The sequence below is a fragment of the Phaseolus vulgaris genome, chromosome 7 (assembly GCF_051622355.1).
Source record: "Phaseolus vulgaris cultivar YP4 chromosome 7, ASM5162235v1, whole genome shotgun sequence".
Taxonomy (NCBI): Eukaryota; Viridiplantae; Streptophyta; class Magnoliopsida; order Fabales; family Fabaceae; genus Phaseolus; species Phaseolus vulgaris.
Genome location: NC_143504.1, coordinates 17,485,960 through 18,062,675, shown reverse-complemented (window position 1 = coordinate 18,062,675; position 576,716 = coordinate 17,485,960).

The following is a 576,716-nucleotide window of genomic DNA, read 5'->3' as shown; positions in this document are numbered from 1 at the left end:
TGGTTTTTGAAAGGTATCCATTAATAGACCTTAGATTGTAAAAAATATATTAAACACATGAAAACACAATTTTAAACACATGAAATTGTTTTTCAAAGATATTCATAAATGTTTCAATCAATTAATAGACTAAGATTGTAAAAGAAATATTAAACATATCAAAACACAATTTTACACACATGAAATTGGTTTTCAAAGATATCATAAGTGTTTTCAATCAATTAATAGCGAAAAGAACAAGTTGCAAACATTTAGTTCAGTAATACGCTTGTTTTCAATAGTTAAGATACTTTTAAACTATTATTATACAGAACATTCATTTTCTTATAGTTTCCAAGGTTATAAAACCTTAGATTGTAAATGAAAGAAGTATTAAACTTATCAAAACACAATTTTAACAAATTAAATTTTTTTTCAAAGATATCATAAGTGTTTCAATCAATTAATAGACCTTAGATTGTAAAAGAAGTATTGAACATATCAAAATATAATTTGAACACATGAAATGGTTTTTCAAAAAGATATCATAAGTGTTTCAATCAATTAATAGACCTTAGATTGTAAAAGAAGTATTGAACATATCAAAATACAATTTGAACACATGAAATGGTTTTTCAATGATATTCATAAGTGTTTGAATCAATTAATAGACCTTAGATTGTAAAAAATATATTAAACATATGAAAACACAATTTTAAACACATGAAATTGTTTTTCAAATATATTCATAAATGTTTCAATCAATTAATAGACTAAGATTGTAAAAGAAATATTAAACATATCAAAACACAATTTTACACACATGAAATTGGTTTTCAAAGATATCATAAGTGTTTTCAATCAATTAATAGCGAAAAGAACAAGTTGCAAACATTTAGTTCAGTAATACGCTTGTTTTCAATAGTTAAGATACTTTTAAACTATTATTATACAGAACATTCACTTTCTTATAGTTTCCAAGGTTATAAAACCTTAGATTGTAAATGAAAGAAGTATTAAACTTATCAAAACACAATTTTAACAAATTAAATTTTTTTTCAAAGATATCATAAGTGTTTCAATCAATTAATAGACCTTAGATTGTAAAAGAAGTATTGAACATATCAAAATATAATTTGAACACATGAAATGGTTTTTCAAAGGTATCATAAGTGTTTGAATCAATTAATAGACCTTAGATTGTAAAAAATATATTAAACATATGAAAACACAATTTTAAACACATGAAATTGTTTTTCAAAGATATTCATAAGTGTTTCAATAAATTAATAGACTAAGATTGCAAAAGAAATATTAAACATATCAAAACACAATTTTAACACATGAAATTGTTTTTCAAAGATATCATAAGTGTTTCAATCAATTAATAGACCTTAGATTGTAAAAGAAGTATTGAACATATCAAAATATAATTTGAACACATGAAATGGTTTTTCAAAGGTATCCATTAATAGACCTTAGATTGTAAAAAATATATTAAACACATGAAAACACAATTTTAAACACATGAAATTGTTTTTCAAAGATATTCATAAATGTTTCAATCAATTAATAGACTAAGATTGTAAAAGAAATATTAAACATATCAAAACACAATTTTACACACATGAAATTGGTTTTCAAAGATATCATAAGTGTTTTCAATCAATTAATAGCGAAAAGAACAAGTTGCAAACATTTAGTTCAGTAATACGCTTGTTTTCAATAGTTAAGATACTTTTAAACTATTATTATACAGAACATTCATTTTCTTATAGTTTCCAAGGTTATAAAACCTTAGATTGTAAATGAAAGAAGTATTAAACTTATCAAAACACAATTTTAACAAATTAAATTTTTTTTCAAAGATATCATAAGTGTTTCAATCAATTAATGGACCTTAGATTGTAAAAGAAGTATTGAACATATCAAAATATAATTTGAACACATGAAATGGTTTTTCAAAAAGATATCATAAGTGTTTCAATCAATTAATAGACCTTAGATTGTAAAAGAAGTATTGAACATATCAAAATACAATTTGAACACATGAAATGGTTTTTCAATGATATTCATAAGTGTTTGAATCAATTAATAGACCTTAGATTGTAAAAAATATATTAAACATATGAAAACACAATTTTAAACACATGAAATTGTTTTTCAAATATATTCATAAATGTTTCAATCAATTAATAGACTAAGATTGTAAAAGAAATATTAAACATATCAAAACACAATTTTACACACATGAAATTGGTTTTCAAAGATATCATAAGTGTTTTCAATCAATTAATAGCGAAAAGAACAAGTTGCAAACATTTAGTTCAGTAATACGCTTGTTTTCAATAGTTAAGATACTTTTAAACTATTATTATACAGAACATTCACTTTCTTATAGTTTCCAAGGTTATAAAACCTTAGATTGTAAATGAAAGAAGTATTAAACTTATCAAAACACAATTTTAACAAATTAAATTTTTTTTCAAAGATATCATAAGTGTTTCAATCAATTAATAGACCTTAGATTGTAAAAGAAGTATTGAACATATCAAAATATAATTTGAACACATGAAATGGTTTTTCAAAGGTATCATAAGTGTTTGAATCAATTAATAGACCTTAGATTGTAAAAAATATATTAAACATATGAAAACACAATTTTAAACACATGAAATTGTTTTTCAAAGATATTCATTATTGTTTCAATCATTTAATAGACTAAGATTGTAAAAGAAATGTTAAACATATCAAATCAAAATTTTACACGCATGAAATTGGTTTTCAGAGATATCATAAGTGTTTTTAATCAAGTAATAGCGAAAAGAACAAGTTACAAACATTTAGTTAAGTAATACGCTTGTTTACAATAGTTAAGATACTTTTAAACTATTATTATTATACAGAACATTCACTTTGTTATAGTTTCCTACGTTATAAAACTTTAGATTATAAATGAAAGAAGTATTAAACTTATCAAAACACAATTTTAACACATGAAATTGTTTTTCAAAGATATCATAAGTGTTTCAATCAATTAATAAACCTTAGATTGTAAAAGAAGTATTGAACATATCAAAATATAATTTGAACACATGAAATGGTTTTTCAAAGGTATCATAAGTGTTTGAATCAATTAATAGACCTTAGATTGTAAAAAATATATTAAACATATGAAAACACAATTTTAAACACATGAAATTGTTTTTCAAAGATATTCATAAGTGTTTCAATAAATTAATAGACTAAGATTGCAAAAGAAATATTAAACATATCAAAACACAATTTTAACACATGAAATTGTTTTTCAAAGATATCATAAGTGTTTCAATCAATTAATAGACCTTAGATTGTAAAAGAAGTATTGAACATATCAAAATATAATTTGAACACATGAAATGGTTTTTGAAAGGTATCCATTAATAGACCTTAGATTGTAAAAAATATATTAAACACATGAAAACACAATTTTAAACACATGAAATTGTTTTTCAAAGATATTCATAAATGTTTCAATCAATTAATAGACTAAGATTGTAAAAGAAATATTAAACATATCAAAACACAATTTTACACACATGAAATTGGTTTTCAAAGATATCATAAGTGTTTTCAATCAATTAATAGCGAAAAGAACAAGTTGCAAACATTTAGTTCAGTAATACGCTTGTTTTCAATAGTTAAGATACTTTTAAACTATTATTATACAGAACATTCATTTTCTTATAGTTTCCAAGGTTATAAAACCTTAGATTGTAAATGAAAGAAGTATTAAACTTATCAAAACACAATTTTAACAAATTAAATTTTTTTTCAAAGATATCATAAGTGTTTCAATCAATTAATGGACCTTAGATTGTAAAAGAAGTATTGAACATATCAAAATATAATTTGAACACATGAAATGGTTTTTCAAAAAGATATCATAAGTGTTTCAATCAATTAATAGACCTTAGATTGTAAAAGAAGTATTGAACATATCAAAATACAATTTGAACACATGAAATGGTTTTTCAATGATATTCATAAGTGTTTGAATCAATTAATAGACCTTAGATTGTAAAAAATATATTAAACATATGAAAACACAATTTTAAACACATGAAATTGTTTTTCAAATATATTCATAAATGTTTCAATCAATTAATAGACTAAGATTGTAAAAGAAATATTAAACATATCAAAACACAATTTTACACACATGAAATTGGTTTTCAAAGATATCATAAGTGTTTTCAATCAATTAATAGCGAAAAGAACAAGTTGCAAACATTTAGTTCAGTAATACGCTTGTTTTCAATAGTTAAGATACTTTTAAACTATTATTATACAGAACATTCACTTTCTTATAGTTTCCAAGGTTATAAAACCTTAGATTGTAAATGAAAGAAGTATTAAACTTATCAAAACACAATTTTAACAAATTAAATTTTTTTTCAAAGATATCATAAGTGTTTCAATCAATTAATAGACCTTAGATTGTAAAAGAAGTATTGAACATATCAAAATATAATTTGAACACATGAAATGGTTTTTCAAAGGTATCATAAGTGTTTGAATCAATTAATAGACCTTAGATTGTAAAAAATATATTAAACATATGAAAACACAATTTTAAACACATGAAATTGTTTTTCAAAGATATTCATTATTGTTTCAATCATTTAATAGACTAAGATTGTAAAAGAAATGTTAAACATATCAAATCAAAATTTTACACGCATGAAATTGGTTTTCAGAGATATCATAAGTGTTTTTAATCAAGTAATAGCGAAAAGAACAAGTTACAAACATTTAGTTAAGTAATACGCTTGTTTACAATAGTTAAGATACTTTTAAACTATTATTATTATACAGAACATTCACTTTGTTATAGTTTCCTACGTTATAAAACTTTAGATTATAAATGAAAGAAGTATTAAACTTATCAAAACACAATTTTAACACATGAAATTGTTTTTCAAAGATATCATAAGTGTTTCAATCAATTAATAAACCTTAGATTGTAAAAGAAGTATTGAACATATCAAAATATAATTTGAACACATGAAATGGTTTTTCAAAGGTATCATAAGTGTTTGAATCAATTAATAGACCTTAGATTGTAAAAAATATATTAAACATATGAAAACACAATTTTAAACACATGAAATTGTTTTTCAAAGATATTCATAAGTGTTTCAATAAATTAATAGACTAAGATTGCAAAAGAAATATTAAACATATCAAAACACAATTTTAACACATGAAATTGTTTTTCAAAGATATCATAAGTGTTTCAATCAATTAATAGACCTTAGATTGTAAAAGAAGTATTGAACATATCAAAATATAATTTGAACACATGAAATGGTTTTTGAAAGGTATCCATTAATAGACCTTAGATTGTAAAAAATATATTAAACACATGAAAACACAATTTTAAACACATGAAATTGTTTTCCAAAGATATTCATAAATGTTTCAATCAATTAATAGACTAAGATTGTAAAAGAAATATTAAACATATCAAAACACAATTTTACACACATGAAATTGGTTTTCAAAGATATCATAAGTGTTTTCAATCAATTAATAGCGAAAAGAACAAGTTGCAAACATTTAGTTCAGTAATACGCTTGTTTTCAATAGTTAAGATACTTTTAAACTATTATTATACAGAACATTCATTTTCTTATAGTTTCCAAGGTTATAAAACCTTAGATTGTAAATGAAAGAAGTATTAAACTTATCAAAACACAATTTTAACAAATTAAATTTTTTTTCAAAGATATCATAAGTGTTTCAATCAATTAATGGACCTTAGATTGTAAAAGAAGTATTGAACATATCAAAATATAATTTGAACACATGAAATGGTTTTTCAAAAAGATATCATAAGTGTTTCAATCAATTAATAGACCTTAGATTGTAAAAGAAGTATTGAACATATCAAAATACAATTTGAACACATGAAATGGTTTTTCAATGATATTCATAAGTGTTTGAATCAATTAATAGACCTTAGATTGTAAAAAATATATTAAACATATGAAAACACAATTTTAAACACATGAAATTGTTTTTCAAATATATTCATAAATGTTTCAATCAATTAATAGACTAAGATTGTAAAAGAAATATTAAACATATCAAAACACAATTTTACACACATGAAATTGGTTTTCAAAGATATCATAAGTGTTTTCAATCAATTAATAGCGAAAAGAACAAGTTGCAAACATTTAGTTCAGTAATACGCTTGTTTTCAATAGTTAAGATACTTTTAAACTATTATTATACAGAACATTCACTTTCTTATAGTTTCCAAGGTTATAAAACCTTAGATTGTAAATGAAAGAAGTATTAAACTTATCAAAACACAATTTTAACAAATTAAATTTTTTTTCAAAGATATCATAAGTGTTTCAATCAATTAATAGACCTTAGATTGTAAAAGAAGTATTGAACATATCAAAATATAATTTGAACACATGAAATGGTTTTTCAAAGGTATCATAAGTGTTTGAATCAATTAATAGACCTTAGATTGTAAAAAATATATTAAACATATGAAAACACAATTTTAAACACATGAAATTGTTTATCAAAGATATTCATTATTGTTTCAATCATTTAATAGACTAAGATTGTAAAAGAAATGTTAAACATATCAAATCAAAATTTTACACGCATGAAATTGGTTTTCAGAGATATCATAAGTGTTTTTAATCAAGTAATAGCGAAAAGAACAAGTTACAAACATTTAGTTAAGTAATACGCTTGTTTACAATAGTTAAGATACTTTTAAACTATTATTATTATACAGAACATTCACTTTGTTATAGTTTCCTACGTTATAAAACTTTAGATTATAAATGAAAGAAGTATTAAACTTATCAAAACACAATTTTAACACATGAAATTGTTTTTCAAAGATATCATAAGTGTTTCAATCAATTAATAAACCTTAGATTGTAAAAGAAGTATTGAACATATCAAAATATAATTTGAACACATGAAATGGTTTTTCAAAGGTATCATAAGTGTTTGAATCAATTAATAGACCTTAGATTGTAAAAAATATATTAAACATATGAAAACACAATTTTAAACACATGAAATTGTTTTTCAAAGATATTCATAAGTGTTTCAATAAATTAATAGACTAAGATTGCAAAAGAAATATTAAACATATCAAAACACAATTTTAACACATGAAATTGTTTTTCAAAGATATCATAAGTGTTTCAATCAATTAATAGACCTTAGATTGTAAAAGAAGTATTGAACATATCAAAATATAATTTGAACACATGAAATGGTTTTTGAAAGGTATCCATTAATAGACCTTAGATTGTAAAAAATATATTAAACATATGAAAACACAATTTTAAACACATGAAATTGTTTTTCAAAGATATTCATTAATGTTTCAATCAATTAATAGACTAAGATTGTAAAAGAAATATTAAACATATCAAAACACAATTTTACACACATGAAATTGGTTTTCAAAGATATCATAAGTGTTTTCAATCAATTAATAGCGAAAAGAACAAGTTGCAAACATTTAGTTCAGTAATACGCTTGTTTTCAATAGTTAAGATACTTTTAAACTATTATTATACAGAACATTCACTTTCTTATAGTTTCCAAGGTTATAAAACCTTAGATTGTAAATGAAAGAAGTATTAAACTTATCAAAACACAATTTTACACACATGAAATTGGTTTTCAAAGATATCATAAGTGTTTTCAATCAATTAATAGCGAAAAGAACAAGTTGCAAACATTTAGTTCAGTAATACGCTTGTTTTCAATAGTTAAGATACTTTTAAACTATTATTATACAGAACATTCACTTTCTTATAGTTTCCAAGGTTATAAAACCTTAGATTGTAAATGAAAGAAGTATTAAACTTATCAAAACACAATTTTACACACATGAAATTGGTTTTCAAAGATATCATAAGTGTTTTCAATCAATTAATAGCGAAAAGAACAAGTTGCAAACATTTAGTTCAGTAATACGCTTGTTTTCAATAGTTAAGATACTTTTAAACTATTATTATACAGAACATTCACTTTCTTATAGTTTCCAAGGTTATAAAACCTTAGATTGTAAATGAAAGAAGTATTAAGCTTATCAAAACACAATTTTAACAAATTAATTTTTTTTTCAAAGATATCATAAGTGTTTCAATCAATTAATAGACCTTAGATTGTAAAAGAAGTATTGAACATATCAAAATATAATTTGAACACATGAAATGGTTTTTCAAAGGTATCATAAGTGTTTGGATCCATTAATAGACCTTAGATTGTAAAAAATATATTAAACAAATGAAAACACAATTTTAAACACATGCAATTGTTTTTCAAAGATATTCATAAGTGTTTTAATCAATTAATAGACTAAGATTGTAAAAGAAATATTAAACATATCAAAACACAATTTTACACACATGAAATTGGTTTCAAAGATATCATAAGTGTTTTTAATCAATTAATAGCGAAAAGAACAAGTTGCAAACATTTAGTTCAGTAATATGCTTGTTTTCAACAGTTAAGATACTTTTAAACTGTTATTATACAGAACATTCACTTTCTTATAGTTTCCAAGGTTATAAAACCTTAGATTGTAAATGAAAGAAGTATTAAAATATGAAAACACAATTTTAACAAATTAAATTGTTTTTCAAAGATATCATAAGTGTTTCAATCAATTAATAGACCTTAGATTGTAAAAGAAGTATTGAACATATCAAAATATAATTTGAACACATGAAATGGTTTTTCAAAGGTATCATAAGTGTTTGAATCCATTAATAGACCTTAGATTGTAAAAAATATATTAAACATATGAAAACACAATTTTAAACACATGAAATTGTTTTTCAAAGATATTCATAAGTGTTTGAATCAATTAATAGACTAAGATTGTAAAAGAAATATTAAACATATCAAAACACAATTTTACACACATGAAATTTGTTTTCAAAGATATTCATAAGTGTTTCAATCAATTAATAGACTAAAATTGTAAAAGAAATATTAAACATATCAAAACACAATTTTACACACATGAAATTGGTTTTCAAAGATATCATAAGTGTTTTTAATCAATTAATAGCGAAAAGAACAAGTTGCAAACATTTAGTTCAGTAATATGCTTGTTTTCAACAGTTAAGATACTTTTAAACTGTTATTATACAGAACATTCACTTTCTTATAGTTTCCAAGGTTATAAAACCTTAGATTGTAACTGAAAGAAGTATTAAACATATGAAAACACAATTTTAACATATGAAATTGTTTTTCAAAGATATCATAAGTGTTTCAATCAATTAATTGAATTTAGATTGCAAAAGAAGTATTGAACATATCAAATTATAATTTGAACACATGAAATGGTTTTTCAAAGGTATCATAAGTGTTTGAATCCATTAATAGACCTTAGATTGTAAAAAATATATTAAACATATGAAAACACAATTTTAAACACATGAAATTGTTGTTCAAAGATATTCATAAGTGTTTCAATCAATTAATAAACTAAGATTGTAAAAGAAATATTAAACATATCAAAACACAATTTTACACACATGAAATTGGTTTTCAAAGATATTCATAAATGTTTCAATCAATTAATAGACTAAGATTGTAAAAGAAATATTAAACATATCAAAACACAATTTTACACACATGAAATTGGCTTTCAAAGATATCATAAGTGTTTTCAATCAATTAATAGCGAAAAGAACAAGTTGCAAACATTTAGTTCAGTAATACGCTTGTTTTCAATAGTTAAGATACTTTTAAACTATTATTATACAGAACATTCACTTTCTTATAGTTTCCAAGGTTATAAAACCTTAGATTGTAAATGAAAGAAGTATTAAACTTATCAAAACACAATTTTAACAAATTAAATTTTTTTTCAAAGATATCATAAGTGTTTCAATCAATTAATAGATCTTAGATTGTAAAAGAAGTATTGAACATATCAAAATATAATTTGAACACATGAAATGGTTTTTCAAAGGTATCATAAGTGTTTGGATCCATTAATAGACCTTAGATTGTAAAAAATATATTAAACAAATGAAAACACAATTTTAAACACATGCAATTGTTTTTCAAAGATATTCATAAGTGTTTTAATCAATTAATAGACTAAGATTGTAAAAGAAATATTAAACATATCAAAACACAATTTTACACACATGAAATTGGTTTCAAAGATATCATAAGTGTTTTTAATCAATTAATAGCGAAAAGAACAAGTTGCAAACATTTAGTTCAGTAATATGCTTGTTTTCAACAGTTAAGATACTTTTAAACTGTTATTATACAGAACATTCACTTTCTTATAGTTTCCAAGGTTATAAAACCTTAGATTGTAAATGAAAGAAGTATTAAAATATGAAAACACAATTTTAACAAATTAAATTGTTTTTCAAAGATATCATAAGTGTTTCAATCAATTAATAGACCTTAGATTGTAAAAGAAGTATTGAACATATCAAAATATAATTTGAACACATGAAATGGTTTTTCAAAGGTATCATAAGTGTTTGAATCCATTAATAGACCTTAGATTGTAAAAAATATATTAAACATATGAAAACACAATTTTAAACACATGAAATTGTTTTTCAAAGATATTCATAAGTGTTTCAATCAATTAATAGACTAAGATTGTAAAAGAAATATTAAACATATCAAAACACAATTTTACACAAATGAAATTTGTTTTCAAAGATATTCATAAGTGTTTCAATCAATTAATAGACTAAGATTGTAAAAGAAATATTAAACATATCAAAACACAATTTTACACACATGAAATTGGTTTTCAAAGATATCATAAGTGTTTTTAATCAATTAATAGCGAAAAGAACAAGTTGCAAACATTTAGTTCAGTAATATGCTTGTTTTCAACAGTTAAGATACTTTTAAACTGTTATTATACACAACATTCACTTTCTTATAGTTTCCAAGGTTATAAAACCTTAGATTGTAACTGAAAGAAGTATTAAACATATGAAAACACAATTTTAACATATGAAATTGTTTTTCAAAGATATCATAAGTGTTTCAATCAATTAATAGACCTTAGATTGTAAAAGAAGTATTGAACATATCAAAATATAATTTGAACACATGAAATGGTTTTTCAAAGGTATCATAAGTGTTTGAATCCATTAATAGACCTTAGATTGTAAAAAATATATTAAACATATGAAAACAAAATTTTAAACACATGAAATTGTTTTTAAAAGATATTCATAAGTGTTTCAATCAATTAATAGACTAAGACTCTAAAAGAAATATTAAACATATCAAAACACAATTTTACACACATGAAATTGGTTTTCAAAGATATCCTAAGTGTTTTCAATCAATTAATAGCGAAAAGAACAAGTTGCAAACATTTAGTTCAGTAATACGCTTGTTTTCAACAGTTAAGATACTTTTAAACTGTTATTATACAGAACATTCACTTTGTTGTAGTTTCCAAGGTTATAAAACCTTAGATTGTAAATGAAAGAAGTATTAAACATACCAAAACACAATTTTAACACATGAAATTGTTTTTCAAAGATATCATAAGTGTTTCAATCAATTAATAGACCTTAGATTGTAAAAGAAGTATTGAACATATCAAAATATAATTTGAACACATGAAATGGTTTTTCAAAGGTATCATAAGTGTTTGAATCCATTAATAGACCTTAGATTTTAAAAAATATATTAAACATATGAAAACAAAATTTTAAACACATGAAATTGTTTTTCAAAGATATTCGTAAGTGTTTCAATCAATTAATAGACTAAGATTGTAAAAGAAATATGAAACATATCAAAACACAATTTTACACACATGAAATTGGTTTTCAAAGATATCATAAGTGTTTTCAATCAATTCATAGCGAAAAGAACAAGTTGCAAACATTTAGTTCAGTAATACGCTTGTTTTCAAAAGTTAAGATAATTTTAAACTATTATTATACAGAACATTCACTTTCTTATAGTTTCCAAGGTTATAAAACCTTAGATTGTAAATGAAAGAAATATTAAACATATCAAAACACAATTTTAACACATGAAATTGTTTTTCAAAGATATCATAAGTGTTTCAATCAACTAATAGACCTTAGATTGTAAAAGAAGTATTGAACATATCAAAATATAATTTGAACACATGAAATGGTTTTTCAAAGGTATCATAAGTGTTTGAATCCATTAATAGACCTTAGATTGTAAAAAATATATTAAACATATGAAAACACAATTTTAAACACATGAAATTGTTGTTCAAAGATATTCATAAGTGTTTCAATCAATTAATAAACTAAGATTGTAAAAGAAATATTAAACATATCAAAACACAATTTTAACACATGAAATTGTTTTTCAAAGATATCATAAGTGTTTCAATCAATTAATAGACCTTAGATTGTAAAAGAAGTATTGAACATATCAAAATATAATTTGAACACATGAAATGGTTTTTGAAAGGTATCCATTAATAGACCTTAGATTGTAAAAAATATATTAAACACATGAAAACACAATTTTAAACACATGAAATTGTTTTTCAAAGATATTCATAAATGTTTCAATCAATTAATAGACTAAGATTGTAAAAGAAATATTAAACATATCAAAACACAATTTTACACACATGAAATTGGTTTTCAAAGATATCATAAGTGTTTTTAATCAATTAATAGCGAAAAGAACAAGTTGCAAACATTTAGTTCAGTAATATGCTTGTTTTCAACAGTTAAGATACTTTTAAACTGTTATTATACAGAACATTCACTTTCTTATAGTTTCCAAGGTTATAAAACCTTAGATTGTAACTGAAAGAAGTATTAAACATATGAAAACACAATTTTAACATATGAAATTGTTTTTCAAAGATATCATAAGTGTTTCAATCAATTAATTGAATTTAGATTGCAAAAGAAGTATTGAACATATCAAATTATAATTTGAACACATGAAATGGTTTTTCAAAGGTATCATAAGTGTTTGAATCCATTAATAGACCTTAGATTGTAAAAAATATATTAAACATATGAAAACACAATTTTAAACACATGAAATTGTTGTTCAAAGATATTCATAAGTGTTTCAATCAATTAATAAACTAAGATTGTAAAAGAAATATTAAACATATCAAAACACAATTTTACACACATGAAATTGGTTTTCAAAGATATTCATAAATGTTTCAATCAATTAATAGACTAAGATTGTAAAAGAAATATTAAACATATCAAAACACAATTTTACACACATGAAATTGGCTTTCAAAGATATCATAAGTGTTTTCAATCAATTAATAGCGAAAAGAACAAGTTGCAAACATTTAGTTCAGTAATACGCTTGTTTTCAATAGTTAAGATACTTTTAAACTATTATTAAACAGAACATTCACTTTCATATAGTTTCCAAGGTTATAAAACCTTAGATTGTAAATGAAAGAAGTATTAAACTTATCAAAACACAATTTTAACAAATTAAATTTTTTTTCAAAGATATCATAAGTGTTTCAATCAATTAATATACCTTAGATTGTAAAAGAAGTATTGAACATATCAAAATATAATTTGAACACATGAAATGGTTTTTCAAAGGTATCATAAGTGTTTGAATCCATTAATAGACCTTAGATTGTAAAAAATATATTAAACATATGAAAACACAATTTTAAACACATGGAATTGTTTTTCAAAGATATTCATAAGTGTTTTAATCAATTAATAGACTAAGATTGTAAAAGAAATATTAAACATATCAAAACACAATTTTACACACATGAAATTGGTTTTCAAAGATATCATAAGTGTTTTTAATCAATTAATAGCGAAAAGAAAAAGTTGCAAACATTTAGTTCAGTAATATGCTTGTTTTCAAAAGTTAAGATACTTTTAAACTGTTATTATACAGAACATTCACTATTGTTATACAGAACATTCACTTTCTTATAGTTTCCAAGGTTATAAAACCTTTGATTGTAAATGAAAGAAATATTAAACATATCAAAACATAATTTTAACACATGAAATTGTTTTTCAAAGATATCATAAGTGTTTCAATCAACTAATAGACCTTAGATTGTAAAAGAAGTATTGAACATATCAAAATATAATTTGAACACATGAAATGGTTTTTCAAAGGTATCATAAGTGTTTGAATCCATTCATAGACCTTAGATTGTAAAAAATATATTAAACATATGAAAACACAATTTTAAACACATGAAATTGTTTTTCAAAGATATTCATAAATGTTTCAATGAATTAATAGACTAAGATTGTAAAAGAGATATTAAACATATCAAAACACAATTTTACACACATAAAATTGGTTTTCAAAGATATCATAAGTGTATTCAATCAATTAATAGCGAAAAGAACAAGTTGCAAACATTTAGTTAAGTAATACGCTTGTTTTCAATAGTTTAGGATACTTTTAAACTATTATTATACAGAACATTCACTTTGTTATAGTTTCCTAGGTTATAAAACCTTAGAATGTAAATGAAAGAAATATTAAACATATCAAAACACAATTTTAACACATGAAATTGTTTTTCAAAGATATCATAAGTGTTTCAATCAATTAATAGACCTTAGATTGTAAAAGAAGTATTGAACATATCAAAATATAATTTGAACACATGAAATGGTTTTTCAAAGGTATCATAAGTGTTTGAATCCATTAATAGACCTTAGATTTTAAAAAATATATTAAACATATGAAAACAAAATTTTAAACACATGAAATTGTTTTTCAAAGATATTCGTAAGTGTTTCAATCAATTAATAGACTAAGATTGTAAAAGAAATATGAAACATATCAAAACACAATTTTACACACATGAAATTGATTTTCAAAGATATCATAAGTGTTTTCAATCAATTCATAGCGAAAAGAACAAGTTGCAAACATTTAGTTCAGTAATACGCTTGTTTTCAAAAGTTAAGATAATTTTAAACTATTATTATACAGAACATTCACTTTCTTATAGTTTCCAAGGTTATAAAACCTTAGATTGTAAATGAAAGAAATATTAAACATATCAAAACACAATTTTAACACATGAAATTGTTTTTCAAAGATATCATAAGTGTTTCAATCAACTAATAGACCTTAGATTGTAAAAGAAGTATTGAACATATCAAAATATAATTTGAACACATGAAATGGTTTTTCAAAGGTATCATAAGTGTTTGAATCCATTAATAGACCTTAGATTGTAAAAAATATATTAAACATATGAAAACACAATTTTAAACACATGAAATTGTTTTTCAAAGATATTCATAAGTGTTTCAATCAATTAATAGACTAAGATTGTAAAAGAAATATTAAACATATCAAAACACAATTTTACACAAATGAAATTTGTTTTCAAAGATATTCATAAGTGTTTCAATCAATTAATAGACTAAGATTGTAAAAGAAATATTAAACATATCAAAACACAATTTTACACACATGAAATTGGTTTTCAAAGATATCATAAGTGTTTTTAATCAATTAATAGCGAAAAGAACAAGTTGCAAACATTTAGTTCAGTAATATGCTTGTTTTCAACAGTTAAGATACTTTTAAACTGTTATTATACAGAACATTCACTTTCTTATAGTTTCCAAGGTTATAAAACCTTAGATTGTAACTGAAAGAAGTATTAAACATATGAAAACACAATTTTAACATATGAAATTGTTTTTCAAAGATATCATAAGTGTTTCAATCAATTAATTGAATTTAGATTGCAAAAGAAGTATTGAACATATCAAATTATAATTTGAACACATGAAATGGTTTTTCAAAGGTATCATAAGTGTTTGAATCCATTAATAGACCTTAGATTGTAAAAAATATATTAAACATATGAAAACACAATTTTAAACACATGAAATTGTTGTTCAAAGATATTCATAAGTGTTTCAATCAATTAATAAACTAAGATTGTAAAAGAAATATTAAACATATCAAAACACAATTTTACACACATGAAATTGGTTTTCAAAGATATTCATAAATGTTTCAATCAATTAATAGACTAAGATTGTAAAAGAAATATTAAACATATCAAAACACAATTTTACACACATGAAATTGGCTTTCAAAGATATCATAAGTGTTTTCAATCAATTAATAGCGAAAAGAACAAGTTGCAAACATTTAGTTCAGTAATACGCTTGTTTTCAATAGTTAAGATACTTTTAAACTATTATTAAACAGAACATTCACTTTCATATAGTTTCCAAGGTTATAAAACCTTAGATTGTAAATGAAAGAAGTATTAAACTTATCAAAACACAATTTTAACAAATTAAATTTTTTTTCAAAGATATCATAAGTGTTTCAATCAATTAATATACCTTAGATTGTAAAAGAAGTATTGAACATATCAAAATATAATTTGAACACATGAAATGGTTTTTCAAAGGTATCATAAGTGTTTGAATCCATTAATAGACCTTAGATTGTAAAAAATATATTAAACATATGAAAACACAATTTTAAACACATGGAATTGTTTTTCAAAGATATTCATAAATGTTTCAATCAATTAATAGACTAAGATTGTAAAAGAAATATTAAACATATCAAAACACAATTTTACACACATAAAATTGGTTTTCAAAGATATCATAAGTGTATTCAATCAATTAATAGACTAAGATTGTAAAAGAAATATTAAACATATCAAAACACAATTTTACACACATGAAATTGGTTTTCAAAGATATCATAAGTGTTTTTAATCAATTAATAGCGAAAAGAACAAGTTGCAAACATTTAGTTCAGTAATACGCTTGTTTTCAAAAGTTAAGATAATTATAAACTATTGTTATACAAAACATTCACTTTCTTATAGTTTCCAAGGTTATAAAACCTTAGATTGTAAATGAAAGAAATATTAAACATATCAAAACACAATTTTAACACATGAAATTGTTTTTCAAAGATATTCATAAATGTTTCAATCAATTAATAGACTAAGATTGTAAAAGAAATATTAAACATATGAAAACACAATTTTACTCACATAAAATTGGTTTTCAAAGATATCATAAGTGTATTCAATCAATTAATATCGAAAAGAACAAGTTGCAAACATTTAGTTAAGTAATACGCTTGTTTTCAATAGTTTAGGATACTTTTAAACTATTATTATACAGAACATTCACTTTGTTATAGTTTCCTAGGTTATAAAACCTTAGAATGTAAATGAAAGAAATATTAAACATATCAAAGCACAATTTTAACACATGAAATTGTTTTTCAAAGATATCATAAGTGTTTCAATCAATTAATAGACCTTAGATTGTAAAAGAAGTATTGAACATATCAAAATATAATTTGAACACATGAAATGGTTTTTCAAAGGTATCATAAGTGTTTGAATCCATTAATAGACCTTAGATTGTAAAAAATATATTAAACATATGAAAACAAAATTTTAAACACATGAAATTGTTTTTCAAAGATATTCATAAGTGTTTCAATCAATTAATAGACTAAGATTGTAAAAGAAATATTAAACATATCAAAACACAATTTTACACACATGAAATTGGTTTTCAAAGATATCATAAGTGTTTTCAATCAATTCATAGCGAAAAGAACAAGTTGCAAACATTTAGTTCAGTAATACGCTTGTTTTCAAAAGTTAAGATAATTTTAAACTATTATTATACAGAACATTCACTTTCTTATAGTTTCCAAAGTTATAAAACCTTAGATTGTAAATGAAAGAAGTATTACACATATGAAAACACAATTTTAACAAATTAAATTGTTTTTCAAAGATATCATAAGTGTTTCAATCAATTAATAGACCTTAGATTGTAAAAGAAGTATTGAACATATCAAAAAATAATTTGAACACATGAAATGGTTTTTCAAAGGTATCATAAGTGTTTGAATCCATTAATAGACCTTAGATTGTAAAAAATATATTAAACATATGAAAACACAATTTTAAACACATGAAATTGTTTTTCAAAGATATTCATAAGTGTTTCAATCAATTAATAGACTAAGATTGTAAAAGAAATATTAAACATATCAAAACACAATTTTACACAAATGAAATTTGTTTTCAAAGATATTCATAAGTGTTTCAATCAATTAATAGACTAAGATTGTAAAAGAAATATTAAACATATCAAAACACAATTTTACACACATGAAATTGGTTTTCAAAGATATCATAAGTGTTTTTAATCAATTAATAGCGAAAAGAACAAGTTGCAAACATTTAGTTCAGTAATATGCTTGTTTTCAACAGTTAAGATACTTTTAAACTGTTATTATACACAACATTCACTTTCTTATAGTTTCCAAGGTTATAAAACCTTAGATTGTAACTGAAAGAAGTATTAAACATATGAAAACACAATTTTAACATATGAAATTGTTTTTCAAAGATATCAAAAGTGTTTCAATCAATTAATAGAATTTAGATTGTAAAAAGAAGTATTGAACATATCAAATTATAATTTGAACACATGAAATGGTTTTTCAAAGGTATCATAAGTGTTTGAATCCATGAATAGACCTTAGATTGTAAAAAATATATTAAATATATGAAAACAAAATTTTAAACACATGAAATTGTTTTTCAAAGATATTCATAAGTGTTTCAATCAATTAAAAGACTAAGATTGTAAAAGAAATATTAAACATATCAAAACACAATTTTACACACATGAAATTGGTTTTCAAAGATATTCATAAATGTTTCAATCAATTAATAGACTAAGATTGTAAAAGAAATATTAAACATATCAAAACACAATTTTACACACATGAAATTGGTTTCCAAAGATATCATAAGTGTTTTCAATCAATTCTTAGCGAAAAGAACAAGTTGCAAACATTTAGTTCAGTAATACGCTTGTTTTCAAAAGTTAAGATAATTTTAAACTATTATTATACAAAACATTCACTTTCTTATAGTTTCCAAGGTTATAAAACATTAGATTGTAAATGAAAGAAGTATTAAACATATGAAAACACAATTTTAACAAATTAAATTGTTTTTCAAAGATATCATAAGTGGTTCAATCAATTAATAGACCTTAGATTGTAAAAGAAGTATTGAACATATCAAAGTATAATTTGAACACATGAAATGGTTTTTCAAAGGTATCATAAGTGTTTGAATCCATTAATAGACCTTAGATTGTAAAAAATATATTAAACATATGAAAACAAAATTTTAAACACATGAAATTGTTTTTCAAAGATATTCATAAGTGTTTCAATCAATTAATAGACTAAGATTGTAAAAGAAATATTAAACATATCAAAACACAATTTTACACACATGAAATTGGTTTTCAAAGATATCATAAGTGTTTTCAATCAATTCATAGCGAAAAGAACAAGTTGCAAACATTTAGATCAGTAATACGCTTGTTTTCAAAAGTTAAGATAATTTTAAACTATTATTATACAGAACATTCACTTTCTTATAGTTTCCAAGGTTATAAAACATTAGATTGTAAATGAAAGAAGTATTAAACATATGAAAACACAATTTTAACAAATTAAATTGTTTTTCAAAGATATCATAAGTGGTTCAATCAATTAATAGACCTTAGATTGTAAGAGAAGTATTGAACATATCAAAATATAATTTCAACACATGAAATGGTTTTTCAAAGGTATCATAAGTGTTTGAATCCATTAATAGACCTTAGATTGTAAAAAATATATTAAAGATATGAAAACACAATTTTAAACACATGAAATTGTTTTTCAAAGATATTCATAAGTGTTTCAATCAATTAATAGACTAAGATTGTAAAAGAAATATTAAACATATCAAAACACAATTTTACACACATGAAATTGGTTAGTGTTTTCAATCAATTCATAGCGAAAAGAACAAGTTGCAAACATTTAGTTCAGTAATACGCTTGTTTTCAAAAGTTAAGATACTTTTAAACTATTATTATACAGAACATTCACTTTGTTATAGTTTCCTAGGTTATAAAACCTTAGAATGTAAATGAAAGAAATATTAAACATATCAAAACACAATTTTAACACATGAAATTGTTTTTCAAAGATATCATAAGTGTTTCAATCAATTAATAGACCTTAGATTGTAAAAGAAGTATTGAACATATCAAAATATAATTTGAACACATGAAATGGTTTTTCAAAGGTATCATAAGTGTTTGAATCCATTAATAGACCTTAGATTGTAAAAAATATATTAAACATATGAAAACAAAATTTTAAACACATGAAATTGTTTTTCAAAGATATTCATAAGTGTTTCAATCAATTAATAGACTAAGATTGTAAAAGAAATATTAAACATATCAAAACACAATTTTACACACATGAAATTGGTTTTCAAAGATATCATAAGTGTTTTCAATCAATTCATAGCGAAAAGAACAAGTTGCAAACATTTAGTTCAGTAATACGCTTGTTTTAAAAGTTAATATAATTTTAAACTATTATTATACAAAACATTCACTTTCTCATAGTTGCCAAGGTTATAAAACCTTAGATTGTAAATGAAAGAAGTATTAAACATATGAAAACACAATTTTAACAAATTCAATTGTTTTTCAAAGATATCATAAGTGGTTCAATCAATTAATAGACCTTAGATTGTAAAAGAAGTATTGAACATATCAAATTATAATTTGAACACATGAAATGGTTTTTCAAATGTATCATAAGTGTTTGAATCCATTAATAGACCTTAGATTGTAAAAAATATATTAAACATATGAAAACAAAATTTTAAACACATGAAATTGTTTTTCAAAGATATTCATAAGTGTTTCAATCAATTAATAGACTAAGATTGTAAAAGAAATATTAAACATATCAAAACACAATTTTACACACATGAAATTGGTTTTCAAAGATATCATAAGTGTTTTCAATCAATTCATAGCGAAAAGAACAAGTTGCAAACATTTAGTTCAGTAATACGCTTGTTTTCAATAGTTTAGGATACTTTTAAACTATTATTATACAGAACATTCGATTTGTTATAGTTTCCTAGGTTATAAAACCTTAGAATGTAAATGAAAGAAATATTAAACATATCAAAGCACAATTTTAACACATGAAATTGTTTTTCAAAGATATCATAAGTGTTTCAATCAATTAGTAGACCTTAGATTGTAAAAGAAGTATTGAACATATCAAAATATAATTTGAACACATGAAATGGTTTTTCAAAGGTATCATAAGTGTTTGAATCCATTAATAGACCTTAGATTGTAAAAAATATATTAAACAAATGAAAACACAATTTTAAACACATGAAATTGTTTTTCAAAGATATTCATAAGTGTTTTAATCAATTAATAGACTAAGATTGTAAAAGAAATATTAAAAATATCAAAACACAATTTTACACACATGAAATTGGTTTTAAAAGATATCATAAGTGTTTTTAATCAATTAATAGCGAAAAGAACAAGTTGCAAACATTTAGTTCAGTAATATGCTTGTTTTCAACAGTTAAGATACTTTTAAACTGTTATTATACAGAACATTCACTTTCTAATAGTTTCCAAGGTTATAAAACCTTAGATTGTAAATGAAAGAAGTATTAAACATATGAAAACACAATTTTAACAAATTAAATTGTTTTTCAAAGATATCATAAGTGTTTCAATCAATTAATAGACCTTAGATTGTAAAAGACGTATTGAACATATCAAAATATAATTTGAACACATGAAATGGTTTTTCAAAGGTATCATAAGTGTTTGAATCCATTAATAGACCTTAGATTGTAAAAAATATATTAAACATATGAAAACACAATTTTAAACACATGAAATTGTTTTTCAAAGATATTCATAAGTATTTCAATCAATTAATAGACTAAGATTGTAAAAGAAATATTAAACATATCAAAACACAATTTTACACACATAAAATTGGTTTTCAAAGATATCATAAGTGTATTCAATCAATTAATAGCGAAAAGAACAAGTTGTAAACATTTAGTTAAGTAATACGCTTGTTTTTAATAGTTTAGGATACTTTTAAACTATTATTATACAGAACATTCACTTTGTTATAGTTTCCTAGGTTATAAAACCTTAGAATGTAAATGAAAGATGTATTAAACATATCAAAACACAATTTTAACACATGAAATTGTTTTTCAAAGATATCATAAGTGTTTCAATCAATTAATACACCTTAGATTGTAAAAGAAGTATTGAACATATCAAAATATAATTTGAACACATGAAATGGTTTTTCAAAGGTATCATAAGTGTTTGAATAAATTAATAGACCTTAGATTGTAAAAAGTATATTAAACATATGAAAACACAATTTTAAACACATGAAATTGTTTTTCAAAGATATTCATAAGTGTTTCAATCACTTAATAGACGAAGATTGTAAAAGAAATATTAAACATATCAAAACACAATTTTACACACATAAAATTGGTTTTCAAAGATCTCATAAGTGTATTCAATCAATTAATAGCGAAAAGAACAAGTTGCAAACATTTAGTTAAGTAATACGCTTGTTTTCAATAGTTTAGGATACTTTTAAACTATATTATTATACAGAACATTCACTTTGTTATAGTTTCCTAGGTTATAAAACCTTAGAATGTAAATGAAAGAAGTATTAAACATATCAAAACACAATTTTATCACATGAAATTGTTTTTCAAAGATATCATAAGTGTTTCAATCAATTAATAGACCTTAGATTGTAAAAGAAGTATTGAACATATCAAAATATAATTTGAACACATGAAATGCTTTTTCAAAGGTATCATAAGTGTATGAATCAATTAATAGACCTTAGATTGTAAAAAATATATTAAACATATGAAAACACAATTTTAAACACATGAAATTGTTTTTCAAAGATATTCATAAGTGTTTCAATCAATTAATAGACTAAGATTGTAAAAGAATTCAAACACAATTTTAACACATGAAATTGGTTTTCAAAGATATCATAAGTGTTTCAATCAATTAATAGACGAAGATTGTAAAAGAAATATTAAACATATCAAAACACAATTTTACACACATAATATTGGTTTTCAAAGATATCATAAGTGTATTCAATCAATTAATAGCGAAAAGAACAAGTTGCAAACATTTAGTTAAGTAATACGCTTGTTTTCAATAGTTTAGGATAGTTTTAAACTATTATTATACAGAACATTCACTTTGTTATAGTTTCCTAGGTTATAAAACCTTAGAATGTAAATGAAAGATGTATTCAACATATCAAAACACAATTTTAACACATGAAATTGTTTTTCAAAGATATCATAAGTTTTTCAATTAATTAATAGACCTTAGATTGTAAAAGAAGTATTGAACATATCAAAATATAATTTGAACACATGAAATGTTTTTTCAAAGGTATCATAAGTGTTTGAATCCATTAATAGACCTTAGATTATAAAAAATATATTAAACATATGAAAACACAATTTTAAACACATAAAATTGTTTTTCAAAGATATTCATAAGTGTTTCAATCAATTAATAGACTAAGACTGTAAAAGAAATCAAAACACAATTTTAACACATGAAATTGGTTTTGAAAGATATCATTTGTGTTTTCAATCAATTAATAGTGAAAACAACAAGTTGCAAACATTTAGTTAAGTAATACGCTTGTTTTCAACAGTCAAGATACTTTTAAACTATTATTATACAGAACATTCACTTTCTTATAGTTTCGAAGGTTATAAACATTAGATTGTAAATATAAGAAGTATTAAACATATCAAAACACAATTTTAACACATGAAATTGTTTTTCAAAGATATCATAAGTGTTTCAATCAATTAATAGACCTTAGATTGTAAAAGAAGTATTGAACATATCAAAATATAATTTGAACACATGAAATGGTTTTTCAAAGGTATCATAGGTGTTTGAATCAATTAATAGACCTTAGATTGTAAAAAATATATTAAACCTATGAAAACACAATTTTAAACAAATGAAATTGTTTATCAAAGATATTCATCAGTGTTTCAATCAATTAATAGACTAAGATTGTAAAAGAAATCAAAACACAATTTTACACACATGAAATTGGTTTTCATAGACATCATAAGTGTTTTCAATCAATTAATAGCGAAAAGAACAAGTTGCAAACATTTAGTACTACGCGTGTTTTCAATAGTTAAGATACTTTTAAACTATTATTATACAGAACATTCACTTTGTTATAGTTTCCTAGGTTATAAAACCTTAGATTGTAAATGAAAGAAGTATTAAACATATCAAAACACAATTTTAACACATGAAATTGGTTTTCAAAGATATCATAAGTGTTTCAATCAATTAATAGACCTTAGATTGTAAAAGAAGTATTGAACATATCAAAATATAATTTGAACACATGAAATGGTTTTGCAAAGGTATCATAAGTGTATGAATCAATTAATAGACCTTAGATTGTAAAAAATATATTAAACATATGAAAACACAATTTTAAACACATGAAATTGTTTTTCAAAGATATTCATAAGTGTTTCAATCAATTAATAGACTAAGATTGTAAAAGAATTCAAACACAATTTTAACACATGAAATTGGTTTTCAAAGATATCATAAGTGTTTTCAATCAATTAATAGCGAAAAGAACAAGTTGAAAACATTTAGTTAAGTAATACGCTTGTTTTCAATAGTTAAGATTCTTTTAAACTATTTTTATATAGAACATTCACTTTCTTCTAGTTTCCAGGTTATAAAACCTTAGATTGTAAATGAAAGAAGTATTAAACTTATCAAAACACAATTTTGACACATGAAACTGTTTTTGAAAGATATCATAAGTGTTTCAATCTATTAATAGACCTTAGATTGTAAAAAATATATTAAACATATGAAAACACAATTTTAAACACATGAAATTGTTTTTCAAAGATATTCATAAGTGTTTCAATCAACTAATAGACTAAGATTGTAAAAGAAATCAAAACACAATTTTAATACATGAAATTGGTTTTCAAAGATATCATAAGTGTTTTCAATCAATTAATAGCGAAAAGAACAAGTTGCAAACATTTAGTTAAGTAATACACTTGTTTTCAATAGTTAAGACACTTTTAAACTATTATTATACAGAACATTCACTTTGTTATAGTTTTCTAGGTTATAAGACCTTAGATTGTAAATGAAAGAAGTATTAAACATATCAAAACACAATTTTAAGACATGAAATTGTTTTTCAACGATATCGTAAGTGTTTCAATCAATTAATAGACCTTAGAATGTAAAAGAAATATTGAACATATCAAAATACAATTTGAACACATGAAATGGTTTTTCAAAGGTATCATAAGTGTTTGAATCAATTAATAGACCTTATATTGTAAAAAATATATTAAACATATGAAAACACAATTTTAAACACATGAAATTGTTTTTCAAGATATTCATAAATGTTTCAATCAATTAATAGACTATGATTGTAAAAGAAATATTAAACATATCAAAACACAATTTCACACACATGAAATTGGTTTTCAAAGATATCATAAGTGTTTTCAATCAATTAATAGCGAAAAGAACAAGTTGCAAACATTTAGTTCAGTAATACGCTTGTTTTCAATAGTTAAGATACTTTTAAATTATTATTATTCAGAACATTCACTTTGTTAGAGTTTCCTAGGTTATAAAACCTTAGATTGTAAATGAAAGAAGTATTAAACTTATCAAAACACAATTTTAACACATTAAATTGTTTTTCAAAGATATCATAAGTGTTTCAATCAATTAATAGACCTTAGATTGAAAAAGAAGTATTGAACATATCAAAATATAATTTGAACACATGAAATGGTTTTTCAAAGGTATCATAAGTGTTTTCAATCAATAAATAGACTAAGACTGTAAAAGAAATCAAAACACAATTTTAACACATGAAATTGGTTTTGAAAGATATCATTTGTGTTTTCAATCAATTAATGGCGAAAACAACAAGTTGCAAACATTTAGTTAAGTAATACGCTTGTTTTCAACAGTCAAGATACTTTTAAACTATTATTATACAGAACATTCACTTTCTTATAGTTTCGAAGGTTATAAACATTAGATTGTAAATATAAGAAGTATTAAACATATCAAAATACAATTTTAACACATGAAATTGTTTTTCAAAGATATCATAAGTGTTTCAATCAATTAATACACCTTAGATTGTAAAAGAAGTATTGAACATATCAAAATATAATTTGAACACATGAAATGGTTTTTCAAAGGTATCATAAGTGTTTGAATAAATTAATAGACCTTAGATTGTAAAAAGTATATTAAACATATGAAAACACAATTTTAAACACATGAAATTGTTTTTCAAAGATATTCATAAGTGTTTGAATCAATTAATAGACGAAGATTGTAAAAGAAATATTAAACATATCAAAACACAATTTTACACACATAAAATTGGTTTTCGAAGATATCATAAGTGTATTCAATCAATTAATAGCGAAAAGAACAAGTTGCAAACATTTAGTTACGTAATACGCTTGTTTTCAATAGTTTAGGATACTTTTAAACTATTATTATACAGAACATTCACTTTGTTATAGTTTCCTAGGTTATAAAACCTTAGAATGTAAATGAAAGAAGTATTAAACATATCAAAACACAATTTTAACACATGAAATTGTTTTTCAAAGATATCATAAGTTTTTCAATTAATTAATAGACCTTAGATTGTAAAAGAAGTATTGAACATATCAAAATATAATTTGAACACATGAAATGGTTTTTCAAAGGTATCATAAGTGTTTGAATCCATTAATAGACCTTAGAATATAAAAAATATATTAAACATATGAAAACACAATTTTAAACACATGAAATTGTTTTTCAAAGATATTCATAAGTGTTTCAATCAATTAATAGACTAAGACTGTAAAAGAAATCAAAACACAATTTTAACACATGAAATTGGTTTTGAAAGATATCATTTGTGTTTTCAATCAATTAATAGCGAAAACAACAAGTTGCAAACATTTAGTTAAGTAATACGCTTGTTTTCAACAGTCAAGATACTTTTAAACTATTATTATACAGAACATTCACTTTCTTATAGTTTCGAAGGTTATAAACATTAGATTGTAAATATAAGAAGTATTAAACATATCAAAACACAATTTTAACACATGAAATTGTTTTTCAAAGATATCATAAGTGTTTCAATCAATTAATACACCTTAGATTGTAAAAGAAGTATTGAACATATCAAAATATAATTTGAACACATGAAATGGTTTTTCAAAGGTATCATAGGTGTTTGAATCAATTAATAGACCTTAGATTGTAAAAAATATATTAAACATATGAAAACACAATTTTAAACACATGAAATTGTTTATCAAAGATATTCATCAGTGTTTCAATCAATTAATAGACTAAGATTGTAAAAGAAATCAAAACACAATATTACACACATGAAATTGGTTTTCATAGACATCATAAGTGTTTTCAATCAATTAATAGCGAAAAGAACAAGTTGCAAACATTTAGTACTACGCGTGTTTTCAATAGTTAAGATACTTTTAAACTATTATTATACAGAACATTCACTTTGTTATTGTTTCCTAGGTTATAAAACCTTAGATTGTAAATGAAAGAATTATTAAACATATCAAAACACAATTTTAACACATGAAATTGTTTTTCAAAGATATCATAAGTTTTTCAATTAATTAATAGACCTTAGATTGTAAAAGAAGTATTGAACATATCAAAATATAATTTGAACACATGAAATGGTTTTTCAAAGGTATCATAAGTGTTTGAATCCATTAATAGACCTTAGATTATAAAAAATATATTAAACATATGAAAACACAATTTTAAACACATGAAATTGTTTTTCAAAGATATTCATAAGTTTTTCAATCAATTAATAGACTAAGACTGTAAAAGAAATCAAAACACAATTTTAACACATGAAATTGGTTTTGAAAGATATCATTTGTGTTTTCAATCAATTAATAGCGAAAACAACAAGTTGCAAACATTTAGTTAAGTAATACGCTTGTTTTCAACAGTCAAGATACTTTTAAACTATTATTATACAGAACATTCACTTTCTTATAGTTTCGAAGGTTATAAACATTAGATTGTAAATATAAGAAGTATTAAACATATCAAAACACAATTTTAACACATGAAATTGTTTTTCAAAGATATCATAAGTGTTTCAATCAATTAATACACCTTAGATTGTAAAAGAAGTATTGAACATATCAAAATATAATTTGAACACATGAAATGGTTTTTCAAAGGTATCATAGGTGTTTGAATCAATTAATAGACCTTAGATTGTAAAAAATATATTAAACATATGAAAACACAATTTTAAACACATGAAATTGTTTATCAAAGATATTCATCAGTGTTTCAATCAATTAATAGACTAAGATTGTAAAAGAAATCAAAACACAATTTTACACACATGAAATTGGTTTTCATAGACATCATAAGTGTTTTCAATCAATTAATAGCGAAAAGAACAAGTTGCAAACATTTAGTACTACGCGTGTTTTCAATAGTTAAGATACTTTTAAACTATTATTATACAGAACATTCACTTTGTTATAGTTTCCTAGGTTATAAAACCTTAGATTGTAAATGAAAGAATTATTAAACATATCAAAACACAATTTTAACACATGAAATTGGTTTTCAAAGATATCATAAGTGTTTCAATCAATTAATAGACCTGAGATTGTAAAAGAAGTATTGAACATATCAAAATATAATTTGAACACATGAAATGGTTTTGCAAAGGTATCATAAGTGTATGAATCAATTAATAGACCTTAGATTGTAAAAAATATATTAAACATATGAAAACACAATTTTAAACACATGAAATTGTTTTTCAAAGATATTCATAAGTGTTTCAATCAATTAATAGACTAAGACTGTAAAAGAAATCAAAACACAATTTTAACACATGAAATTGGTTTTGAAAGATATCATTTGTGTTTTCAATCAATTAATAGCGAAAACAACAAGTTGAAAACATTTAGTTAAGTAATACGCTTGTTTTCAACAGTCAAGATACTTTTAAACTATTATTATACAGAACATTCACTTTCTTATAGTTTCGAAGGTTATAAACATTAGATTGTAAATATAAGAAGTATTAAACATATCAAAACACAATTTTAACACATGAAATTGTTTTTCAAAGATATCATAAGTGTTTCAATCAATTAATACACCTTAGATTGTAAAAGAAGTATTGAACATATCAAAATATAATTTGAACACATGAAATGGTTTTTCAAAGGTATCATAGGTGTTTGAATCAATTAATAGACCTTAGATTGTAAAAAATATATTAAACATATGAAAACACAATTTTAAACACATGAAATTGTTTATCAAAGATATTCATCAGTGTTTCAATCAATTAATAGACTAAGATTGTAAAAGAAATCAAAACACAATTTTACACACATGAAATTGGTTTTCATAGACATCATAAGTGTTTTCAATCAATTAATAGCGAAAAGAACAAGTTGCAAACATTTAGTACTACGCGTGTTTTCAATAGTTAAGATACTTTTAAACTATTATTATACAGAACATTCACTTTGTTATAGTTTCCTAGGTTATAAAACCTTAGATTGTAAATGAAAGAATTATTAAACATATCAAAACACAATTTTAACACATGAAATTGGTTTTCAAAGATATCATAAGTGTTTCAATCAATTAATAGACCTGAGATTGTAAAAGAAGTATTGAACATATCAAAATATAATTTGAACACATGAAATGGTTTTGCAAAGGTATCATAAGTGTATGAATCAATTAATAGACCTTAGATTGTAAAAAATATATTAAACATATGAAAACACAATTTTAAACACATGAAATTGTTTTTCAAAGATATTCATAAGTGTTTCAATCAATTAATAGACTAAGACTGTAAAAGAAATCAAAACACAATTTTAACACATGAAATTGGTTTTGAAAGATATCATTTGTGTTTTCAATCAATTAATAGCGAAAACTACAAGTTGAAAACATTTAGTTAAGTAATACGCTTGTTTTCAACAGTCAAGATACTTTTAAACTATTATTATACAGAACATTCACTTTCTTATAGTTTCGAAGGTTATAAACATTAGATTGTAAATATAAGAAGTATTAAACATATCAAAACACAATTTTAACACATGAAATTGTTTTTCAAAGATATCATAAGTGTTTCAATCAATTAATACACCTTAGATTGTAAAAGAAGTATTGAACATATGAAAATATAATTTGAACACATGAAATGGTTTTTCAAAGGTATCATAGGTGTTTGAATCAATTAATAGACCTTAGATTGTAAAAAATATATTAAACATATGAAAACACAATTTTAAACACATGAAATTGTTTATCAAAGATATTCATCAGTGTTTCAATCAATTAATAGACTAAGATTGTAAAAGAAATCAAAACACAATTTTACACACATGAAATTGGTTTTCATAGACATCATAAGTGTTTTCAATCAATTAATAGCGAAAAGAACAAGTTGCAAACATTTAGTACTACGCGTGTTTTCAATAGTTAAGATACTTTTAAACTATTATTATACAGAACATTCACTTTGTTATAGTTTCCTAGGTTATAAAACCTTAGATTGTAAATGAAAGAATTATTAAACATATCAAAACACAATTTTAACACATGAAATTGGTTTTCAAAGATATCATAAGTGTTTCAATCAATTAATAGACCTGAGATTGTAAAAGAAGTATTGAACATATCAAAATATAATTTGAACACATGAAATGGTTTTGCAAAGGTATCATAAGTGTATGAATCAATTAATAGACCTTAGATTGTAAAAAATATATTAAACATATGAAAACACAATTTTAAACACATGAAATTGTTTTTCAAAGATATTCATAAGTGTTTCAATCAATTAATAGACTAAGATTGTAAAAGAATTCAAACACAATTTTAACACATGAAATTGGTTTTCAAAGATATCATAAGTGTTTTCAATCAATTAATAGCGAAAAGAACAAGTTGAAAACATTTAGTTAAGTAATACGCTTGTTTTCAATAGTTAAGATACTTTTAAACTATTTTTATATAGAACATTCACTTTCTTCTAGTTTCCAGGTTATAAAACCTTAGATTGTAAATGAAAGAAGTATTAAACTTATCAAAACACAATTTTGACACATGAAATTGTTTTTGAAAGATATCATAAGTGTTTCAATCTATTAATAGACCTTAGATTGTAAAAAATATATTAAACATATGAAAACACAATTTTAAACACATGAAATTGTTTTTCAAAGATATTCATAAGTGTTTCAATCAACTAATAGACTAAGATTGTAAAAGAAATCAAAACACAATTTTAATACATGAAATTGGTTTTCAAAGATATCATAAGTGTTTTCAATCAATTAATAGCGAAAAGAACAAGTTGCAAACATTTAGTTAAGTAATACGCTTGTTTTCAATAGTTAAGACACTTTTAAACTATTATTATACAGAACATTCACTTTGTTATAGTTTTCTAGGTTATAAGACCTTAGATTGTAAATGAAAGAAGTATTAAACATATCAAAACACAATTTTAAGACATGAAATTGTTTTTCAACGATATCGTAAGTGTTTCAATCAATTAATAGACCTTAGAATGTAAAAGAAATATTGAACATATCAAAATACAATTTGAACACATGAAATGGTTTTTCAAAGGTATCATAAGTGTTTGAATCAATTAATAGACCTTATATTGTAAAAAATATATTAAACATATGAAAACACAATTTTAAACACATGAAATTGTTTTTCAAGATATTCATAAATGTTTCAATCAATTAATAGACTATGATTGTAAAAGAAATATTAAACATATCAAAACACAATTTCACACACATGAAATTGGTTTTCAAAGATATCATAAGTGTTTTCAATCAATTAATAGCGAAAAGAACAAGTTGCAAACATTTAGTTCAGTAATACGCTTGTTTTCAATAGTTAAGATACTTTTAAATTATTATTATTCAGAACATTCACTTTGTTAGAGTTTCCTAGGTTATAAAACCTTAGATTGTAAATGAAAGAAGTATTAAACTTATCAAAACACAATTTTAACACATTAAATTGTTTTTCAAAGATATCATAAGTGTTTCAATCAATTAATAGACCTTAGATTGAAAAAGAAGTATTGAACATATCAAAATATAATTTGAACACATGAAATGGTTTTTCAAAGGTATCATAAGTGTTTTCAATCAATAAATAGACTAAGACTGTAAAAGAAATCAAAACACAATTTTAACACATGAAATTGGTTTTGAAAGATATCATTTGTGTTTTCAATCAATTAATAGCGAAAACAACAAGTTGCAAACATTTAGTTAAGTAATACGCTTGTTTTCAACAGTCAAGATACTTTTAAACTATTATTATACAGAACATTCACTTTCTTATAGTTTCGAAGGTTATAAACATTAGATTGTAAATATAAGAAGTATTAAACATATCAAAATACAATTTTAACACATGAAATTGTTTTTCAAAGATATCATAAGTGTTTCAATCAATTAATACACCTTAGATTGTAAAAGAAGTATTGAACATATCAAAATATAATTTGAACACATGAAATGGTTTTTCAAAGGTATCATAAGTGTTTGAATAAATTAATAGACCTTAGATTGTAAAAAGTATATTAAACATATGAAAACACAATTTTAAACACATGAAATTGTTTTTCAAAGATATTCATAAGTGTTTGAATCAATTAATAGACGAAGATTGTAAAAGAAATATTAAACATATCAAAACACAATTTTACACACATAAAATTGGTTTTCGAAGATATCATAAGTGTATTCAATCAATTAATAGCGAAAAGAACAAGTTGCAAACATTTAGTTACGTAATACGCTTGTTTTCAATAGTTTAGGATACTTTTAAACTATTATTATACAGAACATTCACTTTGTTATAGTTTCCTAGGTTATAAAACCTTAGAATGTAAATGAAAGAAGTATTAAACATATCAAAACACAATTTTAACACATGAAATTGTTTTTCAAAGATATCATAAGTTTTTCAATTAATTAATAGACCTTAGATTGTAAAAGAAGTATTGAACATATCAAAATATAATTTGAACACATGAAATGGTTTTTCAAAGGTATCATAAGTGTTTGAATCCATTAATAGACCTTAGATTATAAAAAATATATTAAACATATGAAAACACAATTTTAAACACATGAAATTGTTTTTCAAAGATATTCATAAGTGTTTCAATCAATTAATAGACTAAGACTGTAAAAGAAATCAAAACACAATTTTAACACATGAAATTGGTTTTGAAAGATATCATTTGTGTTTTCAATCAATTAATAGCGAAAACAACAAGTTGCAAACATTTAGTTAAGTAATACGCTTGTTTTCAACAGTCAAGATACTTTTAAACTATTATTATACAGAACATTCACTTTCTTATAGTTTCGAAGGTTATAAACATTAGATTGTAAATATAAGAAGTATTAAACATATCAAAACACAATTTTAACACATGAAATTGTTTTTCAAAGATATCATAAGTGTTTCAATCAATTAATACACCTTAGATTGTAAAAGAAGTATTGAACATATCAAAATATAATTTGAACACATGAAATGGTTTTTCAAAGGTATCATAGGTGTTTGAATCAATTAATAGACCTTAGATTGTAAAAAATATATTAAACATATGAAAACACAATTTTAAACACATGAAATTGTTTATCAAAGATATTCATCAGTGTTTCAATCAATTAATAGACTAAGATTGTAAAAGAAATCAAAACACAATTTTACACACATGAAATTGGTTTTCATAGACATCATAAGTGTTTTCAATCAATTAATAGCGAAAAGAACAAGTTGCAAACATTTAGCACTACGCGTGTTTTCAATAGTTAAGATACTTTTAAACTATTATTATACAGAACATTCACTTTGTTATAGTTTCCTAGGTTATAAAACCTTAGATTGTAAATGAAAGAAGTATTAAACATATCAAAACACAATTTTAACACATGAAATTGGTTTTCAAAGATATCATAAGTGTTTCAATCAATTAATAGACCTGAGATTGTAAAAGAAGTATTGAACATATCAAAATATAATTTGAACACATGAAATGGTTTTGCAAAGGTATCATAAGTGTATGAATCAATTAATAGACCTTAGATTGTAAAAAATATATTAAACATATGAAAACACAATTTTAAACACATGAAATTGTTTTTCAAAGATATTCATAAGTGTTTCAATCAATTAATAGACTAAGATTGTAAAAGAATTCAAACACAATTTTAACACATGAAATTGGTTTTCAAAGATATCATAAGTGTTTTCAATCAATTAATAGCGAAAAGAACAAGTTGAAAACATTTAGTTAAGTAATACGCTTGTTTTCAATAGTTAAGATACTTTTAAACTATTTTTATATAGAACATTCACTTTCTTCTAGTTTCCAGGTTATAAAACCTTAGATTGTAAATGAAAGAAGTATTAAACTTATCAAAACACAATTTTGACACATGAAATTGTTTTTGAAAGATATCATAAGTGTTTCAATCTATTAATAGACCTTAGATTGTAAAAAATATATTAAACATATGAAAACACAATTTTAAACACATGAAATTGTTTTTCAAAGATATTCATAAGTGTTTCAATCAACTAATAGACTAAGATTGTAAAAGAAATCAAAACACAATTTTAATACATGAAATTGGTTTTCAAAGATATCATAAGTGTTTTCAATCAATTAATAGCGAAAAGAACAAGTTGCAAACATTTAGTTAAGTAATACGCTTGTTTTCAATAGTTAAGACACTTTTAAACTATTATTATACAGAACATTCACTTTGTTATAGTTTTCTAGGTTATAAGACCTTAGATTGTAAATGAAAGAAGTATTAAACATATCAAAACACAATTTTAACACATGAAATTGTTTTTCAACGATATCGTAAGTGTTTCAATCAATTAATAGACCTTAGAATGTAAAAGAAATATTGAACATATCAAAATACAATTTGAACACATGAAATGGTTTTTCAAAGGTATCATAAGTGTTTGAATCAATTAATAGACCTTATATTGTAAAAAATATATTAAACATATGAAAACACAATTTTAAACACATGAAATTGTTTTTCAAGATATTCATAAATGTTTCAATCAATTAATAGACTATGATTGTAAAAGAAATATTAAACATATCAAAACACAATTTCACACACATGAAATTGGTTTTCAAAGATATCATAAGTGTTTTCAATCAATTAATAGCGAAAAGAACAAGTTGCAAACATTTAGTTCAGTAATACGCTTGTTTTCAATAGTTAAGATACTTTTAAATTATTATTATTCAGAACATTCACTTTGTTAGAGTTTCCTAGGTTATAAAACCTTAGATTGTAAATGAAAGAAGTATTAAACTTATCAAAACACAATTTTAACACATTAAATTGTTTTTCCAAGATATCATAAGTGTTTCAATCAATTAATAGACCTTAGATTGAAAAAGAAGTATTGAACATATCAAAATATAATTTGAACACATGAAATGGTTTTTCAAAGGTATCATAAGTGTTTTCAATCAATAAATAGACTAAGACTGTAAAAGAAATCAAAACACAATTTTAACACATGAAATTGGTTTTGAAAGATATCATTTGTGTTTTCAATCAATTAATAGCGAAAACAACAAGTTGCAAACATTTAGTTAAGTAATACGCTTGTTTTCAACAGTCAAGATACTTTTAAACTAGTATTATACAGAACATTCACTTTCTTATAGTTTCGAAGGTTATAAACATTAGATTGTAAATATAAGAAGTATTAAACATATCAAAATACAATTTTAACACATGAAATTGTTTTTCAAAGATATCATAAGTGTTTCAATCAATTAATACACCTTAGATTGTAAAAGAAGTATTGAACATATCAAAATATAATTTGAACACATGAAATGGTTTTTCAAAGGTATCATAAGTGTTTGAATAAATTAATAGACCTTAGATTGTAAAAAGTATATTAAACATATGAAAACACAATTTTAAACACATGAAATTGTTTTTCAAAGATATTCATAAGTGTTTGAATCAATTAATAGACGAAGATTGTAAAAGAAATATTAAACATATCAAAACACAATTTTACACACATAAAATTGGTTGTCGAAGATATCATAAGTGTATTCAATCAATTAATAGCGAAAAGAACAAGTTGCAAACATTTAGTTACGTAATACGCTTGTTTTCAATAGTTTAGGATACTTTTAAACTATTATTATACAGAACATTCACTTTGTTATAGTTTCCTAGGTTATAAAACCTTAGAATGTAAATGAAAGAAGTATTAAACATATCAAAACACAATTTTAACACATGAAATTGTTTTTCAAAGATATCATAAGTTTTTCAATTAATTAATAGACCTTAGATTGTAAAAGAAGTATTGAACATATCAAAATATAATTTGAACACATGAAATGGTTTTTCAAAGGTATCATAAGTGTTTGAATCCATTAATAGACCTTAGATTATAAAAAATATATTAAACATATGAAAACACAATTTTAAACACATGAAATTGTTTTTCAAAGATATTCATAAGTGTTTCAATCAATTAATAGACTAAGACTGTAAAAGAAATCAAAACACAATTTTAACACATGAAATTGGTTTTGAAAGATATCATTTGTGTTTTCAATCAATTAATAGCGAAAACAACAAGTTGCAAACATTTAGTTAAGTAATACGCTTGTTTTCAACAGTCAAGATACTTTTAAACTATTATTATACAGAACATTCACTTTCTTATAGTTTCGAAGGTTATAAACATTAGATTGTAAATATAAGAAGTATTAAACATATCAAAACACAATTTTAACACATGAAATTGTTTTTCAAAGATATCATAAGTGTTTCAATCAATTAATACACCTTAGATTGTAAAAGAAGTATTGAACATATCAAAATATAATTTGAACACATGAAATGGTTTTTCAAAGGTATCATAGGTGTTTGAATCAATTAATAGACCTTAGATTGTAAAAAATATATTAAACATATGAAAACACAATTTTAAACACATGAAATTGTTTATCAAAGATATTCATCAGTGTTTCAATCAATTAATAGACTAAGATTGTAAAAGAAATCAAAACACAATTTTACACACATGAAATTGGTTTTCATAGACATCATAAGTGTTTTCAATCAATTAATAGCGAAAAGAACAAGTTGCAAACATTTAGCACTACGCGTGTTTTCAATAGTTAAGATACTTTTAAACTATTATTATACAGAACATTCACTTTGTTATAGTTTCCTAGGTTATAAAACCTTAGATTGTAAATGAAAGAAGTATTAAACATATCAAAACACAATTTTAACACATGAAATTGGTTTTCAAAGATATCATAAGTGTTTCAATCAATTAATAGACCTGAGATTGTAAAAGAAGTATTGAACATATCAAAATATAATTTGAACACATGAAATGGTTTTGCAAAGGTATCATAAGTGTATGAATCAATTAATAGACCTTAGATTGTAAAAAATATATTAAACATATGAAAACACAATTTTAAACACATGAAATTGTTTTTCAAAGATATTCATAAGTGTTTCAATCAATTAATAGACTAAGATTGTAAAAGAATTCAAACACAATTTTAACACATGAAATTGGTTTTCAAAGATATCATAAGTGTTTTCAATCAATTAATAGCGAAAAGAACAAGTTGAAAACATTTAGTTAAGTAATACGCTTGTTTTCAATAGTTAAGATACTTTTAAACTATTTTTATATAGAACATTCACTTTCTTCTAGTTTCCAGGTTATAAAACCTTAGATTGTAAATGAAAGAAGTATTAAACTTATCAAAACACAATTTTGACACATGAAATTGTTTTTGAAAGATATCATAAGTGTTTCAATCTATTAATAGACCTTAGATTGTAAAAAATATATTAAACATATGAAAACACAATTTTAAACACATGAAATTGTTTTTCAAAGATATTCATAAGTGTTTCAATCAACTAATAGACTAAGATTGTAAAAGAAATCAAAACACAATTTTAATACATGAAATTGGTTTTCAAAGATATCATAAGTGTTTTCAATCAATTAATAGCGAAAAGAACAAGTTGCAAACATTTAGTTAAGTAATACGCTTGTTTTCAATAGTTAAGACACTTTTAAACTATTATTATACAGAACATTCACTTTGTTATAGTTTTCTAGGTTATAAGACCTTAGATTGTAAATGAAAGAAGTATTAAACATATCAAAACACAATTTTAACACATGAAATTGTTTTTCAACGATATCGTAAGTGTTTCAATCAATTAATAGACCTTAGAATGTAAAAGAAATATTGAACATATCAAAATACAATTTGAACACATGAAATGGTTTTTCAAAGGTATCATAAGTGTTTGAATCAATTAATAGACCTTATATTGTAAAAAATATATTAAACATATGAAAACACAATTTTAAACACATGAAATTGTTTTTCAAGATATTCATAAATGTTTCAATCAATTAATAGACTATGATTGTAAAAGAAATATTAAACATATCAAAACACAATTTCACACACATGAAATTGGTTTTCAAAGATATCATAAGTGTTTTCAATCAATTAATAGCGAAAAGAACAAGTTGCAAACATTTAGTTCAGTAATACGCTTGTTTTCAATAGTTAAGATACTTTTAAATTATTATTATTCAGAACATTCACTTTGTTAGAGTTTCCTAGGTTATAAAACCTTAGATTGTAAATGAAAGAAGTATTAAACTTATCAAAACACAATTTTAACACATTAAATTGTTTTTCAAAGATATCATAAGTGTTTCAATCAATTAATAGACCTTAGATTGAAAAAGAAGTATTGAACATATCAAAATATAATTTGAACACATGAAATGGTTTTTCAAAGGTATCATAAGTGTTTTCAATCAATAAATAGACTAAGACTGTAAAAGAAATCAAAACACAATTTTAACACATGAAATTGGTTTTGAAAGATATCATTTGTGTTTTCAATCAATTAATAGCGAAAACAACAAGTTGCAAACATTTAGTTAAGTAATACGCTTGTTTTCAACAGTCAAGATACTTTTAAACTATTATTATACAGAACATTCACTTTCTTATAGTTTCGAAGGTTATAAACATTAGATTGTAAATATAAGAAGTATTAAACATATCAAAATACAATTTTAACACATGAAATTGTTTTTCAAAGATATCATAAGTGTTTCAATCAATTAATACACCTTAGATTGTAAAAGAAGTATTGAACATATCAAAATATAATTTGAACACATGAAATGGTTTTTCAAAGGTATCATAAGTGTTTGAATAAATTAATAGACCTTAGATTGTAAAAAGTATATTAAACATATGAAAACACAATTTTAAACACATGAAATTGTTTTTCAAAGATATTCATAAGTGTTTGAATCAATTAATAGACGAAGATTGTAAAAGAAATATTAAACATATCAAAACACAATTTTACACACATAAAATTGGTTTTCGAAGATATCATAAGTGTATTCAATCAATTAATAGCGAAAAGAACAAGTTGCAAACATTTAGTTACGTAATACGCTTGTTTTCAATAGTTTAGGATACTTTTAAACTATTATTATACAGAACATTCACTTTGTTATAGTTTCCTAGGTTATAAAACCTTAGAATGTAAATGAAAGAAGTATTAAACATATCAAAACACAATTTTAACACATGAAATTGTTTTTCAAAGATATCATAAGTTTTTCAATTAATTAATAGACCTTAGATTGTAAAAGAAGTATTGAACATATCAAAATATAATTTGAACACATGAAATGGTTTTTCAAAGGTATCATAAGTGTTTGAATCCATTAATAGACCTTAGATTATAAAAAATATATTAAACATATGAAAACACAATTTTAAACACATGAAATTGTTTTTCAAAGATATTCATAAGTGTTTCAATCAATTAATAGACTAAGACTGTAAAAGAAATCAAAACACAATTTTAACACATGAAATTGGTTTTGAAAGATATCATTTGTGTTTTCAATCAATTAATAGCGAAAACAACAAGTTGCAAACATTTAGTTAAGTAATACGCTTGTTTTCAACAGTCAAGATACTTTTAAACTATTATTATACAGAACATTCACTTTCTTATAGTTTCGAAGGTTATAAACATTAGATTGTAAATATAAGAAGTATTAAACATATCAAAACACAATTTTAACACATGAAATTGTTTTTCAAAGATATCATAAGTGTTTCAATCAATTAATACACCTTAGATTGTAAAAGAAGTATTGAACATATCAAAATATAATTTGAACACATGAAATGGTTTTTCAAAGGTATCATAGGTGTTTGAATCAATTAATAGACCTTAGATTGTAAAAAATATATTAAACATATGAAAACACAATTTTAAACACATGAAATTGTTTATCAAAGATATTCATCAGTGTTTCAATCAATTAATAAACTAAGATTGTAAAAGAAATCAAAACACAATTTTACACACATGAAATTGGTTTTCAAAGACATCATAAGTGTTTTCAATCAATTAATAGCGAAAAGAACAAGTTGCAAACATTTAGTACTACACGTGTTTTCAATAGTTAAGATACTTTTAAACTATTATTATACAGAACATTCACTTTCTTATAGTTTCCAAGGATATAAAACCTTAGATTGTAAATGAAAGAAGTATTAAACATAACAAAACACAATTTTAACACATGAAAGTGTTGTTCAAAGATATCATAAGTGTTTCAATCAATTATACCTTAGATTGTAAAAGAAGTATTGAACAAATCAAAATATAATTTGAATAAATAAAATGGTTTTTCAAAGGTATCATAAGTGTTTTCAATCAATTAATAGCGAAATGAACAAGTTGCAAACATTTAGTTAAGTAATACGCTTGTTTTCAATAGTTAAGATACTTTTAAACTATTATTATACAGAACATTCACTTTCTTATAGTTTCCAAAGTTATAAAACCTTAGATTGTAAATGAAAGAAGTATTAAACATATCAAAACACAATTTTAACACATGAAATTATTTTTCAAAGATATCATAAGTGCTTCAATCAATTAATAGACTAAGATTGGAAAAGAAATATTAAACATATCAAAACACAATTTTACACACATGAAATTGGTTTTCAAAGATATCATAAGTGTTTGCAATCAATTAATAGCGAAAAGAACAAGTTGCAAACATTTAGTTAAGTAATACGCTTGTTTTCAATAGTTACGATACTTTTAAACTATTATTATACAGAACATTCACTTTGTTATAGTTTCGTAGGTTATAAAACCTTAGATTGTAAATGAAAGAAGTATTAAACATATCAAAACACAATTTTAACACATGAAATTGTTTTTCAAAGATATCATAAGTGTTTCAATCAATTAATAGCGAAAAGAACAAGTTGCAAACATTTAGTTAAGTAATACGCTTGTTTTCAATAGTTAAGATATTTTTAAACCATTATTATATAGAACATTCACTTTCTTATAGTTTCCAAGGTTATAAAACCTTAGATTGTAAATGAAAGAAGTATTAAACATATCAAAACACAATTTTAACACATGAAATTGTTTTTCAAAGATATCATAAGTGTTTCAATCAACTAATAGACCTTAGATTGTAAAAGAAGTATTGAACATATCATAATATAATTTGAACACATGAAATGGTTTTTCAAAGGTATCATAAGTGTTTGAATCCGTTAATAGACCTTAGATTGTAAAAAATATATTAAACATATGAAAACACAATTTTAAATACATGAAATTGTTTTTCAAAGATATCCATAAGCGTTTCAATCAATTAATAGACTAAGATTGTAAATGAAATCAAAACACAATTTTAACACATGAAATTGGTTTTTACAGATATCATAAGTGTTTTCAATCAATTAATAGCGAAAAGAACAAGTTGCAAACATTTAGTTAAGTAGTACGCTTGTTTTCAATAGTTAAGATACTTTTAAACTATTATTATACAGAACATTCACTTTGTTATAGTTTCCTAGGTTATAAAACCTTAGATTGTAAATTGAAGAAGTATTAAACTTATCAAAACACAATTTTAACACATTAAATTGTTTTTCAAAGATATTATAAGTGTTTCAATCAATTAATAGTCCTTAGATTGTAAAAGAGGTATTGAACATATCAAAATACAATTTGAACACATGAAATGGTTTTTCAAAGGTATCATAAGTGTTTGAATCAATTAATAGACCTTAGATTGTATAAAATATATTAAACATATGAAAACACAATTTTAAACACATGAAATTGTTTTTCAAAGATATTCATATGTGTTTCAATCAATTAATAGACGAAGATTGTAAAAGAAATATTAAACATATCAAAACACAATTTTACACACATGAAATTGGTTTTCAAAGATATCATAAGTGTACCGACCCGGTAGTCGGGAGTGATGACGTGGCAGCAAGCGAAAATATAGGCGTGTTGAACGGAACACCTGGCTGACAGAAGGGAAGGACATCGGGAAGTCTGTGTAGTCGCCAATCGTTAAGTTGGCGTGCTTCGATCTCTAGCATATCTAAACCGGCGGTCACCAGGCTTGTGTTGTAGTCGTCGTCTGCGGGCTTAGACGACCAAGTGGTCAGAGATCGCCGAGAGGGGACATCGCCGAAAGATCAGGAAAGCTTGTTCAAGGCTTTCAAAGGGCACAAGTACGAAGGATGATGTTATCAGATGATCATTCCCTAGCCAGAGGTTGAGGCCAGGGAACAGTTTACCAGAACATGCACGATGAGCAAGTAATGCAGATCGTGATAGCGGCAGGCGAGACCACAAAGAAGGTGTGCATGGTGACACCCCGTGCCCGCCATTAGAAGAGATCGCGCTCCAAGGCAGCTATGCCCCAAGTTGCTCCTCACCTGAGTAACTTAGTCGAACAGCCTGAAGAGTAGAAGTGGCGCTCAAGCAGAAGACGTTCCAGATGGTGACAGGTGTACAGCTGGATGCGAGCCACGTATCCAGAGGTGTAACCGTCAGGAGAGAGAAAATGCACAGGTATATAAGGAACTCTTAACAGATTTTGAGGTACGCGCGTTTAGAACACTTCTTTACGCTTTGAGAACACTTGAGTACGCTAAGAGAGATTTTGCACGGTTCCTTGAGTTTTAGCTTTTCTCTCTTAGAGGTTTGGTGATCCTGTCACTGACTTGAGCGTCGGAGCGCGATCGGCCGCAGCGGCGCCACTCTGTCTTTTTCAGGTTCTTGAGGAGAATCGAGGTGTGAAGGACGAAAGCCAGCATGGTGCAAAGCCGATCCAGAGGGAGATACCTTTGACGTGGCAAGATTCTTGCATTTTGGTCAACCGGTAGGATCATCTGGCGCCCACCGTGGGGCCGTGTAAAACCTGTCCCCATCCACAGCGTGAGTTCTTGGAGTTTCTGTAGTTTCTGTGTGGTTGTGTGCTGGTGCAACCATTTTCCACCGTTCGTTCGAGCTTTTAATCGGTGAATTCGAGTTTTCCGCCGTTCGTTTGGGTTTTAATCGATAGTTTGAAGTTTTCCACCGTTCGTTCAAGCTTTCGATCGGTTTCTTGAAGTTTCTTGTTGTTTGCTCGGTTTTCAATCGGTTGATTCGAGGTTTTACAGTTCGCTCGCGTTTCTGATCGGTAAATCGGGAGTTTTGCTGGAGAAGCAGTAGGTTCGTGGTGAGATTGCAGGTTTTTGTGAAGGTATCGACGTCCGAATCTGTCGGCGTGCTGTTGTGGTCGCGTTCTTGGAAGTTGTTGGGAGTTCGAGAGTTTTTGGCCGATTGATTGCTGGATCGATCGTTTACTGGTGAAGGTCTTGTTCGCTGAAGTTTTCATGAGAAAGATGAGAAGCAACCGTTCAAGTCCCGTTGTGCCAGTCGCTATAGAAGGTGCCATGACCATGGCGCAGATGATGGAGATCATGCGTGCGCTGCAGGCGAATGTGGAGGCATCGCGCATAGAGCAAGCGAAGATGCATGAAGACCTGATCGCCTCTCAGGCCAGGAATGAAGAGCTCAGCAAAGTAACTGAGGAGTTGCGTCAAGCTCTTCAGGAGCAGAGAGGACGCCCAGTTGTTGAAGAGGTCGCGTCGTCGTCGCCACTGCGCGTTTTCCCAATGCCGTTTGCTCAGGCGATCACAGACACGCCTATCCCTGCGAGCGTGGTACATGTGAAAGCTTCTTTCACTGGTGTGGAGGACCCTGAGGCACATCTCACTACGTTCCACACGCAGATGATGCTGTCAGTAGGCAAGATGTTTGTGAGCACGCTCCAGGGAACAGCGCTGGAATGGTTTGTGAGCTTGCCTACATGTCACATAACCAATTTCCAGCAGTTTTCGAAGCTTTTCATCGAGCAGTACATTGCGAACAAGGCGCCACCTAGGGTGTCTTATGACCTGTTCGACATAAGGCAGTACCAGGCAGAGTCCCTCAGGGACTATCTGAATCGTTTTGGAGCACAGATGGTCCGCTCACCTGCTAAAGACGAGGAGATGTTGGTATACGCCTTCAAAAAGGGCGTGCTGCCGGGACCTTTCTGTGAGGCACTGATCAGGGCTCACCCCGCCACGTTTGCTGAAGTTAGGCGACTTGCGGTGGCCCACATCGTCGACGAGAGTGAGGTCACCGAGAAGAGAGAGAGCGTGGCCCCTGCTAGGCCACGTGCCCAGACTAGAATCCAACCGCATAGGGTGCTGGAGACGATGGCGGCCAAGAAGGATCAAAGGACTCGCCATCCTTATGATCCAAGGAAGAGCAAGGGAAGGGGCCCAGGACGCCCCAGGGAGTATAATCGCCCACCAAAGTACAAGTTTGTCATGGGGCTGGCGGATCTTATCGCCATTCCCAACATAGCAGCCAGGCTTAAGGCGCCTGAAAAAGTGGGCGACAAGGGAACAAAACCAAACGCCTGGTGTGAGTTCCACCAGAGTTTTGGTCACACTGTTGATTCGTGTTTGGCCCTGGGATACCAGCTCGACGACCTGGTCAAGAGCGGCTTCTTGAACGATTACCTGCTGGACAAGAGGACGGGAGGTGTGTCGAGCTCCCAGCCAGCGAGTGGTGAGGCTCAGCAGCATGAGATGCCCACTCATGGCGAAATCCACACCATCGCTGGAGGATTCTCGGGTGGTGGATGCACTGCATCACAGAGGAAGAAATACGCAAGGTCTGTGACGACGGTGGATATGTTCGAGGATCACTCGCCAGATGTGGACATCACGTTCACAAAGGAGGATCTTAGGGACGTTGTGCCTCACGACAACAATCCCATAGTCATCTCGCTTGTCACGGCGAGAAAGAAAGTCCACCGGGTACTGGTGGACCAAGGAAGCTCGGCGGATGTAATGTTTTGGCCGACTTTCACGCAGTTGCAACTACCCCTTGACCAGCTAAGACCCTATGGAGGGTGCTTGTATGGGTTCGCTGGCGATCAGGTGGAGGTCAGGGGGTACATCGAGCTAAGAACAATGTTCACGAATGAGGTGGCCTCGAGGACGGAGAAAATCAAGTACCTCGTTGTGAATGCCCCCTCAGCATATAACATTCTGTTGGGGAGACCAACCCTCAACAGAATAGGAGTTGTGCCCTCAACTAGGCACATGAAGGTTAAGTTACCATCGATGGAGGGGGTGGTGATCACCATCAGATCTGACCAAAAGGAGGCGAAGAAGTGCTATGAGAATAGCCTCAAGAATAAGAGGTCAGTAAGTTACATCACCACGCCGCCGCCTCCCGGTGTGAAGCCCAGGCCAGCAGAATGGCGAGTTGTTGATGCGGCGATGGAAGTGGCCGCCGGAGGCGATGTCACCATGATGGATGCTGAGGTTGAGGGAGAGAGCGCCAGACGGGAAGAAGAAGCGAGGAACCGCCCAGAGGAAGCGAGGGAATCGGGAATCGCCAGGGAAACCAGACCCAAACCCGTCGAGGAGTGGCTCGAAAGGGAGATCGGGGGAAAGGTCTTCAAGCTGGGAAGATCTTTGGAAGTTGAGCTCCAAGACCAGATCGCCAAGGTGATAGAACGACATCTGGATGCTTTTGCATGGTCTGCTTCAGACATGCCGGGAATTGACCCCGATTTCTTGTGTCACCATTTGGCAATGGACACACAAGTTAGACCAGTGCAGCAGAGAAGAAGGAAGTTCAATGAGGAGAGGAGACAGGCGATTAGGGATGAAACGCAGAAGCTCCTCACCGCAGGCCATATCAGGGAGGTCCAGTACCCTGAGTGGTTGGCTAATGTCGTGCTGGTGAAGAAAAGTAACGGGAAGTGGCGCATGTGCGTCGGCTTCACTGACCTGAACAAGGCTTATCCAAAGGATTCATATCCTTTGCCAAGCATAGATGCCCTGGTCGACAGTGCAGCAGGGTGCAAGTTGTTGAGTTTTCTGGACGCCTTCTCGGGGTATAACCAGATAAAGATGCATCCTATGGATGAAGAGAAAACTGCCTTCATGACCGAGAGGTCGTGCTACTGTTACAAGGTGATGCCCTTTGGGCTGAAGAATGCGGGGGCCACGTACCAAAGATTGATGGATAAGGTACTTGCACTAATGCTGGGAAGGAATGTGCAAGCGTACGTAGATGATATGGTCGTGACCTCGCCAGAAAAGAGCAAGCACGTCTCGGATCTGGAGGAGTTGTTCACCACAATCGCCAAGTTCAGATTAAAGCTGAACCCTGAGAAGTGCATTTTCGGCGTGGAGGCAGGGAAATTCTTGGGTTTCCTTTTGACTGAAAGAGGAATAGAGGCAAATCCTGATTAATGTGCTGCCATATTGGCGATGAGGAGCCCGGCTACCATGAAGGAGGTGCAGCAACTTACAGGTTGGATGGCTGCCCTGTCTCGTTTCGTATCAGCTAGCGGAGAGAAAGGCCATTCGTACTTCCAATGTTTAAGGCGAAACAAGAAGTTTGTCTGGTCGAAGGAGTGTGAAGAAGCCTTCGTGAAACTTAAAAAGTACTTGGCGAGCCCGCCGGTTTTGTGCAAACCCTTAGTAGGAACCCCTCTCAGGTTGTATTTTGCTGTGACTGCGAGGGCGGTGAGTGCGGTGCTCGCCCAAGATCAAGACCAGGCTCAGAAGCCTATTTATTTCGTCAGCAAGGTATTGCAACGTCCGGAGGTGAGGTATCAGGCCTTGGAGAAAGCTGCACTAGCTGTAGTATTTTCGGCGAGGAGGTTGCGCCACTATTTTCACAATTTTACAGTGCTGGTGATGACCGACTTGCCCATCCAGAAAGTCCTGAAGAAGTCTGATGTAGCTAGGAGAATGGTGAAGTGGGCAGTGGAGCTGTCGGAGTTCGACATCAAGTATGAGCCCCGAGGACCGATCAAAGGGCAGATTTTCGCTGATTTTGTGGTCGAGCTCTCGTCAGAAGCGGCACGAGTTGAAGGGGATGATTTTCGTTGGGTGCTCTTGGTGGACGGATCGTCAAACCAGCAGGGTAGCGGTGCTGGAGTCATTCTAGAAGGGCCCAACGGCGTGCTGATAGAATAGTCCTTGAGGTTTGCCTTCAAAGCCAACAACAATGAAGCGTTGATCGCCGGAATCTTGTTGGCCAAGGAGATGGGGGCTAGGGTGCTTATGGCTAAGAGTGACTCGTTATTAGTCACGGGACAAGTAACAGGCGAGTTCCAGGCCAAAGATCCACAAATGGCGGCTTACTTGGAGTATGTGCAGGAGTTGAAGAGTTCATTTGTCTCATTTGAAGTGGTGCATGTGCCCAAAGAGTAGAATGCCCGAGCAGACTTGCTAGCAAAGCTCGCCAGTTCGGGCAAGGGGGTTAGGCAGAGGACAGTGATCCAAGAAACCCTGAAGACGCCTAGAGCATTTGTGGCAGACCACCTGGTTCTTCAGATAAGCAAGTCGACGGAAAAAGCGGCGAGGAGTCACAGGTCCTTGACTCAGGAGACCTTGAGATCGCCGAGAATAAGAGCATGTCGGGGGGAGAGGGTGAACATGACGCAGGTCTGCGCCACGCATGAGCCAGACACATGGATAACACAGTACCAGCGCTGCCTGACAGATGGCCTTCTCCCGCTGGATCTGACGGAGGCTAGGAAGATAAAGAAGAACTCCAGCAAGTTCACCATGATAGATGGCGAGCTGTATAGGTTTGGGTTTACACACCCACTCCTAGAATGTGTGCACGGAGAAAAATGCACTAGAATTATGGCCGAGCTCCATGAAGGAAGTCACGTCGGGGGTCGAGCTCTGGCTGCAAGAACCCTCCGTGCAGGGTATTACTAGCCAACGATGAGGGAGGACTGCAAGAAGTATGCACAGTGTTACAAGCAATGTCAGCAACACGCCGATTGGCACAAGGCGCCTCCAGAAGAGTTAAAGTCGATTTACATCCCTTGGCCGTTTCATACGTGGGGAATTGACATTCTGGGACCTTTCCCATTGGCGATCATGCAGATGAAGTACTTGGTGGTGGCGATTGAATACTTCACCAAGTGGATCAAAGCAGAACCAGTAGCCCAGATCACCGCACACAAGATCGAGAGTTTCGTATGGAAGAACATCGTGTGCCGGTTTCGTGTGCCTAAGCGCCTGGTGTCAGACAATGGGACTCAGTTTGCAAGTCACCTATTGAAGAAGCTGTGCGAAGAGGTGGGAATACAACAGGTGTGTGCATCCGTCGAGCACCCTCAGACTAATGGCCAAGTAGAGTCAGCCAATCGGGTGTTGCTAAGAGGTTTGAAGAGAAGACTAGAGAAAGCCAAGGGATCGTGGGCTGAAGAGGTACCCCGTATAGTTTGGGCGTACCACACCACCGAGCAGTCAGGAACCCACGAGACCCCGTTCAACTTGGTCTATGGATGTGAAGCAATGATTCCAGTGGAAATCCAGGAGAGTTCGCCAGGATTCCAGAATTTTGTGGCGGAAGACTCGAACGAAGAAAGAAGGTTGAATCTGGATTTGCTGGATGAGGTCCGGGAGGAGGCAAGGGTAAAGGCTGAGGCAGTGAAAAGGAGGATTGAGCGAAGGTATAACTCGAAGGTGATGCCAAGGCAGTTTAGAGAGGGCGACCTGGTGATGAGGAAGGCCCACCAGTACGAGATGGAAAACAAGTTATCGCCTAAGTGGACAGGACCGTTCAGAATAACCGAGGCGCTCGGGAACGGCACCTACCGCTTAGAGACGTTGGAAGGAGGGGCGATTCCTCGCACCTGGAACGCCACACACCTCAAATTATATTACAGTTAAATCTTTGTAAGTAAAAATGAACATGAAGAGATTAGCAATCTTTCTGTTAAAACAGTTTGAAGGGGGCACTCTTTTTTCCCTAAGGAGGGTTTTTAATGAGGCCACCCAATAAAGAAGAGTTTTCAAAGAGTTTAAAGCTTCTAAGATTGCATGCTTGTTGTGTCGAAAGTTTTAGAAAAAAGACCTTATCACTCGTATGTGATTCAAGGCAAGTTTAAAGTTATGTTGCATGCTTTCTAAGTAAAAGTTTTAAAATCCCCATCGTTTTTCAGCGATTGGCGGCATCAGTTAAAGTTTTAAAGTCCTCATCGTCCTTCGGCGATCGGAGGCACCAGTGATGACTAAAGACCTCAGCGCTCTCGTGCGTTTGGAGGCAAGAAGAGTAAAAGACCTCCTCGCCCTCAAGCGAGTGCAGGCGAGAAAGAGTAAAAGACCTCCTCGCCCTCGAGCGAGTGCAGGCGAGAAAGAGTAAAAGACCTCCTCGCCCTCGAGCGAGTGCAGGCGAGAAAGAGAAAAAGTCCTCAGTGCATCCAGGGGGGAGGAGATGTACACCCTGGGCAAGTTAAGGCACCAGAAAAAGACCTTCTCGTCGTTGAGCGAGTTCAGGCGAGAAAAAGACCTTCTCGCCCTCGAGCGAGTGCAGGCGAGAAAGAGTAAAAGACCTCCTCGCCCTCGAGCGAGTGTAGGCGAGAAAGAGTAAAAGACCTCCTCGCCCTCGAGCGAGTGCAGGCGAGAAAGAGAAAAAGTCCTCAGTGCATCCAGGGGGGAGGAGATGTACACCCTGGGCAAGTTAAGGCACCAGAAAAAGACCTTCTCGTCGTTGAGCGAGTTCAGGCGAGAAAAAGACCTTCTCGCCGTTGAGCGAGTTTAGGCCAGAGAAAGTCCTTCTTGCCGTTGAGCGAGTTTAGGCAAGATAAAGTCCTTCTCGCCGTTGAGCGAGTTCAGGCGAGAAAAAGTCCTCCTCACCTCAGAGTGAGTTCAGGCAAGATGAACTGAAAAGTCAGAGGTGTTTGTGACCTTAAACGGCGGGAAGGGAAGGAAAACACCTCTCCCCCTTTAAGTGAAACATCAATATTGACTTAGTAAGACTAGAGAAAGCTTCCAAGTTTGTAGGCGGTGTGAAGACAGATAAAATCCTTCTCGTCTTGAACGAGTTCAGGTATGGCGTGAAGGGTGAGAAAAGTTTAAAAGATGGCTAAGGTAAGTTCAAAGAGAACACCTCGCTGTCCAGCTTATTTTTCTGAAACTCAGGGAGGTAGAGAAGGATCCGAAAGGCGCCTCTACCCCCCAGATGAGGGATCAATAGCCATGTTATGAAGGCAAAGAAAGCTTACATCGCCAGAACTCTATGGCGATCAGAAGAATTCCAAGCGATGACAGGAGTAAAGGCTAACCTGCCGGGCAGATCAGGTAAACTGTATTGTGGTACCAGTTTAAGTTAAAACCTGCTGCCAAGTAAGTGGATTATGTTGAGGTTTATTGCCTTAAGTATGTAAGTTGTATTAAAAGTCATCGTTTGAGAGTTAATAGTTGCTCAAATTTTACTTCGAGTTAACAGTTTGATAAATTGTTATAAGATTAACAGTTTGCTCGAATTCAAAGCAGTGAGTGAACGGTTAAGCCCGAGGAATTGCTAAGTTAATTTGTTTAGGCGAGTTCTACCGGTTATGTTGGTTAATCACACAGCGAGTAAGAGGCGTTTGAGGCACGATATTAGAAAACAACATCTTAATCAGAAGGAGTTATATAAAGCAATGTCAGTTCAAGTACATACGAATAAGAATTACATAAAAGTTCTTACAAACAGAAATGAGCACCAAGTTTCAAAAAACAAAATGATGGAGGGAGGCAATTAATCTTCAAAGGGCACGATCTTCTCATCCACCACTTCGTTGCAGATTGACACCATGGAGAGATCGAGCTCGGGATATTGGCACGAGACTTGTTCCAAAGCGGCGTCGAACCCGGTGGAAAGGACTTGGGTGGAGCTTTGCTCGAGCTCTTGAGTTTGTTTCTTCAGCTCGTCGGTTTGCTTCTTCAGCCCTTCAGTTTCTTCACAAGCCCGAGCAAGCTCTTCAGCAACCTTTTGTTTTCCTCCCGAACCTGGGCCAGCTCTGCAGCAATCTTTGCGTTTTCCTCTTGAGTTTTGGCGAGCTCAGCCTTGGTGTCGTCCCTCTCCTTCTCGACCTTCCCAAGGAGGACCTCCCGATCTGCCGACCTCTTTTCAAGGTTTTCCACCTTGGCCGCATCTGCTTTCATTGCAGCCTCCAAGTTGGCCACCTTGAGCCTGTAAGGTACAAGCTTACTCTCCAGCTCGATTTTCTCTTAAGCCTGGAGGTGCAGTTTTTGGCGCAGATCGGAGGCCTCCTTGCACGCGCCTCTTAGTTCAGCATCCATGGCGTCCTCCAGCCTTGAATGGTCAATTTCCGCCATCATCAGGTTGCAAGAAAGCTTCTCTGCCTCCATCCTTATCAGGCGGTTTAACTCCTTGAGCGCCGCATTCTCATCTTGAAGCTTCTTGCTCGTGTTCTTCACAGCCTTCGTTATAATCGAGGGGAGATCCTCTGCCATCATCTTCAGTTTGGCTGTGAAGGGTCCCCAGATCTCTTCGATGGAGGGGGGAAAGTTCAAAGTTGTTGCTGGTGGAGGTGCTGGAGGAGCTTGGTGCTGACTTTCACCACCACCCTCTTGAGTTTGAAGGGCGAGGGGGGTTTCCTGGCGTGGTGGTGAAGTCGGAGACTTAGTTATCAAGATTGGCGAGTTATGGCCACCTTCATCTCCTCCTGGTGCAGCCCCAGCGATAGAGATGGTTGAAGGAGGACCCTCTCCAGCAGATACAAATGGTGTGGAGGCGCTTGGAGGATTCTCAATGAAGTTGGGGTCGCTGCTTTCAACCACAGGGGGCGCGACAGCCAAGGGTGTTGCTTGGACTGGCGGTGTTGGAGCTGGAGGTGAAGGCGGTGTTGGAGCTGGGGGGTGAAGGCGGTGTTAGAGTTGGGAGTGCAGGTGGCGAAGAGGGAGCCACCCTTGTCCTCTTGGTAACGAGGCCATCCTCGGTGGTCTCTTCATCCTCTTCATCCTCTTGTACCACTTGGGGAGTTTTTCTTTTTGGCTTCCTCAAGATCAGTTTTTTTCATTGATGGGCGGGTAGTACCCCGGAAGAGGTTGCACCTCGGGGGGGAGTTTTGCCCTGAGCAACGGCGATCTCCACCACTGAGTTGGGCACGGTTTGGGAGCCCGCCGCCAACTTGTGAGATCGGGCGATCGCCCTCAGTTCAGCCAGTTTGCCTTTTCCAAACATGAGGTCTGCACAGGGTAGAAAACAGATGAGTAGGCCCCAAAGCAGAAATAGGTTATACAAGTATATGCACGCAGAAATAACGCAAGCAAGTAGCACATGGATTAAAAATCAAGGCCAGTACACAACAAACAGAACGCCAAATGATAGATGGTAGAAATGCAAAGTCAATTCCAACACGAAGCGAAGGCCTTGGTGTCAAGATAAGGGCTAACCTATGTGAGCTTCAAGTTGGCCCTCGAGGAACTCGAAGGAGATTATTGAGGCGGTAGGGAAACTGATGTTGGCGGCTGCTATGCTCTTCCAGAAAAGGCAGAGATCCTTGTCCAACTCCCCCATGTTGTCGAGGCTCCTTGGCCTCCTGAAGCTTTCTTTGGAGTCTTTGTTCCCCTTGTGTACCCAGTACAAGGGGAAGCCGTCGAGCAGGGAAGGGTCTTGCTCGTTTGGGCGCACCTTGACGAACTTTCCTTTCCAGTCTTTGTAAGATTGCTGGAAGATCGAGAGGATTGACCTCCCAGCAATCCCGTTTAAGCTAACCCAGAGGCAATCTCCGGGATTCTTAGCCTCGAACAGAAACAGGAAGACGTCAACTGAAGCTGGCAGCCCCAAGTGGGCACACATGATTTGGAACGCCCTCACGAACACCCAGCTGTTGGGATGAAGCTGGGCAGGGGCGATGTTAAGCTTTGTTAGTAGCTCTCTCTCGAAGCGGGTAAAAGGAAGCTTGAGCTTCACTTTCTTGAAGAAGGTGGCGTAGATAAAAAGCAGAACGACTCGCCGTTGTTCCCTTTATCATCCGCGCAAATCGGTTCACCCGGGAAGCAGGGCAGCACGGCTACTTTGTTGTCGTGCTCCTTATGGAATGTGAGCTCGTATTGGTCCCATTTCCTTAATCGGTGCACGCCCAACTCCGTGTTTATTGAAGAAGTTTCTTTTAACAAAGTTGAGGTGGCCCAAGGGTAGAGTTTCTTGTAGTCTTTTGGAGGTAGGGAGGCCCCTCCGGCGACCGGCGGAGTTGCCTGAGCGGGGTTGGCGTGAGAAGTTGCTGGCCTCTCAACCTGGTTAGAAGAAGCATCAGAGGCTCGTGGTGGATTGTGCGCTGGTGGAGGATTTGCCCCAGGAGCAACCCTACGCGCTTGGGGTGGAGGGTTTCGCGACGAAGAAGGAGGGTTCGCGGTGGATTTTGTGTGAGCCATCGCAGGAACTACAAAGGAAAATGAAAGGGATGAAACAAAGCCAACAGACTCGATTGAGAACGAAGAAGACAGAGCGAACGAACAAGAGTTCGCTGGGATGAACGTGATGAAGAACAAAGCCCTAAGCTACGAGAGAAGGAGAAAAGAAAAAAAAAATAGCCCACAACGTATGCCCCAGACAGATAATGGATGATGCGAATCGGTTAAAATGCAGCAAATATCAACAGAAGAAGTAAAAGAGGTACCTTTTTGTGATCGGATGAGCGTTGAAGAGAGTTGGAGTTTGAGAGAGTTGAGAAGCTTCGTGGGTTCGCAGAGAAAAACTTAGAACGTTTGAGAGTGTAGAAAGATGATAGAACAGTGGAAGTGTAAGGGGTTTAAGGGTTTTTCGAACGTTTTCGGAAACGCATACGACAGCTGAAGATGACCGTTGATGAAGCCACGTGTCGAGCGATTAGAAAAAGGGGTTTGGTGGAGCGTCAGGAAAGAAGAGGGTACGGACGTTCGGAATTCCGCGCCAGCGCCACGTAGATCGACAGTGATGTGACCTCTTAGTCTTTTCGCTGGACAAGTCTTCGCTTAAGACTGGGGGGCTTGTGTACCGACTCGGTAGTCAGGAATGATGACGTGGCAACAAGCGAAAATATAGGCGTGCTGAACGGAACACCTGGCTGACAGAAGGGAAGGACATTGGGAAGTCTGTGTAGTCGCCAATCGTTAAGTTGGCGTGCTCCGATCTCTAGCATATCTAAATCGGCGGTCACTAGGCTTGTGTCGTAGTTGTCGTCTGCGGGCTTAGACGACCAAGTGGTCAGAGATCGCCGAGAGGGACATCGCCGAAAGATCAGGAAAGCTTGTTCAAGGCTTTCAAAGGGCACGAGTACGAAGGATGAAGTTATCAGATGATCATTCCCTAGCCAGAGGTTGAGGCTAGGGAACAGTTTACCAAAACATGCACGATGAGCAAGTAATGCAGATCGTGATAGCGGCTGGCGAGACCACAGAGAAGGTGTGCATGGTGACACCCCGTGCCCGCCATTAGAAGAGATCGCGCTCCAAGGCAGCTATGCCCCGAGTTGCTCCTCACTTGAGTAACTTAGTCGAACAGCCTGAAGAGTAGAAGTGGCGCTCAAGCAGAAGACGTTCCAGATGGTGACATGTGTACAGCTGGATGCGAGTCACGTATCCAGAGGTGTAACTGTCAGGAGAGAGAAAATGCACAGGTATATAAGGAACTCTTAACAGATTTTGAGGTACGCGCGTTTAGAACACTTCTTTACGCTTTGTGAACACTTGAGTACGCTGAGAGAGATTTTGCACGGTTCCTTGAGTTTTAGCTTTTCTCTCTTAGAGTTTTGGTGATTCTGTCACTGACTTGAGCGTCGGAGCGCGATCGGCCGTAGCGGCCCCACTCTGTCTTTTTCAGGTTCCTGAGGCGAATCGAGATGTGAAGGACGGAAGCCAACGTGGTGCAAAGCCGATCCAGAGGGAGATACCTTTGACGTGGCAAGATTCTTGCGTTTTGGTCAACCGGCAGGATCAATAAGTGTTTTCAATCAATTAATAGCGAAAAGAACAAGTTGCAAACATTTAGGTAAGTAATACGCTTGTTTTCAATAGTTAAGATACTTTTAAACTATAATTATTCAGAACATTCACTTTGTTAGAGTTTCCTAGGTTATAAAACCTTAGATTGTAAATTAAAGAAGTATTAAACTTATCAAAACACAATTTTAAAACATTAAATTGTTTTTCAAAGATATCATAAGTGTTTAAATCAATTACTAGACCTTAGATTGTAAAAGAAGTATTGAACATATCAAAATATAATTTGAACACATGAAATGGTTTTTCAAAGGTATCATAAGTGTTTGAATCAATTATTAGACCTTAGATTGTAAAAAATATATTAAACATATGAAAACACAATTTTAAACACATGAAATTGTTTTTCAAAGATATTCATAAGTGTTTGACTCAATTAATAGACTAAGATTGTAAAAGAAATCAAAACACAATTTTACACAATTGAAATTGGTTTTCAAAGATATCATAAGTGTTTTCAATCAATTAATAGCGAAAAGAACAAGTTGCCAACATTTAGTTAAGTAATACTCTTGTTTTCAATAGTTAAGATACTTTTAAACTATTATTATTCAGAACATTCACTTTGTTAGAGTTTCCTAGGATATAAAACCTTAGATTGTAAATGAAAGAAGTATTAAACTTATCAAAACACAATTTTACCTCATGAAATTGGTTTTCAAAGATATCATAAGTGTTTTCAATCAATTAATAGCGAAAAGAAAAAGTTGCAAACATTTAGTTAAGTAATACGCTTGTTTTCAATAGTTAAGATACTTTTAAATTATTATTATTCAGAACATTCACTTTGTTAGAGTTTCCTAGGTTATAAAACCTTAGATTGTAAATGAAAGAAGTATTAAACTTATCAAAACACAATTTTAACACATTAAATTGTTTTTAAAAGATATCATAAGTGTTTCAATCAATTAATAGACCTTAGATTGTAAAAGAAGTATTGAACATATCAAAATATAATTTGAACACATGAAATGGTTTTTCAAAGGTATCATAAGTGTTTTCAATCAATTAATAGACCTTAGATTGTAAAAGAAGTATTGAACATATCAAAATATAATTTGAACACATGAAAAGGTTTTTCAAAGGTATCATAAGTGTTTTCAATCAATTAATAGACCTTAGATTGTAAAAGAAGTATTGAACATATCAAAATGTAATTTGAACACATGAAAAGGTTTTTCAAAGGTATCATCAGTGTTTGAATCAATTCATAGACCTTAGATTGTGAAAAATATATTAAACATAGGAAAACACAATTTTAAACACATGAAATTGTTTTTCAAAGATATTCATAAATGTTTCAAGCAATTAATAGACTAAGATTGTAAAACAAATCAAAACACAATTTCACACACAAGAAATTGGTTTTCAAAGATATCATAAGTGTTTTCAATCAATTAATAGCGAAAAGAACAAGTTGCCAACATTTAGTTAAGTAATACGCTTGTTTTCAATAGTTAAGATACTTTTAAACTATTATTATTCAGAACATTCACTTTATTAGAGTTTCCTAGGATATAAAACATTAGATTGTAAATGAAAGAAGTATTAAACTTATCAAAACACAATTTTAGCTCATGAAATTGGTTTTCAAAGATATCATAAGTGTTTTCAATCAATTAATAGTGAAAAGAACAAGTTGCAAACATTTAGTTAAGTAATACGCTTGTTTTCAATAGTTAAGATACTTTTAAATTATTATTATTCAGAACATTCACTTTGTTAGAGTTTCCTAGGTTATAAAACCTTAGATTATAAATGAAAGAAGTATTAAACTTATCAAAACACAATTTTAACACATTAAATTGTTTTTCAAAGATATCATAAGTGTTTCAATCAATTAATAGACCTTAGATTGTAAAAGAAGTATTGAACATATCAAAATATAATTTGAACACATGAAATGGTTTTTCAAAGGTATCATAACTGTTTTCAATCAATTAATAGACCTTAGATTGTAAAAGAAGTATTGAACATATCAAAATATAATTTGAACACATGAAAAGGTTTTTCAAAGGTATCATAAGTGTTTGAATCAATTCATAGACCTTAGATTGTGAAAAATATATTAAACATATGAAAACACAATTTTAAACACATGAAATTGTTTTTCAAAGATATTCATAAATGTTTCAAGCAATTAATAGACTAAGATTGTAAAAGAAATCAAAACACAATTTCACACACATGAAATTGGTTTTCAAAGATATCATAAGTGTTTTCAATCAATTAATAGCGAAAAGAACAAGTTGCCAACATTTAGTTAAGTAATACGCTTGTTTTCAATAGTTAAGATACTTTTAAACTATTATTATTCAGAACATTCATTTTGTTAGAGTTTCCTAGGTTATAAAACCTGAGATTGTAAATGAAAGAAGTATTAAACTTATCAAAACAGAATTTTAACTCATGAAATTGGTTTTCAAAGATATCATAAGTGTTTTCAATCAATTAATAGCGAAAAGAACAAGTTGCAAACATTTAGTTAAGTAATACGCTTGTTTTCAATAGTTAAGATACTTTTATATTATTCAGAAGATTCATTTTGTTAGAGTTTCCTAGGTTATAAAACCTTAGATTGTAAATAAAAGAAGTATTAAACTTATCAAAACACAATTTTAACACATGGAATTGTTTTTCAAAGATATCATAAGTGTTTCTATCAATTAATAGCGAAAAGAACAAGTTGCAAACATTTAGGTAAGTAATACGCTTGTTTTCAATAGTTAAGATACTTTTAAACTATTATTATTCAGAACATTCACTTTGTTAGAGTTTCCTAGGTTATAAAACCTTAGATTGTAAATGAAAGAAGTATTAAACTTATCAAAACACAATTTTAAAACATTAAATTGTTTTTCAAAGATATCATAAGTGTTTAAATCAATTAATAGTCCTTAGATTGTAAAAGAAGTATTGAACATATCAAAATATAATTTGAACACATGAAATGGTTTTTCAAAGGTATCATAAGTGTTTGAATCAATTAATAGACCTTAGACTGTAAAAAATATATTAAACATATGAAAACACAATTTTAAACACATGAAATTGTTTTTCAAAGATATTCATTATAGTTTCAATCAATTAATACACTATGATTGTAAAAGAAATGTTAAACATATCAAATCAAAATTTTACACACATGAAATTGGTTTTCAGATATAGCATAAGTGTTTTCTATCAATTAATAGCGAAAAGGACAAGTTGCAAACAATTAGTTAAGTAATCCGCTTGTTTTCAATAGTTAAGATACTTTTAATCTATTATTATACCGAACATTCACTTTGTTAGAGTTTCCAAGGTTATAAAACCTTAGATTGTAAATGAAAGAAGTATTAAACTTATCAAAACACAATTTTAACAAATTAAATTGTTTTTCAAAGATATCATAAGTGTTTCAATCAATTAATAGACCTTAGATTGTAAAAGAAATATAGAACATATCAAAATATAATTTGAATACATGAAATGGTTTTTCAAAGGTATCATAAGTGTTTGAATCCATTAATAGACCTTAGATTGTAAAAAATATATTAAACATATGAAAACACAATTTTAAACACATGAAATTGTTTTTCAAAGATATTCATAAGTGTTTCAATCAATTAATAGACTAAGATTGGAAAAGAAATATTAAACATATCAAAACACAATTTTACACACATGAAATTGGTTTTCAAAGATATCATAAGTGTTTTCAATCAATTAATAGCGAAAAGAACAAGTTGCAAACATTTAGTTCAGTAATACGCTTGTTTTCAATAGTTAAGATACTTTTAAACTGTTATTATACAGAACATTCACTTTCTTATAGTTTCCAAGGTTATAAAACCTTAGATTGTAAATGAAAGAAGTATTAAACATATCAAAACACAATTTTAACACATGAAATTGTTTTTCAAAGATATCATAAGTGTTTCAATCAATTAATAGACCTTAGATTGTAAAAGAAGTATTGAACATATCAAAATATAATTTGAACACATGAAATGGTTTTTCAAAGTTATCATAAGTGTTTGAATCCATTAATAGACCTTAGATTGGAAAAAATATATTAAACATATGAAAACACAATTTTAAACACATGAAATTGTTTTTCAAAGATATTCATTATAGTTTCAATCAATTAATAGACTAAGATTGTAAAAGAAATGTTAAACATATCAAATCAAAATTTTACACGCATGAAATTGGTTTTCAGAGATATCATAAGTGTTTTCTATCAATTAATAGCGAAAAGAACATGTTGCAAACATTTAGTTAAGTAATCCGCTTGTTTTCAATATTTAAGATACTTTTAAACTATTATTATACTGAACATTCACTTTGTTAGAGTGTCCAAGGTTATAAAACCTTAGATTGTAAATGAAAGAAGTATTAAACTTATCAAAACACAATTTTAACAAATTAAATTGTTTTTCAAAGATATCATAAGTGTTTCAATCAATTAATAGACCTTAGATTGTAAAAGTAGTTTTGAACATATCAAAATATAATTTGAACACATGAAATGGTTTTTCAAAGGTATCATAAGTGTTTGAATCCATTAATAGACCTTAGATTGTAAAAAATATATTAAACATATGAAAACACAATTTTAAACACATGAAATTGTTTTTCAAAGAAATTCATTGTTTCAATCAATTAATAGACTAAGATTCTAAAAGAAATATTAAACATATCAAAACACAATTTTACACACATGAAATTGGTTTTCAAAGATATCATAAGTGTTTTCAATCAATTAATAGCGAAAAGAACAAGTTGCAAACATATAGTTAAGTAATACGCTTGTTTTCAATAGTTAAGACACTTTTAAACTATTATTATACAGAACATTCACTTTGTTATAGTTTTCTAGGTTATAAGACCTTAGATTGTAAATGAAAGAAGTATTAAACATATCAAAACAATATTTTAACACATGAAATTGTTTTTCAACGATATCGTAAGTGTTTTAATCAATTAATAGACCTTAGAATGTAAAAGAAGTATTGAACATATCAAAATACAATTTGAACACATGAAATGGTTTTTCAAAGGTATCATAAGTGTTTGAATCAATTAATAGACCTTATATTGTAAAAAATATATTAAACATATGAAAACACAATTTTAAACACATGAAATTGTTTTTCAAAGATATTCATAAGTGTTTCAATCAATTAATAGACTAAGATTGTAAAAGAAATATTAAACATATCAAAACACAATTTTACACACATGAAATTGGTTTTCAAAGATATCATAAGTGTTTTCAATCAATTAATAGCGAAAAAAACAAGTTGCAAACATTTAGTTCAGTAATTCGCTTGTTTTCAATAGTTAAGATACTTTTAAACTGTTATTATATAGAACATTCACTTTCTTATAGTTTCCAAGGTTATAAAACCTTAGATTGTAAATGAAAGAAGTATTAAACATATCAAAACACAATTTTAACACATGAAATTGTTTTTCAAAGATATCATAAGTGTTTCAATCAATTAATAGACCTTAGATTGTAAAAGAAGTATTGAACATATCAAAATATAATTTGAACACATGAAATGGATTTCCAAAGGTATCATAAGTGTTTGAACCAATTAATAGACCTTAGATTGTAAAAAATATATTAAACATATGAAAACACAATTTTGAACATACGAAATTGTTTTTCAAAGATATTCATAAATGTTTCAATCAATTAATAGACTAAGATTGTAAAAGAAATATTAAACATATCAAAACACAATTTTACACACAAGAAATTGGTTTTCAAAGATATCATAACTGTTTTCAATCAATTAATAGCGAAAAGAACAAGTTGCAAACATTTAGTTCAGTAATACGCTTGTTTTCAATAGTTAAGATACTTTTAAACTATTATTATACAGAACATTCACTTTCATATAGTTTCCAAAGTTATAAAACCTTAGATTGTAAATGAAAGAAGTATTAAACATATCAAAACACAATTTTAACACATGAAATTGTTTTTCAAAGATATCATAAGTGTTTCAATTAATTAATAGACCTTAGATTGTAAAAGAAGTATTGAACATATCAAAATATAATTTGAACACATGAAATGGTTTTTCAAAGGTATCATAGGTGTTTCAATCCATTAATAGACCTTAGATTGTCAAAAATATATTAAGCATATGAAAACACAATTTTAAATATACGAAATTGTTTTTCAAAGATATTCATAAGTGTTTCAATCAATTAACAGACTAAGATTCTAAAAGAAATATTAAACATATCAAAACACAATTTTACACACATGAAATTGGTTTTCAAAGATATCATAAGTGTTTTCAATCAATTAATAGCGAAAAGAACAAGTTGCAAACATTTAGTTCAGTAATTCGCTTGTTTTCAATAGTTAAGATACTTTTAAACTGTTATTATATAGAACATTCACTTTCTTATAGTTTCCAAGGTTATAAAACCTTTGATTGTAAATGAAAGAAGTATTGAGCATATCAAAATATAATTTGAACACATGAAATTGTTTTTCAAAAGTATCATAGGTGTTTGAATCAATTAATAGACCTTAGATTGTAAAAAATATATTAAACATATGAAAACACAATTTTAAACACATGAAATTGTTTTTCAAAGATATTCATAAGTGTTTCAATAAATTAAAAGACTAAGCTTGTAAAAGAAATCAAAACACAATTTTAACACATGAAATTGGTTTTCAAAGATATGATAAGTGTTTTCAATCAATTAATAGCGAAAAGAACAAGTTGCAAACATTTAGTTAAGTAATACGCTTGTTTCCAATAGTTAAGATACTTTTAAACTATTATTATACAGAACATTCACTTTGTTATAGTTTCCTTGGTTATAAAACCTTAGATTGTAAATGAAAGAAGTATGAAACATATCAAAACACAATTTTAACACATGAAATTGTTTCTCAAAGATATCATAAGTGTTTCAATCAATTAATACACCTTAGATTGTAAAAGAAGTATTGAACATATCAAAATATAATTTAAACACGTGAAATGGTTTTCCAAAGGTATCATAAGCGTTTGAATCAATTAATAGACCTTAGATTGTAAAAAATATATTAAACATATGAAAACACAATTTTAAACACATGAAATTGTTTTTCAAAGATATTCATAAGTGTTTCAATCAATTAATAGACTAAGATTGTAAAAGAAATCAAAACACAATTTTAACACATGAAATTGGTTTTCAAAGATATCATAAGTGTTTTCAATCAATTAATAGCGAAAAGAACAAGTTGCAAACATTTAGTTAAGTAATACGCTTGTTTTCAATAGTTAAGATACTTTTAAACTATTATTATACAGAACATTCACTTTCTTATAGTTTCCTAGGTTATAAAACCTTAGATTGTAAATGAAAGAAGTATTAAACTTATCAAAACACAATTTAAACACATGAAATTGTTTTTCAAAGATATCATAAGTGTTTCAATCAATTAAAAGACCTTAGATTGTATAAGAAGTATTGAACATATCAAAATATAATTTGAACACATGAAATGGTTTTTCGAAGGTATCATAAGTGTTTGAATCAATTAATAGACCTTAGATTGTAAAAAATATATTAAACATATGAAAACACAATTTTAAACACATGAAATTGTTTTTCAAAGATATTCATAAGTGTTTCAATCAATTAATAGACTAAGCTTGTAAAAGAAATCAAAACACAATTTTAACACATGAAATTGGTTTTCAAAGATATCATAAGTGTTTTCAATCAATTAATAGCGAAAAGAACAAGTTGCAAACATTTAGTTAAGTAATACGCTTGTTTTCAATAGTTAAGATACTTTTAAACTATTATTATACAGAACATTCACTTTCTTATAGTTTCCAAGGTTATAAAACCTTAGATTGTAAATGAAAGAAGTATGAAACATATCAAAACACAATTTTAACACATGAAATTGTTTCTCAAAGATATCATAAGTGTTTCAATCAATTAATACACCTTAGATTGTAAAAGAAGTATTGAACATATCAAAATATAATTTAAACACGTGAAATGGTTTTCCAAAGGTATCATAAGCGTTTGAATCAATTAATAGACCTTAGATTGTAAAAAATATATTAAACATATGAAAACACAATTTTAAACACATGAAATTGTTTTTCAAAGATATTCATAAGTGTTTCAATCAATTAATAGACTAAGATTGTAAAAGAAATCAAAACACAATTTTAACACATGAAATTGGTTTTCAAAGATATCATAAGTGTTTTCAATCAATTAATAGCGAAAAGAACAAGTTGCAAACATTTAGTTAAGTAATACGCTTGTTTTCAATAGTTAAGATACTTTTAAACTATTATTATACAGAACATTCACTTTCTTATAGTTTCCAAGGTTATAAAACCTTAGATTGTAAATGAAAGAAGTATTAAACTTATCAAAACACAATTTAAACACATGAAATTGTTTTTCAAAGATATCATAAGTGTTTCAATCAATTAAAAGACCTTAGATTGTATAAGAAGTATTGAACATATCAAAATATAATTTGAACACATGAAATGGTTTTTCGAAGGTATCATAAGTGTTTGAATCAATTAATAGACCTTAGATTGTAAAAAATATATTAAACATATGAAAACACAATTTTAAACACATGAAATTGTTTTTCAAAGATATTCATAAGTGTTTCAATCAATTAATAGACTAAGCTTGTAAAAGAAATCAAAACACAATTTTAACACATGAAATTGGTTTTCAAAGATATCATAAGTGTTTTCAATCAATTAATAGCGAAAAGAACAAGTTGCAAACATTTAGTTAAGTAATACGCTTGTTTTCAATAGTTAAGATACTTTTAAACTATTATTATACAGAACATTCACTTTCTTATAGTTTCCAAGGTTATAAAACCTTAGATTGTAAATGAAAGAAGTATTAAACTTATCAAAACACAATATAAACACATGAAATTGTTTTTCAAAGATATCATAAGTGTTTCAATCAATTAAAAGACCTTAGATTGTATAAGAAGTATTGAACATATCAAAATATAATTTGAACACATGAAATGGTTTTTCGAAGGTATCATAAGTGTTTGAATCAATTAATAGACCTTAGATTGTAAAAAATATATTAAACATATGAAAACACAATTTTAAACACATGAAATTGTTTTTCAAAGATATTCATAAGTGTTTCAATCAATTAATAGACTAAGCTTGTAAAAGAAATCAAAACACAATTTTAACACATGAAATTGGTTTTCAAAGATATCATAAGTGTTTTCAATCAATTAATAGCGAAAAGAACAAGTTGCAAACATTTAGTTAAGTAATACGCTTGTTTTCAATAGTTAAGATACTTTTAAACTATTATTATACAGAACATTCACTTTCTTATAGTTTCCAAGGTTATAAAACCTTAGATTGTAAATGAAAGAAGTATTAAACATATCAAAACACAATTCAAAGATATCATAAGTGTTTCAATCAATTAAAAGACCTTAGATTGTAAAAGAAGTATTGAACATATCAAAATATAATTTGAACACATGAAATGGTTTTTCGAAGGTATCATAAGTGTATGAATCAATTAATAGACCTTAGATTGTAAAAAATATATTAAACATATGAAAACACAATTTTATACACATGAAATTGTTTTTCAAAGATATTCATAAGTGTTTCAATCAATTAATAGACTAAGCTTGTAAAAGAAATCAAAACACAATTTTAACACATGAAATTGGTTTTCAAAGATATCATAAGTGTTTTCAATCAATTAATAGCGAAAAGAACAAGTTGCAAACATTTAGTTAAGTAATACGCTTGTTTTCAATAGTTAAGATACTTTTAAACTATTATTATACAGAACATTCACTTTGTTGTAGTTTCTAGGTTATAAAACTTTATATTGTAAATGAAAGAAGTATTAAACTTATCAAAACACAATTTTAACACATTAAATTGTTTTTCAAAGATATCATAAGTGTTTCAATCAATTAATAGACCTTAGATTGTAAAAGAAGTATTGAACATATCAAAATATAATTTGAACACATGAAATTGTTTTTCAAAAGTATCATAGGTGTTTGAATCAATTAATAGACCTTAGATTGTAAAAAATATATTAAACATATGAAAACACAATTTTAAACACATGAAATTGTTTTTCAAAGATATTCATAAGTGTTTCAATAAATTAAAAGACTAAGCTTGTAAAAGAAATCAAAACACAATTTTAACACATGAAATTGGTTTTCAAAGATATGATAAGTGTTTTCAATCAATTAATAGCGAAAAGAACAAGTTGCAAACATTTAGTTAAGTAATACGCTTGTTTCCAATAGTTAAGATACTTTTAAACTATTATTATACAGAACATTCACTTTGTTATAGTTTCCTTGGTTATAAAACCTTAGATTGTAAATGAAAGAAGTATGAAACATATCAAAACACAATTTTAACACATGAAATTGTTTCTCAAAGATATCATAAGTGTTTCAATCAATTAAAACACCTTAGATTGTAAAAGAAGTATTGAACATATCAAAATATAATTTAAACACGTGAAATGGTTTTCCAAAGGTATCATAAGCGTTTGAATCAATTAATAGACCTAAGATTGTAAAAAATATATTAAACATATGAAAACACAATTTTAAACACATGAAATTGTTTTTCAAAGATATTCATAAGTGTTTCAATCAATTAATAGACTAAGATTGTAAAAGAAATCAAAACACAATTTTAACACATGAAATTGGTTTTCAAAGATATCATAAGTGTTTTCAATCAATTAATAGCGAAAAGAACAAGTTGCAAACATTTAGTTAAGTAATACGCTTGTTTTCAATAGTTAAGATACTTTTAAACTATTATTATACAGAACATTCACTTTCTTATAGTTTCCAAGGTTATAAAACCTTAGATTGTAAATGAAAGAAGTATTAAACTTATCAAAACACAATTTAAACACATGAAATTGTTTTTCAAAGATATCATAAGTGTTTCAATCAATTAAAAGACCTTAGATTGTATAAGAAGTATTGAACATATCAAAATATAATTTGAACACATGAAATGGTTTTTCGAAGGTATCATAAGTGTTTGAATCAATTAATAGACCTTAGATTGTAAAAAATATATTAAACATATGAAAACACAATTTTAAACACATGAAATTGTTTTTCAAAGATATTCATAAGTGTTTCAATAAATTAATAGACTAAGCTTGTAAAAGAAATCAAAACACAATTTTAACACATGAAATTGGTTTTCAAAGATATCATAAGTGTTTTCAATCAATTAATAGCGAAAAGAACAAGTTGCAAACATTTAGTTAAGTAATACGCTTGTTTTCAATAGTGAAGATACTTTTAAACTATTATTATACAAAACATTCACTTTGTTATAGTTTCCTAGGTTATAAAACCTTAGATTGTAAATGAAAGAAGTATTAAACATATCAAAACACAATTTTAACACATGAAATTGTTTTTCAAAGATATCATAAGTGTTTCAATCAATTAAAAGACCTTAGATTGTATAAGAAGTATTGAACATATCAAAATATAATTTGAACACATGAAATGGTTTTTCGAAGGTATCATAAGTGTTTGAATCAATTAATAGACCTTAGATTGTAAAAAATATATTAAACATATGAAAACACAATTTTAAACACATGAAATTGTTTTTCAAAGATATTCATAAGTGTTTCAATCAATTAATAGACTAAGATTGTAAAAGAAATCAAAACACAATTTTAACACATGAAATTGGTTTTCAAAGATATCATAAGTGTTTTCAATCAATTAATAGCGAAAAGAACAAGTTGCAAACATTTAGTTAAGTAATACGCTTGTTTTCAATAGTTAAGATACTTTTAAACTATTATTATACAGAACATTCACTTTCTTATAGTTTCCTAGGTTATAAAACCTTAGATTGTAAATGAAAGAAGTATTAAACTTATCAAAACACAATTTAAACACATGAAATTGTTTTTCAAAGATATCATAAGTGTTTCAATCAATTAAAAGACCTTAGATTGTATAAGAAGTATTGAACATATCAAAATATAATTTGAACACATGAAATGGTTTTTCGAAGGTATCATAAGTGTTTGAATCAATTAATAGACCTTAGATTGTAAAAAATATATTAAACATATGAAAACACAATTTTAAACACATGAAATTGTTTTTCAAAGATATTCATAAGTGTTTCAATCAATTAATAGACTAAGCTTGTAAAAGAAATCAAAACACAATTTTAACACATGAAATTGGTTTTCAAAGATATCATAAGTGTTTTCAATCAATTAATAGCGAAAAGAACAAGTTGCAAACATTTAGTTAAGTAATACGCTTGTTTTCAATAGTTAAGATACTTTTAAACTATTATTATACAGAACATTCACTTTCTTATAGTTTCCAAGGTTATAAAACCTTAGATTGTAAATGAAAGAAGTATTAAACTTATCAAAACACAATATAAACACATGAAATTGTTTTTCAAAGATATCATAAGTGTTTCAATCAATTAAAAGACCTTAGATTGTATAAGAAGTATTGAACATATCAAAATATAATTTGAACACATGAAATGGTTTTTCGAAGGTATCATAAGTGTTTGAATCAATTAATAGACCTTAGATTGTAAAAAATATATTAAACATATGAAAACACAATTTTAAACACATGAAATTGTTTTTCAAAGATATTCATAAGTGTTTCAATCAATTAATAGACTAAGCTTGTAAAAGAAATCAAAACACAATTTTAACACATGAAATTGGTTTTCAAAGATATCATAAGTGTTTTCAATCAATTAATAGCGAAAAGAACAAGTTGCAAACATTTAGTTAAGTAATACGCTTGTTTTCAATAGTTAAGATACTTTTAAACTATTATTATACAGAACATTCACTTTCTTATAGTTTCCAAGGTTATAAAACCTTAGATTGTAAATGAAAGAAGTATTAAACATATCAAAACACAATTTAAACACATGAAATTGTTTTTCAAAGATATCATAAGTGTTTCAATCAATTAAAAGACCTTAGATTGTAAAAGAAGTATTGAACATATCAAAATATAATTTGAACACATGAAATGGTTTTTCGAAGGTATCATAAGTGTATGAATCAATTAATAGACCTTAGATTGTAAAAAATATATTAAACATATGAAAACACAATTTTAAACACATGAAATTGTTTTTCAAAGATATTCATAAGTGTTTCAATCAATTAATAGACTAAGCTTGTAAAAGAAATCAAAACACAATTTTAACACATGAAATTGGTTTTCAAAGATATCATAAGTGTTTTCAATCAATTAATAGCGAAAAGAACAAGTTGCAAACATTTAGTTAAGTAATACGCTTGTTTTCAATAGTTAAGATACTTTTAAACTATTATTATACAGAACATTCACTTTGTTGTAGTTTCTAGGTTATAAAACTTTATATTGTAAATGAAAGAAGTATTAAACTTATCAAAACACAATTTTAACACATTAAATTGTTTTTCAAAGATATCATAAGTGTTTCAATCAATTAATAGACCTTAGATTGTAAAAGAAGTATTGAACATATCAAAATATAATTTGAACACATGAAATTGTTTTTCAAAAGTATCATAGGTGTTTGAATCAATTAATAGACCTTAGATTGTAAAAAATATATTAAACATATGAAAACACAATTTTAAACACATGAAATTGTTTTTCAAAGATATTCATAAGTGTTTCAATAAATTAAAAGACTAAGCTTGTAAAAGAAATCAAAACACAATTTTAACACATGAAATTGGTTTTCAAAGATATGATAAGTGTTTTCAATCAATTAATAGCGAAAAGAACAAGTTGCAAACATTTAGTTAAGTAATACGCTTGTTTCCAATAGTTAAGATACTTTTAAACTATTATTATACAGAACATTCACTTTGTTATAGTTTCCTTGGTTATAAAACCTTAGATTGTAAATGAAAGAAGTATGAAACATATCAAAACACAATTTTAACACATGAAATTGTTTCTCAAAGATATCATAAGTGTTTCAATCAATTAATACACCTTAGATTGTAAAAGAAGTATTGAACATATCAAAATATAATTTAAACACGTGAAATGGTTTTCCAAAGGTATCATAAGCGTTTGAATCAATTAATAGACCTTAGATTGTAAAAAATATATTAAACATATGAAAACACAATTTTAAACACATGAAATTGTTTTTCAAAGATATTCATAAGTGTTTTAATCAATTAATAGACTAAGATTGTAAAAGAAATCAAAACACAATTTTAACACATGAAATTGGTTTTCAAAGATATCATAAGTGTTTTCAATCAATTAATAGCGAAAAGAACAAGTTGCAAACATTTAGTTAAGTAATACGCTTGTTTTCAATAGTTAAGATACTTTTAAACTATTATTATACAGAACATTCACTTTCTTATAGTTTCCAAGGTTATAAAACCTTAGATTGTAAATGAAAGAAGTATTAAACTTATCAAAACACAATTTAAACACATGAAATTGTTTTTCAAAGATATCATAAGTGTTTCAATCAATTAAAAGACCTTAGATTGTATAAGAAGTATTGAACATATCAAAATATAATTTGAACACATGAAATGGTTTTTCGAAGGTATCATAAGTGTTTGAATCAATTAATAGACCTTAGATTGTAAAAAATATATTAAACATATGAAAACACAATTTTAAACACATGAAATTGTTTTTCAAAGATATTCATAAGTGTTTCAATCAATTAATAGACTAAGCTTGTAAAAGAAATCAAAACACAATTTTAACACATGAAATTGGTTTTCAAAGATATCATAAGTGTTTTCAATCAATTAATAGCGAAAAGAACAAGTTGCAAACATTTAGTTAAGTAATACGCTTGTTTTCAATAGTTAAGATACTTTTAAACTATTATTATACAGAACATTCACTTTCTTATAGTTTCCAAGGTTATAAAACCTTAGATTGTAAATGAAAGAAGTATTAAACATATCAAAACACAATTTAAACACATGAAATTGTTTTTCAAAGATATCATAAGTGTTTCAATTAATTAAAAGACCTTAGATTGTAAAAGAAGTATTGAACATATCAAAATATAATTTGAACACATGAAATGGTTTTTCGAAGGTATCATACGTGTTTGAATCAATTAATAGACCTTAGATTGTAAAAAATATATTAAACATATGAAAACACAATTTTAAACACATGAAATTATTTTTCAAAGATATTCATAAGTGTTTCAATCAATTAATAGACTAAGCTTGTAAAAGAAATCAAAACACAATTTTAACACATGAAATTGGTTTTCAAAGATATCATAAGTGTTTTCAATCAATTAATAGCGAAAAGAACAAGTTGCAAACATTTTAGTTAAGTAATACGCTTGTTTTCAATAGTTAAGATACTTTTAAACTATTATTATACAGAACATTCACTTTGTTATAGTTTCTAGGTTATAAAACTTTATATTGTAAATGAAAGAAGTATTAAACTAATCAAAACACAATTTTAACACATGAAATTGTTTTTCAAAGATATCATAAGTGTTTCAATCAATTAAAAGACCTTAGATTGTAAAAGAAGTATTGAACATATCAAAATATAATTTGAACACATGAAATGGTTTTTCGAAGGTATCATAAGTGTTTGAATCAATTAATAGACCTTAGATTGTAAAAAATATATTAAACATATGAAAACACAATTTTAAACACATGAAATTGTTTTTCAAAGATATTCATAAGTGTTTCAATCAATTAATAGACTAAGCTTGTAAAAGAAATCAAAACACAATTTTAACACATGAAATTGGTTTTCAAAGATATCATAAGTGTTTTCAATCAATTAATAGCGAAAAGAACAAGTTGCAAACATTTAGTTAAGTAATACGCTTGTTTTTAATAGTTAAGATACTTTTAAACTATTATTATACAGAACATTCTCTTTGTTGTAGTTTCTAGGTTATAAAACTTTAGATTGTAAATGAAAGAAGTATTAAACTTATCAAAACACAATTTTAACACATTAAAATGTTTTTCAAATATATCATAAGTGTTTCAATCAATTAATAGACCTTAGATTGTGAAAGAAGTATTGAACATATCAAAATATAGTTTGAACACATGAAATTGTTTTTCGAAGGTATCATAGGTGTTTGAATCAATTAATAGACCTTAGATTGTAAAAAATATATTAAACATATGAAAACACAATTTTAAACACATGAAATTGTTTTTCAAAGATATTCATAAGTGTTTCAATAAATTAATAGACTAAGCTTGTAAAAGAAATCAAAACACAATTTTAACACATGAAATTGGTTTTCAAAGATATCATAAGTGTTTTCAATCAATTAATAGCGAAAAGAACAAGTTGCAAACATTTAGTTAAGTAATACGCTTGTTTTCAATAGTTAAGATACTTTTAAACTATTATTATACAGAACATTCACTTTCTTATAGTTTCCAAGGTTATAAAACCTTAGATTGTAAATGAAAGAAGTATTAAACATATCAAAACACAATTTAAACACATGAAATTGTTTTTCAAAGATATCATAAGTGTTTCAATCAATTAAAAGACCTTAGATTGTAAAAGAAGTATTCAACATATCAAAATATAATTTGAACACATGAAATGGTTTTTCGAAGGTATCATAAGTGTTTGAATCAATTAATACACCTTAGATTGTCAAAAATATATTAAACATATGAAAACACAATTTTAAACACATGAAATTGTTTTTCAAAGATATTCATAAGTGTTTCAATCAATTAATAGACTAAGCTTGTAAAAGAAATCAAAACACAATTTTAACACATGAAATTGGTTTTCAAAGATATCATAAGTGTTTTCAATCAATTAATAGCGAAAAGAACAAGTTGCAAACATTTAGTTAAGTAATACGCTTGTTTTCAATAGTTAAGATACTTTTAAACTATTATTATACAGAACATTCTCTTTGTTGTAGTTTCTAGGTTATAAAACTTTAGATTGTAAATGAAAGAAGTATTAAACTTATCAAAACACAATTTTAACACATTAAAATGTTTTTCAAATATATCATAAGTGTTTCAATCAATTAATAGACCTTAGATTGTGAAAGAAGTATTGAACATATCAAAATATAGTTTGAACACATGAAATTGTTTTTCGAAGGTATCATAGGTGTTTGAATCAATTAATAGACCTTAGATTGTAAAAAATATATTAAACATATGAAAACACAATTTTAAACACATGAAATTGTTTTTCAAAGATATTCATAAGTGTTTCAATAAATTAATAGACTAAGCTTGTAAAAGAAATCAAAACACAATTTTAACACATGAAATTGGTTTTCAAAGATATCATAAGTGTTTTCAATCAATTAATAGCGAAAAGAACAAGTTGCAAACATTTAGTTAAGTAATACGCTTGTTTTCAATAGTTAAGATACTTTTAAACTATTATTATACAGAACATTCACTTTCTTATAGTTTCCAAGGTTATAAAACCTTAGATTGTAAATGAAAGAAGTATTAAACATATCAAAACACAATTTAAACACATGAAATTGTTTTTCAAAGATATCATAAGTGTTTCAATCAATTAAAAGACCTTAGATTGTAAAAGAAGTATTGAACATATCAAAATATAATTTGAACACATGAAATGGTTTTTCGAAGGTATCATAAGTGTTTGAATCAATTAATACACCTTAGATTGTCAAAAATATATTAAACATATGAAAACACAATTTTAAACACATGAAATTGTTTTTCAAAGATATTCATAAGTGTTTCAATCAATTAATAGACTAAGCTTGTAAAAGAAATCAAAACACAATTTTAACACATGAAATTGGTTTTCAAAGATATCATAAGTGTTTTCAATCAATTAATAGCGAAAAGAACAAGTTGCAAACATTTAGTTAAGTAATACGCTTGTTTTTAATAGTTAAGATACTTTTAAACTATTATTATACAGAACATTCTCTTTGTTGTAGTTTCTAGGTTATAAAACTTTAGATTGTAAATGAAAGAAGTATTAAACTTATCAAAACACAATTTTAACACATTAAAATGTTTTTCAAATATATCATAAGTGTTTCAATCAATTAATAGACCTTAGATTGTGAAAGAAGTATTGAACATATCAAAATATAGTTTGAACACATGAAATTGTTTTTCGAAGGTATCATAGGTGTTTGAATCAATTAATAGACCTTAGATTGTAAAAAATATATTAAACATATGAAAACACAATTTTAAACACATGAAATTGTTTTTCAAAGATATTCATAAGTGTTTCAATAAATTAAAAGACTAAGCTTGTAAAAGAAATCAAAACACAATTTTAACACATGAAATTGGTTTTCAAAGATATCATAAGTGTTTTCAATCAATTAATAGCGAAAAGAACAAGTTGCAAACATTTAGTTAAGTAATACGCTTGTTTTCAATAGTTAAGATACTTTTAAACTATTATTATACAGAACATTCACTTTCTTATAGTTTCCAAGGTTATAAAACCTTAGATTGTAAATGAAAGAAGTATTAAACTTATCAAAACACAATATAAACACATGAAATTGTTTTTCAAAGATATCATAAGTGTTTCAATCAATTAAAAGACCTTAGATTGTATAAGAAGTATTGAACATATCAAAATATAATTTGAACACATGAAATGGTTTTTCGAAGGTATCATAAGTGTTTGAATCAATTAATAGAGCTTAGATTGTAAAAAATATATTAAACATATGAAAACACAATTTTAAACACATGAAATTGTTTTTCAAAGATATTCATAAGTGTTTCAATCAATTAATAGACTAAGCTTGTAAAAGAAATCAAAACACAATTTTAACACATGAAATTGGTTTTCAAAGATATCATAAGTGTTTTCAATCAATTAATAGCGAAAAGAACAAGTTGCAAACATTTAGTTAAGTAATACGCTTGTTTTCAATAGTTAAGATACTTTTAAACTATTATTATACAGAACATTCACTTTCTTATAGTTTCCAAGGTTATAAAACCTTAGATTGTAAATGAAAGAAGTATTAAACATATCAAAACACAATTTAAACACATGAAATTGTTTTTCAAAGATATCATAAGTGTTTCAATCAATTAAAAGACCTTAGATTGTAAAAGAAGTATTGAACATATCAAAATATAATTTGAACACATGAAATGGTTTTTCGAAGGTATCATAAGTGTATGAATCAATTAATAGACCTTAGATTGTAAAAAATATATTAAACATATGAAAACACAATTTTAAACACATGAAATTGTTTTTCAAAGATATTCATAAGTGTTTCAATCAATTAATAGACTAAGCTTGTAAAAGAAATCAAAACACAATTTTAACACATGAAATTGGTTTTCAAAGATATGATAAGTGTTTTCAATCAATTAATAGCGAAAAGAACAAGTTGCAAACATTTAGTTAAGTAATACGCTTGTTTCCAATAGTTAAGATACTTTTAAACTATTATTATACAGAACATTCACTTTGTTGTAGTTTCTAGGTTATAAAACTTTATATTGTAAATGAAAGAAGTATTAAACTTATCAAAACACAATTTTAACACATTAAATTGTTTTTCAAAGATATCATAAGTGTTTCAATCAATTAATAGACCTTAGATTGTAAAAGAAGTATTGAACATATCAAAATATAATTTGAACACATGAAATTGTTTTTCAAAAGTATCATAGGTGTTTGAATCAATTAATAGACCTTAGATTGTAAAAAATATATTAAACATATGAAAACACAATTTTAAACACATGAAATTGTTTTTCAAAGATATTCATAAGTGTTTCAATAAATTAAAAGACTAAGCTTGTAAAAGAAATCAAAACACAATTTTAACACATGAAATTGGTTTTCAAAGATATGATAAGTGTTTTCAATCAATTAATAGCGAAAAGAACAAGTTGCAAACATTTAGTTAAGTAATACGCTTGTTTCCAATAGTTAAGATACTTTTAAACTATTATTATACAGAACATTCACTTTGTTATAGTTTCCTTGGTTATAAAACCTTAGATTGTAAATGAAAGAAGTATGAAACATATCAAAACACAATTTTAACACATGAAATTGTTTCTCAAAGATATCATAAGTGTTTCAATCAATTAATACACCTTAGATTGTAAAAGAAGTATTGAACATATCTAAATATAATTTAAACACGTGAAATGGTTTTCCAAAGGTATCATAAGCGTTTGAATCAATTAATAGACCTTAGATTGTAAAAAATATATTAAACATATGAAAACACAATTTTAAACACATGAAATTGTTTTTCAAAGATATTCATAAGTGTTTCAATAAATTAAAAGACTAAGCTTGTAAAAGAAATCAAAACACAATTTTAACACATGAAATTGGTTTTCAAAGATATGATAAGTGTTTTCAATCAATTAATAGCGAAAAGAACAAGTTGCAAACATTTAGTTAAGTAATACGCTTGTTTCCAATAGTTAAGATACTTTTAAACTATTATTATACAGAACATTCACTTTGTTATAGTTTCCTTGGTTATAAAACCTTAGATTGTAAATGAAAGAAGTATGAAACATATCAAAACACAATTTTAACACATGAAATTGTTTCTCAAAGATATCATAAGTGTTTCAATCAATTAATACACCTTAGATTGTAAAAGAAGTATTGAACATATCTAAATATAATTTAAACACGTGAAATGGTTTTCCAAAGGTATCATAAGCGTTTGAATCAATTAATAGACCTTAGATTGTAAAAAATATATTAAACATATGAAAACATAATTTTAAACACATGAAATTGTTTTTCAAAGATATTCATAAGTGTTTTAATCAATTAATAGACTAAGATTGTAAAAGAAATCAAAACACAATTTTAACACATGAAATTGGTTTTCAAAGATATCATAAGTGTTTTCAATCAATTAATAGCGAAAAGAACAAGTTGCAAACATTTAGTTAAGTAATACGCTTGTTTTCAATAGTTAAGATACTTTTAAACTATTATTATACAGAACATTCACTTTCTTATAGTTTCCAAGGTTATAAAACCTTAGATTGTAAATGAAAGAAGTATTAAACTTATCAAAACACAATTTAAACACATGAAATTGTTTTTCAAAGATATCATAAGTGTTTCAATCAATTAAAAGACCTTAGATTGTATAAGAAGTATTGAACATATCAAAATATAATTTGAACACATGAAATGGTTTTTCGAAGGTATCATAAGTGTTTGAATCAATTAATAGACCTTAGATTGTAAAAAATATATTAAACATATGAAAACACAATTTTAAACACATGAAATTGTTTTTCAAAGATATTCATAAGTGTTTCAATCAATTAATAGACTAAGCTTGTAAAAGAAATCAAAACACAATTTTAACACATGAAATTGGTTTTCAAAGATATCATAAGTGTTTTCAATCAATTAATAGCGAAAAGAACAAGTTGCAAACATTTAGTTAAGTAATACGCTTGTTTTCAATAGTTAAGATACTTTTAAACTATTATTATACAGAACATTCACTTTCTTATAGTTTCCAAGGTTATAAAACCTTAGATTGTAAATGAAAGAAGTATTAAACATATCAAAACACAATTTAAACACATGAAATTGTTTTTCAAAGATATCATAAGTGTTTCAATTAATTAAAAGACCTTAGATTGTAAAAGAAGTATTGAACATATCAAAATATAATTTGAACACATGAAATGGTTTTTCGAAGGTATCATACGTGTTTGAATCAATTAATAGACCTTAGATTGTAAAAAATATATTAAACATATGAAAACACAATTTTAAACACATGAAATTATTTTTCAAAGATATTCATAAGTGTTTCAATCAATTAATAGACTAAGCTTGTAAAAGAAATCAAAACACAATTTTAACACATGAAATTGGTTTTCAAAGATATCATAAGTGTTTTCAATCAATTAATAGCGAAAAGAACAAGTTGCAAACATTTAGTTAAGTAATACGCTTGTTTTCAATAGTTAAGATACTTTTAAACTATTATTATACAGAACATTCACTTTGTTATAGTTTCTAGGTTATAAAACTTTATATTGTAAATGAAAGAAGTATTAAACTAATCAAAACACAATTTTAACACATGAAATTGTTTTTCAAAGATATCATAAGTGTTTCAATCAATTAAAAGACCTTAGATTGTAAAAGAAGTATTGAACATATCAAAATATAATTTGAACACATGAAATGGTTTTTCGAAGGTATCATAAGTGTTTGAATCAATTAATAGACCTTAGATTGTAAAAAATATATTAAACATATGAAAACACAATTTTAAACACATGAAATTGTTTTTCAAAGATATTCATAAGTGTTTCAATCAATTAATAGACTAAGCTTGTAAAAGAAATCAAAACACAATTTTAACACATGAAATTGGTTTTCAAAGATATCATAAGTGTTTTCAATCAATTAATAGCGAAAAGAACAAGTTGCAAACATTTAGTTAAGTAATACGCTTGTTTTTAATAGTTAAGATACTTTTAAACTATTATTATACAGAACATTCTCTTTGTTGTAGTTTCTAGGTTATAAAACTTTAGATTGTAAATGAAAGAAGTATTAAACTTATCAAAACACAATTTTAACACATTAAAATGTTTTTCAAATATATCATAAGTGTTTCAATCAATTAATAGACCTTAGATTGTGAAAGAAGTATTGAACATATCAAAATATAGTTTGAACACATGAAATTGTTTTTCGAAGGTATCATAGGTGTTTGAATCAATTAATAGACCTTAGATTGTAAAAAATATATTAAACATATGAAAACACAATTTTAAACACATGAAATTGTTTTTCAAAAATATTCATAAGTGTTTCAATAAATTAATAGACTAAGCTTGTAAAAGAAATCAAAACACAATTTTAACACATGAAATTGGTTTTCAAAGATATCATAAGTGTTTTCAATCAATTAATAGCGAAAAGAACAAGTTGCAAACATTTAGTTAAGTAATACGCTTGTTTTCAATAGTTAAGATACTTTTAAACTATTATTATACAGAACATTCACTTTCTTATAGTTTCCAAGGTTATAAAACCTTAGATTGTAAATGAAAGAAGTATTAAACATATCAAAACACAATTTAAACACATGAAATTGTTTTTCAAAGATATCATAAGTGTTTCAATCAATTAAAAGACCTTAGATTGTAAAAGAAGTATTCAACATATCAAAATATAATTTGAACACATGAAATGGTTTTTCGAAGGTATCATAAGTGTTTGAATCAATTAATACACCTTAGATTGTCAAAAATATATTAAACATATGAAAACACAATTTTAAACACATGAAATTGTTTTTCAAAGATATTCATAAGTGTTTCAATCAATTAATAGACTAAGCTTGTAAAAGAAATCAAAACACAATTTTAACACATGAAATTGGTTTTCAAAGATATCATAAGTGTTTTCAATCAATTAATAGCGAAAAGAACAAGTTGCAAACATTTAGTTAAGTAATACGCTTGTTTTCAATAGTTAAGATACTTTTAAACTATTATTATACAGAACATTCTCTTTGTTGTAGTTTCTAGGTTATAAAACTTTAGATTGTAAATGAAAGAAGTATTAAACTTATCAAAACACAATTTTAACACATTAAAATGTTTTTCAAATATATCATAAGTGTTTCAATCAATTAATAGACCTTAGATTGTGAAAGAAGTATTGAACATATCAAAATATAGTTTGAACACATGAAATTGTTTTTCGAAGGTATCATAGGTGTTTGAATCAATTAATAGACCTTAGATTGTAAAAAATATATTAAACATATGAAAACACAATTTTAAACACATGAAATTGTTTTTCAAAGATATTCATAAGTGTTTCAATAAATTAATAGACTAAGCTTGTAAAAGAAATCAAAACACAATTTTAACACATGAAATTGGTTTTCAAAGATATCATAAGTGTTTTCAATCAATTAATAGCGAAAAGAACAAGTTGCAAACATTTAGTTAAGTAATACGCTTGTTTTCAATAGTTAAGATACTTTTAAACTATTATTATACAGAACATTCACTTTCTTATAGTTTCCAAGGTTATAAAACCTTAGATTGTAAATGAAAGAAGTATTAAACATATCAAAACACAATTTAAACACATGAAATTGTTTTTCAAAGATATCATAAGTGTTTCAATCAATTAAAAGACCTTAGATTGTAAAAGAAGTATTCAACATATCAAAATATAATTTGAACACATGAAATGGTTTTTCGAAGGTATCATAAGTGTTTGAATCAATTAATACACCTTAGATTGTCAAAAATATATTAAACATATGAAAACACAATTTTAAACACATGAAATTGTTTTTCAAAGATATTCATAAGTGTTTCAATCAATTAATAGACTAAGCTTGTAAAAGAAATCAAAACACAATTTTAACACATGAAATTGGTTTTCAAAGATATCATAAGTGTTTTCAATCAATTAATAGCGAAAAGAACAAGTTGCAAACATTTAGTTAAGTAATACGCTTGTTTTCAATAGTTAAGATACTTTTAAACTATTATTATACAGAACATTCTCTTTGTTGTAGTTTCTAGGTTATAAAACTTTAGATTGTAAATGAAAGAAGTATTAAACTTATCAAAACACAATTTTAACACATTAAAATGTTTTTCAAATATATCATAAGTGTTTCAATCAATTAATAGACCTTAGATTGTGAAAGAAGTATTGAACATATCAAAATATAGTTTGAACACATGAAATTGTTTTTCGAAGGTATCATAGGTGTTTGAATCAATTAATAGACCTTAGATTGTAAAAAATATATTAAACATATGAAAACACAATTTTAAACACATGAAATTGTTTTTCAAAGATATTCATAAGTGTTTCAATAAATTAATAGACTAAGCTTGTAAAAGAAATCAAAACACAATTTTAACACATGAAATTGGTTTTCAAAGATATCATAAGTGTTTTCAATCAATTAATAGCGAAAAGAACAAGTTGCAAACATTTAGTTAAGTAATACGCTTGTTTTCAATAGTTAAGATACTTTTAAACTATTATTATACAGAACATTCACTTTCTTATAGTTTCCAAGGTTATAAAACCTTAGATTGTAAATGAAAGAAGTATTAAACATATCAAAACACAATTTAAACACATGAAATTGTTTTTCAAAGATATCATAAGTGTTTCAATCAATTAAAAGACCTTAGATTGTAAAAGAAGTATTCAACATATCAAAATATAATTTGAACACATGAAATGGTTTTTCGAAGGTATCATAAGTGTTTGAATCAATTAATACACCTTAGATTGTCAAAAATATATTAAACATATGAAAACACAATTTTAAACACATGAAATTGTTTTTCAAAGATATTCATAAGTGTTTCAATCAATTAATAGACTAAGCTTGTAAAAGAAATCAAAACACAATTTTAACACATGAAATTGGTTTTCAAAGATATCATAAGTGTTTTCAATCAATTAATAGCGAAAAGAACAAGTTGCAAACATTTAGTTAAGTAATACGCTTGTTTTCAATAGTTAAGATACTTTTAAACTATTATTATACAGAACATTCACTTTGTTGTAGTTTCTAGGTTATAAAACTTTATATTGTAAATGAAAGAAGTATTAAACTTATCAAAACACAATTTGAACACATTAAATTGTTTTTCAAAGATATCATAAGTGTTTCAATCAATTAATAGACCTTAGATTGTAAAAGAAGTATTGAACATATCAAAATATAATTTGAACACATGAAATTGTTTTTCAAAAGTATCATAGGTGTTTGAATCAATTAATAGACCTTAGATTGTAAAAAATATATTAAACATATGAAAACACAATTTTAAACACATGAAATTGTTTTTCAAAGATATTCATAAGTGTTTCAATAAATTAAAAGACTAAGCTTGTAAAAGAAATCAAAACACAATTTTAACACATGAAATTGGTTTTCAAAGATATGATAAGTGTTTTCAATCAATTAATAGCGAAAAGAACAAGTTGCAAACATTTAGTTAAGTAATACGCTTGTTTCCAATAGTTAAGATACTTTTAAACTATTATTATACAGAACATTCACTTTGTTATAGTTTCCTTGGTTATAAAACCTTAGATTGTAAATGAAAGAAGTATGAAACATATCAAAACACAATTTTAACACATGAAATTGTTTCTCAAAGATATCATAAGTGTTTCAATCAATTAATACACCTTAGATTGTAAAAGAAGTATTGAACATATCAAAATATAATTTAAACACGTGAAATGGTTTTCCAAAGGTATCATAAGCGTTTGAATCAATTAATAGACCTTAGATTGTAAAAAATATATTAAACATATGAAAACACAATTTTAAACACATGAAATTGTTTTTCAAAGATATTCATAAGTGTTTCAATCAATTAATAGACTAAGATTGTAAAAGAAATCAAAACACAATTTTAACACATGAAATTGGTTTTCAAAGATATCATAAGTGTTTTCAATCAATTAATAGCGAAAAGAACAAGTTGCAAACATTTAGTTAAGTAATACGCTTGTTTTCAATAGTTAAGATACTTTTAAACTATTATTATACAGAACATTCACTTTCTTATAGTTTCCAAGGTTATAAAACCTTAGATTGTAAATGAAAGAAGTATTAAACTTATCAAAACACAATTTAAACACATGAAATTGTTTTTCAAAGATATCATAAGTGTTTCAATTAATTAAAAGACCTTAGATTGTAAAAGAAGTATTGAACATATCAAAATATAATTTGAACACATGAAATGGTTTTTCGAAGGTATCATACGTGTTTGAATCAATTAATAGACCTTAGATTGTAAAAAATATATTAAACATATGAAAACACAATTTTAAACACATGAAATTGTTTTTCAAAGATATTCATAAGTGTTTCAATAAATTAATAGACTAAGCTTGTAAAAGAAATCAAAACACAATTTTAACACATGAAATTGGTTTTCAAAGATATCATAAGTGTTTTCAATCAATTAATAGCGAAAAGAACAAGTTGCAAACATTTAGTTAAGTAATACGCTTGTTTTCAATAGTTAAGATACTTTTAAACTATTATTATACAGAACATTCACTTTCTTATAGTTTCCAAGGTTATAAAACCTTAGATTGTAAATGAAAGAAGTATTAAACATATCAAAACACAATTTAAACACATGAAATTGTTTTTCAAAGATATCATAAGTGTTTCAATCAATTAAAAGACCTTAGATTGTAAAAGAAGTATTCAACATATCAAAATATAATTTGAACACATGAAATGGTTTTTCGAAGGTATCATAAGTGTTTGAATCAATTAATACACCTTAGATTGTCAAAAATATATTAAACATATGAAAACACAATTTTAAACACATGAAATTGTTTTTCAAAGATATTCATAAGTGTTTCAATCAATTAATAAACTAAGCTTGTAAAAGAAATCAAAACACAATTTTAACACATGAAATTGGTTTTCAAAGATATCATAAGTGTTTTCAATCAATTAATAGCGAAAAGAACAAGTTGCAAACATTTAGTTAAGTAATACGCTTGTTTTCAATAGTTAAGATACTTTTAAACTATTATTATACAGAACATTCTCTTTGTTGTAGTTTCTAGGTTATAAAACTTTAGATTGTAAATGAAAGAAGTATTAAACTTATCAAAACACAATTTTAACACATTAAAATGTTTTTCAAATATATCATAAGTGTTTCAATCAATTAATAGACCTTAGATTGTGAAAGAAGTATTGAACATATCAAAATATAGTTTGAACACATGAAATTGTTTTTCGAAGGTATCATAGGTGTTTGAATCAATTAATAGACCTTAGATTGTAAAAAATATATTAAACATATGAAAACACAATTTTAAACACATGAAATTGTTTTTCAAAGATATTCATAAGTGTTTCAATAAATTAATAGACTAAGCTTGTAAAAGAAATCAAAACACAATTTTAACACATGAAATTGGTTTTCAAAGATATCATAAGTGTTTTCAATCAATTAATAGCGAAAAGAACAAGTTGCAAACATTTAGTTAAGTAATACGCTTGTTTTCAATAGTTAAGATACTTTTAAACTATTATTATACAGAACATTCACTTTCTTATAGTTTCCAAGGTTATAAAACCTTAGATTGTAAATGAAAGAAGTATTAAACATATCAAAACACAATTTAAACACATGAAATTGTTTTTCAAAGATATCATAAGTGTTTCAATCAATTAAAAGACCTTAGATTGTAAAAGAAGTATTGAACATATCAAAATATAATTTGAACACATGAAATGGTTTTTCGAAGGTATCATAAGTGTTTGAATCAATTAATACACCTTAGATTGTCAAAAATATATTAAACATATGAAAACACAATTTTAAACACATGAAATTGTTTTTCAAAGATATTCATAAGTGTTTCAATCAATTAATAGACTAAGCTTGTAAAAGAAATCAAAACACAATTTTAACACATGAAATTGGTTTTCAAAGATATCATAAGTGTTTTCAATCAATTAATAGCGAAAAGAACAAGTTGCAAACATTTAGTTAAGTAATACGCTTGTTTTCAATAGTTAAGATACTTTTAAACTATTATTATACAGAACATTCTCTTTGTTGTAGTTTCCTAGGTTATAAAACCTTAGATTGTAAATGAAAGAAGTATTAAACATATCAAAACACAATTTTAACACATGAAATTGTTTCTCAAAGATATCATAAGTGTTTCAATCAATTAATACACCTTAGATTGTAAAAGAAGTATTGAACATATCAAAATATAATTTGAACACATGAAATTGTTTTTCAAAAGTATCATAGGTGTTTGAATCAATTAATAGACCTTACATTGTAAAAAATATATTAAACATATGAAAACACAATTTGAAACACATGAAATTGTTTTTCAAAGATATTCATAAGTGTTTCAATCAATTAATAGACTAAGATTGTAAAAGAAATCAAAACACAATTTTAACACATGAAATTGGTTTTCAAAGATATCATAAGTGTTTTCAATCAATTAATAGCGAAAAGAACAAGTTGCAAACATTTAGTTAAGTAATACGCTTGTTTTCAATAGTTAAGATACTTTTAAACTATTATTATACAGAACATTCTCTTTGTTGTAGTTTCTAGGTTATAAAACTTTAGATTGTAAATGAAAGAAGTATTAAACTTATCAAAACACAATTTTAACACATTAAAATGTTTTTCAAAGATATCATAAGTGTTTCAATCAATTAATAGACCTTAGATTGTGAAAGAAGTATTGAACATATCAAAATATAGTTTGAACACATGAAATTGTTTTTCGAAGGTATCATAGGTGTTTGAATCAATTAATAGACCTTAGATTGTAAAAAATATATTAAACATATGAAAACACAATTTTAAACACATGAAATTGTTTTTCAAAGATATTCATAAGTGTTTCAATAAATTAATAGACTAAGCTTGTAAAAGAAATCAAAACACAATTTTAACACATGAAATTGGTTTTCAAAGATATCATAAGTGTTTTCAATCAATTAATAGCGAAAAGAACAAGTTGCAAACATTTAGTTAAGTAATACGCTTGTTTCCAATAGTTAAGATACTTTTAAACTATTATTATACAGAACATTCACTTTCTTATAGTTTCCAAGGTTATAAAACCTTAGATTGTAAATGAAAGAAGTATTAAACATATCAAAACACAATTTAAACACATGAAATTGTTTTTCAAAGATATCATAAGTGTTTCAATCAATTAAAAGACCTTAGATTGTAAAAGAAGTATTGAACATATCAAAATATAATATGAACACATGAAATGGTTTTTCGAAGGTATCATAAGTGTTTGAATCAATTAATACACCTTAGATTGTAAAAAATATATTAAACATATGAAAACACAATTTTAAACACATGAAATTGTTTTTCAAAGATATTCATAAGTGTTTCAATCAATTAATAGACTAAGCTTGTAAAAGAAATCAAAACACAATTTTAACACATGAAATTGGTTTTCAAAGATATCATAAGTGTTTTCAATCAATTAATAGCGAAAAGAACAAGTTGCAAACATTTAGTTAAGTAATACGCTTGTTTTCAATAGTTAAGATACTTTTAAACTATTATTATACAGAACATTCTCTTTGTTGTAGTTTCTAGGTTATAAAACTTTAGATTGTAAATGAAAGAAGTATTAAACTTATCAAAACACAATTTTAACACATTAAAATGTTTTTCAAATATATCATAAGTGTTTCAATCAATTAATAGACCTTAGATTGTGAAAGAAGTATTGAACATATCAAAATATAGTTTGAACACATGAAATTGTTTTTCGAAGGTATCATAGGTGTTTGAATCAATTAATAGACCTTAGATTGTAAAAAATATATTAAACATATGAAAACACAATTTTAAACACATGAAATTGTTTTTCAAAGATATTCATAAGTGTTTCAATAAATTAATAGACTAAGCTTGTAAAAGAAATCAAAACACAATTTTAACACATGAAATTGGTTTTCAAAGATATCATAAGTGTTTTCAATCAATTAATAGCGAAAAGAACAAGTTGCAAACATTTAGTTAAGTAATACGCTTGTTTCCAATAGTTAAGATACTTTTAAACTATTATTATACAGAACATTCACTTTCTTATAGTTTCCAAGGTTATAAAACCTTAGATTGTAAATGAAAGAAGTATTAAACATATCAAAACACAATTTAAACACATGAAATTGTTTTTCAAAGATATCATAAGTGTTTCAATCAATTAAAAGACCTTAGATTGTAAAAGAAGTATTGAACATATCAAAATATAATTTGAACACATGAAATGGTTTTTCGAAGGTATCATAAGTGTTTGAATCAATTAATACACCTTAGATTGTCAAAAATATATTAAACATATGAAAACACAATTTTAAACACATGAAATTGTTTTTCAAAGATATTCATAAGTGTTTCAATCAATTAATAGACTAAGCTTGTAAAAGAAATCAAAACACAATTTTAACACATGAAATTGGTTTTCAAAGATATCATAAGTGTTTTCAATCAATTAATAGCGAAAAGAACAAGTTGCAAACATTTAGTTAAGTAATACGCTTGTTTTCAATAGTTAAGATACTTTTAAACTATTATTATACAGAACATTCTCTTTGTTGTAGTTTCTAGGTTATAAAACTTTAGATTGTAAATGAAAGAAGTATTAAACTTATCAAAACACAATTTTAACACATTAAAATGTTTTTCAAATATATCATAAGTGTTTCAATCAATTAATAGACCTTAGATTGTGAAAGAAGTATTGAACATATCAAAATATAGTTTGAACACATGAAATTGTTTTTCGAAGGTATCATAGGTGTTTGAATCAATTAATAGACCTTAGATTGTAAAAAATATATTAAACATATGAAAACACAATTTTAAACACATGAAATTGTTTTTCAAAGATATTCATAAGTGTTTCAATAAATTAATAGACTAAGCTTGTAAAAGAAATCAAAACACAATTTTAACACATGAAATTGGTTTTCAAAGATATCATAAGTGTTTTCAATCAATTAATAGCGAAAAGAACAAGTTGCAAACATTTAGTTAAGTAATACGCTTGTTTTCAATAGTTAAGATACTTTTAAACTATTATTATACAGAACATTCACTTTCTTATAGTTTCCAAGGTTATAAAACCTTAGATTGTAAATGAAAGAAGTATTAAACATATCAAAACACAATTTAAACACATGAAATTGTTTTTCAAAGATATCATAAGTGTTTCAATCAATTAAAAGACCTTAGATTGTAAAAGAAGTATTGAACATATCAAAATATAATTTGAACACATGAAATGGTTTTTCGAAGGTATCATAAGTGTTTGAATCAATTAATAGACCTTAGATTGTCAAAAATATATTAAACATATGAAAACACAATTTTAAACACATGAAATTGTTTTTCAAAGATATTCATAAGTGTTTCAATCAATTAATAGACTAAGCTTGTAAAAGAAATCAAAACACAATTTTAACACATGAAATTGGTTTTCAAAGATATCATAAGTGTTTTCAATCAATTAATAGCGAAAAGAACAAGTTGCAAACATTTAGTTAAGTAATACGCTTGTTTTCAGTAGTTAAGATACTTTTAAACTATTATTATACAGAACATTCTCTTTGTTGTAGTTTCTAGGTTATAAAACTTTAGATTGTAAATGAAAGAAGTATTAAACTTATCAAAACACAATTTTAACACATTAAAATGTTTTTCAAATATATCATAAGTGTTTCAATCAATTAATAGACCTTAGATTGTGAAAGAAGTATTGAACATATCAAAATATAGTTTGAACACATGAAATTGTTTTTCGAAGGTATCATAGGTGTTTGAATCAATTAATAGACCTTAGATTGTAAAAAATATATTAAACATATGAAAACACAATTTTAAACACATGAAATTGTTTTTCAAAGATATTCATAAGTGTTTCAATAAATTAATAGACTAAGCTTGTAAAAGAAATCAAAACACAATTTTAACACATGAAATTGGTTTTCAAAGATATCATAAGTGTTTTCAATCAATTAATAGCGAAAAGAACAAGTTGCAAACATTTAGTTAAGTAATACGCTTGTTTTCAATAGTTAAGATACTTTTAAACTATTATTATACAGAACATTCACTTTCTTATAGTTTCCAAGGTTATAAAACCTTAGATTGTAAATGAAAGAAGTATTAAACATATCAAAACACAATTTAAACACATGAAATTGTTTTTCAAAGATATCATAAGTGTTTCAATCAATTAAAAGACCTTAGATTGTAAAAGAAGTATTGAACATATCAAAATATAATTTGAACACATGAAATGGTTTTTCGAAGGTATCATAAGTGTTTGAATCAATTAATAGACCTTAGATTGTCAAAAATATATTAAACATATGAAAACACAATTTTAAACACATGAAATTGTTTTTCAAAGATATTCATAAGTGTTTCAATCAATTAATAGACTAAGCTTGTAAAAGAAATCAAAACACAATTTTAACACATGAAATTGGTTTTCAAAGATATCATAAGTGTTTTCAATCAATTAATAGCGAAAAGAACAAGTTGCAAACATTTAGTTAAGTAATACGCTTGTTTTCAATAGTTAAGATACTTTTAAACTATTATTATACAGAACATTCTCTTTGTTGTAGTTTCTAGGTTATAAAACTTTAGATTGTAAATGAAAGAAGTATTAAACTTATCAAAACACAATTTTAACACATTAAAATGTTTTTCAAATATATCATAAGTGTTTCAATCAATTAATAGACCTTAGATTGTGAAAGAAGTATTGAACATATCAAAATATAGTTTGAACACATGAAATTGTTTTTCGAAGGTATCATAGGTGTTTGAATCAATTAATAGACCTTAGATTGTAAAAAATATATTAAACATATGAAAACACAATTTTAAACACATGAAATTGTTTTTCAAAGATATTCATAAGTGTTTCAATAAATTAATAGACTAAGCTTGTAAAAGAAATCAAAACACAATTTTAACACATGAAATTGGTTTTCAAAGATATCATAAGTGTTTTCAATCAATTAATAGCGAAAAGAACAAGTTGCAAACATTTAGTTAAGTAATACGCTTGTTTTCAATAGTTAAGATACTTTTAAACTATTATTATACAGAACATTCACTTTCTTATAGTTTCCAAGGTTATAAAACCTTAGATTGTAAATGAAAGAAGTATTAAACATATCAAAACACAATTTAAACACATGAAATTGTTTTTCAAAGATATCATAAGTGTTTCAATCAATTAAAAGACCTTAGATTGTAAAAGAAGTATTGAACATATCAAAATATAATTTGAACACATGAAATGGTTTTTCGAAGGTATCATAAGTGTTTGAATCAATTAATAGACCTTAGATTGTCAAAAATATATTAAACATATGAAAACACAATTTTAAACACATGAAATTGTTTTTCAAAGATATTCATAAGTGTTTCAATCAATTAATAGACTAAGCTTGTAAAAGAAATCAAAACACAATTTTAACACATGAAATTGGTTTTCAAAGATATCATAAGTGTTTTCAATCAATTAATAGCGAAAAGAACAAGTTGCAAACATTTAGTTAAGTAATACGCTTGTTTTCAATAGTTAAGATACTTTTAAACTATTATTATACAGAACATTCTCTTTGTTGTAGTTTCTAGGTTATAAAACTTTAGATTGTAAATGAAAGAAGTATTAAACTTATCAAAACACAATTTTAACACATTAAAATGTTTTTCAAATATATCATAAGTGTTTCAATCAATTAATAGACCTTAGATTGTGAAAGAAGTATTGAACATATCAAAATATAGTTTGAACACATGAAATTGTTTTTCGAAGGTATCATAGGTGTTTGAATCAATTAATAGACCTTAGATTGTAAAAAATATATTAAACATATGAAAACACAATTTTAAACACATGAAATTGTTTTTCAAAGATATTCATAAGTGTTTCAATAAATTAATAGACTAAGCTTGTAAAAGAAATCAAAACACAATTTTAACACATGAAATTGGTTTTCAAAGATATCATAAGTGTTTTCAATCAATTAATAGCGAAAAGAACAAGTTGCAAACATTTAGTTAAGTAATACGCTTGTTTTCAATAGTTAAGATACTTTTAAACTATTATTATACAGAACATTCACTTTCTTATAGTTTCCAAGGTTATAAAACCTTAGATTGTAAATGAAAGAAGTATTAAACATATCAAAACACAATTTAAACACATGAAATTGTTTTTCAAAGATATCATAAGTGTTTCAATCAATTAAAAGACCTTAGATTGTAAAAGAAGTATTGAACATATCAAAATATAATTTGAACACATGAAATGGTTTTTCGAAGGTATCATAAGTGTTTGAATCAATTAATACACCTTAGATTGTCAAAAATATATTAAACATATGAAAACACAATTTTAAACACATGAAATTGTTTTTCAAAGATATTCATAAGTGTTTCAATCAATTAATAGACTAAGCTTGTAAAAGAAATCAAAACACAATTTTAACACATGAAATTGGTTTTCAAAGATATCATAAGTGTTTTCAATCAATTAATAGCGAAAAGAACAAGTTGCAAACATTTAGTTAAGTAATACGCTTGTTTTCAATAGTTAAGATACTTTTAAACTATTATTATACAGAACATTCTCTTTGTTGTAGTTTCCTAGGTTATAAAACCTTAGATTGTAAATGAAAGAAGTATTAAACATATCAAAACACAATTTTAACACATGAAATTGTTTCTCAAAGATATCATAAGTGTTTCAATCAATTAATACACCTTAGATTGTAAAAGAAGTATTGAACATATCAAAATATAATTTGAACACATGAAATTGTTTTTCAAAAGTATCATAGGTGTTTGAATCAATTAATAGACCTTACATTGTAAAAAATATATTAAACATATGAAAACACAATTTGAAACACATGAAATTGTTTTTCAAAGATATTCATAAGTGTTTCAATCAATTAATAGACTAAGATTGTAAAAGAAATCAAAACACAATTTTAACACATGAAATTGGTTTTCAAAGATATCATAAGTGTTTTCAATCAATTAATAGCGAAAAGAACAAGTTGCAAACATTTAGTTAAGTAATACGCTTGTTTTCAATAGTTAAGATACTTTTAAACTATTATTATACAGAACATTCTCTTTGTTGTAGTTTCTAGGTTATAAAACTTTAGATTGTAAATGAAAGAAGTATTAAACTTATCAAAACACAATTTTAACACATTAAAATGTTTTTCAAAGATATCATAAGTGTTTCAATCAATTAATAGACCTTAGATTGTGAAAGAAGTATTGAACATATCAAAATATAGTTTGAACACATGAAATTGTTTTTCGAAGGTATCATAGGTGTTTGAATCAATTAATACACCTTAGATTGTCAAAAATATATTAAACATATGAAAACACAATTTTAAACACATGAAATTGTTTTTCAAAGATATTCATAAGTGTTTCAATCAATTAATAGACTAAGCTTGTAAAAGAAATCAAAACACAATTTTAACACATGAAATTGGTTTTCAAAGATATCATAAGTGTTTTCAATCAATTAATAGCGAAAAGAACAAGTTGCAAACATTTAGTTAAGTAATACGCTTGTTTTCAATAGTTAAGATACTTTTAAACTATTATTATACAGAACATTCTCTTTGTTGTAGTTTCCTAGGTTATAAAACCTTAGATTGTAAATGAAAGAAGTATTAAACATATCAAAACACAATTTTAACACATGAAATTGTTTCTCAAAGATATCATAAGTGTTTCAATCAATTAATACACCTTAGATTGTAAAAGAAGTATTGAACATATCAAAATATAATTTGAACACATGAAATTGTTTTTCAAAAGTATCATAGGTGTTTGAATCAATTAATAGACCTTACATTGTAAAAAATATATTAAACATATGAAAACACAATTTGAAACACATGAAATTGTTTTTCAAAGATATTCATAAGTGTTTCAATCAATTAATAGACTAAGATTGTAAAAGAAATCAAAACACAATTTTAACACATGAAATTGGTTTTCAAAGATATCATAAGTGTTTTCAATCAATTAATAGCGAAAAGAACAAGTTGCAAACATTTAGTTAAGTAATACGCTTGTTTTCAATAGTTAAGATACTTTTAAACTATTATTATACAGAACATTCTCTTTGTTGTAGTTTCTAGGTTATAAAACTTTAGATTGTAAATGAAAGAAGTATTAAACTTATCAAAACACAATTTTAACACATTAAAATGTTTTTCAAAGATATCATAAGTGTTTCAATCAATTAATAGACCTTAGATTGTGAAAGAAGTATTGAACATATCAAAATATAGTTTGAACACATGAAATTGTTTTTCGAAGGTATCATAGGTGTTTGAATCAATTAATAGACCTTAGATTGTAAAAAATATATTAAACATATGAAAACACAATTTTAAACACATGAAATTGTTTTTCAAAGATATTCATAAGTGTTTCAATAAATTAATAGACTAAGCTTGTAAAAGAAATCAAAACACAATTTTAACACATGAAATTGGTTTTCAAAGATATCATAAGTGTTTTCAATCAATTAATAGCGAAAAGAACAAGTTGCAAACATTTAGTTAAGTAATACGCTTGTTTTCAATAGTTAAGATACTTTTAAACTATTATTATACAGAACATTCACTTTGTTATAGTTTCTAGGTTATAAAACTTTATATTGTAAATGAAAGAAGTATTAAACTAATCAAAACACAATTTTAACACATTAAATTGTTTTTCAAAGATATCATAAGTGTCTCAATCAATTAATAGACCTTAGATTGTAAAAGAAGTATTGAACATATCAAAATATAATTTGAACACATGAAATTGTTTTTCAAAAGTATCATAGGTGTTTGAATCAATTAATAGACCTTAGATTGTTAAAAATATATTAAACATATGAAAACACAATTTTAAACACATGAAATTGTTTTTCAAAGATATTCATAAGTGTTTCAATAAATTAATAGACTAAGCTTGTAAAAGAAATCAAAACACAATTTTAACACATGAAATTGGTTTTCAAAGATATCATAAGTGTTTTCAATCAATTAATAGCGAAAAGAACAAGTTGCAAACATTTAGTTAAGTAATACGCTTGTTTCCAATAGTTAAGATACTTTTAAACTATTATTATACAGAACATTCACTTTGTTCTAGTTTCCTAGGTTTTAAAACCTTAGATTGTAAATGAAAGAAGTATTAAACATATCAAAACACAATTTTAACACATGAAATTGTTTTTCAAAGATATCATAAGTGTTTCAATCAATTAATACACCTTAGATTGTAAAAGAAGTATTGAACATATCAAAATATAATTTGAACACATGAAATGGTTTTTCAAAGGTATCATAAGTGTATGAATCAATTAATAGACCTTAGATTGTAAAAAATATATTAAACATATGAAAACACAATTTTAAACACATGAAATTGTTTTTCAAAGATATTCATAAGTGTTTCAATCAATTAATAGACTAAGATTGTAAAAGAAATCAAAACACAATTTTAACACATGAAATTGGTTTTCAAAGATATCATAAGTGTTTTCAATCAATTAACAGCGAAAAGAACAAGTTGCAAACATTTAGTTAAGTAATACGCTTGTTTTCAATAGTTAAGATACTTTTAAACTATTATTATACAGAACATTCTCTTTGTTGTACTTTCTAGGTTATAAAACTTTAGATTGTAAATGAAAGAAGTATTAAACTTATCAAAACACAATTTTAACACATGAAATTGTTTTTCAAAGATATCATAAGTGTTTCAATCAATTAAAAGACCTTAGATTGTAAAAGAAGTATTGAACATATCAAAATATAATTTGAACACATGAAATGGTTTTTCGAAGGTATCATAAGTGTTTGAATCAATTAATAGACCTTAGATTGTAAAAAATATATTAAACATATGAAAACACAATTTTAAACACATGAAATTGTTTTTCAAAGATATTCATAAGTGTTTCAATCAATTAATAGACTAAGCTTGTAAAAGAAATCAAAACACAATTTTAACACATGAAATTGGTTTTCAAAGATATCATAAGTGTTTTCAATCAATTAATAGCGAAAAGAACAAGTTGCAAACATTTAGTTAAGTAATACGCTTGTTTTCAATAGTTAAGATACTTTTAAACTATTATTATACAGAACATTCTCTTTGTTGTAGTTTCTAGGTTATAAAACTTTAGATTGTAAATGAAAGAAGTATTAAACTTATCAAAACACAATTTTAACACATTAAAATGTTTTTCAAATATATCATAAGTGTTTCAATCAATTAATAGACCTTAGATTGTGAAAGAAGTATTGAACATATCAAAATATAGTTTGAACACATGAAATTGTTTTTCGAAGGTATCATAGGTGTTTGAATCAATTAATAGACCTTAGATTGTAAAAAATATATTAAACATATGAAAACACAATTTTAAACACATGAAATTGTTTTTCAAAGATATTCATAAGTGTTTCAATAAATTAATAGACTAAGCTTGTAAAAGAAATCAAAACACAATTTTAACACATGAAATTGGTTTTCAAAGATATCATAAGTGTTTTCAATCAATTAATAGCGAAAAGAACAAGTTGCAAACATTTAGTTAAGTAATACGCTTGTTTTCAATAGTTAAGATACTTTTAAACTATTATTATACAGAACATTCACTTTCTTATAGTTTCCAAGGTTATAAAACCTTAGATTGTAAATGAAAGAAGTATTAAACATATCAAAACACAATTTAAACACATGAAATTGTTTTTCAAAGATATCATAAGTGTTTCAATCAATTAAAAGACCTTAGATTGTAAAAGAAGTATTGAACATATCAAAATATAATTTGAACACATGAAATGGTTTTTCGAAGGTATCATAAGTGTTTGAATCAATTAATACACCTTAGATTGTAAAAAATATATTAAACATATGAAAACACAATTTTAAACACATGAAATTGTTTTTCAAAGATATTCATAAGTGTTTCAATAAATTAATAGACTAAGCTTGTAAAAGAAATCAAAACACAATTTTAACACATGAAATTGGTTTTCAAAGATATCATAAGTGTTTTCAATCAATTAATAGCGAAAAGAACAAGTTGCAAACATTTAGTTAAGTAATACGCTTGTTTTCAATAGTTAAGATACTTTTAAACTATTATTATACAGAACATTCACTTTCTTATAGTTTCCAAGGTTATAAAACCTTAGATTGTAAATGAAAGAAGTATTAAACATATCAAAACACAATTTAAACACATGAAATTGTTTTTCAAAGATATCATAAGTGTTTCAATCAATTAAAAGACCTTAGATTGTAAAAGAAGTATTGAACATATCAAAATATAATTTGAACACATGAAATGGTTTTTCGAAGGTATCATAAGTGTTTGAATCAATTAATACACCTTAGATTGTAAAAAATATATTAAACATATGAAAACACAATTTTAAACACATGAAATTGTTTTTCAAAGATATTCATAAGTGTTTCAATCAATTAATAGACTAAGCTTGTAAAAGAAATCAAAACACAATTTTAACACATGAAATTGGTTTTCAAAGATATCATAAGTGTTTTCAATCAATTAATAGCGAAAAGAACAAGTTGCAAACATTTAGTTAAGTAATACGCTTGTTTTCAATAGTTAAGATACTTTTAAACTATTATTATACAGAACATTCACTTTCTTATAGTTTCCAAGGTTATAAAACCTTAGATTGTAAATGAAAGAAGTATTAAACATATTAAAACACAATTTTAACACATGAAATTGTTTTTTAAAGATATCATAAGTGTTTCAATCAATTAATAGACCTTAGATTGTAAAAGAAGTATTGAACATATCAAAATATAATTTGAACACATGAAATTGTTTTTCAAAAGTATCATAGGTGTTTGAATCAATTAATAGACCTTAGATTGTAAAAAATATATTAAACATATGAAAACACAATTTTAAACACATGAAACTGTTTTTCAAAGATATTCATAAGTGTTTCAATCAATTAATAGACTAAGCTTGTAAAAGAAATCAAAACACAATTTTAACACATGAAATTGGTTTTCAAAGATATCATAAGTGTTTTCAATCAATTAATAGCGAAAAGAACAAGTTGCAAACATTTAGTTAAGTAATACGCTTGTTTTCAATAGTTAAGATACTTTTAAACTATTATTATACAGAACATTCTCTTTGTTGTAGTTTCTAGGTTATAAAACTTTAGATTGTAAATGAAAGAAGTATTAAACTTATCAAAACACAATTTTAACACATTAAAATGTTTTTCAAATATATCATAAGTGTTTCAATCAATTAATAGACCTTAGATTTTGAAAGAAGTATTGAACATATCAAAATATAGTTTGAACACATGAAATTGTTTTTCGAAGGTATCATAGGTGTTTGAATCAATTAATAGACCTTAGATTGTAAAAAATATATTAAACATATGAAAACACAATTTTAAACACATGAAATTGTTTTTCAAAGATATTCATAAGTGTTTCAATAAATTAATAGACTAAGCTTGTAAAAGAAATCAAAACACAATTTTAACACATGAAATTGGTTTTCAAAGATATCATAAGTGTTTTCAATCAATTAATAGCGAAAAGAACAAGTTGCAAACATTTAGTTAAGTAATACGCTTGTTTTCAATAGTTAAGATACTTTTAAACTATTATTATACAGAACATTCACTTTCTTATAGTTTCCAAGGTTATAAAACCTTAGATTGTAAATGAAAGAAGTATTAAACATATCAAAACACAATTTAAACACATGAAATTGTTTTTCAAAGATATCATAAGTGTTTCAATCAATTAAAAGACCTTAGATTGTAAAAGAAGTATTGAACATATCAAAATATAATTTGAACACATGAAATGGTTTTTCGAAGGTATCATAAGTGTTTGAATCAATTAATACACCTTAGATTGTCAAAAATATATTAAACATACGAAAACACAATTTTAAACACATGAAATTGTTTTTCAAAGATATTCATAAGTGTTTCAATCAATTAATAGACTAACCTTGTAAAAGAAATCAAAACACAATTTTAACACATGAAATTGGTTTTCAAAGATATCATAAGTGTTTTCAATCAATTAATAGCGAAAAGAACAAGTTGCAAACATTTAGTTAAGTAATACGCTTGTTTTCAATAGTTAAGATACTTTTAAACTATTATTATACAGAACATTCACTTTGTTATAGTTTCTAGGTTATAAAACTTTATATTGTAAATGAAAGAAGTATTAAACTAATCAAAACACAATTTTAACACATTAAATTGTTTTTCAAAGATATCATAAGTGTTTCAATCAATTAATAGCCCTTAGATTGTAAAAGAAGTATTGAACATATCAAAATATAATTTGAACACATGAAATTGTTTTTCAAAGGTATCATAGGTGTTTGAATCAATTAATAGACCTTAGATTGTAAAAAATATATTAAACATATGAAAACACAATTTTAAACACATGAAATTGTTTTTCAAAGATATTCATAAGTGTTTCAATAAATTAATAGACTAAGCTTGTAAAAGAAATCAAAACACAATTTTAACACATGAAATTGGTTTTCAAAGATATCATAAGTGTTTTCAATCAATTAATAGCGAAAAGAACAAGTTGCAAACATTTAGTTAAGTAATACGCTTGTTTTCAATAGTTAAGATACTTTTAAACTATTATTATACAGAACATTCACTTTCTTATAGTTTCCAAGGTTATAAAACCTTAGATTGTAAATGAAAGAAGTATTAAACATATCAAAACACAATTTAAACACATGAAATTGTTTTTCAAAGATATCATAAGCGTTTCAATCAATTAAAAGACCTTAGATTGTAAAAGAAGTATTGAACATATCAAAATATAATTTGAACACATGAAATGGTTTTTCGAAGGTATCATACGTGTTTGAATCAATTAATAGACCTTAGATTGTAAAAAATATATTAAACATATGAAAACACAATTTTAAACACATGAAATTGTTTTTCAAAGATATTCATAAGTGTTTCAATCAATTAATAGACTAAGCTTGTAAAAGAAATCAAAACACAATTTTAACACATGAAATTGGTTTTCAAAGATATCATAAGTGTTTTCAATCAATTAATAGCGAAAAGAACAAGTTGCAAACATTTAGTTAAGTAATACGCTTGTTTTCAATAGTTAAGATACTTTTAAACTATTATTATACAGAACATTCACTTTCTTATAGTTTCCAAGGTTATAAAACCTTAGATTGTAAATGAAAGAAGTATTAAACATATCAAAACACAATTTAAACACATGAAATTGTTTTTCAAAGATATCATAAGTGTTTCAATCAATTAAAAGACCTTAGATTGTAAAAGAAGTATTGAACATATCAAAATATAATTTGAACACATGAAATGGTTTTTCGAAGGTATCATAAGTGTTTGAATCAATTAATACACCTTAGATTGTCAAAAATATATTAAACATACGAAAACACAATTTTAAACACATGAAATTGTTTTTCAAAGATATTCATAAGTGTTTCAATCAATTAATAGACTAACCTTGTAAAAGAAATCAAAACACAATTTTAACACATGAAATTGGTTTTCAAAGATATCATAAGTGTTTTCAATCAATTAATAGCGAAAAGAACAAGTTGCAAACATTTAGTTAAGTAATACGCTTGTTTTCAATAGTTAAGATACTTTTAAACTATTATTATACAGAACATTCACTTTGTTATAGTTTCTAGGTTATAAAACTTTATATTGTAAATGAAAGAAGTATTAAACTAATCAAAACACAATTTTAACACATTAAATTGTTTTTCAAAGATATCATAAGTGTTTCAATCAATTAATAGCCCTTAGATTGTAAAAGAAGTATTGAACATATCAAAATATAATTTGAACACATGAAATTGTTTTTCAAAGGTATCATAGGTGTTTGAATCAATTAATAGACCTTAGATTGTAAAAAATATATTAAACATATGAAAACACAATTTTAAACACATGAAATTGTTTTTCAAAGATATTCATAAGTGTTTCAATAAATTAATAGACTAAGCTTGTAAAAGAAATCAAAACACAATTTTAACACATGAAATTGGTTTTCAAAGATATCATAAGTGTTTTCAATCAATTAATAGCGAAAAGAACAAGTTGCAAACATTTAGTTAAGTAATACGCTTGTTTTCAATAGTTAAGATACTTTTAAACTATTATTATACAGAACATTCACTTTCTTATAGTTTCCAAGGTTATAAAACCTTAGATTGTAAATGAAAGAAGTATTAAACATATCAAAACACAATTTAAACACATGAAATTGTTTTTCAAAGATATCATAAGTGTTTCAATCAATTAAAAGACCTTAGATTGTAAAAGAAGTATTGAACATATCAAAATATAATTTGAACACATGAAATGGTTTTTCGAAGGTATCATACGTGTTTGAATCAATTAATAGACCTTAGATTGTAAAAAATATATTAAACATATGAAAACACAATTTTAAACACATGAAATTGTTTTTCAAAGATATTCATAAGTGTTTCAATCAATTAATAGACTAAGCTTGTAAAAGAAATCAAAACACAATTTTAACACATGAAATTGGTTTTCAAAGATATCATAAGTGTTTTCAATCAATTAATAGCGAAAAGAACAAGTTGCAAACATTTAGTTAAGTAATACGCTTGTTTTCAATAGTTAAGATACTTTTAAACTATTATTATACAGAACATTCACTTTCTTATAGTTTCCAAGGTTATAAAACCTTAGATTGTAAATGAAAGAAGTATTAAACATATCAAAACACAATTTAAACACATGAAATTGTTTTTCAAAGATATCATAAGTGTTTCAATCAATTAAAAGACCTTAGATTGTAAAAGAAGTATTGAACATATCAAAATATAATTTGAACACATGAAATGGTTTTTCGAAGGTATCATACGTGTTTGAATCAATTAATAGACCTTAGATTGTAAAAAATATATTAAACATATGAAAACACAATTTTAAACACATGAAATTGTTTTTCAAAGATATTCATAAGTGTTTCAATCAATTAATAGACTAAGCTTGTAAAAGAAATCAAAACACAATTTTAACACATGAAATTGGTTTTCAAAGATATCATAAGTGTTTTCAATCAATTAATAGCGAAAAGAACAAGTTGCAAACATTTAGTTAAGTAATACGCTTGTTTTCAATAGTTAAGATACTTTTAAACTATTATTATACAGAACATTCACTTTCTTATAGTTTCCAAGGTTATAAAACCTTAGATTGTAAATGAAAGAAGTATTAAACATATCAAAACACAATTTAAACACATGAAATTGTTTTTCAAAGATATCATAAGTGTTTCAATCAATTAAAAGACCTTAGATTGTAAAAGAAGTATTGAACATATCAAAATATAATTTGAACACATGAAATGGTTTTTCGAAGGTATCATACGTGTTTGAATCAATTAATAGACCTTAGATTGTAAAAAATATATTAAACATATGAAAACACAATTTTAAACACATGAAATTGTTTTTCAAAGATATTCATAAGTGTTTCAATCAATTAATAGACTAAGCTTGTAAAAGAAATCAAAACACAATTTTAACACATGAAATTGGTTTTCAAAGATATCATAAGTGTTTTCAATCAATTAATAGCGAAAAGAACAAGTTGCAAACATTTAGTTAAGTAATACGCTTGTTTTCAATAGTTAAGATACTTTTAAACTATTATTATACAGAACATTCACTTTCTTATAGTTTCCAAGGTTATAAAACCTTAGATTGTAAATGAAAGAAGTATTAAACTAATCAAAACACAATTTAAACACATGAAATTGTTTTTCAAAGATATCATAAGTGTTTCAATCAATTAAAAGACCTTAGATTGTAAAAGAAGTATTGAACATATCAAAATATAATTTGAACACATGAAATGGTTTTTCGAAGGTATCATAAGTGTTTGAATCAATTAATAGACCTTAGATTGTAAAAAATATATTAAACATATGAAAACACAATTTTAAACACATGAAATTGTTTTTCAAAGATATTCATAAGTGTTTCAATCAATTAATAGACTAAGCTTGTAAAAGAAATCAAAACACAATTTTAACACATGAAATTGGTTTTCAAAGATATCATAAGTGTTTTCAATCAATTAATAGCGAAAAGAACAAGTTGCAAACATTTATTTAAGTAATACGCTTGTTTTCAATAGTTAAGATACTTTTAAACTATTATTATACAGAACATTCACTTTCTTATAGTTTCCAAGGTTATAAAACCTTAGATTGTAAATGAAAGAAGTATTAAACATATCAAAACACAATTTAAACACATGAAATTGTTTTTCAAAGATATCATAAGTGTTTCAATCAATTAAAAGACCTTAGATTGTAAAAGAAGTGTTGAACATATCAAAATATAATTTGAACACATGAAATGGTTTTTCGAAGGTATCATACGTGTTTGAATCAATTAATAGACCTTAGATTGTAAAAAATATATTAAACATATGAAAACACAATTTTAAACACATGAAATTGTTTTTCAAAGATATTCATAAGTGTTTCAATCAATTAATAGACTAAGCTTGTAAAAGAAATCAAAACACAATTTTAACACATGAAATTGGTTTTCAAAGATATCATAAGTGTTTTCAATCAATTAATAGCGAAAAGAACAAGTTGCAAACATTTAGTTAAGTAATACGCTTGTTTTCAATAGTTAAGATACTTTTAAACTATTATTATACAGAACATTCACTTTCTTATAGTTTCCAAGGTTATAAAACCTTAGATTGTAAATGAAAGAAGTATTAAACATATCAAAACACAATTTAAACACATGAAATTGTTTTTCAAAGATATCATAAGTGTTTCAATCAATTAAAAGACCTTAGATTGTAAAAGAAGTGTTGAACATATCAAAATATAATTTGAACACATGAAATGGTTTTTCGAAGGTATCATACGTGTTTGAATCAATTAATAGACCTTAGATTGTAAAAAATATATTAAACATATGAAAACACAATTTTAAACACATGAAATTGTTTTTCAAAGATATTCATAAGTGTTTCAATCAATTAATAGACTAAGCTTGTAAAAGAAATCAAAACACAATTTTAACACATGAAATTGGTTTTCAAAGATATCATAAGTGTTTTCAATCAATTAATAGCGAAAAGAACAAGTTGCAAACATTTAGTTAAGTAATACGCTTGTTTTCAATAGTTAAGATACTTTTAAACTATTATTATACAGAACATTCACTTTCTTATAGTTTCCAAGGTTATAAAACCTTAGATTGTAAATGAAAGAAGTATTAAACATATCAAAACACAATTTAAACACATGAAATTGTTTTTCAAAGATATCATAAGTGTTTCAATCAATTAAAAGACCTTAGATTGTAAAAGAAGTGTTGAACATATCAAAATATAATTTGAACACATGAAATGGTTTTTCGAAGGTATCATACGTGTTTGAATCAATTAATAGACCTTAGATTGTAAAAAATATATTAAACATATGAAAACACAATTTTAAACACATGAAATTGTTTTTCAAAGATATTCATAAGTGTTTCAATCAATTAATAGACTAAGCTTGTAAAAGAAATCAAAACACAATTTTAACACATGAAATTGGTTTTCAAAGATATCATAAGTGTTTTCAATCAATTAATAGCGAAAAGAACAAGTTGCAAACATTTAGTTAAGTAATACGCTTGTTTTCAATAGTTAAGATACTTTTAAACTATTATTATACAGAACATTCACTTTCTTATAGTTTCCAAGGTTATAAAACCTTAGATTGTAAATGAAAGAAGTATTAAACATATCAAAACACAATTTAAACACATGAAATTGTTTTTCAAAGATATCATAAGTGTTTCAATCAATTAAAAGACCTTAGATTGTAAAAGAAGTGTTGAACATATCAAAATATAATTTGAACACATGAAATGGTTTTTCGAAGGTATCATACGTGTTTGAATCAATTAATAGACCTTAGATTGTAAAAAATATATTAAACATATGAAAACACAATTTTAAACACATGAAATTGTTTTTCAAAGATATTCATAAGTGTTTCAATAAATTAATAGACTAAGCTTGTAAAAGAAATCAAAACACAATTTTAACACATGAAATTGGTTTTCAAAGATATCATAAGTGTTTTCAATCAATTAATAGCGAAAAGAACAAGTTGCAAACATTTAGTTAAGTAATACGCTTTTTTTCAATAGTTAAGATAATTTTAAACTATTATTATACAGAACATTCACTTTGTTATAGTTTCTAGGTTATAAAACTTTATATTGTAAATGAAAGAAGTATTAAACTAATCAAAACACAATTTTAACACATTAAATTGTTTTTCAAAGATATCATAAGTGTTTCAATCAATTAATAGCCCTTAGATTGTAAAAGAAGTATTGAACATATCAAAATATAATTTGAACACATGAAATGGTTTTTCGAAGGTATCATAGGTGTTTGAATCAATTAATAGACCTTAGATTGTAAAAAATATATTAAACATATGAAAACACAATTTTAAACACATGAAATTGTTTTTCAAAGATATTCATAAGTGTTTCAATAAATTAATAGACTAAGCTTGTAAAAGAAATCAAAACACAATTTTAACACATGAAATTGGTTTTCAAAGATATCATAAGTGTTTTCAATCAATTAATAGCGAAAAGAACAAGTTGCAAACATTTAGTTAAGTAATACGCTTGTTTTCAATAGTTAAGATACTTTTAAACTATTATTATACAGAACATTCACTTTCTTATAGTTTCCAAGGTTATAAAACCTTAGATTGTAAATGAAAGAAGTATTAAACATATCAAAACACAATTTAAACACATGAAATTGTTTTTCAAAGATATCATAAGTGTTTCAATCAATTAAAAGACCTTAGATTGTAAAAGAAGTGTTGAACATATCAAAATATAATTTGAACACATGAAATGGTTTTTCGAAGGTATCATACGTGTTTGAATCAATTAATAGACCTTAGATTGTAAAAAATATATTAAACATATGAAAACACAATTTTAAACACATGAAATTGTTTTTCAAAGATATTCATAAGTGTTTCAATAAATTAATAGACTAAGCTTGTAAAAGAAATCAAAACACAATTTTAACACATGAAATTGGTTTTCAAAGATATCATAAGTGTTTTCAATCAATTAATAGCGAAAAGAACAAGTTGCAAACATTTAGTTAAGTAATACGCTTTTTTTCAATAGTTAAGATAATTTTAAACTATTATTATACAGAACATTCACTTTGTTATAGTTTCTAGGTTATAAAACTTTATATTGTAAATGAAAGAAGTATTAAACTAATCAAAACACAATTTTAACACATTAAATTGTTTTTCAAAGATATCATAAGTGTTTCAATCAATTAATAGCCCTTAGATTGTAAAAGAAGTATTGAACATATCAAAATATAATTTGAACACATGAAATGGTTTTTCGAAGGTATCATAGGTGTTTGAATCAATTAATAGACCTTAGATTGTAAAAAATATATTAAACATATGAAAACACAATTTTAAACACATGAAATTGTTTTTCAAAGATATTCATAAGTGTTTCAATAAATTAATAGACTAAGCTTGTAAAAGAAATCAAAACACAATTTTAACACATGAAATTGGTTTTCAAAGATATCATAAGTGTTTTCAATCAATTAATAGCGAAAAGAACAAGTTGCAAACATTTAGTTAAGTAATACGCTTGTTTTCAATAGTTAAGATACTTTTAAACTATTATTATACAGAACATTCACTTTCTTATAGTTTCCAAGGTTATAAAACCTTAGATTGTAAATGAAAGAAGTATTAAACATATCAAAACACAATTTAAACACATGAAATTGTTTTTCAAAGATATCATAAGTGTTTCAATCAATTAAAAGACCTTAGATTGTAAAAGAAGTGTTGAACATATCAAAATATAATTTGAACACATGAAATGGTTTTTCGAAGGTATCATACGTGTTTGAATCAATTAATAGACCTTAGATTGTAAAAAATATATTAAACATATGAAAACACAATTTTAAACACATGAAATTGTTTTTCAAAGATATTCATAAGTGTTTCAATAAATTAATAGACTAAGCTTGTAAAAGAAATCAAAACACAATTTTAACACATGAAATTGGTTTTCAAAGATATCATAAGTGTTTTCAATCAATTAATAGCGAAAAGAACAAGTTGCAAACATTTAGTTAAGTAATACGCTTTTTTTCAATAGTTAAGATAATTTTAAACTATTATTATACAGAACATTCACTTTGTTATAGTTTCTAGGTTATAAAACTTTATATTGTAAATGAAAGAAGTATTAAACTAATCAAAACACAATTTTAACACATTAAATTGTTTTTCAAAGATATCATAAGTGTTTCAATCAATTAATAGCCCTTAGATTGTAAAAGAAGTATTGAACATATCAAAATATAATTTGAACACATGAAATGGTTTTTCGAAGGTATCATAGGTGTTTGAATCAATTAATAGACCTTAGATTGTAAAAAATATATTAAACATATGAAAACACAATTTTAAACACATGAAATTGTTTTTCAAAGATATTCATAAGTGTTTCAATAAATTAATAGACTAAGCTTGTAAAAGAAATCAAAACACAATTTTAACACATGAAATTGGTTTTCAAAGATATCATAAGTGTTTTCAATCAATTAATAGCGAAAAGAACAAGTTGCAAACATTTAGTTAAGTAATACGCTTGTTTTCAATAGTTAAGATACTTTTAAACTATTATTATACAGAACATTCACTTTCTTATAGTTTCCAAGGTTATAAAACCTTAGATTGTAAATGAAAGAAGTATTAAACATATCAAAACACAATTTAAACACATGAAATTGTTTTTCAAAGATATCATAAGTGTTTCAATCAATTAAAAGACCTTAGATTGTAAAAGAAGTATTGAACATATCAAAATATAATTTGAACACATGAAATGGTTTTTCGAAGGTATCATACGTGTTTGAATCAATTAATAGACCTTAGATTGTAAAAAATATATTAAACATATGAAAACACAATTTTAAACACATGAAATTGTTTTTCAAAGATATTCATAAGTGTTTCAATCAATTAATAGACTAAGCTTGTAAAAGAAATCAAAACACAATTTTAACACATGAAATTGGTTTTCAAAGATATCATAAGTGTTTTCAATCAATTAATAGCGAAAAGAACAAGTTGCAAACATTTAGTTAAGTAATACGCTTGTTTTCAATAGTTAAGATACTTTTAAACTATTATTATACAGAACATTCACTTTCTTATAGTTTCCAAGGTTATAAAACCTTAGATTGTAAATGAAAGAAGTATTAAACATATCAAAACACAATTTAAACACATGAAATTGTTTTTCAAAGATATCATAAGTGTTTCAATCAATTAAAAGACCTTAGATTGTAAAAGAAGTATTGAACATATCAAAATATAATTTGAACACATGAAATGGTTTTTCGAAGGTATCATACGTGTTTGAATCAATTAATAGACCTTAGATTGTAAAAAATATATTAAACATATGAAAACACAATTTTAAACACATGAAATTGTTTTTCAAAGATATTCATAAGTGTTTCAATCAATTAATAGACTAAGCTTGTAAAAGAAATCAAAACACAATTTTAACACATGAAATTGGTTTTCAAAGATATCATAAGTGTTTTCAATCAATTAATAGCGAAAAGAACAAGTTGCAAACATTTAGTTAAGTAATACGCTTGTTTTCAATAGTTAAGATACTATTAAACTATTATTATACAGAACATTCACTTTCTTATAGTTTCCAAGGTTATAAAACCTTAGATTGTAAATGAAAGAAGTATTAAACATATCAAAACACAATTTAAACACATGAAATTGTTTTTCAAAGATATCATAAGTGTTTCAATCAATTAAAAGACCTTAGATTGTAAAAGAAGTATTGAACATATCAAAATATAATTTGAACACATGAAATGGTTTTTCGAAGGTATCATAAGTGTTTGAATCAATTAATAGACCTTAGATTGTAAAAAATATATTAAACATATGAAAACACAATTTTAAACACATGAAATTGTTTTTCAAAGATATTCATAAGTGTTTCAATCAATTAATAGACTAAGCTTGTAAAAGAAATCAAAACACAATTTTAACACATGAAATTGGTTTTCAAAGATATCATAAGTGTTTTCAATCAATTAATAGCGAAAAGAACAAGTTGCAAACATTTAGTTAAGTAATACGCTTGTTTTCAATAGTTAAGATACTTTTAAACTATTATTATACAGAACATTCACTTTCTTATAGTTTCCAAGGTTATAAAACCTTAGATTGTAAATGAAAGAAGTATTAAACTAATCAAAACACAATTTAAACACATGAAATTGTTTTTCAAAGATATCATAAGTGTTTCAATCAATTAAAAGACCTTAGATTGTAAAAGAAGTATTGAACATATCAAAATATAATTTGAACACATGAAATGGTTTTTCGAAGGTATCATACGTGTTTGAATCAATTAATAGACCTTAGATTGTAAAAAATATATTAAACATATGAAAACACAATTTTAAACACATGAAATTGTTTTTCAAAGATATTCATAAGTGTTTCAATCAATTAATAGACTAAGCTTGTAAAAGAAATCAAAACACAATTTTAACACATGAAATTGGTTTTCAAAGATATCATAAGTGTTTTCAATCAATTAATAGCGAAAAGAACAAGTTGCAAACATTTAGTTAAGTAATACGCTTGTTTTCAATAGTTAAGATACTTTTAAACTATTATTATACAGAACATTCACTTTCTTATAGTTTCCAAGGTTATAAAACCTTAGATTGTAAATGAAAGAAGTATTAAACTAATCAAAACACAATTTAAACACATTTTGAAATTGTTTTTCAAAGATATCATAAGTGTTTCAATCAATTAAAAGACCTTAGATTGTAAAAGAAGTATTGAACATATCAAAATATAATTTGAACACATGAAATGGTTTTTCGAAGGTATCATAAGTGTTTGAATCAATTAATAGACCTTAGATTGTAAAAAATATATTAAACATATGAAAACACAATATTAAACACATGAAATTGTTTTTCAAAGATATTCATAAGTGTTTCAATCAATTAATAGACTAAGCTTGTAAAAGAAATCAAAACACAATTTTAACACATGAAATTGGTTTTCAAAGATATCATAAGTGTTTTCAATCAATTAATAGCGAAAAGAACAAGTTGCAAACATTTAGTTAAGTAATACGCTTGTTTTCAATAGTTAAGATACTTTTAAACTATTATTATACAGAACATTCACTTTCTTATAGTTTCCAAGGTTATAAAACCTTAGATTGTAAATGAAAGAAGTATTAAACATATCAAAACACAATTTAAACACATGAAATTGTTTTTCAAAGATATCATAAGTGTTTCAATCAATTAAAAGACCTTAGATTGTAAAAGAAGTGTTGAACATATCAAAATATAATTTGAACACATGAAATGGTTTTTCGAAGGTATCATACGTGTTTGAATCAATTAATAGACCTTAGATTGTAAAAAATATATTAAACATATGAAAACACAATTTTAAACACATGAAATTGTTTTTCAAAGATATTCATAAGTGTTTCAATCAATTAATAGACTAAGCTTGTAAAAGAAATCAAAACACAATTTTAACACATGAAATTGGTTTTCAAAGATATCATAAGTGTTTTCAATCAATTAATAGCGAAAAGAACAAGTTGCAAACATTTAGTTAAGTAATACGCTTGTTTTCAATAGTTAAGATACTTTTAAACTATTATTATACAGAACATTCACTTTCTTATAGTTTCCAAGGTTATAAAACCTTAGATTGTAAATGAAAGAAGTATTAAACATATCAAAACACAATTTAAACACATGAAATTGTTTTTCAAAGATATCATAAGTGTTTCAATCAATTAAAAGACCTTAGATTGTAAAAGAAGTGTTGAACATATCAAAATATAATTTGAACACATGAAATGGTTTTTCGAAGGTATCATACGTGTTTGAATCAATTAATAGACCTTAGATTGTAAAAAATATATTAAACATATGAAAACACAATTTTAAACACATGAAATTGTTTTTCAAAGATATTCATAAGTGTTTCAATAAATTAATAGACTAAGCTTGTAAAAGAAATCAAAACACAATTTTAACACATGAAATTGGTTTTCAAAGATATCATAAGTGTTTTCAATCAATTAATAGCGAAAAGAACAAGTTGCAAACATTTAGTTAAGTAATACGCTTTTTTTCAATAGTTAAGATAATTTTAAACTATTATTATACAGAACATTCACTTTGTTATAGTTTCTAGGTTATAAAACTTTATATTGTAAATGAAAGAAGTATTAAACTAATCAAAACACAATTTTAACACATTAAATTGTTTTTCAAAGATATCATAAGTGTTTCAATCAATTAATAGCCCTTAGATTGTAAAAGAAGTATTGAACATATCAAAATATAATTTGAACACATGAAATGGTTTTTCGAAGGTATCATACGTGTTTGAATCAATTAATAGACCTTAGATTGTAAAAAATATATTAAACATATGAAAACACAATTTTAAACACATGAAATTGTTTTTCAAAGATATTCATAAGTGTTTCAATAAATTAATAGACTAAGCTTGTAAAAGAAATCAAAACACAATTTTAACACATGAAATTGGTTTTCAAAGATATCATAAGTGTTTTCAATCAATTAATAGCGAAAAGAACAAGTTGCAAACATTTAGTTAAGTAATACGCTTGTTTTCAATAGTTAAGATACTTTTAAACTATTATTATACAGAACATTCACTTTGTTATAGTTTCCAAGGTTATAAAACCTTAGATTGTAAATGAAAGAAGTATTAAACATATCAAAACACAATTTAAACACATGAAATTGTTTTTCAAAGATATCATAAGTGTTTCAATCAATTAAAAGACCTTAGATTGTAAAAGAAGTGTTGAACATATCAAAATATAATTTGAACACATGAAATGGTTTTTCGAAGGTATCATACGTGTTTGAATCAATTAATAGACCTTAGATTGTAAAAAATATATTAAACATATGAAAACACAATTTTAAACACATGAAATTGTTTTTCAAAGATATTCATAAGTGTTTCAATAAATTAATAGACTAAGCTTGTAAAAGAAATCAAAACACAATTTTAACACATGAAATTGGTTTTCAAAGATATCATAAGTGTTTTCAATCAATTAATAGCGAAAAGAACAAGTTGCAAACATTTAGTTAAGTAATACGCTTGTTTTCAATAGTTAAGATACTTTTAAACTATTATTATACAGAACATTCACTTTGTTATAGTTTCTAGGTTATAAAACTTTATATTGTAAATGAAAGAAGTATTAAACTAATCAAAACACAATTTTAACACATTAAATTGTTTTTCAAAGATATCATAAGTGTTTCAATCAATTAATAGCCCTTAGATTGTAAAAGAAGTATTGAACATATCAAAATATAATTTGAACACATGAAATGGTTTTTCGAAGGTATCATACGTGTTTGAATCAATTAATAGACCTTAGATTGTAAAAAATATATTAAACATATGAAAACACAATTTTAAACACATGAAATTGTTTTTCAAAGATATTCATAAGTGTTTCAATAAATTAATAGACTAAGCTTGTAAAAGAAATCAAAACACAATTTTAACACATGAAATTGGTTTTCAAAGATATCATAAGTGTTTTCAATCAATTAATAGCGAAAAGAACAAGTTGCAAACATTTAGTTAAGTAATACGCTTGTTTTCAATAGTTAAGATACTTTTAAACTATTATTATACAGAACATTCACTTTCTTATAGTTTCCAAGGTTATAAAACCTTAGATTGTAAATGAAAGAAGTATTAAACATATCAAAACACAATTTAAACACATGAAATTGTTTTTCAAAGATATCATAAGTGTTTCAATCAATTAAAAGACCTTAGATTGTAAAAGAAGTATTGAACATATCAAAATATAATTTGAACACATGAAATGGTTTTTCGAAGGTATCATACGTGTTTGAATCAATTAATAGACCTTAGATTGTAAAAAATATATTAAACATATGAAAACACAATTTTAAACACATGAAATTGTTTTTCAAAGATATTCATAAGTGTTTCAATAAATTAATAGACTAAGCTTGTAAAAGAAATCAAAACACAATTTTAACACATGAAATTGGTTTTCAAAGATATCATAAGTGTTTTCAATCAATTAATAGCGAAAAGAACAAGTTGCAAACATTTAGTTAAGTAATACGCTTGTTTTCAATAGTTAAGATACTTTTAAACTATTATTATACAGAACATTCACTTTCTTATAGTTTCCAAGGTTATAAAACCTTAGATTGTAAATGAAAGAAGTATTAAACATATCAAAACACAATTTAAACACATGAAATTGTTTTTCAAAGATATCATAAGTGTTTCAATCAATTAAAAGACCTTAGATTGTAAAAGAAGTATTGAACATATCAAAATATAATTTGAACACATGAAATGGTTTTTCGAAGGTATCATACGTGTTTGAATCAATTAATAGACCTTAGATTGTAAAAAATATATTAAACATATGAAAACACAATTTTAAACACATGAAATTGTTTTTCAAAGATATTCATAAGTGTTTCAATCAATTAATAGACTAAGCTTGTAAAAGAAATCAAAACACAATTTTAACACATGAAATTGGTTTTCAAAGATATCATAAGTGTTTTCAATCAATTAATAGCGAAAAGAACAAGTTGCAAACATTTAGTTAAGTAATACGCTTGTTTTCAATAGTTAAGATACTTTTAAACTATTATTATACAGAACATTCACTTTCTTATAGTTTCCAAGGTTATAAAACCTTAGATTGTAAATGAAAGAAGTATTAAACATATCAAAACACAATTTAAACACATGAAATTGTTTTTCAAAGATATCATAAGTGTTTCAATCAATTAAAAGACCTTAGATTGTAAAAGAAGTATTGAACATATCAAAATATAATTTGAACACATGAAATGGTTTTTCGAAGGTATCATACGTGTTTGAATCAATTAATAGACCTTAGATTGTAAAAAATATATTAAACATATGAAAACACAATTTTAAACACATGAAATTGTTTTTCAAAGATATTCATAAGTGTTTCAATCAATTAATAGACTAAGCTTGTAAAAGAAATCAAAACACAATTTTAACACATGAAATTGGTTTTCAAAGATATCATAAGTGTTTTCAATCAATTAATAGCGAAAAGAACAAGTTGCAAACATTTAGTTAAGTAATACGCTTGTTTTCAATAGTTAAGATACTTTTAAACTATTATTATACAGAACATTCACTTTCTTATAGTTTCCAAGGTTATAAAACCTTAGATTGTAAATGAAAGAAGTATTAAACATATCAAAACACAATTTAAACACATGAAATTGTTTTTCAAAGATATCATAAGTGTTTCAATCAATTAAAAGACCTTAGATTGTAAAAGAAGTATTGAACATATCAAAATATAATTTGAACACATGAAATGGTTTTTCGAAGGTATCATACGTGTTTGAATCAATTAATAGACCTTAGATTGTAAAAAATATATTAAACATATGAAAACACAATTTTAAACACATGAAATTGTTTTTCAAAGATATTCATAAGTGTTTCAATCAATTAATAGACTAAGCTTGTAAAAGAAATCAAAACACAATTTTAACACATGAAATTGGTTTTCAAAGATATCATAAGTGTTTTCAATCAATTAATAGCGAAAAGAACAAGTTGCAAACATTTAGTTAAGTAATACGCTTGTTTTCAATAGTTAAGATACTTTTAAACTATTATTATACAGAACATTCACTTTCTTATAGTTTCCAAGGTTATAAAACCTTAGATTGTAAATGAAAGAAGTATTAAACATATCAAAACACAATTTAAACACATGAAATTGTTTTTCAAAGATATCATAAGTGTTTCAATCAATTAAAAGACCTTAGATTGTAAAAGAAGTATTGAACATATCAAAATATAATTTGAACACATGAAATGGTTTTTCGAAGGTATCATACGTGTTTGAATCAATTAATAGACCTTAGATTGTAAAAAATATATTAAACATATGAAAACACAATTTTAAACACATGAAATTGTTTTTCAAAGATATTCATAAGTGTTTCAATCAATTAATAGACTAAGCTTGTAAAAGAAATCAAAACACAATTTTAACACATGAAATTGGTTTTCAAAGATATCATAAGTGTTTTCAATCAATTAATAGCGAAAAGAACAAGTTGCAAACATTTAGTTAAGTAATACGCTTGTTTTCAATAGTTAAGATACTTTTAAACTATTATTATACAGAACATTCACTTTCTTATAGTTTCCAAGGTTATAAAACCTTAGATTGTAAATGAAAGAAGTATTAAACATATCAAAACACAATTTAAACACATGAAATTGTTTTTCAAAGATATCATAAGTGTTTCAATCAATTAAAAGACCTTAGATTGTAAAAGAAGTATTGAACATATCAAAATATAATTTGAACACATGAAATGGTTTTTCGAAGGTATCATACGTGTTTGAATCAATTAATAGACCTTAGATTGTAAAAAATATATTAAACATATGAAAACACAATTTTAAACACATGAAATTGTTTTTCAAAGATATTCATAAGTGTTTCAATCAATTAATAGACTAAGCTTGTAAAAGAAATCAAAACACAATTTTAACACATGAAATTGGTTTTCAAAGATATCATAAGTGTTTTCAATCAATTAATAGCGAAAAGAACAAGTTGCAAACATTTAGTTAAGTAATACGCTTGTTTTCAATAGTTAAGATACTTTTAAACTATTATTATACAGAACATTCACTTTCTTATAGTTTCCAAGGTTATAAAACCTTAGATTGTAAATGAAAGAAGTATTAAACATATCAAAACACAATTTAAACACATGAAATTGTTTTTCAAAGATATCATAAGTGTTTCAATCAATTAAAAGACCTTAGATTGTAAAAGAAGTATTGAACATATCAAAATATAATTTGAACACATGAAATGGTTTTTCGAAGGTATCATACGTGTTTGAATCAATTAATAGACCTTAGATTGTAAAAAATATATTAAACATATGAAAACACAATTTTAAACACATGAAATTGTTTTTCAAAGATATTCATAAGTGTTTCAATCAATTAATAGACTAAGCTTGTAAAAGAAATCAAAACACAATTTTAACACATGAAATTGGTTTTCAAAGATATCATAAGTGTTTTCAATCAATTAATAGCGAAAAGAACAAGTTGCAAACATTTAGTTAAGTAATACGCTTGTTTTCAATAGTTAAGATACTTTTAAACTATTATTATACAGAACATTCACTTTCTTATAGTTTCCAAGGTTATAAAACCTTAGATTGTAAATGAAAGAAGTATTAAACATATCAAAACACAATTTAAACACATGAAATTGTTTTTCAAAGATATCATAAGTGTTTCAATCAATTAAAAGACCTTAGATTGTAAAAGAAGTATTGAACATATCAAAATATAATTTGAACACATGAAATGGTTTTTCGAAGGTATCATACGTGTTTGAATCAATTAATAGACCTTAGATTGTAAAAAATATATTAAACATATGAAAACACAATTTTAAACACATGAAATTGTTTTTCAAAGATATTCATAAGTGTTTCAATCAATTAATAGACTAAGCTTGTAAAAGAAATCAAAACACAATTTTAACACATGAAATTGGTTTTCAAAGATATCATAAGTGTTTTCAATCAATTAATAGCGAAAAGAACAAGTTGCAAACATTTAGTTAAGTAATACGCTTGTTTTCAATAGTTAAGATACTTTTAAACTATTATTATACAGAACATTCACTTTCTTATAGTTTCCAAGGTTATAAAACCTTAGATTGTAAATGAAAGAAGTATTAAACATATCAAAACACAATTTAAACACATGAAATTGTTTTTCAAAGATATCATAAGTGTTTCAATCAATTAAAAGACCTTAGATTGTAAAAGAAGTATTGAACATATCAAAATATAATTTGAACACATGAAATGGTTTTTCGAAGGTATCATACGTGTTTGAATCAATTAATAGACCTTAGATTGTAAAAAATATATTAAACATATGAAAACACAATTTTAAACACATGAAATTGTTTTTCAAAGATATTCATAAGTGTTTCAATCAATTAATAGACTAAGCTTGTAAAAGAAATCAAAACACAATTTTAACACATGAAATTGGTTTTCAAAGATATCATAAGTGTTTTCAATCAATTAATAGCGAAAAGAACAAGTTGCAAACATTTAGTTAAGTAATACGCTTGTTTTCAATAGTTAAGATACTTTTAAACTATTATTATACAGAACATTCACTTTCTTATAGTTTCCAAGGTTATAAAACCTTAGATTGTAAATGAAAGAAGTATTAAACATATCAAAACACAATTTAAACACATGAAATTGTTTTTCAAAGATATCATAAGTGTTTCAATCAATTAAAAGACCTTAGATTGTAAAAGAAGTATTGAACATATCAAAATATAATTTGAACACATGAAATGGTTTTTCGAAGGTATCATACGTGTTTGAATCAATTAATAGACCTTAGATTGTAAAAAATATATTAAACATATGAAAACACAATTTTAAACACATGAAATTGTTTTTCAAAGATATTCATAAGTGTTTCAATCAATTAATAGACTAAGCTTGTAAAAGAAATCAAAACACAATTTTAACACATGAAATTGGTTTTCAAAGATATCATAAGTGTTTTCAATCAATTAATAGCGAAAAGAACAAGTTGCAAACATTTAGTTAAGTAATACGCTTGTTTTCAATAGTTAAGATACTTTTAAACTATTATTATACAGAACATTCACTTTCTTATAGTTTCCAAGGTTATAAAACCTTAGATTGTAAATGAAAGAAGTATTAAACATATCAAAACACAATTTAAACACATGAAATTGTTTTTCAAAGATATCATAAGTGTTTCAATCAATTAAAAGACCTTAGATTGTAAAAGAAGTATTGAACATATCAAAATATAATTTGAACACATGAAATGGTTTTTCGAAGGTATCATACGTGTTTGAATCAATTAATAGACCTTAGATTGTAAAAAATATATTAAACATATGAAAACACAATTTTAAACACATGAAATTGTTTTTCAAAGATATTCATAAGTGTTTCAATCAATTAATAGACTAAGCTTGTAAAAGAAATCAAAACACAATTTTAACACATGAAATTGGTTTTCAAAGATATCATAAGTGTTTTCAATCAATTAATAGCGAAAAGAACAAGTTGCAAACATTTAGTTAAGTAATACGCTTGTTTTCAATAGTTAAGATACTTTTAAACTATTATTATACAGAACATTCACTTTCTTATAGTTTCCAAGGTTATAAAACCTTAGATTGTAAATGAAAGAAGTATTAAACATATCAAAACACAATTTAAACACATGAAATTGTTTTTCAAAGATATCATAAGTGTTTCAATCAATTAAAAGACCTTAGATTGTAAAAGAAGTATTGAACATATCAAAATATAATTTGAACACATGAAATGGTTTTTCGAAGGTATCATACGTGTTTGAATCAATTAATAGACCTTAGATTGTAAAAAATATATTAAACATATGAAAACACAATTTTAAACACATGAAATTGTTTTTCAAAGATATTCATAAGTGTTTCAATCAATTAATAGACTAAGCTTGTAAAAGAAATCAAAACACAATTTTAACACATGAAATTGGTTTTCAAAGATATCATAAGTGTTTTCAATCAATTAATAGCGAAAAGAACAAGTTGCAAACATTTAGTTAAGTAATACGCTTGTTTTCAATAGTTAAGATACTTTTAAACTATTATTATACAGAACATTCACTTTCTTATAGTTTCCAAGGTTATAAAACCTTAGATTGTAAATGAAAGAAGTATTAAACATATCAAAACACAATTTAAACACATGAAATTGTTTTTCAAAGATATCATAAGTGTTTCAATCAATTAAAAGACCTTAGATTGTAAAAGAAGTATTGAACATATCAAAATATAATTTGAACACATGAAATGGTTTTTCGAAGGTATCATACGTGTTTGAATCAATTAATAGACCTTAGATTGTAAAAAATATATTAAACATATGAAAACACAATTTTAAACACATGAAATTGTTTTTCAAAGATATTCATAAGTGTTTCAATCAATTAATAGACTAAGCTTGTAAAAGAAATCAAAACACAATTTTAACACATGAAATTGGTTTTCAAAGATATCATAAGTGTTTTCAATCAATTAATAGCGAAAAGAACAAGTTGCAAACATTTAGTTAAGTAATACGCTTGTTTTCAATAGTTAAGATACTTTTAAACTATTATTATACAGAACATTCACTTTCTTATAGTTTCCAAGGTTATAAAACCTTAGATTGTAAATGAAAGAAGTATTAAACATATCAAAACACAATTTAAACACATGAAATTGTTTTTCAAAGATATCATAAGTGTTTCAATCAATTAAAAGACCTTAGATTGTAAAAGAAGTATTGAACATATCAAAATATAATTTGAACACATGAAATGGTTTTTCGAAGGTATCATACGTGTTTGAATCAATTAATAGACCTTAGATTGTAAAAAATATATTAAACATATGAAAACACAATTTTAAACACATGAAATTGTTTTTCAAAGATATTCATAAGTGTTTCAATCAATTAATAGACTAAGCTTGTAAAAGAAATCAAAACACAATTTTAACACATGAAATTGGTTTTCAAAGATATCATAAGTGTTTTCAATCAATTAATAGCGAAAAGAACAAGTTGCAAACATTTAGTTAAGTAATACGCTTGTTTTCAATAGTTAAGATACTTTTAAACTATTATTATACAGAACATTCACTTTCTTATAGTTTCCAAGGTTATAAAACCTTAGATTGTAAATGAAAGAAGTATTAAACATATCAAAACACAATTTAAACACATGAAATTGTTTTTCAAAGATATCATAAGTGTTTCAATCAATTAAAAGACCTTAGATTGTAAAAGAAGTATTGAACATATCAAAATATAATTTGAACACATGAAATGGTTTTTCGAAGGTATCATACGTGTTTGAATCAATTAATAGACCTTAGATTGTAAAAAATATATTAAACATATGAAAACACAATTTTAAACACATGAAATTGTTTTTCAAAGATATTCATAAGTGTTTCAATCAATTAATAGACTAAGCTTGTAAAAGAAATCAAAACACAATTTTAACACATGAAATTGGTTTTCAAAGATATCATAAGTGTTTTCAATCAATTAATAGCGAAAAGAACAAGTTGCAAACATTTAGTTAAGTAATACGCTTGTTTTCAATAGTTAAGATACTTTTAAACTATTATTATACAGAACATTCACTTTCTTATAGTTTCCAAGGTTATAAAACCTTAGATTGTAAATGAAAGAAGTATTAAACATATCAAAACACAATTTAAACACATGAAATTGTTTTTCAAAGATATCATAAGTGTTTCAATCAATTAAAAGACCTTAGATTGTAAAAGAAGTATTGAACATATCAAAATATAATTTGAACACATGAAATGGTTTTTCGAAGGTATCATACGTGTTTGAATCAATTAATAGACCTTAGATTGTAAAAAATATATTAAACATATGAAAACACAATTTTAAACACATGAAATTGTTTTTCAAAGATATTCATAAGTGTTTCAATCAATTAATAGACTAAGCTTGTAAAAGAAATCAAAACACAATTTTAACACATGAAATTGGTTTTCAAAGATATCATAAGTGTTTTCAATCAATTAATAGCGAAAAGAACAAGTTGCAAACATTTAGTTAAGTAATACGCTTGTTTTCAATAGTTAAGATACTTTTAAACTATTATTATACAGAACATTCACTTTCTTATAGTTTCCAAGGTTATAAAACCTTAGATTGTAAATGAAAGAAGTATTAAACATATCAAAACACAATTTAAACACATGAAATTGTTTTTCAAAGATATCATAAGTGTTTCAATCAATTAAAAGACCTTAGATTGTAAAAGAAGTATTGAACATATCAAAATATAATTTGAACACATGAAATGGTTTTTCGAAGGTATCATACGTGTTTGAATCAATTAATAGACCTTAGATTGTAAAAAATATATTAAACATATGAAAACACAATTTTAAACACATGAAATTGTTTTTCAAAGATATTCATAAGTGTTTCAATCAATTAATAGACTAAGCTTGTAAAAGAAATCAAAACACAATTTTAACACATGAAATTGGTTTTCAAAGATATCATAAGTGTTTTCAATCAATTAATAGCGAAAAGAACAAGTTGCAAACATTTAGTTAAGTAATACGCTTGTTTTCAATAGTTAAGATACTTTTAAACTATTATTATACAGAACATTCACTTTCTTATAGTTTCCAAGGTTATAAAACCTTAGATTGTAAATGAAAGAAGTATTAAACATATCAAAACACAATTTAAACACATGAAATTGTTTTTCAAAGATATCATAAGTGTTTCAATCAATTAAAAGACCTTAGATTGTAAAAGAAGTATTGAACATATCAAAATATAATTTGAACACATGAAATGGTTTTTCGAAGGTATCATACGTGTTTGAATCAATTAATAGACCTTAGATTGTAAAAAATATATTAAACATATGAAAACACAATTTTAAACACATGAAATTGTTTTTCAAAGATATTCATAAGTGTTTCAATCAATTAATAGACTAAGCTTGTAAAAGAAATCAAAACACAATTTTAACACATGAAATTGGTTTTCAAAGATATCATAAGTGTTTTCAATCAATTAATAGCGAAAAGAACAAGTTGCAAACATTTAGTTAAGTAATACGCTTGTTTTCAATAGTTAAGATACTTTTAAACTATTATTATACAGAACATTCACTTTCTTATAGTTTCCAAGGTTATAAAACCTTAGATTGTAAATGAAAGAAGTATTAAACATATCAAAACACAATTTAAACACATGAAATTGTTTTTCAAAGATATCATAAGTGTTTCAATCAATTAAAAGACCTTAGATTGTAAAAGAAGTATTGAACATATCAAAATATAATTTGAACACATGAAATGGTTTTTCGAAGGTATCATACGTGTTTGAATCAATTAATAGACCTTAGATTGTAAAAAATATATTAAACATATGAAAACACAATTTTAAACACATGAAATTGTTTTTCAAAGATATTCATAAGTGTTTCAATCAATTAATAGACTAAGCTTGTAAAAGAAATCAAAACACAATTTTAACACATGAAATTGGTTTTCAAAGATATCATAAGTGTTTTCAATCAATTAATAGCGAAAAGAACAAGTTGCAAACATTTAGTTAAGTAATACGCTTGTTTTCAATAGTTAAGATACTTTTAAACTATTATTATACAGAACATTCACTTTCTTATAGTTTCCAAGGTTATAAAACCTTAGATTGTAAATGAAAGAAGTATTAAACATATCAAAACACAATTTAAACACATGAAATTGTTTTTCAAAGATATCATAAGTGTTTCAATCAATTAAAAGACCTTAGATTGTAAAAGAAGTATTGAACATATCAAAATATAATTTGAACACATGAAATGGTTTTTCGAAGGTATCATACGTGTTTGAATCAATTAATAGACCTTAGATTGTAAAAAATATATTAAACATATGAAAACACAATTTTAAACACATGAAATTGTTTTTCAAAGATATTCATAAGTGTTTCAATCAATTAATAGACTAAGCTTGTAAAAGAAATCAAAACACAATTTTAACACATGAAATTGGTTTTCAAAGATATCATAAGTGTTTTCAATCAATTAATAGCGAAAAGAACAAGTTGCAAACATTTAGTGAAGTAATACGCTTGTTTTCAATAGTTAAGATACTTTTAAACTATTATTATACAGAACATTCACTTTCTTATAGTTTCCAAGGTTATAAAACCTTAGATTGTAAATGAAAGAAGTATTAAACATATCAAAACACAATTTAAACACATGAAATTGTTTTTCAAAGATATCATAAGTGTTTCAATCAATTAAAAGACCTTAGATTGTAAAAGAAGTATTGAACATATCAAAATATAATTTGAACACATGAAATGGTTTTTCGAAGGTATCATACGTGTTTGAATCAATTAATAGACCTTAGATTGTAAAAAATATATTAAACATATGAAAACACAATTTTAAACACATGAAATTGTTTTTCAAAGATATTCATAAGTGTTTCAATCAATTAATAGACTAAGCTTGTAAAAGAAATCAAAACACAATTTTAACACATGAAATTGGTTTTCAAAGATATCATAAGTGTTTTCAATCAATTAATAGCGAAAAGAACAAGTTGCAAACATTTAGTTAAGTAATACGCTTGTTTTCAATAGTTAAGATACTTTTAAACTATTATTATACAGAACATTCACTTTCTTATAGTTTCCAAGGTTATAAAACCTTAGATTGTAAATGAAAGAAGTATTAAACATATCAAAACACAATTTAAACACATGAAATTGTTTTTCAAAGATATCATAAGTGTTTCAATCAATTAAAAGACCTTAGATTGTAAAAGAAGTATTGAACATATCAAAATATAATTTGAACACATGAAATGGTTTTTCGAAGGTATCATACGTGTTTGAATCAATTAATAGACCTTAGATTGTAAAAAATATATTAAACATATGAAAACACAATTTTAAACACATGAAATTGTTTTTCAAAGATATTCATAAGTGTTTCAATCAATTAATAGACTAAGCTTGTAAAAGAAATCAAAACACAATTTTAACACATGAAATTGGTTTTCAAAGATATCATAAGTGTTTTCAATCAATTAATAGCGAAAAGAACAAGTTGCAAACATTTAGTTAAGTAATACGCTTGTTTTCAATAGTTAAGATACTTTTAAACTATTATTATACAGAACATTCACTTTCTTATAGTTTCCAAGGTTATAAAACCTTAGATTGTAAATGAAAGAAGTATTAAACATATCAAAACACAATTTAAACACATGAAATTGTTTTTCAAAGATATCATAAGTGTTTCAATCAATTAAAAGACCTTAGATTGTAAAAGAAGTATTGAACATATCAAAATATAATTTGAACACATGAAATGGTTTTTCGAAGGTATCATACGTGTTTGAATCAATTAATAGACCTTAGATTGTAAAAAATATATTAAACATATGAAAACACAATTTTAAACACATGAAATTGTTTTTCAAAGATATTCATAAGTGTTTCAATCAATTAATAGACTAAGCTTGTAAAAGAAATCAAAACACAATTTTAACACATGAAATTGGTTTTCAAAGATATCATAAGTGTTTTCAATCAATTAATAGCGAAAAGAACAAGTTGCAAACATTTAGTTAAGTAATACGCTTGTTTTCAATAGTTAAGATACTTTTAAACTATTATTATACAGAACATTCACTTTCTTATAGTTTCCAAGGTTATAAAACCTTAGATTGTAAATGAAAGAAGTATTAAACATATCAAAACACAATTTAAACACATGAAATTGTTTTTCAAAGATATCATAAGTGTTTCAATCAATTAAAAGACCTTAGATTGTAAAAGAAGTATTGAACATATCAAAATATAATTTGAACACATGAAATGGTTTTTCGAAGGTATCATACGTGTTTGAATCAATTAATAGACCTTAGATTGTAAAAAATATATTAAACATATGAAAACACAATTTTAAACACATGAAATTGTTTTTCAAAGATATTCATAAGTGTTTCAATCAATTAATAGACTAAGCTTGTAAAAGAAATCAAAACACAATTTTAACACATGAAATTGGTTTTCAAAGATATCATAAGTGTTTTCAATCAATTAATAGCGAAAAGAACAAGTTGCAAACATTTAGTTAAGTAATACGCTTGTTTTCAATAGTTAAGATACTTTTAAACTATTATTATACAGAACATTCACTTTCTTATAGTTTCCAAGGTTATAAAACCTTAGATTGTAAATGAAAGAAGTATTAAACATATCAAAACACAATTTAAACACATGAAATTGTTTTTCAAAGATATCATAAGTGTTTCAATCAATTAAAAGACCTTAGATTGTAAAAGAAGTATTGAACATATCAAAATATAATTTGAACACATGAAATGGTTTTTCGAAGGTATCATACGTGTTTGAATCAATTAATAGACCTTAGATTGTAAAAAATATATTAAACATATGAAAACACAATTTTAAACACATGAAATTGTTTTTCAAAGATATTCATAAGTGTTTCAATCAATTAATAGACTAAGCTTGTAAAAGAAATCAAAACACAATTTTAACACATGAAATTGGTTTTCAAAGATATCATAAGTGTTTTCAATCAATTAATAGCGAAAAGAACAAGTTGCAAACATTTAGTTAAGTAATACGCTTGTTTTCAATAGTTAAGATACTTTTAAACTATTATTATACAGAACATTCACTTTCTTATAGTTTCCAAGGTTATAAAACCTTAGATTGTAAATGAAAGAAGTATTAAACATATCAAAACACAATTTAAACACATGAAATTGTTTTTCAAAGATATCATAAGTGTTTCAATCAATTAAAAGACCTTAGATTGTAAAAGAAGTATTGAACATATCAAAATATAATTTGAACACATGAAATGGTTTTTCGAAGGTATCATACGTGTTTGAATCAATTAATAGACCTTAGATTGTAAAAAATATATTAAACATATGAAAACACAATTTTAAACACATGAAATTGTTTTTCAAAGATATTCATAAGTGTTTCAATCAATTAATAGACTAAGCTTGTAAAAGAAATCAAAACACAATTTTAACACATGAAATTGGTTTTCAAAGATATCATAAGTGTTTTCAATCAATTAATAGCGAAAAGAACAAGTTGCAAACATTTAGTGAAGTAATACGCTTGTTTTCAATAGTTAAGATACTTTTAAACTATTATTATACAGAACATTCACTTTCTTATAGTTTCCAAGGTTATAAAACCTTAGATTGTAAATGAAAGAAGTATTAAACATATCAAAACACAATTTAAACACATGAAATTGTTTTTCAAAGATATCATAAGTGTTTCAATCAATTAAAAGACCTTAGATTGTAAAAGAAGTATTGAACATATCAAAATATAATTTGAACACATGAAATGGTTTTTCGAAGGTATCATACGTGTTTGAATCAATTAATAGACCTTAGATTGTAAAAAATATATTAAACATATGAAAACACAATTTTAAACACATGAAATTGTTTTTCAAAGATATTCATAAGTGTTTCAATCAATTAATAGACTAAGCTTGTAAAAGAAATCAAAACACAATTTTAACACATGAAATTGGTTTTCAAAGATATCATAAGTGTTTTCAATCAATTAATAGCGAAAAGAACAAGTTGCAAACATTTAGTTAAGTAATACGCTTGTTTTCAATAGTTAAGATACTTTTAAACTATTATTATACAGAACATTCACTTTCTTATAGTTTCCAAGGTTATAAAACCTTAGATTGTAAATGAAAGAAGTATTAAACATATCAAAACACAATTTAAACACATGAAATTGTTTTTCAAAGATATCATAAGTGTTTCAATCAATTAAAAGACCTTAGATTGTAAAAGAAGTATTGAACATATCAAAATATAATTTGAACACATGAAATGGTTTTTCGAAGGTATCATACGTGTTTGAATCAATTAATAGACCTTAGATTGTAAAAAATATATTAAACATATGAAAACACAATTTTAAACACATGAAATTGTTTTTCAAAGATATTCATAAGTGTTTCAATCAATTAATAGACTAAGCTTGTAAAAGAAATCAAAACACAATTTTAACACATGAAATTGGTTTTCAAAGATATCATAAGTGTTTTCAATCAATTAATAGCGAAAAGAACAAGTTGCAAACATTTAGTTAAGTAATACGCTTGTTTTCAATAGTTAAGATACTTTTAAACTATTATTATACAGAACATTCACTTTCTTATAGTTTCCAAGGTTATAAAACCTTAGATTGTAAATGAAAGAAGTATTAAACATATCAAAACACAATTTAAACACATGAAATTGTTTTTCAAAGATATCATAAGTGTTTCAATCAATTAAAAGACCTTAGATTGTAAAAGAAGTATTGAACATATCAAAATATAATTTGAACACATGAAATGGTTTTTCGAAGGTATCATACGTGTTTGAATCAATTAATAGACCTTAGATTGTAAAAAATATATTAAACATATGAAAACACAATTTTAAACACATGAAATTGTTTTTCAAAGATATTCATAAGTGTTTCAATCAATTAATAGACTAAGCTTGTAAAAGAAATCAAAACACAATTTTAACACATGAAATTGGTTTTCAAAGATATCATAAGTGTTTTCAATCAATTAATAGCGAAAAGAACAAGTTGCAAACATTTAGTTAAGTAATACGCTTGTTTTCAATAGTTAAGATACTTTTAAACTATTATTATACAGAACATTCACTTTCTTATAGTTTCCAAGGTTATAAAACCTTAGATTGTAAATGAAAGAAGTATTAAACATATCAAAACACAATTTAAACACATGAAATTGTTTTTCAAAGATATCATAAGTGTTTCAATCAATTAAAAGACCTTAGATTGTAAAAGAAGTATTGAACATATCAAAATATAATTTGAACACATGAAATGGTTTTTCGAAGGTATCATACGTGTTTGAATCAATTAATAGACCTTAGATTGTAAAAAATATATTAAACATATGAAAACACAATTTTAAACACATGAAATTGTTTTTCAAAGATATTCATAAGTGTTTCAATCAATTAATAGACTAAGCTTGTAAAAGAAATCAAAACACAATTTTAACACATGAAATTGGTTTTCAAAGATATCATAAGTGTTTTCAATCAATTAATAGCGAAAAGAACAAGTTGCAAACATTTAGTTAAGTAATACGCTTGTTTTCAATAGTTAAGATACTTTTAAACTATTATTATACAGAACATTCACTTTCTTATAGTTTCCAAGGTTATAAAACCTTAGATTGTAAATGAAAGAAGTATTAAACATATCAAAACACAATTTAAACACATGAAATTGTTTTTCAAAGATATCATAAGTGTTTCAATCAATTAAAAGACCTTAGATTGTAAAAGAAGTATTGAACATATCAAAATATAATTTGAACACATGAAATGGTTTTTCGAAGGTATCATACGTGTTTGAATCAATTAATAGACCTTAGATTGTAAAAAATATATTAAACATATGAAAACACAATTTTAAACACATGAAATTGTTTTTCAAAGATATTCATAAGTGTTTCAATCAATTAATAGACTAAGCTTGTAAAAGAAATCAAAACACAATTTTAACACATGAAATTGGTTTTCAAAGATATCATAAGTGTTTTCAATCAATTAATAGCGAAAAGAACAAGTTGCAAACATTTAGTTAAGTAATACGCTTGTTTTCAATAGTTAAGATACTTTTAAACTATTATTATACAGAACATTCACTTTCTTATAGTTTCCAAGGTTATAAAACCTTAGATTGTAAATGAAAGAAGTATTAAACATATCAAAACACAATTTAAACACATGAAATTGTTTTTCAAAGATATCATAAGTGTTTCAATCAATTAAAAGACCTTAGATTGTAAAAGAAGTATTGAACATATCAAAATATAATTTGAACACATGAAATGGTTTTTCGAAGGTATCATACGTGTTTGAATCAATTAATAGACCTTAGATTGTAAAAAATATATTAAACATATGAAAACACAATTTTAAACACATGAAATTGTTTTTCAAAGATATTCATAAGTGTTTCAATCAATTAATAGACTAAGCTTGTAAAAGAAATCAAAACACAATTTTAACACATGAAATTGGTTTTCAAAGATATCATAAGTGTTTTCAATCAATTAATAGCGAAAAGAACAAGTTGCAAACATTTAGTTAAGTAATACGCTTGTTTTCAATAGTTAAGATACTTTTAAACTATTATTATACAGAACATTCACTTTGTTATAGTTTCTAGGTTATAAAACTTTATATTGTAAATGAAAGAAGTATTAAACTAATCAAAACACAATTTTAACACATGAAATTGTTTTTCAAAGATATCATAAGTGTTTCAATCAATTAATAGCCCTTAGATTGTAAAAGAAGTATTGAACATATCAAAATATAATTTGAACACATGAAATGGTTTTTCGAAGGTATCATACGTGTTTGAATCAATTAATAGACCTTAGATTGTAAAAAATATATTAAACATATGAAAACACAATTTTAAACACATGAAATTGTTTTTCAAAGATATTCATAAGTGTTTCAATCAATTAATAGACTAAGCTTGTAAAAGAAATCAAAACACAATTTTAACACATGAAATTGGTTTTCAAAGATATCATAAGTGTTTTCAATCAATTAATAGCGAAAAGAACAAGTTGCAAACATTTAGTTAAGTAATACGCTTGTTTTCAATAGTTAAGATACTTTTAAACTATTATTATACAGAACATTCACTTTCTTATAGTTTCCAAGGTTATAAAACCTTAGATTGTAAATGAAAGAAGTATTAAACATATCAAAACACAATTTAAACACATGAAATTGTTTTTCAAAGATATCATAAGTGTTTCAATCAATTAAAAGACCTTAGATTGTAAAAGAAGTATTGAACATATCAAAATATAATTTGAACACATGAAATGGTTTTTCGAAGGTATCATACGTGTTTGAATCAATTAATAGACCTTAGATTGTAAAAAATATATTAAACATATGAAAACACAATTTTAAACACATGAAATTGTTTTTCAAAGATATTCATAAGTGTTTCAATCAATTAATAGACTAAGCTTGTAAAAGAAATCAAAACACAATTTTAACACATGAAATTGGTTTTCAAAGATATCATAAGTGTTTTCAATCAATTAATAGCGAAAAGAACAAGTTGCAAACATTTAGTTAAGTAATACGCTTGTTTTCAATAGTTAAGATACTTTTAAACTATTATTATACAGAACATTCACTTTGTTATAGTTTCTAGGTTATAAAACTTTATATTGTAAATGAAAGAAGTATTAAACTAATCAAAACACAATTTAAACACATGAAATTGTTTTTCAAAGATATCATAAGTGTTTCAATCAATTAATAGCCCTTAGATTGTAAAAGAAGTATTGAACATATCAAAATATAATTTGAACACATGAAATGGTTTTTCGAAGGTATCATAGGTGGTTGAATCAATTAATAGACCTTAGATTGTAAAAAATATATTAAACATATGAAAACACAATTTTAAACACATGAAATTGTTTTTCAAAGATATTCATAAGTGTTTCAATAAATTAATAGACTAAGCTTGTAAAAGAAATCAAAACACAATTTTAACACATGAAATTGGTTTTCAAAGATATCATAAGTGTTTTCAATCAATTAATAGCGAAAAGAACAAGTTGCAAACATTTAGTTAAGTAATACGCTTGTTTTCAATAGTTAAGATACTTTTAAACTATTATTATACAGAACATTCACTTTGTTATAGTTTCCAAGGTTATAAAACCTTAGATTGTAAATGAAAGAAGTATTAAACATATCAAAACACAATTTAAACACATGAAATTGTTTTTCAAAGATATCATAAGTGTTTCAATCAATTAATAGCCCTTAGATTGTAAAAGAAGTATTGAACATATCAAAATATAATTTGAACACATGAAATGGTTTTTCGAAGGTATCATACGTGTTTGAATCAATTAATAGACCTTAGATTGTAAAAAATATATTAAACATATGAAAACACAATTTTAAACACATGAAATTGTTTTTCAAAGATATTCATAAGTGTTTCAATAAATTAATAGACTAAGTTTGTAAAAGAAATCAAAACACAATTTTAACACATGAAATTGGTTTTCAAAGATATCATAAGTGTTTTCAATCAATTAATAGCGAAAAGAACAAGTTGCAAACATTTAGTTAAGTAATACGCTTGTTTTCAATAGTTAAGATACTTTTAAACTATTATTATACAGAACATTCACTTTCTTATAGTTTCCAAGGTTATAAAACCTTAGATTGTAAATGAAAGAAGTATTAAACATATCAAAACACAATTTAAACACATGAAATTGTTTTTCAAAGATATCATAAGTGTTTCAATCAATTAAAAGACCTTAGATTGTAAAAGAAGTATTGAACATATCAAAATATAATTTGAACACATGAAATGGTTTTTCGAAGGTATCATACGTGTTTGAATCAATTAATAGACCTTAGATTGTAAAAAATATATTAAACATATGAAAACACAATTTTAAACACATGAAATTGTTTTTCAAAGATATTCATAAGTGTTTCAATAAATTAATAGACTAAGTTTGTAAAAGAAATCAAAACACAATTTTAACACATGAAATTGGTTTTCAAAGATATCATAAGTGTTTTCAATCAATTAATAGCGAAAAGAACAAGTTGCAAACATTTAGTTAAGTAATACGCTTGTTTTCAATAGTTAAGATACTTTTAAACTATTATTATACAGAACATTCACTTTCTTATAGTTTCCAAGGTTATAAAACCTTAGATTGTAAATGAAAGAAGTATTAAACATATCAAAACACAATTTAAACACATGAAATTGTTTTTCAAAGATATCATAAGTGTTTCAATCAATTAAAAGACCTTAGATTGTAAAAGAAGTATTGAACATATCAAAATATAATTTGAACACATGAAATGGTTTTTCGAAGGTATCATACGTGTTTGAATCAATTAATAGACCTTAGATTGTAAAAAATATATTAAACATATGAAAACACAATTTTAAACACATGAAATTGTTTTTCAAAGATATTCATAAGTGTTTCAATCAATTAATAGACTAAGCTTGTAAAAGAAATCAAAACACAATTTTAACACATGAAATTGGTTTTCAAAGATATCATAAGTGTTTTCAATCAATTAATAGCGAAAAGAACAAGTTGCAAACATTTAGTTAAGTAATACGCTTGTTTTCAATAGTTAAGATACTTTTAAACTATTATTATACAGAACATTCACTTTCTTATAGTTTCCAAGGTTATAAAACCTTAGATTGTAAATGAAAGAAGTATTAAACATATCAAAACACAATTTAAACACATGAAATTGTTTTTCAAAGATATCATAAGTGTTTCAATCAATTAAAAGACCTTAGATTGTAAAAGAAGTATTGAACATATCAAAATATAATTTGAACACATGAAATGGTTTTTCGAAGGTATCATACGTGTTTGAATCAATTAATAGACCTTAGATTGTAAAAAATATATTAAACATATGAAAACACAATTTTAAACACATGAAATTGTTTTTCAAAGATATTCATAAGTGTTTCAATCAATTAATAGACTAAGCTTGTAAAAGAAATCAAAACACAATTTTAACACATGAAATTGGTTTTCAAAGATATCATAAGTGTTTTCAATCAATTAATAGCGAAAAGAACAAGTTGCAAACATTTAGTTAAGTAATACGCTTGTTTTCAATAGTTAAGATACTTTTAAACTATTATTATACAGAACATTCACTTTCTTATAGTTTCCAAGGTTATAAAACCTTAGATTGTAAATGAAAGAAGTATTAAACATATCAAAACACAATTTAAACACATGAAATTGTTTTTCAAAGATATCATAAGTGTTTCAATCAATTAAAAGACCTTAGATTGTAAAAGAAGTATTGAACATATCAAAATATAATTTGAACACATGAAATGGTTTTTCGAAGGTATCATACGTGTTTGAATCAATTAATAGACCTTAGATTGTAAAAAATATATTAAACATATGAAAACACAATTTTAAACACATGAAATTGTTTTTCAAAGATATTCATAAGTGTTTCAATCAATTAATAGACTAAGCTTGTAAAAGAAATCAAAACACAATTTTAACACATGAAATTGGTTTTCAAAGATATCATAAGTGTTTTCAATCAATTAATAGCGAAAAGAACAAGTTGCAAACATTTAGTTAAGTAATACGCTTGTTTTCAATAGTTAAGATACTTTTAAACTATTATTATACAGAACATTCACTTTGTTATAGTTTCTAGGTTATAAAACTTTATATTGTAAATGAAAGAAGTATTAAACTAATCAAAACACAATTTAAACACATGAAATTGTTTTTCAAAGATATCATAAGTGTTTCAATCAATTAATAGCCCTTAGATTGTAAAAGAAGTATTGAACATATCAAAATATAATTTGAACACATGAAATGGTTTTTCGAAGGTATCATAGGTGGTTGAATCAATTAATAGACCTTAGATTGTAAAAAATATATTAAACATATGAAAACACAATTTTAAACACATGAAATTGTTTTTCAAAGATATTCATAAGTGTTTCAATAAATTAATAGACTAAGCTTGTAAAAGAAGTCAAAACACAATTTTAACACATGAAATTGGTTTTCAAAGATATCATAAGTGTTTTCAATCAATTAATAGCGAAAAGAACAAGTTGCAAACATTTAGTTAAGTAATACGCTTGTTTTCAATAGTTAAGATACTTTTAAACTATTATTATACAGAACATTCACTTTCTTATAGTTTCCAAGGTTATAAAACCTTAGATTGTAAATGAAAGAAGTATTAAACATATCAAAACACAATTTAAACACATGAAATTGTTTTTCAAAGATATCATAAGTGTTTCAATCAATTAAAAGACCTTAGATTGTAAAAGAAGTATTGAACATATCAAAATATAATTTGAACACATGAAATGGTTTTTCGAAGGTATCATACGTGTTTGAATCAATTAATAGACCTTAGATTGTAAAAAATATATTAAACATATGAAAACACAATTTTAAACACATGAAATTGTTTTTCAAAGATATTCATAAGTGTTTCAATCAATTAATAGACTAAGCTTGTAAAAGAAATCAAAACACAATTTTAACACATGAAATTGGTTTTCAAAGATATCATAAGTGTTTTCAATCAATTAATAGCGAAAAGAACAAGTTGCAAACATTTAGTTAAGTAATACTCTTGTTTTCAATAGTTAAGATACTTTTAAACTATTATTATACAGAACATTCACTTTCTTATAGTTTCCAAGGTTATAAAACCTTAGATTGTAAATGAAAGAAGTATTAAACATATCAAAACACAATTTAAACACATGAAATTGTTTTTCAAAGATATCATAAGTGTTTCAATCAATTAAAAGACCTTAGATTGTAAAAGAAGTATTGAACATATCAAAATATAATTTGAACACATGAAATGGTTTTTCGAAGGTATCATACGTGTTTGAATCAATTAATAGACCTTAGATTGTAAAAAATATATTAAACATATGAAAACACAATTTTAAACACATGAAATTGTTTTTCAAAGATATTCATAAGTGTTTCAATCAATTAATAGACTAAGCTTGTAAAAGAAATCAAAACACAATTTTAACACATGAAATTGGTTTTCAAAGATATCATAAGTGTTTTCAATCAATTAATAGCGAAAAGAACAAGTTGCAAACATTTAGTTAAGTAATACGCTTGTTTTCAATAGTTAAGATACTTTTAAACTATTATTATACAGAACATTCACTTTCTTATAGTTTCCAAGGTTATAAAACCTTAGATTGTAAATGAAAGAAGTATTAAACATATCAAAACACAATTTAAACACATGAAATTGTTTTTCAAAGATATCATAAGTGTTTCAATCAATTAAAAGACCTTAGATTGTAAAAGAAGTATTGAACATATCAAAATATAATTTGAACACATGAAATGGTTTTTCGAAGGTATCATACGTGTTTGAATCAATTAATAGACCTTAGATTGTAAAAAATATATTAAACATATGAAAACACAATTTTAAACACATGAAATTGTTTTTCAAAGATATTCATAAGTGTTTCAATCAATTAATAGACTAAGCTTGTAAAAGAAATCAAAACACAATTTTAACACATGAAATTGGTTTTCAAAGATATCATAAGTGTTTTCAATCAATTAATAGCGAAAAGAACAAGTTGCAAACATTTAGTTAAGTAATACGCTTGTTTTCAATAGTTAAGATACTTTTAAACTATTATTATACAGAACATTCACTTTCTTATAGTTTCCAAGGTTATAAAACCTTAGATTGTAAATGAAAGAAGTATTAAACATATCAAAACACAATTTAAACACATGAAATTGTTTTTCAAAGATATCATAAGTGTTTCAATCAATTAAAAGACCTTAGATTGTAAAAGAAGTATTGAACATATCAAAATATAATTTGAACACATGAAATGGTTTTTCGAAGGTATCATACGTGTTTGAATCAATTAATAGACCTTAGATTGTAAAAAATATATTAAACATATGAAAACACAATTTTAAACACATGAAATTGTTTTTCAAAGATATTCATAAGTGTTTCAATCAATTAATAGACTAAGCTTGTAAAAGAAATCAAAACACAATTTTAACACATGAAATTGGTTTTCAAAGATATCATAAGTGTTTTCAATCAATTAATAGCGAAAAGAACAAGTTGCAAACATTTAGTTAAGTAATACGCTTGTTTTCAATAGTTAAGATACTTTTAAACTATTATTATACAGAACATTCACTTTGTTATAGTTTCTAGGTTATAAAACTTTATATTGTAAATGAAAGAAGTATTAAACTAATCAAAACACAATTTTAACACATTAAATTGTTTTTCAAAGATATCATAAGTGTTTCAATCAATTAATAGCCCTTAGATTGTAAAAGAAGTATTGAACATATCAAAATATAATTTGAACACATGAAATTGTTTTTCGAAGGTATCATAGGTGTTTGAATCAATTAATAGACCTTAGATTGTAAAAAATATATTAAACATATGAAAACACAATTTTAAACACATGAAATTGTTTTTCAAAGATATTCATAAGTGTTTCAATAAATTAATAGACTAAGCTTGTAAAAGAAATCAAAACACAATTTTAACACATGAAATTGGTTTTCAAAGATATCATAAGTGTTTTCAATCAATTAATAGCGAAAAGAACAAGTTGCAAACATTTAGTTAAGTAATACGCTTGTTTTCAATAGTTAAGATACTTTTAAACTATTATTATACAGAACATTCACTTTCTTATAGTTTCCAAGGTTATAAAACCTTAGATTGTAAATGAAAGAAGTATTAAACATATCAAAACACAATTTAAACACATGAAATTGTTTTTCAAAGATATCATAAGTGTTTCAATCAATTAAAAGACCTTAGATTGTAAAAGAAGTATTGAACATATCAAAATATAATTTGAACACATGAAATGGTTTTTCGAAGGTATCATACGTGTTTGAATCAATTAATAGACCTTAGATTGTAAAAAATATATTAAACATATGAAAACACAATTTTAAACACATGAAATTGTTTTTCAAAGATATTCATAAGTGTTTCAATCAATTAATAGACTAAGCTTGTAAAAGAAATCAAAACACAATTTTAACACATGAAATTGGTTTTCAAAGATATCATAAGTGTTTTCAATCAATTAATAGCGAAAAGAACAAGTTGCAAACATTTAGTTAAGTAATACGCTTGTTTTCAATAGTTAAGATACTTTTAAACTATTATTATACAGAACATTCACTTTCTTATAGTTTCCAAGGTTATAAAACCTTAGATTGTAAATGAAAGAAGTATTAAACATATCAAAACACAATTTAAACACATGAAATTGTTTTTCAAAGATATCATAAGTGTTTCAATCAATTAAAAGACCTTAGATTGTAAAAGAAGTATTGAACATATCAAAATATAATTTGAACACATGAAATGGTTTTTCGAAGGTATCATACGTGTTTGAATCAATTAATAGACCTTAGATTGTAAAAAATATATTAAACATATGAAAACACAATTTTAAACACATGAAATTGTTTTTCAAAGATATTCATAAGTGTTTCAATCAATTAATAGACTAAGCTTGTAAAAGAAATCAAAACACAATTTTAACACATGAAATTGGTTTTCAAAGATATCATAAGTGTTTTCAATCAATTAATAGCGAAAAGAACAAGTTGCAAACATTTAGTTAAGTAATACGCTTGTTTTCAATAGTTAAGATACTTTTAAACTATTATTATACAGAACATTCACTTTCTTATAGTTTCCAAGGTTATAAAACCTTAGATTGTAAATGAAAGAAGTATTAAACATATCAAAACACAATTTAAACACATGAAATTGTTTTTCAAAGATATCATAAGTGTTTCAATCAATTAAAAGACCTTAGATTGTAAAAGAAGTATTGAACATATCAAAATATAATTTGAACACATGAAATGGTTTTTCGAAGGTATCATACGTGTTTGAATCAATTAATAGACCTTAGATTGTAAAAAATATATTAAACATATGAAAACACAATTTTAAACACATGAAATTGTTTTTCAAAGATATTCATAAGTGTTTCAATCAATTAATAGACTAAGCTTGTAAAAGAAATCAAAACACAATTTTAACACATGAAATTGGTTTTCAAAGATATCATAAGTGTTTTCAATCAATTAATAGCGAAAAGAACAAGTTGCAAACATTTAGTTAAGTAATACGCTTGTTTTCAATAGTTAAGATACTTTTAAACTATTATTATACAGAACATTCACTTTCTTATAGTTTCCTAGGTTATAAAACCTTAGATTGTAAATGAAAGAAGTATTAAACATATCAAAACACAATTTTAACACATGAAATTGTTTTTCAAAGATATCATAAGTGTTTCAATCAATTAAAAGACCTTAGATTGTAAAAGAAGTATTGAACATATCAAAATATAATTTGAACACATGAAATGGTTTTTCGAAGGTATCATACGTCTTTGAATCAATTAATAGACCTTAGATTGTAAAAAATATATTAAACATATGAAAACACAATTTTAAACACATGAAATTGTTTTTCAAAGATATTCATAAGTGTTTCAATCAATTAATAGACTAAGCTTGTAAAAGAAATCAAAACACAATTTTAACACATGAAATTGGTTTTCAAAGATATGATAAGTGTTTTCAATCAATTAATAGCGAAAAGAACAAGTTGCAAACATTTAGTTAAGTAATACGCTTGTTTTCAATAGTTAAGATACTTTTAAACTATTATTATACAGAACATTCACTTTGTTATAGTTTCCAAGGTTATAAAACTTTATATTGTAAATGAAAGAAGTATTAAACATATCAAAACACAATTTAAACACATGAAATTGTTTTTCAAAGATATCATAAGTGTTTCAATCAATTAAAAGACCTTAGATTGTAAAAGAAGTATTGAACATATCAAAATATAATTTGAACACATGAAATGGTTTTTCGAAGGTATCATACGTGTTTGAATCAATTAATAGACCTTAGATTGTAAAAAATATATTAAACATATGAAAACACAATTTTAAACACATGAAATTGTTTTTCAAAGATATTCATAAGTGTTTCAATCAATTAATAGACTAAGCTTGTAAAAGAAATCAAAACACAATTTTAACACATGAAATTGGTTTTCAAAGATATCATAAGTGTTTTCAATCAATTAATAGCGAAAAGAACAAGTTGCAAACATTTAGTTAAGTAATACGCTTGTTTTCAATAGTTAAGATACTTTTAAACTATTATTATACAGAACATTCACTTTCTTATAGTTTCCTAGGTTATAAAACCTTAGATTGTAAATGAAAGAAGTATTAAACATATCAAAACACAATTTTAACACATGAAATTGTTTCTCAAAGATATCATAAGTGTTTCAATCAATTAATACACCTTAGATTGTAAAAGAAGTATTGAACATATCAAAATATAATTTGAACACATGAAATGGTTTTTCGAAGGTATCATAAGTGTTTTGAATCAATTAATAGACCTTAGATTGTAAAAAATATATTAAACATATGAAAACACAATTTTAAACACATGAAATTGTTTTTCAAAGATATTCATAAGTGTTTCAATCAATTAATAGACTAAGCTTGTAAAAGAAATCAAAACACAATTTTAACACATGAAATTGGTTTTCAAAGATATCATAAGTGTTTTCAATCAATTAATTGCGAAAAGAACAAGTTGCAAACATTTAGTTAAGTAATACGCTTGTTTTCAATAGTTAAGATACTTTTAAACTATTATTATACAGAACATTCACTTTGTTATAGTTTCTAGGTTATAAAACTTTATATTGTAAATGAAAGAAGTATTAAACTTATCAAAACACAATTTTAACACATTAAATTGTTTTTCAAAGATATCATAAGTGTTGCAATCAATTAATAGACCTTAGATTGTAAAAGAAGTATTGAACATATCAAAATATAATTTGAACACATGAAATTGTTTTTCAAAAGTATCATAGGTGTTTGAATCAATTAATAGACCTTAGATTGTAAAAAATATATTAAACATATGAAAACACAATTTTAAACACATGAAATTGTTTTTCAAAGATATTCATAAGTGTTTCAATAAATTAATAGACTAAGCTTGTAAAAGAAATCAAAACACAATTTTAACACATGAAAATGGTTTTCAAAGATATGATAAGTGTTTTCAATCAATTAATAGCGAAAAGAACAAGTTGCAAACATTTAGTTAAGTAATACGCTTGTTAAGTAATACGCTTGTATTTTGATATGTTTAATACTTCTTTCATTTACAATCTAAGGTTTTATAACCTTGGAAACTATAAGAATGTGAATGTTATGTATAATAATAGTTTAAAAGTATCTTAACTATTGAAAACAAGCGTATTACTTAACTAAATGTTTGCAACTTGTTCTTTTCCCTATTAATTGATTGAAAACACTTATGATATCTTTGAAAATCAATTCCATGTGTTAAAATTGTGTTTTGATTCCTTTTACAATCTTAGTCTATTATTTGATTGAAACACTTATGATATCTTTGAAAAACAATTTCATGTGTTAAAATTGTGTTTTGATTCCTTTTACAATCTTAGTCTATTAATTGATTGAAGCACTTATGAATATCTTTGAAAAACAATTTCATGTTTTTAAAATTGTGATTTCATATGTTTAATATATTTTTAACAATATAGGGTCTATATTAATTGATTCAAACACTTTTGATACCATTGAAAAACCATTTCATGTGTTCAAATTATATTTTGATATGTTCAATAATTTTTCTTGCAATTTAAGGTCTATTAATTGATTGAAACACTTATGAATATCTTTGAAAAACAATTTAATGGGTTAAAATGGTGTTTTGATATGTTTAATACTTCTTTCATTTACAATCTAAGGTTTTATAACCTTGGAAACTATAAGAATGTGAATGTTATGTATAATAATAGTTTAAAAGTATCTTAACTATTGAAAACAAGCGTATTACTTAACTAAATGTTTGCAACTTGTTCTTTTCGCTATTAATTGATTGAAAACACTTATGATATCTTTGAAAATCAATTTCATGTGTTAAAATTGTGTTTTGATTCCTTTTACAATCTTAGTCTATTATTTGATTGAAACACTTATGAATATCTTTGAAAAACAATTTCATGTGTTTATTAAAATTGTGTTTTCATATGTTTAGTATATTTTTTACAATCTAAGGTCTATTAAATGATTCAAACACTTATGATACCTTTGAAAAACCATTTCATGTGTTCAAATTATATTTTGATATGTTCAATACTTCTTTTACAATCTAAGATCTATTAATTGATTGAAACACTGATGATATCTTTGAAAAACAATTTAATGGGTTAAAATGGTGTTTTGATATGTTTAATACATCTTTCATTTGCAATCTAAGGTTTTATAACCTAGGAAACTATAACAAAGTGAATGTTCTCTATAATAATAGTTTAAAAGTATCCTAACTATTGAAAACAATTGTATTACTTAACTAGATGTTTGCAACTTGTTCTTTTCGCTATTAATTGATTGAAAACACTTATGATATCTTTGAAAACCAATTTCATGTGTTAAAATTGTGTTTTGATTCCTTTTACAATCTTAATCTATTAATTGATTGAAACACTTATGAATATCTTTGAAAAACAATTTCATGTGTTAAAATTGTGTTTTGATTCCTTTTACAATCTTAGTCTATTAATTGATTGAAGCACTTATGAATATCTTTGAAAAACAATTTCATGTTTTTAAAATTGTGATTTCATATGTTTAATATATTTTTAACAATATAAGGTCTATTAATTGATTCAAACACTTTTGATACCATTGAAAAACCATTTCATGTGTTCAAATTATATTTTGATATGTTCAATACTTTTTCTTGCAATTTAAGGCCTATTAATTGATTGAAACACTTATGATATCTTTGAAAAACAATTTCATGTGTTAAAGTTGTGTTTTGATATGTTTAATACTTCTTTCATTTACAATCTAAGGTTTTATAACCTAGGAAACTATAAGAAAGTGCTTGTTATGTATAATAATAGTTTAAAAGTATTTTAACTATTGAAAACAAGAGTATTACTTAACTAGATGTTTGAAACTTGTTCTTTTCGCTAATAATTGATTGAAAACACTTATGATATCTTTGAAAACCAATTTCCTGTGTTAAAATTGTGTTTTGATTCCTTTTACAATCTTAGTCTATTATTTGATTGAAACACTTATGAATATCTTTGAAAAACAATTTCATGTGTTTATTAAAATTGTGTTTTCATATGTTTAGTATATTTTTTACAATCTAAGGTCTATTAAATGATTCAAACACTTATGATACCTTTGAAAAACCATTTCATGTGTTCAAATTATATTTTGATATGTTCAATACTTCTTTTACAATCTAAGATCTATTAATTGATTGAAACACTGATGATATCTTTGAAAAACAATTTAATGGGTTAAAATTGTGTTTTGATATGTTTAATACATCTTTCATTTGCAATCTAAGGTTTTATAACCTAGGAAACTATAACAAAGTGAATGTTCTCTATAATAATAGTTTAAAAGTATCTTAACTATTGAAAACAAGCGTATTACTTAACTAAATGTTTGCAACTTGTTCTTTTCGCTATTAATTGATTGAAAACACTTATGATATCTTTGAAAATCAATTTCATGTGTTAAAATTGTGTTTTGATTCCTTTTACAATCTTAGTCTATTATTTGATTGAAACACTTATGAATATCTTTGAAAAACAATTTCATGTGTTTATTAAAATTGTGTTTTCATATGTTTAGTATATTTTTTACAATCTAAGGTCTATTAAATGATTCAAACACTTATGATACCTTTGAAAAACCATTTCATGTGTTCAAATTATATTTTGATATGTTCAATACTTCTTTTACAATCTAAGATCTATTAATTGATTGAAACACTGATGATATCTTTGAAAAACAATTTAATGGGTTAAAATTGTGTTTTGATATGTTTAATACATCTTTCATTTGCAATCTAAGGTTTTATAACCTAGGAAACTATAACAAAGTGAATGTTCTCTATAATAATAGTTTAAAAGTATCCTAACTATTGAAAACAATTGTATTACTTAACTAGATGTTTGCAACTTGTTCTTTTCGCTATTAATTGATTGAAAACACTTATGATATCTTTGAAAACCAATTTCATGTGTTAAAATTGTGTTTTGATTCCTTTTACAATCTTAATCTATTAATTGATTGAAACACTTATGAATATCTTTGAAAAACAATTTCATGTGTTAAAATTGTGTTTTGATTCCTTTTACAATCTTAGTCTATTAATTGATTGAAGCACTTATGAATATCTTTGAAAAACAATTTCATGTTTTTAAAATTGTGATTTCATATGTTTAATATATTTTTAACAATATAAGGTCTATTAATTGATTCAAACACTTTTGATACCATTGAAAAACCATTTCATGTGTTCAAATTATATTTTGATATGTTCAATACTTCTTTTACAATGTAAGGTCTATTAAGTGATTGAAACACTTATGATATCTTTGAAAAACAATTTCATGTGTTAAAATTGTGTTTTGATTCCTTTTACAATCTTAGTCTATTAATTGATTGAAGCACTTATGAATATCTTTGAAAAACAATTTCATGTTTTTAAAATTGTGATTTCATATGTTTAATATATTTTTAACAATATAAGGTCTATTAATTGATTCAAACACTTTTGATACCATTGAAAAACCATTTCATGTGTTCAAATTATATTTTGATATGTTCAATAATTTTTCTTGCAATTTAATGTCTATTAATTGATTGAAACACTTATGATATCTTTGAAAAACAATTTCATGTGTTAAAGTTGTGTTTTGATATGTTTAGTATATTTTTTACAATCTAAGGTCTATTAAATTATTCAAACACTTATGATACCTTTGAAAAACCATTTCATGTGTTCAAATTATATTTTGATATGTTCAATACTTCTTTTACAATCTAAGATCTATTAATTGATTGAAACACTGATGATATCTTTGAAAAACAATTTAATGGGTTAAAATGGTGTTTTGATATGTTTAATACATCTTTCATTTGCAATCTAAGGTTTTATAACCTAGGAAACTATAACAAAGTGAATGTTCTCTATAATAATAGTTTAAAAGTATCCTAACTATTGAAAACAATTGTATTACTTAACTAGATGTTTGCAACTTGTTCTTTTCGCTATTAATTGATTGAAAACACTTATGATATCTTTGAAAACCAATTTCATGTGTTAAAATTGTGTTTTGATTCCTTTTACAATCTTAATCTATTAATTGATTGAAACACTTATGAATATCTTTGAAAAACAATTTCATGTGTTAAAATTGTGTTTTGATTCCTTTTACAATCTTAGTCTATTAAATGATTGAAGCACTTATGAATATCTTTGAAAAACAATTTCATGTTTTTAAAATTGTGATTTCATATGTTTAATATATTTTTAACAATATAAGGTCTATTAATTGATTCAAACACTTTTGATACCATTGAAAAACCATTTCATGTGTTCAAATTATATTTTGATATGTTCAATACTTTTTCTTGCAATTTAAGGTCTATTAATTGATTGAAACACTTATGATATCTTTGAAAAACAATTTCATGTGTTAAAGTTGTGTTTTGATATGTTTAATACTTCTTTCATTTACAATCTAAGGTTTTATAACCTAGGAAACTATAAGAAAGTGCTTGTTATGTATAATAATAGTTTAAAAGTATTTTAACTATTGAAAACAAGAGTATTACTTAACTAGATGTTTGAAACTTGTTCTTTTCGCTAATAATTGATTGAAAACACTTATGATATCTTTGAAAACCAATTTCCTGTGTTAAAATTGTGTTTTGATTCCTTTTACAATCTTAGTCTATTATTTGATTGAAACACTTATGAATATCTTTGAAAAACAATTTCATGTGTTTATTAAAATTGTGTTTTCATTTGTTTAGTATATTTTTTACAATCTAAGGTCTATTAAATGATTCAAACACTTATGATACCTTTGAAAAACCATTTCATGTGTTCAAATTATATTTTGATACGTTCAATACTTTCTTTTACAATCTAAGGTCTATTAATTGATTGAAACACTGATGATATCTTTGAAAAACAATTGCATGTGTTAAAATTGTATTTTGATATGTTTAATACTTCTTTCATTTACAATCTAAGGTTTTATAACCTTGGAAACTATAAGAATGTGAATGTTATGTATAATAATAGTTTAAAAGTATCTTAACTATTGAAAACAAGCGTATTACTTAACTAAATGTTTGCAACTTGTTCTTTTCGCTATTAATTGATTGAAAACACTTATGATATCTTTGAAAATCAATTTCATGTGTTAAAATTGTGTTTTGATTCCTTTTACAATCTTAGTCTATTATTTGATTGAAACACTTATGAATATCTTTGAAAAACAATTTCATGTGTTTATTAAAATTGTGTTTTCATATGTTTAGTATATTTTTTACAATCTAAGGTCTATTAAATGATTCAAACACTTATGATACCTTTGAAAAACCAATTTCATGTGTGTAAAATTGTGTTTTGATATGTTTAATATTTCTTTTACAATCTTAGTCTATTAATTGATTGAAACACTTATGAATATCTTTGAAAAACAATTTCTTGTGTTTAAAATTTTGTTTTCATATGTTTAGTATATTTTTTACAATCTAAGGTCTATTAAATTATTCAAACACTTATGATACCTTTGAAAAACCATTTCATGTGTTCAAATTATATTTTGATATGTTCAATACTTCTTTTACAATCTAAGATCTATTAATTGATTGAAACACTGATGATATCTTTGAAAAACAATTTAATGGGTTAAAATGGTGTTTTGATATGTTTAATACATCTTTCATTTGCAATCTAAGGTTTTATAACCTAGGAAACTATAACAAAGTGAATGTTCTCTATAATAATAGTTTAAAAGTATCCTAACTATTGAAAACAATTGTATTACTTAACTAGATGTTTGCAACTTGTTCTTTTCGCTATTAATTGATTGAAAACACTTATGATATCTTTGAAAACCAATTTCATGTGTTAAAATTGTGTTTTGATTCCTTTTAAAATCTTAGTCTATTAATTGATTGAAACACTTATGAATGTCTTTGAAAAACAATTTCATGTGTTTAAAATTGTATTTTCATATGTTTAATATATTTTTTACAATCTAAGGTCTATTAATTGATTCAAACACTTATGATACCTTTGAAAATCCATTTCATGTGTTCAAATTATATTTTGATATGTTCAATACTTCTTTTACAATCTAAGGTCTATTAATTGATTGAAACACTTATGATATCTTTGAAAAACAATTTAATGTGTTAAAATTGTGTTTTGATATGTTTAATACTTCTTTCATTTACAATCTAAGGTTTTATAACCTAGGAAACTATAACAAAGTGAATGTTCTCTATAATAATAGTTTAAAAGTATCCTAACTATTGAAAAAAATCGTATTACTTAACTAAATGTTTGCAACTTGTTCTTTTCGCTATTAATTGATTGAAAACACTTATGATATCTTTGAAAACCAATTTCATTTGTTAAAATTGTGTTTTTATTTCTTTTACAATCTTAGTGTATTATTTGATTGAAACACTTATGAATATCTTTGAAAAACAATTTCATGTGTTTAAAATTGTGTTTTCATATGTTTAATATATTTTTTACAATCTAAGGTCTATTAATTGATTCAAACACTTATGATACCTTTGAAAAACCATTTCATGTGTTCAAATTATATTTTGATATGTTCAATACTTCTTTTACAATGTAAGGTCTATTAAGTGATTGAAACACTTATGATATCTTTGAAAAACAATTTCATATGTTAAAATTGTGTTTTGATTCCTTTTACAATCTTAGTCTATTAATTGATTGAAGCACTTATGAATATCTTTGAAAAACAATTTCATGTTTTTAAAATTGTGATTTCATATGTTTAATATATTTTTAACAATATAAGGTCTATTAATTGAAAAACCATTTCATGTGTTCAAATTATATTTTGATATGTTCAATACTTTTTCTTGCAATTTAAGGTTTATTAATTGATTGAAACACTTATGATATCTTTGAAAAACAATTTCATGTGTTAAAGTTGTGTTTTGATATGTTTAATACTTCTTTCATTTACAATCTAAGGTTTTATAACCTAGGAAACTATAAGAAAGTGATTGTTATGTATAATAATAGTTTAAAAGTATTTTAACTATTGAAAACAAGAGTATTACTTAACTAGATGTTTGAAACTTGTTCTTTTCGCTATTAATTGATTGAAAACACTTATGATATCTTTGAAAACCAATTTCCTGTGTTAAAATTGTGTTTTGATTCCTTTTACAATCTTAGTCTATTATTTGATTGAAACACTTATGAATATCTTTGAAAACCAATTTCATGTGTTTAAAATTGTGTTTTCATATGTTTAATATATTTTTTATAATCTAAGGTCTATTAAGTGATTCAAACACTTATGATACCTTTGAAAAACCATATCATGTGTTCAAATTATATTTTGATATGTTCAATACTTCTTTTACAATCTAAGGTCTATTAATTGATTGAAACACTTATGATATCTTTGAAAAACAATTTAATGTGTTAAAATTGTGTTTTGATATGTTAAATACTTCTTTCATTTACAATCTAAGGTTTTATAACCTAGGAAACTATAACAAAGTGAATGTTCTCTATAATAATAGTTTAAAAGTATCCTAACTATTGAAAACAGGAGTATTACTTTACTAGATGTTTGCAACTTGTTCTTTTCGCTATTAATTGATTGAAAACACTTATGATATCTCTGAAAACCAATTTCATGTGTTAAAATTGTGTTTTGATTCCTTTTACAATCTTAGTCTATTAATTGATTGAAACACTTATGAATATCTTTGAAAAACAATTTCATGTGTTTAAAATTGTGTTTTCATATGTTTAATATATTTTTTACAATCTAAGGTCTATTAATTGATTCAAACACTTATGATACCTTTGAAAAACCATTTCATGTGTTCAAATTATATTTTGATATGTTCCATACTTCTTTTACAATCTAAGGTCTATTAATTGATTGAAACACTTATGATATCTTTGAAAAACAATTTAATGTGTTAAAATTGTGTTTTGATATGTTTATTACTTCTTTCATTTACAATCTAAGGTTTTATAACCTATGAAACTATAACAAAGTGAATGTTCTGTATAATAATAGTTTAAAAGTATTTTGACTATTGAAAACAAGAGTATTACTTAACTAGATGTTTGCAACTTGTTCTTTTCGCTAATAATTGATTGAAAACACTTATGATATCTTTGAAAACCAATTTCATGTGTTAAAATTGTGTTTTGATTCCTTTTACAATCTTAGTCTATTAATTGATTGAAACACTTATGAATATCTTTAAAAACAATTTCATGTGTTTAAAATTGTGTTTTCATATGTTTAATATATTTTTTACAATCTAAGGTCTATTAATTGATTCAAACACTTATGATACCTTTCAAAAACCATTTCATGTGTTCAAATTATATTTTGATATGTTCAATACTTCTTTTACAATCTAAGGTCTATTAATTGATTGAAACACTTATGATATCTTTGAAAAACAATTTAATGTGTTAAAATTGTGTTTTGATATGTTTAATACTTCTTTCATTTACAATCTAAGGTTTTATAACCTATGAAACTATAACAAAGTGAATGTTCTGTATAATAATAGTTTAAAAGTATTTTGACTATTGAAAACAAGAGTATTACTTAATTAGATGTTTGCAACTTGTTCTTTTCGCTAATAATTGATTGAAAACACTTATGATATCTTTGAAAACCAATTTCATGTGTTAAAATTGTGTTTTGATTCCTTTTACAATCTTAGTCTATTAATTGATTGAAACACTTACGAATATCTTTGAAAAACAATTTCATGTGTTTAAAATTGTGTTTTCATATGTTTAATATATTTTTTACAATCTAAGGTCTATTAATTGATTCAAACACTTATGATACCTTTGAAAAACCATTTCATGTGTTCAAATTATATTTTGATATGTTCCATACTTCTTTTACAATCTAAGGTCTATTAATTGATTGAAACACTTATGATATCTTTGAAAAACAATTTAATGTGTTAAAATTGTGTTTTCATATGTTTAATACTTCTTTCATTTACAATCTAAGGTTTTATAACCTAGGAAACTATAACAAAGTGAATGTTCTGTATAATAATAGTTTAAAAGTATCCTAACTATTGAAAACAAGAGTATTACTTAACTAGATGTTTGCAACTTGTTCTTTTCGCTATTAATTGATTGAAAACTCTTATGATATCTTTGAAAACCAATTTCATGTGTTAAAATTGTGTTTTGATTCCTTTTACAATCTTAGTCTATTAATTGATTGAAACACTTATGAATATCTTTGAAAAACAATTTCATGTGTTTAAAATTGTGTTTTCATATGTTTAATATATTTTTTACAATCTAAGGTCTAGTAATTGATTCAAACACTTATGATACCTTTGAAAAACCATTTCATGTGTTCAAATTATATTTTGATATGTTCCATACTTCTTTTACAATCTAAGGTCTATTAATTGATTGAAACACTTATGATATCTTTGAAAAACAATTTAATGTGTTAAAATTGTGTTTTGATATGTTTAATACTTCTTTCATTTACAATCTAAGGTTTTATAACCTATGAAACTATAACAAAGTGAATGTTCTGTATAATAATAGTTTAAAAGTATTTTGACTATTGAAAACAAGAGTATTACTTAACTAGATGTTTGCAACTTGTTCTTTTCGCTAATAATTGATTGAAAACACTTATGATATTTGAAAACCAATTTCATGTGTTAAAATTGTGTTTTGATACCTTTTACAATCTTAGTCTATTAATTGATTGAAACACTTATGAATATCTTTGAAAAACAATTTCATGTGTTTAAAATTGTGTTTTCATATGTTTAATATATTTTTTACAATCTAAGGTCTATTAATTGATTCAAACACTTATGATACCTTTGAAAAACCATTTCATGTGTTCAAATTATATTTTCATATGTTCAATACTTCTTTTACAATCTAAGGTCTATTAATTGATTGAAACGCTTATGATATCTTTGAAAAACAATTTAATGTGTTAAAATTGTGTTTTGATATGTTTAATACTTCTTTCATTTACAATCTAAGGTTTTATAACCTAGGAAACTATAACAAAGTGAATGTTCTGTATAATAATAGTTTAAAAGTATCCTAACTATTGAAAACAAGAGTATTACTTAACTAGATGTTTGCAACTTGTTCTTTTCGCTATTAATTGATTGAAAACTCTTATGATATCTTTGAAAACCAATTTCATGTGTTAAAATTGTGTTTTGATTCCTTTTACAATCTTAGTCTATTAATTGATTGAAACACTTATGAATATCTTTGAAAAACAATTTCATGTGTTTAAAATTGTGTTTTCATATGTTTAATATATTTTTTACAATCTAAGGTCTATTAATTGATTCAAACACTTATGATACCTTTGAAAAACCATTTCATGTGTTCAAATTATATTTTCATATGTTCAATACTTCTTTTACAATCTAAGGTCTATTAATTGATTGAAACGCTTATGATATCTTTGAAAAACAATTTAATGTGTTAAAATTGTGTTTTGATATGTTTAATACTTCTTTCATTTACAATCTAAGGTTTTATAACCTAGGAAACTATCACAAAGTGAATGTTCTCTATAATAATAGTTTAAAAGTATCCTAACTATGGAAAACAATCGTATTACTTCACTAGATGTTTGCAACTTGTTCTTTTCGCTATTAATTGATTGAAAACACTTATGATATCTTTGAAAACCAATTTCATGTGTTAAAATTGTGTTTTGATTCCTTTTACAATCTAAGGTCTATTAAGTGATTCAAACACTTATGATACCTTTGAAAAAGTATATCATGTGTTCAAATTATATTTTGATATGTTCAATACTTCTTTTACAATCTAAGGTCTATTAATTGATTGAAACACTTATGATATCTTTGAAAAACAATTTAATGTGTTAAAATTGTGTTTTGATATGTTTAATACTTCTTTCATTTACAATCTAAGGTTTTATAACCTAGGAAACTATAACAAAGTGAATGTTCTGTATAATAATAGTTTAAAAGTATCCTAACTATTGAAAACAAGAGTATTACTTAACTAGATGTTTGCAACTTGTTCTTTTCGCTATTAATTGATTGAAAACACTTATGATATCTTTGAAAACCAATTTCATGTGTTAAAATTGTGTTTTGATTCCTTTTACAATCTAAGGTCTATTAAGTGATTCAAACACTTATGATACCTTTGAAAAAGTATATCATGTGTTCAAATTATATTTTGATATGTTCAATACTTCTTTTACAATCTAAGGTCTATTAATTGATTGAAACACTTATGATATCTTTGAAAAACAATTTAATGTGTTAAAATTGTGTTTTGATATGTTAAATACTTCTTTCATTTACAATCTAAGGTTTTATAACCTAGGAAACTATAACAAAGTGAATGTTCTCTATAATAATAGTTTAAAAGTATCCTAACTATTGAAAACAAGAGTATTACTTTACTAGATGTTTGCAACTTGTTCTTTTCGCTATTAATTGATTGAAAACACTTATGATATCTTTGAAAACCAATTTCATGTGTTAAAATTGTGTTTTGATTCCTTTTACAATCTTAGTCTATTAATTCATTGAAACACTTATGAATATCTTTGAAAAACAATTTCATGTGTTTAAAATTGTGTTTTCATATGTTTAATATATTTTTTACAATCTAAGGTCTATTAATTGATTCAAACACTTATGATACCTTTGGAAAACCATTTCATGTGTTCAAATTATATTTTGATATGTTCCATACTTCTTTTACAATCTAAGGTCTATTAATTGATTGAAACACTTATGATATCTTTGAAAAACAATTTAATGTGTTAAAATTGTGTTTTGATATGGTTAATACTTCTTTCATTTACAATCTAAGGTTTTATAACCTATGAAACTATAACAAAGTGAATGTTCTGTATAATAATAGTTTAAAAGTATTTTGACTATTGAAAACAAGAGTATTACTTAACTAGATGTTTGCAACTTGTTCTTTTCGCTAATAATTGATTGAAAACACTTATGATATCTTTGAAAACCAATTTCATGTGTTAAAATTGTGTTTTGATTCCTTTTACAATCTTAGTCTATTAATTGATTGAAACACTTATGAATATCTTTGAAAAACAATTTCATGTGTTTAAAATTGTGTTTTCATATGTTTAATATATTTTTTACAATCTAAGGTCTATTAATTGATTGAAACACTTATGATATCTTTGAAAAACAATTTAATGTGTTAAAATTGTGTTTTGATATGTTTAATACTTCTTTCATTTACAATCTAAGGTTTTATAACCTAGGAAACTATAACAAAGTGAATGTTCTGTATAATAATAGTTTAAAAGTATCCTAACTATTGAAAACAAGAGTATTACTTAACTAGATGTTTGCAACTTGTTCTTTTCGCTATTAATTGATTGAAAACTCTTATGATATCTTTGAAAACCAATTTCATGTGTTAAAATTGTGTTTTGATTCCTTTTACAATCTTAGTCTATTAATTGATTGAAACACTTATGAATATCTTTGAAAAACAATTTCATGTGTTTAAAATTGTGTTTTCATATGTTTAATATATTTTTTACAATCTAAGGTCTAGTAATTGATTCAAACACTTATGATACCTTTGAAAAACCATTTCATGTGTTCAAATTATATTTTGATATGTTCCATACTTCTTTTACAATCTAAGGTCTATTAATTGATTGAAACACTTATGATATCTTTGAAAAACAATTTAATGTGTTAAAATTGTGTTTTGATATGTTTAATACTTCTTTCATTTACAATCTAAGGTTTTATAACCTATGAAACTATAACAAAGTGAATGTTCTGTATAATAATAGTTTAAAAGTATTTTGACTATTGAAAACAAGAGTATTACTTAACTAGATGTTTGCAACTTGTTCTTTTCGCTACTAAATGATTGAAAACACTTATGATATCTTTGAAAAACAATTTCATGTGTTAAAATTGTGTTTTGATTCCTTTTACAATCTTAGTCTATTAATTCATTGAAACACTTATGAATATCTTTGAAAAACAATTTCATGTGTTTAAAATTGTGTTTTCATATGTTTAATATATTTTTTACAATCTAAGGTCTATTAATTGATTGAAACACTTATGATATCTTTGAAAAACAATTTAATGTGTTAAAATTGTGTTTTGATATGTTTAATACTTCTTTCATTTACAATCTAAGGTTTTATAACCTAGGAAACTATAACAAAGTGAATGTTCTGTATAATAATAGTTTAAAAGTATCCTAACTATTGAAAACAAGAGTATTACTTAACTAGATGTTTGCAACTTGTTCTTTTCGCTATTAATTGATTGAAAACTCTTATGATATCTTTGAAAACCAATTTCATGTGTTAAAATTGTGTTCTGATTCCTTTTACAATCTTAGTCTATTAATTGATTGAAACACTTATGAATATCTTTGAAAAAACAATTTCATGTGTTTAAAATTGTGTTTTCATATGTTTAATATATTTTTTACAATCTAAGGTCTAGTAATTGATTCAAACACTTATGATACCTTTGAAAAACCATTTCATGTGTTCAAATTATATTTTGATATGTTCCATACTTCTTTTACAATCTAAGGTCTATTAATTGATTGAAACACTTATGATATCTTTGAAAAACAATTTAATGTGTTAAAATTGTGTTTTGATATGTTTAATACTTCTTTCATTTACAATCTAAGGTTTTATAACCTATGAAACTATAACAAAGTGAATGTTCTGTATAATAATAGTTTAAAAGTATTTTGACTATTGAAAACAAGAGTATTACTTAACTAGATGTTTGCAACTTGTTCTTTTCGCTAATAATTGATTGAAAACACTTATGATATTTGAAAACCAATTTCATGTGTTAAAATTGTGTTTTGATTCCTTTTACAATCTTAGTCTATTAATTGATTGAAACACTTATGAATATCTTTGAAAAACAATTTCATGTGTTTAAAATTGTGTTTTCATATGTTTAATTTATTTTTTACAATCTAAGGTCTATTAATTGATTCAAACACTTATGATACCTTTGAAAAACCATTTCATGTGTTCAAATTATATTTTCATATGTTCAATACTTCTTTTACAATCTAAGGTCTATTAATTGATTGAAACACTTATGATATCTTTGAAAAACAATTTAATGTGTTAAAATTGTGTTTTGATATGTTTAATACTTCTTTCATTTACAATCTAAGGTTTTATAACCTAGGAAACTATAACAAAGTGAATGTTCTGTATAATAATAGTTTAAAAGTATCCTAACTATTGAAAACAAGAGTATTACTTAACTAGATGTTTGCAACTTGTTCTTTTCGCTATTAATTGATTGAAAACACTTATGATATCTTTGAAAACCAATTTCATGTGTTAAAATTGTGTTTTGATTCCTTTTACAATCTAAGGTCTATTAAGTGATTCAAACACTTATGATACCTTTGAAAAAGTATATCATGTGTTCAAATTATATTTTGATATGTTCCATACTTCTTTTACAATCTAAGGTCTATTAATTGATTGAAACACTTATGATATCTTTGAAAAACAATTTAATGTGTTAAAATTGTGTTTTGATATGTTTAATACTTCTTTCATTTACAATCTAAGGTTTTATAACCTATGAAACTATAACAAAGTGAATGTTCTGTATAATAATAGTTTAAAAGTATTTTGACTATTGAAAACAAGAGTATTACTTAACTAGATGTTTGCAACTTGTTCTTTTCGCTAATAATTGATTGAAAACACTTATGATATTTGAAAACCAATTTCATGTGTTAAAATTGTGTTTTGATACCTTTTACAATCTTAGTCTATTAATTGATTGAAACACTTATGAATATCTTTGAAAAACAATTTCATGTGTTTAAAATTGTGTTTTCATATGTTTAATATATTTTTTACAATCTAAGGTCTATTAATTGATTCAAACACTTATGATACCTTTGAAAAACCATTTCATGTGTTCAAATTATATTTTCATATGTTCAATACTTCTTTTACAATCTAAGGTCTATTAATTGATTGAAACGCTTATGATATCTTTGAAAAACAATTTAATGTGTTAAAATTGTGTTTTGATATGTTTAATACTTCTTTCATTTACAATCTAAGGTTTTATAACCTAGGAAACTATAACAAAGTGAATGTTCTGTATAATAATAGTTTAAAAGTATCCTAACTATTGAAAACAAGAGTATTACTTAACTAGATGTTTGCAACTTGTTCTTTTCGCTATTAATTGATTGAAAACTCTTATGATATCTTTGAAAACCAATTTCATGTGTTAAAATTGTGTTTTGATTCCTTTTACAATCTTAGTCTATTAATTGATTGAAACACTTATGAATATCTTTGAAAAACAATTTCATGTGTTTAAAATTGTGTTTTCATATGTTTAATATATTTTTTACAATCTAAGGTCTAGTAATTGATTCAAACACTTATGATACCTTTGAAAAACCATTTCATGTGTTCAAATTATATTTTGATATGTTCCATACTTCTTTTACAATCTAAGGTCTATTAATTGATTGAAACACTTATGATATCTTTGAAAAACAATTTAATGTGTTAAAATTGTGTTTTGATATGTTTAATACTTCTTTCATTTACAATCTAAGGTTTTATAACCTATGAAACTATAACAAAGTGAATGTTCTGTATAATAATAGTTTAAAAGTATTTTGACTATTGAAAACAAGAGTATTACTTAACTAGATGTTTGCAACTTGTTCTTTTCGCTACTAAATGATTGAAAACACTTATGATATCTTTGAAAAACAATTTCATGTGTTAAAATTGTGTTTTGATTCCTTTTACAATCTTAGTCTATTAATTCATTGAAACACTTATGAATATCTTTGAAAAACAATTTCATGTGTTTAAAATTGTGTTTTCATATGTTTAATATATTTTTTACAATCTAAGGTCTATTAATTGATTGAAACACTTATGATATCTTTGAAAAACAATTTAATGTGTTAAAATTGTGTTTTGATATGTTTAATACTTCTTTCATTTACAATCTAAGGTTTTATAACCTAGGAAACTATAACAAAGTGAATGTTCTGTATAATAATAGTTTAAAAGTATCCTAACTATTGAAAACAAGAGTATTACTTAACTAGATGTTTGCAACTTGTTCTTTTCGCTATTAATTGATTGAAAACTCTTATGATATCTTTGAAAACCAATTTCATGTGTTAAAATTGTGTTCTGATTCCTTTTACAATCTTAGTCTATTAATTGATTGAAACACTTATGAATATCTTTGAAAAAACAATTTCATGTGTTTAAAATTGTGTTTTCATATGTTTAATATATTTTTTACAATCTAAGGTCTAGTAATTGATTCAAACACTTATGATACCTTTGAAAAACCATTTCATGTGTTCAAATTATATTTTGATATGTTCCATACTTCTTTTACAATCTAAGGTCTATTAATTGATTGAAACACTTATGATATCTTTGAAAAACAATTTAATGTGTTAAAATTGTGTTTTGATATGTTTAATACTTCTTTCATTTACAATCTAAGGTTTTATAACCTATGAAACTATAACAAAGTGAATGTTCTGTATAATAATAGTTTAAAAGTATTTTGACTATTGAAAACAAGAGTATTACTTAACTAGATGTTTGCAACTTGTTCTTTTCGCTAATAATTGATTGAAAACACTTATGATATTTGAAAACCAATTTCATGTGTTAAAATTGTGTTTTGATTCCTTTTACAATCTTAGTCTATTAATTGATTGAAACACTTATGAATATCTTTGAAAAACAATTTCATGTGTTTAAAATTGTGTTTTCATATGTTTAATATATTTTTTACAATCTAAGGTCTATTAATTGATTCAAACACTTATGATACCTTTGAAAAACCATTTCATGTGTTCAAATTATATTTTCATATGTTCAATACTTCTTTTACAATCTAAGGTCTATTAATTGATTGAAACGCTTATGATATCTTTGAAAAACAATTTAATGTGTTAAAATTGTGTTTTGATATGTTTAATACTTCTTTCATTTACAATCTAAGGTTTTATAACCTAGGAAACTATAACAAAGTGAATGTTCTGTATAATAATAGTTTAAAAGTATCCTAACTATTGAAAACAAGAGTATTACTTAACTAGATGTTTGCAACTTGTTCTTTTCGCTATTAATTGATTGAAAACTCTTATGATATCTTTGAAAACCAATTTCATGTGTTAAAATTGTGTTTTGATTCCTTTTACAATCTTAGTCTATTAATTGATTGAAACACTTATGAATATCTTTGAAAAACAATTTCATGTGTTTAAAATTGTGTTTTCATATGTTTAATATATTTTTTACAATCTAAGGTCTAGTAATTGATTCAAACACTTATGATACCTTTGAAAAACCATTTCATGTGTTCAAATTATATTTTGATATGTTCCATACTTCTTTTACAATCTAAGGTCTATTAATTGATTGAAACACTTATGATATCTTTGAAAAACAATTTAATGTGTTAAAATTGTGTTTTGATATGTTTAATACTTCTTTCATTTACAATCTAAGGTTTTATAATCTATGAAACTATAACAAAGTGAATGTTCTGTATAATAATAGTTTAAAAGTATTTTGACTATTGAAAACAAGAGTATTACTTAACTAGATGTTTGCAACTTGTTCTTTTCGCTACTAAATGATTGAAAACACTTATGATATCTTTGAAAAACAATTTCATGTGTTAAAATTGTGTTTTGATTCCTTTTACAATCTTAGTCTATTAATTCATTGAAACACTTATGAATATCTTTGAAAAACAATTTCATGTGTTTAAAATTGTGTTTTCATATGTTTAATATATTTTTTACAATCTAAGGTCTATTAATTGATTGAAACACTTATGATATCTTTGAAAAACAATTTAATGTGTTAAAATTGTGTTTTGATATGTTTAATACTTCTTTCATTTACAATCTAAGGTTTTATAACCTAGGAAACTATAACAAAGTGAATGTTCTGTATAATAATAGTTTAAAAGTATCCTAACTATTGAAAACAAGAGTATTACTTAACTAGATGTTTGCAACTTGTTCTTTTCGCTATTAATTGATTGAAAACTCTTATGATATCTTTGAAAACCAATTTCATGTGTTAAAATTGTGTTTTGATTCCTTTTACAATCTTAGTCTATTAATTGATTGAAACACTTATGAATATCTTTGAAAAAACAATTTCATGTGTTTAAAATTGTGTTTTCATATGTTTAATATATTTTTTACAATCTAAGGTCTAGTAATTGATTCAAACACTTATGATACCTTTGAAAAACCATTTCATGTGTTCAAATTATATTTTGATATGTTCCATACTTCTTTTACAATCTAAGGTCTATTAATTGATTGAAACACTTATGATATCTTTGAAAAACAATTTAATGTGTTAAAATTGTGTTTTGATATGTTTAATACTTCTTTCATTTACAATCTAAGGTTTTATAACCTATGAAACTATAACAAAGTGAATGTTCTGTATAATAATAGTTTAAAAGTATTTTGACTATTGAAAACAAGAGTATTACTTAACTAGATGTTTGCAACTTGTTCTTTTCGCTAATAATTGATTGAAAACACTTATGATATTTGAAAACCAATTTCATGTGTTAAAATTGTGTTTTGATTCCTTTTACAATCTTAGTCTATTAATTGATTGAAACACTTATGAATATCTTTGAAAAACAATTTCATGTGTTTAAAATTGTGTTTTCATATGTTTAATATATTTTTTACAATCTAAGGTCTATTAATTGATTCAAACACTTATGATACCTTTGAAAAACCATTTCATGTGTTCAAATTATATTTTCATATGTTCAATACTTCTTTTACAATCTAAGGTCTATTAATTGATTGAAACACTTATGATATCTTTGAAAAACAATTTAATGTGTTAAAATTGTGTTTTGATATGTTTAATACTTCTTTCATTTACAATCTAAGGTTTTATAACCTAGGAAACTATAACAAAGTGAATGTTCTGTATAATAATAGTTTAAAAGTATCCTAACTATTGAAAACAAGAGTATTTACTTAACTAGATGTTTGCAACTTGTTCTTTTCGCTATTAATTGATTGAAAACTCTTATGATATCTTTGAAAACCAATTTCATGTGTTAAAATTGTGTTTTGATTCCTTTTACAATCTTAGTCTATTAATTGATTGAAACACTTATGAATATCTTTGAAAAACAATTTCATGTGTTTAAAATTGTGTTTTCATATGTTTAATATATTTTTTACAATCTAAGGTCTAGTAATTGATTCAAACACTTATGATACCTTTGAAAAACCATTTCATGTGTTCAAATTATATTTTGATATGTTCCATACTTCTTTTACAATCTAAGGTCTATTAATTGATTGAAACACTTATGATATCTTTGAAAAACAATTTAATGTGTTAAAATTGTGTTTTGATATGTTTAATACTTCTTTCATTTACAATCTAAGGTTTTATAACCTATGAAACTATAACAAAGTGAATGTTCTGTATAATAATAGTTTAAAAGTATTTTGACTATTGAAAACAAGAGTATTACTTAACTAGATGTTTGCAACTTGTTCTTTTCGCTAATAATTGATTGAAAACACTTATGATATTTGAAAACCAATTTCATGTGTTAAAATTGTGTTTTGATTCCTTTTACAATCTTAGTCTATTAATTGATTGAAACACTTATGAATATCTTTGAAAAACAATTTCATGTGTTTAAAATTGTGTTTTCATATGTTTAATTTATTTTTTACAATCTAAGGTCTATTAATTGATTCAAACACTTATGATACCTTTGAAAAACCATTTCATGTGTTCAAATTATATTTTCATATGTTCAATACTTCTTTTACAATCTAAGGTCTATTAATTGATTGAAACACTTATGATATCTTTGAAAAACAATTTAATGTGTTAAAATTGTGTTTTGATATGTTTAATACTTCTTTCATTTACAATCTAAGGTTTTATAACCTAGGAAACTATAACAAAGTGAATGTTCTGTATAATAATAGTTTAAAAGTATCCTAACTATTGAAAACAAGAGTATTACTTAACTAGATGTTTGCAACTTGTTCTTTTCGCTATTAATTGATTGAAAACACTTATGATATCTTTGAAAACCAATTTCATGTGTTAAAATTGTGTTTTGATTCCTTTTACAATCTAAGGTCTATTAAGTGATTCAAACACTTATGATACCTTTGAAAAAGTATATCATGTGTTCAAATTATATTTTGATATGTTCAATACTTCTTTTACAATCTAAGGTCTATTAATTGATTGAAACACTTATGATATCTTTGAAAAACAATTTAATGTGTTAAAATTGTGTTTTGATATGTTTAATACTTCTTTCATTTACAATCTAAGGTTTTATAACCTAGGAAACTATAACAAAGTGAATGTTCTGTATAATAATAGTTTAAAAGTATCCTAACTATTGAAAACAAGAGTATTACTTAACTAGATGTTTGCAACTTGTTCTTTTCGCTATTAATTGATTGAAAACACTTATGATATCTTTGAAAACCAATTTCATGTGTTAAAATTGTGTTTTGATTCCTTTTACAATCTTTGTCTATTAATTGATTGAAACACTTATGAATATCTTTGAAAAACAATTTCATGTGTTTAAAATTGTGTTTTCATATGTTTAATATATTTTTTACAATCTAAGGTCTATTAATTGATTCAAACACTTATGATACCTTTGAAAAACCATTTCATGTGTTCAAATTATATTTTCATATGTTCAATACTTCTTTTACAATCTAAGGTCTATTAATTGATTGAAACACTTATGATATCTTTGAAAAACAATTTAATGTGTTAAAATTGTGTTTTCATATGTTTAATACTTCTTTCATTTACAATCTAAGGTTTTATAACCTAGGAAACTATAACAAAGTGAATGTTCTGTATAATAATAGTTTAAAAGTATCCTAACTATTGAAAACAAGAGTATTACTTAACTAGATGTTTGCAACTTGTTCTTTTCGCTATTAATTGATTGAAAACTCTTATGATATCTTTGAAAACCAATTTCATGTGTTAAAATTGTGTTTTGATTCCTTTTACAATCTTAGTCTATTAATTGATTGAAACACTTATGAATATCTTTGAAAAACAATTTCATGTGTTTAAAATTGTGTTTTCATATGTTTAATATATTTTTTACAATCTAAGGTCTAGTAATTGATTCAAACACTTATGATACCTTTGAAAAACCATTTCATGTGTTCAAATTATATTTTGATATGTTCCATACTTCTTTTACAATCTAAGGTCTATTAATTGATTGAAACACTTATGATATCTTTGAAAAACAATTTAATGTGTTAAAATTGTGTTTTGATATGTTTAATACTTCTTTCATTTACAATCTAAGGTTTTATAACCTATGAAACTATAACAAAGTGAATGTTCTGTATAATAATAGTTTAAAAGTATTTTGACTATTGAAAACAAGAGTATTACTTAACTAGATGTTTGCAACTTGTTCTTTTCGCTAATAATTGATTGAAAACACTTATGATATTTGAAAACCAATTTCATGTGTTAAAATTGTGTTTTGATTCCTTTTACAATCTTAGTCTATTAATTGATTGAAACACTTATGAATATCTTTGAAAAACAATTTCATGTGTTTAAAATTGTGTTTTCATATGTTTAATATATTTTTTACAATCTAAGGTCTATTAAGTGATTCAAACACTTATGATACCTTTGATAAAGTATATCATGTGTTCAAATTATATTTTGATATGTTCCATACTTCTTTTACAATCTAAGGTCTATTAATTGATTGAAACACTTATGATATCTTTGAAAAACAATTTAATGTGTTAAAATTGTGTTTTGATATGTTTAATACTTCTTTCATTTACAATCTAAGGTTTTATAACCTAGGAAACTATAACAAAGTGAATGTTCTGTATAATAATAGTTTAAAAGTATCCTAACTATTGAAAACAAGAGTATTACTTAACTAGATGTTTGCAACTTGTTCTTTTCGCTATTAATTGATTGAAAACACTTATGATATCTTTGAAAACCAATTTCATGTGTTAAAATTGTGTTTTGATTCCTTTTACAATCTTTGTCTATTAATTGATTGAAACACTTATGAATATCTTTGAAAAACAATTTCATGTGTTTAAAATTGTGTTTTCATATGTTTAATATATTTTTTACAATCTAAGGTCTATTAATTGATTCAAACACTTATGATACCTTTGAAAAACCATTTCATGTGTTCAAATTATATTTTCATATGTTCAATACTTCTTTTACAATCTAAGGTCTATTAATTGATTGAAACACTTATGATATCTTTGAAAAACAATTTAATGTGTTAAAATTGTGTTTTCATATGTTTAATACTTCTTTCATTTACAATCTAAGGTTTTATAACCTAGGAAACTATAACAAAGTGAATGTTCTGTATAATAATAGTTTAAAAGTATCCTAACTATTGAAAACAAGAGTATTACTTAACTAGATGTTTGCAACTTGTTCTTTTCGCTATTAATTGATTGAAAACTCTTATGATATCTTTGAAAACCAATTTCATGTGTTAAAATTGTGTTTTGATTCCTTTTACAATCTTAGTCTATTAATTGATTGAAACACTTATGAATATCTTTGAAAAACAATTTCATGTGTTTAAAATTGTGTTTTCATATGTTTAATATATTTTTTACAATCTAAGGTCTAGTAATTGATTCAAACACTTATGATACCTTTGAAAAACCATTTCATGTGTTCAAATTATATTTTGATATGTTCCATACTTCTTTTACAATCTAAGGTCTATTAATTGATTGAAACACTTATGATATCTTTGAAAAACAATTTAATGTGTTAAAATTGTGTTTTGATATGTTTAATACTTCTTTCATTTACAATCTAAGGTTTTATAACCTATGAAACTATAACAAAGTGAATGTTCTGTATAATAATAGTTTAAAAGTATTTTGACTATTGAAAACAAGAGTATTACTTAACTAGATGTTTGCAACTTGTTCTTTTCGCTAATAATTGATTGAAAACACTTATGATATTTGAAAACCAATTTCATGTGTTAAAATTGTGTTTTGATTCCTTTTACAATCTTAGTCTATTAATTGATTGAAACACTTATGAATATCTTTGAAAAACAATTTCATGTGTTTAAAATTGTGTTTTCATATGTTTAATATATTTTTTACAATCTAAGGTCTATTAAGTGATTCAAACACTTATGATACCTTTGATAAAGTATATCATGTGTTCAAATTATATTTTGATATGTTCCATACTTCTTTTACAATCTAAGGTCTATTAATTGATTGAAACACTTATGATATCTTTGAAAAACAATTTAATGTGTTAAAATTGTGTTTTGATATGTTTAATACTTCTTTCATTTACAATCTAAGGTTTTATAACCTAGGAAACTATAACAAAGTGAATGTTCTGTATAATAATAGTTTAAAAGTATCCTAACTATTGAAAACAAGAGTATTACTTAACTAGATGTTTGCAACTTGTTCTTTTCGCTATTAATTGATTGAAAACACTTATGATATCTTTGAAAACCAATTTCATGTGTTAAAATTGTGTTTTGATTCCTTTTACAATCTTTGTCTATTAATTGATTGAAACACTTATGAATATCTTTGAAAAACAATTTCATGTGTTTAAAATTGTGTTTTCATATGTTTAATATATTTTTTACAATCTAAGGTCTATTAATTGATTCAAACACTTATGATACCTTTGAAAAACCATTTCATGTGTTCAAATTATATTTTCATATGTTCAATACTTCTTTTACAATCTAAGGTCTATTAATTGATTGAAACACTTATGATATCTTTGAAAAACAATTTAATGTGTTAAAATTGTGTTTTGATATGTTTAATACTTCTTTCATTTACAATCTAAGGTTTTATAACCTAGGAAACTATAACAAAGTGAATGTTCTGTATAATAATAGTTTAAAAGTATCCTAACTATTGAAAACAAGAGTATTACTTAACTAGATGTTTGCAACTTGTTCTTTTCGCTATTAATTGATTGAAAACTCTTATGATATCTTTGAAAACCAATTTCATGTGTTAAAATTGTGTTTTGATTCCTTTTACAATCTTAGTCTATTAATTGATTGAAACACTTATGAATATCTTTGAAAAACAATTTCATGTGTTTAAAATTGTGTTTTCATATGTTTAATATATTTTTTACAATCTAAGGTCTAGTAATTGATTCAAACACTTATGATACCTTTGAAAAACCATTTCATGTGTTCAAATTATATTTTGATATGTTCCATACTTCTTTTACAATCTAAGGTCTATTAATTGATTGAAACACTTATGATATCTTTGAAAAACAATTTAATGTGTTAAAATTGTGTTTTGATATGTTTAATACTTCTTTCATTTACAATCTAAGGTTTTATAACCTATGAAACTATAACAAAGTGAATGTTCTGTATAATAATAGTTTAAAAGTATTTTGACTATTGAAAACAAGAGTATTACTTAACTAGATGTTTGCAACTTGTTCTTTTCGCTAATAATTGATTGAAAACACTTATGATATTTGAAAACCAATTTCATGTGTTAAAATTGTGTTTTGATTCCTTTTACAATCTTAGTCTATTAATTGATTGAAACACTTATGAATATCTTTGAAAAACAATTTCATGTGTTTAAAATTGTGTTTTCATATGTTTAATATATTTTTTACAATCTAAGGTCTATTAATTGATTCAAACACTTATGATACCTTTGAAAAACCATTTCATGTGTTCAAATTATATTTTGATATGTTCAATACTTCTTTTACAATCTAAGGTCTATTAATTGATTGAAACACTTATGATATCTTTGAAAAACAATTTAATGTGTTAAAATTGTGTTTTGATATGTTTAATACTTCTTTCATTTACAATCTAAGGTTTTATAACCTAGGAAACTATAACAAAGTGAATGTTCTGTATAATAATAGTTTAAAAGTATCCTAACTATTGAAAACAAGAGTATTACTTAACTAGCTGTTTGCAACTTGTTCTTTTCGCTATTAATTGATTGAAAACACTTATGATATCTTTGAAAACAAATTTCATGTGTTAAAATTGTGTTTTGATTCCTTTTACAATCTAAGGTCTATTAAGTGATTCAAACACTTATGATACCTTTGAAAAAGGATATCATGTGTTCAAATTATATTTTGATATGTTCAATACTTCTTTTACAATCTAAGGTCTATTAATTGATTGAAACACTTATGATATCTTTGAAAAACAATTTAATGTGTTAAAATTGTGTTTTGATATGTTTAATACTTCTTTCATTTACAATCTAAGGTTTTATAACCTAGGAAACTATAACAAAGTGAATGTTCTGTATAATAATAGTTTAAAAGTATCCTAACTATTGAAAACAAGAGTATTACTTAACTAGATGTTTGCAACTTGTTCTTTTCGCTATTAATTGATTGAAAACACTTATGATATCTTTGAAAACCAATTTCATGTGTTAAAATTGTGTTTTGATTCCTTTTACAATCTTTGTCTATTAATTGATTGAAACACTTATGAATATCTTTGAAAAACAATTTCATGTGTTTAAAATTGTGTTTTCATATGTTTAATATATTTTTTACAATCTAAGGTCTATTAAGTGATTCAAACACTTATGATACCTTTGAAAAACCATATCATGTGTTCAAATTATATTTTGATATGTTCAATACTTCTTTTACAATCTAAGGTCTATTAATTGATTGAAACACTTATGATATCTTTGAAAAACAATTTAATGTGTTAAAATTGTGTTTTGATATGTTTAATACTTCTTTCATTTACAATCTAAGGTTTTATAACCTAGGAAACTATAACAAAGTGAATGTTCTGTATAATAATAGTTTAAAAGTATCCTAACTATTGAAAACAAGAGTATTACTTAACTAGATGTTTGCAACTTGTTCTTTTCGCTATTAATTGATTGAAAACACTTATGATATCTTTGAAAACCAATTTCATGTGTTAAAATTGTGTTTTGATTCCTTTTACAATCTAAGGTCTATTAAGTGATTCAAACACTTATGATACCTTTGAAAAAGTATATCATGTGTTCAAATTATATTTTGATATGTTCAATACTTCTTTTACAATCTAAGGTCTATTAATTGATTGAAACACTTATGATATCTTTGAAAAACAATTTAATGTGTTAAAATTGTGTTTTGATATGTTTAATACTTCTTTCATTTACAATCTAAGGTTTTATAACCTAGGAAACTATAACAAAGTGAATGTTCTGTATAATAATAGTTTAAAAGTATCCTAACTATTGAAAACAAGAGTATTACTTAACTAGATGTTTGCAACTTGTTCTTTTCGCTATTAATTGATTGAAAACACTTATGATATCTTTGAAAACCAATTTCATGTGTTAAAATTGTGTTTTGATTCCTTTTACAATCTTTGTCTATTAATTGATTGAAACACTTATGAATATCTTTGAAAAACAATTTCATGTGTTTAAAATTGTGTTTTCATATGTTTAATATATTTTTTACAATCTAAGGTCTATTAATTGATTCAAACACTTATGATACCTTTGAAAAACCATTTCATGTGTTCAAATTATATTTTCATATGTTCAATACTTCTTTTACAATCTAAGGTCTATTAATTGATTGAAACACTTATGATATCTTTGAAAAACAATTTAATGTGTTAAAATTGTGTTTTAATATGTTTAATACTTCTTTCATTTACAATCTAAGGTTTTATAACCTAGGAAACTATAACAAAGTGAATGTTCTGTATAATAATAGTTTAAAAGTATCCTAACTATTGAAAACAAGAGTATTACTTAACTAGATGTTTGCAACTTGTTCTTTTCGCTATTAATTGATTGAAAACTCTTATGATATCTTTGAAAACCAATTTCATGTGTTAAAATTGTGTTTTGATTCCTTTTACAATCTTAGTCTATTAATTGATTGAAACACTTATGAATATCTTTGAAAAACAATTTCATGTGTTTAAAATTGTGTTTTCATATGTTTAATATATTTTTTACAATCTAAGGTCTAGTAATTGATTCAAACACTTATGATACCTTTGAAAAACCATTTCATGTGTTCAAATTATATTTTGATATGTTCCATACTTCTTTTACAATCTAAGGTCTATTAATTGATTGAAACACTTATGATATCTTTGAAAAACAATTTAATGTGTTAAAATTGTGTTTTGATATGTTTAATACTTCTTTCATTTACAATCTAAGGTTTTATAACCTATGAAACTATAACAAAGTGAATGTTCTGTATAATAATAGTTTAAAAGTATTTTGACTATTGAAAACAAGAGTATTACTTAACTAGATGTTTGCAACTTGTTCTTTTCGCTAATAATTGATTGAAAACACTTATGATATTTGAAAACCAATTTCATGTGTTAAAATTGTGTTTTGATTCCTTTTACAATCTTAGTCTATTAATTGATTGAAACACTTATGAATATCTTTGAAAAACAATTTCATGTGTTTAAAATTGTGTTTTCATATGTTTAATATATTTTTTACAATCTAAGGTCTATTAATTGATTCAAACACTTATGATACCTTTGAAAAACCATTTCATGTGTTCAAATTATATTTTCATATGTTCAATACTTCTTTTACAATCTAAGGTCTATTAATTGATTGAAACACTTATGATATCTTTGAAAAACAATTTAATGTGTTAAAATTGTGTTTTGATATGTTTAATACTTCTTTCATTTACAATCTAAGGTTTTATAACCTAGGAAACTATAACAAAGTGAATGTTCTGTATAATAATAGTTTAAAAGTATCCTAACTATTGAAAACAAGAGTATTACTTAACTAGCTGTTTGCAACTTGTTCTTTTCGCTATTAATTGATTGAAAACACTTATGATATCTTTGAAAACCAATTTCATGTGTTAAAATTGTGTTTTGATTCCTTTTACAATCTAAGGTCTATTAAGTGATTCAAACACTTATGATACCTTTGAAAAAGTATATCATGTGTTCAAATTATATTTTGATATGTTCAATACTTCTTTTACAATCTAAGGTCTATTAATTGATTGAAACACTTATGATATCTTTGAAAAACAATTTAATGTGTTAAAATTGTGTTTTGATATGTTTAATACTTCTTTCATTTACAATCTAAGGTTTTATAACCTAGGAAACTATAACAAAGTGAATGTTCTGTATAATAATAGTTTAAAAGTATCCTAACTATTGAAAACAAGAGTATTACTTAACTAGATGTTTGCAACTTGTTCTTTTCGCTATTAATTGATTGAAAACACTTATGATATCTTTGAAAACCAATTTCATGTGTTAAAATTGTGTTTTGATTCCTTTTACAATCTTTGTCTATTAATTGATTGAAACACTTATGAATATCTTTGAAAAACAATTTCATGTGTTTAAAATTGTGTTTTCATATGTTTAATATATTTTTTACAATCTAAGGTCTATTAAGTGATTCAAACACTTATGATACCTTTGAAAAACCATATCATGTGTTCAAATTATATTTTGATATGTTCAATACTTCTTTTACAATCTAAGGTCTATTAATTGATTGAAACACTTATGATATCTTTGAAAAACAATTTTATGTGTTAAAATTGTGTTTTGATATGTTTAATACTTCTTTCATTTACAATCTAAGGTTTTATAACCTAGGAAACTATAACAAAGTGAATGTTCTGTATAATAATAGTTTAAAAGTATCCTAACTATTGAAAACAAGAGTATTACTTAACTAGATGTTTGCAACTTGTTCTTTTCGCTATTAATTGATTGAAAACACTTATGATATCTTTGAAAACCAATTTCATGTGTTAAAATTGTGTTTTGATTCCTTTTACAATCTAAGGTCTATTAAGTGATTCAAACACTTATGATACCTTTGAAAAAGTATATCATGTGTTCAAATTATATTTTGATATGTTCAATACTTCTTTTACAATCTAAGGTCTATTAATTGATTGAAACACTTATGATATCTTTGAAAAACAATTTAATGTGTTAAAATTGTGTTTTGATATGTTTAATACTTCTTTCATTTACAATCTAAGGTTTTATAACCTAGGAAACTATAACAAAGTGAATGTTCTGTATAATAATAGTTTAAAAGTATCCTAACTATTGAAAACAAGAGTATTACTTAACTAGATGTTTGCAACTTGTTCTTTTCGCTATTAATTGATTGAAAACACTTATGATATCTTTGAAAACCAATTTCATGTGTTAAAATTGTGTTTTGATTCCTTTTACAATCTTTGTCTATTAATTGATTGAAACACTTATGAATATCTTTGAAAAACAATTTCATGTGTTTAAAATTGTGTTTTCATATGTTTAATATATTTTTTACAATCTAAGGTCTATTAAGTGATTCAAACACTTATGATACCTTTGAAAAACCATATCATGTGTTCAAATTATATTTTGATATGTTCAATACTTCTTTTACAATCTAAGGTCTATTAATTGATTGAAACACTTATGATATCTTTGAAAAACAATTTTATGTGTTAAAATTGTGTTTTGATATGTTTAATACTTCTTTCATTTACAATCTAAGGTTTTATAACCTAGGAAACTATAACAAAGTGAATGTTCTGTATAATAATAGTTTAAAAGTATCCTAACTATTGAAAACAAGAGTATTACTTAACTAGATGTTTGCAACTTGTTCTTTTCGCTATTAATTGATTGAAAACACTTATGATATCTTTGAAAACCAATTTCATGTGTTAAAATTGTGTTTTGATTCCTTTTACAATCTAAGGTCTATTAAGTGATTCAAACACTTATGATACCTTTGAAAAAGTATATCATGTGTTCAAATTATATTTTGATATGTTCAATACTTCTTTTACAATCTAAGGTCTATTAATTGATTGAAACACTTATGATATCTTTGAAAAACAATTTAATGTGTTAAAATTGTGTTTTGATATGTTTAATACTTCTTTCATTTACAATCTAAGGTTTTATAACCTAGGAAACTATAACAAAGTGAATGTTCTGTATAATAATAGTTTAAAAGTATCCTAACTATTGAAAACAAGAGTATTACTTAACTAGATGTTTGCAACTTGTTCTTTTCGCTATTAATTGATTGAAAACACTTATGATATCTTTGAAAACCAATTTCATGTGTTAAAATTGTGTTTTGATTCCTTTTACAATCTTTGTCTATTAATTGATTGAAACACTTATGAATATCTTTGAAAAACAATTTCATGTGTTTAAAATTGTGTTTTCATATGTTTAATATATTTTTTACAATCTAAGGTCTATTAATTGATTCAAACACTTATGATACCTTTGAAAAACCATTTCATGTGTTCAAATTATATTTTCATATGTTCAATACTTCTTTTACAATCTAAGGTCTATTAATTGATTGAAACACTTATGATATCTTTGAAAAACAATTTAATGTGTTAAAATTGTGTTTTCATATGTTTAATACTTCTTTCATTTACAATCTAAGGTTTTATAACCTAGGAAACTATAACAAAGTGAATGTTCTGTATAATAATAGTTTAAAAGTATCCTAACTATTGAAAACAAGAGTATTACTTAACTAGATGTTTGCAACTTGTTCTTTTCGCTATTAATTGATTGAAAACTCTTATGATATCTTTGAAAACCAATTTCATGTGTTAAAATTGTGTTTTGATTCCTTTTACAATCTTAGTCTATTAATTGATTGAAACACTTATGAATATCTTTGAAAAACAATTTCATGTGTTTAAAATTTTGTTTTCATATGTTTAATATATTTTTTACAATCTAAGGTCTAGTAATTGATTCAAACACTTATGATACCTTTGAAAAACCATTTCATGTGTTCAAATTATATTTTGATATGTTCCATACTTCTTTTACAATCTAAGGTCTATTAATTGATTGAAACACTTATGATATCTTTGAAAAACAATTTAATGTGTTAAAATTGTGTTTTGATATGTTTAATACTTCTTTCATTTACAATCTAAGGTTTTATAACCTATGAAACTATAACAAAGTGAATGTTCTGTATAATAATAGTTTAAAAGTATTTTGACTATTGAAAACAAGAGTATTACTTAACTAGATGTTTGCAACTTGTTCTTTTCGCTAATAATTGATTGAAAACACTTATGATATTTGAAAACCAATTTCATGTGTTAAAATTGTGTTTTGATTCCTTTTACAATCTTAGTCTATTAATTGATTGAAACACTTATGAATATCTTTGAAAAACAATTTCATGTGTTTAAAATTGTGTTTTCATATGTTTAATATATTTTTTACAATCTAAGGTCTATTAAGTGATTCAAACACTTATGATACCTTTGATAAAGTATATCATGTGTTCAAATTATATTTTGATATGTTCCATACTTCTTTTACAATCTAAGGTCTATTAATTGATTGAAACACTTATGATATCTTTGAAAAACAATTTAATGTGTTAAAATTGTGTTTTGATATGTTTAATACTTCTTTCATTTACAATCTAAGGTTTTATAACCTAGGAAACTATAACAAAGTGAATGTTCTGTATAATAATAGTTTAAAAGTATCCTAACTATTGAAAACAAGAGTATTACTTAACTAGATGTTTGCAACTTGTTCTTTTCGCTATTAATTGATTGAAAACTCTTATGATATCTTTGAAAACCAATTTCATGTGTTAAAATTGTGTTTTGATTCCTTTTACAATCTTAGTCTATTAATTGATTGAAACACTTATGAATATCTTTGAAAAACAATTTCATGTGTTTAAAATTGTGTTTTCATATGTTTAATATATTTTTTACAATCTAAGGTCTATTAAGTGATTCAAACACTTATGATACCTTTGAAAAAGTATATCATGTGTTCAAATTATATTTTGATATGTTCCATACTTCTTTTACAATGTAAGGTCTATTAATTGATTGAAACACTTATGATATCTTTGAAAAACAATTTAATGTGTTAAAATTGTGTTTTGATATGTTTAATACTTCTTTCATTTACAATCTAAGGTTTTATAACCTAGGAAACTATAACAAAGTGAATGTTCTGTATAATAATAGTTTAAAAGTATCCTAACTATTGAAAACAAGAGTATTACTTAACTAGATGTTTGCAACTTGTTCTTTTCGCTATTAATTGATTGAAAACTCTTATGATATCTTTGAAAACCAATTTCATGTGTTAAAATTGTGTTTTGATTCCTTTTACAATCTTAGTCTATTAATTGATTGAAACACTTATGAATATCTTTGAAAAACAATTTCATGTGTTTAAAATTGTGTTTTCATATGTTTAATATATTTTTTACAATCTAAGGTCTATTAAGTGATTCAAACACTTATGATACCTTTGAAAAAGTATATCATGTGTTCAAATTATATTTTGATATGTTCAATACTTCTTTTACAATCTAAGGTCTATTAATTGATTGAAACACTTATGATATCTTTGAAAAACAATTTAATGTGTTAAAATTGTGTTTTGATATGTTTAATACTTCTTTCATTTACAATCTAAGGTTTTATAACCTAGGAAACTATAACAAAGTGAATGTTCTGTATAATAATAGTTTAAAATTATCCTAACTATTGAAAACAAGAGTATTACTTAACTAGATGTTTACAACTTGTTCTTTTCGCTATTAATTGATTGAAAACACTTATGATATCTTTGAAAACCAATTTCATGTGTTAAAATTGTGTTTTGATTCCTTTTACAATCTTTGTCTATTAATTGATTGAAACACTTATGAATATCTTTGAAAAACAATTTCATGTGTTTAAAATTGTGTTTTCATATGTTTAATATATTTTTTACAATCTAAGGTCTATTAAGTGATTCAAACACTTATGATACCTTTGAAAAACCATATCATGTGTTCAAATTATATTTTGATATGTTCAATACTTCTTTTACTATCTAAGGTCTATTAATTGATTGAAACACTTATGATATCTTTGAAAAACAATTTAATGTGTTAAAATTGTGTTTTGATATGTTTAATACTTCTTTCATTTACAATCTAAGGTTTTATAACCTAGGAAACTATAACAAAGTGAATGTTCTGTATAATAATAGTTTAAAAGTATCCTAACTATTGAAAACAAGAGTATTACTTAACTAGATGTTTGCAACTTGTTCTTTTCGCTAATAATTGATTGAAAACACTTATGATATCTTTGAAAACCACTTTCATGTGTTAAAATTGTGTTTTGGATCCTTTTACAATCTTAGTCTATTAATTGATTGAAACACTTATGAATATCTTTGAAAAACAATTTCATGTGTTTAAAATTGTGTTTTCATATGTTTAATATATTTTTTACAATCTAAGGTCTATTAAGTGATTCAAACACTTATGATACCTTTGAAAAACCATATCATGTGTTCAAATTATATTTTGATATGTTCAATACTTCTTTTACAATCTAAGGTCTATTAATTGATTGAAACACTTATGATATCTTTGAAAAACAATTTAATGTGTTAAAATTGTGTTTTGATATGTTTAATAGTTCTTTCATTTACAATCTAAGGTTTTATAACCTAGGAAACTATAACAAAGTGAATGTTCTGTATAATAATAGTTTAAAAGTATCCTAACTATTGAAAACAAGAGTATTACTTAACTAGATGTTTGCAACTTGTTCTTTTCGCTAATAATTGAATGAAAACACTTATGATATCTTTGAAAACCACTTTCATGTGTTAAAATTGTGTTTTGATTCCTTTTACAATCTTAGTCTATTAATTGATTGAAACACTTATGAATATCTTTGAAAAACAATTTCATGTGTTTAAAATTGTGTTTTCATATGTTTAATATATTTTTTACAATCTAAGGTGTATTAAGTGATTCAAACACTTATGATACCTTTGATAAAGTATATCATGTGTTCAAATTATATTTTGATATGTTCCATACTTCTTTTACAATCTAAGGTCTATTAATTGATTGAAACACTTATGATATCTTTGAAAAACAATTTAATGTGTTAAAATTGTGTTTTGATATGTTTAATACTTCTTTCATTTACAATCTAAGGTTTTATAACCTAGGAAACTATAACAAAGTGAATGTTCTGTATAATAATAGTTTAAAAGTATCCTAACTATTGAAAACAAGAGTATTACTTAACTAGATGTTTGCAACTTGTTCTTTTCGCTATTAATTGATTGAAAACTCTTATGATATCTTTGAAAACCAATTTCATGTGTTAAAATTGTGTTTTGATTCCTTTTACAATCTTAGTCTATTAATTGATTGAAACACTTATGAATATCTTTGAAAAACAATTTCATGTGTTTAAAATTGTGTTTTCATATGTTTAATATATTTTTTACAATCTAAGGTCTATTAAGTGATTCAAACACTTATGATACGTTTGAAAAAGTATATCATGTGTTCAAATTATATTTTGATATGTTCAATACTTCTTTTACAATCTAAGGTCTATTAATTGATTGAAACACTTATGATATCTTTGAAAAACAATTTAATGTGTTAAAATTGTGTTTTGATATGTTTAATACTTCTTTCATTTACAATCTAAGGTTTTATAACCTAGGAAACTATAACAAAGTGAATGTTCTGTATAATAATAGTTTAAAATTATCCTAACTATTGAAAACAAGAGTATTACTTAACTAGATGTTTACAACTTGTTCTTTTCGCTATTAATTGATTGAAAACTCTTATGATATCTTTGAAAACCAATTTCATGTGTTAAAATTGTGTTTTGATTCCTTTTACAATCTTAGTCTATTAATTGATTGAAACACTTATGAATATCTTTGAAAAACAATTTCATGTGTTTAAAATTGTGTTTTCATATGTTTAATATATTTTTTACAATCTAAGGTCTAGTAATTGATTCAAACACTTATGATACCTTTGAAAAACCATTTCATGTGTTCAAATTATATTTTGATATGTTCCATACTTCTTTTACAATCTAAGGTCTATTAATTGATTGAAACACTTATGATATCTTTGAAAAACAATTTAATGTGTTAAAATTGTGTTTTGATATGTTTAATACTTCTTTCATTTACAATCTAAGGTTTTATAACCTATGAAACTATAACAAAGTGAATGTTCTGTATAATAATAGTTTAAAAGTATTTTGACTATTGAAAACAAGAGTATTACTTAACTAGATGTTTGCAACTTGTTCTTTTCGCTAATAATTGATTGAAAACACTTATGATATTTGAAAACCAATTTCATGTGTTAAAATTGTGTTTTGATTCCTTTTACAATCTTAGTCTATTAATTGATTGAAACACTTATGAATATCTTTGAAAAACAATTTCATGTGTTTAAAATTGTGTTTTCATATGTTTAATATATTTTTTACAATCTAAGGTCTATTAAGTGATTCAAACACTTATGATACCTTTGATAAAGTATATCATGTGTTCAAATTATATTTTGATATGTTCCATACTTCTTTTACAATCTAAGGTCTATTAATTGATTGAAACACTTATGATATCTTTGAAAAACAATTTAATGTGTTAAAATTGTGTTTTGATATGTTTAATACTTCTTTCATTTACAATCTAAGGTTTTATAACCTAGGAAACTATAACAAAGTGAATGTTCTGTATAATAATAGTTTAAAAGTATCCTAACTATTGAAAACAAGAGTATTACTTAACTAGATGTTTGCAACTTGTTCTTTTCGCTATTAATTGATTGAAAACTCTTATGATATCTTTGAAAACCAATTTCATGTGTTAAAATTGTGTTTTGATTCCTTTTACAATCTTAGTCTATTAATTGATTGAAACACTTATGAATATCTTTGAAAAACAATTTCATGTGTTTAAAATTGTGTTTTCATATGTTTAATATATTTTTTACAATCTAAGGTCTATTAAGTGATTCAAACACTTATGATACCTTTGAAAAAGTATATCATGTGTTCAAATTATATTTTGATATGTTCAATACTTCTTTTACAATCTAAGGTCTATTAATTGATTGAAACACTTATGATATCTTTGAAAAACAATTTAATGTGTTAAAATTGTGTTTTGATATGTTTAATACTTCTTTCATTTACAATCTAAGGTTTTATAACCTAGGAAACTATAACAAAGTGAATGTTCTGTATAATAATAGTTTAAAATTATCCTAACTATTGAAAACAAGAGTATTACTTAACTAGATGTTTACAACTTGTTCTTTTCGCTATTAATTGATTGAAAACACTTATGATATCTTTGAAAACCAATTTCATGTGTTAAAATTGTGTTTTGATTCCTTTTACAATCTTTGTCTATTAATTGATTGAAACACTTATGAATATCTTTGAAAAACAATTTCATGTGTTTAAAATTGTGTTTTCATATGTTTAATATATTTTTTACAATCTAAGGTCTATTAAGTGATTCAAACACTTATGATACCTTTGAAAAACCATATCATGTGTTCAAATTATATTTTGATATGTTCAATACTTCTTTTACTATCTAAGGTCTATTAATTGATTGAAAACACTTATGATATCTTTGAAAACCAATTTCATGTGTTAAAATTGTGTTTTGATTCCTTTTACAATCTAAGGTCTATTAAGTGATTCAAACACTTATGATACCTTTGAAAAAGTATATCATGTGTTCAAATTATATTTTGATATGTTCAATACTTCTTTTACAATCTAAGGTCTATTAATTGATTGAAACACTTATGATATCTTTGAAAAACAATTTAATGTGTTAAAATTGTGTTTTGATATGTTTAATACTTATTTCATTTACAATCTAAGGTTTTATAACCTAGGAAACTATAACAAAGTGAATGTTTTGTATAATAATAGTTTAAAAGTATCCTAACTATTGAAAACAAGAGTATTACTTAACTAGATGTTTGCAACTTGTTCTTTTCGCTATTAATTGATTGAAAACACTTATGATATCTTTGAAAACCAATTTCATGTGTTAAAATTGTGTTTTGATTCCTTTTACAATCTTAGTCTATTAATTGATTGAAACACTTATGAATATCTTTGAAAAACAATTTCATGTGTTTAAAATTGTGTTTTCATATGTTTAATATATTTTTTACAATCTAAGGTCTATTAAGTGATTCAAACACTTATGATACCTTTGATAAAGTATATCATGTGTTCAAATTATATTTTGATATGTTCAATACTTCTTTTACAATCTAAGGTCTATTAATTGATTGAAACACTTATGACATCTTTGAAAAACAATTTAATGTGTTAAAATTGTGTTTTGATATGTTTAATACTTCTTTCATTTACAATCTAAGGTTTTATAACCTAGGAAACTATAACAAAGTGAATGTTCTGTATAATAATAGTTTAAAATTATCCTAACTATTGAAAACAAGAGTATTACTTAACTAGATGTTTACAACTTGTTCTTTTCGCTATTAATTGATTGAAAACACTTATGATATCTTTGAAAACCAATTTCATGTGTTAAAATTGTGTTTTGATTCCTTTTACAATCTTTGTCTATTAATTGATTGAAACACTTATGAATATCTTTGAAAAACAATTTCATGTGTTTAAAATTGTGTTTTCATATGTTTAATATATTTTTTACAATCTAAGGTCTATTAAGTGATTCAAACACTTATGATACCTTTGAAAAACCATATCATGTGTTCAAATTATATTTTGATATGTTCAATACTTCTTTTACTATCTAAGGTCTATTAATTGATTGAAAACACTTATGATATCTTTGAAAACCAATTTCATGTGTTAAAATTGTGTTTTGATATGTTTAATACTTCTTTCATTTACAATCTAAGGTTTTATAACCTAGGAAACTATAACAAAGTGAATGTTCTGTATAATAATAGTTTAAAAGTATCCTAACTATTGAAAACAAGAGTATTACTTAACTAGATGTTTGCAACTTGTTCTTTTCGCTATTAATTGATTGAAAACACTTATGATATCTTTGAAAACCAATTTCATGTGTTAAAATTGTGTTTTGATTCCTTTTACAATCTTAGTCTATTAATTGATTGAAACACTTATGAATATCTTTGAAAAACAATTTCATGTGTTTAAAATTGTGTTTTCATATGTTTAATATATTTTTTACAATCTAAGGTCTATTAAGTTATTCAAACACTTATGATACCTTTGAAAAACCATATCATGTGTTCAAATTATATTTTGATATGTTCAATACTTCTTTTACAATCTAAGGTCTATTAATTGATTGAAACACTTATGATATCTTTGAAAAACAATTTAATGTGTTAAAATTGTGTTTTGATATGTTTAATACTTCTTTCATTTACAATCTAAGGTTTTATAACCTAGGAAACTATAACAAAGTGAATGTTCTCTATAATAATAGTTTAAAAGTATCCTAACTATTGAAAACAATCGTATTACTTAACTATATTTTTGCAACTTGCTCTTTTCGCTATTAATTGATTGAAAACACTTATGATATCTTTGAAAACCAATTTCATGTGTTAAAATTGTGTTTTGATTTCTTTTACAATCTTAGTCTATTATTTCATTGAAACACTTATGAATATCTTTGAAAAACAATTTCATGTGTTTAAAATTGTGTTTTCATATGTTTAATATATTTTTTACAATCTAAGGTCTATTAATTGATTCAAACACTTATGGTACCTTTGAAAAACCATTTCATGTGTTCAAATTATATTTAGATATGTTCAATACTTCTTTTACAATCTAAGGTCTATTAATTGATTGAAACACTTATGATATCTTTGAAAAACAATTTAATGTGTTAAAATTGTGTTTTGATATGTTTAATACTTCTTTCATTTACAATCTAAGGTTTTATAACCTAGGAAACTATAACAAAGGGAATGTTCTCTATAATAATAGTTTAAAAGTATTTTAACTATTGAAAACAAGAGTATTACTTAACTAGATGTTTGCAACTTGTTCTTTTCGCTAATAATTGATTGAAAACACTTATGATATCTTTGAAAACCACTTTCATGTATTAAAATTGTGTTTTCATTCCTTTTACAATCTTAGTCTATTAATTGATTTAAACACTTATGAATATCTTTTAAAAACAATTTCATGTGTTTAAAATTGTGTTTTCATATGTTTAATATATTTTTTACAATCTAAGGTCTATTAATTGATTCAAACACTTATGATACCTTTGAAAAACCATTTCATGTGTTCAAATTATATTTTAATATGTTCAATACTTCTTTTACAATCTAAGGTCTATTAATTGATTGAAACACTTATGATATCTTTGAAAAACAATTTAATGTGTTAAAATTGTGTTTTGATATGTTTAATACTTATTTCATTTACAATCTAAGGTTTTATAACCTAGGAAACTATAACAAAGTGAATGTTCTGTATAATAATAGTTTAAAAGTGACCTAACTATTGAAAACAAGAGTATTACTTAACTAGATGTTTGCAACTTGTTCTTTTCGCTATTAATTGATTGAAAACACTTATGATATCTTTGAAAACCAATTTCATGTGTTAAAATTGTGTTTTGATTCCTTTTACAATCTTAGTCTATTAATTGATTGAAACACTTATGAATATCTTTGAAAAACAATTTCATGTGTTTAAAATTATATTTTCATATGTTTAATATATTTTTTACAATCTAAGGTCTATTAAGTGATTCAAACACATATGATACCTTTGAAAAACCATATCATGTGTTCAAATTATATTTTGATATGTTCAATACTTCTTTTACAATCTAAGGTCTATTAATTGATTGAAACACTTATGATATCTTTGAAAAACAATTTAATGTGTTAAAATTGTGTTTTGATATGTTTAATACTTCTTTCATTTACAATCTAAGGTTTTATAACCTAGGAAACTATAACAAAGTGAATGTTCTCTATAATAATAGTTTAAAAGTATCCCAACTATTGAAAACAATCGTATTACTTAACTAGATTTTTACAACTTGTTCTTTTCGCTATTAATTGATTGAAAACACTTATGATATCTTTGAAAACCAATTTCATGTGTTAAAATTGTGTTTTGATTCCTTTTACAATCTTAGTCTATTAATTGATTGAAACACTTATGAATATCTTTGAAAAACAATTTCATGTGTTTAAAATTGTGTTTTCATATGTTTTATATATTTTTTACAGTCTAAGGTCTATTAAGTGATTCAAACACTTATGATACCTTTGAAAAACCATTTCATGTGTTCAAATTATATTTTGATATGTTCAATACTTCTTTTACAATCTAAGGTCTATTAATTGATTGAAACACTTATGATATCTTTGAAAAACAATTTAATGTGTTAAAATTGTGTTTTGATATGTTTAATACTTATTTCATTTACAATCTAAGGTTTTATAACCTAGGAAACTATAACAAAGTGAATGTTCTGTATAATAGTAGTTTAAAAGTGACCTAACTATTGAAAACAAGAGTATTACTTAACTAGATGTTTGCAACTTGTTCTTTTCGCTATTAATTGATTGAAAACACTTATGATATCTTTGAAAACCAATTTCATGTGTTAAAATTGTGTTTTGATTCCTTTTACAATCTTAGTCTATTAATTGATTGAAACACTTATGAATATCTTTGAAAAACAATTTCATGTGTTTAAAATTGTATTTTCATATGTTTAATATATTTTTTACAATCTAAGGTCTATTAAGTGATTCAAACACTTATGATACCCTTGAAAAACCATATCATGTGTTCAAATTATATTTTGATATGTTCAATACTTCTTTTACAATCTAAGGTCTATTAATTGATTGAAACACTTATGATATCTTTGAAAAACAATTTAATGTGTTAAAATTGTGTTTTGATATGTTTAATACTTATTTCATTTACAATCTAAGGTTTTATAACCTAGGAAACTATAACAAAGTGAATGTTCTGTATAATAATAGTTTAAAAGTGACCTAACTATTGAAAACAAGAGTATTACTTAACTAGATGTTTGCAACTTGTTCTTTTCGCTATTAATTGATTGAAAACACTTATGATATCTTTGAAAACCAATTTCATGTGTTAAAATTGTGTTTTGATTCCTTTTACAATCTTAGTCTATTAATTGATTGAAACACTTATGAATATCTTTGAAAAACAATTTCATGTGTTTAAAATTGTATTTTCATATGTTTAATATATTTTTAACAATCTAAGGTCTATTAATTGATTCAAACACTTATGATACCTTTGAAAAACCATTTCATGTTTTCAAATTATATTTTGATATGTTCAATACTTCTTTTACAATCTAAGGTCTATTAATTGATTGAAACAATTATGATATCTTTGAAAAACAATTTAATGTGTTAAAATTGTGTTTTGATATGTTTAATACTTCTTTCATTTACAATCTAAGGTTTTATAACCTGTGAAACTATAAGAAAGTGAATGTTATGTATAATAATAGTTTAAAAGTATCTTAACTATTGAAAACAAGCGTATTACTTAACTAGATGTTTGCAACTTGTTCTTTTCGCTATTAATTGATTGAAAACACTTATGATATCTTTGAAAACCAATTTCAGGTGTTAAAATTGTGTTTTGATTCCTTTTATAATCTTAGTCTATTAATTGATTGAAACACTTATGAATATCTTTGAAAAACAATTTCATGTGTTTAAAATTGTGTTTTCATATGTTTAATATATTTTTTACAATCTAAGGTCTATTAATTGATTCAAACACTTATGATACCTTTGAAAAACCATTTCATGTGTTCAAATTATATTTTGATATGTTCAATACTTCTTTTACAATCTAAGGTCTATTAATTGATTGAAACACTTATGATATCTTTGAAAAACAATTTAATGTGTTAAAATTGTGTTTTGATATGTTTAATACTTATTTCATTTACAATCTAAGGTTTTATAACCTAGGAAACTATAACAAAGTGAATGTTCTGTATAATAATAGTTTAAAAGTGACCTAACTATTGAAAACAAGAGTATTACTTAACTAGATGTTTGCAACTTGTTCTTTTCGCTATTAATTGATTGAAAACACTTATGATATCTTTGAAAACCAATTTCATGTGTTAAAATTGTGTTTTGATTCCTTTTACAATCTTAGTCTATTAATTGATTGAAACACTTATGAATATCTTTGAAAAACAATTTCATGTGTTTAAAATTGTATTTTCATATGTTTAATATATTTTTAACAATCTAAGGTCTATTAAGTGATTCAAACACTTATGATACCTTTGAAAAACCATATCATGTGTTCAAATTATATTTTGATATGTTCAATACTTCTTTTACATTCTAAGGTCTATTAATTGATTGAAACACTTATGATATCTTTGAAAAACAATTTAATGTGTTAAAATTGTGTTTTGATATGTTTAATACTTATTTCATTTACAATCTAAGGTTTTATAACCTAGGAAACTATAACAAAGTGAATGTTCTGTATAATAATAGTTTAAAAGTGACCTAACTATTGAAAACAAGAGTATTACTTAACTAGATGTTTGCAACTTGTTCTTTTCGCTATTAATTGATTGAAAACACTTATGATATCTTTGAAAACCAATTTCATGTGTTAAAATTGTGTTTTGATTCCTTTTACAATCTTAGTCTATTAATTGATTGAAACACTTATGAATATCTTTGAAAAACAATTTCATGTGTTTAAAATTGTATTTTCATATGTTTAATATATTTTTTACAATCTAAGGTCTATTAAGTGATTCAAACACTTATGATACCTTTGAAAAACCATATCATGTGTTCAAATTATATTTTGATATGTTCAATACTTCTTTTACAATCTAAGGTGTATTAATTGATTGAAACACTTATGATATCTTTGAAAAACAATTTAATTTGTTAAAATTGTGTTTTGATATGTTTAATACTTATTTCATTTACAATCTAAGGTTTTATAACCTAGGAAACTATAACAAAGTGAATGTTCTGTATAATAATAGTTTAAAAGTGACCTAACTATTGAAAACAAGAGTATTACTTAACTAGATGTTTGCAACTTGTTCTTTTCGCTATTAATTGATTGAAAACACTTATGATATCTTTGAAAACCAATTTCATGTGTTAAAATTGTGTTTTGATTCCTTTTACAATCTTAGTCTATTAATTGATTTAAACACTTATGAATATCTTTTAAAAACAATTTCATGTGTTTAAAATTGTGTTTTCATATGTTTAATATATTTTTTACAGTCTAAGGTCTATTAAGTGATTCAAACACTTATGATACCTTTGAAAAACCATTTCATGTGTTCAAATTATATTTTGATATGTTCAATACTTCTTTTACAATCTAAGGTCTATTAATTTATTGAAACACTTATGATATCTTTGAAAAACAATACCTAGGAAACTATAACAAAGTGAATGTTCTGTATAATAATAGTTTAAAAGTGACCTAACTATTGAAAACAAGAGTATTACTTAACTAGATGTTTGCAACTTGTTCTTTTCGCTATTAATTGATTGAAAACACTTATGATATCTTTGAAAACCAATTTCATGTGTTAAAATTGTGTTTTGATTCCTTTTACAATCTTAGTCTATTAATTGATTGAAACACATATGAATATCTTTGAAAAACAATTTCATGTGTTTAAAATTGTGTTTTCATATGTTTAATATATTTTTTACAATCTAAGGTCTATTAAGTGAATCAAACACTTAGGATACCTTTGAAAAACCATATCATGTGTTCAAATTATATTTTGATATGTTCAATACTTCTTTTACATTCTAAGGTCTATTAATTGATTGTAACACTTATGATATCTTTGAAAAACAATTTAATGTGTTAAAATTGTGTTTTGATATGTTTAATACTTATTTCATTTACAATCTAAGGTTTTATAACCTAGGAAACTATAACAAAGTGAATGTTCTGTATAATAATAGTTTAAAAGTGACCTAACTATTGAAAACAAGAGTATTACTTAACTAGATGTTTGCAACTTGTTCTTTTCGCTATTAATTGATTGAAAACACTTATGATATCTTTGAAAACCAATTTCATGTGTTAAAATTGTGTTTTGATTCCTTTTACAATCTTAGTCTATTAATTGATTGAAACACTTATGAATATCTTTGAAAAACAATTTCATGTGTTTAAAATTGTATTTTCATATGTTTAATATATTTTTTACAATCTAAGGTCTATTAAGTGATTCAAACACTTATGATACCTTTGAAAAACCATTTCATGTGTTCAAATTATATTTTGATATGTTCAATACTTCTTTTACAATCTAAGGTTTATTAATTGATTGAAACACTTATGATATCTTTGAAAAACAATTTAATGTGTTAAAATTGTGTTTTGATATGTTTAATACTTATTTCATTTACAATCTAAGGTTTTATAACCTAGGAAACTATAACAAAGTGAATGTTCTGTATAATAGTAGTTTAAAAGTGACCTAACTATTGAAAACAAGAGTATTACTTAACTAGATGTTTGCAACTTGTTCTTTTCGCTATTAATTGATTGAAAACACTTATGATATCTTTGAAAACCAATTTCATGTGTTAAAATTGTGTTTTGATTCCTTTTACAATCTTAGTCTATTAATTGATTGAAACACTTATGAATATCTTTGAAAAACAATTTCATGTGTTTAAAATTGTATTTTCATATGTTTAATATATTTTTTACAATATAAGGTCTATTAATTGATTCAAACACTTATGATACCTTTGAAAAACCATTTCATGTGTTCAAATTATATTTTGATATGTTCAATACTTCTTTTACAATCTAAGGTGTATTAATTGATTGAAACACTTATGATATCTTTGAAAAACAATTTAATTTGTTAAAATTGTGTTTTGATATGTTTAATACTTATTTCATTTACAATCTAAGGTTTTATAACCTAGGAAACTATAACAAAGTGAATGTTCTCTATAATAATAGTTTAAAAGTATTTTAACTATTGAAAACAAGAGTATTACTTAACTAGATGTTTGCAACTTGTTCTTTTCGCTAATAATTGATTGAAAACACTTATGATATATTTGAAAACCACTTTCATGTGTTAAAATTGTGTTTTCATTCCTTTTACAATCTTAGTCTATTAATTGATTTAAACACTTATGAATATCTTTTAAAAACAATTTCATGTGTTTAAAATTGTGTTTTCATATGTTTAATATATTTTTTACAGTCTAAGGTCTATTAAGTGATTCAAACACTTATGATACCTTTGAAAAACCATTTCATGTGTTCAAATTATATTTTGATATGTTCAATACTTCTTTTACAATCTAAGGTCTATTAATTTATTGAAACACTTATGATATCTTTGAAAAACAATTTCATGTGTTAAAATTGTGTTTTGATTCCTTTTACAATCTTAGTCTATTAATTGATTGAAACACTTATGAATATCTTTGAAAAACAATTTCATGTGTTTAAAATTGTATTTTCATATGTTTAATATATTTTTAACAATCTAAGGTCTATTAATTGATTCAAACACTTATGATACCTTTGAAAAACCATTTCATGTTTTCAAATTATATTTTGATATGTTCAATACTTCTTTTACAATCTAAGGTCTATTAATTGATTGAAACAATTATGATATCTTTGAAAAACAATTTAATGTGTTAAAATTGTGTTTTGATATGTTTAATACTTCTTTCATTTACAATCTAAGGTTTTATAACCTGTGAAACTATAAGAAAGTGAATGTTATGTATAATAATAGTTTAAAAGTATCTTAACTATTGAAAACAAGCGTATTACTTAACTAGATGTTTGCAACTTGTTCTTTTCGCTATTAATTGATTGAAAACACTTATGATATCTTTGAAAACCAATTTCAGGTGTTAAAATTGTGTTTTGATTCCTTTTATAATCTTAGTCTATTAATTGATTGAAACACTTATGAATATCTTTGAAAAACAATTTCATGTGTTTAAAATTGTGTTTTCATATGTTTAATATATTTTTTACAATCTAAGGTCTATTAATTGATTCAAACACTTATGATACCTTTGAAAAACCATTTCATGTGTTCAAATTATATTTTGATATGTTCAATACTTCTTTTACAATCTAAGGTCTATTAATTGATTGAAACACTTATGATATCTTTGAAAAACAATTTAATGTGTTAAAATTGTGTTTTGATATGTTTAATACTTATTTCATTTACAATCTAAGGTTTTATAACCTAGGAAACTATAACAAAGTGAATGTTCTGTATAATAATAGTTTAAAAGTGACCTAACTATTGAAAACAAGAGTATTACTTAACTAGATGTTTGCAACTTGTTCTTTTCGCTATTAATTGATTGAAAACACTTATGATATCTTTGAAAACCAATTTCATGTGTTAAAATTGTGTTTTGATTCCTTTTACAATCTTAGTCTATTAATTGATTGAAACACTTATGAATATCTTTGAAAAACAATTTCATGTGTTTAAAATTGTATTTTCATATGTTTAATATATTTTTAACAATCTAAGGTCTATTAAGTGATTCAAACACTTATGATACCTTTGAAAAACCATATCATGTGTTCAAATTATATTTTGATATGTTCAATACTTCTTTTACATTCTAAGGTCTATTAATTGATTGAAACACTTATGATATCTTTGAAAAACAATTTAATGTGTTAAAATTGTGTTTTGATATGTTTAATACTTATTTCATTTACAATCTAAGGTTTTATAACCTAGGAAACTATAACAAAGTGAATGTTCTGTATAATAATAGTTTAAAAGTGACCTAACTATTGAAAACAAGAGTATTACTTAACTAGATGTTTGCAACTTGTTCTTTTCGCTATTAATTGATTGAAAACACTTATGATATCTTTGAAAACCAATTTCATGTGTTAAAATTGTGTTTTGATTCCTTTTACAATCTTAGTCTATTAATTGATTGAAACACTTATGAATATCTTTGAAAAACAATTTCATGTGTTTAAAATTGTATTTTCATATGTTTAATATATTTTTTACAATCTAAGGTCTATTAAGTGATTCAAACACTTATGATACCTTTGAAAAACCATATCATGTGTTCAAATTATATTTTGATATGTTCAATACTTCTTTTACAATCTAAGGTGTATTAATTGATTGAAACACTTATGATATCTTTGAAAAACAATTTAATTTGTTAAAATTGTGTTTTGATATGTTTAATACTTATTTCATTTACAATCTAAGGTTTTATAACCTAGGAAACTATAACAAAGTGAATGTTCTGTATAATAATAGTTTAAAAGTGACCTAACTATTGAAAACAAGAGTATTACTTAACTAGATGTTTGCAACTTGTTCTTTTCGCTATTAATTGATTGAAAACACTTATGATATCTTTGAAAACCAATTTCATGTGTTAAAATTGTGTTTTGATTCCTTTTACAATCTTAGTCTATTAATTGATTTAAACACTTATGAATATCTTTTAAAAACAATTTCATGTGTTTAAAATTGTGTTTTCATATGTTTAATATATTTTTTACAGTCTAAGGTCTATTAAGTGATTCAAACACTTATGATACCTTTGAAAAACCATTTCATGTGTTCAAATTATATTTTGATATGTTCAATACTTCTTTTACAATCTAAGGTCTATTAATTTATTGAAACACTTATGATATCTTTGAAAAACAATACCTAGGAAACTATAACAAAGTGAATGTTCTGTATAATAATAGTTTAAAAGTGACCTAACTATTGAAAACAAGAGTATTACTTAACTAGATGTTTGCAACTTGTTCTTTTCGCTATTAATTGATTGAAAACACTTATGATATCTTTGAAAACCAATTTCATGTGTTAAAATTGTGTTTTGATTCCTTTTACAATCTTAGTCTATTAATTGATTGAAACACATATGAATATCTTTGAAAAACAATTTCATGTGTTTAAAATTGTGTTTTCATATGTTTAATATATTTTTTACAATCTAAGGTCTATTAAGTGAATCAAACACTTAGGATACCTTTGAAAAACCATATCATGTGTTCAAATTATATTTTGATATGTTCAATACTTCTTTTACATTCTAAGGTCTATTAATTGATTGTAACACTTATGATATCTTTGAAAAACAATTTAATGTGTTAAAATTGTGTTTTGATATGTTTAATACTTATTTCATTTACAATCTAAGGTTTTATAACCTAGGAAACTATAACAAAGTGAATGTTCTGTATAATAATAGTTTAAAAGTGACCTAACTATTGAAAACAAGAGTATTACTTAACTAGATGTTTGCAACTTGTTCTTTTCGCTATTAATTGATTGAAAACACTTATGATATCTTTGAAAACCAATTTCATGTGTTAAAATTGTGTTTTGATTCCTTTTACAATCTTAGTCTATTAATTGATTGAAACACTTATGAATATCTTTGAAAAACAATTTCATGTGTTTAAAATTGTATTTTCATATGTTTAATATATTTTTTACAATCTAAGGTCTATTAAGTGATTCAAACACTTATGATACCTTTGAAAAACCATTTCATGTGTTCAAATTATATTTTGATATGTTCAATACTTCTTTTACAATCTAAGGTTTATTAATTGATTGAAACACTTATGATATCTTTGAAAAACAATTTAATGTGTTAAAATTGTGTTTTGATATGTTTAATACTTATTTCATTTACAATCTAAGGTTTTATAACCTAGGAAACTATAACAAAGTGAATGTTCTGTATAATAGTAGTTTAAAAGTGACCTAACTATTGAAAACAAGAGTATTACTTAACTAGATGTTTGCAACTTGTTCTTTTCGCTATTAATTGATTGAAAACACTTATGATATCTTTGAAAACCAATTTCATGTGTTAAAATTGTGTTTTGATTCCTTTTACAATCTTAGTCTATTAATTGATTGAAACACTTATGAATATCTTTGAAAAACAATTTCATGTGTTTAAAATTGTATTTTCATATGTTTAATATATTTTTTACAATATAAGGTCTATTAATTGATTCAAACACTTATGATACCTTTGAAAAACCATTTCATGTGTTCAAATTATATTTTGATATGTTCAATACTTCTTTTACAATCTAAGGTGTATTAATTGATTGAAACACTTATGATATCTTTGAAAAACAATTTAATTTGTTAAAATTGTGTTTTGATATGTTTAATACTTATTTCATTTACAATCTAAGGTTTTATAACCTAGGAAACTATAACAAAGTGAATGTTCTCTATAATAATAGTTTAAAAGTATTTTAACTATTGAAAACAAGAGTATTACTTAACTAGATGTTTGCAACTTGTTCTTTTCGCTAATAATTGATTGAAAACACTTATGATATATTTGAAAACCACTTTCATGTGTTAAAATTGTGTTTTCATTCCTTTTACAATCTTAGTCTATTAATTGATTTAAACACTTATGAATATCTTTTAAAAACAATTTCATGTGTTTAAAATTGTGTTTTCATATGTTTAATATATTTTTTACAGTCTAAGGTCTATTAAGTGATTCAAACACTTATGATACCTTTGAAAAACCATTTCATGTGTTCAAATTATATTTTGATATGTTCAATACTTCTTTTACAATCTAAGGTCTATTAATTTATTGAAACACTTATGATATCTTTGAAAAACAATTTCATGTGTTAAAATTGTGTTTTGATTCCTTTTACAATCTTAGTCTATTAATTGATTGAAACACTTATGAATATCTTTGAAAAACAATTTCATGTGTTTAAAATTGTATTTTCATATGTTTAATATATTTTTAACAATCTAAGGTCTATTAATTGATTCAAACACTTATGATACCTTTGAAAAACCATTTCATGTTTTCAAATTATATTTTGATATGTTCAATACTTCTTTTACAATCTAAGGTCTATTAATTGATTGAAACAATTATGATATCTTTGAAAAACAATTTAATGTGTTAAAATTGTGTTTTGATATGTTTAATACTTCTTTCATTTACAATCTAAGGTTTTATAACCTGTGAAACTATAAGAAAGTGAATGTTATGTATAATAATAGTTTAAAAGTATCTTAACTATTGAAAACAAGCGTATTACTTAACTAGATGTTTGCAACTTGTTCTTTTCGCTATTAATTGATTGAAAACACTTATGATATCTTTGAAAACCAATTTCAGGTGTTAAAATTGTGTTTTGATTCCTTTTATAATCTTAGTCTATTAATTGATTGAAACACTTATGAATATCTTTGAAAAACAATTTCATGTGTTTAAAATTGTGTTTTCATATGTTTAATATATTTTTTACAATCTAAGGTCTATTAATTGATTCAAACACTTATGATACCTTTGAAAAACCATTTCATGTGTTCAAATTATATTTTGATATGTTCAATACTTCTTTTACAATCTAAGGTCTATTAATTGATTGAAACACTTATGATATCTTTGAAAAACAATTTAATGTGTTAAAATTGTGTTTTGATATGTTTAATACTTATTTCATTTACAATCTAAGGTTTTATAACCTAGGAAACTATAACAAAGTGAATGTTCTGTATAATAATAGTTTAAAAGTGACCTAACTATTGAAAACAAGAGTATTACTTAACTAGATGTTTGCAACTTGTTCTTTTCGCTATTAATTGATTGAAAACACTTATGATATCTTTGAAAACCAATTTCATGTGTTAAAATTGTGTTTTGATTCCTTTTACAATCTTAGTCTATTAATTGATTGAAACACTTATGAATATCTTTGAAAAACAATTTCATGTGTTTAAAATTGTATTTTCATATGTTTAATATATTTTTAACAATCTAAGGTCTATTAAGTGATTCAAACACTTATGATACCTTTGAAAAACCATATCATGTGTTCAAATTATATTTTGATATGTTCAATACTTCTTTTACATTCTAAGGTCTATTAATTGATTGAAACACTTATGATATCTTTGAAAAACAATTTAATGTGTTAAAATTGTGTTTTGATATGTTTAATACTTATTTCATTTACAATCTAAGGTTTTATAACCTAGGAAACTATAACAAAGTGAATGTTCTGTATAATAATAGTTTAAAAGTGACCTAACTATTGAAAACAAGAGTATTACTTAACTAGATGTTTGCAACTTGTTCTTTTCGCTATTAATTGATTGAAAACACTTATGATATCTTTGAAAACCAATTTCATGTGTTAAAATTGTGTTTTGATTCCTTTTACAATCTTAGTCTATTAATTGATTGAAACACTTATGAATATCTTTGAAAAACAATTTCATGTGTTTAAAATTGTATTTTCATATGTTTAATATATTTTTTACAATCTAAGGTCTATTAAGTGATTCAAACACTTATGATACCTTTGAAAAACCATATCATGTGTTCAAATTATATTTTGATATGTTCAATACTTCTTTTACAATCTAAGGTGTATTAATTGATTGAAACACTTATGATATCTTTGAAAAACAATTTAATTTGTTAAAATTGTGTTTTGATATGTTTAATACTTATTTCATTTACAATCTAAGGTTTTATAACCTAGGAAACTATAACAAAGTGAATGTTCTGTATAATAATAGTTTAAAAGTGACCTAACTATTGAAAACAAGAGTATTACTTAACTAGATGTTTGCAACTTGTTCTTTTCGCTATTAATTGATTGAAAACACTTATGATATCTTTGAAAACCAATTTCATGTGTTAAAATTGTGTTTTGATTCCTTTTACAATCTTAGTCTATTAATTGATTTAAACACTTATGAATATCTTTTAAAAACAATTTCATGTGTTTAAAATTGTGTTTTCATATGTTTAATATATTTTTTACAGTCTAAGGTCTATTAAGTGATTCAAACACTTATGATACCTTTGAAAAACCATTTCATGTGTTCAAATTATATTTTGATATGTTCAATACTTCTTTTACAATCTAAGGTCTATTAATTTATTGAAACACTTATGATATCTTTGAAAAACAATACCTAGGAAACTATAACAAAGTGAATGTTCTGTATAATAATAGTTTAAAAGTGACCTAACTATTGAAAACAAGAGTATTACTTAACTAGATGTTTGCAACTTGTTCTTTTCGCTATTAATTGATTGAAAACACTTATGATATCTTTGAAAACCAATTTCATGTGTTAAAATTGTGTTTTGATTCCTTTTACAATCTTAGTCTATTAATTGATTGAAACACATATGAATATCTTTGAAAAACAATTTCATGTGTTTAAAATTGTGTTTTCATATGTTTAATATATTTTTTACAATCTAAGGTCTATTAAGTGAATCAAACACTTAGGATACCTTTGAAAAACCATATCATGTGTTCAAATTATATTTTGATATGTTCAATACTTCTTTTACATTCTAAGGTCTATTAATTGATTGTAACACTTATGATATCTTTGAAAAACAATTTAATGTGTTAAAATTGTGTTTTGATATGTTTAATACTTATTTCATTTACAATCTAAGGTTTTATAACCTAGGAAACTATAACAAAGTGAATGTTCTGTATAATAATAGTTTAAAAGTGACCTAACTATTGAAAACAAGAGTATTACTTAACTAGATGTTTGCAACTTGTTCTTTTCGCTATTAATTGATTGAAAACACTTATGATATCTTTGAAAACCAATTTCATGTGTTAAAATTGTGTTTTGATTCCTTTTACAATCTTAGTCTATTAATTGATTGAAACACTTATGAATATCTTTGAAAAACAATTTCATGTGTTTAAAATTGTATTTTCATATGTTTAATATATTTTTTACAATCTAAGGTCTATTAAGTGATTCAAACACTTATGATACCTTTGAAAAACCATTTCATGTGTTCAAATTATATTTTGATATGTTCAATACTTCTTTTACAATCTAAGGTTTATTAATTGATTGAAACACTTATGATATCTTTGAAAAACAATTTAATGTGTTAAAATTGTGTTTTGATATGTTTAATACTTATTTCATTTACAATCTAAGGTTTTATAACCTAGGAAACTATAACAAAGTGAATGTTCTGTATAATAGTAGTTTAAAAGTGACCTAACTATTGAAAACAAGAGTATTACTTAACTAGATGTTTGCAACTTGTTCTTTTCGCTATTAATTGATTGAAAACACTTATGATATCTTTGAAAACCAATTTCATGTGTTAAAATTGTGTTTTGATTCCTTTTACAATCTTAGTCTATTAATTGATTGAAACACTTATGAATATCTTTGAAAAACAATTTCATGTGTTTAAAATTGTATTTTCATATGTTTAATATATTTTTTACAATATAAGGTCTATTAATTGATTCAAACACTTATGATACCTTTGAAAAACCATTTCATGTGTTCAAATTATATTTTGATATGTTCAATACTTCTTTTACAATCTAAGGTGTATTAATTGATTGAAACACTTATGATATCTTTGAAAAACAATTTAATTTGTTAAAATTGTGTTTTGATATGTTTAATACTTATTTCATTTACAATCTAAGGTTTTATAACCTAGGAAACTATAACAAAGTGAATGTTCTCTATAATAATAGTTTAAAAGTATTTTAACTATTGAAAACAAGAGTATTACTTAACTAGATGTTTGCAACTTGTTCTTTTCGCTAATAATTGATTGAAAACACTTATGATATATTTGAAAACCACTTTCATGTGTTAAAATTGTGTTTTCATTCCTTTTACAATCTTAGTCTATTAATTGATTTAAACACTTATGAATATCTTTTAAAAACAATTTCATGTGTTTAAAATTGTGTTTTCATATGTTTAATATATTTTTTACAGTCTAAGGTCTATTAAGTGATTCAAACACTTATGATACCTTTGAAAAACCATTTCATGTGTTCAAATTATATTTTGATATGTTCAATACTTCTTTTACAATCTAAGGTCTATTAATTTATTGAAACACTTATGATATCTTTGAAAAACAATACCTAGGAAACTATAACAAAGTGAATGTTCTGTATAATAATAGTTTAAAAGTGACCTAACTATTGAAAACAAGAGTATTACTTAACTAGATGTTTGCAACTTGTTCTTTTCGCTATTAATTGATTGAAAACACTTATGATATCTTTGAACACCAATTTCATGTGTTAAAATTGTGTTTTGATTCCTTTTACAATCTTAGTCTATTAATTGATTGAAACACATATGAATATCTTTGAAAAACAATTTCATGTGTTTAAAATTGTGTTTTCATATGTTTAATATATTTTTTACAATCTAAGGTCTATTAAGTGAATCAAACACTTAGGATACCTTTGAAAAACCATATCATGTGTTCAAATTATATTTTGATATGTTCAATACTTCTTTTACATTCTAAGGTCTATTAATTGATTGTAACACTTATGATATCTTTGAAAAACAATTTAATGTGTTAAAATTGTGTTTTGATATGTTTAATACTTATTTCATTTACAATCTAAGGTTTTATAACCTAGGAAACTATAACAAAGTGAATGTTCTGTATAATAATAGTTTAAAAGTGACCTAACTATTGAAAACAAGAGTATTACTTAACTAGATGTTTGCAACTTGTTCTTTTCGCTATTAATTGATTGAAAACACTTATGATATCTTTGAAAACCAATTTCATGTGTTAAAATTGTGTTTTGATTCCTTTTACAATCTTAGTCTATTAATTGATTGAAACACTTATGAATATCTTTGAAAAACAATTTCATGTGTTTAAAATTGTATTTTCATATGTTTAATATATTTTTTACAATCTAAGGTCTATTAAGTGATTCAAACACTTATGATACCTTTGAAAAACCATTTCATGTGTTCAAATTATATTTTGATATGTTCAATACTTCTTTTACAATCTAAGGTTTATTAATTGATTGAAACACTTATGATATCTTTGAAAAACAATTTAATGTGTTAAAATTGTGTTTTGATATGTTTAATACTTATTTCATTTACAATCTAAGGTTTTATAACCTAGGAAACTATAACAAAGTGAATGTTCTGTATAATAGTAGTTTAAAAGTGACCTAACTATTGAAAACAAGAGTATTACTTAACTAGATGTTTGCAACTTGTTCTTTTCGCTATTAATTGATTGAAAACACTTATGATATCTTTGAAAACCAATTTCATGTGTTAAAATTGTGTTTTGATTCCTTTTACAATCTTAGTCTATTAATTGATTGAAACACTTATGAATATCTTTGAAAAACAATTTCATGTGTTTAAAATTGTATTTTCATATGTTTAATATATTTTTTACAATATAAGGTCTATTAATTGATTCAAACACTTATGATACCTTTGAAAAACCATTTCATGTGTTCAAATTATATTTTGATATGTTCAATACTTCTTTTACAATCTAAGGTGTATTAATTGATTGAAACACTTATGATATCTTTGAAAAACAATTTAATTTGTTAAAATTGTGTTTTGATATGTTTAATACTTATTTCATTTACAATCTAAGGTTTTATAACCTAGGAAACTATAACAAAGTGAATGTTCTCTATAATAATAGTTTAAAAGTATTTTAACTATTGAAAACAAGAGTATTACTTAACTAGATGTTTGCAACTTGTTCTTTTCGCTAATAATTGATTGAAAACACTTATGATATATTTGAAAACCACTTTCATGTGTTAAAATTGTGTTTTCATTCCTTTTACAATCTTAGTCTATTAATTGATTTAAACACTTATGAATATCTTTTAAAAACAATTTCATGTGTTTAAAATTGTGTTTTCATATGTTTAATATATTTTTTACAGTCTAAGGTCTATTAAGTGATTCAAACACTTATGATACCTTTGAAAAACCATTTCATGTGTTCAAATTATATTTTGATATGTTCAATACTTCTTTTACAATCTAAGGTCTATTAATTTATTGAAACACTTATGATATCTTTGAAAAACAATACCTAGGAAACTATAACAAAGTGAATGTTCTATATAATAATAGTTTAAAAGTGACCTAACTATTGAAAACAAGAGTATTACTTAACTAGATGTTTGCAACTTGTTCTTTTCGCTATTAATTGATTGAAAACACTTATGATATCTTTGAAAACCAATTTCATGTGTTAAAATTGTGTTTTGATTCCTTTTACAATCTTAGTCTATTAATTGATTGAAACACTTATGATATCTTTGAAAAACAATTTAATGTGTTAAAATTGTGTTTTGATATGTTTAATACTTCTTTCATTTACAATCTAAGGTTTTATAACCTGTGAAACTATAAGAAAGTGAATGTTATGTATAATAATAGTTTAAAAGTATCTTAACTATTGAAAACAAGCGTATTACTTAACTAGATGTTTGCAACTTGTTCTTTTCGCTATTAATTGATTGAAAACACTTATGATATCTTTGAAAACCAATTTCATGTGTTAAAATTGTGTTTTGATTCCTTTTACAATCTTAGTCTATTAATTGATTGAAACACTTATGAATATCTTTGAAAAACAATTTCATGTGTTTAAAATTGTATTTTCATATGTTTAATATATTTTTTACAATCTAAGGTCTATTAAGTGATTCAAACACTTATGATACCTTTGAAAAACCATTTCATGTGTTCAAATTATATTTTGATATGTTCAATACTTCTTTTACAATCTAAGGTCTATTAATTGATTGAAACACTTATGATATCTTTGAAAAACAATTTAATGTGTTAAAATTGTGTTTTGATATGTTTAATACTTATTTCATTTACAATCTAAGGTTTTATAACCTAGGAAACTATAACAAAGTGAATGTTCTGTATAATAATAGTTTAAAAGTGACCTAACTATTGAAAACAAGAGTATTACTTAACTAGATGTTTGCAACTTGTTCTTTTCGCTATTAATTGATTGAAAACACTTATGATATCTTTGAAAACCAATTTCATGTGTTAAAATTGTGTTTTGATTCCTTTTACAATCTTAGTCTATTAATTGCTTGAAACACTTATGAATATCTTTGAAAAACAATTTCATGTGTTTAAAATTGTATTTTCATATGTTTAATATATTTTTTACAATCTAAGGTCTATTAAGTGATTCAAACACTTATGATACCTTTGAAAAACCATATCATGTGTTCAAATTATATTTTGATATGTTCAATACTTCTTTTACAATCTAAGGTCTATTAATTGATTGAAACACTTATGATATCTTTGAAAAACAATTTAATGTGTTAAAATTGTGTTTTGATATGTTTAATACTTCTTTCATTTACAATCTAAGGTTTTATAACCTAGGAAACTATAACAAAGTGAATGTTCTCTATAATAATAGTTTAAAAGTATTTTAACTATTGAAAACAAGAGTATTACTTAACTAGATGTTTGCAACTTGTTCTTTTCGCTAATAATTGATTGAAAACACTTATGATATCTTTGAAAACCACTTTCATGTGTTAAAATTGTGTTTTCATTCCTTTTACAATCTTAGTCTATTAATTGATTTAAACCCTTATGAATATCTTTTAAAAACAATTTCATGTGTTTAAAATTGTGTTTTCATATGTTTAATATATTTTTTACAGTCTAAGGTCTATTAAGTGATTCAAACACTTATGATACCTTTGAAAAACCATTTCATGTGTTCAAATTATATTTTGATATGTTCAATACTTCTTTTACAATCTAAGGTCTATTAATTGATTGAAACACTTATGATATCTTTGAAAAACAATACCTAGGAAACTATAACAAAGTGAATGTTCTGTATAATAATAGTTTAAAAGTGACCTAACTATTGAAAACAAGAGTATTACTTAACTAGATGTTTGCAACTTGTTCTTTTCGCTATTAATTGATTGAAAACACTTATGATATCTTTGAAAACCAATTTCATGTGTTAAAATTGTGTTTTGATTCCTTTTACAATATTAGTCTATTAATTGATTGAAACACTTATGAATATCTTTGAAAAACAATTTCATGTGTTTAAAATTGTGTTTTCATATGTTTAATATATTTTTTACAATCTAAGGTCTATTAATTGATTGAAACACTTATGATATCTTTGAAAAACAATTTCATGTCTTAAAATTGATTGAAAACAATTATGATATCTTTGAAAACCAATTTCATGTGTTAAAATTGTGTTTTGATTCCTTTTACAATCTTAGTCTATTAATTGATTGAAACACTTATGAATATCTTTGAAAAACAATTTCATGTGTTTAAAATTGTGTTTTCATATGTTTTATATATTTTTTACAGTCTAAGGTCTATTAAGTGATTCAAACACTTATGATACCTTTGAAAAACCATTTCATGTGTTCAAATTATATTTTGATATGTTCAATACTTCTTTTACAATCTAAGGTCTATTAATTGATTGAAACACTTATGATATCTTTGAAAAACAATTTAATGTGTTAAAATTGTGTTTTGATATGTTTAATACTTATTTCATTTACAATCTAAGGTTTTATAACCTAGGAAACTATAACAAAGTGAATGTTCTGTATAATAATAGTTTAAAAGTGACCTAACTATTGAAAACAAGAGTATTACTTAACTAGATGTTTGCAACTTGTTCTTTTCGCTATTAATTGATTGAAAACACTTATGATATCTTTGAAAATCAATTTCATGTGTTAAAATTGTGTTTTGATTCCTTTTACAATCTTAGTCTATTAATTGATTGAAACACTTTAACAATTTCATGTGTTTAAAATTGTGTTTTCTTATGTTTAATATATTTTTTACAATCTAAGGTCTATTAATTGATTGAAAGACTTTTGAATATCTTTGAAAAACAATTTCATGTGTTTAAAATTGTGTTTTCATATGTTTTATATATTTTTTACAGTCTAAGGTCTATTAAGTGATTCAAACACTTATGATACCTTTGAAAAACCATTTCATGTGTTCAAATTATATTTTGATATGTTCAATACTTCTTTTACAATCTAAGGTCTATTAATTGATTGAAACACTTATAATATCTTTGAAAAACAATTTAATGTGTTAAAATTGTGTTTTGATATGTTTAATACTTCTTTCATTTACAATCTAAGGTTTTATAACCTAGGAAACTATAACAAAGTGAATGTTCTCTATAATAATAGTTTAAAAGTATCCTAACTATTGAAAACAATCGTATTACTTAACTAGATTTTTACAACTTGTTCTTTTCGCTATTAATTGATTGAAAACACTTATGATATCTTTGAAAACCAATTTCATGTGTTAAAATTGTGTTTTGATTCCTTTTACAATCTTAGTCTATTAATTGATTGAAAGACTTATGAATATCTTTGAAAAACAATTTCATGTGTTTAAAATTGTATTTTCATATGTTTAATATATTTTTTACAATCTAAGGTCTATTAAAAGAGTCAAACACTTATGATACCTTTGAAAAACCATATCATGTGTTCAAATTATATTTTGATATGTTCAATACTTCTTTTACAATCTAAGGTCTATTAATTGATTGAAACACTTATGATATCTTTGAAAAACAATTTAATGTGTGAAAATTGTGTTTTGATATGTTTAATACTTCTTTCATTTACAATCTAAGGTTTTATAACCTAGGAAACTATAACAAAGTGAATGTTCTCTATAATAATAGTTTAAAAGTATCCTAACTATTGAAAACAAACGTATTACTTCACTAGATTTTTACAACTTGTTCTTTTCGCTATTAATTGATTGAAAACACTTATGATATCTTTGAAAACCAATTTCATGTGTTAAAATTGTGTTTTGATTTCTTTTACAATCTTAGTCTATTATTTGATTGAAACACTTATGAATATCTTTGAAAAACAATTTAATGTGTTAAAATTGTGTTCTGATATGTTTAATACTTCGTTCATTTACAATCTAAGGTTTTATAACCTAGGAAACTATAACAAAGTGAATGTTCTGTATAATAATAGTTTAAAAGTGACCTAACTATTGAAAACAAGAGTATTACTTAACTAGATGTTTGCAACTTGTTCTTTTCGCTATTAATTGATTGAAAACACTTATGATATCTTTGAAAATCAATTTCATGTGTTAAAATTGTGTTTTGATTCCTTTTACAATCTTAGTCTATTAATTGATTGAAACACTTTAACAATTTCATGTGTTTAAAATTGTGTTTTCTTATGTTTAATATATTTTTTACAATCTAAGGTCTATTAATTGATTGAAAGACTTTTGAATATCTTTGAAAAACAATTTCATGTGTTTAAAATTGTGTTTTCATATGTTTTATATATTTTTTACAGTCTAAGGTCTATTAAGTGATTCAAACACTTATGATACCTTTGAAAAACCATTTCATGTGTTCAAATTATATTTTGATATGTTCAATACTTCTTTTACAATCTAAGGTCTATTAATTGATTGAAACACTTATAATATCTTTGAAAAACAATTTAATGTGTTAAAATTGTGTTTTGATATGTTTAATACTTCTTTCATTTACAATCTAAGGTTTTATAACCTAGGAAACTATAACAAAGTGAATGTTCTCTATAATAATAGTTTAAAAGTATCCTAACTATTGAAAACAATCGTATTACTTAACTAGATTTTTACAACTTGTTCTTTTCGCTATTAATTGATTGAAAACACTTATGATATCTTTGAAAACCAATTTCATGTGTTAAAATTGTGTTTTGATTCCTTTTACAATCTTAGTCTATTAATTGATTGAAAGACTTATGAATATCTTTGAAAAACAATTTCATGTGTTTAAAATTGTATTTTCATATGTTTAATATATTTTTTACAATCTAAGGTCTATTAAAAGAGTCAAACACTTATGATACCTTTGAAAAACCATATCATGTGTTCAAATTATATTTTGATATGTTCAATACTTCTTTTACAATCTAAGGTCTATTAATTGATTGAAACACTTATGATATCTTTGAAAAACAATTTAATGTGTGAAAATTGTGTTTTGATATGTTTAATACTTCTTTCATTTACAATCTAAGGTTTTATAACCTAGGAAACTATAACAAAGTGAATGTTCTCTATAATAATAGTTTAAAAGTATCCTAACTATTGAAAACAAACGTATTACTTCACTAGATTTTTACAACTTGTTCTTTTCGCTATTAATTGATTGAAAACACTTATGATATCTTTGAAAACCAATTTCATGTGTTAAAATTGTGTTTTGATTTCTTTTACAATCTTAGTCTATTATTTGATTGAAACACTTATGAATATCTTTGAAAAACAATTTAATGTGTTAAAATTGTGTTCTGATATGTTTAATACTTCGTTCATTTACAATCTAAGGTTTTATAACCTAGGAAACAATAATAAAGTGAATGTTCTGTATAATACTAGTTTAAAAGTATCCTAACTATTGAAAATAAGAGTATTACTTAACTAGATGTTTGCAACTTGTTCTTTTCGCTCTTAATTGATTGAAAACACTTATGATAACTCTGAAAACCAATTTCATGTGTTAAAATTGTGTTTTGATTCCTTTTACAATCTTAGTCTATTAATTGATTGAAACACTTATGAATATCTTTGAAAAACAATTTCATGTGTTTAAAATTGTGTTTTCATATGTTTAATATATTTTTTACAATCTAAGGTCTATTAATTGATTGAAACACTTATGATATCTTTGAAAAACAATTTCATGTGTTAAAATTGTGTTTTGATTCCTTTTACAATCTTAGTCTATTAATTGATTGAAACACTTATGAATATCTTTGAAAAACAATATCATGTGTTTAAAATTGTGTTTTCATATGTTTAATATATTTTTTACAATCTAAGGTCTATTAATTGATTCAAACACTTATGATACCTTTGAAAAACCATTTCATGTGTTCAAATTATATTTTGATATGTTCAATACTTTTTTTTACAATCTAAGGTTTATTAATTGATTGAAACAATTATGATATCTCTGAAAAACAATTTCATGTCTTAAAATTGTGTTTTGATATGTTTAATACTTCTTTCATTTACAATCTAAGGTTTTATAACCTTGGAAATTATAAGAAAGTAAATGTTATGTATAATAATAGTTTAAAAGTATCGTAACTATTGAAAACAAGCGTATTACTTAAGTAGATGATTGCAACTTGTTTTTTTCGCTATTAATTGATTGAACACACTTATGATATCTTTGAAAACCAATTTCATGTGTTAAAATTTTTTTTGATTCCTTTTTTACAATCTTAGTCTATTAATTGATTGAAAACACTTATGATATCATGGAAAACCAATTTCATGTGTTAAAATTGTGTTTTGATTCCTTTTACAATCTTAGTCTCTAAATTGATTGAAACACATATGAATATCTTTGAAAAACAATTTCATGTTTTTAAAATTGTGTTTTCATATGTTTAATATATGTTTTACAATCTAAGGTCTATTAATTGATTGAAACACTTATGATATCTTTGAAAAACAATTTAATGTGTTAAAATTGTGTTTTGATATGTTTAATACGTCTTTCATTTACAATCTAAGGTTCTATAACCTAGGAAACTATAACAAAGTGAATGTTCTCTATAATAATAGTTTAAAAGTATCTTAACTAGGGAAAACAATCGTATTACTTAACTAGATGTTTTCAACTTGTTCTTTTCGCTATTAATTGATTGAAAACACTTATGATATCTTTGAAAACCAATTTAATGTGTTAAAATTGTATTTTGATTCCTTTTACAATCTTAGTCTATTAATTGATTGAAACACTTATGAATATCTTTGAAAAACAATTTCATGTGTTTAAAATTGTGTTTTCATATGTTTAATATATTTTTTACAATCTAAGGTCTATTAATTGATTGAAACACTTATGATATCTTTGAAAAACAATTTCATGTCTTAAAATTGTGTTTTGTTATGTGTAATACTTCTTTCATTTATAATCTAAGGTTTTATAACCTGTGAAACTATAAGAAAGTGAATGTTATGTATAATAATAATTTAAAAGTATCTTAACTATTGAAAACAAGCGTATTACTTAACTAGATGTTTGCAACTTGTTCTTTTCGCTATTAATTGATTGAAAACACTTATGATATCTTTGAAAACCAATTTCATGTGTTAAAATTGTGTTTTGATTCCTTTTACAATCTTAGTCTATTAATTGATTGAAACACTTATGAATATCTTTGAAAAACAATATCATGTGTTTAAAATTGTGTTTTATATGTTTAATATATTTTTTACAATCTAAGGTCTATTAATTGATTCAAACACTTATGATACCTTTGAAAAACTATTTCATGTGTTCAAATTATATTTTGATATGTTCAATACTTTTTTTTACAATCTAAGGTTTATTAATTGATTGAAACAATTATGATATCTTTGAAAAACAATTTCATGTCTTAAAATTGTGTTTTGATATGTTTAATACTTCTTTCATTTACAATCTAAGGTTTTATAACCTTGGAAACTATAAGAAAGTAAATGTTATGTATAATAATAGTTTAAAAGTATCGTAATTATTGAAAACAAGCGTATTACTTAAGTAGATGTTTGCAACTTGTTTTTTTCGCTATTAATTGATTGAACACACTTATGATATCTTTGAAAACCAATTTCATGTGTTAAAATTTTTTTTGATTCCTTTTACAATCTTAGTCTATTAATTGATTGAAACACTTATGAATATCTTTGAAAAACAATTTCATGTGTTTAAAATTGGGTTTTCATATGTTTAATATATTTTTTACAATCTAAGGTCTATTAATTGATTCAAACACTTATGATACCTTTGAAAAACCATTTCATGTGTTCAAATTATATTTTGATATGTTCAATACTTTTTTTTACAATCTAAGGTTTATTAATTGATTGAAACAATTATGATATCTTTGAAAAACAATTTCATGTCTTAAAATTGTGTTTTGATATGTTTAATACTTCTTTCATTTACAATCTAAGGTTTTATAACCTTGGAAACTATAAGAAAGTAAATGTTCTCTATAATAATAGTTTAAAAGTATCCTAACTATTGAAAACAATCGTATTACTTAACTAGATTTTTGCAACTTGTTCTTTTCGCTATTAATTGATTGAAAACACTTATGATATCTTTGAAAACCAATTTCATGAGTTAAAATTGTGTTTTGATTCCTTTTACAATATTAGTCTATTAATTGATTGAAACACTTATGAATATCTTTGAAAAACAATTTCATGTGTTTAAAATTGTGTTTTCATATGTTTAATATATTTTTTTACAATCTAAGGTCTATTAATTGATTGAAACACTTATGATATCTTTGAAAAACAATTTCATGTCTTAAAATTGTGTTTTGTTATGTGTAATACTTCTTTCATTTACAATCTAAGGTTTTATAACCTGTGAAACTATAAGAAAGTGAATGTTATGTATAATAATAGTTTAAAAGTATCTTAACTATTGAAAACAAGCGTATTACTTAACTAGATGTTTGCAACTTGTTCTTTTCGCTATTAATTGATTGAAAACACTTATGATATCTTTGAAAACCAATTTCATGTGTTAAAATTGTGTTTTGATTCCTTTTACAATCTTAGTCTATTAATTGATTGAAACACTTATGAATATCTTTGAAAAACAATATCATGTGTTTAAAATTGTGTTTTCATATGTTTAATATATTTTTTATAATCTAAGGTCTATTAATTGATTCAAACACTTATGATACCTTTGAAAAACCATTTCATGTGTTCAAATTATATTTTGATATGTTCAATACTTTTTTTTACAATCTAAGGTTTATTAATTGATTGAAACAATTATGATATCTTTGAAAAACAATTTCATGTCTTAAAATTGTGTTTTGATATGTTTAATACTTCTTTCATGTACAATCTAAAGTTTTATAACCTTGGAAACTATAAGAAAGTAAATGTTATGTATAATAATAGTTTAAAAGTATCGTAATTATTGAAAACAAGCGTATTACTTAAGTAGATGTTTGCAACTTGTTTTTTTCGCTATTAATTGATTGAACACACTTATGATATCTTTGAAAAACAATTTAAGGTGTTAAAATTGTGTTTTGATATGTTTAATACTTCTTTCATTAACAATCTAAGGTTTTATAACCTTGGAAACTATAACAAAGTGAATGTTCTCTATAATAATAGCTTAAAAATATCCTAACTATTGAAAACAATCGTATTACTTAACTAGATGTTTGCAACTTGTTCTTTTCGCTATTAATTGATTGAAAACACTTATGATATCTTTGAAAACCAATTTCATGAGTTAAAATTGTGTTTTGATTCCTTTTACAATATTAGTCTATTAATTGATTGAAACACTTATGAATATCTTTGAAAAACAATTTCATGTGTTTAAAATTGTGTTTTCATATGTTTAATATATTTTTTACAATCTAAGGTTTATTAATTGATTGAAACAATTATGATATCTTTGAAAAACAATTTCATGTCTTAAAATTGTGTTTTGATATGTTTAATACTTCTTTCATTTACAATCTAAGGTTTTATAACCTTGGAAACTATAAGAAAGTAAATGTTATGTATAATAATAGTTTAAAAGTATCGTAATTATTGAAAACAAGCGTATTACTTAAGTAGATGTTTGCAACTTGTTTTTTTCGCTATTAATTGATTGAACACACTTATGATATCTTTGAAAACCAATTTCATGTGTTAAAATTTTTTTTGATTCCTTTTACAATCTTAGTCTATTAATTGATTGAAACACTTATGAATATCTTTGAAAAACAATTTCATGTGTTTAAAATTGTGTTTTCATATGTTTAATATATTTTTTACAATCTAAGGTCTATTAATTGATTCAAACACTTATGATACCTTTGAAAAACCATTTCATGTGTTCAAATTATATTTTGATATGTTCAATACTTCTTTTACAATCTAAGGTCTATTAATTGATTGAAACACTTATGATATCTTTGAAAAACAATTTAAGGTGTTAAAATTGTGTTTTGATATGTTTAATACTTCTTTCATTAACAATCTAAGGTTTTATAACCTTGGAAACTATAACAAAGTGAATGTTCTCTATAATAATAGTTTAAAAGTATCCTAACTATTGAAAACAATCGTATTACTTAACTAGATGTTTGCAACTTGTTCTTTTCGCTATTAATTGATTGAAAACACTTATGATATCTTTGAAAACCAATTTCATGAGTTAAAATTGTGTTTTGATTCCTTTTACAATATTAGTCTATTAATTGATTGAAACACTTATGAATATCTTTGAAAAACAATTTCATGTGTTTAAAATTGTGTTTTCATATGTTTAATATATTTTTTACAATCTAAGGTCTATTAATTGATTGAAACACTTATGATATCTTTGAAAAACAATTTAATGTGTTAAAATTGTGTTTTGATATGTTTAATACTTCTTTCATTTACAATCTAAGGTTTTATAACCTGTGAAACTATAAGAAAGTGAATGTTATGTATAATAATAGTTTAAAAGTATCTTAACTATTGAAAACAAGCGTATTACTTAACTAGATGTTTGCAACTTGTTCTTTTCGCTATTAATTGATTGAAAACACTTATGATATCTTTGAAAACCAATTTCAGGTGTTAAAATTGTGTTTTGATTCCTTTTATAATCTTAGTCTATTAATTGATTGAAACACTTATGAATATCTTTGAAAAACAATTTCATGTGTTTAAAATTGTGTTTTCATATGTTTAATATATTTTTTACAATCTAAGGTCTATTAATTGATTCAAACACTTATGATACCTTTGAAAAACCATTTCATGTGTTCAAATTATATTTTGATATGTTCAATACTTCTTTTACAATCTAAGGTCTATTAATTGATTGAAACACTTATGATATCTTTGAAAAACAATTTAATGTGTTAAAATTGTGTTTTGATATGTTTAATACTTCTTTCATTTACAATCTAAGGTTTTATAACCTTGGAAACTATAACAAAGTGAATGTTATGTATCATAATAGTTTAAAAGTATCTTATCTATTGAAAACAAGCGTATTACTTAACTAGATGTTTGCAACTTGTTTTTTTCGCTATTAATTGAATGAACACACTTATGATATCTTTGAAAACCAATTTCATGTGTTAAAATTGTGTTTTGATTCCTTTTAAAATCTTAGTCTATTAATTGATTGAAACACTTATGAATATCTTTCAAAAACAATTTCATGTGTTTAAAATTGTGTTTTCATATGTTTAATATATTTTTTACAATCTAAGGTCTATTAATTGATTCAAACACTTATGATACCTTTGAAAAACCATTTCATGTGTTCAAATTATATTTTGATATGTTCAATACTTCTTTTACAATCTAAGGTCTATTAATTGATTGAAAAACTTATGATATCTTTGAAAAACAATTTAATGTGTTAAAATTGTGTTTTGATATGTTTAATACTTCTTTCATTAACAATCTAAGGTTTTATAACCTTGGAAACTATAACAAAGTGAATGTTATGTATCATAATAGTTTAAAAGTATCCTAACTATTGAAAACAATCGTATTACTTAACTAGATGTTTGCAAACTTGTTCTTTTCGCTATTAATTGATTGAAAACACTTATGATATCTTTGAAAACCAATTTCATGAGTTAAAATTGTGTTTTGATTCCTTTTACAATATTAGTCTATTAATTGATTGAAACACTTATCAATATCTTTGAAAAACAATTTCATGTGTTTAAAATTGTGTTTTCATATGTTTAATATATCTTTTACAATCTAAGGTCTATTAATTGATTGAAACGCTTATGATATCTTTGAAAAACCATTTAATGTGTTCAAATTATATTTTGATATGTTCAATACTTCTTTTACAATCTAAGGTCTATTAATTGATTGAAACACTTATGATATCTTTGAAAAACAATTTCATGTGTTAAAATTGTGTTTTGATATGTTTAATACTTCTTTCATTTACAATCTAAGGCTTTATAACCTAGGAAACTATAAGAAAGTGAATGTTCTCTATAATAATAGTTTAAAAGTATCCTAACTATTGAAAACAATCGTATAAATTAACTAGATGTTTGCAACTTGTTCTTTTCGCTATTAATTGATTGAAAACACTTATGATATCTTTGAAAACCAATTTCATGTGTTAAAATTGTGTTTTGATTTCTTTTACAATCTTAGTCTATTAATTGATTGAAACACTTATGAATATCGTTGATAAACAATTTCATGTGTTTAAAATTGTGTTTTCATATGTTTAATATATTTTTTACAATCTAAGGTCTATTAATTGATTCAAACACTTGTGATACCTTTGAAAAACCATTTAATGTGTTCAAATTATATTTTGATATGTTCAATACTTCTTTTACTATCTAAGGTCTATTAATTCATTGAAACACTTATGATATCTTTGAAAACCAATTTCATGTGTTAAAATTGTGTTTTGATATGTTTAATACTTCTTTCATTTACAATCTAAGGTTTTATAACCTTGGAAACTATAACAAAGTAAATGTTCTCTATAATAATAGTTTAAAAGTATCCTAACTATTGAAAACAATCGTATTACCTAACTAGATGTTTGCAACTTGTTCTTTTCGCTATTAATTGATTGAAAACACTTGTGATATCTTTGAAAACCAATTTCATGTGTTAAAATTGTGTTTTGATTCCTTTTACAATCTTAGTCTATTAATTGATTGAAACACTTATGAATATCTTTGAATAACAATTTCATGTGTTTAAAATTGTGTTTTCATATGTTTAATATATTTTTACAATCTAAGGTCTATTAATTGATTGAAACACTTATGATATCTTTGAAAAACAATTTAATGTGTTAAAATTGTGTTTTGATATGTTTAATACTTCTTTCATTTACAATATAAGGTTTTATAACCTTGGAAACTATAAGAAAGTGAATGTTATGTATAATAACAGTTTAAAAGTATCTTAACTATTCAAAACAAGCGTATTACTTAACTTGATGTTTGCAACTTGTTCTTTTCACTATTAATTGATTGAAAACACTTATGATATCATTGAAAACGAATTTCATGTGTTAAAATTCTGTTTTGATTCCTTTTACCATCTTAGTCTATTAATTGATTGAAACACATATGAATATCTTTGAAAAACAATTTCATGTGTTTAAAATTGTGTTTTCATATGTTTAATATATTTTTTACAATCTAAGGTCTATTAATTGATTCAAACACTTATGATACCTTTGAAAAACCATTTCATGTGGTCAAATTATATTTTAATATGTTCAATACTTCTTTTACAATCTAAGGTCTATTAATTGATTGAAACTCTTATGATATCTTTGAAAAACAATTTAATGTGTTAAAATTGTGTTTTGATATCGTTAATACTTCTTTCATTTACAATCTAAGGTTTTATAACCTAGGAAACTATAACAAAGTGAATGTTCTCTATAATAATAGTTTAAAAGTATCCTAACTATTGAAAACAATCGTATTACTTAACTAGATGTTTGCAACTTGTTCTTTTCGCTATTAATTGATTGAAAACACTTATGATATCTTTGAAAACCAATTTCATGTGTTAAAATAGTGTTTTGATTCCTTTTACAATCTTAGTCTATTAATTGATTGAAACACATATGAATATCTTTGAAAAACAATTTCATGTGTTTAAAATTGTGTTTTCATATGTTTAATATATTTTTTACAATCTAAGGTCTATTAATTGATTCAAACACTTATGATACCTTTGAAAAACCATTTCATGTGTTCAAATTATATTTTGATATGTTCAATACTTCTTTTACAATCTAAGGTCTATTAATTGATTGAAACACTTATGATATCTTTGAAAAACAATTTAATGTGTTAAAATTGTGTTTTGATATGTTTAATACTTCTTTCATTAACAATCTAAGGTTTTATAACCTTGGAAACTATAACAAAGTGAATGTTCTCTATAATAATAGTTTAAAAGTATCCTAACTATTGAAAACAATCCTATTACTTAACTAGATGTTTGCAACTTGTTCTTTTCGCTATTAATTGATTGAAAACACTTATGATATCTTTGAAAACCAATTTCATGTGTTAAAATTGTGTTTTGATTCCTTTTACAATATTAGTCTATTAATTGATTGAAACACTTTTGAATATCTTTGAAAAACAATTTTATGTGTTTAAAATTGTGTTTTCATATGTTTAATATATTTTTTACAATCTAAGGTCTATTAATTGATTCAAACACTTATGATACCTTTGAAAAACCATTTCATGTGTTCAAATTATATTTTGATATGTTCAATACTTCTTTTACAATCTAAGGTCTATTAATTGATTGAAACACTTATGATATCTTTGAAAAACAATTTCATGTGTTAAAATTGTGTTTTGATATGTTTAATACTTCTTTCATTTACAATCTAAGGTTTTATAACCTAGGAAACTATAACAAAGTGAATGTTCTCTATAATAATAGTTTAAAAGTATCCTAACTATTGCAAACAATCGTATTACTTAATTAGATGTTTGCAAGTTGTTCTTTTTGCTATTAATTGATTGAAAACACTTATGATATCTTTGAAAACCAATTTCATGTGTTAAAATTGTGTTTTGATTCCTTTTACATTCTTAGTCTATTAATTGATTGAAACACTTATGAATATCTTTGAAAAACAATTTCATGTGTTTAAAATTGTGTTTTCATATGTTTAATATATTTTTTACAATCTAAGGTCTATTAATTGATTCAAACACTTATGATATCTTTGAAAAACAATTTAAGGTGTTCAAATTGTGTTTTGATATGTTTAATACTTCTTTCATTAACAATCTAAGGTTTTATAACCTTGGAAACTATAACAAAGTGAATGTTCTCTATAATAATAGTTTAAAAGTATCCTAACTATTGAAAACAATCCTATTACTTAACTAGATGTTTGCAACTTGTTCTTTTCGCTATTAATTGATTGAAAACACTTATGATATCTTTGAAAACCAATTTCATGTGTTAAAATTGTGTTTTGATTCCTTTTACAATATTAGTCTATTAATTGATTGAAACACTTTTGAATATCTTTGAAAAACAATTTCATGTGTTTAAAATTGTGTTTTCATATGTTTAATATATTTTTTACAATCTAAGGTCTATTAATTGATTCAAACACTTATGATATCTTTGAAAAACAATTTAACGTGTTAAAATTGTGTTTTGATATGTTTAATACTTCTTTCATTTACAATCTAAGGTTTTATAACCTTGGAAACTATAAGAAAGTGAATGTTATGTATCATAATAGTTTAAAAGTATCTTAACTATTGAAAACAAGCGTATTACTTAACTAGATGTTTGCAACTTGTTCTTTTCGCTATTAATTGATTGAAAACACTTATGATATATTTGAAAACCAATTTCATGTGTTAAAATAGTGTTTTATTCCTTTTACAATCTTAGTCTATTAATTGATTGAAACACATATGAATATCTTTGAAAAACAATTTCATGTGTTTAAAATTGTGTTTTCATATGTTTAATATATTTTTTACAATCTAAGGTCTATTAATTGATTGAAACACTTATGATATCTTTGAAAAACAATTTCATGTCTTAAAATTGTGTTTTGATATGTGTAATACTTCTTTCATTTACAATCTAAGGTTTTATAACCTAGGAAACTATAAGAAAGTGAATGTTATGTATAATAATAGTTTAAAAGTATCTTAACTATTGAAAACAAGCGTATTACTTAACTAGATGTTTGCAACTTGTTCTTTTCGCTATTAATTGATTGAAAACACTTATGATATCTTTGAAAACCAATTTTATGTGTTAAAATTGTGTTTTGATTCCTTTTACAGTCTTAGTCTATTAATTGATTGAAACACTTATGAATATCTTTGAAAAACAATTTCATGTGTTTAAAATTGTGTTTTCATATGTTTAATATATTTTTTACAATCTAAGGTCTATTAATTGATTCAAACACTTATGATACCTTTGAAAAACCATTTCATGTGTTCAAATTATATTTTGATATGTTCAATACTTCTTTTACAATCTAAGGTCTATTAATTGATTGAAACACTTATGATATCTTTGAAAAACAATTTCATGTGTTAAAATTGTGTTTTGATATGTTTAATACTTCTTTCATTAACAATCTAAGGTTTTATAACCTTGGAAACTATAAGAAAGTGAATGTTATGTATAATAATAGTTTAAAAGTATCTTAACTATTGAAAACAAGCGTTTTACTTAACTAGATGTTTGCAACTTGTTCTTTTCGCTATTAATTGATTGAAAACACTTATGATATCTTTGAAAACCAATTTCATGTCTTAAAATTGTGTTTTGATTCCTTTTACAATCTTAGTCTATTAATTGATTGAAACACATATGAATATCTTTGAAAAACAATTTCATGTGTTTAAAATTGTGTTTTCATATGTTTAATATATTTTTTACAATCTAAGGTCTATTAAGTGATTCAAACACTTAGGATACCTTTGAAAAACCATTTCATGTGTTCAAATTATATTTTGATATGTTCAATACTTCTTTTACAATCTAAGGTCTATTAATTGATTGAAACACTTATGATATCTTTGAAAAACAATTTAATGTGTTAAAATTGTGTTTTGATATGTTTAATACTTCTTTCATTTACAATCTAAGGTTTTATAACCTTGGAAACTATAAGAAAGTGAATGTTATGTATAATATCAGTTTAAAAGTATCTTAACTATTCAAAACAAGCGTATTACTTAACTAGATGTTTGCAACTTGTTCTTTTCGCTATTAATTGATTGAAAACACTTATGATATCTTTTAAAACCAATTTCATGTCTTAAAATTGTGTTTTGATTCCTTTTACAATCTTAGTCTATTAATTGATTGAAACACATATGAATATCTTTGAAAAACAATTTCATGTGTTTAAAATTGTGTTTTCATATGTTTAATATATTTTTTACAATCTAAGGTCTATTAAGTGATTCAAACACTTATGATACCTTTGAAAAACCATTTCATGTGTTCAAATTATATTTTGATATGTTCAATACTTCTTTTACAATCTAAGGTCTATTAATTGATTGAAACTCTTATGATATCTTTGAAAAACAATTTAATGTGTTAAAATTGTGTTTTGATATGTTTAATACTTCTTTCATTTACAATCTAAGGTTTTATAACCTAGGAAACTATAAGAAAGTGCATGTTCTCTATAATAATAGTTTAAAAGTATCCTAACTATTGAAAACAATCGTATTACTTAACTACATGTTTGCAACTTGTTCTTTTCGCTATTAATTGATTGAAAACACTTATGATATCTTTGAAAACCAATTTTATGTGTTAAAATTGTGTTTTGATTCCTTTTACAGTCTTAGTCTATTAATTGATTGAAACACTTATGAATATCTTTGAAAAACAATTTCATGTGTTTAAAATTGTGTTTTCATATGTTTAATATATTTTTTACAATCTAAGGTCTATTAAGTGATTCAAACACTTATGATACCTTTGAAAAACCATTTCATGTGTTCAAATTATATTTTAATATGTTCAATACTTCTTTTACAATCTAAGGTCTATTAATTGATTGAAACACTTATGATATCTTTGAAAAACAATTTAATGTGTTTTGATATGTTTAATACTTCTTTCATTTACAATCTAAGGTTTTATAACCTTGGAAACTATAAGAAAGTGAATGTTATGTATAATAACAGTTTAAAATTATCTTAACTATTCAAAACAAGCGTATTACTTAACTAGATGTTTGCAACTTGTTCTTTTCGCTATTAATTGATTGAAAACACTTATGATATCTTTGAAAACCAATTTTATGTGTTAAAATTGTGTTTTGATTCCTTTTACAGTCTTAGTCTATTAATTGATTGAAACACTTATGAATATCTTTGAAAAACAATTTCATGTGTTTAAAATTGTGTTTTCATATGTTTAATATATTTTTTACAATCTAAGATCTATTAAGTGATTCAAACACTTATGATACCTTTGAAAAACCATTTCATGTGTTCAAATTATATTTTGATATGTTCAATACTTCTTTTACAATCTAAGGTCTATTAATTGATTGAAACACTTATGATATCTTTGAAAAACAATTTAATGTGTTAAAATTGTGTTTTGATATGTTTAATACTTCTTTCATTTACAATCTAGGGTTTTATAACCTAGGAAACTATAACAAAGTGAATGTTCTGTATAATAATAGTTTAAAAGTATCCTAATTATTGAAAAAAAGAGTATTACTGAACTAGATGTTTGCAACTTGTTCTTTTCGCTATTAATTGATTGAAAACACTTATGATATCTTTCAAAACCAATTTCATGTGTTAAAATTGTGTTTTGATTCCTTTTACAATCTTAGTCTATTAATTGATTGAAACACATATGAATATCTTTGAAAAACAATTTCATGTGTTTAAAATTGTGTTTTCATATGTTTAATATATTTTTTACAATCTAAGGTCTATTAAGTGATTCAAACACTTAGGATACCTTTGAAAAACCATTTCATGTGTTCAAATTATATTTTGATATGTTCAATACTTCATTTACAATCTAAGGTCTATTAATTGATTGAAACAGTTATGATATCTTTGAAAAACAATTTAATGTGTTAAAATTGTGTTTTGATATGTTTAATACTTCTTTCATTTACAATCTAAGGTTTTATAACCTAGGAAACTATAACAAAGTGAATGTTCTCTATAATAATAGTTTAAAAGTATCCTAACTATTGAAAACAATTGTATTACTTAACTAGATGTTTGCAACCTGTTCTTTTCGCTATTAATTGATTGAAAATAGTTATGATATCTTTGAAAACCAATTTTATGTGTTAAAATTGTCTTTTGATTCCCTGTAGAATCTTAGTCTATTAATTGATTGAAACACTTATGAATATCTTTGAAAAAGAATTTCATGTGTTTAAAATTGTGTTTTCATATGTTTAATATATTTTTTACAATCTAAGGTCTATTAAGTGATTCAAACACTTATGATAGCTTTGAAAAACCATTTCATGTGTTCAAATTATATTTTGATATGTTCAATACTTCTTTTACAATCTAAGGTCTATTAATTGATTGAAACACTTATGATATCTTTGAAAAATAATTTAATGTGTTAAAATTGTGTTTTGATATGTTTAATACTTCTTTCATTTACAATCTAAGGTTTTATAACCTAAGAGTTTAAAAGTATCCTAACTATGGAAAACAATCGTATTACTTAACTAGATGTTTGCAACTTGTTCTTTTCGCTATTAATTGATTGAAAACACTTATGATATCTTTGAAAACCAATTTCATGTGTTAAAATTGTGTTTTGATTCCTTTTTCAATCTTAGTCTATTAATTGATTGAAACACTTATGAATATCTTTGAAAAACAATTTCATGTGTTTAAAATTGTGTTTTCATATGTTTAATATATTTTTTACAATCTAAGGTCTATGAATTGATTGAAACACTTATGATATCTTTGAAAAAAAAATTAATGTGTTAAAATTGTGTTTTGATATGTTTAATACTTCTTTCATTTACAATCTAAGGTTTTATAACCTTGGAAACTATAAGAAAGTGAATGTTATGTATAATAATAGTTTAAAAGTATCTTAACTATTGAAAACAAGCGTTTTACTTAACTAGATGTTTGCAACTTGTTCTTTTCGCTATTAATTGATTGAAAACACTTATGATAACTTTGAAAACCAATTTCATGTCTTAAAATTGTGTTTTGATTCCTTTTACAATCTTAGTCTATTAATTGATGGAAACACATATGAATATCTTTGAAAAACAATTTCATGTGTTTAAAATTGTGTTTTCATATGCTTAATATATTTTTTACAATCTAAGGTCTATTAAGTGATTCAAACACTTAGGATACCTTTGAAAAACCATTTCATGTGTTCAAAATATATTTTGATATGTTCAATACTTCTTTTACAATCTAAGGTCTATTAATTGATTGAAACACTTATGATATCTTTGAAAAACAATTTAATGTGTTAAAATTGTGTTTTGATATGTTTAATACTTCTTTCATTTACAATCCAAGGTTTTATAACCTTGGAAACTATAAGAAAGTGAATGTTATGTATAATAACAGTTTAAAAGTATCTTAACTATTCAAAACAAGCGTATTACTTAACTAGATGTTTGCAACTTGTTCTTTTCGCTATTAATTGATTGAAAACACTTATGATATCTTTTAAAACCAATTTCATGTCTTAAAATTGTGTTTTGATTCCTTTTACAATCTTAGTCTATTAATTGATTGAAACACATATGAATATCTTTGAAAAACAATTTCATGTGTTTAAAATTGTGTTTTCATATGTTTAATATATTTTTTACAATCTAAGGTCTGTTAAGTGATTCAAACACTTATGATACCTTTGAAAAACCATTTCATGTGTTCAAATTATATTTTGATATGTTCAATACTTCTTTTACAATCTAAGGTCTATTAATTGATTGAAACTCTTATGATATCTTTGAAAAACAATTTCATGTGTTAAAATTGTGTTTTGATATGTTTAATACTTCTTTCATTTACAATCTAAGGTTTTATAACCTAGGAAACTATAACAAAGTGCATGTTCTCTATAATAATAGTTTAAAATTATCCTAACTATTGAAAACAATCGTATTACTTAACTACATGTTTGCAACTTGTTCTTTTCGCTATTAATTGATTGAAAACACTTATGATATCTTTGAAAACCAATTTTATGTGTTAAAATTGTGTTTTGATTCCTTTTACAGTCTTAGTCTATTAATTGATTGAAACACTTATGAATATCTTTGAAAAAGAATTTCATGTGTTTAAAATTGTGTTTTCATATGTTTAATATATTTTTTACAATCTAAGGTCTATTAATTGATTCAAACACTTATGATACCTTTGAAAAACCATTTCATGTGTTCAAATTATATTTTGATATGTTCAATAGTTCTTTTACAATCTAAGGTCTATTAATTGATTGAAACACTTATGATATCTTTGAAAAACAATTTCATGTGTTAAAATTGTGTTTTGATATGTTTAATACTTCTTTCATTTACAATCTAAGGTTTTATAACCTAGGAAACTATAACAAAGTGAATGTTCTCTATAATAATAGTTTAAAAGTATCCTAACTATTGAAAACAATCCTATTACTTAATTAGATGTTTGCAAGTTGTTCTTTTTGCTATTAATTGATTGAAAACACTTATGATATCTTTGAAAACCAATTTCATGTGTTAAAATTGTGTTTTGATTCCTTTTACATTCTTAGTCTATTAATTGATTGAAACACTTATGAATATCTTTGAAAAACAATTTCATGTGTTTAAAATTGTGTTTTCATATGTTTAATATATTTTTTACAATCTAAGGTCTATTAATTGATTCAAACACTTATGATACCTTTGAAAAACCATTTCATGTGTTCAAATTATATTTTGATATGTTCAATACTTCTTTTACAATCTAAGGTCTATTAATTGATTCAAACACTTATGATACCTTTGAAAAACCATTTCATGTGTTCAAATTATATTTTGATATGTTCAATACTTCTTTTACAATCTAAGGTCTATTAATTGATTGAAACACTTATGATATCTTTGAAAAACAATTTAATGTGTTAAAATTGTGTTTTGATATGTTTAATACTTCTTTCATTAACAATCTAAGGTTTTATAACCTTGGAAACTATCACAAAGTGAATGTTATGTATCATAATAGTTTAAAAGTATCCTAACTATTGAAAACAATCGTATTACTTAACTAGATGTTTGCAACTGGTTCTTTTCGCTATTAATTGATTGAAAACACTTATGATATCTTTGAAAACCAATTTCATGTGTTAAAATTGTGTTTTGATTCCTTTTACAATCTTAGTCTATTAATTGATTGAAACACTTTTGAATATCTTTGAAAAACAATTTCATGTGTTTAAAATTGTGTTTTCATATGTTTAATATATTTTTTACAATCTAAGGTCTATTAAGTTATTCAAACACTTATGATACCTTTGAAAAACCATATCATGTGTTCAAATTATATTTTGATATGTTCAATACTTCTTTAACAATCTAAGGTCTATTAATTGATTGAAACACTTATGATATCTTTGAAAAACAATTTAATGTGTTAAAATTGTGTTTTGATATGTTTAATACTTCTTTCATTTACAATCTAAGGTTTTATAACCTTGGAAACTATAAGAATGTGAATGTTATGTATAATAATAGTTTAAAAGTATCTTAACTATTGAAAACAAGCGTATTACTTAACTAGATGTTTGCAACTTGTTCTTTTCGCTATTAATTGATTGAAAACACTTATGATATATTTGAAAACCAATTTCATGTGTTAAAATAGTGTTTTGATTCCTTTTACAATCTTAGTCTATTAATTGATTGAAACACATATGAATATCTTTGAAAAACAATTTCATGTGTTTAAAATTGTGTTTTCATATGTTGAATATATTTTTTACAATCTAAGGTCTATTAAGTTATTCAAACACTTATGATACCTTTGAAAAACCATATCATGTGTTCAAATTATATTTTGATATGTTCAATACTTCTTTAACAATCTAAGGTCTATTAATTGATTGAAACACTTATGATATCTTTGAAAAACAATTTAATGTGTTAAAATTGTGTTTTGATATGTTTAATACTTCTTTCATTTACAATCTAAGGTTTTATAACCTTGGAAACTATAAGAAAGTGAATGTTATGTATCATAATAGTTTAAAAGTATCTTAACTATTGAAAACAAGCGTATTACTTAACTAGATGTTTGCAACTTGTTCTTTTCGCTATTAATTGATTGAAAACACTTATGATATCTTTGAAAACCAATTTTATGTGTTAAAATTGTGTTTTGATTCCTTTTACAGTCTTAGTCTATTAATTGATTGAAACACTTATGAATATCTTTGAAAAACAATTTCATGTGTTTAAAATTGTGTTTTCATGTGTTTAATATATTTTTTACAATCTAAGGTCTATGAAGTGATTCAAACACTTAGGATACCTTTGAAAAACCATTTCATGTGTTCAAATTATATTTTGATATGTTCAATACTTCTTTTACAATCTAAGGTCTATTAATTGATTGAAACACTTTTGAAATCTTTGAAAAACAATTTAATGTGTTAAAATTGTGTTTTGATATGTTTAATACTTCTTTCATTTACAATCTAATGTTTTATAACCTAGGAAACTATAACAAAGTGAATGTTCTCTATAATAATAGTTTAAAAGTATCCTAACTATTGAAAACAATCGTATTACTTAACTAGATGTTTGCAACTTCTTCTTTTCGCTATTAATTGATTGAAAACACTTATGATATCTTTGAAAACCAATTTTATGTGTTAAAATTGTGTTTTGATTCCTTGTACAATCTTAGTCTATTAATTGATTGAAACACTTATGAATATCTTTGAAAAACAATTTCATGTGTTTAAAATTGTGTTTTCATATGTTTAATATATTTTTTACAATCTAAGGTCTATTAAGTGATTCAAACACTTAGGATACCTTTGAAAAACCTTATCATGTGTTGAAATTATATTTTGATATGTTCAATACTTCTTTAACAATCTAAGGTCTATTAATTGATTGAAACATTTATGATATCTTTGAAAAAAAAATTAATGTGTTAAAATTGTGTTTTGATATGTTTAATACTTCTTTCATTTACAATCTAAGGTTTTATAACCTAGGAAACTATAACAAAGTGAATGTTCTCTATAATAATAGTTTAAAAGTATCCTAACTATTGAAAACAAGAGTATTACTTAACTAGATGTTTGCAACTTGTTCTTTTCGCTATTAATTGATTAAAAACACTTGTGATATCTTTGAAAACCAATTTCATGTGTTAAAATTGTGTTTTGATTCCTTTTACAATCTTAGTGTATTAATTGATTGAAACATTTATGAATATCTTTGAAAAACAATTTCATGTGTTTAAAATTGTGTTTTCATATGTTGAATATATTTTTTACAATCTAAGGTCTATTAAGTTATTCAAACACTTATGATACCTTTGAAAAACCATATCATGTGTTCAAATTATATTTTGATATGTTCAATACTTCTTTAACAATCTAAGGTCTATTAATTGATTGAAACACTTATGATATCTTTGAAAAACAATTTAACGTGTTAAAATTGTGTTTTGATATGTTTAATACTTCTTTCATTTACAATCTAAGGTTTTATAACCTTGGAAACTATAAGAAAGTGAATGTTATGTATCATAATAGTTTAAAAGTATCTTAACTATTGAAAACAAGCGTATTACTTAACTAGATGTTTGCAACTTGTTCTTTTCGCTATTAATTGATTGAAAACACTTATGATATATTTGAAAACCAATTTCATGTGTTAAAATAGTGTTTTGATTCCTTTTACAATCTTAGTCTATTAATTGATTGAAACACATATGAATATCTTTGAAAAACAATTTCATGTGTTTAAAATTGTGTTTTCATATGTTTAATATATTTTTTACAATCTAAGGTCTATTAAGTGATTCAAACACTTAGGATACCTTTGAATAACCATTTCATGTGTTCAAATTATATTTTGATATGTTCAATACTTCTTTTACAATATAAGGTCTATTAATTGATTGAAACTCTTATGATATCTTTGAAAAACAATTTAATGTGTTAAAATTGTGTTTTGATATGTTTAATACTTCTTTCATTTACAATCTAATGTTTTATAACCTAGGAAACTATAAGAAAGTGAATGTTCTGTATAATAATAGTTTAAAAGTATCCTAACTATTGAAAACAAGATTATTACTTAACTAGATGTTTGCAACTTGTTCTTTTCGCTATTAATTGATTGAAAACACTTATGATATCTTTTAAAACCAATTTCATGTGTTAAAATTGTGTTTTGATTCCTTTTACAATCTTAGTCTATTAATTGATTGAAACACTTATGAATATCTTTGAAAAACAATTTGATGTGTTTAAAATAGTGTTTTCATATGTTTAATATATTTTTTACAATCTAAGGTCTATTAATTGATTGAAACACTTATGATATCTTTGAAAAACAATTTCATGTGTTAAAATTGTGTTTTGATATGTTTAATACTTCTTTCATTTACAATCTAAGGTTTTATAACCTTGGAAGCTATAAGAAAGTGAATGTTATGTATAATAATAGTTTAAAAGTATCTTAACTATTGAAAACAAGCGTTTTACTTAACTAGATGTTTGCAACTTGTTCTTTTCGCTATTAATTGATTGAAAACACTTATGATATCTTTGAAAACCAATTTCAAGTGTTAAAATTGTGTTTTGATTCCTTTTACAATCTTAGTCTATTAATTGATTGAAACACATATGAATATCTTTGAAAAACAATTTCATGTGTTTAAAATTGTGTTTTCATATGTTTAATATATTTTTTACAATCTAAGGTCTATTAAGTGATTCAAACACTTAGGATACCTTTGAAAAACCATTTCATGTGTTCAAATTATATTTTGATATGTTCAATACTTCATTTACAATCTAAGGTCTATTAATTGATTGAAACAGTTATGATATCTTTGAAAAACAATTTAATGTGTTAAAATTGTGTTTTGATATGTTTAATACTTCTTTCATTTACAATCTAAGGTTTTATAACCTAGGAAACTATCACAAAGTGAATGTTCTCTATAATAATAGTTTAAAAGTATCCTAACTATTGAAAACAATTGTATTACTTAACTAGATGTTTGCAACCTGTTCTTTTCGCTATTAATTGATTGAAAACACTTATGATATCTTTGAAAACCAATTTCATGTTTTGATTCCTTGTAGAATCTTAGTCTATTAATTGATTGAAACACTTATGAATATCTTTGAAAAACAATTTCATGTGTTTAAAATTGTGTTTTCATATGTTTAATATATTTTTTACAATCTAAGGTCTATTAAGTGATTCAAGCACTTATGATAGCTTTGAAAAACCATTTCATGTGTTAAAATTATATTTTGATATGTTCAATACTTCTTTTACAATCTAAGGTCTATTAATTGATTGAAACACTTATGATATCTTTGAAAAATAATTTAATGTGTTAAAATTGTGTTTTGATATGTTTAATACTTCTTTCATTTACAATCTAAGGTTTTATAACCTAGGAAACTATCACAAAGTGAATGTTCTCTATAATAATAGTTTAAAAGTATCCTAACTATGGAAAACAATCGTATTACTTAATTAGATGTTTGCAACTTGTTCTTTTCGCTATTAATTGATTGAAAACACTTATGATATCTTTCAAAACCAATTTCATGTGTTAAAATTGTGTTTTGATTCCTTTTACAATCTTAGTCTATTAATTGATTAAACACATATGAATATCTTTGAAAAACAATTTCATGTGTTTAAAATTGTGTTTTCATATGTTTAATATATTTTTTACAATCTAAGGTCTATTAAGTGATTCAAACACTTAAGATACCTTTGAAAAACCATTTAATGTGTTCAAATTATATTTTGATATGTTCAATACTTCTTTTACAATCTATGGTCTATTAATTGATTGAAACACTTATGATATCTTTGAAAAACAATTTAATGTGTTAAAATTGTGTTTTGATATGTTTAATACTTCTTTCATTTACAATCTAGGGTTTTATAACCTAGGAAACTATAACAAAGTGAATGTTCTGTATAATAATAGTTTAAAAGTATCCTAATTATTGAAAAAAAGAGTATTACTGAACTAGATGTTTGCAACTTGTTCTTTTCGCTATTAATTGATTGAAAACACTTATGATATCTTTGAAAACCAATTTCATGTGTTAAAATTGTGTTTTGATTCCTTTTACAATCTTAGTCTATTAATTGATTGAAACACATATGAATATCTTTGAAAAACAATTTCATGTGTTTAAAATTGTGTTTTCATATGTTTAATATATTTTTTACAATCTAAGGTCTATTAAGTGATTCAAACACTTAGGATACCTTTGAAAAACCATTTTATGTGTTCAAATTATATTTTGATATGTTCAATACTTCTTTTACAATCTATGGTCTATTAATTGATTGAAACACTTATGATATCTTTGAAAAACAATTTAACGTGTTAAAATTGTGTTTTGATATGTTTAATACTTCTTTCATTTACAATCTAAGGTTTTATAACCTTGGAAACTATAAGAAAGTGAATGTTATGTATCATAATAGTGTAAAAGTATCTTAACTATTGAAAACAAGCGTATTACTTAACTAGATGTTTGCAACTTGTTCTTTTCGCTATTAATTGATTGAAAACACTTATGATATATTTGAAAACCAATTTCATGTGTTAAAATAGTGTTTTGATTCCTTTTACAATCTTAGTCTATTAATTGATTGAAACACATATGAATATCTTTGAAAAACAATTTCATGTGTTTAAAATATTGTTTTCATATGTTTAATATATTTTTTACAATCTAAGGTCTATTAAGTGATTCAAACACTTAGGATACCTTTGAAAAACCATTTCATGTGTTCAAATTATATTTTGATATGTTCAATACTTCATTTACAATCTAAGGTCTATTAATTGATTGAAACAGTTATGATATCTTTGAAAAACAATTTAATGTGTTAAAATTGTGTTTTGATATGTTTAATACTTCTTTCATTTACAATCTAAGGTTTTATAACCTAGGAAACTATAACAAAGTGAATGTTCTCTATAATAATAGTTTAAAAGTATCCTAACTATTGAAAACAATTGTATTACTTAACTAGATGTTTGCAACCTGTTCTTTTCGCTATTAATTGATTGAAAACACTTATGATATCTTTGAAAACCAATTTCATGTTTTGATTCCTTGTAGAATCTTAGTCTATTAATTGATTGAAACACTTATGAATATCTTTGAAAAACAATTTCATGTGTTTAAAATTGTGTTTTCATATGTTTAATATATTTTTTACAATCTAAGGTCTATTAAGTGATTCAAACACTTATGATAGCTTTGAAAAACCATTTCATGTGTTAAAATTATATTTTGATATGTTCAATACTTCTTTTACAATCTAAGGTCTATTAATTGATTGAAACTCTTATGATATCTTTGAAAAATAATTTAATGTGTTAAAATTGTGTTTTGATATGTTTAATACTTCTTTCATTTACAATCTAAGGTTTTATAACCTAGGAAACTATCACAAAGTGAATGTTCTCTATAATAATAGTTTAAAAGTATCCTAACTATGGAAAACAATCGTATTACTTCACTAGATGTTTGCAACTTGTTCTTTTCGCTATTAATTGATTGAAAACACTTATGATATCTTTGAAAACCAATTTCATGTGTTAAAATTGTGTTTTGATTCCTTTTACAATCTTAGTCTATTAATTGATTGAAACACTTATGAATATCTTTGAAAAACAATTTGATGTGTTTAAAATAGTGTTTTCATATGTTTAATATATTTTTTACAATCTAAGGTATATTAATTGATTGAAACACTTATGATATCTTTGAAAAACAATTTCATGTGTTAAAATTGTGTTTTGATATGTTTAATACTTCTTTCATTTACAATCTAAGGTTTTATAACCTTGGAAACTATAAGAAAGTGAATGTTATGTATAATAATAGTTTAAAAGTATATTAACTATTGAAAACAAGCGTTTTACTTAACTAGATGTTTGCAACTTGTTCTTTTCGCTATTAATTGATTGAAAACACTTATGATATCTTTGAAAACCAATTTCAAGTGTTAAAATTGTGTTTTGATTCCTTTTACAATCTTAGTCTATTAATTGATTGAAACACATATGAATATCTTTGAAAAACAATTTCATGTGTTTAAAATTGTGTTTTCATATGTTTAATATATTTTTTACAATCTAAGGTCTATTAAGTGATTCAAACACTTAGGATACCTTTGAAAAACCATTTCATGTGTTCAAATTATATTTTGATATGTTCAATACTTCATTTACAATCTAAGGTCTATTAATTGATTGAAACAGTTATGATATCTTTGAAAAACAATTTAATGTGTTAAAATTGTGTTTTGATATGTTTAATACTTCTTTCATTTACAATCTAAGGTTTTATAACCTAGGAAACTATCACAAAGTGAATGTTCTCTATAATAATAGTTTAAAAGTATCCTAACTATGGAAAACAATCGTATTACTTCACTAGATGTTTGCAACTTGTTCTTTTCGCTATTAATTGATTGAAAACACTTATGATATCTTTGAAAACCAATTTCATGTGTTAAAATTGTGTTTTGATTCCTTTTACAATCTTAGTCTATTAATTGATTGAAACACTTATGAATATCTTTGAAAAACAATTTCATGTGTTTAAAATAGTGTTTTCATATGTTTAATATATTTTTTACAATCTAAGGTCTATTAATTGATTGAAACACTTATGATATCTTTGAAAAACAATTTCATGTGCTTAAAATTGTGTTTTCATATGTTTAATATATTTTTTACAATCTAAGGTCTATTAAGTGATTCAAACACTTAGGATACCTTTGAAAAACCATTTCATGTGTTCAAATTATATTTTGATATGTTCAATACTTCATTTACAATCTAAGGTCTATTAATTGATTGAAACAGTTATGATATCTTTGAAAAACAATTTAATGTGTTAAAATTGTGTTTTGATATGTTTAATACTTCTTTCATTTACAATCTAAGGTTTTATAACCTAGGAAACTATAACAAAGTGAATGTTCTCTATAATAATAGTTTAAAAGTATCCTAACTATTGAAAACAATTGTATTACTTAACTAGATGTTTGCAACCTGTTCTTTTCGCTATTAATTGATTGAAAACACTTATGATATCTTTGAAAACCAATTTTATGTGTTAAAATTGTCTTTTGATTCCTTGTAGAATCTTAGTCTATTAATTGATTGAAACACTTATGAATATCTTTGAAAAACAATTTCATGTGTTTAAAATTGTGTTTTCATATGGTTAATATATTTTTTACAATCTAAGGTCTATTAAGTGATTCAAACACTTATGATATCTTTGAAAAACAATTTAACGTGTTAAAATTGTGTTTTGATATGTTTAATACTTCTTTCATTAACAATCTAAGGTTTTATAACATTGGAAACTATAACAAAGTGAATGTTCTCTATAATAATAGTTTAAAAGTATCCTAACTATTGAAAACAATCCTATTACTTAACTACATGTTTGCAACTTGTTCTTTTCGCTATTAATTGATTGAAAACACTTATGATATCTTTGAAAACCAATTTCATGTGTTAAAATTGTGTTTTGATTCCTTTTACAATATTAGTCTATTAATTGATTGAAACACTTTTGAATATCTTTGAAAAACAATTTCATGTGTTTAAAATTGTGTTTTCATATGTTTAATATATTTTTTACAATCTAAGGTCTATTAATTGATTCAAACACTTATGATACCTTTGAAAAACCATTTCATGTGTTCAAATTATATTTTGATATGTTCAATACTTCATTTACAATCTAAGGTCTATTAATTGATTGAAACACTTATGATATCTTTGAAAAACAATTTCATGTGTTAAAATTGTGTTTTGATATGTTTAATACTTCTTTCATTTACAATCTAAGGTTTTATAACCTAGGAAACTATAACAAAGTGAATGTTCTCTATAATAATAGTTTAAAAGTATCCTAACTATTGCAAACAATCGTATTACTTAATTAGATGTTTGCAAGTTGTTCTTTTTGCTATTAATTGATTGAAAACACTTATGATATCTTTGAAAACCAATTTCATGTGTTAAAATTGTGTTTTGATTCCTTTTACATTCTTAGTCTATTAATTGATTGAAACACTTATGAATATCTTTTAAAAACAATTTCATGTGTTTAAAATTGTGTTTTCATATGTTTAATATATTTTTTACAATCTAAGGTCTATTAATTGATTCAAACACTTATGATATCTTTGAAAAACAATTTAACGTGTTAAAATTGTGTTTTGATATGTTTAATACTTCTTTCATTTACAATCTAAGGTTTTATAACCTTGGAAACTATAAGAAAGTGAATGTTATGTATCATAATAGTTTAAAAGTATCTTAACTATTGAAAACAAGCGTATTACTTAACTAGATGTTTGCAACTTGTTCTTTTCGCTATTAATTGATCGAAAACACTTATGATATATTTGAAAACCAATTTCATGTGTTAAAATAGTGTTTTGATTCCTTTTACAATCTTAGTCTATTAATTGATTGAAACACATATGAATATCTTTGAAAAACAATTTCATGTGTTTAAAATTGTGTTTTCATATGTTTAATATATTTTTTACAATCTAAGGTCTATTAATTGATTGAAACACTTATGATATCTTTGAAAAACAATTTCATGTCTTAAAATTGTGTTTTGATATGTGTAATACTTCTTTCATTTACAATCTAAGGTTTTATAACCTAGGAAACTATAAGAAAGTGAATGTTATGTATAATAATAGTTTAAAAGTATCTTAACTATTGAAAACAAGCGTATTACTTAACTAGATGTTTGCAACTTGTTCTTTTCGCTATTAATTGATTGAAACACTTATGAATATCTTTGAAAAACAATTTCATGTGTTTAAAATTGTGTTTTCATATGTTTAATATATTTTTTACAATCTAAGGTCTATTAATTGATTCAAACACTTATGATACCTTTGAAAAACCATTTCATGTGTTCAAATTATATTTTGATATGTTCAATACTTCTTTTACAATCTAAGGTCTATTAATTGATTGAAACACTTATGATATCTTTGAAAAACAATTTCATGTGTTAAAATTGTGTTTTGATATGTTTAATACTTCTTTCATTTACAATCTAAGGTTTTATAACCTAGGAAACTATAACAAAGTGAATGTTCTCTATAATAATAGTTTAAAAGTATCCTAACTATTGAAAACAATCGTATTACTTAATTAGATGTTTGCAAGTTGTTCTTTTTGCTATTAATTGATTGAAAACACTTATGATATCTTTGAAAACCAATTTCATGTGTTAAAATTGTGTTTTGATTCGTTTTACATTCTTAGTCTATTAATTGATTGAAACACTTATGAATATCTTTGAAAAACAATTTCATGTGTTTAAAATTGTGTTTTCATATGTTTAATATATTTTTTACAATCTAAGGTCTATTAATTGATTCAAACACTTATGATAGCTTTGAAAAACCATTTCATGTGTTCAAATTATATTTTGATATGTTCAATACTTCTTTTACAATCTAAGGTCTATTAATTGATTGAAACACTTATGATATCTTTGAAAAATAATTTAATGTGTTAAAATTGTGTTTTGATATGTTTAATACTTCTTTCATTTACAATCTAAGGTTTTATAACCTAGGAAACTATCACAAAGTGAATGTTCTCTATAATAATAGTTTAAAAGTATCCTAACTATGGAAAACAATCGTATTACTTAACTAGATGTTTGCAACTTGTTCTTTTCGCTATTAATTGATTGAAAACACTTATGATATCTTTCAAAACCAATTTCATGTGTTAAAATTGTGTTTTGATTCCTTTTACAATCTTAGTCTATTAATTGATTGAAACACTTATGAATATCTTTGAAAAACAATTTCATGTGTTTAAAATTGTGTTTTCATATGTTTAATATATTTTTTACAATCTAAGGTCTATGAATTGATTGAAACACTTATGATATCTTTGAAAAAAAAATTAATGTGTTAAAATTGTGTTTTGATATGTTTAATACTTCTTTCATTTACAATCTAAGGTTTTATAACCTTGGAAACTATAAGAAAGTGAATGTTATGTATAATAATAGTTTAAAAGTATCTTAACTATTGAAAACAAGCGTTTTACTTAACTAGATGTTTGCAACTTGTTCTTTTCGCTATTAATTGATTGAAAACACTTATGATATCTTTGAAAACCAATTTCATGTCTTAAAATTGTGTTTTGATTCCTTTTACAATCTTAGTCTATTAATTGATTGAAACACATATGAATATCTTTGAAAAACAATTTCATGTGTTTAAAATTGTGTTTTCATATGTTTAATATATTTTTTACAATCTAAGGTCTATTAAGTGATTCAAACACTTAGGATACCTTTGAAAAACCATTTCATGTGTTCAAATTATATTTTGATATGTTCAATACTTCTTTTACAATCTAAGGTCTATTAATTGATTGAAACACTTATGATATCTTTGAAAAACAATTTAATGTGTTAAAATTGTGTTTTGATATGTTTAATACTTCTTTCATTTACAATCTAAGGTTTTATAACCTTGGAAACTATAAGAAAGTGAATGTTATGTATAATATCAGTTTAAAAGTATCTTAACTATTCAAAACAAGCGTATTACTTAACTAGATGTTTGCAACTTGTTCTTTTCGCTATTAATTGATTGAAAACACTTATGATATCTTTTAAAACCAATTTCATGTCTTAAAATTGTGTTTTGATTCCTTTTACAATCTTAGTCTATTAATTGATTGAAACACATATGAATATCTTTGAAAAACAATTTCATGTGTTTAAAATTGTGTTTTCATATGTTTAATATATTTTTTACAATCTAAGGTCTATTAAGTGATTCAAACACTTATGATACCTTTGAAAAACCATTTCATGTGTTCAAATTATATTTTGATATGTTCAATACTTCTTTTACAATCTAAGGTCTATTAATTGATTGAAACTCTTATGATATCTTTGAAAAACAATTTAATGTGTTAAAATTGTGTTTTGATATGTTTAATACTTCTTTCATTTACAATCTAAGGTTTTATAACCTAGGAAACTATAAGAAAGTGCATGTTCTCTATAATAATAGTTTAAAAGTATCCTAACTATTGAAAACAATCGTATTACTTAACTACATGTTTGCAACTTGTTCTTTTCGCTATTAATTGATTGAAAACACTTATGATATCTTTGAAAACCAATTTTATGTGTTAAAATTGTGTTTTGATTCCTTTTACAGTCTTAGTCTATTAATTGATTGAAACACTTATGAATATCTTTGAAAAACAATTTCATGTGTTTAAAATTGTGTTTTCATATGTTTAATATATTTTTTACAATCTAAGATCTATTAAGTGATTCAAACACTTATGATACCTTTGAAAAACCATTTCATGTGTTCAAATTATATTTTGATATGTTCAATACTTCTTTTACAATCTAAGGTCTATTAATTGATTGAAACACTTATGATATCTTTGAAAAACAATTTAATGTGTTAAAATTGTGTTTTGATATGTTTAATACTTCTTTCATTTACAATCTAGGGTTTTATAACCTAGGAAACTATAACAAAGTGAATGTTCTGTATAATAATAGTTTAAAAGTATCCTAATTATTGAAAAAAAGAGTATTACTGAACTAGATGTTTGCAACTTGTTCTTTTCGCTATTAATTGATTGAAAACACTTATGATATCTTTCAAAACCAATTTCATGTGTTAAAATTGTGTTTTGATTCCTTTTACAATCTTAGTCTATTAATTGATTGAAACACATATGAATATCTTTGAAAAACAATTTCATGTGTTTAAAATTGTGTTTTCATATGTTTAATATATTTTTTACAATCTAAGGTCTATTAAGTGATTCAAACACTTAGGATACCTTTGAAAAACCATTTCATGTGTTCAAATTATATTTTGATATGTTCAATACTTCATTTACAATCTAAGGTCTATTAATTGATTGAAACAGTTATGATATCTTTGAAAAACAATTTAATGTGTTAAAATTGTGTTTTGATATGTTTAATACTTCTTTCATTTACAATCTAAGGTTTTATAACCTAGGAAACTATAACAAAGTGAATGTTCTCTATAATAATAGTTTAAAAGTATCCTAACTATTGAAAACAATTGTATTACTTAACTAGATGTTTGCAACCTGTTCTTTTCGCTATTAATTGATTGAAAATAGTTATGATATCTTTGAAAACCAATTTTATGTGTTAAAATTGTCTTTTGATTCCCTGTAGAATCTTAGTCTATTAATTGATTGAAACACTTATGAATATCTTTGAAAAAGAATTTCATGTGTTTAAAATTGTGTTTTCATATGTTTAATATATTTTTTACAATCTAAGGTCTATTAAGTGATTCAAACACTTATGATAGCTTTGAAAAACCATTTCATGTGTTCAAATTATATTTTGATATGTTCAATACTTCTTTTACAATCTAAGGTCTATTAATTGATTGAAACACTTATGATATCTTTGAAAAATAATTTAATGTGTTAAAATTGTGTTTTGATATGTTTAATACTTCTTTCATTTACAATCTAAGGTTTTATAACCTAAGAGTTTAAAAGTATCCTAACTATGGAAAACAATCGTATTACTTAACTAGATGTTTGCAACTTGTTCTTTTCGCTATTAATTGATTGAAAACACTTATGATATCTTTGAAAACCAATTTCATGTGTTAAAATTGTGTTTTGATTCCTTTTACAATCTTAGTCTATTAATTGATTGAAACACTTATGAATATCTTTGAAAAACAATTTCATGTGTTTAAAATTGTGTTTTCATATGTTTAATATATTTTTTACAATCTAAGGTCTATGAATTGATTGAAACACTTATGATATCTTTGAAAAAAAAATTAATGTGTTAAAATTGTGTTTTGATATGTTTAATACTTCTTTCATTTACAATCTAAGGTTTTATAACCTTGGAAACTATAAGAAAGTGAATGTTATGTATAATAATAGTTTAAAAGTATCTTAACTATTGAAAACAAGCGTTTTACTTAACTAGATGGTTGCAACTTGTTCTTTTCGCTATTAATTGATTGAAAACACTTATGATATCTTTGAAAACCAATTTTATGTGTTAAAATTGTGTTTTGATTCCTTTTACAGTCTTAGTCTATTAATTGATTGAAACACTTATGAATATCTTTGAAAAAGAATTTCATGTGTTTAAAATTGTGTTTTCATATGTTTAATATATTTTTTACAATCTAAGGTCTATTAAGTGATTCAAACACTTATGATACCTTTGAAAAACCATTTCATGTGTTCAAATTATATTTTGATATGTTCAATAGTTCTTTTACAATCTAAGGTCTATTAATTGATTGAAACTCTTATGATATCTTTGAAAAACAATTTAATGTGTTAAAATTGTGTTTTGATATGTTTAATACTTCTTTCATTTACAATCTAAGGTTTTATAACCTAGGAAACTATAACAAAGTGCATGTTCTCTATAATAATAGTTTAAAAGTATCCTAACTATTGAAAACAATCGTATTACTTAACTACATGTTTGCAACTTGTTCTTTTCGCTATTAATTGATTGAAAACACTTATGATATCTTTGAAAACCAATTTTATGTGTTAAAATTGTGTTTTGATTCCTTTTACAGTCTTAGTCTATTAATTGATTGAAACACTTATGAATATCTTTGAAAAAGAATTTCATGTGTTTAAAATTGTGTATTCATATGTTTAATATATTTTTTACAATCTAAGGTCTATTAAGTGATTCAAACACTTATGATACCTTTGAAAAACCATTTCATGTGTTCAAATTATATTTTGATATGTTCAATACTTCTTTTACAATCTAAGGTCTATTAATTGATTGAAACACTTATGATATCTTTGAAACACAATTTAATGTGTTTTGATATGTTTAATACTTCTTTCATTTACAATCTAAGGTTTTATAACCTTATAAGAAAGTGAATGTTATGTATAATAACAGTTTAAAAGTATCTTAACTATTCAAAACAAGCGTATTACTTAACTAGATGTTTGCAACTTGTTCTTTTCGCTATTAATTGATTGAAAACACTTATGATATCTTTTAAAACCAATTTCATGTCTTAAAATTGTGTTTTGATTCCTTTTACAATCTTAGTCTATTAATTGATTGAAACACATATGAATATCTTTGAAAAACAATTTCATGTGTTTAAAATTGTGTTTTCATATGTTTAATATATTTTTTACAATCTAAGGTCTGTTAAGTGATTCAAACACTTATGATACCTTTGAAAAACCATTTCATGTGTTCAAATTATATTTTGATATGTTCAATACTTCTTTTACAATCTAAGGTCTATTAATTGATTGAAACTCTTATGATATCTTTGAAAAACAATTTCATGTGTTAAAATTGTGTTTTGATATGTTTAATACTTCTTTCATTTACAATCTAAGGTTTTATAACCTAGGAAACTATAACAAAGTGCATGTTCTCTATAATAATAGTTTAAAATTATCCTAACTATTGAAAACAATCGTATTACTTAACTACATGTTTGCAACTTGTTCTTTTCGCTATTAATTGATTGAAAACACTTATGATATCTTTGAAAACCAATTTTATGTGTTAAAATTGTGTTTTGATTCCTTTTACAGTCTTAGTCTATTAATTGATTGAAACACTTATGAATATCTTTGAAAAAGAATTTCATGTGTTTAAAATTGTGTTTTCATATGTTTAATATATTTTTTACAATCTAAGGTCTATTAAGTGATTCAAACACTTATGATACCTTTGAAAAACCATTTCATGTGTTCAAATTATATTTTGATATGTTCAATAGTTCTTTTACAATCTAAGGTCTATTAATTGATTGAAACTCTTATGATATCTTTGAAAAACAATTTAATGTGTTAAAATTGTGTTTTGATATGTTTAATACTTCTTTCATTTACAATCTAAGGTTTTATAACCTAGGAAACTATAACAAAGTGCATGTTCTCTATAATAATAGTTTAAAAGTATCCTAACTATTGAAAACAATCGTATTACTTAACTACATGTTTGCAACTTGTTCTTTTCGCTATTAATTGATTGAAAACACTTATGATATCTTTGAAAACCAATTTTATGTGTTAAAATTGTGTTTTGATTCCTTTTACAGTCTTAGTCTATTAATTGATTGAAACACTTATGAATATCTTTGAAAAAGAATTTCATGTGTTTAAAATTGTGTATTCATATGTTTAATATATTTTTTACAATCTAAGGTCTATTAAGTGATTCAAACACTTATGATACCTTTGAAAAACCATTTCATGTGTTCAAATTATATTTTGATATGTTCAATACTTCTTTTACAATCTAAGGTCTATTAATTGATTGAAACACTTATGATATCTTTGAAACACAATTTAATGTGTTTTGATATGTTTAATACTTCTTTCATTTACAATCTAAGGTTTTATAACCTTATAAGAAAGTGAATGTTATGTATAATAACAGTTTAAAAGTATCTTAACTATTCAAAACAAGCGTATTACTTAACTAGATGTTTGCAACTTGTTCTTTTCGCTATTAATTGATTGAAAACACTTATGATATCTTTTAAAACCAATTTCATGTCTTAAAATTGTGTTTTGATTCCTTTTACAATCTTAGTCTATTAATTGATTGAAACACATATGAATATCTTTGAAAAACAATTTCATGTGTTTAAAATTGTGTTTTCATATGTTTAATATATTTTTTACAATCTAAGGTCTGTTAAGTGATTCAAACACTTATGATACCTTTGAAAAACCATTTCATGTGTTCAAATTATATTTTGATATGTTCAATACTTCTTTTACAATCTAAGGTCTATTAATTGATTGAAACTCTTATGATATCTTTGAAAAACAATTTCATGTGTTAAAATTGTGTTTTGATATGTTTAATACTTCTTTCATTTACAATCTAAGGTTTTATAACCTAGGAAACTATAACAAAGTGCATGTTCTCTATAATAATAGTTTAAAATTATCCTAACTATTGAAAACAATCGTATTACTTAACTACATGTTTGCAACTTGTTCTTTTCGCTATTAATTGATTGAAAACACTTATGATATCTTTGAAAACCAATTTTATGTGTTAAAATTGTGTTTTGATTCCTTTTACAGTCTTAGTCTATTAATTGATTGAAACACTTATGAATATCTTTGAAAAAGAATTTCATGTGTTTAAAATTGTGTTTTCATATGTTTAATATATTTTTTACAATCTAAGGTCTATTAAGTGATTCAAACACTTATGATACCTTTGAAAAACCATTTCATGTGTTCAAATTATATTTTGATATGTTCAATAGTTCTTTTACAATCTAAGGTCTATTAATTGATTGAAACTCTTATGATATCTTTGAAAAACAATTTAATGTGTTAAAATTGTGTTTTGATATGTTTAATACTTCTTTCATTTACAATCTAAGGTTTTATAACCTAGGAAACTATAACAAAGTGCATGTTCTCTATAATAATAGTTTAAAATTATCCTAACTATTGAAAACAATCGTATTACTTAACTACATGTTTGCAACTTGTTCTTTTCGCTATTAATTGATTGAAAACACTTATGATATCTTTGAAAACCAATTTTATGTGTTAAAATTGTGTTTTGATTCCTTTTACAGTCTTAGTCTATTAATTGATTGAAACACTTATGAATATCTTTGAAAAAGAATTTCATGTGTTTAAAATTGTGTTTTCATATGTTTAATATATTTTTTACAATCTAAGGTCTATTAAGTGATTCAAACACTTATGATACCTTTGAAAAACCATTTCATGTGTTCAAATTATATTTTGATATGTTCAATACTTCTTTTACAATCTAAGGTCTATTAATTGATTGAAACACTTATGATATCTTTGAAAAACAATTTAATGTGTTTTGATATGTTTAATACTTCTTTCATTTACAATCTAAGGTTTTATAACCTAGGAAACTATAACAAAGTGCATGTTCTCTATAATAATAGTTTAAAAGTATCCTAACTATTGAAAACAATCGTATTACTTAACTACATGTTTGCAACTTGTTCTTTTCGCTATTAATTGATTGAAAACACTTATGATATCTTTGAAAACCAATTTCAAGTGTTAAAATTGTGTTTTGATTCCTTTTACAATCTTAGTCTATTAATTGATTGAAACACATATGAATATCTTTGAAAAACAATTTCATGTGTTTAAAATTGTGTTTTCATATGTTTAATATATTTTTTACAATCTAAGGTCTATTAAGTGATTCAAACACTTAGGATACCTTTGAAAAACCATTTCATGTGTCCAAATTATATTTTGATATGTTCAATACTTCTTTTACAATCTAAGGTCTATTAATTGATTGAAACACTTATGATATCTTTGAAAAATAATTTAATGTGTTAAAATTGTGTTTTGATATGTTTAATACTTCTTTCATTTACAATCTAAGGTTTTATAACCTAGGAAACTATCACAAAGTGAATGTTCTCTATAATAATAGTTTAAAAGTATCCTAACTATGGAAAACAATCGTATTACTTCACTAGATGTTTGCAACTTGTTCTTTTCGCTATGAATTGATTGAAAACACTTATGATATCTTTGAAAACCAATTTCATGTGTTAAAATTGTGTTTTGATTCCTTTTACAATCTTAGTCTATTAATTGATTGAAACACTTATGAATATCTTTGAAAAACAATTTCATGTGTTTAAAATAGTGTTTTCATATGTTTAATATATTTTTTACAATCTAAGGTCTATTAATTGATTGAAACACTTATGATATCTTTGAAAAACAATTTCATGTGTTAAAATTGTGTTTTGATATGTTTAATACTTCTTTCATTTACAATCTAAGGTTTTATAACCTTGGAAACTATAAGAAAGTGAATGTTATGTATAATAATAGTTTAAAAGTATCTTAACTATTGAAAACAAGCGTTTTACTTAACTAGATGTTTGCAACTTGCTCTTTTCGCTATTAATTGATTGAAAACACTTATGATATCTTTGAAAACCAATTTCAAGTGTTAAAATTGTGTTTTGATTCCTTTTACAATCTTAGTCTATTAATTGATTGAAACACTTATGAATATCTTTGAAAAACAATTTCATGTGTTTCAAATTGTGTTTTCATATGTTTAATATATTTTTTACAATCTAAGGTTTATGAATTGATTGAAACACTTATGATATCTTTGAAAAAAAAATTAATGTGTTAAAATTGTGTTTTGATATGTTTAATACTTCTTTCATTTACAATCTAAGGTTTTATAACCTTGGAAACTATAAGAAAGTGAATGTTATGTATAATAATAGTTTAAAAGTATCTTAACTATTGAAAACAAGCGTTTTACTTAACTAGATGTTTGCAACTTGTTCTTTTCGCTATTAATTGATTGAAAACACTTATGATATCTTTGAAAACCAATTTCATGTCTTAAAATTGTGTTTTGATTCCTTTTACAATCTTAGTGTATTAATTGATTGAAACACATATGAATATCTTTGAAATACAATTTCATGTGTTTAAAATTGTGTTTTCATATGTTTAATATATTTTTTACAATCTAAGGTCTATTAAGTGATTCAAACACTTAGTATACCTTTGAAAAACCATTTCATGTGTTCAAATTATATTTTGATATGTTCAATACTTCTTTTACAATCTAAGGTCTATTAATTGATTGAAACACTTATGATATCTTTGAAAAACAATTTAATGTGTTAAAATTGTGTTTTGATATGTTTAATACTTCTTTCATTTACAATCTAAGGTTTTATAACCTTGGAAACTATAAGAAAGTGAATGTTATGTATAATAACAGTTTAAAAGTATCTTAACTATTCAAAACAAGCGTATTACTTAACTAGATGTTTGCAACTTGTTCTTTTCGCTATTAATTGATTGAAAACACTTATGATATCTTTTAAAACCAATTTCATGTCTTAAAATTGTGTTTTGATTCCTTTTACAATCTTAGTCTATTAATTGATTGAAACACATATGAATATCTTTGAAAAACAATTTCATGTGTTTAAAATTGTGTTTTGATTCCTTTTACAGTCTTAGTCTATTAATTGATTGAAACACTTATGAATATCTTTGAAAAAGAATTTCATGTGTTTAAAATTGTGTTTTCATATGTTTAATATATTTTTTACAATCTAAGGTCTATTAAGTGATTCAAACACTTATGATACCTTTGAAAAACCATTTCATGTGTTCAAATTATATTTTGATATGTTCAATACTTCTTTTACAATCTAAGGTCTATTAATTGATTGAAACACTTATGATATCTTTGAAAAACAATTTAATGTGTTTTGATATGTTTAATACTTCTTTCATTTACAATCTAAGGTTTTATAACCTAGGAAACTATAACAAAGTGCATGTTCTCTATAATAATAGTTTAAAAGTATCCTAACTATTGAAAACAATCGTATTACTTAACTACATGTTTGCAACTTGTTCTTTTCGCTATTAATTGATTGAAAACACTTATGATATCTTTGAAAACCAATTTCAAGTGTTAAAATTGTGTTTTGATTCCTTTTACAATCTTAGTCTATTAATTGATTGAAACACATATGAATATCTTTGAAAAACAATTTCATGTGTTTAAAATTGTGTTTTCATATGTTTAATATATTTTTTACAATCTAAGGTCTATTAAGTGATTCAAACACTTAGGATACCTTTGAAAAACCATTTCATGTGTCCAAATTATATTTTGATATGTTCAATACTTCTTTTACAATCTAAGGTCTATTAATTGATTGAAACACTTATGATATCTTTGAAAAATAATTTAATGTGTTAAAATTGTGTTTTGATATGTTTAATACTTCTTTCATTTACAATCTAAGGTTTTATAACCTAGGAAACTATCACAAAGTGAATGTTCTCTATAATAATAGTTTAAAAGTATCCTAACTATGGAAAACAATCGTATTACTTCACTAGATGTTTGCAACTTGTTCTTTTCGCTATGAATTGATTGAAAACACTTATGATATCTTTGAAAACCAATTTCATGTGTTAAAATTGTGTTTTGATTCCTTTTACAATCTTAGTCTATTAATTGATTGAAACACTTATGAATATCTTTGAAAAACAATTTGATGTGTTTAAAATAGTGTTTTCATATGTTTAATATATTTTTTACAATCTAAGGTCTATTAATTGATTGAAACACTTATGATATCTTTGAAAAACATATTCATGTGTTAAAATTGTGTTTTGATATGTTTAATACTTCTTTCATTTACAATCTAAGGTTTTATAACCTTGGAAACTATAAGAAAGTGAATGTTATGTATAATAATAGTTTAAAAGTATCTTAACTATTGAAAACAAGCGTTTTACTTAACTAGATGTTTGCAACTTGCTCTTTTCGCTATTAATTGATTGAAAACACTTATGATATCTTTGAAAACCAATTTCAAGTGTTAAAATTGTGTTTTGATTCCTTTTACAATCTTAGTCTATTAATTGATTGAAACACTTATGAATATCTTTGAAAAACAATTTCATGTGTTTCAAATTGTGTTTTCATATGTTTAATATATTTTTTACAATCTAAGGTTTATGAATTGATTGAAACACTTATGATATCTTTGAAAAAAAAAATTAATGTGTTAAAATTGTGTTTTGATATGTTTAATACTTCTTTCATTTACAATCTAAGGTTTTATAACCTTGGAAACTATAAGAAAGTGAATGTTATGTATAATAATAGTTTAAAAGTATCTTAACTATTGAAAACAAGCGTTTTACTTAACTAGATGTTTGCAACTTGTTCTTTTCGCTATTAATTGATTGAAAACACTTATGATATCTTTGAAAACCAATTTCATGTCTTAAAATTGTGTTTTGATTCCTTTTACAATCTTAGTGTATTAATTGATTGAAACACATATGAATATCTTTGAAATACAATTTCATGTGTTTAAAATTGTGTTTTCATATGTTTAATATATTTTTTACAATCTAAGGTCTATTAAGTGATTCAAACACTTAGGATACCTTTGAAAAACCATTTCATGTGTTCAAATTATATTTTGATATGTTCAATACTTCTTTTACAATCTAAGGTCTATTAATTGATTGAAACACTTATGATATCTTTGAAAAACAATTTAATGTGTTAAAATTGTGTTTTGATATGTTTAATACTTCTTTCATTTACAATCTAAGGTTTTATAACCTTGGAAACTATAAGAAAGTGAATGTTATGTATAATAACAGTTTAAAAGTATCTTAACTATTCAAAACAAGCGTATTACTTAACTAGATGTTTGCAACTTGTTCTTTTCGCTATTAATTGATTGAAAACACTTATGATATCTTTTAAAACCAATTTCATGTCTTAAAATTGTGTTTTGATTCCTTTTACAATCTTAGTCTATTAATTGATTGAAACACATATGAATATCTTTGAAAAACAATTTCATGTGTTTAAAATTGTGTTTTCATATGTTTAATATATTTTTTACAATCTAAGGTCTATTAAGTGATTCAAACACTTAGGATACCTTTGAAAAACCATTTTATGTGTTCAAATTATATTTTGATATGTTCAATACTTCTTTTACAATCTATGGTCTATTAATTGATTGAAACACTTATGATATCTTTGAAAAACAATTTAATGTGTTAAAATTGTGTTTTGATATGTTTAATACTTCTTTCATTTACAATCTAGGGTTTTATAACCTAGGAAACTATAACAAAGTGAATGTTCTGTATAATAATAGTTTAAAAGTATCCTAATTATTGAAAAAAAGAGTATTACTGAACTAGATGTTTGCAACTTGTTCTTTTCGCTATTAATTGATTGAAAACACTTATGATATCTTTGAAAACCAATTTCATGTGTTAAAATTGTGTTTTGATTCCTTTTACAATCTTAGTCTATTAATTGATTGAAACACATATGAATATCTTTGAAAAACAATTTCATGTGTTTAAAATTGTGTTTTCATATGTTTAATATATTTTTTACAATCTAAGGTCTATTAAGTGATTCAAACACTTAGGATACCTTTGAAAAACCATTTTATGTGTTCAAATTATATTTTGATATGTTCAATACTTCTTTTACAATCTATGGTCTATTAATTGATTGAAACACTTATGATATCTTTGAAAAACAATTTAATGTGTTAAAATTGTGTTTTGATATGTTTAATACTTCTTTCATTTACAATCTAGGGTTTTATAACCTAGGAAACTATAACAAAGTGAATGTTCTGTATAATAATAGTTTAAAAGTATCTTAACTATTGAAAACAAGCGTTTTACTTAACTAGATGTTTGCAACTTGTTCTTTTCGCTATTAATTGATTGAAAACACTTATGATATCTTTGAAAACCAATTTCATGTCTTAAAATTGTGTTTTGATTCCTTTTACAATCTTAGTGTATTAATTGATTGAAACACATATGATTATCTTTGAAATACAATTTCATGTGTTTAAAATTGTGTTTTCATATGTTTAATATATTTTTTACAATCTAAGGTCTATTAAGTGATTCAAACACTTAGGATACCTTTGAAAAACCATTTCATGTGTTCAAATTATATTTTGATATGTTCAATACTTCTTTTACAATCTAAGGTCTATTAATTGATTGAGACACTTATGATATCTTTGAAAAACAATTTAATGTGTTAAAATTGTGTTTTGATATGTTTAATACTTCTTTCATTTACAATCTAAGGTTTTATAACCTTGGAAACTATAAGAAAGTGAATGTTATGTATAATAACAGTTTAAAAGTATCTTAACTATTCAAAACAAGCGTATTACTTAACTAGATGTTTGCAACTTGTTCTTTTCGCTATTAATTGATTGAAAACACTTATGATATCTTTAAAAACCAATTTCATGTCTTAAAATTGTGTTTTGATTCCTTTTACAGTCTTAGTCTATTAAATGATTGAAACACTTCTGAATATCTTTGAAAAACAATTTCATGTGTTTAAAATTGTGTTTTCATATGTTTAATATATTTTTTACAATCTAAGGTCTATTAAGTGATTCAAACACTTAGGATACCTTTGAAAAACCATTTTATGTGTTCAAATTATATTTTGATATGTTCAATACTTCTTTTACAATCTATGGTCTATTAATTGATTGAAACACTTATGATATCTTTGAAAAACAATTTAATGTGTTAAAATTGTGTTTTGATATGTTTAATACTTCTTTCATTTAAAATCTAGGGTTTTATAACCTAGGAAACTATAACAAAGTGAATGTTCTGTATAATAATAGTTTAAAAGTATCCTAATTATTGAAAAAAAGAGTATTACTGAACTAGATGTTTGCAACTTGTTCTTTTCGCTATTAATTGATTGAAAACACTTATGATATCTTTGAAAACCAATTTCATGTGTTAAAATTGTGTTTTGATTCCTTTTACAATCTTAGTCTATTAATTGATTGAAACACATATGAATATCTTTGAAAAACAATTTCATGTGTTTAAAATTGTGTTTTCATATGTTTAATATATTTTTTACAATCTAAGGTCTATTAAGTGATTCAAACACTTAGGATACCTTTGAAAAACCATTTTATGTGTTCAAATTATATTTTGATATGTTCAATACTTCTTTTACAATCTATGGTCTATTAATTGATTGAAACACTTATGATATCTTTGAAAAACAATTTAATGTGTTAAAATTGTGTTTTGATATGTTTAATACTTCTTTCATTTACAATCTAGGGTTTTATAACCTAGGAAACTATAACAAAGTGAATGTTCTGTATAATAATAGTTTAAAAGTATCCTAATTATTGAAAAAAAGAGTATTACTGAACTAGATGTTTGCAACTTGTTCTTTTCGCTATTAATTGATTGAAAACACTTATGATATCTTTGAAAACCAATTTCATGTGTTAAAATTGTGTTTTGATTCCTTTTACAATCTTAGTCTATTAATTGATTGAAACACATATGAATATCTTTGAAAAACAATTTCATGTGTTTAAAATTGTGTTTTCATATGTTTAATATATTTTTTACAATCTAAGGTCTATTAAGTGATTCAAACACTTAGGATACCTTTGAAAAACCATTTTATGTGTTCAAATTATATTTTGATATGTTCAATACTTCTTTTACAATCTATGGTCTATTAATTGATTGAGACACTTATGATATCTTTGAAAAACAATTTAATGTGTTAAAATTGTGTTTTGATATGTTTAATACTTCTTTCATTTACAATCTAAGGTTTTATAACCTAGGAAACTATAACAAAGTGCATGTTCTCTATAATAATAGTTTAAAAGTATCCTAACTATTGAAAACAATCGTATTACTTAACTACATGTTTGCAACTTGTTCTTTTCGCTATTAATTGATTGAAAACACTTATGATATCTTTGAAAACCAATTTTATGTGTTAAAATTGTGTTTTGATTCCTTTTACAGTCTTAGTCTATTAATTGATTGAAACACTTATGAATATCTTTGAAAAACAATTTCATGTGTTTAAAATTGTGTTTTCATATGTTTAATATATTTTTTACAATCTAAGGTCTATTAAGTGATTCAAACACTTAGGATACCTTTGAAAAACCATTTTATGTGTTCAAATTATATTTTGATATGTTCAATACTTCTTTTACAATCTATGGTCTATTAATTGATTGAAACACTTATGATATCTTTGAAAAACAATTTAATGTGTTAAAATTGTGTTTTGATATGTTTAATACTTCTTTCATTTACAATCTAGGGTTTTATAACCTAGGAAACTATAACAAAGTGAATGTTCTGTATAATAATAGTTTAAAAGTATCCTAATTATTGAAAAAAAGAGTATTACTGAACTAGATGTTTGCAACTTGTTCTTTTCGCTATTAATTGATTGAAAACACTTATGATATCTTTGAAAACCAATTTCATGTGTTAAAATTGTGTTTTGATTCCTTTTACAATCTTAGTCTATTAATTGATTGAAACACATATGAATATCTTTGAAAAACAATTTCATGTGTTTAAAATTGTGTTTTCATATGTTTAATATATTTTTTACAATCTAAGGTCTATTAAGTGATTCAAACACTTAGGATACCTTTGAAAAACCATTTTATGTGTTCAAATTATATTTTGATATGTTCAATACTTCTTTTACAATCTATGGTCTATTAATTGATTGAGACACTTATGATATCTTTGAAAAACAATTTAATGTGTTAAAATTGTGTTTTGATATGTTTAATACTTCTTTCATTTACAATCTAAGGTTTTATAACCTAGGAAACTATAACAAAGTGCATGTTCTCTATAATAATAGTTTAAAAGTATCCTAACTATTGAAAACAATCGTATTACTTAACTACATGTTTGCAACTTGTTCTTTTCGCTATTAATTGATTGAAAACACTTATGATATCTTTGAAAACCAATTTTATGTGTTAAAATTGTGTTTTGATTCCTTTTACAGTCTTAGTCTATTAATTGATTGAAACACTTATGAATATCTTTGAAAAACAATTTCATGTGTTTAAAATTGTGTTTTCATATGTTTAATATATTTTTTACAATCTAAGGTCTATTAAGTGATTCAAACACTTAGGATACCTTTGAAAAACCATTTTATGTGTTCAAATTATATTTTGATATGTTCAATACTTCTTTTACAATCTATGGTCTATTAATTGATTGAAACACTTATGATATCTTTGAAAAACAATTTAATGTGTTAAAATTGTGTTTTGATATGTTTAATACTTCTTTCATTTACAATCTAGGGTTTTATAACCTAGGAAACTATAACAAAGTGAATGTTCTGTATAATAATAGTTTAAAAGTATCCTAATTATTGAAAAAAAGAGTATTACTGAACTAGATGTTTGCAACTTGTTCTTTTCGCTATTAATTGATTGAAAACACTTATGATATCTTTGAAAACCAATTTCATGTGTTAAAATTGTGTTTTGATTCCTTTTACAATCTTAGTCTATTAATTGATTGAAACACATATGAATATCTTTGAAAAACAATTTCATGTGTTTAAAATTGTGTTTTCATATGTTTAATATAGTTTTTACAATCTAAGGTCTATTAAGTGATTCAAACACTTAGGATACCTTTGAAAAACCATTTTATGTGTTCAAATTATATTTTGATATGTTCAATACTTCTTTTACAATCTATGGTCTATTAATTGATTGAAACACTTATGATATCTTTGAAAAACAATTTAATGTGTTAAAATTGTGTTTTGATATGTTTAATACTTCTTTCATTTACAATCTAGGGTTTTATAACCTAGGAAACTATAACAAAGTGAATGTTCTGTATAATAATAGTTTAAAAGTATCCTAATTATTGAAAAAAAGAGTATTACTGAACTAGATGTTTGCAACTTGTTCTTTTCGCTATTAATTGATTGAAAACACTTATGATATCTTTGAAAACCAATTTCATGTGTTAAAATTGTGTTTTGATTCCTTTTACAATCTTAGTCTATTAATTGATTGAAACACATATGAATATCTTTGAAAAACAATTTCATGTGTTTAAAATTGTGTTTTCATATGTTTAATATATTTTTTACAATCTAAGGTCTATTAAGTGATTCAAACACTTAGGATACCTTTGAAAAACCATTTTATGTGTTCAAATTATATTTTGATATGTTCAATACTTCTTTTACAATCTATGGTCTATTAATTGATTGAGACACTTATGATATCTTTGAAAAACAATTTAATGTGTTAAAATTGTGTTTTGATATGTTTAATACTTCTTTCATTTACAATCTAAGGTTTTATAACCTAGGAAACTATAACAAAGTGCATGTTCTCTATAATAATAGTTTAAAAGTATCCTAACTATTGAAAACAATCGTATTACTTAACTACATGTTTGCAACTTGTTCTTTTCGCTATTAATTGATTGAAAACACTTATGATATCTTTGAAAACCAATTTTATGTGTTAAAATTGTGTTTTGATTCCTTTTACAGTCTTAGTCTATTAATTGATTGAAACACTTATGAATATCTTTGAAAAACAATTTCATGTGTTTAAAATTGTGTTTTCATATGTTTAATATATTTTTTACAATCTAAGGTCTATTAAGTGATTCAAACACTTAGGATACCTTTGAAAAACCATTTTATGTGTTCAAATTATATTTTGATATGTTCAATACTTCTTTTACAATCTATGGTCTATTAATTGATTGAAACACTTATGATATCTTTGAAAAACAATTTAATGTGTTAAAATTGTGTTTTGATATGTTTAATACTTCTTTCATTTACAATCTAGGGTTTTATAACCTAGGAAACTATAACAAAGTGAATGTTCTGTATAATAATAGTTTAAAAGTATCCTAATTATTGAAAAAAAGAGTATTACTGAACTAGATGTTTGCAACTTGTTTCTTTTCGCTATTAATTGATTGAAAACACTTATGATATCTTTGAAAACCAATTTCATGTGTTAAAATTGTGTTTTGATTCCTTTTACAATCTTAGTCTATTAATTGATTGAAACACATATGAATATCTTTGAAAAACAATTTCATGTGTTTAAAATTGTGTTTTCATATGTTTAATATATTTTTTACAATCTAAGGTCTATTAAGTGATTCAAACACTTAGGATACCTTTGAAAAACCATTTTATGTGTTCAAATTATATTTTGATATGTTCAATACTTCTTTTACAATCTATGGTCTATTAATTGATTGAAACACTTATGATATCTTTGAAAAACAATTTAATGTGTTAAAATTGTGTTTTGATATGTTTAATACTTCTTTCATTTACAATCTAGGGTTTTATAACCTAGGAAACTATAACAAAGTGAATGTTCTGTATAATAATAGTTTAAAAGTATCCTAATTATTGAAAAAAAGAGTATTACTGAACTAGATGTTTGCAACTTGTTCTTTTCGCTATTAATTGATTGAAAACACTTATGATATCTTTGAAAACCAATTTCATGTGTTAAAATTGTGTTTTGATTCCTTTTACAATCTTAGTCTATTAATTGATTGAAACACATATGAATATCTTTGAAAAACAATTTCATGTGTTTAAAATTGTGTTTTCATATGTTTAATATATTTTTTACAATCTAAGGTCTATTAAGTGATTCAAACACTTAGGATACCTTTGAAAAACCATTTTATGTGTTCAAATTATATTTTGATATGTTCAATACTTCTTTTACAATCTATGGTCTATTAATTGATTGAAACACTTATGATATCTTTGAAAAACAATTTAATGTGTTAAAATTGTGTTTTGATATGTTTAATACTTCTTTCATTTACAATCTAGGGTTTTATAACCTAGGAAACTATAACAAAGTGAATGTTCTGTATAATAATAGTTTAAAAGTATCCTAATTATTGAAAAAAAGAGTATTACTGAACTAGATGTTTGCAACTTGTTCTTTTCGCTATTAATTGATTGAAAACACTTATGATATCTTTGAAAACCAATTTCATGTGTTAAAATTGTGTTTTGATTCCTTTTACAATCTTAGTCTATTAATTGATTGAAACACATATGAATATCTTTGAAAAACAATTTCATGTGTTTAAAATTGTGTTTTCATATGTTTAATATATTTTTTACAATCTAAGGTCTATTAAGTGATTCAAACACTTAGGATACCTTTGAAAAACCATTTTATGTGTTCAAATTATATTTTGATATGTTCAATACTTCTTTTACAATCTATGGTCTATTAATTGATTGAGACACTTATGATATCTTTGAAAAACAATTTAATGTGTTAAAATTGTGTTTTGATATGTTTAATACTTCTTTCATTTACAATCTAAGGTTTTATAACCTAGGAAACTATAACAAAGTGCATGTTCTCTATAATAATAGTTTAAAAGTATCCTAACTATTGAAAACAATCGTATTACTTAACTACATGTTTGCAACTTGTTCTTTTCGCTATTAATTGATTGAAAACACTTATGATATCTTTGAAAACCAATTTTATGTGTTAAAATTGTGTTTTGATTCCTTTTACAGTCTTAGTCTTTTAATTGATTGAAACACTTATGAATATCTTTGAAAAACAATTTCATGTGTTTAAAATTGTGTTTTCATATGTTTAATATATTTTTTACAATCTAAGGTCTATTAAGTGATTCAAACACTTAGGATACCTTTGAAAAACCATTTTATGTGTTCAAATTATATTTTGATATGTTCAATACTTCTTTTACAATCTATGGTCTATTAATTGATTGAAACACTTATGATATCTTTGAAAAACAATTTAATGTGTTAAAATTGTGTTTTGATATGTTTAATACTTCTTTCATTTACAATCTAGGGTTTTATAACCTAGGAAACTATAACAAAGTGAATGTTCTGTATAATAATAGTTTAAAAGTATCCTAATTATTGAAAAAAAGAGTATTACTGAACTAGATGTTTGCAACTTGTTCTTTTCGCTATTAATTGATTGAAAACACTTATGATATCTTTGAAAACCAATTTCATGTGTTAAAATTGTGTTTTGATTCCTTTTACAATCTTAGTCTATTAATTGATTGAAACACATATGAATATCTTTGAAAAACAATTTCATGTGTTTAAAATTGTGTTTTCATATGTTTAATATATTTTTTACAATCTAAGGTCTATTAAGTGATTCAAACACTTAGGATACCTTTGAAAAACCATTTTATGTGTTCAAATTATATTTTGATATGTTCAATACTTCTTTTACAATCTATGGTCTATTAATTGATTGAGACACTTATGATATCTTTGAAAAACAATTTAATGTGTTAAAATTGTGTTTTGATATGTTTAATACTTCTTTCATTTACAATCTAAGGTTTTATAACCTAGGAAACTATAACAAAGTGCATGTTCTCTATAATAATAGTTTAAAAGTATCCTAACTATTGAAAACAATCGTATTACTTAACTACATGTTTGCAACTTGTTCTTTTCGCTATTAATTGATTGAAAACACTTATGATATCTTTGAAAACCAATTTTATGTGTTAAAATTGTGTTTTGATTCCTTTTACAGTCTTAGTCTATTAATTGATTGAAACACTTATGAATATCTTTGAAAAACAATTTCATGTGTTTAAAATTGTGTTTTCATATGTTTAATATATTTTTTACAATCTAAGGTCTATTAAGTGATTCAAACACTTAGGATACCTTTGAATAACCATTTCATGTGTTCAAATTATATTTTGATATGTTCAATACTTCTTTTACAATCTAAGGTCTATTAATTGATTGAAACTCTTATGATATCTTTGAAAAACAATTTAATGTGTTAAAATTGTGTTTTGATATGTTTAATACTTCTTTCATTTACAATCTAATGTTTTATAACCTAGGAAACTATAAGAAAGTGAATGTTCTGTATAATAATAGTTTAAAAGTATCCTAACTATTGAAAACAAGATTATTACTTAACTAGATGTTTGCAACTTGTTCTTTTCGCTATTAATTGATTGAAAACACTTATGATATCTTTTAAAACCAATTTCATGTGTTAAAATTGTGTTTTGATTCCTTTTACAATCTTAGTCTATTAATTGATTGAAACACTTATGAATATCTTTGAAAAACAATTTGATGTGTTTAAAATAGTGTTTTCATATGTTTAATATATTTTTTACAATCTAAGGTCTATTAATTGATTGAAACACTTATGATATCTTTGAAAAACAATTTCATGTGTTAAAATTGTGTTTTGATATGTTTAATACTTCTTTCATTTACAATCTAAGGTTTTATAACCTTGGAAACTATAAGAAAGTGAATGTTATGTATAATAATAGTTTAAAAGTATCTTAACTATTGAAAACAAGCGTTTTACTTAACTAGATGTTTGCAACTTGTTCTTTTCGCTATTAATTGATTGAAAACACTTATGATATCTTTGAAAACCAATTTCAAGTGTTAAAATTGTGTTTTGATTCCTTTTACAATCTTAGTCTATTAATTGATTGAAACACATATGAATATCTTTGAAAAACAATTTCATGTGTTTAAAATTGTGTTTTCATATGTTTAATATATTTTTTACAATCTAAGGTCTATTAAGTGATTCAAACACTTAGGATACCTTTGAAAAACCATTTCATGTGTTCAAATTATATTTTGATATGTTCAATACTTCATTTACAATCTAAGGTCTATTAATTGATTGAAACAGTTATGATATCTTTGAAAAACAATTTAATGTGTTAAAATTGTGTTTTGATATGTTTAATACTTCTTTCATTTACAATCTAAGGTTTTATAACCTAGGAAACTATAACAAAGTGAATGTTCTCTATAATAATAGTTTAAAAGTATCCTAACTATTGAAAACAATTGTATTACTTAACTAGATGTTTGCAACCTGTTCTTTTCGCTATTAATTGATTGAAAACACTTATGATATCTTTGAAAACCAATTTTATGTGTTAAAATTGTCTTTTGATTCCTTGTAGAATCTTAGTCTATTAATTGATTGAAACACTTATGAATATCTTTGAAAAACAATTTCATGTGTTTAAAATTGTGTTTTCATATGTTTAATATATTTTTTACAATCTAAGGTCTATTAAGTGATTCAAACACTTATGATAGCTTTGAAAAACCATTTCATGTGTTCAAATTATATTTTGATATGTTCAATACTTCTTTTACAATCTAAGGTCTATTAATTGATTGAAACACTTATGATATCTTTGAAAAATAATTTAATGTGTTAAAATTGTGTTTTGATATGTTTAATACTTCTTTCATTTACAATCTAAGGTTTTATAACCTAAGAGTTTAAAAGTATCCTAACTATGGAAAACAATCGTATTACTTAACTAGATGTTTGCAACTTGTTCTTTTCGCTATTAATTGATTGAAAACACTTATGATATCTTTGAAAACCAATTTCATGTGTTAAAATTGTGTTTTGATTCCTTTTACAATCTTAGTCTATTAATTGAATGATACACTTATGAATATCTTTGAAAAACAATTTCATGTGTTTAAAATTGTGTTTTCATATGTTTAATATATTTTTTACAATCTAAGGTCTATGAATTGATTGAAACACTTATGATATCTTTGAAAAAAAAATTAATGTGTTAAAATTGTGTTTTGATATGTTTAATACTTCTTTCATTTACAATCTAAGGTTTTATAACCTGGGAAACTATAAGAAAGTGAATGTTATGTATAATAATAGTTTAAAAGTATCCTAACTATTGAAAACAATCGTATTACTTAACTACATGTTTGCAACTTGTTCTTTTCGCTATTAATTGATTGAAAACACTTATGATATCTTTGAAAACCAATTTTATGTGTTAAAATTGTGTTTTGATTCCTTTTACAGTCTTAGTCTATTAATTGATTGAAACACTTATGAATATCTTTGAAAAAGAATTTCATGTGTTTAAAATTGTGTTTTCATATGTTTAATATATTTTTTACAATCTAAGGTCTATTAAGTGATTCAAACACTTAGGATACCTTTGAAAAACCATTTCATGTGTTCAAATTATATTTTGATATGTTCAATACTTCTTTTACAATCTAAGGTCTATTAATTGATTGAAACACTTATGATATCTTTGAAAAACAATTTAATGTGTTAAAATTGTGTTTTGATATGTTTAATACTTCTTTCATTTACAATCTAAGGTTTTATAACCTTGGAAACTATAAGAAAGTGAATGTTATGTATAATAACAGTTTAAAAGTATCTTAACTATTCAAAACAAGCGTATTACTTAACTAGATGTTTGCAACTTGTTCTTTTCGCTATTAATTGATTGAAAACACTTATGATATCTTTTAAAACCAATTTCATGTCTTAAAATTGTGTTTTGATTCCTTTTACAGTCTTAGTCTATTAATTGATTGAAACACATATGAATATCTTTGAAAAACAATTTCATGTGTTTAAAATTGTGTTTTCATATGTTTAATATATTTTTTACAATCTAAGGTCTATTAAGTGATTCAAACACTTATGATACCTTTGAAAAACCATTTCATGTGTTCAAATTATATTTTGATATGTTCAATACTTCTTTTACAATCTAAGGTCTATTAATTGATTGAAACTCTTATGATATCTTTGAAAAACAATTTAATGTGTTAAAATTGTGTTTTGATATGTTTAATACTTCTTTCATTTACAATCTAAGGTTTTATAACCTAGGAAACTATAACAAAGTGCATGTTCTCTATAATAATAGTTTAAAAGTATCCTAACTATTGAAAACAATCGTATTACTTAACTACATGTTTGCAACTTGTTCTTTTCGCTATTAATTGATTGAAAACACTTATGATATCTTTGAAAACCAATTTCATGTGTTAAAATTGTGTTTTGATTCCTTTTACAATCTTAGTCTATTAATTGATTGAAACACTTATGAATATCTTTGAAAAACAATTTCATGTGTTTAAAATTGTGTTTTCATATGTTTAATATATTTTTTACAATCTAAGGTCTATGAATTGATTCAAACACTTATGATATCTTTGAAAAAAAAATTAATGTGTTAAAATTGTGTTTTGATATGTTTAATACTTCTTTCATTTACAATCTAAGGTTTTATAACCTGGGAAACTATAAGAAAGTGAATGTTATGTATAATAATAGTTTAAAAGTATCCTAACTATTGAAAACAATCGTATTACTTAACTACATGTTTGCAACTTGTTCTTTTCGCTATTAATTGATTGAAAACACTTATGATATCTTTGAAAACCAATTTTATGTGTTAAAATTGTGTTTTGATTCCTTTTACAGTCTTAGTCTATTAATTGATTGAAACACTTATGAATATCTTTGAAAAAGAATTTCATGTGTTTAAAATTGTGTTTTCATATGTTTAATATATTTTTTACAATCTAAGGTCTATTAAGTGATTCAAACACTTAGGATACCTTTGAAAAACCATTTCATGTGTTCAAATTATATTTTGATATGTTCAATACTTCTTTTACAATCTAAGGTCTATTAATTGATTGAAACACTTATGATATCTTTGAAAAACAATTTAATGTGTTAAAATTGTGTTTTGATATGTTTAATACTTCTTTCATTTACAATCTAAGGTTTTATAACCTTGGAAACTATAAGAAAGTGAATGTTATGTATAATAACAGTTTAAAAGTATCTTAACTATTCAAAACAAGCGTATTACTTAACTAGATGTTTGCAACTTGTTCTTTTCGCTATTAATTGATTGAAAACACTTATGATATCTTTTAAAACCAATTTCATGTCTTAAAATTGTGTTTTGATTCCTTTTACAGTCTTAGTCTATTAATTGATTGAAACACATATGAATATCTTTGAAAAACAATTTCATGTGTTTAAAATTGTGTTTTCATATGTTTAATATATTTTTTACAATCTAAGGTCTATTAAGTGATTCAAACACTTATGATACCTTTGAAAAACCATTTCATGTGTTCAAATTATATTTTGATATGTTCAATACTTCTTTTACAATCTAAGGTCTATTAATTGATTGAAACTCTTATGATATCTTTGAAAAACAATTTAATGTGTTAAAATTGTGTTTTGATATGTTTAATACTTCTTTCATTTACAATCTAAGGTTTTATAACCTAGGAAACTATAACAAAGTGCATGTTCTCTATAATAATAGTTTAAAAGTATCCTAACTATTGAAAACAATCGTATTACTTAACTACATGTTTGCAACTTGTTCTTTTCGCTATTAATTGATTGAAAACACTTATGATATCTTTGAAAACCAATTTTATGTGTTAAAATTGTGTTTTGATTCCTTTTACAGTCTTAATCTATTAATTGATTGAAACACTTATGAATATCTTTGAAAAAGAATTTCATGTGTTTAAAATTGTGTTTTCATATGTTTAATATATTTTTTACAATCTAAGGTCTATTAAGTGATTCAAACACTTATGATACCTTTGAAAAACCATTTCATGTGTTCAAATTATATTTTGATATGTTCAATACTTCTTTTACAATCTAAGGTCTATTAATTGATTGAAACTCTTATGATATCTTTGAAAAACAATTTAATGTGTTAAAATTGTGTTTTGATATGTTTAATACTTCTTTCATTTACAATCTAAGGTTTTATAACCTAGGAAACTATAACAAAGTGCATGTTCTCTATAATAATAGTTTAAAAGTATCCTAACTATTGAAAACAATCGTATTACTTAACTACATGTTTGCAACTTGTTCTTTTCGCTATTAATTGATTGAAAACACTTATGATATCTTTGAAAACCAATTTTATGTGTTAAAATTGTGTTTTGATTCCTTTTACAGTCTTAGTCTATTAATTGATTGAAACACTTATGAATATCTTTGAAAAAGAATTTCATGTGTTTAAAATTGTGTTTTCATATGTTTAATATATTTTTTACAATCTAAGGTCTATTAAGTGATTCAAACACTTATGATACCTTTGAAAAACCATTTCATGTGTTCAAATTATATTTTGATATGTTCAATACTTCTTTTACAATCTAAGGTCTATTAATTGATTGAAACTCTTATGATATCTTTGAAAAACAATTTAATGTGTTAAAATTGTGTTTTGATATGTTTAATACTTCTTTCATTTACAATCTAAGGTTTTATAACCTAGGAAACTATAACAAAGTGCATGTTCTCTATAATAATAGTTTAAAAGTATCCTAACTATTGAAAACAATCGTATTACTTAACTACATGTTTGCAACTTGTTCTTTTCGCTATTAATTGATTGAAAACACTTATGATATCTTTGAAAACCAATTTCAAGTGTTAAAATTGTGTTTTGATTCCTTTTACAATCTTAGTCTATTAATTGATTGAAACACATATGAATATCTTTGAAAAACAATTTCATGTGTTTAAAATTGTGTTTTCATATGTTTAATATATTTTTTACAATCTAAGGTCTATTAAGTGATTCAAACACTTAGGATACCTTTGAAAAACCATTTAATGTGTTCAAATTATATTTTGATATGTTCAATACTTCTTTTACAATCTATGGTCTATTAATTGATTGAAACACTTATGATATCTTTGAAAAACAATTTAATGTATTAAAATTGTGTTTTGATATGTTTAATACTTCTATCATTTACAATCTAAGGTTTATAACCTATGAAACTATAACAAAGTGAATGTTCTGTATAATAATAGTTTAAAAGTATCCTAACTATTGAAAACAAGAGTATTACTTAACTAGATGTTTGCAACTTGTTCTTTTCGCTATTAATTGATTGAAAACACTTATGATATCTTTGAAAACCAATTTGATGTGTTAAAATTGTGTTTTGATTCCTTTTACAATCTTAGTCTATTAATTGATTGAAACACATATGAATATCTTTGAAAAACAATTTCATGTGTTTAAAATTGTGTTTTCATATGTTTAATATATTTTTTACAATCTAAGGTCTATTAAGTGATTCAAACACTTAGGATACCTTTGAAAAACCATTTAATGTGTTCAAATTATATTTTGATATGTTCAATACTTCTTTTACAATCTATGGTCTATTAATTGATTGAAACACTTATGATATCTTTGAAAAACAATTTAATGTATTAAAATTGTGTTTTGATATGTTTAATACTTCTATCATTTACAATCTAAGGTTTTTAACCTAGGAAACTATAACAAAGTGAATGTTCTGTATAATAATAGTTTAAAAGTATCCTAATTATTGAAAAAAAGAGTATTACTGAACTAGATGTTTGCAACTTGTTCTTTTCGCTATTAATTGATTGAAAACACTTATGATATCTTTGAAAACCAATTTTATGTGTTAAAATTGTGTTTTGATTCCTTTTACAGTCTTAGTCTATTAATTGATTGAAACACTTATGAATATCTTTGAAAAACAATTTCATGTGTTTAAAATTGTGTTTTCATATGTTTAATATATTTTTTACAATCTAAGGTCTATTAAGTGATTCAAACACTTAGGATACCTTTGAAAAACCATTTCATGTGTTCAAATTATATTTTGATATGTTCAATACTTCTTTTACAATCTAAGGTCTATTAATTGATTGAAACACTTATGATATCTTTGAAAAACAATTTAATGTGTTAAAATTGTGTTTTGATATGTTTAATACTTCTTTCATTTACAATCTAAGGTTTTATAACCTAGGAAACTATAAGAAAGTGCATGTTATGTATAATAACAGTTTAAAAGTATCTTAACTATTCAAAACAAGCGTATTACTTAACTAGATGTTTGCAACTTGTTCTTTTCGCTATTAATTGATTGAAAACACTTATGATATCTTTTAAAACCAATTTCATGTGTTAAAATTGTGTTTTGATTCCTTTTACAAACTTAGTCTATTAATTGATTGAAACACTTATGAATATCTTTGAAAAACAATTTCATGTGTTTAAAATTGTGTTTTCATATGTTTAATATATTTTTTACAATCTAAGGTCTATTATGTGATTCAAACACTTATGATATCTTTGAAAAACAATTTCATGTGTTAAAATTATATTTTGATATGTTCAATACTTCTTTCATTTACAATCTAAGGTTTTATAACCTTGGAAACTATAAGAAAGTGAATGTTCTGTATAATAATAGTTTAAAAGTATCTTAACTATTGAAAGCAAGCGTATTACTTAACTAGATGTTTGCAACTTGTTCTTTTCGCTATTAATTGATTGAAAACACTTATGATATCTTTGAAAACCAATTTCATGTGTTAAAATTGTGTTTTGATTCCTTTTACAATCTTAGTCTATTAATTGATTGAAACACATATGAATATCTTTGAAAAACAATTTCATGTGTTTAAAATTGTGTTTTCATATGTTTAATATATTTTTTACAATCTAAGGTCTATTAAGTGATTCAAACTCTTATGATACCTTTGAAAAAGCATATCATGTGTTCAAATTATATTTTGATATGTTCAATACTTCTTTTACAATCTAAGGTCTATTAATTGATTGAAACATTTATGATATCTTTGAAAAACAATTTCATGTGTTTAAATTGTATTTTGATATGTTTAATACTTCTTTCATTTACAATCTAAGGTTTTATAACCTAGGAAACTATAACAAAGTGCATGTTCTCTATAATAATAGTTTAAAAGTATCCTAACTATTGAAAACAATTGTATTACTTAACTAGATGTTTGCAACTTGTTCTTTTCGCTATTAATTGATTGAAAACACTTATGATATCTTTGAAAACCAATTTCATGTGTTAAAATTGTGTTTTGATTCCTTTTACAAACTTAGTCTATTAATTGATTGAAACACTTATGAATATCTTTGAAAAACAATTTCATGTGTTTAAAATTGTGTTTTCATATGTTTAATATATTTTTTACAATCTAAGGTCTATTAATTGATTGAAACACTTATGATATCTTTGAAAAACAATTTCATGTGTTAAAATTGTGTTTTGATATGTTTAATACTTCTTTCATTTACAATCTAAGGTTTTATAACCTTGGAAACTATAAGAAAGTGAATGTTCTGTATAATAATAGTTTAAAAGTATCTTAACTATTGAAAGCAAGCGTATTACTTAACTAGATGTTTGCAACTTGTTCTTTTCGCTATTAATTGATTGAAAACACTTATGATATCTTTGAAAACAATTTCATGTGTTAAAATTGTGTTTTGATTCCTTTTACAATTTTAGTCTATTAATTGATTGAAACACATATGAATATCTTTGAAAAACAATTTCATGTGTTTAAAATTGTGTTTTCATATGTTTAATATATTTTTTACAATCTAAGGTCTATTAAGTGATTCAAACACTTAGGATACCTTTGAAAAACCATTTCAAGTGTTCAAATTATATTTTGATATGTTCAATATTTCTTTTACAATCTAAAGTCTATTAATTGATTGAAACACTTATGATATCTTTGAAAAACAATATAATGTGTTAAAATTGTGTTTTGATATGTTTAATACTTCTTTCATTTACAATCTAAGGTTTTATAACCTAGGAAACTATAACAAAGTCCATGTTCTCTATAATAATAGTTTAAAAGTATCCTAACTATTGAAAACAATCGTATTACTTAACTAGATGTTTGCAACTTGTTCTTTTCGCTATTAATTGATTGAAAACACTTATGATATCTTTGAAAACCAATTTTATGTGTTAAAATTGTGTTTTGATTCCTTTTACAATCTTAGTCTATTAATTGATTGAAACACTTATGAATATCTTTGAAAAACAATTTCATGTGTTTAAAATTGTGTTTTCATATGTTTAATATATTGTTTACAATCTAAGGTCTATTAAGTGATTCAAACACTTATGATACCTTTGAAAAACCATTTCATGTGTTCAAATTATATTTTGATATGTTCAATACTTCTTTTACAATCTAAGGTCTATTAATTGATTGAAACACTTATGATATCTTTGAAAAACAATTTAATGTGTTTTGATATGTTTAATACTTCTTTCATTTACAATCTAAGGTTTTATAACCTAGGAAACTATAACAAAGTGAATGTTATGTATAATAATAGTTTAAAAGTATCTTAACTATTGAAAACAAGCGTATTACTTAACTAGATGTTTGCAACTTGTTCTTTTCGCTATTAATTGATTGAAAACACTTATGAATATCTTTGAAAAACAATTTCATGTGTTTAAAATTGTGTTTTCATATGTTTAATATATTTTTTACAATCTAAGGTCTATTAAGTGATTCAAACACTTAGGATACCTTTGAAAAACCATTTCAAGTGTTCAAATTATATTTTGATATGTTCAATATTTCTTTTACAATCTAAAGTCTATTAATTGATTGAAACACTTATGATATCTTTGAAAAACAATATAATGTGTTAAAATTGTGTTTTGATATGTTTAATACTTCTTTCATTTACAATCTAAGGTTTTATAACCTAGGAAACTATAACAAAGTCCATGTTCTCTATAATAATAGTTTAAAAGTATCCTAACTATTGAAAACAATCGTATTACTTAACTAGATGTTTGCAACTTGTTCTTTTCGCTATTAATTGATTGAAAACACTTATGATATCTTTGAAAACCAATTTTATGTGTTAAAATTGTGTTTTGATTCCTTTTACAATCTTAGTCTATTAATTGATTGAAACACTTATGAATATCTTTGAAAAACAATTTCATGTGTTTAAAATTGTGTTTTCATATGTTTAATATATTGTTTACAATCTAAGGTCTATTAAGTGATTCAAACACTTATGATACCTTTGAAAAACCATTTCATGTGTTCAAATTATATTTTGATATGTTCAATACTTCTTTTACAATCTAAGGTCTATTAATTGATTGAAACACTTATGATATCTTTGAAAAACAATTTAATGTGTTTTGATATGTTTAATACTTCTTTCATTTACAATCTAAGGTTTTATAACCTAGGAAACTATAACAAAGTGAATGTTATGTATAATAATAGTTTAAAAGTATCTTAACTATTGAAAACAAGCGTATTACTTAACTAGATGTTTGCAACTTGTTCTTTTCGCTATTAATTGATTGAAAACACTTATGATATCTTTGAAAACCAATTTCATGTGTTAAAATAGTGTTTTGATTCCTTTTACAATCGTAGTCTATTAATTCATTGAAAAACTTATGAATATCTTTGAAAAACAATTTCATGTGTTTAAAATTGTGTTTTCATATGTTTAATATATTTTTTACAATCTAAGGTCTATTAATTGATTCAAACACTTATGATACCTTTGAAAAACCATTTCATGTGTTCAAATTATATTTTGATATGTTCAATACTTCTTTTACAATCTAAGGTCCATTAATTGATTGAAACACTTATGATATCTTTGAAAAACAATTTAATGTGTTAAAATTGTGTTTTGATTTCTTTTACAATCTTAGTCTATTAATTGTTTGAAACACTTATGAATATCTTTGAAAAACAATTTTATGTGTTTAAAATTGTGTTTTCATATGTTTAATATATTTTTTACAATATAAGGTCTATTAATTGATTCAAACACTTATGATACCTTTTAAAAACCATTTCATTTGTTCAAATTGTATTTTGATATGGTCAATACTTCTTTTACAATCTAAGGCCTATTAATTGATTGAAACACTTATGATATCTTTGAAAAACAATTTAATGTGTTAAAATTGTGTTTTGATATGTTTAATACTTCTTTCATTTACAATCAAAGGTTTTATAACCTAGGAAACTATAAGAAAGTGAATGTTCTGTATAATAATAGGTTAAAAGTATCTTAACTATTGAAAACAAGCATATTACTTAACTAAATGTTTGCAACTTGTTCTTTTCGCTATTAATTGATTGAAAACACTTATGATATCTTTGAAAACCAATTTCATGTGTTAAAATTGAGTTTTGATTTCTTTTACAATCTTAGTCTATTAATTGATTGAAACACTTATGAATATCTTTGAAAAACAATTTCATGTGTTTAAAATTGTGTTTTCATATGTTTAAAATATTTTTTACAATCTAAGGTCTATTAATTGATGCAAACACTTATGATACCATTGAAAAACCATTTCACGTGTTCAAATTGTATTTTGACATGTTCAATACTTCTTCTAGAATCTAAGGTCTCTTAATTGATTGAAACACTGATGATATCATTGAAAAACAATTTCATGTGTTAAAATTGTGTTTTGGTTTCTTTTACAATCTTAGTCTATTAATTCATTGAAACAGTTATGAATATATTTGATAAACAATTTCATGTGTTTAAAATTGTGTTTTCATATGTTTAATATATTTTTTACAATCTAAGGTCTATTAATTGTTTCAAACACTTATGATACCTTTGAAAAACCATTTCATGTGTTCAAATTCTATTTTGATATGTTCAATACTTCTTTTACTTAACTAAATGTTTGCAACTTGTTCTTTTCGCTATTAATTGATTGAAAACACTTATGATATCTTTGAAAACCAATTTCATGTGTTAAAATTGTGTAGTGATTCCTTTTACAATCTTAGTCTATTAATTGATTAAAACACTTATGAATATCTTTGAAAAACAATTTCATGTGTTTAAAATTGTGTTTTCATATGTTTAATATATTTTTTACAATCTAAGGTCTATTAAGTGATTCAAACTCTTATGATACCTTTGAAAAAGCATATCATGTGTTCAAATTATATTTTGATATGTTCAATACTTCTTTTACAATCTAAGGTCTATTAATTGATTGAAACATTTATGATATCTTTGAAAAACAATTTCATGTGTTTAAATTGTATTTTGATATGTTTAATACTTCTTTCATTTACAATCTAAGGTTTTATAACCTAGGAAACTATAACAAAGTGCATGTTCTCTATAATAATAGTTTAAAAGTATCCTAACTATTGAAAACAATCGTATTACTTAACTAGATGTTTGCAACTTGTTCTTTTCGCTATTAATTGATTGAAAACACTTATGATATCTTTGAAAACCAATTTCATGTGTTAAAATTGTGTTTTGATTCCTTTTACAAACTTAGTCTATTAATTGATTGAAACACTTATGAATATCTTTGAAAAACAATTTCATGTGTTTAAAATTGTGTTTTCATATGTTTAATATATTTTTTACAATCTAAGGTCTATTAATTGATTGAAACACTTATGATATCTTTGAAAAACAATTTCATGTGTTAAAATTGTGTTTTGATATGTTTAATACTTCTTTCATTTACAATCTAAGGTTTTATAACCTTGGAAACTATAAGAAAGTGAATGTTCTGTATAATAATAGTTTAAAAGTATCTTAACTATTGAAAGCAAGCGTATTACTTAACTAGATGTTTGCAACTTGTTCTTTTCGCTATTAATTGATTGAAAACACTTATGATATCTTTGAAAACAATTTCATGTGTTAAAATTGTGTTTTGATTCCTTTTACAATTTTAGTCTATTAATTGATTGAAACACATATGAATATCTTTGAAAAACAATTTCATGTGTTTAAAATTGTGTTTTCATATGTTTAATATATTTTTTACAATCTAAGGTCTATTAAGTGATTCAAACACTTAGGATACCTTTGAAAAACCATTTCAAGTGTTCAAATTATATTTTGATATGTTCAATATTTCTTTTACAATCTAAAGTCTATTAATTGACTGAAACACTTATGATATCTTTGAAAAACAATATAATGTGTTAAAATTGTGTTTTGATATGTTTAATACTTCTTTCATTTACAATCTAAGGTTTTATAACCTAGGAAACTATAACAAAGTCCATGTTCTCTATAATAATAGTTTAAAAGTATCCTAACTATTGAAAACAATCGTATTACTTAACTAGATGTTTGCAACTTGTTCTTTTCGCTATTAATTGATTGAAAACACTTATGATATCTTTGAAAACCAATTTTATGTGTTAAAATTGTGTTTTGATTCCTTTTACAATCTTAGTCTATTAATTGATTGAAACACTTATGAATATCTTTGAAAAACAATTTCATGTGTTTAAAATTGTGTTTTCATATGTTTAATATATTGTTTACAATCTAAGGTCTATTAAGTGATTCAAACACTTATGATACCTTTGAAAAACCATTTCATGTGTTCAAATTATATTTTGATATGTTCAATACTTCTTTTACAATCTAAGGTCTATTAATTGATTGAAACACTTATGATATCTTTGAAAAACAATTTAATGTGTTTTGATATGTTTAATACTTCTTTCATTTACAATCTAAGGTTTTATAACCTAGGAAACTATAACAAAGTGAATGTTATGTATAATAATAGTTTAAAAGTATCTTAACTATTGAAAACAAGCGTATTACTTAACTAGATGTTTGCAACTTGTTCTTTTCGCTATTAATTGATTGAAAACACTTATGATATCTTTGAAAACCAATTTCATGTGTTAAAATAGTGTTTTGATTCCTTTTACAATCGTAGTCTATTAATTCATTGAAAAACTTATGAATATCTTTGAAAAACAATTTCATGTGTTTAAAATTGTGTTTTCATATGTTTAATATATTTTTTACAATCTAAGGTCTATTAATTGATTCAAACACTTATGATACCTTTGAAAAACCATTTCATGTGTTCAAATTATATTTTGATATGTTCAATACTTCTTTTACAATCTAAGGTCCATTAATTGATTGAAACACTTATGATATCTTTGAAAAACAATTTAATGTGTTAAAATTGTGTTTTGATTTCTTTTACAATCTTAGTCTATTAATTGTTTGAAACACTTATGAATATCTTTGAAAAACAATTTTATGTGTTTAAAATTGTGTTTTCATATGTTTAATATATTTTTTACAATATAAGGTCTATTAATTGATTCAAACACTTATGATACCTTTTAAAAACCATTTCATTTGTTCAAATTGTATTTTGATATGGTCAATACTTCTTTTACAATCTAAGGCCTATTAATTGATTGAAACACTTATGATATCTTTGAAAAACAATTTAATGTGTTAAAATTGTGTTTTGATATGTTTAATACTTCTTTCATTTACAATCAAAGGTTTTATAACCTAGGAAACTATAAGAAAGTGAATGTTCTGTATAATAATAGGTTAAAAGTATCTTAACTATTGAAAACAAGCATATTACTTAACTAAATGTTTGCAACTTGTTCTTTTCGCTATTAATTGATTGAAAACACTTATGATATCTTTGAAAACCAATTTCATGTGTTAAAATTGAGTTTTGATTTCTTTTACAATCTTAGTCTATTAATTGATTGAAACACTTATGAATATCTTTGAAAAACAATTTCATGTGTTTAAAATTGTGTTTTCATATGTTTAAAATATTTTTTACAATCTAAGGTCTATTAATTGATGCAAACACTTATGATACCATTGAAAAACCATTTCACGTGTTCAAATTGTATTTTGACATGTTCAATACTTCTTCTAGAATCTAAGGTCTCTTAATTGATTGAAACACTGATGATATCATTGAAAAACAATTTCATGTGTTAAAATTGTGTTTTGGTTTCTTTTACAATCTTAGTCTATTAATTCATTGAAACAGTTATGAATATATTTGATAAACAATTTCATGTGTTTAAAATTGTGTTTTCATATGTTTAATATATTTTTTACAATCTAAGGTCTATTAATTGTTTCAAACACTTATGATACCTTTGAAAAACCATTTCATGTGTTCAAATTCTATTTTGATATGTTCAATACTTCTTTTACTTAACTAAATGTTTGCAACTTGTTCTTTTCGCTATTAATTGATTGAAAACACTTATGATATCTTTGAAAACCAATTTCATGTGTTAAAATTGTGTTTTGATTCCTTTTACAATCTTAGTCTATTAATTGATTAAAACACTTATGAATATCTTTGAAAAACAATTTCATGTGTTTAAAATTGTGTTTTCATATGTTTAATATATTTTTTACAATCTAAGGTCTATTAAGTGATTCAAACTCTTATGATACCTTTGAAAAAGCATATCATGTGTTCAAATTATATTTTGATATGTTCAATACTTCTTTTACAATCTAAGGTCTATTAATTGATTGAAACATTTATGATATCTTTGAAAAACAATTTCATGTGTTTAAATTGTATTTTGATATGTTTAATACTTCTTTCATTTACAATCTAAGGTTTTATAACCTAGGAAACTATAACAAAGTGCATGTTCTCTATAATAATAGTTTAAAAGTATCCTAACTATTGAAAACAATTGTATTACTTAACTAGATGTTTGCAACTTGTTCTTTTCGCTATTAATTGATTGAAAACACTTATGATATCTTTGAAAACCAATTTCATGTGTTAAAATTGTGTTTTGATTCCTTTTACAAACTTAGTCTATTAATTGATTGAAACACTTATGAATATCTTTGAAAAACAATTTCATGTGTTTAAAATTGTGTTTTCATATGTTTAATATATTTTTTACAATCTAAGGTCTATTAATTGATTGAAACACTTATGATATCTTTGAAAAACAATTTCATGTGTTAAAATTGTGTTTTGATATGTTTAATACTTCTTTCATTTACAATCTAAGGTTTTATAACCTTGGAAACTATAAGAAAGTGAATGTTCTGTATAATAATAGTTTAAAAGTATCTTAACTATTGAAAGCAAGCGTATTACTTAACTAGATGTTTGCAACTTGTTCTTTTCGCTATTAATTGATTGAAAACACTTATGATATCTTTGAAAACAATTTCATGTGTTAAAATTGTGTTTTGATTCCTTTTACAATTTTAGTCTATTAATTGATTGAAACACATATGAATATCTTTGAAAAACAATTTCATGTGTTTAAAATTGTGTTTTCATATGTTTAATATATTTTTTACAATCTAAGGTCTATTAAGTGATTCAAACACTTAGGATACCTTTGAAAAACCATTTCAAGTGTTCAAATTATATTTTGATATGTTCAATATTTCTTTTACAATCTAAAGTCTATTAATTGATTGAAACACTTATGATATCTTTGAAAAACAATATAATGTGTTAAAATTGTGTTTTGATATGTTTAATACTTCTTTCATTTACAATCTAAGGTTTTATAACCTAGGAAACTATAACAAAGTCCATGTTCTCTATAATAATAGTTTAAAAGTATCCTAACTATTGAAAACAATCGTATTACTTAACTAGATGTTTGCAACTTGTTCTTTTCGCTATTAATTGATTGAAAACACTTATGATATCTTTGAAAACCAATTTTATGTGTTAAAATTGTGTTTTGATTCCTTTTACAATCTTAGTCTATTAATTGATTGAAACACTTATGAATATCTTTGAAAAACAATTTCATGTGTTTAAAATTGTGTTTTCATATGTTTAATATATTGTTTACAATCTAAGGTCTATTAAGTGATTCAAACACTTATGATACCTTTGAAAAACCATTTCATGTGTTCAAATTATATTTTGATATGTTCAATACTTCTTTTACAATCTAAGGTCTATTAATTGATTGAAACACTTATGATATCTTTGAAAAACAATTTAATGTGTTTTGATATGTTTAATACTTCTTTCATTTACAATCTAAGGTTTTATAACCTAGGAAACTATAACAAAGTGAATGTTATGTATAATAATAGTTTAAAAGTATCTTAACTATTGAAAACAAGCGTATTACTTAACTAGATGTTTGCAACTTGTTCTTTTCGCTATTAATTGATTGAAAACACTTATGATATCTTTGAAAACCAATTTCATGTGTTAAAATAGTGTTTTGATTCCTTTTACAATCGTAGTCTATTAATTCATTGAAAAACTTATGAATATCTTTGAAAAACAATTTCATGTGTTTAAAATTGTGTTTTCATATGTTTAATATATTTTTTACAATCTAAGGTCTATTAATTGATTCAAACACTTATGATACCTTTGAAAAACCATTTCATGTGTTCAAATTATATTTTGATATGTTCAATACTTCTTTTACAATCTAAGGTCCATTAATTGATTGAAACACTTATGATATCTTTGAAAAACAATTTAATGTGTTAAAATTGTGTTTTGATTTCTTTTACAATCTTAGTCTATTAATTGTTTGAAACACTTATGAATATCTTTGAAAAACAATTTTATGTGTTTAAAATTGTGTTTTCATATGTTTAATATATTTTTTACAATATAAGGTCTATTAATTGATTCAAACACTTATGATACCTTTGAAAAACCATTTCATTTGTTCAAATTGTATTTTGATATGGTCAATACTTCTTTTACAATCTAAGGCCTATTAATTGATTGAAACACTTATGATATCTTTGAAAAACAATTTAATGTGTTAAAATTGTGTTTTGATATGTTTAATACTTCTTTCATTTACAATCAAAGGTTTTATAACCTAGGAAACTATAAGAAAGTGAATGTTCTGTATAATAATAGGTTAAAAGTATCTTAACTATTGAAAACAAGCATATTACTTAACTAAATGTTTGCAACTTGTTCTTTTCGCTATTAATTGATTGAAAACACTTATGATATCTTTGAAAACCAATTTCATGTGTTAAAATTGAGTTTTGATTTCTTTTACAATCTTAGTCTATTAATTGATTGAAACACTTATGAATATCTTTGAAAAACAATTTCATGTGTTTAAAATTGTGTTTTCATATGTTTAAAATATTTTTTACAATCTAAGGTCTATTAATTGATGCAAACACTTATGATACCATTGAAAAACCATTTCACGTGTTCAAATTGTATTTTGACATGTTCAATACTTCTTCTAGAATCTAAGGTCTCTTAATTGATTGAAACACTGATGATATCATTGAAAAACAATTTCATGTGTTAAAATTGTGTTTTGGTTTCTTTTACAATCTTAGTCTATTAATTCATTGAAACAGTTATGAATATATTTGATAAACAATTTCATGTGTTTAAAATTGTGTTTTCATATGTTTAATATATTTTTTACAATCTAAGGTCTATTAATTGTTTCAAACACTTATGATACCTTTGAAAAACCATTTCATGTGTTCAAATTCTATTTTGATATGTTCAATACTTCTTTTACTTAACTAAATGTTTGCAACTTGTTCTTTTCGCTATTAATTGATTGAAAACACTTATGATATCTTTGAAAACCAATTTCATGTGTTAAAATTGTGTTTTGATTCCTTTTACAATCTTAGTCTATTAATTGATTAAAACACTTATGAATATCTTTGAAAAACAATTTCATGTGTTTAAAATTGTGTTTTCATATGTTTAATATATTTTTTACAATCTAAGGTCTATTAAGTGATTCAAACTCTTATGATACCTTTGAAAAAGCATATCATGTGTTCAAATTATATTTTGATATGTTCAATACTTCTTTTACAATCTAAGGTCTATTAATTGATTGAAACATTTATGATATCTTTGAAAAACAATTTCATGTGTTTAAATTGTATTTTGATATGTTTAATACTTCTTTCATTTACAATCTAAGGTTTTATAACCTAGGAAACTATAACAAAGTGCATGTTCTCTATAATAATAGTTTAAAAGTATCCTAACTATTGAAAACAATCGTATTACTTAACTAGATGTTTGCAACTTGTTCTTTTCGCTATTAATTGATTGAAAACACTTATGATATCTTTGAAAACCAATTTCATGTGTTAAAATTGTGTTTTGATTCCTTTTACAAACTTAGTCTATTAATTGATTGAAACACTTATGAATATCTTTGAAAAACAATTTCATGTGTTTAAAATTGTGTTTTCATATGTTTAATATATTTTTTACAATCTAAGGTCTATTAATTGATTGAAACACTTATGATATCTTTGAAAAACAATTTCATGTGTTAAAATTGTGTTTTGATATGTTTAATACTTCTTTCATTTACAATCTAAGGTTTTATAACCTTGGAAACTATAAGAAAGTGAATGTTCTGTATAATAATAGTTTAAAAGTATCTTAACTATTGAAAGCAAGCGTATTACTTAACTAGATGTTTGCAACTTGTTCTTTTCGCTATTAATTGATTGAAAACACTTATGATATCTTTGAAAACAATTTCATGTGTTAAAATTGTGTTTTGATTCCTTTTACAATTTTAGTCTATTAATTGATTGAAACACATATGAATATCTTTGAAAAACAATTTCATGTGTTTAAAATTGTGTTTTCATATGTTTAATATATTTTTTACAATCTATGGTCTATTAAGTGATTCAAACACTTATGATACCTTTGAAAAACCATTTCATGTGTTCAAATTATATTTTGATATGTTCAATACTTCTTTTACAATCTAAGGTCTATTAATTGATTGAAACACTTATGATATCTTTGAAAAACAATTTAATGTGTTTTGATATGTTTAATACTTCTTTCATTTACAATCTAAGGTTTTATAACCTAGGAAACTATAACAAAGTGAATGTTATGTATAATAATAGTTTAAAAGTATCTTAACTATTGAAAACAAACGTATTACTTAACTAGATGTTTGCAACTTGTTCTTTTCGCTATTAATTGATTGAAAACACTTATGATATCTTTGAAAACCAATTTCATGTGTTAAAATAGTGTTTTGATTCCTTTTACAATCGTATTCTATTAATTCATTGAAAAACTTATGAATATCTTTGAAAAACAATTTCATGTGTTTAAAATTGTGTTTTCATATGTTTAATATATTTTTTACAATCTAAGGTCTATTAATTGATTCAAACACTTATGATACCTTTGAAAAACCATTTCATGTGTTCAAATTATATTTTGATATGTTCAATACTTCTTTTACAATCTAAGGTCTATTAATTGATTGAAAACACTTATGATATCTTTGAAAAACAATTTAATGTGTTAAAATTGTGTTTTGATTTCTTTTACAATCTTAGTCTATTAATTGTTTGAAACACTTATGAATATCTTTGAAAAACAATTTTATGTGTTTAAAATTGTGTTTTCATATGTTTAATATATTTTTTACAATCTAAGGTCTATTAATTGATTGAAACACTTATGATATCTTTGAAAAACAATTTCATGTGTTAAAATTGTGTTTTGATATGTTTAATACTTCTTTCATTTACAATCTAAGGTTTTATAACCTTGGAAACTATAAGAAAGTGAATGTTCTGTATAATAATAGGTTAAAAGTATCTTAACTATTGAAAACAAGCATATTACTTAACTAAATGTTTGCAACTTGTTCTTTTCGCTATTAATTGATTGAAAACACTTATGATATCTTTGAAAACCAATTTCATGTGTTAAAATTGAGTTTTGATTTCTTTTACAATCTTAGTCTATTAATTGATTGAAACACTTATGAATATCTTTGAAAAACAATTTCATGTGTTTAAAATTGTGTTTTCATATGTTTAAAATATTTTTTACAATCTAAGGTCTATTAATTGATGCAAACACTTATGATACCATTGAAAAACCATTTCACGTGTTCAAATTGTATTTTGACATGTTCAATACTTCTTCTAGAATCTAAGGTCTCTTAATTGATTGAAACACTGATGATATCATTGAAAAACAATTTCATGTGTTAAAATTGTATTTTGGTTTCTTTTACAATCTTAGTCTATTAATTCATTGAAACAGTTATGAATATATTTGATAAACAATTTCATGTGTTTAAAATTGTGTTTTCATATGTTTAATATATTTTTTACAATCTAAGGTCTATTAATTGATTCAAACACTTATGATACCTTTGAAAAACCATTTCATGTGTTCAAATTGTATTTTGATATGTTCAATACTTCTTTTACAATCTAAGGTCTATTAATTGATTGAAACACTTATGATATCTTTGAAAAACAATTTAATGTGTTGAAATTGTGTTTTGATATGTACTTCTTTCATTTACAATCTAAGTTTTTATAACCTAGGAAACGATAATAAAATGAATATTCTGTATAATAATAGTTTAAAAGTATCTTAACTATTGAAAACAAGAGTATTACTTAACTAAATGTTTGCAACTTGTTCTTGTCGCTAATAATTGATTGAAAACACTTATGATATCTTTGAAAACCAATTTCATGTGTTAAAATTGTGTTTTGATTTCTTTTACAATCTTAGTCTATTAATTGATTGAAACACTTACGATATCTTTGAAAAACAATTTAATGTGTTAAAATTGTGTTTTGATATGTTTAATACTTCTTTCATTTACAATCAAAGGTTTTATAACCTAGGAAACTATAAGAAAGTGAATGTTCTGTATAATAATAGGTTAAAAGTATCTTAACTATTGAAAACAAGCATATTACTTAACTAAATGTTTGCAACTTGTTCTTTTCGCTATTAATTGATTGAAAACACTTATGATATCTTTGAAAACCAATTTCATGAGTTAAAATTGAGTTTTGATTTCTTTTACAATCTTAGTCTATTAATTGATTGAAACACTTATGAATATCTTTGAAAAACAATTTCATGTGTTTAAAATTGTGTTTTCATATGTTTAAAATATTTTTTACAATCTAAGGTCTATTAATTGATTCAAACACTTATGATACCATTGAAACACCATTTCACGTGTTCAAATTGTCTTTTGACATGTTCAATACTTCTTTTAGAATCTAAGGTCTCTTAATTGATTGAAACTCTGATGATATCATTGAAAAACAATTTCATGTGTTAAAATTGTGTTTTGATTTCTTTTACAATCTTAGTCTATTAATTCATTGAAACAGTTATGAATATATTTGATAAACAATTTCATGTGTTTAAAATTGTGTTTTCATATGTTTAATATATTTTTTACAATCTAAGGTCTATTAATTGATTCAAACACTTATGATACCTTTGAAAAACCATTTCATGTGTTCAAATTGTATTTTGATATGTTCAATACTTCTTTTACAATCTAAGGTCTATTAATTGATTGAAACACTTATGTTATCTTTGAAAAACAATTTCATGTGTTAAAATTATGTTTTGATATGTTTAATACTTCTTTCACTTACAATCAAAGGTTTTATAACCTAGGAAACTATAAGAAAGTGAATGTTCTGTATAATAATAGGTTAAAAGTATCTTAACTATTGAAAACAAGCATATTACTTAACTAAATGTTTGCAACTTGTTCTTTTCGCTATTAATTGATTGAAAACACTTATGATATCTTTGAAAACCAATTTCATGTGTTAAAATTGAGTTTTGAATTCTTTTACAATCTTAGTCTATTAATTGATTGAAACACTTATGAATATCTTTGAAAAACAATTTCATGTGTTTAAAATTGTGTTTTCATATGTTTAAAATATTTTTTACAATCTAAGGTCTATTAATTGATTCAAACACTTATGATACCATTGAAACACCATTTCACGTGTTCAAATTGTCTTTTGACATGTTCAATACTTCTTTTAGAATCTAAGGTCTATTAATTGATTGAAACACTGATGATATCATTGAAAAACAATTTCATGTGTTAAAATTGTGTTTTGATTTCTTTTACAATCTTAGTCTATTAATTCATTGAAACAGTTATGAATATATTTGAAAAACAATTTCATGTGTTTAAAATTGTGTTTTCATATGTTTAATATATTTTTTACAATCTAAGGTCTATTAATTGATTCAAACACTTATGATACCTTTGAAAAACCATTTCATGTGTTCAATTTGTATTTTTATATGTTCAATACTTCTTTTACAATCTAAGGTCTATTAATTGATTGAAACACTTATGATATCTTTGAAAAACAATTTAATGTGTTGAAATTGTGTTTTGATATGTACTTCTTTCATTTACAATCTCAGGTTTTATAACCTAGGAAACGATAATAAAGTGAATGTTCTGTATAATAATAGTTTAAAAGTATCTTAACTATTGAAAACAAGCGTATTACTTAACTAAATGTTTGCAACTTGTTCTTTTCGCTAATAATTGATTGAAAACACTTATGATATCTTTGAAAACCAATTTCATGTGTTAAAATTGTGTTTTGATTTCTTTTACAATCTTAGTCTATTAATTGATTGAAACACTTATGATATCTTTGAAAAACAATTTAATGTGTTAAAATTGTGTTTTGATATGTTTAATACTTCTTTCATTTACAATCAAAGGTTTTATAACCTAGGAAACTATAAGAAAGTGAATGTTCTGTATAATAATAGGTTAAAAGTATCTCAACTATTGAAAACAAGCATATTACTTAACTAAATGTTTGCAACTTGTTCTTTTCGCTATTAATTGATTGAAAACACTTATGATATCTTTGAAAACCAATTTCATGTGTTAAAATTGAGTTTTGATTTCTTTTACAATCTTAGTCTATTAATTGATTGAAACACTTATGAATATCTTTGAAAAACAATTTCATGTGTTTAAAATTGTGTTTTCATATGTTTAAAATATTTTTTACAATCTAAGGTCTATTAATTGATGCAAACACTTATGATACCATTGAAAAACCATTTCACGTGTTCAAATTGTATTTTGACATGTTCAATACTTCTTTTAGAATCTAAGGTCTCTTAATTGATTGAAACACTGATGATATCATTGAAAAACAATTTAATGTGTTGAAATTGTGTTTTGATATGTACTTCTTTCATTTACAATCTCAGGTTTTATAACCTAGGAAACGATAATAAAGTGAATGTTCTGTATAATAATAGTTTAAAAGTATCTTAACTATTGAAAACAAGCGTATTACTTAACTAAATGTTTGCAACTTGTTCTTTTCGCTAATAATTGATTGAAAACACTTATGATATCTTTGAAAACCAATTTCATGTGTTAAAATTGTGTTTTGATTTCTTTTACAATCTTAGTCTATTAATTGATTGAAACACTTATGAATATCTTTGAAAAACAATTTCATGTGTTTAAAATTGTGTTTTCATATGTTTAATATATTTTTGACAATCTAAGGTCTATTAATTGATTTAAACACTTACGATACCTTTGAAAAACCATTTCATGTGTTCAAATTGTATTTTGATATGTTCAATACTTCTTTTACAATCTAAGGTCTATTAATTGATTGAAACACTTATGATATCTTTGAAAAACAATTTAATGTGTGAAAATTGTGTTTTGATATGTTTAATACTTCTTTCATTTACAATCAAAGGTTTTATAACCTAGGAAACTATAAGAAAGTGAATGTTCTGTATAATAATAGTTTAAAACTATCTTAACTATTGAAATCAAGCGTATTACTTAACTAAATGTTTGCAACTTGTTATTTTCGCTTTTAATTGATTGAAAACACTTATGATATCTTTGAAAACCAATTTCATGTGTTGAAATTGTGTTTTCATTTCTTTTACAATCTTGGTCTATTAATTATTGAAACACTTATGAATATCTTTGAAAAACAATTTCATGTGTTTAAAATTGTGTTTTCATATGTTTAAAATATTTTTTACAATCTAAGGTCTATTAATTGATTCAAACACTTATGATACCATTGAAAAACCATTTCACGTGTTCAAATTGTATTTTGACATGTTCAATACTTCTTTTAGAATCTAAGGTCTATTAATTGATTGAAACACTGATGATATCATTGAAAAACAATTTCATGTGTTAAAATTGTGTTTTGATTTCTTTTACAATCTTAGTCTATTAATTCATTGAAACAGTTATGAATATATTTGATAAACAATTTCATGTGTTTAAAATTGTGTTTTCATATGTTTAATATATTTTTACAATCTAAGGTCTATTAATTGATTCAAACACTTATGATACCTTTGAAAAACCATTTCATGTGTTCAAATTGTATTTTGATATGTTCAATACTTCTTTTACAATCTAAGGTCTATTAATTGATTGAAACACTTATGATATCTTTGAAAAACAATTTCATGTGTTAAAATTATGTTTTGATATGTTTAATACTTCTTTCATTTACAATCAAAGGTTTTATAACCTAGGAAACTATAAGAAAGTGAATGTTCTGTATAATAATAGGTTAAAAGTATCTTAACTATTGAAAACAAGCATATTACTTAACTAAATGTTTGCAACTTGTTCTTTTCGCTATTAATTGATTGAAAACACTTATGATATCTTTGAAAACCAATTTCATGTGTTAAAATTGAGTTTTGAATTCTTTTACAATCTTAGTCTATGAATTGATTGAAACACTTATGAATATCTTTGAAAAACAATTTCATGTGTTTAAAATTGTGTTTTCATATGTTTAAAATATTTTTTACAATCTAAGGTCTATTAATTGATGCAAACACTTATGATACCATTGAAAAACCATTTCACGTGTTCAAATTGTATTTTGACATGTTCAATACTTCTTTTAGAATCTAAGGTCTCTTAATTGATTGAAACACTGATGATATCATTGAAAAACAATTTCATGTGTTAAAATTGTGTTTTGATTTCTTTTACAATCTTAGTCTATTAATTCATTGAAACAGTTATGAATATATTTGATAAACAATTTCATGTGTTTAAAATTGTGTTTTCATATGTTTAATATATTTTTTACAATCTAAGGTCTATTAATTGATTCAAACACTTATGATACCTTTGAAAAACCATTTCATGTGTTCAAATTGTATTTTGATATGTTCAATACTTCTTTTACAATCTAAGGTCTATTAATTGATTGAAACACTTATGATATCTTTGAAAAAAAATTTCATGTGTTAAAATTATGTTTTGATATGTTTAATACTTCTTTCATTTACAATCAAAGGTTTTATAACCTAGGAAACTATAAGAAAGTGAATGTTCTGTATAATAATAGGTTAAAAGTATCTTAACTATTGAAAACAAGCATATTACTTAACTAAATGTTTGCAACTTGTTCTTTTCGCAATTAATTGATTGAAAACACTTATGATATCTTTGAAAACCAATTTCATGTGTTAAAATTGAGTTTTGATTTCTTTTACAATCTTAGTCTATTAATTGATTGAAACACTTATGAATATCTTTGAAAAACAATTTCATGTGTTTAAAATTGTGTTTTCATATGTTTAAAATATTTTTTACAATCTAAGGTCTATTAATTGATTCAAACACTTATGATACCATTGAAAAACCATTTCACGTGTTCAAATTGTCTTTTGACATGTTCAATACTTCTTTTAGAATCTAAGGTCTATTAATTGATTGAAACACTGATGATATCATTCAAAAACAATTTCATGTGTTAAAATTGTGTTTTGATTTCTTTTACAATCTTAGTCTATTAATTCATTGAAACAGTTATGAGTATATTTGAAAAACAATTTCATGTGTTTAAAATTGTGTTTTCATATGTTTAATATATTTTTTACAATCTAAGGTCTATTAATTGATTCAAACACTTATGATACCTTTGAAAAACCATTTCATGTGTTCAATTTGTATTTTTATATGTTCAATACTTGTTTTACAATCTAAGGTCTATTAATTGATTGAAACACTTATGATATCTTTGAAAAACAATTTAATGTGTTGAAATTGTGTTTTGATATGTACTTCTTTCATTGACAATCTCAGGTTTTATAACCTAGGAAACGATAATAAAGTGAATGTTCTGTATAATAATAGTTTAAAAGTATCTTAACTATTGAAAACAAGCGTATTACTTAACTAAATGTTTGCAACTTGTTCTTTTCGCTAATAATTGATTGAAAACACTTATGATATCTTTGAAAACCAATTTCATGTGTTAAAATTGTGTTTTGATTTCTTTTACAATCTTAGTCTATTAATTGATTGAAACACTTATGAATATCTTTGAAAAACAATTTCATGTGTTTAAAATTGTGTTTTCATATGTTTAATATATTTTTGACAATCTAAAGTCTATTAATTGATTTAAACACTTACGATACCTTTGAAAAACCATTTCATGTGTTCAAATTGTATTTTGATATGTTCAATACTTCTTTTACAATCTAAGGTCTATTAATTGATTGAAACACTTATGATATCTTTGAAAAACAATTTAATGTGTTAAAATTGTGTTTGATATGTTTAATACTTCTCTCATTTACAATCTCAGGTTTTATAACCTAGGATACTATAAGAAAGTGAATGTTCTGTATAATAATAGTTTAAAAGTATCTTAACTATTAAAATCAAGCGTATTACTTAACTAAATGTTTGCAACTTGTTATTTTCGCTTTTAATTGATTGACAACACTTATGATATCTTTGAAAACCAATTTCATGTGTTAAAATTGTGTTTTGATTTCTTTTACAATCTTAGTCTATTAATTGATTGAAACACTTATGAATATCTTTGAAAAACAATTTCATGTGTTTAAAATTGTGTTTTCATATGTTTAATATATTTTTTACAATCTAAGATCTATTAATTGATTCAAACACTTATGATACCTTTGAAAAACCATTTCATGTGTTCAAATTGTATTTTGATATGTTCAATACTTCTTTTACAATCTAAGGTCTATTAATTGATTGAAACACTTATGATATCTTTGAAAAACAATTTAATGTGTTAAAATTGTGTTTTGATATGTTTAATACTTCTTTCATTTACAATCTAAGGTTTTATAACCTAGGAAACGATAACAAAGTGAATGTTCTGTATAATAATAGTTTTGATCTTGTCGCCAACTCTAACGTGGAGGAATCGCTTTGTCGCTTCCTTACCCCGCCTATGCAACTGTGCTATCCGCAAGAGTGCTCCTAGAATCTTCTCCAGGAACTTCAAACGCAACCTGCAAAACACACAGACGGCGCCTCTAGCGGCCGTTTGCACTCCGACGCTCAAGTTAGGTCACAGAATCACCAACAAAAATAATGTGTGTTTGAATTTCTCTCTGATTCTCTTTTTATCTCCCTCTGTGTCTGTGCCTAACAGAATTCTGTTACGCTATTCTCTGCGTGTGTCAGAATTCTATTATGCTTTTGTGTGAAAACGTACCACAATCAGTAAAGATGTGGCTGTCTGTGTGTACCTTTTACAATCTAAGGTCTATTAAATGATTTAAACACTTATGATACCTTTGAAAAACCATTTCATGTGTTCAAATTGTATTTTGATATGTTCAATACTTCTTTTACAATCTAAGGTCTATTAATTGATTGAAACACTTATGATATCTTTGAAAAACAATTTCATGTGTTAAAATTGTGTTTTGATATGTTTAATACTTCTTTCATTTACAATCTAAGGTTTTATAACCTTGGAAACTATAACAAAGTGAATGTTCTGTATAATAATAGTTTAAAAGTATCTTAACTATTGAAAACAAGCGTATTACTTAACTAAATGTTTTCTACTTGTTCTTTTCGCTATTAATTGATTGAAAACACTTATGATATCTTTGAAAACGAATTTCATGTGTTAATATTGTGTTTTGATTTCTTTTACAATCTTAGTGTATTAATTCATTGAAACAGTTATGAATATCTTTGAAAAACAATTTCATGTGTTTAAAATTGTGTTTTCATATGTTTAATATATTTTTTACAATCTAAGGTCTATTAATTGATTCACACACTTATGATACCTTTGAAAAACCATTTCATGTGTTCAAATTGTATTTTTGATATGTTCAATACTTCTTTTACAATCTAAGGTCTATTAATTGATTGAAACACTTACGATATCTTTGAAAAACAATTTCATGTGTTAAAATTGTGTTTTGATATGTTTAATACTTCTTTCATTTACAATCTAAGGTTTTATAAGCTTGGAAACTATAACAAAGTGAATGTTCTGAATAATAATAGTTTAAAAGTATCTTAACTATTGAAAACAAGCGTATTACTTAACTAAATGTTTGCAACTTGTTCTTTTCGTTATTAATTGATTGAAAACACTTATGATATCTTTGAAAACCAATTTCATGTGTTAAAATTGTGTTTTGATTTCTTTTACAATATTAGTCTATTAATTCATTGAAACAGTTATGAATATCTTTGAAAAACAATTTCATGTGTTTAAAATTGTGTTTTCATATGTTTAATATATTTTTTACAATCTAAGGTCTATTAATTGATTTATACACTTATGATACCTTTGAAAAACCATTTCATGTGTTCAAATTGTATTTTGATATGTTCAATACTTCTTTTACAATCTAAGGTCTATTAATTGATTGAAACACTTATGATATCTTTGAAAAACAATTTCATGTGTTAAAATTGTGTTTTGATATGTTTAATACTTCTTTCATTTACAATCTAAGGTTTTATAAGCTTGGAAACTATAACAAAGTGAATGTTCTGAATAATAATAGTTTAAAAGTATCTTAACTATTGAAAACAAGCGTATTACTTAACTAAATGTTTGCAACTTGTTCTTTTCGCTATTAATTGATTGAAAACACTTATGACATCTTTGAAAACCAATTTCATGTGTTAAAATTGTGTTTTGATTTCTTTTACAATATTAGTCTATTAATTCATTGAAACAGTTATGAATATCTTTGAAAAACAATTTCATGTGTTTAAAATTGTGTTTTCATATGTTTAATATATTTTTTACAATCTAAGGTCTATTAATTGATTTAAACACTTATGATACCTTTGAAAAACCATTTCATGTGTTCAAATTGTATTTTGATATGTTCAATACTTCTTTTACAATCTAAGGTCTATTAATTGATTGAAACACTTATGATATCTTTGAAAAACAATTTAATGTGTTAAAATTGTGTTTTGATATGTTTAATACTTCTTTCATTTACAATCTAAGGTTTTATAACCTAGGAAACGATAACAAAGTGAATGTTCTGTATAATAATAGTTTTGATCTTGTCGCCAACTCTAACGTGGAGGAATCGCTTTGTCGCTTCCTTACCCCGCCTATGCAACTGTGCTATCCGCAAGAGTGCTCCTAGAATCTTCTCCAGGAACTTCAAACGCAACCTGCAAAACACACAGACGGCGCCTCTAGCGGCCGTTTGCACTCCGACGCTCAAGTTAGGTCACAGAATCACCAACAAAAATAATGTGTGTTTGAATTTCTCTCTGATTCTCTTTTTATCTCCCTCTGTGTCTGTGCCTAACAGAATTCTGTTACCCTATTCTCTGCGTGTGTCAGAATTCTGTTATTCTTTTGTGTGAAAACGTACCACAATCAGTAAAGATGTGGGTGTCTGTGTGTACCTTTCACGACGCGGAGTGCACCTTTATCTTGGCCGCGCCCCTCTTAGATGGTGACACGTGGAGGCATGCAACTCACATCTAACCGTACACGTGCCACTACCTGAAGGGCTGTAGCGCATCTCTTTGTGCGCTAAGTTATTCCCTTGCGGAGTAACTTAGCGCGTTTCTTCCATCTGGGTGAATCGCACATTCCCAGGAGAACGCCAGGTGTGGCTGGACTAGGCACACTCACCAAGCATTGCTCTCTGCATACACGATTTCCCCTTCACGATGTCATGCTCGTAATGGGTTGAGAGAGTCACCAATCACTGACTGGTTTACTAACTCCCTCAGGCCATTCTCGTGCACGATTCTATCGGCGAGGAGCTCTTCTTTCTCTGAGGTATGATCATGCGAGGTCCATGCGTAACGCTCTCGCTGAGAATCTCAGTCCCAGTTTAACTGCATGTAACACGAAACCCCGATGACCATGCACCCGATGACTGATCGGTGCTCTATTGCTTCTCGCGTTCTCCCCCCGGGTGTTTATCTTGGAACTGATCTGTCGGTGGCCACTCGGTTACTGACCACCGATCACCATACCGGGGATCTCCTCCCTGATTTCTCCGCCACCTGATCCACGTGTCACCCTGCGGGTGGTCCACGTGGTTATCTGCTGCTAACGTCATCGACTACCGATGACCGATCGGATCACAAGCCCCCTAGTCTCGAGCTGTGAACTCGTTCTCAGCGAAGAGACTAAGTGGTCACGCTCTCGGTCCACGTGGCAAGTGGGGCCACATCACGTGCCACCTCACGTGTTGCCTTTTGACGTTATGACTTCCTCCCTTAATCTCGCGACACGTGGACGCATCAACGGCCAGTGTGGAGTGTCGCTAACGCTTCCGTTATTCAAATAGGCGCGCGCTTTCACTGTTTCATCATCTTGTTCAATACTCCAACTCTCAGACACTTCAAATCTCCTCTCTGCGCGCCCAACTTTCTTCGAGCTTTCTACCTCAAGGCCTTCCGCGATCATCTAAAGGTATGACTTTTCTTCTTCCTTGATCCATTTAGGTTCTTTTCACCGATTGCATTCACCCTTTTCACTACCATGCATTCATCTTCTCTGTTTTTCTTCTTCTCAACCCGCGTTAGGGTTTTTTGCGTTTCTCACTTCGTTCTCTACTTCTCCCCCTTCCTCTTCTTCGCCTGGACCTTTCTTTCTTCTTCCCTTCCTCTGTTTTTCACCGAACCATTCATCATTCCCTTTTCTTCTGTACCGTCCCGTATCCGGGCGTTGACTAAGTCAAGGTCAAAGTCAACGGCTGGAGAGTCAAAGTCAACGCAAGACGTCGCTTGAGTGGAGAGACGCCAAGAGGAAGCGTCGCCAAGGCAAGGCGTCACCTAGGCGAAGGCGTCGCCCAACCAAGGTGTCGCCAGATCAAACAGCGCTAAAGTAAGGCAATCGCGGTGTGGTTCCCCGATGCCCATGGGTAGGAAAGACCATGGAGGGAGCGACGCCGTGGGAAGGCCACAGGTCCCGATATCTCGGGAAAGTGATAAAGAGAAGGAAAAGGTGGCTTCAAGGCCATAGTAATAGTACCAGTGAAGGGCAGCCTGACTCGTGAAGTGCCCCTGCCGCCCCAGAGACGCCCGTGGGGCAGATACGACTCAAGAGGAAAGTCACGCCCAGGGCAACCGGGTGCAGGGTACAAAAGGAAGGCAGATACGCTCTCAAAGTAAGTGACTAGATACTTGGGGGCATGAGTTGGCACCGAAAAAGTCACCCCTAGCGCAGTAGCACTCCCAGCAGGAGGACTCACACGTAGAAACGTCCCCAGGTGGGCAGGAGCGCCCCCAGATGGGGTCATGGTGTCGTGAGGCCCTCCACGTGTACGACAGCCATGCCAGAATAGAAACACCCTTCAGTCAGGTGCCAGGTAATTAAAAGTCATTCAATACAGTTTCCCTTTCGAGCATTCAGGTACTATAATGGCTCCCGAGCGTTTCAACGTCTTAAATGCGCTACGTTTTCTAATTAAGCGCTTTAATGAGTGCGTTACGTTTGTAATTAAAAGCGCTTTAAGGCGCTTTAAATGCTTGGGTAGTTTAAATAGCGCGGAGAATGTTGGAAAAAGGGTGGGAACTTTTGGCAAATTTATCAGAGAACTCTCTAGTTGCTTGCTCGTGATTGAAGGTTACGTACAAGTGACTGGGAAATATTTTTGCCTGAAAGAGACAACACACAAATATACACAGTTCTTTTACCACCTTCAGAGTACCACACGCGGTGCTCAGACACGTAGGTGGACAGTTTTTGGTGTTTCTTGCTGGCTGACTTGAGCGTCGGAGTGCAAACGGCCGCTAGGGCGCCTCTTTGTCCTCTTTTTTTTGCAGGAATCCACAGGCAATCAGTGGGAAGGAGTCCCTAGCTGACGGTTGAGGTCGCGCACGAAGACGTCCCGGTCAACCGGACGGAACATTTGGCGCCCACCGTGGGACCGATATAAAACATCAGTCCCATCACAAGTTCGAGAAAATCTATCAGGTTGCAGTAGCGCTGAAGGAGGTTGGAGTGACAATGGCCCCCACCAGACGAAGAGCAGCACGCGCAGCCCCAGCAGACCTATCCATGCAGCAGGTCCTGGAAATAATGAGGGGGCTGCAGTAGGACATGGCGGATTCGAAAATGGAGCAGGAACGCATGCAGGCAGACCTTGACGCCTCGCATGAGCGGAGCGAAGAGCTCCACCGTGTGAATGAGGAGTTGCGCCAGGGCCTGAGAAACGATAGGAGGCGGCCTGGGCATGACGAGATGGAGAACCATTCCCCACCAAGGGAGTTTTCCACTCCTTTCTCACAGGAGATCCTAGACGCAGCGATCCCAAACACGTTCGCGGGACCCAAGGTGATCTTCACCGGGATGGAGGACCCAGAGACGCACCTGGCTGCATTTCACACGCAGATGGTCCTGATAGGCGGTTCTGATGCTGCCAAGTGCAAGCTCTTCATGAGCACCCTGACCGGGATGGCCATGGACTGGTTCATTAGCCTCCTAGAGGGTCATATCACATCTTTCCGCCAATTGTCGCGATTGTCTCCTATGATCTGTTCGATGTAAAGCAGTATCAGCGGGAGACCCTGAAGGAGTACATCAATCGCTTCGGGGCCCAGGTCGTGAAGGTTGGCACAACAGAGGAGCCTATGATCGTGTACGCGTTTGTGAAAGGCGTGTGCCCCGGCCCCTTCGGAGAATCCATTATCCGCAATCGCCCTAGGACTTTCGCTGAATTACGGGGCAGGGCGGTAGAGCATATTGCTTCGGAAGGGGAGGTATGTGTGAAGCGCACCTGCGCCGTGCCCTCACGCCCGAGGGGACCGGCGCGAGTTCAACCCGTCAGAGTCAATGAGACCACGACGGGAAAAAAGAAGCAAGAGGCGAGACGCCCCTACGAGGCCAGAAAGCCCCAGCCCCGGGGCCCAGCAGGAGGCGAACGCCCCGCCAGAGAAAGAGCAAGACCGGCGAGGTACAACTTCGTGGTTGAGTTGAAGGATTTGATCGCCGTGCCCAACATAGCTGAGAGGCTGAGGCGACTGGCGAAGACCGACAAGGTGTTAGGGCCCCGTAAAGACTCTTGGTGCGAATTCCACGAGGCTTTCGGGCACCAGATTGATAATTGCCTGTCGTTGGGCTACCAGCTAGATGAGCTGGTGAGAACTGGGTTTTTGAAAGATTATGTCACAGATTCCACAACGACCGCCACCTTGCCGCCGCCGGCAGAGGAGCCAGCCCACGAGATGCCTGTGCTTGGCTGGGTCGACACCATTGCTGGAGGTTTTTCCGGCGGAGGACCCACCGCCTCCCAGCGGAAGAAATACACGAGGGGGGTGAATTCAATCGAAGAAAGGCTCTTGGGGGAGCCTTGGGAGTCAGATATTGTGTTCACAAGAAGAGACCTCAGAGATGTGGTACCCCACGACAACGACCCCGTTGTCATCTCAGTCGTCACAGCTGGAAGGAAGGTCCACAGAGTGCTTGTTGATCAAGGAAGCTCGGCAGACGTCATGTTTCTGTCGACCTTTAATAAGTTATGGTTGTCCCCCGATCTGCTGAGTCCCTATACGGGATGTTTGTATGGGTTCGGGGATAACCAGGTAGAAGTCCGAGGGTACCTGGAGTTGAGGACTACGTTCACGGACGGAGAGGCCTCCCGTACCGAGAGCATCCGGTACCTCGTCGTGAACGCTAATTCTGCCTACAATATTCTGCTGGGCAGACCGGCGTTAAACCGTCTGAGTGCGGTGTCCTCCACCCGTCACATGAAGATGAAGCTGCCGGACCTCAGTGGCCGGGTGATAGTCATCAGGTCAGACCAGGAGGAGGCGAGGAAATGCTATGAAAACAGCCTGAAAACGAAGAGAGGCGTATTCATGGTGTATGAACATCCGCCGAGCGTGGACGCGACGATGATTGAGGCGACGCCCGCTGGGCTGACGCCTGAAGAAGCCATAGCGGAGAAGGCGATGCCCGAAGCAGATGTGCCAATGGAGGAAGGCCCTGACGAGGCGGCGCCCGTCGAGGAGGCGGCGCCCGTCGAAGATGATAGCAGGGAGCAGCCTGCAGCTAACACCATAGAAAGGGAGATTGGCGGCAAAACTTTCAAGTTAGGAAGTTCGCTAAGCCCAGAAGAACAGGAGGGGGTGGCAGGAGTGATTTCGCGCCACCTGGACGCCTTCGCATGGTCCGCTTCGGACATGCCAGGCATCGACCCCGATTTCCTGTGTGACCACCTCAGCATGGACGCCACGGTCCGCCCCGTGCGTCAGAGAAGGAGAAAGTTCAACGAGGAACGACAACAGGTGGTGAAAGACGAAACGCAGAAGCTGCTGAGCGCTGGCCACATCAGGGAGATTCAGTACCCTGAGTGGCTCGCCAACGTCGTCTTGGTGAAAAAGGCGAACGGAAAGTGGAGGATGTGTGTTGACTTCACGGACCTGAACAAGGCATGCCCAAAGGACTCGTATCCGCTGCCCAGCATCGACGCCTTGGTAGACAGTGCGTCCGGCAGCAAGGTGCTAAGTTTCCTGGACGCCTTTTCAGGGTACAACCAAATCAAGATGCACCCCAGAGACGAGAGCAAGACTGCATTCATGACTGAGACATGCAGTTACTGCTATAAGGTGATGCCCTTCGGGCTGAAAAATGCGGGCGCCACTTACCAGAGGCTAATGGACAAGGTTCTGGCGCCAATGCTTGGGAGGAATGTGTACGCTTATGTAGACGACATGGTGGTGGCGTCGCAAAATAGGGTGCAACACATGGTAGACCTGGAGGAGTTGTTCAACACAATATCCAAATACCGCCTCAAGTTGAACCCCAAGAAGTGTGTTTTCGGGGTAGAGGCCGGTAAGTTCTTGGGTTTTCTGCTCACCGAGAGGGGGATAGAGGCGAACCCCGACAAATGTGCGGCTATTATCGCCATGCGGAGCCCGACATCGGTAAAGGAGGTGCAACAGTTGACAGGGCGGATGGCGGCGCTCTCGAGGTTTGTTTCCGCCGGAGGAGAAAAGGGGCACCCGTACTTCCAGTGCCTCAAGAGAAACAGTCGCTTCGTGTGGACTGATGAATGCGAAGCAGCTTTCATTAAGCTGAAGGAGTACCTGGCGACGCCACCGGTCCTCTGCAAGCCAGTAACGGGCGTGCCCCTCCGGCTGTATTTTACTGTAACGGAGCGGGCCATCAGTTCTGTGTTGGTCCAAGAGCAGGACCAGAGTCAGAAGCCCATCTACTTCGTAAGTAAGGCCTTACAGGGGGCTGAGACGAGGTACCAAGCACTAGAGAAGGCGGCGCTGGCGGTAGTGTTCTCTGCTAGGAGGCTCCGTCATTACTTCCACAATTTTACGGTGGTGGTGATGACCAATCTCCCTATACAGAAAGTGCTGCAGAAACCTGATGTGGCAGGAAGAATGGTACGCTGGGCAGTGGAACTGTCAGAATTCGACATCCAGTACGAGCCTAGAGGATCCATCAAAGGGCAGGTGTACGCAGATTTTGTAGCAGAACTTTCGCCCGGAGGTGAGCAAGAGGTGGAAGCGGGTTCGCAGTGGCTGCTCTCGGTTGATGGCTCTTCAAACCAACAAGGGAGCGGTGCAGGAATAGTCTTGGAGGGACCCGACGGCATACTAATCGAGCAGGCCTTGCGTTTCGCCTTCAAGGCAAGTAACAATCAGGCAGAATATGAGGCCCTGATAGCAGGAATGCTCTTGGCCAAGGAGATGGGCGCACAGAACCTCCTGGTGAAGAGCGACTCTCAGTTGGTTACGGGGCAGGTGTCGGGTGAGTTCCAGGCGAAGGACCCACAGATGGCGGCGTATCTAAAATACGTCCAGTTGTTGAGAGGGGCGTTCAACGCTCTTGAGTTGATACACGTCCCGAGGGAGCAGAATGCCAGAGCTGACCTGCTCGCAAAGCTGGCCAGCTCAGGCAAGGGGGGTAGACAGAGGACAGTGATCCAGGAAACCCTCAAAGCTCCGCGTCGTTTCGTGGAAGACAACAGGGTGGATGTCCTCCAGATTTATACATCAAGGGGAAGGCCGAGGAGTCATTCCTCTTTGACCCAAGATACGCAGAGGGCGCCCCGCATCAGCATATACGCGGGTGTGCCTGAAGAAGAGCAGATGCAGGTCTGCGTTTTGTCCAAGGGAGACACCTGAATGACGCCCTATAAACGATACCTGGCGGATGGGGCTCTTCCAGTGGACCCTGAAGAGGGTAAAAAAGTCAAAAGAAATGCCGCAAGATATACTTTGGCGGATGGGGTGCTGTTCAGGCACGGCTTCGCTCACCCTATCCTAACATGCGTCAGTGGCGATGAGTGCACCAGGATAATGGCGGAGCTACACGAAGGCATCTGCGGAAGCCATGTAGGAGGAAGGTCCTTAGCTTCCAAGGTAATACGCGCAGGTTTCTTCTGGCCAACAGTGAAAGAGGATTGCGCACGGCACGCCCAGCGGTGTAGGCAATGCCAAAAGCACGCCGACTGGCACAAGGCGCCGCCAGAAGAGTTGCGGTCCATATACAGCCCGTGGCCTTTCCACACATGGGGAATTGACATCCTGGGCCCTTTCCCACTTGCAATCAGGCAGATGAAGTATCTGATCGTCGCCATCGAATACTTCACTAAGTGGATAGAGGCAGAGCCCGTGGCACAGATCACGGCGCATAAGGTACATCATTTCGTGTGGAGAAACATTGTGTGTCGCTTTGGCGTACCCAGGCGCCTGATATCTGACAACGGGACCCAGTTTGCCAGTCAGCAGTTGAGAAATCTGTGTGCTGAAGTAGGAATCAAACAGGTGTTTGCATCAGTTGAGCACCCCCAGACTAATGGGCAGGTAGAATCGGCAAACAGAGTTCTGCTGAGGGGGTTAAAAAGAAGGTTGGAGAAAGCCAAAGGGGCGTGGGCGGAAGAGGTACCAAGGATCGTATGGGCCTATCACACCACCGCCCAATCCTCTACTATGGAGACGCCTTTCAGTTTGGTTTACGGGTCGGACGCGATGATTCCAGTAGAAATACATGAAAGCTCAACACGTTTTCAAAACTTTGTGGTGGAGGAGTCCAATGAAGAGAGGCGGGTAAACCTGGATCTGCTAGAAGAGGCCAGGGAAGAAGCTAGAATAAAAGCTGAAGCGATGAAGAGAAGAGTAGAGCGGCAATATAGCTCTAAGGTAAAGCCGCGACAGTTTCAGGTCGGCGACCTAGTGATGAGGAAAGCCCACCCATACGAGTTGGAGAATAAGCTGTCTCCCAAGTGGACTGGACCCTTCAGGGTTACTGAGGCTAAGGGCAATGGTTCGTACAACCTGGAGACCTTAGATGGAGGCCCTATCCCGCGCAGTTGGAATGCAGCCAACTTAAAATTTTATTTCAGTTGACTTATGTAAGCAGTATGTAACAATTTAGTTGAAGGGGACGCTCTTTTTCCCTTTCGGGGGTTTTTTAACGAGGTCACCCTAATAAAAGGAAAAACCAGTTGAGAAAAAGAAGTGCCTTGGTTTTCAGCTTTTATCTTTCCTTGTTAGAAGTAATGTGATGCGCCGCCTAGGCCATGGCGTCGCCAAGAAAGAAGGCGTCGCCCAGGTCAGGGCGTCGCCCAGAACGAAGGCGCCACCTAGATAAGGGCGTCGCCCTGAGCAGGCGTCGCCCAAGTGAAGACATACATCGTTGGAAGAACGAGACGAAAAGAAAGCGCGCAGTACATGAAGCATATGCAAAGTAAAGTAGCGTTACAAAAATCAAGTATGACATTGAAAAATTGTTGTTACAAGCAATGTTCAGTACAACGGGAACAGCACAAACGAAGCAAACGCTACAAATCCTGCAAAAACACGAACAAGCCGTTTCTCAGCGCTCATCAGAGTCATCACTGGAGGAAGGCGAAGCCTCTTTTCCAGCCCGTAGCGCTCGAGTAAGTCGTGTCCTCTTTTCTTGGTTTAGCTTCGAACCTGCACCAGGGGAAAAGACGCGTTAGAGACACCATGAAGAAAGACAGGCACAGTTAGAAAGTAACGAAGGTCAAGTTTCCTAAGGCAGTGGTTCTTACGTATGTACTTCTCAAGAGTCCCAGTGTTGAACTCCAGGCTGATCACCGTAGCAGAGTCAAAACCTCCCGCCTCAGCAAGAATCCGGCAAGCTATTTGATCACTTGGAGCTAGATTCTTGAGGGGTTTGGCTTTGAGGACCTTTTCCTCTCTCACCCAGTACAGCGGAAACCCATCCAGGGCGTCGGGAACAAGATCAGTACGACAGATCTTGAAGAACCGGCCTTTCCACCCCGTAAACGAGCTTTGAAAGGGTGTGAAGAGAACTCTTCCGGGTACATTGCTGAGAGTTACCCAGAGGTTGTGTCTCTGCCTCTTCACCTCAAAGAAGTGAAGAAAGAGGTCAACCGAGGGTGCACAACCCAAAAACCCGAAGAGAACATCGAAGGCTTTGACAAAGGCCCAGCTGTTGGGGTATAACTGAGCCGGAGCGACGTTGATCTCCGTCAGCAGTTCCTTCTCGAACCAGGAGAAGGGTAAGCGCACCCCGATGGTCTTGAACACCACCTGGTAAAAGTAAAAGAAAGGGATCCCGTCGTTGGCCCGTTCGTCTCCACATACTGGCTCCCCTAGAGTGCAGGGGAGCACAGCGATGTCGTCGTCATGCCTCCTCGCGAAGGCCCGGTGGTCATAGGAACATGACTCCCCTTTGTGCTCCCGTATGGCCCTGGTAGAGAGTAAGCATGAACACTCGTCAAGAAGTTCATTCGAAGCCCAAGGGTACAAGTCGTTGGGGCGAGCCCTCGAGGAAGCAGCGTGAGATGACATTCTCTAACAAGATCAGGATTGCCAGAAATGCAAGAGTTGAGTGAGGGGAGCGAAGGCTAGAACGAACCTTCGACAGAGAAGAAAGGGTGCAAGAAGAAAGGGTGCAAGAAGAAAGAACGCAAGTAGGTTATGAAGAGTGAGAAAATGATGAAGATAGTTCCAGAGCTTGAAGAGTTAAATAAAGCGGTTAGAGCGCCAAACAACGTGAATGGATGCACCGCACGATTGATACACGTGACAGAAGATGAAAGGATGACGCTGGCACCACTGGTTAAATCAGAAAATGTTGTGTCAGCAGAATGTCCAGTGGTACGATGCGCCGTTGAGAGTGAGTCAGGGGTACAGCAGGAGTCAGAAAATGGAATGACTAGATGCCCCATCAACCATACAAGCAGCGCCACGTGGATCAAGTCGAATGACAGGACGTCCCATCAGCCATACAGGAGGTGCCACGCGGATGGCACAGACAAAACCTTGAGCTATTCGCTGTTATCAGGCGTTGACCAAGGCAAGAGTTAAAGTCAATGTCGAAGTAAAGGTAACGCCTGAGGCGTCGCCCGGAAGGACGTAAAGGGCGACGACAGCGCGAGACGTCGCGGGCGTCGCCAACCCAAATACCAACAGGCGTCGCCTCCCCGATACCCACAGGTAGGAAAGACTGCGGAGGGAGACGAAATCAAAGAAAGCATAGTTAGTCACTGGCGTCGCCTCCCCGATACCCACAGGTAGGAAAGACTGCGGAGGGAGACGAAATCAAAGAAGGCAAGGTTAGTCATAGGCGTCGCCTTCCCGATACCCGCAGGTAGGAAAGACTGTGGAGGGAGATAAGACCGCCAAACGCCAGCGAATCTTTGGCAGGGCGTTCCCCGATACCTATGGGAAGGAAAGACCATGGAGGGAACAGACCCCCCCATAGCATTCAGCGTTTTAGACACCCGGGGACGATACGGTGCTGCTGTAGCAGGCCTCTCCTTAGGCGTGGGTGCCGAGCGTTAAGGATCAGAGAAAGGACCTTTCGGTATCAGAGACGTCCCGTGGACAATGTGGCGACACTAAGTGAGCCTCTCCATGGGCGTGAGGGTTGACGTGCAACCTTTCCCGATCATACAAAACCGCCCAACGAAGTGAAAGAAATGGGCAGAACACAGATAAAATAATTGAAACGCGTGAAGGGAAAAGATGAGAATGAGATCGCATAAGCAGAATCGTATGTGGCAAGAACATAAAGGCAATCATACGAACATCCCAAATCAGTAACAAGAGTGCGGATAGTTCAAAGAATTACAAGTTTTAGCAGATAAAGTCAAAAATGAAGGAAAGGTATAAAGCAGTTAAGCGTGAAGCTAAAGGTGGCGGTTGAGAGGCAGCGGTTCAGTCATCCACGTCCAGGGGCACGACCTTCCCGTCGACGACATGGTGCAGGGGGTCGCAGTTTGAAATATTGATGCCAGGGTTCTCACAGGACGCCTGGGTCAGAGCCTCTTGGAACCCCTCCTCGAAAGTACCCGCCATCTCCTGGATAAGAGACTTTTTCTCCTTCTCCAGCTCCTCAATGACGGCATCTCCAGAGGTCACCTGCTTCTCTAGAGCCTCTTTCTCCACGCGAAGCCGGCTAACCTCGACCTGTAGTTTGTCGTAGTCAGCTCGGAGAAGGTCCATAGCTTTGGTCTGGGTGGCCATTTTCCCCTCCATCCGCTCCATCTTGGCAGCCTGTTCGCAGCAACGGTCCTTCAGGTCCTTTTGAGTTTCTGCATCCGCTTTGACCAATTCCTGAAGACCCGTTACCTGTACTTGGAGAGCAACTTCCCGAGTGTAGAAGCCAGCCTGGAGCTCCAATGCCTCTGCCAGTTGCCTCTCTGTTTCTGCTTTGGACTCTTGTATTTGTTTTAGAGAAGTTTGATAGGCTTCGTTCTGGCGTCCCAGGGTCCTCATTTCCTCTTCCAGGGTAGTTGCCTTTGTTTCCAAGGCCTGGAGAGTTTGAGCGTGCAAGACCGCGTTTCTGGCCTGGGAGCGCCATTCAAGAGCCACCGCCAAGAAGGCCCCCAAGTAGAAAGGCATGCCTTCCCTCCTGTCGGTACCCTCTGGCATAGTCCCGCCACTGAAACCCCTCATCAGATGCATGATTGGAGGAGGGATGGCGATGAAATCGGGGGCGGCAGCGTCGGGAGCCGGGGAAGCAGTGGTTTCTGGCGGCGGCGGAGGCGGGGCAGACTCGGCGCCTTCGCCCCTTTCCTCTTGAAGTGTTAGGGGAGGGAGTGAGGTTGCACTCAGAGGGTTGTCCATGAAGGGGTTCCCTCCCTGCGGCGATGTCTCTACCAGAAGAGGAACCCGCGCGGATTTTCTTCTTCTGAAGGGTGCCACGCCTTCTGAGTCCTCATCATCTGATAGAATCTCCAAAACCCTTTTTCCCTTGTCAAGAGGGGTTGGAGCCGGTGACGAGGCTGCAGCTAGGGGAACGGTGGCGATAGGCAAAGGAGAGTTGGGAGTTGGAAGCGTTTCAGGGCCAGGTGGAGATGACGGAGACAGGTTAGAGGGAGCTTCAGCAGTGAGGGGAGGTGGCGGTGACAAGGTCGGTGGGGGAACAGGATCGGCAGCAGGGGTGGAGGAGGCGCCCGCCCTGGCGGCGCGTGCCTCCTTCATTGCCTTCGCCAGCATCATTCTCTTGGAAGCGCCCATCACCGATCCTACATCAAGACAGGCCAAACAGCAAGGGTTAGTACTAAAGCAGCTATGCGAATTCACAATGCATGAAGAGACGTGAAATGCAAGTAACATTGTACAGCGTAAAACGAGCATAATAGTATGGGGAAACAAACACTCGATAGTAGGCTGTTCACAGCAAGAAAGATGAGGGGAGAGCCCCTTACCAAAATAGGTGGTCAGGGCGTGAGCATTGTACTCGCTAGCGACCAGCTTCAAGGTATCAAAGACGATCCCCAACCCCGCCAAGGCTTTGCTTACCTCCCTATCGGCGGGAGATAGCTCTTCCAGGGTTTTGGCCCTGAGCAATTTAGGGCGCTCCGTCCAGTAAAGGGGGAAGCCATCCAAAGCTGTAGGATCGTGCTTGGCGCTGTACACCTTGAAAAATTTCCCTTTCCAGTTTTTATAAGAATTCTGGAAAAGGGATAGGAGGATCCTGCCTGCGATCCCGGAAAAGCTTACCCAGAAGCTTTTCCCCTGTTTCTTCACCTCAAAGAAATGCAGGAAGATGTCTACAGAAGGGGGGATGCCCAGGTATCCACAAAGAATTTGAAAGCCCCTCACGAATGCCCAGCTGTTGGGATGAAGCTGGGCGGGGGCAGTGTTGATTTCAGTAAGAAGCTCTCGTTCGAAGGGAGTGAACGGGAGACGCACTCCTACGCGCTTGAACACGGTCTGGTACATGAAGAAAAAGGGTTTCCCCTTTCTAGGTCTGTCGTCCAAACAAACAGGTTCCCCAGGCCTGCCGGGACGGACGGAAATGTGGGCGTCGTGGGTGCGGCAGAAGGCGTTAAAGTTGTACAAATGAGGATCCCCCCGGTGAGCTTCCAGGTCCTGGAAGGAAGTCAGGCTGGTGCACTCACCCAGGAGCTCGTCGGGGGCCCAGGGGTAGAAGGCTTTGTAGTTGGACTCGGGGGTCGTGGGAGAAGGATCAGGCTCCGCGTTCGTGCGCGTCATGGTGAAAATAGATAGCTGGAGAAAGAAGAGAAGAAAAAGGGTTTAGCAAGTTTCGCCATGGCAAGAAGGGGAAAGAACCCCAGGAAGCGTCACCCACGCGAGAAAAATCAGAGGAGGAAGAAGAAGCGGAGAAATTCAGTAATAACGAGAATAACAACAGTCCCAGGCAGTTCAATGAATCCTATAATGCGACGAAAGGGAAGAGTCGTGAATACTCGAGATCGTACCTTTGTTGTTGGAGTGGAGGCAGTAGACGAGCGCAGCAAGGAGAGAATCGCGATTGCAGAAGGGATTTTGAAGGCGATGAACAGTGTGGAGTTGCAGAGTGGATGAATGTAACAGTAGGGTAAGCGCGGGGTTTGGAGTAACTTAAACGTTACATTTCGCAACTCGAGAGGCGCTAACCTAGGGCCGTGGGATCGTGCCACGCGTCAGAGGATCAATTACCCAAGGGAAACGCAAAGGTCCCTAGAGGATGGCCGCGCGATGGGCCACGTGGCGCGCGATCAAGGGTAGCCCAAAAGGTATTATCATCCTCATTTCGGGGGATGTCCAATCAGTCATTAAGAATGCCCCTGTGGTTCAGAAAATGTCACGTAGTAATTCGAAAAATTACTGAGTCAGCAGAGAATGACACGTCACCAGGAAGGCACGTGGACGGCGTGGGCAAGGCTTTAGTCTTTGCGCTGAAGACAAGTCTTCGGCTTAAGACTAGGGGGCTTGTGTACCGTCCCGTATCCGGGCGTTGACTAAGTCAAGGTCAAAGTCAACGGCTGGAGAGTCAAAGTCAACGCAAGACGTCGCTTGAGTGGAGAGACGCCAAGAGGAAGCGTCGCCAAGGCAAGGCGTCGCCTAGGCGAAGGCGTCGCCCAACCAAGGCGTCGCCAGATCAAACCGCGCTAAAGTAAGGCAATTGCGGTGTGGTTCCCCGATGCCCATGGGTAGGAAAGACCATGGAGGGAGCGACGCCGTGGGAAGGCCACAGGTCCCGATATCTCGGGAAAGTGATAAAGAGAAGGAAAAGGTGGCTTCAAGACCATAGTAATAGTACCAGTGAAGGGCAGCCTGACTCGTGAAGTGCCCCTGCCGCCCCAGAGACGCCCGTGGGGCAGATACGACTCAAGAGGAAAGTCACGCCCAGGGCAACCGGGTGCAAGGTACAAAAGGAAGGCAGATACGCTCTCAAAGTAAGTGACTAGATACTTGGGGGCATGAGTTGGCACCGAAAAAGTCACCCCTAGCGCAGTAGCACTCCCAGCAGGAGGACTCACACGTAGAAACGTCCCCAGGTGGGCAGGAGCGCCCCCAGATGGGGTCATGGCGTCGTGAGGCCCTCCACGTGTACGACAGCCATGCCAGAATAGAAACACCCTTCAGTCAGGTGCCAGGTAATTAAAAGTCATTCAATACAGTTTCCCTTTCGAGCATTCAGGTACTATAATGGCTCCCGAGCGTTTCAACGTCTTAAATGCGCTACGTTTTCTAATTAAGCGCTTTAATGAGTGCATTACGTTTGTAATTAAAAGCGCTTTAAGGCGCTTTAAATGCTTGGGTAGTTTAAATAGCGCGGAGAATGTTGGAAAAAGGGTGGGAACTTTTGGCAAATTTATCAGAGAACTCTCTAGTTGCTTGCTCGTGATTGAAGGTTACGTACAAGTGACTGGGAAATATTTTTGCCTGAAAGAGACAACACACAAATATACACAGTTCTTTTACCACCTTCAGAGTACCACACGCGGTGCTCAGACACGTAGGTGGACAGTTTTTGGTGTTTCTTGCTGGCTGACTTGAGCGTCGGAGTGCAAACGGCCGCTAGGGCGCCTCTTTGTCCTCTTTTTTTTTGCAGGAATCCACAGGCAATCAGTGGGAAGGAGTCCCTAGCTGACGGTTGAGGTCGCGCACGAAGACGTCCTGGTCAACCGGAAGGAACATCTTCCGTTCATCAGACCTTTTGCTTTCCTCCATTGCAGTTATCTCGCAATGGCTCGCTTGAAGCAAACTGCTCGCATCGTTGCCTCATCCTCTGGTGCACAGCCTTCAGCAAGTGCACCAGCGTCACCTCCACCTGATGCAGCTCCCTATCAGGACTACGCTAGGGTCTACGACTAGGCTCCCCTGGCATTGCTGGCCGAAACTTCCACTCAACTACCTAAAGGCCATCTCAAGACCCTTATGAGCAACGACCTTGATGAGCCCTCCTGCACCATCGATAGGGAAACGACTTCAACGTTCGTATACGCATTCCTCCTCGAGGGATGCCAATCTGTGTGGACGATAGGGCTACCAATGGGGTGCCCTTCACCTTCATATACTCCGCCATCTTCAAAAGGTTGAAGCTGCGCTTGCCCTTCACCTTCTTTGAGAAGGAGCTGATGATGGAGCTGAACGTAGCCCCTTGCCAACTCCGCCCGAATGCCTGGGCTTTCATACGGGCATTCGAGATCCTCTGCAACTACTTTGGGCATAACGCCTCAGTAGATGTCTTCCTACATTTCTTCGAGGCGAAGAACCCTGGGGATAGGTCTTGGGTCAGCCTGAATGGAGTTGCTGGACGAGTGATCTTGGGCCTGTACCAGCAATCGTTTAAAGATTGGAAGGGTAGGTTCTACATGATCTCTGCTACTCAGCAAAGCCCAACGCTGCTTGAGGGGTTTCCCCTTTATTGGGTTCCTGGAGTCGAGTTTAAGAAACCCCGAGGCCTTGAAGCCATGGCCCCCTACGAGCGCGAGCTGTGTAGGTTGCTCCTAGGGGCAAAATATAACTCGGCCCTTCTCATCAAACACGAGTTTGATGTGGTGTCTCTGAAGAAGTACATAGGTAGGCTCTTCTTCTTGCACCTCTTAGAATACTTGCACACTCTCATGCATACTTGCATAACATTTTATCCACTTGCATAATTATGCCATCTAACTCTTCTTTTTACCCTTGATGTAGATATGACTTCAGGGAAAGATAGGAGGAGGGCATTACTGGAGCTTGCCCGGACCAGGGGAGCCAAGGGGACTGGTTCTTCCTCCTCTACCACCGAGCCCATCGCAGCTCCCCCTCTCTCGGTCGCGCCAGCTGAAGGCCCCGAGCTAGAGAAGAAAAGAAGAAGGCTAGTAAAGGCCTTTCCCGCAACTGTGGCGGTCGCTGCTGATCCTACCCCCTCAACTGAGGAGGAGAGTTCTGGCTCTCCTCTCATATATCGCAAGAGGAAACACCAAGAGGTTGGGGGGGCTTCGTCTCTTAGGCCTGAGGAAATTGAAGTGGTACAGAACGAGGAGGGTTCACCCCCACCTCTTCCTACTCAACCTGCCTCAGCACCAACTTTCTCTCCCTCCCCTCAGCGCCTACCATCTCCGACGCCTCAACCTCTGTCTCCAGCATCACTTCCACCTCCACCCCCAGCGGGCCAAGCTACTGGTCAACCCACTCCGCCTGCTGGGAGTGATTCTGCCCACTCGGGGGGTTTCTCAAGACTTCCTGCAACACCACCACCGCCGACCTCTGCTGCCATTTGCTGAAGGTGGTGAGGCCAGCTTGTAATCAAGCAGCTCTGGCGCTAGTAATGAAAGTTTCAGTCGGGTCATTGCCTTGGTTCGACATTTCATACGCAGCCGGGAGCTTCTCGAGTGGAGTGGGCAGGAGGTGGACATGCACTTGGCCAAGCAGATAGTGCTTTCCCTAGAGTTTTCCACCCAGCACCGCAAGCAACTAGTCCTGGAGAAGAGGATCAAGGAGCTTGAGCACGACAAGGAGTCACTGCAGAGTGACTTTGAGGCTGCCCAAGGGTCCGTAGACCTGATGAGGGATATGGTGGAAAAGTCCAGGAAAGAGTACCTATCGCAGGTCCAAGAGACCATCAAGACTGAGATCTTGATGGGGCAAGCTGTCAACGCTCTGGACAGCGAAGTGGTGGAGCTGAGGAGCAAGGTAATTAACTTGGAGGCTGAGACTTCCTCCCTACGCCAACTGAACTCACAACTAGCGGGGGATCTCAAGTCTACCAAGGAGGAGGCCACTGAAGGGGGGAAGAAACTTGAGAAGGCAGTGGACGAGCTTTCTGCGGTGAAGGTCGAGCTTGCCGAAGCAAAGGGCAAACTGGAGAAGCTGCCTCTTCCATTGCTTCCCTCACCATTGAGAAGAACGCCTTGGAGACTTCAAAGCAAAAGCTCGAAGTTGACAACGCCGAACTTATGAACGTGGGTGCTGACGCCCTGGCTGATGGGTTCGAGTTGGCCTTCGAGCAGATTCGTTGCGTTCTTCCTGACGTGCACCACTCGCAGTTCAGCATCTACCACGAAGTGGTAGATGGCAAGCTCATTCCTCCTTCTTAAGTTTTCTTCTTGTAATTTCATATTTCTGCACAATTCCTGTACTTGAAACTTGTATAGACCTTGGTGTGAATATATACTTGCTTCAGCTATATGTTTCTTCTCTCGTATCTTCTTAAGCTTCATCTTTCTTTTTGCACACGACTAACTGTTAACTAGCTTAGGTTTAGCATGATCTGTACTCTTTGATCTTGGCCTCTACCTTGATCACGACTAACTACTCCCTTAGCTTTGTCTTTAACAGTTCTTATGCATAGCTTCGTACTAAATGACTGACTAGGCATAGTCTGGCTGCTTCGGCTTGTTGTGTAAGAACTTGTTTGGAAAAGCTTCCTTCGACAAGGCACTACGCACTAGCATATCCACCGACAACTCATCAGTCATCGTTCTTCGGTCTTCACCTTGCTTCTCTGTCGCTCTAGCGCTAAGTGCATAGAGGACTTTGACATCGATCGTCAGAGGTGATGCCTTGTTTGGGGGAAGAAGAGTGTTTCTCGATAGCCCCTCTTATCTTGCCCAAGGTCATCAACCTTGGGCGGATCGGGTCGTTCTTTCCCTGTCTCACTCCTGGGGTGAGAAGGGTTTAAACTAAGAGCTTTACTGGGCCAATATTGGTATATGCCAAGTGGGTAAGGACGTTTGTCGAAATCCTTCCTTTCCCTCTCTTGGTCTTACTAGCACCCCTGGCTTTTCAAACCCTAGTCACCTGCACTCACACCTGGGGTGAGGAGGACTTAGATTAGCGCCCATATTCGCGCCTAGGGCGAATAAGGCCTAACCGATCACCTGCACTCGCGCCTGGGGCGAGGAGGATTTTAACTTGAAAACTCTCGCACACTTGATATGCTGATAATCTTTTCATTGGGTGGCCTCGTTAAAAACCCTCCTTAGGGAAAAAAGAGTGCCCCCTCATCTGTTCAACTGTTTTCAGTATATACACTGAGTGTGTCTTTAGCGCGAGAACGCAACTACTTTACAACTTAACTGAAATAAAATTTCAAGTGGGTGGCGTTCCACGTTCTGGGGATTGCTCGTCCCTCCAGAGTTTCCAGCCGATAAGCTCCATTCTCCAATGCCTCAACCACTCTGTATGGACCTGTCCACTTTGGAGACAACTTGTTTTCCATCTCATTCTGATGCGCCTTTCTCATCACCAGATCACCTTCCTGGAAGCGTCTGAGCCTCACCTTGGAGTTGTGCCTCTGTTCTACTCTTCTCTTGACGGCTTCAGCACTAACTCTGGCTTCTTCTCGCACTTCGTCCAGTAGGTCGAGATTCACCTTTCGCTCTTCGTTGGATTCTTCGGCAATGAAATTCAAAAACCTGGGGGAGCTCTCCTGTATTTCCACGGGAATCATGGCATCTGTCCCGTAGACAAGGCTAAAGGGTGTCTCATGGGTGCTGGACTGTGGAGTGGTATGGTAGGACCATACGATTCTGGGGACCTCCTCTGCCCATTTTCCTTTAGCTTTCTCTAGTCTTCGCTTCAGCCCCCTGAGCAGTACTCGGTTGGCTGACTCCACCTGCCCATTGGTTTGTGGGTGTTCCACCGAGGCGAAAACCTGTTGTATCTTTAACTCCTCGCACATCTTCCTTAGCTGATGACTTGTGAATTGGGTGCCATTGTCGGAGACCAACCTCTTAGGTACTCCGAAACGACAGACAATGTTCTTCCAGACAAAGTGCTCGACTTTCTGTGCGGTGATGTGCGCGACTGGTTCTGCCTCTACCCACTTGGTGAAATACTCGATGGCCACATGAGGAACTTCATCTGCCTTATCGCCAGGGGAAAAGGTCCCAGGATGTCGATTCCCCATGTGTGAAATGGCCACGGGCTATGGATGGACTTCAACTCCTCGGGAGGTGCCTTATGCCAATCTGCGTGAAGTTGACACTGTTTGCAACGTTGAGCATACCTCACGCAGTCTTCCTTCAGCGTTGGCCAGTAGTACCCTGCGCGGAGGATCCTACTTGCCAAAGCGCGACCCCCTACATGACTTCCGCACACCCCCTCGTGTAGCTCTGACATAAGCCTAGTGCATTGCTCGCCATACACGCAGATCTGCACAGGATGAGAAAACCTAAATCTAAACAGGTTCCCGTCAATCAAAGTAAACTTACTCGAGCTTCTCTTTATTCTTTTTGCCTCTGTCGGGTCTTTCAGCGGGAGTACACCATCTTCTAAGTAGTCCAGTAGTCCAGTGGGAGTACACCATCTTCTAAGTACAACTGTTACGGTGTTATCCACGTGTCGGGCTCCCTAACAGCGCAGACTTCCATCGCCTCATCGGTATTTGCCGGTCGCGCTCTAACCCTCGGCGCTTTCAACGTCTCCTGAGTCAACGAACGATGATCAATCGCCGGACGCTCCATCGATTTGTACACTTGAAATACCTGGTTGTCTGACACAAACGCTCGCGGTACCTTCAAGGTCTCCTGAATGAAGGTCCTCTGTTTTCCCCCCTTGCCTGAGCTGGCCAGCTTGGCAAGCAGGTCTGCTCTGGCATTTTGCTCTCTCGGCACATGAACTAGTTCAAACTCGGTGAAGGATGTCTTCAGGAGTTGTACGTATTCCAGGTAAGCTGCCATCTGGGGATCTTTCGCCTGGAACTCCCCTGTAACTTGCCCGGTGACTAGCAAAGAGTCACTCTTAGCAACCAGACTTCTTGCTCCCATTTCTCTTGCTAGCAACATTCGTGCGATCAGGGCTTCATACTCTGCCTGATTGTTGCTAGCCTTGAAGGCAAAGCGGAGGGACTGCTCGATCAGCACTCCGTTCGGGCCTTCCAAAATGACCCCAGCGCCGCTTCCCTGCTGATTGGAAGAGCCATCCACTGATAACACCCATCGGAAGTCTAACCCTTCCGAAGGTGTCGCGACCGACGTCAGCTCGACCACAAAGTCGGCGAACACCTGCCCCTTTATCGGTCCTCGGGGCTCGTACTGAATGTCGAACTCTGACAATTCCACCGCCCACTTGACTATCCTTCCCGCTACGTCTGGTTTCTTTAGCACCTTTTGGATGGGCAGATCTGTCATTACCACTACTGTGAAGCTGTGGAAATAATGTCTGAGTCTTCTTGCTGAAAATACTACCGTCAAGGCAGCCTTCTCGAGGGCTTGGTACCTTGTTTCAGGGCCTTGCAGTACCTTACTCACAAAGTACACAGGCTTCTGGACCTGATCTTGCTCTTGCACCAGGACCGAACTGACTGCTCTCTCCGTCACAGCAAAGTATAGGCGAAGAGGGGTGCCCACTTGTGGTTTACGCAAGACCGGTGGGCTTGCCAGGTACTCCTTCAACTTGATGAAGGCCTCCTCTCACTCCTGTGTCCAAAGGAATCTGCTGTTGCGCTTAAGACACTGGAAGTACGGATGACCTTTCTCCCCTCCAGCGGACATAAACCGGGATAATGCTGCCAGCCGACCGGTGAGTTGTTGCACCTCCTTCACCGTCGTTGGACTCCTCATTGCCACGATTGCTGCGCACTTTTCTGGATTAGCTTCGATTCCACGCTCTGTCAGGAGGAAACCCAAGAACTTCCCTGCCTCCACGCCGAAAATACATTTCTCAGGGTTGAGCTTCAACCTGTACCTGGCGATGGTGGTGAATAATTCCTCCAGATCGGCCACATGATGCTCCTTCTCTCGGGATGTGACCACCATGTCATCTACATATGCATGCACGTTTCTTTCGAGCATGGGCGAGAGCACCCTATCCATAAGTCGCTGATAGGTAGCCCCTACATTCTTCAGCCCGAACGGCATTACCTTGTAGCAGTAGCAAGACCGTTCAGTCATGAATGTTGTCTTGCATTCATCCCTGGGGTGCATTCTGATCTGGTTGTATCCTGAGAATGCATCCAAGAAACTTAGTAGCTTCCCCCCTGACGCGCTATCCACCAAAGCGTCTATACTGGGTAGAGGGTAGGAATCTTTGGGGCATGCCTTGTTGAGGTCAGTGAAGTCCACGCACATCCTCCACTTGCCGTTTGGCTTCTGAACCAGTACCACGTTCGCTAGCCACTCTGGGTACTGGATCTCCCTAACGTGCCCCGCGGCAAGGAGCTTTTGCGCTTCGTCGTGGATCACTTTCCTCTTCTCTTCGTTGAATTTCCTTCGCCTCTGACGCACAGGTCGGACTTTAGGATCCATCGACAAGCGATGGCAAAGGAAGTCAGGGTCGATTCCTGGCATGTCAGATGCTGACCATGTGCTTCTCGATCACCCCGGCGATCAACCCTCACTCTTCTTCGCCGAGCGATCCTCCCAACTTGAACTTTTTCCCCCTTATATCTACTTCTACCCACCCCTCAGCTGGGTGGGGTCTTCTCTCGCTGGCGATGACCGCCCTCGCGATCCCTGACTCGCGAGGAGTGATCATGCCCTCCTCCTCTGCTTCCACCTGAGCTACCTGGGAGCCTCCCAGAGTAGCAGCCTCCGTCTCCTGATCGCCATGCGTTCCCCTAACCACCGATCGCTCTTCGAGCACACCTGGTGGTGGTGTTGAGGTGACATGGCATATGCTCCTTTTTTGCCTGAGGCTGTTCACGTAACAGTGCCTAGCCTCAGCCTGATCTGACTTGATGGTTATTACGGTCCCCTCCATCGACGGCAGCTTCAGCTTCATGTGCCTCGTCGATGGCACTGCACCCAACCTATTGAGTGTTGGCCTTCCCAGCAAGATGTTGTACGCAGAAGGGGCGTTCACCACCAAGTACCTTATCTTTTCGGTGCGGGCTGTTGTTCCATCGGTGAACGTTGTCCTCAGCTCAATGTACCCCCGCACCTCTACCTGATCCCCTGCAAAGCCGTAAAGACATCCGGTATACGGCCTTAGTTGATCGGGGGACAGCTGCAACTTGTTGAACGTTGGCCAGAACATGACGTCTGCCGAGCTCCCTTGGTCTACGAGCACTCTGTGCACTCGCCTTCCTGCTGTGATGAGGGAGATGACCACAGGATCGTTGTCGTGCGGTACAACGTCCCGTAGATCAGCTTTCTTGAAAGTGATATCTACCTCGGGGAAATGGCTCTCGTCCACTGAGTCCACGGCCATTACCGATCGAGCATACCTTCTTCTTTGTGATGCAGTGCATCCCCCGCCGGAGAAGCCCCCCGCAATCGTCTGCACCTCCCCGTGCACAGGGATTTCATGCTGTTGTTCTCCTGCCTGGGCCCCCAATGCGCGATCACCCTGCGCCTCCTGCAGGTAATCTGTCAGGAACCCAGACTTTACCAACTTTGCCAGCTGGTGCCCCAACGCCAAGCAGGAGTGGAGTGTGTGACCAAAGGCTTGGTGAAACTCACACGACTCGTTCTTTTTCCTCCCTAGTACCTTGTCTGTCTTCTCTGGTACTCGGAGTCTCGCGGCTATGGCAGGAAGGGCGATCAGATCCGCCAACCCTACCATGAAATCGTATCTTGGGGGTGCATTATTCTCCCTTGCACGCCCCTTGCCCTGGTCCTTCCTGGGTGCATAAGGACGAGGTTTCCCCTGCACCTTCTTTCCCTCCTTTGCCTCATGCACCCTCGTGTGCTGATGTTGCTTCCCCTGTCCTCCACGCGGCTTCAGTGGTGCAGCACTTTCTCTTTTCTCAGAAACCTCTGTCTCTGCCACTATGTGCGCCACCGCGCGTCGCCGAATCTCCGCAAAGGTGCTGGGATGGCTTCTGATGAGCGACTCACTGAAGGGACCAGGCAGCACTCCCTTCTTAAACGCATGCACCAGCATATCCTCGTCCTTGCTGGGCAATCTAACCACTTGTGCTCCGAAGCGGTTGAGGTAGTCTTTCAGCGACTCACCTTGATATTGGCGTACATCGAACAGATCGTACGATACCACTGAAGGTGCTCTGTTAACGATGTACTGCTCAGTGAAAAGCTTCGAAAACTGATGGAAGGATGTGATATGACCCTCTGGCAGACTCACAAACCATTCCATGGCGATTCCACTCAGTGTACTCATGAACATCTTGCAATACACGACATCTGAGCCCCCAAACAACATCATCTGAGTGTGGAACGCCGTCAGATGCGCTTCTGGATCTTCTACCCCTTTGAACGACGCCTTCACTTCCACTAGGTTGGGAGGTACCATGGTTTGCATGATTTCAGGGGAGAATGGCATAGGGAACGCTCTCGAAGGCGATGGTGGCATCGACATCCCTTCTCCAACTGCACGTTCCTTCTGCGTCTGTAACGTCCTTCTCAGCTCCTCATTAACGCGATTCAGCTCATCATTCCTACTCTGCGATGCAGCCAACTCCGCCTGCATCTTCTCTTGTTCAGCTCTCGACGCTGCGACATTGTCCTGCAGCGCACGCATCATCTCCAGGACCTGCGCCATTGTCACAGCTCCTTCCTCAGCAGATAGCGCAGGTGATGTTTGTCTTGTTCTCCTCATTTTCTCAGCAAAAACTTTGAGAAACTTTGGTGTGGATGGGACCACGATTCACACGGGCCCCACGGTGGGCGCCAAATGATCCTGTCGTCACCTCTAACGTGGAGGAATCGCTTTGTCGCTTCCTTACCCCGCCTATGCAACTGTGTTATCCGCAAGAGTGCTCCTAGAACCTTCTCCAGGAACTTCAAACGCAACCTGCAAAACACACAGACGGCGCCTCTAGCCGCCGTTTTCACTCCGACGCTCAAGTTAGGTCACAGAATCACCAACAAAAATAATGTGTGTTTGTATTTCTCTCTGATTCTCTTTTTATCTCCCTCTGTGTCTGTGCCTAACAGAATTCTGTTACGCTATTCTCTGCGTGTGTCAGAATTCTGTTATGCTTTTGTGCGAAAACGTACCACAATCAGTAAAGACGTGGGTGTCTGTGTGTACCTTTCACGACTCGGAGTGCACCTTTATCTTGGCCGCACCCCTCTCAGATGGTGACACGTGGAGGCATGCAACTCACATCTAACCGTACACGTGCCACTACCTGAAGGGCTGTAGCGCATCTCTTTGAGCGCTAAGTTATTCCCTTGCAGAGTAACTTAGCGCGTTTCTTCCATCTGGGTGAATCGCACACTCCCAGGAGAACGCCAGGTGTGGCTGGACTAGGCACACTCACCAAGCATTGCTCTCTGCATACACGATTTCCCCTTCACGATGTCATGCTCGTAATGGGTTGAGAGAGTCACCAATCACTGACTGGTTTACTAACTCCCTCAGGCCATTCTCGTGCACGATTCTATCGGCGAGGAGCTCTTCTTTCTCTGAGGTATGATCATGCAAGGTCCATGCGTAACGCTCTTTCTGGGAATCTCAGTCCCAGTTTAGCTGTGTGTAACACGAAACCCCGATGACCATGCACCCGATGACTGATCGGTGCTCTATTGCTTCTCGCGTTCTCCCCCCGGGAGTTTAGCTTGGAACTGATCTGTCGGTGGCCACTCGGTTACTGACCACCGATCACCATACCGGGGATCTCCTCCCTGATTTCTCCGCCACCTGATCCACGTGTCACCCTGCGGGTCGTCCACGTGGTTATCTGCTGCTGACGTCATCGACTACCGATGACCGATCGGATCAAGTTTAAAAGTATCTTAACTATTGAAAACAAGCGTATTACTTAACTAAATCTTTGCAACTTGTTCTTTTCGCTATTACTTGATTGAAAACACTTATGATATCTTTGAAAACCAATTTCATGTGTTAAAATTGTGTTTTGATTTCTTTTACAATCTTAGTCTATTAATTGATTGAAACACCTATTAATATCTTTGAAAAACAATTTCATGTGTTTAAAATTGTGTTTTCATATGTTTAATATATTTTTTACAATCTAAGGTCTATTAATTGATTAAAACACTTACGATACCTTTGAAAAATCATTATATGTGTTCAAATTGTATTTTGATATGTTCAATACTTCTTTTACAATCTAAGGTCTATTAATTGATTGAAACACTTATGATATCTTTGAAAAACAATTTAATGTGTTAAAATTGTGTTTTGATATGTTTAATACTTCTTTCATTTACAATCAAAGGTTTTATAACCTAGGAAACTATAAGAAAGTGAATGTTCTGTATAATAATAGGTTAAAAGTATCTTAACTATTGAAAACAAGCGTATTACTTAACTAAATATTTTCAAATTGTTCTTTTCGCTATTAATTGATTGGAAACACTTATGATATCTTTGAAAACCAATTTCATGTGTTAAAATTGTGTTTTGATTTCTTTTACAATCTTAGTCTATTAATTGATTGAAACACTTATGAATATCTTTGAAAAACAATTTCATGTGTTTAAAATTGTGTTTTCATATATTTATATTTTTTACAATCTAAGGTCTATTAAATGATTCAAACACTTATGATACCTTTGAAAAACCATTTCATGTGTTCAAATTGTATTTTGATATGTTCAATACTTCTTCTACAATCTAAGGTCTATTAATTGATTGAAACACTTATGATATCTTGGAAAAAAAATTTCATGTGTTAAAATTGTGTTTTGATATGTTTAATACTTCTTTCATTTACAATCTAAGGTTTTATAACCTTGGAAACTATAAGAAAGTGAATGTTCTATATAATAATAGTTTAAAAGTATCTTAACTATTGAAAACAAGCGTATTACTTTACTAAATGTTTGCAAATTGTTCTTTTCGCTATTAATTGATTGGAAACACTTATGATATCTTTGAAAACCAATTTCATGTGTTAAAATTATGTTTTGATTTCTTTTACAATCTTAGTCTATTAATTGATTGAAATACTTATGAATATCTTTGAAAAACAATTTCATGTGTTTAAAATTGTGTTTTCATATATTTATATTTTTTACAATTTAAGGTCTATTAATTGATTCAAACACATATGATACCTTTGAAAAACCATTTCATGTGTTCAAATTGTATTTTGATATGTTCTATACTTCTTTTACAATCTAAGGTCTATTAATTGATTGAAACACTTATGATATGTTTGAAAAACAATTTAATGTGTTAAAATTGTGTTTTGATACGTTTCTACTTCTTTCATTTACAATATAAGGTTTTATAACCAAGGAAACGATAACAAAGTGAATGTTCTGTATAATAATAGTTTAAAAGTACCTTTAACTATTGAAAACAAGCGTATTACTTAACTAAATGTTTGCAACTTGTTCTTTTCGCTATTAATTAATTGAAAACACTTATGATATCTGTGAAAACCAATTTCATGTATTAAAATTGTGTTTTGATTTCTTTTACAATCTTAGTCTATTAATTGATTGAAACACTTATGAATATCTTTGAAAAACAATTTCATGTGTTTAAAATTGTGTTTTCATATGTTTAATATATTTTTTACAATCTAAGGTCTATTAATTAATTCAAACACTTATGATACCTTTGAAAAACCATTTCATGTGTTCAAATTGTATTTTGATATGTTCTATACTTCTTTTACAATCTAAGGTTTATTAATTGATTGAAACACTTATGATATCTTTAAAAAACAATTTAATGTGTTAAAATTGTGTTTTGATATGTTTCTACTTCTTTCATTTACAATATAAGGTTTTATAACCAAGGAAACGAAACAAAGTGAATGTTCTGTATAATAATAGTTTAAAAGTACCTTTAACTATTGAAAACAAGCGTATTACTTAACTAAATGTTTGGAACTTGTTCTTTTCACTATTAATTGATTGAAAACACTTATGATATCTGTGAAAACCAATTTCATGTGTTAAAATTGTGTTTTGATTTCTTTTACAATCTTAGTCTATTAATTGATTGAAACACTTATGAATATCTTTGAAAAACAATTTCATGTGTGTAAAATTGTGTTTTCATATGTTTAATATATTTTTTACAATCTAAGGTCTATTAATTAATTCAAACACTTATGATACCTTTGAAAAACCATTTCATGTGTTCAAATTGTATTTTGATATGTTCAATACTTCTTTTACAATCTAAAGTCTATTAATTGATTGAAACACTTATGATATCTTTGAAAAACAATTTAATGTGTTAAAATTGTGTTTTGATATGTTTAATATTTCTTTCATTTACAATCTAAGGTATTATAACCAAGGAAACGATAACAAAGTGAATGTTCTGTATAATAATAGTTTAAAAGTACCTTAACTATTGAAAACAAGTGTATTACTTAACTAAATGTTTGCAACTTGTTCTTTTCACAATTCATTGATTGAAAGCACTTATGATATCTTTGAAAACCAATTTCATGTGTTAAAATTGTGTTTTGATTTCTTTTACAATCTTAGTCTATTAATTGATTGAAACACTTATGAATATCTTTAAAAAACAATTTATCTGTTTAAAATTGTGTTTTCATATGTTTAATATATTTTTTACAATCTAAGGTCTATTAATTGATTCAAACACATATGATACCTTTGAAAAACCATTTCATGTGTTCAAATTGTATTTTGATATGTTCTATACTTCTTTTACAATCTAAGGTTTATTAATTGATTGAAACACTTATGATATCTTTGAAAAACAATTTAATGTGTTAAAATTGTGTTTTGATATGTTTCTACTTCTTTCATTTACAATATAAGGTTTTATAACCAAGGAAACGAAACAAAGTGAATGTTCTGTATAATAATAGTTTAAAAGTACCTTTAACTATTGAAAACAAGCGTATTACATAACTAAATGTTTGCAACTTGTTCTTTTCGCTATTAATTGATTGAAAACACTTATGATATCTTTGAAAACCAATTTCATGTGTTAAAATTGTGTTTTGATTTCTTTTACAATCTTAGTCTATTAATTGATTGAAACACTTATGAATATCTTTAAAAAACAATTTATCTGTTTAAAATTGTGTTTTCATATGTTTAATATATTTTTTACAATCTAAGGTCTATTAATTGATTCAAACACATATGATACCTTTGAAAAACCATTTCATGTGTTCAAATTGTATTTTGATATGTTCTATACTTCTTTTACAATCTAAGGTCTATTAATTGATTGAAACACTTATGATATCTTTGAAAAACAATTTAATGTGTTAAAATTGTGTTTTGATATGTTTCTACTTCTTTCATTTACAATATAAGGTTTTATAACCAAGGAAACGAAACAAAGTGAATGTTCTGTATAATAATAGTTTAAAAGTACCTTTAACTATTGAAAACAAGCGTATTACTTAACTAAATGTTTGGAACTTGTTCTTTTCACTATTAATTGATTGAAAACACTTATGATATCTGTGAAAACCAATTTCATGTGTTAAAATTGTGTTTTGATTTCTTTTACAATCTTAGTCTATTAATTGATTGAAACACTTATGAATATCTTTGAAAAACAATTTCATGTGTGTAAAATTGTGTTTTCATATGTTTAATATATTTTTTACAATCTAAGGTCTATTAATTGATTCAAACACTTATGATACCTTTGAAAAATCATTTCATGTGTTCAAATTGTATTTTGATATGTTCAATACTTCTTTTACAATCTAAGTACTATTAATTGATTGAAACACTTGTGATATCTTTGAAAAACAATTTCACGTCTTAAAATTGTGTTTTGATATGTTTAATACTTCTTTCATTTACAATCTAAGGTTTTATAAACTTGGAAACTATAAGAAAGTGAATGTTCTGTATAATAATAGTTTAAAAGTATCTTAACTAATGAAAACAAGCGTATTACTTAACTAAATGTTTGCAACTTGTTCTTTTTCCTATTAATTGATTGAAAACACTTATGATATCTTTGAAAACCAATTTCATGTGTTAAAATTGTGTTTTGATTTCTTTTACAATCTTAGTCTATTAATTGATTGAAACACTTATGAATATCTTTAAAAAACAATTTATCTGTTTAAAATTGTGTTTTCATATGTTTAATATATTTTTTACAATCTAAGGTCTATTAATTGATTCAAACACATATGATACCTTTGAAAAACCATTTCATGTGTTCAAATTGTATTTTGATATGTTCTATACTTCTTTTACAATCTAAGGTCTATTAATTGATTGAAACACTTATGATATCTTTGAAAAACAATTTAATGTGTTAAAATTGTGTTTTGATATGTTTCTACTTCTTTCATTTACAATATAAGGTTTTATAACCAAGGAAACGAAACAAAGTGAATGTTCTGTATAATAATAGTTTAAAAGTACCTTTAACTATTGAAAACAAGCGTATTACTTAACTAAATGTTTGGAACTTGTTCTTTTCACTATTAATTGATTGAAAACACTTATGATATCTGTGAAAACCAATTTCATGTGTTAAAATTGTGTTTTGATTTCTTTTACAATCTTAGTCTATTAATTGATTGAAACACTTATGAATATCTTTGAAAAACAATTTCATGTGTGTAAAATTGTGTTTTCATATGTTTAATATATTTTTTACAATCTAAGGTCTATTAATTAATTCAAACACTTATGATACCTTTGAAAAACCATTTCATGTGTTCAAATTGTATTTTGATATGTTCAATACTTCTTTTACAATCTAAAGTCTATTAATTGATTGAAACACTTATGATATCTTTGAAAAACAATTTAATGTGTTAAAATTGTGTTTTGATATGTTTAATATTTCTTTCATTTACAATCTAAGGTATTATAACCAAGGAAACGATAACAAAGTGAATGTTCTGTATAATAATAGTTTAAAAGTACCTTAACTATTGAAAACAAGTGTATTACTTAACTAAATGTTTGCAACTTGTTCTTTTCACAATTCATTGATTGAAAGCACTTATGATATCTTTGAAAACCAATTTCATGTGTTAAAATTGTGTTTTGATTTCTTTTACAATCTTAGTCTATTAATTGATTGAAACACTTATGAATATCTTTAAAAAACAAATTAATCTGTTTAAAATTGTGTTTTCATATGTTTAATATATTTTTTACAATCTAAGGTCTATTAATTGATTCAAACACATATGATACCTTTGAAAAACCATTTCATGTGTTCAAATTGTATTTTGATATGTTCTATACTTCTTTTACAATCTAAGGTTTATTAATTGATTGAAACACTTATGATATCTTTGAAAAACAATTTAATGTGTTAAAATTGTGTTTTGATATGTTTCTACTTCTTTCATTTACAATATAAGGTTTTATAACCAAGGAAACGAAACAAAGTGAATGTTCTGTATAATAATAGTTTAAAAGTACCTTTAACTATTGAAAACAAGCGTATTACTTAACTAAATGTTTGCAACTTGTTCTTTTCGCTATTAATTGATTGAAAACACTTATGATATCTGTGAAAACCAATTTCATGTGTTAAAATTATGTTTTGATTTCTTTTACAATCTTAGTCTATTAATTGATTGAAACACTTATGAATATCTTTGAAAAACAATTTCATGTGTTTAAAATTGTGTTTTCATATGTTTAATATATTTTTTACAATCTAAGGTCTATTAATTAATTCAAACACTTATGATACCTTTGAAAAACCATTTCATGTGTTCAAATTGTATTTTGATATGTTCAATACTTCTTTTACAATCTAAAGTCTATTAATTGATTGAAACACTTATGATATCTTTGAAAAACAATTTAATGTGTTAAAATTGTGTTTTGATATGTTTAATATTTCTTTCATTTACAATCTAAGGTTTTATAACCAAGGAAACGATAACAAAGTGAATGTTCTGTATAATAATAGTTTAAAAGTTCCTTAACTATTGAAAACAAGTGTATTACTTAACTAAATGTTTGCAATTTGTTCTTTTCACTATTCATTGATTGAAAGCACTTATGATATCTTTGAAAACCAATTTCATGTGTTAAAATTGTGTTTTGATTTCTTTTACAATCTTAGTCTATTAATTGATTGAAACACTTATCAATATCTTTTAAAAACAATTTCATGAGTTTAAAATTGTGTTTTCATATGTTTAATATATTTTTTACAATCTAAGGTCTATTAATTGATTCAAACACTTATGATACCTTTGAAAAATCATTTCATGTGTTCAAATTGTATTTTGATATGTTCAATACTTCTTTTACAATCTAAGTACTATTAATTGATTGAAACACTTGTGATATCTTTGAAAAACAATTTCACGTCTTAAAATTGTGTTTTGATATGTTTAATACTTCTTTCATTTACAATCTAAGGTTTTATAAACTTGGAAACTATAAGAAAGTGAATGTTCTGTATAATAATAGTTTAAAAGTATCTTAACTAATGAAAACAAGCGTATTACTTAACTAAATGTTTGCAACTTGTTCTTTTTCCTATTAATTGATTGAAAACACTTATGATATCTTTGAAAACCAATTTCATGTGTTAAAATTGTGTTTTGATTTCTTTTACAATCTTAGTCTATTAATTGATTGAAACACTTATGAATATCTTTAAAAAACAATTTATCTGTTTAAAATTGTGTTTTCATATGTTTAATATATTTTTTACAATCTAAGGTCTATTAATTGATTCAAACACATATGATACCTTTGAAAAACCATTTCATGTGTTCAAATTGTATTTTGATATGTTCTATACTTCTTTTACAATCTAAGGTCTATTAATTGATTGAAACACTTATGATATCTTTGAAAAACAATTTAATGTGTTAAAATTGTGTTTTGATATGTTTCTACTTCTTTCATTTACAATATAAGGTTTTATAACCAAGGAAACGAAACAAAGTGAATGTTCTGTATAATAATAGTTTAAAAGTACCTTTAACTATTGAAAACAAGCGTATTACTTAACTAAATGTTTGGAACTTGTTCTTTTCACTATTAATTGATTGAAAACACTTATGATATCTGTGAAAACCAATTTCATGTGTTAAAATTGTGTTTTGATTTCTTTTACAATCTTAGTCTATTAATTGATTGAAACACTTATGAATATCTTTGAAAAACAATTTCATGTGTGTAAAATTGTGTTTTCATATGTTTAATATATTTTTTACAATCTAAGGTCTATTAATTAATTCAAACACTTATGATACCTTTGAAAAACCATTTCATGTGTTCAAATTGTATTTTGATATGTTCAATACTTCTTTTACAATCTAAAGTCTATTAATTGATTGAAACACTTATGATATCTTTGAAAAACAATTTAATGTGTTAAAATTGTGTTTTGATATGTTTAATATTTCTTTCATTTACAATCTAAGGTATTATAACCAAGGAAACGATAACAAAGTGAATGTTCTGTATAATAATAGTTTAAAAGTACCTTAACTATTGAAAACAAGTGTATTACTTAACTAAATGTTTGCAACTTGTTCTTTTCACAATTCATTGATTGAAAGCACTTATGATATCTTTGAAAACCAATTTCATGTGTTAAAATTGTGTTTTGATTTCTTTTACAATCTTAGTCTATTAATTGATTGAAACACTTATGAATATCTTTAAAAAACAAATTAATCTGTTTAAAATTGTGTTTTCATATGTTTAATATATTTTTTACAATCTAAGGTCTATTAATTGATTCAAACACATATGATACCTTTGAAAAACCATTTCATGTGTTCAAATTGTATTTTGATATGTTCTATACTTCTTTTACAATCTAAGGTTTATTAATTGATTGAAACACTTATGATATCTTTGAAAAACAATTTAATGTGTTAAAATTGTGTTTTGATATGTTTCTACTTCTTTCATTTACAATATAAGGTTTTATAACCAAGGAAACGAAACAAAGTGAATGTTCTGTATAATAATAGTTTAAAAGTACCTTTAACTATTGAAAACAAGCGTATTACTTAACTAAATGTTTGCAACTTGTTCTTTTCGCTATTAATTGATTGAAAACACTTATGATATCTGTGAAAACCAATTTCATGTGTTAAAATTATGTTTTGATTTCTTTTACAATCTTAGTCTATTAATTGATTGAAACACTTATGAATATCTTTGAAAAACAATTTCATGTGTTTAAAATTGTGTTTTCATATGTTTAATATATTTTTTACAATCTAAGGTCTATTAATTAATTCAAACACTTATGATACCTTTGAAAAACCATTTCATGTGTTCAAATTGTATTTTGATATGTTCAATACTTCTTTTACAATCTAAAGTCTATTAATTGATTGAAACACTTATGATATCTTTGAAAAACAATTTAATGTGTTAAAATTGTGTTTTGATATGTTTAATATTTCTTTCATTTACAATCTAAGGTTTTATAACCAAGGAAACGATAACAAAGTGAATGTTCTGTATAATAATAGTTTAAAAGTTCCTTAACTATTGAAAACAAGTGTATTACTTAACTAAATGTTTGCAATTTGTTCTTTTCACTATTCATTGATTGAAAGCACTTATGATATCTTTGAAAACCAATTTCATGTGTTAAAATTGTGTTTTGATTTCTTTTACAATCTTAGTCTATTAATTGATTGAAACACTTATGAATATCTTTTAAAAACAATTTCATGAGTTTAAAATTGTGTTTTCATATGTTTAATATATTTTTTACAATCTAAGGTCTATTAATTGATTCAAACACTTATGATACCTTTGAAAAATCATTTCATGTGTTCAAATTGTATTTTGATATGTTCAATACTTCTTTTACAATCTAAGTACTATTAATTGATTGAAACACTTGTGATATCTTTGAAAAACAATTTCACGTCTTAAAATTGTGTTTTGATATGTTTAATACTTCTTTCATTTACAATCTAAGGTTTTATAAACTTGGAAACTATAAGAAAGTGAATGTTCTGTATAATAATAGTTTAAAAGTATCTTAACTAATGAAAACAAGCGTATTACTTAACTAAATGTTTGCAACTTGTTCTTTTTCCTATTAATTGATTGAAAACACTTATGATATCTTTGAAAACCAATTTCATGTGTTAAAATTGTGTTTTGATTTCTTTTACAATCTTAGTCTATTAATTGATTGAAACACTTATGAATATCTTTAAAAAACAATTTATCTGTTTAAAATTGTGTTTTCATATGTTTAATATATTTTTTACAATCTAAGGTCTATTAATTGATTCAAACACATATGATACCTTTGAAAAACCATTTCATGTGTTCAAATTGTATTTTGATATGTTCTATACTTCTTTTACAATCTAAGGTCTATTAATTGATTGAAACACTTATGATATCTTTGAAAAACAATTTAATGTGTTAAAATTGTGTTTTGATATGTTTCTACTTCTTTCATTTACAATATAAGGTTTTATAACCAAGGAAACGAAACAAAGTGAATGTTCTGTATAATAATAGTTTAAAAGTACCTTTAACTATTGAAAACAAGCGTATTACTTAACTAAATGTTTGGAACTTGTTCTTTTCACTATTAATTGATTGAAAACACTTATGATATCTGTGAAAACCAATTTCATGTGTTAAAATTGTGTTTTGATTTCTTTTACAATCTTAGTCTATTAATTGATTGAAACACTTATGAATATCTTTGAAAAACAATTTCATGTGTGTAAAATTGTGTTTTCATATGTTTAATATATTTTTTACAATCTAAGGTCTATTAATTAATTCAAACACTTATGATACCTTTGAAAAACCATTTCATGTGTTCAAATTGTATTTTGATATGTTCAATACTTCTTTTACAATCTAAAGTCTATTAATTGATTGAAACACTTATGATATCTTTGAAAAACAATTTAATGTGTTAAAATTGTGTTTTGATATGTTTAATATTTCTTTCATTTACAATCTAAGGTATTATAACCAAGGAAACGATAACAAAGTGAATGTTCTGTATAATAATAGTTTAAAAGTACCTTAACTATTGAAAACAAGTGTATTACTTAACTAAATGTTTGCAACTTGTTCTTTTCACAATTCATTGATTGAAAGCACTTATGATATCTTTGAAAACCAATTTCATGTGTTAAAATTGTGTTTTGATTTCTTTTACAATCTTAGTCTATTAATTGATTGAAACACTTATGAATATCTTTAAAAAACAAATTAATCTGTTTAAAATTGTGTTTTCATATGTTTAATATATTTTTTACAATCTAAGGTCTATTAATTGATTCAAACACATATGATACCTTTGAAAAACCATTTCATGTGTTCAAATTGTATTTTGATATGTTCTATACTTCTTTTACAATCTAAGGTTTATTAATTGATTGAAACACTTATGATATCTTTGAAAAACAATTTAATGTGTTAAAATTGTGTTTTGATATGTTTCTACTTCTTTCATTTACAATATAAGGTTTTATAACCAAGGAAACGAAACAAAGTGAATGTTCTGTATAATAATAGTTTAAAAGTACCTTTAACTATTGAAAACAAGCGTATTACTTAACTAAATGTTTGCAACTTGTTCTTTTCGCTATTAATTGATTGAAAACACTTATGATATCTGTGAAAACCAATTTCATGTGTTAAAATTATGTTTTGATTTCTTTTACAATCTTAGTCTATTAATTGATTGAAACACTTATGAATATCTTTGAAAAACAATTTCATGTGTTTAAAATTGTGTTTTCATATGTTTAATATATTTTTTACAATCTAAGGTCTATTAATTAATTCAAACACTTATGATACCTTTGAAAAACCATTTCATGTGTTCAAATTGTATTTTGATATGTTCAATACTTCTTTTACAATCTAAAGTCTATTAATTGATTGAAACACTTATGATATCTTTGAAAAACAATTTAATGTGTTAAAATTGTGTTTTGATATGTTTAATATTTCTTTCATTTACAATCTAAGGTTTTATAACCAAGGAAACGATAACAAAGTGAATGTTCTGTATAATAATAGTTTAAAAGTTCCTTAACTATTGAAAACAAGTGTATTACTTAACTAAATGTTTGCAATTTGTTCTTTTCACTATTCATTGATTGAAAGCACTTATGATATCTTTGAAAACCAATTTCATGTGTTAAAATTGTGTTTTGATTTCTTTTACAATCTTAGTCTATTAATTGATTGAAACACTTATGAATATCTTTTAAAAACAATTTCATGAGTTTAAAATTGTGTTTTCATATGTTTAATATATTTTTTACAATCTAAGGTCTATTAATTGATTCAAACACTTATGATACCTTTGAAAAATCATTTCATGTGTTCAAATTGTATTTTGATATGTTCAATACTTCTTTTACAATCTAAGTACTATTAATTGATTGAAACACTTGTGATATCTTTGAAAAACAATTTCACGTCTTAAAATTGTGTTTTGATATGTTTAATACTTCTTTCATTTACAATCTAAGGTTTTATAAACTTGGAAACTATAAGAAAGTGAATGTTCTGTATAATAATAGTTTAAAAGTATCTTAACTAATGAAAACAAGCGTATTACTTAACTAAATGTTTGCAACTTGTTCTTTTTCCTATTAATTGATTGAAAACACTTATGATATCTTTGAAAACCAATTTCATGTGTTAAAATTGTGTTTTGATTTCTTTTACAATCTTAGTCTATTAATTGATTGAAACACTTATGAATATCTTTAAAAAACAATTTATCTGTTTAAAATTGTGTTTTCATATGTTTAATATATTTTTTACAATCTAAGGTCTATTAATTGATTCAAACACATATGATACCTTTGAAAAACCATTTCATGTGTTCAAATTGTATTTTGATATGTTCTATACTTCTTTTACAATCTAAGGTCTATTAATTGATTGAAACACTTATGATATCTTTGAAAAACAATTTAATGTGTTAAAATTGTGTTTTGATATGTTTCTACTTCTTTCATTTACAATATAAGGTTTTATAACCAAGGAAACGAAACAAAGTGAATGTTCTGTATAATAATAGTTTAAAAGTACCTTTAACTATTGAAAACAAGCGTATTACTTAACTAAATGTTTGGAACTTGTTCTTTTCACTATTAATTGATTGAAAACACTTATGATATCTGTGAAAACCAATTTCATGTGTTAAAATTGTGTTTTGATTTCTTTTACAATCTTAGTCTATTAATTGATTGAAACACTTATGAATATCTTTGAAAAACAATTTCATGTGTGTAAAATTGTGTTTTCATATGTTTAATATATTTTTTACAATCTAAGGTCTATTAATTAATTCAAACACTTATGATACCTTTGAAAAACCATTTCATGTGTTCAAATTGTATTTTGATATGTTCAATACTTCTTTTACAATCTAAAGTCTATTAATTGATTGAAACACTTATGATATCTTTGAAAAACAATTTAATGTGTTAAAATTGTGTTTTGATATGTTTAATATTTCTTTCATTTACAATCTAAGGTATTATAACCAAGGAAACGATAACAAAGTGAATGTTCTGTATAATAATAGTTTAAAAGTACCTTAACTATTGAAAACAAGTGTATTACTTAACTAAATGTTTGCAACTTGTTCTTTTCACAATTCATTGATTGAAAGCACTTATGATATCTTTGAAAACCAATTTCATGTGTTAAAATTGTGTTTTGATTTCTTTTACAATCTTAGTCTATTAATTGATTGAAACACTTATGAATATCTTTAAAAAACAAATTAATCTGTTTAAAATTGTGTTTTCATATGTTTAATATATTTTTTACAATCTAAGGTCTATTAATTGATTCAAACACATATGATACCTTTGAAAAACCATTTCATGTGTTCAAATTGTATTTTGATATGTTCTATACTTCTTTTACAATCTAAGGTTTATTAATTGATTGAAACACTTATGATATCTTTGAAAAACAATTTAATGTGTTAAAATTGTGTTTTGATATGTTTCTACTTCTTTCATTTACAATATAAGGTTTTATAACCAAGGAAACGAAACAAAGTGAATGTTCTGTATAATAATAGTTTAAAAGTACCTTTAACTATTGAAAACAAGCGTATTACTTAACTAAATGTTTGCAACTTGTTCTTTTCGCTATTAATTGATTGAAAACACTTATGATATCTGTGAAAACCAATTTCATGTGTTAAAATTATGTTTTGATTTCTTTTACAATCTTAGTCTATTAATTGATTGAAACACTTATGAATATCTTTGAAAAACAATTTCATGTGTTTAAAATTGTGTTTTCATATGTTTAATATATTTTTTACAATCTAAGGTCTATTAATTAATTCAAACACTTATGATACCTTTGAAAAACCATTTCATGTGTTCAAATTGTATTTTGATATGTTCAATACTTCTTTTACAATCTAAAGTCTATTAATTGATTGAAACACTTATGATATCTTTGAAAAACAATTTAATGTGTTAAAATTGTGTTTTGATATGTTTAATATTTCTTTCATTTACAATCTAAGGTTTTATAACCAAGGAAACGATAACAAAGTGAATGTTCTGTATAATAATAGTTTAAAAGTTCCTTAACTATTGAAAACAAGTGTATTACTTAACTAAATGTTTGCAATTTGTTCTTTTCACTATTCATTGATTGAAAGCACTTATGATATCTTTGAAAACCAATTTCATGTGTTAAAATTGTGTTTTGATTTCTTTTACAATCTTAGTCTATTAATTGATTGAAACACTTATGAATATCTTTTAAAAACAATTTCATGAGTTTAAAATTGTGTTTTCATATGTTTAATATATTTTTTACAATCTAAGGTCTATTAATTGATTCAAACACTTATGATACCTTTGAAAAATCATTTCATGTGTTCAAATTGTATTTTGATATGTTCAATACTTCTTTTACAATCTAAGTACTATTAATTGATTGAAACACTTGTGATATCTTTGAAAAACAATTTCACGTCTTAAAATTGTGTTTTGATATGTTTAATACTTCTTTCATTTACAATCTAAGGTTTTATAAACTTGGAAACTATAAGAAAGTGAATGTTCTGTATAATAATAGTTTAAAAGTATCTTAACTAATGAAAACAAGCGTATTACTTAACTAAATGTTTGCAACTTGTTCTTTTTCCTATTAATTGATTGAAAACACTTATGATATCTTTGAAAACCAATTTCATGTGTTAAAATTGTGTTTTGATTTCTTTTACAATCTTAGTCTATTAATTGATTGAAACACTTATGAATATCTTTAAAAAACAATTTATCTGTTTAAAATTGTGTTTTCATATGTTTAATATATTTTTTACAATCTAAGGTCTATTAATTGATTCAAACACATATGATACCTTTGAAAAACCATTTCATGTGTTCAAATTGTATTTTGATATGTTCTATACTTCTTTTACAATCTAAGGTCTATTAATTGATTGAAACACTTATGATATCTTTGAAAAACAATTTAATGTGTTAAAATTGTGTTTTGATATGTTTCTACTTCTTTCATTTACAATATAAGGTTTTATAACCAAGGAAACGAAACAAAGTGAATGTTCTGTATAATAATAGTTTAAAAGTACCTTTAACTATTGAAAACAAGCGTATTACTTAACTAAATGTTTGGAACTTGTTCTTTTCACTATTAATTGATTGAAAACACTTATGATATCTGTGAAAACCAATTTCATGTGTTAAAATTGTGTTTTGATTTCTTTTACAATCTTAGTCTATTAATTGATTGAAACACTTATGAATATCTTTGAAAAACAATTTCATGTGTGTAAAATTGTGTTTTCATATGTTTAATATATTTTTTACAATCTAAGGTCTATTAATTAATTCAAACACTTATGATACCTTTGAAAAACCATTTCATGTGTTCAAATTGTATTTTGATATGTTCAATACTTCTTTTACAATCTAAAGTCTATTAATTGATTGAAACACTTATGATATCTTTGAAAAACAATTTAATGTGTTAAAATTGTGTTTTGATATGTTTAATATTTCTTTCATTTACAATCTAAGGTATTATAACCAAGGAAACGATAACAAAGTGAATGTTCTGTATAATAATAGTTTAAAAGTACCTTAACTATTGAAAACAAGTGTATTACTTAACTAAATGTTTGCAACTTGTTCTTTTCACAATTCATTGATTGAAAGCACTTATGATATCTTTGAAAACCAATTTCATGTGTTAAAATTGTGTTTTGATTTCTTTTACAATCTTAGTCTATTAATTGATTGAAACACTTATGAATATCTTTAAAAAACAAATTAATCTGTTTAAAATTGTGTTTTCATATGTTTAATATATTTTTTACAATCTAAGGTCTATTAATTGATTCAAACACATATGATACCTTTGAAAAACCATTTCATGTGTTCAAATTGTATTTTGATATGTTCTATACTTCTTTTACAATCTAAGGTTTATTAATTGATTGAAACACTTATGATATCTTTGAAAAACAATTTAATGTGTTAAAATTGTGTTTTGATATGTTTCTACTTCTTTCATTTACAATATAAGGTTTTATAACCAAGGAAACGAAACAAAGTGAATGTTCTGTATAATAATAGTTTAAAAGTACCTTTAACTATTGAAAACAAGCGTATTACTTAACTAAATGTTTGCAACTTGTTCTTTTCGCTATTAATTGATTGAAAACACTTATGATATCTGTGAAAACCAATTTCATGTGTTAAAATTATGTTTTGATTTCTTTTACAATCTTAGTCTATTAATTGATTGAAACACTTATGAATATCTTTGAAAAACAATTTCATGTGTTTAAAATTGTGTTTTCATATGTTTAATATATTTTTTACAATCTAAGGTCTATTAATTAATTCAAACACTTATGATACCTTTGAAAAACCATTTCATGTGTTCAAATTGTATTTTGATATGTTCAATACTTCTTTTACAATCTAAAGTCTATTAATTGATTGAAACACTTATGATATCTTTGAAAAACAATTTAATGTGTTAAAATTGTGTTTTGATATGTTTAATATTTCTTTCATTTACAATCTAAGGTTTTATAACCAAGGAAACGATAACAAAGTGAATGTTCTGTATAATAATAGTTTAAAAGTTCCTTAACTATTGAAAACAAGTGTATTACTTAACTAAATGTTTGCAATTTGTTCTTTTCACTATTCATTGATTGAAAGCACTTATGATATCTTTGAAAACCAATTTCATGTGTTAAAATTGTGTTTTGATTTCTTTTACAATCTTAGTCTATTAATTGATTGAAACACTTATGAATATCTTTTAAAAACAATTTCATGAGTTTAAAATTGTGTTTTCATATGTTTAATATATTTTTTACAATCTAAGGTCTATTAATTGATTCAAACACTTATGATACCTTTGAAAAATCATTTCATGTGTTCAAATTGTATTTTGATATGTTCAATACTTCTTTTACAATCTAAGTACTATTAATTGATTGAAACACTTGTGATATCTTTGAAAAACAATTTCACGTCTTAAAATTGTGTTTTGATATGTTTAATACTTCTTTCATTTACAATCTAAGGTTTTATAAACTTGGAAACTATAAGAAAGTGAATGTTCTGTATAATAATAGTTTAAAAGTATCTTAACTAATGAAAACAAGCGTATTACTTAACTAAATGTTTGCAACTTGTTCTTTTTCCTATTAATTGATTGAAAACACTTATGATATCTTTGAAAACCAATTTCATGTGTTAAAATTGTGTTTTGATTTCTTTTACAATCTTAGTCTATTAATTGATTGAAACACTTATGAATATCTTTAAAAAACAATTTATCTGTTTAAAATTGTGTTTTCATATGTTTAATATATTTTTTACAATCTAAGGTCTATTAATTGATTCAAACACATATGATACCTTTGAAAAACCATTTCATGTGTTCAAATTGTATTTTGATATGTTCTATACTTCTTTTACAATCTAAGGTCTATTAATTGATTGAAACACTTATGATATCTTTGAAAAACAATTTAATGTGTTAAAATTGTGTTTTGATATGTTTCTATTTCTTTCATTTACAATATAAGGTTTTATAACCAAGGAAACGAAACAAAGTGAATGTTCTGTATAATAATAGTTTAAAAGTACCTTTAACTATTGAAAACAAGCGTATTACTTAACTAAATGTTTGGAACTTGTTCTTTTCACTATTAATTGATTGAAAACACTTATGATATCTGTGAAAACCAATTTCATGTGTTAAAATTGTGTTTTGATTTCTTTTACAATCTTAGTCTATTAATTGATTGAAACACTTATGAATATCTTTGAAAAACAATTTCATGTGTGTAAAATTGTGTTTTCATATGTTTAATATATTTTTTACAATCTAAGGTCTATTAATTAATTCAAACACTTATGATACCTTTGAAAAACCATTTCATGTGTTCAAATTGTATTTTGATATGTTCAATACTTCTTTTACAATCTAAAGTCTATTAATTGATTGAAACACTTATGATATCTTTGAAAAACAATTTAATGTGTTAAAATTGTGTTTTGATATGTTTAATATTTCTTTCATTTACAATCTAAGGTATTATAACCAAGGAAACGATAACAAAGTGAATGTTCTGTATAATAATAGTTTAAAAGTACCTTAACTATTGAAAACAAGTGTATTACTTAACTAAATGTTTGCAACTTGTTCTTTTCACAATTCATTGATTGAAAGCACTTATGATATCTTTGAAAACCAATTTCATGTGTTAAAATTGTGTTTTGATTTCTTTTACAATCTTAGTCTATTAATTGATTGAAACACTTATGAATATCTTTAAAAAACAAATTAATCTGTTTAAAATTGTGTTTTCATATGTTTAATATATTTTTTACAATCTAAGGTCTATTAATTGATTCAAACACATATGATACCTTTGAAAAACCATTTCATGTGTTCAAATTGTATTTTGATATGTTCTATACTTCTTTTACAATCTAAGGTTTATTAATTGATTGAAACACTTATGATATCTTTGAAAAACAATTTAATGTGTTAAAATTGTGTTTTGATATGTTTCTACTTCTTTCATTTACAATATAAGGTTTTATAACCAAGGAAACGAAACAAAGTGAATGTTCTGTATAATAATAGTTTAAAAGTACCTTTAACTATTGAAAACAAGCGTATTACTTAACTAAATGTTTGCAACTTGTTCTTTTCGCTATTAATTGATTGAAAACACTTATGATATCTGTGAAAACCAATTTCATGTGTTAAAATTATGTTTTGATTTCTTTTACAATCTTAGTCTATTAATTGATTGAAACACTTATGAATATCTTTGAAAAACAATTTCATGTGTTTAAAATTGTGTTTTCATATGTTTAATATATTTTTTACAATCTAAGGTCTATTAATTAATTCAAACACTTATGATACCTTTGAAAAACCATTTCATGTGTTCAAATTGTATTTTGATATGTTCAATACTTCTTTTACAATCTAAAGTCTATTAATTGATTGAAACACTTATGATATCTTTGAAAAACAATTTAATGTGTTAAAATTGTGTTTTGATATGTTTAATATTTCTTTCATTTACAATCTAAGGTTTTATAACCAAGGAAACGATAACAAAGTGAATGTTCTGTATAATAATAGTTTAAAAGTTCCTTAACTATTGAAAACAAGTGTATTACTTAACTAAATGTTTGCAATTTGTTCTTTTCACTATTCATTGATTGAAAGCACTTATGATATCTTTGAAAACCAATTTCATGTGTTAAAATTGTGTTTTGATTTCTTTTACAATCTTAGTCTATTAATTGATTGAAACACTTATGAATATCTTTTAAAAACAATTTCATGAGTTTAAAATTGTGTTTTCATATGTTTAATATATTTTTTACAATCTAAGGTCTATTAATTGATTCAAACACTTATGATACCTTTGAAAAATCATTTCATGTGTTCAAATTGTATTTTGATATGTTCAATACTTCTTTTACAATCTAAGTACTATTAATTGATTGAAACACTTGTGATATCTTTGAAAAACAATTTCACGTCTTAAAATTGTGTTTTGATATGTTTAATACTTCTTTCATTTACAATCTAAGGTTTTATAAACTTGGAAACTATAAGAAAGTGAATGTTCTGTATAATAATAGTTTAAAAGTATCTTAACTAATGAAAACAAGCGTATTACTTAACTAAATGTTTGCAACTTGTTCTTTTTCCTATTAATTGATTGAAAACACTTATGATATCTTTGAAAACCAATTTCATGTGTTAAAATTGTGTTTTGATTTCTTTTACAATCTTAGTCTATTAATTGATTGAAACACTTATGAATATCTTTAAAAAACAATTTATCTGTTTAAAATTGTGTTTTCATATGTTTAATATATTTTTTACAATCTAAGGTCTATTAATTGATTCAAACACATATGATACCTTTGAAAAACCATTTCATGTGTTCAAATTGTATTTTGATATGTTCTATACTTCTTTTACAATCTAAGGTCTATTAATTGATTGAAACACTTATGATATCTTTGAAAAACAATTTAATGTGTTAAAATTGTGTTTTGATATGTTTCTACTTCTTTCATTTACAATATAAGGTTTTATAACCAAGGAAACGAAACAAAGTGAATGTTCTGTATAATAATAGTTTAAAAGTACCTTTAACTATTGAAAACAAGCGTATTACTTAACTAAATGTTTGGAACTTGTTCTTTTCACTATTAATTGATTGAAAACACTTATGATATCTGTGAAAACCAATTTCATGTGTTAAAATTGTGTTTTGATTTCTTTTACAATCTTAGTCTATTAATTGATTGAAACACTTATGAATATCTTTGAAAAACAATTTCATGTGTGTAAAATTGTGTTTTCATATGTTTAATATATTTTTTACAATCTAAGGTCTATTAATTAATTCAAACACTTATGATACCTTTGAAAAACCATTTCATGTGTTCAAATTGTATTTTGATATGTTCAATACTTCTTTTACAATCTAAAGTCTATTAATTGATTGAAACACTTATGATATCTTTGAAAAACAATTTAATGTGTTAAAATTGTGTTTTGATATGTTTAATATTTCTTTCATTTACAATCTAAGGTATTATAACCAAGGAAACGATAACAAAGTGAATGTTCTGTATAATAATAGTTTAAAAGTACCTTAACTATTGAAAACAAGTGTATTACTTAACTAAATGTTTGCAACTTGTTCTTTTCACAATTCATTGATTGAAAGCACTTATGATATCTTTGAAAACCAATTTCATGTGTTAAAATTGTGTTTTGATTTCTTTTACAATCTTAGTCTATTAATTGATTGAAACACTTATGAATATCTTTAAAAAACAAATTAATCTGTTTAAAATTGTGTTTTCATATGTTTAATATATTTTTTACAATCTAAGGTCTATTAATTGATTCAAACACATATGATACCTTTGAAAAACCATTTCATGTGTTCAAATTGTATTTTGATATGTTCTATACTTCTTTTACAATCTAAGGTTTATTAATTGATTGAAACACTTATGATATCTTTGAAAAACAATTTAATGTGTTAAAATTGTGTTTTGATATGTTTCTACTTCTTTCATTTACAATATAAGGTTTTATAACCAAGGAAACGAAACAAAGTGAATGTTCTGTATAATAATAGTTTAAAAGTACCTTTAACTATTGAAAACAAGCGTATTACTTAACTAAATGTTTGCAACTTGTTCTTTTCGCTATTAATTGATTGAAAACACTTATGATATCTGTGAAAACCAATTTCATGTGTTAAAATTATGTTTTGATTTCTTTTACAATCTTAGTCTATTAATTGATTGAAACACTTATGAATATCTTTGAAAAACAATTTCATGTGTTTAAAATTGTGTTTTCATATGTTTAATATATTTTTTACAATCTAAGGTCTATTAATTAATTCAAACACTTATGATACCTTTGAAAAACCATTTCATGTGTTCAAATTGTATTTTGATATGTTCAATACTTCTTTTACAATCTAAAGTCTATTAATTGATTGAAACACTTATGATATCTTTGAAAAACAATTTAATGTGTTAAAATTGTGTTTTGATATGTTTAATATTTCTTTCATTTACAATCTAAGGTTTTATAACCAAGGAAACGATAACAAAGTGAATGTTCTGTATAATAATAGTTTAAAAGTTCCTTAACTATTGAAAACAAGTGTATTACTTAACTAAATGTTTGCAATTTGTTCTTTTCACTATTCATTGATTGAAAGCACTTATGATATCTTTGAAAACCAATTTCATGTGTTAAAATTGTGTTTTGATTTCTTTTACAATCTTAGTCTATTAATTGATTGAAACACTTATGAATATCTTTTAAAAACAATTTCATGAGTTTAAAATTGTGTTTTCATATGTTTAATATATTTTTTACAATCTAAGGTCTATTAATTGATTCAAACACTTATGATACCTTTGAAAAATCATTTCATGTGTTCAAATTGTATTTTGATATGTTCAATACTTCTTTTACAATCTAAGTACTATTAATTGATTGAAACACTTGTGATATCTTTGAAAAACAATTTCACGTCTTAAAATTGTGTTTTGATATGTTTAATACTTCTTTCATTTACAATCTAAGGTTTTATAAACTTGGAAACTATAAGAAAGTGAATGTTCTGTATAATAATAGTTTAAAAGTATCTTAACTAATGAAAACAAGCGTATTACTTAACTAAATGTTTGCAACTTGTTCTTTTTCCTATTAATTGATTGAAAACACTTATGATATCTTTGAAAACCAATTTCATGTGTTAAAATTGTGTTTTGATTTCTTTTACAATCTTAGTCTATTAATTGATTGAAACACTTATGAATATCTTTAAAAAACAATTTATCTGTTTAAAATTGTGTTTTCATATGTTTAATATATTTTTTACAATCTAAGGTCTATTAATTGATTCAAACACATATGATACCTTTGAAAAACCATTTCATGTGTTCAAATTGTATTTTGATATGTTCTATACTTCTTTTACAATCTAAGGTCTATTAATTGATTGAAACACTTATGATATCTTTGAAAAACAATTTAATGTGTTAAAATTGTGTTTTGATATGTTTCTATTTCTTTCATTTACAATATAAGGTTTTATAACCAAGGAAACGAAACAAAGTGAATGTTCTGTATAATAATAGTTTAAAAGTACCTTTAACTATTGAAAACAAGCGTATTACTTAACTAAATGTTTGGAACTTGTTCTTTTCACTATTAATTGATTGAAAACACTTATGATATCTGTGAAAACCAATTTCATGTGTTAAAATTGTGTTTTGATTTCTTTTACAATCTTAGTCTATTAATTGATTGAAACACTTATGAATATCTTTGAAAAACAATTTCATGTGTGTAAAATTGTGTTTTCATATGTTTAATATATTTTTTACAATCTAAGGTCTATTAATTAATTCAAACACTTATGATACCTTTGAAAAACCATTTCATGTGTTCAAATTGTATTTTGATATGTTCAATACTTCTTTTACAATCTAAAGTCTATTAATTGATTGAAACACTTATGATATCTTTGAAAAACAATTTAATGTGTTAAAATTGTGTTTTGATATGTTTAATATTTCTTTCATTTACAATCTAAGGTATTATAACCAAGGAAACGATAACAAAGTGAATGTTCTGTATAATAATAGTTTAAAAGTACCTTAACTATTGAAAACAAGTGTATTACTTAACTAAATGTTTGCAACTTGTTCTTTTCACAATTCATTGATTGAAAGCACTTATGATATCTTTGAAAACCAATTTCATGTGTTAAAATTGTGTTTTGATTTCTTTTACAATCTTAGTCTATTAATTGATTGAAACACTTATGAATATCTTTAAAAAACAAATTAATCTGTTTAAAATTGTGTTTTCATATGTTTAATATATTTTTTACAATCTAAGGTCTATTAATTGATTCAAACACATATGATACCTTTGAAAAACCATTTCATGTGTTCAAATTGTATTTTGATATGTTCTATACTTCTTTTACAATCTAAGGTTTATTAATTGATTGAAACACTTATGATATCTTTGAAAAACAATTTAATGTGTTAAAATTGTGTTTTGATATGTTTCTACTTCTTTCATTTACAATATAAGGTTTTATAACCAAGGAAACGAAACAAAGTGAATGTTCTGTATAATAATAGTTTAAAAGTACCTTTAACTATTGAAAACAAGCGTATTACTTAACTAAATGTTTGCAACTTGTTCTTTTCGCTATTAATTGATTGAAAACACTTATGATATCTGTGAAAACCAATTTCATGTGTTAAAATTATGTTTTGATTTCTTTTACAATCTTAGTCTATTAATTGATTGAAACACTTATGAATATCTTTGAAAAACAATTTCATGTGTTTAAAATTGTGTTTTCATATGTTTAATATATTTTTTACAATCTAAGGTCTATTAATTAATTCAAACACTTATGATACCTTTGAAAAACCATTTCATGTGTTCAAATTGTATTTTGATATGTTCAATACTTCTTTTACAATCTAAAGTCTATTAATTGATTGAAACACTTATGATATCTTTGAAAAACAATTTAATGTGTTAAAATTGTGTTTTGATATGTTTAATATTTCTTTCATTTACAATCTAAGGTTTTATAACCAAGGAAACGATAACAAAGTGAATGTTCTGTATAATAATAGTTTAAAAGTTCCTTAACTATTGAAAACAAGTGTATTACTTAACTAAATGTTTGCAATTTGTTCTTTTCACTATTCATTGATTGAAAGCACTTATGATATCTTTGAAAACCAATTTCATATGTTAAAATTGTGTTTTGATTTCTTTTACAATCTTAGTCTATTAATTGATTGAAACACTTATGAATATCTTTTAAAAACAATTTCATGAGTTTAAAATTGTGTTTTCATATGTTTAATATATTTTTTACAATCTAAGGTCTATTAATTGATTCAAACACTTATGATACCTTTGAAAAATCATTTCATGTGTTCAAATTGTATTTTGATATGTTCAATACTTCTTTTACAATCTAAGTACTATTAATTGATTGAAACACTTGTGATATCTTTGAAAAACAATTTCACGTCTTAAAATTGTGTTTTGATATGTTTAATACTTCTTTCATTTACAATCTAAGGTTTTATAAACTTGGAAACTATAAGAAAGTGAATGTTCTGTATAATAATAGTTTAAAAGTATCTTAACTAATGAAAACAAGCGTATTACTTAACTAAATGTTTGCAACTTGTTCTTTTTCCTATTAATTGATTGAAAACACTTATGATATCTTTGAAAACCAATTTCATGTGTTAAAATTGTGTTTTGATTTCTTTTACAATCTTAGTCTATTAATTGATTGAAACACTTATGAATATCTTTAAAAAACAATTTATCTGTTTAAAATTGTGTTTTCATATGTTTAATATATTTTTTACAATCTAAGGTCTATTAATTGATTCAAACACATATGATACCTTTGAAAAACCATTTCATGTGTTCAAATTGTATTTTGATATGTTCTATACTTCTTTTACAATCTAAGGTCTATTAATTGATTGAAACACTTATGATATCTTTGAAAAACAATTTAATGTGTTAAAATTGTGTTTTGATATGTTTCTACTTCTTTCATTTACAATATAAGGTTTTATAACCAAGGAAACGAAACAAAGTGAATGTTCTGTATAATAATAGTTTAAAAGTACCTTTAACTATTGAAAACAAGCGTATTACTTAACTAAATGTTTGGAACTTGTTCTTTTCACTATTAATTGATTGAAAACACTTATGATATCTGTGAAAACCAATTTCATGTGTTAAAATTGTGTTTTGATTTCTTTTACAATCTTAGTCTATTAATTGATTGAAACACTTATGAATATCTTTGAAAAACAATTTCATGTGTGTAAAATTGTGTTTTCATATGTTTAATATATTTTTTACAATCTAAGGTCTATTAATTAATTCAAACACTTATGATACCTTTGAAAAACCATTTCATGTGTTCAAATTGTATTTTGATATGTTCAATACTTCTTTTACAATCTAAAGTCTATTAATTGATTGAAACACTTATGATATCTTTGAAAAACAATTTAATGTGTTAAAATTGTGTTTTGATATGTTTAATATTTCTTTCATTTACAATCTAAGGTATTATAACCAAGGAAACGATAACAAAGTGAATGTTCTGTATAATAATAGTTTAAAAGTACCTTAACTATTGAAAACAAGTGTATTACTTAACTAAATGTTTGCAACTTGTTCTTTTCACAATTCATTGATTGAAAGCACTTATGATATCTTTGAAAACCAATTTCATGTGTTAAAATTGTGTTTTGATTTCTTTTACAATCTTAGTCTATTAATTGATTGAAACACTTATGAATATCTTTAAAAAACAAATTAATCTGTTTAAAATTGTGTTTTCATATGTTTAATATATTTTTTACAATCTAAGGTCTATTAATTGATTCAAACACATATGATACCTTTGAAAAACCATTTCATGTGTTCAAATTGTATTTTGATATGTTCTATACTTCTTTTACAATCTAAGGTTTATTAATTGATTGAAACACTTATGATATCTTTGAAAAACAATTTAATGTGTTAAAATTGTGTTTTGATATGTTTCTACTTCTTTCATTTACAATATAAGGTTTTATAACCAAGGAAACGAAACAAAGTGAATGTTCTGTATAATAATAGTTTAAAAGTACCTTTAACTATTGAAAACAAGCGTATTACTTAACTAAATGTTTGCAACTTGTTCTTTTCGCTATTAATTGATTGAAAACACTTATGATATCTGTGAAAACCAATTTCATGTGTTAAAATTATGTTTTGATTTCTTTTACAATCTTAGTCTATTAATTGATTGAAACACTTATGAATATCTTTGAAAAACAATTTCATGTGTTTAAAATTGTGTTTTCATATGTTTAATATATTTTTTACAATCTAAGGTCTATTAATTAATTCAAACACTTATGATACCTTTGAAAAACCATTTCATGTGTTCAAATTGTATTTTGATATGTTCAATACTTCTTTTACAATCTAAAGTCTATTAATTGATTGAAACACTTATGATATCTTTGAAAAACAATTTAATGTGTTAAAATTGTGTTTTGATATGTTTAATATTTCTTTCATTTACAATCTAAGGTTTTATAACCAAGGAAACGATAACAAAGTGAATGTTCTGTATAATAATAGTTTAAAAGTTCCTTAACTATTGAAAACAAGTGTATTACTTAACTAAATGTTTGCAATTTGTTCTTTTCACTATTCATTGATTGAAAGCACTTATGATATCTTTGAAAACCAATTTCATGTGTTAAAATTGTGTTTTGATTTCTTTTACAATCTTAGTCTATTAATTGATTGAAACACTTATGAATATCTTTTAAAAACAATTTCATGAGTTTAAAATTGTGTTTTCATATGTTTAATATATTTTTTACAATCTAAGGTCTATTAATTGATTCAAACACTTATGATACCTTTGAAAAATCATTTCATGTGTTCAAATTGTATTTTGATATGTTCAATACTTCTTTTACAATCTAAGTACTATTAATTGATTGAAACACTTGTGATATCTTTGAAAAACAATTTCACGTCTTAAAATTGTGTTTTGATATGTTTAATACTTCTTTCATTTACAATCTAAGGTTTTATAAACTTGGAAACTATAAGAAAGTGAATGTTCTGTATAATAATAGTTTAAAAGTATCTTAACTAATGAAAACAAGCGTATTACTTAACTAAATGTTTGCAACTTGTTCTTTTTCCTATTAATTGATTGAAAACACTTATGATATCTTTGAAAACCAATTTCATGTGTTAAAATTGTGTTTTGATTTCTTTTACAATCTTAGTCTATTAATTGATTGAAACACTTATGAATATCTTTAAAAAACAATTTATCTGTTTAAAATTGTGTTTTCATATGTTTAATATATTTTTTACAATCTAAGGTCTATTAATTGATTCAAACACATATGATACCTTTGAAAAACCATTTCATGTGTTCAAATTGTATTTTGATATGTTCTATACTTCTTTTACAATCTAAGGTCTATTAATTGATTGAAACACTTATGATATCTTTGAAAAACAATTTAATGTGTTAAAATTGTGTTTTGATATGTTTCTACTTCTTTCATTTACAATATAAGGTTTTATAACCAAGGAAACGAAACAAAGTGAATGTTCTGTATAATAATAGTTTAAAAGTACCTTTAACTATTGAAAACAAGCGTATTACTTAACTAAATGTTTGCAACTTGTTCTTTTCGCTATTAATTGATTGAAAACACTTATGATATCTGTGAAAACCAATTTCATGTGTTAAAATTATGTTTTGATTTCTTTTACAATCTTAGTCTATTAATTGATTGAAACACTTATGAATATCTTTGAAAAACAATTTCATGTGTTTAAAATTGTGTTTTCATATGTTTAATATATTTTTTACAATCTAAGGTCTATTAATTAATTCAAACACTTATGATACCTTTGAAAAACCATTTCATGTGTTCAAATTGTATTTTGATATGTTCAATACTTCTTTTACAATCTAAAGTCTATTAATTGATTGAAACACTTATGATATCTTTGAAAAACAATTTAATGTGTTAAAATTGTGTTTTGATATGTTTAATATTTCTTTCATTTACAATCTAAGGTTTTATAACCAAGGAAACGATAACAAAGTGAATGTTCTGTATAATAATAGTTTAAAAGTTCCTTAACTATTGAAAACAAGTGTATTACTTAACTAAATGTTTGCAATTTGTTCTTTTCACTATTCATTGATTGAAAGCACTTATGATATCTTTGAAAACCAATTTCATGTGTTAAAATTGTGTTTTGATTTCTTTTACAATCTTAGTCTATTAATTGATTGAAACACTTATGAATATCTTTTAAAAACAATTTCATGAGTTTAAAATTGTGTTTTCATATGTTTAATATATTTTTTACAATCTAAGGTCTATTAATTGATTCAAACACTTATGATACCTTTGAAAAATCATTTCATGTGTTCAAATTGTATTTTGATATGTTCAATACTTCTTTTACAATCTAAATACTATTAATTGATTGAAACACTTGTGATATCTTTGAAAAACAATTTCACGTCTTAAAATTGTGTTTTGATATGTTTAATACTTCTTTCATTTACAATCTAAGGTTTTATAAACTTGGAAACTATAAGAAAGTGAATGTTCTGTATAATAATAGTTTAAAAGTATCTTAACTAATGAAAACAAGCGTATTACTTAACTAAATGTTTGCAACTTGTTCTTTTTCCTATTAATTGATTGAAAACACTTATGATATCTTTGAAAACCAATTTCATGTGTGTAAAATTTTGTTTTGATATGTTTAATATTTCTTTTACATTCTTAGTCTATTAATTGATTGAAACACTTATGAATATCTTTAAAAAACAAATTAATCTGTTTAAAATTGTGTTTTCATATGTTTAATATATTTTTTACAATCTAAGGTCTATTAATTGATTCAAACACATATGATACCTTTGAAAAACCATTTCATGTGTTCAAATTGTATTTTGATATGTTCTACACTTCTTTTACAATCTAAGGTCTATTAATTGATTGAAACATTTATGATATCTTTGAAAAACAATTTAATGTGTTAAAATTGTGTTTTGATATGTTTCTACTTCTTTCATTTACAATATAAGGTTTTATAACCAAGGAAACGAAACAAAGTGAATGTTCTGTATAATAATAGTTTAAAAGGACCTTTAACTATTGAAAACAAGCGTATTACTTAACTAAATGTTTGCAACTTGTTCTTTTCACTATTAATTGATTGAAAACACTTATGATATCTGTGAAAACCAATTTCATGTGTTAAAATTGTGTTTTGATTTCTTTTTCAATCTTAGTCTATTAATTGATTGAAACACTTATGAATATCTTTGAAAAACAATTTCATGTGTTTAAAATTGTGTTTTCATATGTTTAATATATTTTTTACAATCTAAGGTCTATTAATTGATTCAAACACTTATGATACCTTTGAAAAACCATTTCATGTGTTCAAATTGTATTTTGATATGTTCAATACTTCTTTTACAATCTAAGTACTATTAATTGATTGAAACACTTGTGATATCTTTGAAAAACAATTTCACGTGTTAAAATTGTGTTTTGATATGTTTAATACTTCTTTCATTTACAATTTAAGGTTTTATAACCTAGGAAAATATAACAAAGTGAATGGTCTGTATAATAATAGTTTAAAAGTATCTTAACTATTTGAAAACAAGCGTATTACTTAACTAAATGTTTGCAACTTGTTCTTTTCGCTATTAATTGTTTGAAAAAACTTATGATATCTTTGAAAAACAATTTAATGTGTTAAAATTGTGTTTTGATATGTTGAATACTTCTTTCATTTACACAATCTAAGGTTTTATAACCTAGGAAACTATAACAAAGTGAATGTTCCGTATAATAATAGTTCAAAAGTATCTTAACTATTGAAAACAAGCGTATTACTTAACTAAATGTGTGCAACTTGTTCTTTTCGCTAATAATTGATTGAAAACACTTATGATATCTTTGAAAAACAATTTAATGTGTTAAAATTGTGTTTTGATATGTTTAATATTTCTTTCATTTACAATCTCAGGTTTTATAACCAAGGAAACGATAACAAAGTGAATGTTCTGTATAATAATAGTTTAAAAGTACCTTAACTATTGAAAACAAGTGTATTACTTAACTAAATGTTTGCAAGTTGTTCTTTTCACTATTAATTGATTGAAAGCACTTATGATATCTTTGAAAACCAATTTCATGTGTTAAAATTGTGTTTTGATTTCTTTTACAATCTTAGTCTATTAATTGATTGAAACACTTATGAATATCTATTAAAAACAAATTCATGTGTTTAAAATTGTGTTTTCATATGTTTAATATATTTTTTACAATCTAAGGTCTATTAATTGATTCAAACACTTATGATACCTTTGAAAAACCATTTCATGTGTTCAAATTGTATTTTGATATGTTCAATACTTCTTTTACAATCTAAGTACTATTAATTGATTGAAACACTTGTGATATCTTTGAAAAACAATTTCACGTGTTAAAATTGTGTTTTGATATGTTTAATACTTCTTTCATTTACAATTTAAGGTTTTATAACCTAGGAAAATATAACAAAGTGAATGGTCTGTATAATAATAGTTTAAAAGTATCTTAACTATTGAAAACAAGCGTATTACTTAACTAAATGTTTGCAACTTGTTCTTTTCGCTATTAATTGTTTGAAAAAACTTATGATATCTTTGAAAAACAATTTAATGTGTTAAAATTGTGTTTTGATATGTTGAATACTTCTTTCATTTACACAATCTAAGGTTTTAAAACCTAGGAAACTATAACAAAGTGAATGTTCCATATAATAATAGTTCAAAAGTATCTTAACTATTGAAAACAAGCGTATTACTTAACTAAATGTTTGCAACTTGTTCTTTTCGCTAATAATTGATTGAATACACTTATGATATCTTTGAAAAACAATTTAATGTGTTAAAATTGTGTTTTGATATGTTTAATATTTCTTTCATTTACAATCTAAGGTTTTATAACCAAGGAAACGATAACAAAGTGAATGTTCTGTATAATAATAGTTTAAAAGTACCTTAACTATTGAAAACAAGTGTATTACTTAACTAAATGTTTGCAAGTTGTTCTTTTCACTATTAATTGATTGAAAGCACTTATGATATCTTTGAAAACCAATTTCATGTGTTAAAATTGTGTTTTGATTTCTTTTACAATCTTAGTCTATTAATTGATTGAAACACTTATGAATATCTATTAAAAACAATTTCATGTGTTTAAAATTGTGTTTTCATATGTTTAATATATTTTTTACAATCTAAGGTCTATTAATTGATTCAAACACTTATGATACCTTTGAAAAACCATTTCATGTGTTCAAATTGTATTTTGATATGTTCAATACTTCTTTTACAATCTAAGTACTATTAATTGATTGAAACACTTGTGATATCTTTGAAAAACAATTTCACGTGTTAAAATTGTGTTTTGATATGTTTAATACTTCTTTCATTTACAATTTAAGGTTTTATAACCTAGGAAAATATAACAAAGTGAATGGTCTGTATAATAATAGTTTAAAAGTATCTTAACTATTGAAAACAAGCGTATTACTTAACTAAATGTTTGCAACTTGTTCTTTTCGCTATTAATTGTTTGAAAAAACTTATGATATCTTTGAAAAACAATTTAATGTGTTAAAATTGTGTTTTGATATGTTTAATACTTCTTTCATTTACACAATCTAAGGTTTTATAATCTAGGAAACTATAACAAAGTGAATGTTCCGTATAATAATAGTTCAAAAGTATCTTAACTATTGAAAACAAGCGTATTACTTAACTAAATGTTTGCAACTTGTTCTTTTCGCTATTAATTGATTGAATACACTTATGATATCTTTGAAAACCAATTTCATGTGTTAAAATTGTGTTTTGATTTCTTTTACAATCTTAGTCTATTAATTGATTGAAACACTTATGAATATCTTTGAAAAACAATTTCATGTGTTTAAAATTGTGTTTTCATATGTTTAATATATTTTTTACAATCTAAGGTCTATTAATTAATTCAAACACTTATGATACCTTTGAAAAACCATTTCATGTGTTCAAATTGTATTTTGATATGTTCAATACTTCTTTTACAATCTAAAGTCTATTAATTGATTGAAACACTTATGATATCTTTGAAAAACAATTTAATGTGTTAAAATTGTGTTTTGATATGTTTAATATTTCTTTCATTTACAATCTAAGGTTTTATAACCAAGGAAACGATAACAAAGTGAATGTTCTGTATAATAATAGTTTAAGTGTACCTTAACTATTGAAAACAAGTGTATTCCTTAACTAAATGTTTGCAACTTGTTCTTTTCACAATTAATTGATTGAAAGCACTTATGATATCTTTGAAAACCAATTTCATGTGTTAAAATTGTGTTTTGATTTCTTTTACAATGTTAGTCTATTAATTGATTGAAACTCTTATGAATATCTTTTAAAAACAATTTCATGTGTTTAAAATTGTGTTTTCATATGTTTAATATATTTTTGATCCTGCCTGTTGACTGGAACGCTGGAGAATGCCTCGTCAAAGGATCGACGTGCGCACCGCTTCTCACCTCTGTTCCTCTCCGGGATCTACTTCAAGAACCTGCAAAGAAACGACACGGCGCCGCTGCAGCCGATCGCACTCCGACGCTCAAGTCAGTGACGGTATCACCAAATACTAAGAACGAGAACCGTGCAAATCCTCTCTCACAATCAGCTCTATCACTCGCAAGCGTAAAGTGTATGAACTGAACGTGCGTACCTCAGAAAGTCTGTTAAGAGTTCTTATATACCTGGTGGCTTTCTCTCTCCTGGTAGTTGCAGATTTGGACACGTGGCTCGCATCCAACCGTACACGTGCCATCATCTGGAGGCTCCCTGACTTGGCGCTGCTTCTACTCTCATTTTGGCTAAGTTACTTATGCATGGTACTGCCCAGTGCATAGCTAACTTAGGAGTGCGATCCATACTGGAACTGGCGAGTTAGGGGCCTTCATACACCTTCCCTGTGGTCTCGCCGGCCGCCTTCATAATCTGCTTCTCCTTCATCTTCGGCGATGCGCTTGTTCTGGCGATCTCCGACTGCTTGGTCGCCTGGGTCTACATCTGGCGACTCCATCTTCAACCTGGCGATCGCCTATTCTGGTAAGCTGGAAGTCGGAACACGCCAACTTAACAATCGGCGACTACACGTGCCTCCCGACTTCCTTCCTATCTGCCAACCTGGCGCCTTGTCAACACGCCTACACTGTAGCAGGGTGCCACGTCATCATTCCCGACCACCAGGGCGGTACACAAGCCCCCCAGTCTTAAGCGAAGACTTGTCTAGCGAAAAGACTGAAAGAGCCTTCGTTAACACCGATCCACGTGGCACTGACGCAGAATTCCAAGCGATTGTACTTTCTGCTGCTCTGACGCTCCACCAAACCCTTCACTCATCGTTCGACACGTGGCTTCATCAACGGCTCTCTTCATCTGCCGTTAGCGCTTCCTAAAATCATTTCGAAAACCCTTAAACCCATTACGCTCCACTGTTCCATCACTTTCTTTGTGCTTGCAAACGCTCTCACTTCCTTCTGCGAAAGCTCTCGACGTTCTTCAATGCTCTAGATCACCATCTCCCTTCACCGTCTTCCTGATCATCGAAAGGTAACTACTTTCCTTCATCTGCTGGGTTTCCTTGCATTTTCACCGATTTGCATCATCCTGTAACTGCCTGGTGCATACGCTGTGGGTTGTTTTTCCATTTCTCCTTCTGTGTAACTTAGGGCTTTGTCGATCGTCGCAACGAACATACACTCGTTCGTTTTTTCACCTTCCTTCCGTGATCGAGTCAGCCTCTGTAATCCCCTGATCGTTTTTTCTTTCTTCTTCCTTTGCAGTTGCTATCATGACTCGCACAAAGATCACCCCGAACCCCCCTCCTTCAGCACGAAACCTTCCTTCACAAGCACACGACCCAACACAAGTTCGTGGCGCTTCGTCTTCGCAGGCTGTGAGGCCTGCGTCTTCCCAAACTGCCCTGGCTCAGGCGACTCCATCTAACGCTGGAGGAGCCCCCGTCCCTCTGCCAGACTTCAAAACTCTATACCCCTGGGCTAACCCAACCCTTCTGAAGGAGACCTCGTCGGTGAACACTGCGGGAGCAGTTCTGCGGTTGACTAAGGGGGACGAGGCCTATCAATCGTTTCACAAGGAGCACGACGAGAAGATGATGGTGCTGCCTTGCCCCGCCGCCCTGCCAGTGTGTGCTGATGACAGAGTAAGCGCCGACGGGCCCTTCTGCTTTGTTTACACAACTTTCTTCAAGAAGGTCAAGCTCAGGTTCCCTCTCACCCGATTCGAGAGGGAACTTTTGACCGAGCTCAACATCGCTGCCGCCCAGCTTCACCCCAACAGCTGGGCGTTTGTTCGAGCCTTTGAAATAACGTGCGACCACCTGGGGTTGCCCGCGTCGGTGGACGTGTTTTTGTTCCTTTTTGAGGCCAAGCACCCAGGAGATCGTCTGTGGGTCAGCTTGAATGCAATTGCTGGGAGATCCATTTTTACCATCTTCCAGCAATCGTACAAAGACTGGAAGGGGAAGTTCATCCAAGTACGTGCAAACGATAAAGACACCTCCCTTCTTGATGGCTTCCCCTTGTACTGGGTGGACAAGGGGAAAAAGGAGTCCAAGAGCTGCTTCAGGAGGCCCAGAAGTCCTGATAGCATGGGAGCATTGGACCGAGACCTCTGTCTATTCTGGAAGAGGGTGGCGGATGCCAACATAACCTTCCTGACCCCCACCTTGATCTCCTTCGAATTCTTTGAGGACCAGCTAGAATTCCAAATAGGTTAGGACATCCAAACTGTTGCTTTGATACTGCTTCTGATATTGCTTCTGGGCGTCTTGTGCGATACGCACAAGACTTTGGTTTTACCTTTTCTGCATATACTACCTGTTTTGTTGTTTTATTACCTCATACACTTATCGTTTTCTTCTCTGAGCTAACTCATGCATTTTCGTTTCATGCAGACAACATGTTGGGTAAAAACATGCTCGCCGACTTAAAGGCGCTCGCCCGAAACCACGGGTTGGCGACCGGTTCCCAAACGGTGCCCAACTCGGCGGTCGAGAAGGCCATCGTTCATGGGCGATCACCGCCCAAGGAACCCACCCAGCGCAAGAAACTGGTCCTTAAGAGGCCTAAGCGAAAAGCCCCTCAAATCGTCCAAGAGGAGGAAGAAGAGGACGACGAGGTCACAGAGGATGGCCTTGCCACGAAAAGGAAGAGGGTGGCACCATCTTCTCCACCTGCTCCACCCCCTCTTCCAACCTCAACACCACCATCAACGCCTGCTCCTCCTCCCTCATCGCCAACACCACAAGCCCCTTCATCACCAGTCCAAGCAGTTCCACTGGCCACCGCGCCACCTGCAGCTGAGGCCCAAGAGCCAAATTTCTTGGAGGACCCCCCAAGCGCCTCTACGCCACATGTGTCAGCAGGAGGGGGCCCCCCTTCAAACACTTCAGCTGCAGGAAACGTTCCAATTGGGGATGAGGTTGCTCATACCTCTCCAATTCTAATTACCGAATCCCCGATTGCGTCGCCACGCCAGGAAGCAAACACTGAAAATCCTGCTAAGGAAGATGGCGGCGAGAACCCTCAACAAGCCCCCCTGGCGCCTCTCCAAGCAGCAAACCTTTCCCTTGAAGTCACAAGGATGTGGGAACCTCTGAATGCTAAGTTGAAAACCATAGCGGAGGATATCCCCGCGATCATAACGAGGGCTGTGGAGAGCTCCACCAGGAGGCTTCAAGATGATCTCTTCAACCTCAAGACCGAAAATAGCACTATGAAGGTTGAGGTGGAGAAGATGTCATTCAGCCTGACGCTCGCAGAAATAGAACACTCCCGAGTGGAGGATGCCCTGAATACCGAGCTCAGGCTGGCGTGCAAGGAAGCTGCTGACCTTCGCCGCAAAATTCATGATCTTGCCCAAGAGAAAGTCGAGTTGGAAAGCAAAATCGTGCCTCTTCGCACCAAGGCGAGCGACCTGGAGGCTCACATTCAAGCTGATGCCGCCAAGTTGCAAAAACTGGAGCAGAGGTCGATCGACCGCGAGAAGCTACTTGGGCAAGTAGAAAAAGCGAGGGACGACGCCATGGCTGATCTCGCCGAGGCAAACAAGGAAAAAGGAAAGATGGCTGCCGAGTTGACCCAAGCTCAAACGGAATCCAAGAAGGTTACTGACGACCTTCTCCATGCTCAAGAGACCAACGAACAACTCCGAAAACAGGTCGAAGAGCTGGAGCAGCAGAACAAGGAGCTCAAGAAACAGGTTGAAGAACTTCAAGGGCAAATTGAAGAACTTAAACTAAGCTCTGCTCAGATTCTGGTTGCTGGATTCGAAGCCGCTCGGGAACAATTCGCATGCCTATTCCCCGATCTCGACCTCAGCATGGTGTCGTTGAACAACGAAGTAGTAGATGGAAAGGTCGTTCCCGCCGAAGACTTAACCAACTCCACCTCGTCTGCTACTTTATAATTTCGCTTGTATATACCTTGTAATAAAAACTCGTGCATATGTGTTTTGAGCAGATACTTATTTCAATCACAAAGCTTGGATATTCTCTCCCCTGACTCCTTTTAAGCGCTTTAGCCTTCTTTGCATGTTTAACTTTGTCGAATTTAACTTAGTGATTTTGCAAACGCGACTTTTGACGTAACTGCCTCGAGCCAATTCAAACTTAAGCAATAATCACTTTAAACAACTTGTATTCTTAAGGCAACTAACCTTATCGCAAGAATACCCTTCGAACAACGAACTGTAACTCAACCATTGGCTCAAACAACGTCCCACTCGACCTGCTTTATCAAACAAGTCTTTCAACCTTCTCGCCGTCATTTACACTCTTCCCGATCGCCAAGACCCCTTGGTAACATCAGCTTTTCCTAGCCTCATGCTTTGGCAATCGTTTCTTTATCTGGGGTAGAAGCGCCCTTTGGGATCTTCCTTTGCCCCCCTGAACTTCAGAGCAAAAGACCGGTTGACTAGGCGTTCTCTTCGAACCTACCTTAGCCACCTTTCAAGCTTCTTCCACCCTCTGCGCCATACCTGAACTCGTTCGAGACGAGAAGGATTTTATCTTGCCTATGCTCGCACGTAAGCGAGAAGGTCTTTTAACTCGCCTGAACTCGCTCAACGGCGAGAAGGTCTTTTAACTCGCCTGAACTCGCTCAACGGCGAGAAGGTCTTTATCTGGTGCCTCAACTTGCCCAGGGTGTACATCTCCTCCCCCCTGGATGCACTGAGGACCTTTTCTTTCTCTCGCCTACACTCGCTCGACGGCGAGGAGGTCTTTAACTGGCCTTAGCTTGCACAACGGCGAGAAGGACTTTATCTGGTGCCTCAACTTGCCCAGGGTGTACATCTCCCCCCCCCTGGATGCACTGAGGACCTTTCTCTTTCTCGCCTGCACTCGCTCGACGGCGAGGAAGTCTTTTACTTGCCTCAGGACGTGCGAGGGCGTTGAGGTCTTTCATCTGGTGCCTCCGATCGCCGAAAGACGATGAGGACTTTAAAACTTAACTGGTGCCTCCAATCGCCGAAAAACGATGAGGACTTCAAACTTAACTGGTGCCTCTAATCGCCGAAAAACGATGAGGACTTAAAACTTAACTGGTGCCTCCGATCGCCGAAAAACGATGAGGACTTAAAACTCAACTGGTGCCTCTAATCGCCGAAAAACGATGAGGACTTAAAACCTTTTAGAAAGCACGCGATATATCTTTTCTTGCCTTAAATCATGTACAAATGACAAGGTCTTTCTTCAAAACTTTTGAAAATAGCACACATGCAATCTGAAAACACCTTATACTTCGAAAACTCTTCTTTTATTGGGTGGCCTCATTAAAAACCCTCCTTAGGGAAAAAAGAGTGCCCCCTTCAAACTGTTTTAACAGAGACATTGTAACATAACACTGTGTTTGTCTTTACTTACAAAGCTCTTAACTATAGTACAACTTCAGGTGTGTGGCGTTCCAGGTACGAGGGATCGCCCCTCCTCCCAGCGTCTCTAAGCGGTAGGCCCCGTTCCCGAGCGCCTCGGTTATTCTGAACGGTCCAGTCCACTTGGGTGACAATTTATTCTCCATCTCGTACTGGTGGGCTTTCCTCATCACCAAGTCGCCCTCTCTAAACTGCCTTGGCATCACCTTTGAGTTGTATCTTCGCTCGATCCTCCTCTTCACCGCCTCAGCCTTCAGCCTCGCCTCTTCCCTGACCTCATCCAGCAGATCCAGGTTCAGCCTTCTCTCTTCATTCGAGTTTTCCTCTACGAAGTTCTGGAATCTCGGCGAACTCTCCTGGATCTCCACTGGAATCATGGCGTCACACCCATAGACCAAGCTAAACGGGGTCTCATGGGTTCCTGACTGCTCGGTGGTGTGGTACGCCCAGACTATACGGGGCACCTCCTCAGCCCAACTTCCCTTGGCTTTCTCAAGCCTTCTCTTCAAACCTCTCAACAACACCCGATTAGCTGATTCCACCTGGCCATTTGTTTGAGGGTGCTCGACGGATGCAAACACTTGTTGAATTCCAACCCCTTCGCAAAGCTTCTTCAACAGGTGGCTTGCAAACTGCGTCCCATTATCTGACACCAGGCGCTTAGGCACTCCAAACCGGCACACAATGTTCTTCCATACAAAACCTTCGATCTTGTGTGCGGTGATCTGGGCCACTGGTTCTGCTTCAATCCACTTGGTGAAATACTCAATCGCCACCACCAAGTACTTCATTTGCCTGATCGCCAGCGGGAAAGGTCCCAGGATGTCGATTCCCCAAGTATGAAACGGCCAAGGGCTATAGATCGACTTCAACTCCTCGGGAGGTGCCTTATGCCAATCGGCGTGCTGCTGGCATTGTTTACAGCATTGGGCATATTTCTTGCAATCTTCTCTCATGGATGGCCAGTAGTAGCCTGCACGGAGAGTCCTCGCGGCCAGAGCTCGACCCCCGACGTGGCTTCCACATATACCTTCGTGGAGCTCTGCCATAATTCTCGTGCACTTCTCGCCGTGTATGCATTCCAGGAGTGGGTGAGTGAACCCAAACCTGTACAGATCGCCATCAATCAACGTATACTTGCTGGAATTTTTCTTTACCTTCCTAGCTTCTGTTGGATCCAGCGGGAGGAGGCCATCTGCCAAGCACCGCTTGTACTGTGTTATCCAAGTGTCTGGCTCATGGGCGGCGCAGACTTGCATCACGTCCACCTTCTCTCCTCGACATGCTCTAATTCTCGGCGATCTCAGAGTTTCTTGCGTCAAAGACTTATGGCTTCTCGCTGCTCTCTCTGTCGACTTGCTTATCTGAAGGACCAGGTGATCTGCTACAAATGCCCTCGGCGTCTTCAGAGTTTCTTGAATCACCGTCCTCTGCCTACCCCCCTTGCCTGAGCTGGCGAGCTTAGCAAGCAAGTCAGCTCGGGCATTCTGCTCTCGGGGCACATGTACTACTTCAAAAGAGGCAAAGGAACTCTTCAATTCCTGCACATACGCCAAGTAAGCCGCCATTTGTGGATCTTTAGCCTGGAACTCGCCTGTTACTTGCCCTGTGACTAGCAGCGAGTCACTCTTAGCCATCAGCACCCTAGCTCCCATCTCCTTGGCCAGCAGAATCCCGGCGATCAGCGCCTCATACTCTGCTTGATTGTTGCTGGCTTTGAAGGCAAATCTCAACGATTGTTCGATCAGCACGCCGTTGGGTCCTTCCAATATGACTCCAGCACCGCTACCCTGCTGGTTCGACGATCCATCCACCGAGAGTACCCAACGGAAATCGTCTCCTTCAACCCGCGTCGCCTCTGATGAGAGCTCGACCACAAAATCTACAAAGATTTGCCCCTTGATCGGGCCTCGGGGCTCATATTTAATGTCAAACTCTGACAACTCCACTGCCCACTTCACCATTCTTCCCGCAACGTCAGGTTTCTTCAAGACCTTCTGGATGGGCAGGTCAGTCATCACCAGTATTGTGAAACTGTGGAAGTAGTGGCGCAACCTCCTCGCCGAAAACACCACAGCCAGCGCAGCCTTCTCCAGGGCTTGATATCTCGTTTCTGGGCCCTGCAACACCTTGCTCACAAAATAAATAGGCTTCTGAGCCTGATCTTGATCCTGGGCGAGCACCGCACTCACCGCCCTCTCAGTTACAGCAAAATACAACCTGAGAGGGGTTCCCGCCAGCGGTTTGCACAGAACCGGCGGGCTCGCCAAGTACTCCTTCAGCTTGACGAAAGCTTCCTCGCACTCTTTCGTCCAAGCAAACTTATTATTGCGCCGCAGACATTGAAAATAGGGATGCCCCTTTTCTCCGCTAGCTGACACGAAGCGAGATAGGGCTGCCATCCGACCTGTTAGCTGCTGGACTTCTTTCACCGTAGTCGGGCTTCTCATCGCCAAGATGGCGGCACACTTGTCCGGGTTAGCTTCTATTCCTCTTTCAGTCAAGAGAAAACCCAAAAATTTTCCAGCCTCCACGCCGAAAATGCATTTCTCCGGGTTGAGCTTTAACTTGAACTTGGTGATCGTCGTGAACAATTCTTCCAAGTCCACAACGTGCTTGCTCTTCTCCTGCGAGGTCACGACCATGTCATCGACGTAGGCTTGCACGTTCCTTCCCAGCATCGGTGCAAGTACTCGATCCATCAACCTCTGGTACGTGGCCCCCGCGTTCTTCAGCCCAAACGGCATCACCTTATAGCAGTAGCACGACCTCTCCGTCATGAAGGCTGTTTTTTCTTCGTCCATGGGATGCATCTTGATCTGATTATAGCCCGAGAAGGCATCCAGGAAACTCAGCAGCTTGCACCCTGCAGCACTATCAACCAGGGCATCAATGCTTGGTAAAGGATACGAATCCTTTGGGCAAGCTTTATTCAGATCGGTGAAATCGACGCACATGCGCCATTTCCCGTTACTCTTCTTCACCAGTACGACATTTGCCAACCATTCAGGGTACTGGACTTCCCTGATGTGGCCTGCAGCGAGGAGTTTCTGTGTTTCGTCCCTGATCGCCTGCCTCCTCTCCTCATTGAATTTTCTTCTCCTTTGTCGCACCGGTCTCACCATGTTGTCCATCGCTAGATGATGGCACAAGAAGTCGGGATCGATCCCGGGCATGTCCGAAGCGGACCAGGCAAACGCGTCCAGATGCCGCTCAATCACCCTGGCGATCACCGCCCTGGCGATTCCCTGTTCCCTTGCTTCCTCAGGGCGATTCCGTGCCTCTTCCTCCTCCAGGCCAGCATTCCTCTCCCCCAGCTCAGCATCCACCATTTCCACGTCTCTTCCGGCGGCCTCCTCTGTTACCGGCGGTCTGGGCTTCACACCGGGAGGTGGGGTGGTTGTTACATAACTCACTGATCTTTTGTTTTTCAGGCTATTCTCATAGCACCTTTTCGCTTCTTTCTGATCAGACTTAATCGTGATCACCACCCCTTCCATGGACGGCAACTTCACCTTCATGTGCCGAGTCGACGGAATGGCACCTATCCTGTTAAGAGTGGGCCTTCCCAACAGGATGTTATACGCTGAGGGGGCGTTTACGATGAGGTACTTGATTTTCTCCGTCCTCGACCCAGCCTCATCTGTAAACGTGGTTCTCAGCTCGATGTACCCCCTGACCTCCACCTGGTCGCCAGCGAACCCATATAAGCACCCTCCATAGGGCCTTAGCTGGTCAAGGGGCAATTCCAGTTGCGTGAAAGTCGGCCAGAACATCACGTCTGCCGAGCTTCCTTGGTCCACCAGAACTCTGTGGACCTTCCTTCCCGCCGTAATCAACGAAATAACTATGGGATCGTTGTCATGAGGCACAACGTCCCGAAGATCCTGCTTTGTGAACGTGATGTCCACTTCCGGCGAGTGATCTTCAAACATGTCCACTGCCATCACCGATCGCGCGTACTTTTTTTTCTGAGATGCGGTGCATCCACCACCTGAGAAACCCCCTGCAATGGTGTGGATCTCCCCATGGATAGGCATCTCGTGTTGCTGGGCTTCTCCACCTGCTGGCTGGGAACTCGACGCTCCCCCCGTCCTTCTATCCAGCAGATAGTCATTTAGGAACCCGCTCTTAACCAAATCGTCGAGCTGGTATCCTAAAGACAAACACGAGTCCAGGTTGTGGCCAAAGCACTGGTGGAACTCGCACCAGGCGTCCGGCTTTGACCCCAGCACCTTGTCGCCCACCTTCTCGGGCGCCTTCAACCTAGCAGATATGTTAGGGATAGCGATCAGGTCCGCTAGTCCCATGACGAATTTGTGCTTAGGCGGGCGATTGTATTCCCGGCGTGCTGGTTGTTGGCGTGCTGGCTGTTGGCGCGCTGGCTGTTGGCGCGCTTGGCTTCTTCCCTTATTTCTCCTATCGTAAGGATAGCGAGTCCTTTGGTCTTTTCTAGCCGCCGCCGCCGTTTCCAGCACCCTCTGTGGCTGGATCCTGGTCTGGGCGCGTGGCCTGGCGGGAGCCACGCTGCCTCTCTTCTCGGCGACTTCACTCTCGTCGGCGATGTGGGCCACCGCAAGTCGCCTGACTTCAGCAAACGTCGCTGGATGAGCCCTGATCAAGGCCTCGCAGAATGGCCCTGGCTGCACGCCCTTCTTGAAGGCATAGACCAGCATTTCTTCATCCTTGGCCGGCGATCTGACCATCTGCGCTCCGAAGCGATTGAGGTAGTCTCTGAGGGACTCCCCATGGTACTGCCTTATATCAAACAGATCATAGGACACCCTGGGCGGTGCCTTATTCACAATGTACTGCTCGACAAAGATTTTCGAGAACTGTTGAAAATTGGTTATGTGGCCGTTAGGCAGGCTCACAAACCACTTCATCGCCGTTCCCTGGAGCGTGCTCACGAACATCTTGCAGTAGACGGCGTCTGGCCCTCCCGACAGCATCATCTGCGTGTGGAACGTGGTCAGATGAGCCTCTGGATCCTCCACGCCGGTAAAAACAGCTTTAACCGGAACCACGCTCGTGGGAATTGGTGTGTCGGTAATCGCCTGAACAAAAGGCATTGGGAACACACGAGGTGGCGTCGACGGCGCCGCCTCCTCAACAGAAGAACGTCCTTGCTGCTCCTGAAGAGCTCGACGCAGCTCCTCAGTTACCTTGCTGAGCTCCTCGTTCCTGGCGCGAGAGGCGACCAGGTCCTCATGTATCCTCGCCTGCTCTACGCGCGAGGCTTCCACAGTTGCCTGCAACGAGCGCATCATCTCTGCCATCTGCGCCATGGTCATGGCGGCGTCGCCTTCAGCAGCGACAGGCGCCACGGGACTGGAATGATTGCTTCTCATTTTTCTCATTAACTTCAGCGAACCACAGAAATGCAGCGAACAACACTTCAACCACGATCGAATCAGCGATCAATCAGAGAAAACTCAAGAAACTGCGCAAGAACTCAAGAACACCGAAAACCTTCGAAGAAAACCACAACTTCACCAAAAACCACCGTTTCCCCGCGAACAACCAAACAAACGAAAGAACTCGAATCCACCGATCGAAAAGCCAAACGAACGGTTCAAAACGCAGATTCACCGAACGAAACTCAAAGAAACTGCGAACGACGGTTGCACCAGCACACAACCACGCAGAAAACCTCGAAAACTTCCACGAACTCACGCTCGTGGGAATTGGCGTGTCGGTAATCGCCTGAACAAAAGGCATTGGGAACACACGAGGTGGCGTCGACGGCGCCGCCTCCTCAACAGAAGAACGTCCTTGCTGCTCCTGAAGAGCTCGACGCAGCTCCTCAGTTACCTTGCTGAGCTCCTCGTTCCTGGCGCGAGAGGCGACCAGGTCCTCATGTATCCTCGCCTGCTCTACGCGCGAGGCTTCCACAGTTGCCTGCAACGAGCGCATCATCTCTGCCATCTGCGCCATGGTCATGGCGGCGTCGCCTTCAGCAGCGACAGGCGCCACGGGACTGGAATGATTGCTTCTCATTTTTCTCATTAACTTCAGCGAACCACAGAAATGCAGCGAACAACACTTCAACCACGATCGAATCAGCGATCAATCAGAGAAAACTCAAGAAACTGCGCAAGAACTCAAGAACACCGAAAACCTTCGAAGAAAACCACAACTTCACCAAAAACCACCGTTTCCCCGCGAACAACCAAACAAACGAAAGAACTCGAATCCACCGATCGAAAAGCCAAACGAACGGTTCAAAACGCAGATTCACCGAACGAAACTCAAAGAAACTGCGAACGACGGTTGCACCAGCACACAACCACGCAGGAAACCTCGAAAACTTCCACGAACTCACGCTGTGGATGGGAGCAAGTTTTACACGGTCCCACGGTGGGCGCCTGATGATCCTGCCTGGTGACCGGAACGCTGGAGAATGCCTCGTCAAAGGATCGACGTGCGCACCGCTTCTCACCTCCGTTCCTCTCCGGGATCTACTTCAAGAACCTGCAAAGAAACGACACGGCGCCGCTGCGGCCGATCGCACTCCGACGCTCAAGTCAGTGACGGTATCACCAAATACTAAGAACGAGAACCGTGCAAATCCTCTCTCACAATCAGCTCTATCACTCGCAAGCGTAAAGTGTATGAACTGAACGTGCGTACCTCAGAAAGTCTGTTAAGAGTTCTTATATACCTGGTGGCTTTCTCTCTCCTGGCAGTTGCAGATTTGGACACGTGGCTCGCATCCAACCGTACACGTGCCATCATCTGGAGGCTCCCTGACTTGGCGCTGCTTCTACTCTCATTTTGGCTAAGTTACTTATGCATGGTACTGCCCAGTGCACAGCTAACTTAGGAGTGCGATCCATACTGGAACTGGCGAGTTAGAGGCCTTCATACACCTTCCCTGTGGTCTCGCCGGCCGCCTTCATAATCTGCTTCTCCTTCATCTTCGGCGATGTGCTTGTTCTGGCGATCTCCGACTGCTTGGTCGCCTGGGTCTACATCTGGCGACTCCATCTTCAACATGGCGATCGCCTATTCTGGTAAGCTGGAAGTCGGAACACGCCAACTTAACAATCGGCGACTACACGTGCCTCCCGACTTCCTTCCTATCTGCCAACCTGGCGCCTTGTCAACACGCCTACACTGTAGCAGGGTGCCACGTCATCATACCCGACCATCAGGGCGGTACAATTTTTTACAATCTAAGGTCTATTAATTGATTCAAACACTTATGATACCTTTGAAAAACCATTTCATGTGTTCAAATTGTATTTTGATATGTTCAATACTTCTTTTACAATCTAAGTACTATTAATTGATTGAAACACTTGTGATATCTTTGAAAAACAATTTCACGTGTTAAAATTGTGTTTTGATATGTTTAATACTTCTTTCATTTACAATCTAAGGTTTTATAAACTTGGAAACTATAAGAAAGTGAATGTTCTGTATAATAATAGTTTAAAAGTATCTTAACTATTGAAAACAAGCGTATTACTTAACTAAATGTTTGCAACTTGTTCTTTTTCCTATTAATTGATTGAAAACACTTATGATATCTTTGAAAACCAATTTCATGTGTGTAAAATTGTGTTTTGATATGTTTAATATATTTTTTACAATCTAAGGTCTATTAATTGATTGAAACACTTATGAATATCTTTGAAAAACAATTTCATGTGTTTAAAATTGTGTTTTAATATGTTTAATATATTTTTTACAATCTAAGGTCTATTAATTGATTCAAATACTTATGATACCTTTGAAAAACCATTTTATTTGTTCAAATTGTATTTTGATATGTTCAATACTTCTTTTACAATCTAAGGTCTATTAATTGATTGAAACACTTATGATATCTTTGAAAAACAATTTAATGTGTTAAAATTGTGTTTTGATATGTTTAATACTTCTTTCATTTACAATCTAAGGTTTTATAACCTAGGAAAATATAACAAAGTGAATGTTTTGTATAATAATAGTTTAAAAGTATCTTAAGTATTGAAAACAAGCGTATTACTTAACTACATGTTTGCAACTTGTTCTTTTCGCTATTAATTGTTTGAAAAAACTTATGATATCTTTGAAAAAAAATTTAATGTGTTAAAATTGTGTTTTGATATGTTTAATACTTCTTTCAATTACACAATCTAAGGTTTTATAACCTAGGAAACTATAACAAAGTGAATGTTCTGTATAATAATAGTTTAAAAGTATCTTAACTATTGAAAACAAACGTATTACTTAACTAAATGTTTCCAACTTGTTCTTTTCGCTATTAATTGATTGAATACACTTATGATATCTTTCAAAACCAATTTCATGTGTTAAAATTCTGTTTTGATTTCTTTTACAATCCTTGTCTATTAATTGATTGAAACACTTATGAATATCTTTGAAAAACAATTTCATGTCTTTAAAATTGTTTTTTCATATGTTTAATATATTTTTTACAATCTAAGGTCTATTAATTGATTCAAACACTTATGATATCTTTGAAAAACCATTTCATGTGTTGAAATAGTATTTTGATATGTTCTATACTTCTTTTACAATCTAAGGTCTATTAATTGATTGAAACACTTATGATATCTTTGAAACACAATTTAATGTGTTAAAATTGTGTTTTGATATGTTTCTACTTCTTTCATTTACAATATAAGGTTTTATAACCAAGGAAACGATATCAAAGTGAATGTTCTGTATAATAATAGTTTAAAAGTACCTTTAACTCTTGAAAACAAGCGTATTACTTAACTAAATGTTTGCAACTTGTTCTTTTCGCTATTAATTGATTGAAAACACTTATGATATCTGTGAAAACCAATTTCATGTGTTAAAATTGTGTTTTGATTTCTTTTACAATCTTAGTCTATTAATTGATAGAAACACTTATGAATATCTTTGAAAAACAATTTCATGTGTTTAAAATTGTGTTTTCATATGTTTAACATATTTTTTACAATCTAAGGTCTATTAATTAATTCTAACACTTATGATACCTTTGAAAAACCATTTCATGTGTTCAAATTCTATTTTGATATGTTCAATACATCTTTTACAATCTAAGGTCTATTAATTGATTGAAACAGTTATGATATCTTTGAAAAACAACTTAATGTGTTAAAATTGTGTTTTGATATGTTTAATACTTCTTTCGTTTGAAATATAAGGTTTTATAACCTAGGAAACTATAACAAAGTCAATGTTCTGTATAATAATAGTTTAAAAGTATCTTAACTATTGAAAACAAGCGTATTACTTAACTAAATGTTTGCAACTTGTTCTTTTTCCTATTAATTGATTGAAAACACTTATGATATCTTTGAAAACCAATTTCATGTGTGTAAAATTGTGTTTTGATATGTTTAATATATTTTTTACAATCTAAGGTCTATTAATTGATTGAAACACTTATGAATATCTTTGAAAAACAATTTCATGTGTTTAAAATTGTGTTTTAATATGTTTAATATATTTTTTACAATCTAAGGTCTATTAATTGATTCAAATACTTATGATACCTTTGAAAAACCATTTTATTTGTTCAAATTGTATTTTGATATGTTCAATACTTCTTTTACAATCTAAGGTCTATTAATTGATTGAAACACTTATGATATCTTTGAAAAACAATTTAATGTGTTAAAATTGTGTTTTGATATGTTTAATACTTCTTTCATTTACAATCTAAGGTTTTATAACCTAGGAAAATATAACAAAGTGAATGTTCTGTATAATAATAGTTTAAAAGTATCTTAAGTATTGAAAACAAGCGTATTACTTAACTACATGTTTGCAACTTGTTCTTTTCGCTATTAATTGTTTGAAAAAACTTATGATATCTTTGAAAAAAAATTTAATGTGTTAAAATTGTGTTTTGATATGTTTAATACTTCTTTCAATTACACAATCTAAGGTTTTATAACCTAGGAAACTATAACAAAGTGAATGTTCTGTATAATAATAGTTTAAAAGTATCTTAACTATTGAAAACAAACGTATTACTTAACTAAATGTTTCCAACTTGTTCTTTTCGCTATTAATTGATTGAATACACTTATGATATCTTTCAAAACCAATTTCATGTGTTAAAATTCTGTTTTGATTTCTTTTACAATCCTTGTCTATTAATTGATTGAAACACTTATGAATATCTTTGAAAAACAATTTCATGTCTTTAAAATTGTTTTTTCATATGTTTAATATATTTTTTACAATCTAAGGTCTATTAATTGATTCAAACACTTATGATATCTTTGAAAAACCATTTCATGTGTTGAAATAGTATTTTGATATGTTCTATACTTCTTTTACAATCTAAGGTCTATTAATTGATTGAAACACTTATGATATCTTTGAAACACAATTTAATGTGTTAAAATTGTGTTTTGATATGTTTCTACTTCTTTCATTTACAATATAAGGTTTTATAACCAAGGAAACGATATCAAAGTGAATGTTCTGTATAATAATAGTTTAAAAGTACCTTTAACTCTTGAAAACAAGCGTATTACTTAACTAAATGTTTGCAACTTGTTCTTTTCGCTATTAATTGATTGAAAACACTTATGATATCTGTGAAAACCAATTTCATGTGTTAAAATTGTGTTTTGATTTCTTTTACAATCTTAGTCTATTAATTGATTGAAACACTTATGAATATCTTTGAAAAACAATTTCATGTGTTTAAAATTGTGTTTTCATATGTTTAACATATTTTTTACAATCTAAGGTCTATTAATTAATTCTAACACTTATGATACCTTTGAAAAACCATTTCATGTGTTCAAATTCTATTTTGATATGTTCAATACATCTTTTACAATCTAAGGTCTATTAATTGATTGAAACAGTTATGATATCTTTGAAAAACAACTTAATGTGTTAAAATTGTGTTTTGATATGTTTAATACTTCTTTCGTTTGAAATATAAGGTTTTATAACCTAGGAAACTATAACAAAGTCAATGTTCTGTATAATAATAGTTTAAAAGTATCTTAACTATTGAAAACAAGCGTATTACTTAACTAAATGTTTCCAACTTGTTCTTTTCGCTATTAATTGATTGAAAACATATATGATATATATGAAAACCAATTTCATGTTTTAAAATTGTGTTTTGATTTGTTTTACAATCTTAGTCTATTAATTGATTGAAACACTTATGAATATCTTTGGAAAACAATTGCATGTGTTTTAAATTGTGTTTTTTATATGTTTAATATATTTTTTACAATCTAAGGTCTATTAATTGATTCAAACACTTATGATACCTTTGAAAAACCATTTCATGTGTTCAAATTGTATTTTGATATGTTCAATACTTCTTTTACAATCTAAGTTCTATTAATTGAATGAAACACTTATGATTTGTTTGAAAAACAATTTAATGTGTTAAAATTGTGTTTTGATATGTTTAATACTTCTTTCATTTGCAATCTAAGGTTTTATAACCTAGGAAACTATAACAAAGTGAATGTTCTGTATAATAATAGTTTAAAAGTATCTTAACTATTGAAAACAAGCGTATTACTTAACTAAATGTTTGGAACTTGTTCTTTTCGCTATTAATTGATTGAAAACACTTATGATATCTTTGAAAACCAATTTCATGTGTTAAAATTGTGTTTTGATTTGTTTTACAATCTTAGTCTATTAATTGATTGAAACACTTATGAATATCTTTCAAAAACAATTTCATGTGTTTAAAATTGTGTTTTCATATGTTTAATATATTTTTTACAATCTAAGGTCTATTAATTGATTCAAACACTTATGATACCTTTGAAAAACCATTTCATGTGTTCAAATTGTATTTTGATATGTTCAATACTTCTTTTACAATCTAAGGTCTATTAATTGAATGAAACACTTATGATTTGTTTGAAAAACAATTTAATGTGTTTAAATTGTGTTTTGATATGTTTAATACTTCTTTCATTTGCAATCTAAGGTTTTATAACCTAGGAAACTATAACAAAGTGAATGTTCTGTATAATAATAGTTTAAAAGTATCTTAACTATTGAAAACAAGCGTATTACTTAACTAAATGTTTGCAACTTGTTCTTTTCGCTATTAATTGATTGAAAACACTTATGATATCTTTGAAAACCAATTTCATGTGTTAAAATTGTGTTTTGATTTGTTTTACAATCTTAGTCTATTAAATGATTGAAACACTTATGAATACCTTTCAAAAACAATTTCATGTGTTTAAAATTGTGTTTTCATATGTTGAATATATTTTTTACAATCTAAGGTCTATTAATTGATTCAAACACTTATGATACCTTTGAAAAACCATTTCATGTGTTCAAATTATATTTTGATATGTTCAATACTTCTTTTGTAATCTAAGGTCTATTAATTGATTGAAACACTTATGATATCTTTGAAAAACAATTTAATGTGTTAAAATTGTGTTTTGATATGTTTAATATATTTTTTACAATCTAAGGTCTATTAATTGATTCAAACACTTATGATACCTTTGAAAAACCATTTCATATGTTCAAATTATATTTTGATATGTTCAATACTTCTTTTATAATCTAAGGTCTATTAATTGTTTGAAACACTTATGATATCTTTGAAAAACAATTTAATGTGTTAAAATTGTGTTTTGATATGTTTAATACTTCTTTCATTTACAATCTAAGGTTTTATAACCAAGGAAACGATAACAAAGTGAATGTTCTGTACAATAATAGTTTAAAAGTATCTTAACTATTGAAAACAAGCGTATTACTTAACTAAATGTTTGCAACTTGTTCTTTTCGCTATTAATTGATTAAAAACACTTATGATATCTTTGAAAACCAATTTCATGTGTTAAAATTGTGTTTTGATTTCTTTTACAATCTTAGTCTATTAATTGATTGAAACACTTAGGAATATCTTTGAAAAACAATTTCATGTGTTTAAAATTGTGTTTTCATATGTTTAATATATTTTTTACAATCTAAGGTCTATTAATTGATTCAACCACTTATGATACCTTTGAAAAACCATTTCATGTGTTCAAATACTATTTTGATATGTTCAATACATCTTTTACATTCTAAGGTCTATTAATTGATTGAAACACTTATGATATCTTTGAAAAACAATTTAATGTGTTAAAATTGTGTTTTGATATGTTTAATACTTCTTTCATTTGAAATATAAGGTTTTATAACCTAGGAAACTATAACAAAGTCAATGTTCTGTATAATAATAGTTTAAAAGTATCTTAACTATTGAAAACAAGCGTATTACTTAACTAAATGTTTCCAACTTGTTCTTTTCGCTATTAATTGATTGAAAACATATATTATATCTTTGAAAACCAATTTCATGTTTTAAAATTGTGTTTTGATTTGTTTAACAATCTTAGTCTATTAATTGATTGAAACACTTATGAATATCTTTGAAAAACAATTTCATGTGTTTAAAATTGTTTTTTCATATGTTTAATATATTTTTTACAATCTAAGGTCTATTAATTGATTCAAACACTTATGATACCTTTGAAAAACCATTTCGTGTGTTTAAATTATATTTTGATATGTTCAATACTTCTTTTACAATCTAAGGTGTATTAATATATTGAAACACTTATGATATCTTTGAAAAACAATTTAATGTGTTAAACTTGTGTGTTGATATGTTTAATACTTCTTTCATTTACAATCTAAGGTTTTATAACCTAGGAAACTATAACAAAGTGAATGTTCTGTATAATAATAGTTTAAAAGTATCTTAACTATTGAAAACAAGCGTATTACTTAACTAAATGTTTGCAACTTGTTCTCTTCGCTATTAATTGATTAAAAACACTTATGATATCTTTGAAAACCAATTTCATGTGTTAAAATTGTGTTTTGATTTGTTTTACAATCTTAGTCTATTAATTGATTGAAACACTTAGGAATGTCTTTGAAAAACAATTTCATGTGTTTAAAATTGTGTTTTCATATGTTTAATATATTTTTTACAATCTAAGGTCTATTAATTGATTCAAACACTTATGATACCTTTGAAAAACCATTTCATGTGTTCAAATTCTATTTTGATATGTTCAATACATCTTTTACAATCTAAGGTCTATTAATTGATTGAAACAGTTATGATATCTTTGAAAAACAACTTAATGTGTTAAAATTGTGTTTTGATATGTTTAATACTTCTTTCGTTTGAAATATAAGGTTTTATAACCTAGGAAACTATAACAAAGTCAATGTTCTGTATAATAATAGTTTAAAAGTATCTTAACTATTGAAAACAAGCGTATTACTTAACTAAATGTTTCCAACTTGTTCTTTTCGCTATTAATTGATTGAAAACATATATGATATATATGAAAACCAATTTCATGTTTTAAAATTGTGTTTTGATTTGTTTTACAATCTTAGTCTATTAATTGATTGAAACACTTATGAATATCTTTGGAAAACAATTGCATGTGTTTTAAATTGTGTTTTTTATATGTTTAATATATTTTTTACAATCTAAGGTCTATTAATTGATTCAAACACTTATGATACCTTTGAAAAACCATTTCATGTGTTCAAATTATATTTTGATATGTTCAATACTTCTTTTACAATCTAAGGTCTGTTAGTTGATTGAACCATTTATGATATGTTTGAAAAACAATTTAATGTGTTAAAATTGTGTTTTGATATGTTTAATACTTCTTTCATTTGAAATCTAAGGTTTTATAACCTACGAAACTATAACAAAGTCAATGTTCTGTATAATAATTGTTTAAAAGTATCTTAACTATTGAAAACAAGCGTATTACTTAACTAAATGTTTGCAACTTCTTCTTTTCGCTATTAATTGATTGACAACACTTATGATATCTTTGAAAACCAATTTCATGTGTTAAAATTGTGTTTACATATGTTTAATATATTTTTTACAATCTAAGGTCTATTAATTGATTCAAACACTTATGATACCTTTGAAAAACCATTTCATGTGTTCAAATTATATTTTGATATGTTCAATACTTCTTTTACAATCTAAGGTCTGTTAATTGATTGAACCATTTATGATATCTTTGAAAAACAATTTAATGTGTTAAAATTGTGTTTTGATATTTTTAATACTTCTTTCATTTGAAATCTAAGGTTTTATAACCTAGGAAACTATAACAAAGTCAATGTTCTGTATAATAATAGTTTAAAAGTATCTTAACTATTGAAAACCTATTTCATGTGTTAAAATCTTGTTTTGATTTGTTTTACAATCTTAGTCTATTAATTGATTGAAACACTTATGAATATCTTTGAAAAACAATTGCATGTGTTTAAAATTGTGTTTACATATGTTTAATATATTTTTTACAATCTAAGGTCTATTAATTGATTCAAACACTTATGATACCTTTGAAAAACCATTTCATGTGTTCAAATTATATTTTGATATGTTCAATACTTCTTTTACAATCTAAGGTCTGTTAATTGATTGAACCATTTATGATATCTTTGAAAAACAATTTAATGTGTTAAAATTGTGTTTTGATATTTTTAATACTTCTTTCATTTGAAATCTAAGGTTTTATAACCTAGGAAACTATAACAAAGTCAATGTTCTGTATAATAATAGTTTAAAAGTATCTTAACTATTGAAAACCTATTTCATGTGTTAAAATCTTGTTTTGATTTGTTTTACAATCTTAGTCTATTAATTGATTGAAACACTTATGAATATCTTTGAAAAACAATTGCATGTGTTTAAAATTGTGTTTTCATATGTTTAATATATTTTTTACAATCTAAGGTCTATTAATTGATTCAAAACACTTATGATACCTTTGAAAAACCATTTCATGTGTTCAAATTATATTTTGATATGTTCAATACTTCTTTTACAATCTAAGGTCTGTTAATTGATTGAACCATTTATGATATATTTGAAAAACAATTTAATGTGTTAAAATTGTGTTTTGATATGTTTAATACTTCTTTCATTTGAAATCTAAGGTTTTATAACCTTGGAAACTATAACAAAGTCAATGTTCTGTATAATAATAGTTTAAAAGTATCTTAACTATTGAAAACAAGCGTATTACTTAACTAAATGTTTGCAACTTGTTCTTTTCGCTATTAATTGATTGAAAACACTTATGATATATTTGAAAACCAATTTCATGTGTTAAAATTGTGTTTTGATTTGTTTTACAATCTTAGTCTATTAATTGATTGAAACACTTATGAATATCTTTGAAAAACAATTTCATGTGTTTAAAATTGTGTTTTCATATGTTTATTATATTTTTTACAATCTAAGGTCTATTAATTGATTCAAACACTTATGATACCTTTGAAAAACCATTTCATGTGTTCAAATTCTATTTTGTTATGTTCAATACTTCTTTTACAATCTAAGGTTTATTAATTGATTGAAACACTTATGATATCTTTGAAAAACAATTTAATGTGTTAAAATTCTGTTTTGATATGTTTAATATTTCTTTAATTTACAATCTAAGGTTTTATAACCTAGGAAACGATAACAAAGTAAATGTTCTGTACAATAATAGTTTAAAAGTATCTTAATTATTGGAAACAAGCGTATTACTTAACTAAATGTTTCCAACTTATTCTTTTCGCTATTAATTTATTGGAAACACTTATGATATCTTTGAAAACCAATTTCATGTGTTAAAATTGTGTTTTCATATGTTTAATATATTTTTTACAATCTAAGGTCTATTAAATGATTTAAACACTTATGATACCTTTGAAAAACCATTTCATGTGTTCAAATTGTATTTTGATATGTTCAATACTTCTTTTACAATCTAAGGTGTATTAATTGATTGAAACACTTATGATATCTTTGAAAAACAATTTTATGTGTTAAAATTGTGTGTTGATATGTTTAATACTTCTTTCATTTACAATCTAAGGTTTTATAACCTAGGAAACTATAACAAAGTGAATGTTCTGTATAATAATAGTTTAAAAGTATCTTAACTATTGAAAACAAGCGTATTACTTAACAAAATGTTTGCAACTTGTTCTTTTCGCTATTAATTGATTGAAAAGACTTCTGATATCTTTGAAAACTAATTTCATGTGTTAAAATTGTGTTTTGATTTCTTTTACAATCTTAGTCTATTAATTGATTGAAACACTTATGAATATCTTTGAAAAACAATTTCATGTGTTTAAAATTGTGGTTTCATATGTTTAATATATTTTTTACAATCTAAGGTCTATTAATTGATTCAAACAATTATGATACCTTTGAAAAACCATTTCATGTATTCAAATTGTATTTTGATATGTTCAATACTTCTTTTACAATCTAAGGTCTATTAATTGATTGAAACAATTATGATATCTTTGGAAAACAATTTAATGTGTTAAAATTGTGTTTTCATATGTTTAATACTTCTTTCATTTACAATCTAAGGTTTTATAACTTTGGAAACTATAAGAAAGTGAATATTCGATATAATAATAGTTTAAAAGTATCTTAACTATTGAAAACAAGCGTATTACTTAACTAAATGTTGGCAACGTGTTGTTTCCGTTATTAATTGATTGAAAACACTTAGGATATCTTTGAAAACCAATTTCATGTGTTAAATTTGTGTTTTGATTTGTTTCACAGTCTTCGTCTATTATTAATTGATTGAAACACTTATGAATATCTTTGAAAAATAATTTCATGTGTTTAAAATTGTGTTTTTATATGTTTACTATATTTTTTCAATCTAAGGTCTATTAATTGATTCAAACACTTATGATACCTTTGAAAAACCATTTCATGTGTTCAAATTGTATTTTGATATGTTCAATACTTCTTTTACAATCTAAGGTCTATTAATTGATTGAAACACTTATGATATCTTTGAAAATCAATTTAATGTGTTAAAATTGTGTTTTGATATGTTTAATACTTCTTTCATTTATAATCAAAGGTTTTATACCCTAGGAAACAATAACAATGTGAATGTTCTGCATAATAAAAGTTTAAAAGTATCTTAACTATTGAAAACAAGCGTCTAACTTAACTAAATGTTTTCAACTTTTCTTTTCGTTATTTATTGATTGAAAACACTTATGATATCTTTGAAAACCAATTTCATGTGTTAAAATTGTGTTTTGATTTCTTTTACAATCTTAGTCTATTAATTGATTGAAACACTTGTGAATATATTTGAAAAACAATTTCATGTGTTTAAAATTGTGTTTTCATATATTGAATATATTTTTTACAATCTAAGGTTTATTAATTGATTCAAATACTTATGATACCTTTGAAAAACCATTTCATGTGTTCAAATTGTATTTTGATATGTTCAATACTTCTTTTACAATCTAAGGTCTATTAATTGATTGAAACACTTATGATATCTTTGAAAAACAATTTTATGTGTTAAAATTGTGTTTTGATATGTTTAATACTTCTTTCATTTACAATCTAAGGTTTTATAACTTTTGAAACTATAAGAAAGTGAATATTCGGTATAATAATAGTTTAAAAGTATCTTAACTATTGAAATCAAGCGTATTACTTAACTAAATTTTGGCAACTTGTTGTTTGCGCTATTAATTGATTGAAAACACTTAGTATATCTTTGAAATCCAATTTCATGTGTTAAAATTGTGTTTTGATTTCTTTTACAATCTTAGTCTATTAATTGATTGAAACCCTTATGAATATCTTTGAAAAACAATTTCATGTGTTTAAAATTGTGTTTTTTATATGTTTACTATATTTTTTACAATCTAAGGTCTTTTAATTGATTCAAACACTCATGATACCTTTGAAAAACCATTTCATGTGTTCAAATTGTATTTTGATATTTTCAATACTTCTTTTACAATCTAAGGTGTATTAATTGATTGAAACACTTATGATATCTTTGAAAAACAATTTTATGTGTTAAAATTGTGTTTTGATATGTTTAATACTTCTTTCATTTACAATCTAAGGTTTTATAACCTAGGAAACTATAACAAAGTGAATGTTCTGTATAATAATAGTTTAAAAGTATCTTCACTATTGAAAACAAGCGTATTACTTAACTAAATGTTTGCAACTTGTTGTTTGCGCTATTAATTGATTTAAAACACTTAGGATATCTTTGAAAACCAATTTCATGTGTTAAAATTGTGTTTTGATTTCTTTTACAATCTTAGTCTATTAATTGATTGAAACACTTATGAATATCTTTTAAAAACAATTTCATGTGTTTAAAATTGTGTTTTCATATGTTTAATATATTTTTTACAATCTAAGGTCTATTAATTGATTCAAACAATTATGATACCTTTGAAAAACCATTTCATGTATTCAAATTGTATTTTGATATGTTCATTACTTCTTTTACAATCTAAGGTCTATTAATTGATTGAAACACTTATGATATCTTTGAAAAAGAATTTAATGTGTTAATATTGTGTTTTGATTTCTTTTACAATCTTAGTGTATTAATTCATTGAAACACTTATGAATATCTTTGAAAACAATTTCACGTGTTTAAAATTGTGTTTTTTATATGTTTAATATATTTTTTACAATCTAAGGTCTATTAATTGATTCAAACACTTATGATACCTTGGAAAAACAATTTCATGTGTTCAAATTATATTTTGATATGTTCAATACTTCTTTTACAATCTAAGGTCTAGTAATTGATTGAACCACTTATGATATCTTTGAAAAGCAATTTCATGTGTTAAAATTGTGTTTTTATATGTTTAATACTTCTTTCATTTACAATCTAAGGTTTTATAACCTTGGAAACTATAACAAAGTGAATGTTCTGTATAATAATAGTTTAAAAGTATCTTAACTATTGAAAACAAGCGTATTACTTAATTAATGTTTGCAACTTGTTCTTTTCGCTATTAATTGATTGAAAACACTTATGATATCTTTGAAAACCAATTTCATGTGTTAAAATTGTGTTTTGATTTGTTTTACAATCTTAGTCTATTAATTGATTGAAACACTTATGAATATCTTTGAAAAACAATTTCATGTGTTTAAAATTGTGTTTTCATCTGTTTAATATATTTTTTACAATCTAAGGTCTATTAATTGATTCAAACACTTATGATACCTTTGAAAAATCATTTCATGTGTTTAAATTATATTTTGATATGTTCAATACTTCTTTTACAATCTAAGGTGTATTAATTGATTGAAACACTTATGATATCTTTGAAAAACAATTTAATGTGTTAAAATTGTGTTTTGATATGTTTAATACTTCTTTCATTTACATTCTAAGGTTTTATAACCTTGGAAACTATAAGAAAGTGATTGTTCTGTATAATAATAGTTTAAAAGTATCTTAACTATTGAAAACAAGTGTATTACTTAACTAAATGTTTGCAACTTTTCTTTTCGCTATTAATTGATTGAAAACACTTAGGATATCTTTGAAAACCAATTTCATGTGTTAAAATTGTGTTTTGATTCGTTTTACAATCTTAGTCTATTAATTGATTGAAACTCTTATGAATATCTTTGAAAATAATTTCATGTGTTTAAAATTGTGTTTTTTATATGTTTACTATATTTTTTACAATCTAAGGTCTATTAATTGATTCAAACACTTATGATACCTTTGAAAAACCATTTCATGTGTTCAAATTGTATTTTGATATGTTCAATACTTCTTTTACAATCTAAGGTCTATTAATTGATTGAAACACTTATGATATCCTTGAAAAACAATTTAATGTGTTAAAATTGTGTTTTTATATGTTTAATACTTCTATCATTTACAATCTAAGGTTTTATAACCTTGGAAACTATAACAAATTGAATGTTCTGTTTAATAATAGTTTAAAAGTATCTTAACTATTGATAACAAGCGTATTACTTAACTAAATGTTTCCAACTTGTTCTTTTCGCTATTAATTGATTGAAAAGACTTATGATATCTTTGAAAACCAATTTCATGTGTTAAAATTGTGTTTTGATTTGTTTTACAATCTTAGTCTATTAATTGATTGAAACACTTATGAATATCTTTGAAAAACAATTTCATGTGTTTAAAATTGTGTTTTCATATGTTTAATATATTTTTTACAATCTAAGGTCTATTAATTGATTCAAACACTTATGATACCTTTGAAAAACCATTTCGTGTGTTTAAATTATATTTTGATATGTTCAATACTTCTTTTACAATCTAAGGTGTATTAATACATGGAAACACTTATGATATCTTTGAAAAACAATTTAATGTGTTAAAATTGAGTTTTGATATGTTTAATACTTCTTTCATTTACAATCTAAGGTTTTATAACCTAGGAAACTATAAGAAAGTGAATGTTTTGTATAATAATATGATCCTGCTTGTTGACCAGAACGTTGGAACCTGCCTCGTCAGAGGATTGACGTGTGCAACGCTTCAAACCCCCGTCCTTCTTCAAGATCCACCTCAAGAACCTGCAAAAGAACAGAGCGGCGCATCGCACTCCAACGCCCAAGTCAGTGACCGAACCACCAAATACTAAGAGCAAGAACACTCAAGAAATCTCAAGGAACCGTGCAATGTTCTCTCCCACAGTAAGCTCTAGAACTCGCAAGCGTAAAGAGTATATTCTGAACGTGCGTACCTCAGAAAGTTCGTTGAGAACTCTTATATACCTGGTCACTTTCTCTCTCCTGGCAGTTACAGACCTGGACACGTGGCTCGCATCCAGTCGTACACGTGCCATCATCTGGAGCCTCCTTGACTTGGGCGCTGCTTCTGACTCTCTTTTTGGCTAAGTTACTTACGCATGGTACTACCCAGTGCATAGCTAACTTGGGAGCGCGATCTCTACTGGAATTGGCGAATTAGGGTGCTCTCGTACACCTTCCCTGTGGTCTCGCCGGCCGCCTTCATAATCTGCATCACCTTCATCTTCGGCGATGTGCTTGCTCTAGCGATCTCCAATCACTTGGTCGCCTGAGTTTACCATCTGGCGACTTCATCTTCAACTGGGGGATCGCCTGGTATGCTGGAGATCGGAGCACGCCAACTTAATAACTGGCGATTACACGAACCCCCCGACTTCCTTCCCTTCCGCAAATCTGGCGCTTTGTCAACACGCCTACATTGTGGCTTGGTGCCACGTCATCACTTCCGACTACCAGGGCGGTACACAAGCCCCCTAGTCTTAAGCGAAGACTTGTCCAGCGAAAAGACTGAAAGAGTCACGTCAACACCGATCTACGTGGCACTGACGCAGAATTCCAAGCGGTTGTACTTTCTGCTTCTCTGACGCTCCACCAAACCCCTCACCCATCGCTCGACACGTGGCTTCATCAACGGTTACCTTCAGTTACCGTTTGCGCTTCCCAAACCCACTTCGAAAAACCCTTAAACCCATTTTTCGCTCCACTGTTCCATCACTTTTCTTCGTATTCTCAAACGCTCTAACTTTCTTCTGCAAAAAAGCTCTCAGCGTTCTTCAACATTCTGAATCACCAGCATCCTTCATCGTCTTCCTGATCATCAAAAGGTACCTCCTTTCCCTCTTCTGCTGGTTTTTCCTGCATTTTAACCGATTCGCATCATCCTGTAACTGTCTGGTGCATACGTTGTGGGTTGTTTTTCCATTTCTCCTTTCTCGTAACTTAGGGCTTCGTCAATCGTTGCAACGAACCTACGTTCGTTCGTTTTTCACCCTTCTCCCATGATCGAGTCAGCCTCTGCGAACCCTGATTATTTTTCCTTTTCTTCTTCCTTTGCAGCTTCGACAATGACTCGCTCAAAGATCACCCCGAATCCTCCTCCTTCATCGCGAAACCCCTCTTCTCAAGCACTCAACCCACCGCGAGCACGCGGTGCTTCATCTTCCCAGGCTGAGAGGCCTGCACCTTCCCGCCCCAACCCGGCCCAGGCTACTCCACCTGTCACCGGAGGAGCCTCCATTCCCCCACCAGACTTCAAAAACCTGTACCCCTGGGCCAACTCGACCCTCTTGAGGGAAACGTCTTCTATGAACACTGCTGGGGCAGTTTTGCGATTGACTAAGGGAGATGAACCTCACCAAACATTCCACAAGGAGCACGATGAGAAGATGACGGTGCTACCTTGCCCCCCCGACTTGCCAGTTTGCGCCGACGATAAGGCGAGCAATGACGGCCCCTTCTGCTTTGTCTACACAACTCTGTTCAAGAAGGTGAAACTAAAGTTTCCCTTTACTCGTTTCGAGAGGGAGCTCCTCACCGAGCTCAACATCGCCGCCGCCAAGCTCCATCCTAACAGCTGGGCGTTTGTGCGAGCGTTCCAAGTGATGTGCGACCATCTGGGGTTGCCAGCATCCGTAGATGTGTTCTTATTCCTCTTCGAAGCCAAGCACCCAGGAGATCGCCTGTGGGTAAGCTTGAATGGGATTGCTGGGAGGTCGATCCTCTCCATCTTCCAGCAATCCTATAAAGACTGGAAGGGAAAGTTCGTCCAAGTGCGCCCCAACGACAAGGACGCTTCCCTACTCGACGGCTTCCCTTTGTACTGGGTAAACAAGGGGAGCAAAGAGTCCAAGAGCTGCTTCAGGAGACCCAGAAGTCCTGATAGCATGGGCGCCTGGGACAGAGATCTCTGTTTCTTTTGGAAGAGTGTGGCGGACGCCAACATCACCTTCCTCACCACCACACTCATATGTTTCGAGTTCTTCGAGGACCAGCTCGAAATTCGAATAGGTTAGAACATTTAAGCTCTTATTCTAATACCGCTTCTGTTAACTGTTTCTGGGCGTCTTGTGCGTTACGCGCAAGACTTTGGTTTTATCTTTCTGCACCCTTTATCTGCTTTGTTGTTGCATACTGCCTTACGCATTTATCTTCTCTCTGAACTAACCCATGCATTTTTGCTCTATGCAGATAATATGTTGGGCCAGGGCAAACTCGCTGAATTGAGGGCGCTCGCCCGAACCCACGGGTTGGCAACGGGTTCCCAAACAGTGCCAAACTCTGTGGTGGAGATCGCCGCCGCTCAAGGCAGATCGCCACCTAAGGGCCCAGCTCCCTCCGATGTCCAACCCGCCGCCCAACGCAAAAAACTTGTCCTCAAAAGGCCCAAGAGGAAAGCTCCCCAGGTAATCCACGAGGAGGAAGAGGAGGACGACGAGGCCACTGAAGATGGCCTTGTCACGAAGAGGAAGAGGGTGGCACCTTCTTCACCACCTGCACCACCTCCTCTTCCCACATCAACGCCGCCATCTATGCCTGCTCCTCCTCCATCATCGCCACCCCCACAAGCTCCTGCTTCACCAGTCCAAGCCATTCCACTGGCAACTGCGCCACCTGCAGTTGAGGCCCCTGAGCCAAACTTCATGGAGGACCCCCCGAGCGCCTCCACGCCGCATGTATCAGCTGGAGGGGGTCCTCCTTCAAATGCCTCAGCTGCAGACGTTGCTCCAATCGGGGATGAGGTTGCCCATACCTCTCCAATTCTGATTACCGAATCCCCGACGTCGCCACCACGCCCAGAACCGCCTACTGAAGAACCAACTAAAGAAGGTGGCGACGAAAACCAACAACAGGCCCACCCGGCGCCTCTACAAGCAGCAAACCTCCCTCTTGAGGTCACGAGGATGTGGGAGCCTTTATCTGCCAAGCTGAAGACGATGGCAGAAGACATCCCCACCATCATAACTAGAGCTGTGGAGAGCTCCAGCAGGAAGCTCCAGGATAACCTCTTCAACCTTAGAACCGAGAATAGCACCATGAGGGTTGAGGTGGAGAAGTTGTCCTTCAATCTGACACTCGCGGAGATTGAACACTCCCGAGTAGAAGACGCAATGAGCACCGAGCTCAGGGTGGCGCGCAAGGAGGCCACTGACCTCCGCCATAAGGTGCAGCAACTGGCTCAAGAAAAGATCGAACTAGAGAGCAAGATTGTTCCTTATCACGTCAACCTGGAGGCTCTCATAAAGACTGACGCCGCCAAGGTGAAGAAACTGGAGCAAAGGTCAGCCGACCGGGAGATCTTCCTTGGTAAGGTGGAGAAGGCGAGGGATGACGCCATGGCTGAGCTTGCCGAGGCCAACAAAGAGAAGGGGAAGATCGCTGTTGAACTGGGCCAAGTGCAAGCAGAATCCAAAAAGGTTGCTGAAGACCTTCTCCAGGCTCAAGAAATCAACGAAAAACTCAAGAAGCAAGTAGAAGAGCTGGAGCAGCAGAACAAGGGGCTGAAAGAACAGACTGAAGGACTCCAGAAACAGATTGAAGAACTTAATCTGAGTTCTGCCCAAATTCTGGCTGCTGGATTCGAGGCTGCACGGGAACAGTTTGCATGCTTGTTCCCTGATCTGGATCTCAGCATGGTGTCCCTAAACAACGAGGTGGTGGATGGGAAGGTGGTTCCCGTCGAAGACTGATCAATTTCCCCTCATCCACCACCTTTATGCCTTTTCTTTGTATGCAATTGTAAAAACTCCATACTTTCCTGTATACGTGTTTTTGAACTGATACCTATTTCAACGAAATTACCTTTGCATTTCCTCTTGTAACTTCCTTGGCTGCTTTAACTTCCCTTGCGCAATTTACTTCAGAGGAATAACTTAGTAATTTCGTAGGCACGATCTTGTACTTAACTGTTTCGAACCACTTCAACTTCAAACAACAATCACTTTAACAACTCGTAATCTTAAGGCAATTAACCTTAGCGTAAAATTACTCTTCCAGCAACAAACTTTAACTCGACTACTGGCTTAAAACATTGCTTCACCCGATCTGCTTCATCAAAACGGGTCTTTAACTTTCTCGCCACTGTTTGAACTTTTCCTGGTCGCCAAAGACTCTTGGCGATATCAGCTTCTTTCTGGCTTCATGCCTTGGCCATTGTTCTTTAATCTGGGGGTAGAGGCGCCTTTCGGATCCTTCTCTACCTTCCTGAACTTCAGAACAAAAGACCGGGTGGCTAGGCGTTCTCTTCGAACCTACCTTAGCCACCTTCCAAACTTCGTCACCCTTAACACCATACCTGAACTCGTTCGAGACGAGAAGGATTTTACCTTGCCTGAACTCGCTCATAGGCGAGAAGGTCTTTTACTTGCCTCTACATTGCCCCGGGGGTTACATCTTCTCGCCCCCAGAAACACTGAGGACTTTTCACTGGTGCCTCTACATTGCCCCAGGGGTTACATCTCCACGCCCCCAGAAACACTGAGGACTTTTCGCTCTTCCTCGCCTGCACTCGCTCGACGGCGAGGAGGTCTTTAACTCGCCTCAGGACGCGCGAGGGCGTTGAGGTCTTTTAGCTGGTGCCTCTGATCGCCGAAAGACGATGAGGACTTTAACTTTAACTTGTGCCTCCAATCGCCGAAAGACGATGAGGACTTAAAACTTTAACTGGTGCCTCCGATCGCCGAAAAACGATGAGGACTTAAAACTTTAACTGATGCCTCCGATCGCCGAAAAACGATGAGGACTTAAAACTTTTTAGAAAGCATGCAATATATCTTTAACTTGCCTTAAGTCACATATAAGTGACAAGGTCTTTCTTCAAAACTTTCTGAAACTATTAGAAAGTGAATGTTCTGTATAATAATAGATTAAAAGTATCTTAACTATTGAAAACAAGCGTATTACTTAACTGATCCTGCCTGTTGACCGGAGCGCTGGAGAATGCCTCGTCAAAGGATCGACGTGCGCACCGCTTCTCACCTCCGTTCCTCTTCGGGGTCTGCTTCAAGAACCTGTAAAGAAACGACACGGCGCCGCTGCGGCCGATCGCACTCCGACGCTCAAGTCAGTGACGGTATCACCAAATACTAAGAACGAGAACCATGCAAATCCTCTCTCACTCACAAGCGTAAAGTGTATGAACTGAACGTGCGTACCTCAGAAAGTCTGTTAAGAACTCTTATATACCTGGTGGTTTTCTCTCTCCTGGCAGTTACAGACTTGGACACGTGGCTCGCATCCAACTGTACACGTGCCATCATCTGGAGGCTCCTTGACTTGGCGCCGCTTCTGCTCTCATTTTGGCTAAGTTACGTATGCATGGTACTGCCCAATGCATAGCAAACTTAGGAGTGCGATCTCTACTGGAACTGGCGAGTTGGGGACTTTCATACACCTTCCCTGTGGTCTCGCCGGCCGCCTTCATAATCTGCTTCTCCTTCATCTTCGGCGATGCGCTTGTTCTGGCGATCTCCGACTGCTTGGTCGCCTGAGACTGCATCTGGCGACTTCATCTTCAACCTGGCGATCGCCTATTCTGGTAAGCTGGAAATCGGAACACGCCAACTTAACAACTGGCAACTACACGTGCCTCCCGACTTCCTTCCCATCTGCCAACCTGGCGCCTTGTCAACACGCCTACACTGTAGCAGGATGCCACGTCATCACACCCGACCACCAGGGCGGTACACAAGCCCCCAGTCTTAAGCGAAGACTTGTCTAGCGAAAAGACTGAAAGAGCCTTCGTTAACACCGATCTACGTGGCACTGACGCAGAATTCCAAGCGATAGTACTTTCTGCTGCTCTGACGCTCCACCAAACCCTTCGCTCATCGTTCGACACGTGGCTTTCATCAACGGCTCTCTTCATCTGCCGTTAGCGCTTCCTAACTTATTTCGAAAAACCCTTAAACCCATTACGCTCCACTGTTCCATCACTTCCCTTCATGCTTGCAAACGCTCTAACTTCCCTCTGCGAAAACTCTCAACGCTCTTCAACGCTCCAGATCACCATCTTCCTCCATCGTCTTCCTGATCATCGAAAGGTAATTACTTTCCTTCATCTGCTGGGTTTCCTTGCATTTTCACCGATTTGCATCATCCTGTAACTGCCTGGTGCATACGCTGTGGGTCGTTTTTCCATTTCTCTTCTGCGTAACTTAGGGCTTTGTCGATCGTCGCAACGAACTCACATTCGTTCGTCGTTTCACCTTCCTTCCATGACCGAGTCAGCCTCTGTAATTCCCTGATCATTTTTTCTTTCTTCTTCCTTTGCAGTTGCTATCATGACTCGCACAAAGATCACCCCGAACCCCCCTCCTTCAACACGAAACCCTTCTTCACAAGCACACGACCCAACACAAGTTCGTGGTGCTTCCTCTTCGCAGGCTGAGAGGCCTGCATCTTCCCAAGCTGTCCCGGCTCAGGCGACTCCATCTAACGTTGGAGGAGCCCCCGCCCCTCTGCCAGACTTCAAAACGCTATATCCCTGGGCTAACCCAACCCTTCTAAAGGAGACTTCGTCGGTGAACACTGCGGGAGCAGTTTTGCGGTTGACAAAGGGGGACGAGGCCTATCAATCGTTTCACAAGGAGCACGACGAGAGGATGATGGTGCTGCCTTGCCCCGCCGCTCTGCCAGTGTGCGCTGATGACAAAGTAAGCGCCGACGGGCCCTTCTGCTTCGTCTACACAACTTTCTTCAAGAAGGTCAAACTCAGGTTCCCTCTCACCCGATTCGAGAGGGAACTCTTGACCGAGCTCAACATTGCCGCCGCCCAGCTTCACCCCAACAGCTGGGCGTTTGTTCGGGCCTTTCAAATAACGTGCGACCACCTGGGGCTGCCCGCGTCGGTGGACGTGTTTTTGTTTCTTTTTGAGGCCAAGCACCCAGGCGACCGCCTGTGGGTCAGCTTAAATGCAATTGCTGGGAGATCCATTTTTACCATCTTCCAGCAATCGTATAAGGACTGGAAGGGGAAGTTCATTCAAGTACGTGCAAACGATAAAGACACTTCCCTGCTTGATGGCTTCCCCTTGTACTGGGTGGACAAGGGGAAAAAGGAGTCCAAGAGCTGCTTCAGGAGGCCCAGAAGTCCTGATAGCATGGGAGCTTTGGACCGAGACCTCTGTCTATTCTGGAAGAGGGTGGCAGATGCCAACATAACATTCCTGACCCCCACCCTGATCTCCTTCGAATTCTTTGAGGACCAGTTGGAATTCCAAATAGGTTAGGACGCTATACTCTTGTTTTGATATTGCTTCTGATACTGCTCCTGGGCGTCTTGTGCGATACGCACAAGACTTTGGTTTTACCTTTTCTGCATATACCTGTTTTGTTGTTTCATTACCTCATGCACTTATCTTTTTCTTCTCTGAGCTAACTCATGCACTTTCGTTTCATGCAGACACCATGTTGGGTAAGAACATGCTCGCCGACTTAAAGGCGCTCGCCCGAAACCACGGGTTGGCGACCGGTTCCCAGACGGTTCCCAACTCGGCGGTCGGGAAGGCTATCGTTCATGGGCGATCACCGCCCAAGGAACCCACCCAGCGCAAGAAACTGGTCCTTAAGAGGCCAAAACGGAAAGCCCCCCAAATCGTCCAAGAGGAGGAAGAAGAGGACGACGAGGTCACGGAGGATGGCCTTGTCACGAAAAGGAAGAGGGTGGCACCATCTTCTCCACCTGCTCCACCCCCTCTTCCAACCTCATCACCACCATCAACGCCCGCTCCTCCTCCCTCATCGCCAACACCACAAGCCCCTTCATCACCAGTCCAAGCAACTCCACTGGCCACTGCGCCACCAGCAGCTGAGGCTCAAGAGCCAAATTTTCTGGAGGACCCCCCAAGTGCCTCTACGCCTCATATCTCAGCTGGAGGGGGCCCCCCTTCAAACGCTTCAGCTGCAGAGAACGTTCCAATCGGGGATGAGGTCGCTCACACCTCTCCAATTCTAATTACCGAATCCCCGGTTGCGTCGCCACGCCAGGAAGCAAACACTGAAAATCCTGCTAAGGAAGGTGGCGGCGAGAACCCTCAACAAGCCCCCCTGGCGCCTCTCCAAGCATCAAACCTTTCCCTTGAAGTCACAAGGATGTGGGAACCTCTGACTGCCAAACTCAAAACCATAGCAGAGGATATCCCATCGATTATAACGAGGGCTGTGGAGAGCTCCACCAGGCGGCTTCAAGACGATCTCTACAACCTCAAGACCGAAAATAGCACTATGAAGGTTGAGGTGGAGAAGGTGTCATTCAGCCTGACGCTCGCGGAAATGGAACACGCCCGAGTGGAGGATGCCCTGAGTACCGAGCTCAGGCTGGCGCGCAAGGAAGCTGCTGACCTTCGCCGCAAAATTCATGATCTTGCCCAAGAGAAAGTCGAGCTAGAAAGCAAGATCGTGCCTCTCCGCACCAAGGCGAGCGACCTGGAGGCTAGCATTCAAGCTGATGCCGCCAAGTTGCAAAAACTGGAGCAGAGGTCGGTCGAACGCAATAAGCTACTTGGGCAAGTAGAGAAAGCAAGGGACGACGCCATGGCTGATCTCACCGAGGCCAACAAGGAAAAAGGGAAGATGGCTGCCGAGTTGACCCAAGCTCAAACAGAATCCAAGAAGGTTGCTGACGACCTTCTCCATGCTCAAGAGACCAACGAACAACTCCGAAAACAGGTCGAAGAGCTGGAGCAGCAGAACAAGGAGCTCAAGAAACAGGTTGAAGAACTTCAAGGGCAAATTGAAGAACTTAAGCTAAGCTCCGCTCAGATTCTGGTTGCTGGATTCGAAGCCGCTCGGGAGCAATTCGCATGCCTATTCCCTGATCTCGACCTCAGGATGGTGTCGTTAAACAACGAAGTAGTAGATGGAAAGATCGTTCCCGCCGAAGGCTCAACCAACTCCACCCCATCTGCTACTTTATAATTTCGCTTGTATATACCTTGTAGTAAAAACTCGTGCATATGCGTTTTGAACAGATACTTATTTCAATCACGAAACTTGGGTATTCTTTCTTCTGACTTCTTTAAGCGCTTTCACCTTCTTTGTATGTTTAACTTTGTCGATTTTAACTTAGCGATTTTGCAAACGCGACCTTTGACGTACTGCCTCGAGCCAATTCAAACTTAAGCAATAATCACTTTAAACAACTTGTACTCTTGAGGCACTAACCTTATCATAAGAATACCTTCCAAGCAACAAACTGTAACTCAATCATTGGTTCAAACAACGTCCCACTCGACCTGCTTTATCAAACAAGTCTTTCAATCCTCTCGCCGTGTTTGAACTTTTCCCGATCGCCAAGACCGCTTGGCAACACCAGCTTTTCCCAGCCTTATGCTTTGGCAATCGTTTCTTTATCTGGGGTAGAAACGCCCTTTGGGATCTTCCTTTCCCCCCCCTGAACTTCAGAGCAAAAGACCGGCTGACTAGGCGTTCTCTTCGAACCTACCTTAGCCACCTTTCAAGCTTCTTCTACCCTCTTCGCCATACCTGAACTCGTTCGAGACGAGAAGGATTTTATCTTGCCTATGCTCGCACATAAGCGAGAAGGTCTTTTAACTCGCCTGAACTCGCTCATCGGCGAGAAGGACTTTTTACTCGCCTGAACTCGCTCATCGGCGAGAAGGACTTTTTACTCGCCTGAACTCGCTCATCGGCGAGAAGGTCTTTAAGTGGCCTTAACTCGCTCAACGGCGAGAAGGACTTTATCTGGTGCCTCAACTTGCCCAGGGTGTACATCTCCTCCCCCCTGGATGCACTGAGGACCTTTCTTGCCTGCACCCGCTCGACGGCGAGGAGGTCTTTAACTTGCCTCTACGTTGCCCCAGGAGTTACATCTTCTCGCTCCCAGAAACACGGAGGACTTTTTCTCTTTCTCGCCTGCACTCGCTCGACGGCGAGGAGGTCTTTAACTTGCCTCTACGTTGCCCCAGGAGTTACATCTTCTCGCTCCCAGAAACACGGAGGACTTTTTCTCTTTCTCGCCTGCACTCGCTCGACGGCGAGGAGGTCTTTTACTTGCCTCAGGATGCGCGGGAGCGTTGAGGTCTTTCATCTGGTGCCTCCGATCGCCGAAAGACGATGAGGACTTTGTAAACTTAACTGGTGCCTCCGATCGCCGAAAAACGATGAGGACTTAAAAACTTAACTGGTGCCTCTAATCGCCGAAAAACGATGAGGACTTTAAAACTTAACTGGTGCCTCTAATCGCCGAAAAACGATGAGGACTTAAAAACTTAACTGGTGCCTCTAATCGCCGAAAAACGATGAGGACTTAAAAACTTTCAAAAAGCACGCGATATATCTTTTCTTGCCTTAAATCATGTACAAATGACAAGGTCTTTCTTCAAAACTTTCGAAAATAGCACACATGCGATCTGAAAACACCTTATGCTTCGAAAACTCTTCTTTTATTGGGTAGCCTCATTAAAAACCCTCCTTAGGGAAAAAAGAGTGCCCCCTTCAAACTGTTTTAACAGAGACATTGTAATATAACATTGTGTTTGTCTTTACTTACAAAGCTCTTAACTATAGTACAACTTCAAGTGTGTGGCGTTCCAGGTGCGAGGAATCGCCCCTCCTTCCAGCGTCTCTAAGCGGTAGGCCCCGTTCCCGAGCGCCTCGGTTATTCTGAACGGTCCAGTCCACTTGGGTGATAGTTTATTCTCCATCTCGTACTGGTGGGCCTTCCTCATCACCAGATCGCCTTCTCTAAACTGCCTTGGCATCACCTTTGAGTTGTATCTTCGCTCGATCCTCCTCTTCACCGCCTCAGCCTTCAGCCTCGCCTCTTCCCTGACTTCATCCAGCAGATCTAGGTTCAGCCTTCTCTCTTTATTCGAGTCTTCCTCTACAAAGTTCTGGAATCTCGGCGAGCTCTCCTGGATCTCCACCGGAATCATGGCGTCACACCCATAGACCAAGCTAAACGGGGTCTCATGGGTTCCTGACTGCTCGGTGGTGTGGTACGCCCAGACTATGCGGGGCACCTCCTCAGCCCAACTTCCCTTGGCTTTCTCAAGCCTTCTCTTCAAACCTCTCAACAACACCCGATTAGCTGATTCCACCTGGCCATTTGTTTGAGGGTGCTCGACGGATGCAAACACTTGTTGAATTCCTACCCCTTCGCAAAGCTTCTTCAACAGGTGGCTTGCAAACTGCGTCCCATTATCTGATACCAGGCGCTTAGGCACTCCAAACCGGCACACGATGTTCTTCCATACAAAACCTTCGATCTTGTGTGCGGTGATCTGGGCCACTGGTTCTGCCTCAATCCACTTGGTGAAATACTCAATCGCCACCACCAAGTACTTCATTTGCCTCACCGCCAGGGGGAAAGGTCCCAGGATGTCGATTCCCCAAGTATGAAACGGCCAAAGGCTATAGATCGACTTCAACTCCTCGGGAGGTGCCTTATGCCAATCGGCGTGCTGCTGGCATTGTTTACAACATTGGGCATATTTCTTGCAATCTTCTCTCATAGATGGCCAATAGTAGCCTGCACGGAGAGTCCTCGCGGCCAGAGCTCGACCCCCGACGTGGCTTCCACATATTCCTTCGTGGAGCTCCGCCATAATTCGCGTGCACTTCTCGCCGTGTATACATTCCAGGAGTGGGTGAGTGAACCCGAATCTGTACAGATCGCCATCAATCAATGTATACTTGCTGGAATTTTTCTTTACCTTCCTAGCTTCTGTTGGATCTAGCGGGAGGAGGCCATCAGCCAAGCACCGCTTGTACTGTGTTATCCAAGTGTCAGGCTCATGGGCGGCGCAGACCTGCATCACGTCCACCTTCTCTCCTCGACATGCTTTAACTCTCGGCGATCTCAGGGTTTCTTGCGTCAAAGACTTATGGCTTCTCGCTGCTCTCTCCGTCGACTTGCTTATCTGAAGGACCAGGTGATCTGCTACAAATGCCCTCGGCGTCTTCAGAGTTTCTTGAATCACCGTCCTCTGCCTTCCCCCCTTGCCTGAGCTGGCGAGCTTAGCAAGCAAGTCAGCTCGGGCATTCTGCTCTCGGGGCACATGCACTACTTCAAAAGAGGCAAAGGAACTCTTCAATTCCTGCACATACGCCAAGTAAGCCGCCATTTGTGGATCTTTAGCCTGGAACTCGCCTGTTACTTGCCCTGTGACTAGCAGCGAGTCACTCTTAGCCATTAACACCCTGGCTCCCATCTCTTTGGCCAGCAAAATCCTGGCGATCAGCGCCTCATACTCCGCTTGATTGTTGCTGGCTTTGAAGGCAAATCTCAACGATTGTTCGATCAGCACGCCGTTGGGTCCTTCCAATATGACTCCAGCACCGCTACCCTGCTGGTTCGACGATCCATCCACCGAAAGCACCCAACGAAAATCGTCTCCTTCAACCCGCGTCGCCTCTGATGAGAGCTCGACCACAAAATCTGCAAAGATTTGCCCCTTGATCGGGCCTCGAGGCTCATATTTAATGTCAAATTCTGACAACTCCACCGCCCACTTCACCATTCTTCCCGCAACGTCAGGTTTCTTCAAGACCTTCTGGATGGGCAGGTCAATCATCACCAGTATTGTGAAACTGTGGAAGTAGTGGCGCAACCTCCTCGCCGAAAACACCACAGCCAGCGCAGCCTTCTCCAGGGCCTGATATCTCGTTTCTGGGCCCTGCAACACCTTGCTCACAAAATAAATAGGCTTCTGTGCCTGATCTTGATCCTGGGCGAGCACCGCACTCACCGCGCTCTCAGTCACAGCGAAATACAACCTGAGAGGGGTACCCGCCAGCGGTTTGCACAGAACTGGCGGGCTCGCCAGATACTCTTTTAGCTTGACGAAAGCTTCCTCGCATTCTTTCGTCCAAGCGAACTTGTTATTGCGCCGCAGACATTGGAAATAGGGATGCCCCTTTTCTCCGCTAGCTGACACGAAGCGAGATAGGGCTGCCATCCGACCTGTCAGCTGCTGGACTTCTTTCACCGTAGCCGGGCTTCTCATCGCCAAGATGGCGGCACACTTGTCCGGGTTAGCTTCTATTCCTCTTTCAGTCAAGAGAAAACCCAAGAATTTCCCAGCCTCCACGCCGAAAATGCATTTCTCCGGGTTGAGCTTTAACTTGAACTTGGCGATCGTCGTGAACAATTCTTCCAAGTCTGCAACGTGCTTGCTCTTCTCCTGCGAGGTCACGACCATGTCATCGACGTAAGCTTGCACGTTCCTTCCCAGCATTGGTGCAAGCACTCGATCCATCAACCTCTGGTACGTGGCCCCCGCGTTCTTCATCCCAAACGGCATCACCTTATAGCAGTAGCACGACCTCTCCGTCATGAAGGCTGTTTTCTCTTCGTCCATGGGATGCATCTTGATCTGATTATAGCCCGAGAAGGCATCCAGGAAACTCAGCAGCTTGCACCCTGCAGCACTATCAACCAGGGCATCAATGCTTGGTAAAGGATACGAATCCTTTGGGCAAGCTTTATTCAGATCGGTGAAATCGACGCACATGCGCCATTTCCCGTTACTCTTCTTCACCAGTACGACATTCGCCAACCATTCAGGGTACTGGACTTCCCTGATGTGGCCTGCAGCGAGGAGTTTCTGTGTTTCGTCGCTAATCGCCTGCCTCCTCTCTTTATTGAATTTTCTTCTCCTTTGTCGCACCGGTCTCACCATGTTGTCCATCGCCAGATGATGGCACAAGAAATCGGGATCGATCCCGGGCATGTCCGAAGCGGACCAAGCAAACGCGTCCAGATGCCGCTCAATCACCTTGGCAATCTGGTCCTGGAGATCGACCTCCAGAGATCTTCCGAGCTTGAAAACTTTCCCTCCGATCTCCTTCTCGAGCCACTGCTCGACAGGTTTGGGCCTGGATTCTCTGGCGATCACCGCCTTGGCGATTCCCAGTTCTCTCGCTTCCTCGGGGCGATTCCGCGCCTCTTCCTCCTCCAGGCCAACATTCCTCTCCCCCAGCTCAGCGTCTATCATCTCTACATCCCTTCCGGCGGCCTCCTTTGATACCGGCGGTCTGGGCTTCACGCCGGGAGGTGGGGTGGTTGTTACATAGCTCACTGATCTTTTGTTTTCCAGGCTATTCTCATAGCACCTTTTCGCTTCTTTCTGATCCGACTTGATTGTGATCACCACCCCTTCCATGGACGGCAGCTTCACCTTCATGTGCCGAGTCGATGGAATGGCGCCTATCCTGTTAAGAGTGGGCCTACCCAACAGGATGTTATATGCTGAAGGGGCGTTTACGATGAGGTACTTGATTTTCTCCGTCCTCGACCCAGCCTCATCTGTAAACGTGGTTCTCAGCTCAATGTACCCCCTGACCTCCACCTGGTCACCAGCGAACCCATATAAGCACCCTCCATAGGGCCTTAGCTGGTCAAGGGGCAATTCCAGCTGCGTGAAAGTCGGCCAGAACATCACGTCTGCCGAGCTTCCTTGGACCACCAGAACTCGGTGAACCTTCCTCCCTGCTGTTATCAACGAAATAACTATGGGATCGTTGTCATGAGGCACAACGTCCCGAAGATCCTGCTTTGTGAACGTAATGTCCACTTCCGGCGAGTGATCTTCAAACATGTCCACTGCCATCACCGATCGCGCATACTTTTTCCTCTGCGATGCGGTGCATCCACCACCTGAGAAACCCCCTGCAATGGTGTGGATCTCCCCGTGGATAGGCATCTCGTGTTGCTGGGCTTCTCCACCTGCTGGCTGGGAACTCGACGCTCCCCCCGTCCTTCTATCCAGCAGATAATCATTTAGGAACCCGCTCTTAACCAGATCGTCGAGCTGGTATCCTAAAGACAAACACGAGTCCAGGTTGTGGCCAAAACACTGGTGGAACTCGCACCAGGCGTCCGGCTTTGACCCCAGCACCTTGTCGCCCACCTTCTCGGGCGCCTTCAACCTAGCAGATATGTTAGGGATAGCGATCAGGTCCGCTAGTCCCATGAGGAATTTGTGTTTAGGCGGGCGATTGTACTCTCGGCGTGCTGGTTGTTGGCGTGCTTGGCTTCTTCCCTTATTTCTCCTATCGTAAGGGTAGCGAGTCCTTTGGTCTTTTCTAGCAGCCGCCGCCGTTTCCAGCACCCTCTGCGGCTGGATCCTGGTCTGGGCGCGTGGTCTGGTGGGAGCCACGCTGCCTCTCTTCTCGGCGACTTCACTCTCGTCGGCGATGTGGGCCACCGCAAGTCGCCTGACTTCAGCAAACGTCGCTGGATGAGCCCTGATCAAGGCCTCGCAGAATGGCCCTGGCTGCACGCCCTTCTTGAAGGCATATACCAGCATTTCTTCATCCTTGGCCGGCGATCTGACCATCTGCGCTCCGAAGCGATTGAGGTAGTCTCTAAGGGACTCCCCATGGTACTGCCTTATATCAAACAGATCATAGGACACCCTCGGCGGTGCCTTATTCACAATGTACTGCTCGACAAAGATTTTCGAGAATTGTTGAAAATTGGTTATGTGGCCATTAGGCAGGCTCACAAACCACTCCATCGCCGTTCCCTGGAGCGTACTCACGAACATCTTGCAGTAGACGGCATCTGACCCTCCCGACAGCATCATCTGCGTGTGGAACGTGGTCAGATGAGCCTCTGGATCCTCCACGCCGGTAAAAACAGCTTTAACCGGAACCACGCTCGTGGGAATAGGCGTGTCGGTAATCGCCTGAACGAAAGGCATTGGGAACACACGAGGTGGCGTCGACGGTGCCACCTCTTCAGCAGAAGAACGTCCCTACTGCTCCTGAAGAGCTCGACGCAGCTCCTCAGCTACCTTGCTGAGCTCCTCGTTCCTGGCGCGAGAGGCGACCAGGTCCTCATGTATCCTTGCCTGCTCTACACGCGAGGCTTCCACGGTTGCCTGCAACGAGCGCATCATCTCTGCCGTCTGCGCCATGGTCATGGCGGTGTCGCCTTCAGCAGCGACAGGAGCCACGGGACTGGAACGATTGCTTCTCATCTTTCTCATTAACTTCAGCGAACCACAGAAATACAGCAAACAACACTTCAACCACGATCGAATCAGCGATCAATCGGAGAAAACTCAAGAAACTGCGCAAGAACTCAAGAACACCGAAAACCTTCGCAGAAAACCAGAAAAGAACTCGAACTTCCACCAAACAGATTGCGCGCAAGCAACAAAAGACCTCACTCCACCGATTGAAGGCCAAACAAACGGTACAAAACGCAAACTTCACCGAACGAAACTCAAAGAAACTGCGAACGACGACTGCACCAACACACAACCACACCGAAAACCTCGAAAACTTCCACGAACTCACGCTGTGGATGGGAGCAAGTTTTACACGGCCCCACGGTGGGCGCCTGATGATCCTGCCTGTTGACCGAAGCGCTGGAGAATGCCTCGTCAAAGGATCGACGTGCGCACCGCTTCTCACCTCCATTCCTCTTCGGGGTCTGCTTCAAGAACCTGCAAAGAAACGACACGGCGCCGCTGCGGCCGATCGCACTCCGACGCTCAAGTCAGTGACAGTATCACCAAATACTAAGAACGAGAACCGTGCAAATCCTCTCTCACTCGCAAACGTAAAGTGTATGAACTGAACGTGCGTACCTCAGAAAGTCTGTTAAGAACTCTTATATACCTGGTGGTTTTCTCTCTCCTGGCAGTTACAGACTTGGACACGTGGCTCGCATCCAACTGTACACGTGCCATCATCTGGAGGCTCCCTGACTTGGCGCCGCTTCTGCTCTCATTTTGGCTAAGTTACGTATGCATGGTATTGCCCAGTGCATAGCAAACTTAGGAGTGCGATCTCTACTGGAACTGGCGAGTTGGGGACTTTCATACACCTTCCCTGTGGTCTCGCCGGCCGCCTTCATAATCTGCTTCTCCTTCATCTTCGGCGATGCGCTTGTTCTGGCAATCTCCGACTGCTTGGTCGCCTGAGACTGCATCTGGCGACTTCATCTTCAACCTGGCGATCGCCTATTCTGGTAAGCTGGAAATCGGAACACGCCAACTTAACAACTGGCGACTACACGTGCCTCCCGACTTCCTTCCCATCTGCCAACCTGGCGCCTTGTCAACACGCCTACACTGTAGCAGGATGCCACGTCATCACACCCGACCACCAGGGCGGTACATTAACTAAATGTTTGCAACTTGTTCTTTTCGCTATTAATTGATTGAAAACACTTATGATATCTTTGAAAACCAATTTCATGTGTTAAAATTTTGTTTTGATTTCTTTTACAATCTTAGTCTATTAATTGATTGAAACTCTTATGATATCTTTGAAAAACAATTTCATGTGTAAAAATTGTGTTTTAATATGTTTAATACTTCTTTCATTTACAATCTAAGGTTTTATAACCTTGGAAACTATAAGAAAGTGAATGTTCTGTATAATAGTAGTATAAAAGTATCCTAACTATTGAAAACAAGCGTATTACTGAACTAAATGTTTGATTTGTTTTACAATCTTAATCTATTAATTGATTGAAACACTTATGAATATCTTCGAAAAACAATTTCATGTGTTAAAATTGTGTTTTGATTTGCTTTATAATCTTAATCTATTAATTGATTGAAGCACTTATGAATATCTTTGAAAAACAATTTCATTTGTTAAAATTGTGTTTTGATTTGCTTTATAATCTTAATCTATTAATTGATTGAAACACTTATGAATATCTTTGAAAAAGAATTTCATGTGTTAAAATTGTGTTTTGATATGTTTAATACTTCTTTCATTTACAATCTAAGGTTTTATAACCTTGGAAACTATAAGAAAGTGAATGTTTTGTATAATAATAGTTTAAAAGTATCTTAACTATTGAAAACAAGCGTATTACTTAACTAAATGTTTGCAACTTGTTCTTTTTGCTATTAATTGATTGAAAACACTTATGATATCTTTGAAAGCCAATTTCATGTGTGTAAATTGTGTTTTGATTTCTTTTACAATCATAGTCTATTAATTGATTGAAACACTTATGAATATCTTTGAAAAACAATTTCATGTGTTTAAAATTTTGTTTTCATATGTTTAATATATTTTTTACAATCTAAGGTCTATTAATTGATTAAAACACTTATGATACCATAGAAAAACCATTTCCTGTGTTCAAATTATATTTTGATATGTTCAATACTTCTTTTACAATCTAAGGTCTATTAATTGATTGAAACACTTATGATATCTTTGAAAACCAATTTCATGTGTTAAAATTGTGTTTTGATATGTTTAATACTTCTTTCATTTACAATCGAAGGTTTTATAACCTTAGAAACAATAAGAAAGTGAATGTTCTGTATAATAATAGTTTAAAAGTATCTTAACTATTGAAAACAAGCGTATTACTTAACTAAATGTTTGCAACTTGTTCTTTTCGCTATTAATTGATAGAAAACACTTATGATATCTTTGAAAACCAATTTCATGTGTGTAAAATTGTGTTTTGATATGTTTAATATTTCTTTTACAATCTTAGTCTATTAATTGATTGAAACACTTATGAATATCTTTGAATAACAATTTCATGTGTTTAAAATTGTGTTTTCATATGCTTAATATATTTTTTACAATCTAAGGTCTATTAATTGATTCAAACACTTATGATACTTTTGAAAAACCATTTCATGTGTTCAAATTATATTTTGATATGTTCAATACTTGTTTTACAATCTAAGGTCTATTAATTGATTGAAACACTTATGATATCTTTGAAAAACAATTTAATGTGTTAAAATTGTGTTTTGATGTGTTAAATACTTCATTCATTTACAATCTATGGTTTTATAACCTAGGAAACTATAACAAAGTGAATGTTCTATATAATAATAGTTGAAAACTATCTTAACTATTGAAAACAAGCGTATTACTTACCTAAATGTTTGCAACTTGTTCTTTTCGCTATTAATTGATTGAAAACACTTATGATATCTTTGAAAACCAATTTCATGTGTTAAAATTGTGTTTTGATTTGTTTTATAATCTTAATCTATTAATTGATTGAAACACTTATGAATATCTTTGAAAAACAATTTCATGTGTTAAAATTGTGTTTTGATATGTTTAATACTTCTTTCATTTACAATCTAAGGTTTTATAACCTTGGAAACTATAAGAAAGTGAATGTTTTGTATAATAATAGTTTAAAAGTATCTTAACTATTGAAAACAAGCGTATTACTTAACTAAATGTTTTCAACTTGTTCTTTTCGCTATTAATTGATTGAAAACACTTATGATTTCTTTGAAAACCAATTTCATGTGTGTAAATTGCGTTTTGATTTCTTTTACAATCTTACTCTATTAATTGATTGAAACACTTATGAATATCTTTGAAAAACAATTTCATGTGTTTAAAATTGTGTTTTCATATGTTTAATATATTGTTTACAATCTAAGGTCTATTAATTGATGGAAACACTTATGAATATCTTTGAAAAACAATTTCATGTGTTTAAAATTGTGTTTTCATATGTTTAATATATTTTTTACAATCTAAGGTCTATTAATTGATTCAAACACTTATGATACCTTTGAAACACCATTTCATGTGTTCAAATTATATTTTGATATGTTCAATACTTCTTTTACAATCTAAGGTCTATTAATTGATTGAAACACTTATGATATCTTTGAAAAATAATTTCTTGTGTTAAAATTGTGTTTTGATATGTTTAATACTTCTTTCATTTACAATCTAAGGTTTTATAACCTTGGAAACTATAAGAAAGTAAATGTTCTGTATAATAATAGTTTAAAAGTATCTTAACTATTGAAAACAAGCGTATTACTTAACTAAATGTTTGCAACTTGTTCTTTTCACTATTAATTGATTGAAAACACTGATGATATCTTTGAAAACCAATTTCATATGTTAAAATTGTGTTTTGATTTCTTTTACAATCTTAGACTATTAATTGATTGAAACACTTATGAATATCTTTGAAAAACAATTTCATGTGTTTAAAATTGTGTTTTCATATGTTTAATATATTTTTTACAATCTAAGGTCTATTAATTGATTCAAACACTTATGATACCTTTGAAAAACCATTTCAGGTGTTCAAATTGTATTTTTATATGTTCAATAGTTCTTTTACAATCTCAGGTCTATTAATTGATTGAAACACTTATGATATCTTTGGAAAACAATTTAATGTGTTAAAATTGTGTTTTAATATGTTTAATAATTCTTTCATTTACAATCTAAGGTTTTAAAACCTAGGAAACTATTAGAAACTGAATGTTCTATATAATAATAATTTAAAAGTATCTTAACTATTGAAAACAAGCGTATTACTTAACTAAATGTGTGCAACTTGTTCTTTTCGCTATTAATTGATTGAAAACATTTACGAATATCTTTGAAAAACAATTTCATGTGTTTAAAATTGTGTTTGCATATGTTTAATATATTTTTTACAATCTAAGGTCTATTAATTGATTCAAACACTTATGATACCTTTGAAAAACCATTTCAGGTGTTCAAATTGTATTTTGATATGTTCAATACTTCTTTTACAATCTCAGGTCTATTAATTGATTGAAACACTTATGATATCTTTGGAAAACAATTTAATGTGTTAAAACTGTGTTTTGATATGTTTAATAATTCTCTCATTTACAATCTAAGGTTTTATAACCTAGGAAACTATTAGAAACTGAATGTTCTATATAATAATAATTTAAAAGTATCTTAACTATTGAAAACAAGCGTATTACTTAACTAAATGTGTGCAACTTGTTCTTTTCGCTATTAATTGATTGAAAACATTTACGAATATCTTTGAAAAACAATTTCATGTGTTTAAAATTGTGTTTTCATATGTTTAATATATTTTTTACAATCTAAGGTCTATTAATTGATTCATACACTTATGATACCTTTGACAAACCATTTCAGGTGTTCAAATTGTATTTTGATATGTTCAATACTACTTTTACAATCTCAGGTCTATTAATTGATTGAAACACTTATGATATCTTTGAAAAACAATTTAATGTGTTAAAATTGTGTTTTGATATGTTTAATAATTCTTTCATTTACAATCTAAGGTTTTATAACCTAGGAAACTATTAGAAAGTGAATGTTCTGTATAATAATAGTTTAAAAGTATCTTAACTAATAAAAACAAGTGTATTACTTAACTAAATGTTTGCAACTTGATCTTTTCGCTATTAATTGATTGAAAACACTTATGATATATTTGAAAACCAATTTCATGTGTTAAAGTTGTGTTTTGATTTCTTTTACAATCTTAATCTATTAATTGATTGAAACACTTATGAATATCATTGAAAAACAATTTCATGTGTTTAAAATTGTGTTTTCATATGTTTAATATATTTTTTAGAATCTAAGGTCTATTAATTGATTCAAACACTTATGATACCTTTGAAAAACCATTTCATGTGTTCGAATTATATTTTGATATGTTCAATACTTCTTTTACAATCTCAGGTCTATTAATTGATTGAAACACTTATGATATCTTTGAAAAACAATTTAATGTGTTAAAATTGTGTTTTGATATGTTTAATACTTCGTTAATTTACAATCTAAGGTTTTATAACCTTGGAAACTATAAGAATTTCTGTACAATAATAGTTTAAAAGTATCTTAACTATTGAAAACAAGCGTATTACTTAACTAAATGTTTGCAAATTGTTATTTTCGCTATTAATTGATTGAAAACACCTGTGATATCTTTGAAAACCAATTTCATTTGTTAAAATTGTGTTTTGATTTCTTTTACAATCTTAGTCTATTAATTGATTGAAACACTTATGAATATCTTTGAAAAACAATTTCATGTGTTTAAAATTGTGTTATCATATGTTTAATATATTTTTTACAATCTAAGGTCTATTAATTGATTCAAACACTTATGATACCTTTGAAAAACCATTTCATGTGTTCAAATTGTATTTTGATATGTTCAATACTTCTTTTACAATCTAAGGTCTATTAATTGATTGAAACACTTATGATATCTTTAAAAAACAATTTAATGTGTTAAAATTGTGTTTTGATATGTTTAATACTTCTTTAATTTACAATCTAAGGTTTTATAACCTTGGAAACAATATGAAATTCTGTACAATGATAGTTTAAAAGTATCTTAACTGTTGAAAACAAGCGTATTACTTAACTAAATGTTTGCAACTTGTTATTTTCGCTATTAATTGATTGAAAACACTTATGATATCTTTCGAAACCAATTTCATGTGTTAAAATTGTGTTTTGATTTCTTTTACAATCTTAGTCTATTGATTGATTGAAACACTTATGAATATCTTTGAAAAACAATTTCATGTGTTTAAAATTGTGTTTTCATATGTTTAATATATTTTTTACAATCTAAGGTCTATTAATTGATTCAAACACTTATGATACCTTTGAAAAACCATTTCATGTGTTCAAATTGTATTTTGATATGTTCAATACTTCTTTTACAATCTTAGTCTATTGATAGATTGAAACACTTATGAATATCTTTGAAAAACAATTTCATGTGTTTATAATTGTGTTTTCATATGTTTAATATATTTTTTACAATCTAAGGTCTATTAATTGATTCAAACACTTATGATACCTTTGAAAAACCATTTCATGTGTTCAAATTGTATTTTGATATGTTCAATACTTCTTTTACAATCTAAGTACTATTAATTGATTGAAACACTTGTGATATCTTTGAAAAACAATTTCACGTGTTAAAATTGTGTTTTGATATTTTTAATACTTCTTTCATTTACCGATGCCCATGGGTAGGAAAGACCATGGAGGGAGCGACGCCGTGGGAAGGCCACAGGTCCCGATATCTCGGGAAAGTGATAAAGAGAAGGAAAAGGTGGCTTCAAGGCCATAGTAATAGTACCAGTGAAGGGCAGCCTGACTCGTGAAGTGCCCCTGCCGCCCCAGAGACGCCCGTGGGGCAGATACGACTCAATAGGAAAGTCACGCCCAGGGCAACCGGGTGCAGGGTACAAAAGGAAGGCAGATACGCTCTCAAAGTAAGTGACTAGATACTTGGGGGCATGAGTTGGCACCCAAAAAGTCACCCCTAGCGCAGTAGCACTCCCAGCAGGAGGACTCACACGTAGAAACGTCCCCAGGTGGGCAGGAGCGCCCCCCAGATGGGGTCATGGCGTCGTGAGGCCCTCCACGTGTACGACAGCCATGCCAGAATAGAAACACCCTTCAGTCAGGTGCCAGGTAATTAAAAGTCATTCAATACAGTTTCCCTTTCGAGCATTCAGGTACTATAATGGCTCCCGAGCGTTTCCACGTCTTAAATGCGCTACGTTTTCTAATTAAGCGCTTTAAGGCGCTTTAAATGCTTGGGTAGTTTAAATAGCGCAGAGAATGTTGGAAAAAGGGTTGGAACCTTCGGCAAATTTACCAAAGAACTCTCTAGTTGCTTGCTCGTGCTTTAAGGTTACGTACAAGTGACTGGGGAAATATTTTTGCCTGAAGGAGACAACACACAAATATACACAGTTCTTTTACCACCCTTCAGAGTACCACACGCGGTGCTCAGACACGTAGGTGGACAATTTTTGGTGTTTCTTGCTGGCTGACTTGAGCGTCGGAGTGCAAACGGCCGCTAGGGCACCTCTTTGTCCTCTTTTTTGCAGGAATTCACAGGCAACCAGTGGGAAGGAGTCCCTAGCTGACGGTTGAGGTCGCGCACGAAGACGTCCTGGTCAACCGGACGGAACATTTGGCGCCCACCGTGGGGCCGATATAAAACATCAGTCCCATCACAAGTTCGAGAAAATCTACCAAGTTACAGTAACGTTGAAGGAGGTTGGACTGACAATGGCCCCCACCAGACGAAGAGCAGCACGCGCAGCCCCAGCAGACCTATCCATGCAGCAGGTCCTGGAAATAATGAGGGGGCTGCAGCAGGACATGGCGGATTCGAAAATGGAGCAGGAACGCATGCAGGCAGACCTTGACGCCTCGCATGAGCGGAACGAAGAGCTCCACCGTGTGAATGAGGAGTTGCGTCAGGGCCTGAGAAACGATAGGAGGCGGCCTGGGCATGACGAGATGGAGAACCATTCCCCACCAAGGGAGTTTTCCACTCCTTTCTCACAGGAGATCCTAGACGCAGCGATCCCAAACACGTTCGCGGGACCCAAGGTGATCTTCACCGGGATGGAGGACCCAGAGACGCACCTGGCTGCATTTCACACGCAGATGGTCCTGATAGGCGGTTCTGATGCTGCCAAGTGCAAGCTCTTCATGAGCACCCTGACCGGGATGGCTATGGACTGGTTCATTAGCCTCCCAGAAGGTCATATTACATCTTTCCGCCAATTGTCGCGATTGTTCCGAGAACAGTACTTAGCCAACAAGGCCCCGCCGCCGGTCTCCTATGATCTGTTCGACGTAAAGCAGTATCAGGGGGAGACCCTGAAGGAGTATATCAATCGCTTTGGGGCCCAGGTCGTGAAGGTTGGCACGACAGAGGAGCCTATGATCGTGTACGCATTTGTAAAAGGCGTGTGCCCCGGCCCCTTCGGAGAATCCATTATCCGTAATCGCCCTAGGACTTTTGCTGAATTACGGCGCAGGGCGGTAGAGCATATTGCTTCGGAAGGGGAGGTATGTGTGAAGCGCACCAGCGTCGTGCCCTCACGCCCGAGGGGACCGGCGCGGGTTCAACCCGTCAGAGTCAATGAGACCACGACGGGGAGAAAGAAGCCAGAGGCGAGATGCGAGGCCAGAAAGCCCCAGCCCCGGGGCCCAGCAGGAGGCGAACGCCCCGCTAGAGAAAGAGCAAGACCGGCGAGGTACAACTTCGTGGTTGAGTTGAAGGATTTAATCGCCGTGCCCAACATAGCTGAGAGACTGAGGCGACCGGCGAAGACCGACAAGGTGTTAGGGCCCCGTAAAGACTCTTGGTGCGAATTCCACGAGGCTTTCGGGCACCAAATTGATAATTGCCTGTCGTTGGGTTACCAGCTAGATGAGCTGGTGAGGACTGGGTTTCTGAAAGATTATGTCGTAGATTCCACAACGACCGCCACCTTGCCGCCGCCGGCAGAGGAGCCAGCACACGAGATGCCAGTGCTTGGTGAGGTCCACACTATTGCTGGAGGTTTTTCCGGCGGAGGACCCACCGCCTCCCAGCGGAAGAAATACGCGAGGGGGGTGAATTCAATCGAAGAGAGGCTCTCGGGGGAGCCTTGGGAGTCAGATATTGTGTTCACGAGAAGAGACCTCCGGGATGTGGTACCCCACGACAACGACCCCGTTGTCATCTCAGTCGTCACAGCTGGAAGGAAGGTCCACAGAGTGCTCGTTGACCAAGGAAGCTCGGCAGACGTCATGTTTCTGTCGACCTTTAATAAGTTACGGTTGTCCCCCGATCTGCTGAGTCCCTATACGGGATGTTTGTATGGGTTCGGGGATAACCAGGTAGAAGTCCGGGGGTACCTGGAGTTGAGGACTACGTTCACAGACGGAGAGGCCTCCCGTACCGAGAGCATCCGGTACCTCGTCGTGAATGCTAATTCTGCCTACAATATTTTGCTGGGCAGACCGGCGTTAAACCGTCTGAGCGCGGTGTCCTCCACCCGTCACATGAAGATGAAGCTGCCAGACCTCAGTGGTCGGGTGATAGTCATCAGGTCAGACCAGGAGGAGGCGAGGAAATGCTATGAAAACAGCCTGAAAACGAAGAGAGGCGTATTCATGGTGTATGAACGTCCACCGAGCGCGGACGCGACGATGATTGAGGCGGCGCCCGCTGGGCTGACGCCTGAAGAGGCCATAGCAGAGAGGGCGATGCCCGAAGCAGATGTGCCAATGGAGGACATCGACGCGACGCCCGTAGAAGAGGCGGCGCCCGTCGAAGAGGCGGCGCCCGTCGAAGAGGCGGCGCCCGTCGAAGAGGCGGCGCCCGTCGAGGATGATAGCAGGGAGCAACCTGCAGCTAACGCCCTAGAAAGGGAGATTGGCGGCAAGACTTTCAAGTTAGGAAGTTCGCTAAGCCCAGAAGAACAGGAAGGGGTGGCAGAAGTGATTTCACGCCACCTGGATGCCTTCGCATGGTCCGCCTCGGATATGCCAGGCATCGACCCCGATTTCCTGTGTCACCACCTCAGCATGGACGCCACGGTCCGCCCCGTGCGTCAGAGAAGGAGGAAGTTCAATGAGGAACGACAACAGGTGGTGAAAGACGAAACGCGGAAGCTGCTGAGTGCTGGCCACATTAGGGAGATTCAGTACCCTGAGTGGCTCGCCAACGTCGTCTTGGTGAAAAAGGCGAACGGAAAGTGGAGGATGTGCGTTGACTTCACGGACCTGAACAAGGCATGCCCGAAGGACTCGTATCCGCTGCCCAGCATCGACGCCTTGGTAGACAGTGCGTCCGGCAGCAAGGTGCTAAGTTTCCTAGACGCCTTTTCAGGGTATAACCAAATCAAGATGCACCCAAGAGACGAGAGCAAGACTGCATTCATGACGGAGACATGCAGTTACTGCTATAAGGTGATGCCCTTCGGGCTGAAAAATGCGGGCGCCACGTACCAGAGGCTAATGGACAAGGTCCTGGCGCCAATGCTTGGGAGGAATGTGTACGCTTATGTAGACGACATGGTGGTGGCGTCACAGAATAGGGTGCAACACATGACGGACCTGGAGGAGTTGTTCCACACAATATCCCAGTACCGCCTCAAGTTGAACCCCGAGAAGTGTGTTTTCGGGGTAGAGGCCGGCAAGTTCTTGGGTTTTTTGCTCACCGAGAGGGGGATAGAGGCGAACCCCGACAAATGTGCGGCTATTATCGCCATGCGTAGCCCGACATCGGTAAAGGAGGTGCAACAGTTGACAGGGCGGATGGCGGCGCTCTCGAGGTTTGTTTCCGCCGGAGGAGAAAGGGGCCACCCGTACTTCCAGTGCCTCAAGAGAAACAGTCGCTTTGTATGGACTGATGAATGCGAAGCGGCTTTCATTAAGCTGAAGGAGTACCTGGCGACGCCACCGGTCCTCTGCAAGCCGGTAATGGGCGTGCCCCTCCGGTTGTATTTTACTGTAACGGAGCGGGCCATCAGTTCTGTGTTGGTCCAAGAGCAGGACCAGAGTTAGAAGCCCATCTACTTCGTAAGCAAGGCCTTACAGGGGGCTGAGACGAGGTACCAAGCACTAGAGAAGGCGGCGCTGGCGGTAGTGTTCTCTGCTAGGAGGCTCCGTCATTACTTCCACAGCTTTACAGTGGTGGTGATGACCAACCTCCCTATACAGAAAGTGCTGCAGAAACCTGATGTGGCAGGAAGAATGATACGCTGGGCAGTGGAACTGTCAGAATTCGACATCCAGTACGAGCCAAGAGGATCCATCAAAGGGCAGGTGTACGCAGATTTTGTAGCAGAACTTTCGCCCGGAGGTGAGCAAGAGGTGGAAGCGAGTTCGAAGTGGCTGCTCTCGGTTGATGGCTCTTCAAACCAACAAGGGAGCGGTGCGGGAATAGTGTTGGAAGGACCCGACGACATACTGATCGAGCAGGCCTTGCGTTTTGCCTTCAAGGCAAGTAACAATCAGGCAGAATATGAAGCCCTGATAGCAGGAATGCTCTTGGCCAAGGAGATGGGCGCACAGAACCTCCTGGTGAAGAGCGATTCTCAGTTGATTACGGGGCAGGTGTCGGGTGAATTCCAGGCGAAGGACCCACAGAAGGCGGCGTATCTGAGATACGTCCAGTTATTGAAAGGGGCGTTCGACGCTCTGGAGCTGATACATGTCCCGAGGGAGCAGAATGCCAGAGCTGACCTGCTCGCAAAGCTGGCCAGCTCAGGCAAGGGGGGTAGACAGAGGACAGTGATCCAGGAGACTCTCAAAGCTCCGCATCGATTCGTGGAAGACAACAAGGTGGATGTCCTCCAGATTTATACATCAAGGGGAAGGCCGAGGAGTCATTCCTCTTTGACCCAAGATACGCAGAGGGCGCCCCGCATTAGCGTATACGCGGGTGTGCCTGAGGAAGAGCGGATGCAGGTCTGTGTTTTGTCCAAGGGAGACACCTGGATGACGCCCTATAAACGATACCTGGCGGATGGGGCTCTTCCAGTGGACCCTGAAGAGGGTAAAAAAGTCAAAAGAAATGCTGCAAGATATACTTTGGTGGATGGGGTGCTGTTCAGGCACGGCTTCACTCACCCTATCCTAACATGCGTCAGTGGCGATGAGTGCAACAGGATAATGGCGGAGGTACACGAGGGCATCTGCGGAAGCCATGTAGGAGGAAGATCCTTAGCCTCCAAGGTAATACGCGCAGGTTTCTTCTGGCCAACAGATCTTGAAGAACCGGCCTTTCCACCCGGTGAACGAGCTCTGGAAGGGTGTGAAGAGAACTCTCCCGGGTACATTACTGAGAGTTACCCAGAGGTTGTGTCTCTGCCTCTTCACCTCAAAGAAGTGAAGAAAGAGGTCAACCGAGGGTGCACAACCCAGAAACCCGAAGAGAATGTCGAAGGCTTTGACAAAGGCCCAGCTGTTGGGATACAACTGGGCCGGAGCCACATTGATCTCTGTCAGCAGTTCCTTCTCGAACCAAGAAAAGGGTAAGCGCACTCCGATGGTCTTGAACACCACCTGGTAAAAGTAAAAGAAAGGGACCCTTTCGTTGGCCCGTTCGTCTCCACATACTGGCTCCCCTAGAGTGCAAGGGAGCACAGCGATGTCGTCGTCATGCCTCCTCGCAAAGGCCCGGTGGTCATAGGAACACGAATCCCCTTTGTGCTCCCTTATGGCCCTGGTAGAAAGCAAGCATGAACACTCATCAAGAAGTTCACTCGAAGCCCAAGGGTACAAATCTTTGGGACGAACCCTGGAGGAAGCAGCGTGAGAAGACATTCTGTAACACTATCGGGACTGTCAGAAACGCAAGAGTTGAGTGAGGGAAACGAAGGCTGGAACGGCCCTTCGTAAGAAGCGAAAGGGTGCAAGAAGAAAGAATGCAAGTAGGTTATGAAGAGTGAGAAATGATGAGGATAGTTCCAGAGTTTGAAGAGTTAAATAAAGCGGTTAGAGCGCCAAACGACGTGAATGGATGCACCGCACGATTGATACACGTGGCAGAAGATGAAAGGATGACGCTGGCACCACTGGTTTAAATCAGAAAACGTCGTGTCAGCAGAATATCCAGTGGTACGATGCGCCGCTGGAAGTGAGTCAGGGGTACAGCAGGAGTCAGAAAATGGAATGACTAGATGCCCCATCAACCATACAAGCAACGCCACGTGGATCAAGTCGAATGACGGAACGTCCCATCGGCTATACAAGGAGCGCCACGTGGATGGCACAGACAAAGCCTTGGGCTCTTCGCTGCCATCAGGCATCGACCAAGGCGAGAATCGAAGTCAATGTCGAAGTGAAGGTAACGCCCGAGGTGTCGCCCGGAAGGATGTGAAGGGCGACACCAGCGTGAGACGTTACGGACGTCGCCAACCCAAATACCAACTGGCGTCGCCTCCCCGATACCCACAGGTAGGAAAGACTGTGGAGGGAGACGAAAGTGAAGGAAGCAGAGTCAGCTGCTGGCGTTGTTTCCCCGATACCCACGGGTAGGAAAGACTGTGGAGGGAGACAAGATCGCCAGACGCCAGCGAATGATTGGCAGGGCGTTCCCCGATACCCACAGGTAGGAAAGACTGCGGAGGGAGACGAAATCAAAGAAAGCAAGGTTAGTCATAGGCGTCGCCTCCGCGATACCCACAGGTAGGAAAGACTGCGGAGGGAGACGAAATCAAAGAAAGCAAGGTTAGTCATAGGCGTCGCCTCCCCGATACCCACAGGTAGGAAAGACTGCGGAGGGAGACGAAATCAAAGAAGGCAAGGTTAGTCATAGGCGTCGCCTCCCCGATACCCACAGGTAGGAAAGACTGTGGAGGGAGATAAGACCGCCAAACGCCAGCGAATCATTGGCAGGGCGTTCCCCGATACCTATGGGAAGGAAAGACCATGGAGGGAACAGACCCCCCCATAGCATTCAGCGTTTCAGACACCCGGGGACGATACGGTGCTGCTGTAGCAGGCCTCTCCTTAGGCGTGGGCGTCGAGCGTTAAGGATCAGAGAAAGGACCTTTCGGTATCAGAGACGTCCCGTGGACGATGTGGCGTCACTAAGTGAGCCTCTCCATGGGCGTGAGGGTTGACGTGCAACCTTTCCCGATCATACAAAACCGCCCAACGAAGTGAAAGAAATGGGCAGAACACAGATAAAATAATTGAAGCGCGTGAAGGGAAAAGATGAGAATGAGATCGCATAAGCATAATCGTATGTGGCAAGAACATAAAGGCAATCATACGAACATCCCAAATCAGTAACAAGAGTACGGATAGTTCAAAGAATTACAAGTTTTAACAGATAAAATCAAAAAACGAAGGTAAAGAATAAAGGAGTTAAGCTCGAAGGGGAAGGTGGCGGGTGAGAGGCAGCGGTTTAGTCATCCAAGTCCATAGGCACGACCTTCCCGTCGACGACGTGGTGTGTGGGGTCGCAGTTCGAAAGGTTGATGCCAGGATTCTCGCAGGACGCCTGGGTCAGGGCCTCTTGGAACCCCTCCTCGAAAGTACCCGCCATCTCCTGGATAAGAGACTTTTTCTCCTTCTCCAGCTCCTCAATGGCGGCATCTCCAGAGGTCACCTGCTTCTCCAGAGCCTCTTTCTCCACGCGAAGCCGGCTAACCTCGACCTGTAGTTTGTCGTAGTCAGCTCGGAGAAGGTCCATAGCTTTGGTCTGGGTGGCCATTTCCCCCTCCATCCGCTCCATCTTGGCAGCCTCTTTCGCAGCAATGGTCCTTCAGGTCCTTTTGAGTTTCTGCATCCGCTTTGACCAATTCCTGAAGACTCGTTACCTGTACTTGGAGAGCAACTTCCCGAGTGTAGAAGCCAGCCTGGAGCTCCAATGCCTCTGCCAGTTGCCTCTCTGTTTCTGCTTTGGACTCTTGTATTTGTTTCAGAGAAGTTTGATAGGCTTCGTTCTGGCGTCCCAGGGTCCTCATTTCCTCTTCCAAGGTAGTTGCCTTTGTTTCCAAGGCCTGGAGAGTTTGAGCCTGCAAGACCGCGTTTCTGGCCTGGGAGCGCCATTCAAGAGCCACCGCCAAGAAGGCCCCCAAGTAGAAAGGCATGTCTTCCCTCCTGTCGGTACCCTCTGGCATAGTCCCGCCACTGAAACCCCTCATCAGATGCATGATTGGAGGAGGGATGGCGATGAAATCGGGGGCGGCAGCGTCGGGAGCCGGGGAAGCAGTGGTTTCTGGCGGCGACGGAGGCGGGGCAGACTCGGCGCCTTCGCCCCTTTCCTCTTAGAGTGTCAGGCGAGGGAGTGAGGTTGCACTCGGAGGGTTGTCCATGAAGGGGTTCCCTCCCTGCGGCGACGTCTCTACCAGAAGAGGAACCCGCGCAGATTTTCTTCTTCTGAAGGGTGCCACGCCTTCTGAGTCCTCATCATCTGATAGAATCTCCAAAACCCTTTTTCCCTTGTCAAGAGGGGTTGGAGCCGGTGACGAGGCTGCAGCTTGGGGAACGGCGGCGATAGGCGGAGGAGAGTTGGGAGTTGGAAGCGTTTTAGGGCCAGGTGGAGATGACGGAGACGGGTTAGAGGGAGCTTCAGCAGTGAGGGGAGGTGGCGGTGATAGGGTCGGTGGGGGAACAGGATCGGCAGCAGGGGTGGAGGAGGCGCCCGCCCTGGCGGCGCGTGCCTCCTTCATTGCCTTCGCCAGCATCATTCTCTTGGAAGCGCCCATCACCGATCCTACATCAAGACAGGCCAAACAGCAAGGGTTAGTACTAAAGCAGCTATGCGAATTCACAATACATGAAGAGACGTGAAATGCAAGTAACATTGTACAGCGTAAAACGAGCATAATAGTATGGGGAAACAAACACTCGATAGCAGGCTGTTCACAGCAAGAAAGATGAGGGGAGAGCCCCTTACCAAAATAGGTGGTCAGGGCGTGAGCATTGTACTCGCTAGCGACCAGCTTCAAGGTATCAAAGACGATCCCCAACCCCGCCAAGGCTTTGCTTACCTCCCTATCGGCAGGAGATAGCTCTTCCAGGGTTTTGGTCCTGAGCAATTTAGGGCGCTCCGTCCAGTAAAGGGGGAAGCCATCCAAAGCTGTAGGATCGTGCTTGGCGCTGTACACCTTGAAGAATTTCCCTTTCCAGTTTTTATAAGAATTCTGGAAAAGGGATAGGAGGATCCTGCCTGCGATCCCGGAAAAGCTTACCCAGAAGCTTTTCCCCTGTTTCTTCACCTCAAAGAAATGCAGGAAGATGTCTACAGAAGGGGGGATGCCCAGGTATCCACAAAGAATTTGAAAGCCCCTCACGAATGCCCAGCTGTTGGGATGAAGCTGGGCGGGGGCAATGTTGATTTCAGTAAGAAGCTCTCGTTCGAAGGGAGTGAACGGGAGACGCACTCCTACGCGCTTGAACACGGTCTGGTACATGAAGAAAAAGGGTTTCCCCTTTCTAGGTCTGTCGTCCAAACAAACAGGTTCCCCAGGCCTGCCGGGACGGACGGAAATGTGGGCGTCGTGGGTGCGGCAGAAGACGTTAAAGTTGTACAAATGAGGATCCCCCCGGTGAGCTTCCAGGTCCTGGAAGGAAGTCAGGCTGGTGCACTCACTCAGGAGCTCGTCGGGGGCCCAGGGGTAGAAGGCTTTGTAGTTGGACTCGGGGGTCGTGGGAGAAGGATCAGGCTCCGCGTTCGCGCGCGTCATGGTGAAAATAGATAGCTGGAGAAAGAAGAGAAGAAAAAGGGTTTAGCAAGTTTCGCCATGGCAAGAAGGGGAAAGAACCCCAGGAAGCGTCACCCACGCGAGAAAAATCAGAAGAGGAAGAAGAAGCGGAGAAATGCAGTAATAACGAGCGTAACAACAGTCTCAGGCAGTTCAATGAATCCTATAATGCGACGAAAGGGAAGAGTCGTGAATGCTCGAGATCGTACCTTTGTTGTTGGAGTGGAGGCAGTAGACGAGCGCAGCAAGGAGAGAATCGCGATTGCAAAAGGGATTTTGAAGGCGATGAACAGTGTGGAGTTGCAGAGTGGATGAATGTAACAGTAGGGTAAGCGCGGGGTTTGGAGTAACTTAAACGTTACATTTCGCAACTCGAGAGGCGCTAACCTAGGGCCGTGGGATCGCGCCACGCGTCAGAGGATCAATTACCCAAGGGAAACGCAAAGGTCCCTGGAGGATGGCCGCGCGATGGGCCACGTGGCGCGCGATCAAGTGTAGCCCAAAAGGTATTATCATCCTCATTTCAGGGGATGTCCAATCAGTCATTAAGAATGCCCCTGTGGTTCAGAAAATGTCACGTCAGTAATTCGAAAAATTGCTGAGTCAGCAGAGAATGACACGTCCTCAGGAAGGCACGTGGACGGCGTGGGCAAGGCTTTAGTCTTTGCGTTCAAGACAAGTCTTCGGCTTAAGACTGGGGGGCTTGTGTACCGTCCCGTATCCGGGCGTTGACTAAGTCAAGGTCAAAGTCAACGGCTGGAGAGTCAAAGTCAACGCAAGACGTCGCTTGAGTGGAGAGACGCCAAGAGGAAGCGTCGCCAAGCAAGGCGTCGCCTAGGCGAAGGCGTCGCCCAACCAAGGCGTCACCAGATCAAAGAGCGCTAAAGTAAGGCAATCGCGGTGTGGTTCCCCGATGCCCATGGGTAGGAAAGACCATGGAGGGAGCGACGCCGTGGGAAGGCCACAGGTCCCGATATCTCGGGAAAGTGATAAAGAGAAGGAAAAGGTGGCTTCAAGGCCATAGTAATAGTACCAGTGAAGGGCAGCCTGACTCGTGAAGTGCCCCTGCCGCCCCAGAGACGCCCGTGGGGCAGATACGACTCAAGAGGAAAGTCACGCCCAGGGCAACCGGGTGCAGGGTACAAAAGGAAGGCAGATACGCTCTCAAAGTAAGTGACTAGATACTTGGGGGCATGAGTTGGCACCCAAAAAGTCACCCCTAGCGCAGTAGCACTCCCAGCAGGAGGACTCACACGTAGAAACGTCCCCAGAAGGGCAGGAGCGCCCCCCAGATGGGGTCATGGCGTCGTGAGGACCTCCACGTGTACGACAGCCATGCCATAATAGAAACACCCTTCAGTCAGGTGCCAGGTAATTAAAAGTCATTCAATACAGTTTCCCTTTCGAGCATTCAGGTACTATAATGGCTCCCGAGCGTTTCAACGTCTTAAATGCGCTACGTTTTCTAATTAAGCGCTTTAATGAGTGCGTTACGTTTGTAATTAAAAGCGCTTTAAGGCGCTTTAAATGCTTGGGTAGTTTAAATAGCGCAGAGAATGTTGGAAAAAGGGTTGGAACCTTCGGCAAATTTACCAGAGAACTCTCTAGTTGCTTGCTCGTGCTTTAAGGTTACGTACAAGTGACTGGGGAAATATTTTTGCCTGAAGGAGACAACACACAAATATACACAGTTCTTTTACCACCTTCAGAGTACCACACGCGGTGCTCAGACACGTAGGTGGACAGTTTTTGGTGTTTCTTGTTGGCTGACTTGAGCGTCGGAGTGCAAACGGCCGCTAGGACGCCTCTTTGTCCTCTTTTTTGCAGGAATTCACAGGCAACCAGTGGGAAGGAGTCCCTAGCTGACGGTTGAGGTCGCGCACGAAGACGTCCTGGTCAACCGGACGGAACAAATATCTTTGAAAAACAATTTCATGTGTTTAAAATTGTGTTTTCATATGTTTAATATATTTTTTACAATCTAAGGTTTCTTAATTGATTAAAACACTTATGATACCTTTGAAAAACCATTTCCTGTGGTCAAATTGTATTTTGATTTCTTTTACAATCTTAGTCTATTAATTGATTGAAACACTTATGAATATCTTTGAAAAACAATTTCATGTGTTAAAATTGTGTTTTGATATGTTTAATACTTCTTTCATTTACAATCTAAGGTTTTATAACCTAGGAAACTATAAGAAAGTGAATGTTTTGTATAATAATAGTTTAAAAGTATCTTAACTATTGAAAACAAGCGTATCACTTAACTAAATGTTTGCAACTTGTTCTTTTCGCTATTAATTGATTGAAAACACTTATGATATCTTTGAAAACAAATTTCATATGATAAAATTGTGTTTTGATTTCTTTTACAATCTTAGTCTATTAATTGATTGAAACACTTATGAATATCTTTGAAAAACAATTTCATGTGTTAAAATTGTGGTTTGATATGTTTAATACTTCTTTCATTTACAATCTAAGGTTTTATAACCTTGGAAACTATAAGAAAGTGAATGTTCTGTATAATAATAGTTTAAAAGTATCTTACCTATTGAAAACAAGCGTATTACTTAACTAAATGTTTGCAACTTGATCTTTTCGCTAGTAATTGATTGAAAACACTTATGATACCTTTGAAAACCAATTTCATGTGGTAAAATTGTGTTTTGAATTGTTTTACAATCTTAATCTATTAATTGATTGAAACACTTATGAATATCATTGAAAAACAATTTCATGTGTTTAAAATTGTGTTTTCATATGTTTAATATATTTTTTACAATCTAAGGTCTATTAATTGATTCAAACAGTTATGATACCTTTGAAAAACCATTTCCTGTGTTCAAATTGTATTTTGATATGTTCAATACTTCTTTTACAATCTAAGGTCTATTAATTGATTGAAACACTTATGATATACTTGAAAAACAATTTAATGTGTTAAAATTGTGTTTTGATATGTTTAATACTTCTTTCATTTACAATCTAAGGTTTTATAACCTAGGAAATTATAAGAAAGTGAATGTTCTGTATAATAATAGTTTAAAAGTATCTTAACTATTGAAAACAAGCGTATCACTTAACTAAATGTTTGCAACTTGTTCTTTTCGCTATTAATTGATTGAAAACACTTATGATATCTTTGAAAACCAATTTCATGTGTTAAAATTGTGTTTTGATTTCTTTTACAATCTTAGTCTATTAATTGATTGAAACACTTATGAATATCTTTGAAAAACAATTTCATGTGTTAAAATTGTGATTTGATATGTTTAATACTTCTTTCATTTACAATCTAAGGTTTTATAACCTAGGAAACTATAAGAAAGTGAATGTTCTGTATAATAATAGTTTAAAAGTATCTTAACTATTGAAAACAAGCCTATTACTTAACTAAATGTTTGCAACTTGTTCTTTTCGCTATTAATTGATACAAAACACTTATGATATCTTTTAAAACCAATTTCATGTGTTAAAATTGTGTTTTGATTTGTTTTACAATCATAGTCTATTAATTGATTGAAACACTCATGAATATCTTTGAAAAACAATTTCATGTGTTTAAAATTGTGTTTTCATATGTTTAATATATTTTTTACAATCTAAGGTCTATTAATTGATTCAAACACTTATGATACCTTTGAAAAATCATTTCATGTGTTCAAATTGTATTTTGATATGTTCAATACTTCTTTTACATTCTACGGTCTATTAATTGATTGAAACACTTATGATATTGTTGAAAAACAATTTAATGTGTTAAAATTGTGTTTTGATATGTTTAATACATCTTTAATTTACAATCTAAGGTTTTATAACCTAGGAAACTATAACAAAGTGAATGTTCTGTATAATAATAGTTTAAAAGTATCTTAACTATTGAAAACAAGCCTATTACTTAACTAAATGTTTGCAACTTGTTCTTTTCGCTATTAATTGATACAAAACACTTATGATATCTTTTAAAACCAATTTCATGTGTTAAAATTGTGTTTTGATTTGTTTTACAATCATAGTCTATTAATTGATTGAAACACTCATGAATATCTTTGAAAAACAATTTCATGTGTTTAAAATTGTGTTTTCATATGTTTAATATATTTTTTACAATCTAAGGTCTATTAATTGATTCAAACACTTATGATACCTTTGAAAAATCATTTCATGTGTTCAAATTGTATTTTGATATGTTCAATACTTCTTTTACATTCTACGGTCTATTAATTGATTGAAACACTTATGATATTGTTGAAAAACAATTTAATGTGTTAAAATTGTGTTTTGATATGTTTAATACATCTTTAATTTACAATCTAAGGTTTTATAACCTAGGAAACTATAACAAAGTGAATGTTCTGTATAATAATAGTTTAAAAGTATCTTAACTATTGAAAACAAGCCTATTACTTAACTAAATGTTTGCAACTTGTTCTTTTCGCTATTAATTGATACAAAACACTTATGATATCTTTTAAAACCAATTTCATGTGTTAAAATTGTGTGTTGATTTGTTTTACAATCATAGTCTATTAATTGATTGAAACACTCATGAATATCTTTGAAAAACAATTTCATGTGTTTAAAATTGTGTTTTCATATGTTTAATATATTTTTTACAATCTAAGGTCTATTAATTGATTCAAACACTTATGATACCTTTGAAAAATCATTTCATGTGTTCAAATTGTATTTTGATATGTTCAATACTTCTTTTACATTCTACGGTCTATTAATTGATTGAAACACTTATGATATTGTTGAAAAACAATTTAATGTGTTAAAATTGTGTTTTGATATGTTTAATACATCTTTAATTTACAATCTAAGGTTTTATAACCTAGGAAACTATAACAAAGTGAATGTTCTGTATAATAATAGTTTAAAAGTATCTTAACTATTGAAAACAAGCGTATTACTTAACTAAATGTTTGCAACTTGTTCTTTTCGCTATTAATTGATTGAAAACACTTATCATATCTTTGAAAACCAATATCATGTGTGTAAAATTGTGTTTTGATATGTTTAATATTTCTTTTACAATCTAAGTCTATTCATTGATTGAAACACTTGTGAATATCTTTTAAAAACAATTTCATGTGTTTAAAATTGTGTTTTCATATGTTTAATATATTTTTTACAATCTAAGGTCTATTAATTGATTCAAACACTTATGATACCTTTGAAAAACCATTTCATGTGTTCAAATTGTATTTTGATATGTTCAATACTTCTTTTACAATCTAAGGTCTATTAATTGATTGAAAGACTTATGATATCTTTGAGAAACAATTTCATGTGTTTTGATATGTTTAATAGTTCTTTCATTTACAATCTAAGGTTTTATAACCTAGGAAACTATAAGAAAGTGAATGTTCTGTATAATAATAGTTTAAAAGTATCTTAACTATTGAAAACAAGCGTATTACTTAACTAAATGTTTGCAACTTGTTCTTTTCGCTATTAATTGATTGAAAACATGATATCTTTGAAAACCAATTTCATGTGTTAAAATTGTGTTTTCATATGTTTAATATATTTTTTACAATCTAAGGTCTATTAATTGATTCAAACACTTATCATACCTTTGAAAAACCATTTCATGTGTTCAAATTGTATTTTGATATGTTCAATACTTCTTTTACAATCTAAGGTCTATTAATTGATTGAAACACTTATGATATCTTTGAAAAACAATTTCCTGTTAAAATTGTGTTTTGATATGTTTAATACATCTTTAATTTACAATCTAAGGTTTTATAACCTAGGAAACTTTAACAAAGTGAATGTTCTGTAAAATAATACTTAAAAAGTATCTTAACTATTGAAAACAAGAGTATTACCTAACTAAATGTTTGCAACTTGTTCTTTTCGCTATTAATTGATTGAAAACACTTATGATATCTTTGAAAACCAATTTCATGTGTTAAAATTGTGTTTTGATTTGATTTACAATCATAGTCTATTAATTGATTGAAACATTTATGAATATCTTTGAAAAACAATTTCATGTGTGTAAAATTGTGTTTTCATATGTTTAATATATTTTTTACAATCTAAGGTCTATTAATTGATTCAAACACTTATGATACCTATGAAAAACCATTTCATGTGTTCAAATTGTTTTTTGATATGTTCAATACTTCTTTTACATTCTAAGGTCTATTAATTGATTGAAACACTTATGATATTTTTGAAAAACAATTTAATGTGTTAAAATTGTGTTTTGATATGTTTAATACATCTTTAATTTACAATCTAAGGTTTTATAACCTAGGAAACTATAACAAAGTGAATGTTCAGTATAATAATAGTTTAAAAAAATCTTAACTATTGAAAACAAGCGTATTACTTAACTAAATGTTTGCAACTTGTTCTTTTCGCTATTAATTGATTGAAAACACTTATGATATCTTTGAAAACCAATTTCATGTGTTAAAATTGTGTTCTGATTTCTTTCACAATCTTAGTGTATTAATTAATTGAAACACTTATGAATATCATTGAAAAACAATTTCATGTGTTTAAAATATTGTTTTCATATGTTTAATATATTTTTTACAATCTAAGGTCTATTAATTGATTCAAACACTTATGATACCTTTGAAAAATCATTTCATGTGTTCAAATTGTATTTTCATATGTTCAATACTTCTTTTACATTCTACGGTCTATTAATTGATTGAAACACTTATGATATTGTTGAAAAACAATTTAATGTGTTAAAATTGTGTTTTGATATGTTTAATACATCTTTAATTTACAATCTAAGGTTTTATAACCTAGGAAACTATAACAAAGTGAATGTTCTGTATAATAATAGTTTAAAAGTATCTTAACTATTGAAAACAAGCCTATTACTTAACTAAATGTTTGCAACTTGTTCTTTTCGCTATTAATTGATTGAAAACACTTATCATATCTTTGAAAACCAATATCATGTGTGTAAAATTGTGTTTTGATATGTTTAATATTTCTTTTACAATCTTAGTCTATTCATTGATTGAAACACTTGTGAATATCTTTTAAAAACAATTTCATGTGTTTAAAATTGTGTTTTCATATGTTTAATATATTTTTTACAATCTTAGGTCTATTAATTGATTCAAACACTTATGATACCTTTGAAAAACCATTTCATGTGTTCAAATTGTATTTTGATATGTTCAATACTTCTTTTACAATCTAAGGTCTATTAATTGATTGAAAGACTTATTATATCTTTGAAAAACAATTTCATGTGTTTCGATATGTTTGATAGTTCTTTCATTTACAATCTAAGGTTTTATAACCTAGGAAACTATAACAAAGTGAATGTTCTGTATAATAATAGTTTAAAAGTATCTTAACTATTGAAAACAAGCGTATTACTTAACTAAATGTTTGCAACTTGTTCTTTTCGCTATTAATTGATTGAAAACATGATATCTTTGAAAACACTTATGATACCTATGAAAAACCATTTCATGTGTTCAAATTGTTTTTTGATATGTTCAATACTTCTTTTACATTCTAAGGTCTATTAATTGATTGAAACACTTATGATATTTTTGAAAAACAATTTAATGTGTTAAAATTGTGTTTTGATATGTTTAATACATCTTTAATTTACAATCTAAGGTTTTATAACCTAGGAAACTATAACAAAGTGAATCTTAGTGTATTAATTAATTGAAACACTTATGAATATCTTTGGAAAATAATTTCATGTGTTTAAAATTGTGTTTTCATATGCTTAATATATGTTTACAATCTAAGGTCTATTAATTGATTGAAAACACTTATCATATCTTTGAAAACCAATAACATGTGTGTAAAATTGTGTTTAGATATGTTTAATATTTCTTTTACAATCTTAGTCTATTAATTGATTGAAACACTTGTGAATATCTTTGAAAAACAATTTCATGTGTTTAAAATTGTGTTTTCATATGTTTAATATATTTTTTACAATCTAAGGTCTATTAATTGATTCAAACACTTATGATACATTTGAAAAACCATTTCATGTGTTCAAATTGTATTTTGATATGTTCAATACTTCTTTTACAATCTAAGGTCTATTAATTGATTGAAACACTTATGATATCTTTGAAAAACAATTTAATATGTTAAAATTGTGTTTTGATATGTTTAATACTTTCATTTACAATCTAAGGTTTTATAACCTAGGAAACTATAAGAAAGTGAATGTTCTGTATAATAATAGTTTAAAAGTATCTTAACTATTGAAAACAAGCGTATTACTTAACTAAATGTTTGCAACTTGTTCTTTTCGCTATTAATTGATTGAAAACACTTATGATATCTTTGAAAACCAATTTCATGTGTTAAAATTGTGTTTTGATTTGTTTTACAATCTTAGTCTATTAATTGATTGAAACACTTATGAATATCATTGAAAAACAATTTCATGTGTTTAAAATTGTGTTTTCATATGTTTAATATATTTTTTACAATCTAAAGTCTATTAATTGATTCAAATACTTATGATACCTTTGAAAAACCATTTCATGTGTTCAAATTTTATTTTGATATGATCAATACTTCTTTTACAATCTAAGGTCTATTAATTGATTGAAACACTTATGATATCTTTAACTAACAATTTAATGTGTTAAAAGTGTGTTTTGATATGTTTAATACTTCTTTCATTTACAATCTAAGGTTTTATAACCTAGGAAACTATAAGAAAGTGAATGTTCTGTGTAATAATAGTTTAAAAGTATCTTAACTATTGAAAACAAGCGTATTACTTAACTAAATGTTTGCAACTTGTTCTTTTCGCTATTAATTGATTGAAAACACTTATGATATCTTTGAAAACCAATTTCATGTGTTAAAATTGTGTTTTGATTTGTTTTACAATCATAGTCTATTAATTGATTGAAACGTTTATGAATATCTTTGAAAAACAATTTCATGTCTTTAAAATTGTGTTTTCATATGTTTAATATATTTTTTACAATCTAAGGTCTATTTATTGATTCAAACACTTATGATACCTTTGAAAAACCATTTCATGTGTTCAAATTGTATTTTGATATGTTCAATTCTTCTTTTACAATCTAAGGTCTATTAATTGATTCAAACACTTATGATATCTTTGAAAAACAATTTCATGTGTTAAAAATGTGTTTTGATATGTTTAATACATCTTTAATTTATAATCTAAGGTTTTATACCCTAGGAAACTATAACAAAGTGAATGTTCTGTATAATAAAAGTTTAAAAGTATCTTCACTGTTGAAAACAAGAGTATTACTTAACTAAATGTTTGCAACTTGTTCTTTTCGCTATTAATTGATTGAAAACACTTATGATATCTTTGAAAACCAATTTCATGTGTTAAAATTGTGTTTTGATTTGTTTTACAATCATAGTCTATTAATTGATTGAAACACTTGTGAATATCATTGAAAAACAATTTCATGTGTTTAAAATTGTGTTTTCATATGTTTAATATATTTTTTACAATCTAAAGTCTATTAATTGATTCAAACACTTTTGATACCTTTGAAAAACCATTTCATGTGTTCAAATTGTATTTTGATATGTTCAATACTTCTTTTACAATCTAAGGTCTATTAATTGATTCAAACACTTATGATATCTTTGAAAAACAATTTAATGTGTTAAAATTGTGTTTTGATATGTTTAATACATCTTTAATTTATAATCTAAGGTTTTATACCCTAGGAAACTATAACAAAGTGAATGTTCTGTATAATAAAAGTTTAAAAGTATCTTAACTATTGAAAACAAGAGTATTACTTAACTAAATGTTTGCAACTTGTTCTTTTCGCTATTAATTGATTGAAAACACTTATGATATCTTTGAAAACCAATTTCATGTGTTAAAATTGTGTTTTGATTTGTTTTACAATCATAGTGTATTAATTGATTGAAGCACTTATGAATATCTTTGAAAAACAATTTCATGTGTTTAAAATTGTGTTTTCATATGTTTAATATATTTTTACAATCTAAGGTCTATTAATTGATTCAAACACTTATCATACCTTTAAAAAACCATTTCATGTGTTCAAATTGTATTTCGATATGTTCAATACTTCATTTACATTCTAAGGTCTATTAATTGATTGAAACACTTATGATATTGTTGAAAAAAAATTTAATGTGTTAAAATTGTGTTTTGATATGTTTAATAGATCTTTAATTTACAATCTAAGGTTTTATAACCTAGGAAACTATAACAATGTGAATGTTCTGTATAATAATAGTTTAAAAGTATTTTAACTATTGAAAACAAGCGTATTACTTAACTAAATGTTTGCAACTTGTTCTTTTCGCTATTAATTGATTGAAAACACTTATGATATCTTTGAAAACCAATTTCATGTGTTAAAATTGTGTTTTGATTTGTTTTACAATCATAGTCTATTAATTGATTGAAACACTTGTGAATATCATTGAAAAACAATTTCATGTGTTTAAAATTGTGTTTTCATATGTTTAATATATTTTTTACAATCTAAAGTCTATTAATTGATTCAAACACTTATGATACCTTTGAAAAACCATTTCATGTGTTCAAATTATATTTTGATATGTTCAATACTTCTTTTACAATCTAAGGTCTATTAATTGATTGAAACACTTATGATATCTTTAAAAAACAATTTAATGTGTTAAAATTGTGTTTTGATATGTTTACTACTTCTTTTATTTACAATCTAAGGTTTTATAACCTAGGAAACAATAAGAAAGTGAATGTTCTGTATAATAATAGTTTAAAAGTATTTTAACTATTGAAAACAAGCGTATGACTTAACTAAATGTTTGCAACTTGTTCTTTTCTCTATTAATTGATTGAAAACACATATGATATCTTAGAAAACCAATTTCATGTGTGAAAATTGTGTTTTGATTTGTTTTACAATCATAATCTATTAATTGATTGAAAAACTTATGAATATCTTTGAAAAACAATTTCATGTGTTTAAAATTGTGTTTTCATATGTTTAATATATTTTTTACAATCTAAGGTCTATTAATTGATTCAAACACTTATGATATCTTTGAAAAACAATTTCATGTGTTAAAAATGTGTTTTGATATGTTTAATACATCTTTAATTTATAATCTAAGGTTTTATACCCTAGGAAACTATAACAAAGTGAATGTTCTGTATAATAAAAGTTTAAAAGTATCTTCACTGTTGAAAACAAGAGTATTACTTAACTAAATGTTTGCAACTTGTTCTTTTCGCTATTAATTGATTGAAAACACTTATGATATCTTTGAAAACCAATTTCATGTGTTAAAATTGTGTTTTGATTTGTTTTACAATCATAGTCTATTAATTGATTGAAACACTTGTGAATATCATTGAAAAACAATTTCATGTGTTTAAAATTGTGTTTTCATATGTTTAATATATTTTTTACAATCTAAAGTCTATTAATTGATTCAAACACTTTTGATACCTTTGAAAAACCATTTCATGTGTTCAAATTGTATTTTGATATGTTCAATACTTCTTTTACAATCTAAGGTCTATTAATTGATTCAAACACTTATGATATCTTTGAAAAACAATTTAATGTGTTAAAATTGTGTTTTGATATGTTTAATACATCTTTAATTTATAATCTAAGGTTTTATACCCTAGGAAACTATAACAAAGTGAATGTTCTGTATAATAAAAGTTTAAAAGTATCTTAACTATTGAAAACAAGAGTATTACTTAACTAAATGTTTGCAACTTGTTCTTTTCGCTATTAATTGATTGAAAACACTTATGATATCTTTGAAAACCAATTTCATGTGTTAAAATTGTGTTTTGATTTGTTTTACAATCATAGTGTATTAATTGATTGAAGCACTTATGAATATCTTTGAAAAACAATTTCATGTGTTTAAAATTGTGTTTTCATATGTTTAATATATTTTTACAATCTAAGGTCTATTAATTGATTCAAACACTTATCATACCTTTAAAAAACCATTTCATGTGTTCAAATTGTATTTCGATATGTTCAATACTTCTTTTACATTCTAAGGTCTATTAATTGATTGAAACACTTATGATATTGTTGAAAAAAAATTTAATGTGTTAAAATTGTGTTTTGATATGTTTAATAGATCTTTAATTTACAATCTAAGGTTTTATAACCTAGGAAACTATAACAATGTGAATGTTCTGTATAATAATAGTTTAAAAGTATTTTAACTATTGAAAACAAGCGTATTACTTAACTAAATGTTTGCAACTTGTTCTTTTCGCTATTAATTGATTGAAAACACTTATGATATCTTTGAAAACCAATTTCATGTGTTAAAATTGTGTTTTGATTTGTTTTACAATCATAGTCTATTAATTGATTGAAACACTTGTGAATATCATTGAAAAACAATTTCATGTGTTTAAAATTGTGTTTTCATATGTTTAATATATTTTTTACAATCTAAAGTCTATTAATTGATTCAAACACTTATGATACCTTTGAAAAACCATTTCATGTGTTCAAATTATATTTTGATATGTTCAATACTTCTTTTACAATCTAAGGTCTATTAATTGATTGAAACACTTATGATATCTTTAAAAAACAATTTAATGTGTTAAAATTGTGTTTTGATATGTTTACTACTTCTTTTATTTACAATCTAAGGTTTTATAACCTAGGAAACAATAAGAAAGTGAATGTTCTGTATAATAATAGTTTAAAAGTATTTTAACTATTGAAAACAAGCGTATGACTTAACTAAATGTTTGCAACTTGTTCTTTTCTCTATTAATTGATTGAAAACACATATGATATCTTAGAAAACCAATTTCATGTGTGAAAATTGTGTTTTGATTTGTTTTACAATCATAATCTATTAATTGATTGAAAAACTTATGAATATCTTTGAAAAACAATTTCATGTGTTTAAAATTGTGTTTTCATATGTTTAATATATTTTTTACAATCTAAGGTCTATTAATTGATTCAAACACTTATGATACCTTTGAAAAACCATTTCATGTGGTCAAATTGTATTTTGATATGTTCAATACTTCTTTTACAATCTAAGGTCTATTAATTGATTGAAACACTTATGATATCTTTGAAAAACAATTTAATGTGTTAAAATTGTGTTTTGATATGTTTAATACATCTGTCATTTACAATCAAAGGTTTTATAACCTATGAAACTATAACAAAGTGAATGTTCTGTATAATAATAGTTTAAAAGTATCTCAACTATTGAAAACAAGAGTATTACTTAACTAAATGTTTGCAACTTGTTCTTTTCGCTATTAATTGATTGAAACACTTATGATATATTTGAAAAACAATTTAATGTGTTAAAATTGTGTTTTGATAAGTTTAATACATCTCTAATTTACAATCTAAGGTTTTATAACCTAGGAAACTATAACAAAGTGAATGTTCTGTATAATAATAGTTTAAAAGTATCTTAACTATTGAAAACAAGAGTATTACTTAACTAAATGTTTGCAACTTGTTTTTTTCGCTATTAATTGATTGAAAACACTTATGATATCTTTGAAAACCAATTTCATGTGTGTAAAATTGTGTTTTGATATGTTTAATATTTCTTTTACATTCTTAGTCTATTAATTGTTTGAAACACTTATGAATATCTTTGAAAAACAATTTCATGTGTTTAAAATTGTGTTTTCATATGTTTAATATATTTTTTACAATCTAAGGTCTATTAATTGATTGAAACACTTATGATATCTTGGAAAAACAATTTCATGTGTTAAAATCTTGTTTTGATATGTTTAATACTTCTTTCATTTACAATCTAAGGTTTTATAACCTTGGAAACTATAAGAAAGTGAATGTTCTGTATAATAATAGTTTAAAAGTATCTTAACTATTGAAAACAAGCGTATTACTTAACTAAATGTTTGCAACTTGTTCTTTTCGCTATTAATAGATTGAAAACACTTATGATATCTTTGAAAACCAATTTCATGTGTTAAAATTGTGTTTTGATTCCTTTTGCAATCTTAGTCTATTAATTGATTGAAACACTTATGAATATCTTTGAAATAAAATTTCATGTGTTTAAAATTGTGTTTTCATATGTTTAATATATTTTTTACAATCTAACGTCTATTAATTGATTCAACCACTTATGATACCTTTGAAAAACCATTTCATGTGTTCAAATTGTAGTTTGATATGTTCAATACTTCTTTTACAATCTAAGGTCTATTAATTGATTGAAACACTTATGATATCTTTGAAAAACAATTTAATGTGTTAAAATTGTGTTTTGATATGTTTAATACATCTTTAATTTACAATCTAAGGTTTTATAACCTAGGAAACTATAATAAAGTGAATGTTATGCATAATAATAGTTTAAAAGTATCTTAACAATTGAAAACAAGCGTATTACTTAACTAAATGTTTGCAACTTGGTTTTTCGCTATTAATAGATTGAAAACACTTATGATATCTTTGAAAACCAATTTCATGTGTTAAAATTGTGTTTTGATTTGTTTTACAATCTTAGTCTATTAATTGATTGAAACACTTATGAATATCTTTGAGAAAGAATTTCATGTGTTTAAAATTGTGTTTTCATATGTTTAATATATTTTTTACAATCTAAGGTCTATTAATTGATTCAAATACTTATGATACCTTTGAAAAACCATTTCAGGTGTTCAAATTGTATTTTGATATGTTCAATACTTCTTTTACAATCTAAGGTTTATTAATTGATTTAAGCACTTATGATATCTTTGAAAAACAATTTAATATGTTAAAATTGTGTTTTGATATGTTTAATACTTCTTTCATTTACAATCTAAGGTTTTATAAACTAGGAAACTATAACAAAGTGAATGTTCTGTATTATAATAGTTTAAAAGTATCTTAACTATTGAAAACAAGCGTATTACTTAACTAAATGTTTGCAACTTGTTCTTTTCGCTATTAATTGATTGAAAACACTTGTGATATCTTTGAAAACCAATTTCATGTGTTAAAATTGTGTTTTGATTTCTTTTACAATCTTAGTCTATTAATTGATTGAAACACTTATGAATATCATTGAAAAACAATTTCATGTGTTTAAAATTGTGTTTTCATATGTTTAATATATTTTTTACAATCTAAGGTCTATTAATTGATTCAAACACTTATGATACCTTTGAAAAACCATTTCATGTGTTCAAATTATATTTTGATATGTTCAATACTTCTTTTACAATCTAAGGTCTATTAATTGATTGAAACACTTATGATATCTTTGAAAAACAATTTAATGTGTTAAAATTGTGTTTTGATATGTTTAATACTTCTTTCATTTACAATCAAAGGTTTTATAACCTTGGAAACTATAAGAAATTCTGTACAATAATAGTTTAAAAGTATCTTAACTATTGAAAACAAGCGTATTACTTAACTAAATGTTTGCAACTTGTTGTTTTCGCTATTAATTGATTGAAAACACTTATGATATCTTTGAAAACCAATTTCATGTGTTAAAATTGTGTTTTGATTTCTTTTACAATCTTTGTTTATTAATTGATTGAAACACTTATGAATATCTTTGAAAAACAATTTCATGTGTTTAAAATTGTGTTTTCATATGTTTAATATATTTTTTACAATCTAAGGTCTATTAATTGATTCAAACACTTATCATACCTTTGAAAAACCATTTCATGTGTTCAAATTGTATTTTGATATGTTCAATACTTCTTTTACAATCTAAGGTCTATTAATTGATTGAAACACTTATGATATCTTTGAAAAACAATTTAATGTGTTAAAATTGTGTTTTGATATGTTTAATACTTCTTTCATTTACAATCTAAGGTTTTATAACCTAGGAAACTATAACAAAGTGAATGTTCTGTATAATAATAGTTTAAAACTATCTTAACTATTGAAAACAAGCGTATTACTTAACTAAATGTTTGCAACTTGTTCTGATGAGAATCAACTAAAGGTGGCTTTTTATAATGAAGAAGAAGATCATTCGCCTTTACATTTAAAGTTTTTCTTGTTAATCTTTGCAAAAGATAAAGCCCAAGCCCAAGCCCAAAAGCCCAAAGTTCATCCCATGAAGGGCAAGGCCAAGTATTAAATAAATATTGTGTAGAAAGGTGGTTAGAGGGAAACATTAGAAACCTCTATTGTTAAAGCATCTTTTAGTCTTTAGTTAGGAGTCTTAGGGGGGGGGGGGGGGGGGGGGGGGGGGTGTTAGTAGATAGGTGTAGGAGTAAATAAGGAGGTGCCAAAGTGAGAGAAGGGATCACACCTTCCTCATGTCTTGGTTTAGGCGCCACTTGCATTTGAATTTAGGGGGGAATTTTGAATTGTTTTAGCTTGCATTTTCAGCACCTTAGGCTATAAATAGAGGTGCTCTCTTTGTAAAATTCAGATTGGAATTAATCTAAGAAAACTCTACTCAAATTTTGAGTGAACTTTGGAGAGCTTTTGGAGCCTTCTTCTCTAGTCTTATCTTGATGGATCAATGGAGTCCTCAAGTGGCGGCATCACTCTTATCTAGGAGCATTCCACACTTCTAGTGGCGAGATCATCCAACATCCTTCCATCTTCATGAGCACTCTTTTCTCCTTCCTTCCTTCTCTTTCAATTGTTTTTGTTAGCTTGTGTTTTTGAGTTTTGGTTTGGTGTTCTTGCTGTTTTTATGAGTTTTTGGTTCGGCAGTTTTATAATTCTGTCCATTCATCTTGTTCCTTTGCTTTTCTTGCTCATTTGTTCGGTTCAATTTGACTACAATTGGTTCATCCAAATGAGTTTGGGATTTGGTACTAGATTTTGGTGAGTTCTTGTCTTAGAACAATGATCCAACTCTAAGAAAAGTGCCTCTATAATGTCCAACTCAAGGTGATTCCTAAGAAGGTAAAGAACCTTTCTCTATATGGCTAGTGGAATCACATCATGTGGTATCATGAGTCTTAGGTTCATTCTTGTTTAATTGTTGAGTTGTGTGCACTTTATTTCAAGAGCTCTTTTAATTTTCTTGCAATTTAAGTTTCTGTTTTAGAATTTTACTTGAGTATTCTTGCTGTTTTTCTTTTACACCAAGTGCTTGTGAAAATGTTTATGGCACTCATTCTTCTTATGAGTATGGTTGCTCTTTTGGAATGGCATTATCCTTCCTAGAGTTTACCTTAAGCTTCCTTTCACTTGTTGTTAAAATTTGTGATGTGTCTTTTAATTTTGTAATCATGTCAAGTTTTGTCTTAGTCATGTTATTCCATACTTGGCATTACTTCTAGTAGTACTTTTCTTGTTTTGATTGTTTCTTGCTTTAGTGTCTATAATTTTCTGAATTGATATTGATCCTTTGTGCATTTTCTTTTTAGAATTGAGTTCATACTTGTATTCTAGACCTATACAAGTTCCAATACATCATTTTCTATTATGTCTTTGCTAGTTCATAATCCTGTTTTTTATTCCTATTAGGATTCCTCTGTTTCTGAAAAAGTGTGCTTACTGTTTTTCTTATTGAAATTGATTTACTCACTGGAAAATTCTGAAATTCTGGATTTGTGATATTCAAAGTGTTAAAAAAGAGTAGAAAAAAGAATCATTCAAAAATTCAAAGTACACAAAAAATGATAAATAAAATAAAAAAGTTTACAATTCTGCCGAAAAGAATACGGTAATCTGGCAGCGATTTTAAAAAAATTATCTCAATTAATTGGCTTACTGTTTTTAATTGATTCCAGTGCCATTATTGAGTTAACATCTTGAAGTTTCTGTGGTTTAAATTTCATAATCCAGTTCGCTCTACATCATTCCAGTTAAATCAGTGAATATCAAGCACAATTTGCATTTAAAAAAAAAATAAAAAATTCCAATAGCTAATTTTTTGTTTTCTTCATCTACTCTAGTGCTTTTCCTTAAGTATTCTTTTGTGTGCCTACTTTTCTCATTGAGTTCTTTATTTTCTTGATTGTCTTTCATTCTTACTCTTTGAGTTTGTCTTACACATAGTTTTCCTTTTGCAATTACCTTTCCTTGCTTATACCTTTTCTTGTTTGTCTTTATTGTTTCATTGGTTTTGTGGTGGTTGCTCTTGAGATTGGTGTGCTTGCTTTGACATATTTCATTTGAGGATTCCAAGGCCTCAAGATCAGATTGGTGCAAGAACATTATTTCCTTGAGAGTGATCTCTTTTTCAGCCTCATTTCACTTTGGCAGTTTCATTGCCAAAGCTCACTGTTTTTGCTAATTTTTAACTTGTTTGCTGTTTTTGTGTGTTTGCTGTTTTTAATTACAAATGGCTGGATTTTCAAGTGATGCATCCTACAAGCATAATTCTCCTTCCAAAGCTTCAATTCTTGGTGAATTACATGAAGCTCAAAGAACAATTAGACGGTTGGAGGAGAAAATGCAAAAGATGGAGGTCCAACAAGCTAGACCATCTCCTTCTATCCATGATGGACATCATTCTCATAGACCATCTTCAAGAGCTTCTTCAAATGATGTTGGCCGTGAAGATGAGCATAGGAGAAGGAGACCTCCACCCCAAGTCCATGGACAAAGACATCATCACCAAGGGGAAAGAACTCACTACGGCAATGGCTTCTATCATGATGCAAAGTCTAAGCTTCCTTTGGTCAAGCTACCTTGTTTTAATGGTTCTAGTGATCCAAATGTATATTTAGATTGGGAGGCTAAGTGTGAACAAATTTTTGAGATCCATGAGATCCAAGATGAGCATAAGCGTAAGCTAGCCACCCTAGAGTTTAGTGATTATGCCATGAAATGGTGGCATGGAATTGTAAAGGACATTATCTATCACAAGGGTCCTCCCGTGGACTCTTGGAACTCTTTGAAGGATCATATGCGCGCTAGGTTTGTGCCCCCACATTTTAGGAAAGACCTCATGTTGAGACTCCAACGGTTTCAACAAGGCACGCTAAATGTGGATGAATATTATAAGGAGCTTGAGACGCTTGTGCTTAAAATTGAATTAGAAGAAAGTGAAGAAGCCATGGTTGCTAGGTTTGTGAGTGGTCTTAGGAAGGATATTCAAGACATTGTTGAGTTACAAGAGTATTCATCATTGGGCTCTTTAGTTCATCTTGCAATGAAGGTGGAAGCTCAACTTGCTAAGAAAAACTCTTTTAAAAATGCTTCCAATGATGGATACTACTCCAAGTCTTGGAGAAACAAAACTTCTTTATCTAAACATCCTTCCAAAGATTCTTCTTTCAAACCCAAGGAATCTAAGCCATACTTCTAGGCCTAAATCTCCCACTAGAACGTCTAATACTAAATGCTTTAAATGTATGGGTTATGGTCATATTGCTGCAAATTGTCCTTCCAAACGAAGTATGTACATGCATGAGGGAATTGTGGTTAGTGAGCATGATTCCAATTCACCTAGGCATTCTTCACCTTCTAGACCATCAAGTGAAAATGAGAGTGAAAGTCCTTGTGAAGGTGACTTATTGATGGTAAGACGTATGTTGGGCACAATTCCAAAATCTTTGAATGATACTCAAAGAGAAAATATTTTTCACACCCGATGTCTTATCAACAACAAGTTATGTTCCTTGATTATTGATGGGGGAAGTTGCACTAATGTGGCTAGTACAAGAGTTGTGGAGAAGTTAGCCTTACCCATTATCTCTCATACCAAGCCCTACAAATTACAATGGCTTAGTGAAGTAGGTGAAATCATGGTGAATAAACAAGTCCTCATTAACTTTGCTATAGGAAAGTATAAAGATGAGGTTTTATGTGATGTTGTGCCCATGGAAGCTTCTCATCTTCTTTTAGGAAGGCCTTGGCAATATGATAGACATGTTTTACATGATGGCCTATCCAATACAATGTCTTTTTCCTTCCTAGGGCGCAAGGTTATATTAAAACCCCTCTCTCCCAAAGAGGTTCATGAGGACCAAATAAAAATGAAAACTAAAAGAGAAAATGAGAAAGAAAAAGAAGTAAGTACTACACCGAGTCACACCATTTTCTCCTCTAAATCCATCATGTTGACTCGTGCTATAACTCAAATGGACCCTCCAAGGTCTTCTTCTTCTTTATCTTTTTCATTACCCAAGGTTCCTATTTCAAAACCACCTTGGTTAAAATATGTTAGGGATGATTTTTTCATACCTCCTAATGGGTTTCACCATTTAAGAGGTCTTTTTCCCAAAAATATCATCATTCCCAAACACATTTTTCCAACTTGGTCGATTTGTAGGACCTCCTTTTCTGCAATCCCTTTGGTTCCATCTGCTAAGTCATGTATTCCTTTTTCTTACACTTTTGATTGTAAAAGTAAACTGACTTTGTTATATGCAGGGATTCAGAATTCGTGGGCAAATTCTCTCCAACTCGGGGAGTATGATGAGAATCAACTAAAGGTGGCTTTTTATAATGAAGAACAAGATCATTTGCCTTTACATTTAAAGTTTTTCTTGTTAATCTTTGCAAAAGATAAAGCCCAAGCCCAAGCCCAAGAAGGTCAAAGCCCAAAAGCCCAAAGTTCATCCCATGAAGGGCAAGGCCAAGTATTAAATAAATATTGTGTAGAAAGGTGCTTAGAGGGAAACATTAGAAACCTCTATTGTTAAAGCATCTTTTAGTCTTTAGTTAGGAGTCTTAGGGGGGGGTGTGTTAGTAGATAGGTGTAGGAGTAAATAAGGAGGTGCCAAAGTGAGAGAAGGGATCACACCTTCCTCATGTCTTGGTTTAGGCGCCACTTGCATTTGAATTTAGGGGGGAATTTTGAATTGTTTTAGCTTGCATTTTCAGCACCTTAGGCTATAAATAGAGGTGCTCTCTTTGTAAAATTCAGATTGGAATTAATCTAAGAAAACTCTACTCAAATTTTGAGTGAACTTTGGAGAGCTTTTGGAGCCTTCTTCTCTAGTCTTATCTTGATGGATCAATGGAGTCCTCAAGTGGCGGCATCACTCTTATCTAGGAGCATTCCACACTTCTAGTGGTGAGATCATCCAACATCCTTCCATCTTCATGAGCACTCTTTTCTCCTTCCTTCCTTCTCTTTCAATTGTTTTTGTTAGCTTGTATTTTTGATTTTTGGTTTGGTGTTCTTGCTGTTTTTATGAGTTTTTGGTTTGGCAGTTTTATAATTCTGTCCATTCATCTTGTTCCTTTGCTTTTCTTGCTCATTTGTTCGGTTCAATTTGACTACAATTGGTTCATCCAAATGAGTTTGGGATTTGGTACTAGTTTTTTGTGAGTTCTTGTCTTAGAACAATGATCCAACTCTAAGAAAAGTGCCTCTATAATGTCCAACTCAAGGTGATTCCTAAGAAGGTCAAGAACCTTTCTCTTTATGGCTAGTGGAATCACATCATGTTCTTTTCACTATTAATTGATTGAAAACACTTATGATATCTTTGAAAACCAATTTCATGTGTTAAAATTGTGTTTTGATTTCTTTTACAATCTTAGTCTATTAATTGATTGAAACACTTCTGAATATCTTTGAAAAAAAATTTCATGTGTTTAAAATTGTGTTTTCATATGTTTAATATATTTTTTACAATCTAAGGTCTATTAATTGATTCAAACACTTATGATACCTTTTGATGTGATTCCAATAGCCATATAGAGAAAGGTTCTTGACCTTCTTAGGAATCACCTTGAGTTGGACATTATAGAGGCACTTTTCTTAGAGTTGGATCATTGTTCTAAGACAAGAACTCACCAAAAACTAGTACCAAATCCCAAACTCATTTGGATGAACCAATTTTAGTCAAATTGAATCGAACAAAAGAGTAAGAAAAGCAAAGGAACAAGATGAATGGACTGAAATATAAAACTGCCGAACCAAAACTCATAAAATAACAGCAAGAACACCAAACCAAAACTCAAGAACACAAGCTAACAAAAACAATAGAAAGAGAAGAAAGGAAGGAGAAGAGAGTGCTCATGAAGATGGAAGAATGTTGGATGATCTCGCCACTAGAAGTGTGGAATGCTCCTAGATGAGAGTGATGCCGCCACTTGAGGACTCCAATGATCCATCAAGATAAGACTAGAGAAGAAGGCTCAAAGCTCTCCAAAGTTCACTCAAAATTTGAGTAGAGTTTTCTTAGATTAATTCCAATCTGAAAAATACAAAGAGAGCACCTTTATTTATAGCCTAAGGTGCTGAAATATAAGCTACACAAATTCAAAAACTCCCTCCCAAAAAGCTTCTAGAATTTGCGCCTAAAACAAAGCATGAGGAAGGTGTGACCTCTTCCTTCACTTTGGCACCTTCTTTTCTACTCCTACACCTATCTACTAACACACCCCCCCTAAGACTCCTAACTAAAGACTAAAAGATGCTAAAACAAAAGAGGTTTCTAATGTTTCCCTCTAAGCACCTTCAACTAAAGAAATTAGAAAAAGAGAAAATAAATGTCCTCTAGCTCCCAAAGCTTTGAACATGCTTCTTGTAATCCTTTGAGGTGGACTTTGACCTCCATGGGCGTCCTCCATTTGTGCCTCCACCTCTTCTTGATCTTGTTGATTGGCCTCCATGTCCTCTTGAGCTTGATCTCCATCACCTCTGAAAAACCATTTCATGTGTTCAAATTGTATTTTGATATGTTCAATACTTCTTTTACAATCTAAGGTCTATTAATTGATTGAAACACTTATGATATCTTTGAAAAACAATTTAATGTGTTAAAATTGTGTTTTGATATGTTTAATACTTCTTTCATTTACAATCTAAGGTTTTATAACCTAGGAAACTATAACAAAGTGAATGTTCTCTATAATAATAGTTTAAAAGTATATTAACTATTGAAAACAAGCGTATTACTTAACTAAATGTTTGCAACTTGTTCTTTTCGCTATTAATTGATTGAAAACACTTATGATATCTTTGAAAACCAATTTCATGTGTTAAAATTGTGTTTTGATTTCTTTTACAATCTTAGTCTATTAATTGATTGAAACACTTATGAATATCTTTGAAAAACAATTTCATGTGTTTAAAATTGTGTTTTCATATGTTTAATATATTTTCTACAATCTAAGGTCTATTAATTGATTCAAACACTTATGATACCTTTGAAAAACCATTTCATGTGTTCAAATTGTATTTTGATCAGTTCAATACTTCTTTTACAATCTAAAGTCTATTAATTGATTGAAACACTTATGATATATTTGAAAAACAATTTAATGTGTTCAAATTGTATTTTGATATGTTCAATACTTCTTTTACAATCTAAGGTCTATTAATAGATTGAAACACTTATGATATCTTTGAAAAACAATTTAATGGGTTAAAATTGTGTTTTGATATGTTTAATACTTCTTTAATTTACATTCTAAGGTTTTATAACCTTGGAAACTATAAGAAAGTGAATGTTCTGTATAATAATAGTTTAAAAGTATCTTAACTATTGAAAATAAACGCATTACTTAACTAAATGTATGCAACTTGTTCTTTTCGCTATTAATTGATTGAAAACACTTATGATATATTTGAAAACCAATTTCTGTGTTAAAATTGTGTTTTGATTTTTTTTACAATCTTAGTCTATTAATTGATTGAAACACTTATGAATATCTTTGAAAAACAATTTCATGTGTTTAAAATTGTGTTTTCATATTTTTAATATATTTTTTACAATCTAAAGTCTATTAATTGATTCAAACACTTATGATACCTTTGAAAAACCATTTCATGTGTTCAAATTGTATTTTGATATGTTCAATACTTCTTTTACAACCTAAGGTCTATTAATTCTTCTTTCATTTACAATCCAATGTTTTATAACCTAGGAAACTATAACAAAGTGAATGTTCTGTATAATAATAGTTTAAAAGTATCTTAACTATTGAAAACAACCGTATTACTTAACTAAATGTTTGCAACTTGTTCTTTTCGCTATTAATTGATTGAAAACACTTGAGATATCTTTAGAAACCAATTTCAAGTGTGTAAAATTCTGTTTTGATATGTTTAATATTTCTTTTACAATCCTCGTCTATTAATTGATTGAAACACTTATGAATATCTTTGAAAAACAATTTCATGTGTTTAAAATTGTGTTTTGATATGTTTAATATTTCTTTTACAATCTTAGTCTATTAATTGATTGAAACACTTATGAATATATTTAAAAAACAATTACAGGTGTTTAAAATTGTGTTTTCATATGTTTAATACTTCTTTTACAATCTTAGTCTATTAATTGATTCAAACACTTATGAATATCTTTGAAAAACAATTTCATGTGTTTAAAATTGTGTTTTCATATGTTTAATATATTTTTTACAATCTAAGGTCTATTAATTCATTCAAACACTTATGACACCTTTGAAAACCATTTCATGTGTTCAAATTGTATTTTGATATGTTCAATACTTCTTTTACAATCTAAGGTCTATTAATTGATTGAAACACTTATGATTTCTTTGAAAAACAATTTAAGGTGTTAAAATTGTGTTTTGATATGTTTAATACTTCTTTCATTTACAATCTAAGGTTTTATAACCTAGGAAACTATAAGAAAGTGAATGTTCTGTATAATAATAGTTTAAAAGTATCTTAACTATTTAAAACAAGCGTATTACTTAACTAAATGTTTGCAACTTGTTCTTTTCGCTATTAATTGATTGAAAACACTTATGATATCTTTGAAAACCAATTTCATGTGTTAAAATTGTGTTTTGATTTCTTTTACAATCTTAGTCTATTAATTGATTGAAACACTTATGAATATCTTTGAAAAACAATTTCATGTGTTTAAAATTGTGTTTTGATATGTTTAATATTTCTTTTCCAATCTTAGTCTATTAATTGATTGAAACACTTATGAATATATTTGAAAAACAATTACAGGTGTTTAAAATTGTGTTTTCATATGTTTAATACTTCTTTTACAATCTTAGTCTATTAATTGATTGAAACACTTATGAATATCTTTGAAAAACAATTTCATGTGTTTAAAATTGTGTTTTCATATGTTTAATATATTTTTTACAATCTAAGGTCTATTAATTGATTCAAACACTTATGACACCTTTGAAAAACCATTTCATGTGTTCAAATTGTATTTTGATATGTCCAATACTTCTTTTACAATCTAAGGTCTATTAATTGATTGAAACACTTATGATTTCTTTGAAAAACAATTTAATGTGTTAAAATTGTGTTTTGATATGTTGAATACTTCTTTCATTTACAATCTAAGGTTTTATAACCTAGGAAACTATAAGAAAGTGAATGTTCTGTATAATAATAGTTTAAAAGTATCTTAACTATTGAAAACAAGCGTATTACTTAACTAAATGTTTGCAACTTGTTCTTTTCGCTATTAATTGATTAAAAACACTTATGATATCTTTGAAAACCAATTTCATGTGTTAAAATTGTGTTTTGATTTCTTTTACAATCTTAGTCTATTAATTGATTGAAACACTTATGAATATCTTTGAAAAACAATTTCATGTGTTTAAAATTGTGTTTTCATATGTTTAATATATTTTTTACAATCTAAGGTCTATTAATTGATTTAAACACTTATGATACCTTTGAAAAACCATTTCATGTGTTCAAATTGTATTTTCATATGTTCAATACTTCTTTTACAATCTAAGGTCTATTAACTGATTGAAACACTTATGATATCTTTGAAAAACAATTTCATGTGTTAATATTGTGTTTTGATATGTTTCATATTTTTTTTACAATCTTTGTCTATTAATTGATTGAAACACTTATGAATATCTTTGAAGAACAATTTCATGTGTTTAAAATTGTGTTTTCATATTTTTATTATATTTTTTACAATCTAAAGTCTATTAATTGATTCAAACACTTATGATACCTTTGAAAAACCATTTCATGTGTTCAAATTGTATTTTGATATGTTCAATACTTCTTTTACAATCTAAGGTCTATTAATTGATTGAAACACTTATGATATCTTTGAAAAACAATTTAATGTGTTTAAATTATGTTTTGATATGTTTAATTCTTCTTTCATTTACAATCCAATGTTTTATAACCTAGGAAACTATAACAAAGTGAATGTTCTGTATAATAATAGTTTAAAAGTATCTTAACTATTGAAAACAAGCGTATTACTTAACTAAATGTTTGCAACTTGTTCTTTTCGCTATTAATTGATTGAAAACACTTGTGATATCTTTAGAAACCAATTTCATGTGTGTAAAATTCTGTTTTGATATGCTTAATATTTCTTTTACAATCATAGTCTATTAATTGACTGAAACACTTATGAATAACTTTGAAAAACAATTTCATGTGTTTAAAATTGTGTTTTGATATGTTTAATATTTCTTTTACAATCTTAGTCTATTAATTGATTGAAACACTTATGAATATATTTAAAAAACAATTACAGGTGTTTAAAATTGTGTTTTCATATGTTTAATACTTCTTTTACAATCTTAGTCTATTAATTGATTCAAACACTTATGAATATCTTTGAAAAACAATTTCATGTGTTTAAAATTGTGTTTTCATATGTTTAATATATTTTTTACAATCTAAGGTCTATTAATTCATTCAAACACTTATGACACCTTTGAAAACCATTTCATGTGTTCAAATTGTATTTTGATATGTTCAATACTTCTTTTACAATCTAAGGTCTATTAATTGATTGAAACACTTATGATTTCTTTGAAAAACAATTTAAGGTGTTAAAATTGTGTTTTGATATGTTTAATACTTCTTTCATTTACAATCTAAGGTTTTATAACCTAGGAAACTATAAGAAAGTGAATGTTCTGTATAATAATAGTTTAAAAGTATCTTAACTATTTAAAACAAGCGTATTACTTAACTAAATGTTTGCAACTTGTTCTTTTCGCTATTAATTGATTGAAAACACTTATGATATCTTTGAAAACCAATTTCATGTGTTAAAATTGTGTTTTGATTTCTTTTACAATCTTAGTCTATTAATTGATTGAAACACTTATGAATATCTTTGAAAAACAATTTCATGTGTTTAAAATTGTGTTTTGATATGTTTAATATTTCTTTTCCAATCTTAGTCTATTAATTGATTGAAACACTTATGAATATATTTGAAAAACAATTACAGGTGTTTAAAATTGTGTTTTCATATGTTTAATACTTCTTTTACAATCTTAGTCTATGAATTGATTGAAACACTTATGAATATCTTTGAAAAACAATTTCATGTGTTTAAAATTGTGTTTTCATATGTTTAATATATTTTTTACAATCTAAGGTCTATTAATTGATTCAAACACTTATGACACCTTTGAAAAACCATTTCATGTGTTCAAATTGTATTTTGATATGTCCAATACTTCTTTTACAATCTAAGGTCTATTAATTGATTGAAACACTTATGATTTCTTTGAAAAACAATTTAATGTGTTAAAATTGTGTTTTGATATGTTGAATACTTCTTTCATTTACAATCTAAGGTTTTATAACCTAGGAAACTATAAGAAAGTGAATGTTCTGTATAATAATAGTTTAAAAGTATCTTAACTATTGAAAACAAGCGTATTACTTAACTAAATGTTTGCAACTTGTTCTTTTCGCTATTAATTGATTAAAAACACTTATGATATCTTTGAAAACCAATTTCATGTGTTAAAATTGTGTTTTGATTTCTTTTACAATCTTAGTCTATTAATTGATTGAAACACTTATGAATATCTTTGAAAAACAATTTCATGTGTTTAAAATTGTGTTTTCATATGTTTAATATATTTTTTACAATCTAAGGTCTATTAATTGATTTAAACACTTATGATACCTTTGAAAAACCATTTCATGTGTTCAAATTGTATTTTCATATGTTCAATACTTCTTTTACAATCTAAGGTCTATTAACTGATTGAAACACTTATGATATCTTTGAAAAACAATTTCATGTGTTAATATTGTGTTTTGATATGTTTCATATTTTTTTTACAATCTTTGTCTATTAATTGATTGAAACACTTATGAATATCTTTGAAGAACAATTTCATGTGTTTAAAATTGTGTTTTCATATTTTTATTATATTTTTTACAATCTAAAGTCTATTAATTGATTCAAACACTTATGATACCTTTGAAAAACCATTTCATGTGTTCAAATTGTATTTTGATATGTTCAATACTTCTTTTACAATCTAAGGTCTATTAATTGATTGAAACACTTATGATATCTTTGAAAAACAATTTAATGTGTTTAAATTATGTTTTGATATGTTTAATTCTTCTTTCATTTACAATCCAATGTTTTATAACCTAGGAAACTATAACAAAGTGAATGTTCTGTATAATAATAGTTTAAAAGTATCTTAACTATTGAAAACAAGCGTATTACTTAACTAAATGTTTGCAACTTGTTCTTTTCGCTATTAATTGATTGAAAACACTTGTGATATCTTTAGAAACCAATTTCATGTGTGTAAAATTCTGTTTTGATATGCTTAATATTTCTTTTACAATCATAGTCTATTAATTGACTGAAACACTTATGAATAACTTTGAAAAACAATTTCATGTGTTTAAAATTGTGTTTTGATATGTTTAATATTTCTTTTACAATCTTAGTCTATTAATTGATTGAAACACTTATGAATATCTTTGAAAAACAATTTCAGGTGTTTAAAATTGTGTTTTCCTATGTTTAATACTTCTTTTACAATCTTAGTCTATTAATTAATTGAAACACTTATGAATATCTTTGAAAAACAATTTCATGTGTTTAAAATTGTGTTTTCATATTTTTAATATATTTTTTACAATCTAAGGTCTATTAATTGATTCAAACACTTATGAAACCTTTGAAAAATCATTTCATGTGTTCAAATTGTATTTTGATATGTTCAATACTTCTTTTACAATCTAAGGTCTATTAACTGATTGAAACACTTATGATTTCTTTGAAAAACAATTTAATGTGTTTAAATTATGTTTTGATATGTTTAATTCTTCTTTCATTTACAATCCAATGTTTTATAACGTAGGAAACTATAAGAAAGTGAATGTTCTGTATAATAATAGTTTAAAAGTATCTTAACTATTGAAAACAAGCGTATTACTTAACTAAATGTTTGCAACTTGTTCTTTTCGCTATTAATTGATTGAAAACACTTATGAAATCTTTGAAAACCAATTTCATGTGTTAAAATTGTGCTTTAATTTCTTTTACAATCTTAGTCTATTAATTGATTGAAACACTTATGAATATCTTTGAAAAACAATTTCATGAGTTTAAAATTGTGTTTTCATATGTTTAATATATTTTTTACAATATAAGGTCTATTAATTGATTCAAACACTTATGATACCTTTGAAAAACCATTTCATGTGTTCAAATTGTATTTTCATATGTTCAATACTTCTTTTACAATCTAAGGTCTATTAATTGATTGAAACACTTATGATATCTTTGAAAAACAATTTCATGTATTAAAATTGTGTTTTGATATGTTTCATATTTTTTTTACAATCTTAGTCTATTAATTGATTGAAACACTTATAAATATCTTTGAAAAACAATTTCATGTGTTTAAAATTGTGTTTTCATATTTTTAATATATTTTTTACAATCTAAAGTCTATTAATTGATTCAAACACTTATGATACCTTTGAAAAACCATTTCATGTGTTCAAATTGTATTTTGATATGTTCAATACTTCTTTTACAATCTAAGGTCTATTAATTGATTGAAACACTTATGATATCTTTGAAAAACAATTTAATGTGTTTAAATTATGTTTTGATATGTTTAATTCTTCTTTCATTTACAATCCAATGTTTTATAACCTAGAAAACTATAACAAAGTGAATGTTCTGTATAATAATAGTTTAAAAGTATCTTAACTATTGAAAACAAGCGTATTACTTAACTAAATGTTTGCAACTTGTTCTTTTCGCTATTAATTGATTGAAAACACTTGTGATATCATTAGAAACCAATTTCATGTGTGTAAAATTCTGTTTTGATATGTTTAATATTTCTTTTACAATCTTAGTCTATTAATTGACTGAAACACTTATGAATATCTTTGAAAAACAATTTCATGTGTTTAAAATTGTGTTTTGATATGTTTAATATTTCTTTTACAATCTTAGTCTATTAATTGATTGAAACACTTATGAATATCTTTGAAAAACAATTTCAGGTGTTTAAAATTGTGTTTTCATATGTTTAATATTTCTTTTACAATCTTAGTCTATTAATTGATTGAAACACTTATGAATATCTTTGAAAAACAATTTCATGTGTTTAAAATTGTGTTTTCATATGTTTAATATATTTTTTACAATCTAAGGTCTATTAATTGATTCAAACACTTATGACACCTTTGAAAAACCTTTTCATGTGTTCAAATTGTATTTTGATATGTTCAATACTTCTTTTACAATCTAAGGTCTATTAATTGATCGAAACACTTATGATATCTTTGAAAAACAATTTAATGTGTTAAAATTGTGTTTTGATATGGTTAATACTTCTTTCCTTTACAATCTAAGGTTTTATGACCTAGGAAACTATAAGAAAGTGAATGTTCTGTATAATAATAGTTTAAAAGTATATTAACTATTGAAAACAAGCGTATTACTTAACTAAATGTTTGCAACTTTTTCTTTTCGCTATTAATTGATTGAAAACACTTATGATAACTTTGAAAACCAATTTCATGTGTTAAAATTGTGTTTTGATTTCTTTTACAATCTTAGTCTATTAATTGATTGAAACACTTATGAATATATTTAAAAAACAATTTCATGTGTTTAAAATTGTGTTTTCATATGTTTAATACTTCTTTTACAATCTAAGGTCTATTAATTGATTCAAACACTTATGATACCTTTGAAAAACCATTTCATGTGTTCAAATTTTATTTTCATATGTTCAATACTTCTTTTACAATCTAAGGTCTATTAATTGATTGAAACAGTTATGATATCTTTGAAAAAAAATTTAATGTGTTAAAATTGTGTTTGATATGTTTAATACTTCTTTCAATTACAATCTAAGGTTTTATAACCTAAGAAACTATAATAAAGTGAATGTTCTGTATAATAATAGTTTAAAAGTATCTTAACTATTGAAAACAAGCGTATTACTTAACTAAATGTTTGCAACTTTTTCTTTTCGCTATTAATTTATTGCAAACACTTATTATATCTTTGAAAACCAATTTCATGTGTGTAAAATTGTGTTTTGATATGTTTAATATTTCTTTTACAATCTTAGTCTATTAATTGAGTGAAACACTTGTGAATATCTTTGAAAAACAATTTCATGTGTTTAAAATTGTGTTTTCATATGTTTAATATATTTTTTACAATCTTAGTCTATTAATTGATTGAAACACTTATGATATCTTTGAAAAACAATTTCATTTGTTAAAATGGTGTTTTGATATGTTTAATACTTCTTTCATTTACAATCTAAGGTTTTATAACCTTGGAAACTATAAGAAAGTAAATGTTCTGTATAATAATAGTTTAAAAGTATCTTAACTATTTAAAACAAGCGTATTACTTAACTAAACGTTTGCAACTTGTTCTTTTCGCTATTAATTGAATGAAAACACATATTATATCATTGAAAACCAATATCATGTGTGTAAAATTGTGTTTTAATATGTTTAATATTTCTCTTACAATCTTAGTCTATTAATTGATTGAAACACTTGTGAATATCTTTGAAAAACAATTTCATGTGTTTAAAATTGTGTTTTCATATGTTTAATATATTTTTTACAATCTTAGTCTATTAATTGATTGAAACACTTATGATATCTTTGAAAAACAATTTCATTTGTTAAAATGGTGTTTTGATATGTTTAATACTTCTTTCATTTACAATCTAAGGTTTTATAACCTTGGAAACTATAAGAAAGTAAATGTTCTGTATAATAATAGTTTAAAAGTATCTTAACTATTGAAAACAAGCGTATTACATAACTAAACGTTTGCAACTTGTTCTTTTCGCTATTAATTGAATGAAAATACATATTATATCATTGAAAACCAATATCATGTGTGTAAAATTGTGTTTTGATATGTTTAATATTTCTCTTACAATCTTAGTCTATTAATTGATTGAAACATTCGTGAATATCTTTGAAAAACAATTTCATGTGTTTAAAATTGTGTTTTCATATGTTTAATATATTTTTTACAATGTAAGGTCTATTAATTGATTCAAACACTTATGATACCTATGAAAAACCATTTCATGTGTTCAAATTGTATTTTGATATGTTCAATACTTCTTTTACAATCTAAGGTCTATTAATTGATTGAAACACTTATGATATCTTTGAAAAACAATTTCATGTGTTAAAATTGTGTTTTGATATGTTTAATCTTCTTTCATTTACAATATAAGGTTTTATAACCTAGGAAACTATAGCAAAGTGAATGTTCTGTCTAATAATAGTTTAAAAGTATCTTAACTATTGAAAACAAGCGTATTACTTAACTAAATGTTTGCACCTTGTTCTTTACGCTACTAATTGATTGAAAACACTTATGATATCTTTGAAAACCAATTTCATGTGTTAAAATTGTGTTTTGATTTCTTTTCCAATCTTATTCTATTAATTGATTGAAACACTTATGAATATCTTTGAAAAACAATTTCATGTGTTTAAAATTGTGTTTTCATATGTTTAATATATTTTTTACAATCTAAGATCTATTAATTTATTCAAACACTTATGATACCTTTGAAAAACAATTCCATGTGTTCAAAATGTATTTTCATATGTTCAATACTTCTTTTACAACATAAGGTCTATTAATTGATTGAAACAGTTATGATATCTTTGAAAAACATTTTAATGTGTTAAAATTTTGTTTTGATATGTTTAATACTTCTTTCATTTACATTCTAAGGTTTTATAACCAAGGAAACTATAAGAAAGTGAATGTTCTGTATAATAATAGTTTAAAAGTATCTTAACTATTGAAAACAAGCGTATTACTTAACTAAACGTTTGCAACCTGTTCTTTTCGCTATTAATTGATTGAAAACACTTACTATATCTTTGAAAACTAATATCATGTGTGTAAAATTGTGTTTTGATATGTTTAATATTTCTTTTACAATTTTAGTCTATTAATTGATTGAAACACTTGTGAATATCTTTGAAAAACAATTTCATGTGTTTAAAATTGTGGTTTCATATGTTTAATATATTTTTTACAATCTAAGGTCTATTAATTTGTTCAAACACTTATGATACCTATGAAAAACCATTTCATTTGTTCAAATTGTATTTTGATATGTTCAATACTTCTTTTAGAATCTAAGGTCTATTAATTGATTGAAACACTTATGATATCTTTGAAAAACAATTTCACGTGTTAAAATTGTGTTTTGATATGTTTAATCTTCTTTCATTTACAATCTAAGGTTTTATAACTTACGAAATTATAACAAAGTGAATGTTCTGTATAATAATAGTTAAAAACTATCTGAACTATTGAAAACAAGCGTATTACTTAACTAAATGTTTGCAACTTGTTCTTTTCACTATTAATTGATTGCAAACACTTATGATATCTTTGAAAACAAATTTCATGTGTGTAAAATTGTGTTTTGATTTCTTTTACAATCTTAGTCTATTAATTGATTGAAACACTTATGAATATCTTTGAAAAACAATTTCATGTGTTTAAAATTGTGTTTACATATGTTTAATATATTTTTTACAATCTAAGGTCTATTAATTGATTCAAACACTTATGATACCTTTGCAAAACCATTACATGTGTTCAAATTATAGTTTGATATGTTCAATACTTCTTTTACAATCTCAGGTCTATTAATTGATTGAAACAGTTATGATATCTTTGAAAAACAATTTAATGTGTTAAAATTTTGTTTTGATATGTTTAATACTTCTTTCGTTTACAATCTAATGTTTTATAACCTTCGAAACTATGACAAAGTGAATGTTCTGTATAATAATAGTTTAAAAGGATCTTTACTATTGAAAACAAGCGTATTACTTAACTAAATGTTTGCAACTTGTTATTTTCGATATTAATTTATTAAAAACAGTTATGATATCTTTGAAAACCAATTTCTTGTGTTAAAATTGTGTTTTGATATGTTTAATACTTCCTTCAATTACAATCTAAGGTTTTATAACCTTGGAAACTATAAGAAAGTGAATGTTCTGTATAATAATAGTTTAAAAGTATCTTAACTATTGAAAACAAGCGTATTACTTAACTAAATGTTTGCAACTTGTTCTTTTCGCTATTAATTGATTGAAAACACTTATGATATCTTTGAAAACCAATTTCATGTGTTAAAATTGTGTTTTGATTTCTTTTACAATCTTAGTCTATTAATTGATTGAAACACTTATGAATATCTTTGAAAAACAATTTCATGTGTTTAAAATTGTGTTTTCATATGTTTAATATATTTTTTACAATCTAAGGTCTATTAATTGATTGAAACACTTATGATACCTTTGAAAAACCATTTCATGTGTTCAAATTGTATTTTGATATGTTCAATACTTCTTTTACAATCTAAGGTCTATTAATTGATTCAAACACTTATGATATCTTTGAAAAACAATTTCATGTGTTAAAATTGTATTTTGATATGTTTAATACTTCTTTCATTTACAATCTAAGGTTTCATATCCTAGGAAACTATAACAAAGTGAATGTTCTGTATAATAATAGTTTAAAAGTATCTTAACTATTGAAAACAAGCGTATTACTTAACTAAATGTTTGCAACTTGTTCTTTTCGCTATTAATTGATTGCAAACACTTATGATATCTTTGAAAACCAATTTCATGTGTGTAAAATTGTGTTTTGATTTCTTTTACAATCTTAGTGATGGGATTTCATGAAGTTCTTCTTGAATCAAAGTATAGTAAAAGGGGCGGAAGCAATGGATGAGGTGAGCAAGATCCTCCTAAGAGTGGTGTTGATCTTGTAGGTGCATGTTATGATGGAAGAGGGCCCAAGCTCACCACACTATGAAAGCCAAAAGACTAAGACTAGCCTCACAAAGGAGCGTCTAGTCTCTCAAAGGAGCGTCTAGTCTTCCAAATGGAGCGTCTAGCTCACAAGGGAGCGTCTAGGCCAAGGCTACATGAGGAGCATCTATGAAGAGTCCTAGACCGTCTAGCTTCACACACACAAGGGCCAAAGCTACGGTTTGGGAGAGAAGAGGCTTTGTTGCATAAAAGGCCCATTAGGGGTACTTAGTAAGATAGGTAGTGTAAAAAGAACTTTGTGAAGGAAACCTTCTAGAACCTAGGGTTGTGTGGCCGGTCATTGCATGGCACATGGCTTAGGATTTAGATTTAATTTTGGTTTTCTTTTCCTTAGAAATGTAGCTTAACATTTAAGCCCAAATAGCCTATAAATAGGAAGGCTATCTCTTTGTATTGGACAAGTTTATTTGAGTATTGTTATGCTGCCCATTTTGTGCACTAGCTTTACTTCTCCTAGAAATCTAGGCTATAAACTTCACTCCCTTCACCTTTCTTCATAGAGTTGGCCGAACCTCTCTAATTCATACTCATCATGCACCTTCAAAGCCATCACAACTCCTAGGAGGGCTTTGTTTCACTCACTCATTGCTTCCGCATCCATTTTACTACTTTGATTCAAGAAGAACACATGAAATGCCATCATTTGGTATCATGAGCTTTTGGTTCTTCAAGATGAGTAGCTTGTCTTTTTAATTTCAGTTCTTCTTTATTTCATCTTTGTCATTTCAATTCCTTACTTGTCTTGCTGTTTTTTATATTTTTAATTTGTTCTTGGTGTGCTTTGTGGAAGATCCAACCCAAGCACTCTTGTTCATTTGATCTTGAACAAGTTCTTGTGCAATTTGTGATAGGATTCCATACACCTTTGTGTTGCTATTTTTGTTTTAGGCTTTGAGTCTTTATTGCTTTCATTATTTTGCTTCATATTATGCTTTGAGTCTTTAAATTTCTGAATCTATACATGTTTTGTCAAGTCATGTTCATCCATATTGTCATCAATTCTTAGTAGTCCTATTTTTTGGCTTGATTGTTTCTTGTTTTGGGTCTCTTTATATTGCTTTAATCTGCTGTTATTTTGATCCTTTGGTGCTTTTTATTTTTAGTTTGAGTTCATAATTGTGTCTTAGTTCATACACAATTTCCATTCTCACATTTCCATTGTGTTAATTTTGGTTATCTTGCTGTTTTCTTCCAGTTTTCCAGATTTCCCCTGTAACACCTCTCTGTTCTGGGCTGTTTTGTTTAACAAAATTTTTCTACCCATAGGAAAATTCTGAATTTCTGGAAAATGCAAGTTTAAGGTGTTATAGAAAAGACAAAAAAAGAATGAGGTCAAAAGGAGCAACAGAAAAAAAAATGATAAATCTCACAAAATCAGAGTGCGAATCTTGAGCGTTACAGCTGGCCTAACTGCACACCAAATTTGCAAAAATTATTAAAAAAAAATGGTGCATGCGTTTTAGGTGATTCCAAAGCCAAAATTTAGCTAAGATCCTGAATTTTCTTGTATCCAAATTTCAGAAACAAATTTTACAATTACAGCTCAGCATAAATCGGGGAACAAAACTGTTTTCTGGCCCACAACATTTTCCAGTGGTGCTGTTTTTTTATTTGGTCATCTAATCTAGTGCTTTTCTTTAGGAATTCCTTTTGTGTGCCAACTTTTATTGAGTACCTTTAATTGTTTGATTTAATTCCTTGAATCTCTTTCTAAGTTGTCATATTATAAATCCTTTTGGTGGTACTGTTTTCTTTCAATTAAATTTGTTTCTTGCTTTTGTTTCTTGACCTCTCTTTTATGGGTGCTGGAAATTAATTCTCTCTTGGTGCTTATGTGCATGGAAATTGACTTGGTTTAAGGTTAAGCCTTTGTGAATAGGTGCTGGAAATTGGAGAATTAAAGCCAACTTTCTAAGGAGGAGTCAAGCTAAGGCCGAAACAAGCTTCTTGAAACAAACACTACAAACACCTAGAAGATCAACAATCAAGACAACAAAGAAAGTGCACTAACCAAAAAGAGGAACAACAAAGGGGGTTTTCTTATCTCCTTTACAACTTGGATTATTAATTACCTCTTTTAAATTACGTTTTAGACGGTGAGTGTGTCTTCAAGGGCTCAAAGTGTCCAAGAAGCCTCACCTAGGGCCGAATAGCATAGTTATTTTGCTTAGTAATTTGTTGCTTGTTTGAACTTGTATTTCTTTTTTTTTGGTAGAAACGTTTTGCATGTTTAGTATTGTTTAATTTTGTGCTATACCGACTAGTTTGCTGCATATCTAGCTTACATAGTTTTCTTGCTTTTTGATTTCTCAACTTCTTGTGTTCTAAGTGTTCTACTAAGAGAAAATTTTGTGTGAAGTCATTGGAGGAAAAGTTTTTGGCAAGGAAAAGGCTTGGTACTTAAGTAGTCCATTGTGACTCACCTCCCTTACCTGGAAAACTCCCTTCTCTAACTTTCCTAAACTTTCTCCAAGTAAAACACCTATATACACAAAGTTTTAGCCATGTCTTCTTCTCCTCATTCTCCAAAGTCTATGGAAAGTGAAGTAAAATCTTTGAAAACCCTTTTAAAAGAGGTATCCCAAACGGTACAATTAATTTCCTTTAGACAATTGGAGAATGAAAACAAAATCAATGAGTTGGCTAAAGCTCAAGAAGAGAAATCCCAAAAATCTCAAAAATAAAAAAAAACAAATACTCATGCATCACAAAGTATTGCAACTCTAGGGGAGGGAAGCCTTAGAATTAATGATTACTATCAACCACCCCCTAGAAGAACTAGACAAAGGGAGCAAGAGAGCCCAAAGGAAGTAAGGGTAGACCTACCCCATTTCTATGGTAAGGAAGACGTAAAGGCCTACCTAGATTGGGAGATGAAAGTAGAGCAACTCTTTGCTTGCCATAGGGTGAGTGAAGAGAGGAAGGTACCCTTAGCAACCCTTAGTTTCCAAAGCAATGCCATGTATTGGTGGACCTCTCTAGAGAGAGACCGACGTCTTCATAGGGAGCCTTCCATAGAATATTGGAATGACCTTAGGGGAGCCCTAAGACGTCGCCACATACCTTCCTACTACCATAGGGAGTTGATGGACAAGCTCCAAAGACTCCAACAAAAGAACTTAAGTGTGGAAGAGTATAGGCAGAAAATGGAGCTCTACATGATGAGAGCATCCATTACAGAGGAAGAAACCACCACCATATCTAGGTTTCTAAGTGGGCTCAATCTTGAAATAAGGGATAGAGTAGAACTATTACCCTACCAAGACTTGAATGATTTGGTTCAACTTTGCATTAAAGTTGAACAACAAAATTTGCGCAAAACTTCAAGTCAAAGGGTGGGTTCTTACTCCAACTCTTATCCCAAGAAAGACTTTAAAAGGGAGGGTAGCACATCTAGAGATGAATCCAAAGAGACTACCAAACCCTTAGTGAAAGATGCCTCCACCCCATACATCCGTGCTAGGGACACCAAATGTTTTAAATGTTTTGGAAGAGGGCATGTGCAAGCACAATGTCCAAACCAAAGAATTTTGTTTTTAAAAGGAAAAGATGAATACACAAGTGGTGAAGATGAACCTAGTACCCAAGAAAAAGGGGAAGGAGAAAGGATAAATCCTTTGGAGGGGGACTTATTGATGATTCAAAGAATCCTCCACAATCAACCTAGTGCACCCATTGAGACACAACGAGAGAACATTTTTCATACTAGATGCAATGTTTTAGAAAATATATGCTCTCTTATTGTGGATGGTGGGTCATGCTGCAATTGCTGTAGCACTAGATTGATTGAAAAATTAAAACTACAAGTAGTTCCTCATCCACAACCTTACAATTTACAATGGATCAATGAGGATGGAGAACTACGTGTAGACAAACAAGTGGAAATCGAGTTTTCTATAGGCAACTACAAAGACAATGTTTTATGTGATGTAGTACCTATGGAAGCTTGCCACATCTTATTAGGTAGACCATGGCAATTTGATAAGAAAACCTCACATAATGGTCTAACTAACGAGATTTCTTTTATCCACAAGCATAAAAGGTTTGTACTTAGCCCTTTACCACATTCCCAAGTGGTAAAAGACCAAATACAAATGAAACACAAAAGGGATGAAGAAAAAATAGAAAAAGAAAAAAAAAAATTTGGAAACAAAAGGCGTGGGAGAATAGTGTTCCTTCCCACAAGGTCATTCAACAAGTCAAGCATATTGAAAATACCTTTACAAACATGCTTCTTATTGAACAACCTAGCCTTTCCTTTTGTAAAGGAACACTTGCAAGCATGAGCACAAAAGAAAAGTCCTTACAAGAAGCTTGCATAGATCAAGAAGGAGAACTCATGGGACAAAAGGAAGTTGATCAAACGCTAGAGCTTTTAAGAGGAAAACTTTTGTCACCCATGAGAAAAGAGGTTCAAAGACATTACTTTAAGTACAACTCATGTTTTCAAACTACACCTAAAGTAAAGTCTCATGAACTCTATACTCCTTCACCTTTTGCAAATGATCCTTGGGAAGATACAAATTTCATTTTAAAACTCCCTAGGACAACAAAAGGTTTTAATTCAATCTTCATGGTTATGGATAAACTCTTCTCTAGAGAAGTGATACATCTTCATGGTTTATTTTCAAGCATAGTATTGAATAGAGCTTCAACTTTCGCAAACCATGATTTGAGGATTTCCTTTGGAAACCTTGCAACTAAGTTGCATACTTTAAATGCTCATCATCCTCAAACGCATGGTCAAAATATTTTTGAAAATATAGCTCTTTCTATTATGCCTAGAAAAATCATGAAGTGCACACACAATTTTAGAGATGAGCAAACATACCATCAAGTAGTTCACAAAACTACTTCTACTTTTAAAGTTATGTGTGTGCTCAATCATCTTTCTTCTTTTAAGTTGTTACCATCTCCTATAGGATTTATGCCTCAAGAGAAGGTAACCACAAATGACCATTTTAAAATAAAAAAGATGATTAGAGGCCACACACAACCCTTAAAAGAGAAATCTTGTCCAAGGTTGCCAACACCAAAAGACAAACAACAATGGCAACCTAGTAAAATTAATTTGCAAACTAACACCTATGCTTTCTTTGATTATTTCTATAGGTGGACGTTTGATCCAGGAGGACAAGCTTTGAAGAAACAAGATGCTGCTATCCGAGGTCAAGCCTGAAGATCTGAGGATAGATCTTCTCAAAAGAAGGAGGAGATGATGGACACCATCCAGCCACAACCATTCCCCTAAGCAAAAGCATTGGATTTGAGGACAAATCCTTTTTCAAGAGGGAGGGGATGATGGAAGAGGGCCCAAGCTCACCACACTATGAAAGCCAAAAGACTAAGACTAGCCTCACAAAGGAGCGTCTAGTCTCTCAAAGGAGCGTCTAGTCTTCCAAATGGAGCGTCTAGCTCACAAGGGAGCGTCTAGGCCAAGGCTACATGAGGAGCATCTATGAAGAGTCCTAGACCGTCTAGCTTCACACACACAAGGGCCAAAGCTACGGTTTGGGAGAGAAGAGGCTTTGTTGCATAAAAGGCCCATTAGGGGTACTTAGTAAGATAGGTAGTGTAAAAAGAACTTTGTGAAGGAAACCTTCTAGAACCTAGGGTTGTGTGGCCGGTCATTGCATGGCACATGGCTTAGGATTTAGATTTAATTTTGGTTTTCTTTTCCTTAGAAATGTAGCTTAACATTTAAGCCCAAATAGCCTATAAATAGGAAGGCTATCTCTTTGTATTGGACAAGTTTATTTGAGTATTGTTATGCTGCCCATTTTGTGCACTAGCTTTACTTCTCCTAGAAATCTAGGCTATAAACTTCACTCCCTTCACCTTTCTTCATAGAGCTGGCCGAACCTCTCTAATTCATACTCATCATGCACCTTCAAAGCCATCACAACTCCTAGGAGGGCTTTGTTTCACTCACTCATTGCTTCCGCATCCATTTTACTACTTTGATTCAAGAAGAACACATGAAATGCCATCATGTTAAGTGTGGGTATTGGGTGGTTCGTCCAGCCCAAGGGAAAAGATGAAGGAATTGAAGTTTAGAGCCTAGGATTCTAGGGAGAAGCAAAGTTTGGCACAAAATGGCAGCATAACTTTACTCACAATAAACTTGGAAAATACAAGAGATAGCCTTCCTATTTATAGGCTATTTGGACGTAGAAGCTAAGCTAATAGCTAATGAAATGGAAACCAAATGAAATGCAAATCCTAAGCCATGTGCCATGACCGGTCACACATAGAAAGCTTCTAGAAAGTTTCACTCAAATATGCTTTCTACACTACTCTAATTACTAAGTACCCCTATTGGGCCTTTATGCAACATGTACAAGGTCTTCTCTCTTCCATCCATGGCTTCATTCACTTGGGCTTGAACTTGCTTAGCCATTGTTCTTGTGAGAGGACCTAGACGGTCTAATTCCACATCTACACGCTCCATGGGTAGACTCCCTTCACGTCCTAGACGCTCCTTTCTTGTAGCTAGACGCTGTTCTTGGTCTAGACGGTCTTCATGGTTTGGGCTTTGGCTCCCATGGCTAGATGTGCTTGGCCCTCTTCTATCATCCCCTCCCCCTTGGAAAGGATTTGTCCTCAAATCCAGCTCGTCTTCGTCATTGGTACCTACAAATGGAGAAAGGTCAATTACATTAAAAGTGTCATGTACTCCATACTCAGGAGGTAGGTCCAATTTATATGCATTGTTATTGACTCGCTTGAGGACTTGGAAGGGTCCATCACCTCTGGGACTTAGTTTGGACTTCCTTTGAGTTGGAAATCTATCTTTGCGAAGGTGAAGCCAAACTAAGTCTCCTTCCTCAAAAATTATTTCTCTCTTCCCCTTATTGTTGTATTTTGTGTACTTCTCATTTTGTTGTTGTATTTGGAGTTTAATCTTCTCATGCATTTTCTTTACAAAATCAGCTTTGATTACGCCTTCCTTATGCACAAAATCTTGTGGATTAGGAAGGGGTATCAAATCCATGGGTGTGAGAGGATTAAAACCATACACTACTTCAAAAGGAGAAGCATTAGTAGTCTTGTGAACTACTCTATTGTAAGCAAATTCAATGTGGGGCAAGTACTCATCCCAAGATTTGTGGCTGCCCTTCATGATAGCCCTAAGCATAGTTCCAAGAGATCTATTGACTACTTCGGTTTGCCCATCCGTTTGGGGATGACAAGAAGTTGAAAATTGTAGTCTTGTTCCAAGTTTACCCCAAAGAGTTTTCCAAAAGTGGCTTATAAACTTGGGATCTCTATCGGACACTATACTTCTAGGAAGACCATAGAGTCTCACCACTTCTCTAAAGAAGAGTTTAGAAATATTTTGAGCATCATCTATTTTGTGGCATGGAATAAAATGGGACATTTTGCTAAAACGATCCACTACCACAAAGATAGAGTCATGGCCTCTTGCAGTCCTAGGAAGTCCTAAAATGAAATCCATGCTAATGTCTTCCCAAGGAGCATTTGCAATCGGCAAAGGGGTGTAGAGTCCATGCGGCATTGTTCTAGACTTTGCTTTTAAACATGAGATGCATCTAGAACAATGTCGTTGGACATCTTTCCTCATGTGCGGCCAACAAAATTTTGCTTTTAAAAGATCTAGAGTCTTATCAACTCCAAAATGGCCCATGAGTCCCCCCTCATGTGATTCTTTGACAAGGAGTTTCCTATGTGTTCCTTGGGGAATGCAAAGTTTTCCCTCTTTAAAAAGATATCCCTCGGACACATAGTAACCTCCTTGCGCTCTATGTAGACATTGGGCATAGATGTATGAAAGTTCTTGATCTTCTTGGTAAAGCTCTCTTATGTGGTCAAATCCAAGAATTTGGGCACCTAATTTTGAAAAGAGTGTATGCCGTCTTGAAAGAGCATCGGCCACTATATTGGTGCTTCCTTTCTTGTATTTGATTACATAAGGAAATTGTTCAAGAAATTCCATCCATTTAGCATGTCTCTTGTTGAGCTTGTGTTGGCCCTTTAAAAATTTTAAAGACTCGTGATCACTATGGATGACAAATTCTTTGGACACAAGGTAGTGTTCCCAAGTCTTTAGGGCTCGCACAAGAGCATAGAGCTCTTTGTCATAGGTGGGGTAGTTGAGGGTGGCACCATGGAGTTTTTCACTAAAATAAGCAATGGGGTGTCCACCTTGCAACAAAACCGCACCTATACCTACCCCCGATGCATCACACTCTATCTCAAAACTTTTGGAAAAGTTTGGAAGAGATAGAATGGGTGCATTGGTGAGTTGAGCTTTGAGCCTTTGAAAGGCTTGCTCATGCTTTTCATTCCAACAAAATACAACATCTTTTTTAACAAGTTCATTCAAAGGAGAAGCTAGACTAGAAAAATTAGGCACAAACCTTCTATAGAAGCTAGCTAACCCATGAAAACTTCTTACATCACTTACATTTTGTGGAGTTGGCCACTCGCGGATGGCTTTGATTTTCTCGGGATCTACATGTACCCCCTTTTTGTTTACTATGAAGCCTAAGAAAACTACACTATCTACACAAAAGGTACACTTATCCCTATTTGCAAAAAGGCTATTTTTCCTAAGCACTAGAAGAACTTCCCTAAGGTGACTTAGATGGTCTTCTAGGTTTTTACTATATATTAAGATATCATCAAAATAAACTACTACATATTTACCTATACAATCCCTCAAGGTTTGATTCATAAGCCTCATGAATGTGCTTGGGGCATTAGTAAACCCAAAGGGCATCACCAACCACTCATATAATCCAAATTTGGTCTTAAAAGCGGTTTTCCACTCATCACCCTCCTTGATTCAAATTTGGTGATATCCACTTTTAAGGTCAATTTTGGAGAATAGAGTTGACCCATGCAATTCATCAAGCATATCGTCAAGCCTTGGGATTGGATGCCTATACTTGATGGTGATGTTGTTGATTGCTCGACAATCACAACACATGCGCCATTTTCCATCCTTTTTAGGCACCAACAAGACAGGTACAGCACAAGGGCTTAGGCTTTTTTGAACCCAACCCTTCTCCAACAAGTCTTGAACTTGTGACTCTATCTCCTTTGTTTCCTCGGGGTTGGTTCTATAAGCAGGCCTATTTGGTAGGCTTGCCCCCGGAATGAAGTCAATTTGATGTTCTATCCCTCTAAGAGGAGGAAGCCCAATGGGCCCCTCATGGGAGAATAGATCTTCAAATTCACTTAAAAGATTTTCTATTTGAGGAGGTAAAGTCTTAAGATCACTACTTGTGGCAGTGCATGTAAGTGCTCCTTTACAAAAGATAAGGCTTGGTTGTTCAACAAGAAGCAAGTTTTCAAAAACGTTTTCAAGGGGCTTCTCTTGTTGACCAATCTTGTGGGAAGGAACACTCTTCTCCCACGCCTTCCTATCCCTAAGGATTTTCTCTTTTTCTAGCGCTCTTTTTTTTTTTTGTTTTCCTCATCCCTCTTTTGTTTCATTTGTATTTGGTCTTTTACCACTTGAGAGTGTGGTAAAGGACTAAGTACAAACTTTTTATACTTATGGGTGAAGGAAATTTCGTTAGTGAGACCATCATGCAAGGTTTTCTTATCAAATTGCCATGGTCTCCCTAATAAAATATGGCAAGCTTCCATAGGCACTACATCACATAAAACCTTATCTTTGTAGTTCCCTATGGAAAACTTGATTTCCACTTGCTTGTCTACATGTAGTTCCCCATTTTCATTAAGCCATTGAAGTTTATAAGGTTTTTGGGTGAGGAACTACTTGTAGCTTAAGCTTCTCAACCATCCTAGCACTACAACAATTGCAACTAGACCCACTATCCACAATGAGAGAGCATATGTTTTCTAAAACATTGCATCTTGTATGAAATATGTTCTCTCTTTGTGTTTCAATGGATGTGCTAGGGTGATTGTTGAGGGTTCTCCTAATCATAAGCAATTCTCCCTCTAGTGGAGCTACCCTCTCAACATCTCCCCCCTCCTCTCTCTCACTAGGCTCATCCTCGCCACTAGTGTACTCGTCTACACCCTTAAGAAACAAAGTCCTTTGGTTTGGACATTGTGCTTGCACATGCCCTCTACCATAGCACTTGAAACATTTGACATCTCTAGCTCGGATGGGTGGGGTGGAGGTTTCTTTGGTAAAAGGTTTGGTAGGTTCTTTTGGTTTTTCTTTGGATGTACTACCCTCCCTTCTAAACTCTTTCTTGGGATAAAAGTTAGAGTAAGGGCTCACCTTTTGACTTGATGTTTTGCGTAAAATTTGTTGCTCAATTTTAATGCAAAGTTGAACCAAATCATTCAAGTCTTGATAAGGTAAGAGCTCCACTCTATCTCTTATCTCAAGTGATAGGCCGCTAAGGAACCTAGCTATTGTGGTATCCTCCTCTTCTCTAATGGAGGCTCTCATCATGTAGAGCTCCATTTTTTGTCTATACTCTTCCACACTCATGTTTCTTTGTTGGAGTCTTTGGAGCTTGTCCATCAACTCCCTATGGTAGTAGGAAGGTATGTGTCGGCGTCTTAGGGCTCCCCTAAGGTCATTCCAATATGTAATGGGAGGTTCCCTATGAAGACGCCTTTCTCTTTCGAGAGAGGTCCACCAATACATGGCATTCCCTTGGAAGCTAAGGGCGGCTAAGGGTACTTTACGTTCCTCACTTACCCTATGGCAAGCAAAGAGTTGCTCTACCTTCATCTCCCAATCTAGATAGATTTCTACATTTTCTTTTCCATGAAAATGAGGTAGGTCTACTCTAGTTTCCCTTGGCACCTCTTGTTCCCTTTGCCTATTCCTTCTAGGGGGTGGTTGGTAGTAGTCATTAATTCTAAGGCTTCCCTCCCCTAGAGTCTCATTACTTTTAGAATGGGATGCATGAGTTTTTTTTTTTTGTGAGTTTTGTGATTTCTCTTCTTGAGCTTTAGCCAACTCATTGATTTTGTTCTCATTCTCCAATTGTCTAAAAGAAATTAATTGTACCGCTTGGGATACTTCTTTCAAAAGGGTTTTCAAAGATTTTACTTCACTTTCAATTGACTTTGGAGAGTGAGAAGAATAAGGCATGGCTAAAACTTGGTGTATATAGGTGTTTTACTTTGAGAAAGTTTAGGAAAGTTAAAGAAGGTAGTTTTCCAGGTAAGGGAGGTGAGTCACAAAGGACTACTTAAGTACCAAGCCTTTTCCTTGCCAAAAACTATCCTCCAAGATCTTCACACAAGACTTTCTCTTAGTGAAACACTTAGAACACCAATAAGTTGAGAAATAAATGCAAGAAAACAATGTAAGCTATCTATTCAACAAAACTAGTCGGTTTAACACAAATTTAAACAAAACTAACCATGCAAAGCGTCAATACTTAAAGCAATAGAAAAGCAAATACAAACAAGTAACAATTACTAAACAAGAATGCTATACTATTCGGCCCTAGGTGAGGCTTCTTGGACACTTGGAGCCCTTGAAGACACACTCACCGTCTAAAACGTAATTAAAAGGGTAATTAACAATAAACCAAGTTGCAAAGGAATTGAGAAAACTCCCTTTGTTGATCCTCTTTTTGGTTAGTGCACTTCCTTGTTGTCTATGCTTGTTGATCTTCCAAGTGTTTGTAGTGTTTTGTTTTTTTTCAAGAATGCTTGTTTCGGCTTTGGCTTTGTCTTCTCCTTAGAATGATGGTCTTAATTCTCCAATTTCCAGCACCTATCAAAGGGCTAAACCTTAACCAAGTCAAGTTTCAATCCACATAAGCACCAAAGGAGAGAAGAAATTCCAGCACCCCAAATTAGAGGTCAAAGAACAAAAGCAAGAAACAATTAAATTGAATAAAACAGTACCACCAAAAGGATTTAGATTATGACAACTAGAAAGAGAGTCAAGAAATTAAAGCAACAAATAAAAGGTACTCAATTAAAGGTTGGCACACAAAAGAATTCCTAAAGAAAAGCACTAGATTAGATGACCAAATAAAAAAAACAGCACCACTGGAAAATGTTGTGGGCCAGAAAACGTGTTTGTTCCCCAATTTATGCTGAGCTGTATTTTTAAAATTTGACTCTGAAATTTGATATGCAAGATATTCAGGATCTTATCTAAAATCTGGCTTTGGAATCACTCAAAACGCATGCACCATTTTTTTTAATAAATTTTGCAATTTTGGTGTTCAGTTAGGCCAGCTGGAGCGCCTCAGATTTGCACTCTGATTTTAAAAGATTTATCATTTTTTTTCTATTGCTTCTTTTGACCTAATTCTTTTTTTGTCCTTTCTATAACACTTTAAACTTGCATATTCCAGAGAATCAAAATTTTCCTATGAGTGGAAATATTTTTCTGGATCAAAACAGCCAAAACAGAGAAGGTGAAAACAGGGGAATCTGAAAACTGGAAACAAAAACAGCAAAATACCAAAGTTTAGACACAATGGAAATTTGTGAAATAGAATTTGTGTATGATCTAAACACAAATGGAACTCAAACTAAAATTAAAAAGGCACCAAAAGAGCAAAGAACAGCAGATTCAAGCAATTAAAGAGACCCAAAATCAAGAAACAATCAAGCCAAATAAAAGGACTACTATGAATTGTTGACAATATGGATGAACATGACTTGACAAAACATGTATAGATTCAGAAAATTAAAGACTCAAAGCATAATATGAACCAAATAATGAAAGCAATAAAGACTCAAAAGCCTAAAAGAAAATAGCAACTCAAGGTGTATGGAATCCTATCACAAATTGCACAAGAACTTGTTCAAGATCAATTGAACAAGAGTGCTTCGGTTGGATCTTCCACAAAGCACACCAAACAAATTAAAATGTAAAAAATAGCAAGACAAGTATGGAAATTAAATGACAATATGAAATAAAGAAGAACTAAAATTGAAAAGACTAAGAGCTACTCATCTTGAAGAACCAAAGCTCATGATACCAAATGATGGCATTTCATGAAGTTCTTCTTGAATCAAAGTAGAGTAAAAGGGGCGGAAGCAATGGATGAGGTGAGCAAGATCCTCCTAAGAGTGGTGTTGATCTTGTAGGTGCATGTTAAGTGTGGGTATTGGGTGGTTCGGCCAGCCCAAGGGAAAAGATGAAGGAATTGAAGTTTAGAGCCTAGGATTCTAGGGAGAAGCAAAGTTTGGCACAAAATGGCAGCATAACTTTACTCACAATAAACTTGGAAAATACAAGAGATAGCCTTCCTATTTATAGGCTATTTGGACGTAGAAGCTAAGCTAATAGCTAATGAAATGGAAACCAAATGAAATGCAAATCTTAAGCCATGTGCCATGACCGGTCACACATAGAAAGCTTCTAGAAAGTTTCACTCAAATATGCTTTCTACACTACTCTAATTACAAAGTACCCCTATTGGGCCTTTATGCAACATGTACAAGGTCTTCTCTCTTCCATCCGTGCCTTCATTCACTTGGGCTTGAACTTGCTTAGCCATTGATCTTGTGAGAGGACCTAGACGGTCTAATTCCACATCTAGACGCTCCATGGGTAGACTCCCTTCACGTCCAAGACGCTCCTTTCTTGTAGCTAGACGCTGTTCTTGGTCTAGACGGTCTTCATGGTTTGGGCTTTGGCTCCCATGGCTAGATGTGCTTGGCCCTCTTCCATCACTTAGTCTATTAATTGATTGAAACACTTATGAATATCTTTGAAAAACAATTTCATGTGTTTAAAATTGTGTTTTCATATGTTTAATATATTTTTTACAATCTAAGGTCTATTAATTTATTCAAACACTTATGATACCTTTGAAAAACCATTCCATGTGTTCAAATTGTATTTTCATATGTTCAATACTTCTTTTACAATCTAAGGTCTATTAATTGATTGAAACAGTTATGATATCTTTGAAAAACAATTTAATGTGTTAAAATTTTGTTTTGATATGTTTAATACTTCTTTCATTTACATTCTAAGGTTTTATAACCAAGGAAACTATAAGAAAGTGAATGTTCTGTATAATAATAGTTTAAAAGTATCTTAACTATTGAAAACAAGCGTATTACTTAACTAAACGTTTGCAACTTGATCTTTTCGCTATTAATTGATTGAAAACACTTATTATATCTTTGAAAACCAATATCATGTGTGTAAAATTGTGTTTTGATATGTTTAATGATTCTTTTACAATCTTAGTCTATTAATTGATTGAAACACTTGTGAATATCTATGAAAAACAATTTCATGTGTTTAAAATTGTGTTTTCATATGTTTAATATATTTTTTACAATGTAAGGTCTATTAATTGATTCAAACACTTATGATACCTATGAAAAACAATTTCATGTGTTCAAATTGTATTTTGATATGTTCAATACTTCTTTTACAATCTAAGGTCTATTAATTGATTGAAACACTTATGATATCTTTGAAAAACAATTTCATGTGTTAAAATTGTGTTTTGATATTTTTAATCTTCTTTCGTTTACAATATAAGGTTTTATAACCTACGAAACTATAACAAAGTGAATGTTCTGTATAATAATAGTTTAAAAGTATCTTAAGTATTGCAAACAAGCGTATTACTTAACTAAATGTTTGCAACTTGTCCTTTTCGCTATTAATTGATTGAACACACTTATGATATCTTTGAAAACCAATTTCATGTGTTAAAATTGGGTTTTGATTTCTTTTACAATCTTATTCTATTAATTGATTGAAACACTCATGAATATCTTTGAAAAAAAATTTCATGTGTTTAAAATTGTGGTTTCATATGTTTAATATATTTTTTACAATCTAAGGTCTATTAATTTATTCAAACACTTATGATACCTTCGAAAAACCATTTCATGTGTTCAAATTGTATTTTCATATGTTCAATACTTCTTTTACAATCGCAGGTCTATTAATTGATTGAAACACTTATGATATCTTTGAAAAACAATTTAATGTGTTAAAATAGTGTTTTGATATGTTTAATACTTCTTTCGTTTACAATCTAAGGTTTTATAACCTTCGAAACTATAACAAAGTGAATGTTCTGTATAATAATAGTTTAAAAGGATCTTTACTATTGAAAACAAGCGATTTACTTAACTAAATGTTTGCAACTTGTTCTTTTCGCTATTAATGGATTAAAAACAGTGATGATATCTTTGAAAACCAATTTCATGTGTTAAAATTGTGTTTTGATATGTTTAATATTCTTTCATTTACAATCTAAGGTTTTATAACCTAGGAAATTATAACAAAGTGAATGTTCTGTATAATAATAGTTTAAAAGTATCTTAACTATTGAAAACAAGCGTATTACTTAACTAAATGTTTGCAACTTGTTCTTTTCGCTATTAATTGATTGCAAACACTTATGATATCTTTGAAAACCAATTTCATGTGTGTAAAATTGTGTTTTGATTTGTTTTACAATCTTTGTCTATTAATTGATTGAAACACTTATGAATATCTTTGAAAAACAATTTCATGTGTTTAAAATTGTGTTTTCATATGTTTAATATATTTTTTACAATCTAAGGTCTATTAATTGATTGAAAAACTTATGATACCTTTGAAAAACCATTTCATGTGTTCAAATTGTATTTTCATATGTTCAATACTTCTTTTACAATCGAAGGTCTATTAATTGATTGAAACACTTATGATATATTTGAAAATCAATTTAATGTGTTAAAATTGTGTTTTGATATGTTTAATACTTCTTTCATTTACAATCTAAGGTTTTATAACCTAGGAAACTATAAGAAAGTGAATGTTCTGTATAATAATAGTTTAAAAGTATCTTAACTATTGAAAACAAGCGTATTACTTAAGTAAATGTTTGCAACTTGTTCTTTTCGCTATTAATTGATTGAAAACACTTATTATATCTTTGAAAACCAATTTCATGTGTTAAAATTGTGTTTTCATTTCTTTTACACTCTTAGTCTATTAATTGATTGAAAGACTTATGAATATCTTTGAAAAACAATTTAATGTGTTAAAATTGTGTTTGATATGTTTAATACTTCTTTCATTTACAATCTAAGGTTTTATAACCTAGGAAACTATAAGAAAGTGAATCTTCTGTATAATAATAGTTTAAAAGTATCTTAACTATTGAAAACAAGCGTATTACTTCACTAAATGTTTGTAACTTTTTCTTTTCGCTATTCATTTATTGAAAACATTTAGTATATCTTTGAAAACCAATTTCATGTGTGTAAAATTGTGTTTTGATATGCTTAATATTTCTTTTACAATCTTAGTCTATTAATTGATTGAAACACTTGTGAATACCTTTGAAAAACAATTTCATGTGTTTAAAATTGTGTTTTCATATGTTTAATATATTTTTTACAATCTAAGGTCTATTAATTGGTTCAAACACTTATGATACCTATGAAAAACCATTTCATGTGTTCAAATTGTATTTTGATATGTTCAATACTTCTTTTACAATCTAAGGTCTATTAATTGATTGAAACACTTATGGTATCTTTGAACAACAATTTTATGTGTTAAAATTGTGTTTTGATATGTTTAATATTCTTTCATTTACAATCTAAGGTTTTTTACCTAGGAAATTATAACAAAGTGAATGTTCTATATAATAATAGTTTAAAAGTATCTTAACTATTGAAAACAAGCGTATTACTTAACTAAATGTTTGCAACTTGTTCTTTTCGCTATTAATTGATTGCAAACACTTATGATATCTTTGAAAACCAATTTCATGTGTGTAAAATTGTGTTTTGATTTGTTTTACAATCTTAGTCTATTAATTCATTGAAACACTTATGAATATCTTTGAAAAACAATTTCATGTGTTTAAGATTGTGTTTACATATGTTTAATATATTTTTTACAATCTAAGGTCTATTAGTTGATTCAAACACTTATGATACCTTTGAGAAACCATTACATGTGTTCAAATTCTATTTTGATATGTTCAATACTTCTTTTAGAATCTCATGTCTATTAATTGATTGAAACACTTATGATATCTTTGAAAAATAATTTAATGTGTTAAAATTGTGTTTTGATATGTTTAATACTTCTTTCGTTTACAATCTAAGGTTTTATAACCTTCGAAACTATAACAAAGTGAATGTTCTGTATAATAATAGTGTAAAAGTATCTTAACTATTGAAAACAAGCGTATTACTTAACTAAATGTTTGCAACTTGTTCTATTCGCTATTAATTGATTAAAAACAGTTATGATATCTTTGAAAAGAAATTTCATGTGTTAAAATTGTGTTTTCATATGTTTAATACTTCCTTCAATTACAATATAAGGTTTTATAACCTTGGAAACTATAAGAAAGTTAATGTTCTGTATAATAATAGTTTAAAAGTATCTTAACTTTTGAAATCAAGCGTATTACTTAAGTAAATGTTTGCAACTTGTTCTTTTCGCTATTAATTGATTGAAAACACTTATGATATCTTTGAAAACCAATTTCATGTGTTAAAATTGTGTTTTGATTTCTTTTACAATCTTAGTCTATTAATTGATTGAAACACTTATGAATATCTTTGAAAAACAATTTCATGTGTTTAAAATTGTGTTTTCATATGTTTAATATATTTTTTACAATCTAAGGTCTATTAATTGATTCAAACACTTATGATACCTTTGAAAAACCATTTCATGTGTTCAAATTGTATTTTGATATGTTCAATACTTCTTTTACAATCTAAGGTCTATTAATTGATTGAAACACTTATGATATCTTTGAAAAACAATTTCATGTGTTAAAATTGTATTTTGATATGTTTAATACTTCTTTCATTTAAAATCTAAGGTCTTATACCCTAGGAAACTATAACAAAGTGAATGTTCTGTATAATAATAGTTTAGAAGTATCTTAACTATTGAAAACAAGCGTATTACATAACTAAATGTTTGCAACTTGATCTTTTCGCTATTAATTGATTGAAAACACTTATGATATCTTTGAAAACCAATTTCATGTGTTAAAATTGTGTTTTGATTTCTTTTACAATCTTCGTCTATTAATTGATTGAAACACTTATGAATATCTTTGAAAAACAATTTCATGTGTTTAAAATTGTGTTTTCATATGTTTCATATATTTTTTTCAATCTAAGGTCTATTAATTTATTCAAACACTTATGATACCTTTGAAAAACCATTCCATGTGTTCAAATTGTATTTTCATATGTTCAATACTTCTTTTACAATCTAAGGTCTATTAATGGATTGAAACAGTTATGATATCTTTGAAAAACAACTTAATGTGTTAAAATTTTGTTTTGATATGTTTAATACTTCTTTCATTTACAATCTAAGGTTTTATAACCAAGGAAACTATAAGAAAGTGAATGTTCTGTATAATAATAGTTTAAAAGTATCTTAACTATTGAAAACAAGCGTATTACTTCACTAAATGTTTGTAACTTTTTCTTTTCGCTATTAATTTATTGAAAACACTTAGTATATCTTTGAAAACCAATTTCATGTGTGTAAAATTGTGTTTTGATGTGTTTAATATTTCTTTTACAATCTTAGTCTATTAATTGATTGAAACACTTGTGAATACCTTTGAAAAACAATTTCATGTGTTTAAAATTGTGTTTTCATATGTTTAATATATTTTTTACAATCTAAGGTCTATTAATTGGTTCAAACACTTATGATACCTATGAAAAACCATTTCATGTGTTCAAATTGTATTTTGATATGTTCAATACTTCTTTTACAATCTAAGGTCTATTAATTGATTGAAACACTTATGATATCTTTGAAAAACAATTTCATGTGTTAAAATTGTGTTTTGATATGTTTAATATTCTTTCATTTACAATCTAAGGTTTTATAACCTAGGAAATTATAACAAAGTGAATGTTCTGTATAATAATAGTTTAAAAGTATCTTAACTATTGAAAACAAGCGTATTACTTAACTAAATATTTGCAACTTGTTCTTTTCGCTATTAATTGATTGCAAACACTTATGATATCTTTGAAAACCAATTTCATGTGTGTAAAATTGTGTTTTGATTTCTTTTACAGTCTTAGTCTATTAATTGATTGAAACACTTATGAATATCTTTGAAAAACAATTTCATGTGTTTAAAATTGTGTTTACATATGTTTAGTATATTTTTTACAATCTAAGGTCTATTAATTGATTCAAACACTTATGATACCTTTGAAAAACCATTACATGTGTTCAAATTATATTTTGATATGTTCAATACTTCTTTTAGAATCTCAGGTCTATTAATTGATTGAAACACTTATGATATCTTTGAAAATTAATTTAATGTGTTAAAATTGTGTTTTGATATGTTTAATACTTCTTTCGTTTACAATCTAAGGTTTTATAACCTAGGAAACTATAACAAAGTGAATATTCTGTATAATAATAGTTTAAAAGTATCTTAACTATTGAAAACAAGCGTATTACTTAACTAAATGTTTGCAACTTGTTCTTTTCGCTATTAATTGATTAAAAACAGTTATGTTATCTTTGAAAAGAAATTTCATGTGTTAAAATTGTGTTTTCATATGTTTAATACTTCCTTCAATTACAATCTAAGGTTTTATAACCTTGGAAACTATAAGAAAGTGAATGTTCTGTATAATAATAGTTTAAAAGTATCTTAACTATTGAAAACAAGCGTATTACTTAACTAAATGTTTGCAACTTGTTCTTTTCGCTATTAATTGATTGAAAACACTTATGATATCTTTGAAAAGCAATTTCATGTGTTAAAATTGTATTTTGATTTCTTTTACAATCTTAGTCTATTAATTGATTGAAACACTTGTGAATACCTTTGAAAAACAATTTCATGTGTTTAAAATTGTGTTTTCATATGTTTAATATATTTTTTACAATCTAAGGTCTATTAATTGGTTCAAACACTTATGATACCTATGAAAAACCATTTCATGTGTTCAAATTGTATTTTGATATGTTCAATACTTCTTTTACAATCTAAGGTCTATTAATTGATTGAAACACTTATGATATCTTTGAAAAACAATTTCATGTGTTAAAATTGTGTTTTGATATGTTTAATATTCTTTCATTTACAATCTAAGGTTTTATAACCTAGGAAATTATAACAAAGTGAATGTTCTGTATAATAATAGTTTAAAAGTATCTTAACTATTGAAAACGAGCGTATTACTTAACTAAATGTTTGCAACTTCTTCTTTTCGCTATTAATTGATTGAAAACACTTATGATATCTTTGAAAACCAATTTCATGTGTTAAAATTGTGTTTTGATTTCTTTTACAATCTTCGTCTATTAATAGATTGAAACACTTATTAATATCTTTGAAAAACAATTTCATGTGTTTAAAATTGTGTTTTCATATGTTTCATATATTTTTTACAATCTAAGGTCTATTAATTTATTCAAACACTTATGATACCTTTGAAAAACCATTCCATGTGTTCAAATTGTATTTTCATATGTTCAATACTTCTTTTACAATCTAAGGTCTATTAATGGATTGAAACAGTTATGATATCTTTGAAAAACAATTTAATGTGTTAAAATTTTGTTTTGATATGTTTAATACTTCTTTCATTTACAATCTAAGGTTTTATAACCAAGGAAACTATAAGAAAGTGAATGTTCTGTATAATAATAGTTTAAAAGTATCTTAACTATTGAAAACAAGCGTATTACTTCACTAAATGTTTGTAACTTTTTCTTTTCGCTATTAATTTATTGAAAACACTTAGTATATCTTTGAAAACCAATTTCATGTGTGTAAAATTGTGTTTTGATCTGTTTAATATTTCTTTTACAATCTTAGTCTATTAATTGATTGAAACACTTGTGAATACCTTTGAAAAACAATTTCATGTGTTTAAAATTGTGTTTTCATATGTTTAATATATTTTTTACAATCTAAGGTCTATTAATTGGTTCAAACACTTATGATACCTATGAAAAACCATTTCATGTGTTCAAATTGTATTTTGATATGTTCAATACTTCTTTTACAATCTAAGGTCTATTAATTGATTGAAACACTTATGATATCTTTGAAAAACAATTTCATGTGTTAAAATTGTGTTTTGATATGTTTAATATTCTTTCATTTACAATCTAAGGTTTTATAACCTAGGAAATTATAACAAAGTGAATGTTCTGTATAATAATAGTTTAAAAGTATCTTAACTATTGAAAACAAGCGTATTACTTAACTAAATGTTTGCAACTTGTTCTTTTCGCTATTAATTGATTGCAAACACTTATGATATCTTTGAAAACCAATTTCATGTGTGTAAAATTGTGTTTTGATTTCTTTTACAGTCTTAGTCTATTAATTGATTGAAACACTTATGAATATCTTTGAAAAACAATTTCATGTGTTTAAAATTGTGTTTACATATGTTTAGTATATTTTTTACAATCTAAGGTCTATTAATTGATTCAAACACTTATGATACCTTTGAAAAACCATTTCATGTGTTCAAATTGTATTTTGATATGTTCAATACTTCTTTTACAATCTAAGGTCTATTAATTGATTGAAACACTTATGATATCTTTGAAAAACAATTTCATGTGTTAAAATTGTATTTTGATATGTTTAATACTTCTTTCATTTAAAATCTAAGGTTTTATATCCTAGGAAACTATAACAAAGTGAATGTTCTGTATAATAATAGTTTAGAAGTATCTTAACTATTGAAAACAAGCGTATTACATAACTAAATGTTTGCAACTTGTTCTTTTCGCTATTAATTGATTGAAAACACTTATGATATCTTTGAAAACAAATTTCATGTGTTAAAATTGTGTTTTGATTTCTTTTACAATCTTAGTCTATTAATTGATTGAAACATGTTTCGTCCGGTTGACCAGGACGTCTTCGTGCACGACCTCAACCGTCAGCTGGGGTCTCCTTCCCGCTGGTTGCCCGCGGATTCCTGCAAAAAAGGGGACAAAGAGGCGCCCTAGCGGTCGTGTGCACTCCGACGCTCAAGTCAGCCAGCAAGAAACACCAAAAAACTGTCCACCCACGTATCTGAGCAGCGCGTGTGGCACTCTGAAGGTGGTAAAAGAACTGTGTATATGTGTGTGTGTTGTCTCCTTCAGGCAAAAATATTCTCCAGTCACTTGTACGTAATCCTAAAGCACGGGCAAGCAACCAGAGAGTTTCTCGTAAATTTGCCAAAGGTTCCAACCCTTTTTCCGACATTCCCAACGTTATTTAAACTGCCCCAGCATTTAAAGCGCCTTAAAGCGCTTTTAATCTCAAACGTAACGCACTCATTAAAGCGCTTAATTACGAAACGTAGCGCATTTAAGACGTTGAAACGCTCGGGAGCCCTAATAGTACCTGAATGCTCGAAAGGGAAACTGTATTGAATATCTTTAATTACCTGGCACCTGACTAGAGGGTGTTTCTATTCTGGCATGGCTGTCGTACACGTGGAGGGCCTCACGACGTCATGACCCCATCTGGGGGCTTTTCCGCTCACCTGGGGACGTCTCTACGTGTGAGCCCTCCTGCTTGGGAGTGCTACTGCGCTAGGGGTGGCTTTTTGGGTGCCAACTCATGCCCCCAAGTATCTAGCCACTTACTCTGAGAGCGTATCTGCCTTCCTCTCGCACCCTGCACCCGGTTATCCTGGGCGTGACCTTCCTCTTGGGTCGTATCTGTCCCGGCAGGGGTACTTCGCGAGTCAGGCTGCCCTTCACTGGTACTATCACTATGGCCTTGAAGCCACCTTTTCCTTCTCTTTATCACTTTCCCGAGATATCGGGTCCTGAGGCTTTCCCACGGCGTCGCTCCCTCCATGGTCTTTCCTACCCATGGGTATCGGGGAACCATACTGTGATTGCCTTACTTTTACACTGTTTGATCTGGCCACGCCCTGGTTGGGCGACGCCTCCACCCAGGCGACGCCTTGCCTTGGCGACGCCTTGTCCTATCTTGGCGACGCTTCCTCTTGGCGTCTCTACACCTGGGCGACAACTTGAGTTGACTTTGACTTTCCAGTCGTTGACTTTGACTTAGTCAACGCCCTGATACGGGACGGTACAAAACACTTCTGAATATCTTTGAAAAACAATTTCATGTGTTTAAAATTGTGTTTTCATATGTTTAATATATTTTTTACAATCTAAGGTCTATTAATTTATTCAAACACTTATGATACCTTTGAAAAACCATTCCACGTGTTCAAATTGTATTTTCATATGTTCAATACTTCTTTTACAATCTAAGGTCTATTAATTGATTAGATCACTTATGATGTCTTTCAAAAACAATTTAATGTGTTAAAATTGTGTTTTCATATGTTTAATATATTTTTTACAATCTAAGGTCTATTAATTGGTTCAAACACTTATGATACCTATGAAAAACCATTTCAAGTGTTCAAATTGTATTTTGATATGTTCAATACTTCTTTTACAATCTAAGGTCTATTAATTGATTGAAACACTTAGGATATCTTTGAAAAACAATTTCATGTGTTAAAATTGTGTTTTGATATGTTTAATATTCTTTCATTTACAATCTAAGGTTTTATAACCTAGGAAATTATAACAAAGTGAATGTTCTGTATAATAATAGTTTAAAAGTATCTTAACTATTGAAAACAAGCGTATTACTTAACTAAATGTTTGCAACTTGTTCTTTTCGCTATTAATTGATTGCAAACACTTATGACATCTTTAAAAACCAATTTCATGTGTGTAAAATTGTGTTTTGATTTCTTTTACAGTCTTAGTCTATTAATTGATTGAAACACTTATGAATATCTTTGAAAAACAATTTCATGTGTTTAAAATTGTGTTTACATATGTTTAATATATTTTTTACAATCTAAGGTCTATTAATTGATTCAAACACTTATGATACCTTTGAAAAACCATTACATGTGTTCAAATTATATTTTGATATGTTCAATACTTCTTTTAGAATCTCAGGTCTATTAATTGATTGAAACACTTATGATATCTTTGAAAAATAATTTAATGTGTTAAAATTGTGTTTTGATATGTTTAATACTTCTTTCGTTTACAATCTAAGGTTTTATAACCTAGGAAACTATAACAAAGTGAATGTTCTGTATAATAATAGTTTAAAAGTATCTTAACTATTGAAAACAAGCGTATTACTTAACTAAATGTTTGCAACTTGTTCTTTTCGCTATTAATTGATTAAAAACAGTTATGATATCTTTAAAAAGAAATTTCATGTGTTAAAATTGTGTTTTCATATGTTTAATACTTCCTTCAATTACAATCTAAGGTTTTATAACCTTGGAAACTATTAGAAAGTGAATGTTCTGTATAATAAAAGTTTAAAAGTATCTTAACTATTGAAAACAAGCGTATTACTTAACTAAATGTTTGCAACTTGTTCTTTTCGCTATTAGTTGATTGAAAACACTTATGATATCTTTGAAAACCAATTTCATGTGTTAAAATTGTGTTTTGATTTCTTTTACAATCTTAGTCTATTAATTGATTGAAACACTTATGAATATCTTTGAAAAACAATTTCATGTGTTTAAAATTGTGTTTTCATATGTTTAATATATTTTTTACAATCTAAGGTCTATTAATTGATTGAAACACTTATGATACCTTTGAAAAACCATTTCATGTGTTCAAATTGTATTTTGATATGTTCAATACTTCTTTTACAATCTAAGGTCTATTAATTGATTGAAACACTTATGATATCTTTGAAAAACAATTTCATGTGTTAAAATTGTATTTTGATATGTTTAATACTTCTTTCATTTAAAATCTAAGGTTTTATATCCTAGGAAACTATAACAAAGTGAATGTTCTGTATAATAATAGTTTAGAAGTATCTTAACTATTGAAAACAAGCGTATTACATAACTAAATTTTTGCAACTTGTTCTATTCGCTATTAATTGATTGAAAACACTTATGATATCTTTGAAAACAAATTTCATGTGTTAAAATTGTGTTTTGATTTCTTTTACAATCTTAGTCTATTAATTGGTTGACACACTTATGAATATCTTTCAAAAACAATTTCATGTGTTTAAAATTGTGTTTTCATATGTTTAATATATTTTTTACAATCTAAGGTCTATTAATTTTTTCAAACACTTATGATGCCTTTGAAAAACCATTCCATGTGTTCAAATTGTATTTTCATATGTTCAATACTTCTTTTACAATCTAAGGTCTATTAATGGATTGAAACAGTTATGATATCTTTGAAAAACAATGTAATGTGTTAAAATTTTGTTTTGATATGTTTAATACTTCTTTCATTTACAATCTAAGGTTTTATAAGCAAGGAAACTATAAGAAAGTGAATGTTCTGTATAATAATAGTTTAAACGTATCTTAACTATTGAAAACAAGCGTATTACTTAACTAAACGTTTGCAACTTGTTCTTTTCGCTATTAATTGATTGAAAACACTTATTATATCTTTGGAAACCAATATCATGTGTGTAAAATTTTGTTTTGATATGTTTAATATTTCTTTTATAATCTTAGTCTATTAATTGATTGAAACACTTGTGAATATCTTTGGAAAACAATTTCCTGTGTGTCAAATGGTGTTTTCATATGCTTAATATATTTTTTACAATGTATGGTCAATTAATTGATTCAAACACTTATGATACCTATGAAAAACCATTTCATGTGTTTAAATTGTATTTTGATATGTTCAATACTTCTTTTACAATCTAAGGTCTATTAACTGATTGGAACACTTATGATATCTTTGAAAAACAATTTCATGTGTTAAAATTGTGTTTTGATATGTTTAATCTTCTTTCATTTACAATATAAGGTTTTATAACCTAGGAAACTATAACAAAGTGAATGTTCTGTATAATAATAGTTTAAAAGTATCTTAACTTTTGAAAACAAGCGTATTACTTAACTAAATGTTTGCAACTTGTTCTTTTCACTATTAATTGATTGAAAACACTTATGATATCTTTGAAAACGAATTTCATGTGTTAAAATTGTGTTTTGATTTCTTTTACAATCTTAGTCTATTAATTGATTGAAACACTCATAAATATCTTTGAAAAACAATTTCATGTGTTTAAAATTGTGTTTTCATATGTTTAATATATTTTTTACAATCTAAGGTCTATAAATTTATTCAAACACTTATGATACCTTTGAAAAACCATTTCATGTGTTCAAATTGTATTTTGATATGTTCAATACTTCTTTTACAATCGAAGGTCTATTAATTTATTGAAACACTTATGATATCTTTGAAAAACAATTTCATGTGTTAAAATTGTGTTTTGATATGTTTAATCTTCTTTCATTTACAATCTAAGGTTTTATAACCTAGGAAACTATAAAAAAGTGAATGTTCTGTATTATAATAGTTTAAAAGTATCTTAACTACTGAAAATAAGCGTATTACTTAACTAAATGTTTGCAACTTGTTCTTTTCGCTATTAATTGATTGAAAACACTTATTATATCTTTGAAAACGATTTTCATGTGTTAAAATTGTGTTTTTATTTCTTTTACAATCTTAGTCTATTAATTCATTGAAACACTCGTAAATATCTTTGAAAAACAATTTCATGTGTTTAAAATTGTGTTTTCATATGTTTAATATATTTTTTACAATCTAAGGTCTATTAATTTATTCAAACACTTATGATACCTTTGAAAAACCATTTCATGTGTTCAAATTGTATTTTGATATGTTCAATACTTCTTTTACAATCTAAGGTCTATTAATTGATTGAAACAGTTATGATATCTTTAAAAAACAATTTCATGTGTTTAAAATTGTGTTTTCATATGTTTAATATATTTTTGACAATCTAAGATCTATTAATTTATTCAAACACTTATGATACCATTGAAAAACCATTTTATGTGTTCAAATTGTATTTTCATATGTTCAATACTTCTTTTACAATCTAAGGTCTATTAATTGATTGAAACAGTTACGATATCTTTGAAAAACAATTTCATGTGTTTAAAATTGTGTTTTCATATGTTTAATATATTTTTTACAATCTAAGGTCAATTAATTGATTCAAACACTTATGATAACTATGAAAAACCATTTCATGTGTTCAAATTGTATTTTAATATGTTCAATACTTCTTTTACAATCTAAGGTCTATTAATTGATTGAAACAGTTATGATATCTCTGAAAAACAATTTAATGTGTTAAAATTGTGTTTTGATATGTTTAATACTTCTTTCGTTTACAATATAAGGTTTTATAACCTAGGAAACTATAAGAAAGTGAATGTTTTGTATAATAATAGTTTAAAAGTATCTTAACTATTGAAAACAAGCGTATTACTTAACTAAATGTTTGCAACTTTTTCTTTTCGCTATTAATTGATTGAAAACACTTATGATATCTTTGAAAACCAATTTCATGTGTGTAAAATTGTGTTTTGATATGTTTAATATTTGTTTTACAATCTTAGTCTCTTAATTGATTGAAACACTTGTGAATATCTTTGAAAAACAATTTCATGTGTTTAAAATTGTGTTTTCATATGTTTAATATATTTTTTACAATCTAAGGTCTATTAATTGATTGAAACACTTATGATACCTTTGAAAAACCATTTCATGTGTTCAAATTGTATTTTGATATGTTCAATACTTCTTTTACAATCTAAGGTCTATTAATTGATTGAAACAGTTATGATATCTTTGAAAAACAATTTCATGTGTTTAAAATTGTGTTTTCATATGTTTAATATATTTTTGACAATCTAAGGTCTATTAATTTATTCAAACACTTATGATACCATTGAAAAACCATTTTATGTGTTCAAATTGTATTTTCATATGTTCAATACTTCTTTTACAATCTAAGGTCTATTAATTGATTGAAACACTTATGATATCTTTGAAAAACAATTTAATGTGTTAAAATTGTGTTTTGATATGTTTAATACTTCTTTCATTTACAATCTAAGGTTTTATAACCTAGGAAACTATAAGAAAGTGAATGTTCTGTATAATAATAGTTTAAAAGTATCTTAACTATTGAAAACAAGCGTATTACTTAACTAAATGTTTGCAACTTTTTCTTTTCGCTATTAATTGATTGAAAACACTTATGATATCTTTGAAAACCAATTTCATGTTTGTAAAATTGTGTTTTGATATGTTTAATATTTCTTTTACAATCTTAGTCTATTAATTGATTGAAACACTTGTGAATATCTTTGAAAAACAATTTCATGTGTTTAAAATTGTGTTTTCATATGTTTAATATATTTTTTACAATCTGAGGTCTATTAATTGATTCAAACACTTGTGATACCGTTGAAAAACCATTTCATGTTTTCAAATTGTATTTTGATATGTTCAATACTTCTTTTACAATCTAAGGTCTATTAATTTATTCAAACACTTATGATATCTTTGAAAAACAATTTCACGTGTTAAAATTGTGTTTTGATATGTTTAATCTTCTTTCATTTACAATCTAAAGTTTTATAACCTAAGAAACTATAACACAGTGAATGTTTTGTATAATAATAGTTTAAAAGTATCTTAACTATTGAAAACAAGCGTATTACTTAACTAAATGTTTGCAACTTGTTCTTTTCGCTATTAATTGATTGAAAACACTTATGATATCTTTGAAAACAAATTTCATGTGTGAAAATTGTGTTTTTATTTCTTTTACAATCTTAGTCTATTAATTGATTGAAACACTTATGAATATCTTTAGTACCGCCCTGGTAGTCGGAAGTGATGACGTGGCATCAAGCTACAGTATAGGCGTGTTGACAAGACGCCAGATTGGCAGAAGGGAAGGAAGTCGGGGGGCTCGTGTAGTCGCCAGTTATGTAGTTGGCGTGCTCCGATCTCCAGCATACCAGAACCGGGGATCACCGGGTTAAAGATGAAGTCGCCAGATGTAAACTCAGGCGACCAAGGGATTACAGATCGCCAGAGCAAGCACATCGCCGAAGATGAAGGTGGTGCAGATTATGAAGGCGGCCGGCGAGACCATAGGGAAGGTGTACGAAGGCACCCTAACTCGCCAATTCTAGTAGAGATCGCGCTCCCAAGTTAGCTATGCACTGGGCAGTACCATGCATAAATAACTTAGCCAAAAGAGAGTCAGAAGCAGCGCCCAAGTCAAGGAGGCTCCAGATGATGGCACGTGTACGACTGGATGCGAGCCACGTGTCCAGCTGCGTAACTGCCAGGAGAGAGAAAGTGACCAGGTATAAAAGGGTTTCCCAACGAACTTTCGAGGTACGCACGTTCAGATTGTACTCTTTACGCTTGCGAGTTCCTGAGCATACTGTGAGAGAGAACATTGCACGGTTCCTTGAGAGTTCTTGAGTGTTTGCTCTTGAAGTATTTGGTGGTTCAGTCACTGACTTGGGCGTTGGAGTGCGATCGGCCGCAGCGGCGCCGCTCTGTTCTTTTGCAGGTTCTTAAGGTGGATCGTGACGAAGGACGGAGGTTGAAGCGGTGCGCACGTCGATCCAAGTTCGACGAGGCAAGTTCCAACGTTCTGGTCAACAGGCAGAATCATCAGGCGCCCACCGTGGGGCCGTGTAAAACTTGTTCCCATCCGCAGCGTGAGTTCTTGGAGGTTTTCGTCGTTTTCTGCGTGGTTGTGTGCTGGTGCAACCGGTATTCGCTGTTCGTTTGAGTTTTGTTCTGTGATTTCACGTTTTCCACCGTTCGCTTGAGATTTGTTCGGCGAAGTGAAGTTTTCTGCCGGTTGCGCGAGTTTTCTTCGGTGTAGTTTGATTCCTTTGGCTCGTTTGGTTTGTCGTGGGAGAAGCGGTGGTTTCTGGTGGAGTTGCAGGTTTCTGTGGAGGTTCGCTGTGTTCTTGAGTTTTCTTGCGGAGTTTCGCGCAGTTTTGACCGATTGATCGCTGAATCAATCGTCGCTGAAGGAGTGTTGTTCGTTACTCTCTGTGATTTGTTGAGTTTTCATGAGAAAAATGAGAAGCAACCGTTCAAGTCCAGTTGCACCCGTTGCTGCTGAAGGCGGCGCCGCCATGACCATGGCGCAGATGGTAGAGATTATGCGCTCGTTGCAGGCAACTGTGGAAGCCTCGCGCATAGAACAGGCGAGAATGCATGAGGACCTGGCCGCCTCTCGGGCCAGGAATGATGAGCTTAGCAAGGTGACTGAAGAGCTGCGTCAAGCTCTTCAGGAGCAGCAAGGGCGTCCTATCGCTGAAGAGGTCGCGCCGTCAACGCCACCTCGTGTTTTCCCATGCCTTTCGCTCAGGCGATGATTACTGACACACCTATTCCTGCGAGTGTGGTACCTGTCAAGGCTGTTTTTACCGGCGTGGAGGATCCCGAGGCTCATCTCACCACGTTCCATACGCAGATGATGCTGTCAGGAGGATCAGACGCCGTATACTGCAAGATGTTCGTGAGCACGCTCCAGGGAACGGCGTTGGAGTGGTTTGTGAGCCTGCCTAACGGTCACATAACCAATTTCCAACAGTTCTCGAAGATTTTCGTCGAGCAGTACATCGTGAATAAGGCACCGCCCAGGGTGTCTTACGATTTGTTTGATATAAGGCAATATCAGGGAGAGTCCCTCAGGGACTACTTGAATCGCTTTGGGACGCAGATGGTCAGATCGCCGGCTAAAGATGAAGAAATGCTGGTCTATGCATTTAAGAAGGGCGTGCTGCCGGGACCATTCTGCGAGGCATTGATCAGGGCTCACCTCGCCACGTTCGCTGAGGTGAGGCGACTTGCGGTGGCCCACATCGCCGACGAGAGTGAAGTCGCCGAGAAGAGAGGAAGCGTGGCTCCCGCTAGGCCACGCGCCCAAACTAGGATCCAGCCACAGAGGGTGCTGGAAACAGCGGCGGCCAGAAGGGATCAGAGGACTCGCCATCCTTATGATCCAAGGAAGAACAAGGGCAGGGGCCAAGGGCGCCCTCAACCAGCACGCCGGGAATACAATCGCCCGCCTAAGCACAAGTTTGTCATGGGATTGGCGGACCTGATCGCCATTCCCAATATATCTGCTAGGTTGAAAGCGCCAGAGAAGGTGGGCGACAAGGTGCTGGGACCAAAGCCAGACGCCTGGTGTGAGTTTCACCAGGGCTTTGGACACACCGTGGATTCGTGCTTAGCTTTAGGATACCAGCTCGACGATCTGGTTAAGAGCGGGTTCCTAAATGACTATTTGCTGGACAGAAGGACGGGGGGCGCGTCGAGCTCCCAACCAGCAGGTGGAGAAGCCCAGCAGCACGAGATGCCTACGCACGGGAAAATCCACACCATTGCAGGGGGTTTCTCAGGAGGTGGATGCACCGCATCACAGAGGAAGAGGTACGCGAGGTCTGTGATGACGGTGGATATGTTTGAAGACCACTCGCCGGAAGTGGACATTACATTCACCAAGCAGGATCTTCGGGACGTTGTGCCTCATGACAACGATCCCATAGTCATCTCGTTGATCACAGCAGGAAGAAAGGTCCACAGGGTGCTGGTGGACCAAGGAAGCTCGGCAGACGTGATGTTCTGGCCGACTTTCACGCAGTTGGAGCTGCCCCTTGACCAGCTGAGGCCCTATGGAGGGTGTTTGTATGGTTTCGCTGGTGACCAGGTGGAGGTCAGGGGGTACATAGAATTGAGGACTATGTTTACAGACGAGGCGGGTTCGAGAACGGAGAAAATCAAATACCTTGTTGTAAACGCTCCTTCAGCCTACAACATCCTGTTGGGAAGGCCCACGCTCAATCGGATAGGCGCTATACCGTCGACTCGGCACATGAAGGTGAAGTTGCCGTCTATGGAGGGGGTGGTGATCACCATCAAATCCGATCAGAAAGAAGCAAAGAAGTGCTATGAGAATAGCCTGAAAAACAAAAGATCGGTGAGTTACGTAACAACCACCCCGCCTCCCGGTGTGAAGCCCAGGTCGACAGTGATAGAGGAGACCGCCGGAAGAGACGTGGAGATGGTGGATGTTGAGCTGGAGGAGGGGAACGTCGGTCTGGAGGAAAAAGAGGCGAGGAATCGCCCTGAGGAAGCGAGAGAACTGGGAATCGCCAGGGCGGTGATCGCCAGAGAAACCAGACCAAAACCCGTCGAGCAGTGGCTCGAGAGAGAGATCAGGGGAAAAATCTTCAAGCTGGGAAGATCCCTGGAGGTTGAGCTCCAGGACCAGATCGCCAAGGTGATAGAACGGCATTTGGATGCGTTTGCATGGTCCGCTTCGGACATGCCCGGGATCGATCCCGACTTCTTGTGCCATCATCTGGCGATGGACAACTTGGTGAGACCAGTGCGACAAAGAAGAAGAAAGTCCAACAAGGAGAGGAGGCAGGCGATTAGGGACGAAACACAGAAACTCCTCGCTGCAGGCCACATCAGGGAAGTCCAATACCCTGAATGGTTGGCAAATGTCGTGCTGGTGAAGAAGAGTAATGGGAAATGGCGCATGTGCGTCGATTTCACTGATCTAAACAAGGCTTGCCCAAAGGATTCATATCCTTTACCAAGCATAGACACCCTGGTGGATAATGCTGCAGGGTGTAAGTTGTTGAGCTTCCTGGATGCCTTCTCGGGGTATAATCAGATCAAGATGCATCCCATGGATGAAGAGAAGACTGCCTTCATGACCGAGAGATCGTGCTACTGCTACAAAGTGATGCCATTTGGGCTGAAGAACGCGGGGGCCACGTACCAGAGGTTGATGGATCGAGTACTTGCACCGATGCTGGGAAGGAATGTGCAAGCGTACGTCGATGACATGGTCGTGACCTCGCCAGAGAAAAGCAAGCACGTTGCAGACTTGGAGGAATTGTTCACGACGATCGCCAAGTTCAAATTAAAGCTGAATCCAGAGAAATGCATCTTTGGCGTGGAGGCTGGGAAGTTTTTGGGTTTCCTCTTGACTGAAAGAGGAATAGAGGCCAACCCGGATAAGTGTGCCGCCATCTTGGCGATGAGGAGCCCGGCTACCGTGAAGGAAGTGCAACAACTAACAGGTCGGATGGCCGCCCTGTCTCGCTTCGTGTCAGCTAGCGGAGAGAAGGGCCATCCCTATTTTCAGTGCTTAAGGAGGAATAACAAGTTTGTTTGGACGAAGGAGTGCGAGGAAGCCTTCGTCAAGCTGAAGGAGTATCTGGCGAGCCCGCCGGTTTTGTGCAAACCGCTGGTGGGAACCCCTCTCAGGTTGTATTTTGCTGTAACTGAGAGGGCGGTGAGTGCGGTGCTCGCCCAGGATCAAGATCAGGCTCAAAAGCCTATTTATTTTGTTAGTAAGGTGTTGCAGGGCCCCGAAACGAGAGATCAGGCCCTGGAGAAGGCTGCGCTGGCTGTGGTATTTTCGGCGAGGAGGTTGCGCCACTATTTCCATAGCTTCACAATTCTGGTGATGACTGACCTGCCCATCCAGAAGGACTTGAAGAAGCCCGACGTTGCGGGAAGGATGGTGAAGTGGGCAGTAGAACTGTCAGAGTTTGATATCAAGTACGAACCCCGAGGCCCGATTAAGGGGCAAATCTTCGCAGATTTCGTGGTCGAGCTCTCATCTGAGGCGACGCGAGTTGAAGGGGACGATTTCCGTTGGGTGCTCTCGGTGGATGGATCGTCGAACCAGCAGGGTAGCGGTGCTGGAGTCATTTTGGAAGGACCCAACGGTGTGCTGATCGAACAATCTTTGAGGTTTGCCTTCAAAGCCAGCAACAATCAAGCAGAATATGAGGCGCTGATCGCCGGGATTTTGCTGGCAAAGGAGATGGGAGCGAGGGTGCTGATGGCTAAGAGTGACTCGCTGCTAGTCACAGGGCAAGTAACAGGCGAGTTCCAGGCTAAAGATCCACAAATGGCGGCTTACCTGGAGTATGTGCGGGAATTGAAGAGTTCCTTTGCCTCCTTTGAAGTGGTGCATGTGCCCAGAGAGCAGAATGCCCGAGCTGACTTGCTAGCTAAGCTCGCCAGTTCAGGCAAGGGGGGTAGACAGAGGACGGTGATTCAAGAAACTCTGAAGACGCCGAGAGCATTTGTGGTAGATCACCTGGTTCTTCAGATAAGCAGGTCGACGGAAAAAGCGGCTAGAAGTCACAAGTCTTTAACGCAAGAAACATTGAGATCGCCGAACATGACGCAGGTCTGTGCTACCCATGAGCCAGACACCTGGATAACACAGTACAAGCGGTGCCTGGCAGATGGCCTTCTCCCGCTAGATCCGACAGAGGCTAGGAAGATAAAGAAGAATTCTAGCAAGTTCACACTGATTGATGGCGAGTTGTACAGGTTTGGTTTCACTCACCCACTCCTGGAATGTGTGCATGGCGAGAAGTGCACGAGAATCATGGCAGAGCTCCACGAAGGGATATGCGGAAGCCACGTCGGGGGTCGAGCTCTGGCCGCAAGGACTCTCCGTGCATGGTACTACTGGCCAACGATGAGAGAAGATTGCAAGAAGTATGCGCAGTGTTGCAAACAATGCCAACAGCACGCCGATTGGCACAAGGCGCCTCCCGAGGAGTTGAAGTCGATCTACAGCCCTTGGCCGTTTCATACATGGGGAATCGACATCCTGGGACCATTCCCGCTGGCGATCAGGCAGATGAAGTACTTGATGGTGGCGATTGAGTATTTCACCAAGTGGATTGAAGCAGAACCAGTGGCCCAGATCACCGCACACAAGATCGAAGGTTTCGTGTGGAAGAACATTGTGTGCCGATTTGGTGTGCCCAAGCGCCTGGTGTCGGACAATGGGACGCAGTTTGCGAGCCACCTGTTGAAGAAGCTGTGCGAAGGGGTGGGAATTCAACAAGTGTTTGCATCCGTCGAGCACCCTCAGACAAATGGCCATGTAGAGTCAGCTAATCGGGTGTTGCTGAGAGGTTTGAAGAGAAGGCTAGAGAAAGCCAAAGGAAGCTGGGCTGAGGAGGTACCCCGTATAGTCTGGGCGTACCACACCACCGAGCAGTCAGGAACCCATGAGACCCCGTTCAGCTTGGTCTATGGGTGTGATGCAATGATTCCAGTAGAAATCCAGGAGAGCTCGCCGAGATTCCAGAACTTCGTAGAGGAAGACTCGAATGAGGAAAGAAGGTTGAACCTGGATCTACTGGATGAGGTCAGGGAAGAGGCGAGATTGAAGGCTGAAGCGGTGAAGAGAAGGATTGAACGAAGATACAACTCAAAGGTGATGCCGAGACAGTTTAGAGAAGGCGACCTGGTGATGAGGAAAGCCCACCAGTACGAGATAGAGAATAAACTGTCGCCCAAGTGGACGGGACCGTTCAGAATAACCGAGGCGCTCGGGAACGGCGCCTACCGCTTAGAGACATTGGAAGGAGGGGCGATTCCTCGCACTTGGAACGCCACGCACCTCAAGTTGTATTACAGTTAAGAAGCTTTGTAAGTAAAGACAAACACGAAGTTACATTACAATGTCTCTGTTAAAACAGTCTGAAGGGGGCACTCTTTTTTCCCTAAGGAGGGTTTTTAACGAGGCCACCCAATAAAGAGAAGTTTTCAAAGTTTAAGTTGTTTTCAGATTGCATGCTTGTTGTTTTCAGAAAGTTTTGAAGAAAGACCTTGTCACTTATATATGACTTAAGGCAAGTTAAAGATATATTGCATGCTTTCTAAAAAGTTTAAGTCCTCATCGTCTTTCGGCGATCGGAGGCATCAGTTAAAGTTAAAGTTAAAGTCCTCATCGTCTTTCGGCGATCGGAGGCACGAGTTAAAAGACCTCAATGCCCTCGCGCGTCCTGAGGCGAGATAAAAGACCTCCTCGCCGTCGAGCGAGTGCAGGCGAGGAAGAGTAAAAAGTCCTCAGTGTTTCTGGGGGCGAGAAGATGTAACCCCTGGGGCAATGTAGAGGCACCAGTGAAAAGTCCTCAGTGTTTCTGGGGGCGAGAAGATGTAACCCCTGGGGCAATGTAGAGGCACCAGTGAAAAGTCCTCAGTGTTTCTGGGGGCGAGAAGATGTAACCCCTGGGGCAATGTAGAGGCACCAGCGAAAGTCCTCAGTGTTTCTGGGGGGGAGGAGATGTAACCCCTGGGGCAATGTAGAGGCACGATTTAAAGACCTTCTCGCCTATGAGCGAGTTCAGGCGAGTTAAAGACCTTCTCGCCTATGAGCGAGTTCAGGCGAGTTAAAGACCTTCTCGCCTATGAGCGAGTTCAGGCGAGTTAAAGACCTTCTCGCCTATGAGCGAGTTCAGGCAAGAGAAAATCCTTCTCGTCTCGAACGAGTTCAGGTATGGTGTAAAGGGTGGAAGAAGTTTGGAGGGTGGCTAAGGTAGGTTCGAAGAGAGCGCCTAGCCACCCGGTCTCTTGTTCTGAAGCTCAAGGAGGTAGAGAAGGATCCGAAAGGCGCCTCTACCCCTAGATAAAAGAACAATGGCCAAGGTATGAAGCCAGAAAGAAGCTGATATCGCCAAGTGAGTCTTTGGCGACCAGGAAAAGTTCAAACAGTGGCGAGAAAGTTAAAGACCCGTTTTTGATGAAGCAGATCGGATGAGGCGATGTTTTAAGCTAGTAGTTGAGTTAAAGTTCGTTGTTTGAAGTATGGTTTTACGCTGAAGTTCATTGTCTTGAGATCACAAGTTGTTAAAGTGATTGTTATTTGAAGTTGAAGTGGTTCGAAGCAGTTAAGTATATGATCGCGCTTACGAAATCGTTAAGTTAATTTCTTGAAGCAAATTTTGCAAGGAAAGTTAAAGCAGCTAAAGAAGTTATAAGAAGAAATACAAGGACTTTGTCATTAAAGTGAGTATCAGATTCAAGAACACATATACAGGAAAATATAAAGTTTATTACATTTATCTGCAAAGAAAAAGCATAAAGGTAGTGGATGAGGGGAAATCAATTAGTCTTCAGCGGGAACCACCTTCCCATCCACCACCTCGTTGAGGGACACCATGCTGAGATCTAGATCGGGGAACAAGCAGGCGAACTGTTCCCGTGCGGCCTCGAATCCAGCAGCCAAAATTTGGGCAGAACTCAGATTAAGTTCTTCAATCTGTTTCTTGAGTTCTTCAGTTTGTTCCTTCAGCCCCTTGTTCTGCTGCTCCAGCTCTTCAGCTTGCTTCTTGAGTTTTTCGATGGTTTCTTGAGCTTGACGAAGGTCTTCAGCAACCTTCTTGGATTCTGCCTGCACCTGGCCCAGTTCAGCAGCAATCTCCCCTTTTTCTTTGTTGGCTTCAGCAAGCTTAGCCATGGTGTCGTCCCTCTCCTTCTCCACCTTTCCCAGGAAGACCTCCCGATTGGCTGACCTTTGTTCCAGTTTCTTCACCTTGGCGGCGTCAGTTTTGATCAAGGCCTCCAGGTCAGCCACTTTCACGCGATAAGGCACCAGCTTGCTCTCTAGCTCGATCTTCTCTTGAGCCAAGAGTTGTACCTTATGGCGGAGATCGGTGGCCTCCTTGCGCGCCATCCGGAGCTCGGTGCTCATTGCATCTTCTACTCGGGAGTGTTCAATCTCTGCGAGTGTCAGATTGCAGGATAACTTCTCCGCCTCAATCCTTATAGTGCTGTTCTCAGTTCGAAGGGCGTAGAGGTCGTCTTGGAGCTTCCTGGTGGAGCTCTCCACAGCTCTAGAGATAATGGTGGGGAAGTCCTCTGCCATCATCTTCAGTTTGGCCGAGAAAGGCTCCCACATCCTCATGACCTCGAGAGAGAGGTTTGCTTGTGGAGGCACCGGGTGGGCTCGTTGTTGGCTCTCGCCGCCACCTTCTTTAGTTGGTTGCTCAGCAGGTGCTTCTTGGCGTGGTGGCGACGTCGGGGATTCAGTAATCAGAATCAGAGAGTTGTGGGCAACCTCATCCCTGATTGGAGCAACGTTTGCGGTTGAGGCATTTGAAGGAGGACCCCCTCCAGCTGATACATACGGCGTGGAGGCGCTCGGGGGGTCCTCCATGAAGTTTGGCTCGGGGGCCTCAACCACAGGTGGCGCAGACGCCAATGGGATTGCTTGGACTGGTGAGGCAGGAGCTGGTGGGGGTGGCAATGTTGGGGGCGGAGCAGGTGTAGATGGTGGTGTTGATGTTGGAAGAGGGGGTGGAGTAGATGGAGAAGAAGGTGCCACCCTCTTCCTCTTCGTGGCGAGGCCATCTTCAGTTGCCTCGTCGTCTTCCTCTTCCTCCTCGTGGACTACTTGGGGGGCTTTCCTCTTGGGTTTCCTGAGGACAAGCTTTTTGCGTTGGTTGGCGGGTTGGACATCGGGAGGAGTTGGGCCTTTGGGTGGCGATCGGCCCCGTGCGGCGGCGATCTCCACCATCGAGTTTGGCACGGTTTGTGAACCCGATGCCAACCCGTGGGTTCGGGCGAGCGCCCTCAGTTCGGCGAGCTTGCCCTGGCCCAACATATTATCTGCATAGAGCAAAAATGCATGGGTTAGCTCAGAGAGAAAATAAATGCATAAGGCAGTATGCAGCAAAGCAGATAAATGGTGCAGAAAAATAAAACCAAAGTCTTGCGCACAACGCGCAAGACGCCCAGAAATAGTTAACAGAGGTAATGTTAGAATAAAGACTTAGACGTTCTGACCTATGCGAATTTCGAGTTGGTCCTCGAAGAACTCGAAGCAGATGAGCGTGGTGGTGAGGAAGGTGATGTTGGCATCTGCCACGCTCTTCCAGAAGAAGCAGAGGTCTCTGTCCAAGGCACCCATGATATCAGGACTTCTTGGCCTCCTGAAGCTACTCTTGGATTCTTTGTTCCCCTTGTTTACCCAATACAAGGGGAAACCGTCAAGCAACGAAGCGTCCTTGTCGTTGGGGCGCACCTGGACAAACTTGCCCTTCCAGTCTTTGTAGGATTGCTGGAAGATAGAGAGGATTGACCTCCCAGCAATCCCGTTCAAGCTTACCCATAGGCGATCTCCTAGGTGCTTGGCTTCAAAGAGAAACAAGAAAACATCCACTGATGCTGGCAACCCCAGATGGTCGCACATGACCTGGAATGCCCGCACGAACGCCCAGCTGTTGGGATGGAGCTGGGCGGCGGCGATGTTGAGCTCGGTAAAAAGCTCCCTCTCAAAGCGAGTGAAGGGAAACCTAAGTTTCACCTTCTTGAACAGGGTTGTGTAAACGAAGCAGAAGGGTCCACCGTTGTTCCCCTTGTCGTCGGCGCAAACTGGCAGGTCGGGGGGGCAAGGTAGCACCGTCATCTGTTCGTCGTGCTCCTTATGGAATGATTGGTGAGGCTCGTCCCCTTTCTTTAGCCGCAAAAATGCCCCAGCAGAATTTACAGAAGACGTTTCCCTCAACAAAATCGAAGTGGCCCAGGGGTACAGTTTTTTGAAGTCTGGGGAGGGAACAGAGGCTCCTCCGGCAACGGGTGGAGTGGCCTGAGCCAAGTTGGGGCGGGAGGGTGCAGGCCTCTCAGCTTGAGAAGACGAAGCACCACGTGCTCGCGGTGGGTCATGTGCTTGTGAGGAGGGGTTTCGTGATGAAGGAGGAGGGTTTGGGGTGATCTTTGAGCGAGTCATTGCGGAAGCTGCAGAGGAAAAAGAAAAGGAAAAATGATCAGGGTTCGCAGAGGCTGACTCGATCATGGAAGAAGGGTGAAAAACGAACGAACGTAGGTTCGTTGTGACGTTGACGAAGCCCTAAGTTACGAGAAAGGAGAAATGTAAAAAACAACCCACAACGTATGCACCAGACAGTTAAAGGATGATGCGAATCGGTTAAAATGCAGGAAAAACCAGCAGAAGAAGGAAAGGAAGTACCTTTTTGTGATCGGAAGAGTGATGAAGGAAGTTGGTGATTCAGGAAGTTGAAGAACGTTGAGAGCTTTTTTGCAGAAGAGAGTTGGAGCGTTTGAGAATACGAAGAAAGTGATGGAACAGTGGAGCGAAATGGGTTTAAGGGTTTTTCGAAATGGGTTTGGGAAGCGCAAACGTTAACTGAAGGTAACCGTTGATGAAGCCACGTGTCGAGCGATGGGTGAGGTGTTTGGTGGAGCGTCAGAGAAGCAGAAAGTACAACCGCTTGAAATTCTGCGCCAGTGCCACGTAGATCGGTATTGACGTGACTCTTTTATTCTTTTCGCTGGACAAGTCTTCGCTTAAGACTGGGGGGCTTGTGTACCGCCCTGGTAGTCGGAAGTGATGACGTGGCATCAAGCTACAGTATAGGCGTGTTGACAAGACGCCAGATTGGCAGAAGGAAAGGAAGTCGGGGGGCTCGTGTAGTCGCCAGTTATGTAGTTGGCGTGCTCCGATCTCCAGCATACCAGAACCGGCGATCACCGGGTTAAAGATGAAGTTGCCAGATGTAAACTCAGGCAACCAAGGGATTGGAGATCGCCAGAGCAAGCACATCGCCGAAGATGAAGGTGGTGCAGATTATGAAGGCGGCCGGTGAGACCACAGGGAAGGTGTACGAAGGCACCCTAACTCGCCAATTCTAGTAGAGATCGCGCTCCCAAGTTAGCTATGCACTGGGCAGTACCATGCATAAATAACTTAGCCAAAAGAGAGTCAGAAGCAGCGCCCAAGTCAAGGAGGCTCCAGATGATGGCACGTGTACGACTGGATGCGAGCCACGTGTCCAGCTGCGTAACTGCCAGGAGAGAGAAAGTGACCAGGTATAAAAGGGTTTCCCAACGAACTTTCGAGGTACGCACGTTCAGATTGTACTCTTTACACTTGCGAGTTCTTGAGCATACTGTGAGAGAGAACATTGCACGGTTCCTTGAGAGTTCTTGAGTGTTTGCTCTTGAAGTATTTGGTGGTTCAGTCACTGACTTGGGCGTTGGAGTGCGATCGGCCGCAGCGGCGCCGCTCTGTTCTTTTGCAGGTTCTTGAGGTGGATCGTGACGAAGGACGAAGGTTGAAGCGGTGCGCACGTCGATCCAAGTTCGACGAGGCAAGTTCCAACGTTCTGGTCAACAGGCAGAATCATCTTTGAAGAACAATTTCATGTGTTGAAATTGTGTTTTGATATCTTTAATCTTCTTTCATTTACAATCTAAGGTTTTATAACCTAGGAAACTATAACAAAGTGAATGTTCTGTATAATAATAGTTTAAAAGTATCTTAACTATTGAAAACAAGCGTATTACTTAACTAAATGTTTGCAACTTGTTCTTTTCGATATTAATTGATTGAAAACACTTATGATATCTTTGGAAAAAAAATTTCATGTGTTAAAATTGTGTTTTGATTTCTTTTACAATCTTAGTCTATTAATTGATTGAAACACTTATGAATATCTTTGAAAAACAATTTCATGTGTTTAAAATTGTGTTTTCATATGTTTAATATATTTTTTACAATCTAAGGTCTATTAATTGATTCAAACACGTATGATACCTATGAAAAAACATTTCATGTGTTCAAATTGTATTTTGATATGTTCAATACTTCTTTTACAATCTAAGGTCTATTAATTGATTGAAACAGTTATGATATCTTTGAAAAACAATTTAATGTGTTAAAATTGTGTTTTGATATGTTTAATACTTCTTTCATTTACAATCTAAGGTTTTCTAACCTAGGAAACTATAACAAAGTGAATGTTCTGTATAATAATAGTTTAAAAGTATCTTAACTATTGAAAACAAGCGTATTACTTAACTAAATGTTTGCAACTTTTTCTTTTCGCTATTAATTGATTGAAAACACTTATGATATCTTTGAAAACCAATTTCATGTGTGTAAAATTGTGTTTTGATATGTTTAATATTACTTTTACAATATTAGTCTATTAATTGATTGAAAAACTTGTGAATATCTTTAAAAAACAATTTCATGTGTTTAAAATTGTGTTTTCATATGTTTAATATATTTTTTACAATCTAAGGTCTATTAATTGATTCAAACACTTATGATATCTATGAAAAACCATTTCATGTGTTCAAATTGTATTTTCATATGTTCAATACTTCTTTTACAATCTAAGGTCTATTAATTGATTGAAAAACTTATGATATCTTTGAAAAACAATTTCATGTGTTAAAATTGTGTTTTGATATGTTTAATCTTCTTTCATTTACAATCTAAGGTTTTATGACCTAGGAAACTATAACAAAGTGAATGTTCTGTATAATAATAGTTTAAAAGTATCTTAACTATTGAAAACAACCGTATTACTTAACTAAATGTTTGCAACTTGTTCTTTTCGCTATGAATTGATTGCAAACACTTATGATATCTTTGAAAACCAATATCATATGTGTAAAATTGTGTTTTGATTTCTTTTACAATCTTAGTCTATTAATTGATTGAAACACTTATGAATAACTTTGAAAAACAATTTCATGTGTTTAAAATTGTGTTTTCATATGTTTAATATATTTTTTACAATCTAAGGTCTATTAGTTTATTCAAACACTTATGATACCTTTGAAAAACCATTTCATGTGTTCAAATTGTATTTTCATATGTTCAATACTTCTTTTACAATCGAAGGTCTATTAATTGATTGAAACACTTATAATATCTTTGAAAAACAATTTAATGTGTTAAAATTGTGCTTTGATATGTTTAATACTTCTTTCATTTACAATCTAAGGTTTTATAACCTAGGAAACTATAAGAAAGTGAATGTTCTGTATAATAATAGTTTAAAAGTATCTTAACTATTGAAAACAAGCGTATTACTTAACTAAATGTTTGCAACTTGTTCTTTTCGGTATTAATTGATTGAAAACACTTATTATATCTTTGAAAACAGATTTCATGTGTGTAAAATTGTGTTTTGATATGTTTAATATTTCTTTTATAATCTTAGTCTATTAATTGATTGAAACACTTCTTAATATCTTTCAAAAACAATTTCATGTGTTTAAAATAGTGTTTTCATATGTTTAATATATTTTTTATAATCTAAGGTCTAATAATTAATTCAAACACTTATGAAACCGTTGAAATACCATTTCATGTGTTCAAATTGTATTTTGATATGTTCAATACTTCTTTTACAATCTAAGGTCTATTAATTGATTGAAACACTTATGATATCTTTGAAAAACAATTTCACGTGTTAAAATTGTGTTTTGATATGTTTAATACTTCTTTCATTTACAATCTAAGGTTTTATAACGTAGGAAACTATAACAAAGTGAATGTTCTATATAATAATAGTTGAAAAGTATCTTAACTATTGAAAACAAGCTTATTACTTAACTACATGTTTGCAACTTGTTCTTTTCGCTATTAATTGACTGAAAACACTTATGATATCTTTGAAAACCAATTTCATGTGTTAAAATTGTGTTTTGATTTCTTTTACAATCTTAGTCTATTAATTGATTGAAACATTTAGGAATATCTTTGAAAAACAATTTCATGTGTTTAAAATTGTGTTTTCATATGTTTAATATATTTTTTACAATTTAAGGTCTATTAATTTATTCAAACACTTATGATACGTTTGAAAAACCATTTCATGTGTTCAAATTATATTTTGATATGTTCAAGACTTCTTTTACAATCTAAGGTCTATTAATTGATTGAACCTCTTATGATATCTTTGACAAACAATTTAATGTGTTAAAATTGTGTTTTGATATGTTTAATAGTTCTTTCATTTACAATCTAAGGTTTTATAACCTAGGAAACTATAAGAAAGTGAATGTTCTGTATAATAATAGTTTAAAAGTATCTTAACTATTGAAAACAAACGTATTACTTAACTTAAGTTTTTCAACTTGTTCTTTTCGCTATTAATTGCTTGAAAACACTTATTATATCTTTGAAAACCAATTTCATGTGTGTAAAATTGTGTTTTGATTTCTTTTACAATCTTAGTCTATTATTTGATTGAAACACTTAGGAATATCTTTGAAAAACAATTTCATGTGTTTAAAATTGTGTTTTCATATGTTTAATATATTTTTTACAATCTAAGGTCTATTAGTTTGTTCAAAAACTTATGATACCTTTGAAAAACCATTTCATCTGTTCAAATTATATTTTGATATGTTCAATACTTCTTTTACAATCTAAGGTCTATTAATTGATTGAAACACTTATGATATCTTTGAAAAACAATTTAATGTGTTAAAATTGGGTTTTGATATGTTTAATACTTCTTTCATTTACAATCTAAGGTTTTATAACCTTGGAAACTATAAGAAAGTGAATGTTCTGTATAATAATAGTTTAAAAGTTTCTTAACTATTGAAAACATGCGTCTTACTTAACTAAATGTTTGCAACTTGTTCTTTTCACTATTAATTGATTGAAAACACTTATGATATCTTTGAAAACCAATTTCATGTGTTAAAATTGTGTTTTGATATGTTTAATATTTCTTTTACAATCTTAGTCTATTAATTGATTGAAACACTTGTCAATATCTTTGAAAAACAATTTCATGTGTTTAAAATTGTGTTTTCATATGTTTAATATATTTTTTACAATCTAAGGTCTATTAATTGATTCAAACACTTATGATACTTTTGAAAAACCATTTCATGTGTTCAAATAGTATTTTGATATGTTCAATACTTCTTTTACAATCTAAGGTCTATTAATTGATTGAACCTCTTATGATATCTTTGACAAACAATTTAATGTGTTAAAATTGTGTTTTGATATGTTTAATACTTCTTTAATTTACAATCTAAGGTTTTAGAACCTAGGAAACTATAACAAAGTGAATGTTCTGTATAATAATAGTTTAAAAGTATCTTAACTATTGAAAACAAGCGTATTACTTAGCAAAATGTTTTCAACTTGTTCTTTTCGCTATTAATTGATTGAAAACACTTATTATATCTTTGAAAACCAATTTCATGTGTGTAAAATTGTGTTTTGATATGTTTAATATTTCTTTTACAATCTTAGTCTATTAATTGATTGAAACACTTGTGATTATCTTTGAAAAACAATTTCATGTGTTTAAAATTGTGTTTTCATATGTTTAATATATTTTATACAATCTAAGGTCTATTAATTGATTGAAACACTTATGATACCATTCAAAAATCATTTCATGTGTTCAAATTGTATTTTGATATGTTCAATACTTCTTTTACAATCTAAGGTCTATAAATTGATTGAAACACTTATGATATATTTGAAAAACAATTTAGTGTGTTAAAATTGTGTTTTGATATGTTTAATACTTCTTTCATTTACAATCTAAGGTTTTATAACCTAGGAAACTATAACAAAGTGAATGTTCTGTATAATAATAGTTTAAAAGTATCTTAACTATTGATAACAAGCGTATTACTTAACTAAATGTTTGCAACTTATTCTTTTCGCTATTAATTGATTGAAAACAGTTTTGATATCTTTGAAAACCAATTTCGTGTGTTAAAATTGTGTTTTGATTTCTTTTACAATCTTAGTCTATTAATTGATTGAAACACTTATGATATCTTTTAAAAACAATTTAATGTGTTAAAATTGTGTTTTCATATGTTTAATACTTCTTTCATTTACAATCTAAGGTTTTAGAACCTAGGAAACTATAACAAAGTGAATGTTCTGTATAATAATAGTTTAAAAGTATCTTAACTATTGAAAACAAGCGTATTACTTAGCAAAATGTTTTCAACTTGTTCTTTTCGCTATTAATTGATTGAAAACACTTATTATATCTTTGAAAACCAATTTCATGTGTGTAAAATTGTGTTTTGATATGTTTAATATTTCTTTTACAATCTTAGTCTATTAATTGATTGAAACACTTGTGATTATCTTTGAAAAACAATTTCATGTGTTTAAAATTGTGTTTTCATATGTTTAATATATTTTATACAATCTAAGGTCTATTAATTGATTGAAACACTTATGATACCATTCAAAAATCATTTCATGTGTTCAAATTGTATTTTGATATGTTCAATACTTCTTTTACAATCTAAGGTCTATAAATTGATTGAAACACTTATGATATATTTGAAAAACAATTTAGTGTGTTAAAATTGTGCTTTGATATGTTTAATACTTCTTTCATTTACAATCTAAGGTTTTATAACCTAGGAAACTATAAGAAAGTGAATGTTCTGTATAATAATAGTTTAAAAGTATCTTAACTATTGAAAACAAGCGTATTACTTAACTAAATGTTTGCAACTTGTTCTTTTCGGTATTAATTGATTGAAAACACTTATTATATCTTTGAAAACAGATTTCATGTGTGTAAAATTGTGTTTTGATATGTTTAATATTTCTTTTATAATCTTAGTCTATTAATTGATTGAAACACTTCTTAATATCTTTCAAAAACAATTTCATGTGTTTAAAATAGTGTTTTCATATGTTTAATATATTTTTTATAATCTAAGGTCTAATAATTAATTCAAACACTTATGAAACCGTTGAAATACCATTTCATGTGTTCAAATTGTATTTTGATATGTTCAATACTTCTTTTACAATCTAAGGTCTATTAATTGATTGAAACACTTATGATGTCATTGAAAAACAATTTAAGGTGTTAAAATTGTGTTTTGATATGTTTAATACTTCTTTCATGAACAACTAAGGTTTTATAACCTAGGAAACTATAACAAAGTGAATGTTTTGTATAATAATAGTTTAAAAGTATCTTAACTATTGAAAACAAGCGTATTACTTAACTAAATGTTTGCAACTTGTTCTTTTCGCTATTAATTGATTGAAAACACTTATGATATCTTTGAAAACCAATTTCATGTGTTAAAATTGTATTTTCATATGTTTAATATTTCTTTTACAATCTTAGTCTATTAATTGATTGAAACACTTATGAATATCTTTGAAAAACAATTTCATGTGTTAAAATTGTGTTTTCATATGTTTCATATATTTTTTACAATCTAAGGTCAATTAATTGATTCAAACACCTATAATACCTTTAAAAATCCATTTCATCTGTTCAAATTGTATTTTGATATGTTGAATACTTCTTTTACAATCTAAGGTCTATTAATTAATTGAAACACTTATGATCTCTTTGAAAAACATTTTAATGTGTTAAAATTGTGTTTTGATATGTTTAATACTTCTTTCATTTACAATCTAAGGTTTAATAACCTAGGAAACTATAAAAAAGTGAATGTTCTGTATAATAATAGTTTAAAAGTATCTTAACAATTGAAAACATGCGTATTACTTAACTAAATGTTTGCAATTTGTTCGTTTCGCTATTAATTGATCGAAAACACTTATGATATCTTTGAAAACCAATTTCATGTGTTAATATTGTGTTTTGATATGTTTAATATTTCCTTTACAAACTTAGTCTATTAATTGATTGAAACAGTTATGAATATCTTTGAAAAACAATTTCATGTGTTAAAATTGTGTTTTCATATGTTTAATATATTTTTTACAATCTAAGGTCTATTAATTGATTCAACCACTTATGATACCTTTGAAAAACCATTTCATGTGTTCAAATTGTATTTTGACATGTTCAAAACTTCTTTTACATTCTAAGGTCTATTTATTGATTGACAGAATTATGATATCTTTGATAAACGATTTCATGTGTTAAAATTGTGTTTTGATATGTTTAATACTTCTTTCATTAACAATCTAAGGTTTTATAACCTAGGAAACTATAAGAAATTGAATGTTCTCTATAATAATAGTTTAAAAGTATCTTAACTATTGAAAACAAGCTTATTACTTAACTAAATGTTTGCAACTTGTTCTTTTCGCTATTAATTGATTGAAAACGCTTATGATATCTTTGAAAACCAATTTCATGTGTTAAAATTGTATTTTGATATGTTTAATATTTCTTTTACAATCTTAGTCTATTAATTGATTGAAACACTTACGAATATCTTTGAAAAACAATTTCATGTGTTAAAATTGTGTTTTCATATGTTTCATATATTTTTTACAATCTAAGGTCAATTAATTGATTCAAACACCTATAATACCTGTAAAAATCCATTTCATGTGTTCAAATTGTATTTTGATATGTTCAATACTTCTTTTACAATCTAAGGTCTATTAATTGATTGAAACACTTATGATATCTTTGAAAAACAATTTCATGTCTTAAAATTGTGTTTTGATATGTTTAAGACATCTTTCATTTACAATCTAAGATTTTATAACCTAGGAAACTATAAGAAAGTGAATGTTCTATATAATAATAGTTTAAAAGTATCTTAAAGAATGAAAACAAATGTATTACTTAACTAAATATTTGCAACTTGTTCTTTTCGTTATTAATTGATTGAAAACAGTTATGATATCTTTGAAAACCAATTTCATGTGTTAAAATTGTGTTTTGATATGTTTAATATTTCTTTTACAATCTTAGTCTATTAATTGATTGAAACACTTATGAATATCTTCGAAAAACAATTTCATGTGTTAAAATTGTGTTTTAATTTGTTTAATATATTTTTTACAATATAAGGTCTATTACTTTTTTGAAACACTTTTGATACCTTTGAAAAACCATTTCATGTGTTGAAATTGTATTTTGATATGTTCAAAACTTCTTTTCATTTTAAGGTCTATTAATTTATTAAAACAATTATGATATCTTTGAAAAACAATTTCATGTGTTAAAATTGTGTTTTGATATGTTTAATACTTCTTTTATTTACAATCTAAGGTTTTATAACCTAGGAAACTATATGTTCCGGCCGGTTGACCTGGCACGTGTTTGTGCGAGACCTCACCCGTCTGCTAGGGACTCCTTCCCACTGGTTACCTGTGGATTCTTGCAAAGAAGGACAAAAGGGCGCCCTAGCGGTCGTTTGCACTCCGACGCTCAAGTCAGCTAGCAAGAAACACCAAAACTATGCACCTCTGTATCGGAGCACCGTGACTGGCACTCTGAAGGTGGTCTAATGAAACTGTGTACTGTGTATCTTTCTCCCTCTGGCAAACAATCTCACTCCCTCTCTCTCTAGTCCCTTGTCCGTAAGGTTGCTCTACACTGGCGCTATTACTATGGCCTTGAAGCCACCTTTCTCTTCTCTTTATTACTACCCCGGATTATCGGGATTTGAGGCCTTACCACGGCGTCGCTCCCTCCATGATCTTTCCTACCCATGGGTATCGGGGAGCGACACTGTGATTGCCTTGCTTTTGTGACACTTGGCCTTGGCGACGCCCTAGCTGGGCGACACCTTGACTTGTGGATGCCTTCACCTAAGCGACGCCTTACCTTGGCGACGCTTCCCTTCGGCGACGCCTGCCTCGGCGATACTTGCACTTGGCGTCTCCTCACCTAGGCGGCGCCTTATGTTGACTTTGACCCCGGCGTTGACTTTGACCTTGACTTTGTCAACGCCCGAATACGGGACGGTACACAAGCCCCCCAGTCTTAAGCTGAAGACTTGTCTTCAGCGCAAAGACTAAGGTCTCGCCCACGCCATCCACGTGTCACCCTGGTGATGTGTCATTCTTTGCTGACTTAACACTTCTCGAACTATTGACGTGACATTCTCTAAACCATGGGGGTGCACTTAATGGCTGATTGGACATCCTCTGAAGCGGGGAAGGTAACACCTTTTGGGGCCACGCTTAATCACGCGCCACGTGGCTCGTCACACGGTCAGCCTCTAAAGTCCCTTGCGCTCCCCTTGAGCGCTTAATCCTTTGACACGCGGCTCGATCACACGGTCCCCAATTAGCGCCTCTAGGGTTGCAAATGTAACATTTAAGTTACCCAAAACCTCGCGCTCAAACCACTGTTTCATCCATTCTCTCTGCATTTCCCTACTGTTCATCGCCTTTAAGCTCTTTCTCTGCGATCTCTGCTATTTTCTTCGCGCCTCCATTCCTTCCACACTTCGACATTAAAAGGTATGATTTTTCCATCCCCATGACTCTTCTTCTTCGTCGCATTGCATCGCTGTGTATTGAACTGCCTGGGACTGTTTATGTTTCTCCGTTTCTGCATCCTTTCGCTCCTCCGTTCTTCTCCGTTCTCTTCTCCTCCTTTCTGGGTTTCTTCGTGTGGGTGGCATTTTCTAGCGTTTTGTTCCCTTTTCTGCCTTGGCATCGCTTGTTAAAACCCTTTTCCTTTCTTCTTTCTCCAGTTATTTATCCGCATCATGGTGCGCCTGAAACCAAGGTCCGGTTCTCCCCCCAAGACCGACTATAAGGCCCTCTATACATGGGCCCCTGACGAGCTTTTAAATGAGTGCACCACTCTGACGACCTTTCAGGACTTGGAGAACCATCGCGGTGATCCCCATTTGTACAATTTCAATGCCTTCTGCCGCACCCATGATGCCCACATTTCCGTTCGTCCTGGCAGGCCAAGGGAACCTGTTTGCGTGGACGACAGACCCAGGAAAGGGAACCCCTTCTTCTTCATGTATCAAACTGTATTTAAACGCATCGGGGTACGCCTTCCGTTCACACCCTTCGAGAAGGAACTCCTCACAGAAATCAATACAGCTCCTGCCCAGTTACATCCCAATAGCTGGGCCTTTCAGATTCTTTGCGGGTATCTAGGCGTCCTCCCTTCTGTGGACGTCTTTTTACACTTCTTCGAGGTGAAGAAGCAGGGGAAAGTTTCTGGGTGAGCTTTTCCGGGATCGCTGGCAGGATTCTTCTTTCCCTCTTCCAAAACTCGTACAAAAGCTGGAAGGGAAAATTCTTCAGGGTGTGCTGCGCCAAACATGACCCCACAGCCTTGGACGGCTTCCCTCTATATTGGACAGGGCATCCCAAGCTGCTCAAGGCCAAGGCCCTGGATGAGCTGTCCCCTGCTGATAGGGAGGTGTGCAAGGCCTTGGCTGGCCTGGGGATTGTTTTCGACACGCTGAAGCTCATCGCGTGTGAGTACAACGCCCACTCCCTGTCCACTTACTTTGGTAGGGAGGCTCCTCTCCTGTTGCCCTCTGTTATCTGTGTTTTACTGCGTCATGTTTGCCCTGCTGGCCTCCTCCACCTATTTTCCTCGGTGCTAAGTGCCTTATGTCTCGTTCATCTGCGCGTTTTATGGATTTGTATAACTGCTTTAGCCTTAACTTCTGCTATTTGGTTTGTCTGAATGTAGGATCGGAGATGGATGCTTCCAAGAGGATGGTCTTGGCGAAAGCGCTGAAGGCTGCTCGTGCCGCCAAGGCTGGCGCCTCCTCCGCCCCTGCTGCTGACCCAAACCTCTCATTAACCTTGCCCTTACCACCACCAACCACTACCGAAGCCCCACTAGGCTCATCTTCACCACCCTCACATAGCCCCCAACCGCTTCAAACACCTGGATCACCTCCGCCCATCGCCGCAGTCCCCCTGGCTGTGGCTTCATCACCGGCTCCAACCCCCCTTGACAAAGGAAAAAGGGTTTTGGAGATCCTCTCCGATGATGAGGACTCCGATGGCGTGGTATCCTTCAAGAGGAGGAAGGCTGCGAGGGTTCCCTCCCTTCCAGCAGCAACACTTCCAGGAGGGGATTCCTTCAGGGACAGCCCCCCTAGTGCTACCTCTCCTCCTCCCAGTATAGTCCAAGAAGAGAAAGGTGAAGGGGCTGAATCTGCTCCGCCTCCCCCACCAGCTGAGGTTCCCGCCGATCCTGCCTCCGTTTCTGCCGCTCCCGATCTCATTGCTATTCCTCCTCCAATCATGCACCTGATGAGGGGCTTTCATGGGGGGTTAATGCCAGAAGGTTCCGACAGGAGAGAAGGAATGCCCTTCTACTTGGGAGCCTTCTTGGCCGTGGCCCTTGACTGGCGCACCCAAGCTAGAAACGCAAACCTAAACACACAAACCCTCCAGGCCCTGGAAGCAAGGGTGGCTGCTCTGGAGGAGGAAAAGAAAGCTCTGGGACGCCAAAATGAGGCCTACCAAGCCTCTCTGAAGTTGGCACAAGAGACCAAGGAGAAGGCTGAAAAGCAGCTGGGCGAGGCGATGGAGCTACAGGCCGACATCTACGCTCAGGAAGTCACTCTCTAAGTTCAAGTAACAAGCCTCCAGGACATGGTCGAAGCCTCCGACGAGCTTCAGAAGGACCTGCAGGATCAATGCTGTGGGTAGGATGAAAAACTGGAGCGGATGGAGGGGGAGATGGCTGCCCAGGTCAAGACATTGGGCCTTCTCCAGGTTGACCACGACAAATTGCAGATCGAGGTCAGCCGGCTCCGTGTGGAGAAGGAGGCTATGGAGAAACAGGTAGCTTCTGGGGATGCCACCATCGAGGAGTTGGAGAAGGCCAAGAAAGCTCTTATCAACGACATGGCGGGCACCTTCGAGGAGGGGTTCAAAGAGACTCTGGCCCAAGCCGTCTGCGAGAATCCGGGGATCGACGTTTCTAACTGCGATTCCACTCATCACATCGTCGACGGGAAGGTCGTGCCCTTCGAGCTGGATGACTGAACCGCCGCCCTCAACCGCCACTTTTACTCCTTCGTGCTTTATATTTGTCCATGTCATCTTCTGCTGAACTTGTAAATTTTTCGGAACATTTGCACTTTGTCGGGGTAATAGGCTTTGTGTAGCCATTTCATATTTGTTCTTCATTTTTGTGTGCTTAAATCGCTTTGCCTGTACTTTTACCTGTTTCAAACGCTGCGTTGGGCGATCAGGTACGCCCGACACCTTACTTCTAATTGTGTGCCTCGAAACCTGTTCCGCCCTCGTGCCTATGAGGCTTCTGCCCCGTGAAGGCGATGGCAGCTCCGCCACTACTGCAACACGAAAGCTGAGACCTACTCTGGGTCTTAAACGCTTGGAACAAGGTCACGCGTCGATGCCAACACCCATGGAGAGGCCTGCCTAACAGCGCCGTATCGTCCATGGGGTGTCTCAAACACCAAGGCGATCTGTCCCTTGATTCTTGATGCCCGGCGCCCACGCCTAAGAAGAGGCCTGCTACAGCAGCGCCGTATCGCCCTCAGGGTGTCTAGAAATGCCAAACACTGGGAAGGCTCGAAGCCCTCCAGGGGGTCGTTCCCTCCATGGTCTTTCCTTCCCATGGGTATCGGGGAACAACCCTGCCAGTGGTTCACTCAGTATTTGGCAATCTCGTCTCCCTCCACAGTCTTTCCTACCTGTGGGTATCGAGGAGGCGACGCCGCTAGTAACTTGCAATGGCGATGTCCTCGACGTCTCATGCTGGCGACGCCTTCTGCGCCTTCTACTGGCGACGCCTTCGGCGTCTTTTGCTGGCGACGCCTTCGGCGTCTTTTGCTGGCGACGCCTGGTGCAGTTAAGCCGTTGACTTCACCTTGGCATTGACTTTGACTTTGACTCTGGTCGACGCCTGGGGGTAGCGAAGAGCTCAAGGTCTCGCCCGTGCCATCCACGTGGCGTTTCTCGTATGGCTGATGGGACGTTCCCTCACTTGACTTGATCCTGACATTTTCTGAGCTTCTGACCCATTCTCGACGGCGCATCGTACCCTCGGGCCTTCTGTCGATACGATGTTTTCTGAGTGTTAACCAGTGGTGCCAGGGTCATCTTCCCATCCTCTGCCACGTGGCTCGATCGCACGGTGCACCCATTTGCGTCGTTTGGCGCTCTAACCGCAATATTTAGATCTTCAAAATCTTGAACCTGCCCTCATCATCTCTGTGCTTTCGTAACCTACTTGCACCATTTTTCTTCTCGCAAAGAGTTCTTCTGGTGTCTTCTCTTCTTGCAAAGAGTTCTTCTGGTGTCTTCTCTTCTCGCAAAGGGTTCTTCTAGTGTTCGTTCTAACCAACATTTTACCCCCGCGCTTCCAGCAGGTCATTCTCCTTCAACCTTCCCAGATACTATTCTGACATGTCTTCTCATGTTCCTCCCCCCAGGGTTAACCCCAAGGACCTGTATACTTGGGCCTCGAGCGAGCTCCTTGACGAGTGCTCATGCTTGCTTTCTACCAGGGCCATAAGGGAACACAAAGGGGATTCGTGCTCCTATGATCACCGTGCCTTCGTGAAGAGGCACGACGACGATATTGCCGTACTCCCTTGCACTTTAGGGGAGCCAGTGTGCGGAGATGAACGGGCCAACGACGGGGTCCCCTTCTCTTACTTCTATCAGGTGGTATTCAAGAGCATCGGCGTGCGCCTGCCCTTCTCCAGGTTTGAGAGGGAACTATTGACGGAGATTAATGCTGCTCCAGCCCAGTTGTATCCTAATAGCTGGGCTTTCGTCAAGGCCTTTGACATACTTTTTGGTTTTCTGGGGGGTGTGCACCCTCGGTTGATATCTTTCTTCACTTCTTTGAGGTGAAGAGGCAAAGGAACAACCTCTGGGTGACCCTCAGTAATGTTCCCGGTAGGGTTCTCCTGACCCCCTTCCAAAACTCCTTCACTGGGTGGAAGGGTAGGTTTTTCAAAGTCTGTTGCTCTGATCTCATGCCCTCCGCCCTAGATGGTTTTCCACTGTACTGGGTGAGGGAGACAAGAGCCCTCAAGTCCAAACCCTTCAAGAAACTAACCCCGAACGACCAGATGGTGTGCCGGATCCTAGTTGAGGCGGGGGGTTTTGACTCCGCCACTTTGATCAGTTTGGAGTTCAACGCCGGAACCCTAGAGAAGTATATATGTACGAGTGGCTGTCTTTTAGAAACTTCCGCCTTTGATGCTTTCTAAATCTTTGCATGTTTTGCCTCATGGTGTCTTTAACATGTTCATTTCCCTTGGTGCAGGTTCGAAGATAAACCAGCAGCGGAGGTCACAACTTACCCGGGCCCTGCGGGCTGAGAGCGGAGCTTCGTCTTCCTCCCCTCCCGACTCCGGAGGCCACTGAAGAGTGGTTTGTTTGTATTTTTTGTATGAGCACAGGGCATGTAGTGTTTGCCCTATTCGCCTTACTCCCATTTATTTCAAACACTACTTGTAAATTTAACTCCACTGTACCATGCTTGGTTTTTGTAACGCCGCTTTACCTTTGCACACGCTTCATATACTGTGCGTTTTTCCTCCGTTATGTTTCTTGGCGACGCCTACGCTTGGGCGACGCCTTCTACCTTGGCGAAGCCTTCTTTCTTGGCGACACCTTCTTCTTGGCGACGCCGTCTTCTTGGCGACGCCTTCTATCTTGGCGATGCTTTCTTCTTGGCGACGCCTGTCGCCGTTTCGAACGGAAAAAAGATAAAGACTAAAAAGCAAGGCAAGGTTTTTCTCGAACTTCTTTTTTCTTTTATTTGGGTGACCTCGTTAAAAAACCCCCGAAAGGGAAAAAGAGTGTTCCCTTCAACAAGATTGTTACATGGCTGCTTACATAAGTCAACTAAAATAAAACTTCAAGTTGGCTGCATTCCAGTTGCACGGAATGGGACCCCCCTCCAAGGTCTCTAGGTTGTACGAACCATTGCCCTTAGCCTCGGTAACTTTGAAGGGTCCGGTCCACTTGGGAGACAGCTTATTCTCCAGCTCGTACGGGTGAGCCTTCCTCATAACTAGGTCGCCAATCTGAAACTGTCGTGGCTTCACTTTAGAGCTATATTGTCACTCTACTCTTCTCTTTACTGCTTCGGCCTTTATTCTGGCTTCCTCCCTGGCTTCGTCTAGTAGGTTCAAGTTCACCCGCCTTTCTTCGTTGGATTCCTCGGCCACGAAGTTTTGGATGCGTGGCGAGCTTTCGTGTATCTCGACCGGGATCATCGCATCCGACCCATACACTAAGCTGAAAGGCGTCTCCATGGTGGAAGATTGTGGTGTGGTGTGGTATGCCCATACGATCCTTGGCACCTCCTCCGCCCACGCTCCTTTGGCCTTTTCTAGCCTTCTCTTTAGCCCTCTTAGCAAAACTCTATTTGCTGACTCTACTTGCCCGTTAGTCTGGGGGTGTTCGACTGATGCGAACACTTGCTTGATGCCTACCTCCGCACACAGATTTCTCAACTGCTGGCTGGCGAACTGGGTTCCATTGTCGGATACCAGCCGCCTAGGTACGCCAAAGCGGCACACAATGTTCTTCCAAACAAAGTGTTGCACCTTGTGCGCAGTGATCTGGGCCACGGGCTCCGCCTCTATCCACTTGGTGAAGTACTCAATGGCAATGATCAAGTACTTCATCTGCCTTATCGCCAATGGGAATGGACCTAGGATGTCAATCCCCCACGTATGGAAAGGCCACGGGCTGTATATGGATCGCAGCTCTTCTGGCTATGCATTGTGCCAGTCAGCGTGTTTTTTACATTGCTTGCAACGCTGGGCGTGTCGCACGCAGTCTTCCTTTACTGTTGGCCAATAGAAACCTGCGCGTACCACCTTAGAGGCTAAGGACCTTCCCCCTACGTGGCTCCCACAAATTCCTTCGTGGAGCTCCGCCATTATTCTGGTACACTCGTCGCAACTTACACACGTTAAGATAGGGTGAGTGAACCCGTGCCTGAACAACACTCCGTCCACCAGAGTGTATATTGCGGCATTTCTCTTAACCTTCTTACCCTCTTTAGGCTCCGCTGGGAGAGCCCCATCCGTCAGATACCGCCTGTATGGCGTCATCCAGGTGTCTCCCACGGCTAAAGCACATATCTGCGCGTGCCTTCCTCCTTCGGGCGTGTCCGCGTATGTGCCAATGCGGGGTGTCTTCAGCGTATCTTGGGTCAAAGAAGGATGACTCCTTGGCCTCCCTCTCGCTGTACAAATCTGGAGGACGTCCACCCTGTTATACTCTATGAATTTGCTCGAAGCTTTCAGCGTCTCTTGGATTACTGTCCTCTGCCTACCCCCCTTGCCTAAGCTGGCCAGCTTGGCAAGCATGTCACCTCTGGCATTCTGCTCCCTTGGGACATGTACTAGCTCAAGAGCGCTAAATGCTCCTTTCAGCAGTTGGACGTATTTCAGATATGCCGCCATTTGCGGGTCCCTCCAAGACTATTCCCGCACCACTTCCTTGTTGGTTGGAGGAGCCATCAACCGAGAGCAACCACTGTGAGCCCGCCTCCACCTCTTGTTCACCTTCGGGCGAGAGTTGCACCACAAAATCTGCGTACACCTGCCCTTTGATGGATCCACTGGGCTCATACTGGATGTCAATTTCTGACAACTCCACCGCCCAGCGCACCATCCTCCCCACTACGTCAGGCTTTTGCAATACCTTTTGTATAGGGAGGTTCGTCATCACCACCACTGTAAAGTTGTGGAAGTAATGGCGAAGCCTCCTGGCCGAAAACACCACGGCCAACGCTGCCTTCTCCAGCACCTGGTATCTCGTCTCCGCGCCTTGTAAGGCCTTGCTCACAAAATAGATGGGCTTTTGAATCTGGTCCTGCTCCTGGACCAGCACAGAGCTGATAGCTCGCTCTATCACCGCGAAGTACAGCCGGAGGGGCACACCCGCTACCGGTTTGCAGAGGACTGGTGGCATCGCCAGGTATTCTTTCAACTTGATGAAAGCCGCTTCGCATTCATCAGTCCATGCAAAACGACTATTTCTCTTGAGGCACTAGAAATATGGGTGCCCCTTCTCTCCTCCAGCAGAAACAAATCTTGAGAGTGCCTCCATCCGCCCCGTCAGCTGCTGCACTTCCTTTACTGACGTCGGGCTTCGCATGGCGATGATTGCTGCGCATTTGTCAGGCTTCGCCTCTATTCCCCTCTCTGTGAGCATGAAACCTAGAAACTTACCGGCCTCTACCCCGAAGACACACTTCTTGGGGTTTAGCTTGAGGCGATACTTGGATATAGTGACGAACAACTCCTCTAGGTCTGCCACGTGCTGTGCCCTATCATTCGATGCTACCACCATATCATCCACGTAGGCGTACACATTCCTTCCTAACATGGGCGCTAGGACCTTGTCCATCAGCCTTTGGTAGGTGGCGCTCGCGTTTTTCAGCCTAAAAGGCATCACCTTGTGACAGTAACTGCTGGTCTCCGTCATGAACGCAGTTTTACTCTCATCTCGCGGGTGCGTTTTGATCTGGTTGTATCCCGAGAATGCATCCAGGAAGCTAAGTACATTGCAACCGGAGGCGCTGTCCACCAACGCGTCGATGCTGGGCAGTGGGTACGAGTCCTTCGGGCACGCTTCATTTAAGTCCGCGAAGTCCATGCACATCCTCCACTTCCCATTCGCCTTCTTCACCAGGACGACGTTGGCCAGCCATTCAGGGTATTGAATCTCCCTGATGTGACCAGCGCTCAGCAGCTTCTGCGTTTATTCTCTTACCACCAGCTGCCTCTCTTCGTTAAACTTTCTCCTTCTTTGGCACACGGGGAGGACCGTGGCGTCCATGCTGAGGTGATGGCATAGGAAATCAAGGTCGATGCCAGGCATATCCGAGGCAGACCATGCGAAAGCATTCAAGTGACGTGAAATCACCCCTGCCACCTCCTCCTGCTCCTCTTGGCTCAGCAAACGCCCTAGCTTAAACGTTTTGCCGCCAATCTCCCGTTCCACCATGTTAGCCGCCTGCTGATCCCTGCTATTATCCTGAACGGGCACCGCCTCTGCCACGGGCGTCGTGTCGTCGGGGCCTTCCTCCATGAGTGTATCTGTCTTGGGCGTCGCCCTCACGGGTATGGCCTCGTCAGGCGTTGACCCAGCGGGCGTCGCCTCAATCATCGTCGTGTCTACCCTTGGCGGACGCTCAAACACCATGAACACGCCTCTCTTTGTTTTCAGGCTGTTCTCATAACATTTTCGCGCCTCCTCCTGATCCGACTTGATGACAATCACCTTGCCGCTGAGATCTGGCAGCTTCATCTTCATGTGGCGCGTGGAGGCCACTACATTCAGCCTATTCAACGCCGGTCTGCCCAACAAAATGTTGTATGCGGAGTTGGCGCTTACGACCAAGTACCGGATGCTTTCGGTACGCGAGGCCTCTCCATCTGTGAACGTGGTCCTCAGCTCCAAGTAGCCTCGGACTTCCACTTGGTTATCTGCGGACCCATATAGGCACCCTGTGTAGGGCCTCAGAAGGTCGGGAGACAACCGTAACTTGTTGAATGTCGACCAGAACATGACGTCTGCAAAACTTCCCTGGTCGATTAGAACCCTGTGCATTTTTCTTCCGGCTGTGACAACTGAAATGACCACGGGGTCATTGTCATGCGGCACGACATCTCGCAGATTCGCCCTCGTGAACACGAGGTCCGACTCCCACGAATCACCTGAGATTCTCTCCTCAATCAAGTTGACCCCCCTCGCGTATTTCTTTCGCTGGGAGGCGGTGGGACCTCCGCCGGAAAAACTTCCAGCAATGGTGTGGACCTCGCCGAGAACAGGCATCTCGTGCGCTTGTTCTTCTGTTGGCGCCGGCAGGGCGGCGGTCGTGCCGGGTTCTGCGACGTAATCCTTCAGAAACCCGCTTCACACCAGCTTGTCAAGCTGGTAACCCAACGATAGGCAGTTGTCGATGTGATGACCCAAAAGCCTCGTGGAATTCACACCAAGAGTCTTTCCGAGGCCCTAACACCTTATCAGTCTTCGCCGGTCGCCTCAACCTCTCGGCTATATTAGGCACGGCGATCAGATCCTTCAACTCCACTACAAAGTTGTATCTCGCCGGCCTTGCCCTCTCCCTGGCCGGGCGATTGCCTCCTGCTGGACCCCGGGGCTGGGTTTTCTGATTTCATAGGGGCGTCTCCCCTCCGGCTTCTTCCTCCCCGTCGTGGTCTCGTTGACCCTGTACCGCCCTGGTAGTCGAAAGTGATGACGTGGCATCAAGCTACTGTATAGGCGTGTTGATGGGACGCCAGATTGGCAGAAGGGAAGGAAGTCGGGGGGCTCGTGTAGTCGCCAGTTATTAAGTTGGCGTGCTCCGATCTCCAGCACACCAGAACCGGCGGTCACCAGGTTAAAGATGAAGTTGCCAGATGTAAACCCAGGCGACCAAGTGATTAGAGATCGCCGAAACAAGGACATCGCCGGAGATGAAGGCAGATAGACATTTCCCAGCTGGCCAGAGGATGAGGTCGGGGGACAGCTTGCTTGAGCATACACGGTGAAACAGGTGGTGCAGATCACGAAGGCGGCCGGCGAAACCACAGGGAAGGTGTGTACGAAGGCACCCTAACTCGCCAATCCAGTAGGGATCGCGCTCCAAGGCAACTATGCACTGAGTAGTATCATGCATAAGTAACTTAGCCAAAAGAGAGTCAGAAGCAGCGCCCAAGTCAAGGAGGCTCCAGATGATGGCACGTGTACAGCTGGATGCGAGCCACGTGTCCAGATGTGTAACTGCCAGGAGAGAGAAAGTGTCCAGGTATATAAGGGTTTCCCAACGAACTTCTGAGGTACGCACGTTCAGATTGTCTTCTTTACGCTTGCGAGTTCTTGAGTATACTGTGAGAGAGAACATTGCATGGTTCCTTGAGAGTTCTTGAGTCTTACTCTTAGTAATTGGTGGTTCAGTCACTGACTTGGGCGTTGGAGTGCGATCGGCCGCAGCGGCGCCGTTCTGTTCTTTTGCAGGTTCTTGAGGTGGATCGCGGTGAAGGACGAAGGTTGACGCGGCGCACACGTCGATCCAAGTTTGACGAGGCAAAGCTCCAACGTTTTGGTCAACAGGCAGGATCATCAGGCGCCCACCGTGGGGCCGTGTAAAACCTGTTCCCATCCACAGCGTGAGTTCTTGGAAGTTTTTGCAGTTTTCTGTGTGGTTGTGTGCTGGTGCAACCATTGTTCGTTGTTCGTCTAGGTTTTGTTCGGTGATTTCGCACTTTCCACCGTTCGTTTGGTTTCTTGTTCGGTGAGGTGAAGTTTTCTGCTGCTTACGCGAGATTTGTTCGGTGAGATCTGAGTTCTTTGGCTCGTTTGGTTTTTCGTGGGAGAAGTGGTGGTTTCTGGTGGAGTTGCAGGTTTCTGTGGAGGTTCGCTGTGTTCTTGGGGTTTCTTTCGAAAGTTTCGCGAAGTTCTGACCGATTGATCGCCGAATCGATCGTCGCTGAAGGAAGTGTTGTTCATTGCACTCTTTGATTTGCCAAGTTTTCATGAGAAAAATGAGAAGCAACCGTTCATGTACAGTTGCGCCCTTTGCTGCTGAAGGCGCCATGACTATGGCGCAGATGGTGGAAATCATGCGTTCGTTGCAAGCGAATGTGGAAGCCTCGCGTATAGAGCAGGCGAGAATGCATGAGGACCTGGTCGCCTCTCGGGCCAGGAATGATGAGCTTAGCAGAGTGACTGAAGAACTGCATCAAGCTCTTCAGGAGCAGCGAGGGCGCCCAGTCGCTGAAGAGGTCGCGCCGTCGACGCCGCCTCGTGTTTTTCCTATGCCTATCGCTCAGGCGATTACCGACACGCCCATCCCTGCGAGTGTGGTACCTGTGAAGGCTGTTTTCACTGGCGTGGAGGATCTTGAAGCTCATCTCACCACGTTCCATACGCAGATGATGCTGTCAGGAGGGTCAGACGCCGTGTACTGCAAGATGTTTGTGAGCACACTCCAGGGAACGGCGCTGGAATGGTTTGTGAGCCTGCCTACAGGTCACATAACCAACTTCCAACAGTTTTCGAAAATCTTCGTCGAGCAGTACATCGTGAACAAGGCACCGCCTAGGGTGTCTTATGATTTGTTCGATATAAGGCAGTATCAGGGAGAGTCCCTCAGGAACTACCTGAATCGTTTTGGGGTGCAGATGGTCCGATCGCCAGCCAAAGATGAAGAAATGCTGGTCTACGCATTCAAGAAGGGCGTGCTGTCGGGACCATTCTGCGAGGCATTGATCAGGGCTCACCCTGCCACGTTTGCTGAGGTTAGGCGACTTGCGGTGGCCCACATCGCCGATGAGAGTGAAGTCGTCGAGAAGAGAGGAAGCGTGGCTCCCGCTAGGCCACGCGCCCAGACCAGGATCCAGCCACAGAGGGTGCTGGAGACAGCGGCGGCTAGGAGGGATCAGAGGACTCGCCATCCTTATGATCCAAGGAAGAACATGGGCAGGGGCCAAGGGCGCCCGCAACCAGCACGCCGGGAGTACAATCGCCCGCCAAAGCACAAGTTTGTCATGGGATTGGCGGACCTGATCGCCATTCCCAATATATCAGCTAGGTTGAAAGCGCCCGAGAAGGTGGGCGACAAGGTGCTGGGACCAAAGCCAGACGCCTGGTGTGAGTTTCACCAAGGCTTTGGCCACACCGTGGACTCGTGCTTGGCTTTAGGATACCAGCTCGACGATCTGGTCAAGAGCGGGTTCCTAAACGACTACTTGCTGGACAAAAGGACGGGGGGCGCGTCGAGCTCCCAACCAGCAGGTGGAGAGGCTCAGCAGCACGAGATGCCTACTCACGGGGAAATCCACACCATTGCAGGAGGTTTCTCGGGTGGTGGATGCACCGCATCGCAGAGGAAGAGGTACGCGAGGTCTGTGATGACGGTGGATATGTTTGAAGACCACTCGCCGGATGTGGACATTACGTTCACAAAGCAAGATCTTCGGGACGTTGTGCCTCATGACAACGATCCCATAGTCATTTCGTTGATCACAGCAGGAAGGAAGGTCCACAGGGTTCTGGTGGACCAAGGAAGCTCGGCAGACGTGATGTTCTGGCCGACTTTCACGCAGTTGGAGTTACCCCTCGACCAGCCGAGGCCCTATGGAGGGTGTTTGTATGGTTTCGCTGGTGACCAGGTGGAGGTCAGGGGGTACATCGAGTTGAGGACTACGTTCACAGATGAGGCGGGTTCGAGAACAGAGAAAATCAAGTACCTTGTCGTGAACGCTCCTTCAGCATACAACATTCTGCTGGGAAGACCCACGCTCAACAGAATAGGCGCTATACCGTCGACCCGGCACATGAAGGTGAAGTTGCCGTCTATGGAGGGGGTGGTGATCACCATCAAATCCGACCAGAAAGAAGCGAAGAAGTGCTATGAGAATAGCCTGAAAAACAAAAGGTCTGTGAGTTACGTAACAACCACCCCGCCTCCTGGTGTGAAGCCCAGATCGACGGTAATAGAAGAGACCGCCGGAAGAGACGTGGAGATGGTGGATGTTGAGCTGGAGGAGGGGAACGCCAATCTGGAGGAGGAAGAGGTGAGGAATCGCCCTGAGGAAGCGAGGGAGCTGGGAATCGCCAGGGCGGTGATCGCCAGAGAAACCAGGCCAAAACCCGTCGAGCAGTGGCTCGAAAGAGAGATCGGAGGGAAGATCTTCAAGCTGGGAAGATCTCTGGAGGTTGAGCTCCAGGACCAGATCGCCAAGGTGATAGAGCGACATCTGGATGCGTTCGCATGGTCCGCTTCGGACATGCCCGGGATCGATCCCGATTTCTTGTGCCATCATTTGGCGATGGACAACTTGGTGAGACCGGTGCGGCAGAGGAGAAGAAAGTTCAACGAGGAGAGCAGGCAGGCGATTAGAGACGAAACCCAGAAGCTCCTCGCTGCGGGCCACATCAGGGAAGTCCAGTACCCTGAATGGCTGGCAAATGTCGTACTGGTAAAGAAGAGTAATGGGAAGTGGCGCATGTGCGTCGATTTCACTGATCTGAATAAGGCTTGCCCAAAGGACTCATATCCTTTACCAAGCATAGATGCCCTGGTGGATAGTGCTGCAGGGTGTAAGTTGTTGAGTTTCCTGGATGCCTTCTCGGGGTATAACCAGATCAAGATGCATCCCATGGATGAAGAGAAGACTACCTTCATGACCGAGAGATCGTGCTACTGCTACAAGGTGATGCCGTTTGGGCTGAAGAACGCGGGGGCCACGTACCAGAGGTTGATGGATCGGGTACTTGCACCAATGCTGGGAAGGAATGTGCAAGCGTACGTGGATGACATGGTCGTGACCTCGCCAGAGAAAAGCAAGCACGTTGCGGACTTGGAGGAGTTGTTCACTACGATCGCCAAGTTTAGGTTGAAGCTGAATCCCGAGAAGTGCATCTTTGGCGTGGAGGCTGGGAAGTTCTTGGGTTTCCTCTTAACTGAGAGAGGAATAGAAGCCAACCCTGATAAGTGTGCCGCCATCTTGGCGATGAGGACCCCCGCCACCGTGAAGGAAGTACAGCAGCTCACAGGTCGGATGGCCGCCCTGTCTCGCTTCGTGTCAGCTAGCGGAGAGAAGGGCCATCCATATTTTCAGTGCTTAAGGTGGAATAACAAGTTTGCCTGGACGAAGGAATGTGAAGAAGCCTTCATCAAGCTGAAGGAGTAACTGGCGAGCCCGCCGGTTTTGTGAAAACCGCTGGTGGGAACCCCTCTCAGGTTGAATTTTGCTGTAACTGAGAGGGCGGTGAGTGCGGTGCTCGCCCAGGACCAAGATCAGGCTCAAAAGCCTATTTATTTTGTTAGTAAGGTGCTGCAGGGCCCCGAAACGAGGTATCAGGCCCTGGAGAAGGCTGCACTGGCAGTAGTCTTTTCGGCGAGGAGGCTACGCCACTATTTCCATAGCTTCACGATATTGGTGATGACCGACCTACCCATCCAGAAGGTCTTGAAGAAGCCCGATGTTGCTGGGAGGATGGTGAAGTGGGCAGTGGAGCTGTCGGAGTTTGATATTAAGTATGAGCCCCGAGGTCCGATCAAGGGGCAGATCTTCGCAGATTTCGTGGTCGAGCTCTCGTCTGAAGCGACACGAGTTGAAGGGGATGACTTCCGTTGGGTGTTTTCAGTGGACGGATCGTCGAACCAGCAAGGTAGCGGTGCTGGAGTCATCTTGGAGGGACCCAACGGCGTGCTGATCGAACAATCTTTGAGGTTTGCCTTCAAAGCTAGCAACAATCAAACAGAGTATGAGGCGCTGATCGCCGGTATCTTGCTGGCTAAAGAGATGGGAGCTAGGGTGTTGATGGCAAGGAGTGACTCGCTGCTAGTCACGGGGCAAGTAACAGGCGAGTTCCAGGCTAAAGATCCACAAATGGCGGCTTACCTGGAGTATGTACAGGAATTGAAGAGTTCTTTTGTCTCCTTTGAAGTGGTGCATGTGCCCAGAGAGCAGAATGCCCGAGCTGACTTGCTAGCTAAGCTCGCCAGTTCAGGCAAGGGGGGTAGGCAGAGGACGGTGATTCAAGAAACTCTGAAGACGCCGAGAGCATTTGTAGCAGATCACCTGGTTCTTCAGATAAGCAAGTCGACGGAGAAAGCGGCAAGGAGTCACAGATCCCTGACTCAGGAGACCTTGAGGTCGCCAAGAATAAGAGCATGTCGGGGAGAGAAGGTGAACATGACGCAGGTCTGCGCTACGCATGAGCCAGACACCTGGGTGACGCAGTACAAACGATGCTTGGCGGATGGCCTTCTCCCGTTGGACCCGACAGAGGCTAGGAAGATAAAGAAGAATTCTAGCAAGTTCACAATGATTGATGGCGAGCTGTACAGGTTTGGGTTCACTCACCCACTGCTGGAATGTGTGCATGGCGAGAAATGTACAAGAATTATGGCAGAGCTCCATGAAGGGATATGCGGAAGCCACGTCGGGGGTCGAGCTCTGGCCGCAAGGACTCTCTGGGCAGGTTACTACTGGCCAACGATGAAAGAAGATTGCAAAAAGTATGTGCAGTGCTGCAAACAATGCCAGCAGCACGCCGATTGGCACAAGGCGCCTCCCGAGGAGTTGAAGTCGATTTACAGCCCTTGGCCGTTTCATACATGGGGAATCGACATCCTGGGACCATTTCCGCTGGCGATCAGGCAGATGAAGTACTTGGTGGTGGCGATTGAATATTTCACCAAGTGGATCGAAGCAGAACCAGTGGCCCAGATCACCGCACACAAGATCGAAGGTTTCGTGTGGAAGAACATTGTGTGCCGGTTTGGTGTGCCCAAGCGCCTGGTGTCGGACAATGGGACTCAGTTTGCAAGTCACCTGTTGAAGAAGCTGTGCGAAGGGGTGGGAATTCAACAAGTGTTTGCATCCGTCGAGCACCCTCAGACGAATGGCCAAGTAGAGTTCGCCAATCGGGTGCTGCTGAGAGGGTTGAAGAGAAGGCTAGAGAAAGCCAAAGGAAGTTGGGCTGAGGAGGTACCCCGTATAGTCTGGGCGTACCACACCACCGAGCAGTCAGGAACCCATGAGACCGCATTCAGCTTGGTCTATGGATGCGACGCAATGATTCCAGTGGAGATCCAGGAGAGCTCGCTGAGATTCCAAAACTTCGTGGAGGAAGACTCGAATGAGGAGAGAAGGTTGAACCTGGACCTACTGGATGAGGTCAGGGAAGAGGCGAGATTAAAAGTTGAGGCGGTGAAGAGAAGGATTGAACGAAGATATAACTCAAAGGTGATGCCAAGGCAGTTCAGAGAGGGCGACCTGGTGATGAGGAAAGCCCACCAGTACGAGATGGAGAATAAGCTGTCGCCTAAGTGGACGGGACCGTTCAGAATAACCGAGGCGCTCGGGAACGGCGCTACCGCTTAGAAACATTGGAAGGAGGGGCGATTCCTCGCACTTGGAACGCCACGCACCTCAAGTTATATTACAGTTAAGAACTTTGTAAGTAAAGACAAACACGAAGTTATATTACAATGTTTCTGTTAAAACGGTTTGAAGGGGGCACTCTTTTTTCCCTAAGGAGGGTTTTTAATAAGGCCACCCAATAAAGAAGAGTTTTCGAAGTTTAAGGTGTTTTAGATTGCATGCTTGTTGTTTTCCGAAAGTTTTGAAGAAAGACCTTGTCACTTATATGTGATTTAAGGCAAGTTAAAGATATATTGCATGCTTTCTAAAAAGTTTCTAAGTCCTCATCGTCTTTCGGCGATCGGAGGCACCAGTTAAAAGACCTCAACGCCCTCGCGCGTTCTGAGGCAAGATAAAGACCTCCTCGCCGTCGAGCGAGTGCAGGCGAGGAAGAGTAAAAAGTCCTCAATGTTTCTGGGGGGGAGAAGATGTAACCCCTGGGGCAAGGTAGAGGCACCAGCAAAAAGTCCTCAGTGTTTCTGGGGGAGAGGAGATGTAACCCCTGGGGCAATGTAGAGGCACGAGTTAAAGACCTTCTCGCCGTCGAGCGAGTTCAGGCGAGTTAAAGACCTTCTCGCCGATGAGCGAGTTCAGGCAAGATAAAATCCTTCTCGTCTCGAACGAGTTCAGGTATGGTGTAAAGGGTGGAAGAAGTTTGGAGGGTGGCTAAGGTAGGTTCGAAGAGAACGCCTAGCCACCCGGTCTCTTGTTCTGAAGCTCAGGGAGGTAGAGAAGGATCCGAAAGGCGCCTCTACCCCCAGATAAAGGAACAATGGCCAAGTTGAGAAGGCAAGAGGAAGCTGATATCGCCAAGAGTCTTTGGCGACCAGGAGAAATTCAAGCAATGGCGAGAAAGTCAAAGACCCGTTTTGATGAAGCAGATCGGGTGAGCTGTGTCTTAAGCCATTAGTTGAGTTGAAGTTCGTTATTTGAAGAGCGATTTTATCCTAAGGTTCGTTACCTTGGAGTTGCAAGTTGTTAGAGTGTTATGGTTCGAAAGTCGGCGGTTCGAAGCAGTTAAGTATACATTTGCGCTTACGAAATTACTAAGTTAATTTCTTTGAAGTAAATTATACAAGAGATGAAGCAGACACTATGAGAAGAAGAGCAAAGACTTTATCACAAAGTAAACATCATTCAAGGTACATATACAGAAAAAGGGAAAATCTATTACAATTATGTGTAAGGAGAAAGCATAAAAATCGTGGATGGAGGGAAGCAATCAATCTTCTGAAGGAACAACCTTCCCGTCCACCACCTCATTGTTCAGAGACACCATGGTAAGATCTAAGTCGGGGTACATGCAGGCGAACTATTCCCGGGCGGCCTCGAATCCAGCAGCAAGAATCTGGGCAGAGCTCAGCTCAAGTTCTTCGATCTGTTTCTTTAGCCCCTCGTTATGCTGTTTCAGCTCTTCAGCTTGTTTCTTGAGTTCTTCAATTGTTTCCCGAGCTTGAAGAAGGTCTTCAGTAACCTTCTTGGATTCCGCCTGCACCTGGGCCAGTTCAGTGGCGGTCTTCCTGTTTTCTTCGTTGGCTTCGGCGAGCTTGGCCATGGTGTCGTCTCTCTCCTTTTCCACCTTCCCCAAGAAGACCTCCCGATCGGCTGACCTTTGTTCGAGCTTCTTTACCTTGGCGGCGTCAGCTTTGATCAACGCCTCCAGGTCAGCCACTTTGATGCGATAAGGTACCAGCTTGCTCTCTAGCTCAATCTTCTCTTGAGCCAAGAGCTGCACCTTATGGCGTAGATCGGTGGCCTCCTTGCGTGCCACCCGGAGCTCGGTGCTCATAGCATTTTCAACTCGGGAGTGTTCGATTTCGGCGAGTGTTAGGTTGCAAGATAACCTCTCCGCCTCGATCCTTATGCTACGATTCTCCGCTCGGAGTGTTAAGATGTCATCTTGGAGCTTCTTGGTGGAACTCTCCACAGCTTTGGATATGATGGAGGGGAAATCCTCCGCCATCATCTTTAGTTTTGCTGAAAAGGGCTCCCACACCCTTTTGACCTCAAGAGAGAGGTTTGCTTGTGGAGGCACCGGGGGGGCTTCTTGTTGGTTCTCGCCGCCACCTTCTTGAGTTGGTTGTGGAATGAGCGCTTCTTGGCGTGGTGGCGACGTTGGGGATTCAGTGATAAGGATTGGAGAATTGTGAGCACCTTCATCCCCGGCTGGTGCGGCATTTGCAGTTGAAGCGTTTGAAGGAGGACCCCCTCCAGCTGATACATAGGGCGTGGAGGCGCTCGGGGGGTTCTCCATGAAGTTGGGCTCGGCGGCCTCAACAACAGGAAGTGCGGACGCCAGAGGAACCGCTTGGACTGGCGAGGTGGGAGCTGGTGGAGGAAGCAATGTTGGAGGCGGAGCGGGTGTGGAAGGTGGTGTTGATGTTGGAGGAGGAGGTGGAGCAGGTGGCGAAGAAGGCGCCACCCTCTTCCTCTTGGTGACAAGGCCATCTTCAGTCGCCTCGTCGTCGTCTTCTTCTTCCTCATGAACCACTTGAGGGGTTTTCCTCTTTGGTTTCCTGAGGATAAGCTTTTTGCGCTGGTTGGCGGGCTGGGCCTCGGAAGAAGTTGGGCCTTTGGGTGGCGATCTGCCCTGTGCAGCGGCGATCTCCACCACCGAGTTTGGCACAGTTTGGGAACCCGACGCCAACCCGTGGGCTCGGGCGAGCGCCCTCAGTTCAGCTAGTTTTCCCTGACCCAACATACTATCTGCATAATGCAAAGATACATGGGTTAGCTCAGAGAGAAAGATAAACGCATAAATCAGTATGCAGCAAAGCAGATAAGGGGTGCAGAAAGTAAAACCAAAGTCTTATGCACAACACACAAGACGCCCAGAAATAGTTAGCAGAGGTAATGTCAAGGTAATAACTTAGACGTTGAGGTGAGTTCTAACCTATGCGAACTTCGAGTTGATCTTCGAAGAACTCGAAGGAGATGAGCGTGGTGGTGAGGAAGGTAATATTGGCGTCTGCCACGCTCTTCCAGAAGAAGCACAGATCCTTGTCCAAAGCACCCATGCTGTCAGGACTCCTTGGCCTCCTGAAGCTTCATTTGGACTCTTTATTCCCCTTGTTTACCCAATACAAGGGGAAGCCGTCGAGCAGTGAGGCGTCCTTGTCGTTTGGGCGCACCTGGACGAACTTGCCCTTCCAGTCTTTGTAAGATTGCTGGAAGATAGAGAGGATTGACCTCCCAGCAATCCCGTTAAGACTCACCCACAGGCGATCTCCTGGGTGCTTGGCTTGAAAAAGAAAGAGAAAGACGTCCACTGACGCTGGCAACCCCAGATAGTCGCACATGATCTGGAACGCCCGCACGAACGCCCAGTTGTTGGGATGGAGCTAGGCGGCGGCGATGTCGAGCTCGGTAAGAAGCTCCCTTTCAAAACGAGTGAAGGGAAACCTAAGTTTCACCTTCTTGAACAGAGTGGTGTAGACAAAGCAGAACAACCCGCCGTTGTTCCCTTTGTCATCGGCGCACACCGGCATGTCGGGGGAGCAAGGTAGCACCATCATCTTGTCGTCATGCTCCTTGTGGAACGACAGGTGAGGCTCGTCCCCTTTCTTCAATCGAAGAACTGCCCCAGCAGAGTTTACTGAGGAGGTTTCCTTCAGCAAGGTCGGGGTGGCCCATGGGTATAATTTTTTGAAGTATGGGGAAGGAACGGAGGCTCCTCCGGCGACAGGTGGAGTAGCCTGAGCCAGGTTAGGGCGGGAGGGTGCAGGCCTCTCAGCCTGGGAAGAAGAAGCACCAGGTGCTCGCGGTGGGTTGTGTGCTTGAGATGAGGGGTTTCGTGACGAGGGAGGAGGATTTGGGGTGATCTTTGAGCGAGCCATTGCGGAAGCTGCAGTGGAAAAAGAAAAGAAAAGGTGATCAGGGTTCGCAGAGGCTGACTCGATCGTGAAAGAAGGGTGAAAAACGAACGAACGAAGGTTCGTTGTAACGAAGACGAAGCCCTAAGTTACGAGAAAGGAGAAACAGAAGAAACAACCCACAACGTATGCACCAGACAGTTAATGGATGATGCAAATCGGTTAAAATGCAGGAAAAATCAGCAGAAGAAGTAAAGGGAGTACCTTTTTGTAATCGGAAGAGCGATGAAGGAAGTTGAGGATTCAGGAGGTTGAAGAGCGTCGAGAGCTTTGGCAGAGGAAACTTGAAACGTTTCAGAAAGCAAAGAGATGATGGAACAGTAGAAGTGAAATGGGTTTAAGGGTTTTTCGAATGGGTTTGGGAAGCGCAAACGACAATTAAAGGTAATCGTTGATGAAGCCACGTGTCGAGCGATTGGAGGCGTGTTTGGTGGAGCGTCAGGAAAGCAGAAAGTACAACTGCTTGGAATTCTGCGCCAGCACCACGTAGATCGGCATTGACGTGACTCCTTTAGTCTTTTCGCTGGACAAGTCTTCGCTTAAGACTGGGGGGCTTGTGTACCGCCCTGGTAGTCGGAAGTGATGACGTGGCATCAAGCTACTGTATAGGCGTGTTGATGGGATGCCAGGTTGGCAGAAGGGAAGGAAGTCGGGGGGCTCGTGTAGTCGCCAGTTATTAAGTTGGCGTGCTCCGATCTCCAGCACACCAGAACCGGCGGTCACCAGGTTAAAGATGAAGTCGCCAGATGTAAACCCAGGCGACCAAGTGATTAGAGATCGCCGAAACAAGGACATCGCCGGAGATGAAGGCAGATAGACATTTCCCAGCTGGCCAGAGGATGAGGTCGGGGGACAGCTTGCTTGAGCATACACGGTGAAACAGGTGGTGCAGATCATGAAGGCGGCCGGCGAGACCACAGGGAAGGTGTGTACGAAGGCACCCTAACTCGCCAATCCAGTAGGGATCGCGCTCCAAGGCAACTATGCACTGAGTAGTATCATGCATAAGTAACTTAGCCAAAAGAGAGTCAGAAGCAGCGCCCAAGTCAAGGAGGCTCCAGATGATGGCACGTGTACAGCTGGATGCGAGCCACGTGTCCAGATGTGTAACTGCCAGGAGAGAGAAAGTGTCCAGGTATATAAGGGTTTCCCAACGAACTTCTGAGGTACGCACGTTCAGATTGTCTTCTTTACGCTTGCGAGTTCTTGAGTATACTGTGAGAGAGAACATTGCACGGTTCCTTGAGAGTTCTTGAGTCTTACTCTTAGTAATTGGTGGTTCAGTCACTGACTTGGGCGTTGGAGTGCGATCGGCCGCAACGGCGCCGTTCTGTTCTTTTGCAGGTTCTTGAGGTGGATCGCGGTGAAGGACGGAGGTTGACGCGGCGCACACGTCTATCCAAGTTTGACGAGGCAAAGCTCCAACGTTTTGGTCAACAGGCAGGATCAGACCCTGACGGGCTAAATCCGCGTCTGCGCCCTCGGGCGGGAGGGCACAACGCTGGTTCGCTTCTCGCACACTTCTCCTTCGGAGGCGATATGTTCCACTGCCCGACGCCGTATTTCAGCAAAAGTCCTTGGGCAATTGCGAATAATAAATTCGCAAAAAGGGCCGGGACACACGCCTTTCCTGAAGGCATACACAATCATAAGCTCCTCCGACGTACCAACTTTCACCACCTGGGCCCCGAAGCGGTTGATGTATTCCTTTAGGGTCTCCCCTTGATACTATTTCACATCAAACAGATTGTAGGAAACCGGCGGCGGGGCCTTGTTCGCCAAGTATTGCTCCCTAAACAGCTGCGACAACTGCCGAAAGGAGGTGATATGGCCATTTGGAAGGCTGATGAACCAGTCCATTGCCATCCCTGTCAACGTGCTCATAAAGAGCTTGCACCTTGCGGCATCGGAGTCGCCTACTAACACCATATGCGTGTGGAACGCAGTGAGATGCGCCTCGGGATCCTCCATCCCAGTGAAAATCGTTTTGGGCCCCGTGAACGTGTTGGGGATCGCCGCATTATCTTGGCGGGGTGAGGTTCTCCATCTCATCATGTTCACGTTGCCCCTGATTGTTCCTCAAACCCCGGCGCAACTCCTCATTTACACAATGGAGCTCTTCGTTCCTCACATGCGAGGCTTCGAGATCCGCCTGCATGCGTTCTTGTTCTATCTTCGACTCCGCCATATCATCCTGCAGCCCCCGCATTATCTTCAAGACCTGCTGCATGGACATTTCTTCACTCGCAGCGCGTGCGGTACCTTGTCTAGTGGTAGCCATTCTTCACTGTTTCCTCAAACTTCCTCCAACGTTATTGTGACTTGATAAGTCTTCTCAAACTTGCGATGGGACTGATGTTTTATATCGGCCCCACGGTGGGCGCCAAATATTCCGGCCGGTTGACCTGGGACGTCTTTGTGCGCGACCTCACCCGCCTTTGTGCGCCAAATATTCCCACTGGTTACCTGTGGATTCCTGCAAAGAAGGACAAAAGGGCGCCCTAGCGGCCGTTTGCACTCCGACGCTCAAGTCAGCTAGCAAGAAACACCAAAACTATGCACCTCCGTATCGGAGCACCGTGACTGGCACTCTGAAGGTGGTCTAATGAAACTGTGTACTGTGTATCTTTCTCCCTCTGGCAAACAATCTCACTCCCTCTCTCTCTAGTCCCTTGTCCGTAATCTCAAGACTCGAGCAAGCAACTAGAGTGTATTCTGGGAAAGTCTGCCAAACGTTCGAACCCCGTTTCCAACATTCAAAGCGCCTTAAAGCGCATTTAATTGTAGCGCATTTAAGACGTTTAAACCGCTTGGGAGCATTTATAGTACCTTAAACGCTCGAAACGGAAACTGTATTAAATAACTTTAATTACCTTATACCTGAAAAAATGGCGTTTCTAATCTGATTTGGCTGCTGTACACGTGGAGGGCCTCACAGCGCCGAGACCCCATCTGAGGGTATCTCCTCATGTGAGTCCTCCTACCTGGGAGTGCATCTGCGCTAGGGGTGACTCTTTGGGTGCCAACTCATGTCGCCAAACATCTAGCCACTCACTTTGAGAGCGTATCTACCTTCCTCTCGTACCCTGCACCCGGCTACCCTGGGCGTGACCCTCCTCATGAGTCGTATCTATCCCAAGGGCGTCTCTGGGGCGGCAGGGGCACTTCACAAGTTAGGTTGCTCTACACTGGCGCTATTACTATGGCCTTGAAGCCACCTTTCTCTTCTCTTTATTACTACCCCGGATTATCGGGATTTGAGGCCTTACCACGGCGTCGCTCCCTCCACGGTCTTTCCTACCCATGGGTATCGGGGAGCGACACTGTGATTGTCTTGCTTTTGTGACACTTGGCCTTGGTGACGCCCTAGCTGGGAGACGCCTTGACTTGGCGATGCCTTCACCTAGGCGACGCCTTACCTTGGCGACGCTTCCCTTCGGCGACGCCCTGCCTCGGCGATACTTGCACTTGGCGTCTCCTCACCTAGGCAACGCCTTATGTTGACTTTGACCCCGGCGTTGACTTTGACCTTGACTTGTGAAGTCTATTAATTGATTGAAACACTTATGAATATCTTTGAAAAAAAATTTGATGAGCTAAAATTGTGTTTTCATATGTTTAATATATTTTTTACAATCTAAGGACTATTAATTAATTCAAACACTTATGATACCTTTGAAAAACCATTTCATGTATTCAAATTGTATTTTGATATGTTCAAAACTTCTTTTACATTCTAAGGTCTATTAATTGATTGACACAATTATGATATCTTTGAAAATCAATTGCATGTGTTAAAATTGTGGTTTTATATGTTTAATACTTCTTTCATTAACAATGTAAGGTTTTATAACCTAGGAAACTATAAGAAATTGAATGTTCTGTATAATAACAGTTTAAAAGTATCTTAACGAATGAAAACAAGTGTATTACGTAACTAAATGTTTGCAACTTGTTCTTTTCGCTATTAATTGATTGAAAACACTTATGATATCTTTGAAAACCAATTTCATGTGTTAAAATTGTGTTTTGATATGTTTACTATTTCTTTTACACTCTTAGTCTATTAATAGAATGAAACACTTATGAATATCTTTGAAAAACAATTTCATGTGTTAAAATTGTGTTTTCATATGTTTAATATACTTTTTTACAATCTAAGGTCTATTAATTGATTCAAACACCTATAATACCTTTGAAAAACCATTTCATGTGTTCAAATTGTATTTTGATATGTTCAATACTTCTTTTACAATCTAAGGTCTATTAATTGATTGAAACACTTATGATATCTTTGAAAAACAATTTTCATGTGTTCAAATTGTGTTTTGATATGTTTAAGACTTCTTTCATTTACAATCTAAGATTTTATAACCTAGGAAACTATAAGAAAGTGAATTTTCTGTATAATAAGAGTTTAAAAGTATCTTAAAGAATGAAAACAAGCGTATTACTTAACTAAATGTTTCCAACTTTTTCTTTTCGCTATTAATTGATTGAAAACACTTATGATATCTTTGAAAACCAATATCATGTGTTAAAATTGTGTTTTGATATGTTTACTATTTCTTTTACAATCTTAGTCTCTTAATTGAATGAAACACTTATGAATTTCTTTGAAAAACAATTTCATGTGTTAAAATTGTGTTTTCATATGTTTAATATATTTTAAACAATCTAAGGTCTACTAATTGATTCAAACACTTATGATACCTTTGAAAAACCATTTCATGTGTTCAAATTGTATTTTGATATGTCAAAAACTTCTTTTACATTCTAAGGTCTATTAATTGATTGAAACAATTATGACATCTTTGAAAAACAATTTCATGTCTTAAAATTGTGTTTTGATATGTTTAATACTTCTTTCATTAACAATCTATGGTTTTATAAATTAGGAAACTATAAGAAATTTAATGTTCTGTATAATAATAGTTTAAAAGTATCTTAACTATTGAAAACAAGCGTATTACATTACTAAATGTTTGCAACTTGTTCTCTTCGCTATTAATTGATTGAAAACACTTATGATATCTTTGAAAACCAATTTCATGTGTTAAAATTGTGCTTTAATATGTTTAATATTTCTGTTACAATCTTAGTCTATTAATTGATTGAAACACTTGTGAATATCTTTGAAAAGAATTTCATGTGTTAAAATTGTGTTTTCATATGTTTAATATATTTTTTACAATCTAAGGTCTATTAATTGATTCCAAAACCTATAATACCATTGAAAAACCATTTCATGTGTTCAAATTGTATTTTTATATGCTCAATACTTCTTTTACAATCTAAGGTCTATTAATTGATTGAAACAGTTATGATATCTTTGAAAAACAATTTCATGTGTTAAAATTGTGTTTTGATAAGTTTAAGACTTATTTCATTTACAATCTAAGGTTTTATAACCTATGAAACGATAAGAAAGTGAATGTTCTGTATCATAATAGTTTAAAAGTATCTTAACGAATGAAAACAAGCGTATTACGTAACTAAATGTTTGCAACTTGTTCTTTTCGCTATTAATTGATTGAAAACCCTTATGATATCTTTGAAAACCAATTTTATGTGTTAAAATTGTGTTTTGATATGTTTAATATTTCTTTTACAATCTTAGTCTATTAAATGATTGAAACACTTATGAATATATTTGAAAAACAATTTCATGTGTTAAAATTGTGTTTTCATATGTTTAATATATTTTTTACAATATAAGGTCTGTTAATTGATTCAAACACTTAAGATACCTTTGAAAAACTATTTCATGTGTTCAAATTGTATTTTGATATGTTCAATACTTATTTTACAATCTAAGGTCTATTAATTGATTGAAACAATTATGATATCTTTGGAAAACAATTTCATGAGTTAAAATTGAGTATTGATATGTTTAATACTTCTTTCATTTACAATCTATGGTTTTATATCCTGGGAAACTATAAGAAAGTGAATGTTCTGTATAATAATAGTTTTAAAGTATCTTAACTATTGAAATCAAAGGTATTACTTAACTAAATGTTTCCAACTTGTTCTTTTCGTTATTAATTGATTGAAAACACCTATGATATCTTTGAAAACTAATTTCACGTGTTAAAATTGTGTTTTGATATGTTTAATATTTCTTTTACAATCTTAGTCTATTAATTGATTGAAACACTTTTAAATATCTTTGAAAAAGAATTTCATGTGTTAAAATTGTGTTTTCAAATGTTTAATATATTTTTTACAATCGAAGGTCTATTAATTGATTCAAACACTTATGATACCTTCGAAAAACCATTTCTTGTGTTCAAATTGTATGTTGATATGTTCAATACTTCTTTTACAATCTAAGGTCTATTAATTGATTGAAACACTTATGATATCTTTGAAAAACAATTTCATGTTTTAAAATTGTGTTTTGATACGTTTAAGACTTCTTTCATTTACAATCTAAGGTTTTATAACCTAGGAAACTATAAGAAAGTGAATGTTCTGTATAATAATAGTTTAAAAGTTTCTTAACGAATGAAAACAAGCGTATTACGTAACTAAATGTTTGCAACTTGTTCTTTCCGCTATTAATTGATTGAAAACCCTTATGATATCTTTGAAAACCAATTTCATGTGTTAAAATTGTGTTTTGATATGTTTAATATTTCTTTAACAATCTTAGTCTATTAATTGATTGAAACACTTATGAATATCTTTGAAAAACAATTTCATGTGTTAAAATTGTATTTTCATATGTTTAATATAATTTCTACAATCGAAGGTCTATTAATTGATTGAAACACCTATAATACCTTTGAAAAACCATTTCATGTGTTCAAATTGTATGTTGATATGTTCAATACTTCTTTTACAATCTAAGGTCTATTAATTGATTGAAACACTTATGATATCTTTGAAAAACAATTTCATGTTTTAAAATTGTGTTTTGATATGTTTAAGACTTCTTTTATTTACAATCTAAGGTTTTATAACCTAGGAAACTATAAGAAAGTGAATGTTCTGTATAATAATAGTTTAAAAGTATCTTAACGAATGAAAACAAGCGTATTACGTAACTTAATGTTTGGAACTTGTTCTTTTCGCTATTAATTGATTAAAAACCCTTACGATATATTTGAAAACCAAATTCATGTGTTAAAATTGTGTTTTGATATGTTTAATATTTCTTTTACAATCTTAGTCTATTAATTGATTGAAACACTTATGAATATCTTTGAAAAACAATTTCATGTGTTAAAATTGTGTTTTCATATGTTTAATATAATTTTTACAATCGAAGGTCTATTAATTGATTCAAACACCTATAATACCTTTGAAAAACCATTTCATGTGTTCAAATTGTATGTTGATATGTTCAATACTTCTTTTACAATCTAAGGTCTATTAATTGATTGAAACACTTATGATATCTTTGAAAAACAATTTCATGTTTTAAAATTGTGTTTTGATATGTTTAAGACTTCTTTTATTTACAATCTAAGGTTTTATAACCTAGGAAACTATAAGAAAGTGAATGTTCTGTATAATAATAGTTTAAAAGTATCTTAACGAATGAAAACAAGCGTATTACGTAACTTAATGTTTGGAACTTGTTCTTTTCGCTATTAATTGATTAAAAACCCTTACGATATATTTGAAAACCAAATTCATGTGTTAAAATTGTGTTTTGATATGTTTAATATTTCTTTTACAATCTTAGTCTATTAATTGATTGAAACACTTAAGAATATCTTTGAAAAACAATTTCATGTGTTAAAATTGTGTTTTCATATGTTTAATATATTTTTTACAATCTAAGGTCTATTAATTGATTCAAACACTTATGATACCTTTGAAAAACCATTTCATGTGTTCAAATTGTATGTTGATATGTTCAATACTTCTTTTACAATCTAAGGTCTATTAATTGATTGAAACACTTATGATATCTTTGAAAAACAATTTCATGTTTTAAAATTGTGTTTTGATACGTTTAAGACTTATTTCATTTACAATCTAAGGTTTTATAACCTAGGAAACTATAAGAAAGTGAATGTTCTGTATAATAATAGTTTAAAAGTTTCTTAACGGATGAAAACAAGCGCATTACGTAACTAAATGTTTGCAACTTGTTCTTTCCGCTATTAATTGATTGAAAACCCTTATGATATCTTTGATAACCAATTTCATGTGTTAAAATTGTGTTTTGATATGTTTAATATTTCTTTTACAATCTTAGTCTATTAATTGATTGAAACACTTAAGAATATCTTTGAAAAACAATTTCATGTGTTAAAATTGTGTTTTCATATGTTTAATATATTTTTTACAATCTAAGGTCTATTAATTGATTCAAACACTTATGATACCTTTGAAAAACCATTTCATGTGTTCAAATTGTATGTTGATATGTTCAATACTTCTTTTACAATCTAAGGTGTATTAATTGATTGAAACAATTACAATACCTTTGAAAAACAATTTCATGTGTTAAAATTGTGTTTTGATATGTTTAATACTTCTTTCATTAACAATCTAACATTTTATAAATCAGGAAACTATAACAAATTGAATGTTCTGTGTAATAATAGTTTAAAAGTATGTTAACTATTGAAAACAAGTGTATTACTTAACTAAATGTTTGCAACTTGTTTTCTTCGCTATTAATTGATTGAAAACACTTATGATATCTTTGAAAACCAATTTCATGTGTTAAAATTGTGCTATGATATGTTTAATATTTCTGTTACAATCTTAGTCTATTAATTGATTGAAACACTTATGAATATCTTTGAAAAAGAATTTCATGTGTTAAAATTGTGTTTTCAAATGTTTAATATATTTTTTACAATCTAAGATCTATTAATTGATTCAAAAACTTATGATACCTTTGAAAAAGCATTTCATGTGTTCAAATTGTATGTTGATATGTTCAATACTTCTTTTACAATCTAAGGTCTATTATTTGATTGAAACACTTATGATATCTTAGAAAACCAATTTCATGTTTTAAAATTGTGTTTTGATACGTTTAAGACTTCTTTCATTTACAATCTAAGGTTTTATAACCTAGGAAACTATAAGAAAGTGAATGTTCTGTATAATAATAGTTTAAAAGTATCTTAGCGAATGAAAACAAGCGTATTACGTAACTTAATGTTTGGAACTTGTTCTTTTCGCTATTAATTGATTAAAAACCCTTACGATATATTTGAAAACCAAATTCATGTGTTAAAATTGTGTTTTGATATGTTTAATAATTCTTTTACAATCTTAGTCTATTAATTGATTGAAACACTTATGAATATCTTTGAAAAACAATTTCATGTGTTAAAATTGTGTTTTCATATGTTTAATATAATTTTTACAATCGAAGGTCTACTAATTGATTCAAACACCTATAATACCTTTGAAAAACCATTTCATGTGTTCAAATTGTATGTTGATATGTTCAATACTTCTTTTACAATCTAAGGTCTATTAATTGATTGAAACAATTACAATATCTTTGAAAAACAATTTCATGTGTTAAAATTGTGTTTTGATATGTTTAATACTTCTTTCATTAACAATCTAACATTTTATAAATCAGGAAACTATAACAAATTGAATGTTCTGTGTAATAATAGTTTAAAAGTATGTTAACTATTGAAAACAAGTGTATTACTTAACTAAATGTTTGCAACTTGTTTTCTTCGCTATTAATTGATTGAAAACACTTATGATATCTTTGAAAACCAATTTCATGTGTTAAAATTGTGCTTTGATATGTTTAATATTTCTGTTACAATCTTAGTCTATTAATTGATTGAAACACTTATGAATATCTTTGAAAGAGAATTTCATGTGTTAAAATTGTGTTTTCAAATGTTTAATATATTTTTTACAATCTAAGGTCTATTAATTGATTCAAAAACTTATGATACCTTTGAAAAAGCATTTCATGTGTTCAAATTGTATGTTGATATGTTCAATACTTCTTTTACAATATAAGGTCTATTATTTGATTGAAACACTTATGATATCTTTGAAAACCAATTTCATGTTTTAAAATTGTGTTTTGATACGTTTAAGACTTCTTTCATTTACAATCTAAGGTTTTATAACCTAGGAAACTATAAGAAAGTGAATGTTCTGTATAATAATAGTTTAAAAGTATCTTAACGAATGAAAACAAGCGTATTACTTAACTAAATGTTTGCAGCTTGTTCTTTTCGCTATTAATTGATTGAAAACCCTTATGATATCTTTGAAAACCAATTTCATGTGTTAAAATTGTGTTTTGATATGTTTAATATTTCTTTTACAATCTTAGTCTATTAATTGATTGAAACACTTATGAATATCTTTGAAAAACAATTTCATGTGTTAAAATTGTGTTTTCATATGTTTAATATAATTTTTACAATCGAAGGTCTATTAATTGATTCAAACACCTATAATACCTTTGAAAAACCATTTCATGTGTTCAAATTGTATGTTGATATGTTCAATACTTCTTTTACAATCTAAGGTCTATTAATTGATTGAAACACTTATGATATCTTTGAAAAACAATTTCATGTTTTAAAATTGTGTTTTGATATGTTTAAGACTTCTTTCATTTACAATCTAAGGTTTTATAACCTAGGAAACTATAAGAAAGTGAATGTTCTGTATAATAATAGTTTAAAAGTATCTTAACGAATGAAAACAAGCGTATTACGTAACTTAATGTTTGGAACTTGTTCTTTTCGCTATTAATTGATTGAAAACACTTATGATATCTTTGAAAACGAATTTCATGTGTTAAAAATTTGTTTTGATATGTTTAATATTTATTTTACAATCTTAGTCTATTAATTGATTCAAACACTTATAAATATCTTTGAAAAATAATTTCATGTGTTAAAATTGTGTTTTCATATGTTTAATATAATTTTTACAATCTAAGGTCTATTAATTGATTCAAACACTTATGATATCTTTGCAAAACTATTTCATGTGTTCAAATTGTATTTTGATATGTTCAATACTTCTTTTACAATCTGAGGTCTATTAATTGTTTGAAACACTTATGATATCTTTGAAAAACAATTTCATGTTTTAAAATTGTGTTATGATATGTTTAAGACTTCTTTCATTTACAATCTAAGGTTTTAAAACCTAGGAAACTCTAAGAAAGTGAATGTTCTGTATAGTAATAGTTTAAAAGTATCTTAACGAATGAAAACAAGCGTATTACTTAACTAAATGTTTGGAACTTGTTCTTTTCGCTATTAATTGACTGAAAACACTTATGATATCTTTGAAAACCAATTTCATGTGTTAAAAATGTGTTTTGATATGTTTAATATTTATTTTACAATCTTAGTCTATTAATTGATTGAAACACTTATGAATATCTTTGAAAAACAATTTCATGTGTTAAAATTGTGTTCTATATGTTTAATATTTTTTTTACAATCTAAGGTCTATTAATTGATTCAAACACTTATGATACCTGTGAAAAACCATTTCATGCGTTCAAATTGTATTTTGATATGTTCAATACTTCTTTTACAATCTGAGGTCTATTAATTGATTGAAACAATTATGATATCTTTGAAAAACAATTTCATGTGTTAAAATTGTGTTTTGATATGTTTAATACTTCTTTCATTTACAATCTAAGGTTTTATAACCTAGGAAACTATAAGAAAGTGAATGTTCTGTATAATAATAGTTTTAAAGTATCTTAACTATTGAAAACAAATGTATTAATTAACTAAATGTTTGGAACTTGTTCTTTTCATTATTAATTGATTGAAAACACTTATGATATCTTTGAAAACCATTTCATGTGTTCAAAATGTATTTTGATATGTTCAATACTTATTATATGAATCTAATGTCTATTAATTGATTGAAACACTTATGATATCTTTGGAAAACAATGTCATGAGTTAAAATTGTGTATTGATATGTTTAACACTTCTTTCATTTGCAATCTATGGTTTTATATCCTGGGAAACTATAAGAAAGTGAATGTTCAGTATAATAATAGTTTAAAAGTATCTTAACGAATGAAAACAAGCGTATTACTTAACTAAATGTTTGCAACTTGTTCTTTTCGCTATTAATTGTGTACCGTCCCGTATCAGGGCGTTGACTAAGTCAAAGTCAACGACTGGAAAGTCAAAGTCAACTCAAGGTGTCGCCCAGGTGTAGAGACGCCAAGAGGAAGCGTTGCCAAGATAGGACAAGGCGTCGCCAAGGCAAGGCGTCGCCTGGGTGGAGGCGTCGCCCAACCAGGGCGTGGCCAGATCAAACAGTGTAAAAGTAAGGCAATCACAGTATGGTTCCCCGATACCCATGGGTAGGAAAGACCATGGAGGGAGCGACGCCGTGGGAAAGCCTCAGGACCCGATATCTCGGGAAAGTGATAAAGAGAAGGAAAAGGTGGCTTCAAGGCCATAGTGATAGTACCAGTGAAGGGCAGCCTGACTCGCGAAGTACCCCTGCCGCCCCAGAGACGCCTTCGGGACAGATACGACCCAAGAGGAAGGTCACGCCCAGGATAACCGGGTGCAGGGTGCGAGAGGAAGGCAGATACGCTCTCAGAGTAAGTGGCTAGATACTTGGGGGCATGAGTTGGCACCCAAAAAGCCACCCCTAGCGCAGTAGCACTCCCAAGCAGGAGGGCTCACACGTAGAGACGTCCCCAGGTGGGCGGAAAAGCCCCCAGATGGGGTCATGACGTCGTGAGGCCCTCCACGTGTACGACAGCCATGCCAGAATAGAAACACCCTCTAGTCAGGTGCCAGGTAATTAAAGATATTCAATACAGTTTCCCTTTCGAGCATTCAGGTACTATTAGGGCTCCCGAGCGTTTCAACGTCTTAAATGCGCTACGTTTCGTAATTAAGCGCTTTAATGAGTGCGTTACGTTTGAGATTAAAAGCGCTTTAAGGCGCTTTAAATGCTGGGGCAGTTTAAATAGCGCTGGGAATGTCGGAAAAAGGGTTGGAACCTTTGGCAAATTTACGAGAAACTCTCTGGTTGCTTGCCTGTGCTTTAGGATTACGTACAAGTGATTGGAGAATATTTTTGTCTGAAGGAGACAACACACACACATATACACAGTTCTTTTACCACCTTCAGAGTGCCACACGCGGTGCTCAGATACGTGGGTGGACAGTTTTTTGGTGTTTCTTGCTGGCTGACTTGAGCGTCGGAGTGCACACGGCCGCTAGGGTGCCTCTTTGTCCCCTTTTTTGCAGGAATCCGCGGGCAACCAGCGGGAAGGAGACCCCAGCTGACGGTTGAGGTCGTGCACGAAGACGTCCTGGTCAACCGGACGGAACATTTGGCGCCCACCGTGGGGCCGATATAAAACATCAGTCCCATCACAAGTTCGAGAAGGTTTATCAAGTTACAGTAACGGTGAAGGAGTTTGGAGCGACAATGGCCCCCACCAGACGAAGAGCAGCGCGCGCAGCCCCAGCAGACCTATCCATGCAGCAGGTCCTGGAAATAATGAAGGGGCTGTAGCAGGACATGGCGGATTCGAAAATGGAGCAGGAGCGCATGCAGGCAGACCTTGACGCCTCGCATGAGTGGAACGAAGAGCTCCACCGTGTGAATGAGGAGTTGCGCCAGGGCCTGAGAAACGATAGGAGGCGGCCTGGGAATGACGAGACGGAGAACCAGTCCCCACCAAGGGAGTTTTCCACTCCTTTCTCACAGGAGATCCTAGACGCAGCGATCCCGAACACTTTCGCGGGACCCAAGGTGATCTTCACCGGGATGGAGGACGCAGAGACGCACCTGGCTGCATTTCACACGCAGATGGTCCTGATAGGCGGTTCTGATTCTGCCAAGTGCAAGCTCTTCATGAGCACCCTGACCGGGATGGCTATGGACTGGTTCATTAGCCTCCCCGAGGGCCATATCACGTCTTTCCGCCAATTGTCGCGGTTATTCAGAGAACAGTACTTGGCCAACAAGGCCCCTCCGCCGGTCTCTTACGACCTGTTTGACGTGAAGCAGTATCAGGGGGAGACCCTGAAGGAGTATATCAATCGCTTCGGGGCCCAGGTCGTGAAGGTTGGTACAACAGAGGAGCCTATGATCGTGTACGCATTTGTGAAAGGCGTATGCCCCGGCCCCTTTGGAGAATCTATTATCCGCAATCGCCCTAGGACTTTCGCTGAATTACGGCGTAGGGCGGTAGAGCATATTGCTTCGGAAGGGGAGGTATGTGTGAAGCGCACCAGCGCCGTACCCTCACGCCCGAGGGGACCGGCGCGAGTTCAACCTGTCAGAGTCAATGAGACCACGACGGGGAGAAAGAAGCCAGAGGCGAGACGCCCCTACGAAGCCAGAAAGCCCCAGCCCCGGGGCCCCGCAGGAGGCGAACGCCCCGCCAGAGAAAGAGCAAGACCGGCGAGGTACAACTTCGTAGTTGAGTTGAAGGATTTGATCGCCGTGCCCAACATAGCCGAGAGGCTGAGACGACCGGCGAAGACCGACAAGGTGTTAGGGCCCCGCAAAGACTCTTGGTGCGAATTTCACGAGGCTTTCGGGCACCAAATTGATAATTGCCTGTCGTTGGGCTACCAGCTAGATGAGCTGGTGAGGACTGGGTTTTTGAAAGATTATGTCGCAAATTCCTCCACCACGACCGCCACCTTGCCGCCGCCGGCAGATGAGCCAGCACACGAGATGCCTGTGCTTGGCGAGGTTCACACCATTGCTGGAGGTTTTTCCGGCGGAGGACCCACCGCCTCCCAGCGGAAGAAATACGCGAGGGGGGTGAATTCAATCGAAGAGAGGCTCTCGGGGGAGCCCTGGGAGTCAGATATTGTGTTCACAAGAAGAGACCTCCGAGATGTGGTGCCACACGACAACGATCCCGTTGTCATCTCAGTCGTCACAGCTGGAAGGAAGGTCCACAGAGTGCTTGTTGATCAAGGAAGCTCGGCAGACGTCATGTTTCTGTCGACCTTTAATAAGCTACGGTTGTCCCCCGATCTGCTGAGTCCCTATACGGGATGTTTGTATGGGTTTGGGGATAACCAGGTAGAGGTCCGGGGGTACCTAGAGTTGAGGACTACGTTCACAGACGGAGAGGCCTCCCGTACAGAGAGCATTCGGTACCTCGTCGTGAACGCCAATTCTGCCTACAATATTTTGCTGGGCAGACCGGCGTTAAACCGTCTGAGTGCAGTGTCCTCCACCCGTCACATGAAGATGAATCTACCGGACCTCAGTGGCCGGGTGATAGTCATCAGGTCAGACCAGGAGGAGGCGAGGAAATGCTATGAAAACAGCCTGAAGACGAAGAGAGGCGTGTTTATGGTGTATGAACGTCCGCCAAGAGCGGACACGACGATGGTTGAGGCGACGCCCGTTGGGCTGACGCCCGAAGCGGCCATAGCAGAGAGGGCGAGGCCCGAGGCAGGTGTGCCAATGGAGGAGGAAGGCCCCGACGACGCGGCGCCCGTAAAAGAGGCGGCGCCTGTCGAAGAGGCGACGTCCGTCGAAGAAGATAGCAGGGAGCAGCCTGCAGCTAACGCCATAGAAAGGGAGATTGGCGGCAAAGCTTTCAGGTTAGGAAGCTCGCTAAGCCCAGAAGAACAGGAAGGGGTGGTAGAAGTGATTTCGCGCCACCTGGATGCCTTCGCATGGTCCGCCTCAGATATGCCAGGCATCGACCCTGATTTCCTGTGTCACCACCTCAGCATGGATGCCACGGTCCGCCCCGTGCGTCAGAGAAGGAGGAAGTTCAATGAGGAACGACAACAGGTGGTGAGAGACGAAACGCAGAAGTTGCTGAGTGCTGGCCACATTAGGGAGATTCAGTACCCTGAGTGGCTCGCCAATGTCGTCTTGGTGAAAAAGGCGAACGGAAAGTGGAGAATGTGCGTTGACTTCACGGACCTGAACAAGGCGTGCCCAAAGGATTCCTATCCGTTGCCCAGCATCGACGCCTTAGTGGACAGCGCGTCCGGCAGCAAGGTGTTAAGCTTCCTGGACGCCTTCTCAGGGTACAACCAAATCAAGATGCACCCAAGAGACGAGAGCAAAACTGCATTCATGACGGAGACATGCAGCTACTGTTATAAGGTGATGCCCTTCGGGCTGAAAAATGCGGGCGCCACGTACCAGAGGCTAATGGATAAGGTCCTGGCGCCAATGCTTGGGAGGAATGTGTACGCTTATGTCGACGACATGGTGGTGGCGTCGCAGAGTAGGGTGCAGCACATGGCAGACCTCGAGGAGTTGTTCAACACAATATCCAAATACCGCCTCAAGTTGAACCCCGAAAAGTGTGTTTTCGGGGTAGAGGCCGGTAAGTTCTTGGGTTTTTTGCTCACCGAGAGGGGAATAGAGGCGAACCCCGACAAATGTGCGGCTATTATCGCCATGCGGAGTCCGACATCGGTAAAGGAGGTGCAACAGTTGACAGGGCGGATGGCGGCGCTCTCGAGGTTTGTGTCCGCCGGAGGAGAAAAGGGGCACCCGTACTTCCAGTGCCTCAAGAGAAACAGTCGCTTTGCCTGGACTGATGAGTGCGAAGCGGCTTTCATTAAGCTGAAGGAGTACCTGGCGACGCCACCGGTTCTCTGCAAGCCGGTAACGGGCGTGCCCCTCCGGTTGTATTTTACTGTAACGGAGCGGGCCATCATTTCTGTGTTGGTCCAAGAGCAGGACCAGAGTCAGAAGCCCATCTATTTTGTAAGCAAGGCCTTACAGGGGGCTGAGACAAGGTACCAAGCACTGGAGAAGGCGGCGCTGGCGGTAGTGTTTTCTGCTAGGAGGCTCCGTCATTACTTCCACAGTTTTACGGTGGTAGAGATGACCAATCTCCCCATACAGAAAGTGCTGCAGAAACCCGATGTGGCAGGAAGGATGGTACGCTGGGCGGTGGAGCTGTCAGAATTCGACATACAGTACGAGCCTAGAGGACCCATCAAAGGGCAGGTGTACGCGGATTTTGTGGCGGAACTTTCGCCCGGAGGTGAGCAAGAGGTGGAAGCGAGTTCACAGTGGCTGCTCTCGGTTGATGGCTCCTCAAACCAACAAGGGAGTGGAGCGGCAATATAGCTCTAAAGTAAAGCCGCGACAGTTTCAGGTGGGCGACCTAGTGATGAGGAAAGCTCACCCATACGAGTTGGAGAACAAGCTGTCTCCCAAGTGGACCGGGCCCTTCAGAGTTACAGAGTGATGGCATTTTCATGTGTTCTTCTTGAATCAAAGTAGAAAATAAGGTGCGGAAGCAATGGGTGAGATGATCAAGACCCTCCTAGGAGTTGTGTTGGCCTTGTAGGTGCATGATGAGTATGGTGTTTGAGTGGTTCGGCCAACTCAAGGGAAAAGATGAAGGAATTGAAGTTTAGAGCCTAGGATTCTAGGGAGAAGCAAAGTTGAGCACAAATTGGCAGCATAACTTTACTCACAATAAACTTAAAAATACAAGGTGTAGGCTCCTCCTTTTATAGGCTAAGGAGGACCATAATGCAACCCTAATGCTAGCCAAATGAAATGTAAATGTGAAGCACATGGGTGCACATGGCACATGGGTGCACAAATGAGCACATGGGGAGGGGTGTGTCTAGTTTTTATGCTCACCCCCTCCATGGGCTTTCTAGACCGGCCTTGGTAAATTTAGAGGTTTTTTTAGAAACTCTAAGTTTACCTAGGTTGGTGTTTTAGGTGCCAAAATTAATTCTAAGAAAGTTACAAATAAAGTTCCTATGCTAATTTTGACAAGAAATTAAAGTCTACTCTACACTAGAGTTTATGGCATTTGAACATGTAAAAGAACGTCTTCTTGGATTCTCTTGGCCATAACTCTATGGTTGGCCCAAATCTACCCTTTGGTGGCCTTGCATGTGGGCTTGTGCTTGGGCCTCTTCCATCATCCCCTCCCTCTTGAAAAGGATTTGTCCTCAAATCCATTGCTTCTTCTTCTTCATGGCTAGGGGAATGGATGTGGCTGGATGGTATCCATCATCTCCTCCTTCTTGAGAAGATCTATCCTCAGATCTACAGACTTGATCTCGGATAGCAACCTTTTGCTTCGCCAAAGCTTGTCCTCCTGGATCAAACGTCCACCTATAGAAATAATCAAATAAGGCATAGGTGTTAGTTTGCAAATTAATTTTACTAGGTTGCCATTTTTGTTTTTGTTTTGGTTTTGGCAACCTTGGACAAAGTTTCTCTTTTAATGGTTGTGTGTGGTCTCTAATCATCTTATGTATTTTAAAATGTTCATTTGTGGTTACTTTCTCTTTAGGCATAAATCCTATAGAAGATGGTAACAACTTAAAAGGAGAAAGATGATTGAACCCACACATAACTTTAAAAGTAGAAATATAAGTAGTTTTGTGAACTACTTTATGGTATGTTTGCTCACCTCTAGAGTTGTGTGTGCACTTCATGATTATTCTAGGCATAGTAGAAAGAGCTAGATTTTCAAATATATTTTGACCATGCGTTTGAGGATGATAAGAATTTAAAGTGTGCAATTTAGTTGCAAGTTTTCCAAAGGAAATCCTCAAATCATGGTTTGCGTAATTTGGAACTCTATTCAACACTATGCTTGAAGATAAACCATGAAGATGTATCACTTCTCTAGAGAAGAGTTTATCCATAACCATGAAGATTGAATCACAACCTTTTGTTGTCCTAGGGAGTTTTAATATGAAATTTATATCTTCCCAAGGATCATTTGCAAAAGGTGAAGGAGTATAGAGTTTATGAGACATTGCCTTGGGCGTAGTTTGAAAACAAGAATTGTACCTAAGGTAATGTCTTTGAACTTCTTTTCTCATGGGGGACAAAAGTTTTCCTTTTAAAAGCTCTAGAGTTTTATCAACTCTAATTTGTCCCATGAGTTCTCCTTCATGAAGACTTTTTCTCTTATGTGTAAGGATAGTCTCGTTGTGACAACCATTGTTTATAAGGATTTGTACACTTTGCAATGGTTGTCTCAATAAGACATGACAAGTTTCTTTAGGCACTACTTCACATAAAAAATTGTTTTTGTAGATGCTTATAAAAAACTTGACATTCACTTGGTGATATCCTAGCACATATGAGAAATAATCTATTTCATTTTTATCTATGCAAGCTTCTTTTAAAGACTCTTCTTTTTCACTTAGGCTTGCAAGTGTTCCTTTACAAAAGGTAAGGCTTTGAGGTTGTTCAACAAGACACATATTTTCAAAGGTATTTTTAAATCTTTGGTCTTGTGGAATGACCTTGTGGGAAGGAACACTCTTCTCCCACGCCTTTTGTTCTTCAAGGGTCTTCTCATGCTTTTCTTTTTCTTCTTTTTCTTTAGCTTCCCTTTCGACTTCCCCTCTCTTCTTTTGTGTTTTTCTTTCCTTTCTTTCTTTATGGGAAGCAAACAATTTTTCTACCCTCATTTCCCAATCTACGCATGCTTCTATATTTTCTTTTCCATGGAAATGGGGTTGGTCTACCCTAACCCCTCTTGGGTTTTCTTGTTCTTTTCTATCTCTTCTATGTCTTCTAGGGGGTGCTTGATAATAATCATTTACTCTAATGCTTCCCTCCCCAAAAGAATCATGATCTTTAGAGATATATGCATGAGAAGGTAATTTTTTTAGAATGTGAGACTTCTCATCCTTTGCTTTAGTCAAAACATTAAGTTTAGTCTCACTCTCCAATTGTCTATAAGTAATTGATTGCACAATTTGTGAAACTTCTTTCAAAAGAGTTTTTAAAGATTTTAATTCACTTCCAATAGACTTTGTAGAATGAGAAGAAGAAGACATGGCTAAAGCTTTGTGTATACAAGTATTTTACCTTGAGAAAACTTAGGAAAGTCAAAGAAGGTAGTTTTCCAGGTAAGGGAGGTGAGTCACAAAGGACTACTTAAATACCAAGCCTTTGCCTTAGCCAAAAACTATCCCTCAATGTCTTCACACAAAACTTTCTCTTAGTAAACCACTTAGAACACAATTAAGTTGAGAAATCAAATTTTCAATGAAAGAAAACAATGCAAGCTACTAATCAACAAAGCTAGTCGGTTTAACACAAACTTAACAAAATAACCATGCAAAGCGTCACTAACTAAGCAAAAGAAAAGGCAATTACAAACAAGTAACAATTACTAATCAAGAATGCTATACTATTCGGCCCTAGGTGAGGCTTCTTGGACACTTTGAGCCCTTGAAGACACACTCACCGTCTAAACGTAATTAACAAGGTAATTAACAATAAACCAAGTTGCAAAGGAAATAAGAGAACTCCCTTTGTTGATCCTCTTTTGGTTAGTGCACTTCCTTGTTGTCTTTGCTTGTTGATCTTCCAAGTGTTTGTAGTGTTTTCTCAAGAATGCTTGTTTCGGCTTTGGCCTTGTCTTCTCCTTAGAATGATGGGCTTTAATCCTCCAATTTCCAGCACCTAGCAAAGGGCTAAACCTTAACCAAATCAAGTTCCCATTCACATAAGCACCAAAGAAGAATTAAATTCCAGCACCCAAATTAGAGGTCAAAGAACAAAAGCAAGAAACAAATTTAATTGAATAAAACAGTACCACCAAAAGGATTTAGATTGTGACAACTAGAAAGAGAGTCAATTAAGTAAAGCAAACAAATAAAGGTACTCAATTAAAGGTTGGCACACAAAAGAATTCCTAAAGAAAAGCACTAGATTAGATGACCAAATAAAAAAACAGCACCACTGGAAAATGTTGTGGGCCAGAAAACGTGTTTGTTCCCCGATTTATGCTGAGCTGTATTTTTAGAATTTGGCTCTGAAATTTGTTATGCAAGATATTCAGGATCTTATCTAAAATCTGGCTTTGGATTCACTCAAAACGGATGCACCATTTTTTTTTAATAAATTTTGCAAAATTGGTGTTCGGTTAGGCCAGCTGGAGCGCTCAAGATTTGCACTCTGATTTTGTAAGATTTATCATTTTTTTTCTGTTGCTTCTTTTGACCTCATTCTTTTTTTGTCTTTTCTATAACACTTTAAACTTGCATTTTCCAGAAAATCAGAATTTTCCTATGGGTGGAAATATTTTTCTGGGTTAAAACAGCCAAAACAGAGAAGGTGTAAACAGGGGAATCCTGGAAAACTGGAAAAAAACAGCAAGATAACCAAAATTTAACACAATGGAATTGTAAGAACGGAAATTGTGTAAGAACTAAGACACAATTATGAACTCAAACTAAAAATAAAAAGGCACCAAAGGATCAAAGAACAGCAGATTCAAACAATTTAAAGAGACCCAAAAGCAAGAAACAATCAAGCCAATAATAGGACTACTAAGAATTGTTGACAAATATGGATTCACATGACTTGACACAACATTTATAGATTCAGAAAATAAAGACTCAAAGCATAAAATGAAGCAAAATTAAGAAAGCAATAAGGACTCAAATTCCTAAAAGAAAAACAGCCACTCAATGGTGTAAGGAATCCTATCACAAGCTGCACAGAATTTGTTCAAGATCAATTGAACAATTGTGCTTTGGTTGGATCTTCCATAAGCACACCAAGAACAATTTAAAAAGTAAAAAACAGCAAGACAAGTATGGAATTTAAATGACAATATGAAATAAAGAAGAACTGAAAATTTAAAAGACCAAGCTACTCATCTTGAAGAACCAAAAGCTCATGATACCAAATGATGGCATTTTCATGTGTTCTTCTTGAATCAAAGTAGAAAATAAGGTGCGGAAGCAATGGGTGAGATGATCAAGACCCTCCTAGGAGTTGTGTTGGCCTTGTAGGTGCATGATGAGTATGGTGTTTGAGTGGTTCGGCCAACTCAAGGGAAAAGATGAAGGAATTGAAGTTTAGAGCCTAGGATTCTAGGGAGAAGCAAAGTTGAGCACAAATTGGCAGCATAACTTTACTCACAATAAACTTGAAAATACAAGGTGTAGGCTCCTCCTTTTATAGGCTAAGGAGGACCATAATGCAACCCTAATGCTAGCCAAATGAAATGTAAATGTGAAGCACATGGGTGCACATGGCACATGGGTGCACAAATGAGCACACGAGGAAGGGTGTGTCTAGTTTTTATGCTCACCCCCTCCATGGGCTTTCTAGACCGGCCTTGGTAAATTTAGAGGTTTTTTTAGAAACTCTAAGTTTACCTAGGTTGGTGTTTTAGGTGCCAAAATTAATTCTAAGAAAGTTACAAATAAAGTTCCTATGCTAATTTTGACAAGAAATTAAAGTCTACTCTACACTAGAGTTTATGGCATTTGAACATGTAAAAGAACGTCTTCTTGGATTCTCTTGGCCATAACTCTATGGTTGGCCCAAATCTACCCTTTGGTGGCCTTGCATGTGGGCTTGTGCTTGGGCCTCTTCCATCACAGAGGCTAAGGGCAACGGTTCGTACAACCTGGAGACTTTAGATGGAGCCCTATCCCGCGTAGTTGGAATGCAGCCAACTTAAAATTTTATTTCAGTTGACTTATGTAAGCAGCATGTAACAATTTAGTTGAAGGGGATGCTCTTTTTCCCTTTCGGGGGTTTTTTAATGAGGTCACCCTAATAAATGGAAAAACCAGTTGAGAAAAAGAAGTGCCTTGGTTTTCAGCCTTTATCTTTCCTTGTAAGAAGTAATGTGATGCGCCGCCTAGGCCATGGTGTCGCCAAGGAAGAAGGCGTCGCCTAGGTCCTGGCGTCGCCCAGAAAGAAGGCGTCGCCCAAGTAAAAGCATGCATCGTTGGCAGAACGAGACGAAAGGAAGTCATGCGGTACATGAAGGATATGCAAAGTAAAGTGGCGTCGTAAAGAATTATGATATTGAAAAGTTGTTGTTACAAGCAATGTTCAGTACAAAATGCAAAAACACAAACAAGCCACTTCTCAGCGCTCATCAGAGTCATCACTGGAGGAAGGCGAAGCCCCTTTCCCAGCCCGCAGCGCTCGAGTAAGTCGTGTCCTCTTTTCTTGGCTTATTTTCGAACCTGCACAAAGGGAACAGATGTATTAGCGACACCGTGAAGAAAGACAGGCACAGTTAGAAAGTAACGAAGGCCGAAGTTGCCTAAGGCAGTGGTTCTCACATATGTACTTCTCAAGAGTCCTAGCGTTGAACTCCAAGCTGATCACCGTAGCAGAGTCAAAGCCTCCCGCCTCAGCAAGAATCCGGCAAGCTATTTGATCACTTGGAGCCAGATTCTTGAGGGGTTTGGCTTTGAGGGCCTTTTCCTCTCTCACCCAGTACAGTGGAAACCCATCCAGAGCGTCGGGAACAAGGTCAGTACGACAGATCTTGAAGAACCGGCCTTTCCACCCGGTGAACGAGCTCTGGAAGGGTGTGAAGAGAACCCTCCCGGGCACATTACTGAGAGTTACCTAGAGGTTGTGTCTCTGTCTCTTCACCTCAAAAAAGTGAAGAAAGAGGTGAACCGAGGGTGCACAACCCAGAAACCCGAAGAGAACGTCGAAGGCCTTGACAAAGGCCCAGCTGTTGGGATATAACTGGGCCGGAGCAACGTTGATCTCCGTCAGCAGTTCCTTCTCAAACCAGGAGAAGGGTAAGCGCACCCCGACGGTCTTGAACACCACCTGGTAAAAGTAAAAGAAAGGGACCCCGTCGTTGGCCCGTTCGTCTCCACACACTGGCTCCCCCAGAGTGCAAGGGAGCACAGCGATGTCGTCATCGTGCCTCCTTGCGAAGGCCCGGTGGTCATAAGAACACGACTCCCCTTTGTGTTCCCGCACGGCCCTGGTGGAGAGCAAGCATGAACACTCATCAAGAAGTTCACTCGAGGCCCAAGGGTACAAGTCTTTGGGACGGACCCTGGAGGAAGCGTCGTGCGAAGACATTCTTTAACAAGAGCAGGATGGCCAGAAATGCAAGAGTTGAGCGAGGGGAGCGAAGGTTAGACCAACCTTTCGACAGAGAAGAAAGGGTGCAAGAAGGAAGGGTGCAAGGAGAAAGAACGCAAGTAGGTTATGAAGAGTGAGAAAATGGTGAAGATAGTTCCAGAGTTTGAAGAGTTAAATAAAGCGGTTAGAGCGCCAAACGACGCGAACGGATGCACCGTGCGATTGGTACACGTGGCAGAAGATGAAAGGATGACGCTGGCACCACTAGTTTAAATCAGAAAACGTCGTATCAGCAGAATACCCAGTGGTACGATGCGCCGTCGAAAGTGAGCCAGGGGTACAGCAGGAGTCAGAAAATGGAATGACTAGATACCCCATCAACCATGCGAGCAGCGCCACGTGGATCAAGTCGAATGACAAAAGGTCCCATCAGCTATACAAGGAGCGCCACGTGGATGGCACAGGCAAAGCCTTGGGCTCTTTGCTGTTATCAGGCGTTGACCAAGGCAAGAATTAAGGTCAATGTCGAAGTAAAGGTAACGACAGCGCGACGTGAAGTTTAGGGTTTAGCGTTGCCAGGAAGGACGTGAAGGGCGACGACAGCGCGAGATGTCGCGGGCGTCGCCAACCCAAATACCGACTGGCGTTACCTCCCCGATACCCACAGGTAGGAAAGACTGAGGAGGGAGAAGAAATCAGAGAAAGGCAAAGTTAGCCGCAGGCGCCGCCTCCCCGATACCCACAGGTAGGAAAGACTGTGGAGGGAGACGAGACCGTCAAACGCCAGCGAGTCACTGGCGGGGTGTTCCCCGATACCTATGGGCAGGAAAGACCATGGAGGGAACAAAACCCCACAGCACTCAGCGTTTTAGACACCCGGGGACGATACGGTGCTGCTTTAGCAGGCCTCTCCTTAGGCGTGGGCGCCGAGCGTTAAAAGATCAAAGAAAGGGCCTTTCGGTATCAGAGACGTCCCGTGGACGATACGGCGCCACTTAGTGAGCCTCTCCATGGGCGTAAGGGTTGGCGAGCGACCTTACCCGATCATACCAAACCGCCCAACGAAGTGTAAGAAATGGGCAGAACACAGATAAAATAATTGAAGCGTGTGAAGAGAAAAGATGGGAATGAGATCGCATAGGCAGAATCGTATGTGACAAAGAAATAAAGACAACCATGCGAACGTCCCAAATCAGTAACAAGAGTGCGGATAGTTCAAAGAATTACAAGTTTTGACAGATAAAATCAAAGAACGAAGGTAAAGAATGAAGAGTTAAGCTTGAAGAGGAAGGTGGCGGATGAGGGGCAGCAGTTCAGTCGTTCAAGTCCATGGGCACGACCTTCCCGTCGACCACGTGGTGTGTGGGGTCGCAGTTCGAAAGGTTGACGCCAGGATTCTCGCAGGACGCCTGGGTCAGGGCCTCTTGGAACCCCTCCTCGAAGATACCCGCCATCTCCTGGATAAGGGACTTTTTCTCCTTCTCCAGTTCCTCAATGGCGGCGTCTCCAGAGACCACCTGCTTCTCCAGAGCCTCCTTCTCCACGCGAAGCCGGCTAACCTCGACCTGCAGTTTGTCGTAGTCAACTCGGAGAAGGTCCATAGCTTTGGCCTGGGTGGCCATTTCCTCCTCCATCCGCTCCACCTTGGCAGCCTGTTCACAGCAACGGTTCTTCAGGTCCTTGTGAGTTTCTGCATCCGCTTTGACCACTTCCTGAAGACCCGCTACCTGCACTTGAAGAGCAACTTCCCGAGTGTAGAAACCTGCCTGGAGCTCCAATGCCTCCGCCAGTCGCCTCTCTGTTTCCGCTTTGGACTCTTGCATTTGTCTCAGGGAAGTTTGATAGGCTTCATTCTGGCATCCCAGGGTCCTCATTTCCTCTTCCAGAGTAGATGCTTTCGTTTCCAAGGCTTGGAGGGTATGAGCTTGCAGGACCGCGTTTCTGGCCTGGGAGCGCCATTCAAGAGCCACCGCCAAGAAGGCCCCCAAGTAGAAAGGCATGCCTTCCCTCCTGTCGGTACCTTCTGGCATAGTCCCGCCACTGAAACCCCTCATCAGATGCATGATAGGAGGAGGGATGGCGATGAAGTCGGGGGCAACAGCGTCAGGAGCCGGGGAAGCAGTGGTTTCTGGCGGCGGCGGAGGCGGGGCAGATTCGGCGCCTTCGCCCTTTTCCTCTTGGAGTATCATAAGAGGGAGTGAGGTTGCGCTTGGTGGGTTGTCCCTAAAGGGGTTCCCTCCCTGCGGCGACGTCTCTACCAGAAGAGGAACCCGAGCGGTTTTCTCCTTCTGAAGGGTGCCACCCCTTCCGAATCCTCATCATCTGACAGAATCTCCAAAACCCTTTTCCCTTTGTCAAGGGGGGTTGGAGCCAGTGATGAGGCCGCAGCTAGGGGGACAGCGGCGATAGGCCAAGGAGAGTTGGGAGTTGGAAGCAAGTCGGAGCCAGGTGGAGACGTCGGAGATGGGCTAGAAGCAGCTTCAGCAGTGACTGGAGGCGGCGGTGACGGAGCCGGTTAGAGAACCGGATTGGCAACAGGGCTGGAGGAGACGCCTGCCTTAGCGGCACGAGCCTCCTTCAGTGCTTTCGCCAACATTATTCTTTTGGAAACGCCCATCACTGATCCTATATCAAGACAGGCCAAACAACAAGGATTAGCACTAGAACAGTTATGCGAATTCACAATACATGAAGAGGTGTGAAAATGCAAGTACATTGTACGGCGAAAAATGGTAGCATAAGTTTAATTTAGATGAATCAGAAGGAAGATTCTATGGCCAAATACATGCAGATAACCACAACAACTAAGGCATCATAAAACACCAAGGGCAGATACCGAAGTAGGTAGAAAGCCCATGGGCATTGAATTCATTCGCGATGAGTTTGGCGGTGTCGAAGACTATTCCCAGTCCCGCCAAGGCTTTGCATACATCCCGGTCAGGCGGGGCGAGCTCGTCCAGAGCCAAGGGCTTCATGGTTATAGGTTTGTCTGTCCAGTACAAGGGAAAGCCCTCTAGGATGGAAGGATCGCGCTTGGTCGCGCGTACCTTGAAGAATTTCCCCTTCCATCCTTTGAATGAATTCTGGAAGAGCGTAAGGATGATGCGCCCTGCGATGCCAGAAAAGCTCATCCAGAGACTCTTCCCTTGCTTCTTTACCTCGAAGAAGTGAAGAAAAACGTCCACGGAGGAAGGAACGCCTAGATAGCCGCAGAGAATTTGGAACCCCCTCACGAAAGCCCAACTGTTGGGATGGAGTTGGGCGGGAGCAGTGTTTATCTCTGTCAGTAGCTCTTTTTCGAAGGGAGTGAGGGGTAGACGCAGGCCTACCCTCTTGAGCACCATCTGATAGAGGAAGAAGAAAGGGCATCCCCCAGTATCCCGTGAGTCCGCACAAACGGGCATCCCAGGTCGCACCCGGCTTACTAGGACTTGGGAGTCGTGATTTTTGTGGAACGCATTGAAGTTATAGAGGGCAGGGTCCCCCCTATGAGCCTCCACGTCCTCAACAGAGTTCAGGAGGGAACATTCGTCCAGAAGTTCGTCGGGGGCCCAGTCATATTCGCCCTTATAATGAGACTTGGGGAGCGGGGGAGGCGCGGTGGTCTTGGTTTTCACCATCAACGCCAATGCTGAAGATCAAAAGAGAAAGAAAGGGTTCAGAGAAAAGGGGTTTGGGGAGAAGAAAAGGGGAAAATGGAAGAACCCTAGGAGCGCCCTACCCACAAAAGAACGAAGGGAAGCGAGAGGAACAACGAAGCATACAAACAATATCCAGAGAAATACGAGAGTAACAACAGTCCCAGGCAGTTTCCTATAATGCGACGGAAGTAAAGAGTTGTGAGTGCTCGAAACCATACCTTTGCTGATTGAAATGGAGGCAGTAGGAGAGCGCGGGAAGGGGAGAATCGCAGTTGCAGAGAAAAAAGGTTTTGGAGGCGATGAACAGTGCGAAGTAGCAGAGTGAATGAATGTAACAGTAGGGTGAGCGCGGGGTTTGGAGTAACTTAAACGTTACATTTCGCAACTCAAGAGGCGCAAACTAAGGGCCGCAGGATCGGGCCACGCGTCAGAGGGTCGATTGCCCAGGGGAAACGCAAAGGTCCCTAAAGGAGGACCACGCGATGGGCCACGTGGCGCGCGATCAAGGGAAGCCCAAAAGGTGTTATCATCCCCATTTCAGCGAATGTCCAATCGGTCATTAAGAATACCTTGTGGTTCAGAAAGTGTCGCGTCAGTAATTCGAAAAATTGCTAAGTCAGCAGAGAATGACACGTCATCAGGAAGGCACGCGGATGGTGGGGGCAAGGCTTTAGTCTTTGCGCTGAAGACAAGTCTTCGGCTTAAGACTGGGGGGCTTGTGTACCGTCCCGTATCAGGGCGTTGACTAAGTCAAAGTCAACGACTGGAAAGTCAAAGTCAACTCAAGGTGTCGCCCAGGTGTAGAGACGCCAAGAGGAAGCGTCGCCAAGATAGGACAAGGCGTCGCCAAGGCAAGGCGTCGCCTGGGTGGAGGCGTCGCCCAACCAGGGCGTGGCCAGATCAAACAGTGTAAAAGTAAGGCAATCACAGTATGGTTCCCCGACACCCATGGGTAGGAAAGACCATGGAGGGAGCGACGCCGTGGGAAAGCCTCAGGACCCGATATCTCGGGAAAGTGATAAAGAGAAGGAAAAGGTGGCTTCAAGGCCATAGTGATAGTACCAGTGAAGGGCAGCCTGACTCGCGAAGTACCCCTGCCGCCCCAGAGACGCCTTCGGGACAGATACGACCCAAGAGGAAGGTCACGCCCAGGATAACCGGGTGCAGGGTGCGAGAGGAAGGCAGATACGCTCTCAGAGTAAGTGGCTAGATACTTGGGGGCATGAGTTGGCACCCAAAAAGCCACCCCTAGCGCAGTAGCACTCCCAAGCAGGAGGGCTCACACGTAGAGACGTCCCCAGGTGGGCGGAAAAGCCCCCAGATGGGGTCATGACGTCGTGAGGCCCTCCACGTGTACGACAGCCATGCCAGAATAGAAACACCCTCTAGTCAGGTGCCAGGTAATTAAAGATATTCAATACAGTTTCCCTTTCGAGCATTCAGGTACTATTAGGGCTCCCGAGCGTTTCAACGTCTTAAATGCGCTACGTTTCGTAATTAAGCGCTTTAATGAGTGCGTTACGTTTGAGATTAAAAGCGCTTTAAGGCGCTTTAAATGCTGGGGCAGTTTAAATAGCGCTGGGAATGTCGGAAAAAGGGTTGGAACCTTTGGCAAATTTACGAGAAACTCTCTGGTTGCTTGCCCGTGCTTTAGGATTACGTACAAGTGACTGGAGAACATTTTTGCCTGAAGGAGACAACACACACACATATACACAGTTCTTTTACCACCTTCAGAGTGCCACACGCGGTGCTCAGATACGTGGGTGGACAGTTTTTTGGTGTTTCTTGCTGGCTGACTTGAGCGTCGGAGTGCACACGGCCGCTAGGGCGCCTCTTTGTCCCCTTTTTTGCAGGAATCCGCGGGCAACCAGCGGGAAGGAGACCCCAGCTGACGGTTGAGGTCGTACACGAAGACGTCCTGGTCAACCGGACGGAACAAATTGATTGAAAACACTTATGATATCTTTGAAAACCAATTTCATGTGTTAAATTTGTGTTTTGATATGTTTAATATTTCTTTTACAATCTTAGTCTATTAATTGATTGAAACACTTACGAATATCTTTGAAAAACAATTTCATGTGTTTAAAATTGTGTTTTTATATGTTTAATATATTTTTTACAATCTAAGGTCTATTAATTGATTCAAACACTTATGATACCTTTGAAAAACCATTTCATGTGTTCAAATTGTATTTTGATATGTTCAACACTTGTTTTACAATCTAAGGTCTATTAATTATTTAAACACTTATGATATCTTTGAAAAACAATTTAATGTGTTAAAATTGTGTTTTGATATGTTTAATACTTCTTTCATTTACAATCTAAGGTTTTATAACCTAGGAAACCATAAGAAAGTGAATGATCTGTATAATAATAGTTTAAAAGTATCTTAACGAATGAAAACAAGCGTATTACTTAACTAAATGTTTGCAACTTGTTCTTTTCGCTAGTAATTGATTGAAAACCCTTATTATATCTTTGAAAACCAATTTCATGTGTTAAAATTGTGCTTTGATATGTTTAATATTTCTTTTACAATCTTAGTCTATTAATTGATTGACACTCTTGAATATCTTTGAAAAACAATTTCATGTGTTAAAATTGTGTTTTCATATGTTTAATATATTTTTTACAATCTAAGGTCAATTAATTGATTCAAACACTTAGGATACCTTTGAAAATCAATTTAAAGTGTTCAAATTGTATTTTGATATGTTCAATACTTATTTTACAATCTAAGGTCTATTAATTGATTGAAAAACTTATGATATATTTGGAAAACAATTTCATGTGTTAAAATTGTATTTTGATATGTTTAATACTTCTTTCATTTACAATCTAAGGTTTTATAACCTAGGAAACTATAAGAAAGTGAATGTTCTATATAATAACAGTTTTAAAGTATCTTAACTATTGAAAACAAACGTATTACTTAACTAAATGTTTCCAACTTGTTCTTTTCGTTATTAATTGATTGAAAACACTTATTGATCCTGCCTGTTGATCCAAAACGTTGGAGGTTTGCCTCGTCAAACTTGGATCGACGTGTGCGCCGCGTCAACCTCCGTCCTTCACCGCAATCCACCTCAAGAACCTGCAAAAGAACAGAACGGCGCCGCTGCGGCCAATCGCACTCCAACGCCAAAGTCAGTGACTGAACCACCAAATATTAAGAGTAACACTCAGGAACTCTCAAGGAACCGTGCAATGTTCTCTCTCACAGTATACTCAAGAACTCGCAAGCGTAAAGAAGACAATCTGAACGTGCGTACCTCCAAAGTTCGTTAGGAAACCTTTATATACCTGGACACTTTCTCTCTCCTGGCAGTTACACATCTGGACACGTGGCTCGCATCCAGCTGTACACGTGCCATCATCTGAAGCCTCCTTGACTTGGGTGCTACTTGTGACTCTCCTTTGGCTAAGTTACTTATACATGATACTACTCAGTGCATAGCTGTCCTGGAGTGCGATCTCTACTGGATTGGCGAGCTAGGGTGCCTTCGTACACACCTTCCCTGTGGTCTCGCCGGCCGCCTTCATCATCTATCTTCTTGCTCCACCATGTATGTTCATGTGAGCTATCCCCTGACCTCATCCTCTGGCCAGCTGAGAAATGTCTATCTGCCTTCATCTCCGGCGATCTCCATTCACTTGGTCGCCTGGGTTTACATCTGGCGACTTCATCTTTAACCCGGTGACCGCCGGTTCTGGTGTGCTGGAGATCGGAGCACGCCAACTTAGTAACTGGCGACTACACGAGCCCCCCGACTTCCTTCCCTTCTGCCAACCAGGCGTCCCATCAACACGCCTATACAGTGGCTTGATGCCACGTCGTCATTTCCGACTAACAGGGCGGTACACAAGCCCCCCAGTCTTAAGCGAAGACTTGTCTAGCGAAAAGACTAAAGGAGTCACGTCAACACCGATCTACGTGGCGCTGGCGCAGAATTCCAAGCGGTTGTACTTTCTGCTTTCCTGACGCTCCACCAACCCCTCCTCCAATCGCTCGACACGTGGCTTCATCAACGGTTACCTTTAATTGCTGTTTGCGCTTCCCAAACCCATTCGAAAAACCCTTAAACCCATTTCTCTTCACTGTTCCATCACTTCTTCGTTTTCTCAGACTCTTCAACTTTCTTCTGCAAAAGCTCACGACGTTCTTCAACCTCCTGAATCACCAACTTCCTTCATCATTCTTCCGATCATAAAAAGGTACCCCTTTTACTTCTTCTGCTGATTTTTCCTGCATTTTAACCGATTCGCATCATCCTTTAACTGTCTGATGCATACGCTGTGGGCTGTTTCTTCTATTTCTCCTTTCTCGTAACTTAGGGCTTCGTCTTCGTTACAACGAACCTTCGTTCGTTCTTTTTCACCCTTCTTTCACGATCGAGTCAGCCTCTGCGAACCCTGATCACCTTTTCTTTTCTTTTTCCTCTGCAGCTTCCGCAATGGCTCGCCCAAAGATCACCCCAAATCCTCCTCCCTCGTCACGAAACCCTTCATCTCAAGCACACAACGCACCGCGAGCACCTGGTTCTTCTTCTTCTCAGGCTGAGAGGCCTGCACCCTCCCGCTCTAACCTGGCTCAGGCTACCCCACCTGTCGTCGGAGGAGCCTCCGTTCCTTCCCCAGACTTCAAAAAACTATACCCATGGGCCACCCCGACCTTGCTGAAGGAAACTTCCTCAGTAAACTCTGCTGGGGCAGTTCTTCGACTGAAGAAAGGGGACGAGCCTCACCTGTCGTTCCACAAGGAGCATGACGACAAGATGATGGTGCTACCTTGCTCCCCCGACATGCCGGTGTGCGCCGATGACAAAGGGAACAACGGCGGGTTGTTCTGCTTCGTCTACACCACTCTGTTCAAGAAGGTGAAACTTAGGTTTCCCTTCACTCGTTTTGAAAGGGAGCTTCTTACCGAGCTCGACATCGCCGCCGCCTAGCTCCATCCCAACAGCTGGGCGTTCGTGCGGGCGTTCCAGATCATGTGCGACCATCTGGGCTTGCCAGCGTCAGTGGACGTCTTTCTTTTTCTTTTCGAGGCCAAGCACCCAGGAGATCGCCTGTGGGTGAGCCTTAATGGGATTGCTGGAAGGTCAATCCTCTCTATCTTCCAGCAATCTTACAAAGACTGGAAGGGGAAGTTTGTCCAAGTGCGCCCGAACGACAAGGACGCCTCACTGCTCGACGGCTTCCCCTTGTATTGGGTAAACAAGGGGACTAAAGAGTCCAAGGGAAGCTTCGGGAGGCCAAGAAGTCCTGATAGCATGGGCGCTTTGGACAAGGATCTATGCTTCTTCTGGAAGAGTGTGGCAGACGCCAATATTACTTTCCTCACCACTACACTCATCTCCTACGAGTTCTTCGAAGATCAACTCGAAGTTCGCATAGGTTAGAACTCACCTCAACGTCTAAGTCTTTACTTTGGCATTACCTCTACTAACTGTTTCTGGGCGTCTTGTGTGTTGTGCACAAGACTTTGGTTTTACTTTCTGCATCACTCATCCGCTTTTGTTGCATACTGTCTTATGCCTTTATCTTCCTCTCTGAACTAACCCATGTATCTTTGCATTATGCAGATCGTATGTTGGGCCAGGGAAAACTTGCTGAACTGAGGGCGCTCGCCCGAGCCCACGGGTTGGCGTCGGGTTCCCAGACAGTGCCCAACTCAGTGGTGGAGATCGCCGCTGCACAGGGCAGATCGCCACCCAAAGGCCCAACTTCCTCCGAGGCCCAGCCCGCCAATCAGCGCAAAAAGCTTATCCTCAGGAAACCAAAGAGGAAAACCCCTCAAGTGGTTCACGAGGAAGAAGAAGAAGATGATGAGGCGACTGAAGATGGCCTTGTCACCAAGAGGAAGAGGGTGGCGCCTTCTTCACCATCTGCTCCACCTCCTCCTCCGACATCAACACCACCTTCCACCCCCGCTCCGCCTCCAACATTGCTTCCTCCACCAGCTCCCACCTCGCCAGTCCAAGCGGTTCCACTGGCGTCCGCACTTCCTGTGGTTGAGGCCACCGAGCCTAACTTCATGGAGAACCCCCCGAGCGCCTCCACGCCTTACGTATCAGCTAGAGGGGGTCCTCCTTCAAATGCCTCAACCGCAAATGTTGCACCAGTCGGGGATGAAGGTGCTCACAACTCTCCGATCCTCATCACTGAATCCCCGACGTCGCCACCACGCCAAGAAGCCCTCATTGATCAACCAACTCAAGAAGGTGGCAGCGAGAACCAACAACAAGCCCCCCCGGCGCCTCCACAAGCAAACCTCTCTCTTGAGGTCAAAAGGGTGTGGGAGCCCTTCTCAGCAAAACTGAAGATGATGGCAGAGGATTTCCCCTCCATCATATCTAAAGCTGTAGAGAGTTCCACCAGGAAGCTCCAGGATGACCTCTTCGCACTCCGAACTGAGAATAGCACCATAAGGATTGAGGCGCAGAGGTTATCCTGCAATCTAACACTCGCCGAGATCGAACACTCCCGAGTTGAAGATGCTATGAGCACCGAGCTCCGGGTGGCACGCAAGGAGGCCACCGATCTACGCCATAAGGTGCAGCTCTTGACTCAAGAGAAGATTGAGCTGGAGAGCAAGCTGGTACCTTATCGCGTCAAAGTGGCTGACCTGGAGGCGTTGATCAAAGCTGACGCCGCCAAGGTAAAGAACCTCGAGAAAAGGTCAGCCAATCGGGAGGTCTTCTTAGGGAAGGTGGAGAAAGGAAGAGACGACACCATGGCCAAGCTCGCTGAAGCCAACGAAGAAAACGGGAAGATCGCCGCAGAACTGGCCCAGGTGCAGGCAGAATCCAAGAAGGTTGCTGAAGACCTTCTTCAAGCCCGGGAAACCATTGAAGAACTTAAGAAACAAGCTGAAGAGCTGAAGCAGCAGAACGAGGGGCTAAAGAAACAGATCGAAGAACTTGAGCTGAGCTCTGCCCAGATTCTTGCTGCTGGATTCGAGGCCGCCCGGGAACAGTTCGCCTGCCTGTATCCCGACTTAGATCTTACCATGGTGTCTCTCAACAACGAGGTGGTGGACGGGAAGGTGGTTCCTTCAGAAGATTGATTGCTTCCCTCCATCCACGATTCTTATGCCTTCTCCTTATGTATAATTGTAATAGACCTTCCCCCTTTCTGTATATGTACCTTGAACTGATGTTTACCTTATGATAAAGCCTTTGTATTTCTTCCCATAACTTCTCTGTCTGCTTTATCTTTCCTCGTATATAACTTACTTCAAAGAAATTAACTTAGTAATTTCGTAAGCGCAAATGTATACTTAATTGCTTCGAACCACCGACTTTCGAGCAATAACACTCTAACAACTTGTAACTACAAGGTAATGAACCTTAGCGTAAAATCGCTCTTCAAATAACGAACTTCAACTCAACTAATGGCTTAAGACACCGCTCACCTGATCTGCCTTATCAACACGGGTCTTGACTTTCTCGCTATTACTTGAATTTCTCCTGGTCGCCAAAAACTCCTGGTGATATCGGCTTCCTCTTGCTTTCTCAACTTGGCCATTGTTCCTTTATCCGGGGGTAGAGGCGCCTTTCGGATCCTTCTCTACCTCCCTGAGCTTCAGAACAAGAGATCGGGTGGCTAGGCGTTCTCTTCGAACCTACCTTAGCCACCCTCCAAACTTCTTCCACCCTTTACACCACACCTGAACTCATTCGAGACGAGAAGGATTTTATCTTGCCTGAACTCGCTCATCGGCGAGAAGGTCTTTAACTCGCCTGAACTCGCTCATCGGCGAGAAGGTCTTTAACTCGCCTGAACTCGCTCGACGGCGAGAAGGTCTTTCACTCGTGCCTCTACATTGCCCCAGGGGTTACATCTCCTCTCCCCAAAAACACTGAGCACTTTTTGCTGGTGCCTCTACCTTGCCCCAGGGGTTACATCTCCTCTCCCCCAGAAACACTGAGGACTTTTCACTGGTGCCTCTACATTGCCCCAGGGGTTACATCTCCTCTCCCCCAGAAACACTGAGGACTTTTTGCTCTTCCTCGCCTGCACTCGCTCGACGACGAGGAGGTCTTTATCTCACCTCAGAACGCGCGAGGGCGTTGAGGTCTTTTAACTGGTGCCTCCGATCGCCGAAAGACGATGAGGACTTTAACTTTAACTGGTGCCTCCGATCGCCGAAAGACGATGAGGACTTAGAAACCTTTTAGAAAGCATGCAATATATCTTTAACTTTGCCTTAAATCACATACAAGTGACAAGGTCTTTCTTCAAAACTTTCGGAAAACAACAAGCATGCAATCTAAAACAACTTTAAGCTTCGAAAACTCTTCTTTATTGGGTGGCCTCATTAAAAACCCTCCTTAGGGAAAAAAGAGTGTCCCCTTCAAACTGTTTTAACAGAAACATTGTAATATAACTTCGTGTTTGTCTTTACTTACAAAGTTCTTAACTGTAATACAACTTGAGGTGCGTGGCGTTCCAAGTGCGGGGAATCGCCCCTCCTTCCAACGTTTCTAAGCGGTAGGCGCCGTTCCTGAGCGCCTCGGTTATTCTGAACGGTCCCGTCCACTTAGGCGATAGCTTATTCTCCATCTCGTACAGGTGGGCTTTCCTCATCACCAGGTCGCCGTCTCTGAACTGTCTTGGCATCACCTTCGAGTTATATCTTCGTTCAATCCTTCTCTTCATCGCCTCAGCTTTCAATCTCGCCTCTTCCCTGACCTTATCCAGTAGGTCCAGGTTCAACTTTCTCTCCTTATTCGAGTCTTCCTCCACGAAGTTCTGGAATCTCAACGAGCTCTCTTGGATCTCCACTGGAATCATTGCGTCGCACCCATAGACCAAGCTGAACGGGGTCTCATGGGTTCCTGACAGCTCGGTGGTGTGGTACGCCCAGACTATACGGGGTACCTCCTCAGCCCAACTTCCTTTGGCTTTCTCTAGCCTTCTCTTCAAACCTCTTAGCAACACCCAATTGGCGGATTCTACTTGGCCATTCGTCTGAGGGTGCTCGACGGATGCAAACACTTGTTGAATTCCCACCCCTTCGAACAGCTTCTTCAACAGGTGACTTGCAAACTGAGTCCCATTGTCCGACACCAGGCGCTTGGGCACACCAAACCGGCACACAATGTTCTTCCACACGAAACCTTCGATCTTGTGTGCGGTGATCTGGGCCACTGGTTCTGCTTCGATCCACTTGGTGAAATATTCAATCGCCACCACCAAGTACTTCATCTGCCTGATTGCCAGCGGGAATGGTCCCAGGATGTCGATTCCCCATGTATGAAACGGCCAAGGGCTGTAAATCGACTTCAACTCCTCGGGAGGCGCCTTGAGCCAATCGGCGTGCTGCTGGCATTGTTTGCAGCACTGCGCATACTTCTTGCAATCTTCTCTCATTGTTGGCCAGTAGTAACCTGCACGGAGAGTCCTTGCGGCCAGAGCTCGACCCCGAACGTGGCTTCCGCATATCCCTTCATGGAGCTCTGCCATAATTCTCGTACATTTCTCGCCATGCACACATTCCAGGAGTGGGTGAATGAACCCAAACCTGTACAACTCGCCGTCAATCATTGTGAACTTGCTAGAATTTTTCTTTATCTTCCTAGCCTCTGTCGGATCCAGCGGGAGAAGGCCATCCGCCAAGCATCGTTTGTACTGCGTCACCCAGGTGTCTGGCTCATGCGTAGCGCAGACCTGCGTCATGTTCACCCTCTCCCCCCGACATGCTCTTATTCTTGGCGACCTCAAGGTCTCTTGAGTCAGGGATCTGTGACTCCTCGCCGCTTTCTCCGTCGACTTGCTTATCTAAAGAACCAGGTGATCTGCCACAAATGCTCTCGGCGTCTTAAGAGTTTCTTGAATCACCGTTCTCTGCCTACCCCCCTTGCCTGAACTGGCGAGCTTAGCTAGCAAGTCAGCTCGGGCATTCTGCTCTCTGGGCACATGCACCACTTCAAAGGAGGCAAAGGAACTCTTCAATTCCTGTACATACTCCAGGTAAGCCGCCATTTGTGGATCTTTAGCCTGGAACTCGCCTGTTACTTGCCCCGTTACTAGCAGCGAGTCACTCTTTGCCATCAGCACCCTAACTCCCATCTCCTTAGCCAGCAAGATACCGGCGATCAGCGCCTCATATTCTGCTTGATTGTTGCTGGCCTTGAACGCAAACCTCAAAGATTGTTCGATCAGCACGCCGTTGGGTCCCTCCAAGATGACTCCAGCACCGCTACCCTGCTGGTTCGACGATCCATCCACTGAAAGCACCCAACGGAAATCATCCCCTTCAACTCGTGTCGCCTCAGATGAGAGCTCGACCACGAAATCTGCGAAGATTTGCCCCTTGATCGGGCCTCCGGGCTCATACTTAATATCAAACTCCGACAGCTCCACCGCCCATTTCACCATCCTTCCCGCAACGTCGGGCTTCTTCAAGACCTTATGGATGGGGAGGTCGGTCATCACCAGTATTGTAAAACTGTGGAAGTAGTGGCGCAACCTCCTCGCCGAAAATACCACAGCCAGCGCAGCCTTCTCCAGGGCCTGATACCTCGTTTCGGGGCCCTGCAGCACCTTACTAACAAAATAAATAGGTTTTTGAGCCTGATCTTGGTCCTGGGCGAGCACCGCACTCACCGCCCTCTCAGTTACAGCAAAATACAACCTGAGAGGGGTTCCCACCAGCGGTTTGCACAAAACCGGCGGGCTCGCCAGATACTCCTTCAGCTTGACGAAGGCTTCCTCACACTCCCTCGTCCAGGCAAATTTGTTATTCCTCCTCAAGCACTGAAAATATGGATGGCCCTTCTCTTCGCTGGCTGCCACGAAGCGAGACAGGGTGGCCATCCAACCTGTGAGCTGCTGTACTTCCTTCACAATGGCGGGGCTCCTCATCGCCAAGATGGCGGCACACTTATCAGGGTTGGCTTCTATTCCTCTCTCAGTTAAGAGGAAACCCAAGAACTTCCCAGCCTCCACGCCAAAGATGCACTTCTCCGGATTCAGCTTCAACCTAAACTTGGCGATCGTAGTGAACAACTCCTCCAAGTCTGCGACGTGCTTGCTTTTCTCTGGCGAGGTCACGACCATGTCATCCACGTACGCTTGCACATTCCTTCCCAGCATTGGTGCAAGTACCCGATCCATCAACCTCTGGTACATGGCCCCCGCGTTTTTCAGCCCAAACGGCATCACCTTGTAGCAGTAGCACGATCTCTCGGTCATGAAGGCAGTCTTCTCTTCATCCATGGGATGCATCTTGATCTGGTTATACCCCGAGAAGGCATCCAAGAAACTCAACAACTTGCACCCTGCAGCACTATCCACCAGGGCGTCTATGCTTGGTAAAGGATATGAGTCCTTTGGGCAAGCCTTATTCAAATCGGTGAAATCGACGCACATGCGCCATTTCCCGTTGCTCTTCTTCACCAGCACGACATTGGCCAGCCAGTCAGGGTACTGCACCTCCCTGATATGGCCTGCAGCAAGGAGTTTCTGCGTTTCGTCTCTAATCGCCTGCCTCCTCTCCTCGTTGAACTTCCTTCTCCTCTGCCGCACTGGTCTCACCAAGTTGTCCATCGCCAAATGATGGCACAAGAAGTCGGGATCGATCCCGGGCATGTCCGAAGCGGACCATGCAAACGCATCCAGATGCCGCTCTATCACCTTGGCGATCTGGTCCTGGAGCTCGACCTCCAGAGATCTTCCCAGCTTGAAGATCTTTCCTCCGATCTCTCTTTCGAGCCACTGCTCGACAGGTTTTGGCCTGGTCTCTCTGGCGATCACCGCCCTGGCGATCACCGCCCTGGCGATCCCCAGCTCCCTCGCTTCCTCAGGGCGATTCCTCGCCTCTTCTTCCTCCAGACCGGCGTTCCCCTCCCCCAGCTCAGCATCCACCATCTCCACGTCTCTTCCGGCGGTCTCTTCCATTACCGTCGATCTGGGCTTCACACCAGGAGGCGGGGTGGTTGTCACGTAACTCACAGACCTTTTGTTTTTCAGGCTATTCTCATAGCACTTCTTCGCTTCCTTCTGGTCGAATTTGATGGTGATCACCACCCCCTCCATAGACGGCAACTTCACCTTCATGTGCCGGGTCGACGGTATAGCGCCTATCCTGTTGAGCGTGGGCCTTCCCAACAGAATGTTGTATGCTGACGGAGCGTTCACGACAAGGTACTTGATTTTTTCTGTTCTCGAACCCGCCTCATCTGTAAACGTAGTCCTCAACTCAATGTACCCCCTGACCTCTACCTGGTCGCCAGCAAAACCATACAAACACCCTCCATAGGGCCTTAGCTGGTCAAGGGGTAGCTCCAACTGCGTGAAAGTCGGCCAGAACATCACGTCTGCCGAGCTTCCTTGGTCCACCAAAACCCTGTGGACCTTTCTTCCCGCCGTGATCAACAAGATGACTATGTGATCGTTGTCATGAGGCACAACGTCCCGATGATAATGTCCACATCCGGCGAGTGATCTTCAAACATATCCACCGTCATCACAGACCTCGCATACCTCTTCCTCTGTGATGCGGTGCATCCACCACCTGAGAAACCTCCCGCAATGGTGTGGATTTTCCCGTGTGTAGGCATTTCGTGCTGCTGAGTCTCTCCACCTGCTGGTTGGGAGCTCGACGCGCCCCCCGTCCTTCTGTCCAGCAGGTAGTCGTTTAGGAACCCGCTCTTGACCAGATCGTCGAGCTGGTATCCTAAAGCCAAGCACAAATCCACGGTGTGGCCAAAGCCCTGGTGAAACTCACACCAAGCGTTTGGCTTTGGTCCCAGCACCTTGTTGCCCACCTTCTCGGGCGCTTTCAACCTAGCTGATATATTGGGAATGGTGATCAGGTCCGTCAATCCCATGACAAACTTGTGCTTTGGCGGGCGATTGTACTCCCGGCGCGCTGGTTGCGGGCGTCCTTGGCCCCTGCCCTTGTTCTTCCTTGGATCATAAGGATGGCGAGTCCTCTAATCCCTCCTGGCCGCCGCTGTCTCCAGCACCCTCTGCGGCTGGATTCTGGTCTGGGCGCGTGGCCTGGCGGGAGCCACGCTTCCTCTCTTCTCGGCGACTTCACTCTCATCGGCGATGTGGGCCACCGCAAGTCGCCTAACCTCAGCAAATGTGGCAGGGTGAGCCCTGATCAACGCCTCGCAGAATGGTCCCGGCAGCACGCCCTTCTTGAATGCGTAGACTAGCATTTCTTCATCTTTGGCTGGCGATCGGACCATCTGCGCCCCAAAACGATTCAGGTAGTCCCTGAGGGACTCTCCCTGATACTGCCTTATATCGAACAAATCATAAGACACCCTGGGTGGTGCCTTGTTCACGATGTACTGCTCGACGAAGATTTTCGAAAACTGTTGGAAGTTGGTTATGTGACCTGTAGGCAAGCTCACAAACCATTCTAGCGCCGTTCCCTGGAGTGTGCTCACAAACATCTTGCAGTACACGGCGTCTGACTCTCCTAACAGCATCATCTGCGTATGGAACGTGGTGAGATGTGCCTCAGGATCCTACACGCCGGTAAAAACAGCCTTCACAGGTACCACGCTCGCAGGGATAGGCGTGTCAGTAATCGCCTGAGCGAAAGGCATAGGAAAAACACGAGGCGGCGTTGACGGCGCGACCTCTTCAGCGACTGGGCGCCCTCGCTGCTCCTGAAGAGCTTGACGCAGTTCTTCAGTTACTTTGCTAAGCTCATCATTCCTGGACTGAGAGGCGACCAGGTCCTCATGCATTCTCGCCTGCTCTATACGCGATGCTTCCACATTCGCCTGCAACGAACGCATGATTTCCACCATCTGCGCCATAGTCATGGCGCTGGCGCCTTCAGCAGCAACGGGCGCAACTGGACTTGAACGGTTGCTTCTCATTTTTCTCATGAAAACTTGGCAAATCACAGAGTGCAATGAACAACACTTCCTTCAGCGAAAATCGATTCGGCGATCAATCGGTCAGAACACAGCGAACCTCCACAGAAACCTGCAACTCCACCAGAAACCACCGCTTCTCCCACGAAAAACCAAACGAGCCAGAGAACTTAGATCTCACCGAACAAATCTCGCGTAAGCAGCAGAAAACTTCACCTCACCGAACAAGAAACCAAACGAACGGTGGAAAGTGCGAAATCACCGAACAAAACGCTGTGGATGGGAACAGGTTTTACACGGCCCCACGCTGGGCGCCTGATGATCCTGCCTGTTGATCCAAAACGTTGGAGCTTTGCCTCGTCAAACATGGATCGACGTGTGCGCCGCGTCAACCTCCGTCCTTCACCGCGATCCAACTCAAGAACCTGCAAAAGAACAGAACGGCGTCACTGCGGCCGATCTCACTCCAACGCCCAAGTCAGTGACTGAACCACCAAATACTAAGAGTAACACTCAGGAACTCTCAAGGAACCGTGCAATGTTCTCTCTCTCACAGTATACTCAAGAACTCGCAAGCGTAAAGAAGACAATCTGAACGTGCGTACCTCCAAAGTTCGTTAGGAAACCCTTATATACCTGGACACTTTCTCTCTCCTGGCAGTTACACATCTGGACACATGGCTCGCATCCAGATGTACACGTGCCATCATCTGAAGCCTCATTGACTTGGGTGCTACTTGTGACTCTCCTTTGGCTAAGTTACTTATACATGATACTACTCAGTGCATAGCTGTCCTGGAGTGCGATCTCTACTGGATTGGCGAGCTAGGGTGCCTTCGTACACACCTTCCCTGTGGTCTCGTCGGCCGCCTTCATCATCTACTCTTCTTGCTCCACCGTGTATGTTCATGTGAGCTATACCCCGACCTCATCCTCTGGCCAGCTGGGAAATGTCTATCTGCCTTCATCTCCGGCGATCTCCAATCACTTGGTCACCTGGGTTTACATCTGGCGACTTCATCTTTAACCCGGTGACCGTCGGTTCTAGTGTGCTGGAGATCGGAGCACGCCAACTTAGTAACTGGCGACTACACGAGCCCCCCGACTTCCTTCCCTTCTGCCAACCAGGCGTCCCATCAACACGCCTATACAGTGGCTTGATGCCACGTCGTCATTTGCGACTAACAGGGCGGTACACTTATGATATCTTTGAAAACTAATTTCATGTGTTAAAATTGTGTTTTGATATGTTTAACATTTCTTTTACAATCTTAGTCTATTAATTGATTGAAACAGTTATGAATATCTTTGCAAAACAATTTCATGTGTTAAAATTGTGTTTTCATATGTTTAATATATTTTTTACAATCTAAGGTCTATTAATTGATTCAAACACTTATGATACCTTGGAAAAAAACATTTCATATGTTCAAATTGTATTCGTATATGTTCAATACTTCTTTTACAATCTAAGGTCTATTAATTGATTGAAACACTTATGATATCTTTGAAAAACAATTTAATGTGTTAAAATTGTGTTTTGATATGTTTAATACTTCTTTCATTTACAATCTAAGGTTTTATAACCTAGGAAACTTTAAGATAGTAAATGTTCTGTATAATAATAGTTTCAAAGTATCTTAACTAATTAAAACAAGTGTATTACTTAACTAAATGTTTGCAACTTGTTTTTTTCGCTATTAATTGATTGAAAACACTTATGAATATCTTTGAAAAACAATTTCATGTGCTAAAATTGTCTTTTCATATGTTTAATATATTTTTTACAAGCTAAGGTCTATTAATTAATTCAAACACTTACTATACCTAGGAAAAACCATTTCATGGGTTCAAAATGTATTTTGATATGTTCAATACTTCTTTACAATCTAAGGTTTATTAATTGATTACAACACTTATGATATGTTTGGAAAACAATTTCATGTGTTCAAATTCTGTTTTGATATGTTTAATACTTCTTTAATTTACTATCTAAGGTTTTATAATTTGGGAAACTATAAGAAAGTGAATGTTCTGTATAATAATAGTTTAAAAGTATCTTATCTTTTGAAAACAAGCGTATTACTTAACTAAAAGTTTGCAACTTGTTCTTTTCGCTATTAATTGATAGAAAAAACTTATGATATCTTTGAAAACCAATTTCATGTATTAAAATTGTGTTTTGATATGTTTAATATTTCTTTTACAATCTTAGTCTATTAATTGATTGAAACAGTTACGAATATCTTTGCAAAACAATTTCATGTGTTAAAATTGTGTTTTCATATGTTTAATATATTTTTTACAATCTAAGGTCTATTAATTGATTCAAACACTTATGTTACCTTCGAAAAAAACATTTCATATGTTCAAATTGTATTCGTATATGTTCAATACTTCTTTTACAATCTAAGGTCTATTAATTGATTGAAACACTTATGATATCTTTGAAAAACAATTTAATGTGTTAAAATTGTATTTTGATATGTTTAATACTTCTTTCATTCACAATCTAAGGTTTCATAACCTAGGAAACTTTTAGAAAGTGAATGTTCTATATAATAATAGTTTAAAAGTATCTTAACTATTGAAAACAGGGGTATTACTTAACTAAATGTTTGCAACTTGTTTTTTTCGCTATTAATTGATTGAAAACACTTATGAATATCTTTGAAAAACAATTTGATGTGCTAAAATTGTCTTTTCATATGTTTAATATATTTTTTACAAGCTAAGGTCTATTAATTAATTCAAACACTTACGATACCTAGGAAAAACCATTTCATGGGTTCAAAATGTATTTTGATATGTTCAATACTTCTTTACAATCTAAGGTCTATTAATTGATTACAACACTTATGATATGTTTGGAAAACAATTTCATGTGTTCAAATTCTGTTTTGATATGTTTAATACTTCTTTAATTTACTATCTAAGGTTTTATAATTTGGGAAACTATAAGAAAGTGAATGTTCTGTATAATAATAGTTTAAAAGTATCTTATCTTTTGAAAACAAGCGTATTACTTAACTAAAAGTTTGCAACTTGTTCTTTTCGCTATTAATTGATTGAAAACACTTATGATATCTTTGAAAACCAATTTCATGTATTAAAATTGTGTTTTGATATGTTTAATATTTCTTTTACAATCTTAGTCTATTAATTGATTGAAACATTTACGAATATCTTTGCAAAACAATTTCATGTGTTAAAATTGTGTTTTCATATGTTTAATATATTTTTTACAATCTAAGGTCTATTAATTGATTCAAACACTTATGTTACCTTCGAAAAAAACATTTCATATGTTCAAATTGTATTCGTATATGTTCAATACTTCTTTTACAATCTAAGGTCTATTAATTGATTGAAACACTTATGATATCTTTGAAAAACACTTTAATGTGTTAAAATTGTATTTTGATATGTTTAATACTTCTTTCATTCACAATCTAAGGTTTCATAACCTAGGAAACTTTTAGAAAGTGAATGTTCTATATAATAATAGTTTAAAAGTATCTTAACTATTGAAAACAGGGGTATTACTTAACTAAATGTTTGCAACTTGTTTTTTTCGCTATTAATTGATTGAAAACACTTATGAATATCTTTGAAAAACAATTTGATGTGCTAAAATTGTCTTTTCATATGTTTAATATATTTTTTACAAGCTAAGGTCTATTAATTAATTCAAACACTTACGATACCTAGGAAAAACCATTTCATGGGTTCAAAATGTATTTTGATATGTTCAATACTTCTTTACAATCTAAGGTCTATTAATTGATTACAACACTTATGATATGTTTGGAAAACAATTTCATGTGTTCAAATTCTGTTTTGATATGTTTAATACTTCTTTAATTTACTATCTAAGGTTTTATAATTTGGGAAACTATAAGAAAGTGAATGTTCTGTATAATAATAGTTTAAAAGTATCTTATCTTTTGAAAACAAGCGTATTACTTAACTAAAAGTTTGCAACTTGTTCTTTTCGCTATTAATTGATTGAAAACACTTATGATATCTTTGAAAACCAATTTCATATGTTAATTTTGTGTTTTGGTATGTTTAATATTTCTTTTACAATCTTAGTCTATTAATTGATTGAAACACTTATGAATATCTTTGAAAAACAATTTCATATGCTAAAACTATGTTTTCATATGTTTAATATATTTTTTACAAGCTAAGGTCTATTAATTAATTCAAACATTTAGGATACCTACGAAAAACCATTTCATGTGTTCAAAATGTATTTTGATATGTTCAATACTTCTTTAACAATCTAAGGTCTATTAATTGATTAAGACACTCATGATATCTTTGGAAAACAATTTCATGTGTTCAAATTGTGTTTTGATATGTTTAATACTTCTTTCATTTACAATCTAAGGTTTTATAACGTAGGAAACTATGAAAGTGAATGTTCTGTATAATAATAGTTTAAAAGTATCTTAACTATTGAAAACAAGCCTATTACTTAACTAAATGTTTGCAACTTGTTCTTTTCGCTATTAATTGATAGAAAACACTTATGATATCTTTGAAAACCAATTTCATGTATTAAAATTGTGTTTTTATATGTTTAATATTTCTTTTACAATCTTAGTCTATTAATTGAGTGAAATAATTATGAATATCTTTGAAAAAAAAAATTCATGTGTTAAAATAGTGTTTTCATATGTTTAATAAATTTTTTACAATCTCAGGTCTATTAATTGATTCAAACACTTACGATACCTTTGAAAAAAATTTCATGTGTTCAAAATGTATTTTGATATTTTCAATACTTCTATTACAATCTAAGGTCTATTAATTGATTGAAACAGTTATGATATCTTTTAAAAAATTTCATGTGTTCAAATTGTGTTTTGATATGTTAAATACTTCTTTCATTTACAATCTAAGCTTTTATAACCTAGGAAATTATAAGAAAATGAATGTTTTGTATAATAATAGTTTAAAAGTATCTTAACTATTGAAAATAAGCCTATTACTTAACTAAATGTTTGCAACATGTTCTTTTCGCTATTAATTGATTCAAACATTTATGAATATCTTTTAAAAACAATTTCATGTGTTAAAATTGTGTTTTCATATGTTTAATATATTTTTTACAATCTAAGGTCTATTAATTGATTCAAACACTTATGATACCTTCGAAACACCATTTCATTTGTTCAAATTGAATTTTGATATGTTCAATACTTCTTTTACAATCTAAGGTCTATTAATTGATTAAAACACTTATGATATCTTTGAAAAACAATTTCATGTGTTAAAATTGTGTTTTGTTATGTTTAATACTTCGTTCATAACCTAGGAAACTACAAGAAAGTGAATGTTTTGTATAGAAATAATTTAAAAGTATCTTAACTATTGAAACCAAGCCTATTACTTAACTAAATGTTTGCAACATGTTTTTTTCGCTATTAATTGATTGAAACACTGATGATATCTTTGGAAAACAATTTCATGTGTTAAAATTGTGTTTTGATATGTTTAATACTTCTTTCATTTACAATCAAAGGTTTTATAACATAGGAAACTATAAGAAAGTGAATGTTTAGTATAATAATAGTTTAAAAGTATCTTAACTATTGAAAACAAGCGTATTACTTAAATAAATGTTTGCAACTTGTTCTTTTCGCTATTAATTGATTGAAAACACTTATGATATCTTTGAATACCAATTTCATGTGTTAATATTGTGTTTTTATATGTTTAATATTTCTCTTTCAATCTTAGTCTATTAATTGATTGAAACACTTATGAATATCTTTTAAAAACAATTTCATGTGTTAACTTTGTGTTTTCATATGTTTAATATATTTTTTATAATCTAAGGTCTATTAATTGATTCAAACACTTATGATACCTATGAAACACCATTTCATGTGTTCAAATTGTATTTTGATATGTTCAATACTTCTTTTATAATCTAAGGTCTATTAATTGATTGAAACACTTATGATATCTTTGGAAAACAATTTCATGTGTTAAAAATGTGTTTTGATATGTTTAATACTTCTTTCATTTACAATCTAAGGTTTTATAACATAGGAATCTATAAGAAAATGAATGTTTTGTATAATAATAGTTTAAAAGTATCTTAACTATTGAAAACAAGCGTATTACTTAAATAAATATATGCAACAAGTTCTTTTCGCTATTAATTGAAGGAAAACACTTATGATATCTTTGAACACGAATTTCATGTGTTAATATTGTGTTTTGATATGTTTAATATTTCTTTTACAATCTTAGTCTATTAATTGATTGAAACACTTATTTATGAATATCTTTTAAAAACAATTTCATGTTTTAAGTTTGTGTTTTCATATGTTTAATACATTTTTTATAATCTAAGGTCTATTAATTGATTCAAATACTTATGATACCTTTGAAACACCATTTCATGTGTTCAAATTGTATTTTGATATGTTCAATACTTCGTTTCCAATCTAAGGTTTATTAATTTATTGAAAAACGTATGATATGTTTGGAAAACAATTTCAAGTGTTCAAATTGTGTTTTGATATGTTTAATACTTTTTTCCTTTACTATCTAAAGTTTTATAACCTAGGAAACTACAAGAAAGTGAATGTTTTGTATAGAAATAGTTTAAAAGTATCTTAACTATTGAAAACAAGCATATTACTTAACTAAATGTTTGCAACATGTTTTTTTCGCTATTAATTGATTGAAACACTGATGATATCTTTGGAAAACAATTTCATGTGTTAAAATTGTGTTTAGATATGTTTAATACTTCTTTCATTTACAATCAAAGGTTTTATAACATAGGAAACTATAAGAAAGTGAATGTTTAGTATAATAATAGTTTAAAAGTATCTTAACTATTGAAAACAAGCGTATTACTTAAATAAATGTTTGCAACTTGTTCTTTTCGCTATTAATTGATTGAAACACTTATGATATCTTTGAATACCAATTTCATGTGTTAATATTGTGTTTTTATATGTTTAATATTTCTCTTTCAATCTTAGTCTATTAATTGATTGAAACACTTATGAATATCTTTTAAAAACAATTTCATGTGTTAAGTTTGTGTTTTCATATGTTTAATATATTTTTTATAATCTAAGGTCTATTAATTGATTCAAACACTTATGATACCTTTGAAACACCATTTCATGTGTTCAAATTGTATTTTGATATGTTCAATACTACTTTTATAATCTAAGGTCTATTAATTGATTGAAACACTTATGATATCTTTGGAAAACAATTTCATGTGTTAAAAATGTGTTTTGATATGTGTAATACTTCTTTCATTTACAATCTAAGGTTTTATAACATAGGAATCTATAAGAAAATGAATGTTTTGTATAATAATAGTTTAAAAGTATCTTAACTATTGAAAACAAGCGTATTACTTAAATAAATGTTTGCAACAAGTTCTTTTCGCTATTAATTGAATGAAAACACTTATGATATCTTTGAATACCAATTTCATGTGTTAATATTGTGTTTTGATATGTTTAATATTTCTTTTACAATCTTAGTCTATTAATTGATTGAAACACTTATGAATATCTTTTAAAAACAATTTCATGTGTTAAGTTTGTGTTTTCATATTTTTAATACATTTTTTATAATCTAAGGCTTATTAATTGTTTCAAACACTTATGATACCTTTGAAACACCATTTCATGTGTTCAAATTGTATTTTGATATGTTCAATACTTCGTTTCCAATCTAAGGTTTATTAATTTATTGAAAAACGTATGATATGTTTGGAAAACAATTTCATGTGTTCAAATTGCGTTTTGATATGTTTAATACTTGTTTCCTTTACTATCTAAAGTTTTATAACCTAGGAAACTACAAGAAAGTGAATGTTTTGTATAGAAATAGTTTAAAAGTATCTTAACTATTGAAACCAAGCCTATTACTTAACTAAATGTTTGCAACATGTTTTTTTCGCTATTAATTGATTGAAACACTGATGATATCTTTGGAAAACAATTTCATGTGTTAAAATTGTGTTTTGATATGTTTAATACTTCTTTCATTTACAATCAAAGGTTTTATAACATAGGAAACTATAAGAAAGTGAATGTTTAGTATAATAATAGTTTAAAAGTATCTTAACTATTGAAAACAAGCGTATTACTTAAATAAATGTTTGCAACTTGTTCTTTTCGCTATTAATTGATTGAAAACACTTATGATATCTTTGAATACCAATTTCATGTGTTAATATTGTGTTTTTATATGTTCAATATTTCTCTTTCAATCCTAGTCTATTAATTGATTGAAACACTTATGAATATCTTTTAAAAACAATTTCATGTGTTAAGTTTGTGTTTTCATATGTTTAATATATTTTTTATAATCTAAGGTCTATTAATTGATTCAAACACTTACGATACCTTTGAAACACCATTTCATGTGTTCAAATTGTATTTTGATATGTCCAATACTTCTTTTATAATCTAAGGTCTATTAATTGATTGAAACACTGATGATATCTTTGGAAAACAATTTCATGTGTTAAAAATGTGTTTTGATATGTTTAATACTTCTTTCATTTACAATCTAAGGTTTTATAACATAGGAATCTATAAGAAAATGAATGTTTTGTATAATAATAGTTTAAAAGTATCTTAACTATTGAAAACAAGCGTATTACATAAATAAATGTTTGCAACAAGTTCTTTTCGCTATTAATTGAATGAAAACACTTATGATATCTTTGAACAGCAATTTCATGTGTTAATATTGTGTTTTGATATGTTTAATATTTCTTTTACAATCTTAGTCTATTAATTGATTGAAACACTTATGAATATCTTTTAAAAACAATTTCATGTGTTAAGTTTGTGTTTTCATATGTTTAATACATTTTTTATAATCTAAGGCTTATTAATTGTTTCAAACACTTATGATACCTTTGAAACACCATTTCATGTGTTCAAATTGTATTTTGATATGTTCAATACTTCGTTTCCAATCTAAGGTTTATTAATTTATTGAAAAACGTATGATATGTTTGGAAAACAATTTCAAGTGTTCAAATTGTGTTTTGATATGTTTAATACTTTTTTCCTTTACTATCTAAAGTTTTATAACCTAGGAAACTACAAGAAAGTGAATGTTTTGTATAGAAATAGTTTAAAAGTATCTTAACTATTGAAAACAAGCATATTACTTAACTAAATGTTTGCAACATGTTTTTTTCGCTATTAATTGATTGAAACACTGATGATATCTTTGGAAAACAATTTCATGTGTTAAAATTGTGTTTAGATATGTTTAATACTTCTTTCATTTACAATCAAAGGTTTTATAACATAGGAAACTATAAGAAAGTGAATGTTTAGTATAATAATAGTTTAAAAGTATCTTAACTATTGAAAACAAGCGTATTACTTAAATAAATGTTTGCAACTTGTTCTTTTCGCTATTAATTGATTGAAACACTTATGATATCTTTGAATACCAATTTCATGTGTTAATATTGTGTTTTTATATGTTTAATATTTCTCTTTCAATCTTAGTCTATTAATTGATTGAAACACTTATGAATATCTTTTAAAAACAATTTCAAGTGTTAAGTTTGTGTTTTCATATGTTTAATATATTTTTTATAATCTAATGTCTATTAATTGATTCAAACACTTATGATACCTTTGAAACACCATTTCATGTGTTCAAATTGTATTTTGATATGTTCAATACTACTTTTATAATCTAAGGTCTATTAATTGATTGAAACACTTATGATATCTTTGGAAAACAATTTCATGTGTTAAAAATGTGTTTTGATATGTTTAATACTTCTTTCATTTACAATCTAAGGTTTTAGGAATCTATAAGAAAATGAATGTTTTGTATAATAATAGTTTAAAAGTATCTTAACTATTGAAAACAAGCGTATTACTTAAATAAATGTTTGCAACAAGTTCTTTTCGCTATTAATTGAATGAAAACACTTATGATATCTTTGAATACCAATTTCATGTGTTAATATTGTGTTTTGATATGTTTAATATTTCTTTTACAATCTTAGTCTATTAATTGATTGAAACACTTATGAATATCTTTTAAAAACAATTTCATGTGTTAAGTTTGTGTTTTCATATTTTTAATACATTTTTTATAATCTAAGGCTTATTAATTGTTTCAAACACTTATGATACCTTTGAAACACCATTTCATGTGTTCAAATTGTATTTTGATATGTTCAATACTTCGTTTCCAATCTAAGGTTTATTAATTTATTGAAAAACGTATGATATGTTTGGAAAACAATTTCATGTGTTCAAATTGCGTTTTGATATGTTTAATACTTGTTTCCTTTACTATCTAAAGTTTTATAACCTAGGAAACTACAAGAAAGTGAATGTTTTGTATAGAAATAGTTTAAAAGTATCTTAACTATTGAAACCAAGCCTATTACTTAACTAAATGTTTGCAACATGTTTTTTTCGCTATTAATTGATTGAAACACTGATGATATCTTTGGAAAACAATTTCATGTGTTAAAATTGTGTTTTGATATGTTTAATACTTCTTTCATTTACAATCAAAGGTTTTATAACATAGGAAACTATAAGAAAGTGAATGTTTAGTATAATAATAGTTTAAAAGTATCTTAACTATTGAAAACAAGCGTATTACTTAAATAAATGTTTGCAACTTGTTCTTTTCGCTATTAATTGATTGAAAACACTTATGATATCTTTGAATACCAATTTCATGTGTTAATATTGTATTTTTATATGTTTAATATTTCTCTTTCAATCTTAGTCTATTAATTGATTGAAACACTTATGAAAATCTTTTAAAAACAATTTCATGTGTTAAGTTTGTGTTGTCATATGTTTAATATATTTTTTATAATCTAAGGTCTATTAATTGATTCAAACACTTACGATACCTTTGAAACACCATTTCATGTGTTCAAATTGTATTTTGATATGTCCAATACTTCTTTTATAATCTAAGGTCTATTAATTGATTGAAACACTGATGATATCTTTGGAAAACAATTTCATGTGTTAAAAATGTGTTTTGATATGTTTAATACTTCTTTCATTTACAATCTAAGGTTTTATAACATAGGAATCTATAAGAAAATGAATGTTTTGTATAATAATAGTTTAAAAGTATCTTAACTATTGAAAACAAGCGTATTACATAAATAAATGTTTGCAACTTGTTCTTTTCGCTAGTAATTGATTGAAAACCCTTATTATATCTTTGAAAACCAATTTCATGTGTTAAAATTGTGCTTTGATATGTTTAATATTTCTTTTACAATCTTAGTCTATTAATTGATTGACACTCTTGAATATCTTTGAAAAACAATTTCATGTGTTAAAATTGTGTTTTCATATGTTTAATATATTTTTTACAATCTAAGGTCAATTAATTGATTCAAACACTTAGGATACCTTTGAAAATCAATTTAAAGTGTTCAAATTGTATTTTGATATGTTCAATACTTATTTTACAATCTAAGGTCTATTAATTGATTGAAAAACTTATGATATATTTGGAAAACAATTTCATGTGTTAAAATTGTATTTTGATATGTTTAATACTTCTTTCATTTACAATCTAAGGTTTTATAACCTAGGAAACTATAAGAAAGTGAATGTTCTATATAATAACAGTTTTAAAGTATCTTAACTATTGAAAACAAACGTATTACTTAACTAAATGTTTCCAACTTGTTCTTTTCGTTATTAATTGATTGAAAACACTTATTGATCCTGCCTGTTGATCCAAAACGTTGGAGGTTTGCCTCGTCAAACTTGGATCGACGTGTGCGCCGCGTCAACCTCCGTCCTTCACCGCAATCCACCTCAAGAACCTGCAAAAGAACAGAACGGCGCCGCTGCGGCCGATCGCACTCCAACGCCAAAGTCAGTGACTGAACCACCAAATATTAAGAGTAACACTCAGGAACTCTCAAGGAACCGTGCAATGTTCTCTCTCACAGTATACTCAAGAACTCGCAAGCGTAAAGAAGACAATCTGAACGTGCGTACCTCCAAAGTTCGTTAGGAAACCTTTATATACCTGGACACTTTCTCTCTCCTGGCAGTTACACATCTGGACACGTGGCTCGCATCCAGCTGTACACGTGCCATCATCTGAAGCCTCCTTGACTTGGGTGCTACTTGTGACTCTCCTTTGGCTAAGTTACTTATACATGATACTACTCAGTGCATAGCTGTCCTGGAGTGCGATCTCTACTGGATTGGCGAGCTAGGGTGCCTTCGTACACACCTTCCCTGTGGTCTCGCCGGCCGCCTTCATCATCTATCTTCTTGCTCCACCATGTATGTTCATGTGAGCTATCCCCTGACCTCATCCTCTGGCCAGCTGAGAAATGTCTATCTGCCTTCATCTCCGGCGATCTCCATTCACTTGGTCGCCTGGGTTTACATCTGGCGACTTCATCTTTAACCCGGTGACCGCCGGTTCTGGTGTGCTGGAGATCGGAGCACGCCAACTTAGTAACTGGCGACTACACGAGCCCCCCGACTTCCTTCCCTTCTGCCAACCAGGCGTCCCATCAACACGCCTATACAGTGGCTTGATGCCACGTCGTCATTTCCGACTAACAGGGCGGTACACAAGCCCCCCAGTCTTAAGCGAAGACTTGTCTAGCGAAAAGACTAAAGGAGTCACGTCAACACCGATCTACGTGGCGCTGGCGCAGAATTCCAAGCGGTTGTACTTTCTGCTTTCCTGACGCTCCACCAACCCCTCCTCCAATCGCTCGACACGTGGCTTCATCAACGGTTACCTTTAATTGCTGTTTGCGCTTCCCAAACCCATTCGAAAAACCCTTAAACCCATTTCTCTTCACTGTTCCATCACTTCTTCGTTTTCTCAGACTCTTCAACTTTCTTCTGCAAAAGCTCACGACGTTCTTCAACCTCCTGAATCACCAACTTCCTTCATCATTCTTCCGATCATAAAAAGGTACCCCTTTTACTTCTTCTGCTGATTTTTCCTGCATTTTAACCGATTCGCATCATCCTTTAACTGTCTGATGCATACGCTGTGGGCTGTTTCTTCTATTTCTCCTTTCTCGTAACTTAGGGCTTCGTCTTCGTTACAACGAACCTTCGTTCGTTCTTTTTCACCCTTCTTTCACGATCGAGTCAGCCTCTGCGAACCCTGATCACCTTTTCTTTTCTTTTTCCTCTGCAGCTTCCGCAATGGCTCGCCCAAAGATCACCCCAAATCCTCCTCCCTCGTCACGAAACCCTTCATCTCAAGCACACAACGCACCGCGAGCACCTGGTTCTTCTTCTTCTCAGGCTGAGAGGCCTGCACCCTCCCGCTCTAACCTGGCTCAGGCTACCCCACCTGTCGTCGGAGGAGCCTCCGTTCCTTCCCCAGACTTCAAAAAACTATACCCATGGGCCACCCCGACCTTGCTGAAGGAAACTTCCTCAGTAAACTCTGCTGGGGCAGTTCTTCGACTGAAGAAAGGGGACGAGCCTCACCTGTCGTTCCACAAGGAGCATGACGACAAGATGATGGTGCTACCTTGCTCCCCCGACATGCCGGTGTGCGCCGATGACAAAGGGAACAACGGCGGGTTGTTCTGCTTCGTCTACACCACTCTGTTCAAGAAGGTGAAACTTAGGTTTCCCTTCACTCGTTTTGAAAGGGAGCTTCTTACCGAGCTCGACATCGCCGCCGCCTAGCTCCATCCCAACAGCTGGGCGTTCGTGCGGGCGTTCCAGATCATGTGCGACCATCTGGGCTTGCCAGCGTCAGTGGACGTCTTTCTTTTTCTTTTCGAGGCCAAGCACCCAGGAGATCGCCTGTGGGTGAGCCTTAATGGGATTGCTGGAAGGTCAATCCTCTCTATCTTCCAGCAATCTTACAAAGACTGGAAGGGGAAGTTTGTCCAAGTGCGCCCGAACGACAAGGACGCCTCACTGCTCGACGGCTTCCCCTTGTATTGGGTAAACAAGGGGACTAAAGAGTCCAAGGGAAGCTTCGGGAGGCCAAGAAGTCCTGATAGCATGGGCGCTTTGGACAAGGATCTATGCTTCTTCTGGAAGAGTGTGGCAGACGCCAATATTACTTTCCTCACCACTACACTCATCTCCTACGAGTTCTTCGAAGATCAACTCGAAGTTCGCATAGGTTAGAACTCACCTCAACGTCTAAGTCTTTACTTTGGCATTACCTCTACTAACTGTTTCTGGGCGTCTTGTGTGTTGTGCACAAGACTTTGGTTTTACTTTCTGCATCACTCATCCGCTTTTGTTGCATACTGTCTTATGCCTTTATCTTCCTCTCTGAACTAACCCATGTATCTTTGCATTATGCAGATCGTATGTTGGGCCAGGGAAAACTTGCTGAACTGAGGGCGCTCGCCCGAGCCCACGGGTTGGCGTCGGGTTCCCAGACAGTGCCCAACTCAGTGGTGGAGATCGCCGCTGCACAGGGCAGATCGCCACCCAAAGGCCCAACTTCCTCCGAGGCCCAGCCCGCCAATCAGCGCAAAAAGCTTATCCTCAGGAAACCAAAGAGGAAAACCCCTCAAGTGGTTCACGAGGAAGAAGAAGAAGATGATGAGGCGACTGAAGATGGCCTTGTCACCAAGAGGAAGAGGGTGGCGCCTTCTTCACCATCTGCTCCACCTCCTCCTCCGACATCAACACCACCTTCCACCCCCGCTCCGCCTCCAACATTGCTTCCTCCACCAGCTCCCACCTCGCCAGTCCAAGCGGTTCCACTGGCGTCCGCACTTCCTGTGGTTGAGGCCACCGAGCCTAACTTCATGGAGAACCCCCCGAGCGCCTCCACGCCTTACGTATCAGCTAGAGGGGGTCCTCCTTCAAATGCCTCAACCGCAAATGTTGCACCAGTCGGGGATGAAGGTGCTCACAACTCTCCGATCCTCATCACTGAATCCCCGACGTCGCCACCACGCCAAGAAGCCCTCATTGATCAACCAACTCAAGAAGGTGGCAGCGAGAACCAACAACAAGCCCCCCCGGCGCCTCCACAAGCAAACCTCTCTCTTGAGGTCAAAAGGGTGTGGGAGCCCTTCTCAGCAAAACTGAAGATGATGGCAGAGGATTTCCCCTCCATCATATCTAAAGCTGTAGAGAGTTCCACCAGGAAGCTCCAGGATGACCTCTTCGCACTCCGAACTGAGAATAAAACCATAAGGATTGAGGCGCAGAGGTTATCCTGCAATCTAACACTCGCCGAGATCGAACACTCCCGAGTTGAAGATGCTATGAGCACCGAGCTCCGGGTGGCACGCAAGGAGGCCACCGATCTACGCCATAAGGTGCAGCTCTTGACTCAAGAGAAGATTGAGCTGGAGAGCAAGCTGGTACCTTATCGCGTCAAAGTGGCTGACCTGGAGGCGTTGATCAAAGCTGACGCCGCCAAGGTAAAGAACCTCGAGAAAAGGTCAGCCAATCGGGAGGTCTTCTTAGGGAAGGTGGAGAAAGGAAGAGACGACACCATGGCCAAGCTCGCTGAAGCCAACGAAGAAAACGGGAAGATCGCCGCAGAACTGGCCCAGGTGCAGGCAGAATCCAAGAAGGTTGCTGAAGACCTTCTTCAAGCCCGGGAAACCATTGAAGAACTTAAGAAACAAGCTGAAGAGCTGAAGCAGCAGAACGAGGGGCTAAAGAAACAGATCGAAGAACTTGAGCTGAGCTCTGCCCAGATTCTTGCTGCTGGATTCGAGGCCGCCCGGGAACAGTTCGCCTGCCTGTATCCCGACTTAGATCTTACCATGGTGTCTCTCAACAACGAGGTGGTGGACGGGAAGGTGGTTCCTTCAGAAGATTGATTGCTTCCCTCCATCCACGATTCTTATGCCTTCTCCTTATGTATAATTGTAATAGACCTTCCCCCTTTCTGTATATGTACCTTGAACTGATGTTTACCTTATGATAAAGCCTTTGTATTTCTTCCCATAACTTCTCTGTCTGCTTTATCTTTCCTCGTATATAACTTACTTCAAAGAAATTAACTTAGTAATTTCGTAAGCGCAAATGTATACTTAATTGCTTCGAACCACCGACTTTCGAGCAATAACACTCTAACAACTTGTAACTACAAGGTAATGAACCTTAGCGTAAAATCGCTCTTCAAATAACGAACTTCAACTCAACTAATGGCTTAAGACACCGCTCACCTGATCTGCCTTATCAACACGGGTCTTGACTTTCTCGCTATTACTTGAATTTCTCCTGGTCGCCAAAAACTCCTGGTGATATCGGCTTCCTCTTGCTTTCTCAACTTGGCCATTGTTCCTTTATCCGGGGGTAGAGGCGCCTTTCGGATCCTTCTCTACCTCCCTGAGCTTCAGAACAAGAGATCGGGTGGCTAGGCGTTCTCTTCGAACCTACCTTAGCCACCCTCCAAACTTCTTCCACCCTTTACACCACACCTGAACTCGTTCGAGACGAGAAGGATTTTATCTTGCCTGAACTCGCTCATCGGCGAGAAGGTCTTTAACTCGCCTGAACTCGCTCATCGGCGAGAAGGTCTTTAACTCGCCTGAACTCGCTCGACGGCGAGAAGGTCTTTCACTCGTGCCTCTACATTGCCCCAGGGGTTACATCTCCTCTCCCCAAAAACACTGAGCACTTTTTGCTGGTGCCTCTACCTTGCCCCAGGGGTTACATCTCCTCTCCCCCAGAAACACTGAGGACTTTTCACTGGTGCCTCTACATTGCCCCAGGGGTTACATCTCCTCTCCCCCAGAAACACTGAGGACTTTTTGCTCTTCCTCGCCTGCACTCGCTCGACGACGAGGAGGTCTTTATCTCACCTCAGAACGCGCGAGGGCGTTGAGGTCTTTTAACTGGTGCCTCCGATCGCCGAAAGACGATGAGGACTTTAACTTTAACTGGTGCCTCCGATCGCCGAAAGACGATGAGGACTTAGAAACCTTTTAGAAAGCATGCAATATATCTTTAACTTTGCCTTAAATCACATACAAGTGACAAGGTCTTTCTTCAAAACTTTCGGAAAACAACAAACATGCAATCTAAAACAACTTTAAGCTTCGAAAACTCTTCTTTATTGGGTGGCCTCATTAAAAACCCTCCTTAGGGAAAAAAGAGTGTCCCCTTCAAACTGTTTTAACAGAAACATTGTAATATAACTTCGTGTTTGTCTTTACTTACAAAGTTCTTAACTGTAATACAACTTGAGGTGCGTGGCGTTCCAAGTGCGGGGAATCGCCCCTCCTTCCAACGTTTCTAAGCGGTAGGCGCCGTTCCTGAGCGCCTCGGTTATTCTGAACGGTCCCGTCCACTTAGGCGATAGCTTATTCTCCATCTCGTACAGGTGGGCTTTCCTCATCACCAGGTCGCCGTCTCTGAACTGTCTTGGCATCACCTTCGAGTTATATCTTCGTTCAATCCTTCTCTTCATCGCCTCAGCTTTCAATCTCGCCTCTTCCCTGACCTTATCCAGTAGGTCCAGGTTCAACTTTCTCTCCTTATTCGAGTCTTCCTCCACGAAGTTCTGGAATCTCAACGAGCTCTCTTGGATCTCCACTGGAATCATTGCGTCGCACCCATAGACCAAGCTGAACGGGGTCTCATGGGTTCCTGACAGCTCGGTGGTGTGGTACGCCCAGACTATACGGGGTACCTCCTCAGCCCAACTTCCTTTGGCTTTCTCTAGCCTTCTCTTCAAACCTCTTAGCAACACCCAATTGGCGGATTCTACTTGGCCATTCGTCTGAGGGTGCTCGACGGATGCAAACACTTGTTGAATTCCCACCCCTTCGAACAGCTTCTTCAACAGGTGACTTGCAAACTGAGTCCCATTGTCCGACACCAGGCGCTTGGGCACACCAAACCGGCACACAATGTTCTTCCACACGAAACCTTCGATCTTGTGTGCGGTGATCTGGGCCACTGGTTCTGCTTCGATCCACTTGGTGAAATATTCAATCGCCACCACCAAGTACTTCATCTGCCTGATTGCCAGCGGGAATGGTCCCAGGATGTCGATTCCCCATGTATGAAACGGCCAAGGGCTGTAAATCGACTTCAACTCCTCGGGAGGCGCCTTGAGCCAATCGGCGTGCTGCTGGCATTGTTTGCAGCACTGCGCATACTTCTTGCAATCTTCTCTCATTGTTGGCCAGTAGTAACCTGCACGGAGAGTCCTTGCGGCCAGAGCTCGACCCCGAACGTGGCTTCCGCATATCCCTTCATGGAGCTCTGCCATAATTCTCGTACATTTCTCGCCATGCACACATTCCAGGAGTGGGTGAATGAACCCAAACCTGTACAACTCGCCGTCAATCATTGTGAACTTGCTAGAATTTTTCTTTATCTTCCTAGCCTCTGTCGGATCCAGCGGGAGAAGGCCATCCGCCAAGCATCGTTTGTACTGCGTCACCCAGGTGTCTGGCTCATGCGTAGCGCAGACCTGCGTCATGTTCACCCTCTCCCCCCGACATGCTCTTATTCTTGGCGACCTCAAGGTCTCTTGAGTCAGGGATCTGTGACTCCTCGCCGCTTTCTCCGTCGACTTGCTTATCTAAAGAACCAGGTGATCTGCCACAAATGCTCTCGGCGTCTTAAGAGTTTCTTGAATCACCGTTCTCTGCCTACCCCCCTTGCCTGAACTGGCGAGCTTAGCTAGCAAGTCAGCTCGGGCATTCTGCTCTCTGGGCACATGCACCACTTCAAAGGAGGCAAAGGAACTCTTCAATTCCTGTACATACTCCAGGTAAGCCGCCATTTGTGGATCTTTAGCCTGGAACTCGCCTGTTACTTGCCCCGTTACTAGCAGCGAGTCACTCTTTGCCATCAGCACCCTAACTCCCATCTCCTTAGCCAGCAAGATACCGGCGATCAGCGCCTCATATTCTGCTTGATTGTTGCTGGCCTTGAACGCAAACCTCAAAGATTGTTCGATCAGCACGCCGTTGGGTCCCTCCAAGATGACTCCAGCACCGCTACCCTGCTGGTTCGACGATCCATCCACTGAAAGCACCCAACGGAAATCATCCCCTTCAACTCGTGTCGCCTCAGATGAGAGCTCGACCACGAAATCTGCGAAGATTTGCCCCTTGATCGGGCCTCCGGGCTCATACTTAATATCAAACTCCGACAGCTCCACCGCCCATTTCACCATCCTTCCCGCAACGTCGGGCTTCTTCAAGACCTTATGGATGGGGAGGTCGGTCATCACCAGTATTGTAAAACTGTGGAAGTAGTGGCGCAACCTCCTCGCCGAAAATACCACAGCCAGCGCAGCCTTCTCCAGGGCCTGATACCTCGTTTCGGGGCCCTGCAGCACCTTACTAACAAAATAAATAGGTTTTTGAGCCTGATCTTGGTCCTGGGCGAGCACCGCACTCACCGCCCTCTCAGTTACAGCAAAATACAACCTGAGAGGGGTTCCCACCAGCGGTTTGCACAAAACCGGCGGGCTCGCCAGATACTCCTTCAGCTTGACGAAGGCTTCCTCACACTCCCTCGTCCAGGCAAATTTGTTATTCCTCCTCAAGCACTGAAAATATGGATGGCCCTTCTCTTCGCTGGCTGCCACGAAGCGAGACAGGGTGGCCATCCAACCTGTGAGCTGCTGTACTTCCTTCACAATGGCGGGGCTCCTCATCGCCAAGATGGCGGCACACTTATCAGGGTTGGCTTCTATTCCTCTCTCAGTTAAGAGGAAACCCAAGAACTTCCCAGCCTCCACGCCAAAGATGCACTTCTCCGGATTCAGCTTCAACCTAAACTTGGCGATCGTAGTGAACAACTCCTCCAAGTCTGCGACGTGCTTGCTTTTCTCTGGCGAGGTCACGACCATGTCATCCACGTACGCTTGCACATTCCTTCCCAGCATTGGTGCAAGTACCCGATCCATCAACCTCTGGTACGTGGCCCCCGCGTTTTTCAGCCCAAACGGCATCACCTTGTAGCAGTAGCACGATCTCTCGGTCATGAAGGCAGTCTTCTCTTCATCCATGGGATGCATCTTGATCTGGTTATACCCCGAGAAGGCATCCAAGAAACTCAACAACTTGCACCCTGCAGCACTATCCACCAGGGCGTCTATGCTTGGTAAAGGATATGAGTCCTTTGGGCAAGCCTTATTCAAATCGGTGAAATCGACGCACATGCGCCATTTCCCGTTGCTCTTCTTCACCAGCACGACATTGGCCAGCCAGTCAGGGTACTGCACCTCCCTGATATGGCCTGCAGCAAGGAGTTTCTGCGTTTCGTCTCTAATCGCCTGCCTCCTCTCCTCGTTGAACTTCCTTCTCCTCTGCCGCACTGGTCTCACCAAGTTGTCCATCGCCAAATGATGGCACAAGAAGTCGGGATCGATCCCGGGCATGTCCGAAGCGGACCATGCAAACGCATCCAGATGCCGCTCTATCACCTTGGCGATCTGGTCCTGGAGCTCGACCTCCAGAGATCTTCCCAGCTTGAAGATCTTTCCTCCGATCTCTCTTTCGAGCCACTGCTCGACAGGTTTTGGCCTGGTCTCTCTGGCGATCACCGCCCTGGCGATCACCGCCCTGGCGATCCCCAGCTCCCTCGCTTCCTCAGGGCGATTCCTCGCCTCTTCTTCCTCCAGACCGGCGTTCCCCTCCCCCAGCTCAGCATCCACCATCTCCACGTCTCTTCCGGCGGTCTCTTCCATTACCGTCGATCTGGGCTTCACACCAGGAGGCGGGGTGGTTGTCACGTAACTCACAGACCTTTTGTTTTTCAGGCTATTCTCATAGCACTTCTTCGCTTCCTTCTGGTCGAATTTGATGGTGATCACCACCCCCTCCATAGACGGCAACTTCACCTTCATGTGCCGGGTCGACGGTATAGCGCCTATCCTGTTGAGCGTGGGCCTTCCCAACAGAATGTTGTATGCTGACGGAGCGTTCACGACAAGGTACTTGATTTTTTCTGTTCTCGAACCCGCCTCATCTGTAAACGTAGTCCTCAACTCAATGTACCCCCTGACCTCTACCTGGTCGCCAGCAAAACCATACAAACACCCTCCATAGGGCCTTAGCTGGTCAAGGGGTAGCTCCAACTGCGTGAAAGTCGGCCAGAACATCACGTCTGCCGAGCTTCCTTGGTCCACCAAAACCCTGTGGACCTTTCTTCCCGCCGTGATCAACAAGATGACTATGTGATCGTTGTCATGAGGCACAACGTCCCGATGATAATGTCCACATCCGGCGAGTGATCTTCAAACATATCCACCGTCATCACAGACCTCGCATACCTCTTCCTCTGTGATGCGGTGCATCCACCACCTGAGAAACCTCCCGCAATGGTGTGGATTTTCCCGTGTGTAGGCATTTCGTGCTGCTGAGTCTCTCCACCTGCTGGTTGGGAGCTCGACGCGCCCCCCGTCCTTCTGTCCAGCAGGTAGTCGTTTAGGAACCCGCTCTTGACCAGATCGTCGAGCTGGTATCCTAAAGCCAAGCACAAATCCACGGTGTGGCCAAAGCCCTGGTGAAACTCACACCAAGCGTTTGGCTTTGGTCCCAGCACCTTGTTGCCCACCTTCTCGGGCGCTTTCAACCTAGCTGATATATTGGGAATGGCGATCAGGTCCGTCAATCCCATGACAAACTTGTGCTTTGGCGGGCGATTGTACTCCCGGCGCGCTGGTTGCGGGCGTCCTTGGCCCCTGCCCTTGTTCTTCCTTGGATCATAAGGATGGCGAGTCCTCTAATCCCTCCTGGCCGCCGCTGTCTCCAGCACCCTCTGCGGCTGGATTCTGGTCTGGGCGCGTGGCCTGGCGGGAGCCACGCTTCCTCTCTTCTCGGCGACTTCACTCTCATCGGCGATGTGGGCCACCGCAAGTCGCCTAACCTCAGCAAATGTGGCAGGGTGAGCCCTGATCAACGCCTCGCAGAATGGTCCCGGCAGCACGCCCTTCTTGAATGCGTAGACTAGCATTTCTTCATCTTTGGCTGGCGATCGGACCATCTGCGCCCCAAAACGATTCAGGTAGTCCCTGAGGGACTCTCCCTGATACTGCCTTATATCGAACAAATCATAAGACACCCTGGGTGGTGCCTTGTTCACGATGTACTGCTCGACGAAGATTTTCGAAAACTGTTGGAAGTTGGTTATGTGACCTGTAGGCAAGCTCACAAACCATTCTAGCGCCGTTCCCTGGAGTGTGCTCACAAACATCTTGCAGTACACGGCGTCTGACTCTCCTAACAGCATCATCTGCGTATGGAACGTGGTGAGATGTGCCTCAGGATCCTACACGCCGGTAAAAACAGCCTTCACAGGTACCACGCTCGCAGGGATAGGCGTGTCAGTAATCGCCTGAGCGAAAGGCATAGGAAAAACACGAGGCGGCGTTGACGGCGCGACCTCTTCAGCGACTGGGCGCCCTCGCTGCTCCTGAAGAGCTTGACGCAGTTCTTCAGTTACTTTGCTAAGCTCATCATTCCTGGACTGAGAGGCGACCAGGTCCTCATGCATTCTCGCCTGCTCTATACGCGATGCTTCCACATTCGCCTGCAACGAACGCATGATTTCCACCATCTGCGCCATAGTCATGGCGCTGGCGCCTTCAGCAGCAACGGGCGCAACTGGACTTGAACGGTTGCTTCTCATTTTTCTCATGAAAACTTGGCAAATCACAGAGTGCAATGAACAACACTTCCTTCAGCGAAAATCGATTCGGCGATCAATCGGTCAGAACACAGCGAACCTCCACAGAAACCTGCAACTCCACCAGAAACCACCGCTTCTCCCACGAAAAACCAAACGAGCCAGAGAACATAGATCTCACCGAACAAATCTCGCGTAAGCAGCAGAAAACTTCACCTCACCGAACAAGAAACCAAACGAACGGTGGAAAGTGCGAAATCACCGAACAAAACGCTGTGGATGGGAACAGGTTTTACACGGCCCCACGCTGGGCGCCTGATGATCCTGCCTGTTGATCCAAAACGTTGGAGCTTTGCCTCGTCAAACATGGATCGACGTGTGCGCCGCGTCAACCTCCGTCCTTCACCGCGATCCAACTCAAGAACCTGCAAAAGAACAGAACGGCGTCACTGCGGCCGATCTCACTCCAACGCCCAAGTCAGTGACTGAACCACCAAATACTAAGAGTAACACTCAGGAACTCTCAAGGAACCGTGCAATGTTCTCTCTCTCACAGTATACTCAAGAACTCGCAAGCGTAAAGAAGACAATCTGAACGTGCGTACCTCCAAAGTTCGTTAGGAAACCCTTATATACCTGGACACTTTCTCTCTCCTGGCAGTTACACATCTGGACACATGGCTCGCATCCAGATGTACACGTGCCATCATCTGAAGCCTCATTGACTTGGGTGCTACTTGTGACTCTCCTTTGGCTAAGTTACTTATACATGATACTACTCAGTGCATAGCTGTCCTGGAGTGCGATCTCTACTGGATTGGCGAGCTAGGGTGCCTTCGTACACACCTTCCCTGTGGTCTCGTCGGCCGCCTTCATCATCTACTCTTCTTGCTCCACCGTGTATGTTCATGTGAGCTATACCCCGACCTCATCCTCTGGCCAGCTGGGAAATGTCTATCTGCCTTCATCTCCGGCGATCTCCAATCACTTGGTCACCTGGGTTTACATCTGGCGACTTCATCTTTAACCCGGTGACCGTCGGTTCTAGTGTGCTGGAGATCGGAGCACGCCAACTTAGTAACTGGCGACTACACGAGCCCCCCGACTTCCTTCCCTTCTGCCAACCAGGCGTCCCATCAACACGCCTATACAGTGGCTTGATGCCACGTCGTCATTTGCGACTAACAGGGCGGTACACTTATGATATCTTTGAAAACTAATTTCATGTGTTAAAATTGTGTTTTGATATGTTTAACATTTCTTTTACAATCTTAGTCTATTAATTGATTGAAACAGTTATGAATATCTTTGCAAAACAATTTCATGTGTTAAAATTGTGTTTTCATATGTTTAATATATTTTTTACAATCTAAGGTCTATTAATTGATTCAAACACTTATGATACCTTGGAAAAAAACATTTCATATGTTCAAATTGTATTCGTATATGTTCAATACTTCTTTTACAATCTAAGGTCTATTAATTGATTGAAACACTTATGATATCTTTGAAAAACAATTTAATGTGTTAAAATTGTGTTTTGATATGTTTAATACTTCTTTCATTTACAATCTAAGGTTTTATAACCTAGGAAACTTTAAGATAGTAAATGTTCTGTATAATAATAGTTTCAAAGTATCTTAACTAATTAAAACAAGTGTATTACTTAACTAAATGTTTGCAACTTGTTTTTTTCGCTATTAATTGATTGAAAACACTTATGAATATCTTTGAAAAACAATTTCATGTGCTAAAATTGTCTTTTCATATGTTTAATATATTTTTTACAAGCTAAGGTCTATTAATTAATTCAAACACTTACTATACCTAGGAAAAACCATTTCATGGGTTCAAAATGTATTTTGATATGTTCAATACTTCTTTACAATCTAAGGTTTATTAATTGATTACAACACTTATGATATGTTTGGAAAACAATTTCATGTGTTCAAATTCTGTTTTGATATGTTTAATACTTCTTTAATTTACTATCTAAGGTTTTATAATTTGGGAAACTATAAGAAAGTGAATGTTCTGTATAATAATAGTTTAAAAGTATCTTATCTTTTGAAAACAAGCGTATTACTTAACTAAAAGTTTGCAACTTGTTCTTTTCGCTATTAATTGATAGAAAAAACTTATGATATCTTTGAAAACCAATTTCATGTATTAAAATTGTGTTTTGATATGTTTAATATTTCTTTTACAATCTTAGTCTATTAATTGATTGAAACAGTTACGAATATCTTTGCAAAACAATTTCATGTGTTAAAATTGTGTTTTCATATGTTTAATATATTTTTTACAATCTAAGGTCTATTAATTGATTCAAACACTTATGTTACCTTCGAAAAAAACATTTCATATGTTCAAATTGTATTCGTATATGTTCAATACTTCTTTTACAATCTAAGGTCTATTAATTGATTGAAACACTTATGATATCTTTGAAAAACAATTTAATGTGTTAAAATTGTATTTTGATATGTTTAATACTTCTTTCATTCACAATCTAAGGTTTCATAACCTAGGAAACTTTTAGAAAGTGAATGTTCTATATAATAATAGTTTAAAAGTATCTTAACTATTGAAAACAGGGGTATTACTTAACTAAATGTTTGCAACTTGTTTTTTTCGCTATTAATTGATTGAAAACACTTATGAATATCTTTGAAAAACAATTTGATGTGCTAAAATTGTCTTTTCATATGTTTAATATATTTTTTACAAGCTAAGGTCTATTAATTAATTCAAACACTTACGATACCTAGGAAAAACCATTTCATGGGTTCAAAATGTATTTTGATATGTTCAATACTTCTTTACAATCTAAGGTCTATTAATTGATTACAACACTTATGATATGTTTGGAAAACAATTTCATGTGTTCAAATTCTGTTTTGATATGTTTAATACTTCTTTAATTTACTATCTAAGGTTTTATAATTTGGGAAACTATAAGAAAGTGAATGTTCTGTATAATAATAGTTTAAAAGTATCTTATCTTTTGAAAACAAGCGTATTACTTAACTAAAAGTTTGCAACTTGTTCTTTTCGCTATTAATTGATTGAAAACACTTATGATATCTTTGAAAACCAATTTCATGTATTAAAATTGTGTTTTGATATGTTTAATATTTCTTTTACAATCTTAGTCTATTAATTGATTGAAACATTTACGAATATCTTTGCAAAACAATTTCATGTGTTAAAATTGTGTTTTCATATGTTTAATATATTTTTTACAATCTAAGGTCTATTAATTGATTCAAACACTTATGTTACCTTCGAAAAAAACATTTCATATGTTCAAATTGTATTCGTATATGTTCAATACTTCTTTTACAATCTAAGGTCTATTAATTGATTGAAACACTTATGATATCTTTGAAAAACACTTTAATGTGTTAAAATTGTATTTTGATATGTTTAATACTTCTTTCATTCACAATCTAAGGTTTCATAACCTAGGAAACTTTTAGAAAGTGAATGTTCTATATAATAATAGTTTAAAAGTATCTTAACTATTGAAAACAGGGGTATTACTTAACTAAATGTTTGCAACTTGTTTTTTTCGCTATTAATTGATTGAAAACACTTATGAATATCTTTGAAAAACAATTTGATGTGCTAAAATTGTCTTTTCATATGTTTAATATATTTTTTACAAGCTAAGGTCTATTAATTAATTCAAACACTTACGATACCTAGGAAAAACCATTTCATGGGTTCAAAATGTATTTTGATATGTTCAATACTTCTTTACAATCTAAGGTCTATTAATTGATTACAACACTTATGATATGTTTGGAAAACAATTTCATGTGTTCAAATTCTGTTTTGATATGTTTAATACTTCTTTAATTTACTATCTAAGGTTTTATAATTTGGGAAACTATAAGAAAGTGAATGTTCTGTATAATAATAGTTTAAAAGTATCTTATCTTTTGAAAACAAGCGTATTACTTAACTAAAAGTTTGCAACTTGTTCTTTTCGCTATTAATTGATTGAAAACACTTATGATATCTTTGAAAACCAATTTCATATGTTAATTTTGTGTTTTGGTATGTTTAATATTTCTTTTACAATCTTAGTCTATTAATTGATTGAAACACTTATGAATATCTTTGAAAAACAATTTCATATGCTAAAACTATGTTTTCATATGTTTAATATATTTTTTACAAGCTAAGGTCTATTAATTAATTCAAACATTTAGGATACCTACGAAAAACCATTTCATGTGTTCAAAATGTATTTTGATATGTTCAATACTTCTTTAACAATCTAAGGTCTATTAATTGATTAAGACACTCATGATATCTTTGGAAAACAATTTCATGTGTTCAAATTGTGTTTTGATATGTTTAATACTTCTTTCATTTACAATCTAAGGTTTTATAACGTAGGAAACTATGAAAGTGAATGTTCTGTATAATAATAGTTTAAAAGTATCTTAACTATTGAAAACAAGCCTATTACTTAACTAAATGTTTGCAACTTGTTCTTTTCGCTATTAATTGATAGAAAACACTTATGATATCTTTGAAAACCAATTTCATGTATTAAAATTGTGTTTTTATATGTTTAATATTTCTTTTACAATCTTAGTCTATTAATTGAGTGAAATAATTATGAATATCTTTGAAAAAAAAAATTCATGTGTTAAAATAGTGTTTTCATATGTTTAATAAATTTTTTACAATCTCAGGTCTATTAATTGATTCAAACACTTACGATACCTTTGAAAAAAATTTCATGTGTTCAAAATGTATTTTGATATTTTCAATACTTCTATTACAATCTAAGGTCTATTAATTGATTGAAACAGTTATGATATCTTTTAAAAAATTTCATGTGTTCAAATTGTGTTTTGATATGTTAAATACTTCTTTCATTTACAATCTAAGCTTTTATAACCTAGGAAATTATAAGAAAATGAATGTTTTGTATAATAATAGTTTAAAAGTATCTTAACTATTGAAAATAAGCCTATTACTTAACTAAATGTTTGCAACATGTTCTTTTCGCTATTAATTGATTCAAACATTTATGAATATCTTTTAAAAACAATTTCATGTGTTAAAATTGTGTTTTCATATGTTTAATATATTTTTTACAATCTAAGGTCTATTAATTGATTCAAACACTTATGATACCTTCGAAACACCATTTCATTTGTTCAAATTGAATTTTGATATGTTCAATACTTCTTTTACAATCTAAGGTCTATTAATTGATTAAAACACTTATGATATCTTTGAAAAACAATTTCATGTGTTAAAATTGTGTTTTGTTATGTTTAATACTTCGTTCATAACCTAGGAAACTACAAGAAAGTGAATGTTTTGTATAGAAATAATTTAAAAGTATCTTAACTATTGAAACCAAGCCTATTACTTAACTAAATGTTTGCAACATGTTTTTTTCGCTATTAATTGATTGAAACACTGATGATATCTTTGGAAAACAATTTCATGTGTTAAAATTGTGTTTTGATATGTTTAATACTTCTTTCATTTACAATCAAAGGTTTTATAACATAGGAAACTATAAGAAAGTGAATGTTTAGTATAATAATAGTTTAAAAGTATCTTAACTATTGAAAACAAGCGTATTACTTAAATAAATGTTTGCAACTTGTTCTTTTCGCTATTAATTGATTGAAAACACTTATGATATCTTTGAATACCAATTTCATGTGTTAATATTGTGTTTTTATATGTTTAATATTTCTCTTTCAATCTTAGTCTATTAATTGATTGAAACACTTATGAATATCTTTTAAAAACAATTTCATGTGTTAACTTTGTGTTTTCATATGTTTAATATATTTTTTATAATCTAAGGTCTATTAATTGATTCAAACACTTATGATACCTATGAAACACCATTTCATGTGTTCAAATTGTATTTTGATATGTTCAATACTTCTTTTATAATCTAAGGTCTATTAATTGATTGAAACACTTATGATATCTTTGGAAAACAATTTCATGTGTTAAAAATGTGTTTTGATATGTTTAATACTTCTTTCATTTACAATCTAAGGTTTTATAACATAGGAATCTATAAGAAAATGAATGTTTTGTATAATAATAGTTTAAAAGTATCTTAACTATTGAAAACAAGCGTATTACTTAAATAAATATATGCAACAAGTTCTTTTCGCTATTAATTGAAGGAAAACACTTATGATATCTTTGAACACGAATTTCATGTGTTAATATTGTGTTTTGATATGTTTAATATTTCTTTTACAATCTTAGTCTATTAATTGATTGAAACACTTATTTATGAATATCTTTTAAAAACAATTTCATGTTTTAAGTTTGTGTTTTCATATGTTTAATACATTTTTTATAATCTAAGGTCTATTAATTGATTCAAATACTTATGATACCTTTGAAACACCATTTCATGTGTTCAAATTGTATTTTGATATGTTCAATACTTCGTTTCCAATCTAAGGTTTATTAATTTATTGAAAAACGTATGATATGTTTGGAAAACAATTTCAAGTGTTCAAATTGTGTTTTGATATGTTTAATACTTTTTTCCTTTACTATCTAAAGTTTTATAACCTAGGAAACTACAAGAAAGTGAATGTTTTGTATAGAAATAGTTTAAAAGTATCTTAACTATTGAAAACAAGCATATTACTTAACTAAATGTTTGCAACATGTTTTTTTCGCTATTAATTGATTGAAACACTGATGATATCTTTGGAAAACAATTTCATGTGTTAAAATTGTGTTTAGATATGTTTAATACTTCTTTCATTTACAATCAAAGGTTTTATAACATAGGAAACTATAAGAAAGTGAATGTTTAGTATAATAATAGTTTAAAAGTATCTTAACTATTGAAAACAAGCGTATTACTTAAATAAATGTTTGCAACTTGTTCTTTTCGCTATTAATTGATTGAAACACTTATGATATCTTTGAATACCAATTTCATGTGTTAATATTGTGTTTTTATATGTTTAATATTTCTCTTTCAATCTTAGTCTATTAATTGATTGAAACACTTATGAATATCTTTTAAAAACAATTTCATGTGTTAAGTTTGTGTTTTCATATGTTTAATATATTTTTTATAATCTAAGGTCTATTAATTGATTCAAACACTTATGATACCTTTGAAACACCATTTCATGTGTTCAAATTGTATTTTGATATGTTCAATACTACTTTTATAATCTAAGGTCTATTAATTGATTGAAACACTTATGATATCTTTGGAAAACAATTTCATGTGTTAAAAATGTGTTTTGATATGTGTAATACTTCTTTCATTTACAATCTAAGGTTTTATAACATAGGAATCTATAAGAAAATGAATGTTTTGTATAATAATAGTTTAAAAGTATCTTAACTATTGAAAACAAGCGTATTACTTAAATAAATGTTTGCAACAAGTTCTTTTCGCTATTAATTGAATGAAAACACTTATGATATCTTTGAATACCAATTTCATGTGTTAATATTGTGTTTTGATATGTTTAATATTTCTTTTACAATCTTAGTCTATTAATTGATTGAAACACTTATGAATATCTTTTAAAAACAATTTCATGTGTTAAGTTTGTGTTTTCATATTTTTAATACATTTTTTATAATCTAAGGCTTATTAATTGTTTCAAACACTTATGATACCTTTGAAACACCATTTCATGTGTTCAAATTGTATTTTGATATGTTCAATACTTCGTTTCCAATCTAAGGTTTATTAATTTATTGAAAAACGTATGATATGTTTGGAAAACAATTTCATGTGTTCAAATTGCGTTTTGATATGTTTAATACTTGTTTCCTTTACTATCTAAAGTTTTATAACCTAGGAAACTACAAGAAAGTGAATGTTTTGTATAGAAATAGTTTAAAAGTATCTTAACTATTGAAACCAAGCCTATTACTTAACTAAATGTTTGCAACATGTTTTTTTCGCTATTAATTGATTGAAACACTGATGATATCTTTGGAAAACAATTTCATGTGTTAAAATTGTGTTTTGATATGTTTAATACTTCTTTCATTTACAATCAAAGGTTTTATAACATAGGAAACTATAAGAAAGTGAATGTTTAGTATAATAATAGTTTAAAAGTATCTTAACTATTGAAAACAAGCGTATTACTTAAATAAATGTTTGCAACTTGTTCTTTTCGCTATTAATTGATTGAAAACACTTATGATATCTTTGAATACCAATTTCATGTGTTAATATTGTGTTTTTATATGTTCAATATTTCTCTTTCAATCCTAGTCTATTAATTGATTGAAACACTTATGAATATCTTTTAAAAACAATTTCATGTGTTAAGTTTGTGTTTTCATATGTTTAATATATTTTTTATAATCTAAGGTCTATTAATTGATTCAAACACTTACGATACCTTTGAAACACCATTTCATGTGTTCAAATTGTATTTTGATATGTCCAATACTTCTTTTATAATCTAAGGTCTATTAATTGATTGAAACACTGATGATATCTTTGGAAAACAATTTCATGTGTTAAAAATGTGTTTTGATATGTTTAATACTTCTTTCATTTACAATCTAAGGTTTTATAACATAGGAATCTATAAGAAAATGAATGTTTTGTATAATAATAGTTTAAAAGTATCTTAACTATTGAAAACAAGCGTATTACATAAATAAATGTTTGCAACAAGTTCTTTTCGCTATTAATTGAATGAAAACACTTATGATATCTTTGAACAGCAATTTCATGTGTTAATATTGTGTTTTGATATGTTTAATATTTCTTTTACAATCTTAGTCTATTAATTGATTGAAACACTTATGAATATCTTTTAAAAACAATTTCATGTGTTAAGTTTGTGTTTTCATATGTTTAATACATTTTTTATAATCTAAGGCTTATTAATTGTTTCAAACACTTATGATACCTTTGAAACACCATTTCATGTGTTCAAATTGTATTTTGATATGTTCAATACTTCGTTTCCAATCTAAGGTTTATTAATTTATTGAAAAACGTATGATATGTTTGGAAAACAATTTCAAGTGTTCAAATTGTGTTTTGATATGTTTAATACTTTTTTCCTTTACTATCTAAAGTTTTATAACCTAGGAAACTACAAGAAAGTGAATGTTTTGTATAGAAATAGTTTAAAAGTATCTTAACTATTGAAAACAAGCATATTACTTAACTAAATGTTTGCAACATGTTTTTTTCGCTATTAATTGATTGAAACACTGATGATATCTTTGGAAAACAATTTCATGTGTTAAAATTGTGTTTAGATATGTTTAATACTTCTTTCATTTACAATCAAAGGTTTTATAACATAGGAAACTATAAGAAAGTGAATGTTTAGTATAATAATAGTTTAAAAGTATCTTAACTATTGAAAACAAGCGTATTACTTAAATAAATGTTTGCAACTTGTTCTTTTCGCTATTAATTGATTGAAACACTTATGATATCTTTGAATACCAATTTCATGTGTTAATATTGTGTTTTTATATGTTTAATATTTCTCTTTCAATCTTAGTCTATTAATTGATTGAAACACTTATGAATATCTTTTAAAAACAATTTCAAGTGTTAAGTTTGTGTTTTCATATGTTTAATATATTTTTTATAATCTAATGTCTATTAATTGATTCAAACACTTATGATACCTTTGAAACACCATTTCATGTGTTCAAATTGTATTTTGATATGTTCAATACTACTTTTATAATCTAAGGTCTATTAATTGATTGAAACACTTATGATATCTTTGGAAAACAATTTCATGTGTTAAAAATGTGTTTTGATATGTTTAATACTTCTTTCATTTACAATCTAAGGTTTTAGGAATCTATAAGAAAATGAATGTTTTGTATAATAATAGTTTAAAAGTATCTTAACTATTGAAAACAAGCGTATTACTTAAATAAATGTTTGCAACAAGTTCTTTTCGCTATTAATTGAATGAAAACACTTATGATATCTTTGAATACCAATTTCATGTGTTAATATTGTGTTTTGATATGTTTAATATTTCTTTTACAATCTTAGTCTATTAATTGATTGAAACACTTATGAATATCTTTTAAAAACAATTTCATGTGTTAAGTTTGTGTTTTCATATTTTTAATACATTTTTTATAATCTAAGGCTTATTAATTGTTTCAAACACTTATGATACCTTTGAAACACCATTTCATGTGTTCAAATTGTATTTTGATATGTTCAATACTTCGTTTCCAATCTAAGGTTTATTAATTTATTGAAAAACGTATGATATGTTTGGAAAACAATTTCATGTGTTCAAATTGCGTTTTGATATGTTTAATACTTGTTTCCTTTACTATCTAAAGTTTTATAACCTAGGAAACTACAAGAAAGTGAATGTTTTGTATAGAAATAGTTTAAAAGTATCTTAACTATTGAAACCAAGCCTATTACTTAACTAAATGTTTGCAACATGTTTTTTTCGCTATTAATTGATTGAAACACTGATGATATCTTTGGAAAACAATTTCATGTGTTAAAATTGTGTTTTGATATGTTTAATACTTCTTTCATTTACAATCAAAGGTTTTATAACATAGGAAACTATAAGAAAGTGAATGTTTAGTATAATAATAGTTTAAAAGTATCTTAACTATTGAAAACAAGCGTATTACTTAAATAAATGTTTGCAACTTGTTCTTTTCGCTATTAATTGATTGAAAACACTTATGATATCTTTGAATACCAATTTCATGTGTTAATATTGTATTTTTATATGTTTAATATTTCTCTTTCAATCTTAGTCTATTAATTGATTGAAACACTTATGAAAATCTTTTAAAAACAATTTCATGTGTTAAGTTTGTGTTGTCATATGTTTAATATATTTTTTATAATCTAAGGTCTATTAATTGATTCAAACACTTACGATACCTTTGAAACACCATTTCATGTGTTCAAATTGTATTTTGATATGTCCAATACTTCTTTTATAATCTAAGGTCTATTAATTGATTGAAACACTGATGATATCTTTGGAAAACAATTTCATGTGTTAAAAATGTGTTTTGATATGTTTAATACTTCTTTCATTTACAATCTAAGGTTTTATAACATAGGAATCTATAAGAAAATGAATGTTTTGTATAATAATAGTTTAAAAGTATCTTAACTATTGAAAACAAGCGTATTACATAAATAAATGTTTGCAACTTGTTCTTTTCGCTAGTAATTGATTGAAAACCCTTATTATATCTTTGAAAACCAATTTCATGTGTTAAAATTGTGCTTTGATATGTTTAATATTTCTTTTACAATCTTAGTCTATTAATTGATTGACACTCTTGAATATCTTTGAAAAACAATTTCATGTGTTAAAATTGTGTTTTCATATGTTTAATATATTTTTTACAATCTAAGGTCAATTAATTGATTCAAACACTTAGGATACCTTTGAAAATCAATTTAAAGTGTTCAAATTGTATTTTGATATGTTCAATACTTATTTTACAATCTAAGGTCTATTAATTGATTGAAAAACTTATGATATATTTGGAAAACAATTTCATGTGTTAAAATTGTATTTTGATATGTTTAATACTTCTTTCATTTACAATCTAAGGTTTTATAACCTAGGAAACTATAAGAAAGTGAATGTTCTATATAATAACAGTTTTAAAGTATCTTAACTATTGAAAACAAACGTATTACTTAACTAAATGTTTCCAACTTGTTCTTTTCGTTATTAATTGATTGAAAACACTTATTGATCCTGCCTGTTGATCCAAAACGTTGGAGGTTTGCCTCGTCAAACTTGGATCGACGTGTGCGCCGCGTCAACCTCCGTCCTTCACCGCAATCCACCTCAAGAACCTGCAAAAGAACAGAACGGCGCCGCTGCGGCCGATCGCACTCCAACGCCAAAGTCAGTGACTGAACCACCAAATATTAAGAGTAACACTCAGGAACTCTCAAGGAACCGTGCAATGTTCTCTCTCACAGTATACTCAAGAACTCGCAAGCGTAAAGAAGACAATCTGAACGTGCGTACCTCCAAAGTTCGTTAGGAAACCTTTATATACCTGGACACTTTCTCTCTCCTGGCAGTTACACATCTGGACACGTGGCTCGCATCCAGCTGTACACGTGCCATCATCTGAAGCCTCCTTGACTTGGGTGCTACTTGTGACTCTCCTTTGGCTAAGTTACTTATACATGATACTACTCAGTGCATAGCTGTCCTGGAGTGCGATCTCTACTGGATTGGCGAGCTAGGGTGCCTTCGTACACACCTTCCCTGTGGTCTCGCCGGCCGCCTTCATCATCTATCTTCTTGCTCCACCATGTATGTTCATGTGAGCTATCCCCTGACCTCATCCTCTGGCCAGCTGAGAAATGTCTATCTGCCTTCATCTCCGGCGATCTCCATTCACTTGGTCGCCTGGGTTTACATCTGGCGACTTCATCTTTAACCCGGTGACCGCCGGTTCTGGTGTGCTGGAGATCGGAGCACGCCAACTTAGTAACTGGCGACTACACGAGCCCCCCGACTTCCTTCCCTTCTGCCAACCAGGCGTCCCATCAACACGCCTATACAGTGGCTTGATGCCACGTCGTCATTTCCGACTAACAGGGCGGTACACAAGCCCCCCAGTCTTAAGCGAAGACTTGTCTAGCGAAAAGACTAAAGGAGTCACGTCAACACCGATCTACGTGGCGCTGGCGCAGAATTCCAAGCGGTTGTACTTTCTGCTTTCCTGACGCTCCACCAACCCCTCCTCCAATCGCTCGACACGTGGCTTCATCAACGGTTACCTTTAATTGCTGTTTGCGCTTCCCAAACCCATTCGAAAAACCCTTAAACCCATTTCTCTTCACTGTTCCATCACTTCTTCGTTTTCTCAGACTCTTCAACTTTCTTCTGCAAAAGCTCACGACGTTCTTCAACCTCCTGAATCACCAACTTCCTTCATCATTCTTCCGATCATAAAAAGGTACCCCTTTTACTTCTTCTGCTGATTTTTCCTGCATTTTAACCGATTCGCATCATCCTTTAACTGTCTGATGCATACGCTGTGGGCTGTTTCTTCTATTTCTCCTTTCTCGTAACTTAGGGCTTCGTCTTCGTTACAACGAACCTTCGTTCGTTCTTTTTCACCCTTCTTTCACGATCGAGTCAGCCTCTGCGAACCCTGATCACCTTTTCTTTTCTTTTTCCTCTGCAGCTTCCGCAATGGCTCGCCCAAAGATCACCCCAAATCCTCCTCCCTCGTCACGAAACCCTTCATCTCAAGCACACAACGCACCGCGAGCACCTGGTTCTTCTTCTTCTCAGGCTGAGAGGCCTGCACCCTCCCGCTCTAACCTGGCTCAGGCTACCCCACCTGTCGTCGGAGGAGCCTCCGTTCCTTCCCCAGACTTCAAAAAACTATACCCATGGGCCACCCCGACCTTGCTGAAGGAAACTTCCTCAGTAAACTCTGCTGGGGCAGTTCTTCGACTGAAGAAAGGGGACGAGCCTCACCTGTCGTTCCACAAGGAGCATGACGACAAGATGATGGTGCTACCTTGCTCCCCC